The 559,405-nt window shown below is 40.1% G+C and overlaps 2 protein-coding genes across 2 annotated transcripts; one reads left to right on the forward strand and one right to left on the reverse strand.

The window, feature by feature from the left end:
- Positions 1–28,710: 28,710 nt before the first annotated feature.
- kif6 (kinesin family member 6) lies at positions 28,711–189,251 on the reverse strand. Its single transcript, XM_084393917.1, has 22 exons — positions 189,114–189,251; positions 183,700–183,806; positions 155,240–155,314; positions 130,888–131,035; positions 130,611–130,720; positions 129,351–129,480; positions 125,092–125,298; positions 123,179–123,322; positions 122,963–123,049; positions 104,111–104,214; positions 103,458–103,563; positions 100,085–100,238; positions 94,479–94,613; positions 92,072–92,174; positions 88,912–88,967; positions 84,188–84,238; positions 77,310–77,391; positions 77,003–77,138; positions 61,829–61,896; positions 56,998–57,069; positions 56,119–56,234; positions 28,711–29,028 (listed from the first exon to the last, which is right to left on the reverse strand). The coding sequence occupies exons 1-22, from the start codon at positions 189,171–189,173 to the stop codon at positions 29,015–29,017; spliced, it is 2,265 nt and encodes a 754-aa protein (XP_084250043.1). The 5' UTR covers positions 189,174–189,251; the 3' UTR covers positions 28,711–29,014.
- A 2,086-nt stretch (positions 189,252–191,337) lies between these two features.
- Positions 191,338–368,224, forward strand: LOC311281147 (kelch-like protein 29). The gene is made up of 14 exons (XM_084393871.1): positions 191,338–191,539; positions 196,706–196,772; positions 236,947–237,285; positions 252,012–252,159; positions 252,959–253,438; positions 266,948–267,086; positions 275,631–275,827; positions 280,028–280,287; positions 296,052–296,250; positions 312,843–313,025; positions 321,831–322,011; positions 342,010–342,203; positions 358,966–359,110; positions 364,723–368,224. The coding sequence occupies exons 3-14, from the start codon at positions 237,004–237,006 to the stop codon at positions 364,904–364,906; spliced, it is 2,592 nt and encodes an 863-aa protein (XP_084249997.1). The 5' UTR covers positions 191,338–191,539; positions 196,706–196,772; positions 236,947–237,003; the 3' UTR covers positions 364,907–368,224.
- The last annotated feature ends 191,181 nt before the right edge of the window (positions 368,225–559,405 follow it).

Consider the following 559,405-nt stretch of genomic DNA (forward strand, 5'->3'; position numbering starts at 1 on the left):
CCTTACCTAAGAGAATAACTTAAGGGTGTAGCATATAATCTCTTAAACGGTTCTCTTAGGTAAGGGAAACATTTAAGTGTTTCACAACAGCGATCCTGGATTCACGTTATAAAAGTCTGTTGTTGCCATAGATACGCAAAACACTAACACTTTCGCAGTTTCATCAAATAAAGTAGGCTAGGATATCGGAATGGATAAAGAAAACAAAAAAGAAAGCCTAACTGGACAGAGAAGGAGAAATGCATTCTTCTTGACGAATATGGTAAACGAAAAACAAATTTTGACCGTTGCGTTTAAATGACGGGAAAGAGCCCCCGCAACCCGGTGAACCACTCTGCTGACAGACGATTTATGCACGTGGAAAACATATCCCACTACCGTCTGAAAACTCCCAGTTGCAAAAACACGCAATGCTATAAGCAGTTGTAACACCGCAGGTAAAGAGTGGTTGCGATGTGTGACATGCAAGGTCGCCGTCTAGTTTGTTAGTGATGTCAAATATTGCGCGTCGATCAAATCGGTATTCCTGCAACAATTTTTCATTGCTAAGATGGTCCAAAGGGTTCTCCCTATCCCTAAAAATGATTCTTGGCACATAATGATCTTCAGCTGGTTCCATAAATTCAGCCATGTCGTCTTATTTTTGTCCGCGTTACTCTTAAGGTTACGATTTCCAAACCTTAAGTTATACTTAGGGAAATGACCGTTAAGGGGTTTTATGCAACACTTAATGCTTTTTAAGGGATTACTTAAGTGAAAAAACAGCGTTTAAGGGAAATTCTAAGTGTTTATGATGTTTCACTTAAAGAAACCCTTAAGTAACACTTAAGGTTTTTTTTCTGCAACACCCTTAGGTTTAAGGGAAACATAAGGGAGAACTTAAGGGAAAATTACACTTAAGGTGCTTTATGCAACCGGGCACAGAGCTCCAGCTACGAGGAAATTATATGCACTAAAGTGGAGAGTTTTCACTTCTTGGTGTCACCAGCATCAGTGGGATCTAGTTAACTGTTCAGTTAATACAGTACTTGAGTTTCTGCAAGATCGCTTTGCATCAGGTTTATGTCCATCCATCTTAAAGGTTTACGTGGCGGCTATTGTGGCTTTCCACACCCCGGTGGGTAGTACGTCATTGGGTCGAGACCCCCAGATCATACGTTTCCTTCGTGGCACCTTGAGGCTGAGGCCTGCGACTTGCACTAGGGTGCTGGCTTGGGACCTGGCAATAGTTTTGGAAGGCCTGTCAGGGGTTCCATTCGAGCCCTTAGATTCGGTTTCAGAGAAATTTCTGACATTCAAGACTATCTTTCTTCTAGCTATTTCGTCCCTCAAAAGAGTCAGAGACCTTCAGGCGCTTTCGGTTTCTCCCAACTGCCTTGATTTTGCACCCGGGGATGGTCAAGGCATTCTTATACCCTAAACAGGGATACGTCCCTAAGGTGCCGACCAATATTCCAAGGCCTATTGTGCTGCAGGCTTTCTGTCCTCCTCTGTTTGCTTCTTCGGACCAAGAAAAACTGAATCTCTTGTGTCCAGTGCAAGCACTGGATACTTATGCACACAGGGCTGCCCCGTGGAGAAAGTCAGATCAGGGGCCCTATTTTAACGATCTGAAACGCAAGTGTCAAAGCGCAAAGCGCAAGTAACTTTGTGGGCGGGTCTTGGCGCTGTTGCTATTTTCCCGGCGGGATAAATGACTCTTGCGCCTGGCGCAAATCTAAAAGGGGTTGGTCTGAAGTGGCTTCATTATTCATAGGTGTGGTTTGGGCGTAACGTGAAATAAACCAATCAGAGCGACATCTCACATTCCCTTTAAGAGCAGGCGCGCTTGTTCTAAAGCGGATTCCTATTATAACGGCGGATTTGCCAGGCGCACGACAGGAGCGGTTCAAGGCCGAGGAGACCGACGTTCTCGTCAGGGACGTTGGGGATGGAGAAACACACCCAAATTAACTTCGGTTAAACAGGCGTATGATAATTTGGGTAAATGTGTAAGCTAGATGTATGCTTTTATAATAAAATGTCTATCTATCTATCTATCTATCTATCTATCTATCTATCTTTCTATCTATCTATCTATCTATCTATCTATCTATCTATCTATCGTAATAATGTATGATTTGCAAAAATGATAACTGCTGCGTCTGTGTGTAGATGAGAGAATCAAAGTGTATGCGCGTTGTGCACACGCTACATTGATTAAGGCCAAGCATGCGCCCTTAAAATAGCCTATGAATAACATGCGCAACGCGCCACTGACTTTAAACTGTTTTTTTTTTGGTCAGTGGCGCAATTGTTTTCTAAACCTGTAAAATAGCATGAGGGAACGTTTGCGCCGGAACACGCCCCGGGGAGTGCAAGTGTATTTCTTAGTTAACCGACGTGCATCTGTGGAGGGAAAAGTCCGCTTTGCGCGGGTGCAAAATAGGAATGATACATGCGTCGGTGTACAACGTCAATTGCGCTGGGTGCAAGATAGGGCCCCAGTTGTTTGTCTGCTTTGGATCACCTAAGAAGGGTCTTCCAGCCTCTAAGCAGACAATAAGCAAGTGGATAGTTGAGGCTATCTTTCTTGTCTATGAGTCCTTTGGCCAGCTGTGCCCTTAGGTGGTCAGAGCTCATTCTACTAGGAGTATGGCGGCCTCTAAAGCCTTATTATCAGGGGTTTCCCTTCAAGAGGTTTGTGATGCGACAGGGTGGTCCTCGTCGCTCACATTTGTGAGGTTTTATAGCCTGGACCTGGTCGCTGCCGTCTTAGCTGTCGTTTTACATCAGTTTTTACATCATTTACTGGCGAAGGACGCGAAAGAGCCGGTCCCTCCAGCTGATATTAGGTGAGGGTACTACAGTCCCTACTTCATTGTATCCAAGAAAGGAGGTGGGTTACGACCGATCTTGGACCTGCGAGTTTTTAATCGGAGTCTTCACAAGCTACCATTCAAAATGCTCAAACAGAAACACATTTTCGAATGTGTCCAGATTGGTTTGCAGCGATCAACCTGAAGGATGCTGTGCCTGTCTACCTGTTTCTTCACGAAAGTCACGGAGGGGGTCCTTGTTCCCATGAGAGAACATCTCGACGACTGGCTCATATTAGCACACTCAGTTATGAGAACACAGGGACCTCCTGCTCAGGCACCTAAGCCAGTTGGGCCTTCAGGTCAATTGGGAAAAGAGCAAACTCGCCCCCGTGCAGAGGATCTCTTTTCTCGGTATGGAGTTGGATTTGGTCGCACAGACAGCGCGCCTCACAGAGCAATGCGCTCAGTCGGTGCTGAACTGCTTGAACACGTTCAAAGGCCGACCGATAAGGGAATGTCTCGGTTACATATGGTAACCCTGAGGGAGGGAACGGAGATGTACGTCCATCTGCTGCGACCCACCGGGCAGCCAGCTCCCCGGCTCGGCTCCTCAGCAAAAAACTGAAGTGCAACCGTACTGCTCATTATATACCCGTGCTGCGTGGCTGAACAGCTGATGCAAATGATTGCACACCAATGTGTATTGGCTCGTTTTAGTTTCACTCGAAGTAGATTGGCCTCTCTAGCGAGATTCCTAATCGTCAGTCACGACTAGGGAACTAGGGTTACCATATGTAACCGAGACGTTCCCTGAGTAGGGAACGAGAAGATGCGTCGCCCTGCCATACTTCCTGCATTCCTGTGATCGACTTGCTTCGGCTATTTCGAAGCTAATGCCGGTCAGACCGGATGTGCTTTTATCCTTTCCTGGTCGTGACGTCATCCGCCCATGATGCTCACTCTCGCCATTGGACTAGTTGACATAAATGCTTCAGACGCAATCACTCAGGGGCGTTCCATCGTCTCGTTCCCTACTCAGTGAACTAGGGTTACAGTCATAACCTGAGACGAGTCTTTAGTTGAGACAAATTTGTGATGTTGTTGAGATCTCCTTTACATTTTAGAGGAGACAAATGTGAGACCACCAATATATCTAGCTAAGGAGAAAAATATGTGCAGAGTTTGTGATGTTGCTGAGATCTCTTCTAAACTTTAGAGGAGACAAATGTGAGACCACCAATATCTCTAGCTAAGGAGAAAAATATGAGCACAGTGTGTGATGTTGCTGAGATCTCTTCTAAACTTCAGAGGAGACCATTGCGAGAGTGTTAGAGTTTTTGTCTCAGGAGATAAGTGTGAGCAGGAGACTCAAGCAAAAGTTTCCATTTGATGTTAAAGGAGAACTCGGTAACTCTAGCGAACTCTACTCACTTCTTCGCTGATTTTCACTTTTGTTGTCGCATGTTTTCCCCACGAGCTCCCCCTACAGCTGTGGGTGGGCGTATATTTCACAACACGGTCGTAAAAAACTCACTTGCGGCGGCCTCCTCCCCCTCTCTACCGCGGCTCATGTGCGTTTGTTTTGATCGGAGCAAGCCAACTGTATCGTGTGGAGCTATGTCTACCGAGGTGGGTAATCTGGTAATACATCATACATGTGTGTTTGTTTATGTCGAATTGCCGTAAAGCAATTTGTGTTTCGCGCTCGTTCTCATTCTCGTTCTCGCTTCTCACGAGACTTCCAATTTCTATCTTGCCGGGACGGTAGTCCCCAAGTTGCAAGGTTGGTTTTCCGCCTGGGAATGCTGGGGGGAGCGGGGAAAGTCACCAATATCACCAGAAAAGGTTGTTTAACCATCCAAATGATTTCTAGACAGTTTTATTACGTTAAAAAAGTTACCAAGTTCTCCTTTAAAGTAACCTCATTTCTGTCAGGACCACAATTGTCAAATACGATTGACAATTAGCATACAGTTTGGATTGGCGGTTTGGTTCCGTTCTGGGTGAGAACTTCCTGCGCATCCATGCAGCCTAGCATGGATAAGAGCAGGGAGAGCAGCAATAACCCCCCTTGGGGTAAACAGAACAGAACCAACATGAATGTATGCAAATATATTTAATTCAAGATTTTAAAGTACAACATAATTCGAGAATTTATTCAGATTCAAGGGAAATCAGAATGCCAAATCCTGACTGACGAGAGGAGGAGCTGGGATGGAGGAGGGTAATTAGCTCCTGAGAAATGCGTTAGCTGCTGATAATACTGAAGGAGCTTATATATGTATACGGTGATAGGCGTCCTATTCCTATAGGTAGATGTGGATCAGCTGAGAGTCAGCTGATGCGAGCTTGACTAACGTGACCTGCCAGAACTGACGCTACGCTTGATTTTTGTCTAGGAGAAACGTTTGAGATGTTGAAGAGATCTCTTTTTTTTTCTTTCCTCTGGGTTCAGTTAGTAGTGTTGTCGCTGCCATGTTGTGAGAAGCTGTGTGTTTCTATGCTAAAGCAAAAGCAGCACTTTATTTCCGAAAGTGGATGCAATTTAGGAATCAGTCATTAAGATTTATTTACAACACTGTTCCAGAACAGTACAACCCAAATGTTTGTGTGTGTGCAGCGTATTTTACGCAGGACGTCCAGACGTGCAGCTGAACCGCGGCTTGTGTACTGCAAATACATATCAGGTTCAGGTTCCGATCGATTGGCTTGGTCATCTGCATTTTCTGAATCTGACTTGTAAGAACTGATTTTCCTGCTAAAACAAAACGCACCCTGCAATAAAGCCATAAAATGCACCCTGGACAGCAGATAGCAAAGACAGAGCACAGAACCTTGTCCTGCCCAAACTTATCTCCTTGTCCCCTTGTTTGACTTCAACTCATCCCCCCTCTCCCTCCTCAAGGCACTGAAAGTTCATTAAGAATGTCTATATAACACATATGGTGTATCTTGTGAATATGTTGTTTTTCCTTTTCATGTTTGGTATCATTTTAAGTGTCGCAGTGCGATTGGTAAAATGGTCTTAATTTCATTGCAGTCATTGGTTTAATGAGAAAGATTGAGAACTTAGGAGAATCCTGTTTCTCCTCTCTGGCTCTGGTTTCTCCTCTCCTGAAACCAGGTGCTACCCCCCTGGGGTACATGGATTGGCCCAAACAACTCTAAACAACATTTGTATAACCCCTTTTGTTCTGGTCTGGTACTTAAGGCGAGGTGACAGAGCAGACTTTGGGAATCTTTTACCAGGAGAATCCCCCGCACAGTAATACATGTCAGTATTTTCCTGTTGGAAAACCCTGACACATTACTGTGTGTCTTTGTCAGGAAAACATTACTTACTTTTAGAGTCATCTTTGAGTAAATGATGTCATATATTTTTTGAATTGGCTTTTAATAATTTACTTCTGTAATTGGCATGAGATATTTTTACCTGACAAATAAATGTTACATCTTGATTTATTCTGCATTCTTTTGAAATCATTATTTCCAGTAGATTAATGTGTAGTCTGGTGTTTCCGCAAATTTTGTCCAGAATAGATCAAACTGGAGGCACTTTGAATGGACCATGGGGCACATCTTAGGAAGACCTCCTGATTTCTGACTATTCCCTGACTTAGCATGTTGTACGCTGCAAATATTATAAAAAATTACACCTATGGGTCTGCAGTGAGCGGCTGCATTGGGTAAAATATTTGCACTGCACCCTCTGACTATTTCAGGACTGGCTAGTTTGTGATCGTGAGCGCGCAGTCGCGACGTGACGTCTCAAAGCGACACTAGGTCCGTGATGAACGAATAATTGAAAGTATGGGATAATCAGAATAATCAAAGATCTAAATTAATTCAATATTTATGATTATTTTCTAATCAGAAATACGATCTAAATTTGATTATCATTTGAAATTGGAGTCAGATTACGCATAGAGCTAAAGTAATACTAAAACTAAGTTCCAATAAATTAAGTGAACATCACTGGAGCGCTGAAAAGACATACACGCTTTAAACCTTCGCCAGGCCGTTGGATTCCGTCGTTGGGCTAATGGATGGTCCTTACAGACTGATATGGTCAAGTCAAGTCAAGTCATCTTCATTTATATAACGCTTTTAACAACGTAGATTGTTCCAAAGCAGCTTTACATTGATAATAGGAAATTAAAGTAAAGTGTTTTGGCTTTATAACAGCTCTAGAATAAAGTTATTGTCCAGCTAAAGTTAGTTTGATTGATTCACTTCCGTCGCAACAATCATTAGTTATAGGGGCTACTATAACTAGCCGCTAGTTAACTCCACCGCCGCTAACACGACACCGTTTTAACAGAAAACTCTGCGCAAACTTCAAAAACGCGAACCAGTGAGAACGCCGATGGCGTGCACATGCGTATTACGAGTTCAGTCTATAGGTATGTGCGTTTGCATATATGTGCGCAGGTGTATAGTCCTTCCCTACAAATCAACCCTCAATATAATACTTGTCTGGCCTTAACATTAATAATACAGAATTTTTATCTCTTCCACGTAGCCACGCGAACCGGAATTATCCTTTATCTGTAGAGAGGTAAAGGGAGGGGAGGGATGACATTACTGATGACAAAACTGATGACATTATAAACTGTCTTTATAATTGCTTTGGAAGCTGAAGCTCACAATTATGGTAAGGGGGTGTGACATTTCCGGCACACGCTTGAGTTGTTCGGTCAATCAGAATGCACTGGGTCAGCTGGCCAATCAGAGCACGCTACAGGGCTTTTTGGCCAAACAGGAACTACAACAATTCACAGTATGTGAATTATTTTTATTTTTTTTGCATGTTAACATATTCTATTACACCCACTACACAAAATAATGATATTTGAAAATAGTATCATTTGACCCCTTTAATCCTCTGCATAATGTGCTCTGGCTGTGCACATTCATGTGTTTTGAAGGAGGCTTGGCTTTGTAGAGTGCACTGAAGGATCTTATTTCAAAAGGATTTCAAAGCCAGCTTGCTATTGTTAGCCTCTCCGAAATTGCCTACCCTACCTTTGAAAGTCTAGCATTGTTTGTTTAGAGATGACACTCCACTTTTGTTATCTAATGCAATGCTATTCATTATTATAATTTTTTAGTTGTCCAAATACTTTTTGAGCCAATGTAAATCAGATTCAGTCAAATTCATTACTAAATGAATTTGAATCATTAGGGGCCAAGCACCGAAGGTGCGGAGGCACCTATTGTGTTTGTTCCGGTTCTTATTATTATTCTTCTTCTTCCGACTGGGCGTCTATGGCAGCCCATAGAACCGATTGCGGGAAAGTTGTTTTGGTTTCACATTCTGATAGAGGACAGTCCCAACATTAAATACACTAATTTTGGTGTGTCTAAGTCATTCCCTTTAGCGCCACCACCTGTCCAAAGTTTCACTCTTATTTTGCTAATAACTTTTGAACCGTAAGGCCAATCAACAAAATTATCATGTCGATTCGAATGCACCCTATGACGTCATTTTCCGTCATAAAACTGTCCGCCATTTTGAATTTTTTGAAAAACCTACTTTTTCGAACTCGTCCTAGACGGTTTGTCCGATTTGCACAAAAATTGAACCAGATCATCTTCAGGTAGTGCTGACAAAAAGTAATGGAATTTAAATTGATTCGTCAAACCGTTTTCAATAAACGCACAAATACATTTTACATAGCGCTAGCAAAAACAGTCGTAAGGCTGTATCTCCGCAACGGTTTATCGTATTCAGACCAAACTTGGTACATGTACTCACAAGCATGACCTGAGGCAACATGCTGCGTTTCAGCGCAGCGCCACCTACTGGTCCGGAGATATGAAAAATGGCTGTTTGGCAGTTTGTCCAAAATCATAAAATTGGTCTCGTTAGATTCAGGGCAACATGCCGATTCGACTGATATACAATTTTACCATATCGGCCATTTTGACTGTCGGACATTTTGAATTTTGTGCTAAAATGCTGTATTTTATGAACGCATGAACGAATTGTTACGAAACTTGGTATTGGTCATCATCACGATGTCCTGAAGGAACCTGAGAAGTTTCGAAACAGCGCCACCTAGTGGTGAATTTTTTTTTTCAAATGCTTATAACTTTAGGTGTGGTCGACTTATTTTCACGTGACTCATATCATTAGACTCCTGAATCGTTGCCGAGTCCCACGATACCAAACATGCTAAGTTTCGCCTTATGGTTTGTGTAGCGTTGTAATTTAGCGCTTAAAAAACATTTGGCTATATCTTCGAAACCGCTTGTCCGATCGAGACGAAACAACCGTCAGAAGTTTGGAAACATAGGTCGATAATAAAATGCCAGTGCCCAAATGCGAAAATATTGATGTTTAGGGGTAGTAAATTCCAATCAAAGTCATGTGTCAGTCATTTTTTACGTGTTTTTTCATATAATTGTCTATAACTCTGAAGCGAATTGAGATATTTTCACCAAAATCGACACACATATGTATGGGCTCACTCTGAGGACATGTAAAGAAAATGGTGGGACTCAGCCTCTTGGTGGCGCTATAATAGAACAAAACATGAAATTCCCATTGACTTCAATATAGTTTTGTGAAATAAAATGCTATACTAAACAAATGCATTGGTGTAATATTACGAAACTCAGAATGTGCCATCAGCACCATCCCCTGAAAGTACTCAAAATATTTCGAGACAGCACCACCTTTTGGTCAAAAGTTATAACAAAATTTAGAAAACTGATAATGACTTTTGAATGAATTGGCTTATTGTAATGCAAATGGTCTTAATATATTCCTTGGGTCAAACCGAGAACATAGATACCAAGTTTACCTTATTTGGCCGAACTTCCTTTCCGCCATCTTGATTTTCATTCAAAACCTACTTTTTCAAACTCCTCCTAGACCGTTTGTCCGATTTTCACCAAAATCGAATCGTATCATCTCCAGACCGCGCCGACTAAAAGTTATGGATTTTGTGTCGATTGACGAAACCGTTTTTGTATACCGCAGCAGCAAAGTTGAGGCATGATGCCAAAAGGACTATTCAGGCTTTGTCTCTGCAATGCCTTGACATATTGACACCAAACTTTGTATGTCTTATTGTCACTTCACTCTGACCACATCACATCAGTTTTGTGACTGCGCCACCTATTGGTCAAAAGTGATAATCCATTAAATCATATTTTTAATTACTGTTTATATGATTTTTCAGGCATTTCGCCAAAAATCTTCTTTAAATGTCTTTAATTGCTGATTGTTGCAGTTGATCTGACACTTTCAGCAATATTGGCATGTCTTGTCGTCTTATTCTGCTTGGCCCCGGTAATTGCTGCTTGCAGCTATATTTTATATTTGAATTTGAATTGCTAAACTTTAATAATAATAATAATAATTGCATTGGAAAACTGAATTTGAATCACATAATTTGAAATTGTATTGTTTAATTTGAATAATTGCATTGAAAAACTGAATCTGAATTGTATAATTTGAAATTGAATTTATTTGTTTGTAACTGAAGTCCAATACAATTTGATCCTCACTGAAAATTCAACTCTCTATATATCCTCACATTCAGTTCTCACAATTCAGATTCAGATCACCAAATTCAATTTCAAGTTACTGTGACAGACATCCGGGTATTTGGAGGATGAAGGAAGAGCAATCGAGCGCAGATCGATATCGATAGATAGAGTTCAGTGTTGCAGGATCATCACTCAGCACTAAATATGCCAGACTGTTGTGCTGCTTATGGATGTTCGAACAAAAGAAATAAAAAAAAAATATATAATTAGAGCAAGGGATAACATTTCACAGGTGAGAATGTGTTTTATGATATACTATATGCTGCCTTCGACCTCCAATCTGAGGTCCGGCGGCGGCGGGAGGTGGAGACTTCCGTGGCCCGCGGCAGCGTCTCTTCTCCCGGGCAGGAACACAGCTTCACCTCGCTGCTGCACCGGTCCCCGCTGATCCAGATGGTACCGGCCAAAGACATAGGCTGAGTCCCAATTCGCCTACTTATACTACGACCTAAAAGTATGTACTTTTTTTGTGAGGAAAAAGTACATACTTTTGAGTGTGTAGCAAAAAAGTATGCACGTTCTGGGACATACTTCGATGACGTCATGCAACGTGAACGAGAACGTGGTTGCTTAGTTACGCACACCATGACTGTTAACAAAACATTTTACATTTCATTAATTCTTATATGTCATATATAAATGTATTTACTATTCCCATCTTTTTTTTCCAAAATACATTTACAATGTGTCCTACCAAATTGAGGAGTGAAGCAGGCTGTCGTCGTAGATCAACCAAACGCAGGTCGTTTGTGAGGCGGCTGGTTCTGACGTTCATGTGCAATGTGTGTAACGAAAGCTAAAATATTTAAAGTTTATAGTATAACTATTGTTTAACGTATTTTATACTTATGTATAATACTCAAAAATACCCCGATGAAAATGAACCATGCTTGTACTATAGTAAAAGTGTAGTAACCATGTTTCTTTGGTTGGATTGATAAAGTTAACATTTGTACAGCCACAGTATTACTACAAATAAGTCAGTGTGGTTAAACTATGGTTAGTGTAGTAAAAGGTGTTTATTTTCATAAGGGTTTATAGTAAGGTAACTTATAAATCTAAGACAGAAACATCAGAAGAAATACATTTAAAAAAGACACTTGCATGACACTGTACTTTTTATTTCATCGGACCCTACAAGATAAACACGGTACTTTTTGGCACAACATAACCCCATTAATATTACGAGACAATAAAATATAACTTTAATAAGGGTTAAACATTTTAATTCTTACACTTAAAAACTGAGGGCGAATCTCCGCGGCTGCATCCGGCTGCCATGTTTACATCACCATAGATACCACCATCACCACAAAGCTTCTCCCTCCCGCACGCAATGGGTTGTGGGCAATATTAGCCGTTAGAGTGTGCATTGATCTGCACTTCGAATTCTTACCGGAAATAGTAGACCATCCGGGTATCTTTGGAATACTCTTTTCAACATACTACGATTTGGGACGTACTAATTCTAGTTTCGCATACTATTTAGGACGGATAGTATGCGAATTGGGACTCAGCATCAGTGGTGATCGGGAGGATCTTCCACGTGACCTGTACGTATATTTCGGCGGGAAGTTCCACTGCCTTTGCTGGTGGCCGGCGAACGGAGAGAAACTACAGCGGGGCAGCAGAGTTCGTCTGCGGCTGCAGGATCTGGAGACTCACTGCCCGCCTCCTGGGAGCCAAAACCGACACAACGCTGCTGGAGGCCCAGGCCGTACTGCTGGGCCCGCTGGAGGGGAGGGAAGCCCGGGAGAATCAGAACCAGGACTGAGCGGAGCGGACTGTCACAGGCTGCTGAAGTTTAAATCACAGGTTTCCTAAAGGAAGTCTGGCGGGACTCGGAATGTGGACGACGAAACCTGACTTTAAGTCTCGTTGATTAAATAAATCCATGTAGAAATAAATGAATAAATAGTGGAGGAGTAAGCCTGGACATTTCAGTCTGTTTAAACTTCACTTTGAAGCAGAAACTCTTAGTTCAGAAGGGTGAAGTTTATGTTTGGACTCAGTCAGAGCTGTGAACTGATTATAATAAATATTCTTTGTATTACTGTAACACATTAATTAGTCTCTTTGTTTTGTTTGTTACTGCACATGATGATAAAGCTACACTTCTAAATCACAAACAAAACTAACTTTAATATTTATATAAACGCTGTAAGGAAGGAGACAAACGATCAGATTTGTTGATAAAACAAGACTCAAATAATAATTTACTATTTTGTGTTTTAATGTGGAAACATCTTGTATAAACTCAGGGGACTGGCTCTTACATCACATTGTATTACAGGCTTGCTGATGTACAAAGTAAACCAATACCATTCAAATGTTTCAATTAATTAACATGTATTTTCAAATATGGATAGTCACACCATTGTAGCCATTTTGCATGCAGTAGGCTAGGCTAAGGTAAGTAGCGATAGTTAATTTTAAGATTACTTAAGTGGAAGAACCCCTTCAGGCTGATTCAAGACCACAGCCTGTCGGTTTGTTATTCGCTATAACAACCGCCTCGCAATACATTATCCCTTATATATACTGTATATATATATATATATATATATATATATATATATATATATATGGGTCAAGGCGAGGCAAGCAAACGTAGGTGCTGATTGGCCGAAGAGGAGTACTGTGTATCTTTGCCACTTAACTCTATCTATCGATCTGCGCTCGATTGCTCTTCCTTCATCCTCCAACTACCCGGATGTCTGTCACAGTAACTTGAAATTGAATTTAGTGATCTGAATCTGAATTGTGAGAACTGAATGTGAGGATATATAGAGAGTTGAATTTTCAGTGAGGATCAAATTGTATTAGACTTCAGTTCCAAACAAATAAATTCAATTTCAAATTATACAATTAAATTTTTCAATGCAATTATTCAAATGAAACAATACAATTTCAAATTATGTGATTCAAATTCAGTTTTTCAATGCAGTTATTCAAGTTTAGCAATTCAAATTCAAATATAAATGATTCAAATTCAGTTTCTGGTGGCACATATTTCAGCCCATACTGGAGCTCCATGCAAGATCTCGCCTCATGAATGTGCATGTGCATAAATGCGTAAGGAAACCCCGGAGTATGACGTAAATGGGAACCCTTGATGAATTAAACATAAAAAAATAAAAAAATAAAGGCTTTCTGTTGTTTATGTAAATTAACTATAACTAGGTGCGAAAGTTCGTCGAGACAAACTTTAAGTTGGCTTGGAAAAGTTTGAAACGAGAAGTTTAAAGTAGTTTGAAGTATTACATTATTACTTGATTTTGTCTTTCTCGATCCTTTTATAACAATTAAAAATATTTTGTTGCCGTCACATGAAAAACTATCAAATTATCAAATAATTGTTCTGGGTGGTTGCTAGGTGGTTGCCATTGTGTTCTGGGTGGTTGTTATGAGATAGATAGATTAGAAATATTAGATAGAATGGAAAATGAGTCTCGATGGATTAGAAATAGTACATAGAATGGCAGCTAATGAAGTCTGATGAGCCTCTCCAACTGTCAAAATTTGAATTTAGTTTAGAGTTAGAAAGAAAGAGAGAAAGAAAGAAATATAAGATAGATAGATAGATAGATAGATAGATAGATAGATAGATAGATAGGTTAGGAAGAAAGAAAGAAAGAAAGAAAGAAAGAAAGAAAGAAAAAGAGAGCGAGAAAGAAAGGAAAGAAAAGAGAGAGAGAAAGAAAGAAAGAAAGAAAGAAAGAAAGAAAGAAAGAAAGAAAGAAAAAAAGAGAGCGAGAAAGAAAGAAATAAAGAAAGAAAGAAAGAAAGAAAGAAAGAAAGAAAGAAAGAAAGAAAGAAAGCTTAAATGAGTCTCAATGAATTAGAAATAGTACATAGAATGGCAGCTAATGAAGTCTGATGAGCCTCTCCAACTGTCAAAATTTGAATTTAGTTTAGAGTTAGAAAGAAAGAGAGAAAGAAAGAAATATAAGATAGATAGATAGATAGATAGATAGGTTAGGAAGAAAGAAAGAAAGAAAGAAAGAAAGAAAGAAAGAAAGAAAGAAAAAGAGAGCGAGAAAGAAAGGAAAGAAGAGAAAGAAAGAAAGAAAGAAAGAAAGAAAGAAAGAAAGAAAGAAAAAAAGAGAGCGAGAAAGAAAGAAAGAAAGAAAGAAAGAAAGAAAGAAAGCTTAAATGAGTCTCAATGAATTAGAAATAGTACATAGAATGGCAGCTGATGGAGTCTAATGAGCTCTAATGACCAACTGATTATCCAAAAAAGCCAAAAAATTATCCTTAATTTTGAAATAATGTAAAACGCGTTGCGGCAGCATGCAGACATAGGCGAGGCGGCTTGCGCGCCTATTGGCTGCCCTGCGGCAACTGCAGCAGCCTATCGATAAGGCCCCACGGGCGTGGCCTGGGGCTATAAATATAGCATCGAAAGGCTAGCTTACCGATTTTTCATCTCTTCAGCGGAGCTCACGCATCGCTGGATCCAGAGAGAAGAAGCCGCGCCGTGGATAAAGCCTTTCAGCGGGACGAGCACTGTATCTGGAGTCGCTGGCCGCGCCGCCTTCAGCCGCCGTTCCTGCTACGCTATCCGGCGTCATATCCTTTTCACTGCTAGTGTGTGTTCACCGCCGCGACTCACACTCCTTCACAAAAAGAGCAGAGCGTCTTTTTTAAGATGTCTCCTCCATCCTGTGGTTCGTGCCAAGCCCCACTCAGCGACGGGGACCGCCATGTCATCTGCGTTTCCTGCCTGGGTGAAGGACATGCAGCTCTCGCGCTCGCCGACGGCGGATGCCCTCACTGCGAGCTAATGCCTATGGCGACTCTGAGGACTCGCCTGGCAACCTTCCACGAGTCTGCACTTCCCGCTGTGATGCCGCGCCGTAAGAAGCGCCGTGCTCAGCGGGTCCCTGAGCCTCCTCCCACCGAGAAAAGCTCGCCGGTTCGCCCGCCAGCTTCGCCATCTACTTCACTCGAGTCTCTCACTCCCGGACAGTGGCCGCCGTTGGCCGCCGCTTCTGCCGGAGATGACAAAGAAGAAGTGGCAGTTTTCGAGGAGGACAACTGCTCTATCCTGGCGTCAGGCAGTGAGGATTGGTCGAGCTCTGTGGACCTCGCCCCTTCTTCTGCCCGCGAGTCGTCAGGAAAACGGGCCAGTATTGAAGCTGAGCTGATGCGTCTGCTCACACAGGCCACAGAGAGCCTCGGCCTCGAGTGGTCAGCGCCCGCCGAGCCTACACGCAATCGGCTGGACGGTTGTTTCCTGCAGGGGGACGGCGGGCTAAGACGGCGCTACCATCAAAAGCCTGCCGCGCTACATCTACCCTGCACAGTCGCGCTTACACCGCCGCTGGGCAGGCTGCATCAGCGCTACACAATATGGCCACTCTCCAGATCTTCCAAGCTAACCTTCTCCGAAAACTGGACGAGGAAGGCACGGAAGCAATCAGCGTGGCGGATTTAAGGAGCGCTACGGACCTCGCTCTCCGCACTACAAAATCCGCTGCACAGGCCATAGGGCGGAGCATGGCCTCTCTCACCGTTGCTGAGAGACACCTCTGGCTGACGCTTTCAGAAATGCCGGACTCGGAGCGCTCTGTGTTCCTCGACGCCCCCGTTTCTGCTGCTGGCCTCTTCGGATCGTCCGTCAAGGATTTCGCGGACAGATTCGCCGAGGTACAAAAGACGTCGCAGGCCATGAAGCACTTTTTGCTGAAGCGCTCTAGCTCCGCATCAGGCCGCTCTAAACAGCCGTCTGCTCGCAGCTCGCAGCCGCCGCCCCCCCCGCCGCCTCACAGCGTTGACAGGCCCGGGACCAGAGACCGCGCTCTCGCTCTGCCGGCCGCCACCCCCCTCCGCGTGGGCCTCGGCCGAAGATTGAGATAAAGCCCGAGGCCTCAAAGTCTTCCTAGCCAGCTTAGGAAAACGACGGTGTTCAAGTCCCGCTGCGGCCGGACTTCCACCAAAATTTCTCGCTCGTTCAGTTCCATTACATTCGACTGTTCCAGTGTATTCTGCAGTAAACAAGTCGGTTACACTACCCGCTTGCCTGTACACAAACGCCGTTTTTAGGGCGACCCAGATAAATCCTGTAAAGAGTGTATTTTCTGGTGTTCCGGCCACGGCCGATGGTGTTATGAGTGTAGTAAAAATGCCCACTGCCCAGTGCCCATTCCTACACACAGACACAGCCCGCCCCACAGGGCTCGCGCACATAAAATCGACTCATGTCGATTGCGCACAGAATGTAGTGAGCGTGCCCACATCCCAGTGCCCACAAACACTACACACTGCATGTCTCTCGGTTTCTGTAAAAACGAAACCAACATACAGCCGACTCAGGTCGACTGTGTTTTCAGTGCAAATGTGCCCGCTGTCCCGCGCCCACATTCACTCACAGACATGACGAATCCCTCGGTTTCCCCCACGCTCGCCGTCTCTCAGCTACCCGCCATGAGAGAGCCGAGCGCGGGCGAACCGCCCGCTGTGATCAGCACACTCCCCGCCTCGAGCGCTGCAAGTGCGGTGTCTATAATACAGCATACCGAAGCTCTCCGGCCGCCACTATGTCACGGCCAGAGCTCCGATCTCATTCAACCCTTAGCTATTCATGCAAATGCGTGGGCAAAGCTTCCCGGTGTATCAGAATGGGTGCTGAACATTATAGAAAGAGGCTATTCGCTACAGTTCGCTCGACGTCCCCGCCGTTGCGCGGTGCGAATCGAAACCACGGTAAAAAAGGAAGTAGCACATCTACTTTGTGCCGAAATTGCGAAACTGTTGAGCAAAGGGGCAATAGAGCCTTTATCTCAAGCTCAGAGCGAAGGGGGGCTATACAGCAGATATTTTCTGGTTCCGAAAAAAGACGGGGGTCTCAGACCCATTCTAGATCTAAGACAACTGAACAAAGCGCTTTCAAAACGCCGGTTCAGAATGCTCACAACCAAGAAAATCCTCTCGCAAATTCGCCACGGGGACTGGTTTGTGTCAATAGATCTGAAAGACGCGTATTTCCAAATACAAATAGCGTCACGTCACAGGCGATTTTTGAGATTCGCCTTCGAGGGCCAGGCTTATCAATACACAGTCCTACCGTTTGGCCTGTCCCTAGCACCCCGTACATTCACAATGGGCATGGACGCAGCCCTCACTCCCCTGAAACTTCGGGGAATGCGAGTTTTGAACTACTTGGACAATTGGCTGGTTCTAGCTCAGTCACATACAGAGCTCATAGAACACAGAACCATTTTACTCGAACATCTCTAGAATCTGGGTCTCGAAGTCAATTGGGCGAAAAGTTCACTGTCTCCCAGTCAGAGAATATCTTTTCTGGGCACAGAACTAGACTAGACTATGACTGCAGACTGACTATTCAGCGCATGACGGAAACCTTCCGCCGCGGCACTATAGTCCCGCTAAAAAAGTTTCAAAGGATGCTCGGTCTCATGGCAGCAGCATCGACAGTTCTCCAGCTGGGTCTGCTTCGCATGCGCCCACTGCAGTTCTGGCTACAAGCGCGAGTACCGCGTCGAGCGTGGACTTCAGGTCTCTTTCGCCTCAAGGTCGATCAAAAATGCGTCTCAGCACTGATACCCTGGAGAGCAACCGACTGGTACCAGTCAGGTGTAAGCCTGGGGACTTCCTCGAGTGTGAAGGTGGTGTCTACGGACGCCTCCACCTCGGGATGGGGAGCACTGCTCGAGGGCAGACCGTTTTTCGGCCAGTGGTCAGAACGGGAAAAGCTTCTGCACATAAACTGCCTGGAAATGATGGCAGTCGACAACGCGCTGAGGCGCTTTCGTCCCCAAATAACAGGACACTACGTCTTGGTCCGCTCGGACAACATGTCAGTGGTAGCCTACATAAATCGCCAGGGAGGCATCACATCCCGAAACCTGTACAGGTTAGCGAAACGCCTCCTGGTATGGGCTCAGCACAATTTGCGCTCGCTCAGAGCAGCGCATGTGCCTGGCCACCTGAATGTGGGACCAGACAGACTGTCCAGGAACAATGTTCCAGCAGGGGAATGGTCACTGCATCCGCAGACAGTCCAACTGCTGTGGCAGACATTCGGCAGAGCGAAGATAGACCTGTTTGCGTCTCAAGAAAACGCTCACTGCCCGGAGTTTTTCTCCAAGAGCAGGGATGCGCTGGCCCACGTCTGGCCCCGCTGCCCGCTCTATGCTTTTCCCCCCGTCGCGCTCCTACCTCAGGTATTAGAGCGGATCAGGGAAAACAGATGCTCAGTGCTACTGGTGGCTCCGTTCTGGAAGAACCAGGCTTGGTTCCCAGTTCTTATGCAGCTGACGAGCGCTGCCCCATGGCCAATACCAGTGAGGAGGGACCTCCTCTCTCAAGCCAGGGGCTCAATCTGGCATCCTCGCCCGGAGCTTTGGTCCCTACATGCGTGGGCCATCAACGGGTACCCTCTGATCTCCCAGAGGGAGTGTTAAACACGATCGTGCAGGCTAGAGCTCCCTCTACGAGACGGCTCTATTCCTCAAAATGGTCAGTGTTCTCCAGCTGGTGCGCAGCACGCGGCTTTTCACCCCTGGACTGTGGAGTGACGGAGGTTCTCTCCTTCCTACAAGAGCTACTGGATGAAGGCAGAGCCCCATCCACGCTCAAAGTCTATGTGGCGGCTATAGCAGCGTTTTCTAAACCAACGCTTGGTCAGTCACTGGGAAGGAACGATCTGGTCATTCGATTCCTTAGAGGAGCTAATGCTGGGTACACACCAAAAGATAATCGGGCTGATTTTGGGCCGATTTCCCCCCTTCTGACAATCCTAGCTATGTCCCGATTATCTTGATGGTTTAACAGATTATTTTATCAGATTTTCCCTTGGTGTGAGGTGTGTTAAGAGTGTCCGAACCTGCTCGGAAGAACGTCGGAGCCGCTCCGATCGCAAATCGTAAATATTAAACATGTTTAATATTTACGATCAGAAATCCTGATGTGTGGGGGGAACCCCGAGGACAAACGCGCGCACGCTCTGGAGATTATCACGTGAAACAAAACAATATCCAATCAGAAAGCGAGATGATGGAAGACACGGTCATTCTCACACACACACACACACACACACACACACACACACACACACACACACACACACTCACACACACACACACACACATACACACACACACACACACACACACACACACACACACACACACACACACACTTGCAGGAAGCTTAATGTTAAGATTTAGTATTCATAAGTGTAAATTTCGAGGAAACAAGCCTTTATTTTTCATTTTAAGTGCAGAAATTTTACAATACCTAAACACAGTTGGGTTTGAAAAATAAGAAAGCTGCAAAGTGCGTTTCAATCTGTAAACATTTTCAAATTTTTGTTTAACTTTTAAGTTTGTCACTGTTTATGTCATGATTCTGCCTTGTCTCTGATTTTCCCTGGTCTTGAGGCAGGATCATGACAGGCCCATGTTTTGTGTGTAAGCACATGGCCATTTGTTTGGCTGTGTGCTTGCGTTGTCTCGTCATGTAACCCCGCCCCCTTGTTATCTCATCTTGTTATCATTATTGTATCATCGCCGTCACCTGTTTCCCTCATTAGTTTCTCCCTATTTAATCCCCTTGTGTTTGCTGTCTTGTGTCGGTTCATTGCCATACTTTATGTGATTCTCAGTGTGTAAACCTTCCTGTGAAGAACTCTGTCTTGTAAAGTCCTGATCTTGTAGCTGTTGTTAGTTTATTGTCTAGTTATCAGTTTAATCTTAGTCTAGTGTAGTTTGTCTTTGTTTTTGCCCACCAGCCTTGTTTTGCCCCATCGTGGGTTTTGTTTTCCCTGTTTTGTCTTAATAAATCTGTGTGTATTGCATACTGTCTGCGATTGGGTTCATCTCTCCTACAACCACATAACAGAATGAACCGACCAAAGCAGAACCCTGCAGACAGTTTGTCTTCCCCTGTTGATCAACCTTTGGCTCTTCTGGAAGATTGGTGGCTCAGAGCCGTTTCTGACTCGAAGAGGGGCAAGCTCCCGTTTCCTCCTCAGGGAGAACTGCCATTGAGGGAGTATGCTCAAGTCGTAGAAAAGAGGAGGTTCTTCTTACCTGACGATCTCCTTAATCGTTACCTCATCGCGGGTCTCAATGATCCACCTCCACTGGCAGAGCGGGAGAAGCTGGTCCGCCGCTCGTTCCGGGATATGGTGCTCTGCTTATCACGGAGGTCATCGCAGGGTTCCTCCTTGTCGTCTTCCCCTGGTATGCTGCCCGGGATCCCGGAGGGTTGCATTCTCGCTGTTGCTTCGCTGGGGGACCAAGCTCACTCCTCTTCTACGCCCGAGACACCCACCGCGTCTGTCAGCCTCTGCGGAAAGCGAGGAAGACGCTTATCGTGGGAATCTGCCTCAGAGTCCTCTTCGACGGAGTCTACCCTTCCTGGGGTTGTCTTCCCAACTCCTGCTACAGACCCCACGGAGATTCTTCAACCGGTCCCTAGTCCAGCTACGGGTTCCGCTCCGCGACCAAGGAGAAAGAGGAGGAGAAGGGGAGCCTCTAGTTCTTCATCTCAGGCTGCCCCTTGCGCTGTTCCAGAGCCCGCTCCTGCAAGCGCTGTTCCAGAGCCCGCTCCTGCAAGCGCTGTTCCAGAGCCCGCTCCTGCAAGCGCTGTTCCAGAGCCCGCTCCTGCAAGCGCTGTTCCAGAGCCCGCTCCTGCAAGCGCTGTTCCAGAGCCCGCTCCTGCAAGCGCTGTTCCAGAGCCCGCTCCTGCAAGCGCTGTTCCAGAGCCCGCTCCTGCAAGCGCTGTTCCAGAGCCCGCTCCTGCAAGCGCTGTTCCAGAGCCCGCTCCTGCAAGCGCTGTTCCAGAGCCCGCTCCTGCAAGCGCTGTTCCAGAGCCCGCTCCTGCAAGCGCTGTTCCAGAGCCCGCTCCTGCAAGCGCTGTTCCAGAGCCCGCTCCTGCAAGCGCTGTTCCAGAGCCCGCTCCTGCAAGCGCTGTTCCAGAGCCCGCTCCTGCAAGCGCTGTTCCAGAGCCCGCTCCTGCAAGCGCTGTTCCAGAGCCCGCTCCTGCAAGCGCTGTTCCAGAGCCCGCTCCTGCAAGCGCTGTTCCAGAGCCCGCTCCTGCAAGCGCTGTTCCAGAGCCCGCTCCTGCAAGCGCTGTTCCAGAGCCCGCTCCTGCAAGCGCTGTTCCCGAGCCCGCAGTCGTGTGTGCTGTAGAGAGAGCAGCGGCCGATTCAGCTGCTGAAGCTGTCTTGCGGTCGGTTTCTGCTTCTCAAAAGATGCCTGTCCTCGTTGTTGCCGATGCATTGTCTCAATACTTAAAACGTCTTGTCCAAATCCTTGAAGTCCCCGCCATGTCTTGTCCTGAGTCTGTGAGCGCGGTACCCCAGTCAGCTGCCGAGAGCGCCGTACCCCAGTCAGCTGCAGCCAGTGTTGATCTGAGGCCAGCCACTCAGAGCGCTGTTCCTAAGTCAGCCACCGCTTGCACTGTTCCTGCTGATGTGTCCAGTCCTGTCCCAGCAGATGTGTCCAGTCCTGTCCCAGCAGATGTGTCCGGTCCTGTCCCAGCAGATGTGTCCGGTCCTGTCCCAGCAGATGTGTCCGGTCCTGTCCCAGCAGATGTGTCCGGTCCTGTCCCAGCAGATGTGTCCGGTCCTGTCCCAGCAGATGTGTCCGGTCCTGTCCCAGCAGATGTGTCCGGTCCTGTCCCAGCAGATGTGTCCGGTCCCGTCCCAGCAGATGTGTCCGGTCCCGTCCCAGCAGATGTGTCCGGTCCCGTCCCAGCAGATGTGTCCAGTCCCGTCCCAGCAGATGTGTCCAGTCCCGTCCCAGCAGATGTGTCCAGTCCCGTCCCAGCAGATGTGTCCAGTCCTGTCCCAGCTGACAGGAGGATGTCTGTGTCCAGTCCTGTCCCTACTAATGTGTCCAGCCCTGTCCCAGCTGACTGGAGGATGTCTGTGTCCAGCCCTGTCCCAGCTAATGTGTCCAGCCCCGTACCAGCTGTCACCCGACCTCTGTTTGTTTCCCCGGACACCCCTGTCACCACTTCACCCCGGTCTGTTTCTCCTAAGACTGTTCCTCGTGTTTCCCCAACCAAGTCTGCCCGGACCCCTCGCCCTCAGCCATCATCCTGTCCACCCAAGACCACAGTCCCATCCACCCACCCTGGACATTCCCCCATGAACTCTGTGTTGTCTCCACCTCCTCTGCCTTGTCTGTTGTTTTTGATTTTTCACCCCAACCCTGCTATTGTTTATTCATGTTTGCCGTTGTTGGTTTTTGTCATGTTTTGTTGGTTTGTGTCCATGTCTCAGTCCGTCATGTCACGTGTTTAGTGTTCCCTTAGGGAGCGTCTGGAAGCCGCTCCTTAAGGGAGGGGTTCTGTCATGATTCTGCCTTGTCTCTGATTTTCCCTGGTCTTGAGGCAGGATCATGACAGGCCCATGTTTTGTGTGTAAGCACATGACCATTTGTTTGGCTGTGTGCTTGCGTTGTCTCGTCATGTAACCCCGCCCCCTTGTTATCTCATCTTGTTATCATTATTGTATCATCGCCGTCACCTGTTTCCCTCATTAGTTTCTCCCTATTTAATCCCCTTGTGTTTGCTGTCTTGTGTCGGTTCATTGCCATACTTTATGTGATTCTCAGTGTGTGTAAACCTTCCTGTGAGTACCCTGTGAAGAACTCTGTCTTGTAAAGTCCTGATCTTGTAGCTGTTGTTAGTTTATTGTCTAGTTATCAGTTTAATCTTAGTCTAGTGTAGTTTGTCTTTGTTTTTGCCCACCAGCCTTGTTTTGCCCCATCGTGGGTTTTGTTTTCCCTGTTTTGTCTTAATAAATCTGTGTGTATTGCATACTGTCTGCGATTGGGTTCATCTCTCCTACAACCACATAACAGTTTATGTATATGTCTTTTTATGTTTGTTTATCGGCTTTACTCTTTGTACCCCCCTGACTGTAATTGTAATTCTTAAAATCAAACAAAAAAAAAAGATAAAAAAAAAAGAAGCTGAGTGTTAAGGGTTCAGTGAGGTTCTATAGAGCAGTGGTTCTCAAACCTGTCCTGGCGTACCCCCAACACTGCACGTTTTCTTTGTCTCCCTAATAAAACACACCTGATTCAACTCATCAGCTCATTCACCCATGTTATAATTAGCTGATGAGTTGAATCAGGTGTGTTTGATTAGGGCGACAAAGAAAACGTGCAGTGTTGGGGGGTACGCCAGGACAGGTTTGAGAACCACTGCTATAGAGGGATTAAATAACTTTTTCTAAAGAGACAAAAAATCCAATAAAGAATAAATAAAGACAATAAAGAATGAATATATTTCTGTATAAAAGGTTATATACAATGGTAGGTACAATGGTTTTTTCACGTGAATTTTCTGTGAAAATCATTCCAAACACTATCGCAATTTCTTCCTGCATGTTGTCCGTCATGCTTATTCTGAAGTCTCACGATATTTTGCGAGATTTCCTGTGTTCATAGTCAAGACCCTGGTTGAAAATCTGTTTGTGTGTGGTGTGCTGTCTTTGTCACATCATGGCACACCACACACTATAGGAGCAAAACGCTTAAATCTAGGATTTTTTGTCCTCATGTTTGTGGTCTGTCACATTTTGAAAATCTTATAAGATGTCAAAAATCTTTTGGTGTGTACCCAGCATAAGAGGTTAAATCCTCCCAGACCTCCCTCAGTCCCCATATGGGACCTTTCTACGGTCTTGGAGGCCATGAAGGGTGCCCCATTTGAGCCAATCCAATCAATAGATATCAAACACTTGTCTTTCAAAACAGTGTTTCTTCTGGCTCTCGCTTCAGTAAAGCGCATAGGGGACTTACAAGCGCTCTCAGTGAGCGCGACATGTATGGAGTTTGGGCCAAATGACTCTAAAGTCATACTCAAACCGAGGCACGGGTACGTCCCTAAATCCCTCAACACACCGTTCAGGGCCCAGGTGATTTCCCTGTCTGTCCTGCCGGTCTCTAACGAGGAGAAGGACGCCAGCTTCCTTTGCCCGGTCAGGGCGTTAAGGGCTTATGTGTCTCGCACGTCTGTTTTCAGACAGACAGAGCAGCTCTTTGTTTCACTCTACGGACGTTCTAAGGGACTCGACGTGTCGAAAGAGAGTCTATCCAGATGGATAGTCGATGCTATAGCGCTGGCTTACACCTCTAAGGGCTTGCAGTGCCCATTAGGTGTCAGAGCGCACTCCACGAGAGGCGTGGCCTCGTCGTGGGCTTGGTCTAGTGGGATTGCCTTGCAAGATATCTGTATGGCGGCAGGCTGGGCCTCCCCGTCTACATTTATAAGGTTTTATAACCTAGAGGTTCCCGCTCTGCAAGCTAAGCTGCTTGCGGTCTAAAATCGGTACTGTCTGCCCCGAATGTGTCCGGCCCTGAATACTGAAATGGCTTGAGCAAACGCTCGTTTATAGATCGCACAGCTCTATGGGCAGTGTGTAAGACCCACTATATTCATCAGTCCAGGCCGGGGTCACCCTGACTGAACAAAATATCATCACTATAACTGTTCCTTATAGGATGCTACATTATTATAGGAATGATGCTATTCTAGCCACTCTTCCTGGGCTCTCTGTGAGTCACTTATGATCATGTACTATATGAGCCCGGGCACTTGCCCTTGGGACTTTGGTGCTGGATCTTAGCATGCACGGCGTTTTACACTGTGTTCCCCTAGCGTAAGACTTACGCAGTACGAGAGAACCTCTCGTAAGAGAACGTACTCGGTTACTAACGTAACCTCGGTTCTCTCTAGAGAGGGAACGAGTACTGCGTATCTTGCCGTGCCTGCGCGCGCTCCAGTTCGCTCCGGCGATGAAAAACCGGTAAGCTAGCCTTTCGATGCTATATTTATAGCCCCAGGCCACGCCCGTATTTCCCAAAGAAATATAATATAATTTTAGTAAATGTTCTTCTGTTGGCCTGATATTCGAGTATTGAAGAGCACATTTACTTGGCACTGCAGCATTTGCTGTTTGCTAGTACAGCAGCCTAAATTATTATGGCATGGATTCTGATGTAGCAAATTTGTCAGCTAAGCACAAACTAAACAGAACTGAACTCTTAAGATTAGTAATGATGTTTACACCAAATTCCAATTTGACCTATGTAGGCTAACTTAAAAATAGCCAGATAATGGTTGCCTCTTTTTAGTTGCCAGGGGTGAAAATGAGTCATCCTTAACATTTTTGGTGTTTTGGATTCACTACAGCTGGAGAACAATTAAATACAAAATAGGTTGTAGGCTCTGGGTGATTTTTTTTTTTTACTGAGTAACTATCATACAGTGATATAGACATTTTCCCAGATAGTGTATAGATTTTTAGGCATTCTATTATCTCAAACAGCCTGAAAAATAGTGCATTTAGCTGACATAAATGGGAAAAAAATCTCCCCGGGGGAGTATGCCCCTGGACCCCCCTAGGTTTGGGCAAAGCCCCGAATGTTTACATCGTCTGGCTCCGCCCCTGTCCCACACAGGGCATAAAACACACAGAACACCTGCCCCAACATGGTACTGGGGGCCAGGTTTCCATAACCATGTATATTTTCACATGACAGGATCAGTTTGAATTACTGCTGCACGGTACCTCAACAAAGTATTAAACATATAAAGTCTTGATTTTAAAATAAAGGGATTTTAAAAAGAAACACCCACTGAAACTGTTTGTTCTCCATCTCTCTTCTCCAGCCATTGGAATATGGTGGCTCCCAGCAGTAAGTAACCAAAATGAGCAAATATGAAAAGAGGAGTCCACCTAATCCTCAGTCCTGTTAGCTGAGCCATCAGTGTCCACAGATAGAGTAAGAAGAGGTGGCTGTACAGTGTAATGTTCTGACATGTCTGGCTTGACCCTTAGATGTTATTTAAAAAAAATCAAAATCAAAAACCTATCATTGATTCTGCACAAAATGGTTGTCAATGGTTTATTGAAGTAATGATAAATGAACTGAACAACTAGATAATTTGATTATTTACAGAGGGCCTTAACATCAGCAATTAAGTATTCCTAATTCAAGTCCTAAAAGAAATGTCATTGAGAGCACTCCATACAGCAATGGATATTCCCCACAGTATGAAGAGAAATGTAGAAAGATTCCTCATTGGTGTGAAGTAGATGTTTGCTACCTAGTGTCGTGATTAAAACATTCCTGTTCCTGTGACAATGATTTATCATCCACAGTAATTTGAGCCTGGTTCTCTCCATCACACCTGTCATCAACACAGTGGTTAAAGTGTCTGACCAGTAAAGATCACTCAGGCACAAACATTAAGGCTCTAAAGAAAGATATCAAACTATTAAAATAATAGAGCAGTTTTGAGAGTTAGGAGATATTTACCTGGCTGCTCAATGTTCATCTCAAATGTTACTGCTACATGGTAACTTGTCCCATAAAGAGTTTATGGAGCAACTTATAACAGAGCTCTGTGGTGTGTCACAGAAAACGACAATGATTTTTAAATCAATGTTGGAAACCGTTGTGCTGCTTAATATATTTTTTTATAACCTGTGATAGTTTTTTCAGGATTCTTTGAATAAAAATATTATTTTTTATAAAAAAACAAAAGTTTGGTCTTTTTTTCTTTCTTTTTTGGAAAGGATGTATTAAGTGATAGTAATAACTTTGTCTTTCCATTGTTAGGAAAGATTTCTATTTTGAATAAATGCTGTTCTTTTTAACTTTTTATTCATCAGTGAATCATTCTTAGTTCATCATTCTTTGTTCAAGCTGCCTCACAGCACCCTGATGGGCCATTAGCCATTGGGGGAGTGTCTTTAGTCACACCCCTGGTGTGAATCACATTCATATTCATGGCCCACGCATACAGCAGTGCTGACACAAAAACTGACATGCAAACATACGTTATATTGTTGTTTGTGAAAGAGTGGTCAGAATGATTTTCACATCATTTTGTAGAAAAATTCTAGCCTACAAGAATAGTAACTCAAAAGTCTTGTGGACAACTATTCAGTATGTGTTAAATGGCCTTATTGCAGTGACAATGTTTTTCCCAAAACGTACTAACCATGCATAATATTTTTTTTCTATAAAATGCAAACATGTACATCCATTTTGCTCACATATTATTGTAGCAGAGTTTGTGCTGAATACAGCAAAATTACATGTTGGCCAATGGTATGTTGTAAGTAGCTAAAATAAGCACAAATGTCAGGTCATGTCAAAACATCTCAAGGGCCCCATTAACACCTCAGACCCCAGAGGGTTAAAGTCATTTGAAAGATATTTGAGACTTGTGTGACTTATTGTTTATATATCCTGAATTATTATTATTATTTCTTACAATTAACATATCCCAAACTAAATTTAGAGCTTATTATAAATACTAAATTTAAAGCTTATTAATACAATTCTGTTTCATTAATTTGTCTAAAAATTGGGAATGACCTGACCAGATTTTACATTATATATATATATATTTTTTTTTTTACCTAAACTATATATCTTGACATGATATCTGTACATTGCTGGCATATTCCAGATTACATAATGGAAGGAAGCAAAGAAAGGCCACTTTATGTCTGTTCAATCTGATGAAAAAAAAGTGCTGCTCCCTTATGCAAATGACTGTTCAGAACCTCAGCACAAACAAATCTATTCATAGTCATGCAAACTAGTGCATCATAAAACAAAAGTGACCAGGGCTGCGTTTCCCAAAAGCATAATAAGCCTAAATTGATCATAGAACAATTGCCACCAATGGTGTTTACGATCAATTTAGGCTTATTATGCTTTTGGGAAACGCAGCCCAGATCTTAGTCTTGAGATTTTTGAGCAGACAAAAGTCAAATATAGTTGCCAGTAGAAATCAAAGACTACAATTTGGAATATCTGTAAAACAGAATAGCACTCTTGGTATATTGCTTCTACGAAATAGATAATTGTATGTATTGGATGTGTGCAAAGAACAAGAATCAGCATTTATTTACTGTTAAATAAGTTCTTGAAAACCTGAATTATCTTCACTCCAGCTGCATCTACGGTCAGTAAAAGTAAAAAGGCCAGTTTACTTGAAAACTAAATCTTTTTACACCTATAAATGAATGAATAAAACAAAAGAGGTACATGTACAGTTCAACAGCAAAAAAAAACCTGTCAACAGTGAAATGACCAGAAATATCTGACAGACAGCTTTATATCAGAGCAAAAATGTAAACAAAAACAAAACAAAACAATGTTATTATTTCAGATGTATATAAATATATAAATAAGTAGATGTATATAAATAAGACAATAAATCAGTGTCAGAAAAGCAAACAAAGGATATGGTCATTGTAATTAAGACTAATCTAGGGTTGGCAGGGTATTTCTGATCAGGTTAACATTTTCATGGTAGCTTGTAAAAACATGAGACAAGTGCCTTTACCAGTGATTTACAGTTTATTGTTGCTATGCAACTACACCACCCTTATTTCTAGCTCCTAATTTGCAGCAAGTTTTCCACTAAAAGACAACAGATATATACAATAGGCAGCAAGGTTTTAAATGGAGATATAAAGTGATATAGATAGTCAATGTGCAGAGCACCTTCTGAGCCACATGAGAGTTTCGACATGTTTAAGAGTCATTAAAATGTCCTTTGGGGTTTATCTGGCCTAGAGGTATGTAAAAATGTGTGATTGGCCGAACATTGCTTGAGTCCTCCATGAAAAAGAACTGTTCTTACTTTGCCTCTCCTGAAACAAAAAGACACAAAGAGACATGATAATTAACAGGTCATCCATATGTCTCATAGTGTACTATAGAAAAGGCAAACATCCCACAACTTTAAACAATAGACAGCTTGTTGCAATCCATTGACAGCTATTTAATTAACAGTTTGAAGGCCGGTAGAAAGGTAGAAAGGTAGGAATGACATTGTTAAAATAGTCCATGTGACTACAGTGGTTCAACCTTAATTTTATGAAGCGACGAGAATACTTTTTGTGCGCCAAAAAAACGACTTTATTCAACAATTTCTTCTCTTCCGTATCAGTCTCTGACGCGCGTTCAGAGCACCACGACGCATGTGTGTGGTGAGGACGCAGGAGCTGGGGGAATGCACTAAATTAATAATTAATGACACAATTTAAATTTTTAGGTGAACTATCCCTTTAAATATGCCATGGAGGGATATATGGTGGATAACAAGATTAATTTGGAAGCGAGGGTTTACAGATCACAAAGCGAGCGGGATAAGCCTCATGTTACGGTCGTCACGATCACAGATGACAACATCCGGGATCAACACTGTTCATGTACCGCAGGGTAAGATTAAATTAATTTACATTTAACGAGTTTAAAGGGATAGTTCACCCAAAAATGAAAATGCTGTCATCATTTACTCTTCCTCAAGTTGTTCCAAACCTGTATGACTTTCTTTCTTCTGTTGAACACAAAAGAAGATATTTTAAAGAAGGTTGGTAATTAAACAGTTGCTGGTCCCCATTGACTTCCATAGAATTTTTTTTTCCTACTATGTAAGTCAATGGGGTCCATCAGTCGTTTGGTTACCGACTTTCTTCAAAATATCTTCTTTTGTGTTCAGCAGAAGAAAGAAAGTCATACAGGTTTGGAACAACTTGAGGAAGAGTAAATGATTTTTTTGTGATTATGATTTTTTATTTTCAATCAATAAACACATATCATACAGAGAGAGCATTCGGACGAGGATAGAAATAAAAGTAAAATAAAGTAAAATAAAAACACATGCACACAGAACACAAACACACTTAACAAACACTGGCAGCAGACTCATATTGACTGTACTCAAAGAAGCTCTTTAAGGGCAGAGGCTATATTCATCCAGGAGTTCACAGTGGTTGTCTTTGCCTTATTGATCTTTGCAGTTGTACACTCAAGGCAAACTATATAATGAAATGAGACTATCCAAAATTGTTTCAGGTTTGTGTCTGGGGTGTCTGGGGTTATCCACTGGGTTATCCACAGCTGTGAACCCTGCCATCAGCACTCTTTTATCACATAAAGAAAATTGGTACTTTGAATCATCATTCAATAATAGTAAACAGGGGTCCAAATCCAAATATAGACCTGTAAGATCATGTAACATAACAATCACATACTTCCATAATGGTTGAATCATTGGACAGTCCCAAAACATATGTAGAAATGTGCCAGTGGCGTCAGTGTTACAGAAACTGCAGTATGGATTGGGTATAAGTTTCATGCGATATCGCTTGTAAGGTGTGTAGTAGAAACGATGAATAGTCTTAAAATGAATAAGTACATGACTAAGGTTTTTAGAAGTAAGGCCAAGGTTTGACCACACTGTTTCCCAGTCTGGATGGAATCCTAACCAAGAAAGTTCCAAATCCCACGTTGATAGAATCTTTAAAGGTTTATGAACACTACTGAGTAAAGAATTATAGATTACTGAGACCGTCCTTCTAGGATCTTTGACAGGATCAATCCAGCTAAACATTGCGTGGTCACTCAAAACAGAATTCCATGGCACACCATAAGCTTTCATAGCAGATCGCAACCTCAGGTACAAGAAAAAAGAAAAGCCAGGCAGGCTGTATTCTGCTTGGATATCCTGGAATGTGCGCAAACCAGTCCCGTCAAAAATATTGGAAAAAGTAAAAACCCCCTTAGACGACCACAAAGGGTAAACAAAAGGTTGTTGATCAGATAAGAAGTGAGCATTGTTCCATAGAGGAGATTGCTGAGAGAATTTCTTTGAATGGCCTATTGCTTTTACAGCACTGTACCATGCAGCTAGAGTGGATGAAATAACCTTACCAAATTTATGGTGCGAGTTGCGACGTCCCTATACCTGTGAAGGGCAGATCTTGAAGTCTATGGGGATGTACAATAGCTGATTCTATGCTTCTCCAGGACACTTTACTGTCTTTGTCCGTCCATGTTCGCATAGCTCTAATCTGGAATGCCCAGTAATAAATCTGAAAATTAGGGAGGGCAAGGCCACCTTCTAATTTTGTGCGCTGCAAAACAGAAAAACGTATTCTGGGTTGTCTGCCATTCCAGACAAATCTAGATACTGCAGAGTTTAACTCTTTAAAATATTTGGGAGGTGGTGTGAATGGGATCATAAAGAACAAGAAGTTCAGGCGTGGTAGGATATTCATCTTAACTGTACTGATTCTGGCTTGCATTGAGATCTGAAGGTTAGTCCATCTTTGAAGATCAAGTTTTAATTTCTGGCTGAATTCACTGAAATTTACTTGGATGATTCTTGACAGAGAATCCGTTATTTTGATTCCTAGGTATGTGAATGATTTAGTAAACACGATATGGTTAGGAAGGAAAATATGGTGATATTGTTAAGGCCCATTAAGGAGGATTTATCCCAATTTATCATGTATCCAGACATGCTGCTGAAGTGGTGGAATAACTTTAAGACATTGGGTATAGAGTTTTTTAAGTCTGAAAGGTACAAAATGATGTCATCCGCATACAACGATATATAATGCTGAGAACCAAGTAAAGTAATTGGTGCAATAACTTGGCTTTGTCTGAGAGCTTGGGCTAAGGGTTCCAATGAAAGTGCAAAAAGAAGTGGTGATAGGGGACAGCCTTGACGACAACCCCTCTGTAATGGAAAGGGTAGAGACTGATATGCGCCTGTTGAAATAGAGGCTGTTGGGTCTGAAAAGAGTTTGAATGGCATGTATGAATTTAGGACCGAAACCAAAATGTTCCAGTACTGTCCATAGAAAGTCCCACTCAAGTCTGTCAAAAGCTTTGAGAGCGTCAAGGGAAAAAACTGCGCAAGTGTCAGTATATGTGTGAGAATGTTCAATGATGTGCAATAAACGTCGCATATTGTCAGCGGCCAGCCGCCCTCTAAGAAATCCAGTTTGGTCAAAATGAATCAAAATATCCATGAGGGGCTCAATCCGGGAGACCAAGGCTTTTGCCAGAATTTTGACATCACTATTAATTAAAGATATTGGACGGTAACTAGAGCAATTCAATGGGTCTTTATTTTTCTTTTGTAACAAAATGATAAGCGCTATGTTCTGGTCCCTATGAAGCATACCATGTTTAATAGCATAATTCATAGAATTCAAAATTAAGGGCCCAACAACATCCCAAACAGCCAGGTAGAGCTCCGGGGGAATTCCATCGGGACCGGGGGATTTCCCTTTTTTAAGAGATTTGGCCGCATTGTGAAATTCCTCCAACATTAGAGGTTCTTCTAGAAGGTTTCTTTCCTCTACTGGTAAGATAGGCAGGTTCAAGTTCTCTAAAAATGTTTTGCATGTATGTCTGTCAAGAACCACCTCTGAAGAATACAGTGTGGAATAAAATGCTTTAAAGGTGTTATTAATAGCCCTAGGATCTGTGACTAATTTGCCATCACTACTTTGTATCATATCAATATTTGCTTTGGACTCAGTTTCCTTTAACCTCAATGCAAGCAGATGGCTAGTTCTATCAGAATGAAAATAATAATTTTGCTTAGTTCTGTGAATGATGAACTCGGCTTTGGACATTGACAGGCTATTGTATTCTTTTTTCAACAGTAACAAATTCTGAGCAGCCTCTTCTGAGAAAGACTGGGTCTGCTGATGCTCCAAAGACCTTATTTCTTGTTCAAGATAATCAAAGCGCTTATTTTTAAAACGCTTGGCCTTTGAGGAAAAGGCAATGCAGTTCCCTCGTAGATAGCATTTAGTAACTTCCCATAACACCTGAGGGTTTGAGCAATGATCCGTATTAATTTCCAAAAATTCTGTAAGCCCAGATCTGAGTTGGTCCATAAATGTAGTATCATACAACAGGGAGTCGTTAAAGCGCCATCTACGGGATTTAGCATGAGCTGTAGCAGGAGTGATATTACAAATAATGGGGGAGTGATCTGAAATCAAAATAGGCAATATGACAATATTGGATATATACTGAAGCAAAGGGGCACTAACCAGGATATAATCGATTCTTGAAAAGGATTTGTGCCTGGGAGAGTAGAATGTATAGCCCTTCGTATGGGGATTGTGTATGCGCCATGTGTCAATTAGATTTAATTCTGTAATGAACCTATTTAGAGAGGATGTGGACATTGCACTAGAGGGGTTACAACTAGATGAGCGATCCAGTTGAGGATGAATTGAGGCATTGAAATCTCCCCCTATGACGACGTCCAGATCACTAAATTGTAGTAGTTTTTCACAGATATTGTTCAGAAAATGTTGATCAGGCTCATTTGGAGCGTAGATGGATACCAGCAGGAGTTTGGAATGATTCAGTGTTACAGCTGCATATGCAAAACGGCCAAGGTCATCTCCTCCCACTAAGTCTATGGATAAATGTAGAGACCTCTTCGCAAGTATCAGCACACCTTTGGATTTATTAGGGGCGCATGAGTATGCCAGTAACTTATAGTTTTTGTTTTGGAAGCGGGACACATCCTCCTCTTTCAAGTGCGATTCTTGAACTAAAGCTATGGCTATTGCTTTGCGATGTAAAAATTCTAAACAATGGGCACGCTTAACCGGTGTATTCAGGCCACGTACATTCCAGGATATAATGTTTAGATCAGACATAGTCTATTGATTGGTAGTAGTACAGCAGGATTGGAAAAACCTCTCTGGGAAACAACTTTAACAATAAACCGTTTGGTGCCCTTAGAGCAAAATGCCAAGGCCAAAAGAGAGTCGCAATAAAGTTAACGGCTGCCAGCAAAACAATAACATTCCAAACTATATACAAAACATACTTTACAAGCCGCAAGGAGTTCAAGAGAGCCCCTTTGGCCAGTATAAAGTTAGAGATTGTAAGAGACGTGACTCCTCCTAACGATGCAACTCCCCCACCCCACTCGTTACAGTGATGCGATATTCGACGGGAAATAAAGCAATATGGTGATATGTCCCTTCGTTAAAAAATAAAAAGAAAAAAGAAAAAAGAATAAAAAAGAATAAATAGAATATCAGTAACCTGGTTCTAGCTGCAGACAAAAAAAAAAGTGAAATAAACCTCAGCAATCGACCCAAAGAATAACATAGACTAGGCGAAATTCAACGGGAAATAAAGCAATATGGTGAAATGTCCCTTTGTAAAATAAATAAATAAATAAATAAATAAATAAATAATTTACCTCAGTTATCGGCCCAACAAATAACCTAGACTAGGCGATATTCAACGGAAAATAAGGCAATATGGTGATATGTCCCTTCGTAGAGAAGAAAAAAATAAATAAAAAATTACAAAAATTATTCAAAAACATAAAAATAAATTAACCTGGTTCCAGCTGCAAACATAAAGAGTGAAATAAACCTCAGCTATTGATCCAAAGAGTAACCTAGACTAGGCCAGTCTTATTAGTGCTCTTGCAGTCTATGCTAGCCTCACGCAGGTGAAAGATGATGCGTTAAGCGTCGAGATAGTCTCAACTAAAATGAAAACCACAAAAATCATACTTCACCCATATGACATCACCAAGAGAAAAGTCCACAGTCCCATACTGAAATATTTAACAAGCTAGTTTGCGATGTTGCTTGCAGTGGCTAGTTTAGGCTGATGTTCTGCTGTATCCATCTGGTGTGTATCCATCTCTGAGTTGCGGTCCTCCGGCGCTTCGCCCCCTCGCCTAGGTGAAGAGCTGGCACCTCTGCAGGTCAGGTTGTTAGAGAGGATGAACTGTTCCGCTTCAGATGGAGACCGACATAGCGTTTGCCTGCCGCAAAGTAAGTGTAGCACTGTAAGTGATCTTCAGTGTGGCTGGGAACAAGAGAAACGTTTGAATCCCAGATGCTTCTATCCGCTTTCTCACCTCAGCAAAGGCCTTTCGTTTTTTAGTGGTGTCTGCGCTGAAATCCGGGAAGAAGCGCAAAGTGTCCATGCCATGTTTAACGGGATAAACGGCTCTTGCACCATTCAGGATTGCTTGTCTATCAGTATAGTCTAGCAACTTGAATATAATTGTGCGAGGGCGGCTAACGTTGGTGTTTCTATCAGCGTACAGGCGGTGGGCTCGCTCTATTTTTATGTCTCGGTCAGCAACAGATGGGATCCATGTAGGTAGATTCGCCTTTAAAAAGGCGATACAGTTGTCACCCTCCACTCCTTCACTCAGCCCAACTAAGCGTAGGTTGGATCTTCTACTTCTGTCTTCCATATCTGCCACCTTGGAAATCAGCTCGTCAATTTTCAGCCTCATAGCACTGACCTGGTCTCTATCATGCCTAGCTGCTGATTGCGCAGAATCGCACCTTGACTGAAGCCGTTGAACGGATTTCTCCAGCTGTTCAATCTGGCCAGTGGCTGTCGTTATAGTGTCCGTGGTATTCTTCAGTTCAAGTCTAAGGTCCAATATTTGCGGGAGCAGTACATCATCTAAAGCAGCTTTTACCGCAGCAGTGACAATGTCATTTAGCTCAGCTCTCTGTTCAGCTAAGGCCTGCTTCACTCCTGCTAAGATGGCGCTGTCCAGGTCTGCTTTGGAGATGCTAGTCGGTGATTCCTTGAATTTCTTCTTGACAGGGGAAAGTTCGGTTTCTTTGGTTGCACCAGTGTTGTGTGATGCCGACATTTTAGAGGTTTTGACGTAATTCAAAATAATTTGCTTTCTAATAAACTGAAAGTAACGAGTAGTAAGTGGAGCACACAAAATTCACGTCTGCACCGTCATGAATCAGTCACGTGTCCCCAGGAAGAGTAAATGATGACAGCATTTTCATTTTTGGGTGAACTATCCCTTTAATATCGGTTCGGGAATTCGGGTTGAATCCTCAGGGAACCAGGTTACTGTGCCCACATAAAAAGCAGACATTTTGCTCTGTCTTGTTTGGGTTTAGGAAATGGAATAAAATAAATTCCATTACCCATCCTCTCAGGATACCGGAACTCAGTGCAACAAGTGTACCCCAGGCACATCGTTTTACCATTTTTGTAGCATAAATACCATCAAATCGATGAGAGCTTCGGCTCCTCCAATGTTTCTCAATGGGGCTGACACCTAAAGATGTCCGAGTTCCGGTCCCCGTGCAACTAATACTCAACTGCCATTGGCTCATCTGCGTTGGAGGGGAGGTAATTGATACTGATAGGTAATATGGCAGCTGCCTTGTCAGCTAAACAACAAAGAAAATTCTACATTGGCTACTTAAGAGGTAGCTCACCTAATAGTGCAGCACGGGTAACCCTTCACTGAAGGCGAATTTTAAAAGGAGTGCCCGACGAAAGTTGCCACTATAATTTGCCCAGAGAAGATGCAAGATTTTAAAAACATCAGTCTTTCCAGAAACACAGTCCGATGACGAATTGAAGACTTGTCGGCAAACCTTAACCCCCTGGGGTCGGCGGTATCGCCGGCGATACCAGCTCGCTTTTTTTTTTATCAGTTCAAAAGAGATTCATTTTGCTCTGTTGACTTTGATATTACAAACAAGTTTCATACATCAATCGATTCTGTTAAATGTGTATTATTTTTGTGTATACTCACAATAAAAACAAAGTGTTGTGCTTTTTGCCAAATAAAGAAAAATTAACACGAAGCGAGTTCTGCCTTCTCTCTGTCAGTGAAGTCCATTCTGAAACGTGTCCGAAAATGAACAATAACTCAGCGAATACTCAGTCAAACAGACATACAGACACATAGGCATGAAGCTTGAATTCTATTCTTTTGAATGAAGTAATTTATATAAAAAACAAATATTCTCAGTTCATGCAATCTGTAAGAAAAGAGCGAGATGTCAGTCGTTCTCATCTCATCTAATTATTTTTAATGTGACCCCGCCCACGGAGAGCGCGCGCTATTCAAACGCAAATGAATGAGGCAATCCACGCAAACCTGTGAACGCCCCCATATCAGCTCGAGAAAACACAAGTTTATTCAGATCATTACTTGTTTACACCGTCTCGCAGCGCTGTGAGGAATAATACTATCGTAATAATAATAATGGAAAATGTACCTCAGAAGTGCGGGTATTTCGAGGAGCAAGGATCCGACTGAGCTGAGGAATACTGTAGTAAGTTTTTTTTCCTTCTCAAGTGAATCGCGTTTCTGTTTGTGAATGAATGAACGGCAGAGATGCGCGCTGTTTACCACAGCTCGCAAAAAGACCGCTTAAATTTAAATCGCTTTCTGTGTGTGAATGAATGATGATGTTTTAGCAAACTGTATTGCTATACTGAGATGAGTAAAAATCGACTGAAATATGTTGAAATAAAATGTAGGCTATTTGTATAAGCAACGTATTAAACTGCAAATTAACATTTATATGCCCTAATATTTCATAAAAACAACGTTACAGTCAGGCGAAATATGAAAGACAACATTTTGTTGACTAGATTTGGGTACAGTTTTTACTGTAGAATATACTGCCACATCAAATAAGCTTTTGTTTAGCAATTTCCACTCATATGTTTTATATATATATATATATATACACTGCATATATATATAAAATACTATTTTTGTCAAAAATAAAGTCATCAACTAAGATGTTAGCTGTTCCAATGTTGGCTATATTCAAACTAATGATTACATATGATAAAATGTAGGCCTATAATCATTTTTTTTACAAAGAAAGAGTACACTTGAAATATTGTTGAAATTGTAATTATTGTTGTAATTGTAACCTTTTTAATAAAATAGCAAAACATATTTACAAGATGCAAGTAAGCAAAATCTTAAATGGTCAATATAAGTCTTCTTCTAAATATATCTTTTGTCCTTGCATTGTGGCTCAGTCAGTGTCACACCTGAATGAATGGCTCATTATGCAGAGTGGGTGGGACATTGTATTTTCAGGTGTAAACTACTCCTCCTTCACGCCCCCCTCGCATATTGGCTTTCCAAGCAAAACCTGTTTTACACAATTTAAATCAATGTATTGGTTTATGTGAACGATAAAGCAAGACTATATTCACATAATTTTGAAGCCAGAACTCGAAGCGACAACATCCATTAGTCAAAAGTCTAATTGACACATATTTAATATGAGTTTTGTGGTCTTATTTCAGCAACTTTAATTTTAATTTTTTCCAATAACCACGCATAAACATTATTCTCTTAAAAATACAAACATCTACATTCATGTTGCTCACATATTATGGTAGCCCTGTTTGTGCTATATAGAGTGAATTTACACCTTTGCCATTAACATGTTTATAAATAACTGAAAAAAGCACAAATGTCAGGGCATGTCAAAACATCCCAAGGGCCCCAAAAACACCTTAGACCCCAGAGGGTTAAGGAACAAGTATCAGGCAAAGTACCCGCTTTTGGATTTTTACTCAATTGCGTGCGATGACAGCACTGATTCCACAGACACTGCATAGCTGTTAATTTTTTTGCGAGGTATGGACAGTGATTTTTGTATTTCAGAAGAGCTCCTTGATTTGAGGAGCCTTAAGGATACAACAACGCGTGGGGTCAAAAAAAAAAACCTTGGGAGAAACCAGGCTCAGGCAGAGAAACAGTTCTCTGGCCAGACGAACAGACATTGTGTGGTTTAATTCCAGGCTGCATTACAAGTCAGATTGTGGATTGAATTATTCAGAATATTTCATCCAGTTCCTTCTGCTTGAACATTGGGGTACAACATGCTAGCATATGGTGGGAGGAGTTGAAGCCATTGGGTCTTTGCTTTGACTGTCAAGTCAACAAGGGGGGTCTGTCTCTAGGGCGTATCTAGTTGTCATGTCCTCCACTATTATTTAGGGCTGTTGTGGTTGTCTCTAGATGCAGGCCAACATTCTGGTTTGGATACGGACCAGATCTGGCTGACTACGGTGGATAAGTATGAGAAAGTATTAGGATGAGTATTAGTATGAGGACTAATATTCGTGTAGATGCCATTCCTCTTACGATGTACTGTAAGAAGTACATCGGATGTTATGGGAACTGTTCCCGGTTCCGGTTGACTAAATTTATCCAGCCTAACAATCCTTTAGGGGATCTGAATTAATGAAATGTGATAATATTTTATGTGTATGCCAGGGTAAAGAGATAAGTCTTTAATCTAGATTTAAACTGACTAGATTGTGTCTGCCTCCCGAACAACGCTAGGAAGACTGTTCCAGAGTTTGGGCGGTACATAGGAAAAGGATCACAGTCCATTTTGATATTTTAGGTATTATCAACTGGCAGTGAACACAATAATAACATTTTGTGACAAATATAATGTAGTTTAATAGATAGACTATGTAAGTGCCGTACTGTGGTGTGGCAGGTGTGCATACACTCATAGAAAGCAATGTATTTGTAGCAAGGCAAAGACTCAATGTATGAGTCTATGAGTTGTCAGCTAGACCCCCTTTAATAATCTGCACCACTCAAATATTGTAATATAGTTGTATAGTAAAGATTTATCTTATTTACAAATCAGTTGCTCTGTGGTTGAAAAATCAGCTGAAAAATCCCATTAACTCCCATTAACTTTGGCATGAAATATGTGAGATCACATGGGGGTGTTATAAAACACTGTTTTGAGACAGAGTTAGAGGATCCAAGTACAGCCGTTTATTAAACGCAATCCAGAATTGTAATCCATAATAACAGGCAAAGGGTCAGATATAAACGGTAGCCAAACATTCCAAATATAAGGCAGAATCCAAGAAACAGGAAAACAGGCAAACAGGCAAGCAAGGCAATCCAAGAACAGGCATGAGGTCAAAACCATAAGAACCAAAATATAAGTGCTCAGAATTACAGTGAAAAAGAAAAGAAAAAAAGATTAAGCAATGAAAGAAAAAGAGAACACAGCTTAAATAGGCAAATCAAAACAAGCTAATAAATCAAAGGTGGGAGAAATCAAATCCTAATGAGTCCGAACAATGCATTATGGGGAATGTAGTTCATAACGGGAGAGAAAAAGAGTGGGGAGGAGTGCCCTCAGGTGGCGATCAAGGGCACTCCAACTGGTGGATGTAACAGGGGGTTAGCTCTTATGATTAGGGCAGGCATCCAGTTTAAAAGTATTACTGTGTGAACTGTGTATCTACATCCTAGCAACCATTTAGAGTACCCTATCAATCATATAGTAACAAGCCATATTTCAGAACCACAGCATCACATACATCACCGTAGCAACTGCCTATTGCTTAAGTTTGCCATTGCAAGGACCACACTGTAAAAAAAAATCCTAATTTTACAGAAAATAACTGATTTTTTGACGATCATTTTCTTTAATTTTAAATTGTACTCAAAACACTGTAAAATTACAAATAATATCTGTAAAATAAAAATTCAGATGTTATTTTAGGTATTGTGACATTAATGACAAATTCCAGTAATTCACATTTTTTATACAGAAAATTGATTTTATTTTTCATACAGTATTTTTTCTGTTTTCTTAAATTACATAATAATGAATGTAAAATTACAAATATAATCTGTAATTAAACAGTAACAAAACAGTTAAATGATAAAATGGTCAAATGACTGGCAGCCCCCCAAAAAACTGTAACATTAAAGGTATTGCGGAGGATTTTCTTTTTCCGGGTGGATCATCAAGACTATTGGTCCTCCTAGTTGTCAATCATTCTGGTGATATGTTTACGTAAGGCCGTCCTACGTGCTCGTCCCTAGGTAGTTTTCGCTTTCTGCGCATGCGCACTTTTGGGTGTATGTGTGTGGTGAGCTACGGTTTCAGCCATTCATTGAAGCTCGCCCGTTCTCACCGGGTTTTTTCAAAATGTCTGAGGAGTCGCAAGAGAAAAAGTGTCTACAAATTGTATGACAAGAAGAGAAATGCCTCGGAAGAAAGAAACAAGACCAGAGTGTTTTTGGGAGAATATTTCACACGCTGGCGTGCGCTAAAAGCACAGGTTGGGCTTCCCACTGATGCCTCAGTCGTGAAGTTTCTACTCGACAGGTAAAGTTTGGCATGCTATTTGGAGAAATCCATTTAAAATCACTGCTAGTAAAAGTTAATGTAAGCTATGATTAGCGATGCTAGCCCTGGCACAAGTCACGCACCGCGCAGACACGGTAAACATCTCAATTTGTCTAAAGTAATTATGACCAAATGGTAAAAGGTATCATGCTCAAAAGCAAGATGGCGCCTGTGTTCGGCTTTGCCTCTGCTCTGTCTCTGCCCTCACGTATTTCTGTGGTTTTTCTAGTGTTGTTCTTTGTTTTATCAGCCTTGATAACAAATAGCTGTGTCTCAGCTGTCTTAAAATATGATCGTCACACGCTTTTCCGCATTAAGGAGACTATGAACGATTTCTCAGTTACCGGGGCTTGGTCCTCGAAGTTTTTCCCTCCTTATATTGAATATTCTACGTCATCGCCGGTGTACCTGCTAGTCACCAAGCATCGCGGCAGGAGGAGGAAGCGGGGATCCAGGGCTGGTATCCAGGCCAGGTGGAGGAAACAACGTGGAGAGTCACCATGTCCAATTGATCCCGGAGCTTTCTGGGTTGAGCGGTGCTTGCGGTCAATTCCTGTCTGCAAGGTGTCGTGGGCGCCTTCGTTGCTTTGGAGTAACGTTAGTCAATCTGATCGGAGTTTCCCGACTCGGCGGCCCCGAAATCTATTTCCGCGAGAGCGGATTTTGTGTCATGTGACTTGCCAGCTAGCAAATGCAAAACCTGACCCATCTGATCGTGTCCAGCCGGCGAGATTTGCTCTGTTTAACGCGCGCTCCATTGCTAACAAGGCGCTCATACTCAATGATTTATTTACAAAGGAACATATTGACTTTATGTTCCTAACAGAGACTTGGCAGTGAGATATGGAATACACTCATCTCAATGAACTGTGTCCCCCGGACTGTTCTGTGTATGGGACACCGCGGGTGGCGCGACGAGGAGGCGGACTCGCTCTCGTCTATCGGGACCGTTTCTGCTGCAGGTTGATCAATTCGGATTCTTTCGACTCCTTTGAGCTGCAGATGACTAAGGTTGGAAATAATGATTCATTTTACTGTGTCTTAATTTACCGCCCTCCTGGTTCTGCTCGCTTGTTTTTAGCTGATTTTGCCGAGTTTTTATCTTCAATTATCAAACTTGAAAAGGTTCTGATTCTTGGGGATTTCAACTTGCATGTTGATGACTCGTCATGTTCTGTGGCATCTGAATTCTTAACACTCACTGAATCATTTAATTTTAAACAATGTGTTTTAGGTCCTACACATATAAAGGGTCATACTCTGGACCTTGTTTTTTCATTAGGTCTGAGTATAGACCATTTGAGTGTTGTGGACATAAATGTGACAGACCATTGTTGCATATTTTTTAATCTGTCTTCTAATGTTGACTGTCTTCCATGTAGACCGATGTTGCAAAGACGTATTATTAATCAAGCTACAGCAGAGAAATTTTCGGAGTCATTTGACCCGAGTTCTTTTATTGATTGTAATAATGCTGAATTATTTCTTCAGTCTTTTAATAATCAGTGTCTGTCGGTTTTAAATTTAGTTTCTCCCTTGAAAAGTAAAAGCATATTCCCTAATAATGTGTGCCCTTGGATGAATGATGATATAATGTCTTTCAGGAGAAAGTGCCTTAAGGTTGAACGTTTATGGAAATCCACAAGTCTAGAAGTACATAGATTGCATTTGAGGGAGCTTATCTCTCTGCTAAATGTTAAGATAAAACAGGCCAGGTCAGAATACTTTACTAATCTTGTAACTCAGAATAAGAATAATTCTAAAGTCCTGTTTGATACAATATCTAAGATCGTCTCTCCCCTTGCTCCCCAAGTGCCTGTACACTCAAAGAGTGATTGCAATAGGTTTTTAAATGCTTTTGTAAACAAGGTGCAAGATATTAGAAATACTATAATTCCATCTCTTGATGTCATTTCATGTGGGTCAGCTGCCTCATACACTTGGGATACTTTTTCTCCAATCAATCTAGATGATATTAAGAGCATATTAAGTCAAATGAAACCATCTTCTAGCCCGCTCGATGTAGTGCCGACTTCGTTGTTATTAAATGTGTTTGATTTACTTGGACCATTTGTTGTTAAAATGATTAACCTTTCCCTTTTAAGTGGATCTGTTCCTAGTCATTTTAAACAAGCAGTTGTCAGCCCTTTACTAAAGAAACCTAATTTGGATTCTTCTGTGCCAACTAATTACAAGCCGATATCTAAAATGCCTTTTTTATCTAAAATTCTTGAGAGAGTGGTTGCTGGCCAGCTGACTACATTTCTTAATGGGAAAAATATACTTGATAAATTTCAGTCAGGTTTCCGGAAATGCCATTCAACTGAGACGGCACTTCTTAAAGTTTCAAATTATGATGGCTGCTGACTCAAGACAGTACACAGTGCTGATTTTAGTTGACTTATCTTCTGCGTTTGATACATTAGACCATACGGTCCTGTTAAATCGATTACATAATGAAATGGGTTTTTCTGGTGTTGTTCTTAGATGGTTTACCTCTTACCTGAGCGACAGATCATTCTGTATGTCTGTGTTAATAACATTTTGTCAGATATGACCCCTCTGTCATACGGAGTTCCTCAGGGTTCAGTTTTAGGTCCTCTTTTGTTTTTATTATATATGAGCCCGCTTGGTGAAATAATCAGAAACTTTAATAATGTGTCTTATCACTTTTATGCTGATGACATTCAGTTGTACTGTTCTTTTAATGATTCTGAGTTTGGAAAATTAACGGATTTACTGGAATGTCTGTCATGCATTAAGTCTTGGTTATATAACAATTTTCTACAACTGAATACAAAAAAGACTGAAACTATGATCATCGCTCCAGAACAAAAAATATCTCAAATTAAACAACACCTCTGTTCCTTAGACTCGTCTTTCCAGACGAGCCTAAGAAACCTTGGTGTTTTGTTTGACCAATCGATGTCCCTGGATGGTCATTCTAGACAGCTGGTCAGAAGCTGTTTTTATCATTTGAGAAATATCTCTAAATTAAGAACAATACTGCCCAAAACTAACATGGAGATGATCATTCATGCTTTTATTTCTTCACGATTAGATTATTGTAATTCTCTTTTTACTTGTTTTAACAATTGTTCTTTGAGCCGTCTCCAACTGGTTCAAAATGCCGCAGCCAGGCTTTTAACAGGAACAAACAGAAGGGCACACATTACTCCGATTTTATTTACTCTCCACTGGCTTCCGGTAAAATACAGAATTGATTATAAAATTTTAATTTTAACTTTTAAAGCACTACATGGACAGACGCCTCAATATATCACTGACATGTTGACCCCTTACTCTTCGTCTCGTATTCTTCGCTCCTCAGGTCAAAATCTCCTGATGGTACCTAAAACCCGTCTTAAAACTCGGGGAGATCGCTCCTTCCAGGCGACTGCTCCAAAAATGTGGAATGCCTTGCCCTTGTCATTGCGTGTGGCCGATTCTATTGTTTCTTTTAAAAAACAGCTGAAGACACTGCTATTTAGACAAGCTTTTAGTTGATTGTGTTTTTATGTTTTATGTTTTTATGTTTGTATGATGCTTTTTAAATTGTATACTTGCTACTTGTAAAGCACTCTGTGATTCTTTCTGTGATGGGTGCTATATAAATAAAGTTTACTTTACTTACTTTACGCTGAAATGTTCTAAAACCTTGTGTGTTCATTTTTGATAATTCCAATGTGTTCACATAGTATTTATTACACAAATGCAACAAGCTACTTCTCCATTGCAGATCATGTCTTGAGTCCTCACTCAATCGATCAGTATAATAAGTAAATAAAACACGGAAGGGCATTTGACATTTTGTCTTGCATGAATGTTTTTGAGTTAGAGTGTTTTTGGGAGAATATTTCACACGCTGGCGTGCGCTAAAAGCACAGGCTGGGCTTCCCACTTATGCCTCAGTCGCGAAGTTTCTACTCGACAGGTAAAGGAAAGTAGGCTTGTATGAGCCAACAGCGACTTGTAAACAGAGCGTGCACAAGGAGAACTAGGCTTGTGCATACTCTCTCGTGCACACGTTTAATAGGCGTTCCCTCTCGGTAGCAGGTAGAGTGTTGCGCATGTGCATTTTTTCAAAAAGTGGAGAGGAAGGTTCTTTTCTAAAATTCGGGAAAATCCTTCGCTATACCTTTAAAGTAAAACATCCTAAATTAAAAAAACATTGTAATTTACAGGTATTTCCTGAATTATCACGATCATATACCTTCACTGTAAAAAAAGGGTCAAATGACTGGCAGCTACGGCTGCCAAACAAAAACCATAAAATTAAAGTAAAATATTCTAATTTAAATAAACCGAAAAAACACTGTTATTTCACAGGTATTTCCTGCATTATTATGATCAAATACCTTCATTGTAAAAAAATCGTAAAAAAAAAAGGGTCAAATGACTGGCAGCTATGGCTGGCAAACAAAAAACATAAAATTAAATTAAAATATGCTCATTTAAATAAAGTGCAAAAAACTTTAACAGAAATTTGATGTCACCATGATTGAGATCAGTGTCTGCTTTAGTTGGGCTCATGACCCTTGAGTTTTCAACTTAAGTTTTTCTCTGGCTGCTTTAACTGTGTTTTTTATACACATTTGTTATGGCAATAAATGTAGGAGAAAATATCAGATGATCTTAGTCATTTATTGGTGATGTTATAATCATCATATTGTGATCTGATTCACTGATATGGCAGTCAAATCTCTGAATATATTAGCTGAGGTTACATAATATATAGATGGAATTTAGCTTTATGCAAAGTCTATGATTAATGTCATAATTTTTCATATGACCCTTGAAATATTGTGGCATCAGTATTTTATTATAGAGACATCAAGAATCAACATATGAATCTCAACAATGGTGACAATCCACAAAGCCTTTTGTGACTTTATAGTAGTTCAGAGTTGATCAGAATTTTTTTTCATTGTCACCATTGTTGCGATTCATACGCTGATTCTTGATGTCTGAGTGAGTCTATATAATCCTGTCAAAACATTTTCTGTATAATGACTTCATAAAATCTGAGTATCACAGCACTGCAGGATCTTCTATAGCAGTATTGGCATGCAAAATTAACAACTAATATTTAACGACTTAATCAGATATTACACTTCAGGTGGTATCAATAAAGCAGGCAACTACATGATGACTATTATCACTAAAAAGTGACCAACATCACCTGATCTGAGTTTCTCTTAGATTCCTACCATAACAAATATGCATCAGAGACACACAGTTAAAGCAGCCAGAAAAAAATCATGTTATAAACTAAAATGTCAAGAGCCCAACTAAAGCAAACACTGATCTCCATCATGGTGACACCAAACTTTATTCTTTTCAATAAAACATCAACTTCTAAACCTCTGTTAATTCTCAATAAGAATGTTAGTATGAAAGAAATAAAGTCTGGATTGTAATAAGATGCTGAGATCCTGAGAGATCTGGTAGTGTTTAATATTCTGTTGGGGTTTAAAGTGTTTCTGTATGGTGTGTTATGTGTGCCACCATTGTGTTGAAGAGTTGAGCCTGTGCTTCAGTCCAGGATGAGCAAAGAAACACTGATGATATACTGCATGTTGCTTTATTTAACTGACAGTAACTGTGTAGTTAATGATGCAGTGACGTATAGTCACAGCAAATCATGCATGTAGTTAACTGCATGTTTTTTAGCAAAAAATTAAGGAAATGTGTGTGAAATAACTGTTTCTGTTAAAAAGATTAATGAAGATTTCTGTAAAAGTCTTTTGCACTTATTTAAATTAGGATATTTTACATTCATTTTACGTTTTTTGTATGGCAGCCATTTTTTTATGGGGGGGGGGGGGGGGTTTACAGTGAAGGTGTTTGATCATAATAATTCAGGAAATAGCTGTAAAATAACAGTGTTTTTCTGTAAAACATTTAAGGAAAATTTCTGTAAAGGTTTTTTGCACTTAATTTAAATTAGGCTATTTTATTTTATTTTTACGGTTTTTGTTTGGCAGCCATTGAGCGGTTTTTAAAGATTTTATTTTTTACAGTGCACTCACATTTTCTTCAGAAAATGTACATGTCTAGTTCTTCTTCATCTTCTTTTTCCATACAAATTGAATAATTTTCTACCTTGTGCCACACTGTTTGTCGTACAACCATGAATGAGGTGTCAAATTCACCTTTTTTAAGCGATCGGGTGTACGATGTCTGCTCGGCAGACTTAACATTGGCAAGGAATTTGCCTAAGACTTGTCCTTGTTTCTGGTTCTCGGTTTAACCTCTGGCACTGTTCGTGCCAGTACTGGACTGTCTACCTAGATCTGATCTCCACTCATCTCTGACCTTAGTCCTGATCTACCTCATCTATGTCGATTGTCTCCTGATAATAACTTTCTCGACTGTCTCGTCTGACTCGTCTGTCTCTTCCTATCTAGATTTGGTCGTTGAATGGACTGTTTCTCTAGCTCGACCTTCACCGGTCTGACTGACTCTTCGCTCTCCAACTCCAACTCTCCAACATCAGCCTCACCATTGAATGCTCTGGCAGCACAAGCCAACCAGCTTTCGGGCTAACGCCAACGTATTCAGGTCTCCGATCAAAAATCTGTGCTGCCAGTGCATAAGATTGATAAATTGAAAAAGTGATTGAGTTGGATGTTATTATAGCAGTTACACAATATCTTATGGAAAGATAAACTGTTGTTTCTCTGGACTAATATTGTGAAGAACCTTCATGAGTCAGAGCAGCGATGTCTTCCACTGATTGTGTTGGGTTGCCTTACAGTGGAAAGAAACTAGCTTGAGCATCTGTTTTTGGCATCTGTTTGTGTTGTCCACAGAAACCTGATCCAATGCAAGTGAAACTTTTCCACACAAGGTGTGGAAAGGTGTTGCCATCTGGTTTGCCTGCTGTTCACTATGTCAAAAGCCACGTTTCCACTGTTGGACCCAAAGCGGGCATGCTAGTGCGTGCCAGGGCCAGTCACGTTTCCACTGTCACTTCCGGGACTTGATCGGGCCGCGTCGAGGCTTCCTTTGGGCCAACGGCCAGGGTTTTTTGGCCCGCCGAATACCTGGGTCCATACCTTGGTTTAGCTCGGGCTTGAGGAGTGGTCATGAACAGAGGAGGAGTTTACCTGAGTCAGGAGACGGCAGTGCCGGATGATTTCATATACCAGCTATCATCAGCATTAAATACTTTTAAAATCCTTTTAGCTCAAAACTCTCTTTCAGACAGCAGCGAGTGTTTGAAATAACTTCTGTTTGTGATCCGATGTCGATTCTGATCACCGTATAAGGCAGAATGCGCTATGTTCAGACATAGTCAGCAATGCGCTAACCATTACCATAGTTAACGTGGTAAATACGACCGCTTGAAGAAATCAGACAAATCATATAGGCTATCACAATTGTGTTTTTATTGTATTTGTCAGTATGTCTTGTCTCTTTATACCAGACTGTCTGATAGCCATATTTAGCTAAGTACGGTTTTTCAGGAGCTTCCTCTGTTTCTCTGACTGAAAATAAAATGTATTGGGACTGTCACTGGAGAGAGTGCTAAAGCTCCTCAGGTCGTTTTTTGGTGGAAATTTGTAGAAATTATAGTTCCCTTTCGTCAGCAGGGTTTGAGCCGTTCAGCGTGCTGTGTGCCGTCGAGCTGCGGATTGACAGCGCGGGTTGTCACGGCAACCCAGTGCGCGTCATTCGGCGCTCAAGATGCGTGGTCAAGATCAAGACTCGCGTGCCTCTTTGAGGTGAGTCCCTTTGCTTATTTCCCGATCTAGTTTCTCTTCTGGTGCACCAGAGGTGGGCTACTTTGGCAAATAACATTGGTGATCTGAGGGTTACAGTGAGCACGAACCACTCACTCCTCTAGCGCATCGCAAACATGCTGAGACTGTGTTCGTGGGTGGTTTATGCTTTCTTATGAGAGCATGACCACGTCGGCACGTTGTTCGCCTTGCCTGAAGGCTTGAGCGCCCAGCGTACCGTGTGTCATCGAGGCGATGGCCACGTTCACTGTCTTGCATGCCTGGTTGGCGGCCACGATCACTGTTTCACATGGCTAATCAATGTGTTGAGACTGCGTTCGTGGGTGGTTCATGTTCTCTCATGAGTGCATGACCACGTCGGCACGTTGTTCGTCTCCCCTTTCGCGTAAGGGCTTGAGCCGCTCAGCGTGCCGTGTGCCGTCGAGGCTTTCGGATGGGATTCTGGTCCTTCTCATGAGGGACCAAGCATTTCATTCGGGGCTCCAGGGGAGGACAGATGTCGATCGCTACATCAGAGAGAGGGCTGTTATACTCTGAAAATGATGCTGAGTTCCTACTATAATGGTGTGTTCTCGTGCTGAAGATTCAGACTTGACAGCCACACTTCCTGGGTCTAAAGTGCCTGGATGGGTGTGAACATTTTTGGCAGTATGGAAGCATTTTGATGCCAATATGGCAAGCCAAACATGCCTAAATCTGCAGAAGTTTTTCCTCTCTCACTACCCCTGCACATTCAGTGCACGTGGGTAGTTCTGATTCGGGGTGGAGCTGTGCTTGGTGACTGACCGTTATTAGTCTCAGCGCTGGCCCTCGGTCAGACGATGCCCACTCTGGTGGTCCAGAAGCGCTTCAAAACCAGCCCGCTCGGAGTTAGTTTCCCCCCAGCAAAGGGAAGAGAAACGACCCTGAGAGGAGCGACCCAGAGAATGTGATGTCTGCTCTTCGGGAGTGCGTGTCATCACCACTCCTTCCCCCGGAGGAGGGCCGGGTGGAGAATCCTTTGTTGGTGAATTTTCTTTCTGTTCCGGTACCCAAAACCTCATTAAAAGAGCAGTTCTTCCTCCTCTGGGTCATTCACGGTTGGGACTGCCGAACAAGCAGTCTCTCCCGCTCGAGAGTGGGACGGCAGTGTGCGCCACCCTCGGGTCTCGCCACTCTCAGTCCCCTCTCCCCAGCTCTCAGATAGCAGTGGCGCCACCTCGGTCACGTCACTCCTGTCTGCCGCTGGGCGGGAAGGCACGGAGACGAGCAGCTACCCTTGGGCCTCGCTCCTTGTCTCCTCCCCTTCCCTCGCCAGGCGACAGCCCGCAGCAGAACACTCTCGGGTCTTCTCTGCCGTCTGTCCCCCGGTGGAAGCAGGAAGGTGTTGTCCAAGTACACACCCAGACCCCGCTCTCAGCCGCTACAATGCCACCGGAGCCGTGCCCCTGCCTTCCGCCTCCCTGCCCCTCCGCGGGTACGCCGGCAGTGCGGGTGGGCTCGTTGCGGCGGTTTTTCGGAGCCTGGCTAGCGCTTCCGAGGCTGTCGCGCTGGCTCATCCGCACCATCCGGCTCAGCTATGCAATTCAGTTTGCACGCCGGCCTCCCAAGTTCAGGGGCATCCACTTCACCCGTGTGCGTCCAGTGGATGCTCCTGTCTTGCGGAAAGAGATCGACGCCCTGCTGGCGAAGGACGTGATCGAGCCGGTCCCTCCAGCCGATATGAGGTCAGGGTTTTACAGCCCTTACTTCATTGTACCCAAGAAAGGCGGTGGGTTACGGCCAATCCTGGACCTGCGAGTATTGAATCGGGCCCTGCAAAAGCAAGCTTCCGTTCAAGATGCTCACGCAGAAACGCATTTTCAAATGCATCCGTCCCCGGGATTGGTTTGCAGCGATCGACCTGAAGGACGCGTACTTTCATGTCTCGATTCTTCCCCGACACAGACCATTTCTTCGGTTTGCTTTCGAGGGTCGAGCGTATCAGTACAAGGTCCTACCCTTCGGGCTGGCCCTGTCGCCCCGTGTCTTCACGAAAGTCGCGGAGGCGGCCATTGTTCCCATGAGAGAACAAGGCGTTCGCATTCTCAACTATCTCGATGACTGGCTCATTCTGGCGCACTCGCGAGATGTGTTGTGCGATCACAGGGACATGGTGCTCCGGCACCTCAGTCAGTTGGGGCTTCGGGTCAACTGGGACAAGAGCAAACTCTCCCCTGTGCAGAGGATCTCTTATCTCGGTATGGAACTGGACTCGGTCGCCCAGACTGCGCGCCTCACGGAGAAACGCGTCCAGTCAGTGCTCAACTGCCTCAAGTCTTTTTGAGGCAAGTCAGCGGTCCCACTGAAACAGTTTCAGAGGCTCCTGGGGCATATGGCAGCCGCAGCCGCAGTAACGCCGCTCGGCCTGTAGCACTGGCTTCACGATCGAGTCCCGAGGTGGGCGTGGCAGAGCGGCACGTTCCGGGTCAAAGTCACCCCGCACTGTCGCCAAACCTTCACCCCTTGGTCGGATCCTGTGTTTCTACGGGCCGGAGTGCCCCTAGTCCAGGTTTCCAGGCATGCTGTGGTATTCACAGATGCTTCTGCCAAGGGCTGGGGGGCCACGTACAAAGGGCATGCAGTCTCGGGTCTGTGGACGGGGCCCCAGCTGCATTGGCACATCAACTGCCTAGAGTTGCAAGCGTACAAGGGCCTTCTCAAACACAAGCACGTACTGGTCCGTACGGACAGCACTGGGACCGTTGCGTACATCAACCGACAAGGTGGTCTACGCTCCCGTCGTATGTCGCGACTCGCCTCCCACCTCCTCTTATGGAGTCAGAAGCATCTGAGGTCGCTTCGTGCCGTTCATGTCCCCGGGGAGCTCAATCATGTGGCCGACGAGCTTTCACGTCCCCCCTCTACGAGGCGCCTCTATGCTCTGAAGTGGAACCTGTTCGTCGACTGGTGTTCTTCCCACGGGGAGAACCCACAAACTTGCCCGATCAGAGTCGTGCTCTCCTTCCTACAAGAGGGGTTGGAGCGAAGGCTGTCTCCCTCCACCCTCAAAGTGTATGTTGCCGCAATAGCCGCACATCACGATGTAGTTGAAGGTAAGTCCGTGGGGAAGCACGACCTGGTCATCAGATTCCTCAAGGGTGCTAGGAGGCAAAATCCACCTCGCAATTTGCACCCTGTACCCTCTTGGGACTTAACTTTAGTGCTTAGAGCGCTCCAAAGTCCTCCTTTTGAGCCTTTGCCGACAGTAGAGCTTAATTTGCTGTCCATTAAGACAGCGCTCCTGTTAGCATTGGCTTCCTTCAAGAGGGTAGGGAATCTGCAGGCATTTTCGGTCAACGAATCGTGCCAAGAGTTCGGGCCTGGCCTTTCTCATGTTATATTGAGACCCCGGCTCGGATATGTGCCCAAGGTTCCTACCACTCCCTTCGTGGACCAGGTAGTGAACCTGCAAGCGCTGCCCCAGGAGGAGGCAGACCCAGCCCTAGCTTTTCTCTGTCCCGTCCGGGCCCTCCGGATTTATATAGACAGAACGCAAAGCTTCAGGACCTCAGATCAGCTCTTTGTTTGTTGTGGAGGCCAGCAGAAGGGGAAGGCTGTCTCCAAGCAGAGGTTAGCCCACTGGCTAGTGGATGCTATCACCAGGGCTTATGAGTCCCAGGGTGAGCCCTGCCCACCCAGGTTGCGGGCTCACTCCACTAGGAGTGTTGCCGCTTCCTGGGCTCTGGCACAAGGCGCCTTGCTAACAGACATTTGGAAAGCTGCGGGCTGGGCGACACCGAACACGTTCGCTAGGTTTTATAGCCTACGTGTGGAACCTGTTTCCTCCCGAGTACTCGCTACGGCCAGGAATTAGAGGGAATAGGTGTGTCGGCTTGCGACGCCATTCCGTGAGCGTATACGTGCGTCTTTTGGCTCCGTTGGTTACCCAACAAACGGCTAACCTCGTGAGTTCCTCCATCACCCCCTTTGGTGCCAGGCGTTGCGGACCGCCCGGCACCAGGTCTGCTACCTTCAGTAAGGAGTTGCTAGTAGACTGGGTGCCTTTTCCAGTGGTTCCTGCGGCGACCCTTGATTGCCACGTGCAGTTCAGCCGTGTCTTCCCCTTGACAGACTCATTCTGTCGTCCCTGTTGAGTACGCTCCTCACTCCTCCGGACTGGGACTACCTTCAAGGACTGCCATATGTTTCACTACCCTACGTGGTTAGTACATGTGTGTATTTGAGGGCCTTCCTCTAGGCTGCCTCAGCTTCCGCAGCGTCCCCCCCCATTATTATTTTCCTTGGGGTCGGGCACGCTTTCCCAGTGTTATCCAATATCCACTGATTGGGTCTTGCGGAACAGCAGTGTGATTCCCTAGCTAGCTCCCGCAAAATTTCTGGAAACTGCTGCAGGGCTGTAGCTTAGCTGGGCGCTGGAAGGGGCCAGCACCATGGCGTTTTGGTAGGGATCCCAATTCGTCAGGGGAACTCCCCCGACGAGGCGTCGGAGTTCCCTGCTGACGAAAGGGAACGTCTCGGTTACGTATGGTAACCCTCGTTCCCTGAGTCCAGGGAACGGAGACGCCTCGTCCCGTCGCCATGTTGCTGTACCTACGCGGAGGACTGGACACCGTTCGGCTCCTCAGCGAAAAGCACTATGCATGCGTTGCTTCCGCCTCTTTATACCCGCGCTGGTAGGCGGGTTGCGGAATGCAAATCCTGCATGCCAATTTTCATTGGCTCGTTTTAATTCACTCGTAGGCAATTGGTCTCCCTAGCGTGATCCCAATTCGTCAGGGGAACTCCCCCATACGTAACCGAGACGTTTTTTCTAAATGTGATATTAACATACTGTCATGTGACTACAAATTAACAGAAACAGACGTGACTGAATAAGTATATGTATCCTCTTTCTTTAGTGAAATAACGGTAAATACCACTTTATTTCTGTGTGACTAATGTGCAATCTTGACATAAATAAATGTATTATGGTCAATGTATCACTTAGTGTAAAACAGTTGTAAAACATTGTTCATTGCTTAGGTTTTAAAGGTGACACATATGCCCCTTTTCACAAGATGTAATATAAATATATGGTGTCCCCAGAATGTGTCTGTGATTTTTCAGCTCAAAATACCCCCCAGATCATTTATTGTAGTTTGTCAAATTTGCCCCTTTCTGGGTGTGAGCAAAAAGGCTCTGTTTTTTGTGTGTCCCTTTAAATGCAAATGAGCTGCTGCTCCTTGCCTCCGTTCAGAAGCCGATCCTTTACACGAGCTTCGGATACAATAACAAAACACGCAAATCTCACTCATCCAAAATTTCAGAAATAACAGTAGTGGAGTGCAGCCTTACGGAGAGACTCAGGAAGAGGTTGCAACTTTTAGACTGCACCAGGACGTTTCTGAATTTCTGAAGTTGATACATTTATATAGTTGTTGTGAAGATACATTGATTCATCTCTCCGACTTGCATGTACCGTCATGTTTAAATTTTTACAAAAGTTGACAGTTCCCTGAGGTCTTTTTAAGACAGCTGTGATATTTTTTGGTCAAAAAATGTTCTGTGCTTGTCTGTGCAACCAATGATAGAACAGTTTGCATGCTTTGCTCGAACTTTTGCTATTGCGTTAGAACTAGTTACATTGTTGTCATGGAGTGTACCGCCAGCAGGCGCCACCTAGCTGCGAAAATATTCTTTACCATATTTAAAAAAAATCTTGCCTTCATTAACACAAAGTTGATGTCATTTGAAAGCTTAGAGTCTGAACTTTACAGTGAATGTATCCACTTTGAAAAACTCTTAAGTATTGCTGAGTTATTTGCTGATAAATAGAATTTCTTTTTTTTCATAATCTATAAAATAATGTACTGCAATGTGTCAAAAACATCATACAGCTCATGAAACATTCTCAGATAATTGAAAATGGCACTTCATTTTTTACAGCATATTATTACAATTAAAATGAGCCCAAAATTAACATAATCTATTGCTTTTATGACAAGATATTCTTCATGGAGAAAAAATTGCCCATGAGGGGGTGTCAAAGACTGTACAAAAAGGCTGTCTCTTTTCCAAATGCTGTAACTTTTGATTCCTTTATCCAAAAATTATTATTTTTTTATCCAGATGCAGCTAACATGTAGGGGGACTTCACTAAAAAAGAATTTTCCTCCTACCTTATTTCCTTCCTGAGTTATTCCATGACAAATAAGAAAGATATGCAAAATCATAATAAAAATTATATATATATATTGTCTTTTATCCGCTGTTTCTTGGCAGGACAATGTCCAAATGTAATTTATATTTTCAAAAAATTTAAAAAGAGTTCTTTCAAACGATACCTACCTTTTGATTCTCCTTGCTATAGTTTTGGAGTTATTATGATTATATCATTTTTATATAGTTTGGGGCAAAATTTGCTGTTTCAGTCTTACCAGTGCATTTCTCTCTGTGTGTGTGTGTGTGTTTGTGTGTGTGGGGGGGGGGAGGGTGTCTTATTTGCACTCTTGATGTTTTAGAGTGTCACCCCTTCATTGCTGTACACTTTTTTTCTGCACAGTGGCTGATCTGTAGCTTGTACCACCAAAAGTTTCTCTGAGTTTTCCTATTTTTTCGTATTTCCCATTCATTTCCTATGTCGCCCGTTTTCGGGCGGGAGGAAGCTAAGTGTGACTTTTTTTTTTACGACCCTTTAACATATCAGAATCATCTCCTTGATTTTTTTGTGTGTTCATATAGGTAATAAAACAAAAGTCACCAAGTATCACCCCCATCCGATGAAGCAAAAAAATTAAACAATTCGAAACGTTCAAGTTTTCGCCCGTTTTCGGGCGAAGAAGCCCAGAGGGTTAAACATGGAAAAAGTCAGATTTTCATGATATGTCCCCTTTAAATCTTTAGGCAACCAACAAAAGTTTGGTTGTTTTATCTGTTTTATCAAACTGTTTTATCATGTTCGGTTTGCGATCTCGCTAGTTTCCAGTGATTTCTTTCTGATTAATTTTTTGATAAAACTTCCATTTGTTGGTGAATGTGACATTCCAGAGAGGCGTGTCCGAGGCTATTAGCCCAGCCCGGCCCATTGAAATGCCTGTTTGCACTGGCCCGACAGTGGAAAAGCAGCTATTAATGCCCAAACCTGTTAAACTTAAAGTTAAGACTTACTTCATCCACTTTCTTTCTCTTTTTTATTTAAAATGTTTCCTTAGGTCTGTGTTTGTGTGTGTGTGTATGAATAAATTAATAATACCTGTGCTGTTGAGCAGGTTGTGTCTGGCTCTGATGAAAGCCTGTATCTCGGCATCAGTCTGTTTATCTCCAGTTAAAGGAATAGAGGTAAATGAGAGGTCAACTGAGGGCAAGGCGCTGTAACACAATAAACAAACTAAGACATGAGCTATTGTTAGGATCGGCTACATAGTTTCTCCATCATTTATCACCAGTGGTGTAAAGTATGAGTAAATTTAACTGAAGGTATCACACACCAGACACGCACATTCTCAGTTTATGGCCAGCAATATTTTTATTTTTAAGGACATTATGAAATTAAGATAATGTCTGTACTGTGTTATGATTGTACTGTACAATTAAATACAATCGTTGCTAAGTCTGCAGTCTGAACACTTTACATTAACTGAATAATTGAGAATCTCACCTGAAAATCCGATAACATCAGCTGATTTCTGTAAATTAATGTAAAACTAAATGTATCTTGAAGCACAGGGTGAAGTCAGTATGTACATTAACGACGATTTGAGACAAATATAATGTAAATTTAGTATAAAACTATGTAAATGGCGCTCTATGGCAAGGCAGGATTTTGAACAGCGTCCTGAGTCATAGTTGGGCGCCGCAGACTTTACAGTGATAACAGGAAAATAATGCAACAAAGTTTGTTTCTAGAAGAAAATATGCAGTCCAGCTTAAGTAAGTTCAGTGATGGTTCATTTTTGTTGCAAAAAAGTTATTAAGTTAATTTGTATATATAGCTGCTCTGGTGAAAACCGTGATGTCATCGTCCAGCTCAGTTCAGTTCTCAAATAATGGTGTCAATGCAGGCAGATCAATAATATTGTTGAATATTAAATGTCCCCAACTTTTATTTGTTATGCAGAATCATATTTCTTACCTCTGTCTCATATCTCTTTCCCTTTGTCTTCTCTCCTGAGGATCAGTGTCATCACCTTTTGGATTATTGTTCCTGAATGAAAAGGACCCTTGGTAAATGCAAAAAATATTATTGATCACAATAATAATGAAAAAAAAATACAAAAAACTATTGGTCAAGGTATGTTTGCAAAGAAAAAAATCTTCTTGTTCTTGTGAAAATAGCTGAAGCAACATTATTTTGGAGCATTTTGTCAAATTAAATTTATTGGCACGGTTGCTCAGTGGGTGGCATTGTCAAGGTCCCCGGTTCGAGCCCCAACTGAGCCAGGAGTCCTCTCTGTGTGTATTTTGCATGTTCTCCCTGCATCAGCGTGGGTTTCCCTCACAATCCCCCCCCAAAAAAGTGCAATATAGGTAAATTGGAAACGCTAAATTGTCCAAAACCATGTAATGGGGAGGGTTGAGGAAAGACCTGGTGACTTACCCTGGAAATATCATTGCCAAGAAAATTCATGGACTGTCTCTCGTGTATGGCAAGAGATGGCTCATAGAATCACCAAGAGTCGGATACGACTGAAATGGTTAATTAATTAATTAGACACTAGACACACTCCGCTTTGGGAATACCTTCAGTGTGACGAATGTCTGAAGCCCTTATACCATCACACCAATTTGATTGGCCAGTAGCGCTTAGCACCACCCCAAGAATACTTGAATGTTTCATACCGTGCGACAGGTTCATCGCAGGAGGAGACACTCACAAAAGGTGCGTGCAATATTTGGGCCTTAATCATGCTGACTGTCGACACTATGATAGACTGCGTCTAAAAGTTTTGCGCTCTCGGCTTGCTTGTTTTATGAGGAAAGAAGGCCTCTCATCTAAGCCCCACCTCTCCGTTTCTGCGGTTGCCGAAGCGCCGGAAGAGATGGATGTTTGGGGTGACGATTACGAGCCGGAGCACATGGAGAGTGAGCAGACAGAATATTCTCCCTTTCTCTCTCTTTCCCCGAGCCGCTTGTTTGCAGACGAGTGCGGCGCGGACCCTTGTCATTTTCGTCTGTGGCGATTTGCGGCCTATCCCAGAAGCTTGTGGCTCGATTTCTTTTTGCTGTGGCCCTTTTGATGATGACGTGCTGTCTACAGCGGCCTCTGATTCTGAGGAGCTTATAGGCGATTTGTGTAGCTCTCTCCTTACGAGCGGAAAGGAGAAACACACTTCTCCGTCATACAACGGGTTGTTAGAGGTGGTTACTCATGCTGTAGACAAGTTGGGGCTAGAATGGGACAGCGAGCCTGCTCAAACTCTGACCAGCTCTGGTTCTCCCTGTCTTCTCCGTCACCTCTGGGACTAGATGCTCTGGTTCAGGAGTGGCCCAGGGCCAGGCTTTATGCCTTCCCACCGATTTGATTACTCTAAGCGGCTCTCCTCAGAGTACGAACGGCCAAAGTGGGACATCTGTTGCTGGTGGCCCCATTCTGGTTCACTCAGATATGGTTTTCAGACCTGGTCAGTCTGTTAGTCGGCCCTCCTTGGGAGTTCCCCTTCAGACCAGACCCTCTACAAGGTGCCTGTATGCTTTTAAATGGAGGCTGTTCACCTCTTGGTGCAGCCCACACGACCTGGACCCAGTTCATTGCCCCGGAGCTGGTTAAAGTCATGCTGCGACCTAGGCCAGGGTATGTTCCTAAGGTTGTGTCAACCCCTTTTCATTCCCAGCAAGTGGTCTTGGAGGCTTTTCCCCCTCCTGACTCGGAGACTGGGAGTGATGCACGGCCTCTCGGTCTCTGCCCGGTGAGGGCGTTGAAAATCTATGTCGACCGCTCAGCCCAGTGGCGTAGATTGGAGCAATTGTTTGTGTGTTTTGGTGGTAAAAACAAAGGAGCTGCAGTCACCAAACAATGAATGTCTCATTGGGTAATCGAGGCTATCTCAGCGGCTTATGAGACGCATGGTTTAGCTTAGCCTCTGGGTGTGTGTGCTCATTCCACCAGAGGAATGGCTTCTTCTCAGGCTCTTTTTAGAAGCACTTCTTTGGAGGATATTTGTGTAGCGGCAGAATGGTCCTCTCCAAACACCTTTATCAAGTTCTACGGTGTGGATGTGAGGATGGCTCCTGGCTCCGGTCTTATCTGCTTGAGCGGACTCTTTCCTTGGTCTTCCAGCTATTCTCAGGTACGTGAAGGTGTTATGGTATATTGTTCCCATAGCGACGGTATCGCAGTGTCAAGAGAACGGGAAAGGGATGAAAGGGAAACATCTCGGTTATGTATGTAACCTTAGTTCCCTGAGTAGGGAACGAGACACTGCGATGCCGGCCTTCCCATACTTTTCGATTAGTACTTCCTTCATCATGGAAATCTGATGAAATACCGCGCAGCACGCTGATATGAAGCATACGTGACGTATTCTTGGGGCGGTGCTAAACGATATTGGCCAATCAAATTGGCAGGATGGTATAAGGGTTTCTGACATTCGTCACACTGAAGGTGTTCCCATATTGGTATCGCAGTGTCTCGTTCCCTACTCAGGGAACCAAGGTTACATACGCAACCGAGATGTTTTGTTATGTTGGAGCTTTAGTAGAGTTTCTGTTATGTTTTTGAGGTTTTGATCATTGTGTTGAAGAGTGTGCTTGTAAATAAGCTGTGGTCAGCCTTATGATGTTAACCGTGTGTGCTGCTTCACTCAATGAGCAATGACTTCTAATGTCAGTACTGAGAACAGTCTCTTTTAATTGCTCATCCTATACATATATGTTTACTACATCAGCCTTTGTGTAAGCTTAAGACCATGGGGGAAAGAGCCTTTTCATGCAAAGCCCCCAAGCTATGGAATGTGCTTCCTCCAACAATCAAAAATGCACCAACGTTGGGACATTTCAAAAAGTTGATTAAGACACATTTGTTTAAGGCTGCTTTTCCTTAATTGTTTTTAATGCTCTTGTTGTATTTGCTCACTCTACTGTATGCGCTTTGGGTTTAAGAAAAGCGCATTACAAATAAAATGTATTATTATTATTATTAATAATAAATGGAATTGTTTTTTTTTTATAATGCTAACATATGCTACTAGTTAGTAGGACACAGTAATTTAAGTTTGAGACTGTTCAACAAAACATTATTTGTTAAATTAACTTGTTTTAATCATATTGTACTGATCTAAACCAATTGGGTGAAAAGTTTTCCTTGTGAGAATCTGACTATTTGGAAAGCTGCATAACAGAATCTGACCACAAAGGTGGACCACATAAGCTTAAAAAATAGGAGAGATTTTACTCTTGCCTTTATATGGCAGTGACAACAAATGTGGTCAGTAAGGTTGAAATACAACAGGATAACGTTATGTGGTAATGAGGCAATTATGCTGTCATCAAATCACCAAATACTTGATACTTGGAGTGTATTCATGTAACAATGGGCTTGAAACATAAGCAAATTATTTTTGGCTGTCAATATCTCTGATAAGAAGGCAATTATATGTTGACAGTAAAATGAGATGTGTAAAAAAATATATATATTTGTTTGTTTCTATAACTAATTCTCATTTGTTTGTTTCTCACTTTCAGCAGCATGGGACCCCATACAAAAATGTACATATTTCACAAGCAGCAACAATGCAAAACATTCAATCCTATGAAAAATATCAGACTTTATTACTTATTTTACTGCTTCTTGTTTACAGTTGGTATATATATATATATATATATATATATATATACAGTATCTCACAAAAGTGAGTACACCCCTCACATTTGTGTAAATATTTTATTATATCTTTTCATGGGACAACACTGAAGAAATTACACTTTGCTACAATGCAAAGTAGTGAGTGTACAGCATGTATAACAGTGTAAATTTGCTGTCCCCTCAAAATAACTCAACACACAGCCATTAATGTCTAAATGGCAACAAAAGTGAGTACACCCCTAAGTGAAAATGTCCTTTTGTGGCCTAAAATGTGGCCTTTTATTGTGGCCAGCCTAAGGCACACCTGTACAATATTCATGCTGTCTAATCAGCATCTTGATATGCCACACCAGTGAGGTGGATGGATTATCTCGGCAAAGGAGAAGTGCTCACTAACACAGATTTAGACAGATTTGTGAACAATATTTGAGAGAAATAGGCCTTTTGTGTACATAGAAAAAGTCTTAGATCTTTGAGTTCAGCTCATAAAAAAAAATGGGGCAAAAGCAAAAGTGCTGTGTTTATAATTTTGTTCAGTATATATATATATATATATATATATATATATATATATATATATATATATATATATATATATATATATATATATATATATATATGTGTGTAAACACAAACACACATGTACATGTATGTATATACAGTAGTCAACATTTGAAGTGGATCAAAAAAGTTCATCAAAGTTGTCCTAAGACAAGAACGGGTATTGTTCAAAATTCATGTATAACTTTGATGAAAGGTGACACACACACACACACACACACACACACACACACACACACACACACACACACACACACACACATGTCTGGTTCACTATCTTTGTGGGGACTCTCCATAGACGTAATGGTTTTTAACCTGTACAAACTGTATATTCTGTCCCCTTACACTAACCCTACCCCTAAACCTACCCATCACAGGAAACATTCTGCATTTTTACTTTCTCAAAACAACTCATCCTGTGTGATTTATAAGCCTTTTGAAAAGTGGGGACCGCTGGCTGGTCCCCACAATGTAGGTGATCTCAGGTTTTACTATTCTTATGGGGACATTTGGTCCCCACAATGTAATATAAACAAGGGCACACACACACACACACACACACACACACACACCATATATAAAACATATACAACATTCTCACCTGGTTAACATGCAGCTGAGAAGGCTGACGTGACTTAGACTGCTTCCTGTGTTCTCTGCGCTGTGACCCTAATGAAGAACGATTAAAATATATATGTTATGCCAAAGTAAAAATTTTAGCTTCCCATACATTTTAATAGTCTTTTAAAACCAAATTATAAAGTAAATCAATGTAGGGAACCGTACACTGCATATAATTCAGAATATTATAGCAACACCAAGTGACAGCTAGTTTTCAGCCAAATAGTCTCAACTACTTGATTTACATGGTATCATCAGTTTGATGTGGCAATAATAACAAATATTTAGTGTCATTTAAAGGAACATGCCGACTTTTTGGGACTTTGGCTTATTTACTGTATCCCCCAGAGTTAGATAAGTCCATACATACCATTTTCATCTCCGTGCGTGCCATAACTCTGTCTGATGCACCCACCGCTAGCCTAGCTTAGCACAAAGACTGGAGGTAAACGGCTCCAGCTAGCATACTGCCTAGAGCCCTGCACGGGGCAAACATCCAGCCCTAACCGAGACTGCCTAGAGCCCTGCACGGGGCAAACATCCAGCCCTAACCGAGACCTGGCCTGTGGTGTTCAAGCCCTAATCCAGCCCGAAAACATCTGCAATTTTGAGACCAACATCATTATCACTTTGAGCTCTCTCTGACGCGCGCTCTCTGATGCGTGCTGTCTCTGCTAGACGCACACACATACACACACACACACGCTACTAGGTAAAATTTTATTATAGGCCTCAAACATAACTACCACCACCGACAATTATGCCCACAAATATTCAATCAATCAATCAATTTTTATTTGTAAAGCGCTTTACAACAACCAAAGTTGATCAAAGCACTGGACAGAGACAAAAATAAAGGCAAAAAATAAATGAGTGAAATACAAAACAATACAATAAAATAAAATACAACACATCTATAAAATCATTATGCTAATCAGTTGTCCATCAGGTGTCAAAGGCTGATCTAAAGAGATGGTGCTTCAGCCTGGCCTTGAACAGGGGCAGGTCAATGATGGAGCGTAATTCCAGGGGCAGAGCGTTCCAGAGTTTTGGCCCCGCTACCGCAAAGGCACGATCACCCCACTTTTTGCACCTGGACCGTGGGACCACCAGCAGATGTTGTTCAGAGGAGCGCAGGGCCCTACTGGGCTGGTAAGGGGTCAGCATGTTACACAGATAGAGAGGTGCAAGGCCATGGATGAAGCAGAAAACAAACAGTAGGATCTTAAACTGGATTCTGAACTCGACCGGGAGCCAGTGGAGAGAGTACAGGACAGGAGTGATGTGGTCATGTTTACGGGTGTTGGTAAGAAGCCGGGCTGCTGCATTCTGCACAAGCTATAGACGGTGCAGAGAGGCCTGATTTAACCCGATGTAGAGGGCGTTGCAGTAGTCCAAGCGTGAACTAATAAAAGCGTGGATTGTTTTCTCGAGGTCACTACGGCTGAGAAATGGTTTGACTTTGGCCAACCGACGAAGCTGAAAGAAACTTGCCCTGATCACAGAGTCTACCTGTTTATCGAGCTTCAGACTGCTGTCCAAAATCACTCCAAGATTCCTGACTACAAGACTGAGGTGGGTGGTCAGAGGTGCAAGTTCGGGAGCTGCCTTTGTTGAACTAGAGGCATCAAAGAGGATAAATTCAGTCTTTGATTCATTTAGACAGAGGAAATTTTGTGACAGCCAATGTTTAATGTCATGCAGACATGTCTGAATGGACTGTATGTCTGGAAAGTTCTGGGCAACTGGCAGATAGATTTGTACATCGTCTGCATACAGATGGAAAGAGACATTATGCCGGGATATCACAGAACCTAAGGGGAGCATGTACAAGGAAAATAGAGCAGGGCCGAGGATGGAACCCTGTGGCACACCAGAGGAAAATGGGGCTGGAGAGGAAGAGAGATCATTGATCATCACAGAAAAAGTTCTATCTGCTAGATATGACTTGAACCACTGCAGCACGGGTCCTTGAAGGCCCACCTGCTGGGCCAGACGGGTCAGGAGGATAGAATGGTCCACCGTATCAAATGCTGCAGTAAGGTCCAGCATTACCAACAGCACAGGTTTTTTAGCGTCCAAGGATAGCAGGATGTCGTTCTGCACTTTTAACAGTGCAGATTCTGTGCTGTGGCGTGCCCTGAAACCGGATTTAAATTTTTCAAAAATGTGGTTTTGATCCAAGAATGATTGAAGTTGTGTGAAGACGAGCTTTTCCAGAACTTTAGAGAGAAAAGGCAGATGGGACACTGGTCTGAAATTTGAGAGAACTAATGGGTCAAGATACTACTTCCTGCTCAGCTACTGTTCGGACGCTCTTGCTTACTGCTCCGCGCTTTGCTCTATCGCTTTTACATTTTATCTCCTATTTTTTCTATATTTGATTTCCTTTATTTTATTTCCTTTTATCACCTAATTTTAACTTCAGCAAATCAGCACAGTGCTCATACGACAAAGTTTGGATTACTACAAAAACTGAGAATTCTTTTACCCGACCAGCTTACATACCGGGAAAGGAAAACACAACTGCCTACAAGGATAAGAGAAAATGCCTCTTCTGGAATCTACTTGCTGCACTAACTGCCACAGACTTTTACAAAGGATTGCAGTTCTAGAAACAAAGTTATTTACGGGACCACCAAACCAGACGGAGCACACAACAGAGCTTCGTCATGGACACCCACAGCATACCGGTGAGTCCCATGAAACTAGTACTCCTCGACAGGTAGAGAAACAAGCCGATCGACTTACTAATCGATGGCACAAACAGGGAGCTAAACCCAAAGGCACTCGAGACATCAGATTGTCACGAGCATCACATATTACCGCAGTAGCATCCTCTACCCCAGATACAGCTCTGACAAGGATTACAAACACTGGTCTGCCACCACTGCCTATACATCTTGAGAACAGATTTGAAGTACTAATGAATGTAAATGAGGAATCCACAAATGTGATGAATGTGATCGAACACAGACTGAATGGGCCAGTAGCTAACACTGATGCTAACTGGCGCTCAAGGTCGAGCAGACAGCGGCACTCAGCTCAGCGCGCAGCCGAGCCCAGGACTCTGATAGTGGGGGACTCCATAATCAGAAACATTAGCAACAGGGATACAACTACGTGCTGCCTTCCACAAGCAACAACTTCTGATATAAACAGGGAACTTCAGAACATTCTGATGAAACATAAGACTGCAAATCGACTCATCATACATGTGGGGAAGAATGATATTCATACAGAGCAGTCAGAACTCCTTAAGAAGGATTTCAATGAACTTTTTGAAACACTTAAAAGACTGAAAGTTCAAACATTCATCAGTGGACCTCTCCCAGCAAGAGGAACAAACAGGTTTTCACGGTTGCTTGGGCTTAATACATGGCTGCAAAAAACCTGCAATATAAAAGCAGTGAACTTCATTGACAATTTCAATCTTTTCTGGAGTCAACGACAACTGTTTCATCGGGACGGCCATCACCCAAACAAACTTGGTTCAAGAGTGTTAAAGGACAATATCTACTTCTCCCTAAATCATCCTTCTGCGGTTTGTGCCAATCCACTCAATCTGAATGGCACACACACACCTGGACACAGTATGAATGACCACGGGACTTCACTTCAGCAGCAAAATGGACATGATAACACCACTCCGCCACAACAACCTCTGCTCACGGACACAATCTCAGCTGAGCCCTGCCCACAGAGCTCACCACAGACAGACACATTAGAACTGCTTGAAGATTCAGCACCCAAGGACGACTTCCTGGAAAACAGCCAGGGAAGCCAGGACAGCATATTACAGCCTCCTATAACACCAGAGCAACAGCCCCTTTCACCAGACACTTTCTCCCTCTCCCCTGCAACGCCACTACTCTGCTTCTCACAGAAAATGGAAGAACTGGTGCATGCTGGAACCAGACTATCCCACTCTTTTGCTGCAAGCCCCCAGATACCAACTAAAAAAAGACAGGCACCACTACCACCAAAGCCTGCGGGCCCAGCTCGCCCTCGCCCTCCCCCTCCTCCTGTGAGAGCTCTTCGGCCTCTGCCACAACGTCAGGGCCCACACCCTCCTCCTTCTGCTCGAGGTGAACCAAAAACAACTGATACCAGCTCTCAGTGATATGTGTCGGGTGCCCGCTCTGATAACAGTAACTTTCTCAAATGTTTACAAAACAAGCGGGAACCCAGTGTGCCTGTATCTTTCTCTATTGCTGTTCTATTACATGATAGAAAGTCTAAGGCCTTCAATAGCCGTACAGCAAACCCAACTAATCTGGTGCCTCTTACACGTCAAACTAAGATTGCTGTGGGGAAAAGTAAGTCTGTTAAGTTAGCTCTTTTAAACATTCGCTCACTTAAAAATAAATCACTTCTAGTCAACGACTTAATAACCACAAACAACCTGGATTTTATGCTTCTAAATGAAACCTGGCTAGAAGACAGCTACAGTGCAACAATCCTCAATGAAGCAGCCCCTCCTAACTTTACTTTTATGAGTGTCTGCAGAGCTGTTAAGAGAGGTGGGGGTCTAGCTGCTCTTTTTAAAGATATCTATCAATGTAAGCAAATATCATTTGGGAATTACTTGTCTTTCGAATATCTGGGTATTGTGTTAAAAGGTGCTCCACGCATTTTACTTTTCATTATTTACAGGCCTCCAAAATACTCTCCAGCCTTTGCTGAGGACTTTACAGAACTGTTATCAACAATTACCTCAGAGTTTGACTGTTTTGCCATTGCTGGAGATTTTAACATCCATATAGATAATGGAGAAAACAATATGGCAAAAGAAATCAAAACTGTTTTAAAAACTTTTGATCTGACTCAGCATGTACATGGACCCACACACAATCGTGGACACACTTTAGATTTACTTATCAGTAAGGGTCTAAACATTTCATCGATTGTTATTAAGGATGTAGCACTGTCTGATCATTTCTGTATTTTCTTTGATATATTGATCTCTCCTGCCACTGAAGCGAGATCTGTGTCTGTCAAGAAGAGATGCTTAAATGAGAACACTAGTGTCCTATTTATGAAGGCTATATCCTTAACACCAAGCATATCTGCAGACTCTGTTGATTTTCTCCTTGATTCTTTTAACTCAAAAGTTAAAGGTGTAATTGATGATATTGCTCCTGTTAAAGTCAGGAAGAAGAGTGGCAGACAAAAGGCACCTTGGAGAAACTCAACAGCAGTGCAAAATATGAAAAGACAATGCAGAAAAGTAGAGCGCATGTGGCGGAAGACAAAACTTGTAGTCCATTATAACATCTACAAAGACAGCCTTCATGCTTTCAATATGGAACTAGGCAAAGCTAGACAGACTTTCTTCTCAAATATTATAAACAGCAATTTAAACAACACACGCACTCTTTTTGCTACTGTAGAGAGACTGACAAACCCCCCAAGCCAGATTCCCAGTGAAATGCTCTCAGACAGCAAGTGCAGTGAGTTTGCTTCTTTCTTCTCTGAGAAAATCAATAATATCAGAAAAGTGATCAGCACATCCTTGAGTTACGCTGGGGTCAGACAGATCAAACCACCTGAGAAAGTAGTTACTATGTCTGATTTCAAAGAAATTGATGGCAAAATTTTGGAAGAAACCGTACAGCACCTTAAAACATCAACCTGCGCTCTTGACACACTTCCCACATCGTTTTTCAAAAGTGTGTTAAACAGTTTAGAAGCAGATCTTCTAGAAGTGGTAAATGCTTCACTTCTCTCTGGGAGTTTTCCAAACTCCCTAAAAACTGCAGTTGTCAAGCCCCTCCTGAAAAAGAGCAATCTGGATAAGACCATATTAAGCAACTATAGACCGATCTCAAATCTTCCTTTCATAGGCAAGATCATTGAAAAAGTTGTCTTCAATCAGCTGAACAAATTCTTAAGCTCGAATGGATACTTTGACAATTTTCAATCTGGTTTCCGACCGCACCACAGCACAGAGACAGCACTCATAAAGATAATAAACGATATTCGCTTAAATACTGACTCAGGCAAATTATCAGTGCTGGTACTACTCGACCTCAGTGCTGCATTTGACACTGTCGATCACAACATACTTCTGGACAGGCTGGAAAACTGGGTGGGGCTTTCTGGGATAGTCCTAAAATGGTTCAGGTCATACTTAGATGGGAGAGGTTATTATGTGAGTATAGGAGACCATAAGTCTGAGTGGACATCCATGACATGCGGAGTCCCTCAAGGCTCAATTCTTGCACCACTCCTGTTCAACCTGTATATGCTCCCAATGAGCCAAATAATGAGAAAGAACCAAATTGCTTACCACAGCTATGCAGACGACACACAGCTCTACTTAGCCCTATCGCCTAACGATTACAGCCCCATTGACTCCCTGTGCCAATGCATTGATGAAGTTAACAGTTGGATGTGTCAAAACTTTCTTCAGTTAAACAAAGACAAAACTGAAGTCATTGCGTTTGGAAACAAAGATGAAGTTCTCAAGGTGAACGCATACCTTCACTCTAGGGGTCAAACAACTAAACATCAAGTCAGGAATCTTGGTGTGACACTAGAGTCAGACCTTAGTTTCAGTAGTCATGTCAAAGCAATAACTAAATCAGCATACTATCATCTGAAAAATATAGCAAGAATAAGATGCTTTGTTTCCAGACAAGACTTAGAGAAACTTGTTCATGCTTTCATCACCAGCAGGGTGGATTATTGTAATGGACTCCTCACTGGCCTTCCCAAAAAGACCATAAGACAGTTGCAGCTCATACAGAACGCTGCCGCCAGGATTCTGAGCAGAACCAGAAAATATGAACATATCACACCAGTCCTCAGGTCTTTACACTGGCTCCCAGTTAAATTTAGGATTGATTTTAAAGTATTATTACTGGTATATAAATCATTCAATGGCCCAGGACCTCAATACATTGCAGATATGCTCACTGAATATAAACCCAACAGATCACTCAGATCATTAGGATCATATCAGCTAGAAATACCAAGGGTTCACTCTAAGCATGGCGAGTCCGCTTTTAGCTATTATGCCAGCCGCAGCTGGAACCAGCTTCCAGAGGAGATCAGACGTGCTCCTACTGTAGTCACATTCAAATCCAGACTCAAAACACATCTGTTTAACTATGCATTTACTGAATGAGCACTGTGCCAATGTTCGTCCGACTGTTTGTACTGTATTTTACTTTGTATTCTTCTAAACTGTTTTAACTATTCTTATTTCTTTTTATTATTTTAATTTCTTCTATGTAAAGCACTTTGAATTGCCATTGTGTATGAAATGTGCTATATAAATAAACTTGCCTTGCCTTGCCTTGCCTTGCCTAGGTTTTTTGATTAGTAGCCTGACCACAGCCTGCTTAAAAACAGTTGGGACAGACCCTGAGCTAAGGCTGGCGTTGAAAAAAAAAAGAAGACATGGTCCTACTGTGTCAAAAACCTGTTTGAGCACTCTAGATGGAACAATGTCCAGGGAACAGTTGGTAGATCTCAGCTTCTGGACAACTTTGGAGAGCTGAAAGAGTGACACTGGCTCAAACACATCAAAAACAGCAGGAGGAGAAGGTGGTAATAGGTGCACGTACAGTATGAACCAACAGCTATACTGCTGTTTACACTCTGTCTAACTGAGGCCACTTTATCAATAAAGTAATGGAGAAACTCGTCACAGGTTGATTTAGATACATTTTCAAACACGTTAACAGATGGATTTGTAACAGACTGAATTATACTAAACAAGACTTGGGGCCGATTACAGCTATTGGAAATGACATTTGAGAGGTATTTACATTTGGCTTCTTTAACAGCATTTTGATAGTCAGAAAGACAGACTCTCAGAATACCCAGGGACACATGCAGCTTGTCCCTTTTCCACCTCTGTTCAGCCTGTCTGCAGCGCCTCCTCAGGGCGCGTGTGGTGTCATTCAACCAGCAATCTGGTTTAGGTTTGATGGACCTCAGCTTTAAGGGTGCAACTGAGTCCAAAATCTCTGAACAGGTGGAATAAAAAGAAGAGATGAATTCCTCAGGGCACAGAGGTGGACTTTCGCAAAGGGCATGAAAACCTGAATTCATGAAGGCAGTAGCAAATTCATCAGCTGTAGTAGAGGTGATGGTACGGCGGCTACAAGCTGGGGCAAGGGATTTTGCTGGAGGTGAGGGGGGCGTGAAATCGAATATAATGGGGAAGTGGTCTGAGATGCAAGTGTCCAGTATTTCTATGTTTAATATTGGGAGGCCATGTGAAATTATGAGGTCTAGCGTGTGACCATGTTTGTGTGTGGGAGCATTCACTGACTGAGTTAGGTCAAAGGAGGTTAGCAGGTTTTGAAAATCATTAACTAATTGACTGGATGGACAGCAAACATGAATATTTAAGTCCCCACAAATGAGAAAATTATCATATTTTGGCATTACATCAGCAAGAAAATCAGTAAATTCAGAAATGAAATCCTTATTATATTAAGGAGGGCGATATAGAACAGCACACAGTGTGGGGGGTGTCAATTGTATCAGGAATAACTGCAGTTCAAAGCTACTGTAGTTCTTACATGGGATGGAGCGACAGTTTATGTTCTTCTGATTGTACACTGTGGCAAGCCCGCCTCCACGGCTTGTCACTCTCGGTGTATTCAGGAAAGAATAGCCAGGGGGGAGGAGCTCAGAAAAAGCGCTGTTGTCACCTGGTTTGATCCAGGTCTCCGTCAGAAAGAAAACATCTAACTCGCGAGTGGAAATAAAGTCATTCAGGACAAACGTCTTGTTTGTGACTGAGCGAGCGTTCAACAGAGCTGCACGCACCGGTCTGTTGTTTCCAGTCTGGCGAGGAACTGCACGGCTGAGAGGGAGATTCTCTTTCACGCTGCCCTGCCGGTGGATCCGCGCAGGCCGGCGAAGAGGAAGTGGACAGCAGGTATCTGGGAGAACCGGTGGGAGCCATCGGCAGCTGTACTGTAGAAAGCGATGTAGATCAAACCCTCCATAACCTTCAGATATATTCTTGAAGCAGCCGAAAACACCCATGTTGACGGAACAAGATGCCAGGTATTCTTTGATTTTTACATGAAAACAGCCTCTCTTTCCTCGTCTCCTGCGTCTCCCGTTACGAGGCAACGGACAAATAGGACACCACAGATAGGCCAGCACAGAAGCTAGGAATGGCGGTAGATTTGAATCTCCGGCAAATCCAGGCAAGTTGGTGGTCATGTTACCGCGTATTTGTAACAGTGTCAGGCGATCGTACACAAATATCGATGACACATTGCGGATGAAAACAGGGATTAGCACAATGATCGCTAGCAAACATAACAGAAAAGGACGGTGTACCAAACATAGCGGCGCCATCTTGGATGTGTATGGACAAATATTAATACAGACTGTCCATTACAGAGAAGCATAAGCATGCGGTAGAGAATATTATATAGCCAAATGTGATCCAGCAGTAAATAAAGATTTACGGCCTACCTTTTTTTGATGTCAAGTAACTTTACTGAAGAACAACGTTTCAAAGAACTCTTCGCCAACTGGCTAACGTTAAATAATAATAAAAATATAACAAAGAAAAAAAAATCCGTTGAACTGAGTCGGCTCATTCACTGTTTATTCGCGATCGTTGTGAAGAAAAAGAATAGCATCCACTGTTGAAGGCTTCAGGCTCGGTAATCAAATCAAAACTCTTTCAAAATGCAGCTTTTCCTGAAGTATTGGGAACTTTTAGTAACTCCTTATGCTCCAACTTCTCCCTGATGCTCTGCATGGTCAACTGTCACCTAATGCATTGCACTCGCGTGATCGCATATTGCGTTGCATATTTATAATATTATCAATATAACAATATTTCATACAGTAGCCTGCGCTCTGCACGTATATTATGGGCACGATGAAAGGAGAAAAGCTAAATGAGCCCGAGTCCGACCAAAGCCCAATCTGTAAAAAAAATAATAATAATTGACCCGACTGCTCCCAATAAGTGACAAAATAACGCCAACATTTTCCTATTTACATGTTGTGATTTGTATAGTCACAGCGTGTACAAATAACATGGTCACATATTCTCAGAAGGCGAAGCACTGCTACTTCTGCGGAGTGATTTGCTCGCAGCGCCTGAGAAGCCCCGTGGTGAGGAGCAGAGTTCGCTCAGAATTGGAGTAAATCACTCCGCAGAAGTCTGCAGTGCTTCGCCTTCTGAGAATATAGTTCCCAGTATGTATACGGTTAGAAGATGGTTGTGTCTCATGTGACCTTGTTATTCGTACACGCTGTGACTATACAAATCACAACATGTAAATAGGAAAATGTTGGCATTATTTTGTCACTTCTTGGGAGCAGTATGCTAGCTGTAGCCGTTTACCTCCAGTCTTTGTGCTAAGCTAGGCTAGCGGTGGGTGCGTCAGACAGAGTTACAGCACGCACGGAGATGAAAAAGGTATGTATGGACTTATCTAACTCTGGGGGATACGGTGAATAAGCTAAAGTCCCAAAAAGTCGGCGTGTTCCTTTAAATCTTTTCCAAAATAATGACAGACTTCCTGTTTTGCATCTTCACAATCCCATTTATTTGTAACACAACAACAATAAAAATAAGTGTCTTTGGTGAGGCTTGTTCTGAAATGGTCTGAGAAGCTAATTTTGGTTAGGAATGTACACACAGGAGTAAAAAAAAAAAAAAAAAAAAAAAGGGTGCAAATCTGGTCAGGGAAATATCAAACCTTGGAAAATTTATAATAATATTCTACAAGCTTTTTGAATATCTGGAGACTTGATTTTAAAATAAACAAAAAATTACAGCGACATTAAAAATGTCCATTTGTAGCCTCTTAACTTGCAGTGTGGCATCAATTATTCAACTGATCTTCATAAATGTATGATGGAGCAGAGAACACATGGCCTTTTGCTCAGTACTTTATTCTCATTTATGTACACATTAGCTGATTCTGTGGTGTGCTTGTGGTTGGAGATGAGCAGTTGTCTGCGATTAAATAAAGAGATACTTGTTTAGACTGGTTATATAATGGTTAGTGAACTGAGATTACATTGAGGTGAGGCCAAGCAAATAGCATGTACTATTTAAGTAATATCTTCAGAACTACTGAGAAGGCTTGTTTCAAATATAATTCTTTTGAAGTGTTGGTGCTTAATGTAACACTATCTAATGTAAATGATCAATCACGTTTGAGATTTGAGCTGGCCACTGTATACAGGCCACCAGTGCACCATACAGACTTTATCAAAGAATTTCCTGATTTTCTTTCAGAGTTACTACTGGCTGCAGATAAAGTCCTAATTGTTGGTGATTTTAATATACATGTAGATAATGAAAAAGATGCATTAGATTGGCAATTAAAGACATTCTGAACTCTATTGGAGTTAGACAACACGTGTCAGGACCTACTCATTGTCGTAATCATACTCTAGATCTAATATTATCACATGGAATCAATGTTGATGCCGTTGAAATTCTGCAGCAGAGTGATGACATCTCAGATCATTATCTAGTCTCATGTATACTTCATTTAGCCAAGGCTGCAAAGCCGACTCCGTGTTACAAATATGTTAGACCCATCACTTCACGCCGTGGTACAACGAGCACACTCAGGCCCTTAAGAGAGCAGACAGAAAAATGGGGCGCAACTGGAAGAATTTCATGGAAAGAGAGCACGATTGCGTACAGAGAGGCCTTAAAAACTGCTAGATCTGCTTATCTTTCAACCCTATTAGAAAAAAAAATAAATAAATAAAAACAACTAGGTAGGTATTTATTTGAAACAATGGCTAAATTAACGAAAAATAAAGCTTCAACCCCAGACGTTTCCAAGCAGCACAGCAGTAATGGCTATATGAACTTTACTTACAAGATTGATAATATCAGGGAGAAAATTATAACTATGCAACCGTCTACTACAGTATCAAGTAATTTGTTGAGGTCAATTTGTAAAGAAAGACTACACGCCTGCGCACATTCAAACGTGCATACCTATAGACTAAACACGTAATAGGCATGTGCATGCCGTCAGCATTTTAACAGGTTTGCGTTCTTGAAGTTTACGCAGACATAACTTTTTGTTTTAACATTTTTCAAGGCTTGCACCTTGGAACCTATTTCAAGGTTTGCGTTCTCGGGCCGGGGCGCATTAAGGGTTTTCTGTTAGAAAGGTGTCGTGTTAGTGGCCCCTAAGTTGCTGATGATGCGCAGCTCTATATTTCTTGACACCCTGACGAAACTTACCAATTCACAAAATTAACGGAATGCATAGCTAATATAAAAAACTGGATGACTAGCAACTTCCTACTACTTAATTCTGAAAAAAACAGAGATTCTAATTATTGGACAAAAAATTCCTCACGTAATAATCTAGAATACTGTCTAAGACTTGATGGGTGCTCTGTTAAGTCTTCGTCGTCGGTTAGGAACCTTTGATACCAATCTTTCATTTGAAAGTCACGTGTCTAGCATCTGTAAAACCGCATTTTTTCATCTTAAAAATGTATCTAAATTACGTCATATGCTCTCAATGAAAAATGCAGAACAATAAGTTTATGAGTTCATGACATTAAGGCTAGATTATTGTAATGCTATTATGGGTGGTTGCACTGCACGTTTAATAAACAAACAACAGCTGGTCCAAAATGCAGCAGCTAGAGTTCTTACCAGAACCAGAAGTATGACCATATTAGTCCGGTTCTGTCAACACTGCATTGGCTCCCTATTTAATATCGTATACATTTTAAAATATTGCTGATCACATACAAAGCACTAAATGGTTTAGCTCCCCAGTACTTGAGCGAGCTCTTAACGCATTATAGTCCTTCACGTCTATCTCAAAATTCCGGCCAGTTGACAATACCTAGAATATCAAAATCGACTGCTGGCGGTAGATCCTTTTCCTATTTAGCACCAAAACTTTGGTACTCTGTACTCTCTGCTAGAGCTGGAAAGTAAAGAGACCACAGATAAGGCGATTTACGTTGAGAAGGGAAGAGACAGCCATCTCTAACCTAAAGACAGTGTCTAATTGGTCAGAACTCATCCATCTAACTACTCTCATCTCACTTTTCTTTCTTTTACTTAGTTTCTTTTCTTTTCCGTTGAGTCTCGCTTCTAAGTTAAGTTTTGCTGCAAAGTTTTAGGTCAATGAATCAACAGCAAAGCCAGCTTTCAACTTCAAATACTTTCATCCTTCAGCCAACACACCACGTGATTGGCCGCCCAAGACATCAACCCAGACACAACGAGACCGCCAGCCAATCAACGAACCAGAGAAAACACCTTTTTACGCAGACAACGGATTCCCCAAAGGAACAAAGACAAACACAAGTAGCCTCTTAATGAACTGGTGCTTTAATATAACATTTAATAACCCGCCTAAGAAACGATAGAAGGGTTAAATTGATGGTTCGTTCAGGTCATGTCTTATAAGTGCATATATTGCTAGAAACTTGGGATTTCATCATCTCAACCTTAAAACTCATTCTTTCCTCACTTTCTTTCTTTCTGCAACTCGTATGAATGTGTGTGTGCACGTGTGTTTGTGTTAGATATTAGTTTTATGTGTTTTGTTTGTATTTTAAAGAGAAGTGTTCTTGTGTTATGTGCTTATTAATTTAATGTCTTAAACTGCTGATCTAAGTTACTTTGCTAATAAAGAGTGTTTTCACTATAGTTTGGATATTTATATCCGCTGCAGAGCTGATAGTTACAGCCCGTTCAACTGAACGCTGGACGAGTCATTTGCTCGGCCGTAAAAAAAGTGATTCTTTCAAAATTCCCTATAAATTAAATTCCCTTTGAGCTAAATGGACCTGTTTCCTTTACACTGACTTCTTCGTCCTTTTTGGAACAGTTTACACTAGTGCCCAAAACCCACGACAAAGAATTCAGCACGCCACCATGCAGCCAGCTCAACCAACGCCAATTGCGGAGCTTGTCAAGTCAATCGCCGGTCTTCACCAGACTCAACTGGCGCTGATAGACCTTAGGATTGAGCAGGAAGATCGCTCCCGCATGCTGGTCTAAATGCAGGAAGAAGCTCGGCGGGTCATTTGGAGCTTGCCTGGCTGGGAGGTCGCCCAGGACACAGCCCCCACCATCACACACATGCTGCTGGTGAAGATGGGTCGACAAGACGACTTGGAGGCATTTGTGGACCTCTCTGAGAAGACAGCAGAGGCATGTGGGTGGTCGGATACTGGCCGGTGCACCTGATTCCGTTGCTGTCCGGAGAGGCACAGGTTGAGGCGCAACAGCTACCTGTTGAGAACCTCCTTGGCCTATGACGATCTCAAACGGGCCATCCTTCAACGAGTCGGCCGCTCCCCTGAACAACATCGTCAACTTTCTGCCATCAGGGAGGCAGGAAGGTATGGGCCGGCCTGCTGGAGATGTAGGGACACGGGTCATTTCCAGGACCGGTGTCCAGTGATGGAGGTGGGACCATTGATCCGGGTCCCCGAATCCCCGTGGGAGTCCAAACAATCTGTGTGTTTACTAATGATGCACAAATTAAAGAACACAGATGCAGCCGGATCATTTCCATAATGACCAACGCAATCTACCAAGAGCAGCACAAATTAGTATCTGGTTTAAGACATGCTTTTTTTGGGTAGTAAATAATGGCGCAAATACAAGTAAATTGACTAGCGCAAACCTTAGTAAATCACATTGCGTGATTAATTTAAATACTCTCCTCCAATAAATTTTAAGTCTGAAAGGGACACTCCTATATGCATATGCAAAAATAACTGTGCCCACACTTTTTCAGCGCTAATTTTTCACTGTGTGTCTTAAGTAAATCCTGAAAGTTGTTTTTTTAACAACAAAGCAGACGCTACCGCAATTTTATCATCATGTAAGCTTTATGGTACACCTCAAACAAGGGAATTTATAGTGTTAATAATACTAATTAGCAAGTTCACGAACGGCTTGGATCATAGACTTGACAGAGACAAAGCACATTCACACTAGTCAAGGGCTGTACAGCTTAGACCACATGACAGTCAAAGTGAAGAATGACCACAAACTGTCACATGTAATCACCCAGAAATTGAGCTAGTGACATATTGTTAATCATTGCATTTCAGAGAAATCTGGACTTAACTGTAAAGTTACTAACTAGCAAAATATCAAGGAGTAACAGAGCATGCTGCTATATATTGTGAACAATAAAACCTGTAGTCTAGCACCCTCCTGGATCCACCAATTCTCGAAGTCCCTTTGGAGTTTCACTTTCGACTTTTCACGCAACAGCTGTAGATGTTCAATCTCTGTCCTCAACCCTTTTAAACATCCAGATGTGATCTTGTAACTATAAAGAAAAAAATCTATGTGAGTAATGCATAAAATACATATTTCATAAAGATCATAACACTCAAAAAATAAAAATAAAACACTTTTTAAACTGTTACTTGTAGATTATAAGATCAAATACAGTTTGCAGAGTGAATTACAGATAATTCAGTAGTAAAATGAGACACACCTTTTCTTCTGCTCCTCTATCTGGTTAAGGATTCTCTCCTCAACAGAGTCTGACTCTGATTCTGTTTGGTTTCCTGTTAAGACTAAAGAGAAGAGAATAAAGGTATACAATAAGAAGTGACATAATCCAGAACTATTTAAAGAAACACTGTCACAAACACACTTTAAACACACTGTCACAACAGCTGCTTGACAACAACAAGTTTGACACATTTTCCAGTACTCAAAATACTCAAGAATTCATATGGAAAGCATGGCTGGGTCCTCCAGAAATTATGTTGTGCTAAATATTCACAGTAACACATATTAAAAAGGTATGTACTTATTGGGTTTGTTGTTTGTAGATGCCAACTGATATTGGTTTTACTAATTTATTGGGACCAATAGTTTCTTTAAGTAACTAACAGTTATCGGTTAGAAAAACCGACTCCAGTAGGTACCCATCATTTATTGTTGAGTTCATCATGTTATTCCGTGGTAAGCACCAGAGGGTTCAGTTGGAAATCTTTGGTTCTAAAATATACAGTAACAGCATCAAAACATTAACATTGTTAAGACATTATTGTTAATTTTATAATAATTTTCTGCACTAATTTTCATTTAGTTTATTAGTTTTAGAAACTATCGAATGATAAAATGGTTATCAGCCAGATTTTACTCATTATTGTTATCGGCGAAATCCAATATCTAATTGTTTGGTCGGATTCTGGTTGCAAGACGCCAGACAAATGCATGTTCCTATTCATTTGCAGAACTTTTATTAAACACACAATGGTAAATGGCAATAACAGTGAGGAAGTCACCATAGCATAGTAAATCAGGCAGGGTCAAACACAGATAATCAGTCCCAGAGAGTACATTCACATCTGGTTGAACAGGCAGGGTCAAAACACAAAAATCAGTCCAAAGAAACTATGAGGCAATAACGCAGAAGGGTAGACAAGCAAGATCATACACACAGGGGAAAACCGCTCAGAGTTGTTACCAATGGCAAAAAAAACCTTCACACTGAGCACCAGACACTCCGTGCTTAAATAGTCGTGATTGGCAGATAGAAAACCAATATTTGTGAGAGAGAGAGTCCTCTGGATGGTGGCGCTAGGGTATTATCCCGAGACGGGAGTATAACACCCCTGTTTCACACAACACACCAAAGCAGAATATAAAATTGTTATCCATAGAGTCAAATGAGAATTATTCCATAATGTACTTGCATGAAACAAAAGACAAATTAGTATTTACATGATTCACTAACACAGAGTAGAGACAGAACCTCAATTTGCTGTATATTTTAATCCAAATAATGGGTGAGTGGTTCCATTATTTTGTGCTGCTTTATTAAAGTTTTTTTCTTTCATTTTTTTCAGTCGTTAGGACACATTTCTCATTACTTAGGTCGATAAGGAATATTGAGTAATGTATAACTTAGGTCACTTTTTGAAAACTCTTCACAAAGCTTTCTTTACCAACTTTCAGCTTGGCACAGCAGTAAATTTCATTATCAAAATGTAGTAAAAATTACAAAACACTTCATACACATATATTACTGTCATAATAAAGAAGGAGACAACACAGGTAAGTAGCGAAACACTGGTGTTTTATTTGTTGTCCAAATATTGTTGGAGAAATGTATGTCTACCTCTGATTTAACGTTTTATCTGTACATCAGCATCGGGAAATAACATTATAATCTCGTTCACGGTAGAGAAAGCTGCTTAAATGTAGGCTACACAGGGAAAGTAACCGTGAAGACACTGAACTAAACATAAACTCAGCATTTGTCTTTATCATCTTTTTCGCATATATATTGTCCCTGATAATCATCACATAAACTTGCTGCTTTCTCCATTTCTGCAAATCCGTTTTAATATGTGAATGACTTTCTCTACCCGTTGCTCTGGACTCCGTCATATGCTTGCACCACCTGCTGGTGAGGTCGACTAACAGCTATGGAGATTATCAATCGGCAATCTACTGCCATTCCTGCAGTTCCCGGATGTGAAACATTTAATTTTCTGTAGAATTTGAACCAGGGTTTCCGTTTTCCGGTAATTGCCGGACATTGGCCGAAAAAAAAGAAGAAATGTCCGACAAAATTAAATCTCTCCGGTCAAATTGTCAGATTAAAATTGCCTAATAATCCCGCCCCCCTAACACAATCTGAATTTGAGAATAAGCCTAAAATGTATAAAGCAAAAATACACCGACCTTTGGCTATGTTATAAAGGAACGGGCTCTACCGTTTGAAAGTTATTAAACAACATCGCATGCTGCATTTCAAATAAAGCGCACGCCTAAAACGGCTGTAATATAGACCTAAACAACGAACGAATGAGTGAGACGTTTCAAATATGGCCAGGCCCAGGCAGACTAGCCTTAAAAGCTTTTTTCAGAGGCCAGACGCGACGGACGATGGTGAATCAGGAACGCCTGAAGCCTCAGATGTCCAGACAGCTCCACCACCACCGGAGAAAAAGCAGAATCGGATCAAGACGAAGCAGCAAGGTCGCCTTGTGGAGAACAAGGTTACGCGGCTTATGCGCATTGCAAGTTGTGCCGCGTTTCCATTACCCTTCAAATTGTGCAAATTGAAAATGCGAATTAAAAATACGCACAATAGAAACACGTCAATTTCACAAAAACTCTCATTTATCGCAAAAAAGTTTTTACGCTAGCATGAGGTGGTTTTTCAGGCAATTCGAAAAAGGAATATATCGCAAAACTGCAATGGAAACAGTTTTTGCGCATTTACAGTCACCTGACTTAGAAGACGCGGTGTGTTTGAGGTCCATGTATTGCGCTACGCAAATAATAATAATTTTATTATATTATAACATTTAATAGGCTATATTTAGAAGACGCTTTTATGCAAAAAAGGAACAAAGCTGAGTGTGGAGCGCGCACTGCGGAGGCGCGGACGCGGACACTTGCATTTTCCTAGCAACAGTGGAAACAACTTAAAATACTCTATCATTTCTGGTCATACAGAAAATAATAATACATTATTCTCAACTACTTTTATTTGTGTAAACTCACAATAACAAGAAACCGTTGTGCTTTTATAAAATAAAATAAAACAATCAGACGCACTTTCATGATCTCCGTAGGAGCGCGAGAACTGAAACAAAATATATATAAAAAATATATATATAAAGCTTGAAATGTCCACTTTAAAACGAACAAATTCGATTCGAAAGCTAATACCTTCTGATTATGTAATCCATATGAAAGGTGCATTTCTCTCTAAAAGCGCATCTGATTAACAGCGGAGATGGAGATGTGATTTTAGCCGACACAAGCCGACACAAACAATAGTTTATTAATAATATTAATGGCTCTTCTCATTCAGCACTGCGGGAAAAACATCAATTCCAGGTTCTAATTTGGCCTTAGAAAACCAGTCAAATCGACATGTTTTCCATATTAATGTGTGAATATTTTAAATGTTTAATAAAGGGGCAAAAAGTCAAACAAAAATCTGAAAATTCGTCAATATTTACTTTTTTGCTCAGCAGTTGGTGTAGCCAGTTCAAATTAAAATTTTGGTGTTCAACTTTGCGTTTTAAAAAGACAACAACCGGTCATTTTTCGTTTTTCAATTAGGCCTATAGGGTTAAAAAAGGAAAACCGAATGGACACAAAAGTAGCCTACATGGATCGTTTGGATAGAATACGAGATAGAGTTCTTTATTAAATTCATAAAAGGAACAATAATTAGCCTATACTGGATTCTAAATCGCAAAGAAATGCCACAATCAAAACCTCGGAGCAGAAATGAGGGCGAAACACCCAGAAACTCCTTATATGTGTCGTTCGCAGTATAAGGGTCTTTCCCCGCCATTAATGCTTGGATAACATGCCACGTCTCCTTCCATTAATAATAATAATAATGTCTAATGCGGTGGCTGTGATATTATATAAACCAACGTCCGTTGCCGTGATTTTTTAAATGACTTATCTTGAGAGAAAAAAGGACGTTTTAGTCGCATAACATCGGTTAATGGAAACGCCGTCATTTCGCAATAGTTTTTTATCGATATTTAGATAATAGCACAAAACATTTGCGCAAATCTGTAATGGAAACGCGGCTACAGGGAAGTTTTGATTTTAAGTCGGCAGCTGCACAATTCAGCACTGCAAAACAGCCTAAACAGCTTTTTAGCCTAAAATGACGCGAGACAATGTTATAGGCCTAGTCATTTGTTTGTTCCAGTTCATTTGACAAGGAGTCATTTCACAGTGGCCAATTTAAATGTTACCAGCTAAATGAGACATACTGAGAGTGTATAATTAAGTTCGCTTGAGTAAAAACAATAGGCTAGCCTACTATTCAGATATTTTATGTGGGGAAGGGGGATTGGTTTGTTAAACTATGAATGTGAAACCATAGTAAAAACAGATATTGCTAAATATTGTGTTATCAATAAATATGCGTATATAGCCTTTTCACTATATAGAGTTCAGAAACAGCAGAGTTCAAAGTTTGTTTATTATTATTATTATATGGGGTTCAAGCATGAAATGCTGAAACCCTATTGTAATTGTAAGGATTTGTAAAACGCATCGTGCAGGCCAAACCGTAAGGCCTAGAGACTTGAAACCTGGCCAGATGGTAGGCCTCAATTTGGGGAGAACCTATCAGAGTATGACCCCGATTGGCCCATAGGTGGCGCTACAGCAATCAAAAGTACAAAATCGCTCATAACTCTTAAGACCGTTTGTTGTCAAGTGTCTTACACCACTGTGATCCCTGGCTCAAGGCGGACAAAATGGGTATCTCCAATTTCGATTTAGGCAGCAAAAAATTTCTGCTATGTCGAATTTTGTCCAAAAACCTACTTTTGCAAACTAGTCCCTGGTTTTTCGCCCGATCGGAACAAAACCAGGACAATTCTCTGGACTCTCTAGATCAATAATTGTAAAAAAAAAAGTTGAACTTTTGCATTTGGGTGGCTGTAACTGGGTCATTTAGAAAAGGGGCGTGGCAAAATACACTCAAAAGCCTATAAATCCTAAAGGAAAACTCAGAAGTTCACAAAAATTGATGAGCATATGTGTCATAACATGGTGAAGAAGCATGCAGAGTTTCATGGAGATCGGACCATAGGTGGCGCTATAACTGGCAAAAAGCTTTCATTCTTATTAGGGGTTCAAGCATGAAATGCTGAAACCCTATTGTAATTGTAAGGATTTGTAAAACGCATCATGCAGGCCAAACCGTAACTTGAAACCTGGCCAGATGGCAAAATTTTTTGCTGCCTAAATCGAAATTGGAGATACCCATTTTATCCGCCTTGAGCCAGGGATCACAGTGGTGTAAGACACTTGAGTATGGGACAAAGGTGGCGCTATTATGGCGTTATTTTCCTGTCAAATGTTGAGAGCGCATTATTGTAGCGCGGAAGTACATTAACATAATGCGCGAGTGCGAATCTCTCTGCTCGCGCGCGGAATATAATGCGCGAGCGCGAATCTCTCTGCTCGCACGCGCTCTCAGATACACGCTGCTCTTGTAAGAATTTTCTCTGGGCTCGCTCAGAGAATATGCCTGCACTTAAAACGTGTTCAGTGCAATCTCGAATCTCTCCTCTTCACTTAAAGTAAGCATATATGTGCTTGGACTGTGTCCCGTGCGTTCGCGCATGCCTAAGTACTCTTCTCTTCGATTTCTTTCTCTTTGCTCTTGGCATAAATGCTGTCAAAACGGCAACAACCAATCAGAAATAGGCTTCAATGACTGACCAATGAAAACGCGACATCGTACATGGAATCTTGTTAACAATAACAGTATCAAATTAACAATAAAGCTTTTAGCAATAAATAGTACTACCTAACACTGATTATATGTTTATTTATTTATTTTCATGATATTTAGAGGTGGATTGATTGACTTGCTGATGATTCTTAAAACATATGTTTTCATTGCAGTCTTTTCCTGTAGCCACTACTGCTGGATTGTCCTTGGCAGAAGCCAGCACTAGCACTAGCACTAATAAATCAAACAATGAGACAATGTGTACAGGTAGCAAAGAAATCAGCTAATGAATTTCATATTTATAGTTTCTACATATGACAATGTGAGTATATGTGTATTTTAACATCGAAAATAATATGCACTTTAGCTTTAAGTGATATGTTGATGTTTTAAGTGATATGTTGCTGTGATGTTTTTTTTGTGGTAATTTGTTTTCTTGGCTGATTGCATTATTGTGTTTTTAGGCTGCCTGTCCACTGTGTCTAAATAATTTTTCCAATGGATTATTTAGAAATTCATGCCAGCTTTTGCGGTCTTGATTGAACTTAAGTCAACTTATTCCATGTGCGGTTCAACCAATAAGATTCCATGTACGATGTCGCGTTTTCATTGGTCAGCCGTTGAAGCCTATTTCTGATTGGTTGTTGCCGTTTTGACAGCGTTTATGCCAAGAGCAAAGAGAAAGAATCGAAGAGAAGAGTACTTAGGCATGCGCGAACGCACGGGACACAGTCTAAGCACATACATGCTTACTTTAAGCGAAGAGGAGAGATTCGCGATTGCACTGAACACATTTTAAGTGCAGGCATATTCTCTGAGCGAGCCCAGAGAAAATTCTTACAAGAGCAGCGTGTATCTGAGAGTGCGCGCCCAGTTCCCGCGCGCGAGCAGATAGATTCGCGCTCGGCACATTATATTCCGCGCGCGAGCAAAGAGATTCGCCCGATAAATGCTGCTTGCAGCTTTAATTATTATTATTATTATTATTATGAACTAATTCAGAGCTCAAACTGCTGCCAGACCCATTGCACAAACTGACCCATCTTTGACTGAAAAGGATGAGGATGAGGATGTGATGTAATACTGAATGACTAGAGGACTTAAGTATTTTGAAAGTCACCAACCTTGGGCTGCCATTTGCTTTCGTCTAATTTTCAGCTGGGTCTTCAGCTCATCTGGAAGTGAGGGAAATATGTGAAAGGAGATAAATAAAGACACATGTGAAAATTATATGCACTGTTGATCTCTTCAATTTAAAGTTATTATGAAACATGTGATATACTTTGACAGGTCATCATGCACCAGTACATGTGCATTATGCTTCCCTTTCTAGTCAGCAGACATTGATAGAGGCGACGCATATTCGGGCAGCACAACCCTCTCTCTGACACGTGCACATTAGTGAACTTAAACTGTTTGTAAAAAGAAATCAGATGTGTTCCAAAGTATTGGGTCCTTGCAGGTCTTAAGGGGCCGAACTGGCAGCCTAATATTTTGTGTGATTAATGTTAAAGGGGTCCTCGGATGCCCATTTTCCACAAGTTGGTATGATTCTTTAGGGTGTTCATGTAAAGTTTGTTACATACTTTGGTTAAAATTCCTCAATGGCTGTGTAAAACAACACCCTTTTTACTTCCTCAAAAACAGCTCTGTTCACAGCGACCCGTTTCGGTGCATATCTTTTTAAATGATAATGAGCAACTGCTCACCCCACATGTCGACACAAGACACGTAAAGTGCTGCCTTGGCAGACAGTATACAAATGGCTGAGGACGGAAATATGCTAATACGGGAGAGTCTGTCTGTCACAGTACAGAGAGAAGCAGACAGGTAAATAGTTAAAAACTGATGTTTATCAGAGGCACGGAGTGGAACAGCAGATGAGACTGGTGAGAATGCAATGGAGAATCAGAACAGGATGATGAACTTAGCTGGATGATAATATAGATGTCTGTTTGCAGATGGCGGGACTGGATGCGGCAAGCTGGTGACTGGAGACAGGATGACGGGAATAAATGTACGAGGACGAAGTTCAGGTAAGGAATTTCCAGGTGAGTAGAGAGTCTATACGGTCAGGTAAGGACGAGACCAGACAATGAAGTGAAGGGGAAGTGTCTTTATATAGTGTACGTTGATGATGAAGTGCAGGTGCGGTGAATCAGAATTCCGGGGAGAGTGAACAAGTGGGCGGAGCGTGCTGATCTGGTGACTCCGTGACACCGTCAGTGGTTGCGGGCGGAGCATGAGCAATATGACATCATAATGCTCAGAAAATCCAAACGGCTTGATTGAGTGTTTAGGCTTTTTTAGGAGTGAATGGATTTTTTTTCATTGTATGTTTGTTTTGTCCACACACTGCAAAGACACATTTATATGTAAACACCATATAGAAGTGAATTTTGCATCTGATGACTCCTTTAATTGAACAACAAAAGAAAATAGACAATCACCCAATGCTTGACTGAATACATTTAATCTATTTATTAAGAATTAGTCTATAGTTAATTTATAGAGTGAAGACTTAATTTCTTTTTTGAATGCTACTGTTAAATAGACCTACTGTAGCTGAAAAAATAAAGCACTGTTTATTAGGGCTGAATGATTAATCGAAATCGAATTGCAATCAGGATTTGAAACGTTGCGATTAGCTAATTGCAAAAGGCTGCGATGTGGATGTGATTTGAAAAATATGTCCCAGAGCAAAAGAAAGACTTGTGTGGCAGTCTTACTAACCAACTGAGTGAGTGCACCTCCGTTCTACCCCAAAGAAGCTAACCATCTGTTCAATAGAAAGTAGTGTTCATTTCGTATACGTAACAAAAATTGTTTGTTGATGACCTTTTTTTTTTTTTTTTTTTGGATGCACACTGTGCGATTTGGCCGTCTGAGACAAATTGAGCAAATCCTAAAAGATTCCTTTGATCCTAGGCTAAAATCTGAAGTCTTTAATCATTAGTTTGCGATAAAATTTTACCTCCGACGAAATTCTGGCAGTGTCAGAAGATTTGACTCACAAGTCAAATTTACAAGATACAACTTTGGATCCATTAGCGCCTGCACTAAGCCATTCGGCTGATATCTCTAAATAAGCTCTAACTTTAATAATGTTCGACCGAGGAAAAAAAAAAGCTTCTGGGGGGTGTTTGGCTCAAGGTCATGGTGCAAAGGACCCTAGGTTAAAATTACTCTGAACCATCCCTTTAAAAGAACACATTTTCTACCCGGTGTTTTACTTAATCTTTGCAATCTGGCAACCATGCGCACAAGCTCTCTCTACACTGCTGAAGAAGCGCTGATGATCTGAAAATACTGACAAACAAGTAACCTGCAGTTTAGCGATCTCCATTTGAGATTTGAGATTTTCTGCTTTCATACATCGTCTCTTTTGGCGTAAGTCGACTTGCATAGGCCGCCTGCCGGAAGGTAGTTATTTTAGGGTGCTTTCACACCTGCCTCATTTAGTTCGGTTGAATCGCACTAGAATTCGTTTTCCCCATTGGTGCGGTTCGTTTGGGCAGGTGTGAATGTGGCAATCGCACTCGGGTGCGCAACAAAAGCGGACCAAACAAGCGTAAAAATGCTTTGAAATGAACTCTGGAGCGGTTTGTTTGTGGTGAGAACGTGATCCGACCTCGAACAGAACCAACTGCCAAAGAACTGCGCATTTTTGGAATAAACCAGTTGCCGTAGTCAGCTGTGCTGTGCATTATAGGATGAGGAGAAATGTTTGTTGACAGTTTGCACTTTAAGCATGGCAGCTCGCGGACAAACTTGGAGTTGTGAGGAGGTGCGGAGCCTGATAGAAATTATTAACATTATTTTCGAGCCGCATCCTCGCTTCATTCTCAAATATTATTGTTTGTCTAAAGTGGTGCAGACAAACTATATAATAAAGTATGACCAGGGATACAATCAGCCCACGCAGTCGTCTCTCCATAGTAAACAGCGGCGTGTTGTCTGACGGATTTTCCACCTCTTTGTTTACTTCCGGGAGTTCTGTTGGAATTTTCCCGCACTTTAATTCTGACCAAACGAAGTGCAGTTATGGAAATGCGTTCAAGACACATCTGACCAACGAGTGATGTGGATGTTGTCACATGACTGCATTTTTGTTCGTTTTATCAACTCATAAACTGATTCGGACCAGAGCGATCAGTGTGGTGTGAAAAGGAACCAAAACGCCTGAAAAATGCTACAAAGTATAATTTTTCGCCCTTGGTCCGGACCAAATGAACCGAACTACAGATGTGAAAGCACCCTTAGTCGATAAACTAAGATATTTTTCTTACACGAACGCATCTCTTTACTTCAGAAGGCCTTTATTAACCCCCCGGAGCCGTGTGGAGCACTTTTATCATGGATGGATGCACTTTTATGGACTTTTAACAGAAACCAGCCATTCACTGCCATTATAAAGCTTGGAAGAGCCAGGACATTTTTTTTTATATAACTCCGATTGTATTCGTCTAAAAGAAGAATGTCATATACACCTAGGATGGCTTGAGGGTAAGTAAACCATGAGGTAATTTTCATTTTTGGGTGAACTAACCCTTTAAGGGATGCAGAATATGGTCATGCAGAATAAGGCAGTAGTACTAATGTCTGCCTACTAATGAGTACTAATAGCCAATTATTTTTAATATATTAAAATATTAAATATTAATATTAAAATATTAAAGGGGTCATATAATGTCATTTTTGTACAAGCTAATATGATTCTTTAGGGTCTAAATTAAAAGTTTGTAATATACTTTAATTAAAAATTCTAATTAGTATTGTAAGAAAACACTCATTTTACCTGGTCAAAAACAGCTCTGTTTTCAGCACGCCATTTGAGTGCATGTGTCTTTAAATGATAATGAGCTTTGCTCACCCCGCCCCTCTGTTCTGTGCGTACAACGTTTCTAACACAATAACACAATAACCATAATGCATTGTTTATTATAAACATGGGATTATGAATTATATTGAGAACGTCACACATAGAAAACATTCCGTAATGTACCCTGAGTGTAAACCGCATTCATCGTGAAGTGTGCAGCAAGCGATTTGCAAAGATTAATATAAAGATTAATATAAAGGTTAATAAAACGTTACGCTCACTCACTTCTTCTGGAGGTGCAGCAGGAACACGAATAGTTGGTACCGATCCTTTTTTCAGGAGCAGCTTCTTAGCAAAACCAGTTTTATACCGACCCTCGTTTGTAAAGCAGTCTGGTGAAATGATTCGCGCAAACATGAAAGCATTGACGTTGTGGGGAATATTCCCTTTGAAAACAAACTCAGCCACTGCGTCTTCAGCGGTTCGGATTTAGGAACATCAACATGACTGCTGTGTTCGTTATTACACCCAAGAACACCACAATCGCTTAGACGCCATTCTACTCAGTGCTCCAGCTATCAGCAATGAACGGGACGCGCCGGTTGGCGCGGGCTATGATTGACAGCTCGCTCACGAGGGCGCGAGGGCGGGTCTGTGTTGAAACGCTGCTGTCACTCAACCATTGTGGGAGGGGCGTCGATTTTGTGACGTCACAAAATCGAACAGCTTGATTCAGGAGAGGGGGAAACATATAAGAAGATTAAAAAAAAAAAAAACACTGGGTGGATTTTTATCATTTTATGATGGTTGTGTACACATTTCAGTACAATCAACTTGTAAAAGTGCATGTACCATTATATGACCCCTTTAAACCTGGATCTTGACATTTTATTGAAATATATTGTTTGTTGAAATATTATATAGTTTTTTCCCCCTTGCATCACCACCTATAAATTAAACTGGATTAAATGTATGCTAAATGACAAGTGTCCAAATCTGGCTAAAAAAGGTGTAGAGTTTACTTACTGACTCTGATCCTGATCTGGTTAACTTGCTCACCAAGTGTCTTAGCTTCAACAAACCTGCAAAATGACATGGCCAATGTGAATATCCTTGTATGTATGCAAAACATCAATGAATACTGATCAAGGAGAACATCATTAAATACTGATCGATTGACAAATTGTCAAAAAGTGCCCTATTTTTTTTTCTTCCAGAAAGACTAATGTTGCATTTGAAAATCCTTGTATGTATCTAGAACATCAATGAACACTGATCAAGGATTCCAGTTGAGCTGATTAGGCATGGTGCATATTCTGCAGCAAAGGTTGAAGGAGATCTAGGCTACGTTCACACTGCAGGCTGAAACGACCCAATTCCGATTTTTTTGCCCCTATGCGACCTGTATCTGATCTTTTCATGACAGTCTGAACGACACAGATCCGATCTTTTCAAATGCGACCCAGGCCACTTGGGTATGTGGTCCCAAATCCGATACATATCCGATCTTTTGAAATGCGACTTCAGTCTGAACGGCCAGGTCGCATATATCCGACCCGCACGTCATTGATACGCAAAAAACTTCATAATTCTGCATTGAAGTAGTCGTCGGTTTGAAAACGGACTGCATATTCGTCGAGCTGAGGTAAATCTGCCGAACGGGTCGACCTCGACGAGCCCGTTAATTAAAAAAAAAGAAAAAAAGCCCACGGCCATTATATATACGTTATGTTAACTTATTTGTGCTGAATCTGATATTAGATAGGTCAGCGTCAGCGGCTGCTGTCTGGCTCTTGTGTAACGGTCGCTGCGCGCGCTCATGTGTGTGTGTGTGTGTGTGTGTGTGAGAGAGAATCACAGTTAGTTAAAGTTTAGTTACAGTACTTCCGCAAACAACAAGTGATGTCGTTGACCGTTGAGTACTCTTCTGCGCATGCGGGTCACTTCTGGGTCATTTCACGTTCACACAGGAGATCACAAAAGGTCGCATTTAATTGGAAATGTGAACGGCCTTACAAAAAAATCGAATTTTTTCAAAAAATCGGAATTGAGCATTAAGCCCTGCAGTGTGAACGTAGCCTAATACAGTCCAGGGCAGGTTGCAGAAGGACTAGGACACAGGACACAGAAACGGCAGGCATGACCACCTAGACAGGGTAAACATCCACAGCAATCTGGCACAAAACAGAGCACACAGGCAGAATAAATAGAGATAGGAATAGTGTAATGTAGGATCCATGGCAAGACTGTCTAGGACAGCCTCCTCAGCCATGACAGGACTGACAGGGACAGCCTCCTCTGTCGTGAAAGGGAGAGTGGTCCACCAGACTTGGACATGTCCCCAATATCCCCACTGTATTTCATCAGTACCCTCCACAAAAAAAAAAAAAATCTTCTGTTTGAATCTGCAGTACTTGTCTGTCATGCTTAATCTGGTCCCAAGATAATTTTAATTCTGCTAACCAGCAAGTTTGAACCATTGCCAGTCACTGCAACAATAGGGAGTGTTTTCTTTTACTCTTGGTACTCCACAGTACTCTTGGTACTCAACCTGGCAAGTGCCTCTCACTTCGATCTGTTGTCCCGTAAAAGTTTCCAGTTTCATTCCAGTCTGTCTTAGTTTTGACTTTTTCCTCAATTCCTTGAATGCATCCTCATTTAAAACGGTAAGACTACACCCAGCATCTATTTCTAGCTTCATTTTGTGCCTGTCAATTTGCATGTTCATGGGTTGTATTCAACCCAGTGTGAATGTATCAAAAGAATTACAGCTGTCACTTTCTGCCACTTTTTATGCAATGACGTCGTCCAGGGCTCTTTCATCTATTTCTCTGTTTTGAATCTACAATCAGGAGTGATTTATTTTCTTGCATGTATAACAGGACTTAAATGCTGCACTGGCTTGCATCCCTTCTTCACAGCTCACTCTGCCATCTGCTTTGCTGCACAGCTGGTGCCATGCTGCTGCCATGCTATTACTCCGCAGGTTCTGTGCATTTTAATCCGCCACCTCCAAAGAGAATGCTATTTTCAGCGCATTATCAAAGGTCAGAATAATCTTCTTTGGATTTGTTCATCATTAACTTCACATACAAGTCTGTCTTTCATCATCTGTTGCAGTATATCACCATAATTACAATCCTGTATGAGTTTGCATCGCTCAGCCACAAAGTTAGTTATTGTCTCATCAGGCCTCCTTGAGCGTGAGTCAAACTTGAAACGTTGATCTATCTTGCTCGGCTTTGGGTAGAAATGGTTCTTTAACAAATCCTCCAAATGAGAATAGCTCTTTGCTTCACAGCATTGTCAATGCTATTTGCTTTAAAAGGAATTATCCAAAATCTCACAGTATTCTTCCCATGACTGTGTTTTCTCATCAAATGCCTCTACTATCCCAACAGTTGCAATGTTTCACTTAGCCGGCCACTTGTCTCTTCCATCAATCCATCATACAACTCTCACACGTTTACCAGCGGTATCCTTGTCGCCAAAATATGTGCTTAACGGCAGCCCCCTCAGCTGGAGAGAAAAGAGCTTGCTGAAACCTGCACTGCTTGACGAGCAGGGGTTCTAAACAGATCATTGCGCAAACAATATATATATATTTATTTATTTGTTTTGTTTTTTTTTACCGCCAATTTTGTCCCGCCGTCCATTTTCAAATAGACAATGCGCCATTTCCCATTCCACTTCTTGCACATGTTTTCGTGACAAAATGTGGTTTTGGGACCGGATAGAGTCGTTGGGTGACAGAGTTGTTGTCAGCTCGTGTAGTGTGTAACCCCCTGTTGCAGATCATTTACGTAGTGTCACATAGTGTGAACACCACAACGACGTTTAAAGTTGTGTAGTGTGAACTAGGCATAAGACTGACAGGAACAGGCAGGCACTTAAAAGGGGAAAACCACCACAACAATCTTGCACAAGAAAAAGCAAACAGAGAATAAATAAGGAAGGAAATAGGACTCTAGGAGGGTAACGGGGAAGAGCAGGCGGGGTAAATCAACTAATAAAAAGATAACAAGGAGACATGACCAACACAAGACACTGACAAAAGTGCACATGGCAGACAAAAATAAAGAGACATATTCTCAGGCACAAAACAAACTCAGACACGCTAAACACAATCAAAATTCAGATAACAAGACAGTCAGGGTAGGATCCTGACACTGTAGCACACACAGACCTTTGTTGCAGGACAGCCCTGTTATCTTCAATTGTTAAACGGTCTTCATGGTCCCTCAGAAAGACTTCAAATGCTGCCTGCTTACCGACAGATAATTCCGGCACTGAAAGAGAAGAGTGCATACAGTAGTTAGTTAAAGTTATGAGACTGTTATACAAGATCATGCAAATATGGTCTCTAATAAGGTCATGTGAACATATCATTATATATAATAAAATGTTACCCTCAAAATTTAATTCCCCATTTATTCTCCTTGTGTGCCAGATTGGTGTGGTTGGTTTACTGTGTAGATGGTACTATTTACCCTGCAAAATCCAGCACTGTCTTTGCATGTCTGGACTGTGTTTTTCTGCCCTCAGGATAGTTTATGTATCACTTTATATTTATTTTTTTATTTCAAATAAAAGCTTCTGCACTTTGTGATTGAGACATTGCACTTTCCTAAACCAAGCACCAGACAAGAACAAAAAACACTACCCCAAGCAAAGCCCTAGCATCCTTACCCTGGGAGACCATGTAGCATATCACTCTTGTAGCATATCAGTGTTTCCCAACTTTTTTTTTTTTTTTTTTTTGACACGGCAGTTTTGATAAGTAAAAAATCCCACAGCACACCACTCTATAAAATATAAAAAAATTGCACAAACATGCATTGCTTCAAATGGCACATTAAAACTAGATTTTATATTATAAGTAGTGCTCACATTTAATGTGAAACTTGAGCTTAAGTTGGGTAGGAACACAATAAGGTCATATAGGTAGATATGATGTTGTTGGTGATGATAAACCAACAAATGTACATATCGTCGCTGTCAGGCGGAAACCTCATATTTAATTAAACATTGTCATTTGAAGTTGGTGTTGTGGCTTTATATAGCTATGGTTATGAAAATAAGCTCAAATGGAGTTATTATGGAGTTTTTTGACCAGCAAATGACAGATATATTTTCTCTGTCACTGGAACAGTCGCATCTGAGGCATAGCATTACATTTTCATCAACTTACAGGATATCACGTTTATTGTAGCAATATGGGCGCTCAGTTTTCTTGTTGTTGAAATCTCATGATACAAATGATAAAGCGTTATGCACAGGATATTTTAAACAGTATATGTGCTTTAACTGAATGGCAAAGACTAAGACTATTCTCCACTCTTCAAATACACAAAAAACGCTAGCCTTTATGGACAGTGTTTCTTGAGTAAAGAAAACGCTGTACATACTCAAACATCAGTTAGAATAGAATAGAATAGAATCGGGCATTTATATAGCGCTTTCATATGTACTACTGTACACCCAAAGCGCTTTACAATCATGTCAGGGGATCTCTCCTCAACCACCACCAGTGTGCAGCATCCACTTGGATGATGCGACGGCAGCCACAGTACAACGGCGCCAGTGCGCTCACCACACACCGGATATAGGTGGAGAGAGGAGAGAGAGTGATAGAGCCAATTCAATGTAAGGGGATTATTAGGAGGCCATGATTGGTAAGGGCCAATGGTGTGTGGCCATGACACCGGGGTTACACCCCTACTCTTTACGAGAAATGCCATGGGATTTTTAATGACCACAGAGAGTCAGGACCTCGGTTTAACGTCTCATCCGAAGGACGGTGCTCTTTGACAGTATAGTGTCCCCGTCACTACACTGGGGCGTTAGGACCCACACAGACCACAGGGTGAGCACCCCCTGCTGGCCTCACTAACACCTCTTCCAGCAGCAACCTGGTTTTCTCAGGAGGTCTCCCATCCAGGTACTAACCAGGCTCAGCCCTGCTTAGCTTCAGTGGGCAACCAGTCTTGGGCTACAGGGAGATATGGCTGCTGGCTTTATTTATTTTTAGTTCTTTATTTACCCTTGCATCACAAACAAGCAGGGATCTCCAAACTGTGCAAGCGGCACATTCTAAATGGAGCCGTGGTGGAGTTATGAGGTTTGACTGACAGTTTAAGGAGCCAATGGATTTTTAGTCACAACCTCTTTTAAATGCTTTTTATTGGTTAAATATTTATAAAACCCACATACAAACATAAAGGGTGACCAATAGCATTCATTTTATAAAACAAAAATGACGAAATATAGAGATATGAGGTTTCGGCCTGACAGCACTATGATTTATTTTTATTTGTAGCATTTATTTTTACTTATTTTTTGGAATTTAATTATTTTCCATGGCACACCTGACAACACTGCCTTATGAAACAAGCCTGACTAATAACATTTTTAACAGCTTCATTATCCTGTTGAGTAAGTGGCAGTGAATCTGCACATTTTGTTTGAGTGGAATATGTAGTGAATGCCATGTAATATAGGCTATACATATCTGGTTTGTGGTAACTCACCCCTTTTTCTGGTTATCATATGATGAGCATGTGTGTAATCAATAGAGGTGTCACATATCTCACTCTCTTCCGCCTGTAGGGCTGTGGGTAACCGTGATGAACTGCAGGTTGATGGGTTTTGATTGTGTAACTGTGCCAGCTGGGAAGTAACATCTTGAACTTTCCTCTTTTCTCTCTTGAGCATGCTCACTAATATACCTGAGAAGCTTAAATTAAGGATAGTTTCGGTCTGGAGATCTGTGTGTTACAAGGATAATTAAATGCAAAAGTCAATCAAATGAAAAAACAGTGTGAGTTTCTGAAGATTCAAAATCATAACTTTAGTATTCCTGTAACAACTGGTCAAGAATGTCGTGCAGGGTTCCGCAAATCCGGCCCTGGAGTGCCACTGCCCTGCAGAGTTTAGCTAAAATCCTGATCAATATAATTTAAATGAATGCGGATTGGGGCTGTGAAGTTTCAAAAAGAAAGCAAAAGGACCATAAACACATTATAAATGTAGTCCTTACAACTATGTACAATATTCCAAGTCTTAATCAAAAGTAAATCAATATGAAAGATTTGTGTGAAGAACAAACCAAAATTGAAGTCACTATTCACTCATTATTCTATTCTGGTGGACTGTTAACCATTGTCACTTGATCATTAGTGAGTTTAACTAGAACCAGATTCATGTTTAAATCATTTTGTAGTGAACAGCACATTCCAAGGCCCAGTTTTATGCGGGGCCCATTTCTGACTCTTTGATCTTGGTGGACTAGCACAAACAAATGTCCAACGCCATCAGATAAGGATGCTAGGACAACTGACAGAGACATATTAGAGGGCAAGTGTAAAACAACTAGTACCAAGCCCCAGAAGGACAGGACTTCTCATTGGTCCAACACGCAGTTTCTGACCTTCACCTTTCTTGAGACTAATTCCTAAGGTTTAGGCCTGGGCCGGCATCCCTTAAGCCGCCTTTCCACTGCACATGACAGCCGTCGGACCGGAAGTCATTCATTTCCAATGGAGAGTCGTCCGGGAGCTGCGGGGAGTTCCGATCATATGCGTAAATGCAGAAATTTCGGATCCGATTTGAGTTTCGGATGCGTTGAAATATCTGAACTTCTGCGGCTAGACCTTATGCGACTGGTCGACCGGATGTGATGTATTCTAATCAAAACTATGAGCGTGAAATTACCAATATTTTAATACTAAATAATAATAAAAAAAAAATGTATTGAGGGTCATTTGTTTTGTGTGGATATATTCATGCATGCATTACATTAATTAAAATCATTCATTTTACTATTGTGAATAGCTGAGGGTAACGGTTGTTTCACAACCAATTTCAAAGTTCTGTGCGACTGACACTAGGGGGCGAAATGTGACAATCGTATGCGAATGTCGTGTGCAGTGGAAAGGGGGCTTTAGGATCTTGTGGATGTAGCAACAGTGGCTAATACAAAGAGAGGCCACAAGAATCCACACAAAGTAACCCATTCATAACTATTTTTGAAAACCTTACAATTGATGTAAACTACAAAACATACATTTTATATTTTTATATTTATATCATTCCTCTGAGAATTTGCATTCACACAGAAACGAAATGAAAATACAAAATACAAAATAAAATACAAAATAAGAATAATTTAAATATAATACAAACATTTCACCCACACAGTTAAGCAACCAAGCTAAACCTACAAATAACAATATATTTATAGAAACACAGTACCAACAGCAAAAAGTGCATTTAATGTCCTTGATAAAGTGCTTAAATGAAAAACACCATGTACCATGCACCAAATGCCATGCTGTATCAATGGTCGGGAGAGATTGGGTGTGAACATGTGTGTGTGTGTATGTGGGGAGAGGAGGGGACACAATCTGTTTACCATCCTGATAGCTTGTGGGAAGAAGCTGTTCAGCATCCTGCTGGATCTACAGCAGACAGTGCTGTAGATCCAGCCTTTTCCCGGATGGCAAAAAGGAGAACATGCAATAAGAAGGGTGGAGAGGGTCCTTTATGATGGAGGTGGCTCTGAGAATACAGCAGTGCTGGTAGATCTCCATCAAGGAAGGTAGAGGGGCACCAATTATTTTCCTGGCTGGCTTCACTATGTCAAGCTGTTGTTGTTCATGAGCCTTACAGCTCCCAAACCAAGAAGTGAGGCAGTAGGTCAGGATGCTTTCGATGGTTCCCCGATAGAACGTGGTAAGAAGATGAGTGGGGAGACCTGCTGGAAGTCTCCAGAGAGGGTGTAAGCGCTGCTGAGCTTTTTTGACGACTGCTGGTGGTTAGTGGTGGAGGCAAAGTTGTCAGACAAATGAACACCCAGAAATTTGATGATATTGACCCTTTCCACAGGTAGCACAGTCAATGGTCAGTGGTGGTGATTTGCCCCTCCTAAAATCTATCACCATCTCTTTTGTTTTGTCCATGCTGAGGGCGAGGTTGTGAAGTCTGGACCATGCTGTAAGCTGCTCCACATTCAACCTGTATGCAGACTCATCGTTGTCATTAATGAGACCCACCGCTGTTGTTTCACCAGCATACTTAATAATATGGTTGGTGCCGACTCTAGCAGTACAGTCATGGGTAAGCAGACAGAACAGCAGGGGGCTTAAGACTTGGGATGAGCCTGTATTTACTGTGATGGTTCTCGAAACTTGGCTGCCCACCTTGACTGTCTGCCACCGCTGTGTCAGAAAGTTAAGGACCCAGTTACAGGTGCCTGAGCCCACCTCCAACAACCTCAGCTTCTCCACCAACTGTTGTGGGATGATCATATTAAAAGCATAACTGAAGTCAATGAAGAGGATCCGGGCATAGGTGTTCTTCCTCTCTAGGTGTAATAGCAGGAGAAGGAGTGTAGTGGAGATAGCATCCTCTGTGGACCGGTTGGTTCTTTAAATGAACTGTAAAGGGTTCAGATTAGGAGACTGTTCTTAATGTGATGCCTAAAATCATTTAGGCTGGCTGGGTTAGGCTTCTTTGGAACAGGAATGATGGGGGCACTTTTGACGCAAGTAGGCACTACTGCTTGACTGAGCGAAATATTCAAAATGTCTGCAAAAACATCCTTCAATTATTCTGAACAATCCTTTTAAAACACTTTAGAACATGGCAGAATGAGTGGTGTGAATGAGGAACGTGTGTATGAGCGACAACAATTGATGGACATTCGTAAAACAAAGTCTTCTGTTACGAAGAACATTTGATGAGTGTGCTGGGTGAGCATGGACTCATACACCGTGCAGGCCTAAGGAAATCCACGGCCACGCCGAGTGCAACAGTGGGGAAGAAGCACAATAAGTGGTGTGATAGGACACTGTAGTGGAGCAAAAGCGGAGGAGTATATGCTAATCCACACAAGCCGGCCATACATTCACTCATGCTGGCAAATGTTCATTCCCTCGACAACAAGTTGGATTACATCAGACTGTGAAGAGCTTCGCAATGCAGAGTGAGGGACTGCGGTGTCTAAGTTTTCACTGCGATGTGGACAGAGAGTAGTCTGGTTATCACAAGACCAAGCTCAATCTTTTAAGATTGAACATTAGTCTGGGGAGACTGGGGAGTCCGAAAAGCCAGTTTGTGATTGGTCCCCGCAGATTTGTAATGGAAGCAGGATAGAAAAATTTACAGGTTTCCAGCCTGAGCTGCAGGGTGAAATCAAATCGCCGGCAGATCGGGCTGGGTTTACCCAGTCTAGACAGAGAGTGGATAGAATAACCTTGCTAGCCAGCAAGCTAAGGGGATGCGGCCTGGCAGTGTACGTCAACAAATTGTGGTGTCAAAATGGCGTGGTGGTTTCTACTTATTGTACTTATATACTCAGCATGTAGAGCTAATGAATGTAAAATGCCGACCCTTCTGCATGCCGTGGTAGCTGACAGAAGTCATCATAACGGCTGTTTATGTACCACCGAGCGCTAACGTGCAGGAGGTAATGTCAGAGTTCTGCAATAACATCAGTGAGCAGCAGATGCTTTCTTCATTGCAGCTGGAGATTTCAACCAGGCATGTCTTAAATCTGTTCTGCCTAAATTCATCAGCATGTGAATAATGCAACCAGGGGGAAGAACACACTAGATCTGGTGTAGCTATCTATACAAACATTAAGGACTCATGTAAAACAGCCCCCCTCCATCATATTGGCAACTCTGATCACCTGGTTGTTATGCTTGTTCCAGCCTATAGACCTAGAGTGAGACAAGCTGGCGGTCAAAAAAATTAGAATGTGGCCACAGGAAGCCACTTCAGCACTATTTTGAAACCATAAAATAGCCACCATCTGAATCGATTAAACTTATTTGAAATATGTAAATAAGTGAGCAGTAGCAGTAGAGAAGTGGCAGTTATCACATCTCAACATAAATCTCAAGCAAAACCTTCAGTGATTCTTTATTTTCAAAGGGCGACATTGTTTTGCATTCGGAATCAGAGCTGCGTGTCTGATTACATCATATTGCTAAGAAAATTAATCAGAAAAAAAAGAAAAGAAAACATGAATTGGCAAGTGGATAATGATAATGACAACTATCGAATGACAATACATTTTACAACTATTTGCTCAGGTGGTTGCTGGGGGTTATTTTCTTCATCTCTATCAGCTTGCAACGTGATATTCTTTTTGTTAACAACACACATATATTGTGCGTTTCTAACAAGTTAAGTTTGAGCTATATTGCTCAGGCACACATAACTATTTAGGTCATTACTTAAAAAAACCTAAGGCTATGGCACCCATGTTCACATTGCTAAGCCACTAGATATTTTGCCTGGGCTTCACTAGCCCAGATACACATAAGTCAAGTAACTAGTAGTCTGGTCAAGCGACCAGGTACACACTGCAATAGACCACTAGTGTTAAGCCATTCATCAAAGCAGGTCCAGGCACACAAACATAGCAAACTTGCGGTTCTTATGGCTCTCCGGAGCAGCAGCAGTACATACAGTATGTTGTGTGGATTGATCTGCTTGTTTTGGGGGGGGGGGGTATCATTCATCTTGTCTCCTGTTATATTATCATATAGCAGCATTGTGTTCAACATTCTAAAGCAGCAAATACACATTTTGGCTTGTCTTGTTCATTTTCTCGTTTTCAGCTGTGTTGGAGGCAATTTTATATATGCTATTTGTGCAGCAGCAGTATGTCTTACATGCCACGGCAGCGTATTGGTGTTTGTACTGGCAGTAGCAAGCCCATGTACTTGCTCTTGCAGCGGCAGCAGCAATAATCTACAACTACAGCAGCAATATCAGCAGCAGCGTAGCAGATCTATTCCGCCAAGACCAAATACATTAACAGTGTCATGTTCATTACCATGCTAAAATCTTTAGAGAGTTATCATGATAGAAATAATATTACGGTGAAAAAATATAAAAGTAAAACAAACTATATAAAACATCCAGTTATTTAATTTTTGTGATTTTATTTGCATACGTTTGAATAATATTTTTCATTCTTCATCATTTACATTAACCAGACTTTTATACTTTATTGGAAATCAGTTTAAGTGTACCTACTTTTTTTGGCCTAGAATAAAGCAACAAGAGAGTGATCATTAGATTGTTTTGGCACCTCAAATGTATCATATTTAAATTAGACCTAGTGAGGCACAAAATCTTAGGTTTATAAAATAACTTAATTATTATGAAGTTGAGTAAAGGATACTGATCTCGTTATCACGGTGGGTCACGGTGTCCCGCAGCTTTTGGAGCTCAGCATGTGAATTTCTGTCCTCTCCATCAGACATGCCCTTTAAAGGCTGCTGCCTGCTGCCATTACTCACCCCATTTTGAGCAGAGAGTCTCTCTCGCACTTTCACCTGAAGAGAAAGGAAACTTATTTGATATGTAATACTTTTGAATGTTGTAGAATTACTTTCATGTAGCTAGAATGTGGTCTCCTTTTATTTTTTTCAGGGCACAAAAAAATAAATAAAAAAATGACATAACCTAGCATGAGAAGAAGCTAGTTTTAAACACAAAAATATAGTAAATTTTGTTTAATAAATTTCAGCAAACCTATGTCTAATTATAATTATAATTATTTTAATTTTAATTTTAATGTGTGCAACCCTGTTACACACACACACACAAAATAGTTTTATTACAGACATTATATTATGCACCCTTCCTACAGCAACCTTCCTACGTTCTGACTCGGGGAGGGAAAAAATATCGATAGGGCGATATATCGTTGTCCTTCTCTGTGCGATATGATAATCGATACGCAAGCGCCAAATATCAATATTTTAATTAATAAATTAAATAAGGCGCTCTAATTAGATTTCCCTGGTCCCAGCGTCACTACTTCATGGCTCCTTGAGGTGGCGCTCAACACATGAATGAGGGAAAACGTGAACACAAGTTAACTAGCCTAAGAAAAAGAGGTTTTTAATAGTGTAACTGTCACAGCCTGTTACAAGGGCTGCGTTCCAGTCCAAAATTGTCATGCCCTTCACTCGCTAACTTCCCTCCATCTCGTTCACTCGGATGTATGTCATTGCTTAAATTGCATGAGTGCCCACTACTGAAGAAATATCTTTGTACACACAAAACCACTGAAACCGACTCAAAACGATGTAGTATACATGCCAGACCAGTATGTGGCGCTGTAATTCTGCCACAGAGAAGAAGACTTGGAGCATGTGCATAATCCTTGCGTGCTTTATACAATGATTTTAGGCTCAGTAGCTTCTTTTCTTTTTTTTCTTTTTTTTTTTTACCAATAACTTTATTGAACAATATGAACAAGCATAAATGGCCTAGTGCAAAATAGGGATGAGTCACGATGTTCAAATATTCGATTAGTTAGCGGACAAATAAAGCTTGCCATAAATAACCAGCAAAAGTAATCATTATGAATGTGTCAAATATAGGAAAGAGACATTTTAATTGTTTATTAATAAACTAGTGTTTTCTGTGTCAGCCTCGGCAGCAAAGATGTTGACGATGCTGACTCACCATCTTCACAGTATTGTGAATGTGCTTATAGAGAGAAATGCCCATTTCATACGGATTGCATAATAGAGTTGTTTGTTTCTTTTCGTTTTGAATTGTTTTGTTTAAAAGTAGACATTTCAAACTTTCTATAGATATTTCTGTAGAGCTCCAGTTCACGAGCAATGCAAATTATCGCGACAGCGCCTCCATGTCCTGATAATATTGTCTGCTATATTTGCTTCTTATTTATTAAATCCAGGTTGGATTTAAAATTGGTTGATGAAACATTGATTAAAATTAAGGTACAATTTATACAAAACAAAATTCACTTTAAAGAAAGGTTTTATACAAAACAAAACTTAATGAAGTGGTCAAAATTATGTCTCCCGATATATTGCACATCTTATGATCCTATCTTACTCATGCTGTTCACTTTTTATATAATCAGCATGGATGAAATAAAAAAAATAACATATTATTTAAACATAAATATGAAACTAAATATGTTTTCTTTCATCTTCTTAGGCCTACAGACAGTGCAAAGAAATTTGATGTCGGAGCGGAATTTGAGTGAACGTCATTTTACCGGTGAGCATGTGGGACAGGGGTGTGTTTTTCAAATAATAATCAAATAATTCCCAGCGATCATCGAATATTATTTTTGCTTGAAATGCCCATCCCTACAAAATATGAAATGTCTTAATCAGACAACAGACAAGCATCATAGCATAAAAGAATGTAAAATAAAGAAATAAAAATACATTCAAGTAAATAATAAATAAACAAATAAAAGAGGCTCAATAGCTTCTGCAGCACGAACAGCATGTAGTCCGCAGTTGTTGTTGCTGTTACGTGATTTAGCATTGTCTGACTAGGGTCGACATGTGGGGTGATGACATCATCGTTTCACAAAATATAGCCTACGGATTGGCTGTACACACGAAAATGCAAGGGTGTCGTTTTCAGATTTATCCTCTCTGGGACTTGATTTAAAAAAAATAGCGGTTTCAGTCTCCCAAAACGCCAGATCCGTCTGGACGAAACGCTGATACGATAAAATATTTTTACGTATACAGCAAAACGCGTCTCCGTGTGTACAGGGCCTCAGACACAGGTTCTGCAGAAGTGTTCCTAAAGCATCAACATCATGATGCAACGTTGAGTTCCCTCAAAAGTGGCTTATCGTGGTGATTGTTAAGTCAAGTCAAGTCACCTTTATTTAATAGCCCTACAAATTGTTTCAAAGCAGCTTTACAGAGATAACAGGGAAATAATGCAACAAAGTTTGTTTCTAGAAGAAAATAGTATCACAGTCCAGTATAAGTAACTTCAGTGATGGTTCATTTTTGTTGTAAAAAGTTATTAATTTAGTTCATTTATATATATAGCCGCTCTGGAGAAAACTGTGATGACATTGTCCAGCTCAGTTCAGTTCTCATATAATGGTGTCAATGCAGGCAGATCAATAATATTGTTGAATATAAAATGTCCCCAACTAAGCATGCCAGTAGCTCTCAAAAGTTCTCCTCTGGCCAACGAACAGTGTATGATGTATACAGTGTATTATGTATGATGATTGACCTCAGAAATATGAATGACTATGACGCTATTTTCTTCTAAAAACAAACTTTGTTGCATTATTTTCCTGTTATCACTATAAAGCTGCTTTGAAACAATCTATATTGTAAAAAGCGCTATATAAATAAAGGTGACTTGACAATAGCAAATGTTTTTTAAAGACCAAATCGTCTGGCTTTTAGCAATGATTATATATAAAGAACCATGCTTTTGCTTAAAGTTTAGTGAACAGAAACTCAAATAACATAATTTTGACAGTTTTCATAGAAAAAAGACAATATTAATAAAGTTGAGGAAAGACTGGAAGACGAGAAAACACACACACACACACACACACACACACACACACACACACACACACACACACACACACACACACTCATACACACACACACACACACACACACACACACACACACACACACACACACACACACACACACACACACACACACACACACACACACACACACACACACACACACACACACACAATATATATAATCAGAAAGAGCTTGTACCTTTAGCAGAAAGAAACAAAAGTGGATTTTCCTCATATCAGGCCCCAGGTCTAATGTTACTTCATTGTCAAGGTCTTCCAGATACACATTTACCTGCTCTTCCAACCTACAAAACAAGAAAAATACTCATGCCTCCTACTGTAAAACACTAAAAGGCATTAACACATACAAGAAAGCAAACTGCAACAACAAAACAATATGAATTAATTATTTTTCAATGTGAAATGGCCGTTTAAGGTGGCATGAGCAACAACTCCCATTGGCTGTGAAGCTTGAGTATATCCAGCGATGTAGCAAATTTGAAGAAAATGTAAAAGCAACTACTGTTTTGCTGCCAAACTGTATCGGTTTGTGGTTGCTCATTGTTCTAGTATTTTCTGTTCCGTGCGATTAGATCCATAGCTCAACTGCTTTCCTCTTTCCAGCAACCATAACAACTAGCCAATGTCAAGTTAATTATTTAGTCTTCTGTATTTATGAAAAATATTTCAGTGTGCTGTTAACTGCTGAAACTCAGTTAATCCAAATAGTGAACAAATCGTTCAGTCTGATCTATTATCTCGCATGCACATAAACAGTGCCATCAGTAATCTTAATTCATTATTAGTTTATGTTTTAACATATTGAGAATTGAGGAATTAATAGGTACATACTGCTGGATCTCTTCTTGGTTTAACTTGTCACTTCTTTGTTCTCCAGTCACTAGAGCCAGCTCTTCCTTCAAAGACTGAATCTCCTTCTTCAAACGGACAATCAGCTTCCAGACAAACAACATAAACATTTCAGCAGCATAAATAGCAGGCGAGTCACACATTAAATAAAACGTTGTCAAAATAATTCCAGTTAGTTCACATGGCTACGCGGAAGCGATAAAAAACAATTCTGTATTACACATTTTTAAGGCCAGACAAGTAATTTGTTGAGGTCAATTTGTAAAGAAAGACTACACGCCTGCGCACATATATATTCAAACGCGCATAGCTATAGACTAAATACCTAATACTCATGGTCTAAGAATGTTCCATGTATGGTTGAAATACCATCATGGGCCTAGAAAGATAACATTCTGGGAGTCAAAACTATAAAGTGGAAGGATGCCCTCCCTTCACTGTCACACTCTGCAGCCACTCTGTGTGACTGTATGACTGCTGACCTTTTCTTGCAAGAAAATAAACCTCATCAAAGACTATTGGAAATGTTTGTCTCTTATTCAGTGATATAAGTTTGTTTGCCACCAAAATTTGGCGTTGTCGGCAGGATACCTTGGATGTGTCTCTTGGACCCGAGAGCGGACGGTGTTTGGCCACCTGGACTGAGCAGTTACAGCCCTACCTTGTAAACTTGAGAGAGAGGGGCCGACCGCCAGGGTCCAAGAGAGACACTACTGGAATCATCAAAAGAACTGAAGTGGTGTAAACTGAGACTGGTAAGAGACAAAGTCTAAATTATAAAAGGTACCAGAGGGAATGACTCATGATGGTAGAGGGAGACTTTGTGGTGACTAGTACAGATTACTAGTCTAGATTTAGTACGGGGACACTAGTCTGATGGGTTCAGATAATCCATGGTATTGTAGTGGGGGAAACCCCGAGGGTCTGGATGATCAAATTTGTGAGCAAGTTGTGAGTGCTCACCTTTTTCAATTGAGGTGAAAATTGATCTCTCTAGAGACTCTAGAGACTCTAGACTCTAACTCTAGAGTTATATAGGTGCGCCGAAAACGGCCACAGAGTTTAACTGACCATCATGGGGAGGTCTCAGAGTAAAAAGAGTAAAAATTATCAATATGATACACCGGTGTTTTGTCTGATGAGGAGAGTGTATGGGTATTGAAAGGTTAATTAAATACCATGATTTCCATAGAGAAGGAACAATAAGTGTCAATAGGCTGACAGTAGTTAAAGACCCTGTTGTAAAGGGAAGTGAATAACAGAAGGACTGTGTGTGTGTGTGTGTGTGTGTGGATTATAAGCCAACAATAATGTGCTGGTTAGAGGAGGCAGAGTGCAAAGAAAAAAAAAGTCGAACTGCCAGGAGAAAAAAAAAGTTTTTACTTTTTCATCCAGTAAATGGATGCATGACATTAGATGTCTAGAGAACTTACATTTATATGATAAGGATTGAAGGAGCAAGCAGCTATAATGCTGTGTGTCTGTGCGACTTGGGGATAGAGATATGAGTAATTTAATATTTTGGTTTCTGCAAAACAGTAGAGATAAGTGGGACTGAAACAATAATGATAGTACTTGTTGAATCTGCAGACTAACCATTTGATAGATGAAAAGAAATATATTAGGAAAAATTAATGTTATGAAAATATAATTTCTGAATTTATGGACTATTTATGAATAACTGTGCTTTACAAAAAGCAAGTAAAGGAAATTATGGGTTGGGGATCATTTCCCTGGACAAGTGTGACTAAAGTAAACAGAAACTTTGTGAAAACCACCTAGAATATGTTGAGCGTTTCCGTGCAGCTTATGAAAATGAATGTGCTGCCAATGATAATGATGAAGATTATGATTCGGCTATTGTGACTGAATCCACCACTGGTGGACTGTCAAAAGAATACAGAGAACTGCTTATCAGCTCTGTTTACATTCCTGACTGGGACACACTGCTTCAAGGGTGTGCATTAAGTTGGAGCCGTTTGAAAGCTCAATGGCAGAGAGTGTTTTAATTGTGGTCAGCAGGGTAATTTAGCCTGTAACTGTAAATGCCCATGATCGGAAGGTGTAAAAAAAAAAAAAATTAATAATTGTAAAAGTAACAAAAACAGATATTGGGTGTTAATGTGGGTTTGAAAGAAGATCAGTGTTTAATAGGACGATATTAAAGTTTTCGTCTGAAAAAACAACATAAAAATAAGGTCAAAAGATTGAAGTCTTACGATAATCTTTTTGAATGAAAGATCTATAATAAATTTTTTTTATAAGTGATTGGATAAATACAGGTTGATGTAAACTTACAGACAATGATGACTCCAAATATATAAATATTATGGTTATGTGAAAACGCATGTCATTTCATATGTCTTAAGCTGGGCTTGAGTTAAAAGAGAGTGGAATGAAAATGTTACACGTTTATGAAAAGACAGAGTCTCTCTCTCTTTCAATGTCAGGTAAAAGCTGCTATCTGAGCCTATGTCACAAGTGATAATGAGCTATTTATAGTAAAGCACAGTGTAGCAGTTGAAAATCATAGACACAGAGATGTTAAAATAAATCATTGCCATTCAATTCATTGCAATTTGTATTTAAATGTTTTAAAAGTAAAATTCAATGGCTTTAAAGAAGTCTTTAAAATAATAATGCAGACCTTAAACGATATAAGTGACATTTCTGACTAGTTTATTATAGTACCAGTACGTTTTTTTGTCTGATCTTAAGTCTCCACCATGAGACAGTGATGCATGATAGATGATGGCTCCGGCTACAGACGTAGATGTACAGTGAACAGACGGATGTGATCTAAATTCACTGAGATTTTGCTGATTTGAAGAGGTTTAACAGAGATAAGTGATTAAATACTGCTGTCATTAACTTGTCTCCCTGTGCTAACACTAGTAGGCAACCTGACGGCTCTGGTGACTCTTGAATGCGCCTTCCCTAAGCTCCAGAAAAGCCCTAAGCTTGTTTTTCATTGTGACAAGTGTCCATAACGCTATGCAACTATGCCAGGGGACAACACCCTGAAGAGAAGAAGATTATAGATTAAGAGCTAATGGGAATGAACTTTTAAGAGCCAGCTGAGACCATGAGGTGATTGTCATTATTTGTTGTGAAGACAGTAACAAAACGTCTCGGTTACGGATGTAACCCTCGTTCCCTGAGTGGGAACGGAGACGTTACGTCGGATGACGACGATTGGGGTTTCGCTTAGAAGCCTATCACCTTCGAGTATATAAAACGAGCCAATGGCAATGAAATGCCATGGGTCTGCGGAATTTGCATAGCGTAACTCCGCCCGCCGCAGGGGGTATATAAGGAAGTACGCTGCACAATGCAGACATGCCTTCGCTGAGGAGCCGAGACTGGCCCCAGGCGTTTTTCAGCGGTACAGCGGAAGTGGCAGGAAGACGTAACGTCTCCGTTCCCACTCAGGGAACGAGGGTTACATCCGTAACCGAGACGTTCCCTTTCGTGGTCACTCCGAGTTACGTCGGATGACGACGATTGGGGTTCCAGTCTAATCACGCCACCTCGGCTGTCTTCCAGTGCCCTGCGTAAGTCTGAGCTCCCTGTTGTGAGACTAGCACGAACGAAGGAGTCCTACTTAACACAGGGATACCAAGGTACACTGGGAAGCATATCTCCAGAGAGAAATATGCAATCATGCCCAGCCATTGATGGGGGGGACTTAGAATACACATATGACCCAGAGGGATGCATATGGAGAATCACTGGGGTGTCCAGCCGCAGGTGGAATTTTAAACCCCAGGGGTGGCAAGGTGGCTTGCCAAGGGAAAGACACACGCTCACAAGGAGACTTACAGTGGAATACACATGTGGGGGTCGCCCAGAGGGGGGACCATGCACATGGAGGCACCTAGTCAAGCGCAAAAGCTGCGTTATGGCAGATTGGCATAACTCAGGCGTTGACGTCACCAGTGCTGGAGGAAACTCAGAGCTTATCAGACTCACCTGAGAAGAAAATCGCACGTATCCCGTCCGTGGAGAGGAATGGCGAGCAAGCGAAGACACCTGAGCAGAATCTAGCACCGGCTGGTTGAAGCGAGTACATGAGAAGAAACTGGCTCTACGCGGAGATTATAGAATCTCGCGAATGTGTTGGGTGTCGCCCAGCCTGCAGCTCTACAAATGTCTGTTAGCGAGGCGCCATGCGCTAGAGCCCAAGAGGAAGCGACACTACGTGTGGAGTGGGCTTTCACACCAAGGGGGCACGGACGACCTTGCTGCTGGTATGCCAAAGCAATGGTATCCACTATCCAGTGAGATAACCTTTGCTTTGAGAGAGCCTTTCCCTTCAGCTTCCCACCATGACAGACAAAGAGCTGGTCTGAGGTCCTGAAACACCGCGTTCTGTCTACGTAAGCACGGAGGGCGCGTACTGGACAGAGCAGTGCCAAGGCTGGGTCTGCCTCCTCCAAAGGCAGCGCTTGCAGGTTCACTACCTGGTCTCGAAAGGGTGTGGTAGGAACCTTGGGCACATATCCAAGCCGGGGTCTCAGGATCACGTGAGAGTCAGCCGGCCCGAATTCCAGGCACGCTTCGTCAACCGAAAATGCCTGCAGGTCCCCTACCCTCTTGATGGAGGCCAATGCAACCAGGAGCGCTGTCTTCATTGACAGGAACTTAAGCTCCACTGATTGCAAAGGCTCAAAGGGAGCACTCTGCAGGGCAGTTAGAACCACTGAGAGGTCCCAAGAGGGAACGAGGGGAGGACGAGGAGGATTTAGTCTCCTCGCTCCCCTCAGGAACCTGACGATCAGGTCGTGCCTTCCCAGAGACTTACCTTCAACTGCTTCGTGATGTGCGGCAATGGCGGCAACATACACTTTCAGGGTGGAGGGAGACAGCCTTCGCTCCAACCCTTCTTGCAGGAAGGAAAGCACGACACTGATCGGGCATTTCGTGGGTTCTTGATGTTTAAAAGAACACCAGTTGACGAAGAGGTTCCACTTCAACGCATAGGCATGTCTCGTGGACGATGCTCTAGCGGAAGTGATGGTAGCCACCACCGCAGGTGGTAGGGTACTCAAACCTGCCTCGTCCCGTCCAGGAGCCACACGTGGAGGTTCCAAAGATCGGGACGAGGGTGCCATAAGGTGCCCCGTCCCTGAGAAAGGAGGTCCTTCCTCAGAGGAATTGGCCAGGGAGGTGCTGTCGCGAGGAGTACTAGTTCGGAGAACCAGGTCCGGTTGGGCCAATACGGGGCAACCAAAATGACCTGCTCCTCGTCCTCCCTGATCTTGCGCAAGGTCTGCGCAAGAAGGCTCACTGGGGGAAACGCATACTTGCGTAGGCCCCGCGGCCAGCTGTGCGCCAGTGCATCCGTGCCGAGCGTGCCCTCGGTCAGGGAATAAAACAGGTCGCAATGGGACGAGTCGTGGGAGGCAAACAGGTCTACCTGTGCGTCGCCGAACTGATCCCAAATCAGCTGAACCGTCCGGGGATGGAGTCGCCATTCTCCAGCGAGAGGCCGAACTCGAGACAGCTCGTCGGCCGCCTGGTTCAGGTGTCCCGGGATATAAATGGCTCGAAGCGACCTCAGATGCTTCTGACTCCATATGAGGAGGTGGCGAGCGAGTTGCGACATACGGCGGGAGCGTAGACCACCTTGATGGTTGATGTACGCTACTGTTGCGGTATTGTCTGATCGGACTAGTACGTGCTGACCCCTGAGCAGCGCATGGAAGCGGTGCAGGGCGAGACGTACAGCCAGCAACTCGAGGCAATTGACATGCCAAAGGCGCTGGGGTCCTGTCCAGGAGCCCGCGGCAGCATGACCATTGCACATGGCGCCCCAGCCCGTGTTGGAGGCATCTGTTGATACAACAACATGCCGGGAAACTCGTTCTAAGGGCACTCCGGCCCGTAGAAAACTGAGGTTCGCCCACGGGGTGAAGGTCTGACGGCAGGCTGGAGTCACTGGGACTTGGAGCGTGCCGTGTTGCCATGCCCACCTCGGGACTCGATCGCGAAGCCAAAGCTGAAGCGGTCTCATATGAAGCAATCCCAGCGGCGTTACTGCGGCTGCGGATGCCATATGCCCCAGGAGCCTCTGAAAAAGTTTCAGTGGAACCGCACTCTTGCCCTCGAACTGACGAAGACAAGTCAGCAGTGACTGCGCGCGCTCGCTCGTAAGCTGCGCGCACATGGCGACCGAGTCGATCTCCATACCGAGAAAAGAGATCCTCTGCACGGGGCAGAGTTTGCTCTTCTCCCAGTTGACCCGAAGGCCCAGACGGACTAGGTGCCGGAGCACTAGGTCCCTGTGTTCGCAAACCTGGTCTCGAGAGTGAGCTAGGATCAGCCAGTCGTCGAGATAGTTCAGGATGCGAACCCCGTGTTCCCGGAGGGGAACAAGGGCTGCCTCGACGACCTTCGTAAAGACGCGAGGGGACAGGGCTAGCCCGAAAGGGAGAACCGCGTACTGGTATGCCTGCCCCTCGAAAGCAAACCGTAGAAACGGTCTGTGTCGAGGTAAAATGGAGACATGGAAGTAGGCGTCCTTCAGGTCGATCGCTGCAAACCAATCCTGCGGCCGCACACACTGGAGGATGTGTTTGGCCGTGAGCATCTTGAATGGCAGCCTGTGAAGGGAGCGGTTCAAGACGCGCAGGTCGAGGATTGGCCGTAACCCACCGGACTTCTTGGGTACAATGAAGTAAGGGCTGTAGAAGCCGGACTTCATTTCGGCTGGAGGGACAATCTCGATCGCACCCTTCGCCAGCAGGGTGGCGACCTCCGCTCTCATGACAGGGGCATTGCCACCGACCATAGTGAAGCGGACTCCCCTGAAGCGGGGAGGAGATCTCGCGAACTGAATCGCGTAGCCGAGCCTGATGGTTCTCGCGACCCAGCGGGACAGTCTGGGAAGCTCTAGCCAGGCCTCCAGAAAGTGCACCAGCGGGGTCATACGAACCACAGACGTACCGTCGGTGGGGCAGCGAGGCGGAATGACCGGCACCGGCGAGGGTGGCATAGCGGCCCTGTGCGGGGGCACGGTCATTAACCGCGTCCTGCCAGAGGAGGCCAGGGGAAGGCGCGCGTCCCACGGGGGCGTGCTCTGGCAGGGGTCTGGCGACAGAGGGGGATGAGAGGAGCGTGGCCCGTGGGCGGCGCGTGCTGTCATCCCACACCTCTGGGACAGAGGAGGGCGGCAGTGGCGGGACCCGAGGGTGGCGCGCACTGCGGCCCTCGGACTCTGTCGGCTCAGGATTGGGGAATTCAATTCTGTCTTCAACCACATCAAAGTACTGCTCGTCGTTGGACGAGCAGCGGGGAGTGGAGAACAAAAGATTCTCCCCCGGCCCTCCACCGGGGGAAGGAGTGGCCCTGCTACCAGCTCCTGGGACAGAATTGAAGCCAACCCTGAGCAGCCCGTCTCAGGAGCGCCGCTCGGCCTGGCGTTTAGCGGGCGGCGGGGCTGGAGAGGGCTGTGGCGCCTGCCTGCGGCTCCCTCCACAACGCGGCCCGGGTGAAGGTTGCTGCTGGGGCCGTGCGGGAGGGGCGGCCGCGGGAGGGCGCCCTCGGCGGCGAGCAGGCTGAGGATTCTGTGCCGACGGCTGAGCAGCAGAGCGTCGGGGCAGAATGTGCTTGATAGCCTCAGTCTGCTTCTGGGCGGTCGAGAACTGTTGGGCAAAATCCTCGACCGCACCGCCGAAAAGGCCGGCCTGGGATATGGGAGCATCCAGCAGACGAGTCCGCTCGGGCTCACACATATCAGCCAGGTTCAGCCAGAGATGTCTCTCCTGGACCACAGCTGTGGACATCACCAAACCCAGGGAGCGCGCGGTCACCTTCGTCGCTCGGAGAGCGAGGTCGGTGGCGGTGCGCAGCTCATCAACGAGCCCTGGGTCTGTCCTGCCCTCGTGCATGTCACGAAGCATCTGGGCCTGGTAGACCTGCAGAATGGCCATGGCATGCAAAGAGGCAGCTGCCTGTCCCGCCGCACTGTAAGACTTCGCCACGAGAGTGGACGAGAATCCACAGGCTTTGGACGGGTGCTTAGGATCACCACGTGATGAAGCGCCTGCCGGACACAGCTGCATCGCGACAGAACGTTCAACCGTGGGAATCCCAGTGTACCCACAAGCATCAGCTCTATCGAGGGGAGGAAAGGCGGAGAAAGCCGACGAACGATCGCGGGAAGACATGGGAGCCTTCCAGGACCGCGTGACTTCCTCATGCACTTCCGGGAAGAATGGTATTGGGGTTGGGCGGCGACGAATGTCAGCGGCCGCTCCCAAAAACCAATCATCCAGCCGCGAGCGCACTGGATCGGGCGGCGGGGACCACTCGAGCCCAATGGCCGCGGCTGCCCGGGAAAGCATGGCAGTCAGCTCGGGATCAGACTCGGGCAATGCTGGCACGCCCGAGGGCGGCAACACAGCCGAATCCTCACTTCCCGAGGATTCATGCCCACCCTGTGATGCAGTGATCGACATTGCATCCTCCTGTGGAACGCCAAACGAAACGCGCGGGGCCTCCGTAGAGGGACCGGCGGTTTCGGTTTGCACGCTCGCGGGTACCAATGCTGAAGAGGGGTGTGTGGACCGTGGACGTATCGGCGGTTTGTCCCACACAGATACCCTCAGGTCACCCTGGCCACCAGCCGAAGTACAGCCTCTCGGGGAGACCGTAGATCGGGGTGTGGATGAGGGGACTCTCGCTCTGATGAGCTCATTGAGTCTCGACCGCAGCATGGAGATGGTCATGTTCCCGCAATGAGAACATGAATCATCCACAAACGCTGCTTCAGCGTGATCAACGCCCAAACACGCTAAGCAGAGATTGTGCCCATCAGGAGAAAATACATCGCGACCACAACCAGAAGTGCACGGGCGAGACATCTTTAAAAAGACGTGCCACATGCAATGCTCTTTTTGTGAGAGGAAAACTCCGCGGATGTTGAAGCGAACAGGGAGAAATCACACTAACTGTCAGATCACTGACAAGATCAGCAGGGAAGTGTGCACTCGCTGAAATCGCCGTCACACCAACACCGGAGAGCTCGCTCGTCTCGAAGGTAAGAGAAGACTAACTCAGAATCTTTGGCTTGCAGGAGTGGAGAAGTTCTCGGCTCCGAAGCGAAAGCATGTCTGCATTGTGCAGCGTACTTCCTTATATACCCCCTGCGGCGGGCTGAGTTACGCTATGCAAATTCCGCAGACCCATGGCATTTCATTGCCATTGGCTCGTTTTATATACTCGAAGGTGATAGGCTTCTAAGCGAAACCCCAATCGTCGTCATCCGACGTAACTCGGAGTGACCACGAAAGGGAACTTAATATATATGAGGAACATGATGGTTGCCTTATGGGCAAGGAAAATGTAGAAGTGTTGATATTGAACTAATATGTCTATATCATAGTTTTAACTACTGCAGGTTATTAGACCTGGCATAGTATAATTCCAAGACATGGTGGTGGCTAAAGGTGAAGACTGTTTTTAAAGATTAAAGAGAAAAAATCTTAGAGAAAATCTGAATCACAAAGGTTAAAGCCCATGTTGCAGGTTTTTATTTTTATTTTTTTTATTAATATAACCTTGTATGAAAATACCATATGAAAAGTAAATGCAGGATTAAAAATTGTTTTGCAAGACATAAGGGCACAAATTTAATACAAAACGTGACAGTTTCCTTGACCGTGTTGAAAAACCGCTTTTTTTCACCATCGCGTCATATGACGTCACATGAGGTAGTCGTTTGCCGGCTCTGCGTTCGCTCAGTGCGGAGCATAGATATAAACACTAGATGTCGCCTTGTATACGGCAGTTCGTTGGAACGAATGAGTATATCTACTGTATATAAATTAGCAAAACTTGGCCACTAAATATTTAATATTCAATTATTTTAATGATCACAATTAAAGTTTTAATTTTATTAAATTGAACAAGCGCAACATTTAGCATTCAATCAAAAATTCTAAAATATGTATTATTATTTATAATAATGTTATTTCAACATAATATCTCGTTATTTCGACATAATATGTGTGCGTGCAACAAGCAAAATGTGCATTTGTAAATCCGGTGACACGCGTGCATTGATTTTTTTATTAATAAACTAGTGTTTTCTTACAGTGTCGACTTGGCTGCAAAGATGAAGTTGACGATCACCATATTCATAGTGAACGCGCGAGAGAAATGCACATAATGGATTACATAATCAGAGCCTTTTTCTTTTCGTTTTGAATTATTTCGTTTAAAGACATTTCAAGCTTTGTGTATTTGATGTTATTCTCATGTCAAGTCAAGTCATTTTCATTTATATAGCGCTTTTAACAATGTAGATTGTCTCAAAGCAGCTTTACAGAGATAAATGTATAATTTAACGTAAGATTGTTTTGGCTTTATAGCGGTTCTTTAATAAAGTTATTTTCCAGCTAAAGTTAGTTTTGATTGATTCGCTTCCGTCGCAATGATCATTTGTTTTTAAATTAGGGCCGCCAAGACGACACCATTCTCTCTACACAGACTTTAAACGCGAACCTGTGAGAAACGCTGATGGCGTTCAGATGCGCATTAAGAACGGGTTCTATAGTTATGTGCGTTTGAATATATGTGTGCAGGTTTGGAATTCCCTACAAACCAAACCTAAACAAATTACTGGTGTTTCCTTATAGTTTTGATTCAGAATTTTATTTTATCAATTCGGGGTAGATACGCAAATTGAGTTTTCCCGACGACGCGTTATCTGTAGAGTGGGAAAGGGATCCTCCATAGGGAGAGACTAGTTGGCACTTCAGCACTGCGTTGACACCGGGTCCAGGCGAAGGTCCTTCATCAGATCTGGAAACGGCCTGGATCCGGCAGGCTGCGGGAAAACCTTGGGATAAACAAAGACACTAAAATTAGCGTAGATGCCATTCTTCTCATGATGTAACAAGTACATCAGGATTTATGGGAAGTGTTCCCGGTTCCAGCTGACCTAATCTATGCAGCCTAATATTGAATTATAGAAGTCTATAATGTATTATGTGAACGCTATGTCAAAGAGATGTGTCTTTAATCTAGATTTGAACTGACAGAGTGTGTCTGTTTCCCGGACAATGGTAGGAAGGCTGTTCCAAAGTTTTGGTGCTAAATAGGAAAAGGATCTACCACCAGCAGTTGATTTTGATATTCTAGGTATTGTCAACTGGCCGGAATTTTGAGATCGCAATAGACGTGAAGGAGTATAATGCGTTAAGAGCTCGCTCAAGTACTGCGGAGCTAAACCATTTAGTGCTTTGTAAGTAATCAGCAATATTTTAAAATTGATGCGATGTTTAATAGGGAGCCAATGCAGTTTTGACAGAACCGGGCTAATATGCTCATACTTCCTGGTTCTGGTAAGAACTCGAGCTGCTGCGTTTTGAACTAGCTGTAGTTTGTTTATTAAGCGTGCAGGGCAACCACCCAGTAGAGCATTACAATAATCTAGCCTTGAGGTCATGAACGCATGGACTAATTGTTCCGCATTTGTCAATGAGAGCATATGACGTAATTTAGATATATTTTTAAGATGGAAAAATGCGGTTTTACAGATACTAGACAGGTGACTTTCAAATGAAAGATTGGTATCAAAGAGCACACCCAGGTTCCTAACCGACGACGAAGACTTAACAGAGCAGCCATCAAGTGTTAGACAGTATTCTAGGTTATTACGTGAGGAAGTTTTTTGTCCAATAATTAGAATCTCTGTTTTTTCAGAATTTAGAAGTAGGAAATTACGAGTCATCCAATTTTTTATATCAGCTATGCATTCTGTTAATTTTGTGAATTGATAAGTTTCGTTAGGTTTTGAAGAAATATAGAGCTGAGTATCGTCGGCATAACAGTGGAAGCTAATTCCATGTTTCCTAATGATATCTCCTAATGGCAGCATGTACAGAGTGAACAGCAGCGGTCCTAGTACTGAGCCCTGTGGTACGCCATACTGAACTTGTGATTGATAAGACATCTCTTCATTTACTGCTACAAACTGATAACGGTCAGATAAGTATGATTTAAACCATGCTAGTGCAATTCCACTAATGCCAACATAGTTTTCTAGTCTATTTAAAAGAATGTTGTGGTCAATGGTGTCAAACGCAGCACTAAGATCGAGTAACACTAATAGAGAGACACAACCACGATCGGATGATAAGAGCAAATCATTTGTTACTCTAACGAGAGCAGTCTCAGTACTATGGTATGGTCTAAATCCAGACTGAAAATCCTCGCAGATATCATTTCTTTCTAGAAAGGAACATAGTTGTGAAGATACTGCCTTTTCTAATATCTTTGACAGAAAAGGTAGATTCGAGATCGGCCTGTAATTGACTAATTCTGAAGGATCAAGTTGCATTTTTTTAACAAGCGGTTTAATCATAGCCAGCTTAAAGTTTTTTGGTACGTATCCTAGAGACAAAGAGGAATTAATGATCTAGGCGCATCCAAAATAGTATCTAAAGCTCTAGCACTCTTACTATCCTCAATTAAAGTTTGGATGCGTGTCTCTAATTCTGAAATCTTCTCTGTCAGCCTAACTGTCTCCTTACATTTATCACATATAAATCCTACATTGCCAACAGAGAAGTCTATGCTAAACATGTGACATGAAGTGCAGGTGACAATAACAGGACAAGACATTACTCACCGTGTTTGTTGACTGATTATTACTTACCTGAGCTTTTATGAACTCAAAGGCGCGAGCGCGCGAGAGAAAAATAAATAAATAAAACAGCTGAGCGCACGGGTGGCGCGTTAACAGGCTAGCAGTAGCGAATTAGCGTGTTGTGTTAGTAGTAACGGAAGCTAGCGATGTCAATCTGAGATGTTGGGTAAGCTGTATTTAGTATAAACAACTACAAATTGTAGTAAATGATGGTTCAAAACAAAGAAATACGAGGCTAAGACGGAGCTTACAGCACCGAAGCAAACACACTCACAGCAGGCAGCGAGGAGGCATACCCTGAGTTTCGTTAAGTTAGGATGAGATGCGCTCCAGTTCACGTGTAATGCAAAGTGACCGCGCGCGGGCGCCTCCATGATTATATTGTCTGTTCGTTATATTTGCTTCTTATTAATTAGGCCTAAATCCAGGCAATGGTTTGATGAAAAAAATATTAAAATTAAGATACAATTTATACAAAACGAAATTCACTTTAAAGAAAGGCTTTAAACAGTTGACATTTTCACAAATTCCAGTGTCCTTCCACACTTCCATCCCCAGTTTGCAAGGAAGAAACAAGCCCTTGAGCCCACTGTATCCTTGTGCAAAACGTACACATACATAGGATTTGTGGAATTCTGTGTATAATAATCATGGATGTACTGTTTGAAGATTGACAGGGAGAGGACAAGCATACTATTAGGACTGTGCTTATGTAACCTCGTTAAACTTACAGGTTACAAGCGCCACACTGTGTTTTTTTTATTTTTATTTTTTATTAAAAAGTTTGAGTACAATTGGTAAAAAAAATCAAAAGTTAGGAACAACACAGCCAAAAGTGGGTATTGAGGATCAACTCCTGCATATTGTACATTTTAAACACAAGGGTTATTTTCAAATAATATCTAAAGAGTACAGCACATTCAGAATTAATTTTGACGGTCCGCCGTCAGCATGTGGTTCGGCCGCCAGCGGGAAACATGACGCTCATGGATCCGTCAGAGATCACTTATTGTACATCGGTTTTACAAAATGTGCCTTGTCTTAATTTAATTCATTAACATATCCTACATAAACTTGTAATGTAATGCATTTATGTGTTTGTTATTAGTTTGCAGCCGACACTTATTATTATTATTATTATTATTATATAAATATAATATATTATGTTCTATAATTCATTTTCAATCTGTACAAACCGACTTTAATGTTTGTGTTGGCTGTTTCTACATATAAAGTTTTTATACAGTAAGACAGTTGTGATTGTGATAAAAAAAATGTATTCATCGTCACCAAATGGGTCAATTCAAAGCCTTTATAAAGTCCCCCTTCCTCTGGAAACTGTCTCCTAATGGCTGACACACACAACACATGCAGGTAAGGGTCTAAATACTAGCTTTGCTATTGCCTGGGTACATGATGATAATAATCTGTAAAGTATTATGATCTGAGCATAGTGTTGTACATATCGTCGGCTAACGTGAATACATCTATAAGCTAACACTGTTCTCTCGCCCTGTTCTCCTCACACCACAACTCACCGTTGTTCTGTCTAACCCTGGCCTGTCCTGCTCACTTGGCTTCATATCAGGCTCTTTATTATACGATATCATCATATATCAATTACATATGAATTATATATATCATACGAGTAAACATTTAGTCTACAATTCCCCCAGCTTTCCGAGCTGTCATTGCGATCCATTGCTTTCCTATTGTTTACTTTGACCGCTCTACCTCATGTTACGTAACTTCCGGTTCGGTGGTTTTCAAATGCGGAAGTAAAATTCTCTCACAAAAACGACTCCAGAAGCCTAAATAGCGTTTTATAAGTATATGTTTATATTTAAATCTAGTTCCTACATTATTTTTCTATACATTGGCTTACTGGGTACTCTAACCTGCAACATGGGCTTTAAGTGAATCCAGCATTTAAACTAAAGATAACCTTAGAAATGTTACTTGAATAACGTATTTTAGATTGTTGTAATGGTTCTTCTTTGGAAGTTAAAGATTTACATTTTAACATTTGTGAATGGTAAAAAGGTTATTGTAATGAATCTAATATTACATTTTGTCTAAATTAGAGCATTAAGCAGCTGTTGAAAACATTATTTGTGCAGTCAGAGAGAGAGAGACTGTTTGAGTGGAGACAGAGATGGTGTTATGTCTGACTATTATCTGCTAAAGCTTGAACAAAACAAAGAAATGATATTAGAACCAAAACAACCCAGATGACTTTTATAAAAACAAATTAATAATGAACAGACATTATTTGGAACTAGTTAAGAGACCATGTAAAAGTAGGTCAAACGTAAAAAAGAATATTGTGAAGTAAATAATTTTAGAGCCAACTGCTAAAAAAAGAAAGGAAAAACAACTTGACTATGAGCAGTTTATAGTCATACGTGTCTAGTATGAGTGTGTGTATGGTGACTGCATTTTATGTATTGTTTGTGTTAGTTTGGTGTTCTATTGTGTCCCTATTGTGTGTATATTGTGTCATTAACCTCTGGAATGAGTGTTTTATCATTACAGATGGGTTAAGTGAAACGACAAACTTTAAAGTCCGCGTGAACCGGAAGTTGCAAACGACTTTTCTCCAGTGCTGTGACGTATTTCCCAGTGAAAAGGAATATTGAACAGAGGGCAGGGTTTTACTCTAGTGCTCCTCCTCTCCATCTCTCGCTCATTACAGACTAACGGTTTGAGGGGAGTGGTTAAGCGTTTCCCAACCCAAGTCCTCAAACCTACGTCATCAGAGAAGGTCCTCCAAGGCAGAGGGGAGGGGCATTTTCAGATTTTGATTAAAGATTACGAAGCCAAAAAAATTTTTTCTGTGTTTTAACTTGCACGGATTAATTGTTCACCACAAGACTAGTAATATGCGCTAACAAAGTAAATAGGGTCCATTTTGATTTCATGCCGACTTTAAAGAAGCTGTTAACTGGAGTGAATCTGATGGAAAAGATCAAGCAGAACATAAGACGAGCTTTAAATGGATTAGTTATCCAGCTCTGTCTGCTACTGGTAATTATGACTACTTTTGTCATTTATGATGTTGATTTGAATTACTCTCTGGATTAATACGTTTAAGAATATTTATGTAAATTGGAATTGTGAAGTTGAAGATTGAGTCCATTATGGGTTAAAAACAGTTGTCTAAATTCAACTGAGAGTCTAAATGTAAATAGTCAACTATTTGTGATCAGAATGATAAATGTAAAATAATAGACTTGACGGCAGAGAAAAAAGTGACAAATTGGCTAAGTCACTATCAAATTATCAAGAGAGCCCAGTCACATTTATGAAAGGCTAGGTGGGTGAACAAAGGAGGAGGATGGGAACATCACTGTTGTGTGACTATCCTTGACTACATCTGTACACCATGACCTGACCGGACAGACAAAAGACTGGAAAACTGTGAGAATGTGTTGTTTGTAGTTGGCTGTGCCTTCAGAGACAAAACAACAGGCCTGAATCGAGCAAGATAGGCAGTGACCACTGAATTTGAAGTATTAGTCTTAGGGCTGTTGTCCTCAAATTATTATGCTTAAGCAGCTGAGTGTGTGGCTTTAACTGAAGCCTGGAAATTAATGGCAGGGAAATGCATGACGATTTAAAAACTATTGTTTTTCGTTTGGGGTTGCTCATGATTTTGGGGCATTGTGGAAACATCGAAAAATGTTGAAGTCAGATGGTCGTCCTATTATACATGCTGGCTTAGTGTCAAATTTGTTGGTTGCTATTTTTTTACCTGATAGGAATTTATATTTGTAAAAAGAAAAGAAATATTGAAATGTAAAAAGAAATATTTTATTTCTATAGGACATGGCATGGCAGACGCAGCTGAAAAGCTGATGTCACAGAAATAATGGAGATTGTGTGAACCATGTTATCTGAACGTAACCTTGATTTTTCTGACTCCTTACAGAGCATGCAGTCTTTTAATTAAGACATAGAAGTCTGTTTGGAGTGCCATCAACATCAACCCGAGTTGTGTGAACATGATGTAAAGAAATGTCTTCTATCCTATCTAACATTTATGTTTAGGTGAAAGCAGCTCAAGGAAAAGCAGCTGATACACCACTGCACGACATCAAACCGGGAGATTTATGAAGTTATTAGGGGATTATGAAAATCAGACAGTTCTTGTTCAGTAACTAGGCTAACGAGTATTTTACAAAGTTTAGGTTTATGCTCATTTATGTTTTATTTTATGTTCTATTATTTTATTTTTCATGTTGGCTATACTGTGTTGAAAAGAGCAAACAACACTGATAATGATTTGACAATGGTTTATGATGAAATGAAACAAATCAGAGATGTTGTTATACATAATAGATTACTGTTAGACATGTTAAAGGCACAGTATGGAATTTTTCGCCACTAGGGGTCGCTAACCTATTTACAATAACAAAGGCGTAGTTTGATGACGCAACACATGCTAAGAATTATGATGTTGTCGTCAACGTCAAGCCGGCCGATCTAATAATGTTTATGGATGACTGAATACATCGATGCTTTTATCATGACTGTGATATGAAGCAGTTCGGGATTGATAAGAGACAGCTATCAGCTCCACACGCGACGCAAGTCCCGCGGATATAAAAGGAATATGGACATTTCATTCTACCGAACTACACGCAGAATTACTACTCACAGGTCAGTTTATTAGACAAATTAAACTTGTGAGGTAATGCAGCACTGTTTCACTTGGTCTAACATTTACACTATCACTCTAAACTGCATTTGAATGTGTTGAAATGTATGTGTTAACGTTAGTTTGTCTGTATGAGACTAGCAGTAAGCTAGATCAACATTAGAATAACATACAGATCATATTCTAACATTTTATCATCGTTGAACTATATAATATTGATTAGTTTTATGTAAATGTGCTCACCTGTTTAATAAAGTACATGTAGGAGTTGTCGAAGTCTCGGACGTGGAGCTCTCGTTTATATACTGTCTATGGGAGCTCTCGGCATCTCGAAAACACCGCGCTGATATTGATTCTCGGTTTAGTTCTCCTTTTTTATCCAAAGTCTGCTTGCCATGGTCCATAATGTTTGAACGAAACAACAACAGCGTGCAGATAGACATTGCGAACTACACAGTTGTCCGTGTCAGTTTGGTTACTATCAGAGGGCTCTGGGTCATAGCTCTGGTTGCCATGGCAGCACGAGCGGAAACCAGAGACAACACGGATATGACGGCATTGACGGCGACAAAACGGAAATAAAGACACGGTCCGTGTCTTCGAATTAAAATATTAATTTCTCTGGATTTAGAAGTTAATTGGAACTGTCGGGATAATGTAAATACACAACTTTAAAAAATATATAACATAGATATAGTGATTTTTTATATTTTTAAAGCAAAAAAAATACATATTGTGCCTTTAACTGCTGAGAAAGGAGTGTGCAAAATGTTGGGATACATCATGTTGTTTTTACATTCCAGACTATAGTGACAAAATAACCAATATTATTGAGAACATGATAATGGCTGTAAAAGAACTACTCAGAAGTGATAACATTCATTATATCCATTGGTTTGAATGGTTCACCAACCACTGGGGAGGGTGGGAATATTGGATATGACATACAGTGCTGATAGTGATAGGAGTTTTGGTGTTGATGTGCCTGCCATGTGTAGTACTATGTTTTTCCAGCTTTAGTGGAGATAATTGTGAAAAGTAGTTTCATATTATTCCACATTCCACATTATTCCAAAACCAAAGAAATTTGATGATGATACGACCAGTGGAAGTTACAGCGAAATGTATTTATTGAGTTAAGTTATGTTTTTTTTTTTTTCTATTCTGAACATCTATACTATTTCTTGTTTTTACAGAGGTGACTAGGGTCTGATTTAATGGAATAATGACTGGAATTTGCCCGCAACATTTTGGAGAACGATGGTAAATGTGACTGCACCTCAACACCCATACACTTTTATGACAGAAAAAAAAGAAGAAGAAGGAGAAGAGGAAGAAGAGGAATATCAGTACAAACACAATAGGGTTCCAGCAATTCCAGGAATTCAACCTACGAATGTCTTATTTATATTTACCCCTGCCCATTATACTGGGATACAAGAAAATACTCAAACATGTGTAAAATTACACTACCTTTAAAGAAATAAAATAAGATGAATGATAATGTAAGACTCACCAGAGCAGGATCCAGTTCTTCATTAAGCAAAGCATCATTCTTAATCAAAGCCACTCTCTGAGCAAAACGGCATGTGGACATAGACTCCTGAGAGAGAAGGAGGAGGGAGGGTAGGAGGGGAATCATGTGCATGAGTGTTGTGAAGATTTAAAAATAATAATATTGCCTTTCATGCAAATTTTTTTTTTTTTTTTTTATTGAGGTTAAGAGATGTACAGCAATGTTCCTCTTCTCCACAGACACAGTAGCGATCATGGTGGTCATGCAGTTACCACCCAAACTGTCTCTAAGCACAGAGGTCATCATGGAGTTGCGGTAGGGGATGTGGGACCTATGCTTCTCCGACAGGGCTATGATGACCTTAACCAGAAAGCAAATGGAGACCACCAAATTGTAATTTCCATAATATGATTCAAACTCCTTTTAAAACAAAGAAAGGTCATGTCAGTATAAACAGTTATTATATACAGTTATTTATAATAAACACAATTATTTAAATTATAATATTTTTCAAGTCATAATTTTTGGTTAATAGTACACCATGGAAGATTCAGGTAAAAATGAACAAAATTTATTATTGAGTATACATGAAAAATCAGTGATAAAAACTGTGTTTTGCCCCAATTCTCTAAGGTAAGCTTAGAATATTGATTATTTTGAGTTGTTCGGTCGGACTTGACAAATTTTATGTTTACAGTTCACGCTGTCCATCCTTATGTGTTTACGTTATGTCTTGCTAATGTGTGCATATATTTTTATATATATATATATATATATATATATATATATACACATATACATCTTGTTACCTGATTATTGATTAATAATAATGGGAGGTTTGTGTTTGTAATTTTGTTTTGTTTATTTATTTAATAAATATCCTTATCTGCACTTGAATCCTCGCTTCACTTTTTGACCTGCCGTGACATAATAATTTAAGTGGTGTAAGTATGGCCTGGAAAGGTTTAGGAAAAGTTAATGCTCAAATTAAATTTATAGCTAGATATGCTCTTTTTTTAAAATAAATAAAGTTTAAAGGTTCTTGCTACAGGCCTAGTACAAAGTCAACTTGAGTATGCGTGTTGTTCATGGATAATCTATGTGGATGACAAAGTTACAAAGGTCACAAAATAAATTACTGAGTGTAGTTTTAGGATATCATTCTTTTACTCATGTGGATACTGGGACACTTTCAGCAGCTAGGATGGTCACCTATTGAAAGACGGTTAGCATTCCTGAAACTAAAAATGTTACATCAAATAATTAATAATAGGGCCCCAGTGTATTTTTAACTCATATTTCTGTCGGGTTAATGTAAGATATGGACATTATTACAAATAGTATTATAAATTATAAGTATTATAAATTTGAAGCTATGTAAGTGTAAGACTTTGCGTGGTAATAGGACGTTCGAATATACAGGTGGAATAAGTTTCCATCGGACATTAAGGATTTAACGGATTAATCTAATCGTTGGAAAAAGTAGCTTTTTTCTGGAAAATATATATTTTGTTTTGAAAGTTTTAAGAGCTCTAAAAGCTACTTAAAGGCTATAAAGTCTTTGGAGCGCTAAAGACACACAACCTTACAGCTCGATTTAATATCCTTATCATCATTTAATTTTGTATAAACTGTTTATCTACAGATCACAAGACTATGTTGTTCTTACCGTGGAATAAATAATCATTCTAAAAATGAGACAAACTGGCACAGTATGAACGAATTTTCAGCATGAATCAGCGACAGTGCCACACATTGCATTCATTGAAATACCTGCTGTCATGACTCTGTAAAGTGTATTATTAAAAATACATATAACGCAATGTGTTTTTATTTTGCACCAGTTCAGCTTTCCAAATGATATATAGGCTACACTACATATATTATTATTTTGCAGTTTGGTTTTATTTCCAGATCAGATAAATGCAGATCTATTCAGATATGGAAATCACAGGCAACTATGGGTTAATCTCAAACCATTCGCAAAAGAGCTGAATGCACAACATGAAACATAAAACAATTCTCCAAGTAACTTGTGATTCTATGCTTCGAACAGAGGTTGTATCGGAGAGACCAAAATTCCATAGTGCACCTTAAAAAAACATCTGTAACAAAGAAAGTCCTCCTACCTGCTCCAAGTAATGCAGGGAGAGATTAATATATTTAGCTTCTGTTAGGATTTGACCTCCCACACCTGTCTTTCCCACTCTTTCAGACCCAGCCAGGTCCACCAGGTGCAGCTTTGAGCACCGTACCGTGGCTGAGCCCAGCTCTTTGCTGCACAGGTGAATGGTAAAGATGCAGTGAGACCGTGTGGAAGCCTCGTTCATGGGAGTCTACAAAAAGATGGAAATGTAGATAGAGACCAGGGATGAATAAATTACTGTTACAGCAAATAACAATAAAATGGTCAAATTATATTAAATAAATATGTCTGTTGTAATAAAGTGCAAGGAGTCTTTATCCTTATCCTCAAATGTTGTTGATGACAAGTATATTCACATGACCTCCTGAGAAAACTCAAGATGATTTACAGCATTAAATCATCCTCCCAAAGAAACTTGTATGATTAGTGTCTGTTAAGTATATGGTGACTTTTGAGTAGTTTATTTTCTTAAAGGGACACTCCACCCATTTGCATTAAGCTTTGCATTGTTAGAAACCAGTCATACTATTGAATGGTCGTGCAACACTCTCTCATTTTCCCCTGAGACGGGAGAAATCCGTTATTTACCTTTTACACTTCCTCCTACAATGACACAAAAATCGTCATTTTGCGTCATTGTAGGAGGAAGTGTAAGAGGGGGGGATTTCTGTTGAGACTACAAGCACTAGTTCCTCATCCTGTGGTGCATTGTGGGAGTTGTTGTCTTTCATACAAATGCGTCCTGAAGTTATTTTTTGTCTTTCCTCGGTCACGAAGGCACCAAATTCAAAATTTATTTTACATTTCGACTACATATATGACCCACTTTAAATAAAAAACAATGTTCAAATGGGTGGAATGCCCCTTTCATCTAAAAATGACCTCGGCCGTCCCTGGCTCATCAAACATTCTCATGTGCTGTCCTGATCCACAAACGAGATCTGTGCCAGGGAAATCAATGTTTCCATAGCTGTCTAAAGTTTGCTCAACACCTTCCTCCCTCTCAGCTGGTGATGAGCTCTCTCCAACCATCACCTCAGAACCACTACCATTGAGAGTCCTTTTATTAAGTCATCCATCTCTATTCCACAATAGTACTGCCAGTTCCACAATGTGTTTAGCCCCAAGTGCACCTCTCAAATTCCTCCTCATGGCCCTTGTGACTAAACCATTGACCGGCTTCCAGGTGCTTCCTTGTCATATGGGAGAGTTTATCCCCTGTCCTCGCCTGAACAATGAGCGATGAATAAGTATATCAGTGAGACATTAAAGCAAGGCTATATTTATCCATTCAAGTCACCTGCTGTATCTAGCTTCTTCATTGTGTCCAAGAAGACAGGTGGCCCTGCACTGATTACCAAGCACTTAACAACATCACATTTAAGTTCATGTTCCAACTTTCTCATGTCCCAGCAACTCTGGAGAACTTGCGAGGGGTAACAGTTTTTTCAAAGCTGGATCTACTGGATTTACTCCTCCTAAGCTATTTTTCTTGTACCTACTACTCAGGTCACCTTCATTTATATAGCGCTTTTAACAACATAGATTGTTTCAAAGCAGCTTTACAGTGATAATAGGAAATTAATTTGATTGATTCACTTCCATCAAACGATCATTCGTTATTAACTTTGGGGCCACTAACACGCCACCGTTCTAACAGAAAACCCTTAAGTTCTCTCTGTGCAAACTTTAAAAACGTGAACCTGTGACAACGCTGATTGCGTGCACAGGCATATTACGTGTTTAGTCTATAGGTATGCACGTTTAAATATATATGTGTGCAGGTGTGTTGTCCTTCTTTACAAACCAACCCTCAACAAACTACTTGTCTGGCCTTAACATTTATAATACAGAATTATTTATCGCTTCCGTGAAGCCACGTGAACCGGAATTATCCCGACAACGTTTTATCTGCACAGAGGTAAAGGGAAGGTAAGGAGAACTTCACAGGGGAGAGACTAGTTGACACTTCAGGACTGCGTTGTCGTCGTGTCCAGGCGCAGGTCCTTCAAAGCTCCTGAAAGCTTTCGACTGCGAAGGCCAAATATGAAATTGGCAACTGGGAGCTGTTGTCCATAAAGCTGACACTGAAGTAATGGTGGCACTGGCTTGAGGGTTTCTGTAACTTACCTCTAAAAACGTACCTCTAGAAAACCTACCACTGTTTGCTGGAATACTTACCTTCATCATCATCATCATCATCATCATCATCATCATTATCATCATCATCATCAATCTTAAGTCTTTTCTCTCTCTTATCTACTGCCAAAATCTATTGTCATTATCTCTGCCTGCCATATTTATACCTGTTCTGTTGTTTCTCATCTGCCTTCTGTGTTCAGTATACCACCTACATCTGAGTTCTGCTATATCTTCTTTGTTATTAAATGATACCTACTACACTGATGCTTGATTTAAAAAAAAAAATATATATATATATATATATATATATATATATATATATATTGTTAAATACAATCAAGGACAAGACCAGCATTGTAACAGACCATCGTATGGAACTGATGCATTTGTATGTTCATTTTATGTTAACACAAAACACTGTTAACTGTGTTAACATTGCAGTTTATTTTACACATCTAATATTTCTCTCACTAGATAAAGTATTTTTAAATTTACTGCTTTTAAATATAGAACACCTTTTTCATGGAAAGTTCCAAATGTTATGCAACCGTTTAAAGGCAATTAACAATATATCACATCGAAAGGAGCAAATAATAGTAAAAAAAAAAAAAAAAAAGACTGTCTGCAATATAAACACATTCCTGTAAACAACAGATGTATATTATAAATATTTAATTAATTAATATTGAATTGGTCAGACTCCAGAGAATAGTATTAAAGAGCAATGCCTATCCCAAGGTTAAGATTTTTTGGGAAAAGCAAGGCCTCAGGACTCATAGAAAAATAAAATATGATGGTACAATTATTGTCCATGGTCAAAGAGTAGGATGCTGTCACAAATCAAGCCTCTGTGGTTCCTCCTGCTCACCACCAGATGGCTCCCTCACCTGAGTATTGTCTTTCTCCCTCAAACTCCATTTCCCATTACCCCGAATCTGGTACTGATTACCTGCACACCTGATCCTCATTCCTTGGACTATTTGTTCAGCTTTTTCTCATGCATTCTTTGCAAAGTCTTGTCCTGCTCTGCTGACATTTCTGAGTGTTCTCCTAGTAATCTGTTTGTTTTGTGTTTGACCCTGGACTGTTTTCACTGTTACGACTCTTCGCTTGCCTGCCCTTGTAATTTTGCCTCGTTTGCTTGGATATACTCTGCATTGTTTGCTGCCTGCCCTGACACTGTACCTGCCTCCTGTGTTGCCTTGGATATATCTGTTGCTGATGATTGACCCTTGACTCTTTGTACCACTATTGCTTCTTTTAATAAAACCACACATGGATCCCAACTCCGCTGACTCATTGTTACAGATACCACACGTTCAGCATAGTTCAGCACAGTTCAGTCGTGGAAATGAATGACACTGGGAAAACCTTTCGCATGATGACTAGTTTTCCGTCTATTTTATTATTGTAACTTTATTCCTCTTTTTTGTTAACTTAAGAGTACAGGAGTAAATAGGCATTTTTGTTGTTGTTGTTGTTTTGCTTTTTTCTTGTTATCTGAGATCCCAGCCCATGTTTTTTTTTTTGTATGTTATATAAGTGATGTCAAAAATAACAAGTTAATTTCTGTGATTAATATTTTCTGTTTAATGTCTTGAAAAATATTTAATGCAAGTAACGCAGTTACAACATGTGATTATTACACTATTTGTGCTCCGTTCACCAAGCTCTGTGAGAGAGCAGCTGACCAAGAATGACCTTTACTATGATCAGCTAATCAGCTTAATTCAAGTGAGCAATAAGGCAAAAAAGAAATCATTTCGAGACTGGCCTGTGAAGTGGCTCTCTGTGTGCACATACTGCTGTTATTACCCTACATAGAAAAAGCAATTTGGAGAATGGATGGATGGGTGGGTGGATTTCTGCTATTGGTTTGGAGATATCTAATAAGTAAAATGTGCCAAATGTAAAGAAATTTTGTACACACTTAGAATGATTGAAAATATAAAAAATGTGTTTTTTGTTTCTTTAAAAAAAAAAAGTCTTACAAAAACAGTTGTCAATCCTAAACAATGACTACGTGAACTGAACATGGCCAAAGAGTACGATGCCAATAGAGAGCTGAATCAACGTTTACATTCAAACTTATGCCCTCACCTCTGCAATCATACGATTCGTGTCTCCTAAAAAAAGCAAATCCAAAGCTTCCTCTTCACTGGCCGACTGTTGCAACGACAGGTTCTTGAGGTGAATGTTCTGGTCTGAGTCTTCCATTATTGTCACCCTCCTAAATTAATGACAAAATGTTAAGAAGATGAGCAAACAGAGTATAATGCGAGTGTGGGAAGTAGGTATTCATCAAATCATAAACCTCAGCCGTGTAGACTGCAGGGCCAGAGACATACTCAACACACTCGCATGCACAATTAATCCTTTAATCAGAGGACATATAATGTGAAAAATATGGGCATGTATTTTCAGCAGGACTACTCAATGCAATGCACATTTGCTTTTTTGGCATAATTGCTGTGGGTGGACAGAAAACGCTTTTTTCCAGCATCCTTGCACTCATGATAACATTATTGGGTTTAATGTCTTACATGTTAATATAATAGAAGTTTTAAGCTTTAAACATCTAGTTTTAAACATCTGTGGTATTCTGTCAACAATGCTTAAAACTTGTACTGAAGCTCAAACATTCATGAGAGTGTGGAGTGAGAACAGAGTGAGAGTGAGAACAGAACCAGAAGGAAGGGTTGAGTTTAATAACTAATCATCTAAAATGATGCTTTCTTTCTTTTTTGTAGAAGTGGCTGCGTTACAACAAAAACTAAGTCATCTGTTGTGACAAGAGCTCACATGAGGCTAAGTGATAAACTAAACAACATGAAAAAGTAAGCAACTCTATTGAAAAAAAATAAAATAATCAAGCACCCAAGGGATTCAAGGTCTGTTAGTTTGTTAATCACTGAATATAAAAACAAATCAGAGATGGATACCAAATCAATCAATATATTTTAACTTTTTCTTTTCTTTTTGACACTAACATGAAATCAATAAAAAATTGCTCAGTTAGCCAGTTGGACGTATTAATTTATACTAATTTATATCAACATCTTTTCTTTTGAACTGCACAGAAATAGAAATATGAACAAAGATATGGATGAATAAACATAGAGAGGTAACAGCAAAAAGAGAGAGAAAAAGTGAGAAGCAATACTGCTAGTAACAGTGACAGTGGATTTAAAGTGCCATTACTCCTTTAAAGTTCAGCTTGTGTGCTCAGAAGTGGGCATTGTCTATTTTCAAAATAGTTTGACCTATATCATGATAGATCAGATCTGATATAATGAAGAGTTAAGTTAATCAACAATTATGAGAATTGAAAAAGAACAAGGGTCAAAAACAGAGACTGACGGTAAGTCCTCCAGACGAGATGCTTCATGTTGGGGATTCAGCAGATCATAGCCGGCCTCATTGTAGATTTCTAGGTAAGAGATGTGGGTTGTATAGACCATACTGCTATCCTGCAAACAGATATACAACTATTTTGTACATAAAAACAGACCAATTATTAACTAAAAACTAAAATATTACTACCAGTTGGAATAACAGAATGCTTTGCATAAATATTTGCCAGCCTTCACCATCTAAATCCATGGTTCCAACATGACATATGAAAATGTATACTGACCTTGCTGATATGATGATAAAGGTAAGAAAGAGTTCTGGGAATGACCCCTCTGTCATTATAATGCTCTGCACCTCCAGTGATTGTAAAGGTCTTCCCACTTCCGGTCTGGCCATAGGCAAAGATGGTGCCATTATAACCTGCCAGCACACTATGGAAAGATGCAAAAGGTTCTCATGACAGGTTTCTGAAAATAGCTACAGAACTTATTAAAGCTGTGACATTCTCAATCCTATTGCTAACTGTGCTATTTGTGTGTTATGTGTCACTATAAATATGTGTAATACAAAAGAGCTCCTTAAATGGTTTTAAATTTGCATGTACCTATTCATCACAATTACATTTGAATCGTTTTATGGAACATATTTTAATCAATTTTGTAATTAAAAAAAATCATGTTTTTCATGTTTCAATATTTTTTCTGAAATGCTTTGGCTCATAAAGCATTTTGCCATTTAACTTATTTATTAATACAATTAACAAGAGAGAACTAGAATAATGCAGTGTGGTGTGGCCAATATTATTTGCTAGTTAAGGACATTTTTGCTGATTCTCAACACTGTAACATTTAAACCCCAAAACATTTTGCAAACGTCATGCTTTAATAATTTTCTTTTTTAATTATAGATTGTGATAAAGAAACAACAAAACAGAGTGATACTACCAGAGTTTACTACTTCCATTATTGTACTCCAACAATGTACACCCCTCGTACTTTGACCTTAAAATGATGGGATCTGAATACTTTTCATCTTTGTGTTTTGGGCACACATGCCATTATTTTTGGGTAAAATTACACAGTACATTGTTGGAGAGACCATATGACCATGAGCCATATCTACTGTAGGGACTAGAATACCAAAAAGTTTTCCTTGGGTCAATAAGCACCAGAACCATGGGAGCAAATTACATTACAAGAAGACAGATTACATACAAAACCCAGAGATGTTCCATTTACAAGGGAACTGAATGCTGCATCATGGTATTGACACTATGGGAAGGCTGATACCCATGCCGCCAAACTGTAAAGATGCCTGCCAAACAAGACTGTGACTGATGCCCAAGGACAGACCTTGTGAGCAAAAAAAATGAATCAACCCAAAAGGACATGTAAGCTTGAGTTTGAGTCCACACTGTAAAACTTTACTGTACATTTACAGGTAATTTCTAAGAGCATTATACTGCATTTTCATAAAACAGTAACATGATGTATATTTTACAGTATCATACTGTAAAGACATTGCATTGTGAGAAAAAAAAAGAAAAGCTTCTGGGTCAAGCACACACATTTTAACTTCACTCCCAATGCATGTTTTATGACTACTATTCAGGGTTTAATGAGATAATTAAAAGATGTTTGAGCAAATTTGTGTGTTGGCCTACCTTTAGGCTTTTGTGAGCATCGGTTCGCTTTTCAAGCAGTGGAAACTGAAACTGAAGCGTATATATATATACAGTGGTTAAAGTGGGATTTGGCAGGTGGGGGAACCCTCAAATTTTGTGTTGGTGCAATAGGGAAAAATGACTCGCCATGGGACTACATATTGAGTATCGTGGTATAGCAATACTTTTTGGGACAAGATTGTCACTGTGGCACCAAGTATCACAATACTTATTTAATACTTATTTTAATGTTTTTATTTTGGTCCATCTACATCTACACTGATATGATGACGAAACTATGTAAAAATTGCTGAACACCACAATATGGAACACAACCTTGTTTTTCACAATGTAAATTTAAATATAAAGATGGGAAGTCCAAAACTGACAGAAATGTGCGGTAGTTAGGGGGGTTCGGGGGCATGCTCCCCCGAGAAAATATGGATTTCTCTGACCAACATATGTGCAATTTAGGGCTTTTGAAGGCCAACATTTTTTTATAAGAAATAGCTTTAAAACTTTGTCATTAGATTATTTGTTTTGACAGACTCTCAAATTGACAGACGTTCCCTTAAGTATCATGCGCTGTGGAAACGCGTCAAAGCATTCTCAGGTATAAATATAATATTAGGGCTGGGTATCGTTCAAAAAATTTCGATACCGATACCTTGATTTCGATACCAGTTCCAAACAATACTTTTTTTGATACCAATTTTATGAAATTTTACATAACACATTACCTCAGAAAAACGTCTCGGGTTATGACTATAACCCTTGTTCCCTGAGAAGGGAACGAGACACTGCGTCGTTGAAAACGACTCTTTGGGGACGCTCCCTTAGCGTGCGCCTCTGAAGTATGAATGAAACTAATCCAATCCTGATTGGTGTTGCGTCATGACGTAACATGTGACGGCATAACCGGATGCATAAAAGTGACGCTGGCACACACACACATTAGCCTCGCGATGAAGCAAGCCGCTCTCAGGCATTGAGGGGCGTGGCAGGACGACGCAGTGTCTCGTTCCCTTCTCAGGGAACAAGGGTTATAGTCATAACCCGAGACGTTCCCTTTCGAGGGAACTCGCACTGCGTCGTTGAAAACGACTCTTTGGGGAACGAATGCCCACTAGGCCACGCACCGAAAAAGGCCTGCCCTAGAGTGAAACTGATCTCAGACACTCAGCTAGGACTAGAGCATACGTGCGCCAGGCGTACTAGGGAGGTGCAGACTATAAAACCTGATAAAATGTGCGGGGTAGCCCAACCGGCTGCCTCACAGATCTCCTGGAGGGGCACTCCCGAGAGGAGGGGTCTAGAGGACACCATGCCTCTAGTAGAATGAGCCCTTACGGCCAAAGGTGAAGGCAAATTGTGCACCTTGCAGGCCTACTTATGGTTTGTTTAGCCGGGAGCCCCTATTAGGTGATCCAAAACACACTGCAGTAAGTCCGACCTCCTCCAAGAAGAGGACCTCTCAAGGAAATACTTGGAACTCTGACTGGCAGAGCAAGGAACCTCTCTTCTTCTGCCGACACATGTGGTGGAGGATGAAATGTTTGCAGGACCATGGACCATGTTATATTGCACTTAAGGCACATAGCTGGGTCGCGGATGCAAGATGGCCTTAACTCCGCCGGAGGCAAACCCCAAGCAAGCTGGTACTAATGCCAGGGCTTGGAGATCTCCCAGTCTCTTTATAAGAAGTAGCTAAGAGAAAGGCCATCTTGAACGTGAGGTCCTAGGCAAAGCCAACTGAAGGGATTCGAAGGGAGCCAGGGATAGGCCTTCGAGAACCACCGCCAGATACCAGGAAGGAACCCTGGACCTGACTGTCAGTCTCATCCTCTATGTACCAAGGAGAAATAGTATGACCAGTTGGTGCCTCCCCAAAAGGCCCAATATTCAGTGGTGCATGGAACGCCGCAATGGCATCCATGTGCACCATACATGTGGACGGGGAGAGATTTGTAGAGAACGATCTTGGAGAAACTCAGAACTGAAGCCACTGGGCAGTTAACCCTCTGGGGACCAAGGTGTTTTTGGAGCCCTTGAGATGTTCTGACATGCCTTGAAATTTGTGCTTTTTTCAGTTATTTATAAACATGTTAATGGCAAAGGTGTAAAATCACTCTATATAGCACAAACAGGGCTACCAAAATATGCGGGCAACGTGTATGTAGATGTTTGTATTTTTAAGAGAATAATGTTTATGCGTGGTTATTGGAAAAAAATAAAAATGAAAGTGGCTGAATTAAGACCACAAAACACATATTAAATATGTGCCCACAAGACTTTTGTCTAATTGATGTTGTACCTTTGAGTACTGGCTTCAAAATTATGTGAAAATAGTCTTGCTTTATCGTTCACAAAAAAAAAATACATTGATTTAAATGGTGTAAAACAGGTTTTGCTTGGAAAGCCAATATGCGAGGGGGAGGAGTAGTTTACACCTTAGATTACAGTGTCCCACCCACTCTGCATAATGACTCTGCATAGCCTAATTAGCCATTCATTCAGGTGTGACACTGACTGAGCCACAATGCAAGGACAATGTATTTAGAAGAATACTTATATTGACCATTTAAGATTTCGCTTACATCTATCTTGTAAATATGTTTAGCTATTTTATTAAAAATGTTACAATTACAACAATAATTACAATTTCAACAATATTTCAAGTGTACTCTTTCTTTGTAAAAAAAAAAAGAAAGAAAAAAAAAAGATTATAGGCCTACATTTTATCATATGTATTCATTAGTTTGAATATAGCCAACATTGGAACATCTAACATCTTAGTCTATGACTTTATTTTTGACAAAAATAGTGTGACTAACGCCTGACTAACGTTGTTTTATTGAAATATCAGGGCATATAAATGTTAATTTACGTTGCTTATACAAATACATTTTGTTTCAACATATTCCAGTCGATTTTTACTCATCTCAGTAGGCTATGGCAAAGCAGTTTATTCTTTCACACACAGACACGCGATTCATATTTAGGCTAAACACTCTTTACAAATATGTACCCTTCATTCATCTCACAGAAACGCGAGTCATATTATAGAAATGCGATTCATCTTTTTGCGGTTTATAGGCCTACACTAAATAACGTTATTCCACACTTGAGAAAAGAAAACAGCCTACCTCACTCCTCAGCGCCATCTGCTGCTCATATCAGGAGATAATTTCTCCTCATCAGCACTGTGGAAACTTTTCTCCATAAAGGATAATGTCTCACTCGCGACGCGCTTTGTTTACGGCTGATGTGGGGGCGTTTCACAGACTGAAATGGTTCTCGGAATTTGCATTTGAATAGCGCGCGCTCTCCGGGGAGTGGTCAAATTACTGTGAATCATCTCGTAATGAGCTCGACTGGAGTCGCTCTCTTTGTATACAGATTACAGAAACTAAGAATATTTGTTTTTTATATAAATGACTTCAATTAAAAGCTGCGATCTCAAGCTTTATGCCCGTGGGTCTGTTTGCCTGTTCGACTGAATTTTCGCGGAGTTATAGATCATTTTCGAACGCGTTTCAAATGGGAGTTTACTGACAGAGAGAAGGCAGAAATAGCATCATCTTAATTTTTCTTTATTTGTCAAAAAGCAAAACACTTTATTTTTATTGTGAGTATACAGAAAAAAAATAGAAACTGAACAGGATCGATTGATGTATTACACGAAAATGAAAGATCAAAATTAACAGAGCATTTAGTGTTTATTTTCATTGCTAAAAAAAAAAAACGAGCAAAACGCGCGGGCGCGTTTTTGGTCCCCAGAGGGTTAACTGAACCTAACTCATGTTCTCTATACCAAGCGGAAAAACATTTCCACTTAAGGTCATATAATCTCCTAGTAGACGGAACCCTAGAGATAAGTATGGTTCCGTGCACCCCAAATGATAGAACAGCATCTAGGTACTGAGCCCCCTCAGAGGCCAGACCCACAATTTCCACAGTTCTGGCGAGGATGGAATATAGTGCCCTCCGCCTGAGATAACAGATCCCTCCTCAGAGGAATCTGCCATGGCGGAGCTATCAGGAGTGAAATTAAGTCCGAAAACCATACTCGGGCCGGCCAAAACGGGGCTACCAGAAGACGACTGATGCCCTCCTGACGGACCCTCTCCAGGACTCCCGGGAGCAGAGCAATCGGGGGGAAAACGTACAGGTGAAGCCTCGGCCAGGCCTGTACCATGGCATCTAACCCCAGCGGGGCTGGATGAGTGAGGGAGAACCAAAGTGGACAGTGGGACGTCCCTCGAGACGCAAACAGCTCCACTTCCACTGGTCCAAACCTCTGCCATATAAGCTCCACCACCTCTGGATGGAGTCTCCATTCCCCGGGCCTCAGCCCCTGCCTCGACAGGATGTCTGCTCCCTGATTCTGAACCCCCGGGACATATATTGCTCTTATAGATAATATTTTCCCTTGGGACCATAAAATAATTTGATGCGCCAATCTGGATAGAGGGCGCGATCTGAGTCCCCCTTGTCGGTTCAGATACACTACCACTGATGTATTGTCCGAACGTATCAAGACGTGGTAACCTTTGATGTCTGGGAGGAAGCTCCTCAGAGCCCTGAACACAGCCAACATTTCTAGGCAATTTATATGCCAAGAATGATGATGGTCCTGCCACAGACCCCTGGCAAAGCGGCCGTATAACCGCGCCCCAGTCAGTGATGGAAGCGTCTGTCGAAACGGTTTTCCGGCGACATGACGCCCTTAATACTGGCCCTTGGGACAAGAACCAAGGATTCTTCCATATTAATAGGAAACGAAGGCATCTGCGCGTAACCTTTATTATACGGAACGGATTCCCCTTGGGGGAAAAACCCCTTGGCTTTGAGCCACCACTGAAGGGACCTCATGTGAAGAAGGCCCAAAGGAATTATGTTGGATGCCACTGCCATGAGGCCCAGCAGTCTTTGAAACTGCTTTACAGTGATGGCAGGCCTAGCTTTATCCCTGACACCATGGTCAGGATGGATTCGATACGTGCGGGAAACATACGTGCCTGCATCGTAACCAAATTCCATACCACGCCCAGAAAAGTAGTTTTCTAAGCTGGTTCTAACACACTTTTCTTAGTGTTGAGTCTCAACCCCAAATTCTGAATGTGGCCAAGAACGACATCTCGATGCCGAACTGCCATTTCTCGATACTGGGCCAATATGAGCCAGTCATCGATATAATTCAGAATACGGATGCCCTGAAGCCTCAGTGGAGCCAGAGCTGCATCCATACACATAGTGAACGTGCGGGGAGAGAGTGCTAGGCCAAACGGAAGAACCCGATATTGGTACGCTTCGCCCCCGAAAGCGAACCTCAGGAACCTCCTGTGACATGGAAGGATGGAGACATGAAAATAGGCGTCTTTTAGATCTATCGTGACAAACCAATCCTCGGATCTGATTTGATTCACGATGATGGGAATAGTGAGCATCTTGAACCTGAATCTCCTCAGAGAACGATTCAACTGCCTCAAATCTAAAATCGGCCTCAGCCCGCCATCCTTCTTTGGAACTATAAAGTACCGGCTATAAAAACCCCGACCCCCTGTCTGGTAGGGGAACAATTTCTATGGCCCCTATGACCAGTAGAGTCTGTACCTCTTGTTCCATAACCCGAGCCTGTTCTGGAACCACTGCAGTCGGTACCACCCCAGCAAACTTGGGAGGTCGGTGACTGAACTGCAGTCTGTACCCATATTTTATAATATTCAGGACCCATATAGATATATTCGGAAGGCTTTGCCATTCTTCTACAACATCTACTAAGGGAACCAGCCCCTCGAGACTGACCTCGGGTGATTTCGAGCACTATTCTCGACCTCCTGAAGCGGAGGACCGACAGGAAAAAGTCGAGAAAGATTTTGTGACCACAGTCGGTGCCCTGTTCCAAGCTTTTGGGGCGAACGCCACGGTGTGCATTCGCTGGAAAGCGATGTGGCCTGAAGCTCACTTTATGGCAGGATACAGACATCGATTTCCTGAGGGCTCCCCCAGAGGGGAGGCTCTTTCGGTTTCGTTCTCGACACCCTGAAGCGGAGGACCGGCAGGGAATAATCGAAAACAGTTTCCGATCTGCGGACAGGAACACTGCCTGGCCGCAAGCCTTTTTGGGCGGGCATTACAGCGTGCATTAGCTGAAAACCGATGCGTCCCGAAGCGCAGTTGACGCTGGATACAAACATCGTCCCTCCACGGGGGGGGGGGGGGTACCCTGATGCGGAGGACCGGCAGGGAAAAAATAGAAAACGATTTTCGACGTTCGCTGCTCATCTTAATTCTTCAGAATTAAATGCAGCCAAAAACACTGGATAAGTGAAACACAGTCTAGATGGTAGGCTGAATTAAAATATCTAACTTCTTAAAGTGAGATAATATATTCCATCATTTCAATTCCATCATTTTAACTCATAGAATTAAATGCAGCCATAATCACCAGAAAATATACTGTTTTTATATTTATTTACACGGTCTCGTAATCTACACGCTGCCTCGGCAAACGCGAGATTCGAGCCGTTATAATATTTGGCTTTCATCCCTCGAGAAGAAAGTCATCAGGTGCGAGGTTGAAACATCCAAAAGCGCACGGAATTTAGCACGCGCGCCCGAGATATTTCTCAATAAACACTGCCAGCACTCTCAGGAGCTGATTGTGAATGCCTCGCACCCAAACAGTATTATTTCACAGATCGCGTGTATCCCTTTTATTGCAGACTCGTAATCTACGCGCTGCCTCAGCAAACGCGAGATTCGAGTCGTTCACAATATATTTGGCTTTCATCTCTCGAGAAGAAAGTCAACGGGCGCCAGGCTGAAAAACCCCCGAAACGCACGGCTGTGTGCGTCGAGATATTTCTCAATGAACACGCAGCCAGCACCCTCAGGAGCTGACTGTGCATGCCTCGCACCCACACAAAATCTTGTTATTTATCTAATATAGATTTTGTATTGCAATGCAGTGGGACAATTCTTTATTTTTGGGTTACAAACAACACCAGCGAGTGTGACTCATGTTCCTCGATCCCAATGCTGAGCACCTCCACCCCCTCAGAAGCAGATAGCTCGAGCATCGGGCACTCGTCACGGGTAGAAGAAACCACATCGCGGGCTTCTGCGTCGTGAGCGAGCGTTATAGAATCTGCGGATGATGAACGAGAAAGTGCCTCGGCAGTCTCGTTCTCATCCGCGAGATCCTTCTGCGATCCCCACGATCTAAGCCGCCGCGCCGCCTCAACGGACGCGGGACCCGAACCGCGGGGATCGCGAGCCTGGCCTTTATCAGAAACCAAACGGGAGCGCAGCACTCTAATCGGGAGTACTTTCACAATGTTCACAGGCAAGCCCCCTCGAGAGCTGCCTGTGCGTGCTGCGCTCCTAAACAGTATACACACAACTGATGCGTGTCCCCACCCGTGAGAAATATAGGGCAGGGGTGCCCACACTTAGTGTATCTTCCACTCGCATAATATAGTGGTTTTCAACAGACAAACAACACCAAATAAGACAGACAGTTTCACAGAGAACGCTTGCTGAAGAGCAAAAGCTAATGTGTGTGTGTGCCAGCGTCACTTTTATGCATCCGGTTATGCCGTCACATGTTACGTCATGACGCAACACCAATCAGGATTGGATTAGTTTCATTCATACTTCAGAGGCGCACGCTAAGGGAGCGTCCCCAAAGAGTCGTTTTCAACGACGCAGTGCGAGTTCCCTCGAAAGGGAACTTTGGTTTTATTTTTTCAGTTTGACTCATGCTCCTTAGCCAGTGCACAAGGAACACATTTCTTTTTATAAAGAGCTTATGCTCACCAAAGCTGAATTTGTTTGATACAGTAAAACTTGTAACATTGTGAAATAGTATTACAATTTAAAATCTTATTTGAATATATTTCAAAATGTAATTTATTCCTGTGATGTCAAAGCTGAATTTTCAAAATCATTACTTTTTTAAACAGTAACAGAAAACAGTTTGCTGCTTAATATTTTGGAAACTATGATAATTTTTTTTTTCATGATTCTTTGATGAATAAAAATTTCAAAAGAACAGCATTTATTTGAAACAGAAATCTTTTGTTCATTAAACATGTTTTAAGGTCATTTTTGATCACTTTAATGCATCCAATACTCAAAAAAAATTCTGACTAACCAACACATTTTTGAACGGCAGTGGACATTCAGTAGGTTATTATTGCAATATAAACACAGTCAGAGTGATCAACAAGGTATTTCTTCATTTACCAGTCGAAGGCGAAGCAACTTTCTGCTCTTATGTTTACTCCTTGCACTGTCAAGGTCTTCATCATATTTGTCGTGGTACCGGTCTTTGCAGCAATTAATTTACCGCAAATACTGCATCGCGCTGTTGGCATCGAGCCTGGAGAAATGTACCCACACTTTTGATCGACTTTTCCACATCTTTAGGGTATTTTGTGTGTGTGTGTGTGTGTGTGTGTTCGCGTCTCATATGAGTATGTGCGCGGAGAGTTTGTGTGTGTGCTCGCGTCTCAATTGAGTATGTGCGCGAGTTTGTGTGTGTGCTCGCGTCTCATATGAGTATGTGCGTGGAGAGTTCCGTGCGTCTCGTGTGTGTAGAGTTTGCGTGTATGTGCGCGGAGAGTTCCGCGAGTCTCGTGTGTGTAGAGTTGTTTGCGTGTATGTGCGTGAGCGACTTTAGGTGTGTCGTTGTGCATTTCATATGTATTTGTTTGAGCACTGACGTTGACGAGTTAACCCCTTAGGTATCGAAATCTGGTACCGAAAAACAAGTCATTTTTCGATACTCGATAGTATCGAGGCAATTCGGTCGGTACCTAAAAAGTATCGAACTCGGTACCCCCAGCCCTATATAATATATAATATAGTAATAAATAATAAAATATATTACAAGGGAAAACAAATGTCCGGCGAATATCGAACCCAAAACTTACTTTACCGCGCTCAACCACCGTGAGTGCAATCACACACTGTAGTCGCTGGCGTTCAGCGGGGAGGGGAGGCGTGAACCGGTGCAGATGCACTCAAATCAGACAGGAGAACCGTGACTGAGAACGTAACGTCGGGAAGCGTGTTTGTGAAGGCGCGGCCAGGCGGTGATATTCAGTTTTGATTTGATGAATGATGAGAATCATTGAATTTGATGAGAATGATAAATTGATTTGAATCTATTTATTTATTAATTTATCTGAGGTGCCGGAACACAGTTCCGGACCGTTCCGGCCCACTTTAACCCCTGTATATATATATAAACCGTATATATGGGCCATTCTACAGAATTGGTGCAAAGTCAGAGTTGGAAACATCTTGAATTTTTTTTGTTTTTTTCCACAAATTTTGCATGTATGTAAATTTTTTATAATATCCAAGGTACGCTTTTCTAGTAATTGTGCAGTTAATTCTCATATTGTATTTTTAGAAAATCCTGGAATATTTTCCTTCTCCCCAAATTTGTCACTACCGAAACACAATATTAAATAATTTATTAAGAAGGCTTATAATGACCTATTAAGATTTTGTTTACATCTACCTTATAAATATATATTTTTTCTATTTTTAAAATATATTTTTACAGGTTAAATCAATAAAGATTATAATTTTAATAATATTTTAAATGTAATTTATGAGATTTGTTGTATTTTGAACCCAATCTTTCTTTTTAGAAGGCATAAAGTTTATCGTACTGATTTCAAAGTTAAGGATTCATTAGTTTGAATATGCATTGAACCAAACACCATCATAACATCTTAGTTGATAATTCAATATACTTTATTTTTGACAAAACATCCCATGTTACGGTAGTGACTTCACATTTTTGGTAGTGACAGTAATGTTTTGGTAGTGACCACAATACTTAGTTTGCCATGGCTGAATCAGACTGTCCACATTTTATGTTAATATAAATAAATAACTATGATGCACATATGCAGTCAGTACATATAGCAGACACACATCTGACAGTAAATATCTTATAAGAACACCTACAGCTATTCTATACTTTGGGTCTTGAGGTGCAAGTGAGAAGAGGTATGCTCATAGATTTTTTCTTCCTAAAAAACAACAACTTACAATGTAGACTGTTTCAGAACCACTTTGTTTTATTTTCACATTTTCAACATTTTGTTTATGAGTCATTCAGATAAATCTCCAGAACCACTGAACTGTGTGTGTGTGTGTGTGTGTGTGTGTGTGTGTGTGTGTTTACATAAAACATTAATTTCAGAATAATTTTCCTCATTCAGATAAATCTCCAGAACCACTGAAGTGTGTGTGTGTGTGTGTGTGTGTGTGTGTGTGCACTGGTGTCTGATCACCCTCACTGGAAGTGCTAGGTGGTGTGGAAGCCCTGCAAAATGTCTCCACCTCTTTTTGTCTTTTCACCATCATCCTGTGTCTTTTCTGTCTTTTCCTCCATGCTTTTCTGACCTGTCTTTGCTCCCTGTCAGATAATTCACTGATACTCTTCAACTTTCCTTCTTCCCTTCCCTTTGTTTATTTCTTTCTCTTTCTTTCCTTAAAGGATTAGTTCACTTTTAAAAAAAACTTCTGCTGATAATTTACTCACCCCCATGTCATCCAAGATGTCCATGTCTTTCTTTCTTCAGTCAAAAAGAAATTAAAGTTTTTGATGAAAACAGAAGCAAGAAGAACAGAGCAAGGCGAGCATTTGTGCTTATAAAACTTAAACTTTTTTATTTATTTTTGAAATGATGGATCGTTTCGCTAGATAAGACCCTTATTCATCGTCTGGTATCGTTTAAAGCCCTTTGAAGCTGCACTGAAACTGTCATTTGGACCTTGAACCGTTTGGGGCCCATTGAAGTCCATAATATTGACAAAAATCATGGAATGTTTTCATCAAAAACTTTAATTTCTTTTCGACTGAAGAAAGAAAGACATGGACATCTTGGATGACATGGGGGTGAGTAAATTATCAGCAAAAGTTTTTTTAAAAGTGAACTAATCCTTTAAGTATTCCTCGTACTTCACTGGGTCTTCCCTCAACCTTTGTTTGTATTCTCTCTGTCTCTCTGTTGTAGGTTTTCTTTTTTTTTTTAGGCATGTTGGTGTTTTCTGTCATTCTCCCTGTCAAGTTAATCATAGAAATTAACATTACTGACAACAACCTTACACCTAAGCTAGTATCATGGACTGCAACCTTAAGTAATTGTAACCTCATCACATTACAGAATTTTAACAGAATCTTGCATACTAAAACACTACTAAAACATACTACAGTAGTAATTATTTGCATAACTGTACTAAAATGTAGTTTATTCCTCCAAATAAAGGATTATGTGTTCCCTTTTGTCACTACCAAAACAATAATGTCACAACCGAAACTTCAAGACATGTTACGGTTGTGACTGTTTTGATAGTGACAATTTTAGATACTTTTGAGCCTAGCTCGAAGATGCTAATCAGCACATGGTTAGCAATCACTGGTCAGAACAGTTGAACACATATAACAACTACATTTTATGGAATAACATCCAAAAAAGTTTTCTCAATAGCAGAACAAATGAGTTTGGTAGTGACATTCCTTAAAGTTACAACACAGATTTTTAGACTTTAGAACACATTTCCCTGAAAATGATGGGATCAATCTACTCACCATATAGCACATGAGAGAGAGGGACACAGGAATATTTCCTGATCAAAAATGTAGGGCTGTGGTTAAAATCAGTCTCTGCCAATGGACTACAACATTCACTGTTTTGGTAGTGACATTTCAATGCGGGACAAGTTTTTTTAGATAAAGTTTCATGATTTAAAAATAAAATATAAAATAAATATTTTTTTTAACTTCATTTAAAACAAGAATGGAACAATTTGCAAATTTTTTTTCAATATCATTTTCACAAGTTGAAATTTAGGGGTTAGGGTTTGGGACAGCCACCTCCTAATTGAAAGTAGCCCATAAATAATGATTTTATATATGTAAAGCTTACTGATATCTTAAATATTATTGTGGGTTTCAATAGGTAATTGAAGGATCTTAGTAAACATCTAAGATTTTAATAATTAAATGCTTTTCAAATGTGTTTTTTGGATGAGGGACAGCAGTTTGCACCAATTCTGTAGAATGGCCCATATACACAGTATCAGTCAAAAGTTTGGAAACATTACTATTTTTAATGTTTTTGAAAGACACCTCTTATGCTTATCAAGCCTGCATTTGTTTATTCAAAAAATACAGAAAAAAAATTTACATTGTGAAATATTATAACAATTTTAAACTAGAATGCATTTCCGGAGGAACTGCGAAGTGTGCTTGCTCGGGTGCGGTTCACTAACGTGAGCAGGTAGTGGATAAGGGTGCGTTGAAGTTTGCTTGATCTGAGAATTTCAACAATAGTACTTTTTTCAAGATTGTGCAAAAAGGTGAAAAGTTATGTGCATTAAGAGACATGTCTGCAATGTAGACTAGTGCCAATGGCATTGTTTATGTGGCTTGGTTGTTGGTTTTGAAATATTTGGTTATGAATATACAGCAGAGAGTGGGAGTGTTTTGGGTGATGAAATAGTATTGAAAAGAAGTTGACAGTCGTCATTTACTGTATCCAATAAGCCATACAAAACTCACCCAGCTGTTCTGTGGTTGAGTGTTCCCTTTGATTAGGAACAAATTTACTATCTCAAATTAAGGTCTACCGTAATTAGCGCAATGCTTTGATTGCTGCTGTCAAGATGGTTGTCATCACCTACACAGAAACGCTGATTTTTATAGCCTACCGTCAGTCCTCATATTGTAATTAAATGAAAAACGCGATGCAATCGCAACCCGCTGCCATTTCAGGGCTTGAATTTCGGTGCGGGAATGTGGGGATTGCGCATAATTTAAACCATTCCCGCAAGGTTAGCTTTTATAGTGCGAGAAATTCCCGCACAAATATATTCGCTTCATCTCAGAGCAAATGATTAAAAAATAAATTCACAGATGCGAGAAAAATTATGTCAAAGTGTCTTAAATTTTCGAATTTAATTCCTCAATCAGCGCTGGACCGGCATTCTCTGTCTTCCGCTGAGCCCTGGCCGTAGACAGATCATATGTTTCACGCTGTCAATGCAGTGGTCTGCGTTGCGCTGATCTTATTCACACTATCGAGTGTAGGTGCAGCATTCTAACATTGAGTCATAATGAGCTGTTTGTGAAGAAATGATCCGCTTCCAAATTATGTCATTTTAATCACAAAATTGAAACATTAAAAACCATTTTGCTCTTTATGGTGTGCGAGTGATAGAGCGCGGCAGCAACGAACCAACTGATCAGCTTGCAGCGTAACAACATTGAATGCTCGGCCGAATAGCTGATCATAGCTGTACAGGGCGCCTTATTATTTTTCATCTCCATAAATATATCTAGAAGTAAAGCTAATGCAAAGGCTAGAAATCAATGAATCTTTTGCTGATACTTCCTTGTCATCTTGGAGAGCGCAGTTCATGGTTGCATAGCAACGACAGACGCCACGGGAGAGCAAGCGCTTGTGGAAAGGAGACAGCGGCGCGCTCGCGCTTTCCACTTGTTTTTACACATCTAGAGCGATGTTGTTGATTGTTTGAGCATGTGACTGCGCGTTTCTCCTTGTTTTCTATTGTTATGCGCAGCATATTTCCCGCGCGCACAAACACAGCCACAGACAATGAATTGTTCGGTTAGCGAAGAAGAGCATGATGTATTTTGTATTTTTTTTTGTTTTGTTATTAACTGTTTTGAGAACTGGAAATGCACAATTCATGCATACAAATCTGTAGATATTAATAAATGAAGATGATTAAATTAGACCGATGCATCAAAAGTTATTCTTCCCCCCCACCCCATAATCTTTAGATCCCCCCCATGTGACCCATGTAAGCGGTGGAATTCCCTCCCAGTTTAAAAAACAAAATTCAGGCCCTGCATTTATTAAGACAAACCTAGTAAAAACGAATGCAGTCTATTCACTGACTTGGCAGCTCTGGGAAATGTAATACAACAGTGCCACCTACTGTCTAAATGCATTAACATTAACAGTGTGAGGTGAAACTCTTTTGCATAGACATAGGTAAATGGGTTTGTCAATTAGCCTAAAAAAAAAAAAAAAAAAAAAAAAAAAAAAAAGATGTACAATTTTGGAATGATTTATTATTTTTTCGTCATGATGCACAAGATAGACAATGCGATTGGAGTCTAATGTTAATGTACAAAGTATGGTTTATAAGAAAACTTAAGAAGAACAATAAGTGTGCTGCTTTCAGCAAGCACACTTAATAATGTTTCTTTTATTTTAATAAACTTTAAAATATAATTTATTTCTGTGATGCAAAGCTGAATTTTCATCAGCCATTACTCCAGTCTTCAGTGTCACATGATCCTTAAAAAATAATTATAATATGCTGATTTATTATCAATGTTGGAAACATTGCCTGTGATATAATATAACCTGTGATACTTTTTTTAGGATCTTTGGTGAATAAAAAAAAAGAAAAAAAGCATTTTGTTTTTTAAACAGCATTTATTTAAAATAGAATATTTTTGTAAAAATGTACAGTTGTGGTCAGAATTATTAGCACCCTTGGTAAATATGAACAAAGAAGGCTATAAAAATAAATCTGCATTGTTATTCCTTTTGATATTTTATTAAAAAAAATTAAAAATAAAAATACAAAAAAAATCACAAAAATCGAACCTTTCATTGAAGTAAATAATTGAAAATGTGGGGAAAATGTTTTTCTCTAAAACACGTTGGCCACAATTATTGGCACCCCTAGAATTTTTTATGAGTAAAATATATCTATTTACATTAAGCACAGGGTGACTAGGAACATGAAATTGTCCTGCCATGACTTCTTGTTTCACAGGAGTATAAAAATGAATTAACACAAAGGCCAAATTCCTTTATAATTCATCACAATGAGTAAATCCAAACAATATAAATCTGCTGTGCAGAAAAAGACTGTTGAGCATCACAAAATAGAAAGTGGCTGTAAGAAAATAGCTAAAGCATTGAAAATTCCCCAACATCAGGGCAATAATTAAGAAGTTCCAATCAACTAGCCTAAAGATGTTACAAATCTGCCTGGAAGAGGACGCGGGTCTATATTGTCTTAATGCATGGCGAGGAGGAGAGTTTAAGTGGCCAAAGACTACAAACATGTTGTTTGGGAGGGTTTTTAAAAAAATCTACTCGTTCATCCAAAAAAAAAAAAAAAAAAACCTCCAGCATATTCAGTTGTCAGACATGACTGGAACTTCAAACGGGACGGCTTCTATGGTCAGATGAAAGTAAAAAAAAAAAAAAAGAGTATTTTGCAGCAAACCCACCAGGTAGCTTTGGTGCACAAAGGGATAAAAAGTACCCCATGCCCACAGCTGGATCTTTAAAGTTATTGGCCTATTTTTTGCTGGAGGTCCTGGACATCCTGGATTCTATCAAATACCAACAGATAAAAAATCTAAACCTGACTGCTTCTGCTAGTAAATCTATCCCTCAAATCTATCCCTGGGACATGGTTGTATCTTCCATCAGGACAATGATCCAAAGCAAACATCAAAATCACTGAGCACAAAATGAAGCTTCTGCAATGGGCATCCAAGTCCCCCTGACCTAAACCCTATAGAAAATGAGTGGGCTGAACTGAAGAGGACAAGCACAAACATGTGTAGCAAAGCCTCATAAGGGGTAGATTATTTATATTGTGATTGACCTATGTATTGGTAGTCATTATAATGTCTTTATGGGATGTTGTTTTTACGTGTACAGGTCTGTAACTCTGTAATGAACTCTCGCGGGATTCAGAGGGTGACCTCGCATAGTGCAATGACACGTCATCCTATAGAGGAAGATGGTAGTATATGAGGAGCGAACAGACCATCATGGGGCGGCCCGGGATTTTTGAGTATACTAGATTTTGGGACCGAAATGTATTGCTGTATTTTTTATCTGTCTCATTGTGGAGCTTGGTTTTTTTTGGATTGGATGGCTCACCTTTGAGGATTTAAAACAGACACAGACTTAATGAAGCTGCTCACGGACTTTATCTACCTTATCGGTGAGACTGAATTCGAACTTTACATCAACATGCAGGACTGAAAAACTATTTGCCCTCACGTCCACACTCATATGAAAACACACACACACGCTGGGATTATTTGGTCCATTTGGTACAAAATTATTTTAAAATCTATTAGTCCTACACAGTGGTAAAGAATATCTGCGAGTAGAAGGTAACAACTTAAAAAGATTCTGCAAAAGATGGCTGGAATCTCTCATCATTAACTCGGCCTTCCTCAGAGTATCCTGGCTTTGTACAAACTATTCAAATCATTCAGGGTGGTGCCAACAATCTTACCACACACTTTAACAATACACTGTAATCTATTTCTGTTTTTACGATTAAGTGATCCATACCAACACACAAAACATTTCCACAAAAGTACTATCCACGTTAAAACCGCAAAGCTTCCGTAAAAAATACATACGCTGGTGGCCTTTCTTACACACAGCATCCACATGAGCCTCAAAAGTCAACTTTTCATCTATTACAGTACCAAGGTATTTAAATTGATGTACAATCTTAACAGCATGATCATTTAAAAACCACAGGAGAGATGGCTGTACGAATCTTCCTAAAATCTACAATCATCTCTTTAGTTTTAAATACATTGATATCCAAAAAGGACAATTTACACCAATCAGTAAAATCTGTCAATACAGAACCATGATCAGGATCATGAACACTCTTTAACCTTTCTGCTAGGATATGAGGTTGGATACAATTAAAGGCTGATGAAAAATCAATGAAAACCAAACGTACAAAAGTTTTTGCGCCCTCAAGGTGTGCCAAAATCATGTTTAATAGGGTACATATCACATCATCAACACCCCTGCCTGATCTGTAGGCAAACTGAAGCGGATCTAGATTAGCCTGTACCGTGGTCAGAAGTGCATCCTTCACAATCCTTTCAAATGTTTTCATTATCAGAGACGTAAGTGCTACCGGCCTGTACTCATTTAAAGATTTTGGTACTTTATTATAAGACGAGGAACCTTATGAAGACTCAGTTCAAAGACAATATTCTAAAGTGTGCTTATTTTACTTTATTGGCTTGTATTTTTTAAATTTAGATTCAATAAAATTATTGAATTGAAAGGGGTGGTATAATGCCCTTTTTACAAGACATAAAATAAGTCTTTGATGTCCCCAGAGTGTGTATGTGAAGTTTTAGTTCAAAATACCCCACAGATATTTTTATATAGCATGTTAAAATTGTGTCTGTTTTGTAAAACCGTTTTGTGTCTGTTCCTTTAAATGCAAATGTGCTGCTGCTCCCAGCACAGAGGGCGGAGCTACAACAGCTTGCACTCACACAGACATGCACTGAAAATTACAAAAACTTTTAGCCTTTTATGTTCAAACCGGATTCAGACAATGATGGAGACGAGACTCAAGAAGAGGTGACAACATGTAGAATGCAACAGGACGTTTCTGAATGGTTAGTTGATGAATATATGTAGCTTATGTGTAGTTCTAAATTCATCTTCTAGTCATTGATTAGCATATTCTGTCTTGATAATCTGTAAATCGTGTTACGGGGGCGGGGTTTATGTAAATTTTAGGGTTGGTGATGTCACTAACCCGGGAGGCATGTCGTGTAGTCCCAACCAGCAATTTGTTGTAGTCCGACTCCTTAAAAAGCGATTTCTTTAAAAGCAAATATCTCCCTTTGCTTTGAACTTTGAGCATTGTAACTTTTGCAGATGTTGTTTATGCTCAAACAGCAAAATTACACACTAATTAAAGTTAAAAAAGTGAAATCATAATCAACCACCCATTTAATTAAAAAGTGTAATATTAATACAATTATCCAAAAAAAAAAAGTATTTAAAATAAGAAATTAATCTTTTTTTTTATTTTTTTTGTAAGAGTCATACATAGCCTCTATAATTATATTCACTACTCTCTTTCTCTTTTTCTTTTCTGCTTTTTAGGCACTTTGCCATGGTTTAAGAACCAACAAAGGGAAAGGTTTTTTAATATTGACATTTCAGCTTATGTGTCTATAAAAGGCAATTTTCAGCTTTTTTCCTTAAAATTACGTTTTAAAACTCAGAGCATGTTGTTTTCCATTTCCTTTGCCATAACAAATAACAAAAGTATGATATTTTGATACCAATTTGATATTTTGGTATGATATGACAAATTCAATCTACGTACAGTTTAAAAAACAGTAATTACATTGTTGCCCTGTAAATGCAATGAATTGCTGTAGACAAAACAGTGTAATACTGTAAAATACATAATATTACTGCAGCATACTGTATTTGGTAATAACAGTACTATACTGTAAATGGTGCTTACAGTAGTAGTCCTGTAAAAATACAGTAAGTGCCAGTATTTTACTGTAAATTTACATCGAAAAGTTTTACTGTGAAACCTTATGAAACCTTCTGTGTGGGGAGGACCTGTCACGGTTCGCAGGTTTGCTTGCTCATTCTGTGTGTACTGCGCTGATCTGATTGCCTATCAGCGCCAGCTGCGCTGACGAGCGATCAGATCAGTCGCAGGTGTGTCTCGTTTATTAGTCCTATATGTAGGGCTGTGTTAGTCATGTTCAGTGTCAGATCGTTTGGTTTGCTGGTTCCTGTTCTGACCTCTGTTCTGTGCAGTTCTGTTCCTGCTCTCGGTTTGCACGGATCTCCTGCTTTCGTTTCTGCCTGAGCTGTGGACTGCCAGTGTTTGAGGATTATCACGGCGCATCACATTTCTCGTCTGCCCTGCTTGGATTCTACTCTGCAGTTCACGTGTCTCCTAGGACCTGCTTGGTGCCCGTTAATTGCCAGCAATTCTGTTTGTTTTATTGACTGTTTACAATAAACTTTATTACGACTCGCTACTGGATCCGTTGTATGCTTCCTGACAGGACCAGCCTGCTGCAGCACAAACATCTTGCAAAGGTGCACCCTTCCCATACACAAAATAAATATATTTTCTGGATATGTTTTGGAATATATGCACATATTTGAAATTGGCCCAATAAATATATTTCATACTTATATTTCATATATTTTTGTTATATTTCAGAATATATTTCAATGTATTTTTTTTCTGTACGGGTCCCCAAAAGTGTCAAAAATATATGTGGCATATATTCCAAATACATTGAAATATATTCTGAAATATAACAAAAATATATGAAATATAAGTATGAAATATATTTATTGGGCCAATTTCAAATATTTGCATATATTCCAAAACATATCCAGAAAATATATTTCAAATACAATTCTTTTGTGTATGGGTTAGCCTTAGAGGATACCACACCCTGAGTAGAGTGGGCCTTAACTCTTAGAGGCAAAAGCAGCCTGGACGCCTCACAGGCTAGAGAAATTGCGTCTGTGATCCAGAGCAATAAACATTGCTTACCAAAGTGTACCAATACTTGATTCAATTTATGCCACTGGCCTGAGAAGTTAACGCAAATCCTTAGAGCCTGGACAAAATAAATGAAGCCTTTATTTCTCGGATGATTGAAACGGCAGAGGAAGAAGGCCTGAAGTACGACTGGCTAAAGGCGGGCGTACACGGTGCGAGTTCGGACACTCGGGAGATCGTGAGATATTGCACACGTTACGAGTCAGTTAAACTGATAATCGCGTCAAAGCAGCAGGTACACGGCACGACTGTCCTGTACGAATTTTATCCCGAGCCGGCGGCAATCACGTGAGCTTTCGCGCTAAACACAGAGACCGGAGCTTTCAATGTTGCAAGCAACTATAGCTTCAGATAGAAAAATGACAGAAATGTGTGTGCAAATGATTTGTTGAAAAGCAGAGAACAGTAGTCATTCCTTTCAACATAAATTTAGAGAGAGAGAGAGAGAGAGAGAGAGAGAGAGAGAGAGAGAGAGTGTGTGTGTGTGTGTGTGTGTGTGTGTGTGCGTGTGAGACTGTATGCGCACGCCTGTATGGTTGCTGCCACTGAGTATAGCCCCATCGATCTAGCCTTTGTGTTTGTGTATGATTTGGCAATAGGGGACAGCCTATACACTGGTGAAAATCGGGCCGACTCCCCGAATTTTTTAAACATGTTTAAAAATTATCGGGAGGTCGGGAGGTGCTCGTAACGTGGTCCGCTCGGCTCGTAATTCCTCTCACACGCTGCGAGCCGCGACCATTCGAGCATCACCGATTTCCACGCGACCATCTGCGAGCTCGTAAAACAGCAAAAATCGCACCATGTTATGCCCGCCTTAAGTGGTCGTAGAAGGCCCCTTCGGAATATCCGCTCTTTGGTGCAGAATTACTATGATTAGCATGGGAGATATCATTAGGATGCATGGCGTATGCATATGATCTCAATGACAAATGCAGAAAAGTTAGTTCATGCGTTCATGACCTCAAAGCTAGATTATTGTATTGCTCTACTTGGTGGTTGCCCTGCACGCTTAGTAAACAAACTCAAGCAGGTCCAAAATGCTGTAGCTAGAGTTATTTTATAGAACCAGGAAGTATGACCATAGCCCTTTTCTGTCAACAATGCATTGACGCCCTATTAAACATTGCATACCTTTTAAAATCGTGCTAATTCCTTACAAAGCACTAAATGGTTTAGCTCCTCATTACTTAATGCTGCCGTCGGCAAGATTTTTTTTTATCATATTCACTAAAACCGACACTATGCTCCGACAGAACAACATAAATCAGCCGGTTTTAGAAAAAAAAACCACACTTCTACCTCCACATGGAGCCTGTTATTTGTTTTGCAAAAATCCACCACTCCCGGTTCTTCTGGTCCAATCAGCGTAGGGCTGTGTGAGATCTGACTGTCAATCACAGTTCGTGCACACGCCACAGATCCCCTCTCGTGCACGTTACAATATCACATACACACGCCTGGAGTTCGCAGGTGTGTTGGATTGTATGAAGCGTGGTGGCGGAGAGAAAATCTACTAACAACTTCCAATTCCTCGGTTAACAACCAGAGCTAGGAGGTCCAAAACAACCAAGGAAAAGAAAATGATGCTTCAATGCTGAAGAGACGGGTGCGTTCACAGAAAATCTGGTGCACACGCACTGACGAGCACAAACTCGATGGGAAGGTCCTTGGTGGTAGTGGGGGAGGGGCATGAGAGTTGTAAACATTAACAATTTTGGCTAAGTCCCCTCAATCTGCCAGACTTGCCGACTGCAGCTTTAAGGAAGCTCTTAACGAATTATAGTCTGTCTCGTCTATTGCAATCTAAAAATTCTGGCCAGTTGCTGATAATACCTACAATATCAAAAACAACTGCAGGTGGATCCTTTTCCTGTTTAGCACCCAAATTCTGGAACAGTCTTCCTAGCCTTGTTCTGGAAGCAGACACATTCTGTCAGTTTAAATCTAGACTAAAAACACATCTCTTTAACCTGGAAAACACATTTCACATTTCTATAATTCACATCCAAGTAAAGGATAGTTAGGCTGCATTTATTATTGCATATATATAGCCCTATTCGGACGGGACTAGTTTCACAGGGGGACGTTAGAGAAATTTCTGTTTCACAGACGTACTTTGAGATTTTAAGAAATAAGAAATAAATATAAGATATAAGATATAAGAAATAAAAAAAATGAAATTAACAAGAAGAGCCAAATCACGTAAACTGTTAAGACTGGCTACTGTAATATCAGTTTCAGGTAAGATTACTTTCATTTCTGCACTTAATTACATAACGTGTAAATTATATAAGTTAAAACTTTTTATTCCAGTGGGTTTATTATAAGAACCCAGTTCTATAAAATCATGATGATAAATGTATGTTTAGGTTTTTTATACTACAATTTTTATAAAATGTTTACAAAACACTAAATACGTTAGGACGTTTTACTTTATATTTCAAAGTGCTTAATTTTAAAAGTACTTAATTTCAAAATACATTTGATCAAATTTCATACGCAATCCACGCATTCTGAACACGTGATCTTCTGCAATGCCCACATGTAAAACACAGACACTCCTACCTCGGTAATAAACACGGAGATGTTAGTCCCGTCCGAATCCGTACATGAAATCACAGACGTAGGTTGATAAGAATTGTAACTCAAACGTCGTTTGGAAAACTAGTCCCGTCCGAATAGGGCTTATGTCAACCAGAACCGGGGACACTTCCCAGAGGAAAGAAAAATCAAAAATGAGATCTCTTTAAGATCTTAAATGTTTCTCCTAGACAGATGACTTTTTCTTGAGTCTTCTGCTTCTCACACTTGTCTCATGAGACAAAAACTCCAAACTCTCACAATGGCCTCCTTTAAAGTTTTAGAAGAGACCCTATGAAGTTGCTGATAAATTTATAAGCCTCATCTACTGGGGTAGCAGCACTCTGTTCAGTGGTAAGGGGAAAAGACATGTAACAGCTTAGCTTCATTAATCATTTTCATCTCAACTCACATCCTGTCACTGTGTGGTCCACATTCAGGCCAAACAACTATCATACCTCAGAGTTTATTGTGGGATGGGTTTTAAACTTAAAAGGGAGCTTAAAATTAAAGTGTATGTGCGACATCAGTGAGATTAGACCCTATGTTTACTGAGGGAAATGGAGGATGTTCTAACTTGATGATGATATCATGATTTTGCAGTGCATACCCAGGCCTCTAAACTGTCAGTATCTTAAAATGGCCTCAAAAAGATAGTTGAACACTCAAGCCACACATACAAGCTTTATTGTATAGACAACAACATATACATGTAAGTGATCCTTAATTTAGTCCTAAGCTACTTTTACTAGATGTACAGTACATAGGTGTCCTAAAGATGTAGTTCAGTACATTAACTACTGGCATGTTTCATCACATTTGTGTCCAAAAACTTTTTATAATTTTTTGAATAGTATACATATCTATTGTTTTCTCATTTAAAAATAAACATTTTTGTGAATTGTTATGCTTTAAAAGCATGCTTCAGCAACTTTTCAGAGAAGAAAAAAAAAAGTCAACTCACTTATCAGCAACAGGCTTTGCAATGGTCTCAAAGATTTCCTCTTGATTAGCTGTTTGGTCAAAAACCTTCTGAAACCTAAAAAAAAATAGGAAATGTGGTTGTTTAAAAATGGATAAATCCAAATTTTGCTTTTACTTTTACTTAAAGCATGTTCACAGTAGGGGTGGGCAATATAGCCTCAAAATTATATCACAATATTTCAAGAATATTTGCGATAGTGATATTTATGATGATATAGAAGATGTTTGCTCACTCATTGCGTTTTTACAATGGGGCTTGATTTCAATCTTTGAATTAAATTGAAAAAAGTAGGAAACATTTATACAAAATAATAAAGATACAAATAAAGAGAAATAAAGATAAGAGTTTTTGGGTAGGTCTAATGGGTCTTGGGTAGGTATCCAGAAATACTACAGAAACTAAATAAAGTAATCAAATGTAAAATAACACTAATCGTCTTTTAGTCCTGAGTCCTGAGTAAATTAAATACATAGGCTATTAATTCTGATTCCTTACAATTAAAGCTATCTTTTGTTTTGTTGTTTTGACGACAACATTAATGACAGACACATATGGCTGCTATCACTTTTAGAGCTAGTGCATGGATCCATTACTGTTTTCATTATACTGTCACACTGTCACATGTGTTTTATGCTTATTGAAGACATAACCGACTGTGTTTACGAGTATACTATAACCAAGACTGGAATTTTGACACAATTTCACGTGTTTTTTCCCCCGTTAAAGCGATATAATCCGTGAAAAATAACTTTTGTTACTCACGAGTTGTTTGTGAGGCGATGTATGCTCACAGAGAGTACTAGATGTGGATGCGAGTACTGGATGGTTTAAAATTGCTTCAATGTTTAAATTGCTAAGACTTAAAAAGACGTGAAAATGATAAACTTTAGTTACGATGCACTGCTGGCCCAATTGTGCAAGTGACAATTCCGTCATGTCCCGACTCCTAAACGCGAGAGTGTAGCATCGACGCCTGCAGCGCTTGACGCTTGCCTTGTGCACCCCATTTTCAGAGAGAGAGAGAGAGATTTTTTTGATTTTTAATAACAAACTTTATTCAATCATAATACAAAAGAATAAACATTACAACAATTTCAAATCCACACAAATTCAAAAAATAACTCCTCCTCCACAACCGTACAAAAAACAGAATTATAACACCACTGTAATTTGAAAGTTTCTATGTCATTCATTGCTTTGTAATACTTAAACTCCACAACAATTCTTGACTTAATAAAAGCTTTAAATAAGGCTGTAATCTCATGACCACCACTATTTTCTATTCTGTTCTTCCTTGTTTTATAAATTGCAAGCTTTGCCTGTCCAAACAGAAAATTAAGCAGCTGCCATTTAATCTTTTGCTTTTGATTGTATCCTGACCCTACAATAAAAACATCTGGAGTAAACTTTTCCCCACATTTACCACATAACAAATCCAACAAATTAAAAAGCGTTTGAAGTCTTTTACACTCCAAATAACAGTGAAAAATAGTTTCTCTAGATCCACAAAACACACATTTATCATCAGTATCTGGATTAATGACTGAAACAAAAGCGTTGACAGCCACAGCCCCATGCAATATTCGCCATTGTAAGTCACCAGATCGTTTGGTCAATGGTGGTTTGTACAGCACCCTCCACACAGGTTTCATATCCTCTTTCAACCCAAGCTTATCCCTCCAAACTGTATCAACCCTCCCATTTAGTGTTCCTTTATTAAAAACTTTTACAAAGCATTTATACATCACTTTCCCTCCGACTTCATTCAGATCTAAATCTTGCAGTCCGTTGAGATCCAACAAAGGACCTGACATTTCTTTTAAGTCTGGTGTAATCCCAAGTTTTGGAAAAGGGTCTCTAATGTCCGGAATTACTCTTCCATTCTTAAAATCCTTTATTAAAGTCAATTCCTCCTTTGTCAGTCTTGTTTTCCACATATCCATTATGGTTAGCGTGTGGCGCATTGACCTCTGACCCAACATAGTAGCTACTGCATTTATATCACTCATCTCAGGTCCAGCCACGTTAACTATGTGCCTCAATGCCACAGTTTTAGAAGCACACAGTATCTGCGTAAGTCCCAGAACATTCTCACCCATAATATCCATGCGAGCTCCTCTGATTAGAGGTTCTTCGAGTAGCCAGAACAAAGAATTGGTCTCCTCCAGTCTGCAAACATTTAAAAGTCCCCACACTTTGAAAAGTTCACAATAAAATCGAGGCACTCCAGCAAATCGTAGTTGCTTAGCATCCATTAGAAACAGCGCAGCATCCAGTCCAAGTCCGTCTACTGTATGCAAAATCGTTTTTGCCATCTTCCTCCACACAAGCTCAACAGGGCCAGTCAAAAATTTCTGAATAAACTGCAGACGAAAAGTAGCATGTCTGCTCGGTAAGTGCACCAAGCCTTGTCCTCCCTCTTCTTTCGGAAGAAAGAGCACACTTTGGGGAACCCAGTGTAAACAATCCCAAAAAAAATTCACTAGGATTACCTGTAATCGGGACAGTAGTCCAACAGGTGGGTCCACACAAGATAACCTATGCCACAATGTAGAGGCAACCAAGTTGTTGATTATTAAAACTCTCCCTCTAAATGACAATTGAGAATGAATCCATTTCCATTTTTTCAATTTTCCTTCTATCTTTTCAATCACCCCTTCCCAGTTCTTTTGTTGGGTGTTTAAATCCCCAAGATGTACTCCTAAATATTTTAACCCTTCTTTCTTCCAACTCATCCCACCAGGTAGTTTTGGCATCCCTTCCTCCCATTTCCCAACAGCCAGTGCTTCACTCTTCTCCCAATTAATTTTTGCAGCTGAAATTATTCCAAAATCATTAACAACAGAAACCAGCTGATTAATATCTTGTTGCCCATTTACCAAAACCATAACATCATCGGCATAAGCTGAAATTTGATGTTGTATATCATGATTCAATGTTAAACCTTTAATCCTCTCTCTTAATTTATTCAGCATTGGTTCAATAGCTAAGGAGTAAAGCATACCAGACAGTGCACAACCTTGTCTGATTCCTCTACTAGCTTTAAACGGGGCACTCAAACCACCATTGACCTTCAGTAAACTCTCAGTGTCCTGGTACAACACTTTAATCATATCAACAAAAACAGAACTAAAACCAAAAGCTTCTAGGGTGTCCCATAGATACTGGTGCTCAACTCTATCGAAAGCCTTCTCTTGGTCAATAGAGATAAACCCCAAATTTACCCCTAAAAGACTCGAAACACTTAAAATATCCCGTATGAGACAGACATTATCTGTGATTGACCTACCCGGCACACAATATGTCTGATCAAAATGAATTACCTGCCCCATCACTTTTCTCAGTCTATTAGCCAGAGTCTTTGAAAGGACTTTGAGATCAGAACAAAGCAAACTCACAGGTCTCCAGTTCTTAATCTCCTGCAAATCACCCTTTTTGGGTAGCAATGTGATCACTGCTCTCCTACAGCTCAGGGGCAAAGAGCCATCAGCCAAGCTTTCATTCAGGACAGCCAGCAGGTCCTCGCCCAGCACAGCCCAAAACTCTTTATAAAACTCAGCTGGGAGTCCATCCATCCCAGGAGCTTTTCCACTCTCCATGCCCTTGAGAGCGTTCAGAAGCTCCTCTTCCGAAAGAGGCCTCTCCAGCTCTGCCTTTGAGTCCTCCAAGACATTTGGCAGACCTTCATAGAAGCAAGCAGACAACTCCTCGTCCTTTCTATATTCACTACTATACAATTTTTCATAGAACTGTACAGCTCGTTTTCTAATTTCAGATGTCTTTGTCAATTCCTGCCCGTTTTCAGAGCGTAAAGAGTGAATATAGCGACTCTGACCGTTCTTTTTTTCAAGACTAAAGAAAAACTTAGATGGGGCATCCATTTGCGTTAAATTTTGAAAACGAGATCGGACCAAAGCCCCCTTTGCTTTAATGCCGAGCAAATCTGACAGAAGAGATGTCTTAGTTTTAAGTGTCTCGATATATCTTCCCTCCCCAGTATTCTCTGCTAACCCTTGTGCCTCCATTATTTCAGATTCAAGTTTTTTCATTGATCTAGTGATGTCCCGAGAGACACTGAAAGTATACTGTTGACAAAGTACTTTCACTTCAACCTTTCCACAGTCCCACCACTGACGTAAATTTTCAAAGCATGGTTTTCTTAATTTAAAATCATTCCAAAAAGAAACAAAAACAGCTCTAAAATTCACATCACTTAACAGGGAAGTGTTAAAATGCCAATATGCACTCTTTGGCTTCACATTTGTTATAAAAACATTACATGTGACTAGACAATGATCAGAAAAACCAGTTGGTGTAATAAAACAACTTTTCACAACATTAAACTGATGCTTAAAACAATAAAATCTATCCAATCTGGCTAAGGAAATGAAATTCTCTCTATTATGCAACCACGTGTATTGTCTTACATTATTATTTAGATCCCTCCATAGATCACATAAACTATGAGTCTCAATCAGTTCATTTAAAGCACGACTCGAAGCAGCATGAGGTTCCACATGATTCCGATCTAGACTATAATTCCCTGTACAATTAAAGTCCCCGCCCAAAAACAAAAAATCATCAGAACTACAATTCTGTAGAATTGTACTTACATTTTTGAGAAAGAGTACTCTTTCATTACCATTTGTTGGGGCATAAACATTAATAAAAACAGCCTTGAATTTTTCAAACTGAGCCCTTAAAAATAATAGTCTGCCAGGTATCAAATGTTTAACCTCACATGAGATAGGTGAGAAATTCTTAGCAAAAAGGACTGCCACCCCTCCTCTAGTAGAGCTCATGTGAGTAAGAAACACTTCACCCTCCCACTCTTTTTTCCAGTCAATTTCATTAATACAGTCACTGTGTGTTTCTTGGACAAATGTTACATCAATATTCTTTTGTCTGATAAGCTCAAACAGCATTGCTCTTTTATGTATATCTCGGGCTCCATTCAAATTAAGAGAGCTCACCCTCATCACACTCATTAAAATAAATAGTATGAGGGGACATAAACCAAACAAAAACATGGGGAAACAGCGATTATGTGGTTTCGAAGCCATCATCAGTTTGTACTTCTAATTTCAGTTTGGAAACAAGTTTCTTTAATCTGTATATTTCTTGAACTGTAAACTGTTCCCCTCCTTCACTTCTCATTAGCATTGTCACTGAGTTAATAAACATTCTGCGGTCAGCAAAAAAATCCTCAAACTGGACATTTTTCACATTTTTCGTTCTTTGCAGGAATGATTTTATTTTGTCAAAGTTGTAATCACTGCGTCGACTTCGTCCTGTCCTACTGTCCACTACTTCACCATCAGAATCATCAATCATCCTGCCTTCAGTATCAAGTTTATCAGACTCTGTTTTTGTTTGTCTGCTCATTTTAGCCGTTTCCATACTCTTCCTATTTCTCTTTCTCTTAGTATTGGGTACTTTGAAAAGTGTTTCATCACAAGCAATGTCTGTCACCATCTCTTCCTCCTCCACAATACACTCAGCCACATTAACAACATCAGTAGACACCGTAACCAGTTTTTTCTCAACATTTTCTGTATTTCCCCCCACAACAACAATAGACACTGTATCAGTTTCCTTCTCCCCACTTTCTGTATTTCGCCCCGCAGCATTACTGCCATCATCATCTTCTTCACTAACAGAATCCTCCGTCACCATCGCGCTACTGTTATCGCGCGCGGTTTCTCCGCTCGGCCCCGGCTCTGGGTCTAACTCATCTGCTCTCTCAGGACACGCACGCCTAACGTGCCCTGTTCGCCCACAACCAAAACACTTCATAGTATCAGATGATACAAATACAACGTAATCAAAGCCGTCAATTTTGAATTTAAACGACACATTCAGTTCATCCAAATCACTCTTTAAAATCATAAGTAGCTGCCGTCTAAAACACACAACATGCTTAAGCAAAGGCGATTTACACCCTAATGGGATCCTTTTCATTTGTGAGACAACTTTTCCATGCCTAGACAATTCATTAATCAAGAGCTCATCTTTAATGAAAGGTGGTACATTCGATAATGTTATCTTTCTTGCCGGCTGAACCAGCGGTATTACTGGAGTAAAAGTGTCCTGAATTACTACTCCGGTCTGCACTACACTGTTTACATTCTCAATGGTATCAAGGAAGATAACCACAGCACTGTTCATTCGAGAAGCAGATATTATGCTATTAAAACCAACAGCGTTACCCACAGCCAAACTACAATCCTCCACAGAGCAGTTCATCACAGGCGCGAGTTTTATCCCGTGCCTGCGTGAAAGCTGCTCAAACTTTGTTTGGCTTGGACCCGCCATTGCTAGCCAGCAAAGCGCTGGTTAACAGCGTTCCTCAAACCCCCACTCCTTTAACTTTCTTTGTATTCTTTTCAAACAATTTTTAAACCCAAAACCCCAAAACAGGGACAGTGTAAAAAGAAAGAAAGAAAGAATAGACTCACTCGCACCGCAACACTCTCAGGCACACACGCTGACTCCGCCCACTCACTCACAGCATCCGCTCAGAGAGAGAGAGAGAGAGAGAGACAGAGAGAGAGAGAGAAGGACGCAGCACCGCTGAACACTCATGCGTCTCAGAGAAAGTTTTAAAATGATTGATTTGATTTTATAATCAGTGTGGATTCATTTAAGCTACTCATACATTCCACATGCTAAAGTGAATCTTTGCTTCAAGTGGTTAAACAAGTTTGTTGTGCTTCCACCTTTAGCGGTAACAGTTTTCTTGCATATTTTGCTAAATATTGTGCTTTGTTGGAGGTCTGACCTCTTGTAACCAAATCACTTCCATACTATTGAAGTAGTTCCTTTTTTAGGTACTAAATCGTTATCGGAGGCTTGACATGCTGCTCTTACTTTTAGACAGGTGTTGTATGCGCAAGCGAACGTAAATGCGCCATACGCCATCTCGTCGCTATGTCATTGATATCGCGATATGACACTTTTTTATCATGTAAAAAATTATACCGGTGTTATCGTGGACGGTATGAAATGGCACACCCCTAGTTCACAGATCGTCGAGTCGAATAGGATAGGAATCTCGCTAGAGAGGCCAATCTACTTCGAGTGTAACTAAACGAGCCAATGCACATTGGCATGCGATAATTGCATCAGTTGCTCCGCCTCGCAGCGCAGGTATATAATGAGCAGCGGGTGATCACATCTTCAGGTTTTCGCTGAGGAGTCAAGCCGGTGACTCGGCCACCCAGCGGTGGTACAGCAGTTGTGGGGACAGGACGTGGCGTCTCTTCTTCCTCCTTCAGGGAACTAATAGGATAGGAATCTCTACCAAACCGCCACAGCTGCCTGCTGCCCCCTTCCAGCATCTTGCGTAAGCCTAGACTACTAGGCTGTCGATGGGACAAGGAATGTCAATCACTGCTTTTCAGCATGAACCACTCAGTGAGACTATTGGATAACACTAAGATCCACTGGAAAAGGAATCCACATCCTACCAACAGGGAGTTATGTGGAGTTTTACATATGGACTAACCCAAACTATATATGGAATGTTTCGGGGACGGTTCCAGCCTCACAAAGGGGGATTTCCCCACGGGAAAGAAAGGGGCTTCCGTTTAGAAGTTTACCATGGAAGAATACACATATGGGATCCCCTTGAGGTCACACATACAGGCACCCAGCCTAGTACCGGTTCTCATAGATGTAGGCCTGGCGCCATACGCTCCGCCACGTCCATCTGTCGCGGGTGATGGAGGACTCAACAGGGTTTGCCCAGCGGGAATTCTCTGGAGAATAAGCGCAGTTAGGCGCAGCAAGCCGACACTAAGCAGGGGCCTCCCTGTGTCTCTGACCACTTGAGGTGAAAACACAGGAGGATACCGGCTCAACATGAAGGCTATAGAATCTAGCGAATGTGCCCAGCCCGCAGCTCAACAAATATCTGTTAGCAAGGCGCCCAGGAGGATGCAACACTTCTAGTAGAGTGAGCTTGCAACCTGAGTGGGCAAGGCATGCCCTGTGCTTGGTAAGCCAGGGCGATGGCATCCATTATCCAATGGGCCATCCTCTGCTTGGAGACAGCCTTTCCCTTCTGCTGGCCTCCGTAACAGATAAAGAGTGTAGCGTCTGGACCAATCAGACACACACAAATTATTCTTTTTTTTTTAAAATGAATAATCCAGCAAACTCACTCTCCCAACAAAGGTCTATGAAACTTCCCCCAAAACTAACATCGCAAATGAAGCTAACACACTGGCAAAACTTGGTGTCCTGTTACAGGACACATTGAGACTGATATCCAAGATGGCATTATCCAAGATGGCGGTGCGTGAACAACGCGAGGCTCAGCGTCTCTAGAATCCGCTATTTAGCGTTTTTTTATCTACTCTTGACTGGATTATTCATCCCGAATTGCTGTACGTTGCTGACTTACAGCAGACAGGAGCTTCTGGACATTTGGACTCAAAACTCAAATAGTTTTATCGCCGATCTTCGACTCATCCCAGAGATCTCCAGAACATCGGAGGCTGCTCACTCTTCCCGGCCGGGCGGAAGTGCACGCAGACGGCGCCGAGAACGTAAACAAAGGCGGGGTAGGCGCGGAGGGCTACGAGCTAAGCTAAAGTTAACACCACATCGGCTCCCTTTACCTAGCATTCTCCTCGCCAATGTCCGTTCTCTGGCAAACAAAATGGATGAAATACGGCTCTCCATCACCAACAACAGACGGATTATGGACTCAAATGTCATGATTTTCACCGAAACATGGCTAAACAACAGCTGCCCGGAAAATGCTATTGAGTTAGCAGGACGTCACACACACCGAGCCGACATGATAGCAGATGACTCCGGCAAGACCAGAGGTGGAGGTTTGTACATTTATATCAACAATGCTTGGCGCATGAACTCTGCTACTACCGAGAGTCACTGCTCACCTAATGTGGAGTTTTTAATGGTCAAATGCAGACCTTATTATCTCCCCAGAGAACTTACTTCGATCATACTCACTGCAGTGTATATCCCTCCGGATGCTAATGCTAAGCTGGCTATGAAAGAACTTTATGCAGCCATTAGCAAACACCAGACTAAACACCCTGAGACTGCTTTTATTGTTGCTGGTGACTTCAACCACTCCAACCTAAAGACAGTCCTCCCCAGATTCCATCAACATGTCTCCTGTCACACCAGAGGGGACAAGACTTTGGACCATGTTTATTCCAATATGTCTGGAGCCTATAAAGCAACACCCCTCCCCCACATTGGACAATCGGACCATCTCTCCCTGTTCCTCACACCTCGGTACTCACCACTTATCCAACGTGTGAAACCCACTGTGAGGACAATAAAAGTGTGGCCAGAGGGGACAGACGCTGTGCTCCAGGACCGGTTCAAAAATACAGACTGGAATATGTTCATCCATACAGACCTCGACCAGTACGCCACATCTGTACTGGACCACATCTCCACTACTACACACAGTGTCACCACCCAGAAACAGATCACCATGTACCCCAACCAGAAGCCTTGGATGAACCAGGATGTCCGTCTCCTCCTGAAGGCCCGTAATACCGCCTTCAGGTCAGGGGATGCACAGGCCTACAGTACAGCCAGGGCTAAGCTGAAGAGGGGCATCAAAAATGCCAAACACCACTACAAAGGGAAGGTAGAATAACACTTCTCCAACTCCAACCCCCGACGTATGTGGCAAGGACTCCAGATCCTCACAGACTATAGGACTATCAAACCCTCCCCCGCATCCTCTGATGTCTCCTTCCTCAACGAGCTTAACAACTTTTATGCTCGTTTTGAGTGGGGGAACTCAACAACTGCACCTAAAGCAGAGGTGACTCCAGATCACCAACCACTGACTCTTTCCCCCACCGATGTAGGAACGGTGCTAAGCAGGATTAATGTCCACAAGGCTGCAGGTCCTGATGGCATCCCTGGGCGTGTTCTCAGAGCGTGTTCTGTGGAGCTGGCAGGAGTGCTGACGGACATATTCAATCTGTCCTTGGCCCATGCTGTGGTACCGGCCTGCTTCAAATCCACCTCCATCGTTCCGATACCCAAAAACTCCAAACCATCAAGCCTCAACGACTACCGTCCGGTAGCCCTCACCCCAATCATCACTAAGTGCTTAGAGCAGCTGGTCCTAGCACACCTCAAATCCTGTCTCCCACCCACCCTGGACCCTCACCAATTTGCATACCGTCAGAATAGGAGCACAGAGGATGCAGTCTCCATAGCGCTGCACTCTGTCCTCTCACACCTGAACAATAAAAACACCTATGCCAGAATGCTGTTTATAGACTTCAGTTCAGCGTTCAATACAATCATGCCCTCACAACTCATCAGGAAACTCACGGACCTAGGCATCAGTTCCATCATGTGCAACTGGTTACTGGACTTCCTGACCAGCCGGCCCCAACATGTCCGGCTGGATAACCGCTGCTCATCCATCATCACAATGAACACCGGTGTACCACAAGGCTGTGTGATGAGTCCCTTCCTCTACTCCCTCTTCACCCATGACTGCAGACCTGTCGATGGTTCCAATACCATCATTAACAGGGCTCGAAATTAACTTTTTTACTTGGTAGCACTGGGGCTCCCAACTTCAAAAAGTTAGGAGCACCAGCAAAAATTTAGGAGCACCCACCAAAAATTAAGGAGCACCACAACTACAAATTATATATTAACAGATTTTATTTCATCCTGTGGCCAAGATTTGAAATTTGGTCTTCTGGCTCTATATCATCTCACCCCGATGATATTGGCACATGATTTGTCATTTGACATAAATTTAGTGAAGGCAAGCTCTTCTTTGGCGATGGTGTATGCGGTGTTATATTCATAGACAGTATGGTTATATTTGACGTATCCTGCCGATTAAAAGCCTTAATAATCGAACCTGATGAACCTGATTTGTTTGCCACACACCTGTCCCTGCATTTTTTGCTTGGCACTTGGCACTCTATTGCTATTAATATGCTGTATTAATCTTTGTTAATCTTAGTTAATAAAAATACAGCTGTTCATTGTTCATTAATGTTACTTCACAGTGCATTAACTATGATAAAAAAAATAATAAAAAAAAATCAATAATGTATAGGCTATTAGTAGCCCAAATGTTGAAATTAACATTAACAATGGTTAACAAATTAACAAAGTGCAGGTTTTTTTAATAGTACAACTGTGTTAACTAGAATTTAATAAGTGGAACATTATTGTAAAGTGGTACCGATTTGTTATACACCGATTCAGACGTCTCGTGAGTGTGTTGGACAGATCAGTTGTTTTAACCATTCATTAAAGTGAATCGGTTCAAATGAGTCATTAGTTCGCGAATCGGAGTGTCATTGGTGGAAGTGTAGCATACGGCAAGCGTTGTGTGATTATCCCGGTAGTTTATTTTTTAGCACAATTCACACTCCACGGTAATTTAGGAGAAAAAAAAATCTCCGAATGCTCCACGTGAAACTTCGGTCTTCCGCCCTTTTTCTATCGTGTCAAATGATTTTGATTAATATGCGCGAGGGAGGGAGAGCAAGACAGCGCTCGTGTTGTTTGAAGACGTGAGAGTGCGCGCGCGCGGCCGGGGCTTTCTCTCGTCAAGCGCAGCAGTCACTCACGCACCGATCAAAGGCTTTGGCGGCCGCCAAAAAAAATCAATGCAGGAAAAACCCCGGGATTGGTTATATAACGTTGGATAGAATGACGGTCCGGCCATCGCGTATCAGCGCACATAAGGTACACACTGTGAAGTAATTTGCAAACGTTTTTAAGAGAAATGAAAACAGGTCGCACCACAACCATTATTTGCACTCGCACAAATGCTCCCAAATATATTTTTAGGTCGCACAGATTAAATTTCAGGAGCATATGCGACCAAAATGGTCGCAATTTCGAGCCTTGATTAAGTTTGCAGATGACACCACGGTGATCAGCCTCATCAAAGACAGCGATGAGGCCGCATACAGGGAGGAGGTGGATCGTCTGGCTGAGTGGTGCGACACCAACAACTTACTGCTCAATACAGAGAAGACCAAGGAGCTTATCGTGGACTTCAGGAGGAATGCTGACCCACATCCACCTATCCACATCAAGGGGACGGCTGTGGAGCGTGTGAACAACTTCAAGTTCCTGGAAGTCCACATCTCCGAGGATCTCACCTGGACGACCAGCTGTTCTAAGCTGGTCAAGAAGGCTCACCAGCGCCTCTTTTTTCTGAGGACTCTGAGGAAGAACCACCTGTCCACAGACATCCTGGTGAACTTCCACCGCTGTACCATTGAGAGCATCCTGACCAACTGTATAACAGTCTGGTACGGGAGCTGCTCTGCCTCGGACCGGAAGGCGTTACAGAGGGTGGTGAAAGCAGCCCAGCGCATCACCGGAGCACCACTACCTTCCATAGAGAACATCTACAGGAAGCGGTGTCTGAAAAGGGCTGGGAAAATCATCAAAGACCCCAGTCACCCAGCACACGGACTCTTCACCCTCCTGCCCTCTGGGAGGCGCTACAGGAGCCTCCAGACTAAGACCACCAGGTACCGGAACAGCTTCTTTCCTACAGCTGTCAGACTCCTGAATTCTGCCTCCTGACATCTCACCCACATTAAACTTATGGACTGAACATACACGTACTCACAACCACTCACAATCACCCCATAACTGAACATACACACAATGGACAAAAAAAAAAAAAAAAAAAAACAACACAAAAAACAACGACCGACAGTATCCTCTTACTCACAAAATAACATGGACTGAACCGTCACTTACAGCCACTTGCACTTTATATCATTACTGTATAATTTATTCATATATATTACACTGATTTTTAACTGCACTACTGTAAATACTGTATAGACTAAACTGACATGTTTACTAATACTTGTATATTGCATATTTATAGTCTGTTATAGTCTTGCATATTTATAAACATATGTATAATCTGTTCATAGCCTGTACATAGCTTGCACATTCACTACAGTTACAGCTTGTATGCTTATATTTATAGTATACATTCATAACATACTTTCATACGGTGTACATTTGTAATATATCTACAATATATCTATTTTTTTACATCTATATTCTTGCTAAAGCACTTCTGGATGGATGCAAACTGCATTTCGTTGCTTTGTACTTGTGACATGTGCAATGACAATAAAGTTGAATTCTATTCTATTCTATTCTAATTCTATTCTAAGAGTTTACGACCCCAAAAGGAATTTGTAGAGAGTTGTGACTCTTACTGAGAAGGAGAAATAAACCCTGTTAATCCTATATATTCTATATATAACCACTTGAGAAATGTATAAACATGTATCTAATTTTCCCATCTCATGAATTTCCTTTTATGTTGTTTGGCCTATGTTTTCTTGTAAACTCTAATGGGTTAATGTATCTGACTTTGCATACTATGGTTAACCAAAATCAAATGTGTGGCATGTTTGGTCTCTATAAACTCCAATCTTGAATCCCCCATTTGTTAATTTACATTACATTTTGCTAACTTTGAGACGCATTAGTATTATACGAATCTTGAAGATTCTTGTGTTAAACATCCAATCAAACTACATGTTCAAGGGCCTGCTTCCCTCCAAAGAAAAAAAACAAAAAAACCTTCTTATCGCCTCACACACCTCCAGAGGGTGTGACATCTTCACGTTTTAAAAATCACTGATCACAAGATCAGCCCTCTTACTCTCTTACTCTTTTCTGGAATCCTGATGTGAAGATGATGCTGAACTAGAAGTTTCTAAGGACCCCCAAGCTTGTGCCAGGCTGCGGCCTTGTCTTTCCATTCACCAAAGATCCTCTAACTCCCACTGGTTCTCTCACATCAAGACCACATCAGCAAATATCAACTGGAGCCTCAACAAATTGCATCAGGACAGTTTAATTCAAATGGGCGAGACATGCAAGTATCAAACTTAGTCTCATTATTGATACATTAAGTATTCTTACCCCTTTTAAAGAAGGGCGTGTTAGAACTAAACTGATGGTTTGCTCAAGGTTGTTGATCTGCTGAATTTCAAACAATGCTATAACTTGCTTTCCTGTATTCTGCTTTAGCTCTCTTTCCCTTGGTTAACTGTATGCATGTTTGTATGTGTATGTTAGAGTAGTTTAAGTGTTTAGTCTAGTTAATAAAATCTTGCTCATGTCACACGTAAAGTTGTCCGTGTCTCAAGCTCATATCTGGAGTCTCTAATCATTAGTGGTGTGAACCTACACTGGTATCACGGTTCGGTTCGATTACGATTATCATGTCATCGATTCAGTTCAATTCGATATCACGATGCATCACGATGCACTGCATCCTCAATTTAAAAATGTAAAATCAGTGTATTATGTTACCATTAAAGATGTGCGCATCAACCGTCGCCGAGTCCGCTGTTGAAGGTGACGATCATCCATTTATAATCACACGTAACAACACAGAATAATTGTAATTTGACCATCGGGTGCGGATACTTAAATCAGAGAAAATTATTGGGGCGGGTGGATGATTTGTTTTTGGTTTTCGGGATCCGCTTACTCTAAAGCAGTCAGACTCTGCCAGGCGTTAACAGCTCGGGGTGAAAATGGCTAACGTGGTTTATCAAGTTAGTGATATTACCTCCTGCATATTCTATTTGTGCGTGACATGAGCACACACAGCGCGTGTCTTCTGCAGGTCATGCTTACCAGGTTGTTCATAAAAGCCGAAATGTGCCCAGATCTAGGCTTTTAAAGTAGTTGGAGCATTTTTAATTTTCTCGCACTCTCACCTCCCTCTGCCATTGTATGCTACCGCGACAAAGCACGCACGTGACAAATGACGTCAGAAAAGAGTCAGTACATTATAATCGGTTATGGTCTATTACTGAACCGATACCGAATCGTCCTCGTCTGCATCGCGATTCGCCAGTAGGACAGCGATCTCTGTTCCCAAGACATGGGCATCGACAGCTTTCACTGAAGTGAACTGCATGCCTCTGAACATGGGGGGGGCGCCGGGCGAACTGAATCACATAGCCGAGCCTGATGGTCTGAATGAGCCAGCAAGACGGACTGGGGAGTGCTTGCCAGTAGGGCTGTGCGATTTGGGGAAAATATATAATTGCGATTTTTCAGAAAGATAATGCGATTGCGATTTGATTTGCGACTTAATTTTGTAAAGTCAAGCTTCAGCTCAATATTCACAAATCAAGAGAATGTAAACCTATACACATGGTTTATTTTACCTCATCTAGTTTCCTGATTTATTATAGGCTATTTATCATACTAGTGCAAAATACCCGTGAAAAATCAGTTTTTGTGTGTGTTTTTAGTAATTGTTGGTTTGGTGTGTTTGAGTGCTCATTGTTACAATTACACAGCAAAAGTTCAGTGACAATTTTATTTGTGCATGGTAGAAAGCACAAAGTGAACTCTGAGAAAACGCTATGCTTGAGCAAACAGTTTGTGAATAGGCTACTACAAATGATGCCCGTGAAAGAGACTGTGAACGCATTGAATATGATATGTTTAGCTGGTGAATAGCATAGGCTACTATTACACAATCGCGATAACGTTAAGTGCACCAGAATGAAATATAATATTCAGAAGTAAACAATATTCAGAAGTAAACAGCATAGCTGACTTACAGATTCAGATAACATCCACAGATGAATAAGCGCGTCGTGATTCAGGGAGCAGTGCAAAGTGCCCGTGCAAAATCAGTTTTTGTGTGTGTTTTTAGTAATTGTTGGTTTGGTGTGTTTGAGTGCTCATTGTTACAATACAGATTTCAGGGAGCAGGCTACACAGTGAACTCCGAAAAAATGCTACGCTTGAGCAAACAGTTTGTGAATAGGCTACTACAAATGATGGCTGTGAATAAAATATAATATTCAGAATTAAACAGTGTAGCTGACAGAGTGTTTATATCAGAATGTTTATTTTTAAACCACAACCTTCTTGGGGCTTCTTTGACCGATACAACCCTCTAATGTCAGAATGTTTATTTTTAAACCACAACCTTCTAAGTGCTTCTTTTACTGGTATTTTTAACTATATCTTTTGCATTTCTCATCCAAACAACGTCAAACTTGGCACTGCACTTACTCGTGCCCGTAGCAAGACACCTGTCGAGTTTGAAATCCATCGGACTAACGGTTCGAGAGATATGCAAAATCCGTGCAAAATCAGTTTTTGAGTGTGTATTTAGTAATTGTTGGTTTGGTGTGTTTGAGTGCTCATTGTTACTATTACACAGCAAAAGTTCAGTGACATTTTAATTTGTGCATGGTAGAAAGCACACAGTGAACTCCGAGAAAACGCTATGCTTGAGCAAACAGTTTGTGAATAGGCTACTACAAATGATGCCCGTGAAAGAGACTGAACGCACTGAATAGGATATGTTTAGTTGGTGAATAGCATAGGCTACTATTACACAGCAGCGATAACGTTAAGCGCACCAGAATGAAATATAATATTCAGAAATAAAACAGCATAGCTGACTTACAGATTCAGTTAACATCCACAAATGAATTAGCACGTCGATTCAGGGAGCAGTGCAAAGTGCCCGTGCAAAATCAGTTTTTGTGAGCTGATCGCCGTCAAAAAAAGTTCAGGAGATATTTCTTAGCGATGGCTGATTTCCAAAGTTTCAATATGATAAAAAATAGCTTTTATATTGATTCAATGGATTAATTGCCTTTTGAAAAAGAAGTGTCATGAATTTATTGCATTTTTGGGGAAAAATAATCCGTTTTTATAATAAATCTTTGAAAATCTAAATCTGGATTTGAATTTTTTATGTTATTATAACCTAAAGATGCTATGTGAAAGTTTGAAACAGAAAATAGTGGTTACTATTAACCAAACTATAATATTCAGAAGTAAACATTGTAGCTGACAGAGTGTTTATGTCAGAATGTTTATTTTTAAACCACAACCTTCTTGGGGCTCCTTTGACCGATACAACCCTCTAATGTCAGAATGTTTATTTTTAAACCAAAACCTTCTAAGTGCTTCTTTTACCGATATATTTAACGATATCTTTTGCATTTCTCATCCAAACAACATCAAACTTGGCACTGCACTTACTCGTGCCCGTAGCAAGACACCTGTCGAGTTTGAAATCCATCGGACTAACGGTTCGAGAGATATGCGAATAACAGACACACACACACACACACACACACACACACACACACACACACACACACACACACAGACAGTAGACTAAAAAAGTAGAAAGCACACAGTGAACTCCGAGAAAACGCTATGCTTGAGCAAACAGTTTGGGAATAGGCTACTACAAATGATGGCCGTGAAAGAGACTGTGAACGCATTGAATAGGATATGTTTAGTTGGTGAATAGCATAGGCTACTATTACACAGCAGCGATAACGTTAAGCGCACCTGAATGAAATATAATATTCAGAAGTAAACAGCATAGCTGACTTACAGATTCAGTTAACATCCACAAATGAATAAGCGCGTCGATTCAGGGAGCAGTGCAAAGTGCCCGTGCAAAATCAGTTTTTGTGAGCTGATCGCCGTCAAAAAAGTTCAGAAGATATTTCTTAGCGATGGCTGATTCCAACAGTTTCAATATGATAAAAAAATAACTTTTATATTGATTCAATGGATTAATTGCATTTTGAAAAAAAAAAAAGTGTCATGAATTTATTTCATTTTTTGGGGAAAATTATTGTATTTTTGGGAAAAAAAAGATTTGAATTTTTTATGTTATTATAACCTAAAGATGCTATGTGAAAGTTTGAAACAGAAAATAGTGGTTTTCATCTTGCCACTTTCTTGGTAAAGAAAACACATTTTTACTCAAATTAATCAAAATGGATTTATCACGTTCTGGAACCAAACTATAATATTCAGAAGTAAACAGTGTAGCTGACTGAGAGGCCCCGTCCACACTACTGCGTTTTCGTTTAGAAACGGAGAATTAAAACGAATACGATCTCCGTCCACACCAGCGTTTTAGCTGCGTATTAGAATTGATCTCCGTCCACATTAAAACGACTGAAAACGCGGATCACGTGACCATTCACCAACACTGCATGCGCATGCCGGTGTAAACCTAGAGACTTTCAAACATAGACTGTCAAAAAATGCTTTCAAACATCAAAATGTCATTTATTAATATGTGTTTGTGTCAAAATTACATATAAACATCTTTTCCTATTCTATTTTGCCTGGAAACGCTTCCAACACGCTTGCGTGTCGCATAAAAAATAGGCGTTGGTTCTATTTCTAGCATGCACGCGTTTACCGCGTGAGTGTAAGAAACTGTTCCAGCCAGTGGATTTGACTGAATATTACCTGTGTATACTCCATGACTGATGACACCTAATCATAGAGCCGAGCGTGAGCCTCTGCGTCATCGTTTCTAAAGTCCTCCGTTTTGACCCGTCCAGCCTAAAACGCCCTCTGGAGATTCAAAACGAAAAACGGGTCGGCAGCATTTCTAAACTTCTCCGTTTTGGGTCTCCGTTTTTGCCGTTTTAGTGTGGACGGGAGGTGCAAACGTAGCAAAAGGTCTCCGTTTTTAAACGAAAACGCAGTAGTGTGGACGGGGCCTGAGTGTTTATGTCAGAATGTTTATTTTTAAACCACAACCTTCTTGGGGCTTCTTTGACCGATACAACCCTCTAATGTCAGAATGTTTATTTTTAAACCACAACCTTTTAAAAATGATATATTTAACAATATCTTTAGCATTTCTCATCCAAACAACGTCAAACTTGGCACTGCACTTACTCGTGACCGTAGCGAGACACCTGTCGAGTTTGAAATCCATCGGACTAACGGTTCGAGAGATATGTGGTTAACAGACACACAGACAGACAGACACACAGACAGACAGACGTTCCTGTAATTTATAGATAGATAGGCCTACTGGTAAAACAATAAACTTCTCTCAAATCAAAACTCAAATTCCTAGTAATGCAATGAATCCAAATTACTTTAAAGGTCCCATATTGGTGACACTTAAACTTATATTTGTACCGTTTATATGTGTCTATTAAACACTAATTTAATAGTGTTACAAAAAAAAAAAAGAGTTGGGTTGATTTCCTCACACTTTTCTGAGAGTCTTTTTTCTCCCCTCCCACAAACGCTTGGATTCGCTGCTGGATAGAATGTTCACGTTCATGTTTGAAAGTCACAGAAACCACTTAGACTAGAGTGAGTGATGTGTTTTCATGTTATTATCATACTTTCGGTGATGTGTCTGTGTTTATGTTCCGGTGAACGGCACATAGCGTTACCTGACACACGCCTACCTACTCTTATCCCCGGCTCTCTGTGCGCCGCTGTTGCCTGGAAAAGGCAGCGGTGTCAGCAGCATGAAGGTCCCCTGTGACCGCTGGTAGACGATATAGTACGACCGTATTTGTAGTTTTATAAAATGATGCATTTCTCATGGCCGGTTTTCAGGGACGACTTAACTCCAGACATGACTCCCGCTTCTTCTCGGATTTGAGAAAGGGGGCGGGGCTAGTTCGAGTTTTGGAACAGGACACCCATTGGTTACCCGGGTTTTACGTAGCAAAATACATCAAATTCTAACTGGCACGTTTAGCTGGGAGGCGGCCTAGTTTTATGGGGGGTGGAAAAATTGCCGCAGTGAGCAATTTCACATTTTCACAGCTTTTAATTTACACCCCGAGCCTATATGACACACAGAATCCCATAAAAACCCATTTTCACCATATGCGACCTTTAATGTTTTTCTATTAAAACAACAGCAAAAAAGACTTATTGTCATACAGAGCTGCATAAGAACAGTTATTCAGCAATCACAATCAATAGGCTATAGTCGGAGATCCATGTTTGGATTTACTGCAGTTCATCACTAAGAAGGTTTGATCGCAGATTTAGTCGCAGCAAACAGCGTAAGCAGCTTGTGACAGAACACAGACCGACTGAATAACACTTTCATTTAAGCAGAAAATCTCAAATCTCAAATGGAGATCGCTAAACTGCAGGTTACTTGTTTGTCAGGGTTTTCAGATCATCAGTGCTTCTTCAGCAGTGTAGAGAGCGCATGCACATGGTTGCCAGGTAGCAAAGATTAAGTAAAACACGGGGTAGAAAATGTGTTAATTTAACAGAAAAGCTCTGATTGGGGGATTTAAATGATTGAAATCTGGCAACCGCAAGCATGAATGCTCGTAGCGGCTTGTTAAAAACAGTCCGTAATTTTTTGTTGTCTCTTTTTTTTCCCTGACAAAAACAAAGAGTGATTTTGGTCAAGTTTTTTTTTTTTCAGCTAAACTACATTTAGTCTTGTCTTTTTTCGTCAACGATATTGCATGTTTATTTAGTCACAGTTATTGTTTAATGACAAACATTTTTCGTCACATTTGTCGCGCGTTATGAACCAAACCTGCAGTTCATCAGGTAATCAGCGCCTGTCCCCATCCACTATACTGTCAATTGAATGGGCCTCCTCCTCTCTTTCCATCATGGATCAGCCACCAAGTCAGGCAAAACAGCGAAAACAAAAATTTTGCGATAACGAGGTTGATCTGCTTGTTCATGTGGTAACAGCAAATTTAAACATCATACAAGGAATGTACACACCCACACAAAAGAATGCCATCTGGACCGAAATCACAAAAAAAATCAATGCAATAATTTTCAGCGCAAAATAGAGGCGCGCTTTCACTGGCTTTTTCTGTACATAATGCGGAATACATAATTAGGCGCAGTTTACGCTTCCCCTCCCATCTCTTTATGTGATACTCCCACTTTCCCCTTGACCATCCCATGAATGTATATGCATGACACGAAAAGTGCATTTTGCCATTTTCAGTTCCCACGACAGGCAGTCTGCGCTTTCATCTTGGTGCGTCCCGTTCGTACATACCTCGCCATGGTTTTATGCGCACTTTGCGAAACAAATACGCCTGAAGTGGGCACAAAAGCGTTAGTACATCTGGCCCTCAATTGGTTAGTAAGACTGCCACACAAAGAGGACAGTCATGCTTTTGCTCTGGGACATATTTTTCATATCGCATCCACATTGCAGCCTTTTGCGATTAGCTAATCACAACGTTTCAAATCGCGATTGCAATTCGATTTTGATTCATCGTTCAGCCCTACTTGCCAGGCTCGCAGAGACCGAGGAAGCGGGACCAAAGGGACCACAGGTGTATGGCACCACAGTGGATGCATGACTCATCCACCTCAGCATGTTTAGTGCCCAGACACGCGAGGCAACGAATGTGACCATCCGCCGGCGCCCGGTAATGACTGCATCCAGAAACACACGTGTGCAAAGTCATCTTTAAAAAGACGCCCTATCCCACCCGTGTAATGCTTTTTTAGGGAACTGCTCTCTCTTGGTGCAGAAGCACACAGGGGAAAATATCGCGGCAACACTGACAGGAAATGGTGCAGCCTGTAGTGTGCACTCCTATCGTTGAAGGCGCAGCTCTTACCAGCTGTAATAACAGCTTTTTTAGCGGTCTGAAAAAGCGCACCGCCACCAGCTGTAAGAAAAGCCTTTTAGCGCTCAATGAAGGCGCACACAGACAAATGAGAGGGCTCGATCACCGCTGAAGCGCCGTCACACCAACACCGATAGAGAAAGCTTCTTCCTTGAAGAACTGACTCTTTAGAAAACACTGCTTGTAAATTCGAGACAGGAACAAACAAACAGCTCGGCTCCAAAGCGAAAAGCTGAAGATGCGATGCACCTTCTGCTCATTATATACCCGCGCTGCGAGGAGGAGCAGCTGATGCAATCATCACATATAATATCAATGTGCATTGGCTCGTTTAGTTACACTCAAAGTAGATTGGACTCTCTATCGAGATTCCTATTCGTCGGTTAGTCCGACGTGACGTCGAACATGGCCGAATGAAAGGAAACGTCTCGGTTACGTATGGTAACCCTCGTTCCCTGAGTCCAGGGAACGGAGACGCCTCGTCGGGGGAGTTCCCCTGACGAATTGGGATCACGCTAGGGAGACCAATTGCCTTCGAGTGAATTAAAACGAGCCAATGAACATTGGCATGCAAGATTTGCATTCCGCGGCCCGCCTACCAGTGCGGGTATAAGGCGGAAGCAAGCGCATACACAGACGCTTTTCGCTGAGGAGCCGAACGGTGTCCAGTCCTCCGCGAAGGTACAGCAGCATGGCGATGGGACGAGGCGTCTCCGTTCCCTGGACCATACGTAACCGAGACGTTCCCTTTCGTCAGCAGGGAACTCCGACGCCTCGTTGGGGGAGTTCCCCTGACGAATTGGGATCCCTACCAAAACGCCATGGTGCTGGCCCCTTCCAGCGCCCAGCTAAGCTACAGCCCTGCAGCAGTTTCCAGAAATTTTGCGGGAGCTAGCTAGGGAATCACACTGCTGTTCCGCAAGACCCAATCAGTGGATATTGGATAACACTGGGAAAGCGTGCCCGACCCCAAGGAAATAATAGGGGGGGGGGAACGCTGCGGACGCACGTATCCGTTCACGGAATGGCGTCGCAAGCCGACACACCTATTCCCTCTAATTATTGGCCGTAGCAAGTACTCGGGAGGAAAAAGGTTCCACACGTAGGCTATAAAACCTAGCGAACGTGTTCGGTGTCGCCCAGCCCGCAGCTCTAAAAATGTCTGTTAGCGAGGCGCCTTATGCCAGAGCCCAGGAAGCGGCAAACTCCTAGTGGAGTGAGCCCGCAACCTGGGTGGGCAGGGCTCACCCTCGGACTCATAAGCCCTGGTGATAGCATCCACTAGCCAGTGGGCTAACCTCTGCTTGGAGACAGCCTTCCCCTTCTGCTGGTCTCCGTAACAAACAAAGAGCTGATCTGAGGTCCTGAAGCTTTGCGTTCTGTCTATATAAACCCGGAGGGCCCGGACGGGACAGAGAAAAGCTAGGGCTGGGTCTGCCTCCTCCAGGGGCAGCGCTTGCAGGTTCACCACCTGGTCCGCGAAGGGAGTGGTAGGAACCTTGGGCACATATCCGAGCCGGGGTCTCAATATAGCATGAGAAAGGCCAGGCCCGAACTCTAGGCACGATTCGTCGACCGAAAAAGCCTGCAGATCCCCTACCCTCTTGAAGAATGCCAATGCTAACAGGAGCGCTGTCTTAATGGACAGGAAATTAAGCTCAACTGTCGGCAAAGGCTCAAAGGAAGGACTTTGGAGTGCTTTAAGCACTAAGTCCCAAGAGGGTACAGGGTGCAAATCGCGAGGTGGATTTAGCCTCCTAGCACCCTTAAGGAATCTGATGACCAGGTCGTGCTTCCCCACGGACTTACCTTCAACTACATCGTGATGTGCAGTTATTGCGGCAACATACACCTTGAGGGTGGAGGGAGACAGCCTTCGCTCCAACCCCTCTTGTAGGAAGGGGAGCACGACTCTGATCGGGCAAGTTCGTGGGTTCTCCCGGTGGGAAGAACACCAGCCGACGAACAGGTTCCACTTCAGAGCGTAGAGGCGCCTCGTAGAGGGGGCTCTAGCTGAAGAGATGGTGTCCACCACTGACTGTGGCAGGCCATCTAGAACCTCCGCGTCCCGTCCAGGGACCAGACATGGAGTTTCCAGAGGTCTGGACGCGGGTGCCACAGAGTGCCCCGTCTCTGAGAAAGTAGGTCCTTCCTCAGAGGAATCGGCCAAGGAGGGGCTGTCGCGAGGAGCATGAGTTCTGGGAACCAAGTCCGGGTTGGCCAATACGAGGCCACCAAAAGGACCTGCTCCTTGTCCTCCCTGACCTTGCACAGGGTCTGTGCAAGAAGGCTCACTGGGGGAAACGCATATTTGCGTAAGTCCCGGGGCCAGCTGTGTGCCAGGGCATCCGTGCCGAGAGTTCCTTCGGTCAGGGAGTAATACCACTGGCAATGGGTCGTGTCCGGAGAGGCAAACAGGTCTATCTGTGCGGCTCCGAAGATTCGCCAAATCAGCTGGACCACCTGGGGATGGAGTCGCCATACTCCTGGAAGGGGAGGCTGACATGAAAGCTCGTCGGCCACACAATTGAACTCCCCTGGGACTTGAACGGCACGAAGCGACCTCAGATGCTTCTGACTCCATAGGAGGAGGTGGGAGGCGAGTCGCGACATACGACGGGAGCGCAGACCACCTTGTCGGTTGATGTACGCAACGGTCGCAGTGTTGTCCGTACGGACCAGTACGTGCTTGTGTTTGAGAAGCCCCTTGAGGCGACACAGGGCTAAGCGTACTGCTTGCAACTCTAGGCAGTTGATGTGCCAATGCAGCTGGGGCCCCGTCCACAGACCCGAGACTGCATGCCCTTTGTACGTGGCCCCCCAACCCTTGGCAGAAGCATCTGTGAACACCACAGCATGCCTGGAAACCTGGACTAGGGGCACTCCGGCCCGTAGAAACACAGGATCCGACCAAGGGGTGAAGGTTTGGCGACAGTGCGGGGTGACTTTGACCCGGAACGTGCCGCTCTGCCACGCCCACCTCGGGACTCGATCGCGAAGCCAGTGCTGGAGCGGTCTCATATGCAACAGACCGAGCGGCGTTACTGCGGCTGCGGCTGCCATATGCCCCAGGAGCCTCTGAAACTGTTTCAGTGGAACCGCTGACTTGCCTCGAAAAAGCTTGAGGCAGTTGAGCCGGACGCGAACTGGACGCGTTCCTCCGTGAGGCGCGCAGTCTGGGCGACCGAGTCCAGTTCCATACCGAGATAAGAGATCTTCTGCACGGGGCAGAGTTTGCTCTTCTCCCAGTTGACCTGAAGCCCCAACTGGCTGAGGTGCCGGTGCACCATGTCCCTGTGATCGCACAACACATCTCACGAGTGTGCCAGAATGAGCCAGTCGTCGAGATAGTTGAGAATGCGAATGCCTTGTTCTCTCATGGGAACAATGGCCGCCTCCACGACTTTCGTGAAGACACGGGGCGACAGGGCCAGCCCGAAGGGTAGGACCTTGTACTGATATGCTCGACCCTCGAAAGCAAACCGAAGAAATGGTCTGTGTCGGGGAAGAATCGAGACATGAAAGTACGCGTCCTTCAGGTCGATCGCTGCAAACCAATCCCAGGGACGGATGCATTCGAAAATGCGTTTCTGCGTGAGCATCTTGAACGGGAGCTTGTGCAGGGCCCGATTCAATACTCGCAGATCCAGGATTGGCCGTAACCCACCGCCTTTCTTGGGTACAATGAAGTAAGGGCTGTAGAACCCTGACCTCATCTCGGCTGGAGGGACCGGCTCGATCGCGTCCTTCGCCAGCAGGGCATCGATCTCTTTCCGCAAGACAGGAGCATCCACCGGATGCACACGGGTGAAGTGGATGCCCCTGAACTTGGAAGGCCGGCGTGCAAACTGAATTGCATAGCCGAGCCCGATGGTGCGGATGAACCAGCGCGACGGCCTCAAGAGCCCAAACCAGGCTCAGAGAAACCGCCGCAACGAGCCCACCCGCACCACCGGCGTACCCGCGGAGGGGCAACGAGGTGGAAGGCAGGGACACGGCTCCGGTGGCATTGCAGCGGCCGAGAGCGGGGTCAGGGTGTGTACTTGGACAACACCTACCTGCTTCCACCGGGGGACAGACGGCAGAGAAGACCCGAGAGTGTTCTACTGCGGGCTGTCGCCTGACGAAGGAAGGGGAGGAGACGAGGAGCGAGACCCAAGGGCGGCTGCTGGTCTCCGAGCCTTCCCGCCCAGCGGCAGACAGGAATGACGTGACCGAGGTGGCGCCACTGCTATCTGCAAGCTGGGGAGAGGGGAGCGGGAGTGGCACCGTTCGGGGGCGGCGCGCACTGCCATTCTGACCCTCTCGAACGGAGGAGACTGGCCTTATTTTACTGCCAGTCTCGACCGTAAGGGGAAACGAGGAGCGAGGCCCGGGGGCATCGAGTCCTGGTTTCCTCCTCGCCCAGCGAGAGACGAGAGCGACAAGGACGTAGCCCTCACTGTCATCTGAGCGCTGGGGCCCGTGAGTGACTCAGAGGAAGTGGACTGCTCAAACTTTGGGTACCGCTGACTGGATGACCAGCGGCGGAACAGAAACGAAATTCTCCACCCGGCCCTCCTCCGGGGGAAGGAGTGGTGATGACACGCACTCCCGAAGAGCAGACGTCACATACTCTGGGTCGCTCCTCTCAGGGTCATTTCCCTTCCTCTTGCTGGGGGGAAACGAACTCCGAGCGGGCTGGTTCTGGGGGGCTTCTGGACCACCAGTGTGGACATCGTCTGACCGAAGGCCAGCGCTGTGACTATCACGGTCAGTCATAAAGCGCAGCTCTACTCCGAGTCAGAACTACCCACGTGCACTGAATGTGCAGGGGTAGTGAGAGAGGAAAAACTTCTGCAGATTTAGGCATGTTTGGCTTGCCATATTGGCACCAAAATGCTTCCATACTGCCAACATTTTTCACACCCATCCAGGCACTTTAGAACAGCCCAGGAAAGTGTGGCTGTCAAGTCTGAATCTTCAGCATGAGAACACACCATTATAGTAGGAACTCAGCATCATTTTCAGAGTATAACAGCCCTCTCTCCGATGTAGCGATCGACATCTGTCCTCCCCTGGGGCCCCGAATGAAATGCTTGGTCCCTCATGAGAAAGACCAGAATCCCATCCGAAAGCCTCGACGTCACACGGCACGCTGAGCGGCTCAAGCCCTTACGAGAAAGGGGAGACGAACAACGTGCCGACGTGGTCATGCACTCATGAGAGAACATGAACCACCCACGAACGCAGTCTCAACACACTGATTAGGCATGTGAAACAGTGATCGTGGCCGTCAACCAGGCATGCAAGACAGTGAACGTGGCCATCGTCTCGATGACACACGGCACGCTGGGCGCTCAAGCCTTCAGGCAAGGCGAACAACGCGCCGACGTGGTCATGCTCTCATAAGAAAGCATAAACCACCCACGAACACAGTCTCAGCATGTTTGCAATGCGCTAGAGGAGTGGGAAGCTCGTGAGGGTCTTTCACCTGGCGAGACATTCCGCACTGTAACCCCCAGATCACCAATGCTATTAGCCAAAGTAGTTCTCTTTTTTGAAAAGGAACTAGATGGGGAATAAGCAAAGGGACTCAACCTCATAGAGGTACACGAGTCTCGATCGCGCATCTAGAGCGCCGAATGACGCGCGCTGGGTTGCCGTGACAACCCGCGCTGTCAGCCGGCGCTCGACGGCACACGGCACGCTGAGCGGCTCGAGCCCCTTTAAAAAAGGGGAGACGAACAACGTGCCGACGTGGTCATGCACTCCTGAGAGAACATGAACCACCCACGAACGTAGTCTCACACACTGATTAGGTATGTGAAACAATGAACGTGGCCGTCAATGAGGACAGGAAACGATCACATCCAGAAACACACGAGTGAAACGTCATCCTGAAAAGGACGCGATCTTCACTCGTGTTGCTCTTTCAGAAAGAAAATACTCTCTTTATTGTGCTGAAGCACACAGGGACCCAACGCGGCGACACAGCGGGGAAACTGCAAGCCCGCTGTGCGCACTCAACCGTTTACCAGCTGTAAAAACAGCTTTTGAATTAACAGTGTATAGACGCAGCCGGCAGACAGGAAATCGCGCGGTCGCTGAAACGCCGTCTCACCAACACAGAGAGCTCCCTTCCCGAAACAGCAGACTCGTAGAGCGTAAGATAAATACAATCTTAAAGCTCATTCACTCAGAGAGGACACAATCGGTCGGCTCCGAAGCTAAAAGCGTCTGTGTATGCGCTTGCTTCCGCCTTATACCCGCACTGGTAGGCGGGCCGCGGAATGCAAATCTTGCATGCCAATGTTCATTGGCTCGTTTTAATTCACTCGAAGGCAATTGGTCTCCCTAGCGTGATCCCAATTCTATAGGAGTTCCCCTGACGAGGCGTCGGAGTTCCCTGCTGACGAAAGGGAACTATATATGCCTAACCTGCTCTAAATCCATTTAACATGTTTTAAAATCCAGCAATTTCTTTCTTTCCTTTTTAAAATAAAAGTTACTCCATCCTTAAACAAGAGATGTCCCAAGAGAAATAGGATAAATTGAGAATCAGTTTGCAATGCCATAATTGCCGGAGGTCTTTAGGCTGTCTTTAATTTCCTTTATTACTGGCACTTAGAATTGTGAATTTGAGATTTACCCTGACCAGATGACAGATCATAGCGACTCTCTGACTACAGTGCAGTGACAACAGCTTTAAACAACTGGAGAAATTTGCTGTCAAGTTGCATGTTTCAAAATCCTAATGTTTTACTGGTGCAATACATGGAAATGAAGTAGACAAAACTTATTGATGTTTGCAAATAATAAAAAATAAATAAAAAAATAAAAAATAAAGTTTCAGAGAGAGAAACACTTTCATGTTTCTATCCTAGTGGGCACAGAAAATATGCCCTTCATGAGCAAACTTTATTAAGCTTGCAAGGATATTAGATCATGACAGATCATGTTTGTGAAATCAACACTATAATTCCATAAAATTAAATCTCTTTCCTTCATTTTTCTACACGTCACCTGAAATTGTAGTTTTCCCTCTTATTGTTGATAAAACCATCCGCCAAGTCTCTGGGAACCACAAACTCCAAACTACTGCCCTGCTCCTCACAGTCCACAAAGTACCCCTGCAAAAAAGGATGCTTAAGCATGAGTTCACATAGACTTGCTGGTGAAGACATATTTTATGATTTATATATTCTGCAAGCGTGACTTTATCACTAAGACAAAATTATAATCATATTACAGACATGCTAATTATAATCATTATAGACATGCTAAGATGATAAATTAATATATATATATATATATATATATACACATTACCCCCAACAGCCATTAGCCTACAGAAGTCAATAAAAAACAATCTGGTTTCAATCACATCGATATTACGACTTAAGAACAGAGTATAGCATGAACACAAACCCTCAATATCTAATTAGCCTATATAATATATAATTTGTAGGTGTAACGCCGAGTGCTCTCAGAGATGAGTGAAGGCAGGATCCATGTGCAGGAGAATTTTATTAAAATAATAACAATAACAACCACAACAAACACGAGTAAAAGCAGGGAGCAGAACTGAGAACATCAAAGAAACATCCAACAAAGGACAACACCAGACATGAGAAAGAACATGAGAAATATTGAATTATAAAAAGGGTGATCAGCAAACAAGACACACCTGGAAACAATCAGGAACTAATCAACAAGAAAAACTACAAAGGACTACTAAAACATGGCACAAAACAGGAAATAACATAAGTCCACACAAGACAAGGGGTGCTTCTCAATACTCAAATTGATGCTTCCTCGTTTCCTCTAGCCTGTAACCCGGAAACCAATCGAATTCAGCCATCTTGAAGGACATCTCAATTCTCCACTAACTGCACCACGAGGAGGTGAGGAACGAGGAGTGAGGAAGCTTCCAGAGGAGCCATGAGCGAGGATGCACAGGTCTATCCTATGCAGAAGTCTTTCTTGTCGAGAAACCCGACTCACAAATAAATTCTCCTCCCCCTTCACATCTGTCACAGTCATTTTAATTTATGCTTTAATTTTGCAGTTTAAATAAATCATATATATTACACATAGTATATCAACAGGGCATCTTGCTTTATCTTTATTATTTATAAATTTCTTAAATAACCAAACTTTAACAACATAAAGCCAGATCCTTTGAGCACAGCTGATTTGAAGTGTCAAGAGATCAAGAATATTCCAATATAAAAATACGCTTTCCTTCGATTCCTTCGTCCAGATTTTCTTTCCTTTCAGAAAGGAAACGAGGATGCACAAATAAGAAATGAGAAGCACCCAAGGGGAACACAAGACAGTAATCATGACAGTAGGGGTGTAACAATATATCATGTCACAATATAGGCCTATCCCAATAAAAAAATGCAACAATGTACCGTGGACAATGACAATCTGTATTGTATGTAGTTTACCCAAAATAAAATATATTGTGTGAGAAAAAAATCAAGCTTACTGAGTTTTAGTGTCAGTACTACATTAAAGGTTCAAACGACAATCACCAGTGACAACTGGAGATTCACCCGTTGTAAAAGGCAAAAGACTGCAACCGGCCCCATGCAAAAACAAGGATAATATTGGAAGGGCATTAAATGTAGTCACGCAATGCTGATGTTGTTAACATTAACAATTTGAGAACAACGTATATAATTTGCACGGTTTAATGTGATATATAAGCGATCGTTAGATTTAATCAGCGCGATTTACCGCAATGCTTTTTTTCCCTTAGTTGATCAGAACAAAAGTGGATGTTACTTATTCAGATGACAATTCTTATGTTTGTCATACTTTCAAAAAGTAGAATCTGTGATTCCGAATGACAGTATCCACACCGGCGCGGCGACTGACAGCCGCGCATTCTCCTCAAAACATTGGATTCATCCGCACTGTGCCGTGCCGAGGCACAACCCACGTAAAGTTGATAATTCCGCGAATAACTGCAATTGCACATTTCAAACAAAGATGGCGACAAAGAGGAAAAACTACGGACTGCAGCTTTTAATATATAAATTCTACGCTTTCCTCTTTTGAACTTCCAAGCATCGAGGAAGTAATCTAAACTATTAATAAATCTAAATCTACCACATGTCAGTTGGATTCTATTCCATTAATTGGTTAAAGCCTGCTTACCTTCTCTATCTTCTTTAATTACTGATATCAAACACTCTTCACTTACTTCTGGTACTGTTCCACCTCAATTGAAAACTGCTGTGATAACTCCTTTACTTAAGAAACCAGGGGCTGATTCATATTGGAAAGGTTTGTTGCAGCCCAAGTCCAGAATCATCTTTCTCATAATGGTCTGTACAAGCAATTTCAATCTGGGTTTCATCCTTATCATAGTGTTGAGACTGCACTAGTTAAAGGGATACTCCACTTTTTTTGGAAATAGGCTCATTTTACAACTCCCCCAGAGTTAAACAGTTGAGTTTTACCGTTTTCGAATCCATTCAGCCGATCTCCGAGTCTGGCGGTACCACTTTTAGCATAGCTTAGCATAGATTATTGAATCGGACAAGACCATTAGCATCTCTCTCAAAAAAATGACCAAAGAGTTTCGATATTTTCACGCAGCGCCTGAAAATAGTCGGCCCTATAGTCTACCGAGCTGGGGACTATTTTCAGGCGCTGCGTCATATCATTACGCCTGCTGGACCCATGGTACGGCAGCAAAGTTTCTTGATTATTTCGCAGGAATGAGAGTATAGTTCCTAGCCATATCAGCCTAGAAAATCGCAACTTTTCATTTTCCGTCGGTCTTAGTACACGATGCAACTACAGAAGTGTCAAGTTTTAAATAGGAAAAATATCGAAACTCTTAGGTCATTTTTTTGAGAGAGATGCTAATGGTCTTGTCCGATTCAATGATCTATGCTAAGCTATGCTAAAAGTGGTACCGCCAGACCCGGAGTTCAGCTGAATGGATTCGAAAACGGTAAAACTCAACTGTTTAACTCTGGGGGAGTTGTAAAATGAGCCTATTTCTAAAAAAAGTATCCCTTTAAGATCTCTAATGACTTATTGCTAGCTGCTGACTCTGGACTTTTATCTATACTAATTCTGCTCGATTTAAGCGCAGCATTTGATTCTATCTTGCACAGCATTATGTTGCACAGAATGGAGTCAATTGGAATTATTGGTACCCCCTTGACTTGGTTTCGATTGTACTTTATGGGTCGTATTCAATTTGTACAGTTGAAGCAGTTTTGTTCAAAGCCTTCATATGTCAATACAGGTGTCCCGCAGGACTCAGAATTAGGTCCTCTTTTATTTATTATTTATCTTTTACCCCTTGGTAATATTTTTAGGAAATATGGTATTCAATTCCACTGCTATGCCGACGACACCCAACTTTACCTGTCCTCCAAACCTACCTCTAATTTTCCTCCATCTGTCTTCTCAGATTGTTTAGCAGAGATTAAAGAATGGTTTACTTCAAATCTTCTTAAACTTGACACGAGTAAAGTGAAGTCTTTGTGTTTTTAAATCTCGCCTTAAAGGGTTAGTTCACCCAAAAATGAAAATTCTGTCAGTAATTACTCACCCTCATGTTGTTCCAACCCTGTAAGACCTTCGTTCATCTTCGGAACACAAATTAAGATATTTTTGATTAAATCTGAGAGCTGGATCACTCCTCCATAGCTTCTAAGACATTATAACTTGCTGGCCCAGAAAATGTATTAAAGACATCGTTAATATAGTCCAAGTGACTACAGTGGCTCAATCTTAAGTTTATAAAGCAACGATAATACTTTTTGTGCGAAAAAAATACAAAAAATAACGACTTTATTCCACTATTCATTTCCTTCTCTCTAGGGCCTCGAGTTTTTTCACGTAGTAAAACAGCGCAGCGCTTCTGTGTTGTACGTCACACGCATCAATAACCTGTCTTTAATAACCTTTTCTGGGCCAACAAGTTATAATGTCTTAGAAGCCTATGGAGGAGTGATCCAGCTCTCAGACTCAGATTTAATCAAAAATATCTTAATTTGTGTTCCGAAGATGAACGAAGGTCTTACGGGGTTGGAACAACATGAGGGTGAGTAATTACTGACAGAATTTTCATTTTTGGGTGAACTAACCCTTTAAGACCCATCTTTTTCGGCAGGCTTTTATGTGATTACTTTTACATTTTAATACTGGTATCCAGGCTGCAATAATGAGTATTTGTTTATTGTTTATTGTTGATTGTTTTATTGTGTTTGTAAGGTGTCCTTGAGTGTCATGTAAGGCGCCTATAAATTAAATGTATTATTATTATTATTATTATAATATATCTAGTCAGTGACAGAGTGCAAGCATATTCATCTCAAATAATTCTGTATTTTCAGCTTCAGAATCCTGAATATTTTTATTCTGGTGTCACCATTGTCCTGTGCATTGGGTTACCAGCATCAAGTCCATCAAGCCTATTCATTTCCACCCCCAATGTAATTTAGCATTTTAATCAGCAGTACATTTTTTGTTAACCTTTTACCATATGTCTTAGAGAATCACAATAATATTGTATCGTGAGTTCAGTATTGTGATATGTATCGAACCGTGACATGAGTGTATCGTTACACTCCTAATTTTTTTTTTTTTTAATTATCTCATCTTAACTGATGGGGCATATGCATATAATTTTTCTCTTATTAACTCTTAATAACTTAAGTAGGTGTGAATTCAGGTTGATTGGGACACTTTTTGCCATTGAGATGACTGGGAAAAAGTTTCCCCCATCAACCTGAATTCACCCCTATGTAAAATGTAAATAACACGGTCCATAAACAGACAGAAGTGCTATGTTAAATAGTTGCTGTACAGAGATCAGAGATCTTGAGGGTTTGCACTCTCAGATGCTTTTGTTTTTAAGTAGCTGAATAAGTAGCTGAATTTCTTATTTATTTACTTCTGTAGGAAATGACTATATAATAATACCACTAATATTATTGGACTAATATGATTATTGCTGTAACGTTACGTTTTACAAGAAAATATACCATTTGAGTCTTTCTACTTCAAAATTTCAAGTTAATTCAATGTGGACTTGCAGTTTATTTATAGGCTAGTTATTAAAAAATGTACTAGCAATTTCTGAGTGTAAATTGTTTTATAGTAAATCCTACACCACTTTATCAGTATATAATTACAAGAAATGAGACATTAGACACTGCAGCACCAACATTCTAAAAGAAAACACGAGCGTTTAGCTAACTCTTATTAACCCTTTAGATAACGTTAGGCCTATTGAAATCAAAATGTAAATAACACGACTTAGGCTATATGCAGATAGAAGTGCTACAAGAATTGCACAATAGCTGACACACAGATGTTAAGATTATATGTGCAAAACCGACTAGCAGCTAACTTAGGTGTCCACTAACGTTACTACAAGTACACAAACGCAAAATACTCACCGAGGTGGGTGTCTTCGTCGGTTTTACACGTGCAAAGATTTGAATCGTTTGCTTAACCATTGTTTTATATGATAATTATTATTCTTTAATTATTATTGTTATTATTTATCCAAAGAACCAGTTTAGCTTCACACATTTAATTCACTCCTTTCTTTTTATACTTCTGTGTGTACAGAGGTTGCTACGCGACCAGTGACGTGACACGCTCTGCAGAACGTATGCATTGACGTCACCTGACCTGAGATGCAAAACATCCTGCAAAATGAATGGATTTAGAAGGGGAAACTGCAAAACGGGAGTAAAACAAACGATTATCTGCTTAAATTAAAGGCAGCTGGACCAATAGGGACCACATTATTTGGACCACTTGCACTCTCAGACTTGCATTCTCACACTTGCACTCTCTGGCTGCGTTCGAAATCTATATACACTCACTCACTATTCCCTACTTACTATTACTCCACTAATATAGTCTACTTGAAGGAGTGAATGAAAACAAGTGATCGATTTCGGACACTGAGTGCGCCAGAAGGACTGCCGCTTTTGCAGTTTGTGCTTGCTGTTTAATAATCATTTGAAACTTAGCAAGCAGCTCCAGTAGTAATGAAAATATCTTGAACTCTGTCATAAAAAAAAACAAAAAAAAACAACAACAACAACTAGCATGTATAGACCATAATTAAACAACACAATAAATAGGATATATATATATATATATATATATATATATATATATATATATATATATATATATATATATATATATATATATATATATACCTACCTTGGATGCAGTGCAAGCTCCTTTGTATAAAAACATCTGCTATGCACATTAAAATATAATGGCTGCGAAAATACGTGTCAGTTTGACAAATTTATTGTCAACCCAATAAATGCCAGTTTAAAAATGCTGTTGGTAGCCTATAAGAAACAATGTGCCACTGTCATGTAGCTTTAAAAAAATAAAAAAAATAAAAATAGTGTACAATAAACAAAATAAAAATGAGATTTAAAAATAAGATATGTTTCAATAAAACAGTGACAGTTCTTAAAGTTCTTCAGTTCTTATAAAGCCCATGGCAATGTGAGCCTGAAAAAAATAAATAAAAATTGTTCTCCTACATTTGCACATCATCCACCAGTAGATGTCAGTCATGTATTGTATGTGAATCCGAGGCGCTGCCAAAAGAGAAATCAATATCCAACTTGTACTGTACTGTAAATAAATACTGTTATTCTGTGAAATGCATAAAATAAACAGATAAACAAAGCAAACTAATCACATATTCTAGTAAACAATTCATACATTATTGTTTTATCTTCTGCTGTAGCCTGTTGTTTACATTTGATTTTCCATGTCATTTAGAAATGTTATTATTTTCAATATACTGTTTAATAATATACCACGTATTTTTATACAGACATTTCCCCCCTAGTTTAAACTTGACCTTTCCACCTGTTTTTTTTGACAGATAATTCTTTTTAACATTATGATCATTTTAGGTTACATTTTACATGTAGCCTACTGTATCAATTAAAGGAAATATATTTTTAGATGTTGGAACTTGTCACCATTCAGTGCATACATTTAATGAAATGATTACAAGGTTTTTTTTTTTTTTTTTTTTTTTTTTTAATACAAAAAGTCCCTTTTGTAATATAATATAAATGATTGCAAGTATAAGGAATATAATAATACAAAAATCTGATCCTAAAAGCTTTTAAATGCTGATAACATAAATGTATAAATATGTTTTAAATAAATAATTATATTATATAAACTCAGAGAAAAAAAAAAAAAGAAAAGAAATGTGTAAACGTGTAAAACTTGACGTGTAAATATTTGTATGAACAAAAATTTAAACAGCTCGACAGACATAAACTGAACACTTTCACAGACATTTGACGAACAGAATTGGAAGTAGGCTACAACAAATAATAATAATAATATATTTTTCAAAATATGTAAACTTTAATTAGCCTACTCATACTGAGTGCATTTAATGTAGGCCTATCACCTTTATAGGTTACTAAGCATTAGCTATACTTTATTTAAAAAAAAAAAAAAAAAAAAAACATTTACAGTAATGCGCTTGCATTACAAACTGAACTTTCATTTTTGCTGTTGAAACTTGATGCACCTGCACCTCCTCTCTCTCGACAGGTGGCGCTGTGTGTTTAGTAATTATAGTGTTAAAGGGGGAGGAGCAGAGACATTACACACATACACACACACGCTCGCGCTCGCGCGCGTACCACAGGCCGTCGGTGCGCGCTGACTATCCAAACACGCGCTGAATAACCCAGCATCATCATCCCCTCCTCATCATCATATTCCCATCAGCGTGTGCACGAGCTGCATCACTGACAGCAGCGCGAGGAATTCTGTGATACAATGAAACAAACGCGCGCAGATTCATCCTAAGGTAAGACAGCTGGAGTTCAGAACATCATCATATTGGCTTTACAAACTACCGCTACTGGAATTAAGAAGCGATACATTAGTGTGATTTCTGCATATGTGTTTCATGAAGAGAAACTAATGTAACGCTAGCAAAGGCTGCTTTATTTCCCTCTACAGTCGCTATAAAATCTATATACAGTTGCTCTTTACGCTGCTTCTGCCCTCCTGAATTTAAGAAGAGTCACTGGAGACGCCAGTTTTCACTTTTCTGAACAGTTACAGGTGTGGAACCATTGAAACTGCATTGATAATTGTTGCTATCAATATTTGATTCTGACTTGCTGTGTTTTTATGTTTATGCATGAGTTACTGCTGATTAAATGACAGTTATTGTCATCGTTTGCACATGGTAATATTAAGGTTTTAATGTGACGTGGAATCTAAATTATATATTTAAACAGTTTAGTCACTAGCTGATAGTTTTGATATTTTGCAATATCATTGAGTTGATGGATTTATGTTACAGATTTTCTGAATTGCTAAAACACATTTCTCAAAACCATCACCAACTTTCTCAAAACCTTAAACACAAAACCAAATCTTCAAACATTCAGAGAACATCTGACTCTTCTAGCAAAATCAAACAATCAATTTGATCTGTGCTCAAAATCAAATAATGCTTTCAGATCATACACACAGCGATTAAATATTATAAACACTACAAATCATTCATTTGACACTACATAAAAAAAAAGGAGAACACAGAATCTAAAAACATGCAGTTACAGAAATAAAATATTGCAACAAAGTATACAATTTTGCAATTACGTAAAAAAGTATAGTAATCACAATTTACAATATATATGTACAATATGAACAAACTGTATACTGTATATACTTGACTATTGAATAGGAGGCCCATTGAATGTCTGTATATTCAGCACTTGCATACTGTAAAAATACAGTAACCAAACAACAAAAGCCAAAATGGTTAAAAAAGGCTAAATGAAAAGCATGTTACAGTACACTCAAAAGAGTTGTGAAACAGAAAAATCAAGGTCAATGAGAGATTAATTCTTTCTTCAGCATCATGTCTTCATGTTGGGTCCAGCCTGAGGACTTTGTCCACATCACAATGTCATCTCTGCAGGCAATGGGAAAAACCATCTAGTGTTCCAGATCCAGCCTTGACAATATTCTCCACACCAAGCTCTTCCTCGTCCTCATCCTCTTCCTCCTCGTCCACCACTTATAAACTCATACTCTTCCTCCTCTTACACATACTCTTCCTTCTCTCCTTCTTGTATTGTTTCCATCCACTGTTGGTCTCAACAATCAGACAGTGCAACATTCTGAGTCAATTTTGGGACTCTGAACTGACTTGTATTATTACAGTTGGTTTGACCACATCATTAGAAATAAGTGTGAACAGTTTTGAGTTGTTGTGTGTAAATGATGACAACTGTGTTGTAGTTGTGTTTAACTTTTATCTGCCTGTGTTTAGCATTTTGAAACATAAATGCATCACAGTGCAAAATGTGTGCATGATATTTGCAAACAGTGTCTAACTGCCTGAACTTGTTAAAAGTTTTACAGAAAGAGTGATTTATTCAACAAATTGGTTTAGGCTTTTGAGAATTTGGTTCAGAGAATGGGATTTAGATTTAGTGTTTTAGCAATTCAGAAAAACTGTAATTGAGATTATAATTATTTCATATGCATTTGTTTCTTATTTACTTGTTCAAGTTTTTTATTTTACTTCAAAAAGTACCTTACATGAGCAGGTAGATGTTTCACAGTAACAAAAACCAAAGTGCTTCATATAAAGTGCAAAACACAGACAACAGTAGTACAATATTTAAAGCAAATTTAAATAAAAATATAATGTGTAAATAAAACTTAAAATTTCATGCAATATAATAAAATTTCACCTTGTAGCGAACATATAGATTTATTTCTTTAGTGTGTTTAAGTCATGATCTGTGTTGATTTGAGGAGGATGGAGTCTCACTTCACTCACTTTCTGTTTCGGATTTGTTGTATTTGTGTAGGTATACAAACCTCTGGTAAAATAACATCTGCTGATTCTGAGAGAGTCAATATTAAACATTTCGATCTGTTATTGGAAACTAAATGTATAGTCAGTAGATGGTTGACTTCTTTCCTGATGTGTTTCATGCTTGTCAAAGTCTTTGAATGGAGTCTTTAAATGATGAGTGACAGTTTGGGCTGTTTGGCATTGAATTGTAGATGCATATAATGCAGTATCATTGATTTGATACTTAAATGATTTAAGAAATAGCCCTATACATTTTTATTTTTACTTGTCAAGTCTTTGATTGACATCTTTAAATTATGAGTTTCAGGTTGGGCGGTTTGGCATTGAATTATAGATGCATGTCAATAATTTTTGGTGTTTTTAAATGTGTTGATCAATGTTGATTTGAAGAAGATGGAGTCTCTCAGCATTTCTGTCTGTTAAATCAAGCTGCTTTCTTTTCTCGCAAGCAATCAGGACAATATTAATTGTGTGTAGCAGAGCTTATCTAATTCATTATGTGGAAATCTATTAGTTGATTTGTCCAGGTGATAAGCTCTGATTTACCTGGTTAGTTAATGTCTGTCAGGTGCTGTGATGATTTATTGATGCTGGAGACACACAGTTCAGTTTAGCAGTGAGTGTTTGACTGAGTTCAGATGGTGATTGACAGACATGTGACCTTTGTGGTTGCCAGGTCGTTCAGGTCAGTTTATGTCCTAGATCATTTAAACATAAAAGTAAAAAAAAAGCCATTATGCTCCATTACTAATTGCCTCTTAATGAATTAAAAGCTTGTTCATCTAACTCTGTCAATCATGTCGCTTAACTCCTGATATTTAGAGTCAAAAGTCCAATTACACAGATGAGTTTGGCTTTTATGACAAAACATTGGCAGCATAATGTAGTCAAGAGCAAATTTACATATTCCACAATGAGCTTACTTATTTAGACGTTTGTAAAACCACACAGATGGTTAAAATTGCTGCCAGACCATTAGCTCTGTTGCGACTACACACAGGCAGGCAGAAGAATGGGAAGAATTAAATGGAGATCTGTCTTGGAAAGGACATTAATTGAGCATGTCTTCATGTTAACACTGGTCTTAAGGTCTTTAGGTCTTAAGGCTTCAGTAAGTGTTGGAGATCTTCAGATCCAGCCCAGATTTCACACCGAAAACAGAACAGAACTTCTGCACATGAATGAGCCACTTCACACTCATCTGAAGCAGTCTGTGTTTGAACTGATGAGACGAGTGAATCTAACAAAACCATTTGAGAACATGTTTGAGGTATATTTCACAACAAAATAAATCACCAAAAAATGCAATAAATAAAGCCTATTTGCTTACCATAATGTTTTATGTATATACAATATAATGTATATACAATATAATGTGTGTATATATATATATACAATATAATGTCTTGTATATGACATTAAATATATTTATTTTAGATAATTTGTTAATTTATAATATATATATGCGCCTATATTTTTGCTGCACAATTCTGGATAATTGTGTATTTTTTATTTTTTTCTGAACAGACAACTAAATAAGATAACACAATTTACTAGAGGTTCTGACTAAATATAAATATTATGCATCTCTTGAATGAATGATTCAATGACTCACTCTTAACTACTTCACTTGTTTCATCACTGGATGAATCAGCATTTTTGATAGAATCTCTTGAATGAATGATTCATTGACATACATTTTATTTATTTTTTTTACAGTCATTTGTTGCCACCTAGTGACATAACAATGTAATCGATACAATCGTTATTTGAAGGACCAAGTTAATTTCAAAAGGTGATTTGTGATCTATTTTAATCGCTAAAGTAGACTTCATGGTTAATATCTGAACTGTAAACTTTTAGCCCAGTAGCCTACTTCTGTGACAATTTAAATTATTGTAAGACAGAAATAACGATACTGCTATGATCATCTTACCTATACATCAGGGGTCGGCAACAGGCCATGTAACTTTGCTTGTAATTGAATCCTTGAAGCTCACTTTAACATTTAAATCGCAAACCGGTTGACATGTAGGCCTATTAAATATTTTGAATTCATGCTTTGCTTCTGTGAACATTAAACCCTGCCTACTTTGATTTGATTGGCCATCTCAATCATTTTGACATCGACGAGCGCTGTTAGACCACTGAGGCAGACCAGACTAAAAATGTAACTTTTAAACCATTTTTCATCCTAACAACACACAGTGTAATGGAGTGCAGCAGAGCAGTGCGAGAATTTCAAATATTGAGAGGGAACAATTTGGGATTTTCTGGCACACTTTGGGCCCCTTAGTTCCAATTGAGCAACGTTTAAATGCCACAGCCAACCTGAGTATTAATGCTGAGTATTGATGGCTACTTTCAGCAGGATAACGCACCATGTCACAAAGCTCAAATCTTCTCAAACTGGTTTCTTGAACATGAACATGAGGTCACTATACTCAAATGGCCTCCACAGTCACCAGATCTCAATCCAATAGAGCACCTTTTGGATGTGGTGGAACGGGAGATTCACTTCATGGATGTGCAGCCGACAAATCTGCAGCAACTGCGTGATGCTGTCATGTCAATATGGACCAAAATCTCTGAGGAATGTTTCCAGCACCTTGTAGCACCTTTCTATGCCACAAAGAATTATGGCAGTTCTAAAGGCAAAAGAGGGTCCAACCCGGTACTAGCAAGGTGTATTACACCTTGCAAAATGCTAAACCTGTTCATATCATATAATGGTTTTGATTAATACCTTACGTTTTTTTTTTTTGCTTTACAGTAATTGAAATGTTGGGCTTAATGAAGGGGTAATATACATTTATATGATTTGTCTTTTTCTTTGTGGTAAATTATAGCGCAACTGTTTCTTTCTGAGATTCACTTGAACATTGTTTATTTCATGAATATTTCATGTGTTTTATTCACTATTATTATTCTGTTTAAAAAAAAAAAAATTGATGCTGCTTTTCTGCAAATGACTAGAGAGCTGATTTATTGTCGTAGAGGTCGTTAAAAACAGGTTCATGGTGACGTGACTTTAAAAACCATGTTTAAGTGTCCCTGTGTCCTCTGAGAAACACTCTCTAAAATCATCTGATAATTACTTATGATGGATGTTTCTCATTTCTTTAACAGGTGCTGTGTGATCTAGAGGAGAAAGAGACTCAACTTTCCTATGATGTGTATCGACCAGAGACGTTTGGTGAGTTGTTTTGAAATTCAGCAAGTTTCATCCTGTATCAATGCTGAAGCAGATTTCGTGTTGACGATTTCTATGATTATGAATCAAACAGAGGGAGTAGTTGAATTTATTTTCTACGCGGAGGATGTCCACACAGCTTAAGTTGTATTAAATTGGAATTAGTCATTTATGGTTTTGTGCTCTTTATGAAGATGATGTATGTGTTTCTTTGAGGATTGATTGTGTGTGATGGTATTGAGGCTGATATCTCACACTGGAATCCCTGCTGTGTGACGATCTCAGAGGAGACAACTTAATTGGCGTATGTCAGGATGTATAGACAGAGATTGAGAAAAGCGTGAGAGCTGAACTTTCACTAGTGCATCGTAATCTGAATATTTGTTTGTTGCTACAAATTTAGGAATTCTTATACAATATTAATGCCTGTTTATCATGGTGTTAGTAATATATATTGTAGTACTGGTCTTGATATTGTAATTTTTGCTATAGAATCAGTTGTTTATACAATAAATAACCACATGATAACATCGTTCATCGATAACATGATTTATATAATCCAGAGGATGATACACTTTGCTGATGAAGAATTGTGTAATCTTCTCATTTGCAACCCTGGCTTATTGGAAATATGTGCATGTGGTAATATTTCTGCACAATGATATGACAGTGACAGTTCATTACTTTTCACAACACTATCAAAGTGAAATGTTCAGTGAGTTGCGCTAAAAGCGCATTCAGTTTTAAATGAAAGAGATTAATGTGAATCTGGCAATGCTTTATAGGGTAACTCTCGCCAAATTGCAACCTAGGCTATTTTTATTAATCTACTCGAGTCAAACATTCGTGTACAAGCATAATTAGAATGGAAACGCCACTTTTAAGATTGACTGTTTTCGGTCAAAATGCCTTTTGTGTATGGGAGTGCTAGGGGCACTACAGTGATAGCATCAAAATTGCTATTTTTAAAACACTAAGGAGGCTCGACACAACATGAAATTGTGCTTGAAGTATCACCAGGGGCTCTACACATGAATTTTGTCAGTCAAAAGTAGTCGATCTCCGAATGCAATGTAACATGAGGAGAGTAAAGATCTTTCCATCTTTACTCTCCTCATGTTACATTGCATTTGGAGATCGACTACTTTTGACTGACAAAATTCCAGCCACCGGAAACACTAACTGATAAAGTGAGTCATACAAAACCTTTCTTTTTGTAAACTTTGTGTACACAAACAGTGTTCTCAATGCTCGAGTTCATGTGTTCATGAGTTACATGAATGTTTGACTCGGGTAGATTTAACAATAAAAGCCTTGGTTGCAATTTGGCGAGAGTTACCCTTTAAGTTGATTGTTGTTTGTATTGAGGCAGTTTGGAAATGACATGTCTGTTGAGTGGGTAATGCATTTGAAAATTACGTACCACCTACACGAAACAGGACCCTAAACCCAACCGATAATGTTAACAAAAACAAATGTTAGATAAAAATGCATTTGCTGAAGCAACCATGCCATTTTACCAGTGCCAGGTAAGCTACCAAACACCTGGTACTACACCAGAAAAGCCAAAGATATGGAGCTGGTTATGTGATGCAAACAAATCATCCACTATGAAAAAGGTGTTTTTTTTGTGTGTGTAATATAAGTCTTCAATTAATCAATAATCTACCCCTGTAATCATGCAAGTTGTGTGAACAGGCAAATCACTGTGCTAATAACACTCTATGCATATGCTAATTAGGATACGATCATAGATTAATTAGGTGTTAATGGTGAAATTAATTAATATTGATATCAAGTTTCTATTTCATGTCTTTTCTATTTTGAGGGTTCTTCCATCATCTAGTTTTTGAGTGATATGGATTGAAACATTCAATATCGTACCTATTTTTACTTAAAGCTTAACATTACCTTCAAACATCTCAGTGGTTTTGTTGAGAAATGGGTTTTGACTATCTAATGTCTTAATCAGTATTTTTTGACACTTGCTGTTTCAGTTTTTAAAGAGCTTCCATGTTGATTTAGTAAATATCCTGTTTAACCTCCAGTAACCTTGTTCATCTCCTGAGATAGTTTTTGATATGCTAAAATCACACCTGTGTGCAAGCTGTTCTTTTTACCTTTGGAAAATATGAATTACTGTGATATGTATGGCCCAGTCCAGCTCCCGTGGAAATCTTTCCTGTGAAGATTCAGGCCTCTAAAAAGTGAACCTGCAGAGCTTGATTATCTGGTTCTGTTGTTTCATATGAATTCAAACTGAAATCTGAAAGAACATGCCTTAAAGTTGATGCAGGATTATTGTATTTATGAAATGAACAGCATTGCAAGAGGTTACATTTGCATGCTTTAAATAATATTTTGGTAGTTGCTCTGCGTAAACCAGCCTACACTGTTAGACATTTCTGTAATTTGTAGTTATTTACTATAAAGCACCCAGTACAATACTGTAAATTCTCTTTACAGTAAATAACTGTGATTCCCTTTACGTTATGGGAATTTTCTGTGACATCAAACACCACATACATATTTTTACTGTATTTATATATATTTTTTGCTGGAACGGCCTCTTTGGTGACATTCCATCGTTGATTTTTATTTTCCTCATTTTTTATATTTGGATTGACAGGAATTATAGCCTTGCACTGTGTCGACAATGCCGCAACAGCGTATGTGTACGTGTATTGCATATGGGCTATGTTTTTTAAACGTGTGTAATTTCTACTTCTTGTATTTCAGGCAACGCATTTCTCTCTGTAACAAAGTTGTATGGTGAGCAAAGGTGGCCTATGTTTTGGGGCAGCACCTGGGTTTTGCAGATGCTGTGTTTGGTTGCTTATAATTTTTCCCCATTAATTCTCTGTTGCCTAACGATTCTTTGTGAGAATAAATCCAGAAGATGCACTGTCCCAGCATTGGCAGACTGTGCATTTTTAAGTGTTATATTCAATGTTTAAAATAAAGAATTGTATGTTTTGTAATACTTCTGTCTGTTTGAATTCAATGTCAGTAGTACTTATGTAGGACAAAATTATATTAAAAAATGAGCTTTGAAAAACAGATTGTTTAACAAAAAAATAACAAAAACGCCGACTTTATTCAGCATTGTATTCTCTTCCGGGTCTGTTGTCAATCCACGTTCATGACAGTGATAATAGGAAAATGATTCAATGATGCAAACTGAGTTTATTTAGGCTGTATAGCAGCTCTAAAAGAAAATGGTGTCATTGTCCAGCTATAGTCAGTTCAGTGTTGATTCAGTTAAGTTGTAAAGATCATCAATTATTAAATGAGTTAATTTACATCTATAGTCATAGTACATCTATAAAGCAGCTCTGCAAAACCAGGATGTCTCAGTCCAGTGCAGTCAAATCAATAGTAATGTTGAATATTAAGTGTCCCCAACTAAGCAAGCCAGAGGAGACAGTGGCAAGGAATCCAAACTTCATTAGGTGACAGAATGGAGAAATGGACAGAATGGCGAAAAAAACCTTGGGAGAAACCAGGCTCAATCAGGGGGCCAGTTCTCCTCTGGCGAACAAATAAACATGATGTAATGTGATTATGATTAAAGGGTTAGTTCACCCAAAAATGTAAATTATGTCATTAATGACTCACCCTCATGTCGTTCCAAGCCCGTAAGACCTCCGTTCATCTTCGGAACACAGTTTAAAATATTTTAGATTTAGTCCGAGAGCTTTCTGTCCCTCCATTGAAATTGTATGTACGGTATACTGTCCATGTCCATAAATGTAATAAAGACATCATCAAAGTGGTCCATGTGACATCAGTGGGTTAGTTAGAATTTTTTGAAGCATCGAAAATACATTTTGGTCCAAAAAAAACAAAAACGACGACTTTATTCAGCATTGTATTCTCTTCCGGGTCTGTTGTCAATCCGCGTTCACGACTCCGCAGTGACGCTGCTGACGTAAGACACTGCTGACGTGTTATCTGGTGCGCCCGACATGCACACTTGCGCACCATTTAAAAAAATATAGCAATACCAAAATACAAACAATGTAGAATAGCTTGAATACAGCGTGCATCTCCCTCAGACTGTAAACAAAGCTCGGGCACACCAGATAACACGTCAGCAGCGTCTTACGTCAGCAGCGTCACTGCGGAGTCGTGAACGCGGATTGACAACAGACCCGGAAGAGAATACAATGCTGAATAAAGTTGTCGTTTTTGTTATTTTTGGACTATATATATGGACTACTTTGATGATGTCTTTATTACCTTTATGGACATGGACAGTATACCATACATACATTTTCAATGGAGGGACAGAAAGCTCTCGGACTAAATCTAAAATATCTTAAACTGTGTTCCGAAGATGAACGGAGGTCTTACGGGCTTGTTATTAATGACATAATTTTCATTTTTGGGTGAACTAACCCTTTAAGGCTTCATCACAAATCAGAAATCAGATTGTGGATTGGTAGCATTCAAATATTTCATCCAGTTCCTTTTTGCTTGAAGATCGGATTCATCGTGCCAGTATGGAGCTGAAGCTGGCTATAGGTCTGTGTGGAGGACTTGTCTAGTTCTTGTGTCCTTTGCTGAGTATCTGTGCCGATGGCTGTCGTGTCGATGAGGCCTTCACAGGGGATAGTCTAGTTGACATGATCTCTGCTGACATTCAGTGCTGTGTTGTGGTCGTGTCTAGGTGCAGGTCCACCATCTGATCTGGATATGCACCAGATACGGCTAACTACGTTAAACCTCTGGATAAATAGAGAGACTAATATTAGCGTAGATGCCATTCTTCTTATGATGTGTTATGTGTAGGCCAAGTTAAAGAGATGTGTTTTTTTTGTCTAGATTTAAACTGACAGAGTGTGTCTGCTTCCCGAACAAGTCCTGGAAGACTGTTCCAGAGTTTGGGTGCTAAGTAAATGATCTACTGCCTACAGTTGATTTTGATATTCTAGGTATTATCAATCAGAATTTTGACATTGCAATAGACGTGAAGGACTATAATGCGTTAAGAGCTCGCTCAAGTACTGAGGAGCTAAATAATTTAGTGCTTTGTAAAAAAAAATAGCAAGATTCAAAAATGTATGCGATGTTTAATAGGGCATTGTTGACAGAACCAGGCTAATATGATCATACTTCCTGGTTCTAGTAAGAACTCAAGCTGCTGTGTTTTGGACCAGCTGGAGTTTGTTTAAGCATGCAGGGCAACCACCCAGTAGAGCATTACAATAATCTAGCCTTGAGGTCACAAACTAACTTTGCTGCATTTGTCATTGACAGCATATGTCGTAAAACTGAAATATTGTTATGGTACTGTAAATCTTAATTACAGTAACTTACTGGCAAAATTGTTGCTGTAAAAACCTTTTAAAATGTCTTAACAGTGTAAGGTTCCCTTTCAAGGGGATCAAAACACATCAAAACACTGTGGGAATGCCCCTGTGTGATTGCATTGTGAAGCACGTATGAAATCAGTCCAATGGCGTGATGGAACGTCAGAGTGAAGCGTATAATGTCATAGTAAGGCGTATTCGGTGAGGTCATCGACCAGGAAACTATAAAGCACACCTGAACCAAACAGTGTCAGCTTCTGTGTCTTTAGCATGTGCTCTTTGTGAAATCTGTGTCCCTGGTGTTTTTTTTTTTTTTTGTCTGTCTTTAGAAGTTGCTAGGCAGGGGTTTTCACCCATAAAAAAAAAGCATTATAATGATGAGTGAAAAACAATTCAGGAAGTGTGTTCATCCCTGTCCACACTACATCACGGGTGGGGATACACATCTACTATGTTACCCCTTTTCCACCAACAAGAACCGGGTGCTGGTTCAGAGCCAGAGCCAAAGCTGGTTCAGAGTTGGTTCGACTGACGAGCTTACTAAGAACCGGTTTGCCTTTCCACCGGCTAGAGAGCCACAACAGAGCCAGATCTTACGTCACTGTATACGTCTCATGTTGCCCAGCAACCGCTAGTGCGGTAGCGCCAAACATAAACACGCCAGGCTTGTTCGAGATGCATCGGCTTCTCGCAGATCGATCGCCGCATGACATCAAAGCACTGCGATAGTGATCCAAAAGCACAAGGAGTCGTATGCTCTCCAAACACTCCCGCAGCTCCGATCGGTCCTCGCCGCTCCGATGCATCTCGAACAAGCCATCAACAATAACGGACGGTGCAATACTATGGATGCTCATGGGTTTGCAAAAATACATCGGAATCCAACGCGTTCGTGCAGCTCGCCGTAACTTACATAGACGGATATTATAATCGAGCTGCTATTAGCTCGACTAGCTGCTATTTAAAAATGGCGGTCACAAGTTTCTATTTGTCTTGTTGGTCACGGTAACCCCGCCCCCAGCCCCTGACGCAAGCGGTTCTTTCTTGGCTCCGTTCTAGACCCTGCAATGATTTGGTGCTACTTAAGAACCAGTTTTACTGGTTCGGAGCTGGTGCTTTGGTGGTGGAAAAACAAAGAACCGATTTGAAACTAGGCTCTGGCTCCGAACCAGCACCAGCTCTGCCTTGGTGGAAAAGGGGTATGTGTTGTTTGTTTGGGAGTGCAGCATGCTCAGTCAGCCCTTGAGGGGGCAAATGTGAGCATTGTGAGAAACTACCATTAAGAACGCTGTGCTCCCGCTGAGCGCTCTTTGAGGAGGGTGCTTCGGCTCGCATTCCTGATGGCTTGGGTCCCGCTTCTGCGGTGGAAGAGCAGCGACTAAAGTCGTGGGGATTTTAAAATGGATCTGGCAGAGGGGTTAGAGATGGGCTTTGCCCTTTCTCTGCCTTCACCTGCCAGGTCCAGTGTCTCATCCCAGGGTATGGAAGCATGCTCTGCGGTTACTTACGCCCCGGGTGAGGCACCTATACTGCAGCTATCCAGTTCTGAGCAACTGGATGTTGTTAGTATTGAAACGGGACAAACTGAAGACTCACCACTTTAGACTCCTGCACATAAGGGGCTAGTGGAGGTAATCACTTGTGCGGTGGCTAAACTTAATTATTGACTGGCCCGCAGAGAGACATGAAACAAAGCAGCGAAGCACGTTAGATGAACTCTTTCTGCCATCTCGTGCATTACCTCCACGCTGGTGCTTGCTGTTTTTTCCCAACCTCCACAGCGAGGTGTCGAGGTCGTGTATGAAACCAGTCTCGTACCATGTGTTTAGTCCACAAACATCCACGTACTCAAACATACATGGGCTCAAACAACACGGTTATGGGGCAATGCCCAGGGCTGAAGAGACGCTTGCGAGCCATCTCTACCCTGAGCCTGCATCGTACCTTAAAGCACCGGCATTACCCACCAAGCCTTGTAAAGTGACATCATCTTTGGTGGGTAAGGTGTATTCGGCAGCAGGTCAGGCCGCGGTGTGTCTGCACACAATGTCCATTCTGCAGGCATACCAGACTGACCTGCTTAACCTGTTAAGCTGCAACCCCACTTTTGAAAAATCCCCAGAAATGACATACCCAAACTGAAACACATACAGTTCATGAACCCTTTGTACTAAAAGCACAAGTATGATCTCATTTGAAAGCTGACACCTGGCAGTTTATTGTAAATGTAGAATTAATTATTGTCATAATGAAAACAATTGTTATAAATAGCTTCAAAGTTTTGTAAAGTTATTAGAAATTATTTTTTATGAAACATCCTCATGAAAATAAAATTGAAGTTGGCACTGGAGCAATCTAGAAATGCACTATAGCTAAAGCCACATGTCTAAACATTTTATGTTTAAAATCTGAAGATAATAAGTCCAAAACTCTGGATTTAGTTCAATGTTTTTCAAGACCATGTCAAATGACTTTATTTTTAACGTCCTGGAATGTCACATGATCATGGCTCTTCTTCATGTTCCATATATGGACTATTATTGTGCATGTAGCGCCCTCGGGCTGTTGGTATGAATTAAAAACACAGTAAATCAGAGTACCAAATGCTCATAAAGATTACATCGACGCATTTGGGTATAAATTCAATAAATATTATTCCTGTCTATAGAAATATGATGTAAATCTATGAGAATCTATCAATATTTCTCCAAATCTGCAAATTATTTTAGCTAAAGCCCTGAGGCACGTTGTTTTGTGTATCGCTGTCATGACGACAGCACGGAGTTTTTTATGAATGAAAGCGGCTGACGCGCATAATTCATATCATTCGTATCAACTCATTTTTTCATTTCATAACTCCTGACACAAATTAAGACATAACTGTCACTATGAGTTTCTCAGAATACAATAGTGGTCAAATACTGAAACTTGAGTATTATATCTTTTTAATTATGTATAGTTTGTCAAGGTATAACATTAAATCTGATAGTAATTTTGAATTAAATAAATAAATAACGCTTCAGTGCGCCGACGCACTGGCAACGCTTAACAGGTTAAAAGACATGAGTGAGAGTGAGGAGGAACTCAGTCACTGAGAGGTTTCAGGAAGCAAGAAAGCAGACGTCGGCATTCCAGCAATGTCTGCCTCGCTGATCTCATTTCTCTGGGGCTGCTGGTTGGGAGCAGCCCCAGCCGTCCGCCACCTCATCACATTGGGCACAGCAAAAACAGAGCGTTGCATCTCGCGCTCCCCCACGCGCTCTCTGGCGAAGTCTTCAAAGGGCAAAACGGATCTGAGGACTGTTATTGCTGTTAAGAAGGCTTTGTCTAAAAAGAAGTCCTGATGCCATCAGCGCCAGACTTCTGAGGGTACACCCCTCCAGGGTAAGACGGATCCAACCTCATTATATGGTACCCGTCACCCCTCAGTGATCTCAGGGGGACATTCTGCCAACCCCGCCTTCATGTCGGAGCACAGAGGTTCCCAGCGAGCGTTTGCCTGAGGGTCGCTCGCTTCCTTCGAGGAGGGTTCTAGAGCAGTCAAACCAGTTGTTCCCTGATGGTGCACCGCTTCAGGGAGTTGTGTTTACTGTTTTGAAATACAACAGAGGCCAGTCTCAAGAGACTGGTACCCTTAGTAGATTTTCTGCCTGAGTGGAAACTTCTATCAAAAATATCTCGCAGGGTCCTGCTGACAATCGAAAAAAGCTATACAATTCAGTTCAGGTCTCGCCCTCCACGGTTCAGCGGGGTCCTGCCCATAGTGGTGGGCCCAGAGCAGGCTCTGATTATGGAACAAGAACTAAAAGCTCTTCTGCGAAAGGAGGCTATAGAACGGATTCCTCCTCCCAGCAGGGAGTCCGGGTTTTACAGGCGGTACTTCATTGTTCCAAAGAAGGATGGCGGGTTACGTCTGATTTTTAGATATGCGCCAACTGAATCGCTCTGTGGGCAAGCTCAAGTTCAAAATGCTTACTCTGAAACAAATCGTGTCACAAATCAGATCCGAGGACTGGTTTGTCACGATAAACGTCAAGGACGCATACTTCCATGGCTCCATCCTTCCACAACACAGAAAGTTTCTGAGGTTCACTTTCGGGGGTGAAGCGTACCTATATCGAGTTCTTCCTTTCGTCCTAGCTTTGTCACCCCGCACTTCCACGAAGTGTGTGGGTGCGGCTCCGCTACGACTCCAAGTCATCTGCATACTGAATTATATAGACGATTGGTTGATTCTAGCTCAGTCGGAGCATCTGGCGGTTCGACATCGAGATTGTTCTCGCCCACATGAGAAAGTTGGGGTTGAGGTTGAATGCCAAGAAGAATTTGCTTTCTCCTTCTCAGAGGACCACTTTTCTGGGCTTGGTTTGGGATTCGACAATTATGCCGGCACGCCTGTGTCCTGCTCGTATCGCTTCGATTCTCTCAGCCATCAATGAAATAAAGCTAGGCCAGTCACTCACTGTCAAGCAGTTTCAGAGACTGATGGCAGCTGCATCCAATGTGATACCTTTTGGCCTGCTGTACATGAGACCTTTGCAATGGTGACTCCAAACCAAGGGATTCTCCCCAAGAGGAAATCCGCGCTGCATGATCAAGGTCACGTGGCGATGCCTACGTGCCTTAGTGATGTGGAAAAACAAACCTTGGTTCCTTTCCCAAGGACCTGTGTTGGGAGCTTCTTTGTCATTGCGTCACACTAATGATGGATGCATCCCTCACGAGTTAGGGGGTGATCATGAGTGGTCGCTCGGCTCGAGGTCTGTGACACAGAAACTGCTTGGAAATGCTGGCCGTGTTTCAGCCCCTGAAACACTTCCTCCCAGACCTGAGAGGCCATCATGTGCTTGTTTGATCTGACAACACATCAGTGGTATCTTACATAAACCATTAGGGGGGTCTGTGGTCTCGGGAGACTTGTCAGACTCAGCTGGTCAAGCTGGAAGACCAGCTAAACATCAGCTTGACCTGGCTGGGAGAACAGCATAAACACCTTAGACTGGTTTATTAATGTTTTTTTTTTTTTTTTTTTTTGAGAACTAAGAGTGGTTTTCTCCTAGAAAAGAAACATAGTGAGGCTACATCGTCTCAAAGAGTTTATAGATGAGTGTCTATGCGTTCTAGGTCAGAATCTTGGACGCTTGTCTGTTATAGTGTATGTAATCAGTGTGCATAAAATAACATATTTGCACCCTGTTCACTTTAAGGAGCTGCCGGCTAAAGGTTAATTGCTTTTGCTAATGTTATCGAGGCACCCTTCTAGAACTGGGTCATGTGCGCTCCTTACAAGATGGCCTTTGTGAAAGGAATCATTTCTAACTTTATTCCTCAGAAGATTGAATAGAAAGTATCTTACTGAAGGTGCTGGTTTCTGTAGATTCACTATCTTTAAAGGAACAGTTTATGCAAAAAAAAAAGAAAAAAAGAAAAAAAAAGAAGTAATAATTCACTCTCTCTCATGCTTTGGGATTTTTTTGTTTCTGTCTTCATTCTGAAGACCGAGCCGGTTTTCGTTTCCATCCACAACTGAAACCAAGACAAACTCAGAAAGATGCCAAAAAGTTGCAGAAGTATCATAAATTTGAGTAAACAAAGCTATCATATGAAATGTACTGTACAAGTCATGGACCACTTTTATAGTGCTTTTGCATCCTTTTTTGTAGTTAGAAAGTTTTCCGAAATATTTTCTTTTGTGTCCACATATGAAAAAAGGCTCTACAGGTTTGGAACAATATGAGGGTGAGTAAATGATTATTATTATTTTAGATTGATCGATTCCCATTATTTAAAGCCAAATCTTGCAGTATTTTGTTTATGGCATTGCATTGAACAGACCAGCATCTTGAACTCATTTATAGGTTGCTGACAGCGTCTGGACTTTAGTGTGCATGGCTGCAGCGTTGAGTTAAATAGGCCAGTTGTGAATGAAAATCGATGGTGGTGGTTTTGCTTTTGTTTACTCATCTGAAAACGAAGGACTTAAGTTGGCTTACATACCTAATTTACTTACAGATCTTATGCAGCATGCAGATTAATTTAATTTGTTTGAATATTCGGCCACAACAGAGACCATGCCACACCAGACACATCTAGTAATTAAAATAAACAAATGTAGTGATCCATCTATATTCTTCTATTGTTGCATATGCACAACAAAGCCACTTTATATACTTTGCAAAGGCATGATGCATGTGAGGTGGAAATAAAATAAGTGAATAAACCAGTAGAAAGTATTTTCCTCGCCTGGTGCATCATGTGGATTTTTCAGAAATGCATCTTTTTTTTTTTTTTTTTTTTTTTACCCATCAAAAACATGATTCACATTTGTTAGTGAGTCAACTTACTGTACTGAGAACAGTTCTAGAATTGTTTGTTTGCTGTGAGGTATTGAGTTAATGGGTTATATCACCCAAAAATTACAATTATTTAATCAATTACTCATGTCGTCACCCTCATGTCGTTCCAAACCCATAAGACTTTTTTTTCATCTTCGGAACACAAATGAAGATATTTTTATCTTTTTAAATGTGTGTGATGTCTGTCCCTCCGTTGACAGATATGCAACTACCACTTTGGTGCTTCAAAAGTTTCATAAATAGACCATAAAACATATGAATTGAGCAGTTTATTTCTTATTTTCTGAAGAGACACAATCTCTTTATATGATAAACAGATTGTATATAGGCTTTTATTCACATATAAACATTTATCAAAACACATATCAGTTGTGATAAACGGAAGCTCAAGCATGTTCGCTTGAGAACCAATGAGGTTCATTTTCGTGTGTTCAGTCATGCATTTAGTTGCATTTGTTATTCCATCACCAATTGTGAAAAATGTATTAATTAATCAATAAATAATTTCTTTGCATTGTTTCATAGTGTTGCCTTCAACATATAAAATGACCCTCAGAAAAATAAAACATTTTCACAATTGTTTTTGATTTTAGTATGAGGTTCCAAGTGAATCAAAGTTAGAATTTTGCTAATAATATCGATTTTTTTGTTGTTGTTGATGATATTTCGAAATATAATTATTTTATGTTAACAGAGGCATATCTAAGTTGAGTGTCTGATGCAGTTGCTTGTGTTTATTTCACAAAGCACATCTGTGCTGATGGTCACCCATCTGGACGACTGCTTCACGTGCCAGACACGCCTGAATCATTGCTCTGCATCCATGGACATTTCTCCATAACGTTCATGCGGTGTTGGGAACATTACTTTACTAAACTGTGAATAAAGTCGTAGCTAAAGAGCGCTGTATTTCATGTCATATTTAGCACCAGGATAAGATTGTTTAATCAAGTGCAAGTTTATTCTTTGGACCAGAAAAGCGTTCTTGTTCAGTAGTATGTGCTAGTTGTCGGTGGTGAAAGGGTTACCTCTGTGAGTGTTAAGTGCCCCGTCAATGAACTGGGCTCATAACCTCTCGCTGCTCTGCACTCTGTCTGACCTCTGCGTGAGTCGAGACCGCTAACCATGCATGAAGCAACATGAATTCCTAATGAAATATTTAAAACGGTTTGGGAAATCTTCTGGCTAAGTGCTTGAAAGTGTTCTTGCTCTGTCTCTCTCCTTCTGACACTGTGGAACGAGAGATTGTTTTTACTTTAAATAAAAAGCTGGGTATGTGTATAGCTAACACAATCTATTTTCCGATTGTTGACAAGATTCTATGTATAACTCTATAAATTTGATGACTTAGAGCAGGGATTCTCAAAAAAAATAAAACAATAATAATAATAATTGTCATCTGAACCTCTTTGACCTAAAATATTTGCTTGAAGTCCACCTGGAATTTCAAGTTATAATATTTAAATAATTAACAACACCTTTTATATCATTTAATGGCAAAATTACATGTATGTATACAAATAAAACATTTCAATTTTTATTTCCTTTCGATTGTTAGTAAAAAAAAAAAAAAAAGTATGTTTATTTAATTTTAATTGAACTTTTTTATGATTTAATTAATTATTAGCTCTCCAAAGCCCAGTTTGGAAACCCTGATTTAGAGGAACCCTAATTTCAAGCACAACAAAATGTTTCATGCAAGAGGCAAATTACATTAAGTCTAGTTAAAGAAAATCAAGGAATTATCATAAAACTAGTCTATGACATTATCTTAATGGCCAGATAAAAATTATGCATTAAAATCATAACAGTGTTTTATACACAATTTTATATCGCCAGCAAAAGCATCTGTAATGTTTCATGATTTTCAATATATCGCCTAGCCTTTGTAAGCACGTTATAAAAGCCTGTTTTGAAAGTGTAATTAAAATCAAGCAATTTGTGTAATGTATTAAGTCAATTAGTAGAATGTAAATAGATAGCATTTTTAAAACTCATCTCCATAAATTCAAATGAGTCCATCTCCAATATTAGATGATGAATATTTTCAGTTACATTTATTCTTTGACTAGACTATTATAAAGTCAGCTTATATTAAATTTACACGTGAATGAGATGTTCGACGCAGTTAGATGAGTGCCGGTGATGCAGTAAAGGTGTGTTAAGGGTGGTTAGACAGGAATGCAGTGAGACATGTCCGTCCTGTCGTCTCTCGTTACCACCCGTGTGGTTAAACGCCTGTGGCAGGGCAGCTGGAAGGCTGGCATCATTTCAATAGATCTTCCAGCAGATGAGGTTTGAATAGACGACTGTGTGTGTATGTGTGTGTGTGTGTGTGTGTGTGTGTGTGGTCATATACATATTTCAAACATCACTACATTCAACCTGACAGTACTTTGATCGCAAGATATTTTGGCATCATTTTCAGTCTTAAACTAGTGTATTGAGTGCATAACTTATCTTGATTGTGTGCTTAAAATGGCTGCCTTCAGTTCTAGCGAAGCATTCCTGCATTTTTCAGCACATTAAAACCACAGCAGGCTAATGTGAGACTGTGATATGATGTTACTCTGTGCAGACTGGCTGTATGTAATCAAATAAGACTTAAAGGTAGGTTAGGCAATTTCGGAGAGGCTAGCAGTAGAAAGCTAGCTTTGAAAGCAAGAGATTCCACCCTCTCTTCAGAGCGTCTTCAAAGCCAATCCTTCTTCAAAACACATGAACGCGTACAACACAGTCTGCAAATCATCACGAGACAATAGATGGCATTAAATTACCTCATGTCTCAAAGCACAAAACATTGACAATATAATGAACAACTTACAGAGCTCTTACTTGTACCTGCTGCAGATTCATTTCAGCATTGATAGTGTTGACATAAGCACTATTCGGACAGAACTAGTTTTTCAAACAATGTTTGAGTTACAATTCTTTTCACTCTGTTTTGGTGTCTGATCTGTGTTGAGCGTTACCTGGCAGTGGTTCATCCTCTAAACTTTCTTGGTTGGAGCTCCTCGTTGCCTCGACTGCTCGTCTGCCTGACTGCCTCGTTTGCTCTTGCTGCTGTTGCGTTGGTTTGCGTCTGAAAGCTTTGTATATCTTTCTGTTTTGAATCATTATTATGGAGGAGAAAATGAGATGGAGTTTTTCATTTGCTTTGTAAACAATGGGGCATTGTACTTCTGCCTACGTCCAGCGTGACCTTTCCAACGTGATCACGTAATGCCTGGCGCATCGCAGAACAGCACAAGACAAACAATTGTGGTTAAAAATATATATAATCTTTTTTTTTTTTTTGACCGATCGTTTTGCTAGATAAGACCCTATTCCTCAGCTGGGATCATGCAGAGCCCTTTGAATCACTTTAAAGCCCTTTGAAACTGCATTGATTTGGACTTCAACAATTTGGTTACCGTTGAAGTCCCAAATTCCCAATCCTAAATCCTAAATGATTAAATGCCCAATCCTAAATACCAAATTCTCAATCCTAAATCCCTAAATGCCCAATCCTAAATCCTAAATGACCAAATGCCCAATCCTAAATACAAAATGCCCTATCCTAAATACCAAATGCCCAATCCTAAATACCAAATTCATTTTCGACTTAGACTTTTAGTTTTGGACTTAGACTTTTAGTTTCAAATTTAGACTTTTAGTTTTCGTTTAAGACTTTTAGTTTTAGACTTTTAGTTTTAAATCTGACCCAATAATCCCTCCATAAATGTGTGGAGAAAAATTCTGAAATGTTTTTCTCAAAAAACTTAATTTCTTTTCCACTGAAGAAAGAAAGACATGGACATCTTGGATGGCATTGAGGTGAGTAAATTATCAGGAAATTTTCATTCTGAGGTGAACTAATCCTTTAATAATCTTCCTGATCAGTTTCATCATCTCAGCATCCCAGATAGCTTAGAAGAATTCAATATTGTGACAGGAACTTTTAATTCTCTCTTTTCCAGCACTTTAGACACAGTTGCTCCGTTGCACTTAAAGCAGATTAAAGAAAATAGTACAACACCGTGGTAAAACGAGCACACTCGGGCCCTTAAAAGAGCAGCCAGAAAAATGGAGCGCAACTGGAAGAAAACAAAACTTGAGGTATTTCACATTTCATGGAAAGAGAGCTCAATTGCATACAGAGTGGCCTTAAAAGCTGCTAGATCTGCTTATTATTCAACCCTATTAGAAGAAAATAAACAAAACCCTAGGTATTTATTTGAAACAGTGAATCAAGCAGCACAGCAGTAATGACTTTAAGAACTTTTTCACATTTAAGATTGATAATTTCAGGGAGAAATTATAATAGGCAACCGTCTATTACAGTATCGCATCAGGCAGTGCATTGTAGTCTCCCTAAGGAAAAATTTGATTAATTCATTACTATAGGAGAGGAAGAATTTTATAAACTTGTTAAATCATCTAAATCGACAACATGTATGTTAGACCCTATACCGACTAAGCTACTGAAAGAGATGCTTCCAGAGGTCATAGATCCTCTTCTTAATATCATTAATTCATCTTTGTCATTGTAAATGTCAGAATTAGTCAATTACAGGCTGATCTCGATTCTACCTTTTCTGTCAAAGATACTAGAAAAGGCAGTATCTTCACAACTATGTTCCTTTTTAGAAAGAAATTATATCTGCAAGGATTTTTAATCAGGATTTAGACCGTATCATAGTACGGAGACAATTCTCATTAGAGTTACAAATGATTTGCTCTTATCATCCGATCGTGGTTGTATCTCTCTATTAGTGTTAATTGATCTTAGTGCTGCATTTGACTAAACTAATTTCATACTTATCTGACCTTTATCAGTTTGTAGCAGTAAATGAAGAGATGTCTTGTCGATCACAAGTTCAGTATGGTGTACCACAAGGCTCAGTACTTGGACCGTTGCTGTTCACTCTGTACATGCTACCCTTAGGAGATATCATTAGGAAGCATGGCATTAGTTTTCACTGTTATGCTGATGATACACAGCTCTATATTTTTTGACAGCCTGACGAAACTTACCAATTCACAAAATTTAACGGAATGCATAGCTGATAAAAAAAAAAAAAAAACAAAAAAAAAAAAAAAACTGGATGACTAGCAACTTCCTGCTACTTAATTCTGAAAAAAAAAAAAAAATAAAAAAATTATTGGACAAAAAAACTTCCTCACATAATAACCTAGAATACTGTCTAACACTTGATGGCTGCACTGTCAAGTCTTTGTCGTCGGTTAGGAACCTGGGTGTGCTCTTTGATACCAATCTTTCATTTGAAATTCACGTGTCTAGCATCTGTAAAACCCCATTCTTCCATCTTAAAAATATATCTAAATTACGTCATATGCTCTCAATGAAAAATGCAGAACAATTATTTCTTGCGTTCATGACATCAAGGATAGATTATTGTAATGCTATTATGGGTGATTGCACTGCACGCTTAATAAACAAATTACAGCTGGTCCAAAATGCAGCAGCTAGAGTTCTTACCAGAACCAGGAAGTATGACCATATTTGCCTGGTTCTGTCAACACTGCATTGGCTCCCTATTAAACATCGTATACATTTTAAAATATTGCTGATGACTTACATAGCACTAAATGGTTTAGCTCCCCAGTACCTGAGCGAACTCTTAACGCATTATAGTCCTTCACGTCTATTGCGATCTCAAAATTCTGGCCAGTTGACAATACCTAGAATTTCAAGGTATCAATATCAACACTGACTGCTGGCAGTAGATCCTTTTCCTATTTAGCACCAAAACTTTGGAACAATATTCCTAACATTTTCCGGGAAGCAGACACACTCTGTCAGTTCAAATCTAGGCTTAAAACACATCTCTTTGACCTAGCATACACAACATAGCACATTATAGACTTCTATAATTCAATGTTAGGCTGCATAGTTTAGGTCAGCCGGAACCGGGAACACTCCCTATAAATCCTGATGTACTTGTTACATCATAAGAAGGATGGCGTCTACGCTAATATTAGTCACTATGTTTATCCGAGGTTTACCACAGTCCACCGGATCCAGGCCGTATCCAGATCTGATGAAGGACCTGCACCTGGACATGATGACAACGCAGTCCTGAAGTGTCAACCAGTCCCTCCCCTGTTTACTGAAGTCAGCCGGATCCTGGCCGTATCCAGATCAGATGGTAGACCTGCACCTGGACCCATCCATGACGCATCCCTGAAGTGCCAGCCTCATCAGCCCTGTGAAGGCCACATCAACACGACAGCCATTGGCACTGATCCTCAACAAACTCATCTCCATAACAGCGTGATGACTCCGACCTCCAACCAGATGGAACTGGATAAATATTCTGAATGTTCTGATCCAATCTGACTTCTGACCTGTAATGCTGCCTGGATCATAATCATACACTGTTCGCTCGTTGGCCAGAGGAGAACTGGCCCCCGACTGAGCCTGGGTTCTCCCATGTTTTTTTTCTCCATTCTGTTACCTGATGGAGTTTTGGTTCCTTGCCACTGTTGCCTTGGCTTTTGGCTTGCTTAGTTGGGGACATTTAATATTCAACAAATATTATTGATATGCCTTACTTAAGGTGGACGATGACGCAATTTTCTTCTAGAAACAAACTTTGTTGTATTATTTTCATGTTATCACTGTGAAGCTGCTTTGATACAATCTGTATTGTAAAAACCGCTATATAAATAAAGGTGACTTGACTTGACTCCATATCTGTGATTTCATATATCGATTTAGACGGGACTAACATCTCTGTATTTAATACAGAGGTGGAAGTGTGTGTTTTCTAGACATGGGCATTACAGAAGGTAAGGTGTGCTGTGTTTGCGTGGATCACAGATGACATGTCTTTTAATTTATTATTTGCCGATACAATTATATTTATTATAATAATAATTATAATATAATTTATTATAAATACACTATTTAAGTAAACTTTACGAGTTTATAGCAGTGGCTGTTTATAATAATCTTGTATAAATGAACAGAAAAATCTAGACAATACTTTACTGACACTGATTATAAAATGGGCAGTCTTTCGCAGTTTCCGCAATTTGTCTCTATTTATTAATTTTATGTTTTTTGTTGTTGTTGGATACCATCCATATTGAAACGGAATTAAAGCATGCGGACGATTAGTGCACAAGCGGTAGCTCAAGTTGGTCAAAAAACACATGAGGAGAAGCGTCAGGATATTTCAACATCAGCAATCTCAGACATTCGCATTTGGATGGGAGTAGATTTCTCAGAGGACCGTTGATTTCGCTGAAAAACAGTAGGTAATTTGCACTGGAATTTTTACTGAGGTTGTGTAAGAAAAACACTGACATGGTAGCCTGGGAAAACCCAGACAACTTCCGGCAAATTTAGATTTGCTCTGCAAGTAGTCTGGCAAAGAGCTCATTCAAGCCCATTCTAATCCATTCTATCCAATAGGGCTTGGGCGCCGCGTTGCATTCTGGGACGTGGCGGCCATGTTGATGGCCTCACGAATGTAAACATACATCAAGTCGAACGAGGAGAAGCAGAGTTGGGAGAAAGAAAAGAAAGAAAAAAGATGTTAAAATCCCGAAAAGGATGTGGAATTTACCGGGATACGTTAAATAGGGAAGCCAGGGACCGGTATGTGGACAAATTTTCCTGTAAAATATCCCGTATTTTAATAACTTACTCTCATAACATTAACGTTAGCCCTTCCATCGGACCTGTCAGTCTCTGTACTATTGTCCTATTGCTACCCCCTTACCCTTCCAGCGAAACAGATGTTTTCAAAGCATCGTTTTGCTTACTTGAAGGCAACCTTAGCGTGATATTGGCCTTTTTAAGATAACAGCGTGGTTGTTGTGAGAGCATGATTTCACGCCAATCTGTTAGCAAAGTCACTTAGACCTAGCTTCACAACTCGCTTAGTTAATGCAGGAGTTTTGTAGTACGAATTTTTGCTGTCAGCAGAGGGATAGCAACAGAAAGATGAATGTTGAAATTTTCATTTTCGGGATATTTTATAGGAAAATACTAAACCGGGAAGACAGCGGGAAAAGAGCTCAAATACGTGAGAAACCCGGAAAAAACGGGAGGGTTGACAGCTACTACCTACACTTTTTTGCCGATTTTGTCCACATACCGGTCCGTGGCTTCCCTATTTAACGTATCCCCGTAAATTCCACATCCTTTTCGGGACTTTAACATCTTTTTTCTTTCTTTTCTTTCTCCCAACTCTGCTTCTCCTCGTTCGACTTGCTGTATGTTTACATTCGCGAGGCCATCAACATGGCCGCCACGCCAAGTAATGACGTCACGACGCCCAAGCCCTATTGCGCCCAGAGGCATTTGAGCGACGTCCGTTGGTGACGCCCCTTTGGAAATGAGTTATTAATGAAGCTTTGCCAGACCCCATAACTCAGTTACTACTGAGAATGGTCTGGTTTTAACCAGGCTACTGACATGGCAGATTTGGACAGGATTAAAATCACAAAGTACATCTGTAAAACATGAATTTCTCTAATGCCCCCCTGGAAAACTAGTCCAGCACGAATAGGACTATAAAAACGCAGAATTTCAAATCTTAAAAATCTAGAAAAAAAAAGATGGTAATGCATTTGATTACTGCCCTGAAGAATTTACATTACAGATTATCAAGCATCTGTGAGTGTTGTATATGAGTTACTCAGTTGTCAAAGTGACGAAACTGTATCTCCACATCATAAAGCCGTGGTTGAGAAAAACTTAAATGTGCTGATCATGCTGGGAAACCAAATAGCTTACAGGACGTGTTGAATTTTTACTTTTCTTCTACGGATAAACCAGAACTCCTGCACAACTCAGTCTTTGATACTCGAAGAAGAAACATACTAAGAACCAAGAGTATGTCAACTTTGTAAACTTCTTTTAAAAATTCATGTAATTTTAGTATTTATTTGGTCATCTGGAATACATGTACATATCTGCTATGCAGCTTCTTCAGGACAGTAATACAATTACAATTCTGATTAACAGCCTAAATCATCTTAAGATGATTTAGCTAGCTTGTTTTAGAAGAATTTTATGCTGGTCAGACTGGGAGACCAGCTAAGACCAGCAAACCTGTTTTCATAAAAATATTAAACAGCACAACTGTTTTCAACATTGATAATAAAAATAAATGTTTCTTGAGCAGCAAATTAGAATATTAGAATGATTTCTGAAGGATCATGTGACTGAAGACTGGAGTAATGATGCTGAAAATTCAGCTTTGCCGTCACAGGAATAAATTACATTTTAAAATATATTCAAATCGAAAACCGTTATTTTAAATTGTAATAATATTTCACAATATTTTTAATCAAATAAATGCAGCCTTGGTGAGCATTAGAGACTTTTTTTTCCAAAAACGTAAAACAATTGTAATGATTCCAGTAGTGTACATCTCTTTTAGCTCTAAGACTAATCACAACATCGTAAACTTTAATTCAGTTTATTTATTTGCACTGAATCAAAGCTTTTGGTTTGTGATTCATCTCACAGCTGGCTGCTGTTTATAAACATTTTTTATTATGTGTATGTAGAAATTGCATGGTAAAATAGTGGCCGTTCACTGTTGCACTAATATTGCTTGAACAGCGGATCTCAAAGCATGAGTTACTGGATGCGTCTGTGTGTTTCAGTGGTCAGTGGGCTGATCAGGACGCCACACTCCTACACAACTGCAGCGCTGCACAATCTCACTGCTGACTATAATGTTGATTAAAGCTGACATTGTAATAATACTGCTTTACCGGGCAGCCAGCGGTGCAGGTGCTGCTGACGGTAGCCTGCCGGCCAGGAAGCCAAATCATGCTTTTTTTCCTTCCTTTCCTGCTGCTGTCCTGCATCATTTTCCTACTCACTCCTAAAGACTAAAAGAGACAGAGAATATATTAGACCAGGGTGGGGTGACTGTATACAGACTGTATGGAACCAGTAGGGTTTCTGCTATAATTTTTATACAGCAGAAAAACATTTGCTATCAGTGACCTGAAGCCAGTCTTTACAGTGAGAGTTGGCCATTTTTGGTGAAGCGACAAAGTTGTGAAATACTTCACTAATTTGAATAACTAACTCATTTCAATGTGAAATTAGTTCATTTCATCTATAAAGCTGCTCTGCAGAAAACAGTGATGTCATCATCCAGCAAAATTGAGTGTCAGTGCGGTCAAATCGGTAATAATGCTGAATCTTAAGTGTCCCAATAATTGCACTGATAATTGTTTATCTATTAATATGAAGCACAGAATCTTCTGGAATACAGGTCACAATTTTTTAATAATCTGAAACACGCTGCCACTTTTATTCCAAGCAACTTATATAATGCAATTAAAGGAACCGTATGTAAGAAATGTATTTCAATTAATCATAAAATGGCCCTGATATGTCACTAGACATTAAGAAATCATGTTCATTTCAAATACTTATATCACTGACAACAGTAGTCCGGCCAGGATATTGTCATTTAAAAGTGAAGTTGCAGCCCTCAACTGATGTTGATGTTGTCATGTTGTGTTTTGGCCTGATGCTCCACCCTCCACCTATCTACCAATCAGTAGTCAGTAGTGTTTCGGCACCCGAGTTGCCAGCTCTGCTCTAGTTACCACAGCTGCAGCTACAAACGTGTCAGCCTATGTTCCTACTGGATTCTGCACTGTAAAAAATGATTTTTTGGTGAAGTAAATACTACTGAAAAAAAACAATGTAATTTACATGAAAAAGTTAGTTCAGGCAAGAATTAAAAAAACTAAGTAAATTCCATATCAGTACTTAATTCAAGCGAGTAGAAATGAAAGCGTAAATATCAACTCAATAAAATTAAGTAAAAATTACTCAACTTTTCTGATACTGGGGTTCCCATCATGCACTGGACCTTGAATAATTAATGAGGTTCATTTTTCACTGTTTTCCAGCTGTATTTACACTGTTTTATCATTGCTTTTGTTGTCAGGATTAGTAACTTGCCATTTTGTGATATTTCGAGTCAATTTTCTGCTCAAAATGACACATTCAAACACAAAAATGATCCATCAAATGTTACCGTCATTGTGTATTGTCTACCAAGTATTGAGGTCTTTGCGTTCACATGAGGCTTAACATCTGACATAATGTAGTATAAATTACTTAGATAATCTAAGTAAAACACATACTATAAATGACTGGTATAATTCAATATTATTGGTTGAGTGAAATGTAATGCAAAGGAAATTTAAACTAAATCGATATTAATCAACCTTTTACTAGCCAAGTTAAAATTACTTATTTTCTTTGTTACTTTCACTTAACTAGGTTAAGTAAAGTTTACTTAATTCCATATTCCAAGTAAATTTAACTTAAAAATTTCTAATTAAAGCTACTGATAAATATGTTTAGGTTTTTACTTGGCAAACTTTGTAAATTTACTAGCATTTTCTGAGTGAAAAAACTTAGCAAGCTTTTTTCAAGTAAATCCAATTTTTTTTCAGTGTGCAGCCTATCTGGCAACCTCGAGTCAGGGGGGAGGGGGAGAGGATACACTGCTCTACAGTAATTTGAAAGTGATTGCAGTACCAGTTTTGGCCACAATCTTACATACGGTTCCTTTAAAGTCAAGCATGCAAAATATGCACAAAGCGCACACGTTTGGATTGGTGCTGAATAAGAGAGACACATTAGCCCAAGTTTATTTGTATAGAATACATATTCCCACACACCTATAGTTTCAGTTTTGCTTTTTAAATAAATTAATTTAGGCTTGGTGTTTATAGTAAATGTCCACTGTAAAAAAAAAAAAAAAAAAAAAAAAAAAAAAATATATATATATATATATATATATATATATATATATATATATATATATATATATATATATATATATATATATATATATGTTTAAACTTACCAGGTTGCCTTCAATTTTGAGTTCATTTAAATGAAAAAATTGATTAATACAAAGAAAGATTTTGTCTCGCTTTCTTTGCATTAACTCAAATTTCAATCAACTAAAAATGTTAAGGCAACTGGGTAACTTACTTTTTTAAGATAAACCAACAAATATTTTTTTTTCTAGTGAATGTTCTGAATAACATTACATTTTAAAGGATTTGTTGTGGAATAGTGTAGGATATATCTTGTTTGTAAAAGTATTTAACATAATTTCTGAATGTATAATAAAAGGCGACCGATGCAACTTTATCTTTTTTTTTTTTTTTTTTTTTATATCAATTTTGACCCAGTGCATCTTTTTTTTTTTTTTTGTGGAAAATATTGTATTAAACAAAGACTTTCTGCAGCAGGGTGTTCATTTTTAGAGCTAGAAAACTGATATGCGGTTAGTGTGACTTTAGATTTTGGTTGTATGTGTACCCCTAGGGTAAATGTGTCACATCTTGGTTGTCAAGCGTTGTTGCATGTTTTACTAAACATCATGCATATGTTGCATAAATATTTAAATTTGTGCTCCTTATGGTTCATAATGACTCCTACTTTCCCTTGGATAGACGCTGTACTGTGAGTTAGTTTATGTTATTTGTCAAATTTAGACTTGTTTGATAAGGGCTCCTGTGGGGTGTCCATTCCAGTAGGAGATTGTGGAGTGTGACGGTTATTCTTATTTGCACAAAGCCGTTTCCCAAGACTCCATCAGAAGGAATGAGACACTAACTTAACATTAAGTTTGACTAATTATAATGTCCTTTTTTTGGTTTACTTGGGTGTGTGGCTCCGTGACATTTTTATTTTGAGAAAAGTATTCTGTGTAAAATTTGTTTTATTATACAAATGCATTTTGTTTTCTATATCCAACAAACAAAAGTGAATAATTTATCAAACAATATATAAATATAAAATGAGCTTGAATGGATGCACGCAAATAAACATATTTGCATTCCTTCAAGTATATGATTCATATTTGCGTTCCTGATTTCCCACGTAGTCTTATGCCAAAGAGTCTTCTACCGAATTGTTTTTTTGTAGATGAGAACGTGGCTCTGAAATATTTAGTGCATTCATATGAAGCTAATCCATAATGCAGGTTTCTCCCATCTATATCTTCTGCTCTGAAAGTGTTTGTTATTACCAGCACTGAAATGCATTATTCAGCATCCAAATCACAAATTATTAGCCACATGTACATCTTTTTTGAATGGTAAACATCCAATTTACTTGCAGCCGGTTTCTTTGCTTGAAGGAAACTGTGGAAAGAATTACAGTAGCACATCTGCACATCTTAGAAAACACACTAATTTCACCCTTGGCTTTACACGCACTAGTCCAGTGCGGTAGATTGGTGGCTCTGTTGATTAAAAATGGAATTAAATTTGATAAAATGTCTAGAGGATGCACAGCATGGAGATGAATATAAATGTAAATCAAGGTTTAGAGGTGTTTATGCAAATATGAGTCACCACACGTTTAGAAGTGTGAAAACCAGTGCTTAAAGGAACAGTTCACCTAAAAATACACATTATGTGTCACTGACTCACTGAATGTCATTCCAAACCCGCATGCTGTTATTTTATCATTTAAAAAAATAATTTTTACATAACTCAAGCAGTTCATAGTGACTATATCTGTTAAGCTCTTACAAGGTTTCTTCAGGTTATAATGAAGGTAAATTTAAGACTTTTTAAGAAAATGTAAGGAACGAATTGAAGGGAACACAATACATTAATATGTTCTCTAAATGTTAATGTAGGGAGAAACAATGAGTAACAATGAGTTAGCAACACTTCAGAGTTTGAAAATACAAGTTTAAACAGATATCCATTACTTTTTTATTTATTTTACAAAAATAGTAGCTTGAATCCCTCTGCTCCTAACCAGAGAGAGAGAGAGCGAGACAGAGAGACAGAGAGAGAGACAGAGAGAGAGAGACTTCTGCTGCATGCTCTTGATTGCTGATCGTTAACTCAGCACACATGCGTCATTTGGATTAAACCTAAATTGTATATGCCAGTAGAACATGAACAGTTATGTGATTTATGTATAACAAGTGGCTCCCTATATTATTACAGGATAGCTTTTTTTTTTATCCTCAAAAGTCTAAACACTCTCAATAATCAAGCCGTTTGGATTTTCTGAGCAATATGATGTCATATTGCTCATGCTCTGGCCACGACCGCTGACAGACTGTGCCGTATTAGCATATATCCGCCCTCAGCCATTTGTATACTGTCTACCAAGGCAGGTTGCCAAAGCAGAACTTTGTGTGTCTTCTGTGACACCCCCAATGGAAGAGAGGGGTGGTGTGAGTAGTTGCTCATTATCATTTAAAGAGACATGCACCAAAAAACAACACATGTTTTACACAACCATTGAGAAATTTTAACCAAAGTATGTTACAAACTTTACATGAAGTCCCTAAAGAATCATACCAACTTGTGGAAAATGGGCATCCGATGACCCCTTTAATCAAACTACAAAAGACAAAGTAATCAATCACTGCTTATTGACTAAATAACTTTTGTAACTTTATAAAGATGAACCCATATTTAATTTACACAGTGATGAATATGCAGTATTATTTCACATTTGATTCAAATTATGTACCAAAAGGGAGCAAATTCATATGTCAAGATCTTCAGTGTAAGTAAATTTGGCTGTTTCTCACACAAATGTATCCTAATATTTATGTTGCGTTTGTGTCTGTTTTAATGCTTGCAAGTCCAGGGTCCATTCAATGTAATTGCATAGAAAAAAGCTTTCAGTTAGTTTCAATGCAAGAAAGCCATACAGGTTTTTGAGTGAAATTTTTAGTAAATGGTGTCAAAATATATATATTTTTAATGCACTGTCCCTTTAATTTACACCACTGAAACGGAAAATGCAACTTCTCAGTATGCCATTATATCCTCCTCCAGTGCAACCATGAAAATAAAAGCAAAACAAAACTCAACAGATGGACATAATTGATGTGGCACAGGCAGAATTCTCACTCTGAGATGCTCAGAGGGAATTTTTGGGACGATGTGAGATCCGATGTGAGATCCGAGGTCAACCGAAGTGCAGCAGGAATGTCTCTGGTGTCTTCTGGGACTCTTCTGCTAGTAGTTCCTGTTTGCGGTCATGTGGCAGTCACACATTACTAGTGAAGCATAGCTAAAGACAGGAGAGCAATGCCGCCCACCGCAGATAAAGCGGTGTGGCGCTGTCTCTTACATTCCTCTGATGGAGCTCTATACAGCGTGAAGCGTGTTTTAGCAAAGAGGCTTAACCCTTATGAATACATTTTCTGCTTGTTTCCCTATTACTGGGGGCATCATAAGCCCGTCACACACCCCTGATCGCATTTCAGCACAGCTGAACTTCAAACCATGTGTTCTGCCTGGCTTTGTTTTTCTGTGAGTTTTGTGCTTTGGTACTTTTTTTTGGGTGTGCCTTTGGGTGTCAGATGTGACAGAAAAGAGGACAACTAATGGCTATGAAATGATTTGTTTTTGCATTGCGAGATTTCCTGGATCATATTGGTTCTGCAGCGCCTATTGAACTCTGTAATGTTTATAAATATGCTTTTGTTGGAAATATTAAGGAACATATTATATGGTGAAGCAGGGTTATTATTAATAAATGAATTTTTGTTACATGAAATGAAGTAACATTAAGGCAACATTTCTCATATTTGTTTAGTTTTACTTTAACTACTAAAATAACTCAAACTAAAACTGAAATATAAATGTATATATAAACCTAACACAAATGCACAACAAAATCACTTAAACTAAAATTAAAGTGGAAAATATATTAAACTAATTCAAAATATTAATTAAAATATCTATCTATCTATCTATCTATCTATCTATCTATCTATCTATCTATCTATCTATCTATCTATCTATCTATCTATCTATCTATCTATCTATCTATCTATCTATCTATCTATCTATCTATCTATCATATATACAACAGTGATGCTAAAAAAGATTTACAATAAAAAGTGTAACAGCTTGATACTGTACATTTTATATGCTAATGTTATAATTGGCTAAGCTCTGTGTACTGGTATAGTTCATTGTCAGGTCAAGTTGCTGATTTACTGTATGTGTTGATGAATACTATATGATGAATACTAGTCATATGTTAATGAGGTTGTGATGTCTCATGATGATTTCTGAATGAGCCGTTTTGCAGTTTCCATTCATTATGTAGGTCCCTTACCACCCCCATCAAATAAAATGAAGTCGAATTGTATTCCCTAAATATTCATTTTGATAATTATTCTGTATTCATTATAATTAAGCCTATTATTATATTTACACTACCATTCAAATGTTTGGGGTTAGTAGAATAAAAAAAAAAAAACAACAACACTTTCATTCTGATACTTTCATTCAGAAAAGATCCATCACATTGATTTAACTATTAGTGTGGTAAATTGATTTACAAAACTTTTAAGCATAGTAATTTTTTTGTGATTTTCAGTGCTGTAGCCTTTGGTGATGTTGAGGTGTCTTTAAAATTCTGTCTGACATACCTTTATCATTAGCATTAGTTTTCAAAGGAGCAAAAAAGCCATGCAAATAGAAATTATATTTATGAGTGCTTATAAATTATATTTATAAATGTTTTAAAAATGTGGCAGTAAAACTTTAATTACATAGATTATCACAAACTGCTACCAATCAGCAAACAAGATTTTTTTTTTTTTTTTTTTTTTTTTTACGGAAAACGAGAAGAAAAAAACACTGAACGCATACAGCACAGCTCGTCACATCAAATAATCATTGATTATGTCTAACACAGTCACCGACAGAAAACGGATGCCCTGTTCTATTTCTGATGCACTCCACACGCTTGTGCTACCGACAACAGGACACACTGTCACATTGATGTGTCCAAGGATGCTCCAATGTTAGAATTTTGCACACCATATTATTTTGCAAGTTCCGAGTTTCATCTTCTAAAAAATGTGGCTTATACTGTACACGTCCTAAACAAATGCCTCCCAAGAACACCTCAACGCCCTCTTTCTAAAATATTGCTTCCAGCGCCCTCTGGTCGCCCCCGTTGAGAAACGCTTTAGGGTTTATTGTAGCTGATATGTTATTTTCAAACACGATAGCACATTATTCTTACAGTGCCACTCACCTGACATTTCATTTTCCAACTGCTGCGATGCATACAACAACCAATGTAACTTTGCCAGAATCATGTTTATTTGTTTCGTATAAAACTGAATGCGCTTTTAGTGCCACTCACTGAATGATTCACTTTGAATGTGCAAGAAGCAACGTAATATCAATTTGCAAAAAAATTCTCCACATGCACATTTTTCCACATTTTCCTGGGTTGATCATGTTGTTTCTTAATGTTGTACTTGAAGGTTTAAAGTTTCACTGATTTTTATCTGAAGCCTGAAATCCCATCTCATTCCTTTACTTTAATATTGTAATTATTGCATACAATTTTTTATGAGGTTTTTAACAGATAATTAAACTGCCACTCTCCTTAATTTGTGATCTTTTATGCACATTTTCCCTCCATAAAATGAGATTTATGGGGAAACATGTTCAAGCTCTATGATACGATTGAAAGTGCCGTTTGGCCTTGTAAATCATTCTGCTGTAATGCTGGAATTGATTTGACATTTTCTCCCAGTATTTGCTAGTCCTCTGGGTGGTTTATCGCTGTCTCAAATGAAAAAGAGTCCAGCTTCAAGTGTCTGTAATTGTGTTTTTACCACCACACACAACCGTTACATTTTGCTGTTCTCATCCCAAGTCATTGTTCAGTTCAGAGATAGAAAGCCGAGGGTCCAAGTGCATCTGAAATTTGCGGTTGTTGGTGTGCAGGAGCTCATGTTGGCATATTGCTCTCACTGCATTGTTCACACATGACAGGATTTTGTCTCAAGTGGCAGAGTGAATGAATTGATCTGTGAGGTGCGTACAGGAGAGATTTAATCTAGATCATAAATGGAAAGTTTATCAGAGCGTGGTTTTATAAGGACAAGAATCAGAAATAAAAGGTGAAATGCTGATTTTTTTCGCATACACATGAAAATCACTATCCAAACTTAAATGATTGTAATTCAAGAATGCTTTGGAATATAGACCTGACTGGTCTTCTTTTAAAGAAGACATTTGGCAGATTATCGTAGAAGGTTATTTCAGACCTTTTTTTCTCACAAAATTTAATTGGTGTTATCTTTTGAACTCTTTGCATGAAACAAACAGGTTTCTACTAATCTTTCATGATTTTTTTTATGTTCATCACTATATATTTCAAAACAAGCCTAATGAGTATGAAAAATTGTTGTTGCAAACTGATAAATTACTGCTCCTCTGTCATTTATAAAAATAAAATAAAAAAAAAGTCACCAAATATGAAAACTACAGACTGTAAGCTTATAAATGATATATAGTTTGTCAATATTACTTTAGGTTTTTACTAAAATATTATTGTTTTAAATATATAATGGTAAACGTCCTACCTGTGGGACGGTGACAGTTAAACTATGAAACACATAGTTGTGGCTCTAAAGTCTGACTGGATGAGACACATAAGTCGGTTTAAAATGTTCAATATATATGCAGGTTTTTTTTTTATCTGTTTTTCGTTATGTGATCATCCTCTTTTGCTCATTAATAATTATTATACAATGCTTAGCTAAGCATAGAAACTTTTTCATTTTATGATTCGGGAATGCCAAAATATAATAAAAGGCTTGCAGTTTTCTTTCTCTCTTTTCTTGATGGATTTTAAATAAATAGCTCATGAGGCATCTTTAGATGAGGTTAGACTGAAGCAGAGAACAGAATGATCAGGATGGTGTATTTAATGGTATGCTTTGTGTTTTGCTAACATAGTGTGAAGACACAGAACATGCTGCAGCTACTGAATATATTTTAATCCTCTTCCTCTTCATTATATCAAAGCCATTTGTGCATCAGTGTTTTTTTTTAGCCCACATTGATACTATAATTTGCATATCTCACATTATTAGAGCTTGGGTACAACATACAGATGAGATGACTCCTACATTTTTTTCTTTTCCTGCTTGTTTTTAACCACATGTCAAAGATAAGATCAACCATATCAGTTTTATTGCAGCCGTTTGAACTGTTGGATCCATCCTGCAGCTTTAGTTTAAAGCGACTGTGGAAAAAGACATGCCTTGTGGAATTCCCAGGGATTTGATTCCGTGTCACATAGTTTTTCCTTGTTTTCCATCTTTGTTGGCCTTTATTTTCCAGTGCAGTGCATGAATAAAATTTTCATGACATTGAATCTGTGACGCCAGGTTCACACATCTTTCGTTTACAGTGTGTATGCAGTACATATTGCAGTGTGTATATGAGGTGTATAAATTATTATGTGTATTATTATTTCAAGATTTAGATATTAAGTTGCTAAAGTAAGTGGCAAAACGTCTCGGGTTACAACTGTAACCCTTGTTACCTGAGAAGGGAAAGAGACGCTGCGTCGTATGACGACACTTTGGGAAGCGCCCTCAGCGCGAAGCGTCTGAAGCACATGTAACACTGGATCAGTGTTTGCCAACCCTGTTCCTGGAGTCACACCAACACTACACGTTTTCCAACTCTTCCTAATCAATCACACCTGAATCAACTCATCAGCTCGTTAGTAGAGTCTCCAAGACCAGAAATATATGGGTTAGATAAGAGAGACATCCACAATGTGTAGTGTTGGTGTGCCTCCAGGAGCAGGTTTGGGAAACACTGCACTAGACCAATCTTGATTGGCGCTGCATCAATGACGAAGGCCAGACAAGCAGTTTATTGAGGGTTGATTTGTAAAGAAGGACTCAGGGTTTGTATGGGTGCTTGAAATCCTTAAAAATGCTTGAATTTTGATGTTGTGTTTTCAATTTGTGAAAAGTGCTTACATTTTGGATAAAATGCTTGAAATTGTAACTGTATTTCTTTTACAACAAATACCTATCTGACTGAATAGTTTGTTTATTAAATGGAGAAATAAAATGTAGCCCTTCAGATACAGAGCGATTTGCGCTACGCTGACCAGAGTAAAAGTAGGCGGAGTTTTCATTTAGATTTCCGTGCTTGTTCGGATGCCCTGTTTTTATTGGCCGCGCGGGTAATCGTCACAGAGCGTAGCGGCAAAAGTTTAAAAAAATGTGTAACTTTGACCGCGGCGTGCACGTAATCTCGCCAAATGCTGCGCTCCGCTTTGGTCGATGCAGCAACAAAACGTCCTCATGCAGCGCAAGCCATTGACATAAATGAGTGTCATAGTACAGCGCATTCCGTGCTGTACTATGTAAAATGTAAAATATTTCTGTTCAAATCGTCTTCATATTTTCAGCTCTTGAAATTACTAAAATCACATTATCTGGGAAGCAATATTTGGACATTAATATAATGAAAAGTATTATTCATAGGCATTATCTACTTGAAAAATAAAACTTGTGATTTGCTTAAATATCTGATCCTTCTGCTATTACGAAACACAATTTTGTCTGTTTATAGCATTATCTCTTTTAATGTGATAAAAACACTAAATAATAATTTTGACTATGTATTGGTATGTAATTTACGGTGGTGTAAGGTGCTGGAAAAAGCTTTAAAATGGACCTTGAAAGTGCTTGAATTTGACCTTGGAAAAGGTGTACGAACCCTGAGGATTACACGCCTGCGCACATATATATTCAAACACGCATACCTTTGGACTGAACACATAATGAGTATGTGCGCGACATCTGCGTTTTCGCGGGTTTGCATTTTTTGAGGTTTGCGCAGAGATAACGGATAATCGTTTGCACCTTCGAACCTATTTCAGGGAGTGTGCGTTCTCGAGACACCAGGCACTGTTTTGTGCGGATGGGCGGCCGGAGCGCGTTAAGGATTTTCCTGTTAGAACGGTGTCGTGTTAGCGGCCCCTAAGTTAATAACTAATGATCTTTGCAAGTGAATGAATCAGTCAAAACTATCTTTAGCTGGACAATAACTTTATTCTAGAGCTGTTGTAAAGCATAAACAATCTGTTACGGTTATTTCCTATCACTGTAAAGCTGCTTTGAAACAATCCATATTGTTAAAAGCGCTATATAAATGAAGGTGACTTGACTTGACGTAGCACGTGATGTACCATGCACCGGTGGAATGCAGAAGTTATGAAATGATGCTGGCACACAAAGAGAGTAGCTTCTAAAAGATCGAAGCAAGTCGCTCTCAGGCATACAGAGGCGTGGCAAGGAGACACAGCATCTTAACGCGTCGTATGAAAAAACTTTGGGGAACGGATACGCACTAGGCCACAATGACCAGAGCCTGACCTAGTGTGAACTGTCTAGGCACAGCTAGGAGGAGAGCACCTGTACACCCGGTGTAGAAGGAAGGTGCAGACTATAAAACCTCATAAAGGTATATGGGGTAGCCCAACCCGCAGCCACCACCTGCAGGGAAACCCCGGAGAGAAGGGCCTCAGAAGACGCCACGCTTCTAGTGGAGTGAACGCTTATGTCCAGAGTTAAGGCATATTGCCAGAGAGTTAGCCTGAATGATTCAGTTACTGATAGTTTGCTTAGAGGCCTGGGATCCTTTCCTGGGCGCCCCAAAGCACACCAGTAGTTGGTCTGACTTCTTCCAACAAGAAAACTTCTCAACATAAATCTGTAACACCCGGACGGGGCAGAGCAAATGAAGTCTCTCCTGTTCCACTGACACGTGTGGAGGAGGATGGAAGGCCTGGAGGGCCACATTAGAGGGCACTTTAGGCACGTAGCCCGGTCTAGGGTGAAGGACAGCTTTCATCCCCCCGGGAGCAAACTCTAAGCAGGAAGGAGATATAGAAAGAGCTTGGAGGTCCCCCACTCTCTTAAGGGACATAATAGCTAAAAGGAATCTGGCAAGATGGCGCCGCTGCGTTCGGTCGCCGTCAGGGTCGCTCCTCATAGATTGTGCTTTTACTTAATTTTTTACTTACTTTTTCTTTCTCTTTCTACCTGTATTACGTCTGCACTCTGCACTGATAACTTACGAGAAATTGACACTTTTGGATATTGGATATCGCAGTACTGACCTGTTTTGGGACACTTTATCCTCGAACTTTTCATTTCCACCGGAGATTATTCGCAACGAAGAAACAAACAATGGACACCCACCGAGACGACGCTACAAAGAGCATCGCGGGAAACGCGCCGGTATTCGCAACAGATTGAGGCAAAGAGCACACAGTCCTCCTCTGCCTAGCATTTTACTCGCCAATGTCCAATCCTTGGAGAATAAGATGGACAATCTGAGAGCCAGGACAAGTTTCCAACGGGACATCCAGGACTGTAACATCTTTTGTTTTTCTGAAACATGGCTCGTGACCTCAGCCCCGGACTCTACTGTGACGGCGTCTGATAACTTCTTTGTGTTACGGAAGGACAGAACAGCTGAGGCCGGGAAAACAAAGGTTGGGGGAGTGTGTTTCATGATCAACAAGAAATGGTGTGACCCCAGGAACACCACCACTCTGTCGCACTCTTGCTCGCCCCATCTGGAACATTTATCCATCTCTTGCCGTCCATTCTATCTACCCCGGGAGTTCTCATCGATCATCACTACTGCTGTTTACATTCCACCTCAGGCCGACACCGGTGAGGTCTAAACTCTGTCTAAGAGTCTAAACTCGTCTAAACTCCATGAAGTGCTAAGCGGCTACATAAGCAAACATCCTGATGCTGCTTTTATCATCGCGGGGGACTTTAACAAAGCCAATCTCATGAAAGTCATGCCGAACTTTGACCAACATGTCACTTGTCTTACTAGAGGGAACAATACGCTGGATCATTGCTACTCTCAGTTTAAAAATGCCTACAAAGCCCGATCACAACCCACTTTTGGCAAATCGGACCATGCCGCCATTTTCCTCACACCGGAATATAAACAAAGGCTCGTCCAGGAACCCCTGGTGCAGAAAGTAGTGACGCGCTGGTCCTCCACTTCAGAAACTTGGCTACAGGCGGCTCTTGAAGACGTAGACTGTGACATGTTCCGGGCGAGCTCATCTGACGTCAGCGAGTTTACGGATGTAGCATTAAGTTTTGTAAACACTCTAACAGAACAAGCTACGGAAACTGCAACTATTAAGATATTCTCAAATCAGAAACCATGGGTGGACAAAAATATTCATGCTGCAGTGAACAAACGCACGGAAACATACAACGCCGGTCTTCTGTCGGGGAATATGAGCGAGTACAAATTATCGTGCTATGCTCTTCGCCACGCAGTAAAAGACGCCAAACTCCGCTACAGAGATCGTGTGGAGTCTCACTTCCAACTTAATGACTCCCGATGCATGTGGCAAGGACTGAGGACCATCTGCACCTTCGGAACCAATTCCTCTACAGAGGTGAGAGCAGATCCGTCACTGGCTGACGAGTTAAACTCTTTCTTTGCTCGCTTTGATTGCAATCGCGGCAGCGCAACTCTGCCTCTCGGCGCGCGAGAAAGTAGCGGACAGAGCAGCGACAACCCTGCAATCACCGTGTCGGAGGACGAGGTTAGGCGGGCGCAAAAAGCGAGTGAAAAAGGAAAGGAAAGGAAAGCAGCCGGACCTGATGGCATCTCTGGTCGCGTTCTGAGGTGCTGTGCTGATCAGCTCGCTGGATTGTTTACATCTATCTTCAACGAGTCCCTTGCTACCTCCGTGGTCCCCTTATCTTTTAAAAAATCTGTCATCATTCCTGTGCCGAAGAACAATAAACCCTCATGCCTGAATGACTATCGTCCAGTTGCCCTCACATCCACAGTCATGAAGGTATTTGAGAGACTGGTAAAAAACAACATCTGCTCCTTCATACCTGATACACTGGACCCTCTTCAGTTTGCCTATCGGCCAAACAGATCTACTGAGGACGCCATCTCTCACGTCCTACACTCCTCCCTCACCCACATTGATAGCAAAAATGGGAACTATGTAAGGCTGCTTTTCATCGACTACAGATCAGCCTTTAACACTATAATTCCCAGCAAATTAACTTCCAAACTCCTAAATCTGGGTCTGAATTCTTCACTCTGCAAGTGGATTCAGGACTTTCTTTCATACAGACCCCAGGTAGTGAAAGTAGGCCGGTTCACCTCCGACTCCATCACCCTGAGCGTAGGAGCGCCACAGGGCTGCGTTCTGAGTCCCCTACTTTACTCTCTCTACACACATGATTGCGTGGCTTCTCACAGCTCCACTTCTATTGTCAAATTCGCTGATGATACAGTGGTTCTGGGCCTTATCTCCAACAACAACGAGACTGCATACATGGAAGAGGTTGAGAAATTAACATCTTGGTGCCAGGACAACTGTCTCTCTCTGAATGTGACCAAAACCAAAGAGCTGATTGTGGACTTCAGAAAGAGACAGCAGGCCTTTACTCCTCTTATGATCAGTGGGACACCTGTGGAGAAGGTGAGCAGCTACAAGTACCTCGGTGTGAACATCTCTGAGGATCTTACTTGGACCTCTCACATTCACACACAGGTCAAGAAAGCCAGGCAAAGACTATACCATCTGCGACAGCTGAGACAATTCAGGGTATCACCAACGATCCTAAAATCTTTCTATTCAGGGGCCATAGAAAGTTTTTTTTAACTCAGTGTATCACAATGTGGTATGGGAATAGCTCAAGTCACGACTGCAAAGCACTTCAGAGAGTTGTGCGCTTAGCTAAGCGCATCTCTGGGTCTTCTCTTCCACCCCTGCAAGACATTTACCACAAACACTGCAAGAGCAGAGCCAACAAAATTATTAAAGACTTCAACCACCCACATAACTGTCTCTTCAACTTGCTGCCATCTGGTAAGCGCTACCGCAGCGTGAGGTCTAAAACGGAGAGACTTAGGAGAAGCTTCTTCCCTCAGGCCATCAGGCTCCTAAACTCGGTCTCTTAACATTATCTGTACTCTGGACATTAATACCTGCACTCAGCACATTAATACCTGCACTCAGCACTGACTGCTCTTTATTGTACCGCAGCTACAAAACTGCATCCTTTTGGACTTTACATTGCTGCTATGTAACTACCTCGTTACTATTGTCTGTACATTTCTGTAAATATTCTCAGTTTAGCTTACAGATATATATATTTTTTTAATTTTATCTTTATATTGCTTAAATTGTTAATTATTTTTAGTGTTTTATAATATTGCACTATCTTGGAGTGGACCCTATTTACATTTCACTATTGGCAAATAAAAATCTTGAATCTTGAATCTTGAAAGCTACCTTGAGAGAGAGAAATTTCTCGGAAGCTGACTCATGTGGCTCAAAGAGGACCAGAGACAATCCTTTGAGAATCACTGCCAGATCCCAAGCCACATACACCTTAAGCGTGGAAGGAGAAAGACCAGCAGAGAAGCGATCTTGGTGGAACTCCAGCACTGAAGCCACCGGGCAGTCAACTGGGTCCATCCTACGCTCTCTACACCAGACGGTGAAAACATTCCACTTTAAGCCATACAGTTTTCTCGTGGATGGACCTATAGAGTTGACTATGGTCTCGACCATTGCAGCTGACAAGTCAGTCTCTAGGTACTGAGCCCCCTCAGGGGGCTTAAACTCTTAAAACTCATCTTTGATTGCCAAAATTACATATTTAAAGGAGCCGTATGTAAGATTGTGGCCAAAACTGGTACTGCAATCACTTTCAAATTACTGTAGAGCGGTGTATCCCCTCCCCCTCCCCCCTGACTCAAGGTTGCCAGATAGGCTGCAGGATCCAGCAGGAACGTAGGCTGCTACGTAGCTGTGGTAACTAGAGCAGAGCTGGCCACCCCGATGCCGATACACTACTGACTTCGTGATTGGTAGATAGGTGGAGGGTGGCGCTTCAGGCCAAAACACAAGATGACAACATCAACATCAGTTGAGGGCTGCAACTTCACTTTTTAAATGATAATATCCTGGCCGGACTACTGTTGTCAGTGATATAAGTATTTGAAATGAACATGATTTCTTAATGTCTAGTGACATATCAGGGCCATTTTATGATTAATTGAAATACATTTCTTACATACAGCTCCTTTAAACTTTTTTTCCTTGAAAAAAATGTATTCATGCCTAAAAGCTTGAATGCAACTGTACACCCTTGCCTCATATAGTATACACGGTAAATATATACTATGAATATGCAAATTAGCCCTGTCTACACTCACTCACACCAGCGCAGAGATCCACTTGTTGACGATCACAAGTTGACGTTGAAGGTAGCTTGTGACGTCAGAAACACCGGCGGTTTCCACAGTGTTTTTCACCAACAGTGTTTTTGAGACTATCTTTGGTTCACTGCAGAGAACATACTCAGCAATGGTGTTGACTTATGAATTTGCACATGGTTTGCTGCATACAGCAAAATACAGCAAAAACAGTAATATTGTGAAATATTTTTACTATTTAAAATAACTGTTTTCCATTTTAATATATTTTAAAATGCAATTTATTACTTAGTTGGCAAATGAATTTTCAGCATCATTACTCCAGTCTTCAGTATCACATGATCCTTCAGAAATCATTCTGATATGCTGATTTGCTGCTCAAGAAACATTTATGATTATTATCAATGTTAAAACAGTTGTGTACAATTTTTGTTCAGAATTCTTTGATGAATAGAAATGTCAAAATAACCACATTTATCTGAAATAGAAAGATTTTGTAACATTATAAATGTCCTTGCTGAATAAAAGTATTAATTTCTTTAATTTCTTTAAAAACAAATCTTACTGACCCCAAACTTTTGAACAGTAATGTATGTTACAAAGGTTTTTTATTACAGATAAATTCTGTTCTTTTGAACTTCAAAATTCAACTTTGCCAACACAGGAATAAATTGCATTTTAAAATATATTAAATTAGAAAACAGTTATTTTAAATTGTAACGATATTTCACAATATTACTGTGTGGCGAGCAGGACGAGGGCCGTGAGAGAACGGCGCGAGACCGGTGGCGTGATTTGATAATGAGCGACACCTGCGCAACGCACTAGTCTCGTATCTCTCACGGAGTAGCGTAAGCATAAAAGGAGGAGCGATGACAGTGAAGATCGAGAGAGGACCTGATGGGAGGACCTCGAGATGTGTGTGTGTGTGTATTTAAATAATGTACATGTTTTTTGTTTTTTTACTTGCAGTGGATATAAGAAGTCTTCACACCCCTGTTAAATTAAACTAATTATATTGATATCAAATTAAATTATATGAAAACTTTTGTACCTTCAATGTAAAAATAACAATCTATACAATATCACTGAAAACCAAAGTGACATTTCAGAAAAAAAAAGATGTATTCACGAAGTTGATACACGTTCACCAAACATGTTCATTTGTCTCTGTTATCAGCATCAGTGTGATTCTTTTGTGCTGCTGTCACACGTCATGGCTGAAATGATCTGTAAAGCTCTTGCTATCTATAACTCTCTAGACATTCAGACAACATGTGACCTCTTGTCTTTTGTGCCGAATTCAAAGGCAGAATCATAAAGAATGAATCATGCAACAATGGAGATGCTGACCAGACACTGAATTCTTATGCTATGTCTGCATTCGTTCATTGTTTTTAATGGTTCCAGCCAGCTGTAAATTTTGAAGAAAGGCTGCCAAATTGTATGTGATAACTTATAATACGATTAATTAAATATGTTGTAACACCTTCAGAATGAAGTAACAGATTTATCTAATTTAACATTAAAGCTGTGTGATTCTAAAGACGAGATGGAGCTGCAATCATCAATATGATGGAGAAAGTCCTTTTTAACAGCTCATTTATTTATAAATCAAATCAACTGGTTATTTGCAGTATTTGCATGGTGAAAATTATCACTGAAGCAAAAAGTATTAAACATCATTTACTAGTAAAACACACATACTGATGTATATATGTTCATTGAAGTGTCTTTAAATTAAATTAATTCTGCATAATTGATCATAAACTGATCATTTTCTAGCAATCCATTGTACAACCTACACTCATTGGAAATATTTGACTCTGGCTACATTTCTGAAAAAATAAAAATACAATTTGCTGCACTTTTCAGGTGACATGTCCACAAGAGGCGCTATAAGCGATATAATTTGTTTCTACATTGCAGATGTGTGAAATAAACATAAAAAAAAAAAAAAAAGTCTGTTGGTCATTTGCAAAATGATATTGCTTTTCATCTTTCATGGCAGTTTCGAAGTGAAATAGCATCTTCGGTTTTCTCCGGAACAGTTAAACGTGACAGTGGCAACAGATTTATTTAGTTTATTTTACAAAACGTTTATTAACAATGCTTATATACTTATTTGCTTTTATTTATTTATTTATTTATTTATTTATATTTGCATTTAGCAGTGTTTTGGTTGACTTTGAGGGAGTGCTATTTTAGTATCATTGAGATACTATTACAGTTTGGTTAGAAGAGCTGGTTCAAACGTCATAATATATATATATATATATATATATGTATTTATTTTGTATGTTTAGGTATGTTTTTGGTTTCCATTTTGCCGATCCTTCCCTATATAATTATCTTTATTTTTGATGTTTATTTGTAAAAGTAACGGTAGTTTTTTGAGATATTAATAGGTTTCTTCTTCTCCATTAGGTTTTCTCCAGCTCCCCGTGAGCAGAAGTGTCTCTCGTTCTCCTGATCCGCTCTGTCATGATGTCACGGTACCATCAGCGTTTTGAGCGGGATTTCCGTGGCGTGTGGGAGCGGAGGGAGCGTTGCATCACCAACAGCAGCTGCGGCGGCACCGTTAACGGCTGTGTCTCCACATCTGCCTCTTCCGTCCCCAACAGCGGCAACAACCGTCCCGGCCTCCTCCCCCTGCCCGTCATCCCCTCGCTGCTGCCCACCCCGGTCACCGGGACAACCAGCACGTCCAATAGCGAGCTGACCTGCAAGCGATTAGCTCCCACCTGCACGACCTCCACGACTAAGGTAGGACTGAACACACCTGTGGCCGCTGTCTCATGCTGCGTTTACTCGCCCTCATGTCATTCCAAACTGGTATCATTTTCTTTTCTTTTTTTGAAACACAATAGAGAAATGTTCAGGCTTCAAATGGTAATTCACACTGCCAAGGACTTAAACTGCCCATGAAAGTGTCCATATGACTCATGCAGGTTTGGTTTTGTGGTTAAGTTTGAACTATACTTTTATAGTTTTTTTATTATAGTTTTTATCATTCTGTTTTCATTTAAATTTTTGGTGAAGTTTTAGTAATTGTGTTGTGTTTTTCCATTTTTTTATTAGATTTATATTCTTGTTTTAAAATGGTCTATTTAGTTTTTATTTATTTTATTCAGTTTTAGTTTTAGTACATCAAGTTAAACTAAATAAAATGAGAAATGTTGCCTTGGTAACTAGCTGAAATAAAATAAATAAAGTTTTGTTTTTATATTTTATTTTATTTCAAGTAATTACATTTTTTAAATGGTTTTACTTTTAGTTAACTATAACAACCCTGCTTTTCGAAACCCATTTTGCTTCCAATCTGAAATATGTCTGTGTGTAATAGGAAGGGAAAAGTGGCCCAATCCCAATTCTATTTTATACCCATTCGCCTACCCCTAACCCTTCGCCTACCCCTTACCCTTGCCCCTTGAGTGGCAAGGCGTAGGGGTGAAAATATTCCCCTAAGAAATGGGACACCACTACTACACCGTTACACGTCATTATACGTCGTTGCTAGCGCCTATGTCACAGGAGAAGCACCAATGTTAATCACAAACTTCCAAGATGCCGTCGTCAGCTGTAGTCTTGCGTGAGTTACAGCTATTTTTTTGCATTTTTCTTCTGAAGTTCGCAGAAAACAAAGGAGATGATGATATCTTCGACGCCCTAATGCTACGTTCACACCAAACGCGAATAGAGCGTCTGGCGCGAGTGATTTCAATGTTAAGACGCGTTTACGCGCGTCTGGAGGTCTTGCGGCGCGAATGAGGCGTTTAGCGCGGCGCGACCGCACGGTGGACGTGAATTTGCGTGTCCACTTCGCTTCAAACTTTTGCTTACACGCGTCATATTGTTAACGAACTTTAGCGATTTTTTTTTTTTTTTTTTTTTTTTTTTTTTTTTTTGCAACCGTTTATTTGAATAACATGACCGTAAATATGAACACATGTGACATAAAGAAAATTATTATTGGCAGTCATGTTGCCTCTGTAGCCGGTGTATGCAGGTACATTTCTCATACCCCTTTGTTTTTAGTGTGGTCCCGAAAAATCTTCGTTTCAAGGGCTATCTGGCCCTACCCCTACCCCTCCAACCAAAAGAGAATCGAGACAACCCTACCCCTTCACAGGAACGCGCAAAATGGAGGGGTAGGGCCAAGGGGTGAATTGGGATTGAGCCTAAGTAAGGGGGAGGCCATATGACCAAATTCTTATTTCACAAAATGAGAAATGTTATTTCACGATAATGATATATATATATCACAATATAGTTTTTTTTTTGTTGTTGTTGTTATTTTATCTAATAATCTGTTATAAAAAAAATAAAAAAAAACAATAGTACAATTATAATATAAAAAAATAAATAAAAATGAATTAAACAAATTAAGTTGTTCAGGTATAACTTTTTTTCATGTTAAAAATTTACAAAATGTATATAATAAGCAAGTACATCATGAATCCATTTTCCAAACTGTTTTTGTCTTTTCCTGAATCACTACGGTACAACTATAATAAGTGTTTATATTCAGACTCTTTAAGACTGGTACGAGTCGTACCACTGCAGAGTTGCCCAGTACCTGCGTGACTTGTCATAGACATAAACAGAGAGAAGTAGCTCTAGCTACAATGTTCTTCCTTAAAGGAGTCATAATGTTGTGTTACCTTGGATACCCAAATGCTCTATTATAGTATTTTAGGCACTTCTAAAAAAGAAAAGTGGAAAAAAAATCAACACAGAGCCCCTCAGACCCTTATTTCTAAAGGCATTATTGTCTCGCGAGATCTGATGCGATGTTTTGGCTGTCGTGGACGGTCATTATAATAATGCAAATGAGGGGCGCGTTGATTGGTTGCAGGAATGTATTTTACTACTTCCAAGCGGTACAAAAACATAGACAAAATACTGCAATAGCTCAATAAATGTGACGGTACTTATTGTTAGTGAAATTGTAATCACAACCAAAGAAAAAAGAAAAAATACACCATTGCCAGATACATTCTTACAGAAGCCCCACTAACTGAAAGCTATTTTCAAACTGCATGTTTTGCATGAGTTTGGCTAATAATGTTTAGTGGTATATTGTTTTCATACTTGCATTTAAACAGTTTTAGCCACTGAGCATGGACTCCTGTACCGTCACTACTGTAGCTGCTAGTGTAAAACAAAGTCGAAAGATGTGGCTAGCATTCGTAGAGTCCATTCCCCGTGTTTACCTCGAAGGTAACGTTACATACAATAGCCGCATTAGCAGTTAGCTGCTATTTGTTAACCACAGTAGAGCAATAAAAACACAGTCTTACCTTTTCAATTTCTGGCAAGTCCCTGATGGTTGGGATGGCACCTTTTCCCAAACGGAGCTTCGAGGCCAAGTTCGCCTGATACTGCCCCAAATTTGTAAAAGATTCCGGTGTAAAATGTTTAGCACACACACCTAACGATACGCCACTTGAAAGAGTTGTTGGGACAGCGTCATTAAAAATGAATTTCATCCACTGTTCCCTGATAGTTTCGTCCGTTTTTGGTAGATAAAACACATTTGCATGTTGTTTGTGGCAGTCACCCACAGAGCATCTCAGGTGTGCACTCGATTTCTCCATCTTTCTCGAGTCAACTGAATCTGAGGGGGAGAGGGGGAGAGGGGCGGGCTTCCCGCGGCATAGGTTTGCGGTGTCCATATTTGGTATATCCTCCCCCGTCTTGACGTCAAGAAGGGGAAGAAATCAAAATCTCGTTTTTTCGTGCGCGTGCACGTGGCCTATTTTACAAACCCCGAGGTAAACAAACGCTTCACTTTTAAATATCGGCTTCCCGGCCAGTGTATAATCATTATGCAATCATAACATACATTGATTCTCGTGGAAAAGTGAAATTTCTACATTATGACTCCTTTAAGACTCATGCAGTTTTGTTCATTAACTGCTAGAGCGCCAAAAGTTATGGACTGCAGCTTTAACATGTAATTTAAATTAGTACAAAAATGTAATAATCAAATGTAAAAATAAAATACTGCATAGTCTTCCCTGTATGAATTCAATTTAAATGTATTCTTATTAAAGCTAAACAAGTTATTCAGTCAGTAGCAGTAACAGAGCAGCAGGCAGGTATATTAGGCTGCTGTCACTTTAAGATTAAACGCTTGGATCATTATACTGCTACACATCTGGTTTACACCCAACAGTTTACATTCACTTGAGACATAACCGGCTGTGTTTACATGAATATTCTACATGATGGGCATTTTGACATGATTGCGTTTGTAATGACCATTCAAGCACAATAAGACATGAAAGAGAATTGAATTCACGATTGTATGCTGAGAGATGCGGCTTTCTGTGCATGCTCTTATGCTGTGTGTTAGTCAGCGCGTGCACCGCATTGAGTTCTTTTTCACTGCTTATTGTGCTTAATAACACTTTTCAAAATCGAGCACATCCCAAATTCGCGATTGCCTACTGAGAGAGGCAGCATTCTGTGCTCGCACTTTGGCAGTGTTTCAGTATGCACGAATACCACACAGAGTTCCTTAGTTTTCATAATATATTACGCTTCTATATTGCGCTTCTTGTATTTCATCACTCTGAACTGTCAATAGTGCTATATATTTATAAACCGTGATATACATGATATAGCAATACCTCTAACAATAGACATTTTATGTCGTGCTAACAATATATATATCGTCATACCGCCCAGCCCTAGGGTGGGATTTGCTTTTAGCTTTGTTTTTCCTTGTGTATGAATGGACCTCTTCAAAAGCAACTGTTGATGGTCACATCAAGTTTGAGAGCTTTGCAGCATCATTACTAGCCACATGTGTTTGTTGTCTCCAATCTCAGTGAAAAAAAGAGATTAAAGTATGTGCAGTGGCTGATCTTAGGGTCAATTTTTCTGTCATCCATCATGAAAGCCCTGCAGCCACCCCCACCACCGGATCTCTACAAGCCGTCTCTGATAACGAATAGCAAGGCTGCTTATTGATCTGTGTCAAGAAGAAACTCCCGCTACCTGCTTTCATATTGCTGGCAGGGTGGGGGAAAGAATAAAGCAATCTTAGATTTACAAATGTCTACACTGGGGAAAATGTGGGGTCAAAAGCAATATGCCTGTGCATCTTTCATTCCACAATCAAAGGCTTCTTTATGTCAAAAGCTGGACATTTTATTATTATAAGTATCGGCATATTGGCTTCACATGTTTGTATTCAGAGTTCAGCAGTGTTGTGAGCAGCAAATAGAGTGTACGCTGAAGTAATTTGTTTGCATATTAAGTTACGAATCTCAATGAGAAGATTGGCTTTGTGGCCTTTTCGTCTTGATCCTTCGAAGAGACTCACTTCTCTTGTGAGGCAGATCAATTCTGTCAAATGATTCAAAAGGATAAATTTGTCACATTCAGGCTCATTAAAATGCTAAAAGTGTTGGTGAAACTACTTTGAAAGTTTGCTACAAGCTAATTATATTGCAAATAAGTTAAAATCTAATATTCTGTACTACTACTACTAAAAAGCTATTTAATGGAGCAGTATCTTTTTAAAAAATAACTATTTATTAGACAGTATAATATTGTATAATCAGAGAAACATTTTTTTATTCATTCATGTATTTATTTTTATTCATTTTTATTATGTATTGTGTATTTATTTTGAATGATGCATTTTTTATTTAATTAAAAATAATTATCAATGAAACTAGAAAACAACGATTTACATTTACTCTTGTATTTGAATAAGCATAAATGTGAATTAAGCTGTTTTCTGTTTCTATTCTATTTATTTGTGGTATTTAGTTCGCCAGTGGTTTACTGTTTTAATGTGGTTATTCATTTATATAACTGAGATCTAGCTAAGTTAAAATGGCATGGTTATGGTGGGGGTTAAACTTGCAATCTAGAAATTGCAATCTACAAGCAGTAGCACAAATAAATACTATAGAATAAAGATACAAATAAGTTCCCTTTCAGTTGGTCACATTCAGCGTTACGTTGGAACCTATTTTTTACAGTCTATGGTTGGAACTGACCGACGAATTGGGGATCGCTTTGAGAGACCAATCTACTTTGAGTATAACTAAACGAGCCAATGAACAATGATCCCTTCGCCTATTCCCTGATCTAGTTCCTCTTCTGCTGGCCACCCTTAGGGGCTACTAAGGGCTACTCCTCGGGTCCTTCACTCCTGTAGCATACCGCAAGCCGTGGGAAGAGCACAATGGTCCTTTTCATGGGGTACCAGTCATTTTCTTTGGGGCTCAGTTGGATGACTCGAAGGGTGAGCTTGAGTCCTCCGGGGATGAAGGTTCGGCTATGTTGCCCCCTTCGGGGACGGTAGCGTTGCCCGCATCAGACCCAGAGCAGACGGCTATGCTTTCCCGGGCCGCCGCGAGCGACGGGGTCGAGTGGAGACCTCCACCAAGACCTCACCCTGCATCGAGACCTCGCCCTGCATGCCATGACACTCCTGTAGGTCTACCAGGCCAAAGCACTTAAAGGCCCACTGAAGTGCCTTAGAACGCGCAGCTTTGTATGATGTGTTGACGTAATTTCCACTGAAACAGGAAGCTAAGGCGGGACATATTGAATGGATCCTCCCCCTTTTCAAATAGCCAATAGCATTTAGTTTAACTCACAGACTGCATGTCGTACTTGACAGCACCATGGAAGCGAATCCGAGTGCTGATGATACGTTGGATTCAGTAGTAGCTGTGTGAATAAATTCCAGCCATTTCATTCTTAACCAACATACAGTTGGAAAACGGAATAAAACTCGGGCAACCAAACACACATCTCCAACCAGTGGCGTCACAAGTGGGTGGGACAGGTGTGTGGGGTGGAGGAGGTTGCTATACAATGCTAAATCAAATATATGTACTATATTTGTACAATAATTCAATTCAATTCAATTCAAATTTATTTGTATAGCGCTTTTCACAATACATATTGTTTCAAAGCAGCTTTACAGAAAGTGCATTTCAGAAATGTACATAGAGAAATACAGTTAGTTAATCATGTATTGATTTAGGGCATAAACATATCGCCAGCGTCGAGTCGTCTCTTCACGGGCGTCGAGTCGTCTCTTCACGGGCGTCGAGTCGTCTCTTCACGGGCGTCGAGTCGTCTCTTCACGGGCGTCGAGTCGTCTCTTCACGGGCGTCGAGTCGTCTCTTCACGGGCTTCGAGTCGTCTCTTCACGGGTGTTGGGGCATCTGTAGTTTCCATGGGAGGCTGGATACAAACTGGAGCTGACGATCTGTATTTACCTCGGGACTAGCATCCCGAGATAACAACAGAAAAGCAGATGGGAAATAATTAGCGTAGCTGCTGTTCATAATATTAATGCATTCAATCTGATTCAACTGTAGTATAAAAGGTAAGTATTATGTGAATGCTTGGCTAAAGAGATGCGTCTTTAATCTAGTTTTAAACTGGGACAGCGAGTTTGAGACTCGAACAATATCAGGAAGGCCATTCCAGAGTTTAGGAGCTAAATGTGAAAACGCCCTCCCTCCTTTAGTGGACTTAGATATCCTAGGAATGACCAGAAGCCTCGAATTTAGTGATCTTAAAGAGCGCGATGGATTGTAGGGCGATAGAAGATCCGTTAAATACACTGGAGCTAAACCATTTAGGGCTTTATAGGTCAGTAGTAATACTTTGTAATTGATACGGAACTTTATAGGTAACCAGTGTAGAGACGATAGAAAACAATAACAATTTTCAAAAAAAAAAAAACCCATTGTGATCAATTTCAATAGTACATCGGGTTTAATTTGTCATTTAACGCTCTGCCTTGCTACTCTCATCCCCCTTTTCTATCGCCACGTCGAACTTAAGGATGCTTACTTTCATGTCTCGACTGTTCCTACATTTACGTTCGAGGGACGGACATATAAGTTCAAAGTCCTACACTTTAGGGATTCCCTGTCATCTCGCGTCTTCACGAAGGTTGCAGAGGTAGCCATTGTTCCCCTGAGAGAACATGGCGTTCACATCCTCAACTATCTCGACGACTGGCTCATACTGGCCCTGTCACGAGAGCAGTTGTGTGAACACAGGGACCTGGTGCTCAGTCACATCAGCCAGTTGGGACTTCGGGTCAACTGGGAAAAGAACAAACTCTCCCCTGAGCAGAGGATCTCATTTCTCGGTATGGAAACTGTCCTCTGTAAAATGTACTGTGCACAAGCAACCTTTCGGGTTGTACTAGGAACAAAATATATGAATAAATCTTACCTCTGATTCGTAGTTTCATCCGTTTTCAGAAAGCCAAACAAAGCAATTTTGCTTTCGCACACACAGCGTCTCCGCGACATGACGACAACACTACAATTCAAAGAAGCCTTGTCTTCTTTCTTTGCATATGCCTTCGGCCGGACAGTATTCTAATATTTCACATTGTGACATAGGCGTTTGAGGAAATAATATCTGGACTTCAATTAAGGCGTTTTAGGCAGGACTGTTCTCTGCTAGATAGACTAAATCCTTTTTGTGTGAGACTATGAGCTTTGTAACTTTGCAGATCGTATACAAATGCAAACATACATTACAGACTAAAGGAAATGGAAAACTTTAAAAAGCATCATATGACCCCTTTAATGACACGGACAAAAGCAGTTTTATTAGGTTGCCTTCATTTTAAGAGCGTATGTACGGATCAAATATACTGATACACTTGTTTTCTTTCTCAACTATCTACGTTCATCTAAGACATGCTTTAGATGTGACTGTGAGTGCACAGAAAACCGTCTCTCAGAGAGTGTGCAAGTACAGAATAGTTTGAAATCGCTTTAATGTTTAAATTGGGAAGATTTAAAAAGTGGTTCAAATGATAAACTTTTGTGATGTTGGAACACTTGGCCCAATTGGGCAAGTGACAATTCTGTCAACTGTCCCGAAACACAGGCAAAAGTCGCAACGTGCAGCTCACTTGTAGTGCAGAAGTGATGTGCTGATGTGAAGCCATTTGTGCATCATAGGACAAAGAGAGAGAAAACACGGTACCACTCAATCACTTGCACTGTTTTCAAATTACTGATTTGATCTGAATTTGTGTGGATTAATTTACTCATCTAGCCTACATGATATAGTGCATAAATGTTTGCGACACAAATCTCCTGCATTATAAGTGCGGAACCTGCGGAATGAGTAAAACTATTCACAATACCGACAATCCCATGCTGCAATCCAGGCCCTGTAAATATATTATTTTGTAAAGTGATTGTAATAAATAGATGTTGGTAGTTTTGCCTATTTTCACACCTCATTCATCTGGATTTGATTTGGACCCTGGTGCATTTTCTCCATTCAGTTTTTTGGGGGCAAAAATGAACAGCGATGAATTGTCATCAACATCAACAAGTGTCATGTACTGAGTTTTTACAGTCAGCATGTTGAGTGTCATTTGAGATTCCCAGTAGAGTTACAGCGAGAATCTGACCGTGCGAGGGCCGTTTCTACCATCATTTCAAACACACATTCACACGCTTCTCCCATTTAATTTCCCCCCTAATCATCGCTGTCTTGTGTTTCTAGACTCAGGCTCTCAAGATGCCCCTGAAAGCTTATTGAGTATTTCAACTGCTATCTGTAGCATGACCTCTTTCAACAGCTCCACTCCGCTGAAGGTTTCATTTTGTCAGCTAAGAGCTCTCTCATTTAGATTTAGTGAAACTGCATTATGCTAAACGGGCAGTCAGAACATGCCAAAACATGCAGCACTCCTTTGAACTCTGCAGTCGCTCACGGAGAGGAGAAAAGAAAATGAAGAGCCTGCAAAGGAAATATGCTCTCATCGCAAGATCATTTGAATTGCTTGTTATTATACTTTTGTATTGTTCCACTGCATATTCATATTACAGATAATAACAACGGGTCTGCCACACTGCTGTTAACAACTCATAAGATGGGATAATTTAATTCTATTTGGGCGGAATTCAGAATATTAGGATTAAACAATAGGAATTGTATTAGTCCAATAGAAAAAATAAGTAATTATTCAAATTTATTCTCTGATAAAGAAAACTATTTCTATATATAATATATATATATATATATATATATATATATATATATATATATATATATATATATATATATATATATATATATATATATATATATATATATATATATATATATATATATATATATATAAAAATATATATTATATATATATTTGGAAGGCCTTAGTATTAGACCAGTCAACTGGTTTTGCTTCAGCACCTAGATTTTACATTGGACATCAAGTGGTGACATCAAACCTGTTTTTTACTGTGCAAAAGTAAACCAAATTGTTGACACTTTACAATAAGGTTAATTAGTTAACATTAGTTAATGTATTAACTAAGAATAACTAACAATGAGTGATACATTTGTTACAGTATTTATTATATTTTGTTAATGTTAGTTAATAAAAATACAGCTGTTCATTGTTTGTTCATGTTAGTTCACAGTGCATTGAGTAATGTTAACAAATGCAACCTTTGAGTTTAATAACATATTAGTAAATGTTAATTAATATTAACTAAGATTAATAAATGCTTTAGAAGTATTGTTTATTCTTAGTTCATGTTAACCATGTTAACTAAGGTAGTTAACTAATTTTAACTAACAAACCTTATTGTAAATTGTTTTCCCAAAATGTATATATACATTCTATACAAAATAATCAACACACTGATGGCTGTTTTGTTTTATATATATTAACCAATTTTGCCCTCGTTTTGCTGCTTCAATTCAAAAATTCTAGTATTGATTTGAAGGCATTCTCAGTTCAGTTCTGAATCTCACACAGCCCTGCAGAGATGTTGACTTTGAGACTTGTGTATTTCTTCCTGTCATTCATAGATATAGCGGTGTCCCTCACCGGTCTGAAGAGCATTGACCCTTTTAAAAGCCATATGTCCTTGCTGTTGAAAATCATCTGCAGCCGCACGCACACAGAATTCATCTCAAAGTAAAGCCGCTCCAGTCTGAAGCTTTTTCAAGGCTGCTTCTTTGAGGCCAAAGGCACAAACTAAAGGCCAAAAGTTCCTCCTTTGAACCATCAACAAGAGAAAGATGTTCCTTCTTTAAAAAAAAATCGCCTCTGTTCCCATCAGCGGGAGGCCACCGAAGATTCCCGTCTCCGAGGATGTTTTTAAAGATGCCGCAAGCCGTAAGGAATAGCAAAGTTACTTCACAAAGCCACGGTCCTGACAAATGATGGATCATCGGTTCCTGGTGCCGTGGGAGCGAGCGCTTCTGCTGGGTGAGGAAGAGCCTTCTGTGTTGACAGCTGAGATAGGAATAGCAAATAAGAGCATGACAGTGTGGATGCTGTATTTGGCTTTGTGAGAGGCGGAGAGCGATGCTGCCCAACGCCTGGCGGATTAGGATCGTGGAGGACAGCCATCCGCTCAAATGGAGACGGCTTATTTGACTGCGGGAAGTGATCCTGTGCGCACACCAACGGATGGAGGGTGAGCAGAAGCATGCTGTCATAGTTTGACAGGCCCTCGTACAGTTACGAACACTTGCCATTTAAAGAGACCTCGCTCAGAAGATACGACTTCGTAACGTTTTCACGTGACACAGATTATAAAGTCCCATTTTCAACCTTTCCCTACAATTTGCTGGCTGTGTTCTGCAATGCAACATCCACTTTTCTTAATCCAGTCAGTTTTCAAAGGATAAAAATCTGTTATTCTGTTAATCTGCCCTGTTATTTATTTATTATTTAGACCAGACTACTGTTCTAAAGTTTAGTGTTGATAAGCTTTTTTTATGTTTTTGAAGTCTCTTTTGCTCATCAAGACTGCATTTATTTGATCAAAAATACATTAAAAACTGTAATATTGTGAAATATTATAAAAAATGTTAAATAACTGTTTTCTATTTGAATACATTGTAAAATGTAATGTATTCCTGTGATCAAAGCTGAATTTTTAGCGTCATTACTCCAGTAATGTCAGTGTCACATGATCCTTCAAGAAATCATTATAATATGTTGATTTGCTGCTCAAGAAACATTTATGATTATTATCAATGTTGAAAACAGCTGTGCTGCTTCATTTTTTTTATTTTTTTTGTGTGTGGAAACCCTGATTGATTTTTTCAACGATTCTTTGATGAACAGAAAGTTCAAAAGAACATAATTTATTTGAAATATAAATCTTTTGTACCATTATAAATGTCTTTACCGTCACTTTGGATCAATTTAATGCATCATTGCTGAATAAAAGTGTTAATTTCCTAAACTTTTAACAGTAGTACAGATTTCATTTAAAATGTATGTCTGTGTTTTAGTTTGTGGGCAATTAGTGAGCAAGCCGTTACAGTATATGTTCAGCTGCTTTACGTGAATATTGTGTGTTTCATCTTGTCAATTTCTGCAAGCAGCTGAAATGATCAGCTTTTTTTTTATTTTATTTTTTTTTATTCTGGTAGTGTATTCTGAAATTCTGACCTTGAAAATGAGATGTGGCATGCAGCGTTTCCTTGCGGATACTCTTCGTGCACAAACCAATACAGAAATGGAAGTATTTTAGTAAGTTAGCTAAAATGAACCCAGAAATGTAATATTTGCCATTTGGCTTCCCCTGCAGGCGCAGGGAAAGTTCTTTTTAAGCGCATGCAGGATGGCTGCAAATGAGCACACGTGAGCTCCACAGCCATTTCTATTATAATTCCACTTGCTCTCCTGGTGTGGTTTGAAAACTTCTGCAGGTCACTTTCAGTAAATGAACCACCTACTTCCTGGGAAGTTCTAAAGTGTCGCTCTTGCCTGGGGACAGAACGAAAAGCTGTTTCCGGACTTATTCGTACATAATCATTACATGAGTGCTGTGTTGTCCGCATTTAAATTGCAAAGAGGTGTGTGTTACACCGCAGGTTTTGGATGTCACACACTTGGGAAATTATAATTGGTAATGCCAGTTTTATTTATTCCACAGGTAACGTTTTGACAACAGCTCTAGACTGATACTCTTTCACACACGGCTATGATGACTCTATTATAGCCACTGGCTGTTTGCCCTTGGTGAAGTGGGTCAAATTTTGGGGTTAACGTTAGGGATTATGTGCAGTTAGCTTGTCACAAAATAAACTCTGGTTTGACGTGACACCCTGAAGCCTGGGTGTATTTTGGGGGATGATTTTGCCAGTGTTATTAGGAAGTAAATGATGTGCTTGAATTTTCTACTGTCTTCATCATAGTGCTCATTAAATAAGCTTTTCAGTATCACAAACCATATTAGGTGCATACAAATCTCCCATTCTGTGCGTCATTGTAGATAAAACAAACATTTTATAAAAAAAAGAAAAGAAAAAAAGGTGGATTTATCAAAAAAACATCCATCCATCCATCCATCCATCCATCCATCCATCCATCCATCCATCCATCCATCCATCCATCCATCCATCCATCCATCCATCCATCCATCCATCCATCCATCCATCCATCCATCCATCCATCCATCCATCCATCCATCCATCCATCCATCCATCCATCCATCCATCCATCCATCCATCCATCCATCCATCCATCCATCCATCCATCCATCCATCCATCCATCCATCCATCCATCCATCCATCCATCCATCCATCCATCCATCCATCCATCCATCCATCCATCCATCCATCCATCCATCCATCCATCCATCCATCCATCCATCCATCCATCCATCCATCCATCCATCCATCCATCCATCCATCCATCCATCCATCCATCCATCCATCCATCCATCCATCCATCCATCCATCCATCCATCCATCCATCCATCCATCCATCCATCCATCCATCCATCCATCCATCCATCCATCCATCCATCCATCCATCCATCCATCCATCCATCCATCCATCCATCCATCCATCCATCCATCCATCCATCCATCCATCCATCCATCCATCCATCCATCCATCCATCCATCCATCCATCCATCCATCCATCCATCCATCCATCCATCCATCCATCCATCCATCCATCCATCCATCCATCCATCCATCCATCCATCCATCCATCCATCCATCCATCCATCCATCCATCCATCCATCCATCCATCCATCCATCCATCATCCATCCATCCATCCATCCATCCATCCATCCAAACTAGTCATGAGACTCAACAGTGCTGTCCAAATGTAAGGAGAAAATAGACTTGACATTCTTCAGCTCCATGATGCTATATTTATTCAGTGTTCTCATGTGGAATATTCCAGATGCAACTTTTGACAAGTTTTAGTGAATGCAGGTGAATTTCATTACTGTTAGTTCTCCTGTCAGTGATACGAACATGCATCTCTATTCTGAGAAGACTAGAGGCATTGAAATGAATTTTTTTTTTTTTTTTTTTTTCAGGACTAGCCTGCATAGCATCTACCATCTGAATTCCACAGAAAGAGCTGGAATGCCTTTATTCATAAAATTCAAAGTCCCTGCATGTTTATTTGTTTTCCTCATTATAATAGCAATTTAATAGGGCATTGAATAAATGCTAGTTAAAGAAAAGGTCAAATTAAAACCAGACATGTGAAAATGCAGCTGTAACAGACAAAAACTGTATCTTTGTACTGTCACAGACATGTGAAGTTTGTTACTGACTTGTACAGTATTCACTCTTATGCCTGCCCTGTTTAGAGTTTAAAGTGATTCATACTTTTGCTCATTTTGTTTGCTGAACTTTGGATGAAATTTAAAACATTTAAGCAACGGCATGAGGAATGTGGATAATTCTGTCTTGCTCTGTTGAAGAAATCTCTAAATACATTTTTTACATTTTAAAGAAAATTTTTTTTTTTCTGGCTTGGCAATGAAAAACACACTGACAAACTCAACGCCCACACTTGACACTAAGGAGGCATCTTTTTATGTTTTCTTCTTTTTATTTACAGTTTTGAAAAGCACATGAAATAAAAAGTGGCATAAAATTAAGAAGACATTTAGGACTTTCAGCCAATTTTTCTTTTCTCCAACTTGGAAGAGTGAATTCTGACAGTGGCATAATAAGATCCATCCTTTAAAGACTCAAAAGATGAATATGAATTAAAGACTCAAAAAAAAAAAAAAAAAAAGTCTAATTCCTGGCACATACAAATAGTGTGCAAAACTGTCTTTATATATATATAAAGCGACAGTTCTGCGTGTCCATTTCCATTCAACTTTAGTACCTATTTTCAGCTAAGTGATTAAAAGTCCCCCTCTATCCCTCACAACTTCTTACCTTCCCTTTGATTTACAGTCAATGCGAGGCAGATAAGAATTAATTAGTAAAATGTTCTCTATATAGATCTCACTTTCTTGCACCCAGTCAAATTGCTGGGGGCCGACCTTGGATTTTCCTGCATTATTGATGGCTCTAATCTAGAACAGCGGCATAATTAAAAGAGCGAATGGAATGGAATATTAACAAAGCAAAATGATGTACCAGTGTCTGGCAAATGGGCTGTAATTGGAAACGTAGACATAGTAATTAAAGGCTGGTCTGTTTACCCAAGACGTTCTTCTCGTTGAAACAGGTATCTGGGCACCCGTTGGCAGACACGCAGACACAGGGCCAGGTCCTGGCTAATAGCGTCCTGTGGGGACAAACACCCATTAACCAGTCCACGCCCTGGGACACGGACGAGCCACCTGCAAAACAGATGAGGGAGAAAGATATGGCAGGTAAAAAGCTGAAAGCAAAGGCACCAGCTCTACAATAACACATCTTGTTCATTGTCTTTTCATGCATGGATAGATTGATTGCTCGAAGTGGCTTCAAAGGGGTGAGTGATATGGCAAAAATGTCATATCACATGATTTTTTTCAGGCAAGATCACGATCCACGATCTTATCACTTTTTTTTTTTTTTGCAGGTTACTTTTTCAGAGTCAGAATGAGCTTTATTCACCAAGCCTAGAATGAGCTTTATTCATACCTAGAGATTGGCATGGTTTTATTTCAGTTAGCCTAATAGCTAGTTTGATTTGCATTGAGAGATGATCTTATGGAAAGTACCCCATGCCAATCTCTAGGTATGGTGAAGGCTATGTGATGATGTGGGGCTATTTTAATTCCAAAGGCCAAGGGAACTTTATCAGGATGCATAGTATCCTAAACAAAAAATAAAAATAAATACTTAAAAATAAAAATCTGCCTGCCTCTATGGGAATTTAACATAGGGGTGTCCAAACTTATGCACCCTGTATTTTAAGGAAGAACATTTATTTATTTATGATACATTATTCATTCACAAAGAAAATTGGTGTCCTTAAAGGTTGGATTTTTCCTAATTTTTTAAATTAAGGCATTAAGTTCAATTTCCAAAAGATGATTTTTTATTCCTCTTTTTAGTCAACTTTAGCATGGGTGTCTAAACTTATGCATAGCACTGTAGTTCATGGTGACATTTTAATGTTTCACAATCTAATATGGTCATATTGCACACCCCTACTTTAAATGCATGTTGTTTCTTTCTCTGCAGCTCCTCTATGGCCGCCGCAAGTTGCTGCCACTGTCAGCCAGGCTGGACTCTTGGCGCACACATACGCCCTGCAGCAGGCACCAGCTTACAGCCAATGTGCGACCGTCCAAGCGCCCATTATCGGTGTGACCCCAGCTCTCCACACTCCTCACCCTCAGTTACCCGCACACTACCAGCTACCGCAGCAGCCTTCACAGCCGATGGCCAGCATGGTCCTCAACGTCCATAGCCAATCCCTCACTGTCGGTGGCCTGCCCCCAATGCCCAGCGTCTGCCAGGTCGCCCATCCCGTCCACACGGTGGTGGGCAACGGTCACCTGACCCATCCCATGGTGCAATCCGCCACCATGACCTCCTCCACGCTGCCCACCAACGGACCTCTGACGAATGGCCAGCAGGAGAATACCAACAATGGCCTGCAGATGCTGAGAACGGTCGGACTGGGGAAATATGAATTTACAGACCCCTGGCATCCCAAAGGTAAATTATGTTTTGGTTCGGTTTTCTAGACGTTATAATGTCAAGTCAAGGTTTAGTGCTTTTCATGTTACTTCAAACCAGCTTCATAGAAAATCATGATGTTGATGTTTATAATATCTTAGGTTATAGCTGGGCAATAAAAAAAGCTTATCTTTTGCAATTATACAAGCAATCAAGCAGTATGGATTTGCTATATAGAATATATTGTTTTACATGAGTGTACTGTGTGTATGCGGATAAAGTTGGGTGTAATAAATATCCAACTTTATATACAGAGCTGTGCGATAATACTGTTTACATTTTGTGATGATATTAAAATCATGCTCTACAGTCTACATTACTTTATGTGAGTATACTGTAATCATTCAAGTAGGATGTACTATATACAGTATATACAAATTTTAAGAGATTGCTGGCTAATAATATAGTTTACATTTTGATAATATAACAATCAAGCAGTTGAGATTCGCTATTTAGTATGTTTTATGTTTTGTTGCTCTGTGGTCAGGTCAGGTACTCCTTTAGTCTCCAAAAAAATCACTCGCAATCTTTGACCTGCACAACTTGATGATCTTGAATATACTTATTACTTTCCCACCTTTCACTTTCAAAAAGCCCCCCTTTCATCACCACCTACAAGATGAGAAGAGTTGGGGTGGATTGCTTTTGTTTTCCTTTTGTTTTCCTTTCCTACCGTGCCAGTGGAAGTTTGTAATGATTTAATGAATTTCAAGGATTATAGTTCTTCTGATGTTCGGCAGCATCCAGGAACGATTGTGAAGATCAAATAGATTTACTGGGCAGTGGATGCTTCTACAAAATTGTTGGTGGGTCTAAAATATCCGAAATAATTTCCATATAAATGGAAACCTTATGTAAATATAGTGTAAATTAATTTCAGTTCATATATCAACATAGTTGAGACAGGCAAGTTTAATGTACCATAGCTAATTTCTTAGGAATGATTTATTAGGGGAAATAAACTTGTGCTGTTTGATGTAACTTGAGTAAGTCTTAACTTTTCTTTTTGGTTTCTCGTTCTTTAGATTAGATTTGTATGATTATTCGAAAGATAACAGTGTATGGTTATTGTGTTATATTGTGTCCTAAAGCTCTAAAATCGGCCTGATTTTCTAGCCAGCCACAGGCAGAAATATTTTTTTCTTTCTCCCTGTATTGAATGTCATTTTAAATCTCATGAGGTATTCATCTTCTGAAGAGGAGAGAACATGAGGCGAGTTTACTGCCCATTTATCTGCTTACATGATGATAGGAAATCAGATGCAAAAGACTAGTTCATTAAATATTGATAGTTTCTACTGAAATTTACAGATTCAGTTAGAACTGGACATTAGTGTCAACAGAAATGGCATCACAACCCATTTTACTTTCATTGGTTTGTGTAAAGTGGGTGTTTTATACCAGAATCTGGCCTGAATGTGAGTTTGCTTTATTGCCACAGTTGTCGAAAGACTGAAGAACTTTAAACTAGAGTTTGCAACTAACAACTGTTTTGTGGACATTAATGGGTTTAGGTAATCATTTTGAGATGGTAGCATCAGAATGTAGAAATGAGTTAAATTAAACATTATATTTTGAAGTAGAAAGACTGAAAGTATTTTCTTGCAAAACATACTCCAATAATCTTTAAAGTGTAGAAATGGTGGATTTTTTTCAAGGAGATTAGTGAAAACAGAACATATGACAAGTTTGATCCTCTGATTCAGACCTTGGCATTTGAATAATCCTGTGAAATATAGATACATAGATTTATCTTGAATGTTGGCTGTTCTACAGACAAAGATTGAGACTTTGCACAATGCATTTAAGAACGTATGTAATCTGATACAATGTAGGCGATGATTGCAAACTAATGGTTGTACAGAACAGGACAAGCTAGACATGTTAGCAACCAAGGGACACATGCAGTTGTAGGGAATGGGGTATATTGGTGCACATATTTTCCAGATGAAAGTGTAGAAATGGACAGAACAGACCTAAAGGAAGGATAATGTGTTGTGAGATGGGTTCGTAGTGTTTTTTTACATTTACATTTTATCAAAAGCATTGCATTCAAGGTTTTTGTTTTACTATGCATTTCCTGGGAATCAAAACCCATGAGCTTGGCATTTCTAACACTTTACTTTGAATACTCAGAATAGGGTGTGGAATAACATTCTTACTGATAATGTTGGTGCAATTGGACTCAAGTCTAGATGACTCTCTCTTTAATGTCTGTTTAATTAATCTAGAGTTCTCATGTCTCCATTAGTGTCAAGTTCAGTCTTAATTTATAACCTCCATTTCTGTTTATCAAACCCCCTTGTGCTGCTATGTGAAAGCGTATCTCTGACAGGTCGGGTTTAGGATGAATTATCACAGCTTTATCTCTCTAAACAGTAAAAGCTGCTCCACACAGCTTGATCTGCCCCTCCACTCCTCCAAGAACACCAGAGACGTCCATCAGAATCTGACTTGATCCTACTGATTAGTGCCTTGACTTAGATTAGTTGCATTGATTTTTAGTAGTGTTTGCCAAGTCAAGTTTACTATCAGTGCTTATATTTAGAGTTAGTGATTGAATGCAGAGTTGACCTCTCCCCCCCCCCCCCCCAAGTACTGTATTTGAATTACACGTTCAACACAGTGCATTGCGTTCCTGTAAGTGAATATGTAATTGATGAAATCTAAAGTGAAATATTGAGGTTGAAATGTGTCTCCTTATAGATGTGAGAGCATGTTAATTGCTTCACACTGATGACATCTGTTTATTTATGTTAGGGGTGTGCGATATCACAATTTTGGACGATTAAAATGTCTGCATGATCTTCCTTTGAAGAGAGATCATAGTATCTTCCTACTGGGCTTATTGTATCATTTCACTTCTGATTTCATCCTTCAGCAATTGATTGGGTCGTAGGAAGTTGGCCCTTACTAGCTATACTGTATGGAGGCAGATCTGAATGCCAGTTTGCAGTCAGTTATGGAGGATATAGCCTCAACCTCCTCCGGAACACACGTCATGAAGAGAACAGACATTTTGAGGTGGAGGAGAGGTTGATATTTTTGATTAAAGATTACAAGGGCATATGCATTAATAAATAATAATAATGATGTGGATAAATCGTTTGTAATATCATTTGGTTTCTCTGACCTGACCAATATATATATTTTTTAAATTCAATGAGCATGCCGATGAGCATGAGTATCTCTCATGATTATGGACTTTCAGTTTGTTTTCATCAGTTTCCTTTGTTCTTAGTTTGTCTGTCTTGACCTGATTTCTCAGTTTGTTTGATTAGTTTCGTTCGTTGATTTCATTTACCTGTTGTCATTTAATTCGCTAATTTCCCTGGTGTATTAATACTTCCTGTTTGGTTCAGTTCAATGGCGGTCATCGTCAGTGTTAAGTTGGTTGTGTTAGTTTTCCCATTGTATTCCTGCGAGTTTCTAATTAATGACTGTTTCTGAGTTTCATATGTTGTGAGCTATATTCACTTCAGCCGACCATGATAGTATCAGTTCAGTATCAGTTCCAAAAATAAATGTAGCGGTATCAGACTCATTCTGGAAAAAGTATCGGTGCATCCCTAGTAAAAACAGTAATGTTGTGAAATATCATTACAATTTAAAATAACTGTTTTCTATATGAATGTATTTAAAAATATATATATATTCCTGTGATGCAGTGCTGGATTTTCAGCATCATTAATCCAGTCCTCAGTGTCACATGATCCTTCAGAAATTATTCTAATATGCTAGTTTGCTGCTCAAGAAACAGATTATATTTATTTCTTATTTGAAACAGAATTTTTTTACAGTCACATTTAATGTGTCCATGCTGAATAAAATTATTAATTGTATTAATTCCTTCAAACTTTTGAATGGTAGCAGCTCACTAGGTTTTAGAACAGAACTAGTGTATATTGTAGCTGGATACATTATGATTAAAAAATGAGACTTCTGCAGTTATGTGTGTTTTGGTAATTTCGAGTTTATGAGTGTTAATGCTTCTAGCCAGAGAAGCTCAATTTCATGCATTGTTGCTTGCCGGATTGTGTCAGAATACAATTCCTAATGCAACGCGACTACAAGTCACATTCTGAGCTCTGCCACAAGGGACAGTAGCGATCATTAGCATAAACTGCCTTCCTCCACAGTCGGTTTTCTCTTTTAGGCAAACTACTGTCATGGCAGAGCAGGGATTTGAAGAGAATCTTTAGGAAGTTTGTTAAAGTTACTGTTGACATGTAAATAGCAGCTAGCTGAATAATATTACATCTGTTTTAATGTCATTTAAAATCAGAGAATATTGCTCCCTTGAGTACTAAGGTTTGTTTACGCACAAATATTTGCATCTGCGTATGTGCATGCGTATGTAGTTTTGAGTGCCATTGCTGCAGTGGTCTTAAATTCATCATGTACTGACCACAAGTTCCCTTCCCTTTCAAACCAATGTGATGTTACCAAAATGATCATAAAATTAAATAAGTGTTTTTTGGCACATTTGTTACAGTGAAATTCTGGCCACATTGTTGTGTTGTCATCTACCGTTGCTGCACAGCGCTCATAAATATAAGAGGGATTCTTGATGTAGGCTGGCGGAGCGAGATGTAATATTTCCTAGATATTAAGGCAAACAGTTTGAATAATGTGCACTGATGAATTGTGCACAATAAGATCGGTAACATGTATTAAGAAAGTAAATAGTGTGAAATTAAAGAAAAAAATCAGAAAAGTAACAAATACTTGCTATAGTTTCTCCTTTCACATGTCGAGAGCTGCATGATTGACTTAATCTGAGAAAAAAAGAGATTGTACAATAGTCTCTTTCAGACAGCTATGGTTTATATGCATGTATTCTGACCTATGCGGTGTGTGTGGCCTATCAGAGAGCGCGCTCCAGATCTTCTCATCTCATATCTATAGCTCCACTGTTATCGATTCACAGCTCTTTTGTTCTGGAAGGACATGTTTCACAAGTTTCAAGCATTCTTTCCAGTTCCACAGAAGGAGGAAAGTGCTCTTGGAGGATCGGCAGACTGAATCAGATGAATGCATTTCTTCTCAGCTTTACACTTTTGAGCCATTCAGAAGTGTCTTTATGCATTTTAAAGCACACAAATGTAAACACAAAGGAAATGCATTGCCTTAAAGGGGTCATATAATGGTACATGCACTTTTACAAGTTGATTGTACTGAAATGTGTGTTGGCAGTGCCTGTACACAACCATCATAAAATGATCAAAATCCATCCAGTGTTTTTATTTTATTTTATCTCCTTATATGTTTTCCCTTGTCTCAAATCAAGCCGTTCGATCTTGTGACGTCACAAGATCGGACGCCCCTCCCACGATTGTTGATTGACAGCAGCGTTTCAACACAGACCCGCCCTCGCTCGTGAGCGAACTGTCATCATAGTCTGCATTGTTGATATGCTGGAGCAGAATGGCGTCTAATCGATTGTGGTGTTCTGTTCTTGGGTGTAATAAGGAACACAGCAGTCATTTTGATGTTCCTAAATCCGAACCGCTGAAGACGCAGTGGCTGAGTTTTGTTTTCGAAGGGAATATTCCCCACGATCAACGTCAATGCTTTCATGTTTGTGCGAATCATTTCACACACCAGACTGCTTTATAAACGAGGGTCAGTATAAAGCTGGTTTTGCTAAGAAGCTGCTCCTGAAAAAAGGATCGGTACCAACTATTCGTGTTCCTGCTGCACCTCCAGAAGAACTGAAGTGAGTGTAACGTTTTGTTAACCTTTATATTAATCTTTTTATTAATCTTTGCAAATCGCTTGCTGTACACTTCACGATGAATGCGGCTATTTTTACACTCAGGGTACATTACGGCGTGTTTTCTATGTACGACGTTCTCAATATAATTCATAATCCCACGTTTATAATGAACAACACGTTATGGTTATTGTGTTATTATTACAAACGGTGTACGCACAGAACAGAGGGGCGGGGTGAGCAAAGCTCATTATCATTTAAAGACACATGCACTTAAACGGCGTGCTGAAAACAGAGCTGTTTTTGACCAGGTAAAATGAGTGTTTTCTTACAATACTAATGAGAATTTTTAATTAAAGTATATTACAAACTTTTAATTTAGACCCTAAAGAATCATGTTAGCTTGTACAAAAATGGCATTATATGACCCCTTTAAAACATTATCTGTAGCATAATGTTATGGATGTACACTACAGTGGTGTCTAAGAGTTGTTTTGACCATTTAATGTTAATTTAATGTCAGAAGATGATCATGAATTGAGAGCATCTTGTGCTTCGGAAGGAGCAAGAAAGTCACAAAATGTACTTATTATTATCTTATTAACGTACTAACAGTTGTGCAAAACTTTCAATATTTATTTTTCATTTTGTGTCTTCGCTTTTCTTTGTCTTTAGTTTTTCTAAATTTGTACCCCACTGTACAGTGTTTTTGCACTGGCTAAAACAAATGATTCATACACAAATGTTAATAATAATTACAAATGTGTTAATTTTCCTTTAAAATGTTCCTTCCTGGTCCCTGTAGATTGTCCTGTGCTATTTTATGATTATGGTCTTCTCCCGAGAACACTGACCCAGTTAAATAGAGAATAATTTCCTGCCATCCATTCTATCCCTGGCTCAAATTAATAGGGAACATTTTAGGCAGATAATCACATCACCTTTCCCTTATTAGTTTGTCAGACGTCTGCGGAACAGCTGTCAGAGGCATGTGACGTATAGCTCTAATGATGCTGAGATGCTTATACCAGCCAATTATTCAAATTATTTCATGGAAAGCAAGCACATGAAATGCAGAAGTGACTTTGAAAGTTTATTTTCAGAAGCGCTATATGCTTTGTTGCACATAACTGGGTCTCCTTGTACATCGGCTGTTGTTTGTGGTCTGTTCTTATTAGTCATGAATACCTGTCGCGATCACAGCGTCTTGCTGTTTAAGGGGCTTTGGGAGTTGCTGAAATTATTCCAACATAAAAAGTCATTTTGCATTGGGTTCAGAGATGATTAATTATACACTAAGCATGTCAGATATGACTCATGCACATACTCACCATTTAATTATTATTTGATGAGCATAATTTCCTGGACATGAGGAAGTTTTGGACTAATCTTGGACTTAAAAAGACCATGTTGTAATGTTTACCCAGAAGTGTTTTATCCCATACATATATACAGTCAAACCAAAATTTATTCAGACACCTTGCTATCCTAACTTACATAAATGCACTATTCTCAGAATGTTTTCTTTATAACATCCAGAAAATGCTGCTTGTAAGTGTTTAGAAGCTTCTGTCACCTCTCTACTGCAATCTTGGCCCATTCCTCGCTTGAAAAAAACTTCCAGATTACTCATAATCTTTGGTTTTCATGTTGTCCACTGCTTTCTTCAAATTCCACCAAATGTTTTCAATGAGATTTAAATCTGAAGACTCTACAGGCCACTCAAGAACACGACTGATCCCTGTACCAAGCTTAAGTAAATTTGGATGTATACTTTGGGATGGCTGAGGAAGTCCATTGATTATCAAGCTTCAGTCTGTGCACCAAAGGCATCACATCATCTTTGCAATGGCTTGATACTTCAAAGTTTTCATGATGTCCTTCATACAGGCAAGATTTCCACTTCCTGCAACAGCAAAGCTCCCCCATAACAAGACTGGACCGCCTCCATGTTTGACCATGGAGCTCTTCTGCTCAGAAGTTTTGCCTTTTTTGCGCCAGACATGGTCCAAAAAGTTCCAGTAATAATCACTCTATAAAACATTCTTCCAGAACTCCACACGTCTATCCAAATGATTTTCAGCATATTCAAGTTGTCCTTTTATGTTCTTCTTGGCCAAGAGTGGCATTTGGCAAGATGTCCCAACATGAAGGTCGTACTTGTCTAGTGTTCTTATATTCAGCATTGAGATGTTTCTTCCTTCTTTCATGAGGTCATCTTGCAAGTCTTTAGCAGTAAATTAAGGGTGCTCTGATCAAACATGTTATTCCCCTTTATGATATTGTGTATTTTGTTCAAAACCTTCAAAGATTTTCTGGTATTACAATTGTTGTTAAACAATGTTAAACTTATGAATAAGGCTGCCAGCTCTGTCTCTAAGAACTTTTAGTTTTTTGGAAATCTTCTTGTAGCCATAGGCTTTCTAATGTAATAAAACAATTTGTTCTCTACAGCTTTTGTGAGAACTCTTTTGCTACTGAACATGCACATGCATGGGCTAAATATATGTATGTGTAACAGCACAAGCTAATTCAGTTTTATTATAGTGTTTCCAAAGGCTTTTAACACAGTTTTGTACCATACCATACAAATAAGTGACTTAAAAACAGCAGCGTTGAATAGGGGTTGAATAATTATGACATAGGTGTATTACAAAAAAAAACAAAAAAACTATGATTCAAAAGCATTACATTATATATTGACATCATCACTTTTAATTTGCCACTAAACTGTTATAAATGCAATAAAAAAAATACACAAAAAAGCTTACATTTAATTATTACAGTCTCCGGAGGGATAAATAATTTTGATTGCATGTGGACATGACATGATTTTCATGACAATTCACTTAACAATTCACAACGACAATCCGTTTTTGAATATAAAAAAAAAAAAAAATTATATATAATCACATAGTGGGTGTTTCCCTTTTAAGGGAACTCGTGATGCGTCGTGAAGCAGATGTCAAATCAGAGACGTCAGAAGCGGGTGACTACCCGAACAGTAACACTTTATAATAACGTTCAGTTGTAAGTAATTTATTAGTGGTTAGTTAATGATGAACTAGACATTTACAAAACATTCATAAATGATTAGCAAGTGATTTGCTAACATTTTATGTATGTTTGGTAAATTCCGTTACAAGTCATTTACAAGTGATTAATAAATGATTAACTAATTATTTATGAAACATGACTATGCATTCATAAATGATTAATAAGGGATATGTTCATTATTTTATGTATGTTTTGTAGATTCAGTTATAAGTCATTTACAATTGATTTGTTTTGCTCACATCAAGGTGCACAGTGGTTAGACTCCATGTGTTTCAGAGAAGACAGATGTCTATAACCTCACCAGTCAGCACTTACACTGCAGTACACACACTACTTTCAACACCTGTTATAGATGTGTAAATGCATGAATAAATCATTTACAACACTTTCTGCATCCCCTAATCTAGTGTAAACTATTCATCACTTGTAAATGTGTTACAGATCATTCGTACACTTTCTGCACCCTCTAATTGCTACATACATACAAAAAAAAACAAAAAAAACAACAACATAATTGATTAAACATTTCTGAAACACATATTCATGTTTTGTAAATTATTAGTTAATCATTTACTAATCACTTGTAAATGATTTCTAACAGAATTTACAAAACATACATAAACTGTTAGTATATCACTTGCTAATCATTTATGAATGTTTTGTAAATGATTAGTTCATCATTAACTAACCACTTATAAATGACTTACAACTGAACGTTATAATAAAGTGTTACCCTCATTTATAAAACTTTGCTCAGGATCCTTACTAAAAGTGTATGTGCGCCCGAAAGACAAGAATGGCGTACACCAAAAAATATCCAGACTTATAAAACCGTGCGTACGCCAGAACCTGCACAAAATTCCCTTTATAAATCCCAGTCAGCGATAGATTGTGCGCACATGAGTCTCCACCCTGAAATAACCATATATGGAGCTTACACGCCTAGTTTTACTTTGCATATCCTATGCTATGCATATGCTTATTCATCCACGTGATATCACGTTGAACGGTAGAAGACATTAGGAAAATATGAGATACGGATGTGCCGTCACATTACATTGATACAAATAATTTATTAGCCTATCTTTGCCTTGTTTCTGAATAAATAAATCAAAGAGTATAAAGTACATTTCAGAGAAAGTTTTTCTCAATCTTTTCCACTGGCCAAATAGTAAAAAAATAAATAATTGATTTATATTTTTAATGGAAACAGATAGGCCTTTGTTGTACATTATTTGCACAAAAATATTTTCTCAGACAATCTGCTATTATCATAAGCAATTCTCTCTTTAGTTAAAACATTAAAACACAGCATGCCACAGGAAAAGTGTTCAAAAGTCATCACATCCACTACAAATATTTCTATTTATTGAATATAATTTTTTTGTAACTTCTCAGTAATGATTTCATGTAATTTAAGTGATTAACTCCATTAATGAGAATGGCATATTTAATCTAAATGTTTATATCAGGAGTTAAACAGTAAAAAAACAACAACAAAAAAAACAGTTTAAATCATTCTTATATATATTTAAACTTTTATTATGAACATGAACTGTATTTTTGATTAGGACTCATAATGAAGATTTACGGTTTTATTTCATCTGCCGTTAGATATACAGTGAGGAAAATAAGTATTTGAACACCCTGCTATTTTGCAAGTTCTCCCACTTAGAAATCATGGAGGGGTCTGAAATTGTCATCGTAGGTGCATGTCCACTGTGAGAGACATAATCTAAAAAAAAAAAAATCCAGAAATCACAATGTATGATTTTTTAACTATTTATTTGTATGATACAGCTGCAAATAAGTATTTGAACACCTGAGAAAATCAATGTTAATATTTGGTACAGTAGCCTTTGTTTGCAATTACAGAGGTCAAACGTTTCCTGTAGTTTTTCACCAGGTTTGCACACACTGCAGGAGGGATTTTGGCCCACTCCTCCACACAGATCTTTAGATCAGTCAGGTTTCTGGGCTGTCGCTGAGAAACACGGAGTTTGAGCTCTCTCCAAAGATGCTCTATTGGGTTTAGGTCTGGAGACTGGCTAGGCCACGCCAGAACCTTGATATGCTTCTTACAGAGCCACTCCTTGGTTATCCTGGCTGTGTGCTTCGGGTCATTGTCATGTTGGAAGACCCAGCCTCGACCCATCTTCAATGCTCTAACTGAGGGAAGGAGGTTGTTCCCCAAAATCTCGCAATACATGGCCCCGGTCATCCTCTCCTTAATGCAGTGCAGTCGCCCTGTCCCATGTGCAGAAAAACACCCCCAAAGCATGATGCTACCACCCCCATGCTTCACAGTAGGGATGGTGTTCTTGGGATGGTACTCATCATTCTTCTTCCTCCAAACACGTTTAGTGAAATTATGACCAAAAAGTTCTATTTTGGTCTCATCTGACCACATGACTTTCTCCCATGACTCCTCTGGATCATCCAAATGGTCACTGGCAAACTTAAGACGGGCCTTGACATGTGCTGGTTTAAGCAGGGGAACCTTCCGTGCCTTGCATGATTTCAAACCATGACGTCTTAGTGTATTACCAACAGTAACCTTGGAAACGGTGGTCCCAGCTCTTTTCAGGTCATTGACCAGCTCCCCCCGTGTAGTTCTGGGCTGATTTCTCACCTTTCTTAGGATCATTGAGACCCCACGAGGTGAGATCTTGCATGGAGCCCCAGTCCGAGGGAGACTGACAGTCATGTTTAGCTTCTTCCATTTTCTAATGATTGCTCCAACAGTGGACCTTTTTTCACCAAGCTGCTTGGCAATTTCCAGCCTTGTGGAGGTGTACAATTTTGTCTCTAGTGTCTTTGGACAGCTCTTTGGTCTTGGCCATGTTAGTAGGTGGATTCTTACTGATTGTATGGGGTGGACAGGTGTCTTTATGCAGCTAACGACCTCAAACAGGTGCATCTAATTTAGGATAATAAATGGAGTGGAGGTGGACATTTTAAAGGCAGACTAACAGGTCTTTGAGGGTCAGAATTCTAGCTGATAGACAGGTGTTCAAATACTTATTTGCAGCTGTATCATACAAATAAATAGTTAAAAAATCATATATTGTGATTTCTGGATTTTTATTTTTTTAGATTATGTCTCTCACAGTGGACATGCACCTACGATGACAATTTCAGACCCCTCCATGATTTCCAAGTGGGAGAACTTGCAAAATAGCAGGGTGTTCAAATACTTATTTTCCTCACTGTATATGCATCAGTTTCACTAAATGGGCCAACGCGCTCGCTGGCGTGGACATTTAAGAAGGGATGGATATTTGCTTCAAAGTGATAGGCTTGGTGAGTGAAATTATATTTGTATTATCTTTCTGTATATGTATAATTTTCTTTACATTTTCTGTCTAAAAGTGACCAAAAAGACATTTAACTCCAGCTGGGTCAGAGTTTGCATGTAGGTGCGCAACTTTTCCAGTCAATTTTGTTTTTATAAATCACAACTTATGCGTTGTAAGTGGCGTATGCATCTTTCAGGGCCTGTTTTGTGCTTACGTAATGGTTATAAATGAGGCCCCTGGTTTGTGACATCAGCCACTTCTAACGTCTCGTTACACCTTAGGACTGATTTTACACCTGCTTCACGATGCAATCAGGCAGTGCGTTCCCAGAGTGTCAATCGACGCAGCGTCTCCTTCCCTCTTCAGGGAACCAAGTTTACAGTCGCAACTGGGAGGTTTTCTCATCCTCACAGTGTCTGTTGTCATTTAGAGGTGGTGTTGCTTTAGTAGATGTTATTTTAGGTCAGCTGGTTATAGACACTTTTTCAGTGGTCTTGGCTATTTTCCCCATTCATTTTCTCCATAGGAATTTCAAAATATTATTTTGATGTTGTTAATTTTGTTCTCTAAATGTATACAAATGTCCATGTTGTTGAGTGTGCATGGCTGCATACTTCCTCTAATACTTTCTGGGAGTGGACAGTCACTGTTCTCTTTTTCTTCTCTTTTTGATGTATGGGTCTCTTTTAAGGATTACAGGTAGTGCTGTCCTTTACCAGAAATTCAGCAGTTAAACATGAGTTTGTTTATTTATTTAATTATTATAAATAAACAAATAAATGTAAATAATTATTTGTTTTTGTTTATTTAATTAATTAATATTTATTTGTTTTGTGATTTTTAGTTTGTATTTATTTATTTATGAAAACATTGACTTTGCATATCAGTCAGTAGCCTCTGGGCTCAAGTTAATTCTATTTAAACAGGTTTATACATTACGGTTGAAAATGTAATTCTCTAAAGGAGAACATGAATGATTTTTTACATTTAGTTTCAGATCCTGACTGTGGCGCTCCATTGTCTGTAAATGGAAAATTTCACCAAAAATAACATTTTTGAAAAGAACTGAAAGAAAGCCAAACATATTTGGAATGATGACAGCGATTTCATTTTTCGTTGAAATATTCCTTTAAAATTTTAGTTGCAGACATGCACATCTTACTGACAAAGTTCAGTATTTGTTTCACAATGAAAGCACTGAGCACTGACCTTTTGCTTTTCACTTTTGTTGTTGTTTTTCCTTCATGCTTGATGGTTTTATCCCTCTACTCTAAATCTTTTCCAGCCCTTTACTTGCACAAACAAATCATTTCCTGTTTTTCGTCAAACAATGATTGGTTGTGTCATCATATGCTGTGTGCTTCGATCTCATAAAATACAAAAATCACTGTTTCTCTTCTTTCTCTTGTTCTACAGAAATGTTGAAGGAATTGAACCAGCAGCGGAGAGAGAAAGAGTTTACAGACCTGAAAATAATTGTTGAAGGCAAAGAGTTTGAAGTCCATCAAAATGTTCTAGCTTCCTGCAGCTTGTATTTCAAGGACATGGTGAAAAGGTTTGCTTTCCTCCCGTCCTTGATCTTTTCTGTTCTTTTCGTAGGGTGCATTTGTGTCGCCTCCTTTTCCCTCCCCATCTCTTGCAGGTCTGAAGACATCGGTTCCTGTCACAGGGCCAGTAGCCATTCTGTCTGTTCCACCAACGAATGTATTTCTCTGCTGATAAAGGTCAAGGCGTGGACCAATCTGACACTTTCACCTCCATTTATTAAGTGCGCCAATTTACATTTTAATGGGCGAAGAAGTTCCATGACTGGGCATTTTCGTTTGAAGTGTTTTGTAAATGTCAAAACAAATGAAAAACAGATTTTAGGAGTACGTTTGGCATGGCATCAGCGCTGTGCTCCGGCTGTCTATGTCAAGTGCTTAGACGGGATGTTTTAGTCGTCCCACTTCACCTTTTACCTGCTGTGACTCACTCCGCATCTGCGTGGAAATTCACACAACGCTTTGAGCGTGCCGTCGGGATTAAGCCAACCTGCAAACTGCACGGATCTCGTTTATGCTTCGGGAAATTCTGTTTCATGCCGACTTGCCGTCTCATATTGATGCTGATCTCAGCAGTCGGATATCCCAGAGCCGTGTGACTGACTGGATGTTGTTTATGAGTAAAAACTGATACAGAATCATGTTTACAGGCAAAGAAATGTGCAATCTCAGAATCTTTTTTATATCAGGAGCCCTTCTGGTAAAGCTCTTGGGGAGAATTTTGCTACACATTTACTGCAAATTCATGTTTTCACATGCAAATGAGCTTGCAAACAGTTTGCAGTAAATTTGTTGTGAACGGTTGTAGCAAACCTTTAAAACTTAAAATGTTTATTTAAATATGACACATTTTGTTTGGTGCTTGACTTTTATTAGCCAGCAGAATTTTTTTGGGGGAAATATGAACATAACATCTACATTTATCCCACAGTGATTGGGAAAATGTTTCCCAATGTAAAAAGTTTCTCATATTTATATTGATAAAAAGTAAGATGAATCTCTGATAGCTTGTAATGTACATCAGTGAGATATTTATAACAGTATAACAAACTACTTACACAAAAATGCAAAAGTTGTCACTATATCTGTTATAGTAAGATTATATTTAAATGCTTAGTATTATGATCAAAATGTTGTAGTTTTAAAACATATAATGCTGTACAATACAATGGTGATTGAGAGATGAATAATAAACTTTAAAAGACTGATGGATCATATTTGATTCTTACATTTTAATTTATTGTATTATCTATGGATAATCAAGTAAACCTAAGTTGCTTCAGTCCAGTAAGTGTTCATCTTCAAATATAACTAACAATATAAAAGTTATTCTTACATTTGCTTAATCAAAATAAAAATCAGTGAAGATTTCACAGCAAAAAGACACAAGCTGAAAGGGGACGTTTTTACAATTATACCAAGGCCTTTTACTTGCTAAAAAAAGTCTAAGCTATCATTCAGACGACAGAAGGCATGTCGTAGATTGTGTGCAACATAATTTTCAGCAATTTTCATATCAAACATCATACAGTAGGTTTTATATGGTCAATATGTTTATGAATCAAAGTGCATAACAGTATAAGCCATTGAATGCACTGTACATCTATCCCTATCAGCCTTTTTTTTTTGTCGCATCAAAACAGTCACAAGAACCAGGCCATTGACTGGCTTGTAACCCTCGTTCCCTGAAGGAGGGAACGGAGACGTAGTCAGACGTACCGACTGATTGGGATCAAGCTTAGGGAGCCTGTCATCTTCGAGTATTGAGAAAACGAGCCAATGCATACATTGGCGTGCAAGCTTTGCATCCACGCTCTGCAGCGCGGGTGTAAATACGGAAGTGGATGCACGCACCACTTTTTTTCACTGAGGAGCCGAGCGGAGCCCGGAGTCAGTGGTGGTCCAGCAATAGTGGCGACGGGACTACGTCTCCATTCCCTCCTTCAGGGATCGAGGGTTACATATGTAATCGAGACGATACTTTCATTTCGGTCACGTTCAACGTAGTCGTACCGACTGATTGGGATCCCCATTAAATCGCCGCTAGTGCTGCCACCTTCCAGTGCCTATACAAAAGCCTCCTGACCCCCTGCATTATTGAGGCGGAGATAGGACAGGGCCTAGGCCAGGGAAGTCACTGCTATTCTGCAAGACCCACTCAGTTAGACCTGGATAACACTGGGAAAGCGTGCCCTTTCGATGGAAGGAGGGACGCTACGGAAGCCACATCCAGTCCGCAGGGAGGTAACATCTGGAGATACACATATAGGCATTACCGGGCAGTACAGCATATGGAATGTCACTGAGGTGGCTCCAGCCTATAACGGGGGAGACGCAACCGGTCAGTGATGGCAGAGCAGGCTCTGCCAAGGGAAGATGCGGGCTCGCCGCAGGGAGCCGTACCGTGGAAGAATACACATATGGGATCACCGTAGGGATCACAACATATGGGACCCAGCCTAACACAGGTTCCACCAGTGCATTCGAGTGTTAGGCCTGTCATCGGACACTCCGCCACGTCCTTTGCCAAAGTCGACACTTCGAACCGGGCTTACAGTGAAACTGGCTTCATGTGAAGGGAGCCCACGGGAAGCAACCTGCTCGACACATAGGCTATTTTTCTAGCGAACGTGATTGGTGTCGCCCAGCCCACAGCTCTAAAAACATCTGTCAGCGAGGCACCTTGTGTCAAAGCCCAGGACGGAGCTACACTCTCTCTTTGGAGAGGCTCACTACACAGGTGGGTACAGTGCACCTTGGGTAAACACACCAAGGCAACCACGAAAATGTGTGCAGGTCCCCTACCTTCTTGATAGAGGCAAGCAAGCAGGATAACTGTTTCTTTAAAAAACAGGATTTTTAACTCTGCTGCCTGCAGTGGCTCAAGGGGAGTTCTCTGAGTGCAGTAGCACCAAAGATAAGTCCCAAGAAGGTATAGAGGGGGCGCTAGGCGGATTCAGTCTCCTTGCTCCCCTCAGGAACCTGACGATCAAGTCGTGCTTCCCCACGGATTTGGATCCACTGCATCATGATGTGAGTTAATATAAAGGCAACATACATTCTGAGGGTGGAGGGAGACAGCCCTCGATTCGACCCATCTTGCAGGAAAGAAAGGCCCGCCCCGAGAAACCAATCATCCAACAGAGACTGTTCGGGACACGGTGGAGGGTTCCATGCGAGCCCGACAGCCTTGGCGACTCTTTTCCGCATAGCTGACATTTCTGGATCTGGCTCGGGCAACGTTACACTCCTAGAGGGAGATAACGCAGCCGAGTCATCATCTCCAGAGGCCAGCTCACTCTCCGATGCTGCAATCGGCATCCTGGAGGGGCCCCGAATGAAAAGTCTGGTCTGTTCATTACAGAGGGACCAGCTCCGGCTGCAGTGTGATAGAGTGAGGGGCCCACAGGGATTGGTTACCGGGCGGGGAAGCCATCACTATGATCCTCTGATCACCCATCCCACACGGCACCCTAGATGGTAATGGGGACTTCACCTTCGCGGACAAAGGCGAGTCTCGATCTCAACACCGTGATAGTCATGTTTCTGCAATCGGAACATGAACTATCCACAAAAGCTGCTTCAGCATGCTGTAATCCCAAACACGTGATGCAACTAATGTCACTGTCAGAGGGGGACAGGGAACGACCGCATCCAGAAACGCACGGGTGGAATGACATCTTGAAAAAGACGCAAACACACCCGTGTTGCTCTTTCAGAAGAGAATTCCAGATGAAGCACCGACACACTCGCTCGTTGAATTAATCAACATTCTTCAGAGACACTGTCATGAAGACCGATCGGCTCTGAAGCAAAAGACAAGTGGTCGCTGCGGAGCGAAGCGTGGATGCAAAGCTCGCACGCCATTGTTTGCATTGGCTCGTTTTATCAATACTCGGAAGATGACAGGCTCCCTAAGCATGATCCCAATAAGTCACTACGTCGAACGTGACATGACGAAGCATTTTAAAATAAAAGCAACTTTCATACACATGGAACTCATAGCTGATTATAATTGACTTTGAGGTTCATGATGAACACTTCACAATTATTAATTTGTTAATTCGTTCATGCATTTATTTGTTTAATGCGTTCATTTATGCATTTATTTATTTTTTGCATTTACGAAATGTGTTTATGCATACGCATTTATTATTAATTTATTACTATGCATTTTTTTCTTGTTACAATGCATTCTACAATTCTGCCTTGGAATAGATCCAAAAGAAGGCATTTTATAAACCAGCATAATCATGCACATATGATGCCTGTAGGCAGCTCATTAGGTTACAGAACAGACATGTACAGAATCACACAGTAGCATCGCCATTCAGTTGAAAAATACATTAGCTCTGTGTGTTTCTTTATTTTTGCACAAAGTAGAAAATATGTAATCCTGTCAACAGTTATTAAGGCAATATAATGCATATGAACAGATAGCTTAATCCAGTTCCACCTCAAAGAGTTGAAAGATCGATCTGACGTTAAAATCAACGGCGAGCCATGATTTGTAAAGCTTTCGGCATACTAAAACATTCTGAAAACATTCTTGCATTATTTATCATGCATTTCTAGTGGGAAAAATGTGAGTGGTCTTACACTATTTCAGCCTGATTATTTGCTTGTTTACGCATTAGAAAAGCTGACTTTAATCTATGAACTTTTAGAGAGAGAAGAAACCTATATGATGAATATCAAATCTAAACGAAACATTGATCTTTGAAAATGATACATGCATTGAGCTGTAATCTGAGTTTAATATCAGAGATGTCTCTATGCCCTTTAATGGGCGAATCCGGCTGAGACTGAAGTCGTTATCAGGGTGTCCGTCATTTATATCAGTTAAACGAACCGGGTTTATCTAATCGTCTATAAAGAACACCTGCTGTATTTGTCGTTCTCAGAGAAAACGTGCATTAAAAAGTGATTCATCCATTTAGCAAATCATGCACTAAGTGGATCTGCGTTTGAATGTAATATGTAGCCATTAGCACTTCCTCGTTCACATTGATAGAAGGCAGCACCGCTTATGAATTTCACAATATCTCCAGAGATTCACCCTGTCTGATGGATTTTATTGAATATTTGTGCTTTGTTTCTGGCAGTGCATCCATCATATTGCCACTTGCTGAGTGTTTCCACATATATATTAGCATAGACACTACGTTATTAGTCTGAGACGGATAGCTGGCGTTGAAGAGCCCACTTTAGTTTGGCAGCTCTTGATTTGTTTTGTTCCATCTAAAAGTACGCTTAACTCAGAAGTTCTAGTGGTTTGATATCTACTGGCTGCTTTTGTTTTGATTCTTTTATAATTTGTCATGTATGGAATAAGTAATACAGTATAGGCATAAGTTTAAATGGTTTAGAGAAATGGGTTCAAAACTTGCAATCCAAATTAGGCTGGATGTCCTGACCAGCTAAAGAAGTAAACTATACATAAAGCTGGGCTAGAAAAGTAGTTCCACAAAAAAAAAAAGAAAAAAAAAATTCCACTTTTCCGTTCGAATAACATGTTTGCTCTGCAGAATTAATGAAAGCAAATCCGAGCTCAGGTGTATAATCAGGTATAATGTTGTCCAACAGTATGCTCGTAATGTCAGCAAACTCAAAAATAAAGAAAGCACTCACATTTATAGATTTTTCAGACCGCTTTTCTCTCAAGGACGTAGGCAAATGAATGTGCTAGAAATTTCCTGGAAAGCGGGAAAAATGGAAATTGTGTCAATTTTAGAGACCCCTCTCTTTCTTAAAAGGCTCCCCCCACCCCCCTTTGAGTGCCATATTTTCATCACTGTATTTTTCCAGTCTAATCAATATAATAGTCATAGTCCGTGAACAAAAATAACGATTTGTATAACCATGTAATGAAAAATGTCAGGGGAGGCATGTTTCAAACTTGAGAATAAAATTATGGCCAAAATTTTTTTTTATTTTTTTATTTTATGCTGTCATTTATTTTCATTTAATTTAGTTGTTTATGCATTTGTGTATTATTTATTTATTTATAAAAAATTTATAAAATTATGTATCTATTTTTAATAAGATATAGTTTTTTTTTATTTTTTTTTTTTTCACTGAGCTCACTGACTTAATGCATTCTGGGATCTCTACAAATGATACATGCTATGCTGCCTGAGAATATATCCTAAAGACAGTGTTTTAGAAACCAGCATAATCATGCACGTATTAGTCTTTTTTCCCACTTGAGTGCCATACTGTATTTTCACAGTCTAATCAATATAACAGTCATAGGCCGTGGATGAAAAGAACGATTTTGATAACCATATAGATCTTTTTTTCAGGGCAGACGTTCATACTTGAGAATAAAATTATGGCCAAAAAGCTCTTTTCTGAGCGTAAGTGTTTATGGAAATAGTGCAAGTGGGAGTGTGGATTTAGATTTCTCTAATTGATCTCAGGGAAAGAGAGAGGGCTGAATTTCTATTTTCTTTTTCTTTCCCACCTCTTAATGGTCGACTATTTTTTTGCCTTTTGTTTCTTAATATTTCTCCTCCTCCACTTACACCTGACAGCAATAAACTTTGCATTTTTGTTTTTCTTTTCAGGAGTAACATTTCTTGATTTTTCAGCCACCGCCAGAGACACCCACCTCACCTCATACTCTGCCTTTTGCCTCCCTCCAAGTCAAACCTCTTATAACGTCTAATATCACCGTTCGTACGCAGGCCGTGTTGAACTCTGTTTTGGCAGGTATTTGATAGTAAATCCTCGTCCCAGTCATGGAATGGTCCCTTTTCCTGTAGGATGGCTGCTGGTTCCCTGTGGCAGAACTGATTTTCTACCCCCTCCTTTCCTTCCCTGCTTACATCACGCTGTGTGTCTGTCATATGTAGCGTGTATTTGTCTTTGCATAGGTTCTAAATATACCTAGACTTCAAGTGTCTTCATAAAGGCTCACGAAAACACATGCTGTGATTTGTTTAAAGAGGAAGTTGACAATTTTTGATGCTAAAATACTTGATTCTTTCTCAGTTTTGGTGCAACATGACAGTGCATTCAAAACCCATTTTACTTTGAAAATGTGATGTATTTCCGAATACAACTTGATTTTATCCATCAGTGTAAAGTGTTTGTCCCCCTGAAATACGGGCAAAATCCCTTCTTGCCGCAATGTACAATTTGTACAGTTTGATGCTGAAAGTGACTTTTAGAAATTACACACTTCACCTTTAAAGCATGTGTTCAAATAGAATAGGTAAGCTGAGGCAGAAGAGAGGATATTATTATTATTATTATTTTCACGTCACTGCCATGTCTAACCACCCGCCGTCCATTAATGGAGCGTCATTATGAGCTTTTGTTTCTCGAGACACCTCTCACGTCTTTTTGCAGCATCCCTAATAATTGAGGTTTATAGGTTTAGCGTCTATAATGCGCACCCAAACAAAGGAAAAAACCAAAGTCAATCAGCCCTGTGCAGATACGCTAAGCCAATGCCCCTCTTCTAGATGGAGTGCAGCTCATCTCAGGAGCCAGACAATCTGCACTCCCCATATGCCTTTAAATATGTATTATGCATGGAAATGCATAGCAGCTCACTCAAGTTTTCCCTCAAGCGCCGCTGTAGAGAAACTCACAGGCCTGACTTTGAGTCACACTCGCTGAACAGCTTTAGTGGATGCTCTTTCAAATGAGTCCATCCCACTTTGCAATGCTTGATAGGTTTTTAATTGTTTCTTAAAGGAATAGTTCCCTCAAAAGCAAACCAAATCATTCATTATTCAATGTACCTCATGTCATTTCGTATTTTTACAGTGTAAAATTATTGTAGATTTTTTCTGCAATGCTAGTGACCATGACAAGCTCCTAAAAGGACAATAAGAAACACCATACAAGTAGTCCATACAAAAGTATAAAAAAGTAAAAAAAGGTAATACTTTACAATAAGGTCTCATTTGTTATCATTTGTTAATGTGTTAACTAACATGAACTAACAATGAGAAATACATTTGCTACAGTATTTATTGTCTTTGTTCATGATAGTTAGTAAAAGTACTGTCATTCATTGTTAGTTCATGTTAATTCACAGTGCATTAACTAATGTTAACAAATACAACTTTTGATTTTAATAATGCATTAGTAAATGATGAAATTAACATTACCTAAGATTAATAAATTCTGCAGAAGTATTGTTCATTCTTAGTTAATGTTAACTAAAGTAGTTAACTACTGTTAACTAATGAAACCATATTGTAAAGTTGTTTTTCTAATAATAATGTTTTTTTTTAAGTTTTTTTTTTAAGTTTAAATGTTTTAAGTTTAAATTTATATATATATATATATATATTATAATACATTTCTAAAATATTTATTTGTATAAATAATTTGTATTACATTTTTGCACATATATATATATAAAATATATGTAAAAAATATATTATATATATATATATATATATATATATATATATATATATATATATATATATATTATTTATTTATTTTTATTTATTTTTTTAAACCCCTCTACTGGTTGCAGTTGAGACCCAACCTGCAGGTCTCTGGTTTAACGGTCTTCAATCTGTGTCCAGGTTATCGGGCGAGAACAGAAACGGTGAGAAGATGCAGCTGACGATGAGCAACATCAGTTCAGACGTTCTGGAGCTTCTCCTGGAGTTTGTTTATACTGGTTCCCTCATCATCGACTCGGTCAACGCCAAGACCTTACTGGAGGCGGCCAACAAGTTTCAGTTCAACACTTTTTGCAAAGTCTGTGTCTCCTTCCTCGGTAAGAAATATTTCCCTAGATGTTTCCATTTCACCAAAGCTGTGTTCCTAAAGCAACTGATTTGGTAACACTTTACTATAAGGTTCATGAGTTAACATTAGTTAATGTATTAACTAACATGAACTAACCATGAGCAGTCTATTTGTTACTGTATTTGTTAATATTTTTAAGGTTAGTTAAAGGGTTAGTTCACCCAAAAATGAAAATTCTGTCAGTAATTCCTCACCCTCATGTTGTTCCAACCCCGTAAGACCTTCGTTCATCTTCGGAACACAAATTAAGATATTTTTGATGAAATCTGAGAGCTGGCTCACTCATCCATAGACTTTTTGTGCGCAAAAAGTATTCTTGTCGCTTGATATACTTAAGATTGAGCCACTGTAGTCACTTGGACTATATTAACGATCTCTTTAATACATTTTCTGGGCCAGCAAGTTTCGGTCACCTAGAAGTCTATGGAGGAGTGAGCCAGCTCTCAGATTTCATCAAAAATATCTTAATTTGTGTTCCGAAGATGAACGAAGGTCTTACGGGGCTGGAACAACATGAGGGTGAGTAATTACTGACAGAATTTTCATTTTTGGGTGAACTAACCCTTTAATAAAAATACAGCTGTTCATTGTTAGTTCATGTTAGGGTTAGGGTTAGGTCCACAGTGCATTAATTGGGCATTTTATTATTATATCATTATTATTAATTCATAAGATTTTAATAAACTATTAGTAAATGTTGAACTTAACATTAACAAAGATTAATAAATGATGTATACGTGCAGTTCATTATTAGTTCATGTTATCTAATGTAGTTAACTAATGAACCTTATTGTAAAGTGTTACCACTAATTCTTTGCTGTTTGAATGAACAGTAAATTGCATGTATTTCATAAAACAGCCGGATCCGAATATGTACCGGTTTTTGTTTCAGAGAAACTTGTCGCATCATGTTTGGTCAGTGAGATGGTGAAAAAAACTAGTTTTTGGTTTTTGGTGCAAGTAACCTTGTCTAACATTGAAAGAGGACCTCAGGAAATAAAGGCTGCAATAAATGCAGAACATAATTGTAGTGTTCAATCTCTCATGGACAAATTATGATAATAGGCTTTCTAATGAGTTTGTTTTTGTAGGTACTCTAAAATCTTGGAGTAATTTACTGTAACTTCATGGTGAAGCCGTGAGGGAATATGCTCATTATTCATTCTGTCCATGTCTCACATTCTCTTTTTGGATTCTGTTTCCCCCCTCAGAGCTGGAGGCTTGTGTTATGTTGATTGACATACGGGCATAACACACACACACACACACACACACACACACACACACACACACACACACACACACACACACACACACACACACACACACACACACACACACACACACACAGACATGCTCTACTATGGACTGAAGTGAATCAGAAATACTGTTGCTCATTACAGCACTCGTAATGCCTTGCACGCTGCTTGCGATCAGATGTCTTGACAATGATATACACTAATATCTAGTAATCAGAATACTTTTCGTGATATTTTAGTCAGATATTACACTACAAGCCAGACTCCGAGGAGACAATCCATACATATTTTAGCATGTCGATCCTGTCGGGTGGCTGTGGCCGGCGATCTGCACCATTCACAACTGAATTGAGAATGCAGTGGAGTCTATTGAGTTTCAGAATTTGCATTGAGATGCATACCGAATGCAAGATTAGAATTAGAATTTGATCTTAAGTACAAATTAAATAGATTAACATTCTAATAAATTCATGCTAAAAGTGTAGTTTCTGTTTGTAGTTTTAATAAAAATGTCACTGAATGGCCTGTAAACATGTTGTCATGCAACGTATGACAAATCAACAGAAACATTAATTGATATTAAACATCAGAGTTTGAAATGCCACCTATAAACTTATATTTAATAATTTACAGATATTTATTTACAGCATTTATTTATAAGAAATTAATAAGCAAATACATAAACAGTTCATTGGGAAAAATGTAATACAAATTATTTATACAAATAAATATTTTAGAAATTGATTTTATTTATTTTATAAAAAAAAAATTTAAAAAAAAAAAAAATATATATATATATATATATATATATATGTATATTTATATATTTATATATATATATATATATATATATGTGTGTGTGTGTGTGTGTGTGTGTTTTTTTTATAAATACAATTTCCAATGAACTGTTTATGTATTTGCTTATTTATGTATTTATTGTATGCCTGTATAAAGAATAAATAGCCATTATTAGTAAAAATGTATGATAATTATTGTACAAAGCAGAAATAGAATGATGTGCAAATAAATTCATGTTGTAAGTGTAGTTTATTTGTGTAGTTTTAATTTAAATTAAGTTACAATGATTTATACAAATGTTTATGTATAACATAGTTGTTTACCAATTATTTATAATATTTATTTTACATTTATTATTTATGTTTTATATTTATTATTATGTGTATATAATATGTATTTATAAAATATTCATGTAAATATCTATATTTTTTTCATTTGGTTTTGGTTTTTCACTTAGCTTTATTTATTTATTTATTTATTTATTTATTTATTTATTTATTTATTTATTTATTATGTCTGTGTAAAAGATAATAAATAGGCGTTTTTTAGTCATTTGTGATTTTTAGGAGTGAATTTGGTTGTAGAATGTGGTTGTCACTCATGTAAATAGTTAGAGCTTTGAGTAACTAGTGGCGAAGTGACTTTTTTTTCAGTATATTTGACGGCACTAAACTGAATTGAGTAATCAAAATGCTTTTTAACACTCATGAATTATGCCCTTTTTAGATTTGTGTTGATAAGGCAGGTGCGAGGAATGTGAATAATGAGTTTAGCTCGGAATCAAAAAGTAAATGTCGGCAGCTTTGACAGCTCTGGTTTGTACTTCTCTTCCCTGGGATCTGGAGCTTATTAATCTATCAGCACCTCAACAGCTATGAAATGACATTCTCTCCTGGTGGGAGTTGCTGGAGTGCTCCATCTACTTCAGTATACAAAAAAGTTATAGAAGAAAAATCGAAATGTGCAAGACTGACTTTAAAACTTCTTGTTAGCGTGACTGTTTCAGATAAGCAACATGACAGTTGAATGCGTATGAAAAGTGAACGCTCGCCAAAGAAGATTCATCTTGCGGGCAGTCAAGGTTTCATGAGCTGGAAAGAGTTCTGAGTTCTTATAATCATGATGGTGCATTGAAGTATTTGGTGATAGAAATCAAAGCCATTAATGGTTTTATAACCTTGTGTGCTTTCATTACACATAACTGTGTTTTAAGTGCTGCGACGAGACGTGTGGTTTCTTTACGCCTTTATCCAGAGCTCTTCATATATGCTTGATTTAACGCAGCGAGAATAATGCTCGCACCTGCAATTTCACCCAATTAAAGCCAACAGTTATTTACGGTTGTAGATAATGCAGCCTTTATAAAATCTTGCAAATAAGTGATGCAGTTTAATTAATTGTAATAGTGGTTACAGCAATAATATAAAATAATGATAGATTTATTCTGAAATTAAATGCACACAGCATCACTAAACTCTTGTAAAATATTATTAGTCAAAATTATTGTACAAAACAAAATTAAAATATAATGCTGTAATTTCTATTTGTCATTTTTTTATAAGAATGTCACTTTTAAGTGTGAATTACTTATAAACATGTCATTCAACATACGGCAAATTTACAGAAACATTACTTGATATTAAAAATTAGTGTTTGAAATGCCACCTATAGGTTGTAGAATGTGGCTATCACTCTTGTAAATAATGGAACCAAGTGGATGAAGTGACGCTTTTTCCACTTTATTTGACGGCCCTAACTTGAATGGGTGATCAAATTTACAATCAATGCATCACATAATGGAAATCAAATGAATAATATACAGGTTTAAGCCAAAACTGTTGTTTTAGTTGTGCATTATGAAGAATGAGCAGGTTTATTAGTGGTTTTGTTGACCTTTAATGCTGTAAAAAAAAGGTCTGTGTCTGTCTGAGCTAGTCCCCGGTGAGCCTCCGGTCCAATCGATTCCCATGCTTAGGTGTTTATCCCACTGCTTGCAATATTATATTCGCAGCAACACACTTGGATAAATGTAATCTTCCAAACACCTCTCACTGTTAATGCGTTCAGGGTTTGTTTCCTTGCTCATGCGTGTGTGTGTGTTCCTCTCACAGAGAAACAGCTGACGGCCAGTAACTGTCTGGGAGTGTTGGCCATGGCCGAGGCAATGCAGTGCACTGAGCTCCACAACATGGCAAAGGCCTTCGCCCTGCAGAACTTCCCCGATGTGGCCGGTCAAGATGAAATCCTGAACATTTCCAAAGAAGATCTGGTTAGTTACATGTCCAACGACAGCCTGAACACAAAAGCTGAGGAGCTGGTCTATGAGACGGTCATCAAATGGATTAAAAAGGATCCCAGCAGCAGAGTCCAGGTAGGAAACCAGAGCTGGCTCATGTCTACATCAACCCTGGTTAGTGATGTAAATCAGGCTGTTTTCATTGGTGGTCATGTACTGCATAAATACGCTAGAGCTGCTTGGTATTGATCCTGGAGATCTGTTTTCCTGCATAATGTCCCACGATAGAGAAGTTTTTCATCAAATGCGGTACATAGGAATTTGGTACCACCCAATTTAACTAATATAGTTTTACCACAGTCGGTCTTCCATGTTGTATTTGTTTACTGCGTGCGTTCAGAGTATTTCAGACATCTTATAGTGGATTAGTACAATACTGCAAAAGTTTGGGGTCAGTGTGTGTGTATATACACTCACCTAAAGGATTATTAGGAACACCATACTAATACTGTGTTTGACCCCCTTTCGCCTTCAGAACTGCCTTAATTCTACGTGGCATTGATTCAACAAGGTGCTGAAAGCATTCTTTAGAAATGTTGGCCCATATTGATAGGATAGCATCTTACAGTTGATGGAGATTTGTGGGATGCACATCCAGGGCACGAAGCTCCCGTTCCACCACATCCCAAAGATGCTCTATTGGGTTGAGATCTGGTGACTGTGGGGGCCATTTTAGTACAGTGAACTCATTGTCATGTTCAAGAAACCAATTTGAAATGATTCGAGCTTTGTGACATGGTGCATTATCCTGCTGGAAGTAGCCATCAGAGGATGGGTACATGGTGGTCATAAAGGGATGGACATGGTCAGAAACAATGCTCAGGTAGGCCGTGGCATTTAAACGATGCCCAATTGGCACTAAGGGGCCTAAAGTGTGCCAAGAAAACATCCCCCACACCATTACACCACCACCACCAGCCTGCACAGTGGTAACAAGGCATGATGGATCCATGTTCTCATTCTGTTTACGTCAAATTCTGACTCTACCATCTGAATGTCTCAACAGAAATCGAGACTCATCAGACCAGGCAACATTTTTCCAGTCTTCAACTGTCCAATTTTGGTGAGCTCATGCAAATTGTAGCCTCTTTTTCCTATTTGTAGTGGAGGTGAGTGGTACCCGGTGGGGTCTTCTGCTATTGTAGCCCATCCGCCTCAAGGTTGTGCGTGTTGTGGCTTCACAAATGCTTTGCTGCATACCTCGGTTGTAACGAGTGGTTATTTCAGTCAGAGTTGCTCTTCTATCAGCTTGAATCAGTCGGCCCATTCTCCTCTGACCTCTAGCATCAACAAGGCATTTTCGCCCACAGGACTGCCGCATACTGTATGTTTTTCCCTTTTCACACCATTCTTTGTGAACCCTAGAAATGGTTGTGCGTGAAAATCCCAGTAACTGAGCAGATTGTGAAATACTCAGACCGGCCCGTCTGCCACCAACAACCATGCCACGCTCAAAATTGCTTAAATCACCTTTCTTTCCCATTCTGACATTCAGTTTGGAGTTCAGGAGATTGTCTTGACCAGGACCACACCCGTAAATGCATTGAAGCAACTGCCATGTGATTGGTTGATTAGATAATTGCATTAATGAGAAATTGAACAAGTGTTCCTAATAATTCTTTAGGTGAGTGTATATGTACGCATTAAATTGATCAAAGGTGACCGTAAAGACATTTATAATGTTACAAAATAATTATATTTCAAATAAATGCTGTTCTTTTGAAATTTCTATTCATCAAACAATCCTGAAAAACAATGTATCACGGTTTCGAAAAAAAAAAATATTAATCAACATTGATTGCCATTTTCAACATTGATAGTAATAAGAAATGTTTCTTGATCCCCAAATTATCAACCAGTATATATTATATAAATGGCAAGCAGAATGGGAAGAATGTCATAATCTTATAATAACAAATAATAAGTTATTTGAGATATACCTTGTGGTGAGAGAAATTTGCATCTACACTTTTAAATCCAGATATGACCAAGTTGGGTTGGGTATACAAGATGTTGCATAGGCCATACTAGACTGACTCATGGGCCTTTATGATTTCTGAAGAATCATGTGACATTGAAGACTGGAGTAATGATGCTGGAAATTTAGCTTTGATCACAGGAATAAATTACATTTTAAAACAGTTTCAAGTGGAAAACAGATATTTTAAATTGTAATATTTCACAATATTTATTTTTTACTGTATTTTTGATCAAATAAATACAGCATCGATGAGCATAAGAAAAAAAAATCTTACAAAAACGTTTGAACTAGTTTTTAGAGTACTAAATTTACAGGAATGTTGATATGAAAGATAGAGCAGCCCTCAAAAAATGTGTATAACCAGCTCTCAGTCCCAGAATAAGAGAATGAAATGTAAACCAATGCCTCATCTGAATGTGTGCTGAAGGAATACTTCATCCTTGGTGTTTAAGCTGGAGCTTGTGTTTGGATGGAAGCCAGAAGAGTTTCAGAGCAGGTCTGATCCTGCCGGAATCGGAAAGTGACGAAAAGCTGAAAAGGAGCCAAAACATCACGTTCTTTGTTGCCTGTTTGACAGAATTGCAAGATTAAATCACTGGTGTGCATAGAAAGTAATCAATTTCTGGAAATGTGCTATCCTTATTGAGAAATGGTCTTTTATTTTCTTCCTTTGAGGTGCAGTAGACTTTACTGATTTTCATATCTGTGTGAGTGTTCAGAGACGGTCTGAAAAAAGTCCCAGTAATACGGAAATGAAACATGCTGAGCGTTTGAGGAGATAATCATCTTGAAAACGTGCCGTTATGTCCTTGCATTAAATATACTAAAAGCCACTTGATTACATGCTGTTCTGTAGCAGAAAAGAGAGGAACTGACTGAACGGGAAGTGTATCATCCCACTCCGGCTGGACATCAGAGCTTCAGGCCAAGATGTCATTGTTCCTTACAAAAGTTTAATGTTTGCTGTTTAGACCAATAATCACAAAGGACCTGTTTCAAGACTACCTTGGCTCCTTTCCAAAAACCTAGTGAGCTTTTTTAAGGATGAAGTGTGTTTCTACACTGAAGTTTTCTGACTAGGTATTTTTGACTTGTTTTCCAGTACAAATATCTGTACATTCTTAAATTCAGATATATTTACTTGATATGAAGTCATCATCAAAATGATCAAAATGATCACACACCTGGAGCAGTGGGTCCCCCACCTACATTTCCTGCCGGTACTGAGACTCGAACCTGCGACCTTCGGGTTTCAAGTCCGACTCCCAGTAGGCCACGACTTTTTTTTGCAGTGTGGCATGAAGGCTGTGGAAAAAAATACCCATAATTAATTCAATATCGAAATTATTGCTAGAAAAGTTCAGTTATCTAAATAAATGTAAAGAGTTTTACGTAATTGTTGTATGTATATTTGTGCGTATTAGAGTATCACTGCAACAGCTCACTATGTTTTGGAACAGAGCCCATGCCTGAAGGTCTACAAGTTTCATAAATGGCAGGTTTTCTCCAGTATAATAACTTGTTTCCGTGGGCTAAGAGACGTTACGCAAGCGTACTGCTAAAGGGTTTATTTTAAGTTTCTAAACAGTCAGCAGTAGTTAAAAACATGTGCTATGCTAATTAAGATTAGCATTGGTTGCATTATTTAAATGTCACCAGATGAAGCTGTCCTTCAGAAGTTAATGTCAAACTTAAATGGAAATGCGTATGAATGTGCAGTGTTCGGAGAGCTATTTTGACAGTAGCTTGTCAAGCTAAAAGAGACTAATACATAAAGATACATAAATTGCAGTCAATATACTCAAGTTAACTTTTTTAGGGCAAGCTACAGTACAAGCTAAGAACAAAAAGTACTTTTAAGGACACTGAAGCTTTTTTAAGGATATAGAAAATAAAAATATCTATGTGTATATGCTGTATATAAAGAATGAATAAATATATATATTTCTCGGCTGGATAAAGCAAGCCAGCTTCTCGCATATAAAGTTTTGATGGATGCGAATTTTAATCAAGGTAAAGCCGAATGCAGTGACGTACAGGAGTCGTACAGTATGCAGGCCTGTGTCCATTATTATTGATGCACAAACAAACCATGTATGTTTGTTCTCGACGCACTGATCGCACATATTGTATTTATGACACATTTCAGTACATTCATGCTGTTTCCACACACATTCAGGATAACGTTTTTATCTGGCATGTGTATGTATGTTGATGTGATTAGTATTTCTGAATGGATTTGTGTACTATTGTAGCCATATAATGCAGTCAGCTCCAGGCGGTTGGTTTAGTTTTAGGCGGATGGTCGTTTATTTATTTTTTTTTATTTTTTTTTGGCATCTCCATGTGGTCCTGTTCAGAATCGCAACTTTACATGTCTAAAACTTAAACAACCTCTACAAGCTCATTGCTGTTGCCCTGTATACATACTGTACACTGAATTCTGAAACGTTTTTTTTTTTTTTTTTTTTGGTGTGCATAAATGTATTAATTATATGGACTCCTTACATTATTTGGTTATTAGGTGTCCTTTTGGAGTTTCCAAGTGTCCATTTTTGGAAAATGACCTAAATTTAGCTTGATAAAAGTGTGCAGAAAATCCATTTTTGAGAGAATCATCTTTCAATCTGATAAGTTTACTTTGCTGGTTATAGGAAATTATGAAAAAAATAAACACGTTAAACAAGATAAATGATGTATGCTTAATTTCACAGTAATTATGCAATTAATCTCTCTCTCTCTCTCTCTCTCTCTCTCTCTCTCTCTCTCTCTCTCTCTCTCTCTCTCTCTCTCTCTCTCTCTCTCTCTCTCTCTCTCTCTGCTATATATATATATATATATATATATACCACTTGAAACATTTGTTGTGTTGAGCTATATCAATTACTTTGCAAACAGCTGAAAGTCTGTACATTTTGCCAATAAACCTGATTTGCAATGGGGGTTGAATGATTTTGATTATGTGTATGTATCATTTATATATATATATATCTTTTTTCTTTCCTCATACATTTTTTATTAACATTCATTTAGTCAATTTAAATGGATTGTTAGATGATTTAACATGAGTTTAAGATTATTTGTTTGTTTGCAGCCAATATTTATTCATTGCAGCAATATAATATTAGGCTAATCCAAACACAGAAGATACTCCACAACAGGCTGACTACACTCCATCTGCATCTGCCTATTAAATAAATTTGCTTTTGGAATCTCTGAGCCATGTTGAGCACACTGTTTGGAGTGCGTTAAGCGTCGCTGTGAAACTGGATCAGATGGCATGAGAAGGAAACAGCAGAGATTGATGCAGTGACCTTATGTTTATTTGGCCCTGCACTGCCTCCATTGAGAAGGAGCTGGATAGGAAAGCAAACTGAGTTCAGGCTGAAATGAGTTCCTCTACTTCACGCTGTTCCCCAGGAGTTTAGCCTATGAAATCACAAATCCAGCATGGCACTGAAGCAGAACTTTGGGGAAAAAAGCATTTCTTTATTTACAGTCTCTGCCTCTCTCTCTCTCTCTCTCTCTCTCTCTCTCTCTCTCTCTCTCTCGCTCTCTCTCTTCTTTTCTTTTCTTTTATTCTGCGTATTCTCCCCAGTTTGACAGACAAGTATATAAATCACACTCTGTAACTTTATGGGCTTTTCTTCTGTGACTCGTTTGGCTGGTCTAAATATGGAAATATCGTGCCACTGAATGCTGTTGGATTATAAAGTAAGTGGATGGAAAATGAAAATTGTTTTATGTTCTTAACGCTTGATAATTTTTAAACATCCTCTGAGTGTTGGATAAGATACCGTATCTGAACACAATCAAAACAATTGTTTTTTAAAGAATATTGGCTTCTGTTTCCCACAGCTAATTGCTCTTTTATAAGTATCTTTGTTCTTTTTATGCCATAGTTAACTTCTTTTAGCAGGTTAATTCAGCATTGGTTTGAAATACACAGTCTGGAATTAAATCAGCCTAAAAGGGCTAACCTAATGAATATCGGTGTTTGGTGTTTTTAGCCCCCAACGGCGCCTTCCAGGCAGCGAGGGGATGGGTAGGTTTAAGGTTGAGGTTAGGGTTAGCTGCCTGGAAGGAGCCATTGGGGGCTAAAAACACCATTGAGCATGAATATCCAGACAAAACATCTTTACATATAAACTAAGAATCTATAAAATTATCCTACAGTCTTGACATCATGTCTTAAGTGATAAGATGCACAATTTTCACCATAAAACAGGTGAAAAATCCCATACGTTAGACATTAACAAACCATTTTATGTAAGGACGTTTTTTCTCTTTATGTCAGACTGTTTTTAAGTGGTGATATAAAGGTGTTTTTGTTGTGGTTTGAGGTCACTCTGAGCTCTATCGGGTCAGTTGTTTTAATGATGGTCTCAGGTGTTCTCCAGCGTTGTCTCAGTAGATTGGCTCACAGCAGGACATCTGTCTCAGTCTTTCATCTCACAGCACTCAGCACACAGAGAGCTGGTGAACTTTGCTGCTGTGTTGATCTCCCTCTGATTTTGATTGTCAGCTTTACTGAGGTTGAATCCAGTGTTGAACCGTACGCTATGGATTAGATGGTGTGTGTCTTGTGCTAAAGGCTGCCACCATGTATGCAAACGTTTCCTAGTTTAAAACAACATCCTCATTATAAAAAAAGCATTTATTTAATCAAGCTCCAAAAACAGCTCATTTTGATATTATAGGGTCTGTGGCGTCACATGGGCAAATACATTTGCATGCGACAGCCTCCAGAGCAAAATTTTGACGAATAGGTATTCATCATCGCACCGTAGCCCCGCCCACTGGATGTGAGCGTTGCAGTCGCATCAATAGCAAATAGAACCTATTATAATCACTAACGCTGTCTACACTGGATACAGTATATACTGTAGATGTGTTTTCAGTTTCTAAGTAAAAGACTATGGGCCCTATCATACACCCAGGGCAATGCGGCGGCAAGTTTTTTTTTCTAGTTTCAGCCCGACGCAGTTATCATTTTCACGTCCTGCGCCACGATGTTTAAATAGCAAATGCATTTGTACCCATTTGTGCGCCCATGTTCACCTAGTCTGAAAACGAGGTGTGTTCAGGCGCATTGATGGCGGGTTGCTATTTGCAACTGAAATAGACTGTGCCATTGACCAACAAAAACCTGGTCTAAATGGCACAGTGTTTTTATTATTATTATTTTTTTGTTATTTAAAGGGCGCATTAGTGATATGCACCTATAGGCGGGTCCACAACGCGCATACATGCATTGATTTATTAATTTATGCTTTTATTTTTTATTTTATTTTATTTATTTTAGGAGTGAATGTGCACCAAAAATATATGTAAAATATAATTGCTTATTCTTTTTCCTTTTGATTGTTGGGTGAAATAGGATTTTTTTTGACAGTTTCTGTGACATCCATCCAGCAGGCAATCGTTTAAGATTCAGACCAGGGTTTCAAAATTGCAGGTAAAAAGACATTGATTTTGTTTTGTACATTTGCAGGATGGAAGTTCTAGAATTAAGTCATGAAAGCTAGAAGACGAGCCCTGCTTTTTAAGATTTATTATAATACTTTAATTAAAATAATACATGGACGTTTAAATAGTACCTTCATTAAATTTAATGCAAGTTTTTTTTAGGCTGTGCTTGCAGCTCTGAGAAGTTTTTTTCGTTCATTATTGCACAGTAATTTCTCTTCTTCTTAGTTCTTTTTAGCAGCAGAACGCCTACAGTACATCCTACCAGAAATGACAACTTCCTCACCAAAACAAACCGATGCTGTAGGTGAAAATGAATGAGTAGATGTTTTTTTTTTGTTTTTTTAATGTGCTGAAGGATTAACTTTCATTGTTCAGTTAATGTGTCATGGATGTTAACAAGACGGATTACAGCAAAACCAATTCAATGCGCTTTCAAATATAAAGAAAGAGCTTCCTGGTGCTTAGAAATGGGAAAAGGGTGATTGGTCAGGGTTTGATTTAATTGACCCATTTGGGATGGATGGGTATGAATATGTATAACCTGGCAGGTTTTCCACAATTTTGGTCATTTTTGAAGTGCTTTAAGTATCTTTTCTTGAGACTGTGCTGTGTGAAGACCCATAAACTTGGCTGATCATGTTTTTTGTGTTTTTTTTTTTTCACCCAGTGGAACAGGGTCAGTCCGGTTCTGCTAAACCTTTTGACTAAACTCTTAAAAATGTATATGCTTGTGCTGAAAGTTCTGATATTCTTTAATCTGTTTGAACAAAAATGGAAAATTATATATGCAAACTAAAATGGACTACATGCCCAATTTTCGAGAGAAGACCATTCTTATATATGTATATACAGTAGCACACACAGACCAGCCTCTAGTCATGTGCCTATCACTGAAAACTGAGACTTGCAGCATTTGATCACTGGATTAACAGAAATCATATGACTTTTAAGAAGTGTTTTATCAACATTGCAACATAGCATATCTAATTGGCTCCTGACGACACAGTCATTATTATTTGAATTATCACTCAGTGAGACATTTAACCTTGTATTACTGTCTTTGGAGGACTTTTGTCTTTCAAGCACATTAAATGTACAAAGTCACGTCATTCAAGATTTACATGCAATGCAGGAATTCCCCAACTTTTTTGACAGATGAACCTGTTTGACCTAATATATTTACTTTTGTTCCCCTCTGAGATTTTAACTTAATTTAACTTAATTAAGTTAGGTTAATAATAAAATTGTCAATAATAATAATAAATAAATGCATTTAAGTTCACGGTTCTCTGACATCAATGCAATGTAAGTAAACATTAAGGTCACATGTAAAGGTCACAACAAGTATGTTCGACAAAAAAAAAAAAAAAAAGCTTTGTAAAAATCTTTTCTTTTATTTTATTTTTTATATTGAATGTTTTTATTTTAAACTTCTTTATTTTAATTTTACATTTTTATGATTCAATAACTTAACAGATTTTAATTGAACTCACAAACCCCTTGCAGTTCCATCATGAACCCTGACGCAATGTAATATTTAATTCAGTGAGTGCATTAAGTGCGTTTGTGAGTGTTGTTGAAAACAAAAAAAATGTATATATATATTTTTTCTCTTTGTATTTTTATATCAATATGATTCAAGATTATCTTATTCAAATCAATGTGATAAACATTAAGTTAGGTCAAAAGTAACATAACATTGATCAAAAAGTAGTCCGATTATATTACCTTAAATATGTAATGGATTACGTTACTAACTACAATTTGTGTTATGTAATTTGAAACCAGTAACCAACTACAATTTGTAATTAATGTGCTGGGTACATTATATTTGCAATATTTTTCAAATAAATTATCCACTATTTATTTCTACAAGCATTTCTATAAAAAAAGGATTTCACAGACCTTCAGAAATATCCTTTGGTCAAGCTCAAGCAAATCTTTTTATTTTTATTTATTTTGTTGTTTTATGTTGTTATTTTATTTAATTATTATTATTATTATTACTACACATATTTAAAAAATGTTTTGCCTCTTTTGAGAGAAGACACTCCAAAGGTCATACATAGTAATAACAGAAAATAGTTATAAAAGTTTAATATTCATAATGTAAAATAATATAATATATAAATAAATAAATAAATAAATAAATAAATAAATAAATAAATTGTAAATTTATTATATATTTTAAATCAAAATCAGCTAAATTTCTTTTAACATATGAGTTTAGTATTTGATCTACTATACGATTTGGATTGTTCTGTTCTAGTAGGAAGGATCCGACACCGACACGTCATGTGTTTATGAACCGTTGTTGTCTGTATCCGGCAGCTCTCGCTCTCCTCTGGCCTCTGTGCTGACTCTGGTTTACGCTGAAATGCAATTGCTGAGTATTGCGATGGAGGCTGTTTTCCCAGGTCATTTTTCAAAGTGAGCCGCAGACTTCTGCTTTATCTCAACACACAGGCATCATTAGAGACACAACGCTGTCCAGCTGTAGTGCCGCTGACTGTTGTGCTGTTCCAGGATACGCATCTTTCTATATAATCCATAGAGAGAAAAGTGTTTCTTGGACATGCTTAATCTGTCTTCTTTTCAGCACAGCGACGCTCCCCATCCATCAAACCGCTCTCACACTGGCTGAGCATCAGTCTGCCGTCCCGTCAAAGGAATGTGCTCTCTGTCTCCCCTCCTGTTATCTAATATATTTTTAATGCATGGCTGTCTTTGTGTGTATGTAGCTCTCTCTCTCTTTCTCTCTCTATTTTCTCTTTTTTTGCATTTCTTTATCAAACGGATGTGCCTTCAAGCACAGAAACACAAGAAGAAAATCTCCATGAATTTTCACTTTCTATTAGCATCTGTACACAGATTCGCTCATAGAGCTGCTTGACTTTTTGATTTATGGCTCTGATAGAACAATTTTATATTTACAAGCAGCAAAATAAACATCTCAAATTTGATTCCAGCATGTTATGTCTTGCCTTGGAAATCGCTGTTTATTATATGCCTCGAGGAAAATGTGAAGAGCACAGCAAGCGTGTCTGGCCATGAAATGAAATATTACAGTGATTATTTTAATGTCAGGACGGCATCTTTTTGGCGGGTGGTGGTGTGTTTTTTGATAGTTGTTTTGTTGTTGTTGTTGTTGGTGGTGGTGTTTTTTGTCTTCTGATTGTCTTTCCCCTGATCTTGTGGAAACTAGATGAAAACTAGTGGACTTTTGACTTTCAGCACATTGTAATGTCTGGACTTCTCCTTCTGAGACACACTGATGCGTAAAATGACCAATTCCCAAGGTAGTTGTTCTTTGACAAAAGCAGGTATATCTGAAATTACCTGAATATAAACCTGGAATATTAGAGACCAGTAACTGGTGTGACCAATAATTATTTTATTTTATTTTGAACAGTTTGTGATCTTAGCAGTTTGTGTTATCAGTCAGCCATGCAATAAAATAAAATACTGCATTGCATTTTCATTTATTGCATTGCATTGCATTTGTTTTGCAGTCTAAGATGAATTTTTCCAGATGATGTTTTTTAATTGGGCCATTTATGTCTAATGGGCAGCTCAGTGGCTCAGTTTGTAGCACGTTCACAGCAAGAACGTCTCTGGTTCGAGTCTCGGCTGAGCCAGGAGTCCTTTCTGTGTGGAGTCTGCATGTTCTCCCTGTGTCTGTGTGTTTCCTCCGGTTTCCCCCACTATCCAAAAACATGCAGTATAGGTGATTGAAGATGCTAAATTGTCCGTAGGTGTGAATGCGTGTAATTGGGGGTTAAACGGATCGTAGATAGTCCGTGATCTGTACAGACCAGGCTCCGCGGTTCGGCACGCATGTGATTTGCGGATTAAATGCAAGTTTGACCACCATAAAGTTTATGATATGCCCAGGTTTTAAATGCCACACACTTGCGATTGAGAATGAATGGCTGTGCAAAATTGAGTAATTATACAAACCATACATTACATCAGCAAGTTTGTTTACCTGTGGTCACTATTGTTTCCTGTAAAACTAATAGTGGTGAAAATTTCTACTAAGTAGGAACTTTCAATGATTCGATTCCATGAATCTCGCAAACTTCGATTCCATGAATCTCGCAAACTGATCGCAGAATGCAGCGATTGACTAACCAGAGTGTTCCAGACAGATTTTTTCTTAATATATTTTAGAGAACAGATATTCTTTTTAGATCTTTTTGGGATTTGTCTTTTCTTCAGAAAAAGAAAAAAAAGACAATGAAGTCGCTTCCTCCTGTAAATGAGAATATCTGTCAAAAGTATTGAATCAGAAACTCGTGGCTGACAGATGCTGGAAACTGAGTTTTTACTTGTTAGAGATCAATAGCAATTTGATGAGTATCAAACACAGCGCTCAGAAGTTCTGGCGTCTGTTCTGTTGCGTTCAAATGTACAAATGCAGCTGTTATGTGAGGACGCTTTTACAGAAGTTTGTGCATCAGTAGAGTGTCACATCATTGTGTCAGGATTGACAGATGCCTCATGATGCATGCAAGGATACGTACAGATTGTGATGTTTCATAGCAGCTCGGTTTTGTCTTGACACCTCTAAAATACCGTCCAAGCCTTAGAATGAATCATCCATCTGTTAAGTGCCCTTTTTTTAAAACGAACTGAATCCAGGTGCATGGTATTTCCAGAGGTTTGATTGGTCTAGAAGTGATGCAATAGTTTTGCACAATAACACCATATTATTTATTTATTTAAGCTAAGAATGAATCCACCCATCTGTTAACTGCCCTTTGTTTTCAGCAAAATGCATTTGCATGCACAGCATTTCCAGAGGTTTAATTGGTCTAGTAGTGATGCAACAGTTTTGCACAACAAAACCACATTTCCCATGCGCAAATGAAGCATGAAGCACATCTAATGTGGATCATTTGCTCTTCATTTTGTTGTAACTTGCCATTGCACTGGTTGCTGTTCGCATCAAATTCAAGGCACTGATGCTTGCCTACAGAACAACCACTGGCTCTTCACCCCTATATTTTAACTCATTACTTCAGACTTACGTGCTCTCCAGAAGCTTGTGTTCTGCAAGTGAACAGCTTCTCATGGTGCCATCCCAAAGAGGCACAAAATCACTTTCATGGACCTTTACCCTGACTGCTTCAAGGTGGACCCGTGTGTGTACCAGGGTTCCGAACCCAAGACTATCTGGAGGAGGTGGTCTGAGTTCGGTTGCACTCGAACTTTGCCGCAATTCGTGTGAATGTGAAAGTAGCACAGACTTGTTGCGCAATTGTTCAGGAAGAAAAGCAACCTGCGCATGCAATCAGGGCAGCAAATGAATGGCATTCCAGTGTCTCCTGTAAAGAGTCCTGTTTGCAAGCAGCAGAAAGCCACCTTCATGCTACACACATACAGTAAACCAAAGTGTGGTTTACTCAATAGCACCAAATTAATAAAAAAACACAATATATTGACCCGCGTTCTGTTTTCTATCATGCACATTTGTGATGATGTAAGATGAACACAAGTGCACCAGGGTTCGGTAGAATCAAGTTGAGTGTGAAACCAGACCAGCGCTGTGGGGGGCGCCGGAAACGATCAGCACCACAGCAAACGAGCCCAGTGTGAAAGCCCCCTAACACTTACTATTCTATGTATCTATTTGCCGATCAAAGCACTCAAGGCTAATTAGGTGCTAAGAGTTCTGCACTCTAAGGCCTTGTCCACACGGAGACGCGTTTAGCTGTATACGTAAACATTGTGTATCGTCCAGACAGATCTGCCGTTTTGGGAGCCTGAAACCGCTATTTTTTTAAACCAGGTCCCAGAGTGGATAAATCTGAAAATGACACCCTTGCGTTTTCGTGTGTACAGCCAATCTGTATATTTATATATGTCATCATCCCACGTGTCGACCCTAGTTAGACAATGCTACTTCACATAACAGCAACAACAACTGCGGACTACATGCTTGTGTTTGCCATCTTTGATTTTTAATGGGAATGAAAGTGAGGCTGTGAGGGACAGACATGCATCTCTTCAATGGGCTGTACTGTACTGATTATTCTGTTCATGAAACACTGGAAAAATATCTTTCCAAGAAATTTCAGTTGCTAAAAAAACTCCCAACAATATAAGCTGTGGAAAATTGAAAGTAATCTAGGAGCTGTATACAGATTTTTACAGCGGATGCCATTGGAAACACGGCAAGTCTATCCCTCACAGCCTCACTTTCATACCTGTCGTGGCGCTGCTCTGAATAAGGTCTATACAGCGCACAAGGTTTATGTGCATGCTCCAAGTCTTCTTCTCTGTTTTTAGTGTATATCTGTGGTAGAATAACAGCACCACATACTGGTCTGGTCTGGTTTTGTGTGTACGCAGATATTTATTGAGACGATGCCGTGTTTAGAACGAGGTAAAAAAAAAAAAAAAAACGATCGGATAGGGAAAGCTCTGACTTTGTGTGTACTGTGCTAGACTAACTGGGACTAGTTACTGCACTCACACATTCTTGCCCTATTGTTGGTTTGATTGCTTCTATTGCTCTCCTCATTTGTAAGTTGCTTTGGATAAAAGCGTCTGCTAAATGGTTAAATGTAAATGTGTATGTCGTGAAGTGAAGAAGAGGGCAATTCATGAATTTGATTCCATCCGGAATAACTTATGCACATCACAGAACTGTTTGCACTCAGAGTTTTGTTTCTTGTTTTCTGACCTTGCATTTATATTTTAATAGCATTACAAAGCATTCAGCCTGTAAGCTGCTGAAACGTTGCATTTGATGATTCATCCATCAGTCTTTTTTCACAGAAAAGCTGTGGTTTGTGCTGTTCTCTGTGTCTTAATCTGGTATTCAGCGTGCCATAGGCTGGCTCCCTCATGGCATGACATTATTGCAGATATGCTCAGCGGAGTGGTGAGCGGAGCTGCATTTGGATTCCTAGATCATTCAGTAAAAAGTCTTGATTGCCTGAGCAGTGGAGGGAATGGTTGTAATCCTGAGGGATTTCTCCAGCGGTCATGCTGGCTGTAGATTGCTAGAAACGCCTTTTTCAGAAACCATTTTTCATTTATTTGATCCTTTTCTCACGCCACAAATGGTTTTGAGCTCCTACCTGAAATGCCAGATTGATAAACTATCTGAATGTGATGGTGCAGATTTTTCCAGTCTCACCAGGGACTTTAGTAAAATGCCACCACTGTCACCAGTAAATCTTTGACCTTTCTTCCTTTCTCTTCTAGACCATTGGAAATACAATGTGTACATGCAAATGTATTTTGCTCAAAACTAAGCCCTCAGTTTGGCTCCCTTTGAAATCGATTGCTGGTGAGAAAGCGAAGGAGAGCCGCACCAGCTGTTGACCGTGTCTTTTTGTGTTTACAATCTCGCTGGAGATATAGTGGACAAGGAGTAATGCCACGCTGGGATTTTTCACCATGGCAACCCAATGTTGATCGAGCTGAAAAAGGAGTCTTTGGAAAGGATCACCTGTATTTCAAGCTGTTCATGTGGCCTGTTATCAAACAAATAAAAACTGACCAGCTCTGATTACACTCGTGATCATGGTGTGATTATGGTGTGATATATTTTTATTTTTGCAAAGGTCCCTTTAGGGACTCCGTACTTATTCACTTTTCTTCCATTTTTATTTATTTTTTATTCTTTAGTCACTTATTTATTCCTTCATTTGTATTAATTCCTTCAATTCCATTTATTTAATTTGAATGTATTCATAATTTTTTTTTATATTATTTAATAAATATAATTATAAATACATTATTAATACATAGTCTTATCATTTCATTTAAATTTAATTAAACATAACATTTCATTTCAATTCAACTTCTTAAAAATATTTCATTTATTTTCAATGAACTCTTAAATGATTTTAACATGACTTTTAACATGCCTATGTCTGTTGAATTACCAATCTGTATGAATGTTTTTTTTTTTTTTTTTTTTTTTTTATAAATCATTTGCGTGATTTCTGTTTGTGTTGAAAGTATATCATCTGAAAATCAAAAAAGAACATGTTTAACTTCCAGCTTTCAATATTTGAACTTGTTTTGATGTTTATGCTGTTAGCGGAGGTTGTTTGCCACATATTAATGTGTGTCAGTATCTGTTTTGTACCTCTTTGGTTATAATGGGCATCCTCACACAGCATCCCTCGGAAGACTTTGTTTAATTTTTTCTAGCAGGCTGAGAGATTTTTTTCTTATACAGAGAGATTTTTTTTTTCAGTCAATGAAAATAATAATGCAATAAGGCATGAGGCCATCCGTAACAGTGATTTGACCACAATTAAGGTTGTGTATAGCACAAAGCTGTCTTATATTATCTCTTTCTTTCTCTGTTCTCATTCGATTATTTCTCTCTGTCTTGTTTTTCTCTCTGTCGTGTACCCAGCATGTGTCTGAGCTGTTGGCGGTGGTGCGGCTTCCATTCATTCATCCCAGCTACCTGCTGAACGTGGTGGACAACGAGGAGCTGATCAAATCTTCTGAGGCCTGCAGGGACCTGGTGAACGAAGCCAAGCGCTACCACATGCTGCCACACGCCCGCCAAGAGATGCAGACGCCCAGAACTCGCCCGCGACTGTCTGCCGGTACATTCTTCAGCATGGCTTATAGTTTCTTTATGATTAACGTGTGACACATTAGCGCTGTTCTGAGCTGCCTTGCCATCTACAGCCTATATAGTCTTCTAAGGCATCATGACTGAAATGGATCCTCTTAAGCGGCCAAGTTGGAATGCTCTACATAGATAGCAACTCCATATAAGTGGAGGAGCTAAAAATGTAATGCTCTAACAAGCATAAAAATATACAGCCAACACAAAAATGTTTTACATTTCTTAAGGCAAGACACTATGGCCCCAATTGTCCGAATCCACTTCTGCTAGTTTAACGACGGGAAAAATGGTCGGCGTACCCGGCGCATGGTCTTAAAGGGTTGTCCGTATTCTCTTAATGAGTAATGGGTGTGTTTTGGGCGTAACGTGCAATAAACAGATTGTCATCTCCTAGTTGCGATCGCGCCAATTGCTATTTACATGCCGGAATTTGCAAGCGGAAAGACTGAACGCTTCTCCAGAGAGGACATGAATTTGCTTGTGTGCAAGGTTAAAGCAAGCAGACCATCTACGGGACAAGCCAGATTCCACCATATATTTATGTACACAATATTCATATTTTACATTGTAATCCTTTTATTTTTAATATATGGCAAGTTTGTGTGCTGCTGCGCATCCCTGTGTGTGTAATAAGTAAAGTGCGCGCGCGTTGTGGATCCACCTACAGGCTCATATTACTAACACGCTCTTTAAATAAAAAAATAAAAATATTGCGCCATTGACTTTAGACCAGGTTTTGTTGGTCAATGGCACAGTCTATTTCAGTTGCCTCAAAATAGCAACCCGTAAACAATGCACCTGAACACACCTCGGTTTCAGACTAGCACACCCATGGGCGCACAAATGGGCGCAAATGCATAAACAACGTGGCGCAGGATGTTAAAATGATAACTGCGTCGGGCTGAAACTAGTATAAAACACTTGATATACACTATCAACATATTTCCCCAGGTGATTATTCACAGTACATTAAGCCAGTTATTTTGTATTACAAGTTTTCTGAAATATTTAAATATGCCATGATATAAGTCATTATCTAATGAAATATGCACTAATTTGCATACATTTCAGAACAGAAATCTGAACTTGAAATTCAACTCAAAATTCTTGTTTTATTTTGTTGACATATAAGAGTTAAAGGTTTTTACAGAGGGGATTTGGGATATCTCTTTGTATCACTCCATAAATCAGAAAATACTGTCAACAGACAGAACAAATGCCATGTTTTAGGAATACAATATTATATTAATCAGGTGAATGATATATGAGCAAACCGCTCTGTTTAAACATTCTTAATATAGATAGGAGTAAAACTGTTACGTTTTTTTGTATGTAAGTGATGAAGTAGAGATTTCTGACTCTCCCATCCTTTAAAGATATGTATTATAATTTAAATGTACATGCTTAAATAGATGAAGTGTAAAAAAATAAACAATTAAATGTGTATTGTGAATGTTTTCTTTCCACTAGTCGGAAAGAAGGCATGTCATGGAAGCAAAATAGCACAAAATCTCAAAAGACCTGAAGTGTCTTTGCCTTAAATAATTTGTTATTAGATTCCATTATTTTGGCACTTTTCCTTATTTACATAAAATAAGGGACATTTATATCCAGCATCTTAGAGCTTGTCATGATGTATTCTGGGATTGCCTTACTCATGAAGGCGAGACACTACTGGCAAAAACAAAAAAAATTCATGCATCTGTCAATTTTGAGATTTTTTCCCTTTTTTTTTTAGCTTTTCATAGTGGGTTTTTTTTTTTTTTTTTGGAAAGAAAGTGGAAAGAAAATATCCAAAATACACTTTTAAGTGTATCTTGTATAGCACACTCTATTTGCCTCTTTAGATTTCAATTACAGTACATATCTTTAAAGGCTGTTTTCTCAAAAGGAGAATTCTGTACTTTAGGAGCACTTACATGCACCACATTTTACAGTTTTATTCCTTTGTATATTCTGAAGGTTTAAATGCTGCTGCAAGATTGTTAACAGGAACAAGGAAAAGCGAACATATTTCACCAGTATTGTTCTCTCTCCAGTGGCTTCCAGTTAAACATCATATTGAGTTCAAAACACTTTTGTTTGCTTATAAGGGTTTGCATGGGCTGGCTCCTCCATACATCTCTAATCTCCTTTTATCCCACCATAATGCTTTTAGACAACTTGGGTCAACCAGTAGTCTACAGCTGACGGTTCCAAGGACACGTTTAAAATTGAAAGGAGATTGTGCCTTTTCAGTGGCCGCTCCACAGCTTTGGAACAATCTGCCGTCTTACATAAAGACTGCACCAACATGCATTGATTTTACATCTTTGCTTAAAACCCACTTATTTACTGTTGCTTATGGTCATAAGTGGACCTAGTGGTATAAATTGTAGTGTATTGTTTATTTGTGTGTTTTATGTTTACTCATTAGGATACCTGTTTACACTTTGTACAGCACTTTGGCCAACAGCTGTTTTTTTTTTTTAAATGTGCTCTATAAATAAATATGACTGACTGACTGACTGACTGACTGACTGATTGAAATATAATTTGCCTCGTAACACTTTACCCATAAGGTTTCATTAGTTAACATAAGTTAACTACATTAGTTAACATGAACTAAGAATGAACAATACTTCTATAGCATTTAACAATCACATTTAATATTAGTTTCACTTTCAACATTTACTGATACATTATTAAATTCAAAAGTTGTATTTGTTAAAATTAGAAATGCACTGTGAACTAACATGAACAAACAATGAACAGCTGTATTTTATTAACTGTAATGCATAATTTGCATATTTAAACATTTCAGAAAACTTGTAATACAATTTTTTTTGTGCAATTCTTAAAGTCCCTGTAAAGGCAATTCTACAAAAAAATTCTAAACACATTATAAGTGCTAGAAATGTATTGCTAAAACATGTTACAAAGACTGAGAACTGTGAAGTACTAAATTGTGGAGTTAGACCGTTTAACAGTTTTTCACCCTTGCTGTGAGCCGGATTTTTTGGGCGGGGCTAAAACGGGGGCTCGATGACGCACTGCGACCCCCTGAGCTTGATTGGGCCCCTACTTGATGACGCACGGAGTCACTAAGCCTATCGCTCAATCGCGAGTTACTATCAGACAGCCTACAGTTTGCTAGCTACTATGCCCACGGCTCTGGCTATGCCTTCGTCATGTAAATGCGTATTCCCTGGATGCAATCACTTAGAAAACAGATCGGTGTCCTTATTTAAATTTCCGAAAAATGATCATATCAAGAAGAGGTGGATTTATCTTGTGAAGAGCTAACGCGTTACCTTGATGGAGAGCTGATGATCACCACCACACCCGCCTCTGTAGAGATCAGGATAGTTTACTTTCGTTGGAGACAACTGGAATTCACTGATAATCCGCTGTTACTGGTGAATGGGGCCGAACCGACTATCTCCCGCTGTCCGCTTCGGCCTTCATCCTCCCGTCGCGCCGACATGCACGAGCTGTGCGCGAGTCATATTTCCCGCGAGTGGGCGTGGTTTCAGCGCAGCCAGCGGACATGCCCCCAGCGTTTGAGAGCTGAGACTACTGCTCATTTTTTCGAGATTTTGATAGCTTATTTTATTTACTTGGCGGCTTTTTTAATCATTGAAATTGGGCTGGGTGTCTAATAACACATTTTTCGGTGGTATGACAAACTCAGAACACATACTTAATTTTGACTTTACAGGAACTTTAAAGGAGTAATTCACTTTCAAATAAAAATGTCTTGATAATTTACTCACCCCCATGTCAGTCTCAATGCAGCTACAAAGGCTAGACACGATCCCAGTCAAGAAATAAGGGTCTTATCTAGCATAATAAAAAACAAAAAAACAAACATACTTTTTAACCGCCCGTCTTTTACTATCCCACACATTACGTCATCACGTTGGAAAGGTCATGCGTGACGTAGTCGGAAGTACCGACCCAATGTTTACAAGTTTGGAGTAGGAAGACCGTTTTCTTTCAAACATTCGCTCGGTATCTCACTATGGGAAACGCCTCTGGGCGTGACAGATCCTGGAAGCACCAATCACACCACGTCTGTCAGTTGACAGACCAATTACGACAGTGATGTGGTAGTCCTGCTTCCCTAATATATAAAACTGCCGGTGGTCCTCATCCTTTGTGCATCGCATGCCTGGGGGTGAGACACGCTCAGGCAGCCCTTGCGAACCCTGAGTGCTGTCCTCACTGTTCTCTCTTCCCATCAAGGGTGCTAGAGAGAAGAGTGCTGGTCGCGGCCACTAACAAGGGAGAGCCCTGCTTTTCTCTGCCGCGCGCGGAGGAGACTAAACAGCCCCCTGCATCATACAGCTGGGGCGAATTTATGGATGAAGTCTCCCCCCAACTACCTTCCCTCTTTGGATCCTTTACGGATGTTAGAGAGGAGGACGATGATGATGACAAGGCCATTGCTCGTCTGTTGGAGGAGGAGACGACGCAATCCTCCCTCCAAATCCCTCCCGGCCAGGCATCGTGTTAAGCGAAGGTTCTCCCTCCCCAGCTCAGGCGGAGCTTGACCTACTGGAAATGTGCCAGAGCGCTGCGGCAAAACTCTCCATTGACTGCCCGTCACAGCAGACGAGCCAGGGGATGGAGAGAGATCTCTATGACGGCAAGAGAGTTAAACAGCTCATTCCAGCGGTCCCCGCATGCGTTTCTGGGATAAGCCTTTTTCACACAGGGTTCCTGTAAAAGGATTTTATAGGTTGGATGTCGATAACATGGAAGAGTTAGGGATGTCAAATTCCCCTCCTGTTGAGCTGTCAGTTGCACATCATCTCCACCCTAACCGCAGGGCAGCCTTTTCCTCGGCTTCAGCTTCACTGCCAGGACGCACTGAGCGCCTAGCAGCCTCAGTTTTTCAGAATATTTATCGTTCTTCTGCACTGGCAGTGAGGGCTCTTAATGCCACCTCTCTCTCTGAGCTTATGAAAGAGATCGGGAGGCAAATGGATGCTGGGACTCCAAACCCAGCCCTCTGGGAAGAGATTTGTGTTATTGCAGATCTCAACCTGAGAACTTCCAGAGGTGCGGTCCAGAGCTGTGGCCGCAGCATGGGCCTGGCAGTGGTCGGCGAGTGAGATCTCTGGCTAGGACTGTCAGGGCTGTCAGACAGAGAAAAAGTAGACTTCTTGGATGCTCCGGTTGAGCCCAAAGCCCTTTTCGAGGCATTGGTCACTGCTGTGCGACAACGGTGTGATCTGAAGAAGCAGGAGGGTGAGGCTTTCCAAACTTGCCTCCATTGCAGATCCGCTGGTAGGGTTTCTCAACCACCATGGTCCAGGTTTGAAGCCCCCCAGAGGAGTGGTCAGTCAGCCTTCAGAGGCCCTAGACCTTCTCAGCCTCAGCAGGCTGAGCCACAGTCTAAGCCAGCTCAGCCGAGGGGAAAACCTTCCTTCGCAGCGGCTGCAGCCAGACACCGACCAGTGTGAGAGTATCTGTTGTTATCCTCCCTCAAAGAGAGCAGTCATTTCCTCCCACTCCGTCACATTCTGGATTTACGGAACCTCAACAAACACCTCAGATAATACAAGTTCAAAATGTTGACCTTAAAGACGTTATCTCTAATTATTTGTCCCAAGGACTGGCTTACGTCAGTCGATCTGAAGGATGCATATTTTCACATCTACCCAGCACACAGAAAATTCCTCAGGTTTGCCTATCGGGACACAGCCCACAAGTTTTTGACAGTTCCATTCGGTTTTGTCTTTAGCTCCAAGGGTTTTCAGCAAATGTGTGGAAGCAGCACTCACAACGCTGAGAATAATGGGTCTAAGAGTGTCAGCATATTTGGACGATCTGCTGCTGTGCGCGCCATCATGGCAGCAGACAGACAGAGAGAGACAAAAATGCTTGTGTCTCATTTGGAGAGCTTATGCTTCAAGATAAACGAGACAAAAAGCTGCTTGGTGCCCACACAAGAGATAATTTACCTGGGTCTCAGACTGAACTCGGACCTCTATCAAGCATTTCTGTCCGAGGAGCGCATCGAGTCAATTCGCGGCTGTCTATCCCTTTTTCAGAAAGGAAACAGTTTCATTCAGACTGTGTTTACGTCTTCTGGGGCTGATGGCCTCGACAGTTTCTGTCATTCCACTGGGACTGTTGCGAATGAGGGAATTCAGCACTGGACGGCCGCGCAGGGCTTGTGTCCAAAACGCCACCTCAACCGCAAAGTGATAGTGACGTCACTCTGCATGCGCGCTCTCCGTCAGTGGAGAGATCGCTCTTTTCTCGAGTCAGGGACTCCGCTGGGAGCAGTTTCTATGAAAAAGGTGGTTACAATGGATGCGTCGCTCACAGGTTGGGGTGCAGGGGAAATTGCCCGTCTCGCTACAAAACGCACACATAATCTTCCTGGAACTGTTAACAGTGTTTCTGGCACTGAAAATTTTTGTGCGGTTCCTAAGGAACCACCACATTTTGATCAGATTAGACAACACAATGGCGGTGGCATACATAAAACGCCAGGGAGGCACACATTCCCATCTGCTTCACAGTCTGGCACGGAAACTAATTGTGTGGGGCGTGAAGCATTTTCATTCACTACGGGCAAACCATGTCCCGGGAATAATGAATGTGGGGGCTCTCCACCCTCAGGTAGTGAGCCAGTTGTTGGAGAGGTTTGGCCGAGCTGCCGTAGATCACTTCGTCTCGCACAAAAACAGTCAGTGCCCTCTATTCTTCTCTTTGGTGAGAGACGGTGCGCCTATGGGTGTGGATGCTCTGGCAAACCCGTGGCCAAGCGCACTACTGTACGCGTTTCTTCCACTGAGTCTGATCGTTCCAATTTTAAGAAGGGTAAGAGAAGTACGATCACTCAGTCATAATGTTTGCCCCGAACTGGCCAGCGAAGTTGTGGTTGACAGAGATAATTCAACTCCTTTGCGACCAGCCTTGGCCTCTCCCGTTGCGCAGGGACCTTCTGGATTCAACGCGCTCTGCATATGATCGGAAATGGAGTGTGTGTGAGTGATGGTGCACACACAGACACATAATGCCGTTTCTCTGTTCTGTCGCAGATGTGTTATGTTTTCTGCAGGAACTTTTGGATAAGGGCAGAGCCTTTTCAACTGTTAAGGTTTATCTTGCCACAATTTCTGCGTGTCATGTGGGGATTGACAGAAACACTATAGGTCAACACTCGCTTGTATGCAGGTTTATGAGAGGTGCACGGCGTTTGAACAAGGTTTCAAAACCATTGATTCCGCCGTGGGATCTGTCTGTGGTCCTTGTGATCTCAGCCCCCTTTTGAGCCTATAGAGAGTGTTGAATTAAAGCTCCTTTCGCTAAAGACTGCCTTATTATTGGCTCTTTCGACCGCAAAGCGGGTTAGTGAACTTCACATGTTATCGGTTCATAACTCCTGTATGCAGTTCGCTATGGATTACTTGAGAGTAACTCTCAAAACGAATCCAGCGTTTGTGCCTAAAGTTAGCGAGTCAGCTCTCGCCTATAAACAGGTGGATTTACTGGCTTTCCATCCGCAGCCTTTTTCCTCGTCAGAGGATGCGGCTTCATTGCTTGTGCCCTGTCTGTGCGTTGCGTCACTATGTGGACAGAACGAAAGTACTAAGGAAGAGTAATCAGTTATTTGTTTCACGGGCTGATTCTCATAAAGGGAAACCTATTCCGCGTCAGCGCCTGTCCCACTGGGTAGTGGAAGCTATTATATTAGGTTATAATGGCATGGGTCTCTGTCCTCCGGAAGGGCTGAGGGCTCAATCTACCAGAGGTTTGGCTATCTCATGGGCACTGTTTAAGGGACATATGTGCAGCAGCAAGTTGGGCTTCGCCACACACATTTGTCCGATTTTATAGACTGGATGTCCTTGAGCCATCACTGGCTCATTCCGTCCTAAGTGTGTAAAAACAACAACACTGTAAGAAAAAATTATGTGGACGTCGAAGATCTCAAAAACGAAGTTTATTACAGCATAGCAGTGGCAAGGTATACAAAACACCTTGGGTTCACCGGCGTCAGAATGAACCCAGAACATCCAAATCTTAAACCTTTTATCCTGTTCTTAATGTAAATTAAGTTGCTCTTGTTGCAACAACTGTGGTCTGTATGTTAATGAAGTTGTGACACCCCATTTTCTGAGAAAGTTCTCTGTGTCCCACACCCAGTCCCATTCTACAATTGACTACCATTTGTTCAGGATGTGATCAACCCAAATGGTGAAGAAACAATATAACTTGACTTTCTTTAATCTCTATGATAATTAAGCCATTTTGGGGATGAGCTCATTCTAAAATATATTTTGGAGTGGAATTTGGGTCGAGGCAGACTGCAATTTCTTACAACACTCGTTTGTGGTGTGTTTATATTACATACATCACTGAGTTGGTTGACATGCCTGCTTCGGACAGCATATCTGCAATATGGGAGTTGTCTATATCCCATAGTGAGAGACCGAGCGAAAGTTTGAAAGAGAACTTTAGGTTACTTGCGTAACCCCGGTTCTCTGATAAATGGTAAATGGACTGCATTTATATAGCGCTTTCACAGACCCAATGGGCTTTACAATATTGCCTCACATTCACCCATTCACTCACTCATTCATACACCGACGGCGGTGTCAGCCATGCAAGGCGATCCAGCTCGTCGGGAGCAGCTGGGGTTAGGTGTCTTGCTCAAGGACACCTCGACACTTGGTCAGGTGGAACCGGGGATTGAACCACCAACCTTCCGGTTTGTAGACAATCTACATGAACCACTGAGCCACTGCCGCCCCTGCCGATAACATGAGTGAAGTATCTCACCACACTTCTCTCCTTACAGTGCACGGAGAAGAGATATGCAGAGAATAAAGTAGGGACCACCGGCAGTGTTATATAATAGGGAGTCGGGACTCCCGCATCACTGTCGTGATTGGTCTGTCAACTGACAGACGTGGTGTGATTGGTGCTTCCAGGATCTTCCAGGAGGCGTTTACCATAGTGAGATACCTCACTCATGTTATCAGAGAAACGGGGTTACGTAAGTAACCTAAAGTTCAAAGTTATTGTATGTTGAATGACACACATTTATATGTATTTGTGTCAATTTATTGTTAAAAATGGTCCTTACGTGTGCATATCCTGAATGCTTAACGATGTCATGCGTGACCTTTCCAATGTGATGACATATTGCATGGCGCATCTTGAAGATGGTACAAGAGGGGCATTTGTGGTTAAAAAGTATATAATAAATTTTTTTTTTTTTGTGTGTGTGTGAAAATGACCGATCGTTTCGCTAGATAAGACCCTTATTTCTCGACTGGGATTGTGTCGAGCCTTTGAAGCTGCATTGAGACTGACATTTGGACCTTCAAACCGTTGGTTGCCATTGAAGTCCATTATATGGAGAAAAATCCTGGAATGTTTTCCTCAAAAACCTTAATTTCTTTTCGACTGAAGAAAGAAAGACATGGACATCTTGAATGACATGGGGGTGAGTAAATTATCAGGATTTTTTTATTTCAAAGTGATCTTATCCTTTAATATAATCATTCAACTGGGGAAGTATGGTGATATATATGTTTTTTTTACCCTATTCACCTGGGGTGTCTTGCCTGAAGGCTACATGCAGTACTCAGTACTGTTTTTGCCAAAATTATATATCTTTAGAGAAGAGAAAATGCTGTCTAAGTCAGCTCACTAGGTTTTTATTACACTTTTTATTAAATGAGCTTTATTATATAGAAACAACAAGACGCTCCCAGCCCTGACGGCAATTGATAATAGCTATATAATGACATTTATTACAAATAATAATTGAAATAATAATTCAGATAAATTTAATTCTTTATTTTAATGTGCCAATTTGCTTGGCCATGCATCCCACAGGGTAAGCTTATTAGGTATTTATCTGGCAGAAAAAAATAAACGTTTAATTTAAACCTGGCTCATCCAATCATATTTTAGAGCTAAACCTGTCAACTTTATTTTAAAGCAGTATAAAGCAATATAATAAACCTATTTAGTCATGTATAAAGGTTGTTTTTTGGTTTTATGGGGAGCTTTTGTAAAACAGTTACCATATAATAAATGTTCAAGGATGCATGTTATTTTATTTTTTTAAAGAGGACCTATTATACCCTTTTACAAAGTCTTTATTTTGGGGTCTACTACAATAGGTTTTCATGCTTGAATGTTTAAAAAAAAAAAAAACATTATTTTTCACACATTTCAAATTATTGCAGTAGATCTCTTCCCAGTCTGTCAGTAACTCCTTGGCGATTTCAGATTCAAATCAGAATCAGTCCTCACTGATATAGAGATAACTCCCTTTGGAGTGACTTTGTGCTTTGGAACTTTTTCATGTTCAACAGCAACAGCAGCATTAAACACTAAAGTTGAAAATGTAAAAAAAACACACAATATGTATTCTTTTAAAGTTCCCTGTGGTGAAAATCCAGCTTTTAATGTTGTTTATATTTCTATGTGGTGTTTTTTATATGCTTTAAGACAAACCATGTGCAAATTCATGTCAACACTATTGCTGTATATTTTCTCCTTTAAAAATGCGGTGAACCAAAGACAGTCTCAAAAACACGTTTTGAAATCACTGGTGTTTCTGACATCACAAACTACCTTGTAACCAATCATGTCAACGTGTGATTGTCAACTAGCTTAGTGTGCGTGAGTGGAGGCGGGGGTAATTTGCATATTCATAGAACGCCATTTACTAAATGAGGCAAGGGTGTAGAGTTACATTCAAGCTATTTTAAGGCATGAAGAATCAAGAAAAAAAAAAAAACATTTAAATATGTCATTTTGATGATCAAAGGTGAGTTTTAAGGAATAAAATGATTGACTGCAGGGGGACTTTAAATTTAACTATAAGATCATGTCCTGACTTGTAAACTAATGTTAGTATTTGGTCTTTTGGTCTCTCTGAGCTGTTTTGCATGTTACAGTATATAGTGAATTTGTAGCATGTCTGGAATGCTGTGTTGACCAACCAGCCCTGTTTTATAATAATGCAGTGCACAGATATAGAAACAGCATGCTGGATAGAAATGTGTCCTGATGTTGTATGACAGAGCCTCCACGCATCTGGAATAGAGCCACATCGCTGTCACATCGCTGCCAAAGCAAGCATCAACAGCGGCCGTCAGCGCACCTGTGCCTCTTATTACAGAGTGTTAGTCAGTGGGTAAATTTCACCTGTGTTTACTTAAGACAAGCTGTGCTGAGATTATCATACCGAACGACCCAGTTCATCACAGACCAGGCTTTAACATTCTTCATTCATTATACTTGTTCAGTAACGGAAATCTGATTTGATCCGCCTTTTGTTGTTGCATTTCAATAAGGCTGTTCTTTTTGAAAGAGCCAGTGTAGAGTCTTACTTATTTTGTTAGAGTCTTAGTATTATTTTGGATTACTGTGGCCTATGCATCTAGCATGTTTGGACTTTTTTATGGTGCAGTGAGTTTTTGCAGATTTTGCAGAAATTTAGAGAACTTAATTTTCTAAGTGTATAGAGTTTGTACATGCAATCAGCTTTTTAGAGGTAGTTACGTCCCAAGTCCCATCCAAGTGTAAAGAATTGGTAATGACATGAGATAAAAGATTGGATATACTGTAGTCAGGTAGTTTTTAAATGCTACAATTATATTTGTGAAACAGTATGATAGTTGCACATTTGAAACCCTTATTCACAGCACTTTCCATTATTAGTGCATGTTCACTAATAATGACTAATAATAACTAGTAAACAAGTTTTTTGTCATTTGCATTATTTTATGTGGTAGGCTTGCTGCAATAGTCAATGTTACCCTTTTTTTCGGTGTTCAGCCGCAACACCGGTTACATCACTTGCCCACCGCGGCACCGCCCCCCACCACCATTTTTATTTTTTATTGTATTAAAAACCATTTAGTTCAGTGAGAGAACAGACACTACAATTAAAAACTGAACCTGTCTGCTCAATGCAGAGTGAGCTGAACGGGAGTCCCAGCACAGATCAGCAGCAGGAGTCAGATTTAATTTATCAGCCACTAGCTAACTGACAAGACGATGGCGGCAGATTTGATTTCAAAGCGAAATGTAAAAGCGCCTATTTGGCAATATTTTGGATTGAAACCCAATGCTAATAGGGAACCTGCAAAGGATTAGATGTGTTTTTCTGATTGTTGTGTTATTCATTAAGAATAATAATGAACCCACTGCTCAAGCAATTGCCATCCCGAATTGGCACGAATGCCCTTGCGTGTGCATTTTACTTCCGCTTTTGTATTAGCGATTTAAAAGAGAGGTGCAAAAGAGGGAAAACATCACCCCCCTCCCCCAATCGAGTCAATTCTGATTTCATGTAGACTGTAAAGGTGACATATTATGCCCATTTTCGCTAGATGTAATATAAATCTATGGTGTCCCCAGAATGTGCCTGTGAAATTTCAGCTCAAAATACCCCCTGGATCATTTATTATTGCTTGTCAAAGTTGCCCCGTGTGAGCGAAAAACATGCCGTTTTTGTGTGTGTCCCTTTAAATGCAAATGAGCTGCTGCTCCCCGCCCCCGTTCAGAAGAGGGCCGATCCTTTACACGAGCTTCGGATACTCCGGAAATAACAAAACGCAAATTTCAGTCAAATTTCAGAAATAACAGTAGTGGAGTACAGCCTTATTGAGATTCAGGAAGAGGTTGCAACTTTTAGGTGCACCTGGACGTTTCTGAATGCTTAGTGGATACATTTATGTAGTTGTAGTGGAGTTATATTGATTCATCGATTTGCATGTGCCGTCATGTTTAACTTTTACATAAGTTGACAGTTCCCTGAGGTCTTTATAAGACAGCTGTAACATTTTTTGGTCAAATAGTGTTCTGTGCTCGTCTGTGCAGCCAGTGACAGAACAGTTTGCATGCTTTGCTCTAACTTTTGCCATTGTGTTAGAACTGGTTACACTGTTGTCATTTGCAAAAACCAAATGGCGGAGCTGTGGGTGGAAACTTGCAGATTATGGGCCGATAATATTATAATAAGATCCCCTTCCTACGCCAGAAGGGGAGCGAAATCTCATCGGCTTATTTTTTTACATGCTTTCAGAGAAACGCTCAGCAAAACAAAGTGGGTTGTCACTTTTCACATTTTCTGGGTTGGTAGATGCACCGGGGACCCGATTATAACACTTAAACACGTAAAAAGTCAGATTTTCATGATATGTCCCCTTTAAATTCTACATAGGCTGCTCTTCTCTAATTTAGTTAGGTTTAAAGGTGTGTTTTCTCTTAGAAGATCTTTTGCTCTTTTGTCTCATGCGCCCAAACCTGATAGATAACATGCTAGAAGGATTATGGGGGAAATCTAAATCTAGAAAGCTCCTTGAACTCTTTTCATGTCATAATCCATTGGTCTGATCTGAGAGGGGCAGAGGTGGGGCGGCAGTGCTGGACCTCCTGCTGCTTGAGTCTCTAATGCCACAGTCAGCAGGAAGGGACCGGGCACAGCAGGGTCCCTCGCTCGGCAGAAGGGCCTGATCCCTGCCATGCTGCATTAACACATGCATGCAGGGCGAGATGAGAGAGTATAAGGAGAGCATATATCTGCTGGAGGACACTGATGGCAGAACACGAGCAGGGCTGTCATGTGGTGTTTGATTGATGCTTCTGCTGTAATGTAGTGGCATGCAGTGAGGATTTGTGGAAAAAGGGGGTTTTGTTTGCAGGAGAAAAGGGGGATGGAACATGTTTCCTGTACTGTTGTGAAGTAGGAACACATCTTGCAGTCGTGCAGCTGAAAGAGCTGCCATCGGAGAAGATGTTCGTGCCAGTCAAAAGCTTTTTTTTCTTCTCAGGAAGTGCCTGTGAACCCGAGCTTGAGCAGGAATATCCCACCGCTTGTTGCGTCACCTTAGCATCTGGTGTTTAAGCGCACATGCATCTTATTTACATGCATTCACTGCAGCACATGAGATGTATAGACATGCGTCATGAATATTTAAATTGTTACTGCCATTATTTTTAGCATTAATTGCTCCCCTTTTTTGTGCAAATAAGACTTATAGATTCTGCCTTATTCACAACAGTCAGTGCTTGGAGCTTTTACAGCTTGCATAAAGCTATTAACTCTTTCCCTGCTATTGACGGAATTGTCCGGCAATCCATGTTTTCAATGTTATGCGGTTGGGGTGCTCTATTACACATCTTCTGAAAGAGTACAGAATCTCCGCATCAAAAAACAGGTGAAAAATAAGCAGAAATAAATAGGCCTAAGTGATATAAGCATTGCTTATGCACATATAAAATAACATTATCATCAAACATTAACAACTTATAAAGCATAACTGCGTAACGTTAACAAATGAAATGTTGACCCATGAAGAAGTATAGGACTGTGAAGTTTGGGGATGTTGATGGGAGCAATCTACTCCATCTATGTTTTAATCATCGTTCTGAATGATTAAAGTCTTTGACAAAAATACGATTTGCTCAAGCTTTTTGTTTGAAAAGCTTTTATAAAGAAACTTACCCACATCCAGGTGTTAATAAAAAAAGACTGCATGTTGTTTGTTTGTTTAAAAGCAGAGGCTCTGTTCTTTCTTTTAATATAGTCTATGTTCAGATCATACAACAATTTGTTCTAGGGGTCATGACATTGTTTGTAAAAATTATTTTTGGCTGGCAACTTTTGTAAAAAAAAAAAAAAAACACTGGCAGGGAAACAGTTCATAATACACACTATCATTCAAAAGTTGTTTTTTTTTTTTTTTTTTTTTTTTTTTTTTTAATGTGCAGAATTCCTTCCTGTTAATTGGTTCCTCCAAAATTCTCGCCATATTGATTTATACAGTATGTGCTTTAAGCCTTCAATTTCTTGACTCACTATTTTGAAAAGAATTACACAGAGACAATAAATATCCCCAGACATAATTCATTTCTGTATTTTTAGGAACCATTTAAGTCACAAGCAAGAGTATTTCTTCTTTTTTTTCTTTGGAATATTTTTTCATACAAGGCATACAATGACATTTAATTTTCTGCCGTTACAGGGGCCTGACCCTTTCTGTCCCGATCCACTGTTTCTTTTATTCTTTAATTTTTTTTCAAGATTATGTATGTCATGAATTTTAATTTGGATGATAAGATCGTGTTGTGTACTATCAGCTCACACAAAATAACGGAGCCTGAAGACCTTTTTTTTTATACCAATGAATCTGTACTTTTCCTTGAATAAAAATACACTTTGCATATTTTTGTGAAGTCAATCTTTGCTGATAACTCTGTGGTGATGCTGATAACATCTTTGCTGGCACTCTGTGTTGAGTTACGCATAATTTTTAGCAGGGAACATTTGTTATCTCCCCCAAAATTGTCTCTCTTCTTTCTTTTTTTGACTCAAATGCAAAATAGTTTTTTTCCTTGTTATGTCCCTTTTTCACATTGAATGTTTTCTATGTACCACATTATAATGATTATATCTCCATTTTCTTTTGTCTTTTTTTGTGTGTTTCTGTGTCAGAATAAAACAAATTACAGTTTGAAAGGCCAGTGATGTGGCATAAGCAGTTAGCGTGGAGACTTCATGTGCTGTAGAGAGGAAAACACATAATTGATCATAAAACAGCTTCTGTTTGTAGATAATTTCACTCTGAACAAAAACTGCTCTACTAAATGTATTGTTTTGCTGTTAAACTTGCATGTTAAAAATAGACTGCCTGCTAGTTTGCCACTGCCTGCTTCGTATTTGCAGAATTAATCTCCAGTTATTTATAACATGCACTTGTAAACCTTTGCACATCATGCTGGTTTTGGCTGGTCACTCATCATGCCCTCTTCTAAAAAGAACCCATTTTTGTTTTTCTTAGTCTGAAGAAAATTTGGTAACAATTTACAATAAGGTTCATTAGTTAACATTAGTTAACTACATTAGTTAGCATGAGCTAATAATGACCTGCATTTATACAGCATTTATTAATCTTTGTTAATGTTAATTTCAACATTTACTAATACTTTATTAAAATCTTGTTAACATTAGTTAATGCACTGTGAACTAACATGAACAAACAATGAACAGCTTTATTTTTATTAACTAACATTAACAAAGATTAATAAATACAGTAACACATGTATTGCTCATGGTTAGTTTATGTTAGTTAATACATTAACTAATGCTAACTAATGAACTTTATTGTGCATTTTAAAGGTTCCATGGATGTTAAAGGTCCCTGGAACCATCAATGCCAATAAAGAACCGTTGTTTTTAAAAGCGTGGTCAAGCTCGTTCACCTGCCACAATAACCAGCACCAGCACTTCCCATATAAAATCATCTTGAAATGTGAACTGTGGCCGGTTGCATAAACTGGTTGGTCATCTAACTTTTTTCTTTAAGACTGGTCATAACATTTTTAAGTCAGTTACATAAAAAGGCAGACTGGTCTCATTTGAATCCGAAAAGTAAGGCTGATTAGCCCTAACTAACTGCTAGTTGGTCAGACTAGTTCTTAGCGGCTATGTTTATGCAACTGGCCCCTGGTCCAAACAGGTCTGATCACTCGCTTTCAGCAGGTTATTTTAGTGAATGTCAATGTTTTTGTGTCTCCGTCCCATCCCTGCAGGTGTCGCTGAGGTGATCGTGCTGGTGGGTGGGCGGCAGGTCATCGGTATGAACCAACGCTCGCTGACAGCAGTCACTTGCTTCAACCCTCAGAACAACAAGTGGTACCCCCTGGCCAGCTTGCCTTTCTACAACCGCGAGTTCTTCTCCGTCGTATCGGCGGGGGATAATATCTACCTGTCAGGTAATCAAACCGACAGCGTGTCACTTGCAGTTTGGTGGCCTCCCGCAGGAGTCTGCTTTTATATTTAGCACTGCACGCTCTGAGGGATGATGGGAAAGCAGATGGCTGTTCCTCGTCTCTGTCTTTATGACTGGCTGTGTGTCAAATTATGATGTTAAATATCCCACAAATCAAGCAAGATTAAATCAATAGCGCAGGAAAGATGATGCTTTTAAAGATGTAACAGCAATTTGTTAGTGAAAACTTTATATGAGTTGTTGGTCCATAGACATCAAGATTTTTTGATTTTATTTGAGATAATTGCATAAAGGAAAGCCACGTTCACACAGCAGCAGAATAATGTTGTCAGTCCTCTATTTGAGTCCATAATATGGTTACGTTCACACACAGTACTGTTATTTACAGGAATGACAACTGCATTCTATAACCGAAATCACACCAGTACATTTTCTGGACTCACAACCGCATTTTCTGAAAACTTGCTGTGTGAACAGAACTAGACTGAACAACTAGTCTGTCACGTCATACAGTACGAAAGAGCTGCTTTGCACTGCACAAACGTGTCTACTGTGTGTTGCTGGTATTCATGTGTGGTTTCTGTAGCTTACAGAGGAGATCATTCTTGTACAGCAGTACCTTGCTGTATTTTTGTGTAATTAATTAAGAGAAAGTACACCACCATCTTACTCCGACGAAAGTGACATTAACACACCTGCTGTCGTAAACACGACTTCCCATCTCGTAAATACGAACTTCCCAGGAGGACTTGAACGCACCAAATTTGCATATTTAGAAACATATTGTTTAGCCTACATAACATATTGCAGAATTCTTCTGTGTAAGCGTAGGTTTATTAGGGGTTCAAGCATGAAATGCTGACACCCTATTGCAATTGTAAGGATTCGTAAAACGCATCGTGCAGGCCAAACCGTAAGGCCTAGAGTCGTGAAACCTGGCCAGATGGTAGGCCTCAATTTGGGGACAACCTATCAGAGTATGACCCCGATTGGCCCATAGGTGGCGATCACTCGTACAAAATCGCTCATAACTCTTAGGCCGTTTGACCTAGACGCAAGTGGATTCGATTTAGGCAGGAAAAAATTTCTGCTATGTCGCATTTTGTCCAAAACCTACTTTTGCGAACTAGTCCCTGGTTTTTTGCCCGATCGGAACCAGACCAGTCTAGGACAATTCTCTGGACTCTCTAGATCAATAATTATCGAAAAAAAGTTGAACTTTTGCATTTGGGTGGCTGTAACAGGGTCATGTAGAAAAGGGGTGTGACAAAATACACTAAAAAGCCTATAAATCCCAAATGAAAACTCAGAACTTCACCAAAATTGATGAGCATATGTGTCATAACATGGTGAAGAAGCATGCCACCAGATCGGACCAAAGGTGGCGCTGTAAATGGCAAAAAGCTTCCATTCTTATTAGGGGTTCAAGCATGAAATGCTGAAACCCTATTGTAATTGTAAGGATTCGTAAAACGCATCGTGCAGGCCAAACCGTAAGGCCTAGAGACAACTGTTAAAAAGCTTTGAAATTAAATTGCCTGTATTGGCTGTAAATGGACTTTTCCATCTATTATTTCAGTGGTTAAAAGCTTTCTAAATAAATCTTAATGTCTTAAATGCTTATGTGCTTAAAGGCCTTAAATGCTTGAACCCCGATAAATGCTGCTTGCAGCTTTAATAGATATTATAATTATGCAATGCTGTATTATGATGGTTTTAATAAATCGTGCAGCCTTAGAAAACTGTCTAATAATGCGGTTCTTGGATTCTCGTCCATGGAATTTGCCACTGCTGATATTGACAGCCCTACAGATATATTTACCATGGTTCAAAACGGCATGCACCATGCACATTAAAATAATTGAAATTATATGTATAAATAGCATTAGTATCAAATCAGGCAGATGCGTTGCAGGTGGTCAAATTATTAAAGGGGCGTTAAACACGTATAATTGATCTTCAATAAACATAAAAAAAAGCACTCCAGAAAAAAGGGCACTTTCTCTTGAGGAAAAAAAAGGGCAGGTGCTCAAGCCCCCTTTGATGTCGATGTGTGCACAATCTAGTCACTGTTCTCCACCAGAGATGCTCTCGTCAGTTTTGTGTTTGCATGTTTCTCATTTTACATGACATTCTTTTGTACTTTGTCAAATGATTAAATGATCCATTACGCCTTCCTTTTTTATTTGTTGCATTGGCCCTGTCCCAAATGGCACCCTAAGCACTCTCGATTTTCCTACGAGTCCGCACTTTCATGATGTAGCCTAATGCCGCTTTGACTGTCGGGAAGAAGTATGATGCGGAGCTAGCATCAGTGCGGGCTCGGCAAAAGTGTGCATCGAGGGCGCATATCGACCGCAAAGCTTCTGAAACCTAAAATGGCAAATGGGACACTGGTCTCATGGACTTAACAGACACGTGCACACAGCAGCCATTGTAAGTTCACAAGACCGAAAGTGCATATAAAGTGTGCCATTTGGGACAGGGCCTTAGTGCTTTTAGCATTCTTTGGCTACGGCAGTTAACAGTTTACTTCCGGTCGCCGTTGTCATTCCATCAGCAGCTGTTGCTTAAGACTGCGACCAAACCAAACCTGCTGGTCTGCTGATAAGAGCTGCAACTTCTGTTACATTTGAGAAACATCAAACGGCAAATGAAACGAAAGTGATACGAAACAGTGCTTCTCGTTTAAGCTGCGCTACGTGGACCGTTTATCAACGCAGAGCAATAGACAGCACAGAGCGAACTCAGAACAGGTTTACTCTCGGGCCGATCTCAATCATGCAACACCGTAACTACACAGCACTGGGAGATCCAGTGAGAAAGCGTTTGAATTCACCGCAGAATTAATAACATCGCAGCGAGATCTAGTGGGAAGCATTCAAATTCGGTGCAGAATTCTATTATAAACCACACATATCAGATCAAAACAGCACTGACGTGGAAAACCTTATGAGAGTAAAATTCAAGCACTTATTAAGGGCTTCCAAGTGCTTCCAATTTTTCCAGCACTTCAAAGCCCTAAATATTCTCCAATTTTAATGTTATTTTTAATGATTATTTGTAAAACTAAAAGTTTTAGGAAAACGAACACTTTGTGGCCAACACACACTTTTATTTAATAAGACATGAAATTACCACTAGTAGATGGTGGCAGAGGAGCACTTATTGACTTATTAGCCATTTTCACTCCCTAATAGTATATGGAAAAAAGTAGGAAGTCATTAATTCTCATGAAAAACAAAAACTTTACACAGAAAGCAAGTAAAGAGTGCTCCTTTTAAAATCACTGAAGCTGTCAGTCAGTTCAGTATGATAGAACAAGAATTGTACTGTTATGGATTGTGTTTGTTTGTTCACTTTAGAGTTTGTTTTCTGTTTCTAGGTTGGTTTTCAGTCTGTTAATTGGTTCAGTTCTCTCTCTCTTTGTCACTACGGTTTCTAATTGATTGTTAGTTCTGTTCAGGTGTGTCTTGTTAATTAGCTTCTCAGTTGCTGTCTATTTAAGTCCTGTGGCTGAGTCCCAATTCGCCTACTTATACTACGACCTAAAAGTATGTACTTTTTTTGTGAGGAAAAAGTACATACTTTTGAGTGTGTAGCAAAAGAGTATGCACGTTCTGGGACATACTTCGATGACGTCATGCAACGTGAACGAGAACGTGGTTGCCTAGTTACGCACACCGCAACTGTTAACAAAACATTTTACATTTCATTCATTCTTATATGTCCAATATAATTTTATTTACTATTCCCATCTTTTTTTCCACAATACATTTACAATGTGTTTTACCAAATTGAGGAGTGAAGCAGGGCGTCGTCGTAGATCAACCAAACGCAGGTCGTTTGTGAGGCGGCTGGTTCTGACGTTCATGTGCAATGTGTGTAACGAAAGCTACTTATTTTCTGAGTTAAAATATTTAAAGTTTATAGTATAACTATTGTTTAACGTATTTTATACTTAATTTTATACTTATGTATAATACTCAAAAATACCCCGATGAAAATTAACCATGCTTTTACTATAGTAAAAGTGTAACCATGTTTCTTTGGTTGGACTGATAAGGTTAACATTTGTACAGCCACAGTATTACTACAAATAAGTCAGTGTGGTTAAACTATGGTTAGTGTAGTAAAAGGTGTTTATTTTCATAAGGGTTTATAGTAAGGTATAAAGACAGAAACATCAAAAGAAATACATAAAAAAAGACACTTGCATGACACTGTACTAGAGCCTTTTTATTCATTGGTTTGTAGCCTGATAACCCCAATGAAGCGCTCAGTATCTTCATCGGACCCTACAAGATAAACACGGTACTTTTTTGGCACAACATAAACCCATTAATATTACGAGACAATAAAATATAACTTTAATTAGGGTTCAACATTTGAATTCTTACTTAAAAACTGAGGGCGCATCTCCGCTGCTGCATCCGGCTGCCATGTTTACATCACCACAAAGCTCCTCCCTCCCGCACGCAATGGGTTGTGGGCAATAATAGCCGTTAGAGTGTGCATTGATCTGCACTTCGAATTCTATCCGGAAATAGTAGACCATCCGGGTATCTTTGTAATCACTCATTTCAACATACTACGATTTGGGACGTACTAATTCTAGTTTTGCATACTATTTAGGACGGATAGTATGCGAATTGGGACTCAGCATGTGTTTCTATCAGTTCTTTGTCAGTTCTACAGTTGATTGTTCATGTTCATGTTCATGTTCATGTTCATGTTCATGTTCATGTTCATGTTCATGTTCATGTTAATGTTTTGAGTTAGTCTTTTGAATAAAGCTGCCGCACTTAGATCCTGTTTCATCTCTGCTGCAACCAGCCTGACAGGTACATTTAATAAGAGTAGAATATTTAACTTTTTTTAAATACGTTTTTTGTACGTTACTGTTGTTAACAAAAGCTAATTTTATCTGCATATAAATTCAAACTCAGTGCTCTACCGTTAAATTTCCAATAGACAAACATGTAATGTTAATGCAAAACAATAGTAAGTATATGATAAACTTAACTTAATGATACATTTTCCTCTAGCGCCACCAAATCAGGTGCTGGCGCCACCATCTGCAGAACATAGGCCTCGTTTACACTGCAGGTCTTGATGCCCAATTCTGATTTGTTGCCTATATCCGATGTTTTTGACCGTCCGTTTACATGTTCTTTCAATTGTGACCCATATCCAATTCATGTGTTTACACTTGACATACTATCTGAAACATCGCACAAGCTTAAACAGGGTTCTTGCACAGATGGACGAACGCGAAATTGATGCTAGCTTTGCGATATATGCGAAGTTCGCCAAACATCACCATGATTTTGAGGCGGAAGAGTATGAACATCATCATTGTAGCCTGTGCATGCTTCAGTTATTGTGTGCAAGAGAGATCTCAGGACTGGAGTGAACATACAACACAATCTCATGAAAATGTGTATCTATACCACAAATTTGATTTCTCGTGCCATTTATATGCCAAAAAGAGTTTTTGCTCTTTGGGGAGTGCGTGTGTATTACACGCCATAAAATGCATTTCATATGCACGCAAAAACTATTTTTGAAGAAAATTGAAGAAAATTCATGCTATAGATATGCACTTTCATGAGATTTCAAGCCGACCTTTAAAATGTTGTCAACGTGCATTTACATTCCTCTCCTACGACAACACAACGTTTCGTCAGGCCATTCCGCGCCTTCGCATACTGTATGCGCGTCAGGGTTTCTGTCATTCTCTCATTAAACCGCAGATACGTAGCCTAATGCCTCAGAAAATCCGATCTGCCTGTTTACATGACAGTCGTATTGGCACATTTTTGATTTATATCTGATTTATTTCCACATATGAACAAGACCTGAAACCGATTTCGAAATATCCGAATGCATGCGTTTTTTCCCCCCTGTTTACACTGTCATAGAACACATCCAATCTGTGTCACATACAAGGGCGTAGTTTTGGTTTGAACACTGGGGGGGTCTAAGTGTGAACAGTTTAGCGGGGTCCTGGGACATGCTCCCTCATGAGATTTAATTTATTTTTTTTTATTTTTTTTGCAAATTACACACGCACTTGCACATTTTATCATCAGCGTCGCTTTTATCAATGGCCATTTATCAATGGCTTGCGCAAATCCTATCACACTTTTGTAGACCGCTGGTGAACGCGCGAAGAGTATACAGTGATTTGCACGCGCCACTCATGCACAGACAAATAAACAGTCATAATACACAGGTAATTGGTCCGTTCGGTTCGTACGGGAACTTTGTGCTTATAAAAGCGATAAAAGCATTAAACGCACAATGCATATAATTAAGCAATGGCCTGATTCTATGTTTCCATTAACCATGGTAAAGGCTATAAATATTGGGGGGTTGTACTTGCTAGTTTTGGTTATTAGGGGGGTTACCTCCCCCCCCATCCCCACATATGAGCAAAAAATCGGAATTGGGTCACATTTCACTGACAGTGTAAACGACTAACATTGGAGAGCACTAAGGCCTAGTGACACCAGTGCTACTGCTCTCCAATGTTAGTCTGGAGCCCTGTCTCTAGTATTCGAGACTCTACTGTAAGTTGCTATTTGACCGGGATAATTCGAAACTCTCACCTGTAAGCAAATGATGTTGTCACTCCCAAAAACCGACAGTGTGAACAGACTGTTCCTGTTATGCCTTAAAGGTGTTTTTTAATCATGTTTTTCCATCTCTAGTTCAGGGTGTGACAAATATGCCATGTTGTCACTCAAATAATAGGAGCTCACAAAATCTACATGAATAACTGTAACAGAATTAGCTAAATACGGTTTAAAAATGTTTAGCATGTCACACTACATGATATATACTTTTCAAGTGTTTTGAAACACCAAGTTTGAACATTTAAGGGCCTTTCACACTGAGCGCGATTAAACAACGCAAAGTTACATCGTAATGACGATCTTGAATCAAAACAATAGATCCCTATGGAGCTATTCAAACCTGGCGTGATCAATCGGAGTGCGACAAAGGGAGATTATATATATTTTTGTGATCAGTGTGATTTTTTTTTTTTTTTTTTTTACCGCCCCGTGATGAAACGAGCCGCTTAATTAGATTTGAGGTTACCCGAGCGAGGTGGCACTGTTTTGAAAACCTGTGTAAACACCAAAATTTTCCAGTCGAGAGAAGAGAATGGATGTTATCATTGGTAACATTGAACACACATTGGTGTCTGAGAACAGATTTATTCTAACATTTTCTTTATATGATTTTTCCACTGAATTATGCGATCTGAAGAGCTTGAAACAGCGTACAGAGCGGTTTTCTTCCGTGCGTGTATGTTTTGCTCATTTGCTCTAGAGCTGTCAGTCATATTTTGTGATCATAATTCCTTGTCATTTCTGAATGATGATGCTGTGTTCATTTCTGCACATGAACAACAGATGAAACATGAAGCCAAATAAATATATTACGGCGATATATGTTCTGTATGTGTTTTTCAATCGGCTCTTTTTTATAACAATAAAGAATGAGAAATGCTAAGCAGGTGTGGTGTTCAGTTTATTATAAAACACTACAAACAATGAACGTCTGCCCATTATTTAATCAAAATACGTTTTAGATCGCAGTCGTAGATCACAGGTACTACTGTGTAGTACCAAACTTTATTTATCTCAATTTACTGTTGTGCAGCGGATGAGGTTAAAGCCAAATTGGAAAACCTACGAGATGCATACATGAGGAAAAATGTATTCTCGGTCAGCGCCACCTATCAGGCATGAATTAGCTGAAGGCAATCAGTCGTTTTGCGGTCAGTGTGAAAGCTTCATTCGTCAGCGATTCGCTTAGCTTTATCGTGTCACGCTCGGTGTGAAAGGGCCTTTAGTGCCAAAAATCTATATACAATAAAGAGTTAAGTTGTTTTGTATGTATATTGTGGCATCGTGAGAGGTAGGGTATCACCAAAGTGTGGGTTGCTTCACAAATCGAGTCCAGGCAAGATCAAGTCACTGGTTTCTTTATAATAATCAAATCAAAACTCCAAAATGTTTTAACCAAAACACTCTTCCAGCTTCTCTTTATGCTCTCTAACAAAAAACAGACAGTCTCTCTGTTCTCAGCTCATTAACAGCTTTTCTCCTTCACTGGCAGCAGCTGTGTCCCCACTGCTGAGGAACCTGGTAACTGTAGTCCAGGACCAGGTGGCTATCTTGGTTTGTAGTCCCCATACTGCAACCACCTAGATGGCACATACCTTGCCTCTATGACATACCCTCTCACGATGCCACAATATTTTATAATTCATTTATATTTATTTATTTATAAAGTTTATTATTATTATTATTATTATTATTATTATTATATTTAATATTATATATATATATATATATATATATTATAAAATATATTATACAAAATATTTTTATAAAGAAATGCATTGTATACAATTAAATATATATATTTATAAAAACGTATTATAAAAACGTTAAAACGTAGGTAAAAATTTTAACTTAACTTATGTTCAGTTGCTGCCTTAAACTTAAATTTTAAATTATAATACAATTTTCATTTTTCAAAGTCATTTCAACACAGTTATCATGTCATGACTTAAACTGTCACTAAAACAGTCTTTTTTTGGAACCAGCTAAAACTGAATCCCCGAGAGAGAGGGAGATGTGAGTGTGGAGTGTTTTTAAAAAAAAATTGTATGCATCTTTCCTTCAGATCTGTATTAATGAAGGTGTGATGTCGGAGAGTGTAAATGGAGACTTCAGCACTCATTTGCTTGGGCTTGTACCCTCTTTAGGTGGCATTGAGTCGGGAGTCACGCTGGCAGACGTGTGGTGCTACATGTCCCTGCTGGATAATTGGAATCTTGTGTCTCGGATGACAGTCCCGCACTGCCGGCACAACAGCGTGGTGTACGACGGCAAGCTTTACGCCATTGGAGGACTCGGAGTGGCCGGAAACCTGGATAATGTGGAAAGGTACCTGGTGTTTGAATTAAACATTTCATTGCAATTCCATTAGGTGTTTCAAATAAACGTGGTCAGCTCTTTCTGTGCTAAGAGCCAATCTAATAATTGGATCTCTGCTGAAGTATGGAGGGAGTATTTTGCTGGCAGGTTGACTGTGGCACAGATGCATCGAGTAGATTGGATCAGGTTTCGCTACCGTGGACTGTAGCTATAATCGACCCTTACACAGAGGTCGTGACACAGTCAGTCGCTTTAAAAAGAACAGAATGCAAAAGCATCAAGGGACGATGATGTAAACACAAACCAGATTGATATTTGAAGACCGTTTTACAGTTGGTCATATTGAAATAAACCCATTTTCTCACGCAGTATCACTCTTATGACATGAGAATCAATTTGAATTCGTTCTTCTGGCACTAACATCCAATTTCCATCTCACTGTCTCTCTCTCTGCTCATTCTAGTCTCGTAGACTCCTTATTCTAGTCTTGTGTAGCCAGACTTTTTTGAGCTCCACAGCTTATTCTGACCCAAAAAAACACTTTCATTTGTCCAGGTTTTGTCTTTTTTCAACAAATACCCACTTAGATACGAAGGACTGTCTGACTGACATGTAAAATGATTTTATTTTACATTATTTATATGTATGTATGTGTGTATATATATATATATATATACAAATATATATATATATATACAAATAAGTATTTGAACACCTGAGAAAATCAATGTTAATATTTGGTACAGTAGCCTTTGTTTGCAATTACAGAGGTCAAACGTTTCCTGTAGTTTTTCACCAGGTTTAAAAGGTGCAGGAGGGATTTTGGCCCACTCCTCCACACAGATCTTCTCTAGATCAGTCAGGTTTCTGGGCTGTCGCTGAGAAACACGGAGTTTGAGCTCCCTCCAAAGATGCTCTATTGGGTTTAGGTCTGGAGACTGGCTAGGCCACGCCAGAACCTTGATATGCTTCTTACAGAGTCACTCCTTGGTTATCCTGGCTGTGTGCTTCGGGTCATTGTCATGTTGGAAGACCCAGCCTCGACCCATCTTCAATGCTCTAACTGAGGGAAGGAGGTTGTTCCCCAAAATCTCGCAATACATGGCCCCGGTCATCCTCTCCTTAATACAGTGCAGTCGCCCTGTCCCATGTGCAGAAAAACACCCCCAAAGCACGATGCTACCACCCCCATGCTTCACAGTAGGGATGGTGTTCTTGGGATGGTACTCATCATTCTTCTTCCTCCAAACACGTTTAGTGGAATTATGACCAAAAAGTTCTATTTTGGTCTCATCTGACCACATGACTTTCTCCCATGACTCCTCTGGATCATCCAAATGGTCATTGGCAACCTAAGACGGGCCTTGACATGTGCTGGTTTAAGCAGGGGAACCTTCCGTGCCATGCATGATTTCAAACCATGAGGCCTTAGTGTATTACCAACAGTAACCTTGGAAACGGTGGTGCAGCTCTTTTCAGGTCATTGACCAGCTCCTCCCGTGTAGTTCTGGGCTGATTTCTCACCTTTCTTAGGATCATTGAGACCCCACGAGGTGAGATCTTGCATGGAGCCCCAGTCTGAGGGAGATTGACAGTCATGTTTAGCTTCTTCCATTTTCTAATGGACCTTTTTTCACCAAGCTGCTTGGCAATTTCCCCGTAGCCCTTTCCAGCCTTGTGGAGGTGTACAATTTTGTCTCTAGTGTCTTTGGACAGCTCTTTGGTCTTGGCCATGTTAGTAGTTGGATTCTTACTGATTGTATGGGGTGGACAGGTGTCTTTATGCAGCTAACGACCTCAAACAGGTGCATCTAATTTAGGATAATAAATGGAGTGGAGGTGGACATTTTAAAGGCAGACTAACAGGTCTTTTAGGGTCAGAATTCTAGCTGATAGACAGGTGTTCAAATACTTATTTGCAGCTGTATCATACAAATAAATAGTTAAAAAATCATATATTGTGATTTCTGGATTTTTTTTTATTTTTTAGATTATGTCTCTCACAGTGGACATGCACCTACGATGACAATTTCAGACCCCTCCGTGATTTCCAAGTGGGAGAACTTGCAAAATAGCAGGGTGTTCAAATACTTATTTTCCTCACTGTGTATATATATATGTGTATATATATATATATATATATATATATATATATATATATATATATATGCACGTGTGTAAAATAATTATACACAATACACACACATATTATGTAAACACAAACTTTTACTTTTATTAATTTATTATATTTGAAAATTTATATGTATATGTGTTAAGGTTAGTTTACCCAGAAATGAAAATTGTGCCGTTCATGTCGTGCCAAACCCGTAAGACTTTCGTAATGTCTTTACTACCTTTCTGGGATTTGAAAGTGGTAGTCGCATAGCTGTCAACGGAGGGACTTCATTTGTGTTCCGAAGATGAACGAAAATCTTGCGGGTTTGGAACGACATGAGGGTGAGTAATTAATGACAGAACATTTTTACATTATTTTACATTTGTCCTACAGCTTTATCAATACATTGGATATATTTTTTTTATATATAATAATTATATTATATGTAATTATTTTTAATAAATTATATTGTAAATTATATATTTTTTTCAATATCCAATACACTGGATTCAATATCCTCTGGTCACAGCTAAAACCATGTAAATGCAAAATCATGCAAACAAGATCATGTCATCAGTATTTTTGACTCTTTTCTAGAAAAAGAAAGCCTGTAAAAGGTTCATTTGGAATTAAAGCCAGCCAATCAGATTGGAACTGGCCATTTCAGTGAGCTTAACCATTGTTGTGTGCAATATGAATGAGACTCCCCAAACAGTCCGCTGGGACGCTTGTTTGATTGACAGAACCGTGGAGGTTTGTTAGAGACCGACTGCCCACTTCACCCTGCTGACTCCTAATTTATATCCCACCATCCATCTTGCCTGCAGTTTCACGCTCATAAGCATGACATCTACTCCGTTCACAATGATGTCTTCAGTCAGCCTGCCTCTCAAGGCTGCCTTTGGGCCAATCGGGAGCAGCATCAATGTGCTCTTGCTCTCTGTCTGATTTGTTTTTATTTATTAAAGATGAATTTGGAAACTCAGTGACTTGCCTTGCAATAAGCTGTCTGCATAGGCATCAGCTTGGTCACGTCAGAATTGAAATGAACTTGAGATGACTTGAAATGATGATCTGTGAGCTGTTTTTTAGTAAGCACTCAGCTTGGTGAGATTAAAAGCTGCACATCCGTACCGGCAACCTTCATAACACCTGCAGTGTGTACAGAGGATTTGATGACTAATGAGCCTTAAAGAAGGAGACTATAAATAATAGACAAACAACACCTAGAATTAATAGATAAAAGCTGCATGAATACGATTTTTACTGTATTATTGTAGCTACTTTTTATGGAAGGCATTTTCTGCCAATGTTAAATGAATATTGACATAAGTACAGTTGTCTATATTCAAATGGTTAATCTGGTTTTAGTTTTCATTTTTATCATTTAATTGATTTGTTTAAAATTGGCAGAAAATAACTTCCATAAATTTTGAAGCAATGCAAAAAACACAACCCCCCCCCCCCCCCCCCCCCACAAACTTACTGAAACTTTGATGTGATTTGGTTTTGATAAATCTGTCATTATAAATATACAAAAAAAATTATAATATAAGTTAAGTGCATTGTTCTAAATGCATGAAATGCAAAGCACATCAAAATATTTGTTAATCATTTTTCAGTGTTGAATGAGGCTCTGTTTATGATTAGCATTTCTCACACTTCCTTTCTGCCATAGTTGACTTAATGCATACTGGGATTATATTCTCCCTAGAGGATATTTGTGATGTTTTCCTTGGATTTTGGCTGAACAGACCATCTTAGAAGTCATCATAGTGCTTCAGATTGTTTTTTGGAACATGTTGGGAGTGCGTCTTAAAATGCTCCCTGTGGAGACAGAGTATATATATTCATAAGTGCCAAATGAGAATAAAACTGACTTTAGTGAGCATATAAAATAAAGATGCTCAACAGTGACTATGAAGTTTTTATTTTGGGTGGTAATCATCATTTTAATGTCCCAAAACTGTAAGATTTTGTGACAAAATCTGATCTGATCTGATCTGATCTAAAATGATTGGCGTCAACACTGTGCATCACATCTGTTCAGAAACCGACTTGTTTTTTGACAATGCCGCTTTTTTGTTTTCCGGAATATCTGCATTGTTTTGTGTTTTTTTTTTCATGGCAATGCCATTGTGATGGTAGGCATAAGCCAAAAACAACAACTGTGAATGCATTATTGTTATCAGGTAGTAGTGAATCACAGGTGTTTTATATATGAAATGACGACATGACCACAGCCGCTGATGAGGCCGAAACCAGCATGTACAGTGCAAATAGGCTTGGAATATTTAATTGTATTTTATTTATTTGTTATATTGAAGAGAAATTTTTGAAGGATTTCAAATTGTTTGTTGATGTTTAAGAGGCTGTTCTGTCAACCTTGATTTATTGCAATTTTGAGGTGTTCAGTTTTATTTCGATCTTAAAAAATAAATATGTAATTGCTCACCTCACAAATCAACTGTTTCTTGGTTTCCACTGGCATGTCTCTTAGGTGTTGAGGACTAGTGCATCTTTAAACCTACATTCAGTACAAGCAAAACACTGTTAAAATCAGATAATCTTAATACTTTTAATCAATTCCTTTTGGAATTGGTGACTTGTAAAATGTAATTGAGTCATTTTTACTGTAAAGTATCTGTACTCTAGAGGTGTAAAGATACTATTTACACCTCTGAGCACAGTATTGAAGTATTGAGCAAGATCATTGTGTCTATAATTTCTGAAATATGCATGAAGTCAAGCTCCATGGCAGATTCCCCATGTTGAGACAGCTGTATTTTAGTAGGCGAAGGAATTCTCATTTTGACCGTCTTATACACAAACACAGCTTGTGTATCTGAACCACGTTCACAGCGGTTCATCAAATGTCATATTTGCGCTGTTGAATCCTGTAATTAATTGTGGTGGCCAATGGCGTTCTCGCCGGGCGCCTCCTAACCTTTCACAGTCTGGAAATTCCACACCCCTCGAGTCCCGCCCTCTGATGGCAGCACGAGGATAGTGATAATTCCGACGATGTGCCCCCGTTCAAGCCCAATCAGTTTAATTGCTTTTTGATGATGGATTCCAGTCGTAAAGCCACAGTCTCACACTTTGAGTTGTCGTTCCATCTCTTTAGCTCTGAAATTACTGTAGGAGAGCGAGTGAAAACAAGGAACTCGAGGGCAGAAGCGGAGAGAAGCGGGGAGTTTATTTTCTCTGTGTCATGCAGTCATGACTTTGGCACTTTCACAATGCTGCGTGTCACTCGCTAAAGTCAAATGAACAACTGCTCCAATTAAAGCACTAAATCTGAACTTGAATGTGCTCTGTAAAAACTGGATATATTATGCAATATTTCTTTTTTACTTTCTTAATGCACATTCCTGGTTGTTAAAATGATTGATTCATCAAGTCAAGTCAAGTCACCTTCATTTACTTATAGCGCTTTTAACAATATGAATTGTTTCAAAGCAGCTTTGCAGTGATAATAGGAAATTGTTTTGGCTTTACAACAGCTCTAGGATAAAGTTATTGTCCAGCTAAAGTTAGTTTTGATTGATTGATTCACTTCTGTTGCGAAGATCATTAGTTATTAACTTAGGGGCCGCTAACACGACACCGTTCTAACAGACCTCAACGTGCTGTGGCCGCCCAGCTCGAGAACGCACTCCCGGAAATAGGTTCCAAAGTGCAAACGATTATCAGTTATCTCTGCGCAAACCTACACAAACCTCTGCGCAAACACAGCACATGCGCATCACGTGTTCAGTCCATAGGTATGCATGTTTGAATATATATTTGCGCAGGCGTGTAGTCCTTCTTTACAGATCAACCCTCAACAAACTACTTGTCTGGCCTTAAAAATGTATAATACAGAATTATTTTTCGCTTCCGCGTCGCCATGTAGCATCAGTGCCTGTTAATCCAAAGAGCAAAAACGCTTTTTACTAAGTTTGATTACTTGGAAAGATAATCGAAGCAGTTAGTGACAACTGTTTTTTATAATTGCGGTCAGATACACTACCATTCAAAATTTTAAGAAATAAATGTATTCTTTCATTCTTTTCAAGACATTTCTATTTCAAATAAAAGCTGTTCTTTTTAACTTTTTATTCATCAAAGAATCCTGACAAATAAAGTGTATCATGCTTTCCACAAAAATATTAAACAGCACAACACTAATAACAAGAAATGTTTCTTGAGCAGCATATATATCAAAATATTACATCTTTATTTTATCAAATAAATGCAGCCTTGGTGAGTATGAGAGACTTAAAAAAATCTAACGGACCCCCAACTTTTGACCCTGATTTTGTGCATGTAATGTCCTGATGGTATTGGGCTTTTTTTTTTATTTTTTTTTTATTAGCTTTCATAATACTATTCATTTGGTTTTGTAAAGCTTTTGGTTCCAGGCACGTCTTTGAATGGTTTCCCAGAAGACCAAACGAAAGAACAAGTAGTTTTTTTCTTGATTTCCCCTGCAAATGAATCGAGTGTGTATCTCTCGGAGTTGGCGGATCCTGTAGGCAGTCAAAGTGAGGCCCATTGTTCCGTGCTGAGATAGAGCGACCCACCGTGCAAACTCAACACACCGTGGCATTAAAGAACAGATAACTCGCCGTCTGCTGCTGTGCCTTTATCTCCAGCATACTCCGCTGCTCCACTCCTGCGAAGTGGATTTTTAGACCCTGTTGATTGTCAAAACGACAAGAAAGGACTCAAATTACAGTATTTTTAGCTTTAATTGGAGCTCACTTTGTCTCTTGCCATTCTTGCATATTATCATAGCAGTATCTTTATTCTCTAGTCCAAAGCCAAGCCAAGTCACATTTATTTCTATAGCACTTTATCCAATAAAGATTGTTTCAAAGTAGCTTCACGGTAAAACAGGAACAGAAAAATAATGATCAATAATTAAAACTTCATCAAATATGAGACAAATTAAAATTCTTCTGTAAAGCAGCTCCACAGTAGACAAAAGTGTCTTCAACAGTGTTGTTTAGTAAGGCCAAAGCATAGCATTTAATGGGCGTCTCTTGATCCACGTGTCGTTCGTATCCACTGCATCAATGAACCACTGCGGTTCTCCCAAACATGATAAAAACAGTCCTCCGCTGCTCAAGCACTATATTTATTTCCGGAAATCCTGCATGTCTGATGTCTGTCTGTTCCAGTTGGAGCTGCAGTGATTTCTGTAGATTTTTTTTTCTTTGTTTGTTTTGGTTCACATGAAGTCTCATTGAAAGCCTAATCAAATGAGCTCTTTTTTCCTTTCTTCTTTTTTGGATAATTGCTTAGTACAATCAAAAACATCTGTTTATCTCTGGATTGGATTGACGATTGTATTATAAAGCTGTGCAAATGTAGTGTTATATGGAAATGATCAGGTTGAGATATTGTTATATGTTATCATACAGATGGGAGAAACCCAGATAATCTGTCTGTTGGTAAATGAATCAGATCGTATTAGCATAATATATTAGAATTGGTATAGAAATGAATTGAGAACATTTGAAGGTGCTATAAAATTGGTTCCTGTAATGAGATCAGATTTCACCGTTTTGTTATAGACCAAGGCTAAAATTAACCTTTCCAACACCTCCTAATAGTGTGTGATTTTTATTTATTTATTTTTTTAATTTTTTTATGTGTATACGTAAGTCTCACATCACATGGCGAGTGATAATTTTGTAGAAACCTGCCTGATGACATCCTGTGTTTTCTTTTTTGCTAAATAAGGGTTTTTCCATAAATGTTATTCTAAGAAATCACAGGCATTTGACTTTGGACTGATTCCCATCATTTATACAAAATGTATTAAGATTTTTTTTGTCAATTAGTTGGTACACTCTAAAAATGCTCTTGACCTTTTAATGTAGGTTTTATTTTATTTTATTTTTTTAATGATATTTTAACCAGAATTCACCTCTCAGGGCCCAATAAAGACAAAAAACTTAATGATACATTTTTCCATCTAGATTTTCCATTGGCATTTTATGTAAATAACAATACATACAATGGGTCTCTTTCACTCATAATTGTGTATACAATTTCATATTTGTACGCACAGGAGAACTTCTCACGAAAAATCTCCACCTAATTCACAACACGTGTGTTCGCACATGGATTTGATCGAAATCTCTTTCTAAAGTTAGTGAATTTAGAGTATTCTAAATGAGCGGCCGCGTGCAGGAGGTGAGTCATTTGCATAAAACATACCTAAACCATCTTCATATAAGGGCTTTCTCCACAACACGTATGCATAGTAAACACATACATATTATTTTTTGCATTACAGTAATGAAAATATTGGCTTTATTGTCATAAAACACTGAGATAATAAAATATGCATTACCATGTTCCTCTATACCTGGTGTATTACTCTGAAGGGGCAAAAACATTTATCACAATCAATCTGACAGAGATCTGACAAGATCAATGGGTCTCGTGTTTTGGACTGTTTTCAAATTCACAGCTGGACCGTAGATCAGACGTCTACATTTCAGATGAAGGAAAGTGATTAGACAGCACTGTCGGCCGTGTATTTTAAGGGGAAACATAATGGGTTGAGATGGGAAGACATTGATCAGCGGCTCCCTCCGGCCTTTACAGAGGAGGAGAGCTGCATACAGAGCAGACATAACCTTGACACGGAAACCGGTAGAGCTGGATGGATTATATATAGAAAGGTCTGTGACTAGCCGTGTGTATGTGTGTGGTTTTGGCCCGGCTTGACTCTCTAATCCCGCCTCTCTCTGATGGATGGATGGCGATCTGCTCTGGTAATGATGCCAGCCACCCCTCAGGTCATCCGCCCTCCATACCCAGCAAATGATGATAGGGAAGTGAGCAAGCTGGTGAGATGTCTTAAGAAAGGCTTGTAGTATTGGTTAATATGGTGATGCTACAGGTTTTGTGAACATTTTCCTAATTTTTGGTCTAAATGCTTAAGGTGCCCTCCAAGACAATTGGGGAAAGGCAATCTGTTTTTTGGCGTTCTTGTTCATTGTGTGCAAGCTGAAGTGCTCAAGAAATGAATTTGTTTACAGGAGTTATTGTGTTGCAACCTTGGCCCAGTTTGTCACTGTGGCCCATCTTAATGTGTTAAAACTTGCAATAGCTCTGTCACTACAGTTAGAGGTCACATTTAATGTGCATCTAACTTGGATTCAACATGAAATCAGTATTGAATGTGTATGCTTTCTTAAAGGGATAGTTCACCCAAAAAAAGAAACTTCTGTCATCACTTACTCACCCACACATCATTCCAATTCTGTATGGCTTTCTTTCTTCAGTTGTTGTTAATAATAATAATAATAATAATAATAATAATAATAATAAGTTTAATTTATATAGCGCCAATGGGTATACTGCCAATTATATAGCGCCAAGTATATACTGTAATGTTCTTTAGTCCAGAAAAAAGAACATTACAGTAGTCGAAGCGAGATGTGATGAACGCATGTACCAGCGATTCAGCGTCTTTTGGGCTGACATAGGGACGGAGTTTGGCAATACGGCGGAGTTGAAAAAATGAAGCTTTACAGAGTTGACTAATATAAGCGTCGAAGGTCAGTGAAGGGTCAAGAGTGATACCCAAGTTTTTGACAGTGGCAGATGGAATAATTGATGTAGCTTCAAGGTCAAGTCTTGGGAGTATTAGTTATATTTTTTGTTAGAGATGGTGGACCAGTAATTAAGATTTCTGTTTTAGTCAGATTCAAACTGAGAAAATTGCAGTTGAGCCAGGTCTTTAATTCATTAATACATGATGATAGTGATGTAGTCTGGTGAATAGAGTCTGGGCGGCAAGCAGTATATATCTGGATATCGTCGGCATAACAGTGGTATTGAAAACCATGGCGGCGAATAATTTGTCCTAGAGGCAAAATGTAGATAATAAATAGTAATGGGCCGAGGACTGATCCCTGTGGAACACCTTGTTTGAGAATGACAGTGAGAGATTTATAATTGTGCATGGTGATATAGTATTTTCTGTCTGTCAGATAGGAGGAAAACCAGGATAACACGGCTCCTGAGAAACCAATCTCTGAGAGGCGCATGAGTAGGAATTTATGACAGACAGTATCAAAAGCTGAGCTGATGTCGAGTAATACAAGTATGGAAAGGTTTCCCGAGTCACCAAAGAGTAAGAGGTCGTTGATAACCCTTGCTAATGCAGTTTCAGTACTGTGGTTTTGGCGAAAACCAGACTGAAATATATCAAAGCTTTTGTTGAGAGATAGATATGACTGCAATTGAGTGGCAACAACCTTTTCCATGATTTTTGAGACATACGGTAGATTGGAGATTGGCCGATAATTAGCATAGTCAGTTGGGTCCAGATTTGTTTTTTTAAGAATAGGAGTTACCGCAGTCATCTTTAGTGAGACTGGAACAGAGGCAGAGAGAAGAGACATATTTACAAGATGTGAGATAGGAGCAGAAATGACAGAGGTACAGTGTTTCAGAAGGATTGTTGGTGCGGGATCCAACCGGCATGAAGAAGAATTGGATTTCTGTATCATTTCACTAATTAAGATGGGGTTGGTCAACATAAAGTTATTAAGTGTTTTTATAGACTGAGCTTGCTCACAAGTAGAAGTGGTCGGTTCATCACCAAAAGTCCCCCATAAAGCATCCAGCTTTCCCTGAAAGTGGTGCAAAAAAGAACAGCACAAGTCATCAGATTCTTGTTGACAGGCATTATGCGCAGGTGCCTGGACAAGCTTGTTTACGATGTTAAATAGTGCTTTAGGCCTGTTGTTTGCGTTATTAATGATACGGTTGAAGCACTGTTGTTATTGTAAACTAAACCTAAAAGCTATTAAATTTATTTTGTTGTTGTTGTTGTTGTTAATTGAAATAAAGCAGAAATTAAAATAAAATTATAAATGAAATTGTATAGATGAAAAAACGAAATAAAAAAATAGAAATGTACTTAAAATGCTGTCTTTGCAACTAATGAAAATAAATGCAACTGAAATAAAAGAAGTTTAAACTGAAGTACTGAAATTACTAAAACTTTACTCAGCACCGTTTACAAATGTCTTCAAATTGGAGTGATACCGAAACTAAAGCAATTTTCCTCGTCCGGGCGGATGAAGAGATTTGTCAACAACTTAAGAGGTCACTTCCAGGTTAATGGCATCGTCACAGAGTTTACCGGTATTTTGGAGCTGATGTGTGAATGGTCTGTAACCAGTAAAAAGCCAGAATGATGTTGCTTGTGTGAACAGCACATTTTGGAATTTAATAAAGTTTACTTTATTAAAGTTTACTAAAGTTTACAAAAATGTGTTAAGTCGTTCTGGCAATTTTACGGTAATTTACCGGAATTACTGTGTGAAAGGGGCTAATGTCCCCATAACACATGAAAACCCAACAGTGGTGGTGTTGGGTTGATGTATATGAGTGTGTGTGGTGTTGGGTTGATGTCTAAGAGTGTGTGTGCCTAGGGCTGTAGTCAAGACCACCTTTGTCGAGTCCAAGACAAGTCCAAGACCGGGACTAGTCGAGTCCAAGTCAAGACCGAGTCCAAAAAGGTTCGAGTCCGAGTCAAGACCGAGTCCAAAAAGGTTCGAGTCCGAGTCAAGACCGAGTCCAGGACAGGAAAAAAAAAGTCTGCTAAAAATTAAAGCCTATAGAAATTAAATCATTATGTAATAATTAAAAAATGAATGATTGTAATTGTATTTAAAATAATTGACTAATTCAAAGAACAAAAAAATAAAAAAATAAAATGATTATAGCCTATAGCCTAAGCCTAAAGGAGCACACACATTCGTTTCGACTGTATGATCAGCCTGTCAATACACGCAATGTCAACCAGTTAAACTGCATGAGGGAGGGTCGAGCCAACACACACACACACTAGAGATGCGGATAAACCGCGGATCGGACGAATGACGAGACGAAAAATAATATTTTAATTAAATTCGGGTGGGTGGCGGTTGGTAAGAAAAAGAAGGTAAGAAAAAAGTCGGAAAACTTTGCCCATTAATTAGATCATCTAGATGTGCAAGGCAAGCAGGCAAGTTTTCGGTTTGTTATGGACAATTAAAAATGTGAATATTCACGTTGCACTAGCGGTGGACTTTAGGCGAGTTTATTTAAACATTTATTTTTTAAAGAGCCGTTTGCGAGTCAAAACAGCCGGCTCTTTTCAGTGAGCTGAGTCAAACGAGCCGGCTCACGAAAAAGAGCCGAAATGCCCATCGCTAGTTATTAGGTGGCCGCTGGCCAGTGTTTCACTTTCCCTCCAATAATATTTTGGTTTAATATCGCGGCGACGTATGTGTGCTTACTGGGAACATTATAAAGACACCTGGACTCGGTCGAGACCTAAAGCCATATTTGGCAAGACCAGTGGCCGAGACCGAGACAAGTCCGAGTCCGAATTACAGCGAGTCCGAGACAAGTCCGAGACCATAGAAAAATGGTCTCGAGTCCGGACTCGAGTCCAAGACCGGACTCGAGTACTACAGCCCTATGTGTGCCCTGTGCTCTGTGTTAAGCCTTGTTGTTCAGCGTGCCAGACTCTGTCAGGGTACAAACCAATTTATTCGTGTTGACGAAAGCAAAAGTCATGTAAATTAAGGCTGTATGTAAGGGTGTTTGTTTTAGTCCCAGGATACAATGAGTTATTCTGGTGTATCGCTATTCTAATGCATTCTCTGCTTGACATTGTACATTATTTAGTTTGACTAGGTACGGTATGTATTAATAATACATTTGAGAGTAAGGATAAATTACTCTCTTTTACCTCAAAAGAACAAGAAAAAAAAAAGTCATAGGATGACACTAACACTTTCACTTATTTCTGCCACCTTTTTGAGGCCCAGCTAAGAGGCTTTCATTGTCTTTGAGTTATTGTTTTTTAAAATTGGTTGGCACAGAGACTAGGCCCAAGTAATCTTAGATTGAGATACGGAATGAAGTGTCACGAGTTTGGCCAACAGAAGACCCACTCGCCACAGTTTAGCACATATTTTTACGAGGAGTCTAACCATTGCAGATTTGCCCTGAGCCCCGACCCCTCGTTCCCTCGCAGCTGCCTCGACTTCAGGCATGTGTGGACTGCTTGAACTGCCTGCCTGACGTCTCATTTCGGCCTGTGAGTGTGCACCTCCTGTGACACTGATCTGGAAAGCAGGGACACCTGTCACACCAAAGAATTCACAGCGTGTTTTAAAGCACTGGGAACACTGCAGAGAAACTTCATCTTGTTTGTTTAAGATGGGTAATTTGTGGACACTGCAAAAGGAAATATGAACATGCATGATATTTATAGAAGCAGATGCTAACTAACAAGTCGAAAAAGGAACAATCATTTCTGTCTCTTGTCAGTCTTCTGGGTTTCTCATAAAGCCAGTGACACACCTAGCCGTCGTTTTCCTCGACGCGAGGCAACAACACAGTCGGCTTTCATCAGCGCTAGTTATTTGGCGTCCATTTGGTGTACCTAAAGATAGAAAAGGAAAATTTGTGAAGACAGACTTTGAATGTTGACAAAACCTTGCCCAAAAGTTTAAAAAAATAACTGTTTTATTTTTTAAAAGTTTAAGTGTTATTTAGTAGCTTGAATGCTGTGTACTTTCATTGCTGAGTCTTTACTCAGGTGTTATGAGTGGTTGGTTACTATGTGATTGGTAATGGTATCTATTGATAATTGGTAGCTATGGTTCCAAGTTGTTGATAGTGTTGCTCTTGGGTTACTTATTTTAGGTCAGGGGTTTTCAAACAGGTTCTGTGGAAATGTTTAGAGAAAGTGTACTTTTTTTATTTTTATAAAAGTATAATAAGTAAAATTTGCTTAAAATGAATAAATCAAATATACATTTAAACAAATAAATAATTAGATAAAAAAAGAAGCAAAAATAAGCAAATAAATTAATATTTTTTAATAAAAATAAATAACCTAGATTAAAATAAATAAATATATAAAAGTTAGATTAAAATAAATAAGTAAATGAGTAAACAATAAATAGCACTATAATGTAATCATAATATAACTTACTATAAAGTATTTTCCAAACAGTTTTTTTGGCATATTTATAATATAAATGTTTCACAGTAAAAAATGGGTTCATTTTATTGGTATTTGTGGAGCCAAAAGCTATTTAAAAAGAAATGAGCAATAATGCTTACGATATATGTAGGTTTTATGTATTTGCAAAATCGAAGATAATTTTCACCTGGATTTCTCATCCAAAAACAATACTGGCTAATTAAAATAGAATTTGCATCAAAGCCACATATGCTAGAAAAGTCACATGACTGCAGGTGGTTCCTCGCTAATTGCTTTAATTCATATCAGACTCTTTTATGCGAGAAAACGCGAGTCATAATGATTTTTCATTTGTTCCACAGATGTCTGTATTTATAACCGCACTTTCATTAAGCGAGTCTCTGCCTCGTATAATTAGTTCCTTCCTGTACGCTGCTGTAAAAGTCTCATTAAAAAAGAGGCAGAAGTCACCTGATAACACTCTCCCTCTGTGTAATTAATGGTCTTACTCACGAGCCGCTGAGCTGACAATGAACCACCCGCTTCTGAACCACTCGCCCAGAGAGAGGCTGAAGTATCCGCTTGCGAGCCATCTGCTTTACTGTACGGGGGATCCAGTGTTGAATGTTTGATTTTACAAGTGAAAAAATATATATTTTAACTTATTATTGGTGTTTGCTTGTAGTCAAAACCACCTAAACCGAGACCTAGTCAAGGCCAAGACCAGTGTGCGTCGAGACCAAGACAAAACCGAGACTTTGAGGAATTGAGACCAAAACAAGACCAAGACCAGACCAGCACTCCTTAAATTAATCTAAAAAAATCCACATTTACTGCCTGAGAAATGTCTTATATGTAATAAATAAATACAATTAGAATAATTAGACACTATATAGAGCTGTTACCAATCAAATGAAATCACTAACAACAGAATTCATCTTTGCACTGCAGAATTTGCATCTGAATCTGTACAATTACAACTTCATAAATAATGTTGAGATTAATGTTTTAAAAATAAAATTCTGTTTATTGAACCTTTGTATAAAATCAATATCACGTTTATATTCATGCTCAAACCAAATCTCTTGCTCTACTGATTTTGCTCAAAGGGGACCTATCATGCCCCATTTTACAAGATATAAAATAAGTCTCTGATGTCCCCAAAGTGTGTATGTGGAGTTTCAGCTTAATTCTTAATTGGAAGGTAAAACTTTTTGGGGGTAAGCAAAAACGTCCCGTTTTTGTGCGTGTCCCTTTAAATGAAGGGGAGAGGGTGGAGCTTCAAGAGGGCGGAGCTTCAAGAGCTTGTTCTCCGGTATTCTCTCACGCACTGAAAATGTCAGAAACTGTCAGTAAGCTGTGTTCAGCCTTATATGTTCAAACCAGACTGACAATGATGGAGAGGCTCAAGAAGAAGTAACAACATGCAACAGGACGTTTCTGAATGGTTAATTGATTAATTTATGTAGTTGATGTGGAGTTAACTATCTTCAAGTCATCAATTAGCACGTTCCATCATGACAATCTATAAATCTCTGTACAGATGCTTGTGTGGGAACTGTTGTAAAATGCCTACAGACCCAGAGAATATATGCTGCATGGAGATAGAACAGGTATAGTTCGTTTAGTTTGATTACGGTTATACTGTAACTTATATTGTCATCTTGCTTTTATGACATGCTATTGCATTTGTGTTGCTGTATTGCAATAAAGGTGAAAAGACGGATACGACAGCTTGAGCAGACTCCCAAATGTATGAATGACCGTCCTAGACTAGAGCCTGTTTGTTTAAACGTGTATTCTCAACCCTCTTACAATGCGAGTAAATCACTCGCATATGCGACTAAATCTTTCACTCTGGTTGACTAAATAATGTATATCATTAGCCATTGGTGAATAAATTCTGACTGAGCGCTTGAGGGTTTCGCTCTCCGTCAAGCTATCTGTACTTGTATTTCAATTCATCTCAGTGGATGTGCAGGGTATTTGACGTACCGTAGACTCTAGTGAGAAGCTCGCCGTGGCGTGGAGTGCTGTTTCTCACACACATGCAAAGAGAGAGAGAGAGAGAGAGAGTATGTACATGTTACAGGATGTAAACGATATTCTTTGTTGTATTTTCTTGTGAAAAAACTTTCAAAACTTGAAAATGTGTACATTTGGAAATATTAAGCTTTTAAGAACAAGCAGAAGTTTGCAGGTTTCTCCGGTAGTGGGCAGGAACGGATTTCAGCATCAGTTTGAGTGAACGCTGACAGCGTGATTCATATTTATGAACCCAGCAACTGAAGAAACCACCACCACTCTTAAGTTTAGTTAAAATGAAAAATATACATTCATACATGGTTACCAAGTTTTAGTTCTAATTAACTCCACTAAAGTTCTATCATCAGTGCTTGATTATCATAATATATATAGTGTATCAGTCTGGCGAGTAAACAAAAAAATACTATATACATATACTAGCCAATGGCGAATCTACTGCCAAGGTGTGCGTAGAGGGTTGAATTCTCCTCAGAACACATGTAACATTTATAAATAAAAACAAACAAAAGCCAACAACAACAAACAATAAAACATTCATTAAAAAGTTAAAACGCAAGAGAGAACAGCTATGACTTTAAGCGGCACTGGAAGGTACTTAGTGTAAGGGACGATCTAGCCTCAAAAGGCAAGCTGTTCCATAATCTTGGGCCAGTGACAGCAAAAGCACAGTCACCTTTAGATCAAACTCTTGGGATCGGTAATAATACTTTATTTGTGAATCTCAGCATTAAATTTGAATTATATGGTTTAATAAGCTCAACCAAATATTCTGGCGCCATTCCATGCAATGCCTTGAAAACATATGTCAAGACCATGTATTGGATCCTGTAATGCACTGGTAGCCAGCCTAATGAGGATAACAGTGGGGTAACACGATCAGTATTCTTAGCCTTCATAAGCATTCTAGCAGCGACATTTTGCACTAGCTGGAGACGTGCAACATGATTCTGGCAGGTCCCGGAATAAATAACGTTACAATAGTCTAAATGGGAAAAGATAAAAGCATGGATGACTTTTTCTTAGTCACTAGTTAAAAGAAACTCTTTTAATTTGGCTATTGCCCTCTGATAAAAGAAACAATTCCGAACTATAGTTTTTATTTGTTTATTGAAGTGAGAAATCAAAAATGACTCGCAACTATACTCGGCCCTGTAGATAGCAAGCCCAAGGACCTAAGATAGCCTTATTAAAAACTGAACAAACAAAAAACATAATTTCTGTTTTACTGACATTCAACTGAACAGGATTGTCAGCCATCCAATCTTTTACTTCATCCAGACATCCCTTGTGGGACCACACTGGTGATAGGGACTGGATAAGAAAAACAATTACCAACCTTCACTGTAAAATATCTTTGGTCTAGATAAGATGCAAACCATGTAAAAACCGTACCTTGGATTTTGACAAACTGCTTTAGCCGCTGCTTTTATACCTTAAAACTCAAAAAAAAAAAAAATGTTTCCTGTGAAAAATATGGTAACATTTTACAATAAGGTTTCAATTGATAACTACATTTGTCAACATTCATTAATAATGAACTGTACTTATTCATATTTCTTAGTTATTTTCAACATTTACTAATACATTAATAAAATCAAAACTTGTTTTTGTTAACATTAGTTAATGCACTGTGAAGTAACATGAACAAACAATGAACAGCTGTATTTTTATTTACTAACATTAACAGAGATTAATAAATAATGTAAAAAATGTATTGCTCATAGTTAGTTCATGTTAGTTAATGCATTAATTAATGTTAACAAATGAAACCTTATTGTAAAGTGTTACCAAAAAAAGTCTTCATGCCTAATAGCTTGAATGTAGCTCTTCACCCGTGCTTCATTTACTATACGTGGTACCATGAATATGCAAATTAGCCCCACCTCCACTCACTCACACCAGCTCAGAGATCCACTTGGCCAACTTTACTGTAGTAAACGCTGCAGAATGGTATCGCTCTTTACAACGTTGGACACATAACGGTGATTAATATGATTAGCCTTTTGCTTGACTACGTTATGAAACAGCTAATATGTATGTATGGTATGTTACACAAACCATGTTCCCGTTCACCATCTAAGAGTCTTATAGCTGCCTTCTAAAAATCAGTATCCTTAGAAACATTTTGAACAACTTAGAATGTCAGTGGAGAAAGGTATAGTTCATCATAACATCATAATATACATAATTCACCTGCTATATTGCACAAAATGTGCACAATTTTTCATGTCAGGAGAATATATTGGGATAACCTGGCTTCTCTTGAGACTCCCCTGCTTCACACAGCATATTAATGATATGCTAAAGCCCGCCCGCACATTGACGATTGGTTACACTGTAGTTTGTGACGAAAGAAACACCGGCAATTTCCAACCACGTTTTTGAGACTGTCTTTGGTTCACTGCAGTTTTAAGGGGGAAATATTCAGCAATGGTGTTGACTTATGAATTTGCACATGGTTTGTCTTAAAGCATTTTAAAAACGCCACATAGACATATAAACAAAAAGAAGTAACAAAGAAGTAAAAACTTGATTTTCACCACAGGGGGACTTTAACAGAAGTACAAGCCTCACATTTCTGTATTAAAACCCTCCAGCACACCTGCCTGCTGCCGTAGACACTCTATAGATGTTAAGGTAAAAGGTATCCTGCAATATTCCGATTATTTATGCATGTTACTGTGCTGCAGGGTAATGCATGTGAGATTTTTCCAGCATTTCTCTTCAGCGAGGCAAACGAGATAAACTTCTCCCGTAATCTTCCACAGTCAGTATCTGTTAAATGTGCAGTAGATAAGGTTGACTCTACTCCACTGGCTCCAAACGCGTTTTCTGCCCCTCCATTTAAGACTCATAATGGTCTCACTCAGTGAGCCCGACCGGGTCTCATTCCCTGCTCAATTTTCACCCTCTAACAGGCAATCTCCTGATGTCTCCCACAGGTCTTCCAGCACAAACTCAATGCAGGATCTGAGTTGGAATCTGGGTTGCTCGGCTCCTCAGTCAAAACCTGCTCTTTCATTTCATATAATTTTGCACAATCCAAATATAGCTTCCACTTCTCACACTTCTCACACCTGTGAGCCTGTCCTGGGATTCGATGAGGATCAATCCAGAGTTCAAGTTTAGAAGTCCACACCCACTGAGTTTAAGAGATCAAATACTGTGCAAATACTTAAAAGATGTTGAAGTACTTACAAGATTAATTTATATATATAAATTACTTAATGGGCATACAAATAATGATCCATTTTCTACATATTTTTATGGCAGTTTCAGTATATGTATATGATACTGAATTTAATATTTTATATTACAGCAATGATATTTTGACTTGAAATGCTCCTTCATTTTCTTTATTCAGTGTATTTTTCTTTTTCTTGAAATATTAGCCGGACAGTTTTTGTGACAATCAGCCATGCACATTTTTCACTACAGTCTCTTTTTACTTACGTTTAAATACTAGAGTTGACATAAATAATCTTACCCAGGGCCAAAAAAGAAACTCAACCAAGCCTCGCAATTTACTCTCATTTCCATGATGCTTTATCAGGCGTGAAGCAGAAACACACTGATATGAGCCATGAGCATCTTTTAAAAATCCATGGAACATGTCTTTTTATTTTTCTAGGGGGAAAAAGGTTTAGAGTGGATACCAGGATGTTTGTCAAACTTTTAACCCTACATATGAGCAGTTCGAATAGAATAGAATAGAATAGAATAGAATAGAATAGAATAGAATAGAATAGAATAGAATAGAATAGAATAGAATAGAATAGAATAGAATAGAAGAAAAAAAAAGGCATGTTTCAGGCTAAATCGCTTTTCATTTTCTTTCTAGGTATGACACCATCACTAACCAGTGGGAGATTGTAGCTTCTTTGCCCAAACCTGTCCATTCTGCAGCAGCAACTGTCTGTGGAGGGAAGATCTATGTGTTTGGAGGGGTGAATGAGGCCGGTCGCTCTGCTGGAGTGCTTCAATCATATGTGCCTCAAACCAACACCTGGAGCTTTATTGAGTCGCCCATGATCGGTAAGAGCACTGCAGTTAATTACTGAGCCACCTGACTATGATGTTCACCTGCTGTCTTCTGTATTTTGTGTGTGTATATATATTTATATATATACTAGCGTTGAAAACTTTGGGGTCAGTATGATTTTTTTTTAAATACTTTCATTCAGCAAGGATGCTGTAAATTTATCAAACGTGGCAGTAATAATTGCTGTTCTTTTGAACATTGCCTACATAAAATATCCCCCCCAAAAATGTATCATAGTTTCTACAAAATTATGAAGGGATATCTTAAATGATTTTTTCAGCTGATTAGAATGGTCTTAAGGATCATGTGACACTGAAGACTGGAGTAATGATGCTGAAAGTTCAGCGTTGCATCACAGGAAATCATAAAATATGTTGAAAGAGAAAACAATTATTTTAAATTGTTATAATATTTCATAATATTACCTCTGGTCGGATGGTGCCAGCAGCAATATTTCATAATATTACTTCTGGCTGGATGGTGCCAGCAGCATGCTATGTGCTGTGTCAGATGGTTCAAGAGACAGCACATCCAGATCCAACAGATCGCTCAAACCGGAATTGATACTTCAATCAATTTCCAGATTCTTCAGTAAGAAATGAAGAACATGAAAGAGCTATGCCTTTTTCGAATTCCTCAGCCAGCTCGACCTGCGATCCTCACGACATCAACCTCCACTGAGCCGCGATGCACACATGCTTGTCTCTCAACTCTCTAAAATGAAGTCCAGCGTGAACGGAGCTTCCTCACTCAAAATGGGCACATTCAGAACCCTCAAGAACTGAACGTGCATGCTCCTCACCCAAACATCAGATGCACAGATCATGTGTCTCCTCCAATGTAAAAAAAAAAAAAAACTGGGACATGGAGGCACACCTGAAACGATTGTCTGAGTTTTTCATACTAAATCGTCCCCCGGTAGTTAAAACTGTTCCGGCCAATAATGGCCCAGATCCGGCTGGCCGGAAGAAATAACTCGGCTCGGTTGTATTTGCCAGACTCAGGATGGATTGAATAATTAGTTTTTCCACAAAATTACATTGTTGCCTTAAAATCCTTAAGATGGCATCTACTTAAAAAAATAATAATAAAAGAAACCAAACTAAAACTACCTAACATTAACATACAGCTTTATAAGAACTACCAAAATGTTTAATGAAAAAGAAAACTTAAGGAGCCTCCTCAAGTAAGCGTACCCTAAAAGATGGACAGATTATTGACAGAAAGAGAGATGAAAAAAGGGGAAAAGACAATGGCACTTATGGTTAGTCAGATAGATCACCGAAATCTCACACTGATAACATTTACTCTTGTAAATGTTGATATTTGGAAAATACCTTATAGTGCCCCTATTATGGTTTTTCGAATATTCCCTTTCATGCAGAGTGTAATATAGCTGTTTGCGAACATAACCGATCTGAAAAGTTAAAAGTGTACAATAAATAAAGTTATTGTCTCCCAATAGAGAGAATCGACTTTACGAGTCACTTGGGTTTCGAATCCTACTCCTTTACGTTACATCAGTTACATTATGTTACATCAGTCATTCACGTTAGAGCTTGGCTAACGTATGCACCATTATTGATGCAGTTCCTGCATGTTCACCGCAATAAATTTGAATTATACACATCGGTTTGTTGATGGACATACACTTGTTAATGCTGATGGTGAAGAATTACAGTTGAAACATCTCATAATGTACCTCAAACTGAGTAGCGTATCTCTTTAAGTCGTCCTTGCGATGGAGGTTGGGGGTTGAATAACTAGTTCTTCGAATGTTTCATCTTCAGACTCGAGCTCAGATTGATATGGTAAAATCAACGTCATCGTTTGTTACTGTCTTTAGTTTATGGTGTACAATCGCTAAGCTGTAGGAAGCCTCCAGATGGAGCTGAAGTTAAAGGTTGTATCAGCGATTTCAGGCCCAAACATAAATGATCACATTCATCTAATCTTTCCTAACGATCCGCTAGCTGCCCGCCCCATAAGCATGCCGTCAAAAAAAGCGTCTCTGTAGGCAGCCTAGGCTCTGAGATCTGCACACAAAAACAGTTGGTTTCACCACCACTCAAAACCAAAATAAATAGTGTTCCAACCAATCAGCTATTTATTTTGGTTTTGATACAACCTTTAAGTTATGGTAAAGGGCAATTTTGTTTCCGACACGCGCTGTACGCGGAATCACAACAGACTGAGCTGTCTGGACAATCAGAGCAGAGCAGACTCTCGGAAAGGAGGGATTTAGAGAGACTGATTCATCAGACGAGTCGGTTGAGAATCAATGAAAAATGTGGTGATGTGCAAAAATTTAAGAAAATTAAAATGAGAACGTTTTTTTTACCTTTGATGCATGTAAACCTGTTGTAGGAGACTTCAAAAACTAAATTAGGTGACTTTAAAATAGCATAATAGGGGCACTTTAATTTGTTTGCTTTTTGGCCTGCTCTTTTATTTCCCCATCTCTGTCCGAAGCGAGCTGCAAGCCATCTTTTGATGAACGTTTCAATCTCTGTATCCGATGCACTGGCAGTACTTGCATTTCTTTGCACTGATAAAAAAAAAAAAAAAAGAAAAAAAAAAAAAAAGATCAGTCGCAATATAGACTTTTACAAATCTTTCAACATCAACAAAAGCCATATTTACAATGCAAAGGTGGAACAAAAGTTGCATCTGATATGGCATTTATGCTTATTTACACAGACTATGCTGCAATATCATCATAAAATCAATATTGTTGATTATTGCTTTACTGTCGATTAATAGATTGCTTCTGTGGTGGGAAAAAAGCATGTCATATTCTGGCTACAGACGAAGCAATAAGAACAGTTTATGAATTTATTAGAAAATTAAGACTTCACATTGGTTAGTTTACTAGCTGGTGTCCTGCAGAGTTTAGCTCCAACCAGCTCCAGAACACCTGCCTGGAAGTTTTTAGTAGACTTTGATTAGCTGATTCAGTTAGGGTTGGAGCTAGGGTTGGGTTGGAGCTAAATTCTAGCACTATGTCAGCCAACTCATGATTATAATTTCATTATAAACATTACTTCGATATTTTATGTGTAGTACTGTTAATACATTTTTTATTAGATGTCGCAGTTAAAAATTTAGTTCGTTAAGAAAAAAGAGAATGTGGGAAAAAAATGAAAAAACATTGACAGGGAAAGGATATTATGTTTATGTTTAAGTTTAAGGGTCATTGCTACATACAATTTACCACATTGTCAAAAGAGACCCACCCCCAGCACCTAAACTGGCCCGGGTCTGTATGGACATAATTCACCCAAAATCAGACCAGCCCTTCCCATACACAAAAGAAATATATTTTCTGGATATGTTTTGGAATATATGCACATATTTGAAATTGGCCCAATAAATATATTTCATACTTATATTTCATATATTTTTGTTATATTTCAGAATATATTTCAATGTATTTTTTTCTGTACGGGTCCCCAAAAGTGTCAAAAATATATGTGGCATATATTCCAAATACATTGAAATATATTCTGAAATATAACAAAAATATATGAAATATAAGTATGAAATATATTTATTGGGCCAATTTCAAATATTTGCATATATTCCAAAACATATCCAGAAAATATATTTCAAATATATTTCTTTTGTGTATGGGTTATGGTCCGTAATCAGGCCGAATGTGGCTAAATGTGCCGTATATCAGTGCAAATCAGGCCAAATCTGTACATCCAAAGCCAATTCTGGCATCCATCACTGAGCCAGAGCTGGCTCACTTCTGGTGAGCCGCTGCCAGAACACGGCCGAGTGAGGCGACACTCAGCCACAATTGGCCCGATTGCGCTGGCTACCTGGGTCTTCACATACGCTACTTCAAACAAAAGGCTCCTAAAGACAAAAAAGCTAATGACATAAATTGCAGGCACCCTCTTATACTCATAGGTGCATCAGTAGAGACTTCATTACCTGTCGTCAGCCAATAAAATTGTCGTGTTTACACGTGCTTCAGACACCGGTCACGCTTTATTTGTTATATTTATTATACTTTATTATACTTTATTTTTGATCAAATAAATGCAGCCTTGGTGAGTATGAGAGACTTCTTTCAAAAACCATTTAAAAATCGTAATTCTTATTTTTGAAGGGAATATATACAAATAAAATGTGCAGAAATATATTTTTACATCAGGTCCCACATCAGATACATTTCATGTCTAAAGTTTTTCGTTAGACAGTGTTGAAACTATGAGAAAATAACTTCATGGAATTTCAGTAGAAGTTGACTTCATTAGTATTTGGCATTTTGACACGCTCCAGAGATATTGAGGTTGTGGGTAGAGGGTGGAAGGAACTTTTTTTTTTTACCTGTAACTCGGTGGCAAATGCAGCCCTGAGGGACACACAGCGAGTGCAGGACTGAGGCGTTTCACTATAGCTAGAAAGCAAGCATTTCCCCATTAGTGCAGAAATAAGTGTGGATTTAAAAAAGACACAATGCCATGAAACCAGCTTTATCTGCCATTTTTAGTCAGTAAAATAAGTTATTTTTGATATCCACCTGACTGCTGCATGAAATATCTTTTTCAGAGACAATAAGAAGACACTTGACGTTTAATATACGCCTAAAACTTCAAATTAAAATGAGTTTAAAAGTCTTAAAATGTGAGTTTGATCAAATTTAAGATCATAAAAAGTCTTAAATATCTTAAATGGTATAACATAAATCTTAATAATAATAATAATAATAATATTCAAAAGAATATGATTGAAATAAACATGAGCACAAAGTAAAAACGTGAAGCTGTTCTGCGTTCTAGTCAAGTCAAGTCATCTTCATTTATATAGTGCTTTTAACAATGTAGATTGTTCCAAAGCAGCTTTACATTGATAATAGGAAATTAAAGTAAAGTGTTTTGGCTTTATAGCAGCTCTAGAATAAAGTTATTGTCCAGCTAAAGTTAGTTTGATTGATTTACTTCCGTCGCAACGATCATTAGTTATTAGCTAACACGACACCGTTTTAACAGAAAACTCTTAAGTTCTTTCTGCGCAAACTTCAAAAACGCGAACCAGTGAGAACGCAGATGGCGTGCACATGCGTATTACGAGTTCAGTCTATAGGTATGTGCGTTTGAATATATGTGCGCAGGCGTGTAGTCCTTCCCTACAAATCAACCCTCAACAAACTACTTGTCTGGCCTTAAAATTAATAATACAGAATTTGTATCGTTTCCACGTAGCCACGCGAACCGGAATTATCCCGACAACGTTTTATCTGTACAGAGGTAAAGGGAGGGGAGGGAGGCCTTCACAGGGAAGAGCCTAGTTGACATTTCAGGACTGCGTTGTCGTCGCATCCAGGCGCAGGTCCTTCATCAGATCTGGATACAGCCTGGATACGGCGGACTGCAGTAAACCTCGGGATAAACAGAGAGACTGATATTAGCGTAGACACCATTCTTCTTATGATGTAACGAGTACATCAGGATTTATGGGAAGTGTTCCCGGTTCTGGCTGACCTAATCTATGCAGCCTAACATTGAATTATAAAAGTCTATAATGTGTTATGTGTATGCTAGGTCAAAGAGATGTGTTTTAAAGCTGAACTCGGCAACTCTAGCGAACTCTAGTCACTTCTTCGCTGATTTTCCCTTTTGTTGTCGCATGTTTTCCCCACGAGCTCCCCCTATAGCTGTGGGGGTGCTTATATATAACAACACTGTCGTAAGAAACTCACTTGCGGCGGCCTCCTCCCCCTCTCTACCGCTGCTCATGTGCGTTTGTTTTGATCGGAGCAAGCCAACTGTATCGTGTGGAGCTATGTCTACCGAGGTGGGTAATCATTATACATGTGCGTGTGTTTATGTTGAATTGCCGTAAAGCAATTCGTGTTTCGCGCTCGTTCTCGTTCTTGTTCTCGCTTCTCACGAGACTTCCAATTTCTATCTTGCCGGGACGGTAGTCCCAAAGTTGCAAGGTTGGTTTTCCGCCTGGGAACGCTGGGGGGAGCAGGGAAAGTCACCAATATCACTAGAACAGGTTGTTTAACCATCCAAATGATTTCTAGACAGTTTTATTAAGTTAAAAAAGTTACCAAGTTCTCCTTTAAGTCTAGCTTTGACCTGACAGAGTGTGTCTGCTTCCCAGACAATGTTAGGAAGACTGTTCCAAAGTTTTGGTGCTAAATAGGAAAAGGATCTACCGCCAGCAGTTGATTTTGATATTCGAGGTATTATCAACTGGCCGGAATTTTGAGATCGCAATAGACGTGAAGGACTATAATGCGTTAAGAGTTCGCTCAAGTACTGCGGAGCTAAACCATTTAGTGCTTTGTAAGTAATCAGCAATATTTAAAAATGTATACGATGTTTAATAGAGAGCCAGTGCAGTGTTGACAGAACTGGGCTAATATGGTCATACTTCCTGGTTCTGGTAAGAACTCGAGCTGCTGCGTTTTGGACCAGCTGTAATTTGTTTATTAAGCGTGCAGGGCAATCACCCATAATAGCATTACAATAATCTTGCCTTGATGTCATGAACGCATGGACTAATTGTTCTGCATTTGTCAATGAGAGCATATGACGTAATTTAGATATATTTTTAAGATGGAAAAATGCGGTTTTACAGATACTAGACACGTGACTTTCAAATGAAAGATTGGTATCAAAGAGCACACCCAGGTTCCTAACCGACGACGAAGATTTGACAGAGCAGACATCAAGTGTTAGACAGTATTCTAGATACACGGATTATCTGTTAAATACACAGAGCTTTACTGTATATTGTCTCTGCTAACATTAAGCGCTCTGATAATGAAAACTTGAGCTTATAACTAGTTTCTTGTGGCATGCATGTCTTCATCAGTTTCCTGACCATTATCCTCATTATTGGCTGATCTGGCACTTGGCAGATGTCTGATGAAAGGATCACACTTATGGACTGCTCGTATTTTTAGTCATGTGTTATGCTTTTTCTCTAGAATTCATCTTGAGGAGCATCTTGGTCCATTTTTAGATGTGAACGGGTCCCTGCAAGTTCTACATTGTCGCCATTTCAGAGCAGTTTGCAGTCCATGAATTTATGCTAAGTGATTGCTTATTGATCTACTGTTGATGAATTATGTTTATTGTACGGTGTTTCTATTGTAGTATGTTGTTGATAGTTATAAGAGTGCATATTTTATCTCCCTCATATGTTAGAATTAGCAGCTGGAAGTGGTATAGTGCAGACATTTCAAAATAAAAGTCCCGGTGTATTTTGAGCTTGTTTACATAAAAAAAAAAAAAAAAAATCATTCAATATGTAAATTTTACTAGTAAAATGGCACAGTAATATGTTGTTCTTTAAACACATTATTTTTGTATCTGCAAACTGCAGTATCGGTTGTCCAGTAGAGATGCGCGGTTGGCGGTTACAGCCGCGGACTCCGCGGATTGGGCGGATGACGTGACGAAAAATAATATTTTAATTAAATTCGGGCGGGTGGCGGGCGGTTGAACCAATCAAATGAAAAATATATGTATACACAAATCAACGGATGGCGGGCGGGTGCGGTTTTGAAAATTGGTCAAAAACGTTGGTGCGGCTGGATGGCGGACGGATGATGATTTTTGTGATGCGGTTGCGGATGAAATAATAGCCCATAGAGATGCGCGGTTGGCGGTTACAGCCGCGGACTCCGCGGATAAACCGCGGATTGGGCGGATGACGTGACGAAAAATAATATTTTAATTAAATTCGGGCGGGTGGCGGGCGGTTGAACCAATCAAATGAAAAATATATGTATACACAAATCAACGGATGGCGGGCGGGTGCGGTTTTGAAAATTGGTCAAAAACGTTGGTGCGGCTGGATGGCGGACGGATGATGATTTTTGTGATGCGGTTGCGGATGAAATAATAGCCCATAGAGATGCGCGGTTGGCGGTTACAGCCGCGGACTCCGCGGATAAACCGCGGATTGGGCGGATGACGTGACGAAAAATAATATTTTAATTAAATTCGGGCGGGTGGCGGGCGGTTGAACCAATCAAATGAAAAATATATGTATACACAAATCAACGGATGGCGGGCGGGTGCAGTTTTGAAAATTGGTCAAAAACGTTGGTGCGGCTGGATGGCAGACGGATGATGATTTTTGTGATGCGGTTGCGGATGAAATAATAGCCCATCCGCGCATCTCTAATAGCCCATCCGCGCATCTCTATTGTCCAGTATCAATTTCAGTGTCAGTAAGTTTATCTATAGATTTGTAAAGCTACTGTAGTGCTCGATTTTTCTTGCCACATGCATCAGATAGTTAATGAATAATCAAGGCCACTTTAAGGCGAATTGTAGGCATTTATTTTCTAGTCATGCACGTACAACTTGTGTCTGCTTGTATTGGGCTAGTTTGAAATTTCGAAAAGTGTATGTTTTGTCCAGCTAATGAGCACGTGTGTTCTTTTAAAGCAATGCAACCCGGCAAGTCATTTGACGGCGGCAGCGTTTTGCAGCAACAAATTGACCAGAAGTTGTATGTTTTTAATGAGATTGTCAATGAGAAGACTTTACTGTATATTGTCTCTGCTAACATAAAGCGCTCTGATAATGAAAACTTGAGCTTATAACTAGTTTCTTGTGGCATGCATGTCTTCAACAGTTTCCTGACCATTATCCTCTTTCCTCATTATTGGCTGATCTGGCACCTGGCAGACGACTGATGAAAGGATCACACTTATGGACTGCTCGTATTTTTAGTCATGTGTTATGCTTTTTCTCTAGAATTCATCTTGAGGAGCATCTTGGTCCATTTTTAGATGTGAACGGGTCCCTGCAAGTCCAAAATTCAGTTTTAGCATGAAAAGTCATACAAAAGTCTTAATTATCATTTTAAGAGGTCTTAAATTTGATTATAAAACTTTCTGTTTCTATTTTAATAGATGGTTATAAGAGTCCATATTTTATCTCCCTCATATTTTAAACTAGCAGCTGGGAGTGGAAAATCAAAGACCTTTCAAAATAAGAGTCAATACATTTTACTAGTATCGGCACAATACCTTTTTTATAGCCATTCTTTGAACACATTGTTATTGTATCGGCAAACTCCAATATTGTTCAACCTCTAATTTGTATTGATGTACGTATTTGTACATAAATCAATTGCAGTGCATATGTACATATTGTATTTTAAATTTGCAGTTACTGATATAACTTTGTTGAATATGTGCCTGTTTATTTAAAGTCAAAGAATCTGAGATGCATGATTTATTTTGAGATTGTATGGATTTGTTCTGCATGAGCATACAGTATTGTATTTGTGCAGTTTTTATAAAGTCTCAAATTGAAGTTATAAACTCTGCAGATACCCTACTTTGTGTGAGGTAAAAGCATGCAGATAAATTCTGTTTAGCAATGTAATTATCTAGTGCGGTATAATGTTTCACGAGGTTCATTTAGAAATTCTTCAATGCAACTCCTACACTATATTGCAAGTCTTATGTCATATCGTGCTGTGTGTGAGGAACGGACCGAATTAAGTTGTTATTTAGAACATATATTTTATGGCATAGTCTTTTCAAAAATGTCTTATATAGTTCTTTTGTGCACTGCATTATTGTGTTTTTTTATCTTGTTTCTGCTATGAAAATAGCATAGAAACAAACAAAAAGTAATAATTTGCTGATCATTTTCCCTGTTGTAGCTCTCAGTGATTTTATAAAGCATGCGAACTACTTTTATGGTGCTTTTTTTTAATATATATATATTTTTTATGTTCTTTTCTGAGCTGGAAAGGCATCATACGGGTTGCTCTTCATAGCTTCTGTATGATTTTCCTTTTTAGTTCCACAAAAGAAAAAACAGCATACAGGTTCAGAACTCTCAGTTTTACTCTATCAGTAATGATAGAGTTGTCATTTTTGGAAAGTCAACTATTCCTTTTTGCATTGAACCAGATCAGTGGAACGTGAATAACATTTTGCTGTCTGACATGCCACTTGAGACTCCTTCAAAAGGTTCAGATATTGAAATTAGAGTTCGGTTATGGCGTTTGTATCAGCGAAAGGGAGATATGAATGCTTCTGACATTCAACTCTGCAGCCGACAGCAAACATTCACTCGCACACATGTGACTTTAAAAACACTTTTGTGACCCACTGGGTCAATCATGTACGTTCATGTAGCCAAAGAGCGTTTAGAGCAGGTGACTTAAAGTTCAGAGAAGGCAACTGACATCATCTCTCGTCGAGAGCCGGTCTCGAAAGGCCAGCTGCATGTGAGAAGGAACATGATATTTTGATTATTGTGAAGGGCTTGAGTGATCTGGAAAGGTCGGTGTAGATGTCAAGTGTTGCAGGTATTCTTGCACCAGCGGATAATGAACTGTTGAGGGTTTCGGTCAGTAACGTCATCTCAGCCTGGGCGCTTATTGATTTTGATGTTGCCATGGACTGTGAGGCTCTTATTGATTTTTATATCACTATGGACATAGTGGCGCAGGGATCATATGTTTATTGCAGCCGTGTTTGTGTAAGAACCAGCAAAGGCTCAAATACAAAGCTCCTCAGTCTTCATTGTCTTGTTATTTGGCTTCCTCCTCAATCGATAAAGCCATGGAAACGGTCAACAGTAATAAAGCAACTAAAACCACTATGTAGCATATTAAAATGGCCTAGTAATTGTAGCGTAGGACAGTAAAGCCTAGAGTAGAAGATGTGGGCAGGTAGCAAAAAGTTTGCTGGTTCAAACCCAATTAAGACTGATCGCAGTTGTACCCTTGATCAAGACTTTTAACCCCGTAGGTATTATTAAGTGTCTGCTATATTTGACCAAAAGTCTGGAATCCGGCCGTTAATATTTCACATTGTGACGTAGGCGTTTGAGGAAATAATATCTGGACTTCGATCGAGGTGTTTTAGGCTGGACTGGATCTGTGTTCTCTGTTAGAATACATCTATTTGTGGAAGACTGAGCTTTGTAACTTTGCAGATCGTTTACATGCATAAACAGATTCATTACACACTAAAGGAAAAGGAAAACATTAAAAAGCATCATATGACCACTTTAATTAATTGATTAAAAGTGACTTGTGTAATGTACAAAAGATTTCTATTGCAAATAAATACTGTTCTTTTGAACTTTCTATTCACCAAAGAATCCTTTAACATAAATATTAAGCAACTGTTTTCAACATTGATAAAAACAAGAAAGAAAATTAGCATTTTATTGAATGGTAGTGTAAATGTATGCGTGAATAAAGTTATAGTGTACATAGATATTTATAGAAATCGACATTTTAATTAAAATTGTGCCTCAAAAACTTTTAAACGATTAAATACACAATGATTAATACAATTTCCATGCATTGTAAGAAAATATTAAATCTTTCCCAGCCATTGACGGAAATTTCTGACTTTCACTGTTGTCAAGTCAAGTCACCTTTATTTATATAGCGCTTTTTTACAATATACATTGTTTCAAAGCAGCTTTACAGTGATAACAGGAAAATAATGCAACTAAGTTTGTTTCTGCTGTACAGCAGATTTAGAAGAAAATAGCATCCTGCAGCTTTCACTGTTGTGCGGTAGGGGGTGCTATTACACATCTTCTGAAAGAGTACTGTATCTCCTGATCAAAAACACAGGTGAAGAAGCAGAAACAAGCAATATTATATGTTAGCAAGATGCATATGTAAAATAACGTGATCATTAACATTAAACATTAAGCATATAAATCAAAACTGCCTAATGATACCGAATGAAATGTCGACCCAGGATGAGCTATAGGACTGTGAAACTTTTGGGGGTATTTGGGACTCTATCTACTCCATCTATGTTTTGATCATCGTTCTGAATCCAATCTTGATGTAGTCTTTGACAAAAACATACATCAAAATATTTTAGGCCCATGCAAATTTTGTGAAAATTATCAAAAATGCTGGCGGTGCCTGGCAACTTCTTAAAAAAAACTCTGGTAGGGAAAGAATTAAATAAAACAATGCAAAAGATCTTGAATAGTGAATTTTGTCTTATCTAACTTGCAAATTTGTAACACTTGTTTTGAATTTGTTGTTATTGTTAGATATTTTAACTGGAAATATGTTTGGGTGGTCTAGTTTTACTCAGTGAACACTGAAAAACTGTAAGATCTGCCATGGAGACGCTTCATATCAATGATTTGGTCAGTCGACAGTAAGAGTATCATCTCTCAGTTGACAGTCAGTGATCTGTCTAATCTTCCCATTTGCAGTTTTTCATCTCTTCGTCTTAACGGCAGGGGACGGCATTGTCACCGACACCATCTGTGAATGACAACACCTTCCCCCCGCTGGCATGCTTATTGTGTTTGACAGGCCAGAAAATGCAGTGGGACACGCTCACTCTGCACTATATTGTGTATTGTGTTTAACATGTAAATATTCCAACCATGGCGAAGAGCCGCCCGTGGCCATGACACGCATCAGGATGAAGATCTTTGGTGTTTTGTCCACATTTATGGAAGTATGAAACTTTGTTTAACTGTAAAAGGACTGCCGCTGTTTGTTTTGAGATATTCTTTCAAGAGCCCCATTTATTAGTTGCCACATCACTGAGGATGGCAGATTGACACTTCAATGCCCAGCAGGAGACAGCAGACGAGAGTTGAACACACATGCACACACTGTGTTGGGGGGGTGCTGAAAACCATTCTCAAATATGTGCGGTCAAGCGGAGAGCTGGATGCCAAAAGGAGATTAAATCAAGAAACACAGAAAAGATTCAGAACTTGAGAAACTTAGTAGGGTGAATTTCATTAAAACATCTCTTGGTCACATTTAACCCAGTTTAAAAGTTAACTGCTGGCCACTTTATTCGGTGCACCTTGCTAATACCGGGTTGGGTCCCCTTTTGCCTTCAGAACTGCCTTAATTCTTCATGGCATAGATTTAACAAGGTGCTAGAAACATTTCTCAGAGATTTTGGTCCATATTGACATAATAGCATCAGATTTTGCTGCAGATTTGTCAGCTGCACATGCAAATCTCTTGTTCCACCACATCCAAAAGGTGCACTATTGGATTGAGATCTGGTGACTGTGTCATTTGAGTATAGTCAACTCATTGTCATGTTCAAGAAACCAGTTTGAGATGACATGAGCTTTGTGACATGGCACATTATCCTGCTGGAAGTAGCCATCAGAAGACGGGTACACTGGGGTCATACTCAGGTAGGTTGTGGCATTTAAACGTTGCTCAGTTGGTACTAAGGGGCCCAAAGTGTGCCAAGAAAATTTTCTCCACACTATTACACCAACAGTAGCCTGAACTAGTAATACAAGGGAGGATGGGTCCATTTTTACACCAAATTTTAACCCTACCATCTGAATGTCTACGCAGAAATTGAGACTCATCAGACCAGCCAGCACTTCTCCAGTATTCTATTGTCCAATCTTATTGAGGCAGTGTGAATTGTAGCCTCAGTTTCCTGTTCTCAGCTGACAGGGGGAGAACAAGTATTTGATACACTGCCGATTTTGCAGGTTTTCCTACTTACAAAGCATGTAGAGATCTGTAAGCATAGGTACACTTCAACTGTGAGAGATGGAATCTAAAACAAAAATCCAGAAAATCACATTGTATGTTTTTTAAATAATTAATTTGCGTTTTACTGCATGACATAAGTATTTGATCACCTACCAACCAGTAAGAATTCCGGCTCTCACAGACCTGTTAGTTTTTCTTTAAGAAGCCCTCCTGTTCTCCACTCATTACCTGTATTAACTGCACCTGTTTGATCTTGTTACCTGTATAAAAGACACCTGTCCACACACTCTAAAAGACACCTGTCCACACACTCAATCAAACAGACTCCAACCTCTCCACAATGGCCAAGACCAAAGAGCTGTGTAAGGACATCAGGGATAAAATTGTAGACCTGCACAAGGCTGGGATGGGCTACCCAGCTTAGTGAGAAGGCAACAACTGTTGGCGCAATTATTAGAAAATGGAAGAAGTTCAAGATGACGGTCAATCTCCCTCGGTCTGGGGCACCATGCAAGATCTCACCTCGTGGGGCATCAATGATCATGAGGAACCTTTTCTGCAAAGGGGACAGTACGACTGCACCGTATTGAGGGGAGGATGGATGGGGCCATGTATCGCGAGATCTTGGCCAACAACCTCTTTCCCTCAGTAAGAGCATTGAAGATGGGTCGTGGCTGGGTCTTCCAGCATGACAACGACCCGAAACACACAGCCAGGGCAACTAAGGAGTGTCTCCGTAAGAAGCATCTCAAGGTCCTGGAGTGGCCTAGCCAGTCTCCAGACATGAACCCAATAGAAAATCTTTGGAGGGAGCTGAAAGTCCGTATTGCCCAGCGACAGCCCCAAAACCTGAAGGATCTGGAGAAGGTCTGTATGGAGGAGTGGGCCAAAATCCCTGGTGCAGTGTGTGCAAACCTGGTGAAAAACTACAGGAAACGTTTGACCTCTGTAATAGCAAACAAAGGCTACTGTACCAAATATTAACATTGATTTTCTCAGGTGTTCAAATACTTATTTGCAGCTGTATCATACAAATAAATAGTTAAAAAATCATACATTGTGATTTCTGGATTTTTTTTTTTTTTAGATTATGTCTCTCACAGTGGACATGCACCTACGATGACAATTTCAGATCCCTCCATGATTTCTAAGTGGGAGAACTTGCAAAATAGCAGGGTGTTCAAATACTTATTTTCCTCACTGTATATACATATATATATATATATATATATATATATATATATATATACACACATATATATATATACAGTGCTATGCATAAGTTTAGACACCCATGCTAAAGTTGACTAAAAAGAGGAATAAAAAATCATATTTTGCAAATTTAACTTAATGCCTTATTTTAAAAAATTAGGAAAAATCCAACCTTTAAGGACACCAATTTTCTTTGTGAATGAATAATGTATCGTAAATAAATAAATGTTCTTCCTTAAAAAACAGGGTGCATAAGTTTGGGCACCACTATGTTAAATTCCCATAGAGGCAGGCAGATTTTTTTTTTTAAGTATTTTTTTTTTTTTTTTTTTTTAGGATACTATGCATCCTGATAAAGTTCCCTTGGCCTTTGGAATTAAAATAGCCCCACATCATCACATAGCCTTCACCATACCTAGAGATTGGCATGGAGTACTTTCCATAAGATCATCTCTCAATGCAAATCAAACTAGCTATTAGGCTAACTGAAATAAAACCATGCCAATCTCTAGGTATGGTGAAGGCTATGTGATGATGTGGGGCTATTTTAATTCCAAAGGCCAAGGGAACTTTATCAGGATGCATAGTATCCTAAAAAAAATAAATAAAAAATACTTAAAAATAAAAATCTGCCTGCCTCTATGGGAATTTAACATAGTGGTGCCCAAACTTATGCACCCTGTTTTTTAAGGAAGAACATTTATTTATTTACGATACATTATTCATTCACAAAGAAAATTGGTGTCCTTAAAGGTTGGATTTTTCCTAATTTTTTAAAATAAGGCATTAAGTTAAATTTGCAAAATATGATTTTTTATTCCTCTTTTTAGTCAACTTTAGCATGGTTGCCTAAACTTATGCATAGCACTGTATATATATATATATATATATACACATATATATATATATATATATATATATATATATATATATGTATGTATGTATGTATGTATGTATATATGTGTATACACATATGTATGTATATACACACACACATATATATATATATATATGTATACATATACTGTACATATACATATATATATAAAAAATAAATCAATAAATAAATCGAAATTCTTTACATTTTTATATATATATATATATATATATATATATATATATATATAAATGTAACGAATTTCGATTTATTTATTGATTTATTTTTATTGTGGGCTAAAACATGACCGGGTTCTTAACAGGTTTTTGTGAGATTTACCCTTGGACTGTGGTAATCTCCTCGTATTTGTCTTGTACTTAGGGCACTGCTTAGCTTTGATAGATTAAGTGAGATCAAATATTTCTCTTGTTTAGTTTTCAGTATTTCTCATGGATCTGCATGCACGCTTCTATTTCTGATTTTCTATTTGTTAACCTTCCCTCCACCTTTCTCTGTTTTTTTTACATTATCCGTAATATCTTTTCTTCCCGGGAGGTCTCACTCCAAATCTGAAAGGCCCAAGATTTAATTAGCTCAATGTTCTCGCGTCTCTCTTCAGCAGCTGAGGTTGATGTCACAGATGCTGGGTTGAATGTGAATTCAATTCAATTATTTGCCTCTCATCAATTATTTGTGTTTTCTCTTGTTTGATTACTTAAATCAAAGAAGTTAACCGCATTCATGCCAACATAATTGTGCTTGAACAGGGCTATTGATTTACAATTAGACAGTTGACAGAATGACCCCAGCTGTTACTCTTATACTTGTATATTGTTGAAATTAATAATCTATTCAGGTGCCTTTCTCAATGAATGAAACTTAATAAACCCATACAAATTGCTTGTCTCTGTTCTAAAATGTGTTTTATAATCTTGTTTATAAGTTGATTTGAGGTATGATGCATTTACAAGAGATTCTTGTGAAGCAACATGAAATTATTTAACCTTATTTACTTTAATATGTGTTTCTGGTCTTATTGTGAATGATTCATCAGTGCACATTATTCCAGAGGGAAAAAAAATCGTCTTGATCTTTAATTCACGTTTGCATATTTGCATGCTGGATGTTCCTGACCTTATGGACTTAAAATGGGTTAGTGGTTACTTCTGTTTTATTTTGTCATTGTTCAGATAACAAATACGCCCCGGCTGTGACTCTGAATGGATATATCTTCATCCTGGGAGGAGCATACGCCAGAGCCACCACCATCTACGACCCTGAGAAAGGGAACATCAAAGCAGGACCCAACATGAACCACTCCAGGCAGTTCTGCAGGTAAAACCAGCATGTTAACCACAAATGAGTCTGAAAATTAAGCTGCAGACCATCATCTGTCCTTGGAGAAAACTTGATTGAGAGTTTTTCAGCTGTAAGAAAAGATAGATAGTCATGGCTACTTACAAACATTCTTGTGCATTCATGGTTCTTTGAATACAGCTGAATAGAGGTTTACTGCACAAGTCTGCCCTAGTCAGTGGTGCGTCACTATTACTATTTTTTATACTTCTTACTTCTTCGTACTTAATACTACTTAAGTATTGAACTTTTGCACATTCAAAAAGAAATTAAGAAAACATAAAAATTCACCGCATTCAGATTAGGGTCTCTCAACTATTGTCTTAAAAATTTACTGTTTTGTTTTGTCATTTTGAATTAGTTCGTTCTCTAAATGCAAAATGCCACATACAGCCAATAAAATAGTCAAGTCAACTACTGATTTTTTGTTCTGCAAATTGTTTAGTAAGACAATACATTTATCTGTCATTTTGAAATGTATACTAGCAAAAATTACAAGTCACCTTTATTTATATAGTACTTTATACAATACAAATTGTTTCAAAGCAGCTATACAGTAACAAACAGGAAAATAATGATCAATGAATATTTTCAATGAACAAATGAACAAATCATTTTCAATGACCAACGAACAAATTCTCCGGCGACAGAATTTAATACTGTCAAATTTCTGTCAGAATTTAAATTCTGTTAGAATTTAATTTCTGTTAAAATCAAACAGAATTTAATCCTGCTGTAAAGAACCTCTAAAAAAGAGAATAGTGTCATTATTCAGCTGAAGTCAGTTCAGTGTTGAATGTCTCGATTACGTACGTAACCCTCGTTCCCTGTGAAGGAGGGAACGGAGACGTAGTCGACGTGTCGACTGATTGGGATCACACTTAGGGAGCCTGACATCTTCGAGTATTGTTAAAACGAGCCAATGTACATTGGCGTGTGTGAATTGCATCACACGCTCAGTCCTGCAGCGCGGGTATAAATACGGAAGTGGATGCACGCACCAGTTGTTTTTCGCTGTGGAGCCGAGCGGAGCACAGAGTCAGCGGTGGTCCAGCAATAGTAGCGACAGGACTACGTCTCCGTTCCCTCCTTCAGGGAACGAGGGTTACATACGTAACCGAGACGTTCCCTTTCAGTCGATCACGTTTGACGTAGTCAGGGGGGAGACGCAACTGGTCAGTTACGGCAGAACAGGTTCTGCCAAGGGAAGACACGGGCTCGCCGGAGGGAGCCGTACCGTGGAAGAATACACAAATGGGATCGCCGTAGGGATCGCAACATATGGACCCAGCCTAGCACAAGTTCCACCAGTGCATACAAGTGGTAGGCCTAGCATCGGACGCTCCACCACGTCCAACACCGAGGGGGTGTGGAGGAACTCAACAGGGTAGTGAGTTCCTCCAAAGAGAGACTGTAGCTCAGTAGCTAAGGGGAACTCAACTGGAGCAATGGCGCACGTATCCAGTCCATAGGAGGGGAATGGCGCAGCAAGCCGACACTACAAACTGGACTAACAGTGAAGCTGACTTCCTATGAAGGGACGGAAAGCACGGAAAGCAACCGGCTCGACACATAGGCTATTTTCAACGCAAGAGCTCAACGCAAGAGCTCAGGCATGGCCTGGGTTGCGGAAGGGTAGAGATCTGAAGTATACGTCCTTCAGGTCGAACACTGCAGACAAATCTTGGGAACGGAGCATTGGGAATGTGTTTCTGTGTTTGTAACTTGAACGGAAGCTTAAAAAAGGGCCCAAATCAAGACACAGATCCAAGATGGTCGTAACTCGCCACTATTTGAGTACAATGAGATACGGAAAACTTTAGGAAGCCGGGCTTCATATCGGCTGGAGGGACGGCTCAATCGCATCCTTCACCAGTAGGAATGCGATGACCGCTCGCACGACAGACGCACAATCGGAAACACTCTTGAAGTGTAACAAATAGTGCTGAACATGGGCGGGCGCCGGGCAAACTACATCGTCTTAGCCGAGTCTGCTGGCACAGAGGAACCGGCTGGATCAGTCGGGAGCACCATCTAGTGCTTCACCGACGCAGAGGGACCAGGATAGGGCAGGATGTACCGGATGGCCTCCTTCTGCGCTTGGGCGGCAGATAACTGTTTGGCGCAGCTCTCCACCGCGTCGGAGACCAGGAACTGAACCTTGTCCGCATCCGCCATATCAACCAGGTTGAGCCAACAATGGCGCTCCTGGACTGCTAAGGTGGACATCGACAGACCGATTGTGCACGCCACGACACTCGTGCCCCGGAGTGCGAGGTCGGATGCGGTGCGGAGCTCACTTATGAGCACATGGTCTGGGCTAGCCTCGTGCATGTCCATGAGTGCCCTGGCCTGATAGACCTGTAGCAGCGTCATGGCATGCAAGAGGAGGCTTGCCCACAGGCTTTGTAAGCTCTGCCTGTCAGAAAGGACGGGAACTCACAGGCCTTGGGGGGAGATGAGGATCCCCCGTCCAAAAGGCAGTGGCCGCCGGACACAGGTACACCTGTGTCACGACAGACCGCTCCACTGGAGGGATAGCCTCGCAAACCTTCACCGCTCCTCCGTCAAGGGTAGTGAGGGGGGAAAAGCTATTCTGGCAGTTTCTGGCAGAGAAAGGTGCCGTCCACGACCTGGTAAGCTCTCCATGCACTTCGGGAAAGAAAGGCACTGGGGCGGCGAGCTGAGAACCAGCGTGGCCCGTCCCGAGATACCAGTCATCCAACCGAGACTGTTCGGGACACGGTGGAGGATTCCACTTGAGCCCGACAGCCTCGGTGGCCCATTTCAGCATAGCTGATGTTTCTGGATCTGGCTCGGGCAACGTTGCACTCCCAGAGGGAGATAACGCAGCCGAGTCATCATTTCCAGAGGTCAGCTCACCCTCCGATGCTGCAATCGGCATCCTGTCCTCTGGAGGGGCCCCGAATTAAACGGCTGGTCGGTCCATTACAGAGGGACCAGCACGCTCAACGGGGGGCTCCACCAGCTGCGATGTGATAGAGAAGTGAGGGGCCCACAGGTATTGGTTACCGGGCAGGGAAGCCTCACTATGATCCTCTGATCACCCATCCCACACGGCGCCATAGTGCTGCTTGGTAATGGGAAATCCACCTTCACGCATGATGGCGAGTCTTGATGGGAGTATCAAGCTTCTGACACCGTGATAGTCATATTCTCGCAATGAGAACATAAACTATCCACAAAAGCTGCTTCAACGTGCTGTATATATTTTTTTTTTACAAACTCGTGAAACAACTATTGTGACCGTCCATTTGGGGGGACAGGGAACGATCGCATCCAGAAACGCACGGGTGGATTGACATCTTGAAAAAGACGCAAACGCACCCGTGTTGCTCTTTCAGGAAATGGGACCCATCACCAGTGCCGGTGCACACAGGGGAATGACCGCGGCAACACTGAACAGTGAACTGAAACAGTGAAGCACTCACTTTTCTGCCCTCTAACCAGCCGTCAACAAACACAGAAATTTGATGCTGTTAAAACAGCAGTTGAGAGCTTAAAGCTTGCGATATCCGCTGCACTCGCGCTGTAGAACCACCAGCACTGGGAGAGTCCTCCTAGAAGAACACTGACACACTCGCTCGTTGTAAACAACAGCACTCTTCTTGATGCAATTCACGCACACCAATGTACATTGGCTCGTTTTAACAATACTCGAAGATGACAGGCTCCCTAAGCGTGATCCCAAAAGGGAACAAAGCATTTCAAATCAAAAATTTTTAAAACAAATGTTCAGCAAACTCACAAACCCACTGTCACTCGCTGTCACACGCTGCACACAATAAACAGGAGCACAGAAACTTGTCAACACTGCCCTGCGACTTTTATTAATAAATTAACTTTGCTACTGGATTGAACTATTTTAATGCGCTATGCATTCAAAATGCTTAAAATCGTTTAATGCCCAGCTAACCGTGGATTATCCTTTTTCACAGTACCTTACTCCAGCTGTCTAAAACGCATTTGTCTTTAGGTTTAAGTGCTTTGACAGTTGTTTTTATGGTTGTTGACGTTATTCATTTAGCAACATATTCATGTAATGGTTGCAGTTGCTTTCAAATATTTAAAAAAATGCTATTCTCACCACATAACTGCTAATGTTAATGAAGAAAATGAGCATTAACAACCATCATCAAGTAAGTGCAGATGTATCAAGCTGAGAAAAGCACATTTTTAAAGTGATGTGTTCCAGTTTACACAAAAGCCTGCCCTGTTTGCTCCTAAGACTTTATTCGGTGTCCCCCAGGGTCGGGCTTTGGGCCCGATTTGCTTTCACCGCTGATTGGTATTCGCAGCAGAGGCAGTAATTATCTCAGCAGCAGATAAAGCACGAACGAGCCTCAGAACAATCGCTAGTGCATCACGTCCCCCCAAAGCACACACAGACACCTTTTATGCTTCTGCTGTGTATTTGTGATACAAATATGTTTTCCAGAAACGACATGTCAGTTACAGTCACACTCGCATGAGTTTCCGCATTAACATTTTGAAACCTGTCAAGGGCTTGAAATGAATACGGCCCAAGAGAAGATTAGTAGGTAGATGATTCGTCTCATCCAACAGTTTGATAATGCAAAGCCTTTATACAAGAAGGCAAATGGGAACATAATCTTTATCATTATGCTTATGTATATGGTAAGAAATCCAGAATTTTTTTTTCTCAAATAACTAGGGTCAAGAATCTGAGAGAATTAAACGGTTCTGGTGCCAATTCACAACTCAAACACTGCCAGAGTATTTTAGTACTTTCTTCTGTCCACATCTAAAACTGAACAAAGAAACAAGAATTTGCATTAAGATTAACATGATTAAGATTAACACTCCCTTGGTTTTGACAATTGGTTGTTTGCTCTGCTTTAAAGTGTACATAAATGTGTTTTTGTGGCAGACGAACCCCTTTAACCTAATTATTATTATTTATTTATTTTTTCCCTTGAGATTGTAAGTAAATTTTAGAAAATGTTATCAACACATTCACATGTTCACAGTTGTTATTGGTTACATGACATACGCATTGAGTTAAATGTGTAATTTTCAAGTAGAAAGACTAAAAAACTATTTTCTTGGAAAACATACACCAATAATCTTTGTTTTATTTACAAATTGTAGTCTACCCAGTCTCTCTGTAGTCTAAAGTTTACTTGTGTAATTTATGAGCATTTTTCTGAGTGAAAATTGTTTTGTTAATTTTTTTGTTTGTTTATTGTTAGACTCAGGGTTGTCTAGTTTGTTATTAGTTTTTTTTTCTCCTTTATTTAATTATTAGTGTTATTTTTCTTGTTATATATCATATTATTGTTATATATTTTTTATTTTTATGTACCGTTTGAAAAATATTATTAGGAGTTCAAACACGAAGTGCTGAAAACCTATTGTAATTGTTAATATTATTATTATTATTATTATTATTATTATTGTTATTATTATTATTAAATTATTAATTAATATTGTTTTTCCTCCAGTCAGGTTCTATGTGGTTCTTTTATTTCTGTTTGTTTGTCAAAGTGAAAATCAATTTTTACAAAGAAAGAGAAACTGAACCAGTTCTCAAATAACTTATTTTCCAGTGCGGTGGTCCTGGATGGGAAGATCTACGCGACCGGTGGCATTGTGAGCAGCGAGGGCCCGGCTCTGGGAACCATGGAGGCCTTCGACCCCTGTGCCAATGTGTGGACTCTGCAGCAGAGCCTGCCCTGCCCACTCTTTAGACACGGCTGCGTGGTTATTAAGAAGTACATTCAGAGCGGTTGACGCTGACACAGGCGAACACAACTCCAACGCCTCTAGCACACCGGACACCCACTTTCCACACGCCCAGGATTATGTGCTGATACAGAAGCCTCGCTCACTTTCTGACACCCACTCAGAATGTAGAAGCTAATCTTCTCTGCCGGGTGCAAACATGCCTTCGTGTAATATAGCGCACCTGACAGAGCTGTCGTTGATGTGTTTCGTGGCTGTAGCCTTAATGCTCTGTGGCCATTGGGATTGAACCTTTTTTCCCCTCTACATAATTCCTTTTTATCTCCGTTTACAGATTTCTGAAGCATTTTTTGCATTGCTACCATTTTAATGTTTGCATAATGTTCTTTTAATTTTTCTTACAGCAATACTGTAAAATGACACCGCCTGGTTTCAGTAATCCGTGTAATGGTTCACTCAGTCGTATCACTATTTCATCATATCCAATTCACAAGCAATTTTTAATTACGTAGGGGAGCAAAGGGACAAAGTGCTTCTCTAAAAGTTCACTAAAACCTCATTTGACCGTTTGCTAAGCTCCGCCTGCCTTTGTTACTGTTGCTCACTCAGACAAATTTGACAAAAATGGTGCAATTGTTAGTAAAAGAAGCTCATGAAGTGGTAAAAATGGATAGGATATTATTCTTTTGTGGGCTGGAATGAAGCGTGACATTGCAGAGGATCTTTTATCTGCCGTTTTTGATCCGAAACTGATAAATTACACAGTAAAGTGATTAAAAACTGTGAGACTGTGAACAGAGACTGCCAAATTCTTCTTACAATCACTGAAAAGAGAAAAGCAATTACAGCTGATCACATTAGTATAAGTGAACAGAACCGCTATCAAATCAATGTATGAAATTTAAGTATGAAACATGCATTTATATAGGAACAACAGTACACTGTAAAAAACATTATTCTTGATTAGTATTTTGACTTGCTTTCAGTTAAAATAATTCAAAATCTGGATGGTTTATACCAGATACATTTACAGATACATTTACTAAAGAAGCTAAATCTGTCAGTGCATTGCAAACAGAAGTAAATAAGTAAGACAGAACATGTGCAGTATACAGTATTTACCTATATTCTTCTTAAGAAGATTTATCTTGGTGTAAGATTTTTTTAGATATGTAGTTAAAAAATTCAAAATTCAAACTTAAGGTTATTTTGGCAAGTTTTTTTTTTTTTTCTGACGTCCTACATGTTGATTTGGGACTGATAGTTTAATTTACAACTCAAGGTTTATTTAATGATTTGAAAATTCATTTAAAACCATTCAATCACTTGCATTAGAATGGAACAAAAGCTTGTCTGATTATATGGTACACAGCAACAGTTGCTTAGGTAGGGCTGGCGAGGGGTCAATTATAACCAGGCCTGGAGAGAATCTGTTATTTTTTGGGGAAGTTGGGGAATCTGTGGAATGGATTTAAAGTCAATATGAAACCAAGATTGATTGATTTTTATAGTGAATGATTCACCAGGGCACATTATTATAATGAGAAATGTCTTGTAATCTTTCATCAAAAAGGAATAACTTGAAACGACCTCTGACACTACTTTACTTTTTGTCTGACGTCACTATACTGCAATAATTCATTTTTTAATCACTACTTTATCTTGTTTTTCAATATAAACATTTAACATCTAAAGCTGCATTCACACTAGAAGCAACTTTGTTGCTGCAGGTCGCCAGTGGTTGGCGGTGAGGTCGCTCGTGGGTGTTCCCACTACTGGTTGCCTAGTAATGTTTGTGAGTGACATTCACGGATGTTACTCCATGTAGTAGAATAAATCCATTTTCTTGCCGCTACAAACAAACATTTTGGAAGGAAAAGTCTAAATATAAATGGAAGCAGTACATAAAATGCATAATATTAAAGATGAACAAGAAACAGCGAGTGCTCTTTGCAGTCGCGGCTATTTAACTGCAGCAAACGGGCAAATGCCTGTCTATCGGAGTTCACGAAACCCTTCAGGCTCGGAGTCAGCAGAGCGAATACCACCGTATGTACACGGAGACATATCATACATTATAGGACAGTTTCTGATGGCTAAAGTGAGTTTCTCATTCTTCTTGCCTCTGAAGAGTGACGGATCATGCGTGCTCCACTGACTTCACTCCTATTGGTTGTCGCTCCTAAAAACCGCTCTTCATTTGCATAAAGTTGAACATATCTCAACTTTGTCGCGTCGCTGGACACGCCCCATCCAGTCGCCAACGGTCACTGTCGCTCGTGTCGCTGGAAATCACCCGCTCTCCATTGAAATGAGTGGTATCGTGGCGCTTTGTCGCTTGTAGCGTGAACGCAGCTTAAAGGAACTTGAAAAGCAAGATTTCACAAGTAAAAAAAAAAAACTTGTTTTCAGAGAATTTACTGTATTGTCTTGAATTAAGTTTACTTTCCTTCCCCCATTGGAAAGTTGTTTTATCCTGTTTTAAGCAAAAATCCAACTTAATTTAGGAAGGTTTATGCTTAAAACAAGAAAAAACAAATGGCAACAGGGAAAGTAAACATAAATAAACATAATGCAAGATATATTTTCTGCAAGTACTCCCTTCCAACCACCTGGCTCAATTATTCACCATTCCGTCAGTTCCTAAAGGAAGAAATCAAGTCCTATATATATTTTTCTCATTATGTTTCAGTATGTAAAGTGTCACATCATGGAGGTAAAATGGGTTGGCAGTGGTTTTTGATGTTGACTTTAAAAACTGTGGGGTGTGTGGGGCATATTCCATCCCAGCCCAAAAACAAACCTGTGGCAACATTTCTGCAAAATGATAATACATTGCGTTGTGCACGTTTCGCAACAGTTTTAAAGTGAAATCCCCAGTGAGTTGGGCTAAATGTTTGGGGCTAAGTGAATCTGACAATGTTTTTTTACGTTGATTTTGTACGTATCACCGCAGTTCTGAATTGAAATGTCCAGTAAGTGGCGCTTAAAAAGTTAATGCTCCATCGATTTTTAAAATAAAGTACACCTATACTAAACCGTAAACCTACCCGATGGTGTTAACAAAAGCAAATGTGACATAAAAACACAATTGCTGAAGCAACCATGCCATTTTAGCTTGTTTCTATAAGTCTTTGGGCTCTTTTGTCGTAACTCGTGTTTTACAGGATTCGTACCCAAACGTTCTACATCGGAAGTACCAGCTGAGCTACCAAGCAAGCTTAGTATGTTAGAAAAGCCAAGCATATGAAGCTAGTTATGTGATGCAAACTCCAAAATGTATTCGTTTACAAATCATGCACTATGGTGTAGCAATGTTTAAAGGCTCAGGGAAGGAGGAGGCGGAATCAACGTAACTTTAATGACAAAATAAACAAACAACAAAATGAAAGTAAAGCAGCTGTCGTCAGTGAGGGCAACATAATAAAACACAACATAAATGTCCCAGGCCTGGTCCTCTCTCGTCTTGCACTCTGTCGTCTCTCCTTCTCTTATCCTTCTGGAGCTCCTCCGTGGGACTCGAGACTGGTGTGGCGCGCAGGTGAGGCTCATTAACCCTTGCACCACTGGCCTCACTCTATTCCCATGGCTCTTGTCCCCGCCCTGCTTGCCACATATGCTAAAAAGTGTTTTGAGGTTATAATAGTTTGCAAGAAACCAAGTGAAAAGTCTTTATTAATCCATAATCTGCCCCTGTAATAAGTTTGGGTTAGTAAGTTTGTATGAAAAGGATTAAAAGTGATTGCTGTTTTACTGCCTCTAATTTTAATTTCTGTTAGATTTCTGGTCTGCAGCGATATGTATGTATTGATACTATTTTGCATTTTGCAGAAATGTTGCCACAGGTTCATTTTTCCAATGAGCCTGCAGATTCTGTCTGAGCCTCATTATAACTCACATGTGCACAAGTTTAACTTGATGTTAGTTTTATAATAAGATACGATTCAAACACAGAAGAATATATTTATATGAGATATAAAGAGATGTAAAGACCTTCCCTTAACATGAGAAGATGGTTTTTGAGTCTCTGCTCTTTCTGACACTAATCCACCATAAGACATTTAATTGGGGGAATCTTGGACCGGAAGGTGAAAGTGGGCTTGATCGCCTTGAACTGGACTGATATGACATTTGTAGCTTGAATTTCTTTTCTTTGGAACATTTCACTCTTTTCTTGCACACAGCCAAAGCACAAAACATGAGAGAACAGGAAGTGTTTGCCTTTATTTCCTCTGCATTGCCAAACCACCAATCGGTGAAACGCCGTCCAACAGGGAGGACGATTCTCTGTAAACAAAAGTAACAAAAGTTTATTTTAGGAACTTTACATGTCAAACTGTTTCTAGACAAAATGTATAGTATGTTAAAGAAATGTTATGTACAAAACAATAGCTGTTATCGTTTTAATTAATGATCGTGTTTCATCATTAATTAAAACAATAACACATATGCAAAATACAATGTGCATTCGTAATGAAAATCATTGGTCTGGTTTATTTTGACTATATATGAGAGCAAATATGGGTTGTGAGATTTGGGAATCCTGGTGTGCTGTTACTATTTACACCTGCTTGATGATAAAACAGATGAAAATCCCACAGACGCACGTTGAATAAGGCCATATCTAGGGACCAGAATATTGCAGGGAACTCATTTCAGGCGATACACAACTGCTCAGGGGTGCGTTTCCCGAACAATGACGTAACTCGCTGCTTAACTACCATAGTACGATGCATCGTTGAAGAAATCAACTAGCTAGTCATGGCTGATTCCCAAAACCGTAGTCGCAAATGTGTTGTTCAACCACATTGGTTAATGATGTCACACAGGTGGTGGAGTAATAACTTCTTTAAATAAATCCTTTTGAGATTGAATTATTGCTAGATTTTGTTATAAATTACAGACATGGCATCTGAGGAATAATTTACCTTTAAGTCAAGTCACATTTATTTATATAGCGCTTTTTACAATACAGATAGTTTCAAAACAGCTTTACAGCAGCTTTACAGAGATAACAGGAAAATAATGCAAAAAAAGTTTGTTTCCAGAAGAAATTAGCGTCACAGTCCAGCTTAAGTAAGTTCAGTGATGTTTCATTTTTGTTTTAAAAAAGTTATTAATTTAGTTAATTGTTATATATATAGCCACTCTGGAGTAAACCGTGATGTCATCGTCCAGCTCAGTTCGGTTCTTGTATAATAGTGTCAATGCAGGCAGATGAATATTATTGTTGAATATTGAAAGCATATCATTGAAAGCATATGTTGTAATTTAGCTATATTTTTAAGAGGAAAGAATGTGGTTGTACAGATGCTAGAAACGTGGCTTTCAAATGAAAGATTGGTATCAAAGAGCACACCCAGGTTCCTAACCAATGACGAAGACTTGACAGAGCAGACATCAATTGTTAGACAGTATTCTAGGTTATTACGTGCAGAGGTTTTTGGTCCAATCACTAGAAACTCTGTTTTTTTTTTTTTCAGAATTAAGTTGTTGGAAATTACTAGTCATCCAAATTTTTATATCAGCTATTCATTCCGTTAATTTCTTGAATTGGCAAGATTCGTTGGGGCACGAAGAGAAATAGAGCTAAGTATCATCGGCATAACAGTGAAAACTAATCCCATGCTTCCTAATGATATCTCTCAAGGGTAGCATGTACAGAGTGAACAGCAACAGTCCTAGTACTGAGCCTTGTGGTACTCCATACTGAACTTGTGATCGATAAGACATTTCTTCTATTTTCCAGCCTATTTAGCCTATTTCCAGATTCAATCATAGGCTCGTTCTTACGTACTAGAGCTCATACCCACATGCGTACTCTTCAAAAATAGTGCATTAAATCTCTTGACAAACTAAAAGACTTAAATTGCATTTGTATATATTCTAGTGTAAGATATAGATTGTACTGAATGTCAGCTTGCTTATTTTGCTCAAGATAAGGATTTATTAAGTCCACATGCCATGCAAACAAGAAACAATGCTTCTAACCACAGCTGTCACACAGTGTCATTCCAACCACAAAACTTTGTAAGCTATTTGCAGATGTTTTTTGGAACTATGATTTCGGGAAACACAGACTCTTCGAACTATGCTGATCTATGCTTTTAGGAAACACACCCCAGAACACCTTTGCAACCACAAATCAACACTTTGGCAACCATCCATAAAACGCCAGCTTGGTGGTGTTGAATTTTGCATGGGTAAACATCACTCATGTTGTATTCAGAAAATGTAAAATGTATAGAATTTAACAAGACCATATCTAGACCAGAAATGTCACAGTGGACTCTCTTCACATGATGCACACCTAGCAACCACATAGCAACACCTTGGCAACCACCCATAACACCCCAGGAAAGTGGCGGTGAGTTTTGCATGGGTAAGCATCACTTGCGCTGTATTCAGAAAATGTAAATGTGTAGAATATGTTTTGCCGCAGTAAATTGGGATTGACTTTCACTGGTGCGTGACACACCTTTCAGAACATTAGAGGTGAAAGTGAATTCCTCCACCACCGTCTATCCAATAATAATATAAGTTTTGATTATTATGATAATGTAGGAGGGTCTTATCATCACCACAGATCTATTATATTGGCTTATGCCCTTAAGCCGCCACGCCGCATGAATAAGAATGCGCCGTTGGCTTTGTGCCGTCTTTTGGCATTTTCCAAATGTTCCCTTCCAATATTTACTGATGTGGAACAGTTCATTTCCTCTGTGCTTGTGTAGCTGCCTCCCTCCCTCAATTCTTCCCCAACAGCTTGCTGTCTAAATGGCATTAAAAAAGCTGAGCCGTGTGACTCGGTTCTGGAAGAATCTGTAAACGCACGCGGCATCTTCCAGCCTCTGCACCTGTCTACCTCCATCTCTTGCCACGAGCCGGTGGGCCCCTCCTTCAGATAATATATCAGCATCCCATCCATCAAAATCAGTTACCCAACCCCTTCTGGCATTTAAATAAACTAGGCCACCGTTCCTGGTTCTCATATCCTGTGGGTATGTTCACCGCCTGCAAACTCGCTTTTGTTTGAGAAGCATGTTATTGTGTTCTGATGTGGACTGGATTCATGTTAAACCTCTTTAACGGATCATGACAGTGTTAAAAATGGGTACAAAACTGAAAAAGTTTTGAAATGATCATAGGATCACTTTCCAGTCAATTTCTTGGTGTAATGCCACCTCAATAAAATAGATTTTTGTACCGTTTTGGGTAACCCTTCCTTTTACAGTCCCCTAATTACTAGGTATTTACCTCTTAAATATATGGTAAGTTATAGTTGGTTATTGGTAATTACCACAGGTAATAAGTATGTAAATGCAGAGAAACTACAAACTAATTACTAGGTATTTACCGGGTAAATATATGGTAAGTTATAGTTGGGGTAGCAACACTTTTAGAAACAGGTGATTCTGTCCCCCGCATTTTTTTTTGACCCAGCGCCAATATTTCCGCCCGTGTTCTCTGATTTGTTACTTAGACTTGAGTGAACTAACATTCAGCCAATCACAGCGCGAATCATCTCTTGCATGGGGCGTGTTTGCCATGAGCTTCAAATCTCTTGTTGCTCTTGCGAATTTTCGTTCGTTGTTTAGTCACTTTGCTTTTTGGCCGTCTGGGGTAAAATGAACCCCAGAAAAAAGCATAGGACATTACATTCTTATTTCAAACACGCACTGTAAGTATGTATGTCGCGATGACATGAATCACGCGTAAAGTTTCCTTGTTGATTTAACCAACTGTAACGCAGTAAGACCGTCTAGACTTGTAAGACAACAGAACCTGTATGGACCTTGTCACGTCGCGCCGGATTGTGCCGAGTGTGTGTTAAATGCTCTCCTACTTGTCGCTTTGGATAAAAGCATCTGCTAAATGAGACATAACAAATTATTCCCATCAGGTATGCAACGTAAGAAGTTGATATTTGGTTAAATTTCGGTTGCGAAGTCGGGTGACCAAAATAATATTAAAACTTTGTAAAAACATTGATTTAGGTTTTATTGATATATTTAATAAAATGTCTGTTGTATAAAATTAGGGGGAAAATGCCCTTTATAAAAGTACAAAAAATGAGTGTTTTCAAACAGTGATGTAATGAAACACTGACAATTTAAATTTGAAGGGAGTAAAGCCTATGTTTATGCTATTAAGGAAATGTAATTTTGCCAAAAGAAGAATTTTTATTTTAAATAAATGTTCATTTTAAATCAGCCTACTTCAGTGTGATATGTTACCATATTATCATGCTTAACACTGATAATTTGAATAATTGTAATGTGATGATCAGATGCAGATATCTAAATCAAAGAATATCATATTTTGGGCAGTTGGCAGGTGGATTATTTATTTTTAACAGTGGATTCGGGTGACTCAAAGTGCACCAGATTAATGAATTTATCTTTAAAATGTACAAATTTTCTTCCGGGGGGCATGCCCACGGACCCCCTAGAGGTAACAAGCTCCACCCACCAAAATAATATGTGAAACACATTAGGGTATATGATGATCTACAAAAAATACACATTTTCATTATTAGGATTTTACCACCTCCGCCTCATTTTGAACCAGGAAAAAACCTGTTATGAACATCACCTTTGGGTCACATCCTATGGTCACCTACAGCTTTTGTCCCCCCCACTTTAATGGCTGCTACGCCCCTGGTTATTTGTAATTACCACAGGTAACAAGTATGTAAATGCAGAGAAAAATACAAACTAATTACTAAGTATTAACCTGGTAAGCATATGGTAAAGTATAGTATTTTAGTGTGTAATTACTTAAGGTGATTAGTATGCAATTACAGAGAAACTACCAGGGAAAAAAACACCACTGTTAAATATCAACTCAACAAAGTACTGTGTACTTGTACCTGTTTAGGTTGGTAATAACTCAGATTTAATTGTGTACTTCCTCAGAATGTAGGCAGCCAATTTTTAGAAACACCTCCAGTATTACCCATCAATTCAAGTTAGGTTTGTAGTTATCCTAGGGTTATGTTGGTAACAGTCCATGTTTATTTATTACTATCTTGAAATTAAGACGGTAGTTTCCAATAAATTACCTTGTCTTACATTAGTTGTTGTTCATTGCTACACCGATTTATAGAGGGTTTATCAAATAATTTACCTTACACTTACCTGGTAACTACCCCGCAGGAACAGTTTTCCCTAATGTCATGGCACATCTTAAATACTGGGTATGTTCTTGCAGATGTTTTTACAATTTACTCAGTAAGTAAAGTGAAACTGTACTGTAAAATGAAGCCTTGTTTATTTCCATGGTATTATCGGAATTGTACCATATAACCTGATCATTCCCTTTTCCATAGTCACATTTTTTTTTTTTACTTCGTATGTCCTGCAACGTTACCAAGGAAAACATGACAATTTACTCGGTAAGTAAAGTGCAACTGTACTGTAAAATGAAGCCTTGTTTATTTCCATGGAATTACTGGGATCTTACCCTATAATCTGATCATTCCCTTTTCCATAGTCACTTTTTTTTTTTTACCTCGTATGTCCTGCAACGTTACCAAGGAAAACATGACAATTTACTCCCCTCTGGGGACCAAAAACGCACCCGCGCGTTTTGCTCGTTTTTTTTTTTTAGCAATGTAAATTATTGTGATTACACGTACTGTATGTTGTTTTTCTTCATAATTGTTGCCTATGTAGTTTTCTATCTTTGAAAATGACGTATTAATACTACGTATTAATGAGACCAGGCTGGAATGTTTTAGTTAAGTTGCAGAACACACATGGTAAAAGTTTGTGATTTCAAAAATGTTTAAGCAGTAGCAAAGGATGTGGTAAGAGTCTGGTAATACAATAGAAATAAACAAGGCTTCCTTTTACAGTACAGTTGTACTTTACTTACTGAGTAAATTGTCATGTTTTCCTTGGTAACGTTGCAGGACATACGAGGTAAAAAAAAAAAAAGTGACTATGGAAAAGGGAATGATCAGGTTATATGGTACAATTCCGGTAATACCATGGAAATAAACAAGGCTTCATTTTACAGTACAGTTGCACTTTACTTACTGAGTAAATTGTAAAAACATCTGCAAGAACATACCCAGTATTTAAGATGTGCCATGACATTAGGGAAAACTGTTCCTGCGGGGTAGTTACCAGGTAAGTGTAAGGTAAATTATTTGATAAACCCTCTATAAATCGGTGTAGCAATGAACAACAACTATGTAAGACAAGGTAATTTATTGGAAACTACCGTCTTAATTTCAAGATAGTAATAAATAAACATGGACTGTTACCAACATAACCCTAGGATAACTACAAACCTAACTTGAATTGATGGGTAATACTGGAGGTGTTTCTAAAAAAATTGGCTGCCTACATTCTGAGGAAGTACTGTACACAATTAAATCTGAGTTATTACCAACCTAAACAGGTAACAAGTACACAGTACTTTGTTGAGTTGATATTTAACAGTGGTGTTTTTTTCCCTGGTAGTTTCTCTGTAATTGCATACTAATCACCTTAAGTAATTACACACTAAAATACTATACTTTACCATATGCTTACCAGGTTAATACTTAGTAATTAGTTTGTAGTTTCTCTGCATTTACATACTTGTTACCTGTGGTAATTACCAATAACCAACTATAACTTACCATATATTTACCCGGTAAATACCTAGTAATTAGTTTGTAGTTTCTCTGCATTTACATACTTATTACCTGTGGTAATTACCAATAACCAACTATAACTTACCATATATTTACCAGGTAAATACCTAGTAATTAGGGGACTGTAAAAGGAAAGGTTACCCTGGTGGTACATTTTTCATTAAAGCACTAGTGTTTTATCTGTATTTACATTACTTTTCATTCAATTCAAGTTGTTTTTATTATAAACACTAAACACTGTGTATATAATACACACAATGTATAGTGTTTATAATAAAAATAACTTTTTTTTAAATTCTTACCTCGTTTTCCCAAAAAAATATCAAGCAACACAACTGTTTTGAACGTTGATATTAATTAGAAAATCAGCATATTCAAATGATTTCTGAAGGATCATGTGACACTGAAGACTAGAGTAATGATGCTGAAAATTCAGCTTTGCATCACATTTACATTTTAAAATGTATTCAAATAGAAAACAGTTATTTTAAACTGCAATAATGTTTGATCAAATAAATGTAGCCTTGGCGAGAATTAGACTTCTTTTAAAAACGTTTGATCTGTAATATATACAGTACAGTAGACCTATATAGTACTGGTATGATTTTGTATTACATTTTTTTTTTTACTTTTGGTGCTTGTGCCTGACATCTCTTTTAGTGCTCATGTAAGTGAAAATAATAATAATTTCAGGGTGAACTATTTTTAAATGGCCTTCATTTTGCCTTTGTATGTTTACCACTTGCAAAATGTACCCGAAGATAAGATCTGATGTTCATTGAAGATAAAAAGCAAGTAAACACTTCAGTGAACTGCCCGCCTTTGATGAACTAAATGTGTTTAACTAAACTTTTGACCTCAGACTGCTAAAGCTACTATTTCATTTGCTGAGTAAACAGCTCGGAAGCACGTTAACGCCTCTGAAGAGATCAAGGAAATTACCCTTCCTCATTTAGTGGCTTTGATTAAGCGGAGGAGGTTCGGTCAGCCACTCGAGAAAGAGCAGCGCGAGTAAATTATACGTCGCTGGCTCTCGTCGTCAGTGGATCTTGAGTAGATGGCTATTTGCCGTCAACAATTTCTGGTTTAAAAATGATGTTTTACTGTGTAGATTTCCATCTCAGACGCATCCTTTCATTAGCTTTCCATTAGCAGTAAAGGCAGGCGGCTATCAAGGGGGAATAAGAAAGCTTCTGTTTTGGAAGTCATTGGCTCTTGGCTAAACACCGACGCTATTGAGAAACGGGTTTGATGACCTTCAGCTGAGCATCAGAATTGCTGGAGTATAATGGAAATGTGATGTCAGATGAGATGAGGGAGTCTAATGCGTTCTGTGTGTATCACCAACTAACAAAAATATTAGAACATTTTGCCTGCGATTCCATCCCAAGTCATGGAAACGTTATTTCTGAATGTTTTTAAAATGTCAATTTGTGAATGTTAGACAAAACAGTACGAATGTTTTATCTATATTGCAAGTATTACAGGAATGTAAGCTGCTTTTGAATGTTCCCTGAACCATCATTAAAAAGTAGTAACGTTTAATCAACATTAGACTAAAATCAGACTAAAATGTTTCAGAAAAACATTACATGCATAATGTATAAATAACATTTTTGTGCTAATGATGTTTTGATAAAATTAAAGACAAGATAACTGAATTAACTTTCTATTAATGTTACAAGAAAATTTGTTCAAAACTTTGAGAGAAACTTGCCAGAATGTTAGCCACAGTTCTGAGAACATTCCCTGTTTGCCTGGTTGAAGCTATAATGCTATGCAGTCACCAGATACAGTATTGATTAGTTCATCTCTCGAGTTTTTGAGTTCGAGTTGTTTGTTCATCACGTGACACCCCCATAGGCTATAAGGCTATGCAGTCGGTTCCGGATACAGAATTGATTAGTTCACGTTTCGAGTCTTCGAGTTCGAGTCGTTTGGTCTTTTGTCACATAACTGTATGTTGTTATTATATGTAGGTGTATCTTTGCTTTATCAAAGTGCTTTTCCCCATCATACATATACACTGTAAAAAATTTGTAACACTCCCAAATCAAAAATTTCAATTGACCGATAACATCTAAATTTTTCAATTGGCCCAAGTGAAAATCTGTACATTTAATTTTAGAATTTACAGAATTTCACTTGGGTCAATTGAAAAATTTAGATGTTATCGGTCAATACAAATTTTTGATTTGGGAGTGTTACAAATTTTTTACAGTGTACAGTTTAAAGCATTACCAACTCTTCACAAAAGCCAAGAAATTCACAAAAATTATAAATTGTAAGAAATAAAAAAAGCTACAATTTGAGACCAGTAACGCAGCATGTAACTGTAAGAGTTAAAAACTGACTACGCACTTGTTTGAAAGGAAGTTTGGGAATTAATTTCTCTGTCCAATACGCTGTCACACATGACAATAGAACAAAAGACTCAGAAGAGTCAGACCCAAAGACTCGAGAGGTGAACTAATCATTTCTCTTTCCGGTACAGACAGCAGAGTCTCTATGGGGCTGTCACGGGATGAACGAACGACTCGAACACGAACCCGAAGACTCGAGAAGTGAACTAATCATTTCTGTTTCCTATACAGAACCCATAGGATGTTGCGCATGCACAGTCAACACAAAATGAACAAATCACTCTCTGAGGCAACTCTGTAGTCCCGAGTCATATTAAAGATTCATTCAATCATGACCAACCCATCACTACTACTTTGACCCGCCCTCAAACACTCTAGCTGTGTGTTTTATATTGTGTAGGTCTCTGGCTAACCGGCTAACTCACGCTATTACTGTCTTACTGAAATACTTCTGCTAAACAGCTGTGGGCCACTCTTACCTAAAACTGTGTCTGTTAATGCAGATTATCTGTTGTTCTTACTACTTTGACTAAAGATAAAGGATGGAGCAAGATTTGTTTCACAAACTTTAATGTTAGTGCTCGGCTAACGTATCTTCTTTTAAAAGTGACCCATATCTGATATCTGCATTTACACTACAGTTGGCAAAACGAACAAAAAATAACATTATGATATCAATAAATCAATTTCAATAGTACATTGAGTTTAATTTATTGACATGGAATTCATAGACACATTTTAATGCAATAGTTTAATCCTCATATCAAAACCTTTATATAGTACAAATTCTTCAAGACAGTGATTATGTATAGCCTACAGATCCGTTGAAAAACTTAGTGTGTACTAATGGTCTGCTGGTAGAACTTTTGTTAAGAATGTCAGAGGTTCTGGGTTCAAATCTGCCCTTGTATAGTTTTTTTCCCCCTCATTAAAACCAAATGTGTTAATCAGTTATTGTATATCAAGAGCGGGGAAATGTTTGTGTGCATTTTATTTTCTGATTTCACTGGAACGAATAGAGAGTATCCACAACGGGACTGAAGCATTCGTCTGTGCACGATCCGCCGTCACTGATAACAGCGGCAACAAGCACTCAGGATGATTTCAAAAGCAACACATTTCAGCGCCAGATCACTTCTTATTTAACAGAAACAAATGAAATGAATACTCTGCTAGTCAACTAGAGTTGTTTAATTTGTTATAGATATATACAAAATGTTTCAAAAAGTCCCTTTTTTCAATGACGGGACTTTGCGACTTTGACAGGAATAACCGATCTGTCTGCTTACACAGCAGGCGCAAATGCACGTATCCGATTCATCAGATTTATTTCCACATGAATGAGGCTAAAACTGATCTGAGAATATCAGAATCCATTTTCCAGCTTACAAGTTTGTGAGTCAAATCCGATCTGTGCCACATGGGAGGGAAAAAAAACGGAATCGGGTCACTTGAATCTTGCAGTGTATAAGGGCCAGAATAGCTTGTTTGCACATGACGTCACTGCTGTGGCGCGAAATGAAGATGGAGGGCAGGAAGCATGTTTTGCGTCGTTTATGGTTGATCAAATCGATCAAACTGAGTAACCACAAGGAGCTTTTATCGTTTACGTAACTTTTATCGTTTTTTTCCCTTAAAAGTTGTCGCCTTTAATGGCGTTTTGCATCTGCTGATACTGAAATTAATATGATATACCTGAAAACAGTCACGCACTGCTGCTTCAGCCATCATATGGTAGAAAATGTAAAAAAATGTTTCTTTGTTGGAAAGGTGTAAATGTAACTTAAGTATTATTGTTGTCTTTGTAAATATTCACTTTCCCATATGGCCACGGAGAAGAATCGGAGAGGGCTATTTTTTTGTATTTATTTCAACAAATGACAACCAAAATCAAACTCATAGAAGCTTGTGAACAGTTTTGAAGTGGCTGCGTGCAAGTTATGCAAATTCACAAGCCGATCGAGAGTCATACTTGCAAATGTAATGTTATTAAACCAAACAAAATATAAAACTTTCGAAAACACTCAGCAATGTGATTATTTTATTGAGTTATAGGCAGTGGGTTTAATCAGTGACATTATTCCTAGTTTGCTATCCAGGGTCTTCCCATCACCTCCCTTAGTGTTTTACACGTAGAAAAGGTAAAAAGTGTATTACACCGTCCAGTTCTTTCCTTGAACGATGACGTGAGTTCCTATGGCAATTCTCGATTCAGCATGAATGACCTACAATGGCGACCGAATGGTGAAAAACAAATTACTACCCTAAACCCACTAGCAGAAAGGCAGCGCGATATAAACAAACCAGACCGTAACTCAACACAGCGTGACAGCAGGTCGCTCCTCTTCATAACATAAGGATCATGTCCAACATATTTTGGGATTTTCTGTTTATACCTTTCTAAACCAGCACAATACGAACTTTCTTTCATCTCGTTTATTCTGCTTTTCACTTCTGCCCTCCATCAGAATTCCGTGCGTTATCAGAATCACGTGTGCAAAGAAGCTATTTATGCTGTATTTGGGTATTTTGCTGTATTACCTTTCATCCATGTTGTTTGTTTATGTAGTTTAGCTTGTGAGAATGAAACTTTGCAACCGAATCTTGAAATTGACTCACCTAGACTGGGATTAGTTATGTAAAATGTAGTGTGCACTTGACTGTAAACTTTTTCTCCTCATATAGATTCCTTATTATAGGAAAACAACCTGAAAAAAAAAAAAACAGCCTTGCAATTTGCATTTTGATTCATCCATTTTGGTTCATCGATCTGTCTGTAAATAGTATTCATTATTAATAAAGTCCATATTTGGTCTGCCTTGGGCACTCCTTTAGTACATTACACCATTTAGGCATTTCCTTTATAGAAGTTAACTATTAAAAAGATGAATGTATAACTTTACAGTTTGCATTTACATTATGTGCTCACGTGTTTGCATGTAATGGTGATCAATAATGTGAAAAAAAATAAAATAATCATGTTTTAGTTCATTAAGCTGTTTTTCCAGGCATTAAACCTGGTCTTTGTTTTTGTTTTGGTAGTAGATAGTGTTTATCACCAGGGAAGTGTAAGAGTAATGTGGCTGTAGTGGCTTGTTGTTGTAGTACATTTATCCATGTTAGGTGTTCACTTCTGCATCTGTTTGTGGAGCGCCATCACCTCCGAGCACCTGATGATGACACTTCTTCCATAAGATTGCTTCTGAGGCATCATAAATAAGTGCATCATTGTTATGTGATGTTGCTGCACACCGTTGAGGATTCATTAACGCTGTGGTTTATTCCATTGGGAGATCTTCAGTCTGGAGGAACCCACTCAGGACCTGTTAACTTCTCAACAAAATACCTCTGGTATTAAACCTCCTTGATATTAATAGTCTCTCTCCTGGATTTCTGTTGGTGATCCATCATGGTTCTTCCTCATTGACCATTCAACCCTCTTGGTTACTGGTTCTCGCTCACCTGAGCTTCACATAAGGCGAATTTTTTTGGGGTAATTTCTGTACAATTTAAGTTACTTTGATCCAAACACACAGAACTTGTGTCTTGTAATATTTTAAGGCAAGGCTTAGTGGAGGTCAGTTAAGATTTCTGGTGATAGCAGTTAGAATACGTGTTCAATGGATGTATATCTGGTCCGAGAATGTCCTATATTTAATATAATATTTATAATAATATTTATATTTATAATGTATTTTTAGAATTAAAAAGGCCAAGGCAAATAAAACAGAAAAGTTCAAACAGATGAAGTTCATGAACCAACATGTGTAGACATCAAGAATGGGTGCTCGTATCATCTTTAAGATGAATGTAGAGGAGAATAGAGAATCCAGTAATGATGGATTGAAGTGTGAATTGTCAATTGTAGCTTCAGCTTTTAGCTTTATTGTAGTCCAATTAAATACTGTAGTTATGTGGCAAATTTTGTAAAGCTATATATATATGCTGTACAGTTGGCTCCAAAACTTTGAGGTCACTTGTGAAAATGCTTGTTTTGCCTTTTTAAACACAAATTTTCATTTGAAATGATATTGTCAGAAGAATCATTTGAGTGGTAAGCTTAATAGAAGCAAGGAAATCAGATCATAAGAGATCAATGTCACTGAATTTACTTTTGATTGGTACTGATTTGATTGGTCACTCTATAGTGCAGAATCTGAAAACATTCCTTTTTTTCTTAATGCTTAATCGTTTATTTCCCCCCTCCCCCGTTTATGTTATTAGAATTCATTATGGTCTCAGATTTGTGGACCCCACTGTATATTCCATGTAAACAATAAAAATGAAGCCATAACAACTGCATGTACAATAACAATAAGGCAAATTAAAACATTGGCTTAAAATAGTTTTAATTGGAGTATATCATGCCACACTTCAGGAAACTGCTGACACTAATTTGACATGCCCTTATATACACATCAAGTATTGTAATTGGTGGGATTTTAACATTCTCATCTTCATTTAAGCTGAAACCATAACACTTAGTTCTTCTTGTGAAAACTGTCAACATTTAAATCTAATTAGTTTATTTTCCCAAGAGTAGCAGAAGTGTGTGTGTGTGTGTGTGCATTCTCCATTGAGATGATGTGTGTGACCTTTGACCTCACTGTGAGACTGGAGGGACAAACTACTCCTCTCACCTGAGTGTCACCCTGTCATCCACCGACTGTCGGTCTCTCATGCGTGAAGCGGATCACCAGCAGCGCACCTGAGGCCTGTTGCACGAAGCCGGTTTCAGTTCTAACTTGCGTCACACGGCCAACCTGCTCCAGAGATCGCAAACTAAAACTGAACCAATCAGCTGTGAGAAAAGTGACATATGTGATGCATTAAAGCCACTCCCCCTATATCTCTGACTCCAAATTAAAGCAGTTTACAGGGAAAGAATTTTAGAGACAAAATCTTTTGCTGCTAATTATTTATTATTAATTTTAGATGCAATATTTTTATTAATTGTCAATTCATATAATAATCATATGAATATATTATATGAATTATACATAATTATAATTCATATAATATATTCATATGATTATTATATGAATTGACAATTAATAAAAATATTGCATCTAAATTAAGTAGGGTTTTATCCAGCATTAATCACGAACTCTGGATCAAACCTGAGTTGACCGAGAACGTTTTTACCGAGCGTTGTGAGCCCGCTGAACCTGATAAAAAGCATTTGTATGGTTTTGTCAACTCTAACCTACTCAAGAGTTTTTTCAGCTAGCTTCATGCAACAGGCTTCTGAACACCTACAGCAAAAACCAGCAAGACACATCTATAGATGAGGTCATATGACTGCTTTCATTCATCATTCATTCAACTTTACAATGATTTCTGGCCCAGTGTGCAAGTTAATCTCACTATATTACATTGTTTATTCCTCAGTTAAACACACACAGTGGGCCTTATCATACACCCAGCGCAATGCAGCGCCAGGCACGACGCAAGTGTTTTTTGCTAGTTTCAGCCTGACACAGTTATCATTTTCACGTCCTGCACCACGTTGTTTAAATAGCAAATGCATTTGTGCCCATTTTTTTTGTGCCCATGGGTGTGCTAGTCTGAAAACAAGGTGTGTTCAGACGCATTGATGGCGTGTTGCTATTTCGAGGCAACTGAAATAGACTGCGTCATTGACGAACAAAACCTGGTCTAAAGTCAATAGATTTTTTTGCAGGTTGGGATGTCTGCATGCGCTTTAGACCATGCGCTTAAATCGTTAAAATAGGGCCCAGTGATTCTGATGGAACAACAAATACATCTGTTCCAAAACCTAAAGCAGCATCTGAAGCAATCCGAAGCTATTTATTAATGCTTTCACATTTTATGATCATTTTTGGAGCTTTCATTGTGAGAAAAGAGCAATCGTGTGTTTCTCAGCAGTAAGGTAGTCAAACGAGTTTGTAACGGCATGAAAGTGATAACATGGTGACATAATTGTAATTAATAATAAATAATCATAATTAAAGAGGCCTAGTGGGCACACCACCATCCAAGCTAATCTGTTTAGCAGCACATGCATAGCATGGTGAATAAGATTGATTATGACTATGTGTGTGTACGGTGTGGGTAACACTTTATAATAACTGCACGCTAATCATTAGTTAAGCATTAGTAAACAGTTAATTCATCATTTATAAAGCATTGATAGATATTAATAAGCAGTTTATAAATACAGCTATAAATGCTTTATTCTTAATTTATAAGCATATCTATAATGTTTAATAATTGTATTTTCATATTTCATTAATGATCAATTAATCATTTCTATATTAAGTATTGCATTATTTACAAACCAGTTATTTAGGAGTTGTCAGTGGTTCACAAGATCACTTAGAAAGTGTTAGTAAATGATTAATAAACTATTTAAATGTACATTCATGCATCTTAAATATTTCTATGCTCTGTATCACTGTGTTGTCTTTGTTTCCTTTTTCTGTTTAGAAGATAACTGAGCCTTTATATCTCCTTTGTAAATGCTTTACAAGGCATAAATAGTCCTCACTTTAGATGAGCTCACAAAAGTAGTTAACTGACCTCTACTAAATGTTTTAAAACTACCTGAATTAACTATGAATAACAGTAGAAATACATGTTAATAAAGCATTGATTAACACACTAAGTAACTATTATATGTCTGAGTAATAATGTATTAATGTACATTTAAATAGTTTATTAATCATTTACTTACACTTTCTAATTGATCTTATGAACCACTGATTACTCGTAAATAAGTGGTTTGTAAAGAATGCAATACTTCATTTACAATCGATAAACTACGGAAGCCCTGAACCAAAAAAAAAAAAAAAAAAATGTATCTCGTTATTTCGAGATATGAAGTCGTTATTTCTACATAATATCTCGTTTTTTCGACATAAGTCGTTATTTCGACATATCTCATTATTTCGACATAAATATCTCGTTATTTCGACATATCTCGTTATTTCAACATATCTCATTATTTCGACATATCTTATTTCGACATATCTCGTTATTTCGACATTAAAAAGTTATTTCGACATAAGTCGTTATTTCGACATAAGTCGTTATTTCGACATAATATCTTGTTATTTCGACATAATAACTCGTTATTTCGACATAATAAGGGGACATTCTAATATGCATTAAGCCACATTTAGCATTCTTATAATGGTTTTCTATGGGAGGAAAATGCTTAACGTGAAATGAAACGCGTTGCGTTCATATTCTGGACTCATCTGATTTTTTGTAGAATACTTTATTATGATTTTAGTATCGTAATGAGTAATAAATGCACGCACAATTATCCGTGAAATGTTGCAGATATGTTTTAGGCTACTATCCACAAACAAATTGCTTTCAACTTATGTGTGCAAAATTCAGAATTCAACGAATGTGCAGCAATTTGTACAAATAGAGACATTTTTGTGAATAAAATGTTTTATTTTGTATTAGTGATCATAATTTGCACGCAACAAAGAAGATGTACAGGTGACACGCATTCATTTATTGACGTCTTTCTGAGTCGATCTCATTTGAGTGTATTCGGCAATGCTTAACGTGTAATTAAATCGCCTAGATAGCCTATTTTGCTTCATGTGTTATTAATAATATTAATTTAACCATTATTGTTGTTGCTGCTGTATGGTCCATGCTAAGAGTAGACTATTATGAAACCTCGTAAATCATAATAGTCTACTCTTAGCATACTCTCTCACATGAGATGAAACAGATCGCGGCTATCCAGGGCCAAAGCCGCGATCTGTCCAGCAAGCTCCCAACTCATCTTGTGGCCGGTTATTCTGTAACGTCTCAGGGTTGATGAAGAAGATGAAGGTAGGCAAAGATACTAAATACTCAATATTTAAAAAAGGGGAACTTAAATACACAGACAGATGAACACAAGACAGGTGATGCAGATGATGATAATAACTGGAACACAGGTGAGGGAGATGATGATAATGATGAACAGCAGGGGCAGGTGATGATGAAGGAGGATTCTGGGAACTGTAGTGCAGAGACAGACGTTGAAGAATGTGACAATATGATTGATTCATTATGTATATGTTAGACATGTTACAACCGTCCCTGTACACTGGGACGGTTGTAACAGTGGAGAGACTGTATTCAAATCAATTTTGCAACCTGTACATATTTCAAAAAACCACTTAAATACATTGTTTCAGCAGTTGACAGATTGAAGTTTATAATATAACAAATTGGTTTTTTGTTATATGTTTTTTGATGTATTGCTAAAAATGGCAAAAAGTGTTACAACTGTCCCTGGTCTCCCCATCTTCTTTGTTGCATGCGCAAATTTTGATCACTAATACAAAATAAAAAAATTTATTCACAAAAATGTCTCTTTGTACAAATTGCTGCACATTCGTTGAATTCTGAATTTTGCACACATAAGTTGAAAGCAATTTGTTTGTGTATAGTAGCCTAAAACATATCTGCAACATTTATCAAGTTCACGGATAATTGTGTGTGCATTTATTAATCATTACGATACTAAAATCATAATAAAGTATACTACAAAAAATCAGATGAGTCCAGAATATGAACGCAACGAGTTTAATTTCACGTAAAGCATTTTCCTCCCATAGAAAACCATTATAAGAACGCTAAATGTGGCTTAACCCATTTAAGCTAATAAGCGGCAAGCACAACCCCATCAACACAGCTAGAGTTTTGCCAGAACCTGCGTTCTGTGGGCTTATTGGTGCACGTATGTGTGATGATGTGTGACAGGAAAGTATCCTTGCTGTGGATTTAAGCACATCCAGACAGAGCAAGCATTTTGAGGTAGGGGGTGAGGAAATAGATCACAAACTCCAACTCTTTCTTGACCCAAGAAATTGCTGCATCCGTATCTGCATGAAAGGAGAAGTCTGTAAGTTTCCTGCTGACATTTTGGAATACTTGTCGGTTGTTCACATCACAACTGACATGAAATACTCTTAGTTCAGACACACGAATGGTTAAGTTTATGCTTTCTACCGGGGATTTTTTTAATGAAGTCTTAACGTGGTCTTCTTGCGCAGCTATGTTATTGGTTTGTATCTAAACCGTGACAACGGTATAACGACTGAGACAAATCAGACACAAGCATTTAGTATATGTAACAAATAATATTTAAATCCCCTCATCAACCACAAAACAAGGTGTCTGTGACAACACCCAAAGTAATAGAAACAGGCCTCTGGTTGCCATGGTTTTATGACTTAAAAGAATGTAGAGCTCCAAAGTCATTTGAATCAAGCCATAGGAAAGACCCATATATAGCGCTTAAAACAGACTTTCCTGCATTCATTTATAAACAAACTGATCTATAAATGAACATGCATCCCAGGACATTGTGTGTATGATTATTACTGTCTTGTGTAGTGTCTCCTCTATAGTATCTTGTTTTACGCATGTTTTATGATAGGACCACTTATATCGTGTCTGCTATCAAATTAATGCTCATTTAATGACTCACACTTTAGTGGACATCACCTTTTCATAAAATGCTGTGTGTGTTTGTTATATTAATCAGAGGATAAATGGACACTGTTACGACCCTATGGTTTGTATTTTGCTGCCTCTCTGTTGTTTTGTCAGTCTCTCACTGTGTCTGTCTAGGAACGTCATCTGATGGATTCCTGCAGGATGATTGGAACGTCATCTGATTGGTTCCTGCACGATGATTGCTGCTCGATCCTGATTGGTGCAGCGTGTTTTAAAAAGACACGTCATCACTTCCTCTAGAGAAAGGAAGGAGTGGGTTTTGTGTTTGAGCAGAGAGCTTGTTATTTGAGTGTAAAGAGTATTTGAGTGTAAAGAGTATTTGAGTGTTAAGAGTATTTGAGTGTTAAGAGTTATTGAGTGCTAAGAGTATTGAGACTGTGGGTAGCCTACCGTTTGTTTGTTTGTTTGATTTGAAAGCTGTTTGTACCTAAATATCTCATTGGCCCCGTTGGCACATTTGACCCCTTTGCCTGTTTAACATTTGACACTGATTTGGACTGCTCTTTTCAGTTTGTTTGCCTGGTTGTACATATTGTAAATACTGATTTATTTTTGGTAAAGTAGGGAGTTTGACGCCAATCTTTTCTTTATTGTAAACTGTTTAATCTCTGTTTTTGGTTAGGGAGATAGGTTTACCGATTGTATTTTCATTTTCTTTTCTTTTGGGTTAAGGTTTAGGAAAGAGGTTTAAATTTAAGGTTGTTTTGTTTGTTATTTTGGCTTTGTCAGCTCCTGAATCATATGTCCCAAATTACGAAAATAAATAACTTTTGTTCTAATTCCTTGCACATCGTTGACTCTCTCATGTTGCCCCCTTTTTCCCTAGACGGGGCGTAACAGACACAAACTGCCAGACCCATTCTAACCATGCTCCATAATGGCCATATCCTCTTAACGAGGCTTTGAAAATAATAGACTGGTGGTTCTTTTCTCATATGGTTAAACTACTTTTTTCCATAGCTTCATTCCCTGTTTCCGGTTTCATTCTGTCACTTTCCATCTTACCCATATATGTGTGATTGTGTGTATGTGTTTGTTTAGAAAAGTTGTATTCGTTATTAGTTAATAAAAAAAAATAAAAAATAATACATATTTGGTTCTTATTCTCTGCTTGCAGCAACGCCAATTAAACGATTCCTGGTCTTGTTACATGCTCTAAGTGCTGTACATGCTAAGAAATAATTATTTTTCTGTGGCCATGAAAAATACACTTTTCTTAGAATTAATATTCAATACTGAGTGTTTGCTGGACAAACTGAGTAATGGATTATTTAGCTACATCAAGTTAATTAACTGATCCAAATATTCATAATTAATCATAAGTTATGATCAATTATACATTTTTCCTCACTGAGCTAATTTGCTACAACAGGTTAGTTAAATAAGTTGATTTTGGGGATTTATCAGCATATCCGTCTGCATGTAAAAGTGCTCACTGGTAGTTTTAATCTGATTTGCTGGCTTTATGTAACAGACGTAGGCCAGTAAGAGCCATTGACCCGGATGGGAGTGAGGTTCAGGGCGGTGAGTGTAACAGACGTAGGCCAGTAAGAGGTACGTGTAAACCTCACTCCCCTGGCCTCAAGAGGTGTCTTAGCGACTGAAGCTAGAGGCTACGGTCTTAACGGCCTTGTTAATGTGCCTGCCTCCCACACCAGAGACTCCATTTCGAATCTCCTGGACTTGAAGTCATCTTCATCTCATCTCATGTTTAAAGGGTGCCAGACTGATGCAATGACAATTTTTGAGAAAGAATTAATCACTAAAAAGTTTTCTGGTGTTTTCAGTAAAAGCTCATGGCCATGGCCTGAAGCACAGTGAATTCATGCTGGTTAATTATTAAAGTCCCTAAATGGCATGTAAAAACAAAAAAATGTCATTGGTCACTTTACATGTCTTAAATTGTCATGGGCAGAATAAGCTGCAGTGAGCAGACATTTTGGCAAGTTGAGATTTTCCCTTGTCGCCATCTACCTTCATGGCAGCTGTGTTTGTTTACTGTCCATGAAAACCAATATCTTTAATTACATGAGCTTCAGATTTTGCCACCTTCATTTTTTCTGTCAGTTTCCATTAATCCACCCACCTGCTCTCTCTTCTTTTCCTCCATAACTGTATTATCCGTCCACACACTAAGCCTTCAGATAGATAATTCCTTGGTCTCCGTTTTATTCACTTTTCTCTGTCCGGAATCTCGCCCCTCTCCACTTTTCTGCTTCCTCGTTCCCAGCAACACCAGTCCTTACACACCACCAATCTTCAGTACTGCACACATCTCTTGCCAATCTTTAATTATTTCTCCCTCTAATCTTTTGCTTTTCGCCCACTCTCTCCATTTAACAGGCTCTGGAAGTGTGAAAGTTTCTCCTAAAATTCTGAGGCCTAAAGACTTCCTGAGCCCTGGGAGTGTGAAATTTGGATTGTTCCGTTATCAGAGCGGCTTGATAAATATTTCCCTTATATACTTATCATTTTAATTACTACTAGTTTAAGGTCTCAACAGAAGCTTTCTTCGCTTTTTTCATTCAAACAAATTATCTTAATTTATTTTGCTAGAATTACAAGTGCCAAAATGATGACAAAAGGCACTAAACATACTCTACACTGACTCTTTCAGCTACGGAAGCTCAACTTCACTCATCATTGTGTTTTGTCACAACTCAAGTACACAACACGTTGCAATAATTGCATTCTCAATGTTGCCACAAGAGGCACTCTAGCTGACATGAGCATTTTCTTCATTGGTCAGTTTCCTCTCTTACTGTGGGTTGACTACTGTCATGGCTGCGAAACTACTTGAAGAGTTCAGCAAGTTAAAGTTAGTTAAAATGTTTATAATCAACTAACTTAATAATAACACATCTGACTTAATGGCACAGATGTACAAAAGAAAACAGTATTACGCCCTGGAGTATTCAAGTCTGTTACTGCCACAAATATGCAAAAAAGTACTTTAGTCAAAATATCTATATTGTTTCTTTTGTTGAATACAATTTTGTTGATACAATTTTGTTGAAAAGCAACACTGTACATGATATTAAAGTCCTCCTGTGGTGAAAATCAAGTTTTAATGTTGTTTATATGTCTATGTGGTGTTTTTAATGCTTTAAGTCAACAACATTGCTGCTGAGTATTTTCTCCTTAAAACTGCAGTGAACCAAAGACGCTGTTTGAAATCGCTGGTGTTTCTGACGTCACAAACGACCTTGTAACCAATCACAACAGTGACTCTCTGAGCTGGTGTGAGTGAGTGGAGGCGGGGCTATTTTGCTTCTTCAAATCTTCTTCAAATAAAGCCATCATATGACTTCAGAATTAAATTTTTTTTTTTGTAGTGTTTTGGTTCTTATTGGAGAAAACCGGTGTGGTAGCTATGAACTCTCATTGTATAACAACCTTTGATGGTTGTTTGACAAGCTTTCGGTCACTAGCCTTGCTCTTTAACTACTAGGCCAGGCCACAACATCTCCAGTCTCTGCTGATTTCCCCTGAACAACTGGTTACTTTGATCAATGTCTCTCTGATGCCGTGATGGCAAAGACTTTGAGAGAGTTTCCGAGGTTTTGATCGTCCGTTTTCTTCCTACGATACATTTCATTCATCATCTAGATCACACAGAAACACACCTTCAAAGAAGCGAGTTTCCCCCAAACCTAATTCAGGCCTGGTGTGACATTCTCACAGTCTGTCTCTGGTTCTTCTTTAGTCATTGTTTTGCTAGTCGACTCACGCGGAATCAAACATCCCCTTTAATACGACTGCCATTTGCAAACAAATTTCCTGTTTTGAGACCCAACAAGATCTGACCAAATGAAAAAGCCAGGAACATTGATGCCTCCGAAAGATACCGGGTAGGAGAGAGAGAGGAGAATTTGTCTCTGTGGGAAAACTAGCAACAAAAGCAGACTGAACGAGAGGGAGTAGAGGGGCTTGTTAGCTGTGGAGGAAACAGACAGCTGCTACTGTTACTGTGTGACATCCTGGCCCTCTGTGTGTGTCTACACGGTCAAGGGGATGTCAGTTCTCTCAGTTCAGCTTCATGGCTGAACGCTGATGCGGCGGGAAACGTGGCCAAACAACAGCGTTTGCAGTCCAGAACAGATGAGCCGTAGCCTGGGTTTCCCCATGCTGCCTTGCGCGCAGCGCGATTTTATTCACGCTGCTAGGCAGCCTGGACACCATGGACCAGATTTTCCCCTCAAAAAGGGAACCAATCACAGAACGGGGAGGGAGCAGCAAGACGATGACGCCGTCTATGCGACACACCGAAGCAGTTTGTTTATATCTATGGATCCAACATGGCAGCAGACGCGAAGTTACCTTTCGATGCAGCCTTAGATAGAGTTCTAAGTAGTTTAGTCGCTGAACGCCATCGTGTACACATAAATCTCTGACCCATCGTCTTCTTCCTCGTCGAATTTCTGTCGCTCTACATACGTCATCTGGTATAATTGAAACGATTGGCTATGAGCTACGCACAGGCGCATTTGATAGACATTCGTAGCGCCCAATAAACGGCTCTGGGCATTCGTAAACCACGCCTCAAATACGAGAAAATGAACATGTGGTTCCCAGACCACGTCTCAGTGAGACGAGGTCTGACGTTAGCCAGGCTAGATGAGCCGAGCATAGCGGCTACACAATATCCCTTTAATCACAGGTCAGAATGTTCTTCATGCATCTAAACATGAATAGTCTATCTAAAATAGAAATGATCACAAAAACAGGTCTGTTTTTATCAATGCATTCCCTGAGGAATCAAACCCATGACCATGATGTTGTCTTGCCAACTCTTAAGAAAGTCCTTCAGAAGTCCATTATCATAATTGAAGAAGCCCAAACGCGAATCTGAAGAACTGAGAAGGAAACATTAAGAAGTTTTTAATCTCTAAACAACAACACAAGATGATTATACAACAACAAATGTGCTACATCAGGATTAATTACAGATCCTAGTAAATGTCAAACAGTTTTGCGACATTGTTAAACATCACTGCATTTCTGGTCTGCTTCATATCAGTATTATATAACATGTTTCTTAACATTAATGAAAACAATTATAGACATACCTACGTTTACATTTTCTTATGTATTTTTAAATTCTATAATTAATATATATATATATATATATATTATTATTTTTTTTTTCATTTCAAACGTAGTTATATCTTTATTCAGTATATTTGTTGTATGTGCAACAGGTTCAATATACAACACAAACTCCACACTTCTAAAACGTGAGTAATTCAGCATATTTAAATGTTAAAATTTACAGTAAATCAACCATCAGATGAGCAGAATGCATCTTATATCTTTAAATACAGTACTTGACTATACATCATATTTTTGACAGTGATCAGTCTTGATAACAGCTGGTATTGATTGTACAAGTTAATTACTAAAACAACATATTTTATTGGCAATGTATTTTTTGAAAAGTCTTTCAGCAAAAGCTATGGTAAATCCCATAGATCATCCTTGGTTTTATAATTGGCTGTATGATGACTGATCCAGAGTTTGTCCTGATCCACTGATAATGAAGGAAAGCCAAAGACCCAAATCTCCAACAATCTCGTAGAAACATTTTGAACCCTGCACACAGCACTTTTTGCCCATTTTGAACTAAAAATGTGTTGCTGCCGAATGTTTGTAAACAGTCATTTCATTTGCCGTGACAGACTTCTAAATAACACCATATCAATATTTCAGCAATATTAATCAGTGCTTTTCCTCAATAACAGCTGGTAGCTCCATCTATTGTCCTGTTCTCATAAAACTTGGCCTTTTCCTGAAGTCTAAAGGGAGACATATAGTGATGGCATTTTAACATTTTTGGAATACGTAATGTGACATGGATCCTTCAGATTGACCCAAACGACCCGGAGCCAAGAGACGTCGTTTGTGACTGGTGGTACTTTATGAATAATTCTGAAGCCAATAAACAGATCTGTTGGCAAGAGTGAGTTACTTACCACACTTAAAATTCAAGGGGCCGATGCGGACAAACAAAATGGCACTTGGAGAGGGAGTAGCAGTCAGAATACATCAATACAAATGGTCCTCAGAGGAACGGAGGGAAAGCCATCTCCATCTGCAGATATGGCGGATGTGGATCCTGACGCTGGAGTGAAGACACGAGTCCAGGGATAAAATACTAGAATCACTTTAATGTTTTCATGTGCTGAATCATATCTCAGAGACAAGCAGTTAAGAGGCAATTAATGTCTATAATGCAGTAATTTAAGCTGTCATGCACCTACAATTTATAATGTACAATAGCTGTCAAAAATGTGGACATACTGGACTGTTTCTGATTATCTTAAAGCTGCAGTCCGCAGTTTTTCCTCTTTGTCGCCATCTCTGTTCGAAATCTGCAATTGCGGTTATTCACGGAATTATCAACTTTACGTGCGTTGTGCCTCGGCACGGCACAGCGCGGATGAATCCAATGTTTTGAGGAGAATGTGCTGCTGTCAATCACCGCGCTTGGTGGTGTGGATACAGTCATTCGCAATCACAGATTCTACTTTTTGGAAGTATGACCAACATAAGAATTTTTACCGGAAAATGTCGTCTGAACAACTAAGTAACATCCACTTTTGTTCTGACCAACTAATGTTAAGGGGAAAAAAGCATTGCAGTAAATCACACTGACTAAATCTAACCCTCGCTTATCATGTCAAACCGTGCAAATTATACTTCGTTCTCAAATTGTTAATGTTAACAACATCAGATTGCGTGACTACATTTAATGCCCTCCCGATATTTATCCTTGTTTTGCATGGGCCGGTTGCAGTCTCTTTTTTTTCTCTGAAGTCTTTCGCGTTTTACAATGGGTGAATCTCCAGTTGTCACTGGTGATTGTCATTTGAACCTTTCTGGATCCGCCATCAAATTGACAAGTTTAATTATATCAAGTGCTGTGAGAAAAGGCTATAAATCTCCACCTCCAACATCCTCACACGCAATATAGCCTACTAGCCAGGACCCCTTCTTTATGTGTACAGATGTGACGTAATGACGCAAAGACATTTTCCCGCGGAAATCCACCAGTACCACTGGAATTAAAAACATTATTACAAGCTTACCATTTTGAATCGAGCTAAGGCAAGCAGATAGTTTTGAACACTGGCTGGTTATGTACTTGCTCAAAAATTTATTTTGGATAATTTTTAACCCAAAAAAGCTACGGACTGCAGCTTTAAAAACATGCTTATTTACAGGCTTCAGCTTAAATGTTTGACATTAGTTTTCTCAATAAATATATATATTGAAATAGAAACTCAAAATTTCTTTATAAAGGTAGAATTTGCAATAATAATAATTTTTTTCCAAAACGGTAACACTTTATAATAACTGCAGTGCACGCTATTAATCATTAGTTAAGCATTAGTAAACAGTTAATTCATCATTTATAAAGCATGAACAAACATTAATAAGCAGTTTATAAATAATTGTATTTTCATACTTTATTAATGATCAGTTTATTACAGAATCCCTGAACTGCAAGGTAAAAAAACACAAAAAAACATATCTCGTTATTTCGACATCTCGTTATTTTGACATAAATATCTCGTTATTTCGACATATCTCGTTATTTCAACATAAGTCATTTCGAAATAATATCTTGTTATTTCGACATAAGTCGTTATTTCGACATAAATATCTCGTTATTTTGACATAACTCGTTATTTCGACATAATAAGAGGACATTCTAATATGCATTAAAATAGTATGATAGTACACTACTACTTATTCCGTATTGCATACCGTTGCACTGTTTCCGCCATATGTATACTGTGCACTGTTAATTGTGAAAGGTGAATTTTCTCACTTGAAACTTGACATGTTTATCATTTTGTATTGCATACTATTTCACATACTATTTTTAGTAGAAAGTATGCAGTATATACAGTATATAATTACGACATATGCTTTCAATGAAAAATGCGGAACAGTTAGTTCATGCGTTCATGACCTCAAGGCTATTGTAATGCTCTACTGGGTGGTTGCCCTGTACGCTTAATAAACAAACTCCAGCTGGTCCAAAACGCAGCAGCTAGAGTTCTCCCTAGAACCAGGAAGTATGACCATATTAGCCCACTTCTGTCAACAATGCATTGGCTCTCTATTAAACATCGTATACATTTTAAAATATTGCTGACTTACAAAGCACTAAATGGTTTAGCTCCCCAGTACTCGAGCAAGCTCTTAACACATTATAGTCCTTCACGTCTACTGCGATCTCAAAATTCTGGCCAGTTGATAATACCTAGAATATAAAAACAAAAACAAAAAAAAAAACAGGTATGCTGGTGTAGGAAACTTTTCCTTCGTCAAAGCAGAGACCAGGAGATGTTAGGATCGCGTTCAAACAAAAGTTATTATTTTATTGAGAACTCTCTGTGCGTAGCTGCAGGTCGTCCAACAGTCTAACTCAAACAGTATACCATTGTAGTTTTTATACATTCCAAGGGGGAGGGATTTACATTGAGGTTGAACAAAGCATGTAAATGAAGTATACAGGTTTAGGAACCCGCCCTAGACTCCAGAGTGTTACCAATCCTAATCCAATCAGGGCACTGGAAGTGGCAGCAATTGTGACGTTTAGGTAGTGATCCCATTATGTCAGCCATTCCGACGTAATGTCAAATGTGACTGATTGCAAGGTCATTTCTGTGTTACGTTGTAACGCCCTTTCCCTGAATGGCGAAAGATGGGATAGGTCAATTACTGCTGTTCCGCTTGACCCGTACAATAAGACTATTTGGAAAGCACTGGGAAAGCATGCCTTTTCCAAGCGGAAAGGGCCGCTACGGAGGCCACATCCTGCCCGTAGGTAGATAACATATGGACTGGCCATTAGGGCAGTGCTACATATGGAAGGTCTCTGAGGTAGCTCCGGCCTAATAAGGGGACTTCAGCACCAGTAGAGACAGCAGAGCGTCTCTGCCAAGGGAAAGACATGGGCTCGCCAACAGGGAAGCCAAACCGTGGAATAATACACATATGGGATCTCCGTAGGAATCACAACATATGGGCACCTAGCCTAGCACAGTGGTCGACCAGCGTCGGACATCTCCGCCACGTCTGACTGCCGAGGGTGGTGAAGGAATTCCAACAGGGTTCACCAGCTGGGGAACTCACCTGAGGAGAAAAAAGAAGCACACGTATCAGGTCCTTAGGATGGCGCAGCAAGCGAGACACCGAGCAGCAAAAAAGAAAAAAGAAAAAAGAAGCACACGTATCAGGTCCTTAGGATGGCGCAGCAAGCGAGACACCGAGCAGGTCTCTGGTGTTCACTGGCTACTTGAGGTGAGTACACGGAGGACACTGGCTCTAAACGAAGATTATAGAATCTGGCAATCGTGTTGGGTGTCGCCCAGCCCTCAGCTCTACATATATCTTCAAGTGAGGCGCTGTGCGCCAATGCCCAGGATGGAACAACACTCCTGGTCGGGTGAGTTCTCAACCCAAGGGGGCACAGCTTGCCTTGGGTCTGGTACGCCAAGATGATGGCATCCACTATCCAGTGGGCCAACCTCTGCTTGGAGACAGCCTTTCCCTTCTGCTGGCCTCCATAACAGACAAAGAGCTGGTCTGAAGTCCTGAAGCTCTGCTTTCTGTCCACATACAGGCGCAAAGTGTGGACGGTACAGAGCAAAGCAAGGGCTGGGTCTGCCTCCTCCAGGGGCAGCACTGGCAGGTTTACCACCTGGTCCCTTAAAAGTGTGGTGGGAACTTTGGGCACATATCCAGGCCAGGATCTCAGGATAACGTGAGAGTTGGCCGGCCTGAATTTCAGGCGCGATTCGTGGACCAAAAATGCTTGCAGGTCCCCTACCCTCTTGATGGAAGCCAATGCGGTCAGAAGCACTGGGGGCCCACGGAGAAAGGCTCGGCGGGTAAGCCCCCACTGCAACCCTCAGGTCACCCTGGCCATTCACCGAAGTAGCCCTCTTCTGATTGCCAGAAGAGGAACTAGATTGGAGTATAGGTGACTCCACTTCGTTTGAGGTAGTCAAGTCTCGACCGCAACACCGAGGTGGTCATCCTCCTGCAGTGGGTACATGACTCATCCACAAAAGCCACCTCAGCATGCTTTAAGCCCAGACAGGTGAGGCAGCGATCGTGACTGTCAACTGGGGCCAGGTAGCAACCGCATCCAGAAACACACAGGCGGAATGACATCTTTAAAAAGATGCAGTGTCACACCCGTGCTTGCTCTTTTAGGGAAACAGCTCTTTCACAGTGCTGAAGTGCACAGGAGAAACGGCCGCAGCACAGCTTGGAGGATTATAGTGCAGCCTGCAGTGTGGAGAGAAGCTCTTTTCTGTCAGAACAACTATTGTCTATCGTACAGTTAGGATTGGCGGTATGGTTCTGTTCTGGGCAAGAACTCCCTGCGCAGCCATGCAGCCTAGCATGGATAATAGCAGAGAGAACAGCAATAACCCTCCTTAGGGTAAACAGAACAGAACCAACTTGAATGTATTGCAGAAATAATTAATTCAAGATTTTAAAGTACAACATCATTCGAGAATTTATTCTGATTCAAGGGGAATCAGAATGCCATACTGACTGACGAGAGGAGGAGCTGGGGATGGAGGAGGGTAATTAGCTCCTGAGAAACGCGATAGCTGCTGATAATACTAAAGGAGCCTATATATGTATACAGTGATAGGCGTCGTATTCCTATAGATAGATGTGTATCAGCTGAGTGTCAGCTGATGCAAGCTTGACTAACGTGACCTGCCAGAACTGACGCTACTCTTAATTTAGGCTGTATGAGAACAGCAGAATCTCATTGAAGTCACAACCACCGCTGCAGTGCCGTCACACCAACACTGGAAGCAAAGACCTCTTCCCCCAAGAGCATTTCAGACACTCGTTATCAGACAGCTCGGCTCTGAAGCGAAATATTGAATGTGCAATGCATCCACTTACGTATTTATACACGTGCTGCGGGGCTGAGCGCGAGATGCAAATCTCGCATGCCAATTTTTAGTTTAGTTTACTCGTTTAGTTTACACTCGAAGGTGAGATCCCATTACGTAACGTAACGTATGGACGTGACTGACTGAAAGGGAACAGAACATTTCTACAAGACTATGCTACGTCGAAGGCAGGAATTCTAGAAATTCTGGAATTCAGGAAATCTGCATGAGGTAAACATCTCTTTTGCATTGAAAGAAATGAAGACAATGCACTATTAAGGGGTTCTGGCAGAACTCATAGCAAACTCGATTTGCGTTAGCATTCAGCTGTGTGTTGCTCAATAGAAGGACAGAAAAATGAACGTCCTTCAGCCCATAATTACAGGCATCAGAACAGCATGTCCTCTCCAACAGAAACACGTAAACAGCCAGCATGCATCAGAAAATATTACGTGCTGATTCTCTGGTCTCGATGGATATTGATGTTGTGCAGGACATGAGGTAAGTTACTCTTTGGGGGGAACAAACCATGCAGCCTAGAACATGTCCAGGTCATATTTAACTGCAAAATTGAGAAAACATATATGATAAACTTATAAACAAAAGACAGAATTGTGAGTTTATATCTCGCAATTCTGACCTTTTTCTCAGAATTGTGGAAAATGCAAAAAATGCAAAAGTAAGAATTGCGAGAGGTAAACTCCCAATTGTGAGATAAAAAGCTGCATTTGCTTTTTTCATGGAAGCAGAAACAAGCTTCCATGAGAAATTATTGTCTTACATTAACTTAACTAAATAGCTCTTAAAAATCTATATGTATTCAAAAGTAGTTTAACGGCACACTGACTTTAATAAAGAACTCTGTCTTGTATTCTGTCCAAACATACCACAATACACCTTAATTTAGTCAAAGACTGCTTACTCAGAAAACACAGTGACCATGCAGTCATAGTTTGTTTTGTGTAACTTTTAACAATTGGATTTGTGACACTTGTAATTATTTGTTATTATTTATTTTTAGAATTATTATTATTATTTTTTAAAAAATATATTTTTTTTAAACCTAACCCTGTCTGAATGGTTCCTCAATCTGTGTTTTGCTGCAAGGGAAACTCAATGGTGAAAACTTTCATATACAACAAACTTGTGTTCAAGCAGCATGAAAGTAAAAAAGTGGAGAGAGTCAGAGAGGTAAATGCTGACGGCTGGAGATTCCCCAGGCACGTATTTCAATAGGAGCTCTGCTTTAACTGGCTAAGGTCAGTAATTTCTCTCTCACAGATTTATGTCTATTTGAAAAACAGTCAGTAGAAAATACTCGAATGACTCCCACTTATTTTACAGCAGGTCTTTTTTGTTGGTAGAAAAATATGCATGAGGGAGATAGAAAGAAAAATGCTGACCATTTATACCGGCCTCCCCAGTTGTGAAACAGATGTGTGAGGGAATCTGACAGTCGTGAAATAACTTAATGCAATGTGCCAATCAAAACAGAAGGAGAATTTCAGATAATTACTGTTTCTCCCCAAGATTGTTAGAAAAAAATGCATGACATTTGTAGCATGTCTGTCTTAATGTCTTTAAATGTTTTTTTTTATTTATTTTTTTGCAGTATGTGTTTGCACGGGTTATTAGTATTTCACAGTCTTTTTTACCTGCTTGGCTGCTCAATTTAGTGAAAATTGCTAAATCATATTTGCAGTAATGGAAATGTCTATCAACTTCAAGGCATGTGCCTTGACTTGCACATCAAGACCATAATTGAATTATTGCAGCGTCGTTGCAGGTAACTAATTAGGTACAATTGAATATGATATGGATTTGACAAAATATCACTTCAAAATAACAATAATTTTGGCCAATAATTAGAAACTCTGTTAGTAGGTAGTAGTAGGAAATTACTAGTCATCCAAATTTTAATATCAGCAATGCATTCCGTTAATTTTGTGGATTGGTGCGTTTCGTCCGGGCGCATAAAAATATAGAGCTGAGTATCATCAGCATAAAAGTGAAAACTAATTCCATGCTTCTGTGATGGATTTTTTTTATTAATCATAACTAACATTTGTTTTTCTTGCAGGAACAACATTCATATGCTTTTGAATTTTAAATGTATGTTTCCCCTTTGGCAAAAACTTGTGACTTTGGTTATGTGAGTGTAAAAATAACAAATATGGGAAATGAAACTAGACAGATGTCTGAACTTGAAACCTTGTGATTATGAAGTAACAAGAGGGCTTGTCTATGAAGAACCAATCAAATTGTAGGGAAATTATGTAATGTTTCATGTCATTTTTTCCATACCCCTTTTCTATAAAAACTGTTGTATTCGTGTTCGCTGGTGGGATTCTCAATGGAATTTGTCTGAGATCCTCCGGCCATGATTCTTCTTGGGGGAGATTCTCTGAGAACTGCTCGGGAGATCCCCCGGCTGTGATTAAAGCATTTAAAGGACATCTGCTGAAGTCTGTCTGTGTATTATTTCTGCGCAACAAGTTAGTTTAGGGAAGTTAGTTAGGGGAACAAGTTAGGTGACTCGGCCGACGCCTACATTGACGGTAGACGAGACCCAGAGAAACAAATGTCGACTGTAGACATTAGGGGACATCGATTGTAGACGAGACCCAGGGAACACCGATTGTAGATGAGACCCAGATATACTAAATGTCGACTGTAGACGAGACCCAGGTACGGTTAGGTTTAGGGAAAAATCTACCACACTTCCTAATGATAGGGTAGCATGTACAGGGTGAACAGCAACGGTCCTAGGACTGAGCCTTGTGGTACTCAATACTGAACTTTTCATTGATATGACATCTCTTAATTTACTGCTACAGACTCATAACGGTCAGATAAGTATGATTTGAACCATGCTAGTGCAATTCCACTAATGCCAACATAATTTTCAAGCCTATTCAAAACAATGTTGTGGTTGATGGTATCAAATGCAGCACTAAGATCGAGTAACACTAATAGAGAGATACAGCCACGATCTGATGATAAGAGCAAATAATTTGTAACTCTAATGAGAGCAGTCTCAGTACTATGAAATGGTCTAAATCTTGACTGGAAATCCTTGCAGATACCATTTCTTTCTAAAAAGGAACATAGTCGTGAGGATACTGCCTTTTCTATTAATTTTGACGGAAAAGGTAGATTCAAGATCGGCCTGTAATTGACTAATTCTCTAGGATCAAGTTGCGTTTTTTTAATAAGAGGTTTAATAATAGCCAGCTTAAAAGTTTTTGGTACATATCCTAGTGACAAAGATAAATTAATGATATTAAGAACAGGATCTATGACCTCTGGAAGCATCTCTTTCAATAGCTTAGTCGGTATAGGGTCTAACATACATGTTGTTGATTTAGATGATTTAAAGCGTTTAGACAATTCTTCCTCTCCTATAGCAATGAATTAATAAAATTTTTCCTCAGGGAGACTACAATGCACTGTCTGATACAATACTGTATTAGACGGTTGCATAGTTATAATTTTCTCTCTAATACTATCAATCTTGTAAGTAAAGAAATTCATAAAGTCATTATTGCTGTGCTGTTTGGAAACGTCCGATGTTGAAGCTTTATTTTTCGTTAATTTAGCTACTGTTTCTAATAAATACCTAGGGTTGTGTTTGTTTTCTTCTAAAAGTGTTGAAAAATAAGCAGATCTAGCAGTTTTTAAAGCCTTTCTGTACCCAATCATGCACTCTATCCACGAAATGCGAAAAACTTCTAATTTTGTATTTTTTCCAGCTATGCTCCATTTCACTGGCTGCTCTCTTTATGGCCCGAGTGTGCTCATTGTACCACAGTGTTGGACTATTTCCTTTAATCTTTTTTAAGCGCAATGGAGCAACTGTGTCTAAAGTGCTGGAAAAGAAAGAGTCAGTCATTTCTGCTATCTGGAATGCTGACGAGATTAAACTGATCAGGAAGATTATTTATAAAGCAATCTTTAGTGGCAGAAGTGATAGTTCTACCATATTTTTAACACAGAGTCGGCTTTGCAACTTTGGCTAAATTAAGTATACAGTGGGTACGGAAAGTATTCAGACCCCCTTAAATTTTTCACTCTTTGTTATATTGCAGCCATTTGCTAAAATCATTTAAGTTCATTTTTTTCCTCATTATTGTACACACAGCACCCCATATTGACAGAAAAACACAGAATTGTTGACATTTTTGCACATTTATTATGACCGCCGCTAGCATAGCTAGCGAAAGCGGTCATATAGGGATTGTCAAAGTTTTTTTTTTTTTTCGTCATCTACTGAATTTTTCGTCAACGATACCAGGGACACCGAAACACCGGGGAACATGAAATTTGGTGGGCATGTAGCCCCACTAGACTTTTACGGAAAAATTTCGTTTGGTCCCCGGGGGCCACTCCCCCCCCGCGCTGGGCCCTCCCAAACCCAAAAAATGCAGTTTTTCCCAAATAACTACCTGAACCGTGGCACCGAGGATGAAGAAATTTTTATGGTATGTTGGTCTTAAGGGCCCACATCAACCTAGCCCATAATCGATTGTCAAAGTTTTTTTTTATTTTTTTTTTATTTTTTTTTGTCATCTACTGAATTTTTCGTCAACGATACCAGGGACACCGAAACACCGGGGAACATGAAATTTGGTGGGCATGTAGCCCCACTAGACTTTTACGGAAAAATTTCGTTTGGTCCCCGGGGGCCACTCCTCCCCCGCGCTGGGCACCCCCAAACCCAAAAAATGCAGTTTTTCCTAAATAACTACCTGAACCGTGGCACTGAGGATGAAGACATTTTTATGGTATGTTGGTCTTAAGGGCCCACATCAACCTAGCCCATAATCGATTGTCAAAGTTTTTTTTCTTTTTTTTTTCCGTCATCTACTGAATTTTTCGTCAACGATACCAGGGACACCGAAACACCGGGGAACATGAAATTTGGTGGGCATGTAGCCCCACTAGACTTTTACGGAAAAATTTCGTTTGGTCCCCGGGGGCCACTCCCCCCCCCGCACTGGGCCCCCCCAAACCCAAAAAAATTCAGTTTTTCCTAAATAACTACCTGAACCGTGGCACCGAGGATGAAGCAATTTTTATGGTATGTTGGTCTTAAGGGCCCACATCAACCTAGCCCATAATCACTCATTAGTGATTTGCGCCCCTTCCCATAAAAAATGAAAATGCAATATTATTCTGCTTTAATCGCCCCTATCTTCAGTTGAGATGTTCAGAACTGCACCATATTTCATGTGTATGATTAACTTGACATCCTCTGGGGGTATGCTAAGTTTAGTAGAATTTCATCCATGGGGGGGTATAAAATAAATTCATTTATGTGCACATTTAGTGACTGTACACTCATCGGCCTGTAGATGGTGCTGTTGAGCGAAGGGTTGCTGGTTTAGGATGATACTGTCACACACACACATGGAGGAATACAAACAAACGCAAGCATGCACACACACTGACATCCACACGCACAGACACACACTCACAAACACACACGCGCACACACATGTACGCACGCATACATACACGCACAGACACACACACACACAGACACACACATACACAAACACACACACATACACACACACACACACAGACAGACATGCACATACTACTACTTTTTTTAGGTATCAGCCATATACCCGATTTACCAATACCCAATGTGTTATGCTTGGGCAGTATACTAATGAGGTGGGTGGGACATGTTTCATGCCATGTTAGATAACATCCTGAGAGTCTACGCTTTCAGAAAATATATAGTTTATATAGTTGAATCAGTTTTCTCTTCATGGTACAGACCAAAATGTATTATGTGTACACTTTCTTCACCTAAATCCATAAAATCCCACTAATTTCAATGGGACATTTACTTAAGTGTTCTACTAGGTACAGTGGGAATGAGTTTAATTTTGTTTGTTTTTTGTTTAAAAAGCTGTTTGTTGTTACCAATGTAGCATGAAAAAGACTTGCTTGAACACAATAAGTGTGTTTTTGAAAGTCATTTTTATAATACATTATGTAGGGAAAACCACTGTTATGAATGTGACATTTTCACATTACGGATGTTAAGTGTCTAAACTAATGACTTTTGATATAAAACGTACTCGGTTACTAACGTAACCTCGGTTCTCTCTAGAGAGGGAACGAGTACTGCGTAAGTCTTACGCTAGGGGAAAATCTCTTTTCCGCGAGATACTGAAGCCAAAAATTATCCTTAATTTTGAAATAATGTAAAACGCGTTGCGGCAGCATGCAGACACAGGCGAGACGGCTCGCGCGCCTATTGGCTGCCCTGCGGCAACTGCAGCAGCCTATCGATAAGGCCTTTTCGTGACGTCAGCTCCAATGGGGGCGCTTCGCGCCCAATACGTCACGTCCCGCCAGAATGGGCGTGGCCTAGGGCTATAAATATAGCTTCGAGAGGCTAGCTCACTGGTTTTTCATCGCCGAAGCGAACCAGAGCATGTGCAGGCACGGCAAGATACGCAGTACTCGTTCCCTCTCTAGAGAGAACCGAGGTTACGTTAGTAACCGAGTACGTTCTCTTACGAGAGGTTCTCTCGTACTGCGTAAGTCTTACGCTAGGGGAACACAGTGTAAAACGCCGTGCATGCTAAGATCCAGCACCAAAGTCCCAAGGGCAAGTGCCCGGGCTCATATAGTACATGATCATAAGGGACTCACAGAGAGCCCAGGAAAGAGTGGCTAGAATAGCATCATTCCTGTAATAATATAACATCCTATAAGGAGCAGTTATACTGATGATGTGTCGTACAGTCAGGGCGACCCCCGGCCTGGACTGACGAATATAGTGGGTCTTACACACTGCCCATAGAGCTGCGCGATCAAACAGCGAGCATTTGCTCAAGCAGTTTCAGTATTCTGGCCCGAACACATCAGGGCAGACAGTACCGATTTTAGACCGAAAGCAGCTTAGCCTGCAAGGCGGGAACCTCTAGGTTATAAAACCTTATAAATGTAGACGGGGAGGCCCAGCCTGCCCCCATACAGATATCTTGCAAGGCAATCCCACTAGACCAAGCCCACGACGAGGCCACGCCTCTCGTGGAGTGTGCTCTGATACCTAATGGGCACTGTAAGCCCTTAGAGGTATAAGCCAGCGCTATAGCATCAACTATCCAACTGGATAGGCTCTGTTTCGACACGGCAAGTCCCTTAGAACGTCCGTAGAGTGAAAACAAAGAGCTGCTCTGTCTGTCTGAAAACAGACGTGCGAGACACATAAGCTCTTAATGCCCTGACTGGGCAAAGGAAGCTTGCGTCTCCTTCCTCGTCAGAGACCGGTAGGGCTGACAGGGAAATGACCTGCGCCCTAAACGGTGTGTTGAGGGATTTTGGAACATAACCGTGCTTAGGTTTGAGTATAACTCTTGAGTCATTAGGCCCAAACTCCATGCACGTCGCGCTTACTGAGAGCGCGTGTAAGTCCCCTATGCGCTTCACTGAAGCGAGAGCCAGAAGAAACACTGTCTTGAAAGACAGGTGTTTAAGATCAATCGTCTGTAAAGGCTCGAATGGGTCACCTTTCATGGCTTCCAGCACTGTAGAAAGGTCCCATACAGGGACTGAGGGAGGTCTGGGAGGATTCAGTCTCTTAGCCCTCTAAGGAAGCGGATGACTAAATCGTTCCTTCCTACTGACTGACCCAGCGTTGTTTTTGAGAACGCTGCTATGGCCGCCACATACACTTTGAGCATGGAAGGGGTCCTGCCCTTGTCCAACAGCTCTTGTAGGAAGGAGAGAACCTCCGTCACCCCACAGTCTAGGGGCGACACGCCACGAGCTGTGCACCAGCTGGAGAACACTGACCATTTCGAGGAATAGAGACGTCGCGTAGACGGAGCTCTAGCCTGCGTGATCGTGTTTAACACTCCGCTTGGGAGCTCAGCGGGTACCCGTTGATGGCCCAAACATGAAGGGACCACAGCTCTGGGCGCGGATGCCAAAACGAGCCCTTGGCCTGAGAGAGGAGGTCCCTCCTCACTGGCACTGGCCATGGGGCAGTGCTTGCTAGCTGCATCAGAACTGGGAACCAGGGTTGGTTTTTCCAGAACGGCGCTACGAGTAGCACTGAGCATCCTTCTCTGATCCGTTCTATCACCTGAGGCAGGAGAGAGACGGGAGGAAAGGCATAGAGCGGGCGGCGGGGCCATACATGAGCCAGCGCGTCCCTGCTCTTGGAGAAAAATTCCAGACAGTGAGCGTTTTCTTGAGACGCGAACAGGTCTACTTCCGCTCTGCCGAATTTCTTCCACAGCAGCTGGACTGTCTGTGGGTGTAGAGGCCACTCGCCTGTCGGAACATTGTTCCTGAACAGTCTGTCCGGTCCTACGTTTAGGAGCCCTGGCACATGCGCTGCTCTCAGCGAGAGCAGGTTGCGCTGAGCCCACACCAGGAGGCGTTCTGTCAGCCTGTGCAGGTTTCGGGACCTGAGGCCGCCCTGGCGATTTGTGTAGGACACCACTGACATGTTGTCCGAGCGGACCAGGACGTGGTGTCCTTGTATTTGGGGACAAAAACGCGTCAGCGCGTTGTCTACTGCCAACATTTCGAGGCAGCTTATGTGTAGAAGCTTCTCCCGTTCTGACCATTGGCCGAAGAACGGTCTGCCCTTGAGCAGTGCTCCCCATCCCAAGGTGGATGCGTCCGTAGACACTACCTTCACACTCGAGGAAGTCCCCAGGCTTACACCTGATTGGTACAAGTCGTTTGCTTTCCAAGGTTTCAGAGCTGCGATGCATTTCTGATTGACCTTGAGACGAAGCAGACCGGAAGCCCATGCTCGGCGCGGTACTCGTGCTTTCAGCCAGAACTGTAGCGGGCGCATGCGAAGCAAGCCCAGCTGAAGTACTGATGATGCTGAGGCCATGAGACCTAGCATCCTCTGAAATTTCTTGAGCGGGCAGATGCGCCGCAGCGGAAAGAGCTCGCTGCGCGCTGAATGTCTAGTACACGCTGTGGTGACAGTCGCGCTATCATAGACAGCGAGTCCAGTTCTGTGCCCAGAAAAGATATTATCTGTCTGGGAGACAGAGAACTCTTCGCCCAATTGACTCTGAGACCCAGATTCTCGAGGTGATCGAGCAAAATGGTCCTGTGCTCTATGAGCACCGAGTGAGATTGAGCTAGAATCAGCCAATCGTCCAAGTAGTTCAATACTCGCATGCCCTGTAGTCTGAGGGGTGCGAGCGCTGCGTCCATGCACATCGTACATGTACGGGGTGCTAGAGACAAGCCGAACGGTAGGACTGAGCACTGATATGCCTGGCCCTCGAAGGCGAATCTCAATTGTCGCCTGTGACGTGACGCTATTTGTATTTGAAAATATGCGTCTTTCAGATCTATTGACACAAACCAATCTCCTCGGCGAATCTGCGTGAGGATTTTTCTGGTCGTGAGCATTCTGAACTGTCGCTTCGCAAGCACTCTGTTCAGTTGCCTTAGATCTAGTATGGGTCTGAGACCCCCGTCTTTTTTCAGTACCAGGAAGTATCTGCTGTATAGCCCTCCTTCGCTCTGAGCTTGAGATAAAGGCTCTATGGCCCCTTTGCTCAACAGTTTCAAAATTTCGGCTCGAAGTAGGTGGTGCTACTACTGTTTTTACCGTAGTTTCGACGCGCGTCACATAGCGGCGAGGGCGTCGGCGAAACTGTAGCGAATAGCATCTTTCTATAATGTCTAGCACCCACTTCAAAACCCCCGGGTAGCCTTGCCCATGCATCTGCACGAATGGCTAGGGGCTGAATGCGGAGCGTGCTCTGGTCGCTCAGCGACAGAGGGGCTTCGGTGTGCTGCAACATAAGCGTCGCGCTTTGAGGCAGGGGGCGCGCTGATAACAGCGGGCAGATTGCCCGCGCTCGACTCCTTTGCGGTGGTCAACCGAGAGGGGAGGGCTGGGCGAGTCCCGTAGGACCTGTCTATGTGTGAATGTGGGCGCGGGATAGCGTGCACATTTACAACACTGAGAGCATTGTCCACCTGAGCAGAGCGAATGCACGTTGGTTTTGTTTTTACAGAAACCTTGAGATATGCGGAACATAGTGTTTGTGGGCACTGGGCAGTGGGCACATTTACCACGTTTAATGCGCAATCGATCTGGGTCGATTTCATGTGCGCGAGCCCTGTGACGGGCTGTGTTTGTGTGTAGGAATGAGCACTGGGCAGTGAGCATTTTGTCTACACTCGTAACACCATCGGCCGTGGCCGGGACACCAGAAAATACACTCTTATGGGATTTATCTGGGTAGCCGTAAAAGCGGCGTTTGTGTGGAGGCAAGCGGGCTGCTTCGCCGACTTGTTTACTGCAGAATACACTGGAACAGTCACATTTACTGGAACTGAACGAGCGAGAAGTTGCCATAGAAACAGAGAGCGTCAACATGCTGGCGTTTGTTTGCAGGCGTGCGTGTATCACAGCAGGCTTGTTCACTGCAATATTGACATTTCCAGTCGTCTGAACTTCAGAGGCGGAAACCATAGAAACAGTGTTTGGGTGCAGGCGAGCGGGTTGTACCACGCGCTCGTTGGCTGCAAAATACACATCTGCAGTCGCCTTTTCAGGGAACTGCCAGAGCGAGCATTGACGGCAAAAAAAATTCTGCCGGTAGACCCAGGATTCGATCACGGGTCTCTCGCACGAACGCCTGATGATCTACCACTGGACCACAGAGGAAGACACATAGGTATTCAGTTAGCGCGAGTATTATCAGAGAGCATCAACATGCTGGCGTTTGTTTGCAGGCGTGCGTGCAAAACAACAGGCTCGCTCACTGCAATATTTACATTTCCAGTCACCTGAACTTCAGAGGGGAATGAGAAATGTATGAGGAGTGAAGGTCGGCCCGGCCGCAGCGGGGCTAAAAACACCCTTTTCTCCTTTCGCCAGTGACGCACGGGAACCATAGAAACGGTGTTTGGGTGCAGGCGAGCGGGTTGTACAACGCGCTCGTTGGCTGCAAAATGCACATCTGCAGTCGCCTTTCAGGGAACTGACAGAGCGAAGCATTGGCGGCATAATATATCTGCCGTTAGACCGGAGGAGCAGTCTCGGAGAAGGATACCAGGTGAGTCCTCAGAGTCACCATAGGCAGTAACTGGCTCGCAGTGAGGGCAGTCGCCGTCAGCGAGCGCGAGAGCTGCGTGATCCTCAGGAAAGGGGCGTCTTGAAAAAGACGCCCGGCTCTTTTAGTGCAATGAGAGTGTGTGTCGCGGCGGCGAGCACACACACATACACAAAACACAGAAGCAGAGAAAGGATATAACGGCGGATAACGCAGCAGGAAGGCGACTGAAGGCGGCGCGGCCAGCGGCTTCAGAGTGTCGACTCGTCCCGCTGAAAGGCTTCTTCAGACGGCGTGGCTTCTCTCCGGATCCAGCGATGCGAGAGCTTCGCTGAAGAGATGAAAAATCAGTGAGCTAGCCTCTCGAAGCTATATTTATAGCCCTAGGCCACGCCCATTCTGGCGGGACGTGACGTATTGGGCGTGAAGCGCCCCCATTGGAGCTGACGTCACGAAAAGGCCTTATCGATAGGCTGCTGCAGTTGCCGCAGGGCAGCCAATAGGCGCGCGAGCCGTCTCGCCTGTGTCTGCATGCTGCCGCAACGCGTTTTACATTATTTCAAAATTAAGGATAATTTTTGGCTTCAGTATCTCGCGGAAAAGAGATTTTCCCCTAGCGTAAGACTTACGCAGTACGAGAGAACCTCTCGTAAGAGAACTTAAATAGTAATAGCAAATAATTACAAAACTCTAAATTATCCATGATCCACAGGAATACTCCAGACAGTCTTTTAAAATATACAACTTATATACATAAACACGCAATACAGGCAAATTGCTCCACGTCATTTATTTTTGTGGAAAGCCAGTGCAGGCCTGAGCGGCGGTCATATTTTGTACCGCCATGCGGTACATCTAGTTAAAAAAGAAAAACTGAAATATCACATGGTCCTAAGTATTCAGACCCTTTGCTCAGTATTTAGTAGAAGCACCCTTTTGATCTAATACAGCCATAATTCTTTTTGGGAAAGATGCAACAAGTTTTTCACACCTGGATTTGGGTATCCTCTGCCATTCCTCCTTGCAGATCCTCTCCAGTTCTGTCAGGTTGGATGGTAAACGTTGGTGGACAGCCATTTTCAGGTCTCTCCAGAGATGCTCAATTGGGTTTAAGTCAGGGCTCTGGCTGGGCCACTCAAGAACAGTCACGGAGTTGTTGTGAAGCCACTCCTTCGTTATTTTAGCTGTGTGCTTAGGGTCATTGTCTTGTTGGAAGGTGAACCTTCGGCCCAGTCTGAGGTCCAGAGCACTCTGGAGAAGGTTTTCATCCAGGATATCCCTGTACTTGGCCGCATTCATCTTTCCCTCGATTGCAACCAGTCGTCCTGTCCCTGCAGCTGAAAAACACCCCCACAGCATGATGCTGCCACCACCATGCTTCACTGTTGAGACTGTATTGGACAGGTGATGAGCCGTGCCTGGTTTTCTCCACACATACCGCTTAGAATTAAGGCCAAAAAGTTCTATCTTGGTCTCATCAGTCCAGAGAATCTTATTTATCACCATCTTGGAGTCCTTCAGGTGTGCTTTCATGTGTCTTGCACTGAGGAGAGGCTTCCGTCGTGCCACTCTGCCATAAAGCCCCGACTGGTGGATGGCTGCAGTGATGGTTGACTTACTACAACTTTCTCCCATCTCCCAACTGCATCTCTGGAGCTCAGCCACAGTGATCTTTGGGTTCTTCTTTACCTCTCTCACCAAGGCTCTTCTCCCCCGATAGCTCAGTTTGGCCGGACGGCCAGCTCTAGGAAGGGTTCTGGTCGTCCCAAACGTCTTCCATTTAAGGATTATGGAGGCCACTGTGCTCTTAGGAACCTTAAGTGCAGCAGAAATGTTTTTGTAACCTTGGCCAGATCTGTGCCTTGCCACAATTCTGTCTCTGAGCTCTTCAGGCAGTTCCTTTGACCTCATGATTCTCATTTACTCTGACATGCACTGTGAGCTGTAAGGTCTTATATAGACAGGTGTGTGGCTTTCCTAATCAAGTCCAATCAGTATAATAAAACACAGCTGTACTCAAATGAAGGTGTAGAACCATCTCAAGGATGATCAGAAGAAATGGACAGCACCTGAGTTAAATATATGAGTGTCACAGCAAAGGGTCTGAATACTTAGGACCATGTGATATTTCAGTTTTTCTTTTTTAATAAATGTGCAAAAATGTCAACAATTCTGTGTTTTTCTGTCAATGTGGGGTGCTGTGTGTACAATAATGAGAAAAAAAAAAAGAACTTAAATGATTTTAGCAAATGGCTGCAATATAACAAAGAGTGAAAAATTTAAGGGGGTCTGAATACTTTCCGTACCCACTGTACATGATATTAAATAATGATCTGAGATGTCATTGCTCTGCTGCAGAATGTCAACGGCAGCAACATTGATTCCATGTGACAACATTAGATCTAAAGTATGATTACGACAATGAGTAGATCCTGACACGTGTTGTCTAACTTTAATAGAGTTTAGAATGTCTGTAAATGCTAATCCCAATGCGTCTTTTCATTATCTACGTGGATATTAAAATCACCAACAATTAGGACTTTATCTGCAGCCAGTACTAACTCTGATAGAAAATCACCAAATTCTTTGATAAAATCTGTATGGTGCCCTGATGGCCTGTATACAGTAGCCAGCACAAATGTTAAATGGGATTTATCACTTACGCTAGATAACGTTACAGAAAGCACCATCACTTCAAAATAGTTATATTTGAAACTAGACTTCTGAGTAATACTGAAGATATTGCTATAAATTACTAGACTGGGTAAACCCAGCCCGATGTGCCAGCGATTTGATTTTGCCATGCAGCTCAGGCTGGAAACCTGTACATTCTTCTATCCTGCTTCTGTTACAAATTTGCAGGGACCAATCACAAACTGGCTTATCCACCTGGCGCGCTATTGGCAGGTTTATTCCAATCCAATTCCTTTTAACCTCCCGACGATGGTCAATGGCTTCTTTAGTTTGGCAAACAAATCGCTCGAGTGGGTGTAAATACCACTCACTTTTTTTTTTTTTTTGCACAACCTGCAAAAATCACTCGATGCCATTGCTGCTTCTGCAAACCACTGATCAATGCTACAAACCAACACGTTTGTTGACACGTTTCCTGCCTGGAGTTTTCCCTGCAAAGTACGTCACCTGGATCGTTGGTCTGATTGGTTGAAGGACTATCCAATTGCGTACATTTGAACTATGCCCGCTGATAACGACTCTTGTGCAGTAGCAGTGGTGGACAGTAACGAAGTAAATGTAATTCGTTACTGTACTTAAGTAGTTTTTTTGCGTATCTGTACTTTACTTAAGTAATTACATTTTGGAAGACTTTTACTTTAACTCCACTACATTTCAAAGTCAAATATCTTACTTTTTACTCTACTACATTTTCAAAATCAGTCGTTCCTTTTTATTTATGAGTGGATAAAAACTTAACTGGTCAAACGAGCCACCAATCACTAACGTGCGTGCTTTGTTTTGAACTTGCCTTGGCGCTATCTGCGTGAACCAGAGCCGTTAAATATGAGAGTTGCGACCATAGACAGTAGGCTATAAGGTTACGACACACTAGGCTTGTTCGACTTGAACCGGAGCTGCACAGACCGATCAGTTTATGACATCGCGAGAGTGATTGAAAAGCATACAGAGCCGTCTACACTAGTACACTCTAATCGATCTCGCAGTATTTTAATATCATTCACCGAATGGTCTGTGCAGTGTGCAGCCGCTGTGATCTCGCCGCCGCGCGGTCACGTGATTCGTGTAGCTCTCAATAGTTCCAAACAAATCGCGTTGCCAATGATTTTAAGCAGCGCAGAGAGCAGCAACTATTATTGCAGCAATTATCGGTAAATATTGACGCATAATGAACATTGCATACACCATGGTTGACACTAAAATTACATGCATATAATAGCATTTTTTTTCTGGGGAGTAGCAGAAACACTGCATTATGTTTTGGTGTTTAATTTTGGAGGGAAATTGGCTACTCCCATAACGTAGAAATTTTATATATATATATATATACAAATATATATAGTCTTCCAAAATATATACAGTAAATACTGTAAATGTATTATACCTTATGGGAACAGTGCCCTTCCGTCCAAAATTAAACAAACAAAAAATGTATTCAATTCAAATATATACAGTATATATATAATATAAATATATATATATATATATAGACTAATTAATGTCATTTTATTAATAGATTGATGTGCCAAGAGTGACATTGGAGTCTTCACGTAGACTGAGTTAAGCAAGAGTCTTGTGACAAAAATTATAATAGGACATTATAGTCATAAAAAAATCATAGTACTTGGATACTTAAGTACATTTGAAGGCAAATACTTTTGTACTTTTACTCAAGTGAATGTTTAAAGGCAGCACTTCTACTTTTACTTGAGTAATATTTTACCTTGAGTATCTTTACTTTTACTCAAGTACATGGTATGTGTACTTCGTCCACCACTGTGCAGTAGAAAATACAGAGCAGACTCCCCAGACTAATGTTCAATCTTAAAAGATTGAGCTTGGTCTGGCTATCACCAGATTACAGAAATACCTCCCCCTCCCACGAGCCTCGTGTTTACAGCAGTAATCTTGCGGGGTAGATTCATTTAAAGTAATGTAATTGTCTGGTTTTACCCAAGTTTCTGTCAAACACAGCACATCTAGGTTATGGTCTGTAATCATATCATTAACAATAAGTGCTTTTGAAGAAAGGGATAGAAAATTCAGCACCCTGAGCTTTATCATTTGTTCATCTGCATTATATTTGTTTTTTATTTGTTGTACATTAATACAATTTTTACCCTTAAATGGGTTTGGGAGTTTTTTGTATTCCCCTAGTTCGGGGAAAAGACACAGTCTCTATTTGATGATATCTAGGTGAAAGAGTCTCTATATGATGGGATTTATCTGACCTCAGTGACGTGAGACAGCTAGCAGATGGTCGGTTTAGCCAGTCTGTCTGCTTCTTGACCTGAGCCCCAGATTGTCATGTTTGATCTCTAAGACTATGTGCCATATTACTAGAGAGAAGAGCAGCACCATCCCAGGAGGGATGAATACCATCTCTTTTCAACAGGTCAGGTCTGCCGCAAAAACTTTTCTAATTGTCTATGAACCCTATATTATTTTGCGGACACCACTTAGACAGCCAGCCATTGAGTGAGGACAGTCTCCTAAGTATCTCATCACTCTGGCGAACAGGAAGGGGGCTAGAGCAAATTACAGTGCCTGACATCGTACTTGCGAGTTCACACACCTCCTTAATATTAATTTTAGTGATCTCCGACTGGAGAAGACGAACATCATTAGTGCCGACGTGAATAATAATCTTAGAGAATTTACAATTAACATTAGCCAGCACTTTTAAATTTGCTTTGATGTCAGGTGCTCTGGCTCCCAGTAAACATGTGACTATGGTGGCTGGTGTCTCTATTTTCACGTTCCGTGTAATAGAATCGCAAATAACTAGGGCACTTTTAACAGGATTCTCAGTGGGTGCTTCACTGAGTGGAGAGAACTTGTTTAATGTTGTTATCGGAATGGAAGAGCTGTGTTTTGTCCCGCGACTACAGCGTCTCACGGTCACCCAGTTGCCCTGCTGCACGGGCTCTACAGCCGGAACTGAACAATGTAGAGAGTTCACTAAGCTAGTCGCATCCAAAGCAGTATCTAAAGCCCTAGCATTCTTACTATCCTTGATTAAAGTTTGGATGTGTGTCTCTAGTTCTGAAATCTTCTCCGTCAGCCTGACTATCTCCCTGCAATTATCACATGAAAAGCCCTTGGGGCTGACAGAGAAGGCTATACTATACATGTGACATGAAGTGCAAGTGACAATAATAGGAGCAGACATGACTCACCGTGTTTGTTGACTGATCCTACTCACCACAGTTGTTTGATGGACTAGAAAAAGCGCGACCGCACGAGAGAAAAAAAGACGGCAAACACGGATGGCAGATTAACTGGCTAGTGGAAGGCTATCACGTTTTGCAAGCGATAGTGATTTAGATTAAAGCTATAGCAAAGTCGTATCAATGTGACAGAAAGAATTAGATAATATCAGATATCTGGTTGATGAGTACGATATATTTAGCGATATAAACAACAAGGAATTATAGTAAATAGAGATTCAAAACGGAAAGCTATGCAGAGCAACTTACAGACACAAACTACACGGCAGCAAGACAGAGAGACAGACCGGAGCAATCAATTCTATATCAAGATTGATAAAGAATTGTACTTTATACATAAATTGCTCCATTAAATAAGCTTAAGTTCATATTTATATTTATAACCATAAAGCCTCATTGGACTAGTAGTTCCTTGAAAATGAGTACATAACTAACTTGTGTGTCCAAACCACTTCATTGTAAGTCTGTTAATCAGCCACGTGCTTTTTTGTGAATTTGTATTTTGAATTTGTATTGCCCCTGAATACACTGTCAAAAAAACATTTGTTGAAGGTGAAATTAAAGATAATATGCAATATGTAATATAAGTAAATAAAGAGACATTTTACAATAAAATACTATTTTAGCTTTTCTACTGGAAAATGTCACATTTATTTCAATTCAATGTGTTAATTGTTGTTTCTTTGTTATGAATTGTGAAAGTTACTTGCAATTTCTAATTGAAAATTGTTTCTACACCGAATACTGTTACTTAGTAAAACATTTTATGCTAGTGGAACTATTGTTTGTTGACTCAAGTTAACTCAAGTAAAACTGTGGAAATAAGACGTGTTCAAAAATAATGTGGAGATTTGTTGAATTTGTATATATTTTTATGAGATTGCAAAATTCAGGAGATCTTTCTCATTCGTTGCTGCTAGCATCACCTTTGAACTTACAGTATACAGTTCTCCTTAAATGTACAGATGCAATTTAACAGCCAGCCAAACTCCATCATAAAGTACAGACGAGTGAGGATTTATCTTAGTCTTTGTCATTTAATAAGATGCCAATGTACATTATGAATTGAGTAAAACTGTACAAAAAAAACAACAGCAAATAAACAATAATCAGAACAAGTATGCAGTGACTAAAGAACATTCATGTACTTCTGAAACTCTTGTCTAAAAATGCCCCAAATGAAATCAATGTAATCAATTTACTTAAATGGGATTATCAGATGACAAAGAAACTAGCTACAAATACAGATATTGACTCAAATAGAGAAGCTATCTTGTCAAAGTAGACTGAAATTAACACATTGAGTGATATTTCAAAGAAAGGCTAATAGCTAAAGGCTATCACCAAAACAACATTAAATCAAAGCTTTGAATAAACTTATCATAATGCCAATATGTATAATCAAGAATTATGTATTTAAGAGTTAACTTACAGATGATGCTTTTACAAACTTAAAACAAAGGATGGCATCCTAAAATTGAGAAGAAGCTGACTTTCAACTCACTTTCAATGTGTCCATCAAAATCCAAAAAACCTTATTTCAAGCTTGGCTGACACTTGCTTCAATCACCAATTCTCAAACAACAACGTAATGATAAGACATATTCAGTCGATGTGGTTGGTCATCGGTCTGTGACCACTGGTGCGAGAACGCTCTCCTGAGATGCTTTCTCGTGAACTTTAACACCAACTTGATGTATTGGGACCCAAGGTCAAATGAGTTGTTCTGTTCGCTGCAAGCACTGAAATCACTTAAGCGCTTTTTTGAAAACTTACTTTACTGTACAGTCTTGAAGGATCCAAATGGCTGAAGGTGCATAGCTGTTTTGAGAATAAGTTTAAAGAGGACTTATAATGCTTTTTTTTTTATTATAAAACGGCTTGTCTCGAACCATTAATCACTAACATCAGAGGCTGGATTATGTACAGGTACAGTTTCAGAACAACTACAACTCACGACACAAAACAAAATTAGCTGGAACTAATTGGAAAAACGTACCTGTGGCAACATTTCTGCAAAACGCAAAATACGTTGTGTTGTGCACGTTTCACGACAGTTTCTAGGTGAAATGTCCAGTGAGATGCACTAAAAACACGTTTAGTTTTTTCAGGAACAGATGAACGTGAATATGCCAACGTTTTGTTACATTGGTGTTTGTACGTATCACCACAGTACTGAATTGAAATGTCCAGTGAGTGGCGCTAAAAGCTTAATGTGTTTTCAAATAAAGTACACCTACACTAAACCCTAAACCTAGCCGATAGTGTTAACAAAAACAAGTGTGACATAAAAATGCAATTGTAACCATGTCATTTTTGGTTCTTTTTTTAACTCTTGTCTTTGAGCTCTTTTATTGTGACTCTTTCACAGGATTCGTATCCGAGCTCTCTGCATCACAAGTAAAATAGCTGAGCTACTGAGCAAGCTTGGTAAGTCAGAAAAGCCAAACATATGGAGCTGTTTAAGTGAACCAAACTCCAATATGTATTCATTTAAAAATCATGCGCTATGGTAAAAAGTGTTTTGCGGTCATAACATAATATTACGCAAGGAGCGTGTGAAAACAAGTCATTAATCATTAATCATAGTTGTGTATAAAAACGTTTAAAAGTGCTTTCTGTTTTACGGTTTTATTGTTCATTTCTGTTGGAAACTGCAGTGATATATATCAAAATATCAAAAACTTTTAGCCTTTTATGTTCAAACCGGAGTCAGAAATATGGAGAGACTCAAGAAGAAGTGACAACATGTAGACAACATTTCTGAATGGTTAGTTCACTTATGGTCACTTATGGTTCGTGAACTTATGTAGCTTATGTGTAGTTATCTTCTAGTCATTGATTAGCATATTCTGTCTTGATAATCTATAAATCATGTTCAGGGGGGGCAGGGTTTATGTAAATTCCAGGGTTGGTGATGCTACTAACCTTGGAGGAATGTCGTGTAGTCCCAACCAGCCGTTTGTTGTAGTCCTTAAAAGCAATTTCTTTAAAAGAAAATATCTCCCTTTGCTTTGAATTTTGAGCGTTGTAACTTTGCAGATGTTGTTTATGCTCAAACAGCAACATTACACACTAACTAAAGTTAAAAAAAGTGAAATCATAATCAACCACCCCTTTAATGTATATTATGATTAATCACATCTTACATAAAAGTTTATATATATATATATATATATATACAAACACACACACAGTGTGTGTGCGTGTGTATACATATATTACACATACATTCATATACGTACAACCCCAAATCAGAAAAAGTTGGGACACTGTACAAATTGTGAATAAAAACAGAATGCAATGATGTGGAAGTTTCAAATTTCAATATTTTATTCAAAATACAACATAGATGACATTTCAAATGTTTAAATTGAGAAAATGTATCATTTTAAGGGAAAAATAAGTTGATTTTAAATTTCATGGCATCAACACCTCTCAAAATAGTTGGGACAAGGCCATGTTTACCACTGTGTGGCATCCCCTCTCTTTTTATAACAGTCTGCAAACGTCTGGGGACTGAGGAGACAAGTTGCTCAAGTTTAGGAATAGGAATGTTGTCCCATTCTTGTCTAATACAGGCTTCTAGTTGCTCAACTGTCTTAGGTCTTCTTTGTTGCATCTTCCTCTTTATGATGCACCAAATGTTTTCTATGGGTGAAAGATCTGGACTGCAGGCTGGCCATTTCAGTACCCGGATCCTTCTATGCAGCCATGATATTGTAATTGATGCAGTATATGGTCTGGCATTGTCATGTTGGAAAATGCAAGGTCTTCCCTGAAAGAGACGACGTCTGCATGGGAGCATATGTTGTTCTAGAACTTGGATATACCTTTCAGCATTGATGGTGCCTTTCCAGATGTGTAAGTTGCCCATGCCACACGCACTCATGCAACCCCATACCATCAGAGATGCAGGCTTCTGAACTGAGCGCTGATAACAACTTGGGTTGTCCTTGTCCTCTTTAGTCTGGATGACATGGTGTCCCAGTTTTCCAAAAAGAACTTCAAATTTTGATTCGTCTGACCACAGAACAGTTTTCCACTTTACCACAGTCCATTTTTAATGAGCCTTGGCCCAGAGAAAATGCCTGCGCTTCTAGATCCTGTTTAGATATGGCTTATTTTTTTACCTTTAAGTTAAGCTGGCAACGGCGAATGGCACGGTGGGTTGTGTTCACCGACAATGTTTTCTGGAAGTATTCCTGAGCCCATGTTGTGATTTCCATTACAGTAGCATTCCTGTATGTGATGCAGTGCTGTCTAAGGGCCCGAAGATCACGGGCATCCAGTATGGTTTTCTGGCCTTGACCCTTACGCACAGAGATTGTTCCAGATTCTCTGAATCTTTGGATGATATTATGCACTGTAGATGATGATAACTTCAAACTCATTGCAATTTTTCTCTGAGAAACTCCTTTCTGATATTGCTCCACTATTTTTCGCCGCAGCATTGGAGGAATTGGTGATCATCTGCCCATCTTGACTTCTGAGAGACACTGCCACTCTGAGAGGCTCTTTTTATACCCAATCATGTTGCCAATTGACCTAATAAGTTGCAAATTGGTCCTCCAGCTGTTCCTTATATGTACATTTAACTTTTCCGGCCTCTTATTGCTACCTGTCCCAACTTTTTTGGAATGTGTAGCTCTCATGAAATCAAAATGAGCCAATATTTGGCATGACATTTCAAAATGTCTCACTTTCAACATTTGATATGTTATCTATATTCTATTGTGAATAAAATATAAGTTTATGAGATTTGTAAATTATTCCATTCCTTTTTTACTCACAATTTGTACAGTGTCCCAACTTTTTCTGATTTGGGGTTGTATATATTAATTTATAATAATAGTTCTGGCCAATACTGCTTGACACCTGAAGTATATAAGCAATGAATCATTGTAGCTCAATACCATCTGTTAATACTTAATGAAATACATACCATGTAAACGTTCACCTGCCTTCAGTTTCAGGTTCTTTTATTTTATACATGTAGGTAAATTAGGTTTCAGTGAACAAGCTCAGGCTGTTTCTCATACATAGGCAATACACCAAATCACCAGATTTGACACAGGTTTTGATCGCTGATCGATTGCTCCTGTCTGCCTCGCTGCCTGCTGTGAGTTTGTTTGCTTCGGTGCTGTAAGCTCCGTCTTAGCCTCGTATTTCTTTCTGTTTTGAACCATCATTTACTATCATTTCTAGTTGTTTATACTACTAAATACAGCTTACTCAACATCTCAGATTAACCTGACATCGCTAGCTTCTGTTATTATTTGCACAACACGCTAGTAATCCGCTAGCCTGTTAACGAACCACCCGTGCGCTCAGTTATTTTTTATTTTTTTTATTTTCTCTCGCGCGCCCACGCCTTTGAGCTCATAAAAAGCCCAGGTGAGTAAGAATCAGTCAACAAACACGGTGAGTAATGTCTTGTTCTGTTATTGTCACCTGCACTTCATGTCACATGTTTAGCATAGCCTTCTCTGTCGGCAATATAGGATTTATATGTGATAAATGCAAGGAGACAGTTAGGCTGACGGAGAAGATTTCAGAACTAGAGACACGCATCCAAACTTTAATTGAGGATAGTAAGAGTACTAGAACTTTAGATACTATTTACTATTTACTTTATAAATCTTTACATGACTCTGTTCCGGTTGAATTAGTGCCTGCGCAGCAAGGCAAATGGGTGACAGTGAGGGATCACTTTAGTCGCGGATCAAAAAAACACTCTTCCGTTCCGATTACCATAACAAATCGATTTGCCCCGCTCAGTGAAACACCCACTGAGAATTCTGTTGATTGTGCCCTAGTAATTGGTGATTCGATCACACGGAACGTGAAAATAGAGACACCAGCTACCATAGTCACATGTTTGCCGGAAGCCAGAGCGCCTGACATCAAAGCAAATTTTAAAGTGCTGCTAATGCTAATCGTAAATTCTCTAAGATCATTATTCACGTCGGCACTAATGATGTTCAACTCCGCCAGTCGGAGATCACCAAAATTAATATTAAAGAGGTGTGTGAACTCGCAAGTACGATGTCAAGCATTGTAATTTGCTCTGGCCCCCTTCCTGTTCGCAGGAGTGATGAGATAGTTAGTAGATTGTGTTCACTTAATGGCTGGCTGTCGAGATGGTGTCCGCGTAATAATATAGAATTCATAGACAATTGGAAAAGTTTTTGGGGCAAACCTGACCTGTTGAAAAGAAATGGTATTCATCCGTCCTGGGATGGTGCTGCTCTTCTATCTAGTAATTTGGCTCATAGTCTTAGAGATAAAAAATGACAAATTGGGCACCAGGTCAGGAAGCAGACAGACTGGCTTAACCGACCGTCTGCTAGCGGCCTCGCGTCACCAAGGTCAGATAAATCCCATCACATAGAGACTCTTTCACCTAGATATCATCATATAGAGACTGTGTCTGTTCCTCGAATTTGGAAATCCAAAAAACGCCCAAACCCATCTAAGGTTAAAAATTGTATTGATGTTCAACAAATAAAAAACAGATATAGGCCTAATACAGATGAGCAAATGCTAAAGCTTGGGTTGCTGAATATTCGATCGCTTACTCCAAAAGCACTCATTGTCAATGATATGTTTTCAGATAATAACCTAGATGTGCTGTGTTTGACAGAAACCTGGCTAAAACCAAATGATTACATTACTTTAAATGAGTCCACCCTGCAAGATTACTGTTATAAACATGAACCTCGTCTGAAACACAAAGGGGGAGGTGTCGCTGTAATTTATAGTAATATTTTCAAAACCACTAAGAAATCAAGTTTTAAATATACTTCTTTTGAAGTGTTTGTGCTTAATGTAAAAATATATAGTGTAAACGATAAATCATGTTTGAGATTTGTGCTGGCTACTGTATACAGGCCACCAGGGCACCATAAAGATTTTATCAAAGAATTTGCAGACTTTCTATCAGAATTAATATTGACTGCAGATAAAGTACTAATTGTTGGTGATTTTACAGTTTTTTTGGATTGCTTAAGCACAATTTTCAAAACAGGGCCCCTGTTTTCAAAACACTACACACAATTAGCACAACCACACACCCAATTAGCAAAACACTACAGATCCTTTGCATAATTAAAACACTCTTGTAAAAACTATACGCTTCTGTTTAAAAACCACACTTTGTTACCATATGAAACACACACGTTTCATATTACTATACTCTGTTTGCACGAGTTACACTCTGCTGTGATAAACCTAAAACACTTTTAGCACTTCTACTTCCCTATGATTAGAGTAGGCTACCATCAACAAAGTACAAATATAATGTAAATTCACCAAACACTACACAAGACCAATGTTGCAGACTGAAGAAACTCATTTATTTCTCAACACGCCCAAAATGTTGACATGGAGATTCATAATACTGTAACAAAATGTCACTTTACGTATTGTACTGTAAGTTTACCGTTAAAAAAAAAAAAAAAAAAAAAAAAAAACCTAGACATTGTCTCTTCGCCTAGCTGGATCTGGCCAGAGAATTTCATCAACATCGCAGACAATGCTGTCATTAGCAAGATACCTTGGAAAGAAACGTCTTGAATGACGAATCCATCCTTGCATTGCTGCTACCTCCATCTGGTCACAGGCCTCCTCCATGGCTTGGATGAGTGGTACCTCAGCCTGGAGATGGAGATCATATACCTTCCACCGCCATGCCGAGAAAAACTCTTCTATAGGGTTGAGGAATAGAGTATGGTGGAAGATATAGGACGGTGAAATGTGGATGTTGCTGAAACCAGTTCTGAACCAGAGCAGAGTGGTGGAAAGACACATTGTCCCAGACAACAATGTATTGCATATGATCGATTTGATTTGCTGCTGTTATGTTGTGCAATTGGTCCAAGAATGTAAGTATGAGTGCTGTGTTGTAAGGGCCCATATGGGCATGGCGGTGGAGGACCCCATTCTGTGTAATGGCTGCACAGAGTGTTATATTACCCCCACGTTGCCCTGGGACATTGACTATAGCCCTGTGGCCAATGATGTTTCTTCCCCTCCTTCGTGTTCTCGTCAGGTGGAACCCAGCCTCATCTACGTAAATGAACTCATGCTGGATCTCCTCTCCATCCATTCGTAAAACTCTCTGAAGAACAGCGTCAGGCAAAATTGTGTAGTTCAGTGTAGATCTAGTATACATATTACAGTACAGTAAAAGATTATGAGACAGTATGCAAGATCACACTGCTAAAGTGAATACATACCTCTGCATAATCATGCCGCAGTCGTTTCACCCTTTCGGAATTGCGCTCGAAAGGCACTCGATTTGCTTCATTTGAATATGTTTTTTTTTTAGGATGCGTGCCAGTGTTGATGTTGAGACCTGATGGAAATCGTTGAAACTGGCGTGGTTATTGACAATGTTAGCTTGGAGCTGATTGAGTGTTATAGCATTGTTGGCCAAAACCATGTTTACTATCTCCCTCTCTTGCTGTTCTGTGAACATAGGAGGCCTTCCCCCTTGTCGTTCCTGACCCTCAGTCCTATGTAGAAAAAAAAAACAGTATACAATAGTACAGTAATTTCACAGGAAAAGGTAACAGAAGTGCTGATAGTGCATAGAATACAGTACTGTAAGCAGTTACTGAAACCGTGCAGATGTTTTTGATATGATGATATTTTTTCCAGTCGAAATGTTCTTATCACACTTGCCACTGTGTATCGGCTTAGATTTGGCTGTACTCGCAGTCCAGCCTCCCTCAGCGTCAGGCCATGGTAGACAACGTGGTCAACCAGTGTTGCGCGGATCTCATTTGTCAGATTCGGTCCTCTTTGAGCACCTTCTTGTCTTCCTCTTCCTCTTCCTCTTCCACTACCTCTACCTCTACCTCTACCTCTACCTCTACCTCTACCTCTACCTCCAGCATGGCCTCCATCTCTTCCTCTTCCTCTGTTTATTCCTCCTCTGTGTTATAAATATGTTAGACCTATCACTTCTGCCACTAAAGATTGCTTTATCAATAATCCTCCTAATCAGTTTCATCATCTCAGCATCCCGGATAGCTTAGAAGAACTCGATATTGCAACAGAAACTTTTAACTCTCTCTTTTCCAGCACTTTAGACACAGTTGCTCCATTGCGCTTAAAGAAGATTAAAGAAAATAGTCCAACGCCGTGGTACAACGAGCTCACTCTGGCTCTTAAGAGAGCAGCCAGAAAAATGGAGCACAACTGGAAGAAAACAAAACTAGAGGTATTTCGGATTTCATGGAAGGAGAGCTCGATTACGTACAGAGAGGCTTTAAAAGCTGCTAGATCTGCTTATTTTTCAACCCTATTAGAAGAAAATAAACATAATCCTAGGTATTTATTTGAAACAGTGGCTAAACTAACGAAAAAGAAAGCTTCAAGCCCAGGAGTTTCCAAGCAGCACAGCAGTAATGACTTTATGAACTTCTTCACTTATAAGATTGATAATATCAGGGACAAAATTATGCAACCGTCTACTACAGTATCGCATCAGGCAGTGCATTGTAGTCTCCCTGAGGAAAAATTTGATTCATTTATTGCTATAGGAGAGGAATAATTTACTAAACTCGTTAATTCATCTAAATCGACAACATGTATGTTAGACCCTATACCGACTAAGCTACTGAAAGAGATGCTTCCAGAGGTCATAGATCCTCTTCTTAATATCATTAATTTGTCTTTGTCTCTAGGATACGTACCAAAAACCTTTAAACTGGCTATGATTAAACCGCTTGTTAAAAAAACGCAACTTGATCCTACAGAATTAGTCAATTACAGGCCGATCTCGAATCTACCTTTTCTGTCAAAGATACTAGAAAAGGCAGTATCCTTACAACTGTGTTCCTTTTTAGAAAGAAATTATATCTGCGAGGATTTTCAGTCCGGATTTAGACTGTACCATAGTACCGAGACAGCTCTCGTTAGAGTCACAAATGATTTGCTCTTATCATCCGATCGTGGTTGTATCTCTCTATTAGTGTTACTTGATCTTAGTGCTGCATTTGACACCATTGACCACAACATTCTTTTAAATAGACTAGAAAACTATGTTGGCATTAGTGGAATTGCACTAGCATGGTTTAAATCATACTTATCTGACCGTTATCAGTTTGTAGCAGTAAATGAAGAGATGTCTTATTGTTCACAAATTCAGTATGGCGTACCACAAGGCTCAGTACTTGGACCGTTGCTGTTCACTCTGTACATGCTACCCTTAGGAGTTATCATTAGGAAACATGGAATTAGCTTTCACTGTTATGCTGACGATACTCAGCTGTATATCTCTTCAAAACCTAACGAAACTTACAAATTCACAAAACTAACGGAATGCATAGCTGATATAAAAAATTGGATGACTAGTAATTTCCTACTTCTAAATTCTGAAAAAAACAGAGTTTCTAATTATTGGACAAAAAACTTCCACACGTAATAATCTAGAATACTGTCTAACACTTGATGGCTGCTCTGTTAAGTCTTCGTCGTCGGTTAGGAACCTGGGTGTGCTGAGCTCTTTGATACCAATCTTTCATTTGAAAGTCACGTGTCTAGTATCTGTAAAACCGCATTTTTCCATCTTAAAAATATATCTAAATTGCACCATATGCTCCCATTGACAAATGCAGAACAATTAGTTCATGCGTTCATGACCTCAAGGCTAGATTATTGTAATGCTCTACTGGGTGGTTGCCCTGCACGCTTAATAAACAAACTACAGCTAGTTCAAAACGCAGCAGCTCGAGTTCTTACCAGAACCAGGAAGTATGACCATATTAGCCCTGTTCTGTCAACACTGCATTGGCTGCCTATTAAACGCATTATAGTCCTTCACGTCTATTGCGATCTCAAAATTCCGGCCAGTTAATAATACCTAGAATATCAAAATCGACTGCTGGCGGTAGATCCTTTTCCTATTTAGCACCAAAACTTTGGAACAGTCTTCCTACCATTGTCCGGGAAGTAGACACACTCTGTCAGTTCAAAGCTAGATTAAAGACACATCTCTTTGACCTAGCATTCACATAATACATTATAGACTTCTACACTCACCTAAAGGATTATTAGGAACACCTGTTCAATTTCTCATTAATGCAATTATCTAATCAACCAATCACATGGCAGTTGCTTCAATGCATTTAGGGGTGTGGTCCTGGTCAAGACAATCTCCTGAACTCCAAACTGAATGTCAGAATGGGAAAGAAAGGTGATTTAAGCAATTTTGAGCGTGGCATGGTTGTTGGTGCCAGACGGGCCGGTCTGAGTATTTCACAATCTGCTCAGTTACTGGGATTTTCACGCACAACCATTTCTAGGGTTCACAAAGAATGGTGTGAAAAGGGAAAAACATACAGTATGCGGCAGTCCTGTGGGCGAAAATGCCTTGTTGATGCTAGAGGTCAGAGGAGAATGGGCCGACTGATTCAAGCTGATAGAAGAGCAACTTTGATTGAAATAACCACTCGTTACAACCGAGGTATGCAGCAAAGCATTTGTGAAGCCACAACACGCACAACCTTGAGGCGGATGGGATACAACAGCAGAAGACCCCACCGGGTACCACTCACCTCCACTACAAATAGGAAAAAGAGGCTACAATTTGCACAAGCTCACCAAAATTGGACAGTTGAAGACTGGAAAAATGTTGCCTGGTCTGATGAGTCTCGATTTCTGTTGAGACATTCAGATGGTAGAGTCAGAATTTGGCGTAAACAGAATGAGAACATGGATCCATCCCACAAATCTCCATCAACTGCAAGATGCTATCCTATCAATAGGGGCCAACATTTCTAAAGAATGCTTTCAGCACCTTTTCAGTTGAATCAATGCCACGTAGAATTAAGGCAGTTCTGAAGGCGAAAGGGGGTCAAACACAGTATTAGTATGGTGTTCCTAATAATCCTTTAGGTGAGTGTATAATTCAATGTTAGGCTGCATAGATTAGGTCAGCCTGAACTGGGAACACTTTCCATAAATCCTGATGTACTCGTTACATCATAAGAAGAATGGCATCTACGCTAATTTTAGTGTCTTTGTTTATCCCAAGGTTTTCCCGCAGCCTGCCGGATCCAGGCCGTATCCAGATCTGACGAATGACCTTCGCCTGGACCCGATGACAACGCAGTGCTGAAGTGTCCCTATGGAGGATCCCTTTATCACTCTACAGATAAAGCGTTGTCAGGAAAATTTCGTTTTGCGTACCTACCCCGAAGTGACAAAATAAAATTAAATTCTGAAAAGACTAGTACTTTGTTTAGGCTTGGTTTGTAAGAAATTACAAACCTGCGCACATATATTCAAACGCACATAACTATAGAACCAATTCTTAATGCGCATGTGAACGCCATCAGCGTTTATCACAGGTTCGCGTTTAAAGTCTGTGTAGGGAGAATGGTGTCGTCTTAGCGGCCCCTAATTTAATAACAAATGATCGTTGCGACGGAAGCGAATCAATCAAAACTAACTTTAGCTGGAAAATAACTTTATTAAATAACCGCTATAAAGCCAAAACAATCTCTGTTACCTTAAATTATACGTTTATCTCTGTAAAGCTGCTATGAAACAATCTACATTGTTAAAAGCACTATATAAATGAAGATGACTTGACTTCAATAGACAACACTATAAAAACAACACTAACCACTAAAACATTGTAATAAACCCATTACTTCATCTTATTACTAATTATATAATTAATCACTACAGGGATTCTTATACCATTTTGTTGTACACTGTGGTACTCTAAACTGTCGATTAGACGGAAGGTGCTGGAACTCATAATACAGGGGATGATGCCTGTCACTTAAAATTGAAACACCCATTCGCTGTACCTGCCTGGTATACAGTGAAGCAAGGTTAAGTAGCAGCTCCCCAATCAACCTACTGGACCATTTCACAATTTGGTTAGAGTTCCAGCTCTTTAAAGAAATTCCCATTCTAGAACACCAAATAAAAGGACAAAGCTGATTTGATAAAAGCACGATTAAAACAGAATCAACTGTTATGGAAGCAGACTCGGACAAGGATGAAAGTGAACAGGATCTTTATTGACAACAATGAGCAAAATGGAAAGTGGAAAGTCTGAATGATAATCTGGAGACCAGGATTCTGACGATAAACAGAATATCTTTTCTTACAGGTTTGATGAGTGGTGGATGGAGAGATGGATGACGGTGAGGATACACACACTTCGCAGGACTGCTGAACATACAGGTAGGAACAGTGACACAGAGGAATGAAGAGATGCTGGCGATATCTGGATGATCCCAGGAGGAAACAAGGTAAGTGTCCATTTTGTGTAGAAAGGAGACCAGACAATGAGCTGGGGCGAGGTGTGTGTATTTATAGTGGAGGTGATGATGAGGTGCAGGTGTGTGCGATCAGTATTCAGGAGAGGGAGTGCTCTGTGATTGGCTGGTGTGAGAGCCTGGCATGTCTTTAACATCAACAGTGTTTTGTCAATTGGAAATTTGCACAGTTTCCTTAAAAAGAACAAATGTTGATGCCCCTTTTTACACACTGCTTCACAGTTGGCTTCAAAACTCAACTTCGAGTCAATGATTGTCCCCAAGTATTTGTAAGATTGTACAACCTCCACTGTTTGACTTTTAATGGATGTGACTTAGAAACCTTCTTTCTAAAATCAATTACCATATCCTTGGTCTTCAACACATTAAAATGAAGGTGAGACTCCTCACACCACTCTATAAAGTCACTAATGACTGGCCCATGACAAATCTCATTATTCTGAAGCAGACTGACAATTACACTATCGTCTGCATACTTCAAAATAATACGATTTTCCCGACTGCTTTGGCACATATTTGTGTAAAGAATAAACAGTACACATCCTTGTGGTGAACCAGTAAAGATAGATAGATAGATAGATAGATAGATAGGAGTCTGTACTAAAAGATCTAGCTTTTTTGCGTAAGAAATATGCATCAGACGCTGCTTTAAGTCATGTAGGTGTAGGCTACAGTACAGTGAGACTAGGTTGTTACATTGTGCTAATGAGTACATTTATGAAACAAGCATATTAGCTACACTTTCACTGTTTAACGTTGCATGAAGCACGCAGAGACGCATTAGAACAGCACACAGAGATGCATAGAGCATGTCAAACCAAGCAGTCCTCCATTCCTCACATCTCTCAGCGGGATTCACCCATCATCCCTGCTGTTCACAGTAATTCAGACAAACAGCGGGAGCTTCCATACCCTGTATTTTAAAGCCCATGGGTGGATTGTAAGAGTCTATAAACTATAAATCACAAATAAGACGTTAAATCAACAGTCATTGTTTTCAGGTTCCTCAAGGTTTTATTGCCTGTCAGCTGTTAGCATTAATATTGCAGTTCATGAAGTGTATACTTAGGCCTGGTCAGTTTGATTTAGCAAAATGTGTATATCTTTTACTGAGCGAGGTGGGTTATTTGTTCTAACCTTGTATGACTGTTTGTCCCTTATGCCTGATTAACCAATAAAAGATGTTCATGTATCTCCAGAGAAAGCAGAATGGATGGAAAGTAGCATGATGCTTCTATCAGGATAATGTGAAACAGCAGTCACTGCATGAAAGCTAATGCCACACGATCCATGTCGGTGTTAGTGAATCAGTGGTGCATGTTTATTTTAGAGCCGATGTTACATTATTTCCACTATCAGCATAAGCATATCTTTTCATGAAATTCACTGCTAAAAATATTATTTTAAGCAAGTATTTTCTCTAATTTTCTTTTTAAAATGTAAAAACATCCTTGAAAGTAGATTTACTATTTAAGAAACTTACTGATTAGTATTTGAGTCTTATTCTTTTTTTTTTGACATGTTATTTTATTTTAAATTATTTAATTTTGTTTTATTACTATATATTTTACTTATTGACTAAATGTTTATTCAATTAATTTAACAAATTAAATGCATTTACAAAATTTTATATTATCAAAACTTGAATATAAATGTATTTAGTCTTACTGCACTTACTTTTCATTTAATAAAATTGTTCATAATTAAACACATTGGAAAAAAAGCAGGCCAATGCAGTAGGACAAAATCCTTATATTCTTGATTCAATCTTATGCATTGTGGCAGTAATAAGTAAATCTATCTAGTTTAAAATGATTTTTATATTTTAAATTGGAAAATAAGTTTGAAAATAAGTAAAAACCCAAGTATTATATATTTTTTTGCAGTAAACACAAGCATGAATAAACTTATTTTTCTTCTCAGCATTTCTCCTCTCGCTTGGTTCCTAATTTAATAATCCTATCATTGTATATTGAATATTGTTGTGTTTTTGACAAATTGCTTTTGTAATTCACTTTGTATAAAGCATCTGCTAAATGCATAAATGTTATTATAAATAATGCACATGATGCTTAACACATGAAGTTACCAGAGGGTTGTTCCATAAAAGACGCTTAGAAAAGCGGGGATTAAACTCCAAAACCGGACTTGAATGAGCCTAACAAATAAATTGGGGCTAAAGTGGTTCCATAAAAGGTAATTGAAGTTCACGCAATCTCACTAATTTGAGCCAGGTTTATCAAGTCTAGATAATTGCGTGTGCACGCGTTTCTGAAGCAGCCCTCAGAGGTCGATCGTGGATCAAATCGATCCACCATCAAACAGCGTATATTTTGTGCTGTTTTATGCGTTTGTGACATGTTTATTTTTCCCCCTCAGTGCAAAACTTACATTTTACAGTTATATTATCCATCTGTAAATGTTAGAAAGTCATGCAAATATACCCATTTTGCTGATAATATTCATATTGAACGAGCGCTGCTGCGCGCATGCGCGCCATATAGGAGCGCAATAATTCTGACTAAAATATACATTTTGCTTGGAAAATTAATATGCGATATTTTATAACACCAGAAATATCTTCTAATTATAATAATTTATCTTTAGGATGTTGGATAAGTTGCAGTGAACTTCTAGCTCATTACACTCATATATTTTATTCTTCTAATAAAAAAATTGAACAGAAGTAGCCTAATTCAGGGAAGATTTGTTTTAAGAAACTAAATATATAAAGATACAAAACATAGTTTTGGGTATAGGACCTATGCTACTTAATAAAGATTACATATACCTGTACTTATTTAGAATGCTGAGAATTACAGCTTTTAATGCAATCATTTTTTGGAGAAAGCAAGAATCCCCAGTTTTAAATGAGTAGATTTAGTTTCTAAAGTACATTATGGAGAGGATAACGTGAAATTAAGAGCAAATGTATACATTTTGAAAAGATATGTGCAACTCTAAAATCAAAGAATATTCCATAAAATAAAGGAATATATATTAGCCTACATTAACTACATTTTTATATAACCCTCCCTCCCTTTTATTTCTAGTTATTTGTTATTTTATTTATTGACTTATTTAATATTGAATATTTGATATTTAAATAATATTACTTATGTGTCATTATAAGAGTTTCATATAAATATGTGAATGTTAAATTTAATATTTATTTATTGTTTTTTGTCTTTTTCCCCTTAAATCATATGTAAAAGTGTGTAACTATGTACTTTTTGGTTATTGTTCTAATTATGTGTTTTTTAGGCTGTGTGTTGGTGGGTATTATCACAAAAGAAAAAAAAATAGAAGGAAAAAGAAGGAAAATTTATTGGGGGAAAATATGATGTCTTTAAATGAACTGCCCATTTGGATAATTGTGTTAAATGTGTTTGAATTGAAAGACATAATAAAGTACATAATATATATATATATATATATGCTAAAATATTTGTTATTTGGACATTAGATGTGCCTTATTTAGAATTTTAAACCTATGTATTTTTATGATAGCAATAACTGTAAAGGGACTATTGTAATGGGGTAAATCAAATGTAGGCTAATATACTGTCAATTACTAAGCTCAGATTCATCTTACCAGTTAAAATGTAGTCTGTGATTTTGTAATTATTTATTTTTAATTTTGTGATTTTAACTTCTGCTTTAAAAAGCTTCTTCTTTTTTTAGATTGTGTTCTAATGTTCTTCTAATAACCATAAACATGTACTACAGCTGCCAAACAAAACCAGAGAGAAATGTATTCATAAATCTTTAAAACAATCTAATTAAATCTTGGGCACAAATCATTCAGCCAGTAAAAAAAGAAAACCTGTAGTATCTATCTATCTATCTATCTATCTATCTATCTATCTATCTATCTATCTATCTATCTATCTATCTATCTATCTATCTATCTATCTATCTATCTATCTATCTGTAAACAATCAGTGAAAAAGGCTCACTCTATGAACACAATAAGTTAAAAAAGTGGCACAATGAGATGACATTAATCTATCTAGGTCTATATTGTCTAATTTATCATTGTAGCCTTAAAGTTGATTTTCTGTATACTGTGTATTTCTTTTTGGACTAATAGTGGTTAATAAAGTCCAATAATGGTATGAGAGAGTGTCAGTGGTAATATCATTGTGTTCTTGTCGGTCAGTGTTAGAGGATCTGTGTAACAACTGAGGCTTAGCCTGACAGTTAGCCTGCCCTGGACCAGGCTAGTTTCCCAGCATAAGTTGCCAGGGTAACTGAGTTTGAACTATTTTAAGTTTGCTTTATGAAACAGAATCCACAGACAATAAGTCTGACTAACCAAAATAAGCCTGTATTCTAATCTTGTTTTATGGAACAACCCTCAGGTATAAATACCTACTTAGCTAGTGTCACGAACTGCTCGGAGACCAGAAAGTTTAGATCCAAATGCAGCTTTAATCAGAAGGGGACAATCCAGACAAGTAAACAAATAAACAGGCAACAGGTCAAAGTCCGGGGGCTCGTTCTTCGTACGTTGCTTAAAACATCCGAGATCAAATGAGACATCCAAGATGATATCATCGTGCTAATCATGATCCGGCTAATTAGGTTCTTCGAACACACTTGCCGGTGTCGTGCCGAATTTCGACCCCTGCCGAATTATTACCCCCCTAGTATTGGTAGGTTTAGGATTAGTTGTGGGGGAGGGGTTAGGATTAGGGGTGGGGTTAGGATTAGGCAATCAGGTACTGACTTCAACGAGGGGGGTAATAATTTGGCAGGGGGTCGAAATTCGGCACAACACCGGATAGGATTAGTATAGCTGGATTGAGTTATCTGAGATAATTGCGCGTTCATGCGCTGGTTTAAAAGGGGATATGTATCGATAGTAGAAACACTGATCAGCAACGCTGCTATTGGCTGTTCAGCGTGGCCAAAGAGCGCGCTCAGTTTTTCTCCTCAGCAGAGCAAGAACTAATAGTCGAAGTTTATTCGGAATTTTAATGTTTAATCAAAACGCCAGGGAACACCTCAAAGTTTGCAAAAGCCAGGAGAGAGGGCTGGCAAAAAGTAGCAGACAATTTAAATCCGTTAGAAGTGGCCATATGTTAGATGTTTTCATCACTTAATAGCCTATATTTTTGTATTTTAATAATTGCATAATTACTTTGTTCATTGTAATGTCAGAGTCACCACACTAGAACATGGGAACAAATAAAAGTGAAGTACAAAAGTATTCTACATAATGGTAATTTTTAGTTATATTATAGTCTCCTTTATAAAAGGCACTGTTAAATAAATGGTTGTCTGTTTATAAAAGCAATCAAGAAAAAAGGCTGAGAATTTTTTTGAAAAGATCTTAGTAGCCTACACTGTAAAATAATTTTTGCTGCATTAAATTAAGGCTGTATAGTCATTTCAACTGTTAAATCTTGAGTAATGATGAATTGCTTTGACTTGTGAAAGTGAAAACTAATAAACTTATGTTAATGTAAAAATATTTTGCCATGAGTTATTGAGCACATTTTTCCCGAGTGTAGTTCATTGTAATGACATTGTGTTTTCCTCTTTTGTGCACTTTTACATAATACACCAACACTTGTATCTGTTCCCAAGAAAGTGGTGGCTGAAATATGTGCAGTAAGTGGACATTTTCTAACTTTCCAAAGGAAAGAAAGGATAAGACTTTGTAATGTCCATTTGTTTCCATTGCACTGGACAGTGAATAAACCCTCTCAGATAACTGTCATATGGAGGAACTAGCCTACCTGCAAGTGCATAAATAACTTTACTTAATTTATACTTGTATGCATTATGACTGCAATATAAGTTGCAGGATTCCACATCTACAGAAAGGCCTACAGAAGAGTCTGCACAGACAGAGGAGACATAGGCCTACAGGTGGGCAGTGTAGAGCCAACTTTTCCTTTTTATTTGTTGCATGAGGCATGTGTCTAATATCTCTTGTTGCAGGCACTTGACCACTGGCTTGTCTTTACAAAGAACAATTGAAATAAAACTCAAGGAGCTAAGCATATTTGTCTTTTATTAAACATTTAATGAAAAGTTTTTTTTTTGTTTTTTTTTGTGGCAATGTTGTATATGCAACAATGTCCCAGGCCCTGTCAGGTGTTCAACCCTCAGACTTTTCAGACACTGAAATCTTCCCTTTAGTTAGCCAAAGTTAATTTCATTGTGTGCCCTTGTCCTGGCTAGAGCTGCATTGTAACTGGTTTGGGTCAGGGAATGGGATCATAAAACACCTGTCTGCAGGCAGGAACATGTCATAATCACCTATGAAAAAATGCAGTTCTGTTAGGATCAGCAAAAGTGTATGTAATACAGTGAGCTTGATATTTAATTGTGGAACTTTCCTACCACTTTCAAATAATGTGCATAAATGTGAATCTCTGAAAATTCTTCAGTCATGCACAGATTCTGGCCATTTTGCTTTCACATTTGTGATATGGAAGATTTTAGTCAAATGCCTTTTTTTTTTATTTGATATAATCTGGAATATTAAGAATCACAATAGTAACTGGGCTGCACATTTACATTGTGAACCCCCTTTCTGTTCACATAATCCCCTTCATTGAGGCCTTGATGGCAGCCTATAGTCTTGGTACCAATCACGTTAAAGGGATACTCCACTTTAAAATGAAAATTCTGTCATCATATACTCACCCTCATGTTGTTTCAAACCTGTATGAATTTCTTTCTTCTGATGAACAGAAAGGAAGATATTTAGAAGAATATCAGTAACCAGACAGTTTCTGGTCTCATTGACTTCCATAGTATAATTTTTTCCTACTATGGAAGTCAATGAGACCAGAAACTGTCTGGTTACTGATATTCTTCTAAATATCTTCCTTTCTGTTCAGCAGAAGAAAGAAATTCATACCGGTTTGAAACAACATGAGGGTGAGTATATGATGACAGAATTTTCATTTTAAAGTGGAGTATCCCTTTAAGCCTGAGTGACATATAGGCTACTGTAATCGGCATGGTCACGATTGCATGATCCTCATAAAAATTATGATAGCCAAAAAAAGAAAAAAAAAAGAAAAAAAAAAGAAAAAAAGTTTTACAACATTGGGTCTAAACTGGCTTGGAAATGCCCAAAAAAAAAAAAAAAAAACTACAACTGTTTTTTAAACCTAAAAGCGCCAGGTAAACTCCGAATGACACGACAGACAGCACTTTCCATCAAGTTCTCCGCATCTCCAATAGTGTAAAGGAAAGAGCCACTCGCAAATAATCTTAGGGCAATGCAAACAGTTTGTGCTGTAGTTTAAGCCCGACTCCGACAAGTCGAAAATAAATGTGCGTTTCCAACAAATTAATAATGTAAACGACAATCTCACGAGTCACGAGAAAAAATATATATCTCAGAAAGTGCACTATCGCGCTGCGCTGGACTTCCGTATCAGCTCTGCTTATGAGCCGCAGTCTAATCCTGTTTACATGAAATAAGCCTGCTCCCGGGCAGGTTTAAGATTGCGCACCTGTTGCTATAACAGCAAGTCCAGGATGAGCTTCGAAGAACCAAACAATCCAAGATCATCCCAAATCGTCAACAATCAAATCCAGCTAACTGAGTTAGCGACGTACGAAGAACGGGCCCCAGGTAGGCAGTCCAAACAAACAAACAAACAAACACACAAGGCTGGGGACAAGGCAAACGGGTAATCCAGAGGCAGGCAGGGGACAAGGCAAACGGGTAATCCAGAGGCAGGCAGAGAGTCCAAGAAACCAAAATACAGAGAACCAAAGAAATGCTCAGAAATACAGGGAACCAAAGAAATGCTCAGAGATACAGGGAACCAAAGAAATGCTCAGAGATGCAGTGCAACACATGCAAAACTACGCAGTGATTGAATGTGAAAACCAGGCTTATAAGGGGTGAGCTAAACAAGGTAATGACAAACAGGTGAATGTGATCAGTGAAGATGAGCCTGAGCAGTGAGTATGGGAAATGTAGTTGTGAGGGAAAATGACAATCTGAAATGGAGTGCCCTCTGGTGGTTCTCGAGGGCACTCCAGCTGATGACCGTTACAGCTAGTTACTCCTAAGCACTGATCTATTGATGCTATAAGGGTTAAGTCAGAGTTCACTCTTCGGAACTCGACTCACATATGGCCTTTACCAGAAGCCAGTGATTGGAGTTTATAAAGTTATACATATGGATGTGTTACTTACAAAAAATCATCACTTTGCTTCAACAGGCCTTTATCAACCCCTTGGCGTCGTATGGATTACTTTTATGATGGATGGTTGCGCTTTTTGGGCTTCAAAATCTAAGGTACCATTCACTCCCATTCTAAAGCTTTGAAGAGCCAGTATATTTTTTAATATAACATTGATTGTATTTGGCTGAAAGAAGAAAGTCATACAGGCTTGAGGGTGAGTAAATTATGGGATAATTTTCATTTTTGGGTGAACTAACACTTTAAGAGAACTTGTAGTAGTAGTGTATTTCTGTCAGGACCACTATCGTCAAATACGATTGGCAATTGCATATAGTTAGAATTGGCGGTATGGTTCTGTTCTGGGCAAGAACTCCCTGTGCATCATGCAGACTAGCATCAATAAGAGCAGGGAGAGCAGCAATAAAACCCCCTTAGGGTAAACAGAACAGAACCAACATGAATGTATTGCAGATATCATTAATTCAAGATTTTAAAGTACAACATATTTCGAGAATTTATTCTGATTCAAGGGGAATCAGAATGCCATACTGACTGGACGAGAGGAGGAGCTGGGGAAGGAGGAGGGTAATTAGCTCCTAAGAAACACGATAGCTGCTGATAATACTGAAGGAGCTTATATATGTATACGGTGATAGGCGTCGTATTCCTAGTAGACTTGGATCAGCTGAGAGTCAGCTGATGTGAGCTTGACTAACATGACCTGCCAGAGCTGATGCTATGCTTAATCTTTGGCAAGGGTGCCTCCTGGCAAATGAACTCAGAGAGTTTTAAGTCAAGTCAAGTCACCTTTATTTATATAGTGCTTTTTACAATACAGTGATAACAGGAAAATAATGAACAAAGTTTGTTTCGGCTGTACAGCAGCTCTAAGAAAATATTGTCATTGTTCAGCTTAAGTAAGTCCAGTGTTGATTCATTTCCGTTTTAAAAATCATTAGTTATTAATTTAGTTCATTTATCTATGCAGGAGCTCTGGAGAAAACGGTGATGTCATCATCCAGCTCAGTTCAGTTCTCATTCAAAAGTGTCAAATAGTAAGATCAATAATATTGTTGAATATTAAGTTTTAAGAATAAAACTAGCGCATATACATTTGTCTAAAACTTTTTTCTTTTTGGAGAAACTTAATTTAAGACTAACATAAGCGTTCCCTGAACACTTCTGAGTCTCAGAGTTATACAACGGACACTTGTGGCCTACTTTTATAAATTACCCAGCAGTAGTCTGTTTGACACCGCAATCAATGGTTATCACCCCGTGCAGCACGACACATCGATCACAGGTGGAAATCGTGCAGCACGGTGGGTTAAAACAAACAGGCCTGTGCCGTGACGGCCGTTACCGTAATGTAATTCATGGGAGCGAGAGGAGACGTGGCAGAGAGTCTCATTTACCTCATGTCTGTGTGAACTGGAAGCGGGAAATGGGCAGCAAGAGCGCGGTCTGTGTTCAGCTGAGCTCTTTATGATTTGGACCATGCAGTCATAAATCAAACCTGAGTGATGCCGACGGGCTCGTCGCAGATGGTACAGCTTTCGCTGCCCAATTAATGGGCTGGTTTCGAAGTGAGGCATCCTGGGAAAGAGGAAAAGACCTGGCAAATGAAGAAGTAGAGAGAAACGAGGGGGAAGAACTTGAGATCGTGCTTGCAATCTGCAAACAGACACAAAATATCTCAATGTTCAGCTGCGAATCCTGCGAGTCTCAAATATGCCAAGGAAGATTCATCATTTAAACATCACATATAACGGCTTAATTCGGTGCCATGAATGTTTTATAAGAATTGTTTTTTTTGTGGTGCAATGGTGCCTTGAGTTGGCACATTGTTTTTCATGTTGTGACCTCTTTGATACTGTCTTAACCAGACATGGGGACTTGTGACTTGGTGACTTGGACTCGAGTCGACTCGAGTCGCTATTTTTATGACTTGTGACTTGACTTGACAAAAAATAAAATACTTGAGACTTGACTCGGACTTGGAAGTTAAAGACTCGGGACTTGACTTGACTTGAGACACGATGACTTGAATGACTTGAGTGTTAATCACATAATTTTTTCAGTTTGAATATAAAATATATAAATTATTTAAAAAAAATAAAGTTGATTACCCAGCTGGAGCGCAGGCTGAGAATAGCGTTGTCATGACTGGATCACTACACTATCATCAGTCGCGCCCTCTCGTACTTTGCACACCACGCCCACTTAGATCAGATATCACATCAACATGTCAGCCGGAGGGGTACCGAGGGTCATCGCTTTCGGCCTCGAGAATGAGAATTATTCACAAGATGGCAAAAGACGAACAGCGCTTTGCAAGACATGCACCATTAACATCGCGGCCAACTCTCACGCATTCACCGTGAGACACACGCGACACTGACTTTTCACACGCTCTCATTCATTTTCTCACGCACAGAAAAATCGTGACACAAGAGCAGGTTACGATATAAAAAAATCTCAGCTCTCAGATTCTGTCATTTTTATTACGAAATTCAAACAATAAATACCGTTTTGGCGCTTGTAAATGTGACGCAGATCCCTAGCGCGGCACGTGAACCGATCATCTCTAGCTAGTAAATAAACACGAATGAACAATGTTGAAAGATACAGTACAGCTGAACTTACCGAAATGTATATTCCTCATACATAATATCGACCAATCAATCAAACAAATGGGTCAATAAAACAGCTGGAGAACAATTATGTCACATAACATTTACCTCAGGAAAGCCATTGGATGACCATATAGGCTATAGCACGTTAGTTGGCTATAAAAAGTATTTTGCTAAATATGTGTACTATATTACATATTTATTATATTTTTACTTATGATTAAATAAAGTTGTTATTATTAAAAAAAACGCATTATATCTCTCTGTATGTTTACAGCATTAGGTGAGTTGTTTTTTTCTTGAAAAAAATGAGTGCCTATCTTGTGTAGCCTACCTAATATTTATCCAAATGAGTCAATATTAAGTCAGATCACAATAATTGAATTGAATTGAAATAATAAAAAAGCGTAGCTTACCAGAAATTGTACCATGTAAACATTGTAACATGTTGTCACTAAACCGAATACAATTCAGTTTAGTTACTAAAATGTTTTGACAATCACAATACACTTATTGTAAACACAGTTTATGTACAACATTAAACTTTGTTACATTTTAAACACTGTTGGCCGAAGTGAAAAATAAATAATTTTATGAAGTTACAATTTTGCTTGATTCCATGATGTATTTTACTGAACATGAGTATTTACAATGCAAATCCAAATTATTGTAATTTATTGACAGTAACTGATATCTTGTCTTTTCACTTTATTAAGATCAGATTCTGCAGGTAAAATTACAATAATAAGGTGACTTGACTTGGACTTGACTTGACCTACTACAGGACTTGACTTGACTTGACTTGACTTGACATAGCCTGTGACTTGACTTGACTTGACTTGCCCAAGAAAAAAATACTTGGGACTTACTTGAGACTTGAAGGTTAAGACTTGAGACTTACTTGAGACTTGCATATGTATGACTTGGTCCCATCTCTGGTCTTAACCAATTAAAGCCTAAAATTTGAATTAAGGGTCAGAAAAATCATTACAAAATGGAACAATTTATTGAAACTTTTGACAGTTGTTGAGTATCATATTCAATACATCAGGCTTTTATGGCTCATGTAGTTTGATATAGAGGAAATATGGAGCGAGAAGTAAAACCACCTCAATTTTATTTAAGCTGAGCAAAAATATGCAAGTTGGTGCATTTACTGTTATTAAATGACGTAAGTAAAGTAAGATGCCATTCTGATAGTTTGTAAATCAATGAGATTTTTATGTATAATAACAGACTACTTACATAAATATATATAACTATCAGAATATAACAAAAAAAATGTCGTAGTAAGCTTATATTTAAATGTTTCGTTTTATGATCAAATCTCTGTATAGTTTCAAAACATATAATACAGTGCAATACAATGATGATTGAGAGACAAACAAACAAACGTTCCTCAAAAGCCTGCAGATCATTGTGAACCACAAGCTGATAGTGGGTGTTTTTACAATTATACTATTTTACTTACTAAAAAAGTATGAACTACCAATCAGATGACAGAAGCCATGTAGTAGATTGTGTTTTTTTATAGCAAGTTTTGATCATGTTGATCATTTACAGGCCTTAGAAATTTGTCTATCAAATATGATACAGTAGGCTTTGGATTGAGAATTCAGAGATGTTCACTCTTAGGAGAAAATCAGCACAATCGTCATCACGTCTGTCTCACAGGAGAAGAGAAATGAATTAATGTGTCTTGCTTCAGCGCTGCCACTGTCAGCTATCTCGAGAATCCTGTGTAAATATTCCCTCTGTCACATTAAACTGTCTAATTGCGTTTCTCAGCCACTCCAAAACACTCTGGATCTCCAACGGGGCTGAAACATGGCCAAATTCATTTATGACAATCAACAGACTGAATGTGTGCTTGTCCTGGGGTATTCTAGTCCTGCAATGAGAAATGTACTGTACTGTATTTCTGATGCACAGACTGCTTGTTAGTGATGCAAGCATCAGTACTACTATTGCTCATCATTACCCTTCAGCCCAAAACTCTTCCTGTAATGTTTGTGTTACAAAAATGAATGATTCCTCAAACAAGCAAGAATATTTCCCATGCAGATCGATGCTGCGCTGATGTCCCACGGGTTCAGGGACACCGTCAACAGTCTATTGACCCTCTAGTTTTCAGGTGAGCAATTGAACTGCTGCTCTAAAGGGTCCGCCAAACAAAACACCTCTCACTTTGTGTTCTTTCTTCAACCACCCTAGAAATTGATTGCTTTGCTCTGAGTGCCCTCCACATAAAATCAAAAGGCAGGCGGCCAGCTGAGACGGGAAGCTGTGCCTTTGAGATGGACTGCCTTCATGAACTATGGAGAACTGAAGCGTTTCAGCAGAAGATGCATGCTGGTTTCCAGAATGGGATGCATGAATTGCAAAGAGGTAAACAACAATGCAGCGGTTTCAAATGTTCACTATTGAAAGAAAGACATGAAAGAAAAGACATTTCACTAGGTGCAAAATCTGACACTAGGATATGTTTATGCCCATTTGTTGACCTGGTTTGAGTCTGTCCAGGGATTCCAAAGCCACTTATCAGAGAAACACCACTAACACTTGCATTTGTCTTGGGCCCGAAATGTGAGCAAGTATACAAGTATGTGTACATTGAAAGTGTGCAATCCATTTTTAATTATTTAAAAAAAAAATTGTGTTCATCGGAGCGGTCCAAGACCCTAGGACTTTTGTCGCACTTGAACCACAAATACACACTAAAAAATTGAATGGATTCAAGGAGTTTTGTGGTTGAAATTTAAAAAAGTAACAAATCCTTCCCTCACGGGTCAATTTGACCCCCTTAGAAATGAATGGAATGCGAGGAATTCAGTACACATAGAAAAACCTAAAAATGCTCAATATTCTAACTAAAAATGCTAAAACTTTACCAAAAAATAAATAAATACCTGAATGCATACTGAAAAGAACTGACTTAAGGACCCAAGCATAACAGCTCATTTGCTCCAAATAGTGCTGTAAGACCATCTAGTGGCAAGAGTCATGAAATATCATGTTATATAATTTATTTTTCCACAAGAGGTCAGCAACGACACCCAATGTAAGATATGGTGACCTGAATTAAAAGGGTTTTGCATGAAATTATTTTGAGGAATGTTCTTAAATGACTATTTATTTATTATTTACTGATCAAATCTAGTAATTTAAAGGTAAATAAAAAAACAAATCTCCCAAAAAATTGCATTAAAAAATAGAATAAATATTATAAAAATATATATACATATATATATATATATGGAATAGGGTGGTCCTTATCAAGTCCAATTTTTTTTTATTTAATTTTTTATGTTAGTGTCTTAACCTCTTAAACTGTTCCTTTTAACTTCAAAATTAGAAATATGCAAAAATGTTGACAAAAAAAAGATATTTAGAGGTACGTTTTTAAGGTAATGTCTATGTTTTTAAAAGAAACATTTTAATGACAGCATTTTTTTTTTACATAAATTATTTTATTTATAAAAATAGTACTAACTTTGCTAAAATGATTGTTTTGAAAAAGTATTAACTGAGATATTATGTAAATTATTTATTATGTATCAATACAAACAAATGCATTAACAAAAAATGAACAAAGGATGCAGGATAAGTTTGATGTCAAAATGTAATAATTTGAGCAATAAGTGATAGTGAAGCTTACCTTAGCAAGAATGATTGCAATGGGACTTGACTGCAATTTCTTTCAATTTTTCCTCAGCTTTATTTTTAGATTTTGTTTGGAGACTGCTTTCATACTTATTAATTTCACCCACAAATTCCCAATACCTGCATCAAGCATGCTTGTCTGTCATTGCCATTTAAACGGTCTTAAATTACCAACCTCCACGTTTGCAAGACGCTTCCAAAACTAATTTAAATGTAAATGTTAAATATTAAATATAAATATTAAGTCTTAGCAGGATTATCGTAATGTAAGTGCTCTCTCCTCCTCACTGACAGCTTCTGATTATTTCAGTCGGCCATATTTAGTGGTATTTGCTAAGGAATAATTATTACTCATGCTTAAGGTTGGGGGGATTTGAACAAACTTTAACAGTAAGTGTTAAACTTCGATATAGCTCATCCAGAACCAAAAATCCCCAGCCTTATAGTGGCCAAAGGTGGTGTCTAGCCTAGGAATACTGACAAGCTTTATTCAAATATTATTAAACATTTCTTAAACTTTTTGCTGCATAGTTGTGCTCCAAGCAATTATTTTATTTGTGATAACACAATGAAACATGCCAAATTGTGCAGTTATTTTGGCCAGTCACACAAAGAAATTATGAACACATGCAAAAACAAGAGAGAACCAACGGAATATCAATAACTGATTCTGTTGTAGTCAATGCTTGCTTTTTCCTGTGAGCTTTTTGTTTTTCTAGTTTAGTGTTTTATTCTTCCTTCATATTTAAAAAATAGAAATATTTTCCTCATATTTTGATTGTTATTCAAACTCATAGGGTCAGATATACTAACAGCTTGCCTCTCTTTTGGCATTAAAGAGCTACTGTCAGGGTTTACTAAAGACACGCAGTGAAAAATTAGCACTGAAAAGGTGTGGACAGGGTTATTTTTGCAGCTGACCTTATGCATTTGAAGGAGTTTCCCTCTCAGATGCAAAATTCTTGGGAGGAGAGTAATGCAAGGTGATTTACTAAGGTTTGCACTAGTCAATTTTCTGGTATTTGCACAATGATTTAATGCCCCGCAAAAAGCATATCTTAAACCAGATGCTAATCTGCGCTGCTCTTGGTAGATTGGGTTGGTCATTATGGAAATGATCCGGCTGCGTCTGTGTTCTTTCATTTGTGCGTCGTCAGTAGATCATGCGTAGAACTTTCCACTCCCATCTGAGCTTTTATGGGATTGCGTTTTCACACTAATTTGCTCTGTTTAATAAATATGGCCCATATGGTCATAAAAAAAAAAAAAAAACATCAGTTTTGGCCACTACTGTATCGGTAATGTCAGCTGGTCACTTAAAGGGGTGGTTGATTATGATTTCACTTTTTTAACTTTAGTTAGTGTGTAATGTTGCTGTTTGAGCATAAACAACATCTGCAAAGTTACAATGCTCAAAGTTCAAAGCAAAGGGAGATATTTGCTTTTAAAGAAATCGCTTTTTAAGGACTACAACAGATGACTGGTAGGGACTACATGACATTCCTCCCGGGTTAGTGACATCACCAACCCTAAAATTTACATAAACCCCGCCCCCTGAACACAATTTATAGATTATCAAGACAGAATATGCTAATCAATGACTAGAAGATAACTACACATAAGCTACATAAATTCATCAACTAACCATTCAGAAACGTCCTGTTGCATACATGTTGTCACCTCTTCTTGAGTCTTGTCTCCATCATTGTCTTACTCCGGTTTGAACATAAAAGGCTAAAAGTTTTAGAAATTTTCAGTGCATGTCTGTGTGAGTGCAAGCTGTTGTAGCTCCGCCCTCTGTGCTGGGAGCAGGAGCTCATTTGCATTTAAAGGAACAGACACAAAACGGTGCGTTTTTGGGGGTTACTCACCCCCAAAAAGTTACAATTTTAACATGCTATATAAAAATATCTGTGGGGTATTTTGAGCTAAAACTTCACATACACACTCTGGGGACATCAAAGACTTATTTTACATCTTGTGAAAAGGGCATTATACCACCCCTTTAAATGACATTGAGGCATGCTATAGAAGTCTGTATAAATAAGTTTTACCTGCCTTCCTGTTCCTGTCCTAGCCTCTTTTTATTGACTTCCTGCATGTGCCCTTTCCCATTGAGATTCATTTTTAAATGTCACCTTGAAGAATCTAGTAATTATTCATGTCTGTTCTTTGCAAGTGCTGTTCCAATTGTTACTCTAACCTTTCCATTGCTTTAGATGTAGATGATATTACACACCGGGCTTAGAGTGTTTTCCTGCGCTGGAATCATCTGCATCACAGCAATTAATTGCTTCTTTGGACTGTTTATATACACAATGTGAAAAGGACAAGTGGCTATTGTTAGAACTGATAGAAAACAAAAGGCAAATGGGTTCTGTGTCGCGCGCAGGGAATTTCAATGTCGTCTTGCTTGAGGAACCGTTGAACATATGCTACCACATTTGTTACAAAACACAGTCATCAACCAATGAACTAATACTCGCAGGATCTTGTGTAAAATATAAATGCATCAGATACACTGACTGCATGAACTAGTTTTTTTTTGTGTGCTGTTGTGCGGTTGCTAGGGTGATTCTGAACTGTTGCAAGGTTGTTGTGAAACCGTGTTGTTTGATGGTTGCTAGGGTGTTGAGAGGCAGTTGTTAGGGTGTTCTGGGTGGTGTATTGTAATTACAAGGTTGCTGTGGACAAGTGCAAGGTAGGCTGTTGCTAGGGTGTTCAAGGTGGTTGCTGTGGTGTTTCCAAACTGTTGCAAGGAAGTTGTGGAACCCTTGATGTGGTTCAGTGGTTGCTTGGGGTTTTTGGGTGGTTGCTAGGTGGTTCCAGGGTTGTTGTCGGCAGTTGTTAAGGTCTTTTTAGGCTGTTGCTATGGTGTTTTGGGCGATTGCAAGGGTTTTGATTGAGAGACAGTTACTAGTGTGTTCTGGGTGGTTGATAGATACACTGGTATTGTTAGACTGTTGTTCTGGTGTCCAGGGTGGTTGCTTAGGTATTTTGAAACTGTTGCAAGTGTTGTGAAACCCTTGGTGTGGGCCAGTGCATGCTAGGGTGGTTGCTAGGATACGGCTAGGGTGTTGTGAGAGATTTTTAGTGTGTTGCTACACTGTTGCAATAGTGTGGCTGATGGTGTCTTTACTGGTTGCTAAGATGTTGATAGACTGTTGCCAGGGTGTTTCTAAATGGTTGTCAGGGTGTTATGAAATGTTCTGAGAGATTTTTAGTGTGTTGCTACAGTGTTGCAATAGTGTGGTTGATGATTACTAGGATGTCTTTGTTGGTTGCTAGAATAGTGAAAGGCAGTTGCTAGGGTGGCTGCAAGGACATTTTTTTGTTGTTTTTAGTACACATTTCATTGAACATTGTTAGTCTAATCACTTAATAAATACAGCACAACCCCTCAACAAGCTTGATTAAATGACTGTATCATTCTTGCCTTAGCTAACTCCACTAATAATGCTACGCTGCTCAACCGCAAATGCCGCTAATACCATGTCTTTGTTTTTTTTATGAAAGGTGAGACAGTTCATGGTCACCATATGGTCAATTCAGTGTAAGTGCATTAAGAATTACTCTGCGGATTAAATTTAATCAGGTCTCAGATGAGCCGGGGGGTGGCGGGGAGGCGGTGTCATTTCCCCCACATTAATAATTCACTAAATTTATAGTAGCTCAGAGAGCACAGTGCTAATCTACGGCTTTAAGCGGGAGAAGATTCATTTAACCCTTCCGTCATATACATTAGTGATATTGCAGACCGCTAATGCATATTGATAAAATGCAGCAGGGGATGTTGTTGCCGCATGTTATTAAAGAACCTCGTCAAATGAAAACTGATTGGATAAAAGAACACTGAATCCATTTCTATTACAAGATGAGGCTGATAACAAACAGTGGGCGGCGAAGCCTTGAAACCAACCGTTTGTTCTGACAATTACAACTCCATTGATCCGTTCAGCTCGGCTTTAAATGATTACTCCCACACCAGCACGCCTGAGTAAATGACTCTCGGGTGTACTGCATGTGTCGCTTAAGTGCTCCATTAGGAGCAGGTTTACAGCAAGTGAGCTCTGCGCGCCAAGTCTATCTAAATGACCCGCTTCTCTGCATTGATCATCCATAATGCCCCAGAATCTTGTGGAAGATGGAAGAATAAAAGGAAGGATAACAGTCGGCCACAGGAATTGCATCGCATCCCAATTCTACACTGAGCTGTCAATCAACAGGCTCTCTTAGGGTTTACTCACACTCAAGAGGTGAACCAACACTGAGTGTGGGCCCCAGGCAAAATTAATCAATGAGGCCCTTTTTTTTCTATGTATTTTGTATATGTTTTATATAATATATAAGATTTTTTTGTTAATATATCTTCATTACCTAGAGATATTATTATACAAAATTCAAAAAGTAGTCAAAACAGAACATCTAACAGAACATAAGTTGTTTATTTTTTACAACATTGTGTGCTTATTTTTTTAATTAACGAAAAGTCAATCTTCATCTTATAACAGAAGATACAATACAACAATTTTCAAGACACAGTAAATCTTCAAATGTGTAACAGATTGTCACCTTAAAACAGTCATTTGCGTGATGGAACAAGCAATTCTATTTAGACATATATAGTTAGCATCTTATCAATATTTGTTTTATTAGTTCATTAACTAATTGTTTACTCAACCAGTTTAATGTAAAGACCTGGATTATTACTAATGAAATAATGCCAACTATAGTAAATGTATTGTTTAAAAGTGGACATTTCAAGCTTTATATAGATTATTAGAATTATATAGAATATTTATCATGTATGTGAGGCTAGTAGCCTATACGCTGTGCTTCTGTTTATTTTTGAGACGCGCTCCAATTCACAGTCCATGAAAGCGCGTCCTGATTGTTTTATTTTATTTTACAAAAGCACAAAGTTTTCTTGTTATTGTGAGTTTACACAAATAAAAGTAGTTGCGACTGATGCATTATTCTTTTCTGTATGGCCACAAATGGAGTATTTTAAGTTGTTTCCGCTGTTTATAGGAAAATGGCAGTAATCGTGTCGGCGCCTCCATCATGTCATGTAGTGCGTGCTCCACACTCCGCACAAACACTTGGATATGCGCCTAATAATAGCGAACATTTATCTATGTTAAGGTTAGAGTGAGCGGCCATGCCAGACAGATAAGTCCTTTTCATGTTTAACAAATCAAATCATGCACTTGCTAAATACCGCGAGTAAGCGATGCTCCAGTTTGAAAAAGGCTTCTGAGGCGAGACGGTAAAAGCATAAACAGGTAACGAGAGAGGGGCCCCACTAAGGGGGATGCGGAGATGTTGCTGCGTGCGTCTTTACATTAACATTCCTGATTGTTTGAATGATCAGCCCTCGGGGGGCCCCCTTAAAATGCGGGGCCCCAGGCAATTGCCTGGCTTGCCTACCCTATTGCGACGCCTCTGCTCACACTAGGCACGGTTGTCTTGTACCTTTCCCTGGCGCGATTGTCCCCCCTCCCCCACTGGCCTGCACTCACACTTGCACTTAATGTTCCGGGCCTGAGCATGCTTATGCCATTTACAATGCAACCTTCTGGGTAACACATTATTTTGATAGTCCACTTTAGACATCCTGCTAACTATAAGTAACTTGCAACTATATGTCAACTATCTGTCATTAGAGTATTAGTAGACTGTAGTAGGCTGTCAGTAGACTGTTAGGTTATGGTTAGGTGTTAGGGTTTGGGTTAGTAGAATAAATTGACTTGTAGTTGCCAAGTTACTTATAGTCAGAAGAATTTCTGTTGGGGGACCATCAAAATAAAGTGTTAGCAGATATTAAGCATACAGTCTACTAATACTCTAATGACGGTTAGTTGACATGTAGTTACAAAGTTACTTATTGTTAGTAGAATCTCTAAAGTGGACTATCAAAATAAAGTGTTACCTTTTATTTTGAAGAAAACAGGAAGAAAAGCGCTTTCAAGTCAAGTCACATTTTTACAATACAGATTGTTTCAAAGCAGCTTTACAAAGCAGAGATAACAGAAAATAGTTTTTTTTTTAATAATAGAAGAAAATAGCATCACAGTCCAGCTTAAGTAAGTTCTGTGATGTTTCATATTTGTTGTAAAAAACGTATTAATTTAGTTGATTTTTGGCTTTCACTAATAGACTTATTAGATTGATCATTTGCCACGCAGCGATTTTCACTTGATTGTGCTGCACGTATCAGAAGATTATTTCAGAGGCAGCTGACTTTGATTGAGGAATTGGCAGCTTTACTCGCAAACTACAAGTCCTGTTCGTCAATAAGGTGATAACCAGACCGATTATGAACCGAAATATACTCGATTTAATTAAATTAACTGAAAAGTGTAATGTCCAAATATTAATAGAGGATGTTTGGGGAACACTTTATTTTGTTGGTCCCTTTTGAACATTCTGTTAAGTAACTCTGCAACTACATTTCAACTAACTCTCATTAGAGTATTAGTAGACTGTCTGCTTATCTGCGAACCCATTATTGTGATGGTCCCCAACAGACATTTTACTAACTATAAGCAACTTTGCAACTACATGTCAACTTATTCTAACCCTAACCCTATCAGTCCACTAATACTCTACTAACACTAATGAGAGTTAGTAGACATGTAGGTGCAACATTACTTATGGTCAACAGAATATGTTAAAGGGACCATCAAAATAAAGTGAAACCGATGTTTGCTGTTGAAATGATGACAGTTACAGCACACTCAAGAGCAGTAGCTGTTCAGTGCTCCGGCGCGGTTAGCGATCACACTACTTGCGTATACCGCACCCGTTTAACTAAACCGTGCTCTGGACCACCTCTTCCAAGCGGGCCAGGGATGGTTAAAGGAACACGGTTTAGATCGCCTAGTGTGAGTACACCCTTATTCAGATAAAATCCCTCCCAAAGTCAGATCGAGTCATCTAGATACATCCATCTCCGCCTGGGTCAGCCACGTAGGTTTAGAGACTAAGAACTGGTTTCTTATTCAGAGCTGGTTTTATTTTTTAAGCAATACTGGTATAGAATGATTTTATGCTGTTTGAATCCAGTTAAATATATATAATTGTTTAATGTATATTAATATATTTTATATTTAAAATATGTTATATTTTATACTCATGAACTGAACTGAAATAATTTAAATATTCAAATTAAGTAAATGAATATAATTATTTTAGTTTTGGTTAACTTGAATATATATATATATATTCAAGTCACCTTTATTTATATAGATCTTTTTACAATACAGATTGCTTCAAAGCAGCTTTACAGTGATAACAGGAGAATAATGCAACAAAGTTTGTTTCTTCTGTACAGCAGATCTAAAAGAAAATAGCGTCATAGTCCAGCTTAAGTCAAGTCAAGTCAAGTCAAGTCAGGTCACCTTTATTTATATAGCGCTTTTTACAGTACAGATTGTATCAAAGCAGCTTCACATTGATAACATGAAAATAATACAACAAAGTTTGTTTCTAGAAGAAAATTGCATCATCGTCCACCCATAATAAGGCAGATCAATAATATTGTTGAAAATTAAATGTCCCCAACTAAGCAAGCCAAAAGCCAAGGCAACAGTGGCAAGGAACCAAAACTCCATCAGGTGACAGAATGGAGAAAAAAAACCTTGGGAGAACCCAGGCTCAGTCGGGGGCCAGTTCTCCTCTGGCCAACGAGCGAACAGTGTATGATTATGATCCAGGCAGCATTACAGGTCAGAAGTCAGACTGGTTGTGTCGATGAAGCCTTCACAGGGCTGATGAGGCTGGCACTTCAGGATGCGTCATGGTTAGGTCCAGGTGCAGATCCACCATCTGATCTGGATACGGCCACTTCACTTCAGGAAACGGAAAGACTGGTTGACACTTCAGTACTGCATTGTCGTCGCGTCCAGGCGCAGGTCCTTCATCGGATCTGGATACAGCCTGGATCCGGCGGAAGAGGAGAGACTAGTTGACACTTCAGGACTGCGTTGTCGTCGCGTCCAGGCGCTGGTCCTTCATCAGGAGGGTAGCAGTTGACAGCGTGATCTAAAGCTTTCTTTAGCAATGACAGCTAACCCTCCACCCCTACCAACAGGACGGGGAGAATTGTAAAAACAATAGTCTGTTGGGACAAGTTCTGAATAAGGGCTCAGATCTCCTACCTTCATCCAGGTTTCAGTGATAAACAGGAAGTCCAAACTGTAAGACGAGATAAAAACATTTAGAATAAATGTCTTATTAACCAGGGAGTGTGCGTTGATCAGCGCCATTTTTGGAGAGTGTAGAGTGCAGCGTGAGGCCGAGGCTTTCCTCAGAGGACGAAGATTAGCAGTGTTTACTCCCACCAGGCAAGGTCGAATAATAATCCGTGAGTCAGAATCCTGTAGCAGTCGAGCCAAAGGATCGGGAGGAGCAGGGAAATCAGTCTGAGTATATATAAGCCAACGAGATGACGGGACCGGCGAATGCCGAACCGCGAAGCGGATCAGATCCTTAATCCGTGGCCGAGACGTAGAGTTGAGTAAAAAACCTGCAGCTCGCAGGTGGGTCTTTAATCTGACCATTATTCCGCTGCGTTTCCCACGCCTTCTCCGACGTTTCCTCGGCATAACATCCAATGGCCAGCGGCGAAAAAATCTGGAATGTCTCTTAAAGTGCTCTTATATGTGTTGTCTGCGAAATTTCCTAATTTCGCGTCAAAAACATCCACGCAGCAACTGCGAATGTCCAGGGGTGCGTTCTCCGAAACTACCTTAACGCTACGTCGTTCTTAAGTTGTACCTTAAGAAGTACCTTTTCGTTAATACGTGGTTTCCGAAACCTTCTTAGTTAAGTATACCTTCTGTAAGTCATACGTTCGTAAGGTTGGTCTGGACCACTCTTAGCTTTACCTTATCACTGTTGCAGGTCTATATGAATATAATTCAGAAGTTGTAATACACCCAGACAGTGTTCAGTTAGGCTAATTCAATTGTTTTCATTCAAAGAATAAAATTGTCATTACAATGATTGTCTTTAGAATTTTAATTATATTATTATATAATACAATTTTATAAATTTATTTTAATTAAAGAGCGCTTTTAAAGGCCAGTGAAAGCATAGGCTAGCCTACTGTTAAGTCCTATTCAGACGCTAATATTGTTTCTCATGGGCTCGTACGGTATTTTAAACATTTACAGGGGTAAGTCGGTTATTTTAGTGCCGTCCGAATCCATAATATCAGTGTTTATTCTCACCCAACCTGTGTAAAAATCCCTGTCCAAATTAGTACCTACTGTTTTTTGACAAACAGGTCGTGTGGTAATTTAATTGCCGTCTGAATCCACATCTCCGAGTTTACAAAAAGAGATTCAAAATCCACTGTTTAAATCCTTTTTGATCACTGCCAAGCACCGTACGTGACGTACACTTTTATTTACTGAAATGCTGGAAAGTATTTACAAGAACAATATTTCATCGCAGCTCCACCTCAGCGAACAAAAATGGGAAAGAGAAGAAAGCACATAAAAAATTAAAATGGTTATTATGGCAGCAATATATAATAGCCTATAATTTTAAAATATGTAGGCAAGTATAGGCTAGTATAGTTTGGATTATTTTTTTAAATATCCCATGAGTCCTAATAAATGCAATTTAAACTATTTCTGAAGTGATTATTTTATAAAGAACACCACTTTCTAGCTTAACGCAGTGAAACAGCCCCTGCACGAGAGAATAATTGATTCTCGAGCCATCGATTTCAACCAATTCAGCACCATCGCCACGGACAGCGCCGGGTAACGTCGCACGTAAGAAGGTATATCTTAAGCAGCTTCCTAAGGTATAGTTCGGGGAACACACCTAGAAATGGTATACCTTCAGTTAAGTTATACCTTAAGAGTCTTCGTAGCGCGCTAAGAGACAACGTTATCGGAGAACGCACCCCAGGAGTGTCTGACGATCGTAAACGAAAGACTCAGCATAGTTAAAGGGTATGAGAGCACATAAAAAAATCCTCACAGATATCATTTCTTTCTAAAAAGGAACACAGTTGTGAGGATACCGCCTTTTCTAGTATCTTTGACAGTTCAGTTCTAGTATCTTAAGTAAGTTCAGTGATGGTTAATTTTTGTTGTAAAAAAGTTATTAATTTAGTTCATTTATATATATATATATATATATATATATATACTGTATATCTGGGGAAACAACAACAGCATATCTTGGTTCTGTGAAACTAAAGTAACAAATGTTACTGAGTGATGTAATCGAGCAGAAACATAGAAACCTCTGCTTCTGTTTTCAGGACTTACCAATCTTAAACATCTCTCCAGCACTGGAAAGCTTTTCCAATATTAATGCAGATCCTAGCTCTTCACTGATTGTAACTTCTTCAAATCATATTCCTCTGACCTTTTCCTCTTTGGTAATATCTCAGCCATCTCTCTTTCTACAGTCTTTTTTCCTTGCTCACTCGCTCTCCTCCTCATCATGAGTGTACTGATTAGCTGCAAGAGTGGTTTGGTGCCCCGTGGACCAGTCCGATTCATTTAGTTTTTTTCTCATATTTACACAGCCTGGACTATGTAGACACACAATACTTTTCTTCAGCACACACACAGAACAGACATCTAGCAAATATTCACAAAATTGTTTGTTTAGGTGTTGATTCTCAACAGCATTTCTCAGAAATTGCTTACTGCACCTTTAATGATGCAGTTATGTTTTTGGACTAATGAAGCTCTGGATGAATTGCAGTAGGTTATATATATATATATATATATATATATATCTCCTAGTGTTTGTCCCATCGTAATGGGGGGTCCGCTTTTCTGCAGGTTGCTCTCCATTTCTTCCGATCGAGGGCATCTTCGGGGGGCGGCATTGTCATGTTTCATGTCTTCCTTTACCCAATCCATCCATCGCTTCTTTGGTCTTCCTTGGGGTCGCTTACTCCCCGAGGTCTTTCTGATGTCCTCATTCATTACTTGGTCCCATCGGGTCAGCCCTAGCGTCCACCTGAGCATGTTAGTCGCACGAATCAGAGACACACACACACACACACACACACACATATATATATATATATATATATATATATATATATATATATATACATTATTATAATTGCAGTTCATTCAGAGCTTCATTAGTCCCCCAAAATATAAATGCATCATTTATTTATTGTCTTGTTAAGTATAATTCAGCCTCCACGCACTGTCCGTGTGACGCAAATCCTCTCCCATGGCCTCATGGGATATGGGATAGTAAAGTGTCCATTGAATGCGCACTTCAGAATCTCGCCAGAAGTAGTAGGTCTTCTACTACTACGGGGATTTTTCACTAACTGTTTTTTGAATATTATCGCTGCGTCGGAAATCAAATACGTCCCTACTATATAGTATGCGAAAAACAGTACGCAAAAAGAGTAGTATGTCCAAATACATAGTAGCTTAACAGTAGGCAAAAAGTCCCTGGATAACCTACTACCTCTGAGAATCAGCAAGTGCGCATTCGATGGACATTTTGCTATCTCATGAGTCCACAGGAGAGGATTTATGAATGGAGGTGAAGCATATAATATATTCTTACTACACACATTCATACTATATAAAATGTACTTTTTTAACAATCGCAAGTAAGTTAAAATTCAAATGTAGTACCTACTCAGACAGCACGCGATTTCGGACGCAGCATATGAATGCGAACATACTACGCTGTTGGGGTACTGTTTTTCGCATACTATATTTTAGAGAAGTATCTTTCTGCGCTCATGGCCAAAGCAGTGTACTTTCACAGGCTCGCGCACTCAACTGTGTGCGAGACGGAGCAGAACATGGAAAATTAAGTATACCTGGGCCTTTACTTTATGAATCACTCAATTTATAATTATTTTCGGCAACTGATTAGACCATTTAAACTCAGGCACTGAATTTGCCATCCTCACTTCAGCTGTGAGTGGCACATGACCCCCCTTCAGATGAATGCCTGGAGCATCAAGGTGCTTTACACACTAGGGTTTTTTTCATGGAGCGCTTGGTGTGGCAATGCACGCTTAGCTGACAACATAAGACGGACTACCCGAACAGCCGCTGGCATTAGTTTGATAAGCTGTGGTCCGGTGGCTGCGGCGGGCGGAATAATTTATTGCGAGTTCCACTCCATCCTCATTCTGAGACACCTTTCTGTGAATGCGCTGACAAGTCAATCTTTTGGCAATGCATTACTCAGCCGCTTTATCTTAAACCAGCAGCACTCCACTGGGTGAACAGCCATTTTTAACACTGTCTCATGTGAAGGTGTGGATCCATGGGAATGGACTGGATCTCCTCCATGCTGAGAGTGTGTGTGATGCATTAATGCTCTATTGATTCTCCTCTGTCCTTGATATGAACGTTCAGCGCCAAACTTCTCTGTGGTGAAGCTGTGCAGAGTTTCATTGACTGATCTTGTTGATAAGTTCATGTCATTGTCAGCTTGACAAACTGGCAGTTGTCTGTAGTGTCTGATAGATATGATATTCCGCACACTTTAAATAGATTTTGTGGTTCAGACTTGCCATCTATAGTTTCAGATGAGTGGAAGCTCTTCTCTGTTGTGAATTGCCACGGTTTCTGCTGTTTATCAACTTTAACATTCTAGTTTAAGTAATTCAGTAATGCTGACCTTAAAATTATGCATTTTAGTTTTTCACCCTTAGAATGAAACATGCTGTTTTTGTTACTACTTCTTTTATATAAGACTTTTAAATAATATTAGCCTTACATATAGAGAAAAATTAACAATGATAAAAAAACAATAGCATGACTCCAAATTTCAGTCTATTTAGTCTATTTTAATTACTAATTTAATTAATTCGTATAGCCATATATATATATATATATATATTTTTTTATAATATATATATATATATATATATATATATATATATATATATATATATATATATATATATATATATATACACTCACCTAAAGGATTATTAGGAACACCTGTTCAATTTCTCATTAATGCAATTATCTAATCAACCAATCACATGGCAGTTGCTTCAATGCATTTAGGGGTGTGGTCCTGGTCAAGACAATCTCCTGAACTCCAAACTGAATGTCAGAATGGGAAAGAAAGGTGATTTAAGCAATTTTGAGCGTGGCATGGTTGTTGGTGCCAGACGGGCCGGTCTGAGTATTTCACAATCTGCTCAGTTACTGGGATTTTCACGCACAACCATTTCTAGGGTTTACAAAGAATGGTGTGAAAAGGGAAAAACATCCAGTATGCGGCAGTCCTGTGGGCGAAAATGCCTTGTTGATGCTAGAGGTCAGAGGAGAATGGGCCGACTGATTCAAGCTGATAGAAGAGCAACTTTGATTGAAATAACCACTCGTTACAACCGAGGTATGCAGCAAAGCATTTGTGAAGCCACAACACGCACAACCTTGAGGCGGATGGGCTACAACAGCAGAAGACTCCACCGGGTACCACTCATCTCCACTACAAATAGGAAAAAGAGGCTACAATTTGCACGAGCTCACCAAAATTGGACAGTTGAAGACTGGAAAAATGTTGCCTGGTCTGATGAGTCTCGATTTCTGTTGAGACATTCAGATGGTAGAGTCAGAATTTGGCGTAAACAGAATGAGAACATGGATCCATCATGCCTTGTTACCACTGTGCAGGCTGGTGGTGGTGGTGTAATGGTGTGGGGGATGTTTTCTTGGCACACTTTAGGCCCCTTAGTGCCAATTGGGCATCGTTTAAATGCCACGGCCTACCTGAGCATTGTTTCTGACCATGTCCATCCCTTTATGACCACCATGTACCCATCCTCTGATGGCTACTTCCAGCAGGATAATGCACCATGTCACAAAGCTCGAATCATTTCAAATTGGTTTCTTGAACATGACAATGAGTTCACTGTACTAAAATGGCCCCCACAGTCACCAGATCTCAACCCAATAGAGCATCTTTGGGATGTGGTGGAACAGGAGCTTCGTGCCCTTGATGTGCATCCCACAAATCTCCATCAACTGCAAGATGCTATCCTATCAATATGGGCCAACATTTCTAAAGAATGCTTTCAGCACCTTGTTGAATCAATGCCACGTAGAATTAAGGCAGTTCTGAAGGCAAAAGGGGGTCAAACACAGTATTAGTATGGTGTTCCTTATAATCCTTTAGGTGAGTGTATATTCATTTTATTTACTTATTTAAATTTATTCATTCATTTATTCATTCATTTGTTCTTGAGTATTTTTCAATTATTATTTAATATAAGACATTTTATTATGCATAAAAAATTCATCATGTCTTCAAGATTACTCTTTTTTTTCCCCTAGCATAGAAGAAACATGTTTTGTAAACATGTTAGTATTTGCCTTCAGAATGAATTATCCATGTCTTTGAAAGATCAGATATGAGGTTTAAGTGAAAATAAACATGCACACAGTACATTGAAATCACTTTTCTATATTGTGATGGCAAATTGTCGTCTCAGCTGAGCGGGTTGGTTTATTATTGCCATGGACTAAATCCTCCATGACAAGAGCACTTTCCCAGCTCTCTATTTTTACAACCTTAGACAAGGTGCATTGAAAGAGCCTCTTTTAGAAATCTTTCTTATTTCACTCCAAATAGATCTAATAGCATGCGGTGAGTTTAGCAGGGATGAGAATATAGAGAGGGAAATGATGTTGGGCTGGCTGACTCTCAAAAGGCAGGTTGTTATTTGTGAGATGCACCTCTGGTCATTACGTGCTGAGAGCTTGACACATGCTTTCTATTAAGGGTAGAAAACAGCAAAGCGTGTCCCACATGCTCAGAGCATCATATCAGTGACACTTAATGAATCCCAGTATAGATCAATATGAGCTCAACATTGCGACAGAGCATCATCTCTAACTGCATAGACTTCACAACTTATATATAATGACTTAATAATGGTGTAATGAGTGAGTCATTGTATAATTCACCCCAAAGGGTAACACTTTATAATAACTGCATGTTATGAATCATTAGTTCATATTTTGCATTAGCAAATAGTTGATTTATCATTTATAAAGGTTTAATAGACATTAACAAGCAGTTTATAAATAAAGCTATTAATGCTTTATTCTTGGTTTATAAGCATAACTATAATGTGTTTAATAGTTGTATTTTCATACTTCATTAACCCTTTCATGCATGAATTATGATAACCTCTTTCCTATGTGTTTTTATTGCTCTTAGGGCATGAAAAACAAGAATTGTGTTTTTTTTTTTTTTTTTTTTTTTTTTTTCAAAGAGATCTTCAGATGTCCACTTGAGTGGATAGCATGCGGTTATGGTTTAAACTGAAGATATACTGTATTAAATATAAGACAATAATCAAACAGATAAAGTATGTGAATTTAACAAACTAATCAATACAATTATATCAAATCATGTGAAAACTATAAAATATATACAAAAAATATATATGCGAAATATTGCAAAGGCTTCATACAACTTAATACAAGTTGCACTTCGCGTATCTTTGATATCAGAACATGAGGACGTGATTCCATCAGAATTGTCTACAGCCTGTCAAGGTACAACTGTGGAAACCACTCAGATGCTCCCTCCAGTGCACCAGAGTATGGAGATTTACCCTTATTAGCTGATAATTCTGATTATGTTCAAGATGGACATGCACATTTCTATCATAGCCCTCCTCTGAGAAAACCTAGTGATACGTTTTTTCAATCTCATCTGAAATGATCAGTGTTGGGGGTAACGCATTACAAGTAACATGCATTACGTAATCAGATTACTTTTTTATGTTATGAGTAAAGAAACGCTTTACAAGTAACACGCATTACGTAATAAGATTACTTTTTGATGTTATGAGTAAAGAAACGCATTACAATAACGCGCATTACATAATCAGATTACTTTTTGATGTTATGAGTAAGGAAACACATTACAAGTAACATGCATTACGTAATCAGATTACTTTTTGACGTTATGAGTAAGGAAACGCATTACAAGTAACATGCATTTCGTAATCAGATTACTTTTTGATGTTATGAGTAAAGAAACGCATTACAAGTAACATGCATTTCGTAATCAATTACTTTTTGATGTTATGAGTAAAAAAGTGCATTACAATAATGTGCATTATGAAATCAGATTACTTTTTGATCTAACAAGTAAAGTAATGCATTACAAGTGTCCACTGTATAATCCATTATGTAATCACGTCTTTTTTTGATGTCAATGAAAATTTCATTCTAATAATACAAATACATTTATTTACAGTGAAAAAAGTCACTGCAGATTAAGTTTTTAAGTTTTAAGTTTCAAAAACAATATTCACATTATAATTATGAATTGTAGCTGAAATATAGCAATTGATGCATGACGTCCACTACAGTGGACATGTGATTAATCAGAGTTTTCTCTCAATCTAAAATCAAAACGTGGAAAATTTTACTGTGATATGACTCATTAGATATTGCTTGATGCTGCAATATTTTTTTACCTACAAGAGTCTCCTAGAATAGAAGGAATGGGTGGATATTCCGGAGCAACTGGGCATGTCTGACTGACCCTTGGCCATCTTGGTTTGGAGGGTGAAAATATCGAAACACAACGGCTTGCCACTTGGTTGCAATTTATAGGATGATGCACCAGGGTGGCTGATGTGCAACTTTGCCATAAAAACCCGTGCAAATTCAAGAAAATGCTTTTTTAATAGCTGTCCACTGTAGTGACCACTATGCGTGAAAGGGTTAATGATAAATTTATAATTTCTGAATTATGTATTACATTATTTACAAACCAATTATTTAGGAGTAGTCAGTGGTTCATAAGATCATTTAGTTTATCTAATTTAGTGTAAGTAAAATGATTAATAAACTATTTAAATGTACATTTATACATATTTTTTATACATATATTAAGTTACTCAGTGTGATAATATGCTTTATTAACACACATTCCTAACATTATTACCTTTATTTACAACATTTTTAACTGTACCATGCTGAGAATTCCTGGGCCGAGAACGATATGTAATTGTGTGCTTAAGTGGAAATATAACTGGAACCATTCCTTTTGGTCTAACGGTGGAAAAGCAGCTATTATGCCCAATTTGTTTTATTATGCACCATATAGTATAAACAATTATACACATTTTAAAGTTGAAATAGTCTTTTTTCCCCTATTTTCTGGCATATATCCAAGTGAAACTGCTTCTGTAACAAGGAAAAAAAAGGAAAGGATGAGACTTGATATTGTCCATGGGGAATTGATTGGAAGGTTGTGGTTTGCTATTGGTGGATCTCATGTGAGTGACAGGTTGTCCCGCCCTCACGCCAGTATACATGTCATCAGAGAAGAGATGTCGTTGCAAGAGGGAGGGGAAGTTATTTTGCTTAAAGATCACGAGGACACATCATTTAAAAAATAATAATGATGAGAATACTGTCTAACACTTGATGGCTGATCTGTCAAATCTTCGTCGTCGGTTAGGAACCTGGGTGTGCTCTTTGAGACCAATCTTTCATTTGAAAGTCACGTGTCTATCTCTAAAACCTCAGTTCAAATCTAGACTAAAAACACATCTCTTTGACCTAGCATACACATAACACATTATAGACTTCTATAATTCAGTGTTAGGCTGCATAGATTAGGTCAGCCGGAACCGGGAACACTTCCCATACATCCTGATGTACTTGTAACATCATAAGAAGAATGGTGTCTGCGCTATCCAGAGGTTTACCGCAGTTCGCCGGATCGAGGCCATATCCAGATCTGATGAAGGACCTGATGACAGCGCAGTCCTGAAGTGTCAACTAGTCTCTCCCCTGTGAAGGCCACCTTCCCTTCCCTTTACCTCTCTACAGATAAAACATTGTCGGGATAATTGTTGTGCGGAAGCGATACAAAATTCTGTATTATAAATTTTAAAGCCAGACAAGTATGGGTTGGTTTGTAAAGAGCGACTACAAGCCTGCGCACATATATATTCAAACGCGCATACCTATAGACTAAACACGTAATACGCCTGTGCACGCCATCAGCTTTCCCACAGCTTCACGGTTCTAAAGTTTGCTAAAGTTATCCAGTTTCTGTTAGAAAGGTGTCGTGTTAGCAGCCCCCAAGTTAAAAACTAATGTTCGTTGCGACAGAAGTGAATCAATCAAAACTAACTTTAGCTGGACAATAACTTTATTATAGAGCTGCTGTAAAGCCGAAACAATCTTTGTTACTTTAATTTCCTATTATCACTGTAAAGCTGCTTTGAAACAATCTATATTGTTAAAAGCACTATTTAAATGAAGGTGACTTGACTTGACATGAGCATGGGTAAATCAGTAAATGGGTAAATACTGCAACATTCCATTAAAGAATTGTACATTTTGATTTCATGGTGACTTTAAATTAATATAGTTTGTATGTACTTGGTACAACTAACTTATTGTTGATGAGACCCGATTTCACGACTCTGTTACAACACGGGCATGGAGTAGTGTGTTTTATGTGTGTGATTGTGCGATTGTGACTGCATTCTTAAATTCAGTGCGGAAGGTGTTTACTTGGAAAGAAACCCGCAGAGACCGATGCAGCCAAGCTTCCCGTGTGAGAAAGCAGCGGGTAACCGTGTGCCAAGGCGCTAATCAAACCAGGCAGATGGAAGACTGCAGTTTGGTGCCCACAGAGTTTGGCAATGGAAGCTGATGGCCAGAAAAAATCCTCTGTACACTCCACCGGTCACTCCGACTGCAGTCTGAGAGGAAGTGGATGGGTCATGAACAAAGTGCAAGGGGCAGTCCAGCACCCCGCCACCCGAATGATTGCTCTCTCTGAGGGGAATGTTTGTACGCCAGTAGTTCTTCTCCGCTGTCAGCGTGTAAAATGCCCTCTGCATTGTGAGTTTAGTGTTGACAACTTGACAAAAGACAGAGAGAAAGAGAGCTGTGGCTGTGGGTGATGTCAAAGTTTCATGCAGACTTTCTTGTATAGGCATAACATTTTGAGCACATTGCAGATTATTCTAGGCAAAACCAACCACTTAGACATGAAATATTAATATTTTCTTCAATTATACTGTCTGATGTAAATGGTCTTAAAGGAGCACTTGTAGATTCTTGCATTTTAGTTTTTGGTTTTCACTTTTTCTTTGACTCTAAGAATGAAACAAGCTGGTTTTGCTACATTTTCTGTAAGACTTCTAAAGAAATTTACATTTTACATCATTTTTCATTTTTAATTTCTGCAATTTTGCAGTATATATTATCAGTATCAGTTGATGTTGCAGAAAAGTTGGGACATTTTTTTAAAATGATAAAATCAAGAATCTGTGATTTGTTAATTCTCTTGAACCTTTAATTAACTGACAAAAGTACAAAGATTTCCAGTATTTTCACTGGCCAACTTAATTGTATTTTGTAAATATAAACAAATTTAGATTTTGATGGCTGCAACACACTGCAAAAAAGTCAAGTCACCTTTATTTATATAGCGCTTTATACAATACAGATTGTTTCAGTGTGACATGGTGTCATTATAATTAATCACGCCGGTATGGAGCCGAAGCTGGCAATAGGGTCTGTGCGGAAGACCTGTCTGCCTCTTGTGGTCTCTGCTGAAGATTTGTGTTGGTGACTCATGTCGACGAGGCCTTCACAGGGGATTGTGTAGTTGACAGGATCTCTGCTGACATTCAGGGCTGTGTTGTGGTCATGTCTAAGTACAGGTCCACTATATGATCTGGATATGGACTGGACCCGGCTGACTATGGTAACCTTGGGATAAGGATGAGATGGACAGACTAATATAAGCGTAGGTGGCACTTACGATGTAACAAGTACAGCAGGTGTTATGGAAGGTGTGCCTGGTTCCAGTTGACCTAATTTATTCAGCCCAACAATTTTTTAACTGATTTGAATAATAGAAATTGATAATGTGTTATGTGTATGCCAGGTTAAAGAGATATGTTTCAGTCTAGATTTAAACTGACAGAGTGTGTCTGCTTCTGGAACAATTTTAGGAAGTCTGTTCCAGAGTTTAGGTACTAAACAGGAAATGGATCTACCGCCTGCAGTTGATTTTGATATTTTAATATTTAATAGAATTTTGAGATCGCAATAGACGTGAAGGACTAAAATGCGTTTAGAGCTCGGTCAAGTACTGGGGAGCTAAACCATTTAGTGCTTTGTAAGTAATTAGCAAGATTTTAAAATGCATGCACTGTTTAATAGGGAGCCAATGCAGTGTTGACAGAACCGGGCTAATATGGTCATACTTCCTGGTTCTAGTAAGAACTCGAGCTGCTGCGTTTTGGACCAGCTGTAGTTTGTTTATTAAGCGTGCAGGGCAAGCACCCATAAGAGCATTACGATAATCTAGCCTTGATGTCATGAACACATGAACTAACTGTTCTGCATTTGTCATTGAGATTATATGTCGTAATTTAGATATATTTTTAAGATGGAAGAATGCAGTTTTACAGATGCTAGAAATGTGGCTTTCACATGAAATATTGGAATCAAAGAGCACACCAAGGTTCCGACAACAAAGACTTGACTGATACTGTATTCTAAGTTATTACGTGTGGAAGTTTTTGGTCCAATAATTAGAATCTCTGATTTTCAGAATTAAGTAATAGGAAATTACTAGTCATCCAGTTTTTTTTTATTTTAACTACTCAGGGTTAATTTTGTGACTTGGTATGTTTCGTCAGGACACAAAGGAATATAGAGCTGAGTATCATCAGCATGACAGTGAAATAAAAAATAAATAAAAAAAGCCATGCTTCCTAATGATATCTCCCAAGGGTCTATTCAAGTCAATTCAAAATAATGTTGTGGTTGATAGTATCAAATGCAGCACTAATATCCAGTAACATTAATAGAGAGATACAACCACGATTGGATGATAAGAGCAAATCATTTGTAACTCTAATGAGAGCAGTCTCAGTATTATAATATGGTCTAAATCCTGACTGGAAATCTTTGCAAGCAAAGTTGGGTCATGGCTCACCACAATGTGCCAAATTCAAACAATTCAAAAATCGAATCATTGTAGCAGCCGGAAACTTTTCTGACATTCCCGATAGACTGATATAATAAAGCTGATTCCTGGTAAGGCCAATCACATTAGAGCTTGATTTTAGAAGAAATACTCTCATTTTTGTGTAATATTCATCAGATGGTCTGTGAGCAGTCAGACTGAGATGGACACTAGATATCCTGATGCAGTTTTCAAGGCTAATGGTTTGGAAAATGGAACCCTGAAATGCTGCTTACATGTTCATCTTCATTCTGTGTATTTCTGTAAATAGCAGATATTCTCAGCAGAATCATTATCCTGCCATTTACTCTTTCCTTCTCTCTCTCCATAGTTTCTCCATTTCTCTCTGCTCTACAGCATTGCCATGGGCAACAACACAATTTCACATCTCTTACTTCTCTGCTTATGCAAAGACGAGTAGTTGTGGCCATCAGGGACCACCATTTGTCAAACTCCAAATGAGAGAACTAATTGGCTTTGGTGAATAAATAAAACAAAGTTACTCGATCATGTAGTTGGTAACATTATTAGGAATTGCAGCATAATACACGAGTATCCAAATCGAGTTTTGTGGCTTTTACACTGCATGGTGGGGGTTGGGGGTCCGGGTTAGGGTAATTTTTCTGACCCCATTGGCACGTTAGAGATTTTTATTCATCTTTTTCTGCAAACCCTCTTTTGGCATTAAAAAACTACTGTCAGAATTTACAAAACACACGCAGTGAAAAAATAGCGCTGAAAAGGCGTGGACAGTGTTGTTTTTGCGGCTAACCTTATTGCATATGCATTTGTCGGAGTTTCCCTTTCAGACGGAAACTTTATGGGAGGAGATTATTTAAATAAATCACGCAAGGTGATTTACTAGGGTTTGCGCTAGTCAGTTTACTAGTAGGATATTTGTGCCATTATTTACCACCCAAAAAAACATGTCTTAAACACGACGCTAATCTGCACTACTCTTGCTAGATTGGGTTGGACAAAATGGAAATGATTCGGCTACGTCTGTGTTCTTTAATTTGCGCGTTGCCGTCAGTAGATCACGTGCAGAACTTTCCACTCATATCTGCGCTTTTATGGGATTGCGCTCTCATGCTAAATTTGCTCTGTTTAGTAAATCTGACCCTTAATATCTTATGTTATTTTGCTTCTCAAGTATGTACCTTGAATGTTTAGATATTTGTAAAAGAACATGATTTTTGCAGTGTAGTCTGTAAACACTATATGTGCTAAAAATATATACAATGAACTCTTCACAGATATATGCATTTGAAATTAAATATGTTCTTTTCCTAGAAAAACAGACCAAAAATATTGATGACTCATCCTGCACTCAGGGGTGTATGCAAATGTTTTGTCTAATAAAATATTGTTCCCTCTCAGTCTTTGACTTAATTATAGTTGACTCTGCATATTAAAGATAGAAAAAGTGATGTAGAAAGATAGGCAGCACAGAGCAGCGATATTGTGTTTGTCAATCTGAAAATACCAATCAACAGCAGATTTCTTTCTCTGTATGTATATTAGATGATAATTGCCACCCTAGTGAATGTGGGCAGCAATTCTTCCTTGAAAACATCTCAGAACGGGGGCACAAAATGACATGCCGGAGACACACAATTGATTTTGCACTGTGTCAAATTCTGCTCAATAAATTGGACAGACATGTCTGTCATTCTACAAATCCCTCTACTCCGCTGTCTATCTCGCTCTACTGAACCTTGATCACGATTTGAAGACCACGGTTTTGTGTCAACAGTTGTAAAATGCAGATATGACATCTGAAAAGCTTGAAATACAAACATAACATTACTTGGCTATTTGCATGATGTTGATTTCTCTCGTTACAGCTGCAAAATATCCAAACGGCAGACAATAATGGCAGGACATTAGTTATGTGGTGCACATTTGGACTGAACAGATAGGATTGTTTGTGTTGGATTTGAGTTGAGATGAAGCACGTCTGTCTGATTAAAGCGAGTGCGCTCACAGGACTCTCATGAGGGTTTGCATTTTCCTCTCAGACTGCTAATTACACGGATGTGCGCAGAGAACGATCAATGGACAACACACAGAAAGTAGACATCTGTTCCAAAACATAGGCCGTTTCTCAATATGCATTCTTAAACGATTTTGAATCCTCGTGTTCTAGTACTACGTCATCATCAACCTTTGAAGTTTAATTCCAAGGCTGCATCCGAAAACGCATTCTTCCCTACTATATTGTTGGCGAAAAACACAATGTGACAAAAGAAGTATGTCCAAATTCACAGTACTCATAATAGAGTAGGCAAAAAGTACCCGGATGACCTTCTAATTCTGGCGAGATTCTGAAGTGTGCATACGATGGACACTCCCATGAGGCCACGGGAGAGGAATTGTGAATGGGAGTAATGCGACGCTATTGACACTGGTAGGTCACATGATAATGACAACATGGCAAATGTAATACATCCGGATTACATTCATACTACACACATTCATACTAGTTCATACATCTTAGCGGTTGTAATTATTCAAAATAAGTACCTACTCAGAAGAATATGCAATTTCAGATGCAGCCCAATCCTCAAGGAAGCAAGTATAGAGAATGCATGAAAGTACCCCGTACTGGATGTGTTCTTGATATCGAGGATGCATCGAGTCCTGATTTGAGAGAATCAAACCGTTAGAAATCCTAGACAACGCTGTGGGTGGACAGCGGATGGAAGCCAGTAAGCTTTAAACTTCTCGTTTTCACTTAAGAGATTCCCACTGCAAGCTCGCAAATACATGGCAGCTTGTGAAAATAAACATTTGCCATTTTGTTTTGCTTAATTTGAATAAAGCGATAAAGACCTGGAGAAAGTCTGCAGTATTTTTATTGGCATATTAAAAAGAACCTAATATTGACATGAGTAACATTAAACATACTAATTTTCACAAATACTTGTGGTATAATAAAACGATTTAAAATAATATGAAAATAATGTGTACAATAAGAAATAAATGTAATAAGTTATTACATTTGTTTGGGATGTTTTGTTGTATATATATTGTGCGTTGGCCGCTACTTATAATATTCTGGGATGTGTGCAGTTGAGCAGCACATCTCAATTCTCACAAAGATGCATTCTGTGTCCTCGCGTCCTTCCAAGTTCGTTCTTTCAAGGGCACCTGGCAAGACCGATCTCCACGAGAACGCAAGTCTGTTCTTTGCATTCTTGGAATTGAGAAACAGCCATAGTTTGTCACAAACTGCTCCGAGACTCGAAGGTGGATCCAATAGCAGCTTTATTTGAGGGCAATCCAGAGGTGTAATCCAATGTACAGGCAAGAGTCATACACAGACAGGCAGTCAAAACAAAGAAACAAACAAACAAACAAACAAAACAGGCAGGGACCAGAGGCAAGAGAGTAATCCAGGGAACAGGGCAAGATATCCAAAACCAAGAGACAAGAAAACCAGGAGAATGCTCAGAAATGCAGTGTAACAATTAAACAAGACTTCGCAGTGAGTGAATGAACATGGTATAAATAGACTGAGACTAACAGGATGATGAGACACAGGTGAATGCAATCAGTGAATGAGGTACAGGTGAATGTGATCAGTGATAAGTGATGAGTCCGGGCAGTGAGTTATGGGAAATGTAGTTTGTGAGTGATAATAGTCTTGTGGAGTGCCCTCTGGTGGCTCTCAAGGGCACTCCAGCTGGTGACCGTTACATAGCCCCCCCCTTTAAGGAGCGGATTCCAGACGCTCCTAAAACTGTCCAGGAGGGAGGTGGAGCGGAGGCGGACCCGGGGGCGGGATGGAGGGCCAGGCCCATGCAGCGGAAGAGGACCTGAAGACTCCGGCAGGGCGGAAGGCCAGGGCGGAGTAGGCTGTGCAGGCGACCAGGGCGGAGCAGGCTGTGTAGGCGACCAGGGCGGAGCAGGCTGTGCAGGCGACCAGGGCGGAGCAGGCTGTGCAGGCGACCAGGGCGGAGCAGGCTGTGCAGGCGACCAGGGTGAAGCAGGCAGTGCAGGCGACCAGGGAGGAGGCGACCCTTCAGGCGGCCAAGGAGGAGACGACCCTTCAGGCGGCCAGGGAGGAGACGACCCTTCGGGCGGCCAGGGAGGCGACCATGGCACAGGAACAGACACCGGATCGGCAGCGGCCATCTTGTCCGGAGACACTGGCTCGGCGGCGGTCATCTTGTCCGGAGACTCTAGATCGGCGGCGGCCATCTTGTCCGGAGACACTGGCTCGGCGGCGGTCATCTTGTCCGGAGACACTGGCACGGCGGCGGCCATCTTGTCCGGAGACACTGGCTCGGCGGCGGCCATCTTGTCCGGAGACACAGGCGTGGAGTCGGCCATCTTGTCCGAAGACACAGGCACGGGAAGAGGAAGAGGAACATATTCAGGCTCAGTATCAGGATCAGATTCAGGCTCAGGAACAGATTCAGTCTCGGCGGGACGAGACTCTTGACGGGCAGACGTGACGTGAAGCTCAGTCTCTGGATCGGCAGAAGTGACGTGAAGCTCTGGCTCTGGCTCGGCAGGACTGATGTGAAGCTCTGGCTCTGGCTCGGCAGGACTGACGTGAAGCTCTGGCTCTGGCTCGGCGGGACTGACGTGAAGCTCTGGCTCTGGCTCGGCAGGACTGACGTGAAGCTCTGGCTCGGCAGGACTGACGTGAAGCTCTGGCTCTGGCTCGGCAGGACTGACGTGAACAGTCTCTGGATCGGCAGGCAGGAAGTGAAGCGTCTCTGAGCTTGACGGGACCAGCGGCGGCGAGGGCTTTGAGCTGGGTAGGACCAGCGGCGAAGAGAACTCTGAGCTGGTTAGGACCAGCGATGAAGAGGGCTTTGAGCTGGACAGGACCAGCGATGAAGAGGGCTCTGAACTGGACGGAACCAGCGGCGAAGAGGGCTTTGAGCTGGGCAGGACCAGCGGCGAAGAGGGCTCTGAGCTGGACGGAACCAGCGATGAAGAGGGCTCTGTGCTGGACGGGACCAGCAGTGAAGGCTCTGTGCTGGACGGGACCAGCGGTGAAGAAGGCTCTGTGCTGGACGAGACCAGCGGTGAAGGCTCTAGCTTGGCGGGCATGTCGCTTGCTGTCTCAGGCGTGGCGGGCATGATGCTCTCAGTCTCAGGGGCGGCGGGCATGACGCATACTGCCTTGGCTTCGGCAGATTTGGCGTGAAATGCGGGCTCGGCTGGACTGGCGTGAATTGCAGGCTCGGCTGGACTGGCGTGAAGTGCAGGCTCGGGTGGACTGGCGTGAAGTGCAGGCGGTGACATGGCGTGCCACGGAAGGAAGCTCTCCAGACATCTGGAGAGTGCCTCTCTCCAATCCAGACCGGAGAGATCGGGAGCTCCCTCGGGTTGACCTCCTTAGCCCCCAGCCGGTAACATAACTTAATTGCCTCGTCACCCAGAGAGCAAGAGGCAGCGAGAGGAACAAACCCCCAGGTGTACTGGAACAGATCGAGGCTATCCAGGGCCAAGGCCGCGATCTGTCCAGCGAACTCCCGGCTCATGCTGGGAAGATCAGGCGAGATCCGTACTGCTGGATTCCTGGAGGTCATAGCTGCTGGATCTGGGTGTGGCGAAGTCTTCTGTCACAAACTACTCCGAGACTCGAAGGTGGATCCAATAGCAGCTTTATTTGAGGGCAGTCCAGAGGCGTAATCCAATGTACAGGCAAGAGTCATACACAGACAGGCAGTCAAAACAAAGAAACAAACAAACAAACAAACAAAGAAACAAAGAAACAAACAAACAAACAAAACAGGCAGGGACCAGAGGCAAGAGAGTAATCCAGGGAACAGGGCAAGATATCCAAAACCAAGAGACAAGAAAACCAGGAGAATGCTCAGAAATGCAGTGTAACACTTAAACAAGACTTCGCAGTGAGTGAATGAACATGGTATAAATAGACTGAGACTAACAGGATGATGAGACACAGGTGAATGCAATCAGTGAATGAGGTACAGGTGAATGTGATCAGTGATAAGTGATGAGTCCGGGCAGTGAGTTATGGGAAATGTAGTTTGTGAGTGATAATAGTCTTATGTGGAGTGCCCTCTGGTGGCTCTCAAGGGCACTCCAGCTGGTGACCGTTACATAGTTAGACCTGTGACTTACTCTAATAAGTATAAAAATATACTGAACATTTTTGTTGATTTTTTTTTTATTAATTTAAAAAAAAAAATATTTTTATTTTATTTTACTTCTTTAAATGGATCAAAACTGACAGAAAAGATGTTTATAATGTTAAAAAAATATTTCTATTTTAAATCACATCAAGTCACAATTTATATTGTGCTTAATGCAAGATTGTTTCAAAGGAGCCTCACAGTTATTAACAGGATAACAATGTTAATATTGCAAAATTCATCAATTATTCAACAACTTCAATTTCAGCTACAAAGCAGCTCCACAGAAAACAAGTGTCATTAATGAGCTCAAGTCAAATATAAAGAAAAAAAGAAAGAAAAATGTATCAGTGTTTTGTACAAAAATATGAAGCAACACAACTGTTTTCAACATTGATAATAATAAGAAATGTTTCTTGAGCAGCAAATCAGCATTTTAGAATGATTTCTGAAGGATCATGTGACACTGAAGACTGGCGTAATGATGTTGAAAATCTAGCTTTGCATCACAGGAATAAATTACATTTTAAAATATATTCAAATAAAAAAACGGTATTTTAAACTGTAATAATGTTTCATAATATTACTGTTTTTACTGTATTTTTGATCAAATAAATGCAGCCTTGGTGAGCAAAAGAGACTTCTTTCAAATACATTAAAACATCTTACTGACCCCAAACTCCACTATATCTTGCATGGACTTTTTCACTGAACTTTTCACAGCATATTTTAGGATTACTCTTTCTGTGAAGGACACATGCGAATATACAGTATAGAAGATGATGAATATTATATATTTTTCTATACAAGTCTTCTGAGCCATACAGTCACTTAGTGTGAAAAAGTCCTAACTCAAAAAAGACAGAAGCTGGAGCATTTCCTCACACAATGACTTCAAAATGCTTTGAATATAGTGCATGACACATATGGACTACTTTTATAATGCTTTTTTTGTAATTTTGGTGCTTACAGCTTCAGTCCTCATTCACTTTCAATATAGCTATTGAAAATAATGTATCACAGCAGACCGAAAGTCATACTTGCATGAAGTTCTCTGTGCATTTTGTAGCCATTTGAAATTATGTGCAGACACAATGACTGAAGAGCTTGTGGATGGTTGATGCAGAATGATTTAAACTGCACTGATTATGATTATGATTTTGCTCCTCATAAAGAATCATTCATTCCCAAATGGGGATCTCGCTTGAGAGACCAACCTACTTCAAGTGTATGCAGGCATGCAATAATTTTGCTTCGGAGCCAGACGGTGAATGCTGTTCCTGCTCTGCAATCTTATCTGAGAGTGTTTTAACTTCAAAAGACGAGTCTGCTTCTTCAGGAGAATGCCTCTTCAAGCTGGTGTTGGTGTTACAGCGCAGACAGCGCTGGCCGCGATCTCACAGAAAGCAAAAGAGCTGTTTTCAGAGCTCAGAATGTTGTGCCTTCAATGAGAATGTGAGTGCTCACATCAGGCTTGCACTATCGTCCTGTTTGTGTAGCCACGGTCATCCCTGGGTGCTTCAGCACCAGAGAGAGCAGTTTCCTGAAAGAGCATAGACGGTTTGACACTGCGTCTTTTTCAAGATGTCATTCAAACCGTTTGTTTCTGGATGCGGTCGTTTCCTGTCCTCATTTGACGGCCACGATCACTATTTCACATGCCTGGGCTTAAGCGTTCGTGGGTGGTTCATGTTCTCTCATGAGAGCATGGCCATGTCGGCATGTTGTTCGTCTCCCCTTTCTCGTAAAGGCTTGTGCCGTTCAGCGTGCTGTGTGCCGTCAATCTGCCAGCTGACAGCGCGGGTTGTCACCGCAACCCAGTGTGCGTCATTCGGCGCTCTAGATGTGTCCCTTTGCCTATTCCCTGATCTAGTTCCTCTTCTGGTGACCACCAGAAAAGGGCTACTTTGGCTAATAGCACTGGTGATCTGAGGATTACAGTGAGCGTTCCCCAACGAGACCATCTCCACTAGCCCCTCACTCCTCGCAAACATGAGAGCATGAACACGTTTGCACGTTGATCATCTTGTCTTTCTCATGAAGGCTTGAGCGCTCAGCGTGCTGTGTGCCATCGAGTTTGATGGCCACGTTCACGGTCTTGCATGCCTGGCAGCTTTTGGGTGGGATTACTGGTCCTTCTCATAAGGGACCAAGCATTTTGTCCGGGGCTCCAGGGGAGGATCAGATGTCGATCGCTGCATCGGAGAGAGGGCTGTCATGCTCTGGAAATGAAGATGATGCTGAGTTCCCACTATAATGGTGTGTGTGCTCATGCTGAAATAGATTCAGACTTGACAGCCACACTTTCCCGGGCTACTCTGGGGGCACTGTGTGACGTGTAATCACCTTGCTCACAGTACGCTTTGAGTTGCTCACAGTACGCTTTGTGCTGGGCCGCCACAAGGGACCGCTACATGGCAAGCACGTACTGGTCCGTACGGACAGCACTGCGACTGTTGTGTACATCAGCAGTCAAGGTGGTATACACTCCCGCCGCATGTCGCAATCCGCCCACCGTCTCCTCCTATGGCGTCAGAAGCAAGGTCGCTTTGTGCCATTCACATCCCTGGCGTGCTCAATCGTGCAGCCGACGAGCTCTCACGACAGCCTACACTTCCGGGAGAGTGGCGTCTCCATCCTCAGGTGGTCCAGCTGATATGGGACTTCTTCGGAGCTGCACAGATAGATCTGTTGCCTCTCCGGACTCGACCCATTGCCTGTTGTTTTACTCCCTGTCCGAGGGGACCCTCGGCACGGATGCACTGGTGCACATCTGGCCCCGGGGCCTACGCAAGTATGCATTTCCCCCAGTGAGCCTTCTCGCAAAGACACTGTGCAAAGTCAAGGAGGACGAGGAGTAGGTCTTGTTAGTTGCGCCATATTGGCCCAACCAGACCTGATTCCCAGAACTCATGCTCCTCGTGACAGCCCCTCCTTGGCCCATTCCTCTGAGGAAGGACCTGCTTTCTCAAAGATGGGGCACTCTATGGCACCCTCGTCCAGATCTCTGGAAACTCCATGTCTGGTCCCTGGATGGGACGCGGAGGTTCTAGGTGACCTACCCCAGGCGGTGGTAGACACCATCACTTCCGCTAGAGCCCCCTCAATGAGGCGCTTCTATGCACTGAACTGGAACCTGTTCATTGGATGGTGTTCTTCCTACCGGGAAGAGTCCCGAAGATGTCCGGTCAGAGTCGTGCTTTCTTTCCTGAAAGGTGGGTTGGAGCAAAGGCTGTCTCCCTCCACCCTGAAAGTGTATGTTGCCGCTATCGCCGCACATCACGATGCAGTTGAAGGTAAGTCATTGGGAAAGCATGACCTGATCGTCAGGTTCCTGAGGGCAGTGAGGAGACTGAATCTGCCTCGCCCCCACTCTATATCCTCTTGGGACCTGTCTCTGGTGCTCAGCACACTGCAGAGACGACCTCCCTTTGAACCACTGCAGTCAGCTCAGTAAAAGATCCTGTCACTGAAGACAGTGCTCCTGACTGCTCTGGCTTCCATCAAGAGGGTAGGGGACCTGCAAGCATTTTCGGTCGACGAATCGTGCCTAGAATTCGGGCCGGCCAACTCTCACGTTGTCCTGAGACCACGGCCTGGATATGTGCCCAAGGTTCCTACTACTCCCTTCAGGGACCAGGTAGTGAACCTGCAAGCGCTGACTTCGGGGGAGGTAGACCCAGCCCTGGCTTTTCTCTGTCCCGTCCGCTCCTTGTGGTTATACGTGGACAGAACGCAAAGCTTTAGGACCTCAGACCAGCTCTTTGTCTGTTGCGGAGGCCAGCAGAAGGGAAAGGCTGTCTCCAAGCAGAGGTCAGCCCACTAGATAGTGGATGCTATTGTCTTGGTGTACCAGTCCCAAGACATGCCTTGCCCATTCGGATTGCGAGCACACTCAACTAGAATTGTTGCTTCCTCCTGGGGCGCTGGCTCAAGGCACATCGCTGACAGATATAAGTAGAGCTGCGGGCTGGGCGACACCTAACACGTTCGCTAGATTCTATAGCCTCCGTGTAGAGCTGGAATCTTCCTGTATACTCGTCCCCAGTGGCCAGTAGCGCGAAGGACCCATTCTTAGTGTTGGCTTGCAACGCCACTCTGTGGACGAGCCCGTGTCTTTCCCTCGACAAAGTCCGCTCTGTCGTCTCTGCTGGTGTTCTTTCCCCCCATAACTAGGCTGGAACCACCCCAGAGACTGCCATATGTTGTACTACCCTGCTTGGCTAGTCCATATGTGTAACTGTCACAATGCCTCCTTCCGGGGTAGGATGTGGCTTCCGCAGGGCACGCTTTCCCAGTGTAATCCAATAAGTCACACTGAGTGGGTCTTGCGGAACAGCAGTGACTGACCTTCTCTGCTTAGAGCTCCTACTTTCTGCCCAACACTGCGGTCAGGCCAGGAGACTCAAGCAGAGTGCTGGAAGGGCCAGCAGCAGTGGAGTGTTGGTAGATATCCCCATTTTGTCAGTTATGACGTATGTCATAGTGAACTGACGAAGGGGAACGTCTAGGTTACGTATGGTAACCCTCGTTCCACGAGGAGGGAACGGAGACGTACATCCCATCACCACAGTTGCTGAGCTTCCGCTGCTCGGCAGAGTCACAAGTCTGGCTCCTCAGCGGGAAAACAAAGATGCGACGCACCTGCTGCTCATTATATGCTTGCACCGTGATGCACAGCAGCTGGTGCAATTATCGCATGCCAATGTGCATTGGCTTGTTTAGTTTACACTCAAAGTAGATTGGTCTCTCAAGTGAGATACCCATTTTGTCAGTTATGACGTACGTCTCCGTTCCCTCCTCTCAAATCCTTGTCATTAACTAAAACTATTAAAAACATTTCTGTTCATTGAAATAAAAATATATAAATATACACTGTAAAAAAATTCTAACCTCTCCAAGTCAAAATTTTCTAGTGACTGGTCACATCTAAATTTTTAAATTGGCCCAAGTGCAATTCTTGTTGCAATAGTCTGTTAACATTGGCTCAATGAGAAATAATACGTCAGACTAATTGAAAAATGTAGATGTGACCAGTCACTAGAAAATTTTGACTTAGGGATGTATATTTTTTTTACCGTGTAGTTGAAAAAAAAAAACGAAACAAAAATGTAAAAAAGTTGCCTTTGACAATAAACTTAAAATAATATAAAAATATAAATATATAACAAAAATAACAAAAATAACAAAAATAACAATTTAAAAAACAAATAAAAAGACAAAATCACATATCGAAATGACTAAAACTAAAATTAACATGAAAAACTATATAAAAATAAAAGTGAATTCAAAATATTAATCAAACCAAACCAAAACCTGCTAAATACACTGAAAAAAACTGAAATACTTTGAAACCATTTTCACCTAGAAATTGCTTGTAAAATAACTACAAAGAAACGTATTGTAACTACAAGTCACATTGAATTCACTGTGAAATTTTGAAGTAGACAAACAGTATTTTCTTGTAAAACTTACTCCAATAATCTTTGTTTTATTTACAACTTTAAAAACTCATATTTTATAGAGACAAATGAGAAAGGTGTATTTGCCAGTGTTCAAATATTGTGTTGTGACTGTTTTTTTCACTATTTTTGAGCTTGAAATTCTTCTAACATTCTGCTGAACATCTGCTTTTGTGTTTAAAGAAAATCATACAGGTTTGGAACCACATGAGGGTGAGTGAATGATGGCACATTATTTATTTTTGGATGAACGATACCTATAAGAAAAGTCTCTATTTGCTTTCCATGTAATCTCATTGTTGTCTAGAAGAAATGACTGAGCTATTAATAACTAGATTTTATGTGGTTCTCCCGCTCATCTTATGATCAAACCCGAGGACGAGCAGATGGTGTGGATCATCAGCAGCGCTTGTCAAACACAGCCGTTCTGTTTGCTCATTGTGAGTGTCAGTTAGTCTATTTTTTATCACTGTAGTAAACTTGTCACCAACCGCTGTTCATTCCAGGCTCAAGTTTCCAATTATCAATGTTAAATTGGCTCCTGGCCTAACCGAGTGCTGGAGGCTGGAACATTTGGAAGTCTGAATGTCCAACTGATGAGGCACGGTTGCTATGCGTGACACGGGTTTAATGCACGTTGGATGCTTGGTGTATGGCAGAAATACACCATTAACCGTAAGAAGCACGTAGCTATGCATGTACTGAGTTATAAATGTCCATGAGAGTATTTGCTATGATTTTGCTTGTAATATAAGATTAAGTAATATTCACTAATGATCACAAATTATTTTAATGCACTTTAATTTGACCAATATATCAAAGATTGTGTGGACAAGATGCTGCTATCCATAGTTTAAAACTATTTGTCCAATGACACACATAGGGAATTTTTGGGAAACAATATTTTGGCAGTTCCGTTTCCTGGCACTAGGTAAGTTTGATTCATTTAATTTCTGCAAATCAGTTAATCGGTCTGTTTAATGAATTGATTCATAACTCTTAATTTGTTTGCATAATATTGATGTAACTGATTTGTTTCCAGCATCATTCAAAACATTAAAAAAAAAAACATGGTGTTAACATGGCAAATGTCCAAAAAAACATGTTAATAATAAAAAAAATGATACCATGGTGATTTCTACTTGTTGTTAATGTAATGTGTATCTATGGACAAAGGAGAAAACATTATAGAACATTTATAATAATAATTTCTCATAAAAACATCAAATGTAAATGACTGATTATTTTTATTAGTTATTAATTATATTTAATATCAATTCATATTCAAATAATAATAATAATCCTAACCAGAAACATATGCAGCTTTAACAATATCCAAATTATATATTAGTATAGTTTATCTATTTGGGACAAAGCATAGAGAAAACAGTAATACCATTGTATTTTCTACTTTTTTATTATGCATTGAACAGTCTATTGTAATATGACTTAAAAGAGAAAACATTTAACATGGACAGGCCGTTAAGGAAATATGAAAGGTCTCTGGGGTAGATCCAGCCTAGGATCTAGGGCTCTGCCAAGGGAAAGACACGGGCTCGCAGACAGGGAAGCTGTACCATGGAAGAATACACATGTGGGATCACCCATAGAGGAATCAAAACACAACCTAGTCTAGCACATGGGCTGACCTTCTAGGCATACATACAAGTGCTAGACCTAGCACTTTGGGCGTACTCTGGGCATACATACGAGTAGCACACTGGGCATACTCTGGGCATACATAAGAGTGCTAGACCTAGCACGTCTTACACCTCCACCTCGTCTGACTGCCAAGGGTGCTGGAGGAACCCCATGCAGGGTTTGCCAGGTGGGGAACTCACCTGTGGAGCAGAAAGCGCTCGTATCCTGTCCTAGGAGGTGAGTGCGCAACAAGCGAGACATCGAGCAGGTCCCCCTACATACTAGCTAAAAACTTCACACTTGTTAGGTGTCACCCAGCCCGCAGCTCTACGAATGAAGAGGCGACGCTCCGAGTGGAGTGAACTCTCAACCCAAGGGGTGAGTCCCCCACCCCAGTGGGCCAACCTCTGCTTGGAGACAGCCTTTCCCCTTTGCTGGCCTCCATAACAGACAAAGAGCTGGTCTGAGGTCCTGAAGCTCATTAAGATTCAGGCTGAAAAGAAAGCACAACTCTGATTGGACATTTAAGGGGTCTTCTTGGAGAACACCAATCAACGAACAGGCTCCACTTCAAAGCATAATTACGCCTAGTAGAGCAGGCTCTAGCAGAAGTGATTGTGTCTATCACTCCCGGGGGTAGATCACTTAAGTCCTCCCAATCCCGTCCAGAGACCACACGTGAAGGTTCCAGAGGTCTGGACGCGGGTGCCATAAGGTGCCCCGTCTTTGAGAAAGCAGGTACTTCCTCAGAGAAATGTGCCAGCGAGGGGCTGTCGCTAGGAGCATCAGTTCTGGGAACCAAGTCCAGTTGGGCCAATATGGCACAACTAAAAAGACCTGCTCCTCGTCCTCCCTGACCTTGCACAGTGTCTGTGTGAGTAGGCTCACTGGGGGAAACGCATACATGCGTAGGCCCTGGAGCCAGCTGTGTGCCAGCGCATCTGCGCCGAGGGTCCCCTCAGTCAGGGAGTTAAACAACTGGCACTGGGACGTGTCCGGGGCGGCAAACAGGTCTACCTGTGCGGATCTGAAGCATCTTCAAATCAGCTGGATCTTCTGGGGGTAGAGTCTCCCTTCTCCCGGGAGCGTGGGCTGTCGTGAGAGCTCGTCGGCTGCATGATTGAGCTCGCCCGGGATGTGAATTGCATGAAACGACCTTGGATGCTTTTGACTTATGAGGAGGAGATTGTGGGCGAGTTGCGATATGCCACGGGAGCGCAGACCGTATCAAAAACAGAATACAAGTAGTTCTAGCTTAAAATTAAAAAGACAAGCCAACATAACAGTATAAATATAAATATTTATTAATGAGCCATGCTGAAAATCAGCCTATTTGAATTTTTTTTTTAATCTGATGCTAACTGGCTACACTCTCAGAAAAAAAAGGTACAAAAGCAGTTACTGTGTACCTTTTCAAAAGGTACACCTTTGTACCTAAAGAGTGCATATAAGTCCCTCAAAGGCACATATTGGTACCAAACGTGTACATATTAGTACCTAAATGGTACAAATTAGAACCCTTTTGAAGGGTACGGACAGTGACAGCTTTTGTACCTTTATTTCTGAGAGTGTACCTTACTATCCTCATATCATATATAACTGTGATGTTCTGCAAAACAACAAGCTTTAAAACCCTTTCTTTTCTTACTGCTGAAAATTAGATCACTTAACGTAAAATCCGTTGTCTCTCAGGGACTATGTCGCCAGTGTAAGTGTAACGGGTTTATTATAATTTAGGTCTTCACTTTATGGACCAATTAGGAAATCAGAAGATCACTATGTTCGACTACGGAGGTGGAGGGTAATTGCTGAGGGATAATAGGAGACCACAGTTAACTCTCTGGGGTCGGCAAACGCGCCGGCGCGTTTTGCTTGATTTTTTTCACATAGCAGCAAAATAGACTTAAAATACTCCGGCATTTTTGGTCATACAGACTTAAGAAATATGAAAAAATAAACTGTTAAATGTCTTCTTTTTTATGTGTCCACTTACAATTGAAATAAAACATTGTGCTTTTGTAAAATAAAAATAAAATAAACAGGGTGTGCTTTCTAGCTCTCCGTCACCATGAACTTTTTTTTTGGGAGCATGTCTCTAAGCTTAAACAAAACTCAGCGAATACTATTCACCCAGGCATGAGCTATATATCTTTATTATCATTTTTAAATGCTACTTTTAAATGATCTAATTCATAACAAAAACAAATACTCTCTGTTTAAAGTAATCTATATGAAAAGAGAGAGATGTCAGTCGTTCTCATTTAATCTTTTAATGTGACCACGCCCACGGAGAGCGGTATTGCGCTATTCAAACGCAAATGATCTGAGGCGATCCATGCAAACGTGTCAACGCCCACATCAACTCGATAAAACACACCCATTTTAATCAGATTACAGTACTTTATTTCGTCCTGTGAGGCTGTGAGGAATAATCCTGGGAAAAGTGCTGGTTTAGTTTCATTTCGAGAAGCAACGGATGAGGATTGTGAATAGTACGTTTTTTTATTATTATTAAGTGCTTTGTTCTAATCGCTATATGGAATAGTGCATGTAAACCGCAAAAAGACTGTTTAAATATGAATCGCGTGTCTGTGTGTGAATGAACGGTACAGATGCACGCTGTTGTTTACTACACCTCGCAAAATGACTGTTTAAGGTAAGTACATATAATTTTTATAAATGTTTGCTTAACTGCACAGACCTCTCCCTTTTTAAAAGTAAACACAATAAAATAAATAAACAATTAAAAGTAAATTGCATCAATACAATGAAAATAAATAAAAGAACAGTTTCCCACTAGAAATACATTTACCATGTACCCAACAGTAGAATGACAAAAATCTGTTCAGACTCAACCACAATTTTGTAATATCACGCTACGACGATAGGTTCAAAATCCAGTTATTCAATCACTGATATCAGTTCCTTCCATTAGTTATCTCAGTTCTCAGTCTCGTATGGAAAAGAAAAAACAGTCTCTGTGCATGAATAATTTTACCTTGAGCAGGGGAAAAAAAATTAAATCAAGATACTCTCTTGGTCCTGTAGGATGAATTTTCTTCTTTCTCTTCCAGTGTCCGATCAAGTTGGCTCACCATCAACGTAGGGCTGTCGTGATAACCGCAATATTGTAGTACCGCGCTACTGACAGGCCAACCGCAGAGGAATGCAAGTAACCGCAGAATTCCACAGTGCGAGGAAGCCGCAGGAAAAAAGAATCAGCGAGTCACGCATTTAATCAATGCCATTGGTCTTGTAAGAACTGATTTTCCTGCTAAAACAAAAACTCACCCTGCAATAAAGCCATAAAATGCACCCTGGACAGGAGATAGCAAAGACAGAGCACAGGACCTTGCCCTGTCCAAACTGATCTCCTTGTCTCCTTGTTTGACTTCAACTCATCCCCCCTCTCCCTCCTCAAGTCACTGAAAGTTCATTAAGAATGTCTATATATCACATATGATGTATCTTGTGAATCTATTGTTTTTCCTTTTCATGTTTGGTATCATTTTAAGTGTCTCAGTGCGATTGGTAAAATGGTCTTAATTTCATTGCAGTCGTTGGTTTAATGAGAAAGATTGAGAACTTAGGAGAATCCGGTTCCCCTCTCTGGGTGATATCTCCTGAAACCAGGTGCTACCCCCTGGGGTACATGGATTGACCCAAACAACTCTAAACAATATTGGTATAACCCTTTTGTTCTGGTTTGGGTATTTAAGGCTAAGTGACAGAGCAGTCTTTGGGACCCTTTACCAGGCATCCCCATACAGTGATGTTTCAGTGTTTTCCTGTTGGAGAGCCCTGACACACCACTCTGTGTCTCTGTCAGGAAAGCATTATTTACTTTTAGAGTCATCTTTGAGTAAATTATGTCATTTATTTTTCTGAATTGGTTTTTAATCATTTACTACTGTAATTGGCATGATACACTTTTACCTGACAAATAAATGTTACATCTTGATTTATTCTGAAGTTTTCTGAAATCCTTATTTTAGTAGACTATGAGGAGGCTGGTGCTACCACAGCTCTGTGTCCAGGATAGGTCAAACTAAAGGCGCATATGAACGGAGCAGTAGGCACGTCATCTGAAGACCTTTTGATTTCTGTCTATCACTGACTTGGCAAGTTGTACAGAAGTGGCTAAATAAACTACACTTTTTTGTATGCGTGAGCAGTAGGCAACTGACTTAAGAGGTATTAGCAAACCCTGCACCCTCTGACCAAGATCAGACTGGCGAGGCTGTGACCGGGAGATCCACGTAAACCCGGGGCGTGTGACTCTGTGCGGCATTGGGTCCCTTAGTGAATTAATAATTGAAAGTATGGGATACTCAGAATAATCAAAGATCTAAATTAATTCATAATCAATATTTATGATTATTTTCTAATCAGAAACACGATCTAAATTTGATTATCATTTGAAATTGGAGTCAGATTACTCATAGAGCTAAAGTAATACTAAAACTAAATTCAAATAAATTAAGTGAACTTCACTGGAGTGCTGAAAAGACATATACGCATTATACCTTCGCTAGGCCGTTGGAGTACATCGTTGGGCCAATGGGTGGTCCTTGCAGTCTCTATTAAGTAAAGCATCAGCTTCAGCGTTACACATGCGACGCATTGCTGGTCAGCTGATCTATGAAAAGTGGAGCTCAAAGTTAAAAATAATTAACACCTTGTTTCATTCCATCTTTTAATCAATGAATCAGTGTTTTTGAATGTGTTCATTGAATGAACGGTTTAATGACTCACTCAAAGACAGTCTGTTGCCGTAACAATGTGACAGCACGCTGAGTGACAGCCTTTCAATGCGCAGAGACGCTGTTTAGTTTTGGTTACACTGGTTACTGAAAATGTCCTCGTTTTTGTGCATGCTGACCACATCGTAACACTTATTTATATAGCAACAAATAAAAAAAATAAAAAAATAAATGGCGATAATACCGCATATTGCGCCATTGAGCCACTCAAAATTACCACAAGGGAAATTCCTTCACCGCGACAGCCCTACATCAACAAAAACACTGATGTAGAACAACATCAGGAACAACTGAACTCACTCAGCGCTGTGAAATTGTACAATAACTTCCAAAAATACATCATAAATATATATGGACATAACATAATATATATATGGACATAACAAATGAAATAAATGTCTGTTTTTCTCACAAAAGTAGTGTTGTTTTTCTTATTTAAACATTAAATTCAGCATACTTACACAAATGAACTCACCACATCCAAAATTTTCACTTTCCAGCAATACTACGATGTAATTAACACATCGATCGTCACAGGAGAAAAATGACTACAGAATCCACTCAATATCTTCCTCTATTAACTAATTTGAAGAGGATTAAAGACTATTTTAAAAAGTTTTACTCATTTATTTCGATTTTCTTGATCACTAAACTTTGCGAATTTCTCTCAGCCTTCTCCATTTTCCTGTCTTGCACAATCTGCTCAGTCAGCAAGTGGGCGGTTCCTAACAGCAGAATTCTGATTGGCTGAACCAATAACTCTTTTAAGTATTACAAATGATTTTTGTATGAATATTAAATGAATAAGAAATATGAAGAATGAAATCATAATTACAATTGCCAACTTCAGAAAAGGGACACTCAAAATATTTGTACTGTACCACAGTGCATGTCATTTCAGTGTCTGCAGTTAAGTGTGTATATAAAAGGTTCTCAGATACAAACACATTTGCTTTGCTTAAGGCGAGACACGGCAGGCAAAAACATCGATTTTTCATGCAGTGGTCAGTTTTGAGATTTTGGCTGAGTTTACTCCTTCAATATGTATTATTTCAAGCTGCTATAAAGAAAACGCTGAAAATATACATTACAATGTTTATTTTATTACATTTTGTTTACTTGCGGCAGTAAGTTTCTCCCGAATTTACCAGGAAGTTAGTATTCCATCGCGACATGCCGAGCTCCGTCTGTTCACTGAAGTCTGTCATGTCCGGGATCGTTGTAAAGCTCTGATTCTCATGCACAACGCTATGTAAACCAAATATGGGCATTTCCTTTCTATCAGTAACCAATCGTGAATGTCCAAAGGGGGATTTAAAGCTAACGACGAAATCTCATTTAAAACTATTAAATCTTTAACTGCCGTTTTCTCAAAATAATTTTTTTGCGTTTTTTTGTCATTCTCCAGTAGAAACATCTCAGCCTATGTAGCACCTATGTACACCAAACTTTCCAGTTATACACTTAGCAGTATTCTGAAGATCTGTTCAGAGGGATTTGTTAATAAATCATTCCTGGCCTGATTTATGTGACATTTTAATTAAAAATAAATGTCGAAAATCGATATTTTAAGGCTGTGGACAGTATATTTTGATTTCCTAGGTAATGAAAGCATATATCCTGAAATCCCTCTGAACATCTTTTTTCATCTTGTGTGTAATCAAAATGAAAAAATAATTTTGCTTCTGGCTTTATCATATTTTCATATATATCTACTGAAAAAATATGCAAAATTGCACATATTTAATGAGATAATACCTAATTTGCATAATTAAACATAAAAATTTCAAAAACTTGTAAAACATTTTTTTTATGAACTTGTGTAAGTAATGAACTGAGGAAGTTTCATGGTGATATCTATTATTTAAATTGTTTACCCTATTCACCTGTAGTGTCTCGCCTTAACCTATTAATGCACAATTTAATCCTAAAAAGAATTTTAACGTCATAGAAATAAATGTCAATTGTTACACACAAACCATCTAAAGCTTTTGTAGCTTTATTATACACTACCGTTCTAAAGTTTGGGATAGTAATAATTTGTTTTAAAGAAATTAATTTTTATTCAGCAAGAATGCATTAAATGTGTCAAAAGTGACAGTAAAGACATTTTAATGTTACAAAAGCTTTCTATTTCAAATTAATGCAGTTTTTTTAAACTTTCTATTCATCAAAGAATCCTGAAAAAAATGTACACAACTGTTTTCAACATGGATTTCCCATTACAGTATCACCGTGAATATCATAATGATTTGTTTGCAATATAATCTACAAATGCATACACAAACAGATGTTCCTGCCGCATTTTACTCGCATACACCTAGTTTGCAGAACAAATTAAACCGACAAACTAAACGCTCTCGTGGTGTCTGCCGTTGCTAAGCAATTATGAGCCGTGTTCTCCATGATGATGAAGTTGTTTCAACAAAGGATAAATGGATTTCGAGCCCTTGCATTAGCTCTACTGCTAGATACATTTGGACAAAATGCTCTGTCTGTGAAGGCCTGTAAGTTATGGAACAATATCCCCATCACTGTCAGGGAATGTCCTACATTTCCTATATTTAAAACCAAACTCAAAGTGTGGCTTAAAGCAAACCAGTCTTGTGACCATTAAGTGACTCTTCTTTTACTTTGCTTGTACTTATTCATTTTTGTCATTTTGGATGTTATAATCTCTGTATTTCTGTAATTTGCCTATAGGGACTACGGATGTAAATTAGCCCTGTGGCTATAATCCGGCATGTTTACGTCTGTTTTTGTTGTTTCAATGCAGATGTTCATTAATGTGCATTGTCCCTATCAAATAAATAAATAAATAAATAAAATAACTAAAATATTTCTGGAGATGAGCAATAAAAAACCCGCCCTGTACAGCTAGGATCAGCTGTTCGTCCATCTTGGCTGAGCTTTCAATGTTGTTACGGAAAGGCCAAAGCTGATGGATTGGTTCGATGTCACATGACCTGCTTGCGGCATTCTGAAAAGTTGAGATTTTTTCATCTCGCTGCGGCATAGACGCACCTGGAAAAAACGAGCATCGCAACGGCATTGCTCTCTATTTGAGCGTGCTTGTAGCACATTCATTTAAAATAACAAACTTGAGTGCGCAAAAGACGCAACATATGTGAAGCCCCTTAGTTAGTGGTTAGATCAGTGTAGCAGTGAATAAACGGGACAAGGGAGGTCACGTACGGTACAAATCATTTAGGCCCAATATACGGGACGTCCCGGCTAATACGGGACAGTTGGAAACCCTAATTGCAATGTATATCTCAGTAGGGACGCAACTCTTGATTATAATGCTATCATTCGACAGCATTTTAAAGGTGAAATAACCTTCATTCAAGCCGCTGCGAACCTTGAGGTCTGTTTCTATTGTTGTTCTCATGTCTCCGACTTCAAAGGGCAAATAATGTGCCTGAAACATCCTGCGAGCAGATTGGACAAAGGTTGGAATGATTGATTCCCAGTCGGACTTAGAAGGGATTTTATTAAGTGGTGAAGAAAAAAGAACAAGCCTCCGAGAGCAATGGGGTTTATGTCCGCCTGAGAGAACTTGAGCCAAACTGTAGACCTCAACAGCCCTTACATTAAATATGTCTGCAGTCACACAGCCGCTCAAGCACAGATTCACACGCTTGCACTCCACAGCTGATGTTTTTTTGTTGTTTTTTTGTCAATAGGAAGTGTGAGGCACCTTTTAAAAATGATATAGGCTATACAGAAATGCCATTTTGCAAAGTCTATGGCACACTTATAAATGTGTGAATGTTATTCATGAGATCAAGTGTCTGTGTGTCTCAAGTGTTGCAAGAGCTCTGAACATTTCTTCAGCATTTGTTTAAAGTGTGCTTGTTATATTTTTTTTTAATGCATTGATATTTTGCTAAATCAGTGACTTTGATACTTGTTTAAGTGTCTAAATGACAGCACCAGCTCTTTATTGATTAATGTTGCTCGTTTTCTTTTGGCAGGTTTATGCAGCCATGGCAGTAGCTTCATGACAGACTTGGAGATTAACCAGAGAAGAATTTGAGACTGACACTTGCACTTCAGTCACAAAAATTGACTTGGACTCCAAATTAGAGTGAACAACACAGTCAGTAGGTCTACAAGCAAGGAGAAATTCGAGAAAAAAAAAACCTTAATAGCCTATTTGTTTTTAGATGATGTCATTTCAATGCCAATTTACTGTATAATTAATTAACTATTAATAAAAAAAAAAGGCATGGCATGATTAATGAATACATAACATTTTGATTCAAGTAAAGCTGTGTACACTTTCTTAGAAGCATGACTTAATGAAGCAGGAAATTACTTATTTACAGTATATTTAAAATTGTTAGTCCTAAATACAGAATAGGCTACATTATACAGAAAACACTGTAAAAAATTTCTAACCCTCCCAAATCAAAAATTTCAAGTGACCGATAACATCTAAATTTTTCAATTGGCCCAAGTGAAATTCTGTAAATTATAAAATTAAATTTACAGATTTTCACTTGGCCCAAATGAAATTTACAGAATTTCACTTGGGCCAATTGAAAAATTTAGATGTTATCGGTCACTTGAAATTTTTGATTTGGGAGGGTTAGAAATTTTTTACAGTGAACCTTTACCAGAAAGTTGAAATATAAGCCTACATGTTTTATATAGCCTATATGTTTTAATATTAATAACTTTAATAAAGTCACTATAGGCTAAAAATAGGATTTTGCTTGACTTGGACGCATTGAACTCATTGTAAGCTTATGAAGATTATTGGATACTTAACTTCTACAAATATTAGACCTAGGATACAAACTATCTGCTTTATCAAAAATAACATACACTTTCAAACGTCAACAGAAACAAAACATAAATCCTCTATATATTTTTAATTTGATTAAGCCACAAATAAAAAAAAACTGCAAATATTTTCTGCCTCCAAGCCGAGCAGCTTTAAAAGAACCTGGAGGATCCTCACAAAATGCGTTTCTCCAGAATCAAAGTATGATTCTGTTTTATTTAAACAGCATAAGTACACCTGGCTTTCTGCTTCAAGAACCCAAAGCATGACTTTAATCTGTATTCCCAACAGCCTCGGCGTAAACCCATCAGCACGGCCCAAAGAATCTCATCAAGGCTATGCACTTTCAGCTCACCACACGTGGAAACACAAATACACACACAGCAGTCAATGCATTCAAATGCAGTCTGAATTAGATGTGCCACCCTGTGGAGGTTTAGAGTACAGCGGCCACGGGAATCAAGTTTGTCTTGATGCATGTTGATTTCTCATATTCAAGAGAGGGATCTTAACCTTGATAAAGTGTTGTTAAAATATTCTGAGTTGTTGCCAGGGTGTTGTGGCTGGCTGCTAGGTGTTTTCGACAGCTTGAATTTTCCATCTCTGTTAAAGTCAACATAAAATCGAAATGGACAATTCTTACTTTTTTATGGAAGATTGCAGTATTTAAATGATTTATCCATGCACATCACTATGTTTTAAAATTAATGTGCTCTTGTTATCTTTAATCAAAATAACTTCCCCTACTCTGTCAGAGTGGCGCGAGGGCGGGACAACCTGTCACTCACATCAGATCAACCAGTAGCAAACCACAACCAACCACCATCCAATCAATTTCTAATGGACAAAAGTCCCACCCTCTATTTTTTCTTGTTCAAGAAGCCGTTTTACTCAGGTATGTCACAATAGAGAAGAAAAGTCTATCTCAACTTCTTCTGTGTCATGCTGACTTTAAGTCATGGATCTTAACCTTGATAAAAGTGTTGCTAAAATATTTTGAGTTGTTGCTAAGAAGTCCTGGCTGGTTCTTAGGTCATTGATAGGTAGTTCATGGTGTCCTGGTTTCTAGGTGTTTCCTACAGCTTGCATTTTCCAACACTGCAAAGGCCAGTTCACACCAAGGACTTGGAATCAGTTTTAGATTTTTTTTTTTTTTTCAGCTGACACATGATCAAAACATTGACAGCCAATCAAAATCCACCCTGCTTTAAAGCACTAAAGCATTTAAAGCGGCATAAAAACTGCAGCGCGCACTTATATAATAAACAGAATGTTATTGTGTATTGTTGTGGATGCTAATATTGTTATAGTTTTTTTAAAGTTATCATTCTTTGTGTGAATAAGCGTTAGTCTGTGTCTGTGATATGAAATCTGATCGCCGGCTGTGGGAACACCTTGGGTTTACTTAAGATGCAGTGCTGCCAACTTCATTATTGAATGACCCTCCCAAAACACTCAACTCAATATGAAATAAAGAAGTGCCATAAATCGCACACTGAAGTTTCTGAGCGGAGCAGCAGGTCTCATGGTGAGGCCAGGTCTGAAGAATGATCTCAGTCTGACATTATACTGTAGCTGCTCTGTTTCCTGGGGAAATAAGTTGAGAGTGTGTACAGTGATGGCAGCACAGTTGTCAGGACTGGACCATAGGTGTGGACAGGTTTGGCTATACTATGAGATTTTTTTGAGAATTTGTATTTTTCCCATTTGTATAATGGGAAACATTAAACATAAAAAAAAAATATTTTCAATATGAATCACCCTATGATGTATTGCAAATTGTGTAATAAAATGGAAAACAATGATAACAGTTGAAACTTTTAACTTATAGTCATTGATTATAAGTCTAAAAGCAATTGTCTTCAGTTTAATGCACAGTATTCTGATATACACAATATTCTAATATCCTGATATCCTACACAAAATGAATGGGATCTTACTTCGGAAACCCAAATGCACTCTGGCCTGTGTCCGTTCGCAAACCCTTCCGCACATTTCCACTGTAGAAAAGAGGGTTCTGGACAGGAAAGATCGGTTCAACTCTGGGGGTGTGTCTCAGTTAGATAATTTAGGTCGTGAATCAGTATATCATGTATATCTCAGGTTACGACTGTAACCCTGATTCTCTTTCGAAGTGGAAACAGTGTTAAAGTGTCACTTTGAAAGGGAACTTTCTGGACTCGAACGGAACTAGGAAATGCTGTCGCTGTCTATGGCAGTCTTGTTGAGCTCCTGTAGTCTGAGCCCGGCTTAAGCATGCCTAGAGAGACCCAGCGTGCAAAAGAGCAACTAAATCAATGGTTTCAGCTTCAATATATCTCCAAAAAGGATCGATGAGAGCACCGGGAGTTTATGTGAGCTGTAAAACGTAAATTAAATGTTAAAACAACACTTCACCTCAACGATGAGGTACAATCTCAGAAAATGTTGATGCTTCAATTAACATCTCCATATGATGATCCTTCTAATGGACGCTGTTCTGGAACTAACAGGGCCTCATGATCCAGAGGAACTAAAACTACAGCAGGTCCAGGACGATCATTTACTGCAGAATTGTTGTAATACATTCTGCTAAAACGAGGGATAAACAGACAGATGGCTATGCAAAAGACAAAATCTCACACAAATAATACTGTAGACTTCCTCTCGCACTGAGAACATCATCTGTCTGCACTGATAGACATCCAGCAGTCATACATTTGTAATTCATAATCATTATTAGGCTATAATTACCAACTATCAGCCAGTTAATGGCAATCAAAATCAGCGCTGTATAACAGTATTTATATGAAATGGACTTTAATATCCTTGTGGATGTGACACTTTATCAGTCTGCTTCTCTCTGGTGGAGTGCAGGCCAGCGATAATAATAGACTGAATACATTAAGGCCACATTAGGCCCAGCTAATCTTTTCAAAAGTTCCTGAGAGTAAGTCATCAGACGGCATTGAAGCTTGGATCTTGCTGAGATCTCCACACAATCCAGATGAGAACGGCGTGATACTCTGTGATTCAGAACTCGACAATATGTTTTCCAAAAGAGAAGACATCATAAATTTGATTCTGATTCAAGCAAGAGTTTCTCATGCAGAACATGTCCAGGTCATATTTCAATAAAATTTTACAATACAGATTGTATCAAAACAGCTTCACAGTGATAACATTAAAATAATACAACAAAGTTTGTTTCTAGAAGAAATTTGCGTCATCGTCCACCCTAAGTAAGGCAGATCAATAATATTGTTGAATATTAAATGTCCCCAACTAAGCAAGACAAAAGCCAAGGCAACAGTGGCAAGGAACCAAAACTCCATCAGGTAACAGAATGGAGAAAAAAAGCTTGGGAGAAACCAGGCTCAGTCGGGGGCCAGTTCTCCTCTGGCCAACGAGCGAACAGTGTATGATTATGATCCAGGCAGCATTACAGGTCAGAAGTCAGATTGGTCGTGTCGATGAGGCCTTCACAGGGCTGATGAGACTGGCACTTCAGGGATGCTTCATGGATGGGTCCAGCTGCAGGTCCACCATCTGATCTGGATACGGCCGGGATCCAGCTGACTTCATGTTGAGCTGAGTATGTGTAAGAGGAGGAAGAGTATGTGTATAAGAGGTGGTGAACAATGAGGAAGAGGATGAGGAACAGCAAGGTGTGGAGAATGTTGTCAAGGCTGAATCTGGCTTTAGGGTTTTTCTCTTTTCCTGACAATTTATTCACCTTACAGTAGTAAGTATAGTATAGTATAGTATAGTATAGTATAGTACGTTGTCATTACTATACTTTTTTCCGTACAGTAATTGCATTATTTTTTTTACTTTGTTACAATATACTTTTTTTCTGTAACTGCATGCTTTGGATTCAGTGTTCTCCATTTTTGGATGTAGTGTCTAACAAATGATCTGTAGTGTTTATAATATTGAGTGTGTATAATCTGAAAGCATTATTTGATTTTAAGTACAGATAAAATGGTTTAGAGGCAATTGTTTGAATTTGCCAGAAGAGGTTCTCTAAATGTGGTTTGAAAATTTGGTTTTGTGTTTAAGGTTTTGAGAAAGTGTGTGATGGTTTCAAGAAGGTTGTTTTTTTAGTAGTTCAGAAAAACTGTAAGACAAAATCTAAATTAATTGCTTTAATAATTCACCTCTATATGGTCACACGCCATATATAAACCGTGATTCCCTTCACCTCATCTACGACAAGCTCTACAGACCCTACCTGTATACTCACCTGAGAAACTTAGTCTTGTCTTCCGTCAGTCTTCCATCAGTCTTCATCACCCGGACAGAGAAACACCGTATCACTAGCCAACTAAGTTTACATCAGATCATCATTTACCAGTTGACTCACCTGTGTCGCCTCCCTGCTCTACCTCTTCATTACTCCTGCAATAAAGCTTTATATTTACCACTTACCTCGTCTGTCCTCCTCTGTTTATGACATACATATATATGCAAGAAAACCATTTAATTTAAATAATTTTAGTATATTTTTATTACATTTTTCATGTCCTTTTATGTATTTTTATTGTATAATGAGTTTATTTACAGTCAGCAAATAATTTTATTCATTATTACAAATTATTAAAATAAAAAAATACAAATATTTTAAGATGATGTCGTAATATAAATTTTTTGCTTCATTTTACAGGTTTCAAGCTGCAATTAGGAGTCAGAAGCCATCCGACCCCCAGGGCACATGCGCTCTGGATCATGTTGAGAAAAACTGCTAAGCTGGTCTGCTTTCCACTGCCCTAAAACTGACAAATATCCCTTCCATATCCTGTTCCTGTCATTCAGGGCACAAACCACATCTGTACGGTGGGATTGGTTACGCTATAGTGTCACTGACAGTGAACGAGTCAGCTGCTAGCAAACCGGTAAATGAGATGACAAGTGTTGATGAGATGAGGGCTGACAGATCAGAGTCCACACACAGGACGACTGAATGAGGACAGGATAGAAGACTGTGAGAGACACTGCTGCTTAAAGGACAGAAATCACAGAGCTGAAGTTAGAGAGGACATGTGTCAGCACATTTAAATGTATGTGTGCACTAACACTTAAAAACTAATACTTAAAATACTTATACTTGCATAAAATAAGATGGGAGATGACGATGGCTGAGTAACGCGAGACCTCACAAGACCCGGTGCGTGACCTAAGATGGCGACTCCTGTCTGCTAGACTGTAAACAACTTCAAAATCAATCATTTAAATATCTATTTATTTTTTTCGTCGCTCTCGCTTTTTTTCCAACTTTCATTTTTCGCATTTTCTCCCGATTCAAAACTGGACTATAACATCATTCAACCTGGATCATCTCGAAGAATATTTCGACACGCACCACAACAGATTCTGCAGCACCATGAACAGAGATAAACCAGACCAAAACAAAAAAAGTAAATGTAACCCCACTCCAAACAACAAGAGACCTCATCCCGATTCACCTACCAGTCCAAGCATAACACCATCCACATCACCGAACCGCCGTGCTGCTCTGGGGTAAGCGATGTTCTACTCTCAATTGAAAATAAACTTTCCGGACTTCATACCAGGATCGCATTAATTGAAGTCATACACAAGGAACTCCAGGAACTGCGGCTCAGCTTAGAATTCGGTCAAGAACAAATGGACACCCTCACTAAAGAAAATAAAATTTTAAAGGACAATTTAGTTTTCACAGTCATCACGGAACAAACTTCCAGACGACCCCGAAAAATCAGTCAAGGACTTTATGATAAAACAACTTGTGGTGGGATGTACAGAGTTTCGTTTTTAATTAATTTAATGCTCGTGGTTAATGTAGTGTCCAATTATATTCCGTGAGGGAGCGTATAAAAAGGGATTCGAATGCACCGTTTGTGTGTGTGTCTGTGTGGTCACCGCCTGTGCGTCATTGCCGGGGACCACCCATTCCGGTTTGTTTCATCCCTTCCACTTGAGGTATATGTTTGGTGTTGTGGTGAGACCTGTGCACAGGGTGGTTTAGGAGTCTTGTGCTCATTAAACTAGTTTCCCTGCCATTGGTAAGCATCTGCCTCCTTTTCATGTTTGGTTTCTTTAATGCTTGAAAAAAGGCAATCATTACAGTGGATAAACTAAATATAGATGGCCAGTTTTATTGCGATAAGGACATTACCCCATGGCTTTCTGAACACTTCTCTTCCATCCCAGAGTCAATAACTGCCATAATCACATATGTAGCCTAACTAAACTCTCTCTCTTTCTTTCATTCTCTCTTTTTTTCTCTCTCTTAGATGTGCTCTTATTTTAGCACCTTGGTCTCGTGCCCCTCCTCCCCATGTTCCACCCTATGTATGTATTTAAGTTTTTTTTGTTGTTGTTGTTTTTCTGCTGTATGGATTGAGTCACGTGTGTATTTGTATTATGTTAATCTCCCAACAACATTGCCTTATGCACACACACATACTGTAAGCACTGCCATACCTGCTCAAACTCATACACTCACACTTACACATATACAGTACTAACAGGCCCACACATTAATATACGTTTGTTTAATTTTCACTAAAACATGTCATCTATTACTATTGTAACCTGGAATGTTCGTGGATTTGGTTCTCAGACAAAGAAGATCAAAGTTTTGAATCATCGAAATAAATTACAATGCCTTCTACAAGAAACACATCTATCAGAATCAGATCATAACAAAATTAAATCATCAAAGTACAATCATTTATTCTCGGCTCACTACAACACAAAACAAAGAGGAGTATGTATTTTAATTAAAAACAAAAACAAATATGTTCATAACACCACTGTTATAGACCCCGAAGGACGATTCATTATCATAAACATTTCTATAAATAATAGCCCAATTACAATTGCCAATCTTTATGGCCCAAACACAGATGACATTTTTTTCCTCCATTTCAAACCTTTTTAACTGTCCAATAATAGCAGGTGATTTCAACACAGTTCCAGACCCAACAATAGATAGATCTAACATATTAGATGAGATACATTAATTGGGAGCTTAAACAAGGAATAAGAAATAAATAAATAATAATAACAACAATAATAATAGTAAATATAGCTGCAAGCAGCGATACAGGGGCCAAGCCCTGAAGCAGCAGCAACTCTCCCCGGCCCTCCCCTCCCCGTTCAGCGATCAGGTTTGATCCCGGCTCAACATGTTTTTTTACTTTGCGAGCTGCTCCACTTCCGAAGATGCACAACTCTGCAGTATGTTCCGCTGTGTGTCTGCGCTGCGATCTCTCCGTGTTCGCAGCGTGTTCCGCAGCGTGTGTGCGCTGTGCTCTCTGCACCGTGTTCGCAGTGTGTTCTGCTCAATGTTCCGCTGCAACATCACTGTGATTTTCTGACAAACTGTTCAAACCATACACTATTGAATAAAGATGAATATAAAAAAATATGTGCAGTCATTTCTGTGCGGCTCAGTCGGAAGATAATCTGCACTCATTTTTGTAAGAATTTAGCTAAATTTGAATGAGGAGTAGCGAAAAAACTGAATACTGTACTTTTCAAAATGGCCACTACTATAATGGGCAGAGTCTTAATGTAAGATATTGATTGTAATCACCATGATGAGAGGAATCAGGAGTACTAAGTTTCATTTTTCTAGATCAAATGGTTCAAAAGTTATAACCATTTCAATGTTGAATTTTTGAACTGGTGGTGGCGCTATAGAGTTGGTCCTAGAGACTCAAAAATTGGTACAATTACTAATCATTACCATCACTACAAGTGTGCCAAATTTCATCATTTTCCTATTTTCCGTTGATAGGGCTGCCATTGACTCCCATTCGGGAAAAATAATAATAAGAAAACTAACAGATACAATAGGGGCTATCCCCTTCGGGGCTTGGTCCCTAATAATAATAAAAAAAGAAATTATAAAATCACATAGGCAGGATAAGTGTGGCATGGGCGTGGTGACCTGGGCTTTGCATGGAGCTCGTTCCACACTGCATGTCTCACTTTTTTATTGCAACACACTAGCTGACATACATATACTGTACGTCCATCACGAGCAAAAAAAAAAAAAAAAAAAAAAACCCCGCAAACAAACAGGCCTTGGGCCCCCGCAGCTCCTCTTCTTTGTGGCCCATTGTAGTGTGGCGTGGGCAGGGGTCTAACTTATGCCGTGGCCAAGGAGGGATCAGAGGCAGCCTTTTCTTGATTTCTTAAACACTATAACCAGGCTTTTGAACTAAAGTTTCAAAACCATAACGCCATTTATCAAAAAGCACACCCATATCCCTAAACTATAAACACTATTCCCCTATTTTGACACATGAGTCAGATTTGTTGAACTGTCACTGCAAAACTCTACACACAAATCCCTTCATTTCTCATTGCCTACACCATGTTGTCATTTAGAAAGCACTAGCATTCAATATTGTTCACTCAAGTCAGCACAGCTTCAGCTCAGTTAGCACACAATTACCCAAGTGGAAACACTAAGAGTCAAAATTGAGCACACACACACCAATCAGAACCTTCAATAGATAGATAAAAGGGCCAGAGTCAGTTCATTCAGTTTTGGAACAATGGATCCAGAAAGACATGAAGGAAGAGGTTGAGGACACTGAAGTGGAGGAGGAGGAGGAGGAGGAGGAGGAGGAGGAGGAGGAGGAGATGGGAGTGAAGGAAGAGATGAAGGAAGAGGAAAAGTAGGGGGTGGAGGAGAAGGATGAGCAGAAGGGAGTGGAGGAAGAGGTGAAGGAAGAGGATGAGGCCAAAGAGACAAGCAGTGCCCCAGCTAGTTGCCCATGTCTTTGTCCATGGTATGACTATGAGGGAGGTTGGGCAACAAGTTGCTTCACCGTCGCCTCGATCATAAGAACCTTCAGGGAGAAAAACAGGTACAGTAGATGTCCTTCAGACTGCTCTCTACTGTAACTTTTGAGTGCAGTATACTGTGCTGTTATAACACTGTAGCTGTTGCCCTACACGACTGTAATAAAAAGAAATGCATAAAATTGCCTCACATACAGATTCAGATTTCACCCGTCACCTGCCCTTCGTCTGAATCTAGAACCATCATCTGCAAATAGACACATTAGTTCACAGCAAGCTAAGTCATCCTTCATCTGTTCTTCATCCATCATACCACCATCTGCATTCCTGTTCAGTTCCGTGTATCTGTCCAATAAACTCTGTGTTTGAAGTTTGAACTCTTACCTGTCTGCATCCTTATGTTCTGTGACAATTATCATGTCTTCCTCATCCTCCACTTATTATTTTTACTATTATTATTATCATCATCACTATTACAGTTTTTCTGAATTGCTAAAACACTAAATCCCATTCTCTGAACCAAATTCTCAATAGTCTAAACCAATCTGTCGAATAAATCACTCTTTCTGTAAAACATTAAACAAGTTCAGGTAGTTACAACACTGAAATCTCATTCACTCTTTTTTCAAAACTCTAAACACATTCTCACTCACTAAAACACATTCTGCACTGTGATGCACTTATGTTTCAAAATGCTAAACACAGGTAGACGAAAGTTAAACACAACTGCAACACAGTTGTCATCGTTTACACACAACGACTCAAAATTGTTCACACTTATTTCTAATGATGTGACCAAACCAACTGTACATAATACAAGTCAGTTCAGAGTCCCAACATTTACTCAAAATGTTGCACTGAATGTTGATACCAACAATGGATGGAAACAATATAAGAGGGAGAGAAGGATGAGGATGAGTAAGAGGAGGTGAACAAGCAGGAAGAGGATGAGGACGAGGAAGAGCAAGATGTGGAGAATATTGTCAAGGTTGGATCTGGCTTTAGGGTTTTTCCCTTTGCCTGCAGAGACGACATTGTCTGAGATTTGGAGAAACTCCACCGGCCGGACCAACATGAAGACATGAAGCAGAATAAAATCTCTCTCACTGACCTTGATTTTGCAGTTGCCCAACTCTTCTGAGTGTACTTTACTGTAAAATGCTTTTCATTTAGAGTTTTTTACTGTAACCTTTTTGGCTTTTGCAGTTGGGTCACTGTATTTTCACAGTATGCAAGTGGTGAATATACAAACATGCGATAAGACCTACTATTCAATATTCAGTACAATACTATACTTGCAGTGGATACAGTATACAATTTATTCACCTTACTATTGTAAGTTGTCATTACTATATTTTTTCACGTAATTGCAAAATTTGTTTACTTTGTTACAATATACTTTTTTTCTGTAACTGCATGCCTTGGAATCTGTGTTCTCCATTTTTTGATGTAGTGTCTAATGAATGATCTGTAGTGTTTATAATTTTGACTCGCTGTGTGTATGATCTGAGAGCATTGTTTGATTTTGAGCACAGATAAAATGTTTTTTTTGAGGCAATTGTTTGATTTTGCCAGAATAGTCAGAGGTTCTGTGAATGTGGTTTGAAAATTTGGTTTTGTGTTTAAGGTTTTGAGAAAGTGAGTAATGGTTTCAAGAAATGTGTTTTAGCAATTCAGAAAAACTGTATTACTGTCATCAATTTATTTATTATTATTTATTAATTTGTATTACGTCTGTTGTACATCTGTAAGACGTTCCTCTGTTAAGATACTTCCACTCACTGTATACAGTTACACTTGCGCACACACACACACACACACACACACACACACACACACACACACACACACACACACACACCATGTTGGTTATGTATGTTTTGTTGGCCTTGGTGTTTTTTGTTGTATCTGTCACCTGTAAGTATTTGATTGCATAATAATAATAATAATAATAATAATAATAATAATAAAGAGTACTCTGTATTGCCATGCTTTTTGGAGGTTTACCACTGTCATTTTAATAAAAAAAAAAAAAAAAATTTCATACATAGTATTGCCTTTGGGTACCATGCAAATATGAATATGGTAGTCTTTCAGTATATGGCAGTGTATAAATCAGTGCTTTGCAAACCAGATTTCACATTGAATCTACTTTGGGCCTGAGGTGGAAAAATGATTTAACAGGTCAAATTTGAACAAGTATTTTTGAAATAAAATGTAATAATAATAGATAAATGGGATAGTTGGCATGAAATGCTGTTTCAGCAGTATCCTGCTGTGTGGCATGCTGTAATTCATGTAAAACTTTTTTTTTTCTTCAATTCTATAAATTTTATATGTGGTGTTTTATGAGCTCCTCTTAAGTTAGAGTATAAATGGAATATTTGTACTTTTAAAAGTTACACTGCAGGACTATTAAAATGAACCTATAGTGAAGACAAAAAGGTGATGGTGAAAAATTAAATGGTGGCAAGTTACAGTACAGGACCGAAGAGAATATGTGCAGAAGTTTTTCTTAATAATGTATGTAAATATATTTAAAAACTGATTTAGAATAAATAAAGTTCATGTTACATTTTCCAGATTTTTTTTAGACCCAGGTGGCACAGTTTCCTCACACTGACCCTCGGACGTATGCCATTCGGGACGAGTAAACAGTGAGAAATGCAGCGATCACAGAGAAATCTGTCTCGCTTATGCTTCGGTCCTCAAGGAACCGTATTACTTTCGAGATGTTCTAACATTATAAAATTGCAAAGAAAGTCACATCATCAATTTTTTTTTTTTTTTTTACAGGGTCAAGTGGGTTCTTCTGATTTTGTAGTATTTAATGCTTTTATAGAGTGTGTGTTCTGATGAAACGTCAAAACTCCAGGGAGTAAAAAGCAATTATTTCAAGACTGAATAAGACATCAAATGCAAATCTCATATGAAAAGACAGCGCTAAATGCTGCCTGCAAGACTCACTTATGATTTCTGAATTGCAATATTCTTTATCATTGAAGCTTAACTCAATGAAGCTTGACAAATTCGTCATATACGTCAGATATACGACACACACCATGTTCCAGAGTCATTAAAGTAATAACTTGAGGGAAAAGGGCCACATGTGTCCCACACAGCAGCTTGAAATGAATGAATGTGTCTTCTGTGTCCGTTAGCTTTACGGATGGGGTTGTGATGTTTCAGCTGATTGATTTCTGCCGCCGGCTGTGTAGTCATCCTGTCCGTTTGCATGATAGACAGCGTCATCGGCTCCTGACAGCCCAGTCGGGGCTTGCGCTGCTTTTCCCCCTTCGCCACGCTTCTCGCACAACATTTTACCAAACTTGTAAACAACTTGCTGCTGCGGGACACGGTTTTGTCAGGTTGTTTTAAATCAAGGATCTGACCTGAAGTTAAAGGACACTGCATTGAAAGTGTGAATCTGTTCATTTGGATATGTTCAGAAGTTCATCAGCATAAAACGCTGTTAGCATGTTTTCATAGAGTAATTAGTCATTTTTAGTCATTCTATGATGCTGATACCTTTTCCAGTTTGAGAAGGTGAATTATGTCTGGCAATTGTGCTATCTCAAGCTAAATGAACAATTAAATATAGTTAGAAAAGAACTGTTTTGAGTAATTTGACCATATAAGTCAGTATAAGTCTGCATACAGTATATTGCGATGGCACAATGCAGTCATAATATATTTTATCAGATACACTGGGCATGAACAAATGATTTAATAGTTAACTAATATGAATGTCAAATTTCCTATTGCTGTTGCTGCTGAGATGCAAATTGTAGATTACAGTAAGTTATTATATTACGGTGATATAAAGTCTTGTTATCAGAAAATGGATATTGGAAATGTATATCTGTCATCACACTGTCATAAGATTTTAATGCTAATATTTCTACAAATCTTTTTAACTTGAAGAGTTTGCCTCTTGAAAGGATGTTGAAGAAAGTATTTTTTTCTTCATGCAATAGATACTGTCATGATCCCTGTGCTGTCTTGTTTTCTATAAGGACTTTTATGTTGAAGTGAATTCTCAGTTCCCATTGTTTCTGTGTTCACTTACTGTGTTTGGTTCCTGTTTTGCCTTGTACCTTGTTTGTCGCCATAGTTACCCTCATTAGATCCCATGACAACAAATCACCAACACCTGTCCCTCATCAGCCCCTTGTTAACCTGTCTATTCTAACCTCTGTGCTTCAGTTGTTGTTTGTCAGTTGTTGCTCCCTTATGTATGTCCCTGTTGTTGTTTCCCTGCCTTTTGTGTGGATTATTCCCTGCTCACATGTTACAGATACTCTTAAGAAAGAGAATATCATGGTTTATTCATAATAGGGACACAACATCAAGTCTGTTTACTAATTCATTGTCAACAAAACATATTGTAACACTTTACAATAAGGTTCATTAGTTAACTAAGAATGAACAAAACTTCTTCAGCATTTATTAATATTAGTTAATATTAATTTCAACATTTACTAATATGTTATTAAAATCAAAAGTTGTATTTGTTAACATCAGTGCACTGAATTAACATGAACAAACAATGAATAGCTGTATTTTTTTATTAACTAACATTAACAAAGATTGATTAATATTGTAACAAATGTATTGCTAATTGTTAGTTCAAGTTAGTTAATACATTAACTAATGTTAACTAATGAACCTTACTGTAAAGTGACCACAAATATAAAGAGAATAAGACTAAATGCTAGCTTTTATTTCTATATATTTAGTTATTTGTAAGTAATTTTACTGTATGATTCTACAAATGCTTCAGATAAAGAAATATATATATATTTTAAATCACTTCCTGTTTTCCAGTAAAAATGTGTAGCCTAACCACTGCTAAGATAAATTTACCAGATTGTATATTGAGATATTTTTACACAAAAAATAGTTTTCAGAAAATGTGTCTTGGGTATTTGTTTTAACTTGATATGCAAAAACAATTGAAGTATGTGTTATTTCAATGGATGTCAAAGAATACAATAGTACCATGTCCAAAAAACATGGGGCCCTATTTTAACGATCTATTTTTGGGCGCTGTTGCTATTATACCGGCGGGATAAATGACTCTAAATCTAAAATGGGTTGGTCTGAAGTAGCTTCATTATTCATAGGTGTGGTTTGGGCGTAACGTGAAATAAACCAATCAGAGCGACATCTCACATTCCCTTTAAGAGCAGGCACACTTGTTCTATGGCGGATTCCTATTATAACGGCGGATTTGCCAGGCACGCGCCAGCAGCGGTTCACAGCCGAGGAGACCAACGTTCTCGTCAGGGCCGTAAAACACAGAGAAGTGACATTGTATGGGGATGGAGAAACCTATCTCAACCTATAAGAAAACCTAACCTAACCTATAAAATCGATCTATCTATCTATCTATCTATCTATCTATCTATCTATCTATCTATCTATCTATCTATCTATCTATCTATCTATCTATCTATCTATCTATTGTAATAATGTATGATTTGCAAAAATGAAAACTGCTGCTTCTGTGTAGATGAGAGAATCAAAGTGTATGCACGTTGTGCACACGCTACATTGATTATGGCCAAGCATGCGCACTTAAAATAGCATTTGAATAACATGCGCAACGCATTATTGAATAACATTGTTTTCTAAACCTGCAAAATAGCATCAGGGAACGTTTGCGCCGGAACACGCCTCCTCTTTGCGCTGAACCGCCCCGGGGAGCGCAAGTGTATTTCCGAGTTTACCGACGTGCGTCTGTGGAGGGTAAAGTCCGCTGTGCGCGGGTGCAAAATAGGAATGATACATGCGTCGGTGTACAAAGCTGCAAGATAGGGCCCATGGTGTTACTACTTTTTTTTTAATTTTTTTTTTTATGACATGATTTATATCCCATGACCAATTCATTCCAGCTGTGTGCTTGTTTAGTTTAAGGTTAAATCCACAAAATGCATGGGGGAAAGTGTCAATTCTGTTCCTCCAACAAGTCCAGACAAGCATGTATAACATCTCAAAACCAGTGTATGTCATAGAATATACAAGTTTTGACAGTTATTGTGTATTTTTGTGAAAAGCCTTGTATGAAAGACAGCAGTTTTCGGGTTTGTCCCTGAAGTGGTATAAGATGGGCAAAACTTTGCCTGGAGGTTGAGAAAAAATAAACAGCCTCTCGCGGCCCATGTTTAACATGCTACCCAGAATTCCTCTGCTGCCGCTCTGAGCCCGAATCCTCCATTCTGCTGGATCGAGACAGCTCGGACTGTGATCCTGGTAAACGGTGGAATGATTCAGGGTGAGTGGCAGCTGTCACCCGTGTCTGATGGGTGTTTGCCAGAGGCTGAGTCTCCATGGAAGGGTTGTCAGTGTTCTGTGAAGTGAAGCACATCTTCATGAAGTCTGGGGAAAATGGATGACCATGCATCTGATCCGACTCCGCAGATCTACTTCTGGCCAACATGAACCTCGCGAGCACAGGCAAAAAAAAAAAAAAAAAAAAAAAAACAGCAAAAACCGCCTGAAGAACTTTCCAAACTTTTTGAATAGTTAGTTGTGTTTAATAGACATTTTTTTTCAGAGGCATTGCATTATATTTTAATAATGCAGCCGCCTCTTAGAGCAGACAAATTGGGGTTTAGCTGGCTGTAAACAGATTCTGTTGTTTCACAGAGGATAATAATTAGCATCAATGTGCTTTCATTTAGGAGGCCTGTAACTCTGTCCCTGCCTATCAGGAAAGCAATCATTTCAAAGCATCCTAAAGTTTTAATTTTTAATTCCCTGGCATAGAATAAAACAGGCTGCCTGGCTAGTTGTGATTAGTTTTGGCATTTCTGCATACATTTGCTTTTTTCCAGCTCAATCTGATTGAATTACAATTAGAACCCCTGTGTGAATCACACTGAAGTTAAGAGAGTTGAGAATAAATAGCAGTAGAAATGAAGAAATAACAGTACTGGCAAGGCAGCGTTTTAGGTTAGTTTAAGTTTTAGGTTTTGGCTCTGTGTAAATGTTGCATGAGTGCCGCTTTGCCATTGTCATGACACTCTGCATCTAGTTTCCTGTCAGCTGCACAGATGAATCAACACATTCCAGTTCACAGGGGCCCTATGCTACATATACACTTACTGTAAAAATAATATGATAATTAAGTCATAACAAGCAGTATTGGGGAAAGTTACTTTTAAAAGTAATGCAATACAATATTGTGTTACTCAATGTATTGTATTATTTAGTTACTTTTTATTGAAAGTAATCCGTTACGTTACATTACTTTGTGTTACTTTTTTTCCATCTGAGCTGGGCTGTTTTTTGTTTTTTTTGTTGTTGTTGTTGTTGTTGTTGTTGCAAATGTAAAGGCCCTTTCACACCAAGACTGAAATGAATAAGCCTCAGGCTGAAGGAAATGCGAATTCACATCTGTACAGTAGAGGGTGCAGCTCAAACTAACCTTTCAGCGGTGCTGCCATTCTAGATTGCAGAAGAATAAGATGCAGGAGAAGAAGGTTCAACACATGAAACACAAATGTGGTTTATTTAAAGTAATTTTTGCTTATTCGAATGGTTGAATTGTATCATTACTGGTCAGCAGCAACAGCAACAGCAGCAGCTCGGAGCTCGGAGCCCTCCCCCCAGACAGCACGCCAAATACGCATTAAACTTTACTCCCTCTAATTGTATGTAAGTGTGAACTTGTGAAATGCAATGTAAAATCAACTAAATTTTTACAATCAATAAATCAACCAATATAAATACAGTGGGGGAAATAAATATTTGATCCCCTGCTGATTTTGTAAGTTTGCCCACTTACAAAGAAATGAAGGGTCTATAATTTTTATGGTAGGTTTATTTTAACGGAAAGAGACAGAATATCAACCAAAACATCCAGAAAAAACGAGAGTTACGTATGTAACTGCGGTTCTATGAGTTCTGGATGACCGCCAGAGGCAGTGCTTCACACTGGATACTATCTCTCGTTGCAAATGCATAGGTCGAGTCTAATACAAACAATGTCCCTCGTGACCAGGATGACTCGGGGTGCTCCCCTATTTAACCCCGTGACTTCCTGCAGACTGTCCCTACGGAATCTTCTCGCCTGACTCCGAGTGACAGAAAGCTCTGGCGGTCATCCAGAACTCATAGAACCGCAGTTACATACGTAACTCTCGTTCTATTTCGTTCTTCCTGACCGCCAGAGGCAGTGCTTCACACTGGATGACTTATACAACAAGGTCACGAGGAGGTCCAACTCACCCTTAAGAGGAAGTTGAGGGTCCTGACAGGACAGCTGTTCCAATATTACCGGAAGCAGCCACATTGACCCTGTAGTATCTGGCAAATGTATTTGTTGATGACCACGTAGCTGCTGCACAGATGTCACTTAGAAGGACCCCTTTTAATGCAGCCCAAGACGTTGATATGCCTCTTGTCGAATGGCATCTCACCCCCAAAGGCACTGGATATTTATTAGATGTGTAGGCGTGGGTGATAACCTCAACTACCCAGTGCGACAATCTCTGCTTTGAGAGGGGCTGACCTCTTTTTGGGCCCCCGTGACAGAGAAAAAGTTGGTCTGATTGTCGAAAAACTTCTGTGGCCCTCAGATAGGCCCGGAGAGCTCTTACTGGGCACAGCAGTGTGCTTCCACTTTCTTCCAGCGTGTTTGACATCGGAGGATTAAACACTGCCAGCTCAATAGCCTGGTTCCTAAAAAGGGCAGAAAGCCGCTTGGGGAGAAATGCTGGGTTGGGCCATAACGTCACAACTGAGCCATCTGCGTTCCAACGCATACAGGATGTGTTAACTGATAACGCGTGAAGTTCACTCACCCGCTTAGCTGAAGCAATGGCCAAGAGAAACGCTGCCTTCAATGAGATCCACTTCAGATCGCTCTGCTCTAGAGGTTCAAACGGGGGCAATGTAAGAGACTTTAAGACTAGGCCCAGGTCCCATAAAGAAACCCTAATGGCCTGAGGGGGGCGCAGTCGCTGAGCACCTCTAAGAAACTGAGTAACCAAGGCATGAGAACCCAATTGCTGACCATCTATTCTTACGTGATGTGCTGAAATTGCAGCCACATAAACTCTTAAAGTAGCAGCTGCTCTATTCTTTTCTAATAGTGACTGCAGAAAACGTAAAATCAGAGGAACAGGGCAGTGCTCTGGGACCACTGCTTGCTCCCTACACCAATCAGAGAAAAGCTTCCATCGATAGGCATAAGCACTCCTGGTGGAAGGTGCTCTAGAGTTCAATATGGTGTTCTGGACCCCTTGATCGCAGGCTCCAAAGAGTGGTTCCGGCCCCTCAGAGGCCACACACAAAGCTGCAGGCGGTCTGGATTCGGGTGCCAAATCTGACCCTCCAACTGCTGGAGGAGATCCTTTCTCCTGGGAAGAGTCCAAGGATCCCCGTCTAGGAGCCTGTACATCACTGGAAACCAAGGTCTCCCCGGCCAGTTTGGCGCCACTAGCAGGAGCCTGTGGTGCTCTTGAAGAACCCTGTGAACAGTCACCCCGATCATCGGTATCGGGGGAAAGGCATAGAGTAACCGATCTGGCCAGGCGTGGGCTAGAGCATCCTGCCCCAGCGGACTGGATTCCTCTGCTAGTGAGAACCAGAGACGGCAGTGGGTCGTTGTCGCCGAGGCAAATAGGTCCACTTCTGCCCTGCCAAACCGCTGCCATATCATCTCTACCACTTCTGGGTTGAGCCTCCACTCCGTTGATGGAATTCTGTGGCGCGACAACAAATCTGGAACCACGTTTAATACCCCTGGAATATGCATTGCTCTGATACTTGCCAAGCGAGGGAAGGCCCAAGTCAGCAGTTCCTGCGATACTTGAAGGGATTGGCTGGACCTTGTGCCCCCTTGATGGTTGATGTGATAAACCACCGATTTGTTGTCCGACCTGACGAGAATATGCCTGCCCTTCAAAAACGGAGCGAGGTGCTTCAGAGCTCGCAGAACTGCACGAAGTTCCAGGGTATTTATATTCTCGCCCTCTTCCCGAGGACCCCATTGTCCTGTGACTGCTCTGTGTTGCCAGACTGCCCCCCAGCCAGTAAGGGACGCATCGGTCTGGACTATCTCCCTTCGAGAAGGAATCATGCCCAGAACAACCCCCTTGGTCAGATACAATCTGCTCCTCCAAGACTTCAGGGCCAGAAGGCATCGCTGTGTCACCTTGATCAACCTGTTCTTGTGCCAACTGGGGTTCAAGTGGAGACTGTTCACCCATCTTTGAAAGGGGCGTAGTGAAAGGAGGCCCAATGGTATGACTGCCGCTGCTGCCGCCAACATACCTGTGAGCCTGAGGAAGCACCTGAATGGAAGTCTGGCATGCCTCCGAAACCGTTGAAGGAGTAGTAGTATATTGTCCACTCGTTGTTCTGATGGAGTGGCTTTCATTGACTGTGAGTCCAGCGCGAGACCTAGGAACCCCACAGATTGACTTGGAATTAATCGGCTCTTGCTGAAATTCACAGAAAGGCCCAGTCGAGTAATATGTGCGAGCAGCTGTGTGATTTCTAACACTGCCTGCTCCTGAGAGTGGGAGCAAAGGAGCCAGTCGTCCAAGTATGGAAGCACCTGTAGCCCTGTGGCTTGGATTGGAGCCAGTGCGGCCGCCATGCACCTCGTGAAGACTCGTGGCGATAGAGAAAGGCCGAATGGGAGGACACGGAATTGATAGACCTGGTCCTGGAATGCAAATCGGAGGAACGGCCTGTGTTGAGGAGCAATTGGAATATGGAAGTAAGCATCCTTTAGGTCTACCGTAGTAAACCAGTGCTGCTGCTTGACCGCCTGAAGAACATCGGTTATGCGCAACATTCGAAATGGCAAGATCTTCAGGAACTTGTTGAGGCCGCGAAGGTCGAGTATGGGCCTTACACCGCCATCCTTCTTTGGAATGAGGAAGTAAATGGAGAAAAACCCACCTAGCCGTTCTGACCAATCTACTGGTTCGATGGCACCTTTCTCTAGGAGTTTTGCTATTTCTTGTTTTAAGGCAAGTGAACTGTTGGGGTCTGAGACTACGGTCATCCTGACCCCTTTGAAAGCGGGCGGCCGCCGTCGGAACTGCAGCTTGTACCCCTGGGTTAGTGTTGCTATAACCCATGGGTCGGAAGTTGTTGTTTCCCAGTAACTGAGCTGCTGATAAGAAAACCGTCCGACGGCCGGCCGCTGACCTTCAGGACCTACGTCCATGGCCTCTAGCATCCCTGGTGGGCCGTTGGCCAGGTGCTCTACCCCTAGGAGCCTGAAATACTTGCTGACCCCGAGCCCGGGGCCGCGGAGTAGAATTTTCTACACGTGGTGATCTCGGAGGCTGGCCCCTGTGAAGAGCACCTGGGCGTGTTGAAAACGTAGAGCGTGGCAGTTCATACCCCCTAGAAGGCTGTCGGTAATTTACGTGAGCCTGTGGAACTCTCCTCAGGTCAGCAAACTGCTGCCTGGTCTGATTCACCTGGACACTACGCTCCAGCGTCTCCTGTGCAGCTGGCCCAAAGAGTTGCCCTGGAACTACAGGAAGGTCCCTTAGTGTTCTCCTACATGCCTCAGACAGAGGTGATTGTGCAAGCCAGACTTGGCGGCGTGCTTGTGTGAGCGTTGACATAAGCCTTCCCAGCTCTCTTGTCATGAATGCCACTGCCTGAAGGGAGGCATCACTTAAGTTTTGGTTAAAAGGATCATTCCCTGATGATTGAAGGGACTGAGACAGGGCCAACATGAGATGGGAGAGAGAATTGCCAATGCGACCCATTCGTGCTGCCGTGTTATATGCCTGGATAAGATGATCATCTGTAATCCTGCATTGTGGCCGGGGGCATCGAACATTAGGCCTCAATACCTCCTCTGGGGAAAGAACAAACGAGGCAATAAAAGGATCAACCTTAGGCATCTGACCCAAGCCATAAGTGTCTGCATCCTGCATCGCAGCCAATGCCCTGTTTGCACTAGTGGGGTGCATAAGAGACCTAGGGTTAGCCCAGCATCTTTGCAACTCCTCGATATAATCCTTTGATGGTGGAATTGTAAGAGGAGAGGGATGCGCTGAACCTCTGAAAAAAGCACTAGAAGAGGTTGCCACCGCCGGGGCTGTGTCAAGACCCAAGCGAGCCAATGCAGCCTGAAGAGCTTGCTTCACCAGCTCTTGCTCTGACTGTGGACCTTCTGCCGATCCATGACCAGCTTCCTGTGAGCCATCATGGGAGAATTGGGATTGATGATCAGATATAACCTCCATTTCTCCATCATCATCATCATAGAACTGGCTCTGAGAAGCCGCCATTGAAAGGACATCCTCCTCCCCAATGGGTGACTCCTTAGCAGGGCTTTCGACTGAGGATACTAGTCTCTCGCTCGGTTGCAACTTCATAAGCAAAGACTTGATCTGAGCAAACTCAGCCGTCAGCACATCCACCTTCTTCCCTAAAGGGTCTTCCTTGGGTCTTTTACCAGCGGAAGCACTGGTTGATTCAGTATTTTTACGCTTACTTGTTGTTTTACGTGGTGGAGGTGGTGGTAGCGACTCTCCCAAAAGCCCTTCCACCATGGTTACCCTTGAAGTCCTCCTCTCCCAAGACATGACGCTACAGTTCATGCAAGCGTCTTCTGTAAGGCCCTGTTTAAGGTGTTCTAGGCCTAAACAGGAAGTCATGCCCATCATCCGCCTGGAGAACAGCCATGCACAATGTGCAAGTATGAGGTAACTTTTCCATTCTGGTTCCGGAAGATATTTAGTAGGTCGAGCGGAAACACTCTGACTGTCACTGTCCCAAGCAAGCCTTGCCAGAAAACTTACTAGAGAGAAATAATTTCTATACAATACAGTATATTATACACACACCATTGTAGTGTACATGTAATATATAACAATCCTATATTATAATTAATGCATGTATTTTTATATATATACACGAGGCCCAAGCTTATAATAATTTTTTTTTTTTTTTACAACTGCTAGCTCATTCAATGACACAGTAGATGAGTATTGTACCTATTAGTCTAGATATCAATCGCTATACAGAGCGCACACACTCCGAGCGTGGTCTTAACTAACTTAACTTACAGCTGCAAGTTATTATGGTCTTTTCAACGAGCGAAAACACTCTGTCCAGCGACCAACACAATGCCAGGAAAACGAGAACGAACCCCAGCATAAATGTAAACAAACTCACCTGCTTTATTATCAATGCAATCCCAACGAATCCGTTGCAGCCTCTGGAGGACGCGCAATCGCGAGACACCAACAATGCTTCCTGTTGCGAGGCTGTGTAGAACGGATTCCAGGTTTTTTTTTTTTTTTTACATAATCTACGACCTGCATACATGCACGCGAGAAGATTATAGGGACAGTCTGCAGGAAGTCACGGGGTTAAATAGGGGAGCACCCCGAGTCATCCTGGTCACGAGGGACATTGTTTGTATTAGACTCGACCTATGCATTTGCAACGAGAGATAGTATCCAGTGTGAAGCACTGCCTCTGGCGGTCAGGAAGAACGAAATAGAACACACATTATATATAGGTTATAAATTGATTTGCATTTCAGTGAGTGAAGCCTGGTGGAGAAACCCTTGTTGGCAAGCACAGAGGTAAGTTGTTTCTTGTAGTTGGTCACCAGGTTTGCACACATCTCAGGAGGGATTTTGGTCCATTCTTCTTTAAAGATCCTCTCTAAATCCTTGAGGTTTCTTGGCTGTCGCTTTGCAACTCAAAGTTTCAGCTCCCTCCACAGATTTTCTATAGGATTAAGGTCTGGAGACTGGCTAGGCCACTCCAAGACCTTAATGTGCTTCTTTTTGAGCCACTCTTTTGTTGCCTTGGCGGTATGTTTTGGGTCATTGTCATGCTGGAAGACCCATCCACGACCCATCTTCAGTGTTCTGGCTGAGGGAAGGAGGTTCTCGTCCAAGATTTTACGGTATCGGCCCCTCAATACAGTGAAGTCGTCCTGTACCCTTAGCAGCCCCAGAGCATAATGTTTCCACCTCCGTGCTTGACTGTAGGGATGGTGTTCTTGGGGTCAAAGTCAGCATTTCTCTTCCTCCAAACACAACGAGTTGAGTTGAAGCCAAAGTGCTCAATTTTGGTCTCACCTGACCACAGCACTTTCATCCAAGCCTTCTTGGAATCATAGATGTTAATTGGCAAACTTCAGACGAGCTTCTATATGTGCCTTCTTGAGCAGGGGGATCTTGCGGGCGCTGCAGGATTTCAGTCCATTGTGGCGTAGTGTGTTAACAATGGTTTGCTTGGTGACTGTGGTCCCAACTGCCTTGAGATCATTAACAAGTCAAGTCAAGTCACCTTCATTTATATAGCGCTTTTAACAAAATGGATTGTTTCAAAGCAGCTTTACGGTGATAATAGGAAATTAATCGTAACAGATTGTTTAGGCTTTACAACAGCTCTAGGATAAAGTTAGATTTGATTGATTGATTCACTTCCGTTGCGAAGATCATTAGTCATTAACTTAGGGGCCGCTAACACAACACCGTTCTAACAGGAAAACCCTTAACGCGCTCCGGCCGCCCATCCACACAAAACAGTACCTGCATGGTGTCTCGAGAACGCACTCCCTGAAATAGGTTCAAGGTGCGAACGATTATCAGTTATCTCTGCGCAAACCTCAAAAATGCAAACCCGCGAAAACGCAGACGTCGCGCACATACTCATTACGTGTTCAGTCCAAAGGTATCCGCGTTTTAATATATATGTGCGCAGGCATGTAGTTCTTCTTTACAAATCATCCCTCAATAAACTACTTGTCTGGCCTTAAACATTTATAATACAGAATTTTTTTGTCACGTCTGCGTAACCACGCAAACCGGAATTATCCAGACAACATTTTATCTGTACTGAGGCAAAGGGAAGGGAAGGAGGCCTTCACAGGGGAGGGACTGGTTGACACTTCAGGACTGCGTTGTCATTGTATCCAGGCGCAGGAGACAGAGAGACTAATATTAGCGTAGACGCCATCCTTCTTATGATGTAACAAGTACATCAGGATTTATGGGAAGCGTTCCCGGTTCCGGCTGACCTAATCTATGGAGCCTAACATTGAATTATAGAAGTCTATAATGTGATATGTGTATGCTAGGCCAAAGAGATGTTTTTTTGTGTGGATTTTTTGGTTGATATTCTGTCTCTATCCGTTAAAATAAACCTACAATAAAAATTATAGACCCTTAATTTCTTTGTAAGTGGGAGAACTGAACTCAGCAGGGGATCAAATAATTATTTCCCCCACTGTATATCTTAAAGGCCACAACATTGATATATTTATCACTAAATATAAAGGTTTTGAATATTATAAATAATAGGATTTATATTAATTTAAAACATGAATAGTAATAATAATTCAGTATGTTGACAGTCAGTATGCAAATATCATGAAGATGTCATCACTGTTGGTTACATTTTGAATGCTGAACATTCAAACGTGAGTCAATGGGAGATTTTCAAACTTTAGCACTTAAGAATACATTTTTTAGTTTGCCTGGAGTCTGTATGTTATGTTATTTAGAACAAACCTTAACCAGAATGTCTGAGGAGTATCAATACAGAGCTGCTTTGAAAACACTGTAATGAGCCGGTTTTGTCTATATCCTAAGTGTGCATGGAACGTACATGGATCTGATGTTAAACTGTGCCGAGGAAGGCGTCGAGACAGTGTCTCAGATCTTAATGAATCAATCAGTCTAGTTGCCGGTTTGGGTCAGGCAGACGATTCCCATGATGACAGATGACTGTGACACTCCAGTACCTTTTTTTCCCTTTTTTGCTAAAGTGAACAAGTCAAAGCAAGTATTTCCACTCGGATGATAATGAGGGAGAACAGGTGCTTGAGCTGAATAATGGAGCTGAGAATGAGCTCTGAATATTAAGTCTAAAGTTTCACCTTGACAGTCTCTGAGCACAATGCAATATAATTACTGCTGTCTGTCTCAAGATTTTTATGGTCAAACACTTCTCAAAAAAAATGATGAGGCATTTCTTGTCAGACCAAAAGAGAAGCTGGCCTCACAAAACAAATACATTTTTATTTTCCCCCAGATGTCCACTGTTATGTCTGCAAGGTTTTTGAAACAAAAACTAACATAAATTTAATGACATAACTTTCTCTGACACTGAAATTGGCTGTTTTTGCTACTCTACCTTGTTGTCTTGGATTTCTATTTCAGTTGTTATACACCAAAACTAGCAATTGCTTTATGTTATATGTTATGTTATGTTATATGTTATGTTATGTTATGTTATGTTATGTTATGTTATGTTATGTTATGTATACATAAACCACATCCAGTATATATCAAATCCTATTAAAATCTGACTTTTTGAAATACATCAGATCAAATTTTACGTAGTTTTATTGTCATTCAAAACATGGAGCATGTGTAATGTTATTCGAAGTGCACAATATTATAAATATAAATATTATATATTGACAACAAACAGTGGTCCTCATTAAGTTAATTATGTGACAGTCACTATGACAGTCACAGAACATTATATATTGGGGCTGTCAAATCTATGAGGAGCCAAACAAGCCAAAATTCATTCTGGCACTCTCACACACTTACATTCTCCTTTCACGTACATATATTTCTACTCTCACACACTTACATTCTTCTTTCACAAAGGCTACATTATATTTTTGCTCTCACACTTACATTCTCCTTTCACGTACATATATTTCTACTCTCATAGTTACATATTTTAATGCACACATTCATACATTTTGTTCTTATGCAAATGTATTCAAAGATGTTAATCAAATAAATAATAAATGTAGGCATGTAAGAAGAAAACGTATGTATGTCTGAAGAAAATATGTGTACGTAAGAGAAGAATGTATGCATGTTTGAGAGAGACAATAGTAGAAAACGGAAGGTGTATAGTAGAAACGGAAGGCAGGTCCAGCGCGATCACGCTCAGCTTCTCAGCGAGCCGACTTGGTGTTTTTTTTCGGAAGGCAAAAAACAAAGGCAAAGGCAAAAAAGAAGACAGTGGCAAGGAACCAAAAGTCCATCAGATGACAGAATGGAGGAAAAAAACCTTGGGAGAAACCAGGCTCAGTCGGGGCCAGTTCTCCTCTGGCCAATGAACGAACAGTGTATGATTATGATTCAGGCAGCATTGCAGGTCAGAAGTCAGATTGGATCAGAACAATCAGAATATTATCCAGTTCCATCTGGTTGAAGATCGGAGTCACACCGGTATGGAGACGAGTTTGTTGAGGATCAGTGCCGATGGCTGTCGTGTCGATGAGGCCTTCACAGGAGAGAGTTTAGTTGACACGATCTCTGCTGACACTTCAGGGATTTGTTATGGTCGTGTCTAGGCATAGGTCCACCATCTGATCTGGATACGCCCCAGATCCAGCTGATTACGGTAAACCTTGGAATAAGCAGAAAGACTAAAATTAGCGTAGATGCCATTCTTCTTATGTTGTAACGAAGTACATCGGGTGTTATAAGAAGTGTTCCCGGTTTCGGCTGACCTAATCTATGCAGCCTAATAATCATTTAACTGATTTGAATAATAGGAATGTATAATTTTTTGTGTGTATGCCAGGTTGCCATTTTCTGTGTGTATGCCAGATGTGTTTTTAGTCTAGATTTAAACTGACAGAGTGTGTCTGCTTCCCGGACAATGTTTGGAAGACTGTTCCAAAGTTTTTGTGCTAAATAGGAAAAGGATCTACCGCCAGCAGTCGATTTTGATATTCTAGGTATTATCAACTGGCCAAAATTTTGAGATCGCAATAGACGTGAAGGACTATAATGCGTTAAGAGCGCGCTCAAGTACTGCGGAGCTAAACCATTTAGTGCTTTGTAAGTAATCAGCAATATTTTAAAATGTATACGATGTTTAACAGGGAGCCAATGCAGTGTTGACAGAACCGGACTAATATGGTCATACTTCCTGGTTCTGGTAAGAACTCTAGCTGCTGCGTTTTGGACCAGCTGTAGTTTGTTTATTATGCGTGCATGGCAACCACCCATAAGAGCATTACAATAATCTAGCCTTGAGGTCATGAACGCATGTACTAACTGACGAAGACTTGACAGAGCAGACATAAATTGTTACACAGTATCCTAGGTTAGTTCAGAGTTGTTTAAGTTACCGGTTTGTTGTGAGACTCAGCTCAATGTCCCTCAAAATGCTGAATGAGTTTCTCTTTAGAGCCAGATTAAGTCCTACATCCTCTTATTATAGCAAAGCGAGTAGACACATTGTGATTTAAAGATTTTTTGTGCACTTTAGTCAGATTCATTGATTAAAATGGGAGTTTTCACAAGTGTCGACCAACAGCTTCAGTGATTAAGGGAGCTCTTGAATTGCTCGCTTTCTGTGTAATTAATTCGTAATTTAAAGAAAAGTTATTTTTCATGAAACTTTTGGACCCACTTCAGTACAAAAGTGCTGAATTTTGACAACTGATTTTTAAACCTAGTGATTTTATAATGACTATTATAAATTCAAAAGCAAACCGGGTTGGAGAGTGGAAATGGCTAATATGAGCCAATAAGTGCTCCTCTGCTGCCATCTACTGGCTATAGTGGTCTTTTTTTATTTTTAAATAAAAGTGCTTTCCATCAAATGTTGGATTTCCAACATATTGAAACTTTCAGTTTTACAAATGGGGACAATCTCTGAAGGATAAATGAATAATGTTTTTTGTCATCATGTTCAAAATAACATTTTAAGTCCTGGACTGTCCAATTACAAACACTGAGTTTCTTATTCAAATGTTCCCATTGTCTTCAAGTCTGGATTTCAATAAATAAAACTGGTTAACTGGCAAATTAGGTCATTATAATAACTGCATTAAAATATAGGTTTAGTGTCAATGAAGGGGTACTTGAGCCTTATTGATGGGGTTGTGGGGGTACTTGAGGCTAAACAGGTTGGGAACCACTGGTTTAGATTATTTAATCTGTAAATACTAGATAATTTATATTATAGAAAAAAAAATGTTAATAAAATCAACCCTTTACCGCTGGCTTAAATAAACAACCAAATTTGCTGGGCAAAATTAGCCCAACCTGTGTTCTGTTCTATATTTACCTAGCCCGTGCGCTAAAAAGAACCCAAATACAGTATACACATATGTATGTGAAAGGAGAATGTATCTGTGTGAGAGTACAAATATATACATGTGAAAAGATATATATATATATATATATATATATATATATATATACACACACACACAGACACGCACACACACACAAACTTTTATGTTAGATGCGATTAATCACAATTAATCAATTTGAAAGCACTATACACACACACACACACACACACACACACACACACACACACACACACACACACACACACACACACACGTACACATACATATGTGAGTGTGTGTATGCCCAATGCATATGTATTCATGTGCATTTTGAACAGTGTATACACCATGCATTGAAAGCATCCATCCCTCAAGCATCAGACCTGTTATTGAGATGGTTTGTTCATTACCAGGGAAGGTGTGAGGTGCGGGTCTGTTGTGGGTTGTTCCAGGCTTGCCGTATGCTAATGACTCAGCACCTGTGTGTGTGTGAATGATGGGCCGCTGGCAGCGTCTCTCAGGTTTGTTTCCTGTCTGATCAATGAGCCACCTCCAGCCAGCTGACCTCCTCCAGGCGGAGCGCCTCTGTAAAAAGCAGAAGAGTTATTGATCACACTCCAAGACTGTAAACACATGCTGGCAGCTCTGCATGCCTATTAGATTCCTGTTGTTGCGGTCTGTGTTGAGGGATTTTTCCTTTCTGGTTTTAATCAACAGAAAGATGAAGGTTAGTGAACGTACAACAATACCAACTTGAATGAAGGGAAACAGAGAAGATTATAAGAAGAAAAACCCACTTTGCAAAAGTTGTGTTTCTACAAATGTATGCAGTTGCATTGGTTTTGTATTATTTTTGTAATTTTTTTTTTACATTTACATTCATTTGTCACACAAGGCCTGGAATATAGCACAAAAGTTATAGGCACTAGTTTATGACACTTTTATGGTACTTTTATTTGTGGTGTATGGTTCAGTGGGGTTCTTTAAAGCCAAAAAGGTTCTATGTAAGGATAAATGTCTTAAATTATTGCATAATACTGTCATGTTTAGTGGGTTATTTAAAGGTGCAGTAAGCAATTTCTGAGAAACGCTGTTAAAAGTTCAAATCAAGACCTAAACAAACAATTTTGCCAATATTTGCTATATGTGTGTTCTGTGTGTGTGCTGAAAAATATGTGTTTGTAAATATTCCCGGCTGTGTAAATAGGAGTATAAAAAATGTGGCTCTGACCAATCCACATAGCACCAAAACACTCTTGTTAGCAAGTAGGGGCGTATCCACTCATGATGTAGATGGAGAGTGAGTGAACAAACTAGAGACTGTAGAAAAAGAGATAGGTGAGATATGTAAGGGATAATGTAGAGCAAGGCGGTTGTTATAGCGAATACAACCCCGACAGGCTGATCAGGAGGGGTCTTGAATCAGCCTGAAGGGGTTGTATTCGCTATAATAACCGCCTCGCTCTACATTATCCCGCTTATTACATGGCTACCTACCAAATAAATCAATAATTTGACACAAAATATTGATTTAAAAAGGAGTTTATTGATTTAAAAACGATTGTATTGCTTCCGCTAAAGAAAATAGTCCGTTCCGTCTCTACGGTTAGAATCCTGCGTCCATAGCAACGCTCTGTTTTTCATGGCAACGGTGTGTTATCCTTAGCAGCGGTCCGTTATCAAGAAATAACAGACCGCATTCTACATTAGAATTCAACCAAGCCATGTAATAATACCAAATAGAAAATGGTCAGAGCAGAATATAATTGGAAGAAGGTTTACAATCAGTCAAGAGCTAGGACCTGCGTTAATATTAGAAAAGCTTTAAAAAGCTATGTTTCTGCTTGATATGTGAGTAACATTGGTTTTGCTTTGTTTCACAGAACCAAGAAATGTTGTTGTTAACTTATCGCAGCTCATCCATACTTGTGCAAACTGTCTGTTCCGCCAGCCGTTACTGTGTTGCATAGCATGTTTGTTATTTTGGGGGTGGAGCAATGAAGGAAGGGGTGTGTTTGTTTGGGTGTCGCTTTCAAATATCAACAGTGTTACTCAGAAATTGCTTACTGAACCTATACATTTTTTCAAACATAAAGTATGTTTACGAGCTACTTAAATAAAATAGAACTACCGTAATTTTCGAATTACCGTACATAATAATAATGTTTTAATTATATAATTGTTACGGAAGCAGACTCAAGAGATGGTTAATGAAGATATAACAGGAGTTTATTTGACAACACAGAGTGGAGACAAAATGCAGGTAATCTGAACAATTATACTTTGGAGAGCAGTGTGCAGTTGATGATTGGAATAGTTCTTCTTACAGGAATGGAGACACACAGGAGAGACGAGACGATGGAGATAATGGAGACGCTGGAGATAATGGAGATGGAGACAATGGAGATAATGGATGTTTGTGATATCAAGGTAAGCAGTCTTCTACGAATAAACGAGATCGAACTGAGGTGAAGAGTGTTGCTGAGTCCCAATTCGCATACTATCCGTCCTAAATAGTATGCGAAACTAGAATTAGTACGTCCCAAATCGTAGTATGTTGAAATGAGTATTCCAAAGATACCCGGATGGTCTACTATTTCTGGTTAGAATTTGAAGTGCAGATCAATGCACACTCTAATGGCTAATATTGCCCACAACCCATTGCGTGCGGGAGGGAGGAGCTTTGTGGTGATGGTGGTGATGTAAACATGGCAGCCGGTGTGGTGAACAATCGAGTCCGATTGAAGAGATGAGTCCGAGCTGCGTCAATAGCAGAGGAGAAAGACCGCGAAATTTAAAAATACGACTGTATTTTTTAAACACCGGATGCAGCAGCGGAGATGCGCCCTCAGTTTTTAAGTGTAAGAATTCAAATGTTTAACCATAATTAAAGTTATATTTTATTGTCTCATAATATTAATGGGTTTATGTTGTGCCAAAAAAGTATCGTGTTTATCTTGTAGGGTAAATAAAAAGGCTCTAGTACAGTGTCATGCAAGTGTCTTTTCAAATTTCTTTTGATGTTTCTGTCTTAGATTTATACCTTACTATAAACCCTTATGAAAATAAACACCTTTTACTACACTAACCATAGTTTAACCACACTGACTTATTTGTAGTAATACTGTGGCTGTACAAATGTTAACTTTATCAGTCCAACCAAAGAAACATGGTTACTACACTTTTACTATATAGTAAAAGCATGGTTCATTTTCATCGGGGTATTTTTGAGTATTATACATGAAGTATAAAATTAAGTATAAAATACGTTAAACAATAGTTATACTATAAACTTTAAATATTTTAACTCAGAAAATAAGTAGCTTTCGTTACACACATTGCACATGAACGTCAGAACCAGCCGCCTCACAAACGACCTGCGTTTGGTTGATCTACGACGACGCCCTGCTTCACTCCTCAATTTGGTAAAACACATTGTAAATGTATTGTGGAAAAAAAGATGGGAATAGTAAATAAAATTATATTGGACATATAAGAATGAATGAAATGTAAAATGTTTTGTTAACAGTCGCGGTGTGCGTAAGTAGGCAACCACGTTCTCGTTCACGTTGCATGACGTCATCGAAGTATGTCCCAGAACGTGCATACTCTTTTGCTACACACTCAAAAGTATGTACTTTTTCCTCACAAAAAAAGTATATACTTTTAGGTCGTAGTATAAGTAGGCGAATTGGGACTCAGCCTGCGTCTTTATTGTGCTGGTGATGATAGTGATGATGAGGTGCAGGTGTGTGTGACTAGTAGGTGAAGGAGTGCGCTGTGATTGGCTGGTGTGAGAGCCTGGCTAATCTGTAACTTTCAAGGACCCAAGAACACTTTACAAAATAGACAGATAATACAGAAAATACAGAACTACAAGCAAAGCACAACAATCAAGGACAAGCAGTCTAACGGAAAACATAGAGCATGGCAGATAATAACTGAACAAGTATTGAAATAACAGAAAGAGGAAACAATCCATCGCAAAACAATGTGAACAAATTAGTTTTAAGTTCTGTTTTAAAGGTGTCTAGTAATGAGACAGCACAGCAGTTTCTGGGGCAGCTTATGCCCAACCACCAACAGACAGTTTGAACTTGTACTCACACTAGGCGATCTGAACCAGAGATGGTCTAATATTAGGGAGATGAGAGGGTCTGTAACTCTTACCGTTGAAGAAAGCGTAACGGTTAACTTGGATCACATGAGGCACCTCAGCCTATAGTGTAATGGACGTGTGCAGTGACGTCAGTGCAGGCAGTTAAAAATTTTATGTTAAGTTTCATGTGGATTATTATTAGCGTGTTGGTCTTGTGAATAAATGTTCTATATTTGGTGTTATATCGCTAGTAAGCCTACAGTAGGACTGCATTGTTTGTAGACTGACTTTTTTAGACTGGATTTGTCTATTAGCTGAAAAGTACTAGTCACTGCAGGGTGCAAAAAAAAAAAAAAATCTACATTTAAAATTACACTAAAACCTTAATTGTAATTTACTACATATTTAATTAGTAGCTAGACAGGAAGTGAAAGATGGGGAACGGATCAGGAAAGGTACCCGAGCCGGGACTCAAGCTCGGTTCTCCCGAAGCACAGCAGTACTACATGTTGGTGCACTTGCCCATGAGGCTATCAGCACCGACCACAAGAATTTACTACAAATTGCACACTTTGTCTTCAATAACAAATGGACATTAATTGACAAATAATACTATACTTAGCTATACTTAGTACAAAATACTATACTATACTATAGTATACTATAGTATAATATAATGTATTTTGAAAGTATACTTTGTTACAATGATCATTTCTAGCACACAGTTAAAATATACCTAAAATATATGTTTAATAAAGTGCAAATAAATACGCTTTTAAAAAATAAACTGAATTTATATATATATATATATATTTTTTTTTGTGAAAATATACTAAAGTACAATTATTTTAAAGTGTGTTAAAATTTGTATTGTGAAAATAGGTAAAAGCGTGATGCTAATATACTTTTAATATATTTAAAGATAGTAAAAATTTTGTTAGTATATTTGCAATGTGCTATTGAAAAAGGGAATACATTTCAAATACAATAAAGTATACTCTTTTTTAAATACTTATACTTTTTTCTAATTATTGGACAAAAAACTTCCTCACATAATTACCTAGAATACTGTCTAACACTTGATGGCTGCTCTGTTAAGTCTTTGTCGTCGATTAGGAACCTGGGTGTGCTTCTTTGATACCAATCTTTCATTTGAAAGTCACGTGTCTAGTATCTGTAAAACCGCATTTTTCCATCTTAAAAATATATCTAAATTACACCATATGCTTTCATTGACAAATGCGGAACAATTAGTTCATGCGTTCATGACCTCAAGGCTAGATTATTGTAATGCTCTACTGGGTGGTTGCCCTGCACGCTTAATAAACAAACTACAGCTGGTCCAAAACGCAGCAGCTTGAGTTCTTACCAGAACCAGGAATCAGATCAGGATAGATCAGGTCAGCCGGTCACAGATTGTATCAAAGCAGCTTCACAGTGATAACATGAAAATAATACAACAAAGTTTGTTTCTAGAAGAAAATCAGATGCGTCATCGTCCACCTTAAGTAAGGCAGATCAATAATATTGTTGAATATTAAATGTCCCCAACTAAGCAAGCCAAAAGCCAAGGCAACAGTGGCAAGGAACCAAAACTCCATCAAGGTGACAGAATGGAGAAAAAACCTTGGGAGAAACCAGGCTCAGTCGGGGCCAGCTCTCCTCTTTTTATATTTTAAAGTGTCAAAAATATATGTGGCATATATTCCAAATACATTGAAATATATTTGCATTGTTGTTCACTTATATTTATCATTTTGAAATATATTCTGAAATATAACAAAAATATATGATGTTAAGTGTGAAATATATTTACATTTATAACATGTAATGTAAAATATATGACAAAATATATGGTCATAAAATGTTTAGCTTGCTAAAGAAGGGTCGAAAATGTATTTTGATCATAGCAATTCCTCTACCTTTTCCCCTATACACAACAGTAGGCTACCATACGTATGTAGTGTGAGCAGCTCTGTTCAGCTAAGGATACTCATCTTCTCTTCTCCACAAAGTAAGTAACAGAGATATGGAATTTAGGATCCATATTGTTTTATTTATTTTTTTATTATTTTTATTATGACTTTATGCCTAAACATACCCAGTCACAAAAAAACAACAACATGAAAGCTATACCATGACTTTATATCAATTTTTCCTTTTAACATGGTAAAGGGCTCATTCTGTCCATTTTTGCTAATTTTGGCCTTCATGACCATAATTGTTTTTACATAATCAAATGGAAGAGACACAATGTAACTCTAAACTCAATTGTTTATTTCAGATGCTGTCCCGTACCATAACCTCATCATCTGCAGAGAGTAGCTGCCACTCAGAATACACACATAATGAAGGTCGTAAAGACAACATATAAGGGGATTGTGAAGATATTTCACTGGAACTAATAGTAATGAAAATAAATATTGTTGAAAAAGTTATTTATAACACCATTAAGGTTATAGCACCTTGTAAAAATTTAGCACCTTTTTGGTCACCTATTTTATTATATGCTCACCTTAAAATAACATTCCACTAATGTTCCATTTTCACGTTTCTACACTCTTAAGAAAAAGGGTTCTAAACAGTACCAAATTAGGGTTCTGCTATTGTTACAAGCCGAAGAACCCTAATTTGGTACTGTTTAGAACCCTTTCTCTTAAGAGTGTAGAAATGTGAAAATGGAACATTAGTGGTATGCTATTTTAAGGTGAGCATAATGTTCCTGCAACATTCTTTCAACTTAATTTTATTAACAAATCAACTTTTACTGTTCCAAGTCAAAAGAGATACCCTTCATCTCTCTGTGAGTTTCTGGTCTCTAGATATGGCTTTGTCTTATTTGACTATGTGTGTTACAGCTGAAACTACAGGAAGACATTTCCATGACAAGTAGGTATCTTGCACTTTTAATTCACCTGTGCTTGTGTTTGATGCTCTGTGTGGGAGGAAGTAGGCTACTGTAGTGAATTGGGATTAGAGATTACAGCGAGATGATGCGATTTAGAGCTTTGAGATATAATCTGCTTATAGTCATATTGTGCCACTGTGCCGAGCTCATTATACCAATAAACTCTAAACCAATAAACTCAAAGTGAAATTCAGCATCCCAGGAGGAGAAATTAATCTGCTCAACAAGACGGCATGAACATACTGAGAAAGAAATGGAAAGTAATTATATTTATTAACTTATTATTATTACAAAAATTATGAGATTAGTTCTTTTATAACAGTATTATTGGTAAATACACAAATGCCGAGCTGTGATGAGGCAATAGCTGTAGAATTGCATATTGTAATTAACTGCTTAATTGCTAATTATCCCGTTTATTTTTAATTTACACTGTCAGGCACAATGTGTCTCTTATTGCACGTAATGAAATTTGAACCTTTAAAGACCTGGTTAAATTATGAATGGCGTTCTGCCTGTCTATATTTGAAGAAAAGGTTCTATATAGAACCTTAAAGGGTTCTGTCAGGCACTTCATATATAGAACCTATATAAGGACGTCCTTGAGCTTAACCTCCTGTCTCCCCCCTGGATATTGCCCTATGCCACGTCTCACTGGCAGGGGTGGTGGCCTGGCAGTGGTAATTAAGAGCAATTATAAGATTACCAAATATGACTTCCATTTTGTTGCAAGCTTTGAATGCATGTCATTTAAAATAGCTGGACCTGTTCCACTCTTGATTCTCCAGAGGCCCGTTTCAGAAAGGTGGTTAAGTGGTTAGGTGGAAAGGTGGTTAACTCTGAGTATGTTCAAACTGAAATGAGGGAAAGTCTGGGTTTTCCGTTTCAGAATGGGAGAACCCCGAGAAACCCCAAGAAAGCAGAGTAAGTCGAGACAGTTTCTGAAAGAGAGGTATAGCTTATACTTTAAAAAAGTTAAATTATCTGACAGTGGGGTAAGAAAATCTTAATCTTCATGCAAATGGAACACTGCAAAAAATGCAAAAACAAACTTAATTTGTTTTTATTTCCCCAGAAACAAGACTTAAAAAAGCATGGGATTAGTTTTCACTGTTATGCTGATGATACTCAGCTCTATATTTCTTCGCACCCGACGAAACGCACAAATTCACAAAATTAACGGAATGCATAGATGATATAAAAATTTGGATGACTAGTAATTTCCTACTACTTAATTCTGAAAAAAACAGAGTTTCGAATTATCGGGCAAAAAAACTCAGCATGTAATAACCTAGAATACTGTCTAACAATTGATGTTTGCTCTGTCAAGTCTTCGTCGTCGGTTAGGAGCCTGGGTGTGCTCTTTGATACCAATTTTTCATTTGAAAGCCACGTTTCTAGCATCTGTATAACCACATTCTTCCATCTTAAAAATATTACGACATATGCTTTCAATGTAAATGCGGAACAGTTAGTTCATGCGTTTATGACCTCAAGGCTAGATTATTGTAATGCTCTACTGGGTGGTTGCCCTGCACGTGTAATAAACAAAGTCCAGTTGGTCCAAAACGCAGCAGCTCGAGTTCTCACTAGAACCAGGAAGTATGACCATATTAGCCCCGTTCTGTCAACACTGCATTGGCTCCCTATTAAAATATTGCTGACACTTTACAAAGCACTAAATGGTTTAGCTCCCCAGTACTTGAGCGAGCTCTTAACGCATTATCCTTCACGTCTATTGCGATCTCAAAATTCCGACCAGTTGATAATACCTAGAATATCAAAATCAACTGCTGGCAGTAAATCCTTCTCCTATTTAGCACCTAAACTTTGGAACAGTCTTCCTAACATTGTCTGGGAAGCAGACAGATTGCAGGTCAGTTTAAATCTAGACTAAAAACACATCTCTTTAACCTGGCATTCATATAGAACATTATACATTTCTATTATTCAAATCAGTTAAATGATTATTAGGCTGCATAGGTTAGGTCAGTCGGAACCGGGGACACTTCCTATAACACCGGATGTACTCATTACATCAAAGAAGAATGGCATCTACGCTAATTTTAGTCTTTCTGTTTATTTCGAGGTTTCCCATACACAAAAGAAATATATTTGAAATATATTTTCAAAATATATTTTTGGAATATATGCAAATATTTGAAATTGGCCCAATAAATATATTTTAGTTAAATATATGTAAATATATTTTCATATATGTTTACATATATGTTCATATATGTTTTAACTTTTGCAAATTGTTTCATTTGAAATATATTTTGAAATTGAAAAAGTTTAAATTTTCACAAACAAACAACACATTTTCAATTTATTTTTTAGATAGACCACTTCAGCCGTGGATGTGGGCATGGGAGAGCAGTGCTCTACCACTTCCCCCACCCACATTTTTCCCACTGGTTGGGGATCAAACCGGTAACCCTTTGGTTACAAGCCCGAAGCCCGAAGCCCTAACCAGTAGGCCATGGCTGCCCCTTTACTGACTTTATTGGCCTAAAATGACAATTTTATGTAGGAAATAACACACAGAATGCAGAGTTTTTTCCCTTATTTTTACAGAATTGAATACAGTTATTTAATAGTGTGTGTATGCAGTTCTATGAGTTCTATCTATTGTTTAAGTGCACTTCACTGTTGGAGTGTCACTGTTATACTTGCATCATAAATATTGTGCATATTTTCAATATTTAAATGACTTCAGGAAAGATGTCAATAAAACAACAATAAATCTAATAATTGCACTTAGTGTTAGGTACGTGCCACCTAATATGGCCTAATAGTACTAGGAAAGCAACTATCTGTCATTTTACATTGCAGTCATTTAAATGTAAGTACAGTATTTATTATAGCTGTGTGTCATAATACAGTAGTGAAATACACTCACCTAAAGGATTATTAGGAACACCATACTAATACTGTGTTTGACCCCCTTTCGCCTTCAGAACTGCCTTAATTCTACGTGGCATTGATTCAACAAGGTGCTGAAAGCATTCTTTAGAAATGTTGGCCCATATTGATAGGATAGCATCTTGCAGTTGATGGAGATTTGTGGGATGCACATCCAGGGCACAAAGCTCCTGTTCCACCACATCCCAAAGATGCTCTATTGGGTTGAGATCTGGTGACTGTGGGGGCCATTTTAGTACAGTGAACTCATTGTCATGTTCAAGAAACCAATTTGAAATGATTCGAGCTTTGTGACATGGTGCATTATCCTGCTGGAAGTAGCCATCAGAGGATGGGTACATGGTGGTCATAAAGGGATGGACATGGTCAGAAACAATGCTCAGGTAGGCCGTGGCATTTAAAAGATGCCCAATTGGCACTAAGGGGCCTAAAGTGTGCCAAGAAAACATCCCCCACACCATTACACCTCCACCACCACCAGCCTGCACAGTGGTAACAAGGCATGATGGATCAATGTTCTCATTCTGTTTACGCCAAATTCTGACTCTACCATCTGAATGTCTCAACAGAAATCGAGACTCATCAGACCAGGCAACATTTTTCCAGTCTTCAACTGTCCAAATTTGGTGAGCTCGTGCAAATTGTAGCCTCTTTTTCCTATTTGTAGTGGAGGTGAGTGGTACCCGGTGGGGTCTTCTGCTGTTGTAGCCCATCCGCCTCAAGGTTGTGTGTGTTGTGGCTTCACAAATGCTTTGCTGCATACCTCGGTTGTAACGAGTGGTTATTTCAGTCAAAGTTGCTCTTCTATCAGCTTGAATCAGTCGGCCCATTCTCCTCTGACCTCTAGCATCAACAAGGCATTTTCGCCCACAGGACTGCCGCATACTGGATGTTTTTCCCTTTTCACACCATTCTTTGTAAACCCTAGAAATGGTTGTGCGTGAAAATCCCAGTAACTGAGCAGATTGTGAAATACTCAGACCGGCCCGTCTGGCACCAACAACCATGCCAAACTCAAAATTGCTTAAATCACCTTTCTTTCCCATTCTGACATTCAGTTTGGAGTTCAGGAGGTTGTCTTGACCAGGACCACACCCCTAAATGCATTGAAGCAACTGCCATGTGATTGGTTGATTAGATAATTGCATTAATGAGAAATTGAACAGGTATTCCTAATAATCCTTTAGGTGAGTGTATTCTGTTAAACTTAAAGAGAAAAAGGCGTGATTGTTAGGAAATGATTGTTACAATTTTAAAAGTTAACATTTATAGACATTTTAAGAAAGAAATAATTTATCTGTTGAGAGTATTTCTGTGTAGTAACTGTAGTTGCATATCTGAGCTCCAGAAAATCAGTAATAAGGAGTTCTCTTCAGGACGATACGGTACTAAATACAACTGTAACTACCTGTAAAGAACCATTAAAGAACCATATTTTTTTAGAGTGAAACATTTCCGTTCCTACAGTCAAAATGTATAGAAAATGTTCGTAGAACATTTTCTGTAAACTAGGTAAGCGGCTGCCTAGCAACCATCCAGAACAGCCTAGCAAAAAGCATTACAACTTGCTGAACTCAGAACACTTTGGCAACTGAATGGCAGTTTCTATACATCCTAGTATTGTGGTTGTGGCAGTAGGCTTGCTGCGTTAGTCGATGTTACCCTATTTAAAATGTAATGTAGTGTAACTATTTCAAATACTTTATTATTAAAGTAATGTAATTGATTACATTTGATTACTTTTTAGTCACTTTTCAAAATTTCTAACAAATGTTTTCAACTGTTAATCATTTTCAAACATTTAAACAATGCAGGGTTAACCTCTAAAAAACAGAGATAGTCACATTTAGTGCTCGGTAGTTCCTCGGTAATTCCTTTTCGTTCACGGGAGTGCTTGCTGTTGAAACAAGCTTGCACAGGGTTCTGTACAGGCTCTCTGTATGAGGTGATGACGCAGATGGTGCGCTCAGGCAAGGATGGCCTCCATGTTCCTTTCCCATCCATGGTCAGATTCCAGTCTGACTGCAGCAATGAGGGACATGATGGACGGCAGAGACAGGTGAAGGTGGGCACGGTGGTCAGCTGATTCATCATAATAAAGCTGCAGAATTGGCAATGCTGTTGAGATGGCAGTATGATGTGGGGTTCACCTCCTGTAAATATATGATTTTTAGAACAATACGTTTGAATAAAGCTTTGTTTCATGTGTTGTTGACTTGTATATGTATTTATTTATTGTGATGGTTACTTTAATTTATTATTTTACTCATTTATTCATGTTTCCTATTATTGTCAGTAAATAAAATATTATTTAATTAATTTATGCATATTTAATCCATTGCTTGACTGAAAATTTATTTTGTCTAGTTTGTATTTATGCATAGCTGTCATATGACAAAACAAAATGTTGCTTGTTTAAATAAAACGTAACATTTTCAGTAATAAAAAAATAATTTAAAAAAGTAATATAATTAAGTATTGGTCAGCATTTATAAATCCTAAAGTGTTGGGGTGGGCTAGCAATGCATTTCATTCTGGGGTAATCTTACTTTTTTAAGTAGTGATACTTACATTTTTCGAGTATAAAATCAACAGTCTTCTCCAAGGGCGAGATATTTGAGCAGCTGCCCGTCTCCTTTGTGCAGACATTATAAACATTGCAAACGCTGAGGAAAACCATTTGGGTTATTGAGTTACTGATGCAATGAGGTGTTAGTGCACCTGTCACTCATATCTTTTTATTAATTTATTGCAGAACTTATAATTACATGAAAGATACCAGGGTTGTATATTTAACAATGAACAATCATAATAAAAAAAAACATAAATATCATGGTATTGCATACATCACAGTACTGTCACAGGTGGTTGCAGGAAGGCAGATGAAGATGATGAATAAAGTTTCAAAACGACGTTTAATGAGGAAAAAACAAATACTACACAGACAGGCAGGGCAACACACACCAAATAATGTTAAAGGGATAGTTCACTTTGAAATTAATTTTTGATATGTTTTAGCTTACCTCAAGGGCATCCAAGATGTAGGTGTCTTTGTTTCCGCAGTAGATTCAATTTTGATATTTTTAGGTCAAACCGTTCTTGTCTGTCAGTCATATAATGCAGGTCTATGGTCACTGTCTCAAAACACAAGCACAGAGTCCAAATTAAAACAATTCCCCACGTCCAAATGAAACAATTCCCCATCATAAGTACACATTGATGGCCTAAGACACGAAACGAGCGGTTTGTGTGAGAAAACGAACAGTATTTATATCGTTGTTATCTCTTGAAAACAGCACACGTCCAAATGATCTGACGGCGCGGGCGGGTATAGGTATATACACTAGATGTCGCTTGGCTACGGTTTCGTTCCAATGAACTGCAGTAGCCAAGGCGACATCTATGTATATATCTATACCCGCCCGCGCCGTCAGATCATTTGGACGTGTGCTGTTTTCAAGAGATAACAACGATATAAATACTGTTCGTTTTCTCACACAAACCGCTCGTTTCGTGTCTTAGGCCATCAATGTGTACTTATGATGGGGAATTGTTTCATTTGGACGATGGGGAATTGTTTTAATTTGGACTCTGTGCTTGTGTTTTGAGACAGTGACCATCGACATGCATTATATGACTGACAGACAAGAACGGTTTGACCTAAAAATATCAAAATTGAAACTACTGCGGAAACAAAGACACCTACTGTACATCTTGGATGCCCTTGAGGTAAGCTAAAACATATCAAAAATTAATTTCAAAGTGAACTATCCCTTTAAGACCGAACAACAACTGATTGAGAGGGATGAACTTATAAAGCAGACACAACCGAGGATAATTAAAAGAACACAGCTGACACAGATGAACTAATACTGACGGTAACCAGGAGACAGCTGAGTGACGGGAATCTGAACAAAGATGTAACAAATGACAACAAACTGAAGGTCCATGAAAATGTTAAACAGAACACAATGTGACAAGTACGAGATAGGAACAAAGGCACAATGACAAGGTTAAATATCTTTGAATAATTTATCATAATGCATACAAGAATTGCATTTTTTATTCATTTTTTTATTTTATTTATTTATTTATAAGCCTGAGGGATGAAACAAGAGAGTTAAATTCAACAAGAAAAAGAGGAAAACACTAAGGAGATTTAAGCCACTTGTGGATGATTTCTTTTGCATATAAAATAAAGAAATTAACAACATATTCAAGAGATAACGATTTTGGGATTTCATAATAAAAAATTATATCTTCAATGGATAAAACTGTGAGTCACATTAGAAGGGTTACAAATATAAGGACTTAAATCAACCCAAAATTTATTGGTTATACTACAATCACAAAATACATTGTGTTTCTTCAACAAGACCACAAAATGAGCAAGTTTCATCAATATAAAGATATTTACAGATATATTAATTAAATACGTCACTATAGGCTAATCTTTTAAGTTGTTGCAATTGTGATAAGGTCGTAGGTCACATGACCATCCTCTTATGGCCTACTTCCCTTTATACAAGTGTCTACCCTTTTCCTCCTTATCCCACATTTCTTGCCACATTCCTTTTACTGCTCTTTTTATTAACCCTTTGATTTAGAATTTGCTTAATGTAATATTTAGTCCTATTTCAGAATGTTCCAAGGTCTTCTTGGCTAAAGCATCTGCTTCCTCATTCCCTTCTAACCCTCCAAAAGATGGTACCCATAATAAGAAAATATTTGTTCCTTGATTTTGTAAGCTGTATGTTGTTTGTAATATTTCAAATAAAATATCTTGTCTTGATGTTTATTTACCATACATTATACTTATTAACACAGAATATGAGTCTGAGCAAATTAAACTTAATTTTTAATAACAAATCCATATATCCATATATTGGCAGTGAATGGCTGTTTCTGTTTTGAAGTCCATTAAAGTGCATCTATCCATCATAAAAGTGTGCCACACAGCTTTGAAGGGTTAATAAAGGCCTTCTGAAGTGAAGCGATGAGTTTGTGTAAGAAAAATATCCATGTTTAAAACTTTATAAAGTAAAATAACTAGCTTCCGGCCAAATGAACATACGGATTCCACTTAAGTGTAAAGCGCAACTTATGGCGAGTAATGCGACGTACTGCTGATATTTACGCTACCATCCATAACTTTCAAACTTAGAATACTCAGATTCCCAGCATTTCTCAGAACGTTTTTAACTGGGTCAGTTTGGGTGCTTATTTTCATGACCTTTAACTGAAGTCCAATAAACCATTCTTAATTGCAATCTTCTTAACTCTAATGGCATTTCCCCCATTTCTACTTTTAATGATGCCACTGGTGATGACTTAAATGCACCGCAGCTTATTCTTAGTGCCTGATTTTGTATAATGTATTTTTTTTCTTCAATGACAGTGATGCTGAACAGTATATAAAACTACCATGGTCTATAGATCTAATCAGAGCACAATATAGTCTCCAAAGTGATTGTCGGATAGCTCCCCAGTCTGTTCCAGCCAAATACCTAAATATATTAATACCCTTCTTGCATTTGTCAATTATTATTTTTTTAATATGGATGTCAAATGTCAACTTTGAATCCAACCACAATCCCAAGTATTCTGTCAACACTGCATTGGCTCCCTATTAAACATCGTATACATTTTAAAATATTGCTGACTTACAAAGCACTAAATGGTTTAGCTCCCCAGTACTTGAGCGAGCTCTTAACGCATTACAGTCCTTCACGTCTATTGCGATCTCAAAATTCCGGCCAGTTGATAATACCTAGAATATCAAAATCGACTGCTGGCGGTAGATCCTTCTCCTATTTAGCACCAAAACTTTGGAACAGTCTTCCTAACATTGTCCGGGAAGCAGACACACTCTGTCAGTTTAAATCTAGACTAAAAACACATCTCTTTGACCTAGCATACACATAACACATTATAAACTTCTCTAATTCAATGTTAGGCTCAATAGATTAGGTCAGCCGTAACCAGGAACGCTTCCCATAAATCCTGATGTACTCGTTACATCATAAGAAGGATGGCGTCTATGCTAATATTAGCTCAAATCTAAATCCCCAGCAATTTGCCCACTTTCCTACTTCATCTATAGCTTCTTGGATTTTCCTTTTTACATGACTTACATTTCTTCCTCTCTTCCATAATGCACTTGGACTTGCACTTGCAGTCATCACAGTAGGTCATCACAGTAGTACTTTAGAAAAAAAACATCACTCATCATTATATTAAAAAGAATAGGGCTTGAAACACTTCCTTGTGGCATTACATTTTCAGTTGCATAGATTTTTTAATATGATTCTCCCACCCTAACTTGTATAGTCTGATCCATTAAAATACTCATAATCCAGTTATATAGTCTCCCATTTATTCCAATTTTATCCAGTTTAATTAATGGCCCTTCCCTTCCCTCCACATCATATGATAGACCTTCTCTACATCAAAAAAACACCCTAACTAATACTTCTTTGTTCAATACTTCGCTTTTCTTATATCTTTCTCAAGACATATTATTGAGTCTATAGTCCTACGAGCCTTCCTAAATCCATTTTGATGTGGGTTTAAAAGCCCTTTACTTTCCAACACATATATCAAATGAGTCATTACCATCTTTTCCATTAACTTACACAAGTTTGATGTTAGGGCTATAGGTCTGTAATTCAATGGATTTGATTGATCTTTCCCAGGTTTTGCTATTGGTATGATAAGGCGGATGGCAAATTTCCTTCTTTCCATACCATGTTAAAAAGACTTAAAATGACATTCAATGAAATATCTAAAGGGTGTTTAACCATTTCATAACAAATTTCATAATTCCCTGGGGATGTACTGTATGTCTCACATTCAGTAGGGCTTGTTTAAGTTTAGGGTTAGGGTTAGGTGTTCAGATACATTGAAAACTGAACATTATTTGTTCCTCCATTACTGTCTTTTCTGTCTAATACGTTTGGGTTCAACTCAAACTCTGCTCTCTACAACTCCTCATTTCATTAGAAATATTATCACTGCTATGTAGTTTGACAAAAGACTCTGCTAGCACTTCTGCTTTCTCACCATCAGTAATAAAAAATGTTCCTTCATTTACTGAACCAGTACTGAAACTGAACTGAAAATCTATTACACCTCTGAATCCCACCCATCTTCCTAATCATTCCCCATTCTGAAATATCTATTTTGTCACCTATTTTATCTCAAAATTCTCTCCAATTACTTACTTTTGCTGTTCTTGCCACTTTCCTAACATTTTCCAAAGCTCTTTTGTACAAAATAAAATCAGCAAATAAAAAAGTCTTCCTTACTTTCCTTAATAATCTATTTCTGACTCTAATTGCCATTCTGCAATATTCTGTCCACCATGGTACTGCTTTCTTTTTCCTATCTTTTTCCTATCTTCAGCAGTTTTACACATAATTCCACTGATTTTGCAATTAAGCTCATTTACTTGTTCTGTTGACCCAACTAATACCTTAGAATGTGACCCAATGTGACCCAATCTGCAGATTTAAAATCTTGAAATTCTCTCAATACTTACTGATGTTACCTCTACTCCAGTTTTACTTATAATGGGGAAATGATCACTACCCAAAGATGTATGATCCAAACTTTGTGACATAATTGTCAAATTAATTGCAGAATAATGCCCTTTAACTGCATCCATTCTTTTAAAATCATTTATACAAACCAGACTGCTTGTATCAAGTCTTTCCTCTATTATAAATCCATTACTATTAGTGTTTGAACTGCCCCATAATGTGCTATGTGCATTAACATCTCCACACAACACCACCCTGTTACTCCCCTCACCCCCCATCTTTCCTAATAAATCATCGCTTAACTTCTCACATGGGTTATAAAAATGAATTACTCTTATACTCTGATTCCCACCCCATACCTCCACCGCTACTGCTTCATACTCCATGCTTACATCTAAAGCTCTAAATCTTATATTAATGAATCTAAATCTTAGCTTAATGAAGATTATCACCCCACCACCATTTCAAACTTTCCTATCCCTTCGTATTGTCGTGCACCCCAAACTGCAGATGAGATTTAAACCATGATTCTTGCACGTAGATTATTTGAAGTTTGTCATCCAAATCATCTATACATTTTTTAGAGGGGTCCTATTAAGTCTTGATTTTGTTTTTGGGGTGTATTAGAATTTTCATGCTTTTTCACATGTTTTACATAATTACAGCTCCTCTCTCCCCAGTCTGGTTGAAGGCATAGTTTTCCATGAAGCCCCTCCTTCCAAAATATGAAATGTGCTGTGATTGGTTAGCTGGCCCAGTGTGTTGTGATTGGCAGAGCTCAGCACGCGTTCGGGAAATGTCCCGTCCATTCATAACAATGAGCTCCACTCAGATGTAAATATTAACAATCATATCTAACAGTGCAAACACAATAAATAAGAGGTTCTAAAGGGAGTTTTGGTGAGAGTCCAGGGGCCTGTTTCGCAAAGAAGGTTAAGTGTAAACTCTGAGTATTTTAACCCTGAAATGAGGGAAACTCTGGGTTTTCTGTTTCAGAATGGGAGGTATGTCAAACCCAAGAAAGCAGGTTAAGTCAAGCCCGTTTCTGAAAGAGAGGTAACTTATACTCAGAGTCAGTTACCATGGTAACTTACTCTGTGAACCTAACCTGGTCGGGAGCAGGTTTTCTTCGGTAAACCCAGAGTTTCTTTGGGTCTCCTCCCCTTTTTTAAAGAGGAAGCAGTGTTTAAACACCTCATTCATTCTTTCGGTACATTCATTCATTGCACACATTTCCGTCACGCAGAGAGGATCAAAGTGAATGAAATGGCATGTCCTTTTTATGGATGATCCTGTAGATGAAGAGGCTGCATTCATTCGTAGGGAGTTACATTTACGTCGGGAGAGGATTTTGAGGCCCAGAGTGGATTTTTTTGTCATATCCCTAAGCATTTTTATTTGAGTGGTACCGTTTTTCTTTACAGTCAATTAGATACATCCATAATCTCATCCATCCTTACATCAGTAACATCAGCCATCGTGGCCGTGCTCTTACATCCGAGCAGATGCTTTGTGTTGCTTCACGTTTCTTTGCAAATGGTAGTTTTATGTATAACATCAGGGATGCAGAACACATTAGTAAGGCTACTGTATGCACAGCGGTAAGGAAAGTGTGCCTCGCTCTCAAGCGCTTTCTGAGAATTTTTGTGTTGTTTCCTGGGCACAAACCCGTGAGAGCCATCAAAGAGGAGTTTCACAGGATTGCAGGTCAGTGGTGTAGAAATCGGTTTAAATGAGGCTAACCTGATAAATGACGCTCAGTTAAGAACATCTTGCTGCAACCCATGGAAGTAACCTATTAATCAGAATTCCCTTTGGGATTTCCCAATGTGGTTGGATGCATTGATGGCACATATATTCCCATCATTGCACCTTCCGAAAATGAAGCTGACTATGTCAACAGGAGGTCCATCCACAGTATTAATGTGCAGGTACACTGAAAGCCTACTGTTTGTAATGGTCAAAGACTACATCACAATACTGTAACGTCTCATTCTTTGCACTGTCAAGATCATATGTGATGCTGCACATATCATCACAAATGTGGAGGCCAAGTGGCCCGGCTCTGTTCATGACTCACAAATGTATCGTGAGTCAACCCTGAGCAACAGGCTGGAAAGTGGTAAGTAAATGTATGTCCTATACACTTATTTCAATGTATGCACTTACAGGGGAACTTCTATGCAGCACTAAAGCAATGTGAACTTGATGGCTTTCTGTTGGGAGATAGGGGTTACCCATGCCAACCAACACTAATTACCCCTTACCCAGAACCTGAACCAGGTCCCCAGCAGCGCTTCAATGTGGCACACTGCAGGATGAGAGCCCGGGTGGAAATGACCATAGGCCTGTTGAAAGCATGTTTCCAGTGCCTACGTCACCTCAGGGTAACCCCTGAAAGGGCCTGCGACATTATTGTGGCATGTGTTGTTCTCCATAATATTGCCATAATTAGAGGGGAGCAACACCCTGCCCTACAAATACAAGACCCCGAGGAAGACCCCATCAACCCTGCAGATTTCCAGGTTGGAAGGGTAGTCCGAGATATTATATGCCGCAATGTCTTCTCAGATTAATCCACATGATATCCACCACCACAACCAACCACAAAATAAACAAAATGAATAAACACAAACACAGCAATTTATATGGTGTTCTTTATTTCCTACAAATTCAAAAACAACTGTTAGATTTTAATATAGTTTCAATACTTCCTAGAATTCACCTGTGACCATACACTCACCTCTAGCTTTTGTTTCAGAATCTTGATTTCCAGATCTGCCTTTTGGATCTGGCGATCCAAGTATATAAGGTCTTTGCTGTTTTTTGTTTTTTTTTCATTTTTTTTTTCTTCTAATAATAAGAGGAAGTCTATATAACTCCTAAACTGGCAACTGAAAATACAGTAGATTAGAGTTACATCATGTAGTTTTAAACAAATTCTACAGAATTAAACGGTGGCATTTACTGAAAATCACTGAACTGTGTTCATCTGTGCACCAGAAGTTCATGGACCTTCCTCCTGCTGTTCTTCCACACTCTGGGGGGGAGAGATAAGAATGCCCATTTATACTTAGATATAAACTTAGATTCTATAGGCTACTCCACATAAAAATGTGAAGAAATGTGAATGTGTACATTGTTTGATGTATAGACACATAATGTTAACATTACCTCTGTAGGCCTCTCTGTGGAAGCAGAAACTGTTTCTTCATCCCCATCGTCCTGTGAAGATGAGCATTTGGTTGAGTACACTTTATAATACTATTTGTCATAATTTCTGGTGTATTGAGTAGGCGACTTACAACTGCCTGGGGTTCTGTTGGGACAGGAGGCTCCAAAAGACAGATATTACCATCAGAATCTGTTGGGACCAACGAAAAACCCAACCCAAAGTAATATAAATGGAAATATCACAAATAGCCTATATATATATATATATATATATATATATATATAAAAATAACACATAGGTAGACCTCTTATATTTTATGAAGGCACTTGAATCTTCGGGAGTGACTGGCTCTGATGAAGTCCCTCCTGGAATTCCCTCAGCCATTGGCCTTCCAGCATTCAGCCTCATGGCAATCTCCTCTGTATTTGTCAGAGGTGGTGGTGCAGGTCCTCTGCCTTCATTCTGTTGGCTAGGTAGAAGTCAAATGAGAATGAACATTTAGACCTATGTCAAAAATGCTGAACTGCTAGACACTGGATGCTATTTAGTTATTTAATATGTCAAATGTTTGTAAAGTCAGGTACCCTACACCTATGGTATGTTCAAGCCTTACCTGATTGAATTATGTTTTTATATTTCATTTTCAGCTGCTGCCACGTTCTTTTAATGCTAGGTTTAATAACATACTGTTCTTCCAGTTTCATCGCTGATATTATAACAGTTGGGTAAGTTACTCTAAAATAGTTATTAATAACTAACTACAAATAAATATTAAATACATCTTCAACAGTGTAATTAATGTAATAATTACTATCTCTAGAAAGTATTGGTCTACTTATTACTTTCTAAATCCCATATCAACCTCAACCACTTAAACAATACAAGGAGAGACAAGAAACTGCACTTTTAATGCTTTCAAATAAACAATATACAATTGCAATTAATTACACCCAACACTGTATAACAGCAATTAAAATGTAAACTTACCAGAGGTGTATAGTCCAGGGGTCAGAAAGTAAAACTCCTGCCATATGTTTATTCCACCCATGAACTCAGCCAGCTGATTTCACTAATTAGTTCTATCTCCTGGCTGAATTAGCAAATCCAGGTGATTTGAACAAAATACTGAGGAGGACTTTTACTTTCTGAACCTGGACTTTACACCTCTGAAACTTACGCATAGACTCAAGCAGCTATTTTCTCCAAAGCTAACTCTCTGGTCCTTCGCCGCGGCAGTCGTGTTGCTTTAAAAAAAACCAAAAGTGTTCTGTATTATGCTCTCTATATGCTTGCATGCACATCCAGTTCTGCTGGTGAAAAATATGCAGACCTCTTTTTTTCTGCCGCTGTTGCCATGGTGACTCATAATATCTGTGCTCCATTGATAATGGCTTTTTATAGTTGTGGTGCCATAGGTGGTGCCATGTGTCAGTCAACTTAGAGTTGATTGAACAAACTCATTTCAGCTGTTCTGATACCGAAAACTCAGAGTTTTCCATCTCAGGGTAAATCAACTCAGAGTTCAAGTTTTAACTCAGAGTTGGTTGAACCTTCGCCCCCAGAACACTCGAGCTGTTTGATTGACAGTTCCAGCGATTGTAAAGGGAGCGTTCTTTGATCGCTTTCTATATATAATTTAATCACAGTTTAAATAACATATTATTTTCATCCTATTAAGAGAAACAATGTGAAGTTGACAGTTAAATCACTGGTTTGATTTCCTGATTTAACGAGGTTAAATGTTGTGGGAAGAAGGAGGCGGGAACCGGCGAACATTCAAACACATTTTAATGCCAAAAATAAAACAAAAACAAAACAAAAGTAAAAGACAGCACATCACATCAAATAAAACATAAACAGTGAGAGATTCAAGTGGTGCGTCTCACAGCAATCACACTCTTAGCCTCGTCCTGCTCGCCACAACTGACAATAAATTATTTTGAGACAGAGGCCTACATGAGTCATAACATATCAGAAATCACTGGTGATTTTAGTTAGACATGTACAAATAAATGTACGAAAGTAAAAACTTTTTTAACTGTGTTGCGCCATTCCTGTCGGATCCAATATAGAAGGTGGCACAGCATTGTTTTTAAAATTTCAGGCTCTCTGCAAATCCAGTGCAGCTATACTGTCTTTTTTCCACAATCTGGCTCTGCACACCATTTTGCACTCTTCAAAGGCATGTTTATCGCTTAGTTGCTCGATCCAGTGTTAGCGTCATCTGTTATTTACCTACTACTACTTGTCGTGCTCGAATCAGTGGGCAGGGCTACTGAACTTTAGGGTTTGTGATGTCACCAACCCGGGAAGAAGGTTGTTGTAGTCCCTACCAGCCGTTTGTTGTTGTCCTTAAAAAGCGATTTCTGTAAAAGAAAATATCTCCTTTTGCATTGAACTTCGATTGTCGTAACTTTGCAGATGTTGTTTAGGCTCAAACAGCAACATTACACACTAACTAAAGTTAAAAAAGCGAAATCATGATCAAGGACCTCTTTAATACTATTACAAACCACCACCATGCAGCTTGAGAATTTGCAGTCTGAACTTTTAGTATTTCGTTTATTTGCTCAACTGTTATTCCCTCTACATCCAAGTATTTCCCAGCTGCCCTTATGATTATTCTAATCAGATCTACTATCAGTTTGCGCTGAACAGTTTATCACTTCCGCAGTACCGGCAATGAAGGAAACCTTGTCCACTATCAGACGATTCTTTCACTCTACACTGGTGGCTAGTCAAGTCAAGTTTGTTTCCAGAAGAAAATAGTGTCACAGTCCAGCTTAAGTAAGTTCAGTGATGTTTCATTTTTGTTTAAAAAAAAGCTATTAATTTAGTTCATTTATATATAGCCGCTCTGGTGTAATGATGATGATGTCATCATCCAGCTCAGTTCAGTTCTTGTATAATAGTGTCAATACAGGCAGATCAATATTATTGTTAAATATTCAATTAAATCTTAAATTTAATGTCCCCAACTAAGCTACTCCTCTCCATTTCTGCTGAACCAGTTTTTTCTTGTACTTTCTGTTGAACTGGACACTTTTGCATGCATCCGCATCTGTCATTCCCTCCAGAACTTTTTTATTCTTTTTTTATTAAAACCCTCTTTTGTGCAGAACTACGTCCTTCCGCCAATCTCAAGTTGACAGTTTGACAGTTGAGCCCAAGCCTACTATTTGTAAAACTTCACTTTAGAACTAGTGACGAAGGAACGCTTCATTGATGCTTGATGTATTATGTAGAGTACAGTATGGTATTATGAGAGAGATATCAGCTAAAAGAGTGTATTATCTGCATCTGATATAACATTCATTCTTCAGGAAAGCAATATGTTCGTCTTTGTCCTTGTCAGAGCTAAAACAACTTCCTTGTGCTGACTCTTCTTCTTCTTCTTCCTTGATGTTTAACGGCGGTTGGCATCCAACTTCAATGGTGCATTACCGTCACCTTCTGTACTGGAGTGTGGACCAGATCTAGACAGAGATAAACTATATCAATAGAGGTAGATTATAATAATTAAATAAATAACTAATAATCACAACAATTTTTTTTTTTAATACAAATAAATAAATCAGAACTGGAAACTATATCCTATCTGCCAGAACTGTGTCCTTTAGGAAACTAAATAAACGTGTACTAATATCATTTAATGTTTTTCCCAGTAGTTCCTTAAGGGAGTTCCCTTGAACCCCCATTCTTCTGCCTTCTTTCATCTTCATGCTATCCCTCTCATACTTCTGACATTCAAACACCACATGTTCAACAGATTCAATACTATTGCAAAATTCACACTTTCCTGATATATGCTTACTTATTATATATAAATACTTATTTAACTCACAGTGTCCAACCCTTAGTCTAGTAGAAATTACTTATTTCCTTTTGTTTCCTTCCAAAGATCCTCCTTGTTCCAACCTTTCGTTGTATACTGTATATACTGTCTCCCTTTCTCCACTTCATCCCAACATCTCTGGCACTTTTCCATAATTTTCATCCAGATTTGGCAAACTATCTACCATTTCATTTCCTTTAACGCCTACATGTGTTGGAACCCATGTAAACTCTACCCTCATCCCCATTTGACAAACCTGTGTGTGACATTCTAGCACCACGTATACCAAGTCCTGCCTTGATTGTGACTTGAATGATTGCAAACTCTTTGGAACTGCACTAGAGTCGTAGCAGATTACAACTTTATCTGGTCTAACTTCTTCTACCCACTGTAATGCCAACCAAATACCCAACAGCTCCACTGAAAATACAGATAAATGATCAGACAGTCTCTTCTGCACCTTGATCCCCATCTTTTGTACTCCGAATGCAGTCCCAGTTTGTCCAGATTGAGGATCCTTAGATCCATCTGTGTAAATATCCAGATAGCCATTATACTCCCTATTCAGATGATTATAAAATACTTCACATCCGTATTCATCAATGCAACATTTATCTCCCTCAGTGATTGCCTACTTGCCCCCAGTCCACTCCTGCCAGACACCTCATTACATTTAAAACCTTTTTACACTTTACTATAACTTTCTCTATGTGGCCTGCCCATGTTAACCTAACATCAAAAACCATTCCTAAAAACGTACTCGGTTACTAACGTAACCTCGGTTCTCTCTAGTAGGCCGGTTCCAAGATGGCGGCGCGGTAGTGCGCAGCGGCCACTCCAGATCCTCAATGTTGCTATTGTTATTACTTAGCCTATTTTCTCACGGCATTATGGATATCGCAGCGACCAGCATTTGTGTTTACCATCGCCAGACATTGCTTAAATACAAGACTCATACTATAACCAAGCTGGATGGTGATCTGCATGAGAAGCTTCGCAACCTCGGCTTGCTGCGGAGGCCGAAATTCCAGCCCTCGGTGTTGCATAACGCCGGTAGCCGGGGGAAAGGACGACGTAAGCGGTGCGCGAGGAAACGGAAGCGCGGCAAGAGAGCGGGGGTCCATGCTAGGCTAAAAACAAAGCCTAGCCGGCCGGCTATCCCGTCTATCTTGCTTTCGAATGTTTGTTCTCTGGACAACAAACTGGACATTATTCGGCTCCAGCAAACTTCGCAGCGGGAGTTTAGAGACTGCTGCGTCTTTATTTTCACAGAGACGTGGCTCAGCGACAGAGTTCCGGACGCCGCCATTCAGCTAGATGGGCTCGCCTCGTTTCGTGCCGACAGAAATGCATCTCTGTGCGGTAAGACTCGCGGAGGTGGCTTGTGTGTTTATATTAACACGGAATGGTGCAATAACTCTGTGCTAGTCTCTAGCTACTGCTCAGCGCTGGTAGAGATTGTGACTGTTAGGAGTCGACCTTTTTATTTACCACGGGAATTTACCTCTGTTATAGTAATCGGTGTTTACATTCCCCCAAGTGCAAATGCCAAGGAAGCGCTCGGTGAACTTTATGGGGCTATTAGCGAATTGCAGAATGCTTACCCTGATGGATTGTTTATTGTCGCTGGAGATTTCAATCATGCGAATCTCAAGTCAGTGCTTCCTAAATTCCATCAGTATGTGGACTTTGCAACGAGAGGGGCGAACATGCTTGATCTTGTTTACACAAACATCCCAGGCGCGTACCGGGCAGAGCCCCGCCCCCAACTCGGCTATTCAGACCACATCTCTGTTTTTCTTATTCCAGCATACAGGCCGATCGTCAGGCGCACAAAACCACTTCAAAAACAGGTGAAAATTTGGCCAGCAGGAGCCATCTATGCTCTCCAGGACTGTTTTGAGTATACTGACTGGCATATATTTAAAGAAGCTGCAACATATGACAACTCTACCAACTTGGAAGAATATACATTATCAGTGACCAGCTACATTAGTAAGTGCATTGATGATGTTACCTTCTCCAAGACCATCACCACACGCTCTAACCAGAAGCCGTGGATGACTGCGGAGGTGCGTTCCCTGCTGAACACACGTGACTCCGCCTTCAGAGTAGGTGATAAAGCGGCCCTTAGTACTGCAAGGGCCAAACTGTTCCGGGACATCAGAGAGGCAAAGCGCATGCACGGTCGGAGAATCCTAACTCATTTCCAGGACAGCGGCGACACGCGGCGTATGTGGCAGGGAATCCAGGCCATGACCAACTACAAGACACCATCAGTTGCCTGTGACAGGGATATTTCCCTCCCAGATGCGCTGAATAACTTCTATGCTCGGTTTGAGGCACAGAACGACGTGGTGGCGAGGAAGACCACCCTTGCTCCAAATGATCAGGTGCTCTGTCTCAACTCGGTCGATGTGAGGAAAACCTTATACAGAGTCAACCCGCGGAAGGCTGCGGGACCAGATAATATTCCGGGCAGGGTGCTCAGAGGATGTGCAGACCAGTTGGCGGATGTTCTTACCGACATCTTTAATATCTCTCTGACCAGCGCCGTCGTTCCAACATGCTTCAAGGCAACCACCATCGTCCCCATAGCTAAGAAGTCTTCAGTGTCTTGCCTCAACGACTACCGTCCCGTTGCACTCACATCATGTATTATGAAGTGCTTCGAGAGGCTCGTCATGGGCCACATTAAGATCAAGCTGCCCGCCACACTAGGCCCACTGCAGTTTGCGTATCGTCCTAACCGCTCAACCAATGACGCCATCGCCACCACTCTTCATCTGGCCCTCACTCACTTAGAAAAAAAGGACTCATATGTCCGATTGCTGTTCGTTGATTATAGTTCAGCATTTAATACAATCATTCCTCAGCATTTGATCGGGAAGCTGAAAGTACTGGGCCTGGATACCTCCCTCTGTAACTGGATCCTTGATTTCCTGACTGGGAGACCTCAGTCAGTCCGGATTGGGAACAACATCTCCACTACCACCATACTGAGCACTGGGGCCCCACAGGGCTGTGTACTCAGCCCACTGTTGTTCACTTTGCTGACTCATGACTGTGCAGCAAAGCACAGCTCGAACCATCTTATCAAGTTCGCTGATGATACGACCGTGGTGGGTCTCATCAGCCAGAACGACGAGTCAGCGTACAGAGAGGAGGTGCAGCGTTTAACGGACTGGTGTAGAGTCAACAACCTGTCGCTGAATGTGGACAAAACTAAGGAGATGGTTGTTGACTTTAGGAAAGTACAGAGTGACCACTCCCCACTGAACATCGATGGCTCCCCTGTGGAGATTGTCAGAGGTATCAAATTCCTTGGTGTTCACTTAACGGAGAATCTAACCTGGTCCACTAACACCAGCTCAATTACCAAGAAAGCTCAACAACGTCTCTACTTTCTGCGAAGACTGAGAAAAGCACACCTCCCACCGCCCATACTAACAACTTTCTATAGAGGGACTATTGAGAGTATCCTGAGTGGCTGTATCACTGCCTGGTTTGGGACTTGCACCATTGCGGATCAAAAGTCCCTACAGAGGATAGTTAGAACAGCTGAAAAAATCATCGGGGTCTCTCTTCCATCTATCAAAGATATTTACACACAACGCTGCATCCGCAGAGCAGCCAGCATTGTGGGAGACCCCACTCACCCCTCATATAGTTTCTTCAATCTCTTGCCATCTGGCAGAAGGTACCGGAGCATTCGGGCCCGCACTACCAGACTGGGTAACAGCTTCTACCCTGAAGCAGTTAGACTTTTAAATACACAAGAACTGATAAAATAAACACACATTCTGTGTGTTTACTATGTGGTATTGAACTTTTTGCACATGCCCGGAATTGCACTTAAGAGAACTTTGTCTATTAATTTTAATTCAGAGAGTGGTATGTTTACATTTTACACTTTAGTAAGCACAACAACACCTTGGCACTACCATAAACTGTTCGGCGCTGCTTTGTCTTTTTATTGTGCCTTTTGTCTTGTCTTTTAGTAAATTATTATATTGCACGTTTTTATGTGCAATTTTTATCTAGTCTGTGTAGCTTATTGTGATTTGTGATTGTTTTTATTGTTTTCTTAATGTAGCACTAAGGTCCTGGAGAAACGTCATCTCGTTTTGTAGTATACTGTAATTGTATATGAATGAACGACAATAAAACCACTTGAACTTGAACTTGAACTAGAGGGAACGAGTACTGCGTAAGAGTATCTTACGCTAGGGGAAAATCCTTTTTCCGCAAGATATTGAAGCCAAAAATTATCCTTAATTTTGTAATAATGCAAAACGCGTTGCGGCAGCATACAGACATAGGCAAGACGGCTCGCGCGCCTATTGGCTGTTCTGCGGCAACTGCAGCAGCCATTCGAGCGAGGCCTAGCGTGACGTCAGACCCAATGAGGGTGCTTCGCGCCCGCTGCGTCACGTCCCGCCGAAACGGGCGTGGCCTAGGCCTATAAATACGGCTCGCAGGCAGCTGATATCTGTTTTTTTCATCGACGAAGCAACCAGAGCGTATGCATGCACGGCAAGATACGCAGTACTCGTTCCCTCTACTAGAGAGAACCGAGGTTACGTTAGTAACCGAGTACGTTCTCTTATGAGAGGTCTCTTGTACTGCGTAAAAGTATCTTACGCTAGGGGACCCAATTTAAGACGACGTGCGTGCTGGGATCTGACACCAAAGACCCAAGGGCGGAAGCCCGGGGTTCATATAGTGCACAATCACCAGGGAACTCACAGGGAGTCCGGGAAGAAGAGGGGGGGGGGGGGGGGGGACCCGCACTCTCCCACATACAGCTGCGTCACTTAGACGCGGAATACATCATACAGACAGGGCGGGGTACGGCCTGAGCTGATGGGGAAAAAGGGTCTTATACACTTTGCCCATATTATGTATTATGCACGGTCGCTTAGTGAGCTGTGCTCAGTGGACGCAGTATTCTGAACCTGATAGCATCAGAACAGACAATACTGGTCGTGTAGACCGACAGCAGCCTGGCCTGCAAGGCGGGAACCTCTAGGTTGTAAAACCTAATAAATGTAGACGGGGAGGCCCAGCCTGCCGCCATACAAATATCTTGCAAGGCAATCCCACTTGACCAGGCCCACGATGAAGCCATGCTTCTCGTAGAGTGCGCTCTGACACCCAACGGGCATTGCATGCCCTTGGAAGCGTATGCTAGTGCAATAGCGTCAACTATCCATCTGGATAGGCTTTGTTTCGATGCGGCTAGTCCCTTAGAACACCCACTGAATGAAACAAAGAGCTGCTCTGTCTGTCTGAAAACAGAAGAGCGAGACACATAAGCTCTTAATGCCCTGACTGGGCAAAGGAAGCTCGCGTCTGCTTCCTCATCAGGGACCAGTAGTGCTGACAGGGAAATGACCTGTGCCCTAAACGGTGTGTTGAGGGATTTTGGAACATAACCGTGCCTAGGTTTGAGTATAACTCTTGAGTCATTAGGCCCAAATTCCATGCACGTCGCGCTCACTGAGAGCGCGTGTAAGTCCCCTACGCGCTTCACTGAAGCGATAGCCAGGAGAAACACCGTCTTGAAAGACTTCCCACAACTTCCCACAACATTTAACCTCGTCTCCAAAGGCTCGAATGGGCCACCTTTCATGGCTTCCAGCACCGTAGAAAGGTCCCATACAGGGACTGAGGGAGGTCTGGGAGGATTCAGTCTCTTAGCTCCTCTAAGGAAGCGGATAACTAAATCGTTCCTTCCTATTGACTGACCAAGCGTTGTTCTCGAGAACGCTGCTATAGCCACATAGGGGTCCTGCCCTTATCCAACAGCTCTTGTAGAAAGGAGAGTACCTCCGCCACCCCGCAGTCTAGGGGTGACACTCCCCGAGCTGTGCACCAGCTGGAAAACACTGACCATTTCGAGGAGTAGAGACGTCGCATAGACTGAGCTCTAGCCTGCGTGATCGTTTTAACACTCCCCTTGGGAGGTCAGCGGGTACCCGTTGATGGCCCAAACGTGAAGGGACCACAGCTCTGGGTGAGGATGCCAAATCGAGCCGTAAGCCTGAGAGAGGAGATCTCTCCTCACCGGCACTGGCCACGGGGCAGTGCTCGCTAGCTGCATCATAACTGGGAACCAAGGTTGGTTTTTCCAGAACGGCGCTACGAGCATTACTGAGCATCCTTCTTCCCTGATTCGCTCTATCACCTGCGGCAGGAGAGAGACAGGGGGAAAAGCATAGAGCGGGCGGCGGGGCCATACATGAGCCAGCGCGTCCCTGCTCTTGGAGAAAAATTCCAGACAGTGAGCGTTTTCTTGAGACGCAAACAGGTCTACTTCCGCTCTGCCGAATTTCTTCCACAGCAGTTGGACTGTCTGTGGGTGTAGAGACCACTCGCCTGCTGGAACATTGTTCCTGGACAGTTTGTCTGGTCCTATGTTTAGGAGCCCTGGCACATGCGCCGCTCTTAGCTGGCAGTTTATGTGCAGAAGCTTCTCCCGTTCTGACCATTGGCCGAAGAACGGTCTGCCCTCTAGCAGCGCTCCCCATCCCGAGGTGGATGCGTCCGTAGACACCACCCTCACCCTTGAGGAAGTCCCCAGGCTTACACCTGATTGGTACCAGTCTTTTTCTTTCCAAGGTTTCAGAGCTGTGATGCAGCCCTGAGTGACCTTGAGACAAAGCAGACCGGAGGTCCACGCCCTGCGTGGCACTCTCGTTTTCAGCCAGAAATGCAGTGGGCGCATGCGAAGCAAGCCCAGCTGAAGCAAGCCCAGCTGAAGCAAGCCCAGCTGAAGCACTGATGATGCTGAGGCCATGAGACCCAGCATCCTCTGAAACTTCTTGAGCGGGACAGATGCGCCGCAGCGGAAAGAGCTTGCCGCGCGCTGAATGTCCAGTGTACGCTGTGGTGATAGGTGTGCTATCATAGACAGCAAGTCCAGCTCTGTGCCCAGAAAAGATATTATCTGCCTGGGGGACAGAGAGCTCTTTGTCCAATTGACTCTGAGACCCAGATTCTCGAGGTGATTGAGTAAAATGGTCCTGTGCTCTATGAGCTCCGAGTGAGATTGAGCTAAAATCAGCCAAGTAGTTCAGTACTCGCATGACCTGTAGTCTGAGGGGTGCGAGCGCTGCATCCATGCACATCGTAAATGTACGGGGTGCTAGGGATAAGCCGAACGGCAGGACTGTGTACTGATATGCCTGAACCTCGAAGGCAGATCTCAAAAATTGCCTGTGACGTGACGCTATCTGTATTTGGAAATACGCGTCTTTCAGATCTATTGACACAAACCAATCTCCTCGGCGAATTTGCGCGAGGATTTTTCTGGTCGTGAGCATTCTGAACTGTCGCTTTGCAAGCACTTTGTTCAGTTGCCTTAGATCTAGTATGGGTCTGAGACCCCCGTCTTTTTTCGGTACCAGGAAGTATCTGCTGTATAGCCCTCCTTCGCTTTGAGCTTGAGAAAGGGGCTCTATGGCCCCTTTGCTCAATAGTTTCACAATTTCGGCTCAAAGTAGATGTGCTACTTCTGTTTTTACCGTGGTTTCGACGCGCGCCGTATAGCGGCGAGGGCATCGGCGAAACTGTAGCGAATAGCCTCTTTCTATAATGTCTAGCACCCACTTCGAAACCCCGGGCAGCCTTGCCCATGCATCTGCATGAATAGGGGTTGAGTGCGAAGCACGCTCTGTTCGGTCAGCGACAGAGGGGCTTCGGTGTGCTGTAACATAAGCATCGCGCTCATGACATTTGAGGCAGGGGGCGCGCTGATGACAGCGGGCAAATTGTCCGCGCTCAACCCTTCTGCGGCCGTCAACCGAGAGGGGGAGGGCTGGGCGATTCCCGTAGGAACTGACATGTCTGTGCGTGGATGTGGGCGCGGGATAGCGGGCACATTTGCAACACTGAGAGCATTGTCCGCCTGAGCAGAGCGAATGCATTTTGTTTTCGTTTTTACAGTAACCTTGAGACATGTAGAACGTAGTGTTTGTGGGCACTGGGTAGTGGGCACATTTTCTACGTTTAATGCGCAATCGATCTGAGTCGATTTCATATGCGCGAGCCCTGTGTGACGGGCTGTGCTTGTGTGTAGGAATGGGCACTGGGCAGTGGGCATTTTGTCTACACATATAACACCATCGGCCGTGGCCGGGACACCAGAAAATACACTCTTTTTGGGATTTATCTGGGTAGCCGTGAAAACGGCATTTGTGTGCAGGCAAGCGGGCAGTGGAACCGGCTTGTTGACTGCAAAATACACTGGACCAGTCGCATTTTCTGGAACTGGACGAGCGATGAACTTTGGTGGAGGTCCGGCCGCAGCGGGACTTGAACACCGTCGTTTTTCTAGGCGTGCAAGGACGAATTCGGAGCCTCGGACTTCACCGCAATCCTAGGCCATGGACCACGCGGAGCGGGGCGGCGGCTGGATGAGCGAGAGCGCGGTCTCGCGCTTCGGGCCTGTCGGCGCTGTGAAGTGGCGGCGGTGGGAGGAGGCTGAGGCTGTGAGCTCTGAGCAGACGGTTTCGCACGGCCTGCTGCAGAACTGGAGCGCTTCGGTAAGAAGTGCTTCATGGCCTGTGACGCTTTCTGCACCTCGGCTAATCTTTCCGTGAAATCCTTGACGGAAGATCCAAAGAGGCCAGCGGGAGAAAGCGGAGCGTCAAGGAACTCGGACATCTCGGAAAGCGTTAGCCACAGGTGTCTCTCAGTCACGGTGAGAGAGGCCATGCTCCGTCCTATGGCCTGTGCAGCAGACTTAGTAGCGCGGAGAGCGAGGTCTGTAGCACTTCTTAAGTCTGGCACGCAGATTGCATCTGGTCCTTTCTCGTTCTGCTTTCGGAGGAGATCGGCCTGGAAAATCTGCAGTGTGGCCATGGTGTGCAGCGCTGACGCAGCCTGCCCGGCGGCGGAGAAAGCGCGGCGGAGCAGGGATGACGTCGTGCGGCAAGCTTTAGAGGGTAGCGCCAGCAGCGCGCCGTCCAGCGGAGGGCGGGCATAAGTGGGCCGCTATCGCCCCTTCGACCGGCAGCAGCGAATGGTAACCTCTGTTCTTGGCATCCTCAACAGCGGAGAATGCCAAAGAAACAGAAGGACGCATTCTAGCTGAGTAGGGGGCACTCCAGGTCTTAGCGACTTCTTCGTGAAGCTCAGGAAGAAAAGGCGCTGGTCTGGACGCAGGCGAAACGCGCTCCCGGGTAGAAAGTACCCATCCAGCCGGTTGTGAGCAGGCTGCTTAGGTGTAGACCACTCGAGGCCGAGGCTCGCCGCGGCCTGTGCGAGTACGCGCATGAGCTCTGTCTCAATGCTAGCTCTTTTACCTGACGAAGTGCGGGCAGGGGGCGCGAGATCCTCAGAGCTCGCCCAATCCTCACTGCCTGACGCCAGCATAGAGCAGGAATCATCTTCTCCCGGCGGGGCTTCTTCGACAGCTTCGTCGACGGAAGCGGCAGCAGACCGCGGCCGCTGTCCGTCAGGAAGAGAAGCGAACCGGCAAGCTTTGGCGGCTGGGAGAAGGTTCCGGAACCCGCTGAGCACGGCGCTTTTTACGGCGCGGTGCCACGGGAGGCGGGGGTGCAGTCTCGGCGAAAAATGCCAGGCGAGTCCGCAGAGTCGCCATGGGCAATAGCTCGCAATGAGGGCAGCCGCCGTCAGCGAGCGCGAGAGCTGCATGATCCTCACCCAGGCAGGAAACGCAGATCACGTGGCGGTCCCCGTCGCTGAGTGTGGCTCTGCACGAGCCACAGGAAGGCATCTTTAAAAAGACGCAAGCTCTTTTAGTAAGTGTGTGTCGCAGCGGCGAACACACACGCACAGCACAGAGAGTAAAGGATATGAGCGCCGGATAGCGCAGCGGGAAGGCGATTGAAGGCGGCGCGGCCAGCGACTTCAGTGACGACTCGTCCCGCTGAAAAGGCTTCCTCAGACGGCGCGGCTTCTCTCCGGATCCAGCTATGCGTATGCTTCGCTTGAAGGATGAAAAAATCAGATATCAGCTGCCTGCGAGCCGTATTTATAGGCCTAGGCCACGCCCGTTTCGGCGGGACGTGACGCAGCGGGCGCGAAGCACCCTCATTGGGTCTGACGTCACGCTAGGCCTCGCTTGATAGGCTGCTGCAGTTGCCGCAGAACAGCCAAGCAGCGAGCCGTCTTGCCTATGTCTGTATACTGCCGCAACGCGTTTTGCATTATTACAAAATTAAGGATAATTTTTGGCTTCAATATCTCGCGGAAAAAGGATTTTCCCCTAGCGTAAGATACTCTTACGCAGTACGAGAGACCTCTCATAAGAGAACCTAAAAGACTCTACTTTCTCCAGGTCATGCCCATATAACTTAAGCTTATTATCCTCCCCCACCGTTTTCCTTGTAAAGAAAACCACTTTGTGTTTTTTCTTTTGAAAATCTAAAACCCCACCTCATTGACCACCATTCTACCAGTCCTGGACCTTACTTACTGAATATTTTATGTTCCTTCCCCTTTTCCACAAGGCTCCATCATCCGCATACAACGATTTTCCAATCCCAGGCCCTACATCTGAAAAAACATAATTTATCATGATGAGGAAGAGCAAAGGACTAATAACACTACCCTGATGTGTCCCATTTTCTACAAGATAGCTACCAGATATTTATTTCCCTATTTTCACCTGAATAGAGCGCCCATACAGGAAATCCTTCACCCAGTTAAAGGCCCTACCTCCTAATCCCAAAATATCTAATTTAATCAGCAACCCCTCTTTCCACATCATATCGTACGCTTTCTCAACATCTAAGAAGACTGCCACCACTGTTTCCCTATTAACTTGTGATTTCCTTATTTCATCTTCAAGGCAAAACACTGGATCATTGTCCCTCTACCCTTCCTGAATCCACTTTGAAATGATGAAATTAATTCCCTCTTCTCCAAAAAAATAAACCAGTCTATCCGTGATCATACGTTCCATAATTTTACCTACATGAGATGTTAATGCAATAGGTCTATAGCTAGTAGGTTTTGTAAGATCCTTTCCTGGTTTCCTAATTGGGACTACAACTGCTTCTTTCCAACTTTTTGGAAGCTGTCCTTCCTCCCAAACTCTATTGAATAGTCTAAGCCGTCTTCCTAATGCTATCTCACCCATAAAAGACAACATGACATAACACATTTCATCTCCTCCTGTTGATCTCTCTCTCTCCATCTCTGCCTTAGAAAAAGGTGCACTTAATGCATCATCCACCTCCTCTCTTTTTTCCAAGACTCCAGGATAAGCCTTTAATGTCCTTTCCCTTCCTTTCTTCCAATTTCCCTCTAGGTTATCAGAACTGTGTATTGCTACAAAAACTTTTCGCCATCATCACTGCTTTCTCTTTGTCAGTCACTGCCTTCTCTTTCTCACTGACCAGTAGGGGTAGTCCCAATCCCTCCTCATGCCACCCATCTTCCTTATAATCCCCCATACTTCTCCGACCGGTGTCATTCTACCTATTAAGCTGCAGAACTGATGCCAATAATTCCTCTTAGCCTGGCGTATGGTCTTTCTTAATAATGCTTGAGCCCTTTTATACTGAAACAAATGCTCATAATTATGGGTTCGTCTCAATTGCCTGAAGGCCCCATTCCTACCTTTTACTACTTCTCTGCATTTCTCTGTCCACCATGGAACTGCTTTCCTTTTCCTTTTCCCAGAACTCTTGGGAATAGTTTCATCTGCCACCACTCTAACAATTTCCTGGAAACTACTAAACTCTCTATCAATATCCATATCTCTAACTTCCCCAGTTAACCTTTCCTCACATAACTCCTTGAATTTTGCCCAATTAGCCTTACCAAACACCCTTCTCCCTACTCCCTCTTCAGACTGTTTTTCAATTCTCATTCTAATTGAGCATAATATAGGAAAATGATCACTCCCTACTGTCGACCCCTTCCATATCTCCCATTCACATAACCTTGCTATTTCATTAGATGTAATAGTAAGGTCTAGTGCAGCCTCATTTCCTGAAATCATATCAATCCTTGTTCCTCTACCATCATTAAGACACACCATCCCTTTCAAATCCAACAACTCCTCAACTCCAACTGACCATTTTCATCCAACTTCTTCCCACCCCAAAGTGGACTGTGAGTGTTAAAATCCCCACACCACACTAACTTTTGTCTGTCCTGTCCGTCAACATCTTCCATTTGATCTAATTCCAATTTCCTACATGGATTGTAAAAGTTAATTATAGCTACACCATCTAGTCCTACCCACACCTCCACCACCACATATTCCAACTCCTTTCCCAATCCAAGGACCCTATATGGGAGCCCCCGTTTAATAAATGTAGCACATCCTCCCCCACCTCCATCATTTCTATCTCGACAGACACATAGACACATACCCCTGTATCACAAAATCTAGTTTTGGTCTAAGCCAGGCCTCCTGGATACAAATAACATCTGGCTTTTGCACCACTTCATCAATAAAGTTTTTAAGCTCTTGTCCATTTGCTACCAAGCTTCGGGCATTCCATTGTATTAATAACACCATGATTAATATCAACCAACCCATGTTTCCTGACTAGACTGATATTTGAGATCATCTCTCACTGTTTCCCATGTCAGCCCTGTTACGTCCAAATGTCGCTCTGCCGCCATAACTATCAACTGTATTCTTTCCGTCTTTGATTTTACATCTGCTGTACCATTAATCACACCAGCTATAAATGTGACTAGTTTCCTTACATTTACTTGCATCATAGTCCCCTCATTCTGTTTTATTTGTCTTGTTTCTTTCTCCACACTACCCACACTGCTAGTTCCTGTTGTCTGGTTTCTGACCATTTTAACTGCTTCTGCATATGACACCTTCTGTCCTACTCTCATTTATTGCACATGTACTGCTTCCTTCATCACTGCACATCCTCCATAAGCCACATTATGAGCACCTCCACAGTTACAACATTTAGGTGGTACACCTTCCCCACACTGACCGTTATGATTTCCTCCACATCTGGCACACCTTCTTGTCTCCTTGCACATTAGGCTACGGCTACATGTCCAAACCGCTGACAGTTATAGCATCTAAGTGGTTTTGGCATGTAAGGTCTTACAAAGTAACTCATATAACAAATTGTTATTTTCTTTGGGAGGGCCTCTCCCTCAAACTGTAACAAAACTGACAGACTATCCTCCTTAATTCCTTCTCTTGTTGTTTGAAGTCTTTGTGCACTCATCATTATCCCACCCCTTAAATTAGCCTTCACCTCTTCCATCCCTACACACACTGGAATACCTGTAATCACCCCCTTTCTCCATTTTGTCCTTCCCTGATCAGATACAGCACTCTCCACCTGAAACTGCCCCATTATTTCCAGCTTGAGTGCCCAATCCCTCTGACCCATATCTTTACAAGTAATCAATAAACTTCCATTTCTTAGCACCCTTGCTAATTCACTATGATCACTACTTTATAATCTTCGTCATCTCGTTCCTCTAATGTACATATCACTCTCCTCACCACTCAAATCCGAGTTACTACTTGTACCTAGTGTGCAAGCCTTCCTTTTCTTCATCAAATTTTCATTTTTACCTCCTACCTGCTTTCCCTTTCCATCTTTCCCCATATCTCGTCCTCTTCCATCTCCTTCCTCCATCTCCATCTCCAGTCCAGTCACAGTACAGCTGTGCCAACTGCCGTCTTTCCGATCGAGTAAATGTTTTCTATTCGTGTGTGCGTATAAGCTGCTGTTGATCCGGTGCCCAGCGCTCACCTTGTTCTGACTCACTCATAAAGGCAGTTTTTGACGCCATCTAATGGCGTAATAATGTAACTTTCACTGAAGTCAATATTACGATCCTTTCTCAAATACAGCATATTATTTATATAAAATATAATATTTGTTGAACAACAATATTTAAATTAACAATATAGCCATAGGCCTATAACATATAACATAGAGTATATAACATAGAGTTATGAAACTTAATTTTCCCCTTAACCATAATCAATTTGATCTGGAACAAGTAATAGATTAATAAGACCAAAGATTGCCCGTTTGATATACCCCAAATGAGCCAGTGGCAAATTCCCAAAAGACTGGCCGAGATGACGCTGTTCTCTGCGGGAACATGAGTGCTGAATGGCCGCTGACGGCCTCGACGAAAGCGTCTCGACAGTTTGTAAAATAGGTTTGTTTATATATTAGTCACATGTTTGAGGTCTAAAATAACTACATTCTCGCCTAAAAAACAACCTCTTAAAACTACACTTCGTGACACAACAACAGTAGTATATATATTTTTTTAAATATGGTCGATTTGCTCGACCGCCATGACAGTCGCCGCAAGCGGAGTGATACAACTATCTTTCTAAATAAACCACAGATTTGAGCTATATACAACTACATTCTCGCCTGAAAACTCTTAAAACAAAATTTTGTGACACAATAACAATTACGTGATAATTACGTGGTGCGAGATGCATTCTTGGATACCTGTGCTCAAGTCCGCACAAGTCACCTCTCGATACATCTCGAACTTTGAATTAGAACAGTACTTTGGCAGACACTGATGACGTTTCAGTACAGACTAGACAAGTAGAGACAAGAAAGCATATTGAGAAACGGCCCATGACGCAGCGTCATTTGAAAGTTCAACCAGTGGAAACTGGATCTCAGATGATGTGGGTGGGTATAGTGGGATGGGACGATATGTAGAGAGCAATCAGACACTCCCTTCCAGGAGCGCGCTTGATTGGGCTGATTGCCCTGATTGACAGGTCTTGATTTACTGTGCACCACAGAATAGGAGTGCACAGCTGAAACAGTGCTGGAAGACTCGCCAACCAGGATCTTATTACTTGATACTTATTCTATGTAATTATAAATCATTTTATGCTTTATTGTAGATTTACACATGTAAGTAGGTCTTATGCTCAGTATAACACTCTTTTTTTGTTTGTTTTTGGACTTTTGATAAACAGGCTAAATGGTTCCAAATGCCATAACTTTTGATTGCTTTGAAAAATGTTGCCCATGATACAGTTGACATGATTGTGAACAAGTCCAAACTTGATTTTTATGAGCTTCCATATATACTTAGTCATCATTTCAATCATCAATAATAACAAAATAAATCAATAAATTGCATCGCTTTTTCTGGGATTTTCTCAGCAATGATGATTGCTGAACCACCATAAGAACCACCAAACATGATCAAATTTATTTTTTCATTATTCTAAAGGTTTTCTATCAAATGAGACCATGCACTTGTTTATATCTTGTTTTTCTGTAGAGTTATAAGCCATTACTTTTAAATATGCCACTTAGACGTGAAATCATTAAAAATGCCTTCAGGGTGTAAGTGGTTAAGAGAATAACCTTAAAGATTCTTATAATATTATAATGTGCCACTGAGTTAGCAAAATGTAATGTAAATTAACATATAGGAAGCAAATTTTGGAGTTCATATAGATAACATGCTACACATGTGATTTTAGTTAACCATAGTATGCAATTCTGAAACATTAAACCAAAAGAGTTTGAATTAATACATGGGCCAAACTCTATAAAAGGAAAATCATGAGATAGGACCATTGGATACGTGTTTATAATTTTTTTCAAGTGGTTATATATATAGAATATATGGGATTAAAAGGGTTTATTTGTCCTTTTCAATGAGAATTAAGTGAGAGTAAGAGAGCGCTTCACTAAAACCCGCCTGTAACATACCTCTCTGGAACAACGTCACACTCTGGTAACATCATTTCACCAGAAAACTAATCAGAAAACAATCACTGGAAACGTACTCAGTTACTAACGTAACCTCTGTTCTCTCTAGAGAGGGAACGAGTATTGCGTAAGCTAGCTTACGCTGCGGGAAAGTCTCCTTTCACGAGATACTGAAGCCAAAAATTATCCTAATTTTTTAAAACTTGTCAACGCAGTGCGGCAGCCTGCAGACCTAGGGCAAGCGAGTCGCGTGCCCATTGGCTGCTCTGCGGCAACTGCAGCAGCCTATGGCTGAGCCTTGCGCGTGACGTCACGTCCAATGAGCGCGCTTGGCGCGCTTAGTGCGTCACAGCCCGTCATAGGGGTGTGGCTTAGCGTATATAAGCAAGGAACAGAGGCTGCTTCGCTGGTTTCTGTCGCATGAAGCGAAAATGAGCTCGTGGCGAGAGCACGGCGGGTTACGCAATACTCGTTCCCTCTCTAGAGAGAACAGAGGTTACGTTAGTAACCGAGTACGTTCTCTTACGAGAGGTTCTCTCGTATTGCGTAAGCTAGCTTACGCTGCGGGAACACCTTTGTCAACGCCGTGCGCGCGCCCAGCATCCTGAATGAATTCCCATGGGGAGCCCAGGGGACGCGAAGCGGAGCTGGGCGGCCAAGATACCACAGTACATAAGCACATAATATGGGGCAGGGAGCGGCACAGCCGGTCCAACTAACACTTCCATATAGTGTAGCTCAACCAGTAGAGCTAAATCAGCAGCGTAGCCCGCGCACAGACAGTGGGCTGGCTTACGCGAGACTTAGACTGATAGCACTTTGGCCTGCAAAGCGGGGACTTCCAGGTTGTAAAACCTAACAAATGTGGAGGGGGAGGCCCAGCCTGCCGCTGCACAAATGTCATGAATGGGAATCCCACTGGACCACGCCCACGATGAGGCCATGCCTCTGGTGGAGTGTGCCCGAATGCCCAAGGGGCACTGCAGGTTTTTAGATGCGTAAGCAGCTGCGATAGCATTGACTATCCATCTGGACAGGGTGTGTTTCGAGGCGGCGAGACCCTTGGTGCGCCCACCAAACGAAACAAAAAGCTGCTCTGAACGCCTGAAGGCGGCGGAGCGCGAAATATAGCTTCTCAGCGCCCTAACTGGGCAGAGGAGGTGACTATCTGCCTCGCAGCCAGTATTCGGCAGGGCTGAAAGGGAAATGACCTGCGCTCTGAAGGGAGTGCCCAAAATTTTTGGGACGTACCCATGCCTCGGTCTGAGAATAACTTTAGAGTCATTGGGTCCGAACTCGAGGCACGCAGCGTTAGTGGATAACGCGGGAAGGTCTCCCACACGTTTTACTGAAGACAGTGCTATCAGAAAAACGGTTTTGAGCGTGAGGTATTTCATATCCACAGTTTCTAAGGGTTCAAAAGGATGTGCTTCCAGTGCGTCTAAGACCAGTGAAAGATCCCACATAGGAACCGAAGGGGGTCGCGGGGGGTTCATCCTCCTCGCTCCTCTAAGGAAGCGGATGACAAACTCGTTCCTTCCTAATGCGCGGCCCGGCTCTGAAACAGAGAGCGCTGAAATGGCCGCGACATAAACTTTGAGCGTGGAGGGGGACCTGCCCGCGTCCAGTAGCTCTTGAAGGAAGCACAATACTTGCGAGACCCCACATGTCTGTGGATTGAGCCCTTTGGTAGTGCACCATTTGTTAAACACAGACCATTTAGACGTGTAGAGCCGCCTCGTGGAGGGGGCTCTAGATTGTATGATCGTGTTCATCACCCCTTCTGGTAGGTCAGCATGTAATTGTTGAGGCTCCACGCATGCAGAGACCAGTGCTCTGGGTGGGGATGCCAAATCGAGCCGCGGGCTTGAGAGAGAAGGTCTCTCCGCACTGGAATCGGCCAAGGGGCTGAGTCTGCCAATTGTATGAGTTCCGGGAACCAGGCTTGGTTCTCCCAGAACGGGGCTATGAGGAGCACTGTGTGGCGCGCTTTCCTGACTCTCTCGATGACCTGAGGCAGCAGAGAGACTGGTGGAAACGCATATAGCGGGCCGCTGGGCCAAGACTGGGCCAGCGCGTCCTCGCTCTTCGAAAAGAACGCTGGGCAGTGTGCGTTGTCTTTTGACGCAAAGAGGTCGACTTTCGCTCTGCCAAAGCGGCGCCACAGCGACTGGACTGTTTGGGGGTGTAGAGACCACTCCCCAGGGGGAACGTTGTCCCTGGACAGTCTGTCGGGACCCTCGTTCAGATGGCCAGGCACATGCGATGCTCTCAGAGAGCGCAGAGAGTGCTGAGCCCATACGAGGAGGCGTTCCGTCAGGGCGCAGAGTTGCTTTGATCTGACACCGCCCTGGCGGTTCACATAGGCCACTACTGAAGTGTTGTCCGTGCGGACTAGAACATGGTGACCATGGAGGAAAGGGAGGAAGTGCATGAGCGCTTTCTCGACCGCGAGCATCTCTAGACAGTTTATGTGTAGGAGATTCTCCTGGTCTGACCAGTGGCCAAAGACCGGTCTGCCTTCGAAGAGCGCTCCCCAACCTAGGTTGGACGCGTCTGTTGAGACAACTTTCCGGTGTGAAACCACTCCCATATTCACTCCCGTGTGATACCATTCGGCTGCTAGCCAGGGCTGCAGGGCTGAGACACAGACCTGAGTCACTTTGATTAGCGAGCCGCCGGTCGCCCAGGCTCGATGGGATACGCGCGTTCTCAGCCAGCGTTGAAGCGGGCGCATGCGCAGTAAACCCAGCTGAAGCACTGCTGCAGCTGAGGCCATATGCCCCAGAATGCGCTGAAATGCCTTCAGGGGAACCCGGTCGCCTTCTTTGAAGGATGCAGACTTTAGTAGCTCGATCTCGGACGATGGAGCGTGAACTGCTGTCAAACAACCCAGGCGCGAGAGCGGCGTGGGGATTATGGTGTCTGAAAGTGGGCGCGCGTGCTCGTGAGCTGGCGCGGGATTTGCACTTATGACACGGCCAGTGTTTGGGGGCTTTATGAGGTTTGCAACCTGTCTGGCAGAGCGAGCAGTGGGCAGGTGTGAGCACAGGGCTGTGGGCACATTCCCTACACTTGATACTCGAGCGGAAAGTTTCCGCTTTAAGAGATAGCGCTCTGGACGCGTTGCCATGGGAACCTGGTCTGTGTGAGGCAGTGAGCACACGGGAGTGGGCACTTTTTCTACACTTAATACCCCTGCGGCTTGAGCCGTGGCAATTTGAGGTAACTGAGTGACAGAGCGAGCAGCGAGTAGTTGTGAGCACGGAAGTGTGGGCACATTTACTACATTTAGTACTCGAGCGGTGTGAGGCCGCTTTATGAGAGAGCGCTCTGGGCGCGTTACCATGGGGATTGTACTTGTGTGAGGCAGTGAGCACATGGGTGTGGGCACATTTTCTACACTTAAAGCACTTATACTCTTTTTGAGATTTATCTGGGTCGCCGTGAAAACGGCGTTTGTGTGCAGGCGAGCGAGTGTTAATACTGGCTCGTTGGCTGCGGTGTGTGCTGCTGCAGTAGCCTGAACATAGGGGACTGACAGAGCTGTGCGTTTTGATGGCGGTCCGGCCGTAGCGGGACTCAACCATCTTTTCCTCCTTGCGGATGCTAGGAGGACTTCGCGGGCTCGGGCTTCAACGCGATCTTGGGCCGCGGGCCCCGTGGGGGCGGCGGTCTGTGACGGCTGGTCGAGCGCGACCTGGGGCGATTGCCCTGGCGTCGCTGCGAAGCGCTGGGGGGCCTGGAAGAGCGCTGGTTAGAGCTGCGCACAGGAGGCTGCGTTTGAGGGCGGCCTGTGGCTGAGCTCGAACGGCGGGGCAGGAAGAGGTCCATCGCCTGCGACGCCTTCTGCACTTCAGAGAACCGATCCACAATTCCGCTGACCGCAGGGCCAAAGAGGCCGGTGGGCGAGAGTGGTGCGTTCAGAAACACAGCGCGCTCTGACTCACTCATGTCCGCGAGCGTCAACCATAGATGTCTGTCGATGGCGGTGAGCGCGGCCATGGATCTGCCGATGGCTTGAGCAGCGGTCTTGGTAGCGCGCAGCGCGAGATCCGTAGCGCTGCGCAGATCGGTAAAGGCAGACTGATCCGAGCCCTTCTCGTCCAGTTCACGGAGGAGGTCGGCCTGAAGGATCTGAAGGATAGCCATTGAGTGCAGGGCGGAAGCAGCCTGGCCGGAGGCGGCGAAAGCGCGGCCGGCGAGAGCTGAGGTGGTCCTGCAGGCTTTAGACGGCAGGGCAGACTTTGAGCGCCATCTAGCAGACGGCGGGCAAAGGTGCGTTGCCACAGCATCCTCAACGGCGGGGATGCCGTTATAGCCGTTCTCGGCGGCTCCGTCCACCTGGGAGAGAGCCGAGGAGACTGGCGGGCGGAGTCTGGTGGAGAACGGAGCGTTCCAGGACTTAGAGAGCTCGGCGTGGAGCTCAGGCAGGAAGGGTGCTGACCTAGAGGCAGGCGCAGGGCGGCGGCTAGGCAGAAAAAACCCGTCAAGGCGATTGGGCTCCGGCTCCTTAGGT

The sequence above is a fragment of the Rutilus rutilus genome, assembly GCF_951802725.1.
Source record: "Rutilus rutilus genome assembly, chromosome: 21".
Lineage (NCBI taxonomy): Eukaryota > Metazoa > Chordata > Actinopteri > Cypriniformes > Leuciscidae > Rutilus > Rutilus rutilus.

Coding starts and splice junctions, on each gene's coding strand:
- kif6 (XM_084393917.1), bottom strand. CDS start 189,173: ATGGTTAAGCAAACGATTCAAATCTTTGCACGTGTAAAACCGACGAAG. Junction 183,807..189,113: donor CGACGAAGACACCCACCTCG/GTGAGTATTTTG, acceptor CCTTTTTTGCAG/GGGTACTTTGTGGACTGTGA. Junction 92,175..94,478: donor AGCCCTACAGGCGGAAGAGA/GTGAGATATGTG, acceptor CTTCTCTTTCAG/TGCCGGAATTATCTGTCGGT.
- LOC311281147 (XM_084393871.1), top strand. CDS start 237,004: ATGATGTCACGGTACCATCAGCGTTTTGAGCGGGATTTCCGTGGCGTG. Junction 253,439..266,947: donor AGACCCCTGGCATCCCAAAG/GTAAATTATGTT, acceptor CTTGTTCTACAG/AAATGTTGAAGGAATTGAAC. Junction 296,251..312,842: donor TCGCCCGCGACTGTCTGCCG/GTACATTCTTCA, acceptor CCATCCCTGCAG/GTGTCGCTGAGGTGATCGTG.